The sequence below is a fragment of the Balaenoptera borealis genome (genome assembly GCF_965194805.1).
Source record: "Balaenoptera borealis genome assembly, chromosome: 7".
Taxonomy (NCBI): domain Eukaryota; kingdom Metazoa; phylum Chordata; class Mammalia; order Artiodactyla; family Balaenopteridae; genus Balaenoptera; species Balaenoptera borealis.
The window spans coordinates 30,388,381-30,965,096 of NC_138864.1; the positions used below are offsets into that span (position 1 = coordinate 30,388,381).

The 576,716-nt window shown below is 45.1% G+C and overlaps 1 long non-coding RNA gene across 2 annotated transcripts; it reads right to left on the reverse strand.

Annotated features, from left to right (window-relative positions):
- Window positions 1–208,537: 208,537 nt before the first annotated feature.
- Window positions 208,538–449,994, reverse strand: LOC309631903. 2 transcript variants are annotated; one of them, XR_014246635.1, is made up of 2 exons: window positions 449,582–449,994; window positions 208,538–208,653 (listed from the first exon to the last, which is right to left on the reverse strand). It is a non-coding gene; the product is annotated as an uncharacterized lncRNA (long non-coding RNA). The 2 variants fall into 2 exon arrangements; XR_014246636.1 differs by lacking the exon at window positions 449,582–449,994 and adding an exon at window positions 444,305–444,569.
- Window positions 449,995–576,716: the final 126,722 nt, after the last annotated feature.

A 576,716-nucleotide genomic window follows, 5' to 3' on the forward strand; every position in this document is an offset into this window, starting at 1 on the left:
CAAGAACCTCCACTTCGTTACACCCTAAATATCCCAGGAAAGAGAAAAATGGATAAAGAAGTTGTGGTCCTTATGTACAATGGAATATCACTCAGCCATGAAATCAACGTCATAAGGCTAGTAGCAGCATGATGAGTGGATTTAGGTACGACGATTCTAAGTGAAATAAGTCACACAGAAAAAGACACTTATCATAAGATATCACTTATAGGGGGAATGTAAAAACCGCGACCCTTGAACTGAATTACAAAACAGAACAGAGTCACACGTTTAGAAAACACACTATGGCTGCTTAACGGGAAAGGTGAGGTGGGGTGATGCATAAAAGAAGGGTTTCAAATTAGCTCAGAGACCGTTCCGTAAACCCAATATGTAATAGACACGACCTACTCCTTGCTCAGTGAACTGGACTCAACACCCCCTATTCACCGCCCAAGAATATATCTGACTAGTAAGAATGTTAAAACCTATGTATTGATATCTCTCTGTAAGTGAGTCAAGTGGGTGTAAAGCGGCATAAACACAGCAGTGAAAAGCAGCTAAACCCCTTTATAAAAATCAATCACTTTTAAAAACCCGTGAAACAAAGACAGTGAAAGAGAGAGAAATTCTTACTAAATTCGTTCAGGAACTGTGATGCCACCTGGATTGACCATATCTAGACCCACAGCTGATTGAGACATAAGTGTGGACACTCTTGGGGCTGAGAGGTTTGGTGAGGTTGGGTGAGCAAACGCAGACCCTTTAAAGTAATACTGCGTGGTTCCCATCCCATGGGTCCCAAATCTCCAGGTTCAAGGGCATCTTCCTACTTCGAAAACATGCATGAGAAACCCAGAAGATGATGCACCGTGTGATCGGGAAAGGTTTCCAAAACGCACCTCATTTCTCATCTCCTTGTGCTCGGGTTCGCCATTCCAGCCGCTTTACTAGCAATCTCCCTCCTTGGAGAATCAGCACCTTTAACCTCCTGTTCCGTACAGGTTACAATTTGTCCTGAGGATGAACGGGAAGAGGGGGAACCAATGAGACACTAGCTCTAGGTGTTGGGACAGGCACAGGTCACTCTATTTTCCCATCAGGAAGAAGAATTAACCACAGGCTCAGCCTTCCGCCCGGAACCAGAATAGGGCCTGAAGCAATCCTGCGCTTTTGCGGCCAGCTCCCAAGAAAGCGAGTTGAAAAATGGAGCTCAGGGGCACTGCAATTCACAAACCTGCAGAGTTATAAATCATAACTCTCGTCCTCAAATATATTGAGGGAAGGCCACGAAGAGGATTTGAAAGCAAGGCAGAATTGCAGGAAACAGATTTCAGGAGGTAGATTCGAATCGCCTTTAAAGCACGGGAAAAGCAGCAAAACCTCGACAATGATGCCCTTGGCCAAAAAGGGCGTATGCGTTTTTTCCTGAATATATTCAGGAAAAAACGCATACGCCCTTTTTGGCCAACCAAGCAACCTGGAAAGGCAAATCAGCGCTACAAAGAAGTCTCGCTTCCCATCGGTCAAAAGGGCCATGCTGAATAAAGTGTCAAAACCAGAAATGCAGGACAGGCCATGGAGAAACGGGAGCCTTGCTACGCTGATGGGCGGGATGTAAATTGCCAACAGCCACTCTGGAGAAGTGTACGGTGTGTCCTGAAACATCGAAAAAACTCAGCTTAGAGAGCATAGGGCACTTCCACTCATGGGCGTATAAATTGGGAAAACTAAAAATCAGCAAGACACAGGCACCCCAAAGTTTAGGGCTGCTCTGTTGACAAGAACCTCCACTTCGTTACACCCTATATATCCCAGGAAAGAGAAAAATGGATAAAGAAGTTGTGGTCCTTATGTACAATGGAATATCACTCAGCCATGAAATCAATGTCATAAGGCTAGTAGCAGCATGATGAGTGGATTTAGGTACGACGATTCTAAGTGAAATAAGTCACACAGAAAAAGACACTTATAAGATATCACTTATAGAGGGAATGTAAAAACCGCGACACTTGAACTGAATTACAAAACAGAACAGAGTCACACGTTTAGAAAACACACTATGGCTGCTTAACGGGAAAGGTGAGGTGGGGTGATGCATAAAAGAAGGGTTTCAAATTAGCTCAGAGACCGTTCCATAAACCCAATATGTAATAGACACGACCTACTCCTTGCTCAGTGAACTGGACTCAACACCCCCTATTCACCGCCCAAGAATATATCTGACTAGTAAGAATGTTAAAACCTATGTATTGATATCTCTCTGTAAGTGAGTCAAGTGGGTGTAAAGCGGCATAAACACAGCAGTGAAAAGCAGCTAAACCCCTTTATAAAAATCAATCACTTTTAAAAACCCGTGAAACAAAGACAGTGAAAGAGAGAGAAATTCTTACTAAATTCGTTCAGGGGCTGTGATGCCACCTGGATTGACCATATCTAGACCCACAGCTGATTGAGACATAAGGGTGGACACTCTTGGGGCTGAGACGTTTGGTGAGGTTGGGTGAGCAAACGCAGACCCTTTAAAGTAATACTGCGTGGTTCCCATCCCATGGGTCCCAAATCTCCAGGTTCAAGGGCATCTTCCTACTTCGAAAACATGCATGAGAAACCCAGAAGATGGTGCACCGTGTGATCGGGAAAGGTTTCTAAAACGCACCTCATTTCTCATCTCCTTGTGCTCGGGTTCGCCATTCCAGCCGCTTTACTAGCAATCTCCCTCCTTGGAGAATCAGCACCTTTAACCTCCTGTTCCGTACAGGTTGCAATTTGTCCTGAGGATGAACGGGAAGAGGGGGAACCAAAGAGACACTAGCTCTAGGTGTTGGGACAGGCACAGGTCACTCTATTTTCCCATCAGGAAGAAGAATTAACCACAGGCTCAGCCTTCCGCCCGGAACCAGAATAGGGCCTGAAGCAATCCTGCGCTTTTGCGGCCAGCTCCCAAGAAAGCGAGTTGAAAAATGGAGCTCAGGGGCACTGCAATTCACAAACCTGCAGAGTTATAAATCATAACTCTCGTCCTCAAATATATTGAGGGAAGGCCACGAAGAGGATTTGAAAGCAAGGCAGAATTGCAGGAAACAGATTTCAGGAGGTAGATTCGAATCGCCTTTAAAGCACGGGAAAAGCAGCAAAACCTCGACAATGATGCCCTTGGCCAAAAAGGGCGTATGCGTTTTTTCCTGAATATATTCAGGAAAAAACGCATACGCCCTTTTTGGCCAACCAAGCAACCTGGAAAGGCAAATCAGCGCTACAAAGAAGTCTCGCTTCCCATCGGTCAAAAGGGCCATGCTGAATAAAGTGTCAAAACCAGAAATGCAGGACAGGCCATGGAGAAACGGGAGCCTTGCTACGCTGATGGGCGGGATGTAAATTGCCAACAGCCACTCTGGAGAAGTGTACGGTGTGTCCTGAAACATCGAAAAAACTCAGCTTAGAGAGCATAGGGCACTTCCACTCATGGGCGTATAAATTGGGAAAACTAAAAATCAGCAAGACACAGGCACCCCAAAGTTTAGGGCTGCTCTGTTGACAAGAACCTCCACTTCGTTACACCCTAAATATCCCAGGAAAGAGAAAAATGGATAAAGAAGTTGTGGTCCTTATGTACAATGGAATATCACTCAGCCATGAAATCAACGTCATAAGGCTAGTAGCAGCATGATGAGTGGATTTAGGTACGACGATTCTAAGTGAAATAAGTCACACAGAAAAAGACACTTATCATAAGATATCACTTATAGGGGGAATGTAAAAACCGCGACCCTTGAACTGAATTACAAAACAGAACAGAGTCACACGTTTAGAAAACACACTATGGCTGCTTAACGGGAAAGGTGAGGTGGGGTGATGCATAAAAGAAGGGTTTCAAATTAGCTCAGAGACCGTTCCGTAAACCCAATATGTAATAGACACGACCTACTCCTTGCTCAGTGAACTGGACTCAACACCCCCTATTCACCGCCCAAGAATATATCTGACTAGTAAGAATGTTAAAACCTATGTATTGATATCTCTCTGTAAGTGAGTCAAGTGGGTGTAAAGCGGCATAAACACAGCAGTGAAAAGCAGCTAAACCCCTTTATAAAAATCAATCACTTTTAAAAACCCGTGAAACAAAGACAGTGAAAGAGAGAGAAATTCTTACTAAATTCGTTCAGGAACTGTGATGCCACCTGGATTGACCATATCTAGACCCACAGCTGATTGAGACATAAGTGTGGACACTCTTGGGGCTGAGAGGTTTGGTGAGGTTGGGTGAGCAAACGCAGACCCTTTAAAGTAATACTGCGTGGTTCCCATCCCATGGGTCCCAAATCTCCAGGTTCAAGGGCATCTTCCTACTTCGAAAACATGCATGAGAAACCCAGAAGATGATGCACCGTGTGATCGGGAAAGGTTTCCAAAACGCACCTCATTTCTCATCTCCTTGTGCTCGGGTTCGCCATTCCAGCCGCTTTACTAGCAATCTCCCTCCTTGGAGAATCAGCACCTTTAACCTCCTGTTCCGTACAGGTTACAATTTGTCCTGAGGATGAACGGGAAGAGGGGGAACCAATGAGACACTAGCTCTAGGTGTTGGGACAGGCACAGGTCACTCTATTTTCCCATCAGGAAGAAGAATTAACCACAGGCTCAGCCTTCCGCCCGGAACCAGAATAGGGCCTGAAGCAATCCTGCGCTTTTGCGGCCAGCTCCCAAGAAAGCGAGTTGAAAAATGGAGCTCAGGGGCACTGCAATTCACAAACCTGCAGAGTTATAAATCATAACTCTCGTCCTCAAATATATTGAGGGAAGGCCACGAAGAGGATTTGAAAGCAAGGCAGAATTGCAGGAAACAGATTTCAGGAGGTAGATTCGAATCGCCTTTAAAGCACGGGAAAAGCAGCAAAACCTCGACAATGATGCCCTTGGCCAAAAAGGGCGTATGCGTTTTTTCCTGAATATATTCAGGAAAAAACGCATACGCCCTTTTTGGCCAACCAAGCAACCTGGAAAGGCAAATCAGCGCTACAAAGAAGTCTCGCTTCCCATCGGTCAAAAGGGCCATGCTGAATAAAGTGTCAAAACCAGAAATGCAGGACAGGCCATGGAGAAACGGGAGCCTTGCTACGCTGATGGGCGGGATGTAAATTGCCAACAGCCACTCTGGAGAAGTGTACGGTGTGTCCTGAAACATCGAAAAAACTCAGCTTAGAGAGCATAGGGCACTTCCACTCATGGGCGTATAAATTGGGAAAACTAAAAATCAGCAAGACACAGGCACCCCAAAGTTTAGGGCTGCTCTGTTGACAAGAACCTCCACTTCGTTACACCCTAAATATCCCAGGAAAGAGAAAAATGGATAAAGAAGTTGTGGTCCTTATGTACAATGGAATATCACTCAGCCATGAAATCAACGTCATAAGGCTAGTAGCAGCATGATGAGTGGATTTAGGTACGACGATTCTAAGTGAAATAAGTCACACAGAAAAAGACACTTATCCTAAGATATCACTTATAGAGGGAATGTAAAAATTGCTACCCTTGAACTGAATTACAAAACAGAACAGAGTCACACGTTTAGAAAACACACTATGGCTGCTTAACGGGAAAGGTGAGGTGGGGTGATGCATAAAAGAAGGGTTTCAAATTAGCTCAGAGACCGTTCCATAAACCCAATATGTAATAGACACCACCTACTCCTTGCTTAGTGAACTGGACTCAACACCCCCTATTCACCGCCCAAGAATATATCTGACTAATAAGAATGTTAAAACCTATGTATTGATATCACTCTGTAAGTGAGTCAAGTGGGTGTAAAGCGGCATACACACAGCAGTGAAAAGCAGCTAAATCCCTTTATAAAAATCAATCACTTTTAAAAACCCGTGAAACAAAGACAGTGAAAGAGAGAGAAATTCTTACTAAATTCGTTCAGGGTCTGTGATGCCACCTGGATTGACCATATCTAGACCCACAGCTGATTGAGACATAAGGGTGGACACTCTTGGGGCTGAGAGGTTTGGTGAGGTTGGGTGAGCAAACGCAGACCCTTTAGAGTAATACTGCGTGGTACCCATCCCATGGGTCCCAAATCTCCAGATTCAAGGGCATCTTCCTACATCGAAAACATGCATGAGAAACCCAGAAGATGGTACACCGTGTGATCGGGAAAGGTTTCTAAAACGCACCTCATTTCTCATCTCCTTGTGCTCGGGTTCCCCATTCCAGCCGCTTTACTAGCAATCTCCCTCCTTGGAGAATCAGCACCTTTAACCTCCTGTTCCGTACAGGTTGCAATTTGTCCTGAGGATGAACGGGAAGAGGGGGAACCAATGAGACACTAGCTCTAGGTGTTGGGACAGGCACAGGTCACTCTATTTTCCCATCAGGAAGAAGAATTAACCACAGGCTCAGCCTGCCGCCCGGAACCAGAATAGGGCCTGAAGCAATCCTGCGCTTTTGCGGCCAGCTCCCAAGAAAGCGAGTTGAAAAATGGAGCTCAGGGGCACTGCAATTCACAAACCTGCAGAGTTATAAATCATAACTCTCGTCCTCAAATATATTGAGGGAAGGCAACGAAGAGGATTTGAAAGCACGGAAGAATTGCAGGAAACAGATTTCAGGAGGTAGATTAAAATCGCATTTAAAGCACGGGAAAAGCGGCAAATCCTCGACAATGATGCCCTTGGCCAAAAAGGGCGTATGCGTTTTTTCCTGAATATATTCAGGAAAAAACGCATACGCCCTTTTTGGCCAACCAAGCAACCTGGAAAGGCAAATCAGCGCTACAAAGAAGTCTCGCTTCCCATCGGTCAAAAGGGCCATGCTGAATAAAGTGTCAAAACCAGAAATGCAGGACAGGCCATGGAGAAACGGGAGCCTTGCTATGCTGATGGGCGGGATGTAAATTGCCAACAGCCACTCTGGAGAAGTGTACGGTGTGTCCTGAAACATCGAAAAAACTCAGCTTAGAGAGCATAGGGCACTTCCACTCATGGGCGTATAAATTGGGAAAACTAAAAATCAGCAAGACACAGGCACCCCAAAGTTTAGGGCTGCTCTGTTGACAAGAACCTCCACTTCGTTACACCCTAAATATCCCAGGAAAGAGAAAAATGGATAAAGAAGTTGTGGTCCTTATGTACAATGGAATATCACTCAGCCATGAAATCAACGTCATAAGGCTAGTAGCAGCATGATGAGTGGATTTAGGTACGACGATTCTAAGTGAAATAAGTCACACAGAAAAAGACACTTATCATAAGATATCACTTATAGGGGGAATGTAAAAACCGCGACCCTTGAACTGAATTACAAAACAGAACAGAGTCACACGTTTAGAAAACACACTATGGCTGCTTAACGGGAAAGGTGAGGTGGGGTGATGCATAAAAGAAGGGTTTCAAATTAGCTCAGAGACCGTTCCGTAAACCCAATATGTAATAGACACGACCTACTCCTTGCTCAGTGAACTGGACTCAACACCCCCTATTCACCGCCCAAGAATATATCTGACTAGTAAGAATGTTAAAACCTATGTATTGATATCTCTCTGTAAGTGAGTCAAGTGGGTGTAAAGCGGCATAAACACAGCAGTGAAAAGCAGCTAAACCCCTTTATAAAAATCAATCACTTTTAAAAACCCGTGAAACAAAGACAGTGAAAGAGAGAGAAATTCTTACTAAATTCGTTCAGGGTCTGTGATGCCACCTGGATTGACCATATCTAGACCCACAGCTGATTGAGACATAAGTGTGGACACTCTTGGGGCTGAGAGGTTTGGTGAGGTTGGGTGAGCAAACGCAGACCCTTTAAAGTAATACTGCGTGGTTCCCATCCCATGGGTCCCAAATCTCCAGGTTCAAGGGCATCTTCCTACTTCGAAAACATGCATGAGAAACCCAGAAGATGGTACACCGTGTGATCGGGAAAGGTTTCCAAAACGCACCTCATTTCTCATCTCCTTGTGCTCGGGTTCGCCATTCCAGCCGCTTTACTAGCAATCTCCCTCCTTGGAGAATCAGCACCTTTAACCTCCTGTTCCGTACAGGTTACAATTTGTCCTGAGGATGAACGGGAAGAGGGGGAACCAATGAGACACTAGCTCTAGGTGTTGGGACAGGCACAGGTCACTCTATTTTCCCATCAGGAAGAAGAATTAACCACAGGCTCAGCCTTCCGCCCGGAACCAGAATAGGGCCTGAAGCAATCCTGCGCTTTTGCGGCCAGCTCCCAAGAAAGCGAGTTGAAAAATGGAGCTCAGGGGCACTGCAATTCACAAACCTGCAGAGTTATAAATGATAACTCTCGTCCTCAAATATATTGAGGGAAGGCCACGAAGAGGATTTGAAAGCAAGGCAGAATTGCAGGAAACAGATTTCAGGAGGTAGATTCGAATCGCCTTTAAAGCACGGGAAAAGCAGCAAAACCTCGACAATGATGCCCTTGGCCAAAAAGGGCGTATGCGTTTTTTCCTGAATATATTCAGGAAAAAACGCATACGCCCTTTTTGGCCAACCAAGCAACCTGGAAAGGCAAATCAGCGCTACAAAGAAGTCTCGCTTCCCATCGGTCAAAAGGGCCATGCTGAATAAAGTGTCAAAACCAGAAATGCAGGACAGGCCATGGAGAAACGGGAGCCTTGCTACGCTGATGGGCGGGATGTAAATTGCCAACAGCCACTCTGGAGAAGTGTACGGTGTGTCCTGAAACATCGAAAAAACTCAGCTTAGAGAGCATAGGGCACTTCCACTCATGGGCGTATAAATTGGGAAAACTAAAAATCAGCAAGACACAGGCACCCCAAAGTTTAGGGCTGCTCTGTTGACAAGAACCTCCACTTCGTTACACCCTAAATATCCCAGGAAAGAGAAAACTGGATAAAGAAGTTGTGGTCCTTATGTACACTGGAATATCACTCAGCCATGAAATCAACGTCATAAGGCTAGTAGCAGCATGATGATTGGATTTAGGTACGACGATTCTAAGTGAAATAAGTCACACAGAAAAAGACACTTATCCTAAGATATCACTTATAGAGGGAATGTAAAAATTGCTACCCTTGAACTGAATTACAAAACAGAACAGAGTCACACGTTTAGAAAACACACTATGGCTGCTTAACGGGAAAGGTGAGGTGGGGTGATGCATAAAAGAAGGGTTTCAAATTAGCTCAGAGACCGTTCCATAAACCCAATATGTAATAGACACGACCTACTCCTTGCTCAGTGAACTGGACTCAACACCCCCTATTCACCACCCAAGAATATATCTGACTAGTAAGAATGTTAAAACCTATGTATTGATATCACTCTGTAAGTGAGTCAAGTGGGTGTAAAGCGGCATACACACAGCAGTGAAAAGCAGCTAAACCCCTTTATAAAAATCAATCACTTTTAAAAACCCGTGAAACAAAGACAGTGAAAGAGAGAGAAATTCTTACTAAATTCGTTCAGGGGCTGTGATGCCACCTGGATTGACCATATCTAGACCCACAGCTGATAGAGACATAAGGGTGGACACTCTTGGGGCTGAGAGGTTTGGTGAGGTTGGGTGAGCAAACGCAGACCCTTTAAAGTAATACTGCGTGGTTCCCATCCCATGGGTCCTAAATCTCCAGGTTCAAGGGCATCTTCCTACTTCGAAAACATGCATGAGAAACCCAGAAGATGGAGCACCGTGTGATCGGGAAAGGTTTGTAAAACACACCTCATTTCTCATCTCCTTGTTCTCGGGTTCCCCATTCCAGCCGCTTTACTAGCAATCTCCCTCCTTGGAGAATCAGCACATTTAACCTCCTGTTCCTTACAGGTTGCAATTTGTCCTGAGGATGAACGGGAAGAGGGGGAACCAATGAGACACTAGCTCTAGGTGTTGGGACAGGCACAGGTCACTCTATTTTCCCATCAGGAAGAAGAATTAACCACAGGCTCAGCCTGCCACCCGGAACCAGAATAGCGCCTCAAGAAATCCTGCGCATTTGCGGCCAGCTCCCAAGAAAGCGAGTTGAAAAATGGAGCTCAGGGGCACTGCAATTCACAAACCTGCAGAGTTATAAATCATAACTCTCGTCCTCAAATATATTGAGGGAAGGCCACGAAGAGGATTTGAAAGCAAGGCAGAATTGCAGGAAACAGATTTCAGGAGGTAGATTCGAATCGCCTTTAAAGCACGGGAAAAGCAGCAAAACCTCGACAATGATGCCCTTGGCCAAAAAGGGCGTATGCGTTTTTTCCTGAATATATTCAGGAAAAAACGCATACGCCCTTTTTGGCCAACCAAGCAACCTGGAAAGGCAAATCAGCGCTACAAAGAAGTCTCGCTTCCCATCGGTCAAAAGGGCCATGCTGAATAAAGTGTCAAAATCAGAAATGCAGGACAGGCCATGGAGAAACGGGAGCCTTGCTACGCTGATGGGCGGGATGTAAATTGCCAACAGCCACTCTGGAGAAGTGTACGGTGTGTCCTGAAACATCGAAAAAACTCAGCTTAGAGAGCATAGGGCACTTCCACTCATGGGCGTATAAATTGGGAAAACTAAAAATCAGCAAGACACAGGCACCCCAAAGTTTAGGGCTGCTCTGTTGACAAGAACCTCCACTTCGTTACACCCTAAATATCCCAGGAAAGAGAAAAATGGATAAAGAAGTTGTGGTCCTTATGTACAATGGAATATCACTCAGCCATGAAATCAACGTCATAAGGCTAGTAGCAGCATGATGAGTGGATTTAGGTACGACGATTCTAAGTGAAATAAGTCACACAGAAAAAGACACTTATCCTAAGATATCACTTATAGAGGGAATGTAAAAATTGCTACCCTTGAACTGAATTACAAAACAGAACAGAGTCACACGTTTAGAAAACACACTATGGCTGCTTAACGGGAAAGGTGAGGTGGGGTGATGCATAAAAGAAGGGTTTCAAATTAGCTCAGAGACCGTTCCATAAACCCAATATGTAATAGACACGACCTACTCCTTGCTCAGTGAACTGGACTCAACACCCCCTATTCACCACCCAAGAATATATCTGACTAATAAGAATGTTAAAACCTATGTATTGATATCACTCTGTAAGTGAGTCAAGTGGGTGTAAAGCGGCATACACACAGCAGTGAAAAGCAGCTAAATCCCTTTATAAAAATCAATCACTTTTAAAAACCCGTGAAACAAAGACAGTGAAAGAGAGAGAAATTCTTACTAAATTCGTTCAGGGTCTGTGATGCCACCTGGATTGACCATATCTAGACCCACAGCTGATTGAGACATAAGGGTGGACACTGTTGGGGCTGAGAGGTTTGGTGAGGTTGGGTGAGCAAACGCAGACCCTTTAGAGTAATACTGCGTGGTACCCATCCCATGGGTCCCAAATCTCCAGATTCAAGGGCATCTTCCTACATCGAAAACATGCATGAGAAACCCAGAAGATGGTACACCGTGTGATCGGGAAAGGTTTCTAAAACGCACCTCATTTCTCATCTCCTTGTGCTCGGGTTCCCCATTCCAGCCGCTTTACTAGCAATCTCCCTCCTTGGAGAATCAGCACCTTTAACCTCCTGTTCCGTACAGGTTGCAATTTGTCCTGAGGATGAACGGGAAGAGGGGGAACCAATGAGACACTAGCTCTAGGTGTTGGGACAGGCACAGGTCACTCTATTTTCCCATCAGGAAGAAGAATTAACCACAGGCTCAGCCTGCCGCCCGGAACCAGAATAGCGCCTCAAGAAATCCTGCGCTTTTGCGGCCAGCTCCCAAGAAAGCGAGTTGAAAAATGGAGCTCAGGGGCACTGCAATTCACAAACCTGCAGAGTTATAAATCATAACTCTCGTCCTCAAATATATTGAGGGAAGGCCACGAAGAGGATTTGAAAGCAAGGCAGAATTGCAGGAAACAGATTTCAGGAGGTAGATTCGAATCGCCTTTAAAGCACGGGAAAAGCAGCAAAACCTCGACAATGATGCCCTTGGCCAAAAAGGGCGTATGCGTTTTTTCCTGAATATATTCAGGAAAAAACGCATACGCCCTTTTTGGCCAACCAAGCAACCTGGAAAGGCAAATCAGCGCTACAAAGAAGTCTCGCTTCCCATCGGTCAAAAGGGCCATGCTGAATAAAGTGTCAAAACCAGAAATGCAGGACAGGCCATGGAGAAACGGGAGCCTTGCTACGCTGATGGGCGGGATGTAAATTGCCAACAGCCACTCTGGAGAAGTGTACGGTGTGTCCTGAAACATCGAAAAAACTCAGCTTAGAGAGCATAGGGCACTTCCACTCATGGGCGTATAAATTGGGAAAACTAAAAATCAGCAAGACACAGGCACCCCAAAGTTTAGGGCTGCTCTGTTGACAAGAACCTCCACTTCGTTACACCCTAAATATCCCAGGAAAGAGAAAACTGGATAAAGAAGTTGTGGTCCTTATGTACAATGGAATATCACTCAGCCATGAAATCAACGTCATAAGGCTAGTAGCAGCATGATGAGTGGATTTAGGTACGACGATTCTAAGTGAAATAAGTCACACAGAAAAAGACACTTATCCTAAGATATCACTTATAGAGGGAATGTAAAAATTGCTACCCTTGAACTGAATTACAAAACAGAACAGAGTCACACGTTTAGAAAACACACTATGGCTGCTTAACGGGAAAGGTGAGGTGGGGTGATGCATAAAAGAAGGGTTTCAAATTAGCTCAGAGACCGTTCCATAAACCCAATATGTAATAGACACCACCTACTCCTTGCTCAGTGAACTGGACTCAACACCCCCTATTCACCGCCCAAGAATATATCTGACTAATAAGAATGTTAAAACCTATGTATTGATATCACTCTGTAAGTGAGTCAAGTGGGTGTAAAGCGGCATACACACAGCAGTGAAAAGCAGCTAAATCCCTTTATAAAAATCAATCACTTTTAAAAACCCGTGAAACAAAGACAGTGAAAGAGAGAGAAATTCTTACTAAATTCGTTCAGGGTCTGTGATGCCACCTGGATTGACCATATCTAGACCCACAGCTGATTGAGACATAAGGGTGGACACTCTTGGGGCTGAGAGGTTTGGTGAGGTTGGTTGAGCAAACGCAGACCCTTTAGAGTAATACTGCGTGGTACCCATCCCATGGGTCCCAAATCTCCAGATTCAAGGGCATCTTCCTACATCGAAAACATGCATGAGAAACCCAGAAGATGGTACACCGTGTGATCGGGAAAGGTTTCTAAAACGCACCTCATTTCTCATCTCCTTGTGCTCGGGTTCCCCATTCCAGCCGCTTTACTAGCAATCTCCCTCCTTGGAGAATCAGCACCTTTAACCTCCTGTTCCGTACAGGTTGCAATTTGTCCTGAGGATGAACGGGAAGAGGGGGAACCAATGAGACACTAGCTCTAGGTGTTGGGACAGGCACAGGTCACTCTATTTTCCCATCAGGAAGAAGAATTAACCACAGGCTCAGCCTGCCGCCCGGGACCAAAATAGGACCTGAAGCAATCCTGCGCTTTTGCGGCCAGCTCCCAAGAAAGCGAGTTGAAAAATGGAGCTCAGGGGCACTGCAATTCACAAACCTGCAGAGTTATAAATCATAACTCTCGTCCTCAAATATATTGAGGGAAGGCAACGAAGAGGATTTGAAAGCACGGAAGAATTGCAGGAAACAGATTTCAGGAGGTAGATTAAAATCGCATTTAAAGCACGGGAAAAGCGGCAAATCCTCGACAATGATGCCCTTGGCCAAAAAGGGCGTATGCGTTTTTTCCTGAATATATTCAGGAAAAAACGCATACGCCCTTTTTGGCCAACCAAGCAACCTGGAAAGGCAAATCAGCGCTACAAAGAAGTCTCGCTTCCCATCGGTCAAAAGGGCCATGCTGAATAAAGTGTCAAAACCAGAAATGCAGGACAGGCCATGGAGAAACGGGAGCCTTGCTACGCTGATGGGCGGGATGTAAATTGCCAACAGCCACTCTGGAGAAGTGTACGGTGTGTCCTGAAACATCGAAAAAACTCAGCTTAGAGAGCATAGGGCACTTCCACTCATGGGCGTATAAATTGGGAAAACTAAAAATCAGCAAGACACAGGCACCCCAAAGTTTAGGGCTGCTCTGTTGACAAGAACCTCCACTTCGTTACACCCTAAATATCCCAGGAAAGAGAAAACTGGATAAAGAAGTTGTGGTCCTTATGTACACTGGAATATCACTCAGCCATGAAATCAACGTCATAAGGCTAGTAGCAGCATGATGATTGGATTTAGGTACGACGATTCTAAGTGAAATAAGTCACACAGAAAAAGACACTTATCCTAAGATATCACTTATAGAGGGAATGTAAAAATTGCTACCCTTGAACTGAATTACAAAACAGAACAGAGTCACACGTTTAGAAAACACACTATGGCTGCTTAACGGGAAAGGTGAGGTGGGGTGATGCATAAAAGAAGGGTTTCAAATTAGCTCAGAGACCGTTCCATAAACCCAATATGTAATAGACACGACCTACTCCTTGCTCAGTGAACTGGACTCAACACCCCCTATTCACCACCCAAGAATATATCTGACTAGTAAGAATGTTAAAACCTATGTATTGATATCACTCTGTAAGTGAGTCAAGTGGGTGTAAAGCGGCATACACACAGCAGTGAAAAGCAGCTAAACCCCTTTATAAAAATCAATCACTTTTAAAAACCCGTGAAACAAAGACAGTGAAAGAGAGAGAAATTCTTACTAAATTCGTTCAGGGGCTGTGATGCCACCTGGATTGACCATATCTAGACCCACAGCTGATAGAGACATAAGGGTGGACACTCTTGGGGCTGAGAGGTTTGGTGAGGTTGGGTGAGCAAACGCAGACCCTTTAAAGTAATACTGCGTGGTTCCCATCCCATGGGTCCTAAATCTCCAGGTTCAAGGGCATCTTCCTACTTCGAAAACATGCATGAGAAACCCAGAAGATGGAGCACCGTGTGATCGGGAAAGGTTTGTAAAACGCACCTCATTTCTCATCTCCTTGTGCTCGGGTTCCCCATTCCAGCCGCTTTACTAGCAATCTCCCTCCTTGGAGAATCAGCACATTTAACCTCCTGTTCCTTACAGGTTGCAATTTGTCCTGAGGATGAACGGGAAGAGGGGGAACCAATGAGACACTAGCTCTAGGTGTTGGGACAGGCACAGGTCACTCTATTTTCCCATCAGGAAGAAGAATTAACCACAGGCTCAGCCTGCCGCCCGGAACCAGAATAGCGCCTCAAGAAATCCTGCGCATTTGCGGCCAGCTCCCAAGAAAGCGAGTTGAAAAATGGAGCTCAGGGGCACTGCAATTCACAAACCTGCAGAGTTATAAATCATAACTCTCGTCCTCAAATATATTGAGGGAAGGCCACGAAGAGGATTTGAAAGCAAGGCAGAATTGCAGGAAACAGATTTCAGGAGGTAGATTCGAATCGCCTTTAAAGCACGGGAAAAGCAGCAAAACCTCGACAATGATGCCCTTGGCCAAAAAGGGCGTATGCGTTTTTTCCTGAATATATTCAGGAAAAATCGCATACGCCCTTTTTGGCCAACCAAGCAACCTGGAAAGGCAAATCAGCGCTACAAAGAAGTCTCGCTTCCCATCGGTCAAAAGGGCCATGCTGAATAAAGTGTCAAAACCAGAAATGCAGGACAGGCCATGGAGAAACGGGAGCCTTGCTACGCTGATGGGCGGGATGTAAATTGCCAACAGCCACTCTGGAGAAGTGTACGGTGTGTCCTGAAACATCGAAAAAACTCAGCTTAGAGAGCATAGGGCACTTCCACTCATGGGCGTATAAATTGGGAAAACTAAAAATCAGCAAGACACAGGCACCCCAAAGTTTAGGGCTGCTCTGTTGACAAGAACCTCCACTTCGTTACACCCTAAATATCCCAGGAAAGAGAAAACTGGATAAAGAAGTTGTGGTCCTTATGTACAATGGAATATCACTCAGCCATGAAATCAACGTCATAAGGCTAGTAGCAGCATGATGAGTGGATTTAGGTACGACGATTCTAAGTGAAATAAGTCACACAGAAAAAGACACTTATCCTAAGATATCACTTATAGAGGGAATGTAAAAATTGCTACCCTTGAACTGAATTACAAAACAGAACAGAGTCACACGTTTAGAAAACACACTATGGCTGCTTAACGGGAAAGGTGAGGTGGGGTGATGCATAAAAGAAGGGTTTCAAATTAGCTCAGAGACCGTTCCATAAACCCAATATGTAATAGACACGACCTACTCCTTGCTCAGTGAACTGGACTCAACACCCCCTATTCACCACCCAAGAATATATCTGACTAATAAGAATGTTAAAACCTATGTATTGATATCACTCTGTAAGTGAGTCAAGTGGGTGTAAAGCGGCATAAACACAGCAGTGAAAAGCAGCTAAATCCCTTTATAAAAATCAATCACTTTTAAAAACCCGTGAAACAAAGACAGTGAAAGAGAGAGAAATTCTTACTAAATTCGTTCAGGGTCTGTGATGCCACCTGGATTGACCATATCTAGACCCACAGCTGATTGAGACATAAGGGTGGACACTCTTGGGGCTGAGAGGTTTGGTGAGGTTGGGTGAGCAAACGCAGACCCTTTAGAGTAATACTGCGTGGTACCCATCCCATGGGTCCCAAATCTCCAGATTCAAGGGCATCTTCCTACATCGAAAACATGCATGAGAAACCCAGAAGATGGTACACCGTGTGATCGGGAAAGGTTTCTAAAACGCACCTCATTTCTCATCTCCTTGTGCTCGGGTTCCCCATTCCAGCCGCTTTACTAGCAATCTCCCTCCTTGGAGAATCAGCACCTTTAACCTCCTGTTCCGTACAGGTTGCAATTTGTCCTGAGGATGAACGGGAAGAGGGGGAACCAATGAGACACTAGCTCTATGTGTTGGGACAGGCACAGGTCACTCTATTTTCCCATCAGGAAGAAGAATTAACCACAGGCTCAGCCTGCCGCCCGGGACCAAAATAGGACCTGAAGCAATCCTGCGCTTTTGCGGCCAGCTCCCAAGAAAGCGAGTTGAAAAATGGAGCTCAGGGGCACTGCAATTCACAAACCTGCAGAGTTATAAATGATAACTCTCGTCGTCAAATATATTGAGGGAAGGCAACGAAGAGGATTTGAAAGCACGGAAGAATTGCAGGAAACAGATTTCAGGAGGTAGATTAAAATCGCCTTTAAAGCACGGGAAAAGCGGCAAATCCTCGACAATGATGCCCTTGGCCAAAAAGGGCGTATGCGTTTTTTCCTGAATATATTCAGGAAAAAACGCATACGCCCTTTTTGGCCAACCAAGCAACCTGGAAAGGCAAATCAGAGCTACAAAGAAGTCTCGCTTCCCATCGGTCAAAAGGGCCATGCTGAATAAAGTGTCAAAACCAGAAATGCAGGACAGGCCATGGAGAAACGGGAGCCTTGCTACGCTGATGGGCGGGATGTAAATTGCCAACAGCCACTCTGGAGAAGTGTACGGTGTGTCCTGAAACATCGAAAAAACTCAGCTTAGAGAGCATAGGGCACTTCCACTCATGGGCGTATAAATTGGGAAAACTAAAAATCAGCAAGACACAGGCACCCCAAAGTTTAGGGCTGCTCTGTTGACAAGAACCTCCAATTCGTTACACCCTAAATATCCCAGGAAAGAGAAAAATGGATAAAGAAGTTGTGGTCCTTATGTACAATGGAATATCACTCAGCCATGAAATCAACGTCATAAGGCTAGTAGCAGCATGATGAGTGGATTTAGGTACGACGATTCTAAGTGAAATAAGTCACACAGAAAAAGACACTTATCATAAGATATCACTTATAGAGGGAATGTAAAAACCGCGACCCTTGAACTGAATTACAAAACAGAACAGAGTCACACGTTTAGAAAACACACTATGGCTGCTTAACGGGAAAGGTGAGGTGGGGTGATGCATAAAAGAAGGGTTTCAAATTAGCTCAGAGACCGTTCCATAAACCCAATATGTAATAGACACGACCTACTCCTTGCTCAGTGAACTGGACTCAACACCCCCTATTCACCGCCCAAGAATATATCTGACTAGTAAGAATGTTAAAACCTATGTATTGATATCTCTCTGTAAGTGAGTCAAGTGGGTGTAAAGCGGCATACACACAGCAGTGAAAAGCAGCTAAACCCCTTTATAAAAATCAATCACTTTTAAAAACCCGTGAAACAAAGACAGTGAAAGAGAGAGAAATTCTTACTAAATTCGTTCAGGGGCTGTGATGCCACCTGGATTGACCATATCTAGACCCACAGCTGATAGAGACATAAGGGTGGACACTCTTGGGGCTGAGAGGTTTGGTGAGGTTGGGTGAGCAAACGCAGACCCTTTAAAGTAATACTGCGTGGTTCCCATCCCATGGGTCCCAAATCTCCAGGTTCAAGGGCATCTTCCTACTTCGAAAACATGCATGAGAAACCCAGAAGATGGTGCACCGTGTGATCGGGAAAGGTTTCTAAAACGCACCTCATTTCTCATCTCCTTGTGCTTGGGTTCGCCATTCCAGCCGCTTTACTAGCAATCTCCCTCCTTGGAGAATCAGCACCTTTAACCTCCTGTTCCGTACAGGTTGCAATTTGTCCTGAGGATGAACGGGAAGAGGGGGAACCAATGAGACACTAGCTCTAGGTGTTGGGACAGGCACAGGTCACTCTATTTTCCCATCAGGAAGAAGAATTAACCACAGGCTCAGCCTGCCGCCCGGGACCAAAATAGGGCCTAAAGCAATCCTGCGCTTTTGCGGCCAGCTCCCAAGAAAGCGAGTTGAAAAATGGAGCTCAGGGGCACTGCAATTCACAAACCTGCAGAGTTATAAATGATAACTCTCGTCCTCAAATATATTGAGGGAAGGCAACGAAGAGGATTTGAAAGCACGGCAGAATTGCAGGAAACAGATTTCAGGAGGTAGATTCGAATCGCCTTTAAAGCACGGGAAAAGCGGCAAAACCTCGACAATGATGCCCTTGGCCAAAAAGGGCGTATGCGTGTTTTCCTGAATATATTCAGGAAAAAACGCATACGCCCTTTTTGGCCGACCAAGCAACCTGGAAAGGCAAATCAGCGCTACAAAGAAGTCTCGCTTCCCATCGGTCAAAAGGGCCGTGCTGAATAAAGTGTCAAAACCAGAAATGCAGGACAGGCCATGGAGAAACGGGAGCCTTGCTACGCTGATGGGCGGGATGTAAATTGCCAACAGCCACTCTGGAGAAGTGTACGGTGTGTCCTGAAACATCGAAAAAACTCAGCTTAGAGAGCATAGGGCACTTCCACTCATGGGCGTATAAATTGGGAAAACTAAAAATCAGCAAGACACAGGCACCCCAAAGTTTAGGGCTGCTCTGTTGACAAGAACCTCCACTTCGTTACACCCTAAATATCCCAGGAAAGAGAAAAATGGATAAAGAAGTGGTGGTCCTTATGTACAATGGAATATCACTCAGCCATGAAATCAACGTCATAAGGCTAGTAGCAGCATGATGAGTGGATTTAGGTACGACGATTCTAAGTGAAATAAGTCACACAGAAAAAGACACTTATCATAAGATATCACTTATAGGGGGAATGTAAAAACCGCGACCCTTGAACTGAATTACAAAACAGAACAGAGTCACACGTTTAGAAAACACACTATGGCTGCTTAACGGGAAAGGTGAGGTGGGGTGATGCATAAAAGAAGGGTTTCAAATTAGCTCAGAGACCGTTCCGTAAACCCAATATGTAATAGACACGACCTACTCCTTGCTCAGTGAACTGGACTCAACACCCCCTATTCACCGCCCAAGAATATATCTGACTAGTAAGAATGTTAAAACCTATGTATTGATATCTCTCTGTAAGTGAGTCAAGTGGGTGTAAAGCGGCATAAACACAGCAGTGAAAAGCAGCTAAACCCCTTTATAAAAATCAATCACTTTTAAAAACCCGTGAAACAAAGACAGTGAAAGAGAGAGAAATTCTTACTAAATTCGTTCAGGAACTGTGATGCCACCTGGATTGACCATATCTAGACCCACAGCTGATTGAGACATAAGTGTGGACACTCTTGGGGCTGAGAGGTTTGGTGAGGTTGGGTGAGCAAACGCAGACCCTTTAAAGTAATACTGCGTGGTTCCCATCCCATGGGTCCCAAATCTCCAGGTTCAAGGGCATCTTCCTACTTCGAAAACATGCATGAGAAACCCAGAAGATGGTGCACCGTGTGATCGGGAAAGGTTTCTAAAACGCACCTCATTTCTCATCTCCTTGTGCTTGGGTTCGCCATTCCAGCCGCTTTACTAGCAATCTCCCTCCTTGGAGAATCAGCACCTTTAACCTCCTGTTCCGTACAGGTTGCAATTTGTCCTGAGGATGAACGGGAAGAGGGGGAACCAATGAGACACTAGCTCTAGGTGTTGGGACAGGCACAGGTCACTCTATTTTCCCATCAGGAAGAAGAATTAACCACAGGCTCAGCCTGCCGCCCGGGACCAAAATAGGGCCTAAAGCAATCCTGCGCTTTTGCGGCCAGCTCCCAAGAAAGCGAGTTGAAAAATGGAGCTCAGGGGCACTGCAATTCACAAACCTGCAGAGTTATAAATGATAACTCTCGTCCTCAAATATATTGAGGGAAGGCAACGAAGAGGATTTGAAAGCACGGCAGAATTGCAGGAAACAGATTTCAGGAGGTAGATTCGAATCGCCTTTAAAGCACGGGAAAAGCGGCAAAACCTCGACAATGATGCCCTTGGCCAAAAAGGGCGTATGCGTTTTTTCCTGAATATATTCAGGAAAAAACGCATACGCCCTTTTTGGCCAACCAAGCAACCTGGAAAGGCAATTCAGCGCTACAAAGAAGTCTCGCTTCCCATCGGTCAAAAGGGCCATGCTGAATAAAGTGTCAAAACCAGAAATGCAGGACAGGCCATGGAGAAACGGGAGCCTTGCTACGCTGATGGGCGGGATGTAAATTGCCAACAGCCACTCTGGAGAAGTGTACGGTGTGTCCTGAAACATCGAAAAAACTCAGCTTAGAGAGCATAGGGTACTTCCACTCATGGGCGTATAAATTGGGAAAACTAAAAATCAGCAAGACACAGGCACCCCAAAGTTTAGGGCTGCTCTGTTGACAAGAACCTCCACTTCGTTACACCCTAAATATCCCAGGAAAGAGAAAAATGGATAAAGAAGTGGTGGTCCTTATGTACAATGGAATATCACTCAGCCATGAAATCAACGTCATAAGGCTAGTAGCAGCATGATGAGTGGATTTAGGTACGACGATTCTATGTGAAATAAGTCACACAGAAAAAGACACTTATCATAAGATATCACTTATAGGGGGAATGTAAAAACCGCGACCCTTGAACTGAATTACAAAACAGAACAGAGTCACACGTTTAGAAAACACACTATGGCTGCTTAACGGGAAAGGTGAGGTGGGGTGATGCATAAAAGAAGGGTTTCAAATTAGCTCAGAGACCGTTCCGTAAACCCAATATGTAATAGACACGACCTACTCCTTGCTCAGTGAACTGGACTCAACACCCCCTATTCACCGCCCAAGAATATATCTGACTAGTAAGAATGTTAAAACCTATGTATTGATATCTCTCTGTAAGTGAGTCAAGTGGGTGTAAAGCGGCATAAACACAGCAGTGAAAAGCAGCTAAACCCCTTTATAAAAATCAATCACTTTTAAAAACCCGTGAAACAAAGACAGTGAAAGAGAGAGAAATTCTTACTAAATTCGTTCAGGGTCTGTGATGCCACCTGGATTGACCATATCTAGACCCACAGCTGATTGAGACATAAGTGTGGACACTCTTGGGGCTGAGAGGTTTGGTGAGGTTGGGTGAGCAAACGCAGACCCTTTAAAGTAATACTGCGTGGTTCCCATCCCATGGGTCCCAAATCTCCAGGTTCAAGGGCATCTTCCTACTTCGAAAACATGCATGAGAAACCCAGAAGATGGTGCACCGTGTGATCGGGAAAGGTTTCCAAAACGCACCTCATTTCTCATCTCCTTGTGCTCGGGTTCGCCATTCCAGCCGCTTTACTAGCAATCTCCCTCCTTGGAGAATCAGCACCTTTAACCTCCTGTTCCGTACAGGTTGCAATTTGTCCTGAGGATGAACGGGAAGAGGGGGAACCAATGAGACACTAGCTCTAGGTGTTGGGACAGGCACAGGTCACTCTATTTTCCCATCAGGAAGAAGAATTAACCACAGGCTCAGCCTTCCGCCCGGAACCAGAATAGGGCCTGAAGCAATCCTGCGCTTTTGCGGCCAGCTCCCAAGAAAGCGAGTTGAAAAATGGAGCTCAGGGGCACTGCAATTCACAAACCTGCCGAGTTATAAATCATAACTCTCGTCCTCAAATATATTGAGGGAAGGCCACGAAGAGGATTTGAAAGCAAGGCAGAATTGCAGGAAACAGATTTCAGGAGGTAGATTCGAATCGCCTTTAAAGCACGGGAAAAGCAGCAAAACCTCGACAATGATGCCCTTGGCCAAAAAGGGCGTATGCGTTTTTTCCTGAATATATTCAGGAAAAAACGCATACGCCCTTTTTGGCCAACCAAGCAACCTGGAAAGGCAAATCAGCGCTACAAAGAAGTCTCGCTTCCCATCGGTCAAAAGGGCCATGCTGAATAAAGTGTCAAAACCAGAAATGCAGGACAGGCCATGGAGAAACGGGAGCCTTGCTACGCTGATGGGCGGGATGTAAATTGCCAACAGCCACTCTGGAGAAGTGTACGGTGTGTCCTGAAACATCGAAAAAACTCAGCTTAGAGAGCATAGGGCACTTCCACTCATGGGCGTATAAATTGGGAAAACTAAAAATCAGCAAGACACAGGCACCCCAAAGTTTAGGGCTGCTCTGTTGACAAGAACCTCCACTTCGTTACACCCTAAATATCCCAGGAAAGAGAAAAATGGATAAAGAAGTGGTGGTCCTTATGTACAATGGAATATCACTCAGCCATGAAATCAACGTCATAAGGCTAGTAGCAGCATGATGAGTGGATTTAGGTACGACGATTCTAAGTGAAATAAGTCACACAGAAAAAGACACTTATAAGATATCACTTATAGGGGGAATGTAAAAACCGCGACCCTTGAACTGAATTACAAAACAGAACAGAGTCACACGTTTAGAAAACACACTATGGCTGCTTAACGGGAAAGGTGAGGTGGGGTGATGCATAAAAGAAGGGTTTCAAATTAGCTCAGAGACCGTTCCGTAAACCCAGTATGTAATAGACACGACCTACTCCTTGCTCAGTGAACTGGACTCAACACCCCCTATTCACCGCCCAAGAATATATCTGACTAGTAAGAATGTTAAAACCTATGTATTGATATCTCTCTGTAAGTGAGTCAAGTGGGTGTAAAGCGGCATAAACACAGCAGTGAAAAGCAGCTAAACCCCTTTATAAAAATCAATCACTTTTAAAAACCCGTGAAACAAAGACAGTGAAAGAGAGAGAAATTCTTACTAAATTCGTTCAGGAACTGTGATGCCACCTGGATTGACCATATCTAGACCCACAGCTGATTGAGACATAAGTGTGGACACTCTTGGGGCTGAGAGGTTTGGTGAGGTTGGGTGAGCAAACGCAGACCCTTTAAAGTAATACTGCGTGGTTCCCATCCCATGGGTCCCAAATCTCCAGGTTCAAGGGCATCTTCCTACTTCGAAAACATGCATGAGAAACCCAGAAGATGGTGCACCGTGTGATCGGGAAAGGTTTCCAAAACGCACCTCATTTCTCATCTCCTTGTGCTCGGGTTCGCCATTCCAGCCGCTTTACTAGCAATCTCCCTCCTTGGAGAATCAGCACCTTTAACCTCCTGTTCCGTACAGGTTGCAATTTGTCCTGAGGATGAACGGGAAGAGGGGGAACCAATGAGTCACTAGCTCTAGGTGTTGGGACAGGCACAGGTCACTCTATTTTCCCATCAGGAAGAAGAATTAACCACAGGCTCAGCCTTCCGCCCGGAACCAGAATAGGGCCTGAAGCAATCCTGCGCTTTTGCGGCCAGCTCCCAAGAAAGCGAGTTGAAAAATGGAGCTCAGGGGCACTGCAATTCACAAACCTGCAGAGTTATAAATCATAACTCTCGTCCTCAAATATATTGAGGGAAGGCCACGAAGAGGATTTGAAAGCAAGGCAGAATTGCAGGAAACAGATTTCAGGAGGTAGATTCGAATCGCCTTTAAAGCACGGGAAAAGCAGCAAAACCTCGACAATGATGCCCTTGGCCAAAAAGGGCGTATGCGTTTTTTCCTGAATATATTCAGGAAAAAACGCATACGCCCTTTTTGGCCAACCAAGCAACCTGGAAAGGCAAATCAGCGCTACAAAGAAGTCTCGCTTCCCATCGGTCAAAAGGGCCATGCTGAATAAAGTGTCAAAACCAGAAATGCAGGACAGGCCATGGAGAAACGGGAGCCTTGCTACGCTGATGGGCGGGATGTAAATTGCCAACAGCCACTCTGGAGAAGTGTACGGTGTGTCCTGAAACATCGAAAAAACTCAGCTTAGAGAGCATAGGGCACTTCCACTCATGGGCGTATAAATTGGGAAAACTAAAAATCAGCAAGACACAGGCACCCCAAAGTTTAGGGCTGCTCTGTTGACAAGAACCTCCACTTCGTTACACCCTAAATATCCCAGGAAAGAGAAAAATGGATAAAGAAGTTGTGGTCCTTATGTACAATGGAATATCACTCAGCCATGAAATCAACGTCATAAGGCTAGTAGCAGCATGATGAGTGGATTTAGGTACGACGATTCTAAGTGAAATAAGTCACACAGAAAAAGACACTTATCATAAGATATCACTTATAGGGGGAATGTAAAAACCGCGACCCTTGAACTGAATTACAAAACAGAACAGAGTCACACGTTTAGAAAACACACTATGGCTGCTTAACGGGAAAGGTGAGGTGGGGTGATGCATAAAAGAAGGGTTTCAAATTAGCTCAGAGACCGTTCCGTAAACCCAATATGTAATAGACACGACCTACTCCTTGCTCAGTGAACTGGACTCAACACCCCCTATTCACCGCCCAAGAATATATCTGACTAGTAAGAATGTTAAAACCTATGTATTGATATCTCTCTGTAAGTGAGTCAAGTGGGTGTAAAGCGGCATAAACACAGCAGTGAAAAGCAGCTAAACCCCTTTATAAAAATCAATCACTTTTAAAAACCCGTGAAACAAAGACAGTGAAAGAGAGAGAAATTCTTACTAAATTCGTTCAGGAACTGTGATGCCACCTGGATTGACCATATCTAGACCCACAGCTGATTGAGACATAAGTGTGGACACTCTTGGGGCTGAGAGGTTTGGTGAGGTTGGGTGAGCAAACGCAGACCCTTTAAAGTAATACTGCGTGGTTCCCATCCCATGGGTCCCAAATCTCCAGGTTCAAGGGCATCTTCCTACTTCGAAAACATGCATGAGAAACCCAGAAGATGGTGCACCGTGTGATCGGGAAAGGTTTCCAAAACGCACCTCATTTCTCATCTCCTTGTGCTCGGGTTCCCCATTCCAGCCGCTTTACTAGCAATCTCCCTCCTTGGAGAATCAGCACCTTTAACCTCCTGTTCCGTACAGGTTGCAATTTGTCCTGAGGATGAACGGGAAGAGGGGGAACCAATGAGTCACTAGCTCTAGGTGTTGGGACAGGCACAGGTCACTCTATTTTCCCATCAGGAAGAAGAATTAACCACAGGCTCAGCCTTCCGCCCGGAACCAGAATAGGGCCTGAAGCAATCCTGCTCTTTTGCGGCCAGCTCCCAAGAAAGCGAGTTGAAAAATGGAGCTCAGGGGCACTGCAATTCACAAACCTGCAGAGTTATAAATCATAACTCTCGTCCTCAAATATATTGAGGGAAGGCAACGAAGAGGATTTGAAAGCACGGCAGAATTGCAGGAAACAGATTTCAGGAGGTAGATTCGAATCGCCTTTAAAGCACGGGAAAAGCGGCAAAACCTCGACAATGATGCCCTTGGCCAAAAAGGGCGTATGCGTTTTTTCCTGAATATATTCAGGAAAAAACGCATACGCCCTTTTTGGCCAACCAAGCAACCTGGAAAGGCAAATCAGCGCTACAAAGAAGTCTCGCTTCCCATCGGTCAAAAGGGCCGTGCTGAATAAAGTGTCAAAACCAGAAATGCAGGACAGGCCATGGAGAAACGGGAGCCTTGCTACGCTGATGGGCGGGATGTAAATTGCCAACAGCCACTCTGGAGAAGTGTACGGTGTGTCCTGAAACATCGAAAAAACTCAGCTTAGAGAGCATAGGGCACTTCCACTCATGGGCGTATAAATTGGGAAAACTAAAAATCAGCAAGACACAGGCACCCCAAAGTTTAGGGCTGCTCTGTTGACAAGAACCTCCACTTCGTTACACCCTAAATATCCCAGGAAAGAGAAAAATGGATAAAGAAGTGGTGGTCCTTATGTACAATGGAATATCACTCAGCCATGAAATCAACGTCATAAGGCTAGTAGCAGCATGATGAGTGGATTTAGGTACGACGATTCTAAGTGAAATAAGTCACACAGAAAAAGACACTTATCATAAGATATCACTTATAGGGGGAATGTAAAAACCGCGACCCTTGAACTGAATTACAAAACAGAACAGAGTCACACGTTTAGAAAACACACTATGGCTGCTTAACGGGAAAGGTGAGGTGGGGTGATGCATAAAAGAAGGGTTTCAAATTAGCTCAGAGACCGTTCCGTAAACCCAATATGTAATAGACACGACCTACTCCTTGCTCAGTGAACTGGACTCAACACCCCCTATTCACCGCCCAAGAATATATCTGACTAGTAAGAATGTTAAAACCTATGTATTGATATCTCTCTGTAAGTGAGTCAAGTGGGTGTAAAGCGGCATAAACACAGCAGTGAAAAGCAGCTAAACCCCTTTATAAAAATCAATCACTTTTAAAAACCCGTGAAACAAAGACAGTGAAAGAGAGAGAAATTCTTACTAAATTCGTTCAGGAACTGTGATGCCACCTGGATTGACCATATCTAGACCCACAGCTGATTGAGACATAAGTGTGGACACTCTTGGGGCTGAGAGGTTTGGTGAGGTTGGGTGAGCAAACGCAGACCCTTTAAAGTAATACTGCGTGGTTCCCATCCCATGGGTCCCAAATCTCCAGGTTCAAGGGCATCTTCCTACTTCGAAAACATGCATGAGAAACCCAGAAGATGGTGCACCGTGTGATCGGGAAAGGTTTCTAAAACGCACCTCATTTCTCATCTCCTTGTGCTTGGGTTCGCCATTCCAGCCGCTTTACTAGCAATCTCCCTCCTTGGAGAATCAGCACCTTTAACCTCCTGTTCCGTACAGGTTGCAATTTGTCCTGAGGATGAACGGGAAGAGGGGGAACCAATGAGACACTAGCTCTAGGTGTTGGGACAGGCACAGGTCACTCTATTTTCCCATCAGGAAGAAGAATTAACCACAGGCTCAGCCTGCCGCCCGGGACCAAAATAGGGCCTAAAGCAATCCTGCGCTTTTGCGGCCAGCTCCCAAGAAAGCGAGTTGAAAAATGGAGCTCAGGGGCACTGCAATTCACAAACCTGCAGAGTTATAAATGATAACTCTCGTCCTCAAATATATTGAGGGAAGGCAACGAAGAGGATTTGAAAGCACGGCAGAATTGCAGGAAACAGATTTCAGGAGGTAGATTCGAATCGCCTTTAAAGCACGGGAAAAGCGGCAAAACCTCGACAATGATGCCCTTGGCCAAAAAGGGCGTATGCGTTTTTTCCTGAATATATTCAGGAAAAAACGCATACGCCCTTTTTGGCCAACCAAGCAACCTGGAAAGGCAATTCAGCGCTACAAAGAAGTCTCGCTTCCCATCGGTCAAAAGGGCCATGCTGAATAAAGTGTCAAAACCAGAAATGCAGGACAGGCCATGGAGAAACGGGAGCCTTGCTACGCTGATGGGCGGGATGTAAATTGCCAACAGCCACTCTGGAGAAGTGTACGGTGTGTCCTGAAACATCGAAAAAACTCAGCTTAGAGAGCATAGGGCACTTCCACTCATGGGCGTATAAATTGGGAAAACTAAAAATCAGCAAGACACAGGCACCCCAAAGTTTAGGGCTGCTCTGTTGACAAGAACCTCCACTTCGTTACACCCTAAATATCCCAGGAAAGAGAAAAATGGATAAAGAAGTTGTGGTCCTTATGTACAATGGAATATCACTCAGCCATGAAATCAACGTCATAAGGCTAGTAGCAGCATGATGAGTGGATTTAGGTACGACGATTCTAAGTGAAATAAGTCACACAGAAAAGGACACTTATCCTAAGATATCACTTATAGGGGGAATGTAAAAACCGCGACCCTTGAACTGAATTACAAAACAGAACAGAGTCACACGTTTAGAAAACACACTATGGCTGCTTAACGGGAAAGGTGAGGTGGGGTGATGCATAAAAGAAGGGTTTCAAATTAGCTCAGAGACCGTTCCGTAAACCCAATATGTAATAGACACGACCTACTCCTTGCTCAGTGAACTGGACTCAACACCCCCTATTCACCGCCCAAGAATATATCTGACTAGTAAGAATGTTAAAACCTATGTATTGATATCTCTCTGTAAGTGAGTCAAGTGGGTGTAAAGCGGCATAAACACAGCAGTGAAAAGCAGCTAAACCCCTTTATAAAAATCAATCACTTTTAAAAACCCGTGAAACAAAGACAGTGAAAGAGAGAGAAATTCTTACTAAATTCGTTCAGGGTCTGTGATGCCACCTGGATTGACCATATCTAGACCCACAGCTGATTGAGACATAAGTGTGGACACTCTTGGGGCTGAGAGGTTTGGTGAGGTTGGGTGAGCAAACGCAGACCCTTTAAAGTAATACTGCGTGGTTCAAATCCCATGGGTCCCAAATCTCCAGGTTCAAGGGCATCTTCCTACTTCGAAAACATGCATGAGAAACCCAGAAGATGGTGCACCGTGTGATCGGGAAAGGTTTCCAAAACGCACCTCATTTCTCATCTCCTTGTGCTCGGGTTCGCCATTCCAGCCGCTTTACTAGCAATCTCCCTCCTTGGAGAATCAGCACCTTTAACCTCCTGTTCCGTACAGGTTGCAATTTGTCCTGAGGATGAACGGGAAGAGGGGGAACCAATGAGACACTAGCTCTAGGTGTTGGGACAGGCACAGGTCACTCTATTTTCCCATCAGGAAGAAGAATTAACCACAGGCTCAGCCTGCCGCCCGGAACCAGAATAGCGCCTCAAGAAATCCTGCGCTTTTGCGGCCAGCTCCCAAGAAAGCGAGTTGAAAAATGGAGCTCAGGGGCACTGCAATTCACAAACCTGCAGAGTTATAAATCATAACTCTCGTCCTCAAATATATTGAGGGAAGGCCACGAAGAGGATTTGAAAGCAAGGCAGAATTGCAGGAAACAGATTTCAGGAGGTAGATTCGAATCGCCTTTAAAGCACGGGAAAAGCAGCAAAACCTCGACAATGATGCCCTTGGCCAAAAAGGGCGTATGCGTTTTTTCCTGAATATATTCAGGAAAAAACGCATACGCCCTTTTTGGCCAACCAAGCAACCTGGAAAGGCAAATCAGCGCTACAAAGAAGTCTCGCTTCCCATCGGTCAAAAGGGCCATACTGAATAAAGTGTCAAAACCAGAAATGCAGGACAGGCCATGGAGAAACGGGAGCCTTGCTACGCTGATGGGCGGGATGTAAATTGCCAACAGCCACTCTGGAGAAGTGTACGGTGTGTCCTGAAACATCGAAAAAACTCAGCTTAGAGAGCATAGGGCACTTCCACTCATGGGCGTATAAATTGGGAAAACTAAAAATCAGCAAGACACAGGCACCCCAAAGTTTAGGGCTGCTCTGTTGACAAGAACCTCCACTTCGTTACACCCTAAATATCCCAGGAAAGAGAAAAATGGATAAAGAAGTGGTGGTCCTTATGTACAATGGAATATCACTCAGCCATGAAATCAACGTCATAAGGCTAGTAGCAGCATGATGAGTGGATTTAGGTACGACGATTCTAAGTGAAATAAGTCACACAGAAAAAGACACTTATAAGATATCACTTATAGAGGGAATGTAAAAACCGCGACCCTTGAACTGAATTACAAAACAGAACAGAGTCACACGTTTAGAAAACACACTATGGCTGCTTAACGGGAAAGGTGAGGTGGGGTGATGCATAAAAGAAGGGTTTCAAATTAGCTCAGAGACCGTTCCATAAACCCAATATGTAATAGACACGACCTACTCCTTGCTCAGTGAACTGGACTCAACACCCCCTATTCACCGCCCAAGAATATATCTGACTAGTAAGAATGTTAAAACCTATGTATTGATATCTCTCTGTAAGTGAGTCAAGTGGGTGTAAAGCGGCATAAACACAGCAGTGAAAAGCAGCTAAACCCCTTTATAAAAATCAATCACTTTTAAAAACCCGTGAAACAAAGACAGTGAAAGAGAGAGAAATTCTTACTAAATTCGTTCAGGGGCTGTGATGCCACCTGGATTGACCATATCTAGACCCACAGCTGATAGAGACATAAGGGTGGACACTCTTGGGGCTGAGACGTTTAGTGAGGTTGGGTGAGCAAACGCGGACCCTTTAAAGTAATACTGCGTGGTTCCCATCCCATGGGTCCCAAATCTCCAGGTTCAAGGGCATCTTCCTACTTCGAAAACATGCATGAGAAACCCAGAAGATGGTGCACCGTGTGATCGGGAAAGGTTTCTAAAACGCACCTCATTTCTCATCTCCTTGTGCTGGGTTCGCCATTCCAGCCGCTTTACTAGCAATCTCCCTCCTTGGAGAATCAGCACCTTTAACCTCCTGTTCCGTACAGGTTGCAATTTGTCCTGAGGATGAACGGGAAGAGGGGGAACCAAAGAGACACTAGCTCTAGGTGTTGGGACAGGCACAGGTCACTCTATTTTCCCATCAGGAAGAAGAATTAACCACAGGCTCAGCCTTCCGCCCGGAACCAGAATAGGGCCTGAAGCAATCCTGCGCTTTTGCGGCCAGCTCCCAAGAAAGCGAGTTGAAAAATGGAGCTCAGGGGCACTGCAATTCACAAACCTGCAGAGTTATAAATCATAACTCTCGTCCTCAAATATATTGAGGGAAGGCCACGAAGAGGATTTGAAAGCAAGGCAGAATTGCAGGAAACAGATTTCAGGAGGTAGATTCGAATCGCCTTTAAAGCACGGGAAAAGCAGCAAAACCTCGACAATGATGCCCTTGGCCAAAAAGGGCGTATGCGTTTTTTCCTGAATATATTCAGGAAAAAACGCATACGCCCTTTTTGGCCAACCAAGCAACCTGGAAAGGCAAATCAGCGCTACAAAGAAGTCTCGCTTCCCATCGGTCAAAAGGGCCATGCTGAATAAAGTGTCAAAACCAGAAATGCAGGACAGGCCATGGAGAAACGGGAGCCTTGCTACGCTGATGGGCGGGATGTAAATTGCCAACAGCCACTCTGGAGAAGTGTACGGTGTGTCCTGAAACATCGAAAAAACTCAGCTTAGAGAGCATAGGGCACTTCCACTCATGGGCGTATAAATTGGGAAAACTAAAAATCAGCAAGACACAGGCACCCCAAAGTTTAGGGCTGCTCTGTTGACAAGAACCTCCACTTCGTTACACCCTAAATATCCCAGGAAAGAGAAAAATGGATAAAGAAGTGGTGGTCCTTATGTACAATGGAATATCACTCAGCCATGAAATCAACGTCATAAGGCTAGTAGCAGCATGATGAGTGGATTTAGGTACGACGATTCTAAGTGAAATAAGTCACACAGAAAAAGACACTTATCATAAGATATCACTTATAGGGGGAATGTAAAAACCGCGACCCTTGAACTGAATTACAAAACAGAACAGAGTCACACGTTTAGAAAACACACTATGGCTGCTTAACGGGAAAGGTGAGGTGGGGTGATGCATAAAAGAAGGGTTTCAAATTAGCTCAGAGACCGTTCCGTAAACCCAGTATGTAATAGACACGACCTACTCCTTGCTCAGTGAACTGGACTCAACACCCCCTATTCACCGCCCAAGAATATATCTGACTAGTAAGAATGTTAAAACCTATGTATTGATATCTCTCTGTAAGTGAGTCAAGTGGGTGTAAAGCGGCATAAACACAGCAGTGAAAAGCAGCTAAACCCCTTTATAAAAATCAATCACTTTTAAAAACCCGTGAAACAAAGACAGTGAAAGAGAGAGAAATTCTTACTAAATTCGTTCAGGAACTGTGATGCCACCTGGATTGACCATATCTAGACCCACAGCTGATTGAGACATAAGTGTGGACACTCTTGGGGCTGAGAGGTTTGGTGAGGTTGGGTGAGCAAACGCAGACCCTTTAAAGTAATACTGCGTGGTTCCCATCCCATGGGTCCCAAATCTCCAGGTTCAAGGGCATCTTCCTACTTCGAAAACATGCATGAGAAACCCAGAAGATGGTGCACCGTGTGATCGGGAAAGGTTTCCAAAACGCACCTCATTTCTCATCTCCTTGTGCTCGGGTTCGCCATTCCAGCCGCTTTACTAGCAATCTCCCTCCTTGGAGAATCAGCACCTTTAACCTCCTGTTCCGTACAGGTTGCAATTTGTCCTGAGGATGAACGGGAAGAGGGGGAACCAATGAGTCACTAGCTCTAGGTGTTGGGACAGGCACAGGTCACTCTATTTTCCCATCAGGAAGAAGAATTAACCACAGGCTCAGCCTTCCGCCCGGAACCAGAATAGGGCCTGAAGCAATCCTGCGCTTTTGCGGCCAGCTCCCAAGAAAGCGAGTTGAAAAATGGAGCTCAGGGGCACTGCAATTCACAAACCTGCAGAGTTATAAATCATAACTCTCGTCCTCAAATATATTGAGGGAAGGCCACGAAGAGGATTTGAAAGCAAGGCAGAATTGCAGGAAACAGATTTCAGGAGGTAGATTCGAATCGCCTTTAAAGCACGGGAAAAGCAGCAAAACCTCGACAATGATGCCCTTGGCCAAAAAGGGCGTATGCGTTTTTTCCTGAATATATTCAGGAAAAAACGCATACGCCCTTTTTGGCCAACCAAGCAACCTGGAAAGGCAAATCAGCGCTACAAAGAAGTCTCGCTTCCCATCGGTCAAAAGGGCCATGCTGAATAAAGTGTCAAAACCAGAAATGCAGGACAGGCCATGGAGAAACGGGAGCCTTGCTACGCTGATGGGCGGGATGTAAATTGCCAACAGCCACTCTGGAGAAGTGTACGGTGTGTCCTGAAACATCGAAAAAACTCAGCTTAGAGAGCATAGGGCACTTCCACTCATGGGCGTATAAATTGGGAAAACTAAAAATCAGCAAGACACAGGCACCCCAAAGTTTAGGGCTGCTCTGTTGACAAGAACCTCCACTTCGTTACACCCTAAATATCCCAGGAAAGAGAAAAATGGATAAAGAAGTTGTGGTCCTTATGTACAATGGAATATCACTCAGCCATGAAATCAACGTCATAAGGCTAGTAGCAGCATGATGAGTGGATTTAGGTACGACGATTCTAAGTGAAATAAGTCACACAGAAAAAGACACTTATCATAAGATATCACTTATAGGGGGAATGTAAAAACCGCGACCCTTGAACTGAATTACAAAACAGAACAGAGTCACACGTTTAGAAAACACACTATGGCTGCTTAACGGGAAAGGTGAGGTGGGGTGATGCATAAAAGAAGGGTTTCAAATTAGCTCAGAGACCGTTCCGTAAACCCAATATGTAATAGACACGACCTACTCCTTGCTCAGTGAACTGGACTCAACACCCCCTATTCACCGCCCAAGAATATATCTGACTAGTAAGAATGTTAAAACCTATGTATTGATATCTCTCTGTAAGTGAGTCAAGTGGGTGTAAAGCGGCATAAACACAGCAGTGAAAAGCAGCTAAACCCCTTTATAAAAATCAATCACTTTTAAAAACCCGTGAAACAAAGACAGTGAAAGAGAGAGAAATTCTTACTAAATTCGTTCAGGAACTGTGATGCCACCTGGATTGACCATATCTAGACCCACAGCTGATTGAGACATAAGTGTGGACACTCTTGGGGCTGAGAGGTTTGGTGAGGTTGGGTGAGCAAACGCAGACCCTTTAAAGTAATACTGCGTGGTTCCCATCCCATGGGTCCCAAATCTCCAGGTTCAAGGGCATCTTCCTACTTCGAAAACATGCATGAGAAACCCAGAAGATGGTGCACCGTGTGATCGGGAAAGGTTTCCAAAACGCACCTCATTTCTCATCTCCTTGTGCTCGGGTTCGCCATTCCAGCCGCTTTACTAGCAATCTCCCTCCTTGGAGAATCAGCACCTTTAACCTCCTGTTCCGTACAGGTTGCAATTTGTCCTGAGGATGAACGGGAAGAGGGGGAACCAATGAGACACTAGCTCTAGGTGTTGGGACAGGCACAGGTCACTCTATTTTCCCATCAGGAAGAAGAATTAACCACAGGCTCAGCCTTCCGCCCGGAACCAGAATAGGGCCTGAAGCAATCCTGCGCTTTTGCGGCCAGCTCCCAAGAAAGCGAGTTGAAAAATGGAGCTCAGGGGCACTGCAATTCACAAACCTGCAGAGTTATAAATCATAACTCTCGTCCTCAAATATATTGAGGGAAGGCCACGAAGAGGATTTGAAAGCAAGGCAGAATTGCAGGAAACAGATTTCAGGAGGTAGATTCGAATCGCCTTTAAAGCACGGGAAAAGCAGCAAAACCTCGACAATGATGCCCTTGGCCAAAAAGGGCGTATGCGTTTTTTCCTGAATATATTCAGGAAAAAACGCATACGCCCTTTTTGGCCAACCAAGCAACCTGGAAAGGCAAATCAGCGCTACAAAGAAGTCTCGCTTCCCATCGGTCAAAAGGGCCATGCTGAATAAAGTGTCAAAACCAGAAATGCAGGACAGGCCATGGAGAAACGGGAGCCTTGCTACGCTGATGGGCGGGATGTAAATTGCCAACAGCCACTCTGGAGAAGTGTACGGTGTGTCCTGAAACATCGAAAAAACTCAGCTTAGAGAGCATAGGGCACTTCCACTCATGGGCGTATAAATTGGGAAAACTAAAAATCAGCAAGACACAGGCACCCCAAAGTTTAGGGCTGCTCTGTTGACAAGAACCTCCACTTCGTTACACCCTAAATATCCCAGGAAAGAGAAAAATGGATAAAGAAGTTGTGGTCCTTATGTACAATGGAATATCACTCAGCCATGAAATCAACGTCATAAGGCTAGTAGCAGCATGATGAGTGGATTTAGGTACGACGATTCTAAGTGAAATAAGTCACACAGAAAAAGACACTTATCATAAGATATCACTTATAGGGGGAATGTAAAAACCGCGACCCTTGAACTGAATTACAAAACAGAACAGAGTCACACGTTTAGAAAACACACTATGGCTGCTTAACGGGAAAGGTGAGGTGGGGTGATGCATAAAAGAAGGGTTTCAAATTAGCTCAGAGACCGTTCCGTAAACCCAATATGTAATAGACACGACCTACTCCTTGCTCAGTGAACTGGACTCAACACCCCCTATTCACCGCCCAAGAATATATCTGACTAGTAAGAATGTTAAAACCTATGTATTGATATCTCTCTGTAAGTGAGTCAAGTGGGTGTAAAGCGGCATAAACACAGCAGTGAAAAGCAGCTAAACCCCTTTATAAAAATCAATCACTTTTAAAAACCCGTGAAACAAAGACAGTGAAAGAGAGAGAAATTCTTACTAAATTCGTTCAGGAACTGTGATGCCACCTGGATTGACCATATCTAGACCCACAGCTGATTGAGACATAAGTGTGGACACTCTTGGGGCTGAGAGGTTTGGTGAGGTTGGGTGAGCAAACGCAGACCCTTTAAAGTAATACTGCGTGGTTCCCATCCCATGGGTCCCAAATCTCCAGGTTCAAGGGCATCTTCCTACTTCGAAAACATGCATGAGAAACCCAGAAGATGGTGCACCGTGTGATCGGGAAAGGTTTCCAAAACGCACCTCATTTCTCATCTCCTTGTGCTCGGGTTCGCCATTCCAGCCGCTTTACTAGCAATCTCCCTCCTTGGAGAATCAGCACCTTTAACCTCCTGTTCCGTACAGGTTGCAATTTGTCCTGAGGATGAACGGGAAGAGGGGGAACCAATGAGTCACTAGCTCTAGGTGTTGGGACAGGCACAGGTCACTCTATTTTCCCATCAGGAAGAAGAATTAACCACAGGCTCAGCCTTCCGCCCGGAACCAGAATAGGGCCTGAAGCAATCCTGCGCTTTTGCGGCCAGCTCCCAAGAAAGCGAGTTGAAAAATGGAGCTCAGGGGCACTGCAATTCACAAACCTGCAGAGTTATAAATCATAACTCTCGTCCTCAAATATATTGAGGGAAGGCAACGAAGAGGATTTGAAAGCACGGCAGAATTGCAGGAAACAGATTTCAGGAGGTAGATTCGAATCGCCTTTAAAGCACGGGAAAAGCGGCAAAACCTCGACAATGATGCCCTTGGCCAAAAAGGGCGTATGCGTTTTTTCCTGAATATATTCAGGAAAAAACGCATACGCCCTTTTTGGCCAACCAAGCAACCTGGAAAGGCAAATCAGCGCTACAAAGAAGTCTCGCTTCCCATCGGTCAAAAGGGCCGTGCTGAATAAAGTGTCAAAACCAGAAATGCAGGACAGGCCATGGAGAAACGGGAGCCTTGCTACGCTGATGGGCGGGATGTAAATTGCCAACAGCCACTCTGGAGAAGTGTACGGTGTGTCCTGAAACATCGAAAAAACTCAGCTTAGAGAGCATAGGGCACTTCCACTCATGGGCGTATAAATTGGGAAAACTAAAAATCAGCAAGACACAGGCACCCCAAAGTTTAGGGCTGCTCTGTTGACAAGAACCTCCACTTCGTTACACCCTAAATATCCCAGGAAAGAGAAAAATGGATAAAGAAGTGGTGGTCCTTATGTACAATGGAATATCACTCAGCCATGAAATCAACGTCATAAGGCTAGTAGCAGCATGATGAGTGGATTTAGGTACGACGATTCTAAGTGAAATAAGTCACACAGAAAAAGACACTTATCATAAGATATCACTTATAGGGGGAATGTAAAAACCGCGACCCTTGAACTGAATTACAAAACAGAACAGAGTCACACGTTTAGAAAACACACTATGGCTGCTTAACGGGAAAGGTGAGGTGGGGTGATGCATAAAAGAAGGGTTTCAAATTAGCTCAGAGACCGTTCCGTAAACCCAATATGTAATAGACACGACCTACTCCTTGCTCAGTGAACTGGACTCAACACCCCCTATTCACCGCCCAAGAATATATCTGACTAGTAAGAATGTTAAAACCTATGTATTGATATCTCTCTGTAAGTGAGTCAAGTGGGTGTAAAGCGGCATAAACACAGCAGTGAAAAGCAGCTAAACCCCTTTATAAAAATCAATCACTTTTAAAAACCCGTGAAACAAAGACAGTGAAAGAGAGAGAAATTCTTACTAAATTCGTTCAGGAACTGTGATGCCACCTGGATTGACCATATCTAGACCCACAGCTGATTGAGACATAAGTGTGGACACTCTTGGGGCTGAGAGGTTTGGTGAGGTTGGGTGAGCAAACGCAGACCCTTTAAAGTAATACTGCGTGGTTCCCATCCCATGGGTCCCAAATCTCCAGGTTCAAGGGCATCTTCCTACTTCGAAAACATGCATGAGAAACCCAGAAGATGGTGCACCGTGTGATCGGGAAAGGTTTCTAAAACGCACCTCATTTCTCATCTCCTTGTGCTTGGGTTCGCCATTCCAGCCGCTTTACTAGCAATCTCCCTCCTTGGAGAATCAGCACCTTTAACCTCCTGTTCCGTACAGGTTGCAATTTGTCCTGAGGATGAACGGGAAGAGGGGGAACCAATGAGACACTAGCTCTAGGTGTTGGGACAGGCACAGGTCACTCTATTTTCCCATCAGGAAGAAGAATTAACCACAGGCTCAGCCTGCCGCCCGGGACCAAAATAGGGCCTAAAGCAATCCTGCGCTTTTGCGGCCAGCTCCCAAGAAAGCGAGTTGAAAAATGGAGCTCAGGGGCACTGCAATTCACAAACCTGCAGAGTTATAAATGATAACTCTCGTCCTCAAATATATTGAGGGAAGGCAACGAAGAGGATTTGAAAGCACGGCAGAATTGCAGGAAACAGATTTCAGGAGGTAGATTCGAATCGCCTTTAAAGCACGGGAAAAGCGGCAAAACCTCGACAATGATGCCCTTGGCCAAAAAGGGCGTATGCGTTTTTTCCTGAATATATTCAGGAAAAAACGCATACGCCCTTTTTGGCCAACCAAGCAACCTGGAAAGGCAATTCAGCGCTACAAAGAAGTCTCGCTTCCCATCGGTCAAAAGGGCCATGCTGAATAAAGTGTCAAAACCAGAAATGCAGGACAGGCCATGGAGAAACGGGAGCCTTGCTACGCTGATGGGCGGGATGTAAATTGCCAACAGCCACTCTGGAGAAGTGTACGGTGTGTCCTGAAACATCGAAAAAACTCAGCTTAGAGAGCATAGGGTACTTCCACTCATGGGCGTATAAATTGGGAAAACTAAAAATCAGCAAGACACAGGCACCCCAAAGTTTAGGGCTGCTCTGTTGACAAGAACCTCCACTTCGTTACACCCTAAATATCCCAGGAAAGAGAAAAATGGATAAAGAAGTGGTGGTCCTTATGTACAATGGAATATCACTCAGCCATGAAATCAACGTCATAAGGCTAGTAGCAGCATGATGAGTGGATTTAGGTACGACGATTCTATGTGAAATAAGTCACACAGAAAAAGACACTTATCATAAGATATCACTTATAGGGGGAATGTAAAAACCGCGACCCTTGAACTGAATTACAAAACAGAACAGAGTCACACGTTTAGAAAACACACTATGGCTGCTTAACGGGAAAGGTGAGGTGGGGTGATGCATAAAAGAAGGGTTTCAAATTAGCTCAGAGACCGTTCCGTAAACCCAATATGTAATAGACACGACCTACTCCTTGCTCAGTGAACTGGACTCAACACCCCCTATTCACCGCCCAAGAATATATCTGACTAGTAAGAATGTTAAAACCTATGTATTGATATCTCTCTGTAAGTGAGTCAAGTGGGTGTAAAGCGGCATAAACACAGCAGTGAAAAGCAGCTAAACCCCTTTATAAAAATCAATCACTTTTAAAAACCCGTGAAACAAAGACAGTGAAAGAGAGAGAAATTCTTACTAAATTCGTTCAGGGTCTGTGATGCCACCTGGATTGACCATATCTAGACCCACAGCTGATTGAGACATAAGTGTGGACACTCTTGGGGCTGAGAGGTTTGGTGAGGTTGGGTGAGCAAACGCAGACCCTTTAAAGTAATACTGCGTGGTTCCCATCCCATGGGTCCCAAATCTCCAGGTTCAAGGGCATCTTCCTACTTCGAAAACATGCATGAGAAACCCAGAAGATGGTGCACCGTGTGATCGGGAAAGGTTTCCAAAACGCACCTCATTTCTCATCTCCTTGTGCTCGGGTTCGCCATTCCAGCCGCTTTACTAGCAATCTCCCTCCTTGGAGAATCAGCACCTTTAACCTCCTGTTCCGTACAGGTTGCAATTTGTCCTGAGGATGAACGGGAAGAGGGGGAACCAATGAGACACTAGCTCTAGGTGTTGGGACAGGCACAGGTCACTCTATTTTCCCATCAGGAAGAAGAATTAACCACAGGCTCAGCCTTCCGCCCGGAACCAGAATAGGGCCTGAAGCAATCCTGCGCTTTTGCGGCCAGCTCCCAAGAAAGCGAGTTGAAAAATGGAGCTCAGGGGCACTGCAATTCACAAACCTGCAGAGTTATAAATCATAACTCTCGTCCTCAAATATATTGAGGGAAGGCCACGAAGAGGATTTGAAAGCAAGGCAGAATTGCAGGAAACAGATTTCAGGAGGTAGATTCGAATCGCCTTTAAAGCACGGGAAAAGCAGCAAAACCTCGACAATGATGCCCTTGGCCAAAAAGGGCGTATGCGTTTTTTCCTGAATATATTCAGGAAAAAACGCATACGCCCTTTTTGGCCAACCAAGCAACCTGGAAAGGCAAATCAGCGCTACAAAGAAGTCTCGCTTCCCATCGGTCAAAAGGGCCATACTGAATAAAGTGTCAAAACCAGAAATGCAGGACAGGCCATGGAGAAACGGGAGCCTTGCTACGCTGATGGGCGGGATGTAAATTGCCAACAGCCACTCTGGAGAAGTGTACGGTGTGTCCTGAAACATCGAAAAAACTCAGCTTAGACAGCATAGGGCACTTCCACTCATGGGCGTATAAATTGGGAAAACTAAAAATCAGCAAGACACAGGCACCCCAAAGTTTAGGGCTGCTCTGTTGACAAGAACCTCCACTTCGTTACACCCTAAATATCCCAGGAAAGAGAAAAATGGATAAAGAAGTTGTGGTCCTTATGTACAATGGAATATCACTCAGCCATGAAATCAACGTCATAAGGCTAGTAGCAGCATGATGAGTGGATTTAGGTACGACGATTCTAAGTGAAATAAGTCACACAGAAAAAGACACTTATAAGATATCACTTATAGAGGGAATGTAAAAACCGCGACCCTTGAACTGAATTACAAAACAGAACAGAGTCACACGTTTAGAAAACACACTATGGCTGCTTAACGGGAAAGGTGAGGTGGGGTGATGCATAAAAGAAGGGTTTCAAATTAGCTCAGAGACCGTTCCATAAACCCAATATGTAATAGACACGACCTACTCCTTGCTCAGTGAACTGGACTCAACACCCCCTATTCACCGCCCAAGAATATATCTGACTAGTAAGAATGTTAAAACCTATGTATTGATATCTCTCTGTAAGTGAGTCAAGTGGGTGTAAAGCGGCATAAACACAGCAGTGAAAAGCAGCTAAACCCCTTTATAAAAATCAATCACTTTTAAAAACCCGTGAAACAAAGACAGTGAAAGAGAGAGAAATTCTTACTAAATTCGTTCAGGGGCTGTGATGCCACCTGGATTGACCATATCTAGACCCACAGCTGATAGAGACATAAGGGTGGACACTCTTGGGGCTGAGACGTTTGGTGAGGTTGGGTGAGCAAACGCGGACCCTTTAAAGTAATACTGCGTGGTTCCCATCCCATGGGTCCCAAATCTCCAGGTTCAAGGGCATCTTCCTACTTCGAAAACATGCATGAGAAACCCAGAAGATGGTGCACCGTGTGATCGGGAAAGGTTTCTAAAACGCACCTCATTTCTCATCTCCTTGTGCTGGGTTCGCCATTCCAGCCGCTTTACTAGCAATCTCCCTCCTTGGAGAATCAGCACCTTTAACCTCCTGTTCCGTACAGGTTGCAATTTGTCCTGAGGATGAACGGGAAGAGGGGGAACCAAAGAGACACTAGCTCTAGGTGTTGGGACAGGCACAGGTCACTCTATTTTCCCATCAGGAAGAAGAATTAACCACAGGCTCAGCCTTCCGCCCGGAACCAGAATAGGGCCTGAAGCAATCCTGCGCTTTTGCGGCCAGCTCCCAAGAAAGCGAGTTGAAAAATGGAGCTCAGGGGCACTGCAATTCACAAACCTGCAGAGTTATAAATCATAACTCTCGTCCTCAAATATATTGAGGGAAGGCCACGAAGAGGATTTGAAAGCAAGGCAGAATTGCAGGAAACAGATTTCAGGAGGTAGATTCGAATCGCCTTTAAAGCACGGGAAAAGCAGCAAAACCTCGACAATGATGCCCTTGGCCAAAAAGGGCGTATGCGTTTTTTCCTGAATATATTCAGGAAAAAACGCATACGCCCTTTTTGGCCAACCAAGCAACCTGGAAAGGCAAATCAGCGCTACAAAGAAGTCTCGCTTCCCATCGGTCAAAAGGGCCATGCTGAATAAAGTGTCAAAACCAGAAATGCAGGACAGGCCATGGAGAAACGGGAGCCTTGCTACGCTGATGGGCGGGATGTAAATTGCCAACAGCCACTCTGGAGAAGTGTACGGTGTGTCCTGAAACATCGAAAAAACTCAGCTTAGAGAGCATAGGGCACTTCCACTCATGGGCGTATAAATTGGGAAAACTAAAAATCAGCAAGACACAGGCACCCCAAAGTTTAGGGCTGCTCTGTTGACAAGAACCTCCACTTCGTTACACCCTAAATATCCCAGGAAAGAGAAAAATGGATAAAGAAGTGGTGGTCCTTATGTACAATGGAATATCACTCAGCCATGAAATCAACGTCATAAGGCTAGTAGCAGCATGATGAGTGGATTTAGGTACGACGATTCTAAGTGAAATAAGTCACACAGAAAAAGACACTTATCATAAGATATCACTTATAGGGGGAATGTAAAAACCGCGACCCTTGAACTGAATTACAAAACAGAACAGAGTCACACGTTTAGAAAACACACTATGGCTGCTTAACGGGAAAGGTGAGGTGGGGTGATGCATAAAAGAAGGGTTTCAAATTAGCTCAGAGACCGTTCCGTAAACCCAGTATGTAATAGCCACGACCTACTCCTTGCTCAGTGAACTGGACTCAACACCCCCTATTCACCGCCCAAGAATATATCTGACTAGTAAGAATGTTAAAACCTATGTATTGATATCTCTCTGTAAGTGAGTCAAGTGGGTGTAAAGCGGCATAAACACAGCAGTGAAAAGCAGCTAAACCCCTTTATAAAAATCAATCACTTTTAAAAACCCGTGAAACAAAGACAGTGAAAGAGAGAGAAATTCTTACTAAATTCGTTCAGGAACTGTGATGCCACCTGGATTGACCATATCTAGACCCACAGCTGATTGAGACATAAGTGTGGACACTCTTGGGGCTGAGAGGTTTGGTGAGGTTGGGTGAGCAAACGCAGACCCTTTAAAGTAATACTGCGTGGTTCCCATCCCATGGGTCCCAAATCTCCAGGTTCAAGGGCATCTTCCTACTTCGAAAACATGCATGAGAAACCCAGAAGATGGTGCACCGTGTGATCGGGAAAGGTTTCTAAAACGCACCTCATTTCTCATCTCCTTGTGCTCGGGTTCGCCATTCCAGCCGCTTTACTAGCAATCTCCCTCCTTGGAGAATCAGCACCTTTAACCTCCTGTTCCGTACAGGTTGCAATTTGTCCTGAGGATGAACGGGAAGAGGGGGAACCAATGAGTCACTAGCTCTAGGTGTTGGGACAGGCACAGGTCACTCTATTTTCCCATCAGGAAGAAGAATTAACCACAGGCTCAGCCTTCCGCCCGGAACCAGAATAGGGCCTGAAGCAATCCTGCGCTTTTGCGGCCAGCTCCCAAGAAAGCGAGTTGAAAAATGGAGCTCAGGGGCACTGCAATTCACAAACCTGCAGAGTTATAAATGATAACTCTCGTCCTCAAATATATTGAGGGAAGGCCACGAAGAGGATTTGAAAGCAAGGCAGAATTGCAGGAAACAGATTTCAGGAGGTAGATTCGAATCGCCTTTAAAGCACGGGAAAAGCAGCAAAACCTCGACAATGATGCCCTTGGCCAAAAAGGGCGTATGCGTTTTTTCCTGAATATATTCAGGAAAAAACGCATACGCCCTTTTTGGCCAACCAAGCAACCTGGAAAGGCAAATCAGCGCTACAAAGAAGTCTCGCTTCCCATCGGTCAAAAGGGCCATGCTGAATAAAGTGTCAAAACCAGAAATGCAGGACAGGCCATGGAGAAACGGGAGCCTTGCTACGCTGATGGGCGGGATGTAAATTGCCAACAGCCACTCTGGAGAAGTGTACGGTGTGTCCTGAAACATCGAAAAAACTCAGCTTAGAGAGCATAGGGCACTTCCACTCATGGGCGTATAAATTGGGAAAACTAAAAATCAGCAAGACACAGGCACCCCAAAGTTTAGGGCTGCTCTGTTGACAAGAACCTCCACTTCGTTACACCCTAAATATCCCAGGAAAGAGAAAAATGGATAAAGAAGTTGTGGTCCTTATGTACAATGGAATATCACTCAGCCATGAAATCAACGTCATAAGGCTAGTAGCAGCATGATGAGTGGATTTAGGTACGACGATTCTAAGTGAAATAAGTCACACAGAAAAAGACACTTATCATAAGATATCACTTATAGGGGGAATGTAAAAACCGCGACCCTTGAACTGAATTACAAAACAGAACAGAGTCACACGTTTAGAAAACACACTATGGCTGCTTAACGGGAAAGGTGAGGTGGGGTGATGCATAAAAGAAGGGTTTCAAATTAGCTCAGAGACCGTTCCGTAAACCCAATATGTAATAGACACGACCTACTCCTTGCTCAGTGAACTGGACTCAACACCCCCTATTCACCGCCCAAGAATATATCTGACTAGTAAGAATGTTAAAACCTATGTATTGATATCTCTCTGTAAGTGAGTCAAGTGGGTGTAAAGCGGCATAAACACAGCAGTGAAAAGCAGCTAAACCCCTTTATAAAAATCAATCACTTTTAAAAACCCGTGAAACAAAGACAGTGAAAGAGAGAGAAATTCTTACTAAATTCGTTCAGGAACTGTGATGCCACCTGGATTGACCATATCTAGACCCACAGCTGATTGAGACATAAGTGTGGACACTCTTGGGGCTGAGAGGTTTGGTGAGGTTGGGTGAGCAAACGCAGACCCTTTAAAGTAATACTGCGTGGTTCCCATCCCATGGGTCCCAAATCTCCAGGTTCAAGGGCATCTTCCTACTTCGAAAACATGCATGAGAAACCCAGAAGATGGTGCACCGTGTGATCGGGAAAGGTTTCCAAAACGCACCTCATTTCTCATCTCCTTGTGCTCGGGTTCGCCATTCCAGCCGCTTTACTAGCAATCTCCCTCCTTGGAGAATCAGCACCTTTAACCTCCTGTTCCGTACAGGTTGCAATTTGTCCTGAGGATGAACGGGAAGAGGGGGAACCAATGAGACACTAGCTCTAGGTGTTGGGACAGGCACAGGTCACTCTATTTTCCCATCAGGAAGAAGAATTAACCACAGGCTCAGCCTTCCGCCCGGAACCAGAATAGGGCCTGAAGCAATCCTGCGCTTTTGCGGCCAGCTCCCAAGAAAGCGAGTTGAAAAATGGAGCTCAGGGGCACTGCAATTCACAAACCTGCAGAGTTATAAATCATAACTCTCGTCCTCAAATATATTGAGGGAAGGCCACGAAGAGGATTTGAAAGCAAGGCAGAATTGCAGGAAACAGATTTCAGGAGGTAGATTCGAATCGCCTTTAAAGCACGGGAAAAGCAGCAAAACCTCGACAATGATGCCCTTGGCCAAAAAGGGCGTATGCGTTTTTTCCTGAATATATTCAGGAAAAAACGCATACGCCCTTTTTGGCCAACCAAGCAACCTGGAAAGGCAAATCAGCGCTACAAAGAAGTCTCGCTTCCCATCGGTCAAAAGGGCCATGCTGAATAAAGTGTCAAAACCAGAAATGCAGGACAGGCCATGGAGAAACGGGAGCCTTGCTACGCTGATGGGCGGGATGTAAATTGCCAACAGCCACTCTGGAGAAGTGTACGGTGTGTCCTGAAACATCGAAAAAACTCAGCTTAGAGAGCATAGGGCACTTCCACTCATGGGCGTATAAATTGGGAAAACTAAAAATCAGCAAGACACAGGCACCCCAAAGTTTAGGGCTGCTCTGTTGACAAGAACCTCCACTTCGTTACACCCTAAATATCCCAGGAAAGAGAAAAATGGATAAAGAAGTTGTGGTCCTTATGTACAATGGAATATCACTCAGCCATGAAATCAACGTCATAAGGCTAGTAGCAGCATGATGAGTGGATTTAGGTACGACGATTCTAAGTGAAATAAGTCACACAGAAAAAGACACTTATCATAAGATATCACTTATAGGGGGAATGTAAAAACCGCGACCCTTGAACTGAATTACAAAACAGAACAGAGTCACACGTTTAGAAAACACACTATGGCTGCTTAACGGGAAAGGTGAGGTGGGGTGATGCATAAAAGAAGGGTTTCAAATTAGCTCAGAGACCGTTCCGTAAACCCAATATGTAATAGACACGACCTACTCCTTGCTCAGTGAACTGGACTCAACACCCCCTATTCACCGCCCAAGAATATATCTGACTAGTAAGAATGTTAAAACCTATGTATTGATATCTCTCTGTAAGTGAGTCAAGTGGGTGTAAAGCGGCATAAACACAGCAGTGAAAAGCAGCTAAACCCCTTTATAAAAATCAATCACTTTTAAAAACCCGTGAAACAAAGACAGTGAAAGAGAGAGAAATTCTTACTAAATTCGTTCAGGAACTGTGATGCCACCTGGATTGACCATATCTAGACCCACAGCTGATTGAGACATAAGTGTGGACACTCTTGGGGCTGAGAGGTTTGGTGAGGTTGGGTGAGCAAACGCAGACCCTTTAAAGTAATACTGCGTGGTTCCCATCCCATGGGTCCCAAATCTCCAGGTTCAAGGGCATCTTCCTACTTCGAAAACATGCATGAGAAACCCAGAAGATGGTGCACCGTGTGATCGGGAAAGGTTTCTAAAACACACCTCATTTCTCATCTCCTTGTGCTTGGGTTCGCCATTCCAGCCGCTTTACTAGCAATCTCCCTCCTTGGAGAATCAGCACCTTTAACCTCCTGTTCCGTACAGGTTGCAATTTGTCCTGAGGATGAACGGGAAGAGGGGGAACCAATGAGACACTAGCTCTAGGTGTTGGGACAGGCACAGGTCACTCTATTTTCCCATCAGGAAGAAGAATTAACCACAGGCTCAGCCTGCCGCCCGGGACCAAAATAGGGCCTAAAGCAATCCTGCGCTTTTGCGGCCAGCTCCCAAGAAAGCGAGTTGAAAAATGGAGCTCAGGGGCACTGCAATTCACAAACCTGCAAAGTTATAAATCATAACTCTCGTCCTCAAATATATTGAGGGAAGGCCACGAAGAGGATTTGAAAGCAAGGCAGAATTGCAGGAAACAGATTTCAGGAGGTAGATTCGAATCGCCTTTAAAGCACGGGAAAAGCAGCAAAACCTCGACAATGATGCCCTTGGCCAAAAAGGGCGTATGCGTTTTTTCCTGAATATATTCAGGAAAAAACGCATACGCCCTTTTTGGCCAACCAAGCAACCTGGAAAGGCAAATCAGCGCTACAAAGAAGTCTCGCTTCCCATCGGTCAAAAGGGCCATACTGAATAAAGTGTCAAAACCAGAAATGCAGGACAGGCCATGGAGAAACGGGAGCCTTGCTACGCTGATGGGCGGGATGTAAATTGCCAACAGCCACTCTGGAGAAGTGTACGGTGTGTCCTGAAACATCGAAAAAACTCAGCTTAGAGAGCATAGGGCACTTCCACTCATGGGCGTATAAATTGGGAAAACTAAAAATCAGCAAGACACAGGCACCCCAAAGTTTAGGGCTGCTCTGTTGACAAGAACCTCCACTTCGTTACACCCTAAATATCCCAGGAAAGAGAAAAATGGATAAAGAAGTGGTGGTCCTTATGTACAATGGAATATCACTCAGCCATGAAATCAACGTCATAAGGCTAGTAGCAGCATGATGAGTGGATTTAGGTACGACGATTCTAAGTGAAATAAGTCACACAGAAAAAGACACTTATAAGATATCACTTATAGAGGGAATGTAAAAACCGCGACCCTTGAACTGAATTACAAAACAGAACAGAGTCACACGTTTAGAAAACACACTATGGCTGCTTAACGGGAAAGGTGAGGTGGGGTGATGCATAAAAGAAGGGTTTCAAATTAGCTCAGAGACCGTTCCATAAACCCAATATGTAATAGACACGACCTACTCCTTGCTCAGTGAACTGGACTCAACACCCCCTATTCACTGCCCAAGAATATATCTGACTAGTAAGAATGTTAAAACCTATGTATTGATATCTCTCTGTAAGTGAGTCAAGTGGGTGTAAAGCGGCATAAACACAGCAGTGAAAAGCAGCTAAACCCCTTTATAAAAATCAATCACTTTTAAAAACCCGTGAAACAAAGACAGTGAAAGAGAGAGAAATTCTTACTAAATTCGTTCAGGAACTGTGATGCCACCTGGATTGACCATATCTAGACCCACAGCTGATTGAGACATAAGTGTGGACACTCTTGGGGCTGAGAGGTTTGGTGAGGTTGGGTGAGCAAACGCAGACCCTTTAAAGTAATACTGCGTGGTTCCCATCCCATGGGTCCCAAATCTCCAGGTTCAAGGGCATCTTCCTACTTCGAAAACATGCATGAGAAACCCAGAAGATGGTGCACCGTGTGATCGGGAAAGGTTTCCAAAACGCACCTCATTTCTCATCTCCTTGTGCTCGGGTTCGCCATTCCAGCCGCTTTACTAGCAATCTCCCTCCTTGGAGAATCAGCACCTTTAACCTCCTGTTCCGTACAGGTTGCAATTTGTCCTGAGGATGAACGGGAAGAGGGGGAACCAATGAGTCACTAGCTCTAGGTGTTGGGACAGGCACAGGTCACTCTATTTTCCCATCAGGAAGAAGAATTAACCACAGGCTCAGCCTTCCGCCCGGAACCAGAATAGGGCCTGAAGCAATCCTGCGCTTTTGCGGCCAGCTCCCAAGAAAGCGAGTTGAAAAATGGAGCTCAGGGGCACTGCAATTCACAAACCTGCAGAGTTATAAATGATAACTCTCGTCCTCAAATATATTGAGGGAAGGCCACGAAGAGGATTTGAAAGCAAGGCAGAATTGCAGGAAACAGATTTCAGGAGGTAGATTCGAATCGCCTTTAAAGCACGGGAAAAGCAGCAAAACCTCGACAATGATGCCCTTGGCCAAAAAGGGCGTATGCGTTTTTTCCTGAATATATTCAGGAAAAAACGCATACGCCCTTTTTGGCCAACCAAGCAACCTGGAAAGGCAAATCAGCGCTACAAAGAAGTCTCGCTTCCCATCGGTCAAAAGGGCCATGCTGAATAAAGTGTCAAAACCAGAAATGCAGGACAGGCCATGGAGAAACGGGAGCCTTGCTACGCTGATGGGCGGGATGTAAATTGCCAACAGCCACTCTGGAGAAGTGTACGGTGTGTCCTGAAACATCGAAAAAACTCAGCTTAGAGAGCATAGGGCACTTCCACTCATGGGCGTATAAATTGGGAAAACTAAAAATCAGCAAGACACAGGCACCCCAAAGTTTAGGGCTGCTCTGTTGACAAGAACCTCCACTTCGTTACACCCTAAATATCCCAGGAAAGAGAAAACTGGATAAAGAAGTGGTGGTCCTTATGTACAATGGAATATCACTCAGCCATGAAATCAACGTCATAAGGCTAGTAGCAGCATGATGAGTGGATTTAGGTACGACGATTCTAAGTGAAATAAGTCACACAGAAAAAGACACTTATCATAAGATATCACTTATAGGGGGAATGTAAAAACCGCGACCCTTGAACTGAATTACAAAACAGAACAGAGTCACACGTTTAGAAAACACACTATGGCTGCTTAACGGGAAAGGTGAGGTGGGGTGATGCATAAAAGAAGGGTTTCAAATTAGCTCAGAGACCGTTCCGTAAACCCAATATGTAATAGACACGACCTACTCCTTGCTCAGTGAACTGGACTCAACACCCCCTATTCACCGCCCAAGAATATATCTGACTAGTAAGAATGTTAAAACCTATGTATTGATATCTCTCTGTAAGTGAGTCAAGTGGGTGTAAAGCGGCATAAACACAGCAGTGAAAAGCAGCTAAACCCCTTTATAAAAATCAATCACTTTTAAAAACCCGTGAAACAAAGACAGTGAAAGAGAGAGAAATTCTTACTAAATTCGTTCAGGAACTGTGATGCCACCTGGATTGACCATATCTAGACCCACAGCTGATTGAGACATAAGTGTGGACACTCTTGGGGCTGAGAGGTTTGGTGAGGTTGGGTGAGCAAACGCAGACCCTTTAAAGTAATACTGCGTGGTTCCCATCCCATGGGTCCCAAATCTCCAGGTTCAAGGGCATCTTCCTACTTCGAAAACATGCATGAGAAACCCAGAAGATGGTGCACCGTGTGATCGGGAAAGGTTTCCAAAACGCACCTCATTTCTCATCTCCTTGTGCTCGGGTTCGCCATTCCAGCCGCTTTACTAGCAATCTCCCTCCTTGGAGAATCAGCACCTTTAACCTCCTGTTCCGTACAGGTTGCAATTTGTCCTGAGGATGAACGGGAAGAGGGGGAACCAATGAGTCACTAGCTCTAGGTGTTGGGACAGGCACAGGTCACTCTATTTTCCCATCAGGAAGAAGAATTAACCACAGGCTCAGCCTTCCGCCCGGAACCAGAATAGGGCCTGAAGCAATCCTGCGCTTTTGCGGCCAGCTCCCAAGAAAGCGAGTTGAAAAATGGAGCTCAGGGGCACTGCAATTCACAAACCTGCAGAGTTATAAATGATAACTCTCGTCCTCAAATATATTGAGGGAAGGCAACGAAGAGGATTTGAAAGCACGGAAGAATTGCAGGAAACAGATTTCAGGAGGTAGATTAAAATCGCATTTAAAGCACGGGAAAAGCGGCAAATCCTCGACAATGATGCCCTTGGCCAAAAAGGGCGTATGCGTTTTTTCCTGAATATATTCAGGAAAAAACGCATACGCCCTTTTTGGCCAACCAAGCAACCTGGAAAGGCAAATCAGAGCTACAAAGAAGTCTCGCTTCCCATCGGTCAAAAGGGCCATGCTGAATAAAGTGTCAAAACCAGAAATGCAGGACAGGCCATGGAGAAACGGGAGCCTTGCTACGCTGATGGGCGGGATGTAAATTGCCAACAGCCACTCTGGAGAAGTGTACGGTGTGTCCTGAAACATCGAAAAAACTCAGCTTAGAGAGCATAGGGCACTTCCACTCATGGGCGTATAAATTGGGAAAACTAAAAATCAGCAAGACACAGGCACCCCAAAGTTTAGGGCTGCTCTGTTGACAACAACCTCCAACTCGTTACACCCTAAATATCCCAGGAAAGAGAAAACTGGATAAAGAAGTTGTGGTCCTTATGTACAATGGAATATCACTCAGCCATGAAATCAACGTCATAAGGCTAGTAGCAGCATGATGAGTGGATTTAGGTACGACGATTCTAAGTGAAATAATTCACACAGAAAAAGACACTTATCATAAGATATCACTTATAGAGGGAATGTAAAAATTGCTACCCTTGAACTGAATTACAAAACAGAACAGAGTCACACGTTTAGAAAACACACTATGGCTGCTTAACGGGAAAGGTGAGGTGGGGTGATGCATAAAAGAAGGGTTTCAAATTAGCTCAGAGACCGTTCCATAAACCCAATATGTAATAGACACGACCTACTCCTTGCTCAGTGAACTGGACTCAACACCCCCTATTCACCGCCCAAGAATATATCTGACTAATAAGAATGTTAAAACCTATGTATTGATATCACTCTTTAAGTGAGTCAAGTGGGTGTAAAGCGGCATAAACACAGCAGTGAAAAGCAGCTAAACCCCTTTATAAAAATCAATCACTTTTAAAAACCCGTGAAACAAAGACAGTGAAAGAGAGAGAAATTCTTACTAAATTCGTTCAGGGGCTGTGATGCCACCTGGATTGACCATATCTAGACCCACAGCTGATTGAGACATAAGGGTGGACACTCTTGGGGCTGAGAGGTTTGGTGAGGTTGGGTGAGCAAACGCAGACCCTTTAGAGTAATACTGCGTGGTACCCATCGCATGGGTCCCAAATCTCCAGATTCAAGGGCATCTTCCTACATCGAAAACATGCATGAGAAACCCAGAAGATGGTACACCGTGTGATCGGGAAAGGTTTCTAAAACGCACCTCATTTCTCATCTCCTTGTGCTCGGGTTCCCCATTCCAGCCGCTTTACTAGCAATCTCCCTCCTTGGAGAATCAGCACCTTTAACCTCCTGTTCCGTACAGGTTGCAATTTGTCCTGAGGATGAACGGGAAGAGGGGGAACCAATGAGACACTAGCTCTAGGTGTTGGGACAGGCACAGGTCACTCTATTTTCCCATCAGGAAGAAGAATTAACCACAGGCTCAGCCTGCCGCCCGGGACCAAAATAGGACCTGAAGCAATCCTGCGCTTTTGCGGCCAGCTCCCAAGAAAGCGAGTTGAAAAATGGAGCTCAGGGGCACTGCAATTCACAAACCTGCAGAGTTATAAATGATAACTCTCGTCCTCAAATATATTGAGGGAAGGCAACGAAGAGGATTTGAAAGCACGGAAGAATTGCAGGAAACAGATTTCAGGAGGTAGATTAAAATCGCATTTAAAGCACGGGAAAAGCGGCAAATCCTCGACAATGATGCCCTTGGCCAAAAAGGGCGTATGCGTTTTTTCCTGAATATATTCAGGAAAAAACGCATACGCCCTTTTTGGCCAACCAAGCAACCTGGAAAGGCAAATCAGCGCTACAAAGAAGTCTCGCTTCCCATCGGTCAAAAGGGCCATGCTGAATAAAGTGTCAAAACCAGAAATGCAGGACAGGCCATGGAGAAACGGGAGCCTTGCTACGCTGATGGGCGGGATGTAAATTGCCAACAGCCACTCTGGAGAAGTGTACGGTGTGTCCTGAAACATCGAAAAAACTCAGCTTAGAGAGCATAGGGCACTTCCACTCATGGGCGTATAAATTGGGAAAACTAAAAATCAGCAAGACACAGGCACCCCAAAGTTTAGGGCTGCTCTGTTGACAAGAACCTCCACTTCGTTACACCCTAAATATCCCAGGAAAGAGAAAAATGGATAAAGAAGTGGTGGTCCTTATGTACAATGGAATATCACTCAGCCATGAAATCAACGTCATAAGGCTAGTAGCAGCATGATGAGTGGATTTAGGTACGAGGATTCTAAGTGAAATAAGTCACACAGAAAAAGACACTTATCATAAGATATCACTTATAGGGGGAATGTAAAAACCGCGACCCTTGAACTGAATTACAAAACAGAACAGAGTCACACGTTAGGAAAACACACTATGGCTGCTTAACGGGAAAGGTGAGGTGGGGTGATGCATAAAAGAAGGGTTTCAAATTAGCTCAGAGACCGTTCCGTAAACCCAATATGTAATAGACACGACCTACTCCTTGCTCAGTGAACTGGACTCAACACCCCCTATTCACCGCCCAAGAATATATCTGACTAGTAAGAATGTTAAAACCTATGTATTGATATCTCTCTGTAAGTGAGTCAAGTGGGTGTAAAGCGGCATAAACACAGCAGTGAAAAGCAGCTAAACCCCTTTATAAAAATCAATCACTTTTAAAAACCCGTGAAACAAAGACAGTGAAAGAGAGAGAAATTCTTACTAAATTCGTTCAGGAACTGTGATGCCACCTGGATTGACCATATCTAGACCCACAGCTGATTGAGACATAAGTGTGGACACTCTTGGGGCTGAGAGGTTTGGTGAGGTTGGGTGAGCAAACGCAGACCCTTTAAAGTAATACTGCGTGGTTCCCATCCCATGGGTCCCAAATCTCCAGGTTCAAGGGCATCTTCCTACTTCGAAAACATGCATGAGAAACCCAGAAGATGGTGCACCGTGTGATCGGGAAAGGTTTCCAAAACGCACCTCATTTCTCATCTCCTTGTGCTCGGGTTCGCCATTCCAGCCGCTTTACTAGCAATCTCCCTCCTTGGAGAATCAGCACCTTTAACCTCCTGTTCCGTACAGGTTGCAATTTGTCCTGAGGATGAACGGGAAGAGGGGGAACCAATGAGACACTAGCTCTAGGTGTTGGGACAGGCACAGGTCACTCTATTTTCCCATCAGGAAGAAGAATTAACCACAGGCTCAGCCTTCCGCCCGGAACCAGAATAGGGCCTGAAGCAATCCTGCGCTTTTGCGGCCAGCTCCCAAGAAAGCGAGTTGAAAAATGGAGCTCAGGGGCACTGCAATTCACAAACCTGCAGAGTTATAAATCATAACTCTCGTCCTCAAATATATTGAGGGAAGGCCACGAAGAGGATTTGAAAGCACGGAAGAATTGCAGGAAACAGATTTCAGGAGGTAGATTAAAATCGCCTTTAAAGCACGGGAAAAGCGGCAAATCCTCGACAATGATGCCCTTGGCCAAAAAGGGCGTATGCGTTTTTTCCTGAATATATTCAGGAAAAAACGCATACGCCCTTTTTGGCCAACCAAGCAACCTGGAAAGGCAAATCAGAGCTACAAAGAAGTCTCGCTTCCCATCGGTCAAAAGGGCCATGCTGAATAAAGTGTCAAAACCAGAAATGCAGGACAGGCCATGGAGAAATGGGAGCCTTGCTACGCTGATGGGCGGGATGTAAATTGCCAACAGCCACTCTGGAGAAGTGTACGGTGTGTCCTGAAACATCGAAAAAACTCAGCTTAGAAAGCATAGGGCACTTCCACTCATGGGCGTATAAATTGGGAAAACTAAAAATCAGCAAGACACAGGCACCCCAAAGTTTAGGGCTGCTCTGTTGACAACAACCTCCAACTCGTTACACCCTAAATATCCCAGGAAAGAGAAAACTGGATAAAGAAGTTGTGGTCCTTATGTACAATGGAATATCACTCAGCCATGAAATCAACGTCATAAGGCTAGTAGCAGCATGATGAGTGGATTTAGGTACGACGATTCTAAGTGAAATAATTCACACAGAAAAAGACACTTATCATAAGATATCACTTATAGAGGGAATGTAAAAATTGCTACCCTTGAACTGAATTACAAAACAGAACAGAGTCACACGTTTAGAAAACACACTATGGCTGCTTAACGGGAAAGGTGAGGTGGGGTGATGCATAAAAGAAGGGTTTCAAATTAGCTCAGAGACCGTTCCATAAACCCAATATGTAATAGACACGACCTACTCCTTGCTCAGTGAACTGGACTCAACACCCCCTATTCACCGCCCCAGAATATATCTGACTAATAAGAATGTTAAAACCTATGTATTGATATCACTCTGTAAGTGAGTCAAGTGGGTGTAAAGCGGCATACACACAGCAGTGAAAAGCAGCTAAATCCCTTTATAAAAATCAATCACTTTTAAAAACCCGTGAAACAAAGACAGTGAAAGAGAGAGAAATTCTTACTAAATTCGTTCAGGGGCTGTGATGCCACCTGGATTGACCATATCTAGACCCACAGCTGATTGAGACATAAGGGTGGACACTCTTGGGGCTGAGAGGTTTGGTGAGGTTGGGTGAGCAAACGCAGACCCTTTAGAGTAATACTGCGTGGTACCCATCGCATGGGTCCCAAATCTCCAGATTCAAGGGCATCTTCCTACATCGAAAACATGCATGAGAAACCCAGAAGATGGTACACCGTGTGATCGGGAAAGGTTTCTAAAACGCACCTCATTTCTCATCTCCTTGTGCTCGGGTTCCCCATTCCAGCCGCTTTACTAGCAATCTCCCTCCTTGGAGAATCAGCACCTTTAACCTCCTGTTCCGTACAGGTTGCAATTTGTCCTGAGGATGAACGGGAAGAGGGGGAACCAATGAGACACTAGCTCTAGGTGTTGGGACAGGCACAGGTCACTCTATTTTCCCATCAGGAAGAAGAATTAACCACAGGCTCAGCCTGCCGCCCGGGACCAAAATAGGACCTGAAGCAATCCTGCGCTTTTGCGGCCAGCTCCCAAGAAAGCGAGTTGAAAAATGGAGCTCAGGGGCACTGCAATTCACAAACCTGCAGAGTTATAAATGATAACTCTCGTCCTCAAATATATTGAGGGAAGGCAACGAAGAGGATTTGAAAGCACGGAAGAATTGCAGGAAACAGATTTCAGGAGGTAGATTAAAATCGCATTTAAAGCACGGGAAAAGCGGCAAATCCTCGACAATGATGCCCTTGGCCAAAAAGGGCGTATGCGTTTTTTCCTGAATATATTCAGGAAAAAACGCATACGCCCTTTTTGGCCAACCAAGCAACCTGGAAAGGCAAATCAGCGCTACAAAGAAGTCTCGCTTCCCATCGGTCAAAAGGGCCATGCTGAATAAAGTGTCAAAACCAGAAATGCAGGACAGGCCATGGAGAAACGGGAGCCTTGCTACGCTGATGGGCGGGATGTAAATTGCCAACAGCCACTCTGGAGAAGTGTACGGTGTGTCCTGAAACATCGAAAAAACTCAGCTTAGAGAGCATAGGGCACTTCCACTCATGGGCGTATAAATTGGGAAAACTAAAAATCAGCAAGACACAGGCACCCCAAAGTTTAGGGCTGCTCTGTTGACAAGAACCTCCACTTCGTTACACCCTAAATATCCCAGGAAAGAGAAAAATGGATAAAGAAGTTGTGGTCCTTATGTACAATGGAATATCACTCAGCCATGAAATCAACGTCATAAGGCTAGTAGCAGCATGATGAGTGGATTTAGGTACGACGATTCTAAGTGAAATAAGTCACACAGAAAAAGACACTTATCATAAGATATCACTTATAGGGGGAATGTAAAAACCGCGACCCTTGAACTGAATTACAAAACAGAACAGAGTCACACGTTTAGAAAACACACTATGGCTGCTTAACGGGAAAGGTGAGGTGGGGTGATGCATAAAAGAAGGGTTTCAAATTAGCTCAGAGACCGTTCCGTAAACCCAATATGTAATAGACACGACCTACTCCTTGCTCAGTGAACTGGACTCAACACCCCCTATTCACCGCCCAAGAATATATCTGACTAGTAAGAATGTTAAAACCTATGTATTGATATCTCTCTGTAAGTGAGTCAAGTGGGTGTAAAGCGGCATAAACACAGCAGTGAAAAGCAGCTAAACCCCTTTATAAAAATCAATCACTTTTAAAAACCCGTGAAACAAAGACAGTGAAAGAGAGAGAAATTCTTACTAAATTCGTTCAGGAACTGTGATGCCACCTGGATTGACCATATCTAGACCCACAGCTGATTGAGACATAAGTGTGGACACTCTTGGGGCTGAGAGGTTTGGTGAGGTTGGGTGAGCAAACGCAGACCCTTTAAAGTAATACTGCGTGGTTCCCATCCCATGGGTCCCAAATCTCCAGGTTCAAGGGCATCTTCCTACTTCGAAAACATGCATGAGAAACCCAGAAGATGGTACACCGTGTGATCGGGAAAGGTTTCCAAAACGCACCTCATTTCTCATCTCCTTGTGCTCGGGTTCGCCATTCCAGCCGCTTTACTAGCAATCTCCCTCCTTGGAGAATCAGCACCTTTAACCTCCTGTTCCGTACAGGTTACAATTTGTCCTGAGGATGAACGGGAAGAGGGGGAACCAATGAGACACTAGCTCTAGGTGTTGGGACAGGCACAGGTCACTCTATTTTCCCATCAGGAAGAAGAATTAACCACAGGCTCAGCCTTCCGCCCGGAACCAGAATAGGGCCTGAAGCAATCCTGCGCTTTTGCGGCCAGCTCCCAAGAAAGCGAGTTGAAAAATGGAGCTCAGGGGCACTGCAATTCACAAACCTGCAGAGTTATAAATCATAACTCTCGTCCTCAAATATATTGAGGGAAGGCCACGAAGAGGATTTGAAAGCAAGGCAGAATTGCAGGAAACAGATTTCAGGAGGTAGATTCGAATCGCCTTTAAAGCACGGGAAAAGCAGCAAAACCTCGACAATGATGCCCTTGGCCAAAAAGGGCGTATGCGTTTTTTCCTGAATATATTCAGGAAAAAACGCATACGCCCTTTTTGGCCAACCAAGCAACCTGGAAAGGCAAATCAGCGCTACAAAGAAGTCTCGCTTCCCATCGGTCAAAAGGGCCATGCTGAATAAAGTGTCAAAACCAGAAATGCAGGACAGGCCATGGAGAAACGGGAGCCTTGCTACGCTGATGGGCGGGATGTAAATTGCCAACAGCCACTCTGGAGAAGTGTACGGTGTGTCCTGAAACATCGAAAAAACTCAGCTTAGAGAGCATAGGGCACTTCCACTCATGGGCGTATAAATTGGGAAAACTAAAAATCAGCAAGACACAGGCACCCCAAAGTTTAGGGCTGCTCTGTTGACAAGAACCTCCACTTCGTTACACCCTAAATATCCCAGGAAAGAGAAAAATGGATAAAGAAGTTGTGGTCCTTATGTACAATGGAATATCACTCAGCCATGAAATCAACGTCATAAGGCTAGTAGCAGCATGATGAGTGGATTTAGGTACGACGATTCTAAGTGAAATAAGTCACACAGAAAAAGACACTTATCATAAGATATCACTTATAGGGGGAATGTAAAAACCGCGACCCTTGAACTGAATTACAAAACAGAACAGAGTCACACGTTTAGAAAACACACTATGGCTGCTTAACGGGAAAGGTGAGGTGGGGTGATGCATAAAAGAAGGGTTTCAAATTAGCTCAGAGACCGTTCCGTAAACCCAATATGTAATAGACACGACCTACTCCTTGCTCAGTGAACTGGACTCAACACCCCCTATTCACCGCCCAAGAATATATCTGACTAGTAAGAATGTTAAAACCTATGTATTGATATCTCTCTGTAAGTGAGTCAAGTGGGTGTAAAGCGGCATAAACACAGCAGTGAAAAGCAGCTAAACCCCTTTATAAAAACCAATCACTTTTAAAAACCCGTGAAACAAAGACAGTGAAAGAGAGAGAAATTCTTACTAAATTCGTTCAGGAACTGTGATGCCACCTGGATTGACCATATCTAGACCCACAGCTGATTGAGACATAAGTGTGGACACTCTTGGGGCTGAGAGGTTTGGTGAGGTTGGGTGAGCAAACGCAGACCCTTTAAAGTAATACTGCGTGGTTCCCATCCCATGGGTCCCAAATCTCCAGGTTCAAGGGCATCTTCCTACTTCGAAAACATGCATGAGAAACCCAGAAGATGGTACACCGTGTGATCGGGAAAGGTTTCCAAAACGCACCTCATTTCTCATCTCCTTGTGCTCGGGTTCGCCATTCCAGCCGCTTTACTAGCAATCTCCCTCCTTGGAGAATCAGCACCTTTAACCTCCTGTTCCGTACAGGTTACAATTTGTCCTGAGGATGAACGGGAAGAGGGGGAACCAATGAGACACTAGCTCTAGGTGTTGGGACAGGCACAGGTCACTCTATTTTCCCATCAGGAAGAAGAATTAACCACAGGCTCAGCCTTCCGCCCGGAACCAGAATAGGGCCTGAAGCAATCCTGCGCTTTTGCGGCCAGCTCCCAAGAAAGCGAGTTGAAAAATGGAGCTCAGGGGCACTGCAATTCACAAACCTGCAGAGTTATAAATCATAACTCTCGTCCTCAAATATATTGAGGGAAGGCCACGAAGAGGATTTGAAAGCAAGGCAGAATTGCAGGAAACAGATTTCAGGAGGTAGATTCGAATCGCCTTTAAAGCACGGGAAAAGCAGCAAAACCTCGACAATGATGCCCTTGGCCAAAAAGGGCGTATGCGTTTTTTCCTGAATATATTCAGGAAAAAACGCATACGCCCTTTTTGGCCAACCAAGCAACCTGGAAAGGCAAATCAGCGCTACAAAGAAGTCTCGCTTCCCATCGGTCAAAAGGGCCATGCTGAATAAAGTGTCAAAACCAGAAATGCAGGACAGGCCATGGAGAAACGGGAGCCTTGCTACGCTGATGGGCGGGATGTAAATTGCCAACAGCCACTCTGGAGAAGTGTACGGTGTGTCCTGAAACATCGAAAAAACTCAGCTTAGAGAGCATAGGGCACTTCCACTCATGGGCGTATAAATTGGGAAAACTAAAAATCAGCAAGACACAGGCACCCCAAAGTTTAGGGCTGCTCTGTTGACAAGAACCTCCACTTCGTTACACCCTAAATATCCCAGGAAAGAGAAAACTGGATAAAGAAGTTGTGGTCCTTATGTACACTGGAATATCACTCAGCCATGAAATCAACGTCATAAGGCTAGTAGCAGCATGATGATTGGATTTAGGTACGACGATTCTAAGTGAAATAAGTCACACAGAAAAAGACACTTATCCTAAGATATCACTTATAGAGGGAATGTAAAAATTGCTACCCTTGAACTGAATTACAAAACAGAACAGAGTCACACGTTTAGAAAACACACTATGGCTGCTTAACGGGAAAGGTGAGGTGGGGTGATGCATAAAAGAAGGGTTTCAAATTAGCTCAGAGACCGTTCCATAAACCCAATATGTAATAGACACGACCTACTCCTTGCTCAGTGAACTGGACTCAACACCCCCTATTCACCACCCAAGAATATATCTGACTAGTAAGAATGTTAAAACCTATGTATTGATATCACTCTGTAAGTGAGTCAAGTGGGTGTAAAGCGGCATACACACAGCAGTGAAAAGCAGCTAAACCCCTTTATAAAAATCAATCACTTTTAAAAACCCGTGAAACAAAGACAGTGAAAGAGAGAGAAATTCTTACTAAATTCGTTCAGGGGCTGTGATGCCACCTGGATTGACCATATCTAGACCCACAGCTGATAGAGACATAAGGGTGGACACTCTTGGGGCTGAGAGGTTTGGTGAGGTTGGGTGAGCAAACGCAGACCCTTTAAAGTAATACTGCGTGGTTCCCATCCCATGGGTCCCAAATCTCCAGGTTCAAGGGCATCTTCCTACTTCGAAAACATGCATGAGAAACCCAGAAGATGGAGCACCGTGTGATCGGGAAAGGTTTGTAAAACGCACCTCATTTCTCATCTCCTTGTGCTCGGGTTCCCCATTCCAGCCGCTTTACTAGCAATCTCCCTCCTTGGAGAATCAGCACCTTTAACCTCCTGTTCCTTACAGGTTGCAATTTGTCCTGAGGATGAACGGGAAGAGGGGGAACCAATGAGACACTAGCTCTAGGTGTTGGGACAGGCACAGGTCACTCTATTTTCCCATCAGGAAGAAGAATTAACCACAGGCTCAGCCTGCCGCCCGGAACCAGAATAGCGCCTCAAGAAATCCTGCGCTTTTGCGGCCAGCTCCCAAGAAAGCGAGTTGAAAAATGGAGCTCAGGGGCACTGCAATTCACAAACCTGCAGAGTTATAAATCATAACTCTCGTCCTCAAATATATTGAGGGAAGGCCACGAAGAGGATTTGAAAGCAAGGCAGAATTGCAGGAAACAGATTTCAGGAGGTAGATTCGAATCGCCTTTAAAGCACGGGAAAAGCAGCAAAACCTCGACAATGATGCCCTTGGCCAAAAAGGGCGTATGCGTTTTTTCCTGAATATATTCAGGAAAAAACGCATACGCCCTTTTTGGCCAACCAAGCAACCTGGAAAGGCAAATCAGCGCTACAAAGAAGTCTCGCTTCCCATCGGTCAAAAGGGCCATGCTGAATAAAGTGTCAAAACCAGAAATGCAGGACAGGCCATGGAGAAACGGGAGCCTTGCTACGCTGATGGGCGGGATGTAAATTGCCAACAGCCACTCTGGAGAAGAGTACGGTGTGTCCTGAAACATCGAAAAAACTCAGCTTAGAGAGCATAGGGCACTTCCACTCATGGGCGTATAAATTGGGAAAACTAAAAATCAGCAAGACACAGGCACCCCAAAGTTTAGGGCTGCTCTGTTGACAAGAACCTCCACTTCGTTACACCCTAAATATCCCAGGAAAGAGAAAACTGGATAAAGAAGTTGTGGTCCTTATGTACAATGGAATATCACTCAGCCATGAAATCAACGTCATAAGGCTAGTAGCAGCATGATGAGTGGATTTAGGTACGACGATTCTAAGTGAAATAAGTCACACAGAAAAAGACACTTATCCTAAGATATCACTTATAGAGGGAATGTAAAAATTGCTACCCTTGAACTGAATTACAAAACAGAACAGAGTCACACGTTTAGAAAACACACTATGGCTGCTTAACGGGAAAGGTGAGGTGGGGTGATGCATAAAAGAAGGGTTTCAAATTAGCTCAGAGACCGTTCCATAAACCCAATATGTAATAGACACGACCTACTCCTTGCTCAGTGAACTGGACTCAACACCCCCTATTCACCGCCCAAGAATATATCTGACTAGTAAGAATGTTAAAACCTATGTATTGATATCACTCTGTAAGTGAGTCAAGTGGGTGTAAAGCGGCATACACACAGCAGTGAAAAGCAGCTAAATCCCTTTATAAAAATCAATCACTTTTAAAAACCCGTGAAACAAAGACAGTGAAAGAGAGAGAAATTCTTACTAAATTCGTTCAGGGGCTGTGATGCCACCTGGATTGACCATATCTAGACCCACAGCTGATTGAGACATAAGGGTGGACACTCTTGGGGCTGAGAGGTTTGGTGAGGTTGGGTGAGCAAACGCAGACCCTTTAGAGTAATACTGCGTGGTACCCATCGCATGGGTCCCAAATCTCCAGATTGAAGGGCATCTTCCTACATCGAAAACATGCATGAGAAACCCAGAAGATGGTACACCGTGTGATCGGGAAAGGTTTCTAAAACGCACCTCATTTCTCATCTCCTTGTGCTCGGGTTCCCCATTCCAGCCGCTTTACTAGCAATCTCCCTCCTTGGAGAATCAGCACCTTTAACCTCCTGTTCCGTACAGGTTGCAATTTGTCCTGAGGATGAACGGGAAGAGGGGGAACCAATGAGACACTAGCTCTAGGTGTTGGGACAGGCACAGGTCACTCTATTTTCCCATCAGGAAGAAGAATTAACCACAGGCTCAGCCTGCCGCCCGGGACCAAAATAGGACCTGAAGCAATCCTGCGCTTTTGCGGCCAGCTCCCAAGAAAGCGAGTTGAAAAATGGAGCTCAGGGGCACTGCAATTCACAAACCTGCAGAGTTATAAATCATAACTCTCGTCCTCAAATATATTGAGGGAAGGCAACGAAGAGGATTTGAAAGCACGGAAGAATTGCAGGAAACAGATTTCAGGAGGTAGATTAAAATCGCCTTTAAAGCACGGGAAAAGCGGCAAATCCTCGACAATGATGCCCTTGGCCAAAAAGGGCGTATGCGTTTTTTCCTGAATATATTCAGGAAAAAACGCATACGCCCTTTTTGGCCAACCAAGCAACCTGGAAAGGCAAATCAGAGCTACAAAGAAGTCTCGCTTCCCATCGGTCAAAAGGGCCATGCTGAATAAAGTGTCAAAACCAGAAATGCAGGACAGGCCATGGAGAAACGGGAGCCTTGCTACGCTGATGGGCGGGATGTAAATTGCCAACAGCCACTCTGGAGAAGTGTACGGTGTGTCCTGAAACATCGAAAAAACTCAGCTTAGAGAGCATAGGGCACTTCCACTCATGGGCGTATAAATTGGGAAAACTAAAAATCAGCAAGACACAGGCACCCCAAAGTTTAGGGCTGCTCTGTTGACAACAACCTCCAACTCGTTACACCCTAAATATCCCAGGAAAGAGAAAACTGGATAAAGAAGTTGTGGTCCTTATGTACAATGGAATATCACTCAGCCATGAAATCAACGTCATAAGGCTAGTAGCAGCATGATGAGTGGATTTAGGTACGACGATTCTAAGTGAAATAATTCACACAGAAAAAGACAATTATCATAAGATATCACTTATAGAGGGAATGTAAAAATTACTACCCTTGAACTGAATTACAAAACAGAACAGAGTCACACGTTTAGAAAACACACTATGGCTGCTTAACGGGAAAGGTGAGGTGGGGTGATGCATAAAAGAAGGGTTTCAAATTAGCTCAGAGACCGTTCCATAAACCCAATATGTAATAGACACGACCTACTCCTTGCTCACTGAACTGGACTCAACACCCCCTATTCACCGCCCCAGAATATATCTGACTAATAAGAATGTTAAAACCTATGTATTGATATCACTCTGTAAGTGAGTCAAGTGGGTGTAAAGCGGCATACACACAGCAGTGAAAAGCAGCTAAATCCCTTTATAAAAATCAATCACTTTTAAAAACCCGTGAAACAAAGACAGTGAAAGAGAGAGAAATTCTTACTAAATTCGTTCAGGGGCTGTGATGCCACCTGGATTGACCATATCTAGACCCACAGCTGATTGAGACATAAGGGTGGACACTCTTGGGGCTGAGAGGTTTGGTGAGGTTGGGTGAGCAAACGCAGACCCTTTAGAGTAATACTGCGTGGTACCCATCGCATGGGTCCCAAATCTCCAGATTCAAGGGCATCTTCCTACATCGAAAACATGCATGAGAAACCCAGAAGATGGTACACCGTGTGATCGGGAAAGGTTTCTAAAACGCACCTCATTTCTCATCTCCTTGTGCTCGGGTTCCCCATTCCAGCCGCTTTACTAGCAATCTCCCTCCTTGGAGAATCAGCACCTTTAACCTCCTGTTCCGTACAGGTTGCAATTTGTCCTGAGGATGAACGGGAAGAGGGGGAACCAATGAGACACTAGCTCTAGGTGTTGGGACAGGCACAGGTCACTCTATTTTCCCATCAGGAAGAAGAATTAACCACAGGCTCAGCCTGCCGCCCGGGACCAAAATAGGACCTGAAGCAATCCTGCGCTTTTGCGGCCAGCTCCCAAGAAAGCGAGTTGAAAAATGGAGCTCAGGGGCACTGCAATTCACAAACCTGCAGAGTTATAAATGATAACTCTCGTCCTCAAATATATTGAGGGAAGGCAACGAAGAGGATTTGAAAGCACGGAAGAATTGCAGGAAACAGATTTCAGGAGGTAGATTAAAATCGCATTTAAAGCACGGGAAAAGCGGCAAATCCTCGACAATGATGCCCTTGGCCAAAAAGGGCGTATGCGTTTTTTCCTGAATATATTCAGGAAAAAACGCATACGCCCTTTTTGGCCAACCAAGCAACCTGGAAAGGCAAATCAGAGCTACAAAGAAGTCTCGCTTCCCATCGGTCAAAAGGGCCATGCTGAATAAAGTGTCAAAACCAGAAATGCAGGACAGGCCATGGAGAAACGGGAGCCTTGCTACGCTGATGGGCGGGATGTAAATTGCCAACAGCCACTCTGGAGAAGTGTACGGTGTGTCCTGAAACATCGAAAAAACTCAGCTTAGAGAGCATAGGGCACTTCCACTCATGGGCGTATAAATTGGGAAAACTAAAAATCAGCAAGACACAGGCACCCCAAAGTTTAGGGCTGCTCTGTTGACAAGAACCTCCACTTCGTTACACCCTAAATATCCCAGGAAAGAGAAAAATGGATAAAGAAGTGGTGGTCCTTATGTACAATGGAATATCACTCAGCCATGAAATCAACGTCATAAGGCTAGTAGCAGCATGATGAGTGGATTTAGGTACGACGATTCTAAGTGAAATAAGTCACACAGAAAAAGACACTTATCATAAGATATCACTTATAGAGGGAATGTAAAAACCGCGACCCTTGAACTGAATTACAAAACAGAACAGAGTCACACGTTTAGAAAACACACTATGGCTGCTTAACGGGAAAGGTGAGGTGGGGTGATGCATAAAAGAAGGGTTTCAAATTAGCTCAGAGACCGTTCCATAAACCCAATATGTAATAGACACGACCTACTCCTTGCTCAGTGAACTGGACTCAACACCCCCTATTCACCGCCCAAGAATATATCTGACTAGTAAGAATGTTAAAACCTATGTATTGATATCTCTCTGTAAGTGAGTCAAGTGGGTGTAAAGCGGCATACACACAGCAGTGAAAAGCAGCTAAACCCCTTTATAAAAATCAATCACTTTTAAAAACCCGTGAAACAAAGACAGTGAAAGAGAGAGAAATTCTTACTAAATTCGTTCAGGGGCTGTGATGCCACCTGGATTGACCATATCTAGACCCACAGCTGATAGAGACATAAGGGTGGACACTCTTGGGGCTGAGAGGTTTGGTGAGGTTGGGTGAGCAAACGCAGACCCTTTAAAGTAATACTGCGTGGTTCCCATCCCATGGGTCCCAAATCTCCAGGTTCAAGGGCATCTTCCTACTTCGAAAACATGCATGAGAAACCCAGAAGATGGTGCACCGTGTGATCGGGAAAGGTTTCTAAAACGCACCTCATTTCTCATCTCCTTGTGCTTGGGTTCGCCATTCCAGCCGCTTTACTAGCAATCTCCCTCCTTGGAGAATCAGCACCTTTAACCTCCTGTTCCGTACAGGTTGCAATTTGTCCTGAGGATGAACGGGAAGAGGGGGAACCAATGAGACACTAGCTCTAGGTGTTGGGACAGGCACAGGTCACTCTATTTTCCCATCAGGAAGAAGAATTAACCACAGGCTCAGCCTGCCGCCCGGGACCAAAATAGGGCCTGAAGCAATCCTGCGCTTTTGCGGCCAGCTCCCAAGAAAGCGAGTTGAAAAATGGAGCTCAGGGGCACTGCAATTCACAAACCTGCAGAGTTATAAATGATAACTCTCGTCCTCAAATATATTGAGGGAAGGCAACGAAGAGGATTTGAAAGCACGGCAGAATTGCAGGAAACAGATTTCAGGAGGTAGATTCGAATCGCCTTTAAAGCACGGGAAAAGCGGCAAAACCTCGACAATGATGCCCTTGGCCAAAAAGGGCGTATGCGTTTTTTCCTGAATATATTCAGGAAAAAACGCATACGCCCTTTTTGGCCAACCAAGCAACCTGGAAAGGCAAATCAGCGCTACAAAGAAGTCTCGCTTCCCATCGGTCAAAAGGGCCATGCTGAATAAAGTGTCAAAACCAGAAATGCAGGACAGGCCATGGAGAAACGGGAGCCTTGCTACGCTGATGGGCGGGATGTAAATTGCCAACAGCCACTCTGGAGAAGTGTACGGTGTGTCCTGAAACATCGAAAAAACTCAGCTTAGAGAGCATAGGGCACTTCCACTCATGGGCGTATAAATTGGGAAAACTAAAAATCAGCAAGACACAGGCACCCCAAAGTTTAGGGCTGCTCTGTTGACAAGAACCTCCACTTCGTTACACCCTAAATATCCCAGGAAAGAGAAAAATGGATAAAGAAGTGGTGGTCCTTATGTACAATGGAATATCACTCAGCCATGAAATCAACGTCATAAGGCTAGTAGCAGCATGATGAGTGGATTTAGGTACGACGATTCTAAGTGAAATAAGTCACACAGAAAAAGACACTTATCATAAGATATCACTTATAGGGGGAATGTAAAAACCGCGACCCTTGAACTGAATTACAAAACAGAACAGAGTCACACGTTTAGAAAACACACTATGGCTGCTTAACGGGAAAGGTGAGGTGGGGTGATGCATAAAAGAAGGGTTTCAAATTAGCTCAGAGACCGTTCCGTAAACCCAATATGTAATAGACACGACCTACTCCTTGCTCAGTGAACTGGACTCAACACCCCCTATTCACCGCCAAGAATATATCTGACTAGTAAGAATGTTAAAACCTATGTATTGATATCTCTCTGTAAGTGAGTCAAGTGGGTGTAAAGCGGCATAAACACAGCAGTGAAAAGCAGCTAAACCCCTTTATAAAAATCAATCACTTTTAAAAACCCGTGAAACAAAGACAGTGAAAGAGAGAGAAATTCTTACTAAATTCGTTCAGGAACTGTGATGCCACCTGGATTGACCATATCTAGACCTACAGCTGATTGAGACATAAGTGTGGACACTCTTGGGGCTGAGAGGTTTGGTGAGGTTGGGTGAGCAAACGCAGACCCTTTAAAGTAATACTGCGTGGTTCCCATCCCATGGGTCCCAAATCTCCAGGTTCAAGGGCATCTTCCTACTTCGAAAACATGCATGAGAAACCCAGAAGATGGTGCACCGTGTGATCGGGAAAGGTTTCTAAAACGCACCTCATTTCTCATCTCCTTGTGCTTGGGTTCGCCATTCCAGCCGCTTTACTAGCAATCTCCCTCCTTGGAGAATCAGCACCTTTAACCTCCTGTTCCGTACAGGTTGCAATTTGTCCTGAGGATGAACGGGAAGAGGGGGAACCAATGAGACACTAGCTCTAGGTGTTGGGACAGGCACAGGTCACTCTATTTTCCCATCAGGAAGAAGAATTAACCACAGGCTCAGCCTGCCGCCCGGGACCAAAATAGGGCCTAAAGCAATCCTGCGCTTTTGCGGCCAGCTCCCAAGAAAGCGAGTTGAAAAATGGAGCTCAGGGGCACTGCAATTCACAAACCTGCAGAGTTATAAATGATAACTCTCGTCCTCAAATATATTGAGGGAAGGCAACGAAGAGGATTTGAAAGCACGGCAGAATTGCAGGAAACAGATTTCAGGAGGTAGATTCGAATCGCCTTTAAAGCACGGGAAAAGCGGCAAAACCTCGACAATGATGCCCTTGGCCAAAAAGGGCGTATGCGTTTTTTCCTGAATATATTCAGGAAAAAACGCATACGCCCTTTTTGGCCAACCAAGCAACCTGGAAAGGCAATTCAGCGCTACAAAGAAGTCTCGCTTCCCATCGGTCAAAAGGGCCATGCTGAATAAAGTGTCAAAACCAGAAATGCAGGACAGGCCATGGAGAAACGGGAGCCTTGCTACGCTGATGGGCGGGATGTAAATTGCCAACAGCCACTCTGGAGAAGTGTACGGTGTGTCCTGAAACATCGAAAAAACTCAGCTTAGAGAGCATAGGGCACTTCCACTCATGGGCGTATAAATTGGGAAAACTAAAAATCAGCAAGACACAGGCACCCCAAAGTTTAGGGCTGCTCTGTTGACAAGAACCTCCACTTCGTTACACCCTAAATATCCCAGGAAAGAGAAAAATGGATAAAGAAGTTGTGGTCCTTATGTACAATGGAATATCACTCAGCCATGAAATCAACGTCATAAGGCTAGTAGCAGCATGATGAGTGGATTTAGGTACGACGATTCTAAGTGAAATAAGTCACACAGAAAAAGACACTTATCATAAGATATCACTTATAGGGGGAATGTAAAAACCGCGACCCTTGAACTGAATTACAAAACAGAACAGAGTCACACGTTTAGAAAACACACTATGGCTGCTTAACGGGAAAGGTGAGGTGGGGTGATGCATAAAAGAAGGGTTTCAAATTAGCTCAGAGACCGTTCCGTAAACCCAATATGTAATAGACACGACCTACTCCTTGCTCAGTGAACTGGACTCAACACCCCCTATTCACCGCCAAGAATATATCTGACTAGTAAGAATGTTAAAACCTATGTATTGATATCTCTCTGTAAGTGAGTCAAGTGGGTGTAAAGCGGCATAAACACAGCAGTGAAAAGCAGCTAAACCCCTTTATAAAAATCAATCACTTTTAAAAACCCGTGAAACAAAGACAGTGAAAGAGAGAGAAATTCTTACTAAATTCGTTCAGGAACTGTGATGCCACCTGGATTGACCATATCTAGACCCACAGCTGATTGAGACATAAGTGTGGACACTCTTGGGGCTGAGAGGTTTGGTGAGGTTGGGTGAGCAAACGCAGACCCTTTAAAGTAATACTGCGTGGTTCCCATCCCATGGGTCCCAAATCTCCAGGTTCAAGGGCATCTTCCTACTTCGAAAACATGCATGAGAAACCCAGAAGATGGTGCACCGTGTGATCGGGAAAGGTTTCTAAAACGCACCTCATTTCTCATCTCCTTGTGCTCGGGTTCGCCATTCCAGCCGCTTTACTAGCAATCTCCCTCCTTGGAGAATCAGCACCTTTAACCTCCTGTTCCGTACAGGTTGCAATTTGTCCTGAGGATGAACGGGAAGAGGGGGAACCAATGAGACACTAGCTCTAGGTGTTGGGACAGGCACAGGTCACTCTATTTTCCCATCAGGAAGAAGAATTAACCACAGGCTCAGCCTTCCGCCCGGAACCAGAATAGGGCCTGAAGCAATCCTGCGCTTTTGCGGCCAGCTCCCAAGAAAGCGAGTTGAAAAATGGAGCTCAGGGGCACTGCAATTCACAAACCTGCAGAGTTATAAATCATAACTCTCGTCCTCAAATATATTGAGGGAAGGCCACGAAGAGGATTTGAAAGCAAGGCAGAATTGCAGGAAACAGATTTCAGGAGGTAGATTCGAATCGCCTTTAAAGCACGGCAAAAGCAGCAAAACCTCGACAATGATGCCCTTGGCTAAAAAGGGCGTATGCGTTTTTTCCTGAATATATTCAGGAAAAAACGCATACGCCCTTTTTGGCCAACCAAGCAACCTGGAAAGGCAAATCAGCGCTACAAAGAAGTCTCGCTTCCCATCGGTCAAAAGGGCCATGCTGAATAAAGTGTCAAAACCAGAAATGCAGGACAGGCCATGGAGAAACGGGAGCCTTGCTACGCTGATGGGCGGGATGTAAATTGCCAACAGCCACTCTGGAGAAGTGTACGGTGTGTCCTGAAACATCGAAAAAACTCAGCTTAGAGAGCATAGGGCACTTCCACTCATGGGCGTATAAATTGGGAAAACTAAAAATCAGCAAGACACAGGCACCCCAAAGTTTAGGGCTGCTCTGTTGACAAGAACCTCCACTTCGTTACACCCTAAATATCCCAGGAAAGAGAAAAATGGATAAAGAAGTGGTGGTCCTTATGTACAATGGAATATCACTCAGCCATGAAATCAACGTCATAAGGCTAGTAGCAGCATGATGAGTGGATTTAGGTACGACGATTCTAAGTGAAATAAGTCACACAGAAAAAGACACTTATAAGATATCACTTATAGAGGGAATGTAAAAACCGCGACCCTTGAACTGAATTACAAAACAGAACAGAGTCACACGTTTAGAAAACACACTATGGCTGCTTAACGGGAAAGGTGAGGTGGGGTGATGCATAAAAGAAGGGTTTCAAATTAGCTCAGAGACCGTTCCATAAACCCAATATGTAATAGACACGACCTACTCCTTGCTCAGTGAACTGGACTCAACACCCCCTATTCACCGCCCAAGAATATATCTGACTAGTAAGAATGTTAAAACCTATGTATTGATATCTCTCTGTAAGTGAGTCAAGTGGGTGTAAAGCGGCATAAACACAGCAGTGAAAAGCAGCTAAACCCCTTTATAAAAATCAATCACTTTTAAAAACCCGTGAAACAAAGACAGTGAAAGAGAGAGAAATTCTTACTAAATTCGTTCAGGGGCTGTGATGCCACCTGGATTGACCATATCTAGACCCACAGCTGATAGAGACATAAGGGTGGACACTCTTGGGGCTGAGACGTTTGGTGAGGTTGGGTGAGCAAACGCAGACCCTTTAAAGTAATACTGCGTGGTTCCCATCCCATGGGTCCCAAATCTTCAGGTTCAAGGGCATCTTCCTACTTCGAAAACATGCATGAGAAACCCAGAAGATGGTGCACCGTGTGATCGGGAAAGGTTTCTAAAACGCACCTCATTTCTCATCTCCTTGTGCTCGGGTTCGCCATTCCAGCCGCTTTACTAGCAATCTCCCTCCTTGGAGAATCAGCACCTTTAACCTCCTGTTCCGTACAGGTTGCAATTTGTCCTGAGGATGAACGGGAAGAGGGGGAACCAAAGAGACACTAGCTCTAGGTGTTGGGACAGGCACAGGTCACTCTATTTTCCCATCAGGAAGAAGAATTAACCACAGGCTCAGCCTTCCGCCCGGAACCAGAATAGGGCCTGAAGCAATCCTGCGCTTTTGCGGCCAGCTCCCAAGAAAGCGAGTTGAAAAATGGAGCTCAGGGGCACTGCAATTCACAAACCTGCAGAGTTATAAATCATAACTCTCGTCCTCAAATATATTGAGGGAAGGCCACGAAGAGGATTTGAAAGCAAGGCAGAATTGCAGGAAACAGATTTCAGGAGGTAGATTCGAATCGCCTTTAAAGCACGGGAAAAGCAGCAAAACCTCGACAATGATGCCCTTGGCCAAAAAGGGCGTATGCGTTTTTTCCTGAATATATTTTCCTGAATATATTCAGGAAAAAACGCATACGCCCTTTTTGGCCAACCAAGCAACCTGGAAAGGCAAATCAGCGCTACAAAGAAGTCTCGCTTCCCATCGGTCAAAAGGGCCATGCTGAATAAAGTGTCAAAACCAGAAATGCAGGACAGGCCATGGAGAAACGGGAGCCTTGCTACGCTGATGGGCGGGATGTAAATTGCCAACAGCCACTCTGGAGAAGTGTACGGTGTGTCCTGAAACATCGAAAAAACTCAGCTTAGAGAGCATAGGGCACTTCCACTCATGGGCGTATAAATTGGGAAAACTAAAAATCAGCAAGACACAGGCACCCCAAAGTTTAGGGCTGCTCTGTTGACAAGAACCTCCACTTCGTTACACCCTAAATATCCCAGGAAAGAGAAAAATGGATAAAGAAGTTGTGGTCCTTATGTACAATGGAATATCACTCAGCCATGAAATCAACGTCATAAGGCTAGTAGCAGCATGATGAGTGGATTTAGGTACGACGATTCTAAGTGAAATAAGTCACACAGAAAAAGACACTTATCATAAGATATCACTTATAGGGGGAATGTAAAAACCGCGACCCTTGAACTGAATTACAAAACAGAACAGAGTCACACATTTAGAAAACACACTATGGCTGCTTAACGGGAAAGGTGAGGTGGGGTGATGCATAAAAGAAGGGTTTCAAATTAGCTCAGAGACCGTTCCGTAAACCCAGTATGTAATAGACATGACCTACTCCTTGCTCAGTGAACTGGACTCAACACCCCCTATTCACCGCCCAAGAATATATCTGACTAGTAAGAATGTTAAAACCTATGTATTGATATCTCTCTGTAAGTGAGTCAAGTGGGTGTAAAGCGGCATAAACACAGCAGTGAAAAGCAGCTAAACCCCTTTATAAAAATCAATCACTTTTAAAAACCCGTGAAACAAAGACAGTGAAAGAGAGAGAAATTCTTACTAAATTCGTTCAGGAACTGTGATGCCACCTGGATTGACCATATCTAGACCCACAGCTGATTGAGACATAAGTGTGGACACTCTTGGGGCTGAGAGGTTTGGTGAGGTTGGGTGAGCAAACGCAGACCCTTTAAAGTAATACTGCGTGGTTCCCATCCCATGGGTCCCAAATCTCCAGGTTCAAGGGCATCTTCCTACTTCGAAAACATGCATGAGAAACCCAGAAGATGGTGCACCGTGTGATCGGGAAAGGTTTCCAAAACGCACCTCATTTCTCATCTCCTTGTGCTCGGGTTCGCCATTCCAGCCGCTTTACTAGCAATCTCCCTCCTTGGAGAATCAGCACCTTTAACCTCCTGTTCCGTACAGGTTGCAATTTGTCCTCAGGATGAACGGGAAGAGGGGGAACCAATGAGTCACTAGCTCTAGGTGTTGGGACAGGCACAGGTCACTCTATTTTCCCATCAGGAAGAAGAATTAACCACAGGCTCAGCCTTCCGCCCGGAACCAGAATAGGGCCTGAAGCAATCCTGCGCTTTTGCGGCCAGCTCCCAAGAAAGCGAGTTGAAAAATGGAGCTCAGGGGCACTGCAATTCACAAACCTGCAGAGTTATAAATCATAACTCTCGTCCTCAAATATATTGAGGGAAGGCCACGAAGAGGATTTGAAAGCAAGGCAGAATTGCAGGAAACAGATTTCAGGAGGTAGATTCGAATCGCCTTTAAAGCACGGGAAAAGCAGCAAAACCTCGACAATGATGCCCTTGGCCAAAAAGGGCGTATGCGTTTTTTCCTGAATATATTCAGGAAAAAACGCATACGCCCTTTTTGGCCAACCAAGCAACCTGGAAAGGCAAATCAGCGCTACAAAGAAGTCTCGCTTCCCATCGGTCAAAAGGGCCATGCTGAATAAAGTGTCAAAACCAGAAATGCAGGACAGGCCATGGAGAAACGGGAGCCTTGCTACGCTGATGGGCGGGATGTAAATTGCCAACAGCCACTCTGGAGAAGTGTACGGTGTGTCCTGAAACATCGAAAAAACTCAGCTTAGAGAGCATAGGGCACTTCCACTCATGGGCGTATAAATTGGGAAAACTAAAAATCAGCAAGACACAGGCACCCCAAAGTTTAGGGCTGCTCTGTTGACAAGAACCTCCACTTCGTTACACCCTAAATATCCCAGGAAAGAGAAAAATGGATAAAGAAGTGGTGGTCCTTATGTACAATGGAATATCACTCAGCCATGAAATCAACGTCATAAGGCTAGTAGCAGCATGATGAGTGGATTTAGGTACGACGATTCTAAGTGAAATAAGTCACACAGAAAAAGACACTTATCATAAGATATCACTTATAGGGGGAATGTAAAAACCGCGACCCTTGAACTGAATTACAAAACAGAACAGAGTCACACGTTTAGAAAACACACTATGGCTGCTTAACGGGAAAGGTGAGGTGGGGTGATGCATAAAAGAAGGGTTTCAAATTAGCTCAGAGACCGTTCCGTAAACCCAATATGTAATAGACACGACCTACTCCTTGCTCAGTGAACTGGACTCAACACCCCCTATTCACCGCCCAAGAATATATCTGACTAGTAAGAATGTTAAAACCTATGTATTGATATCTCTCTGTAAGTGAGTCAAGTGGGTGTAAAGCGGCATAAACACAGCAGTGAAAAGCAGCTAAACCCCTTTATAAAAATCAATCACTTTTAAAAACCCGTGAAACAAAGACAGTGAAAGAGAGAGAAATTCTTACTAAATTCGTTCAGGAACTGTGATGCCACCTGGATTGACCATATCTAGACCCACAGCTGATTGAGACATAAGTGTGGACACTCTTGGGGCTGAGAGGTTTGGTGAGGTTGGGTGAGCAAACGCAGACCCTTTAAAGTAATACTGCGTGGTTCCCATCCCATGGGTCCCAAATCTCCAGGTTCAAGGGCATCTTCCTACTTCGAAAACATGCATGAGAAACCCAGAAGATGGTGCACCGTGTGATCGGGAAAGGTTTCCAAAACGCACCTCATTTCTCATCTCCTTGTGCTCGGGTTCGCCATTCCAGCCGCTTTACTAGCAATCTCCCTCCTTGGAGAATCAGCACCTTTAACCTCCTGTTCCGTACAGGATACAATTTGTCCTGAGGATGAACGGGAAGAGGGGGAACCAATGAGACACTAGCTCTAGGTGTTGGGACAGGCACAGGTCACTCTATTTTCCCATCAGGAAGAAGAATTAACCACAGGCTCAGCCTTCCGCCCGGAACCAGAATAGGGCCTGAAGCAATCCTGCGCTTTTGCGGCCAGCTCCCAAGAAAGCGAGTTGAAAAATGGAGCTCAGGGGCACTGCAATTCACAAACCTGCAGAGTTATAAATCATAACTCTCGTCCTCAAATATATTGAGGGAAGGCCACGAAGAGGATTTGAAAGCAAGGCAGAATTGCAGGAAACAGATTTCAGGAGGTAGATTCGAATCGCCTTTAAAGCACGGGAAAAGCAGCAAAACCTCGACAATGATGCCCTTGGCCAAAAAGGGCGTATGCGTTTTTTCCTGAATATATTCAGGAAAAAACGCATACGCCCTTTTTGGCCAACCAAGCAACCTGGAAAGGCAAATCAGCGCTACAAAGAAGTCTCGCTTCCCATCGGTCAAAAGGGCCATGCTGAATAAAGTGTCAAAACCAGAAATGCAGGACAGGCCATGGAGAAACGGGAGCCTTGCTACGCTGATGGGCGGGATGTAAATTGCCAACAGCCACTCTGGAGAAGTGTACGGTGTGTCCTGAAACATCGAAAAAACTCAGCTTAGAGAGCATAGGGCACTTCCACTCATGGGCGTATAAATTGGGAAAACTAAAAATCAGCAAGACACAGGCACCCCAAAGTTTAGGGCTGCTCTGTTGACAAGAACCTCCACTTCGTTACACCCTAAATATCCCAGGAAAGAGAAAAATGGATAAAGAAGTTGTGGTCCTTATGTACAATGGAATATCACTCAGCCATGAAATCAACGTCATAAGGCTAGTAGCAGCATGATGAGTGGATTTAGGTACGACGATTCTAAGTGAAATAAGTCACACAGAAAAAGACACTTATCATAAGATATCACTTATAGGGGGAATGTAAAAACCGCGACCCTTGAACTGAATTACAAAACAGAACAGAGTCACACGTTTAGAAAACACACTATGGCTGCTTAACGGGAAAGGTGAGGTGGGGTGATGCATAAAAGAAGGGTTTCAAATTAGCTCAGAGACCGTTCCGTAAACCCAATATGTAATAGACACGACCTACTCCTTGCTCAGTGAACTGGAATCAACACCCCCTATTCACCGCCCAAGAATATATCTGACTAGTAAGAATGTTAAAACCTATGTATTGATATCTCTCTGTAAGTGAGTCAAGTGGGTGTAAAGCGGCATAAACACAGCAGTGAAAAGCAGCTAAACCCCTTTATAAAAATCAATCACTTTTAAAAACCCGTGAAACAAAGACAGTGAAAGAGAGAGAAATTCTTACTAAATTCGTTCAGGAACTGTGATGCCACCTGGATTGACCATATCTAGACCCACAGCTGATAGAGACATAAGGGTGGACACTCTTGGGGCTGAGACGTTTGGTGAGGTTGGGTGAGCAAACGCAGACCCTTTAAAGTAATACTGCGTGGTTCCCATCCCATGGGTCCCAAATCTCCAGGTTCAAGGGCATCTTCCTACTTCGAAAACATGCATGAGAAACCCAGAAGATGGTGCACCGTGTGATCGGGAAAGGTTTCTAAAACGCACCTCATTTCTCATCTCCTTGTGCTTGGGTTCGCCATTCCAGCCGCTTTACTAGCAATCTCCCTCCTTGGAGAATCAGCACCTTTAACCTCCTGTTCCGTACAGGTTGCAATTTGTCCTGAGGATGAACGGGAAGAGGGGGAACCAATGAGACACTAGCTCTAGGTGTTGGGACAGGCACAGGTCACTCTATTTTCCCATCAGGAAGAAGAATTAACCACAGGCTCAGCCTTCCGCCCGGAACCAGAATAGGGCCTGAAGCAATCCTGCGCTTTTGCGGCCAGCTCCCAAGAAAGCGAGTTGAAAAATGGAGCTCAGGGGCACTGCAATTCACAAACCTGCAGAGTTATAAATCATAACTCTCGTCCTCAAATATATTGAGGGAAGGCCACGAAGAGGATTTGAAAGCAAGGCAGAATTGCAGGAAACAGATTTCAGGAGGTAGATTCGAATCGCCTTTAAAGCACGGGAAAAGCAGCAAAACCTCGACAATGATGCCCTTGGCCAAAAAGGGCGTATGCGTTTTTTCCTGAATATATTCAGGAAAAAACGCATACGCCCTTTTTGGCCAACCAAGCAACCTGGAAAGGCAAATCAGCGCTACAAAGAAGTCTCGCTTCCCATCGGTCAAAAGGGCCATGCTGAATAAAGTGTCAAAACCAGAAATGCAGGACAGGCCATGGAGAAACGGGAGCCTTGCTACGCTGATGGGCGGGATGTAAATTGCCAACAGCCACTCTGGAGAAGTGTACGGTGTGTCCTGAAACATCGAAAAAACTCAGCTTAGAGAGCATAGGGCACTTCCACTCATGGGCGTATAAATTGGGAAAACTAAAAATCAGCAAGACACAGGCACCCCAAAGTTTAGGGCTGCTCTGTTGACAACAACCTCCAACTCGTTACACCCTAAATATCCCAGGAAAGAGAAAACTGGATAAAGAAGTTGTGGTCCTTATGTACAATGGAATATCACTCAGCCATGAAATCAACGTCATAAGGCTAGTAGCAGCATGATGATTGGATTTAGGTACGACGATTCTAAGTGAAATAAGTCACACAGAAAAAGACACTTATCCTAAGATATCACTTATAGAGGGAATGTAAAAATTGCTACCCTTGAACTGAATTACAAAACAGAACAGAGTCACACGTTTAGAAAACACACTATGGCTGCTTAACGGGAAAGGTGAGGTGGGGTGATGCATAAAAGAAGGGTTTCAAATTAGCTCAGAGACCGTTCCATAAACCCAATATGTAATAGACACGACCTACTCCTTGCTCAGTGAACTGGACTCAACACCCCCTATTCACCACCCAAGAATATATCTGACTAGTAAGAATGTTAAAACCTATGTATTGATATCTCTCTGTAAGTGAGTCAAGTGGGTGTAAAGCGGCATACACACAGCAGTGAAAAGCAGCTAAACCCCTTTATAAAAATCAATCACTTTTAAAAACCCGTGAAACAAAGACAGTGAAAGAGAGAGAAATTCTTACTAAATTCGTTCAGGGGCTGTGATGCCACCTGGATTGACCATATCTAGACCCACAGCTGATAGAGACATAAGGGTGGACACTCTTGGGGCTGAGAGGTTTGGTGAGGTTGGGTGAGCAAACGCAGACCCTTTAAAGTAATACTGCGTGGTTCCCATCCCATGGGTCCCAAATCTCCAGGTTCAAGGGCATCTTCCTACTTCGAAAACATGCATGAGAAACCCAGAAGATGGAGCACCGTGTGATCGGGAAAGGTTTGTAAAACGCACCTCATTTCTCATCTCCTTGTGCTCGGGTTCCCCATTCCAGCCGCTTTACTAGCAATCTCCCTCCTTGGAGAATCAGCACCTTTAACCTCCTGTTCCTTACAGGTTGCAATTTGTCCTGAGGATGAACGGGAAGAGGGGGAACCAATGAGACACTAGCTCTAGGTGTTGGGACAGGCACAGGTCACTCTATTTTCCCATCAGGAAGAAGAATTAACCACAGGCTCAGCCTGCCGCCCGGGACCAAAATAGGACCTGAAGAAATCCTGCGCTTTTGCGGCCAGCTCCCAAGAAAGCGAGTTGAAAAATGGAGCTCAGGGGCACTGCAATTCACAAACCTGCAGAGTTATAAATGATAACTCTCGTCCTCAAATATATTGAGGGAAGGCAACGAAGAGGATTTGAAAGCACGGAAGAATTGCAGGAAACAGATTTCAGGAGGTAGATTAAAATCGCATTTAAAGCACGGGAAAAGCGGCAAATCCTCGACAATGATGCCCTTGGCCAAAAAGGGCGTATGCGTTTTTTCCTGAATATATTCAGGAAAAAACGCATACGCCCTTTTTGGCCAACCAAGCAACCTGGAAAGGCAAATCAGCGCTACAAAGAAGTCTCGCTTCCCATCGGTCAAAAGGGCCATGCTGAATAAAGTGTCAAAACCAGAAATGCAGGACAGGCCATGGAGAAACGGGAGCCTTGCTACGCTGATGGGCGGGATGTAAATTGCCAACAGCCACTCTGGAGAAGTGTACGGTGTGTCCTGAAACATCGAAAAAACTCAGCTTAGAGAGCATAGGGCACTTCCACTCATGGGCGTATAAATTGGGAAAACTAAAAATCAGCAAGACACAGGCACCCCAAAGTTTAGGGCTGCTCTGTTGACAAGAACCTCCACTTCGTTACACCCTAAATATCCCAGGAAAGAGAAAAATGGATAAAGAAGTGGTGGTCCTTATGTACAATGGAATATCACTCAGCCATGAAATCAACGTCATAAGGCTAGTAGCAGCATGATGAGTGGATTTAGGTACGACGATACTAAGTGAAATAAGTCACACAGAAAAAGACACTTATCATAAGATATCACTTATAGGGGGAATGTAAAAACCGCGACCCTTGAACTGAATTACAAAACAGAACAGAGTCACACGTTAGGAAAACACACTATGGCTGCTTAACGGGAAAGGTGAGGTGGGGTGATGCATAAAAGAAGGGTTTCAAATTAGCTCAGAGACCGTTCCGTAAACCCAATATGTAATAGACACGACCTACTCCTTGCTCAGTGAACTGGACTCAACACCCCCTATTCACCGCCCAAGAATATATCTGACTAGTAAGAATGTTAAAACCTATGTATTGATATCTCTCTGTAAGTGAGTCAAGTGGGTGTAAAGCGGCATAAACACAGCAGTGAAAAGCAGCTAAACCCCTTTATAAAAATCAATCACTTTTAAAAACCCGTGAAACAAAGACAGTGAAAGAGAGAGAAATTCTTACTAAATTCGTTCAGGAACTGTGATGCCACCTGGATTGACCATATCTAGACCCACAGCTGATTGAGACATAAGTGTGGACACTCTTGGGGCTGAGAGGTTTGGTGAGGTTGGGTGAGCAAACGCAGACCCTTTAAAGTAATACTGCGTGGTTCCCATCCCATGGGTCCCAAATCTCCAGGTTCAAGGGCATCTTCCTACTTCGAAAACATGCATGAGAAACCCAGAAGATGGTGCACCGTGTGATCGGGAAAGGTTTCCAAAACGCACCTCATTTCTCATCTCCTTGTGCTCGGGTTCGCCATTCCAGCCGCTTTACTAGCAATCTCCCTCCTTGGAGAATCAGCACCTTTAACCTCCTGTTCCGTACAGGTTGCAATTTGTCCTGAGGATGAACGGGAAGAGGGGGAACCAATGAGACACTAGCTCTAGGTGTTGGGACAGGCACAGGTCACTCTATTTTCCCATCAGGAAGAAGAATTAACCACAGGCTCAGCCTTCCGCCCGGAACCAGAATAGGGCCTGAAGCAATCCTGCGCTTTTGCGGCCAGCTCCCAAGAAAGCGAGTTGAAAAATGGAGCTCAGGGGCACTGCAATTCACAAACCTGCAGAGTTATAAATCATAACTCTCGTCCTCAAATATATTGAGGGAAGGCCACGAAGAGGATTTGAAAGCACGGAAGAATTGCAGGAAACAGATTTCAGGAGGTAGATTAAAATCGCCTTTAAAGCACGGGAAAAGCGGCAAATCCTCGACAATGATGCCCTTGGCCAAAAAGGGCGTATGCGTTTTTTCCTGAATATATTCAGGAAAAAACGCATACGCCCTTTTTGGCCAACCAAGCAACCTGGAAAGGCAAATCAGAGCTACAAAGAAGTCTCGCTTCCCATCGGTCAAAAGGGCCATGCTGAATAAAGTGTCAAAACCAGAAATGCAGGACAGGCCATGGAGAAACGGGAGCCTTGCTACGCTGATGGGCGGGATGTAAATTGCCAACAGCCACTCTGGAGAAGTGTACGGTGTGTCCTGAAACATCGAAAAAACTCAGCTTAGAGAGCATAGGGCACTTCCACTCATGGGCGTATAAATTGGGAAAACTAAAAATCAGCAAGACACAGGCACCCCAAAGTTTAGGGCTGCTCTGTTGACAACAACCTCCAACTCGTTACACCCTAAATATCCCAGGAAAGAGAAAACTGGATAAAGAAGTTGTGGTCCTTATGTACAATGGAATATCACTCAGCCATGAAATCAACGTCATAAGGCTAGTAGCAGCATGATGAGTGGATTTAGGTACGACGATTCTAAGTGAAATAATTCACACAGAAAAAGACACTTATCATAAGATATCACTTATAGAGGGAATGTAAAAATTGCTACCCTTGAACTGAATTACAAAACAGAACAGAGTCACACGTTTAGAAAACACACTATGGCTGCTTAACGGGAAAGGTGAGGTGGGGTGATGCATAAAAGAAGGGTTTCAAATTAGCTCAGAGACCGTTCCATAAACCCAATATGTAATAGACACGACCTACTCCTTGCTCAGTGAACTGGACTCAACACCCCCTATTCACCGCCCCAGTATATATCTGACTAATAAGAATGTTAAAACCTATGTATTGATATCACTCTGTAAGTGAGTCAAGTGGGTGTAAAGCGGCATACACACAGCAGTGAAAAGCAGTTAATCCCTTTATAAAAATCAATCACTTTTAAAAACCCGTGAAACAAAGACAGTGAAAGAGAGAGAAATTCTTACTAAATTCGTTCAGGGGCTGTGATGCCACCTGGATTGACCATATCTAGACCCACAGCTGATTGAGACATAAGGGTGGACACTCTTGGGGCTGAGAGGTTTGTTGAGGTTGGGTGAGCAAACGCAGACCCTTTAGAGTAATACTGCGTGGTACCCATCGCATGGGTCCCAAATCTCCAGATTCAAGGGCATCTTCCTACATCGAAAACATGCATGAGAAACCCAGAAGATGGTACACCGTGTGATCGGGAAAGGTTTCTAAAACGCACCTCATTTCTCATCTCCTTGTGCTCGGGTTCCCCATTCCAGCCGCTTTACTAGCAATCTCCCTCCTTGGAGAATCAGCACCTTTAACCTCCTGTTCCGTACAGGTTGCAATTTGTCCTGAGGATGAACGGGAAGAGGGGGAACCAATGAGACACTAGCTCTAGGTGTTGGGACAGGCACAGGTCACTCTATTTTCCCATCAGGAAGAAGAATTAACCACAGGCTCAGCCTGCCGCCCGGGACCAAAATAGGACCTGAAGCAATCCTGCGCTTTTGCGGCCAGCTCCCAAGAAAGCGAGTTGAAAAATGGAGCTCAGGGGCACTGCAATTCACAAACCTGCAGAGTTATAAATGATAACTCTCGTCCTCAAATATATTGAGGGAAGGCAACGAAGAGGATTTGAAAGCACGGAAGAATTGCAGGAAACAGATTTCAGGAGGTAGATTAAAATCGCATTTAAAGCACGGGAAAAGCGGCAAATCCTCGACAATGATGCCCTTGGCCAAAAAGGGCGTATGCGTTTTTTCCTGAATATATTCAGGAAAAAACGCATACGCCCTTTTTGGCCAACCAAGCAACCTGGAAAGGCAAATCAGCGCTACAAAGAAGTCTCGCTTCCCATCGGTCAAAAGGGCCATGCTGAATAAAGTGTCAAAACCAGAAATGCAGGACAGGCCATGGAGAAACGGGAGCCTTGCTACGCTGATGGGCGGGATGTAAATTGCCAACAGCCACTCTGGAGAAGTGTACGGTGTGTCCTGAAACATCGAAAAAACTCAGCTTAGAGAGCATAGGGCACTTCCACTCATGGGCGTATAAATTGGGAAAACTAAAAATCAGCAAGACACAGGCACCCCAAAGTTTAGGGCTGCTCTGTTGACAAGAACCTCCACTTCGTTACACCCTAAATATCCCAGGAAAGAGAAAAATGGATAAAGAAGTTGTGGTCCTTATGTACAATGGAATATCACTCAGCCATGAAATCAACGTCATAAGGCTAGTAGCAGCATGATGAGTGGATTTAGGTACGACGATTCTAAGTGAAATAAGTCACACAGAAAAAGACACTTATCATAAGATATCACTTATAGGGGGAATGTAAAAACCGCGACCCTTGAACTGAATTACAAAACAGAACAGAGTCACACGTTTAGAAAACACACTATGGCTGCTTAACGGGAAAGGTGAGGTGGGGTGATGCATAAAAGAAGGGTTTCAAATTAGCTCAGAGACCGTTCCGTAAACCCAATATGTAATAGACACGACCTACTCCTTGCTCAGTGAACTGGACTCAACACCCCCTATTCACCGCCCAAGAATATATCTGACTAGTAAGAATGTTAAAACCTATGTATTGATATCTCTCTGTAAGTGAGTCAAGTGGGTGTAAAGCGGCATAAACACAGCAGTGAAAAGCAGCTAAACCCCTTTATAAAAATCAATCACTTTTAAAAACCCGTGAAACAAAGACAGTGAAAGAGAGAGAAATTCTTACTAAATTCGTTCATGAACTGTGATGCCACCTGGATTGACCATATCTAGACCCACAGCTGATTGAGACATAAGTGTGGACACTCTTGGGGCTGAGAGGTTTGGTGAGGTTGGGTGAGCAAACGCAGACCCTTTAAAGTAATACTGCGTGGTTCCCATCCCATGGGTCCCAAATCTCCAGGTTCAAGGGCATCTTCCTACTTCGAAAACATGCATGAGAAACCCAGAAGATGGTGCACCGTGTGATCGGGAAAGGTTTCCAAAACGCACCTCATTTCTCATCTCCTTGTGCTCGGGTTCGCCATTCCAGCCGCTTTACTAGCAATCTCCCTCCTTGGAGAATCAGCACCTTTAACCTCCTGTTCCGTACAGGTTACAATTTGTCCTGAGGATGAACGGGAAGAGGGGGAACCAATGAGACACTAGCTCTAGGTGTTGGGACAGGCACAGGTCACTCTATTTTCCCATCAGGAAGAAGAATTAACCACAGGCTCAGCCTTCCGCCCGGAACCAGAATAGGGCCTGAAGCAATCCTGCGCTTTTGCGGCCAGCTCCCAAGAAAGCGAGTTGAAAAATGGAGCTCAGGGGCACTGCAATTCACAAACCTGCAGAGTTATAAATCATAACTCTCGTCCTCAAATATATTGAGGGAAGGCCACGAAGAGGATTTGAAAGCAAGGCAGAATTGCAGGAAACAGATTTCAGGAGGTAGATTCGAATCGCCTTTAAAGCACGGGAAAAGCAGCAAAACCTCGACAATGATGCCCTTGGCCAAAAAGGGCGTATGCGTTTTTTCCTGAATATATTCAGGAAAAAACGCATACGCCCTTTTTGGCCAACCAAGCAACCTGGAAAGGCAAATCAGCGCTACAAAGAAGTCTCGCTTCCCATCGGTCAAAAGGGCCATGCTGAATAAAGTGTCAAAACCAGAAATGCAGGACAGGCCATGGAGAAACGGGAGCCTTGCTACGCTGATGGGCGGGATGTAAATTGCCAACAGCCACTCTGGAGAAGTGTACGGTGTGTCCTGAAACATCGAAAAAACTCAGCTTAGAGAGCATAGGGCACTTCCACTCATGGGCGTATAAATTGGGAAAACTAAAAATCAGCAAGACACAGGCACCCCAAAGTTTAGGGCTGCTCTGTTGACAAGAACCTCCACTTCGTTACACCCTAAATATCCCAGGAAAGAGAAAACTGGATAAAGAAGTTGTGGTCCTTATGTACACTGGAATATCACTCAGCCATGAAATCAACGTCATAAGGCTAGTAGCAGCATGATGATTGGATTTAGGTACAACGATTCTAAGTGAAATAAGTCACACAGAAAAAGACACTTATCCTAAGATATCACTTATAGAGGGAATGTAAAAATTGCTACCCTTGAACTGAATTACAAAACAGAACAGAGTCACACGTTTAGAAAACACACTATGGCTGCTTAACGGGAAAGGTGAGGTGGGGTGATGCATAAAAGAAGGGTTTCAAATTAGCTCAGAGACCGTTCCATAAACCCAATATGTAATAGACACGACCTACTCCTTGCTCAGTGAACTGGACTCAACACCCCCTATTCACCACCCAAGAATATATCTGACTAGTAAGAATGTTAAAACCTATGTATTGATATCACTCTGTAAGTGAGTCAAGTGGGTGTAAAGCGGCATACACACAGCAGTGAAAAGCAGCTAAACCCCTTTATAAAAATCAATCACTTTTAAAAACCCGTGAAACAAAGACAGTGAAAGAGAGAGAAATTCTTACTAAATTCGTTCAGGGGCTGTGATGCCACCTGGATTGACCATATCTAGACCCACAGCTGATAGAGACATAAGGGTGGACACTCTTGGGGCTGAGAGGTTTGGTGAGGTTGGGTGAGCAAACGCAGACCCTTTAAAGTAATACTGCGTGGTTCCCATCCCATGGGTCCCAAATCTCCAGGTTCAAGGGCATCTTCCTACTTCGAAAACATGCATGAGAAACCCAGAAGATGGAGCACCGTGTGATCGGGAAAGGTTTGTAAAACGCACCTCATTTCTCATCTCCTTGTGCTCGGGTTCCCCATTCCAGCCGCTTTACTAGCAATCTCCCTCCTTGGAGAATCAGCACCTTTAACCTCCTGTTCCTTACAGGTTGCAATTTGTCCTGAGGATGAACGGGAATAGGGGGAACCAATGAGACACTAGCTCTAGGTGTTGGGACAGGCACAGGTCACTCTATTTTCCCATCAGGAAGAAGAATTAACCACAGGCTCAGCCTGCCGCCCGGAACCAGAATAGCGCCTCAAGAAATCCTGCGCTTTTGCGGCCAGCTCCCAAGAAAGCGAGTTGAAAAATGGAGCTCAGGGGCACTGCAATTCACAAACCTGCAGAGTTATAAATCATAACTCTCGTCCTCAAATATATTGAGGGAAGGCCACGAAGAGGATTTGAAAGCAAGGCAGAATTGCAGGAAACAGATTTCAGGAGGTAGATTCGAATCGCCTTTAAAGCACGGGAAAAGCAGCAAAACCTCGACAATGATGCCCTTGGCCAAAAAGGGCGTATGCGTTTTTTCCTGAATATATTCAGGAAAAAACGCATACGCCCTTTTTGGCCAACCAAGCAACCTGGAAAGGCAAATCAGCGCTACAAAGAAGTCTCGCTTCCCATCGGTCAAAAGGGCCATGCTGAATAAAGTGTCAAAACCAGAAATGCAGGACAGGCCATGGAGAAACGGGAGCCTTGCTACGCTGATGGGCGGGATGTAAATTGCCAACAGCCACTCTGGAGAAGAGTACGGTGTGTCCTGAAACATCGAAAAAACTCAGCTTAGAGAGCATAGGGCACTTCCACTCATGGGCGTATACATTGGGAAAACTAAAAATCAGCAAGACACAGGCACCCCAAAGTTTAGGGCTGCTCTGTTGACAAGAACCTCCACTTCGTTACACCCTAAATATCCCAGGAAAGAGAAAACTGGATAAAGAAGTTGTGGTCCTTATGTACAATGGAATATCACTCAGCCATGAAATCAACGTCATAAGGCTAGTAGCAGCATGATGAGTGGATTTAGGTACGACGATTCTAAGTGAAATAAGTCACACAGAAAAAGACACTTATCCTAAGATATCACTTATAGAGGGAATGTAAAAATTGCTACCCTTGAACTGAATTACAAAACAGAACAGAGTCACACGTTTAGAAAACACACTATGGCTGCTTAACGGGAAAGGTGAGGTGGGGTGATGCATAAAAGAAGGGTTTCAAATTAGCTCAGAGACCGTTCCATAAACCCAATATGTAATAGACACGACCTACTCCTTGCTCAGTGAACTGGACTCAACACCCCCTATTCACCGCCCAAGAATATATCTGACTAGTAAGAATGTTAAAACCTATGTATTGATATCACTCTGTAAGTGAGTCAAGTGGGTGTAAAGCGGCATACACACAGCAGTGAAAAGCAGCTAAATCCCTTTATAAAAATCAATCACTTTTAAAAACCCGTGAAACAAAGACAGTGAAAGAGAGAGAAATTCTTACTAAATTCGTTCAGGGGCTGTGATGCCACCTGGATTGACCATATCTAGACCCACAGCTGATTGAGACATAAGGGTGGACACTCTTGGGGCTGAGAGGTTTGGTGAGGTTGGGTGAGCAAACGCAGACCCTTTAGAGTAATACTGCGTGGTACCCATCGCATGGGTCCCAAATCTCCAGATTCAAGTGCATCTTCCTACATCGAAAACATGCATGAGAAACCCAGAAGATGGTACACCGTGTGATCGGGAAAGGTTTCTAAAACGCACCTCATTTCTCATCTCCTTGTGCTCGGGTTCCCCATTCCAGCCGCTTTACTAGCAATCTCCCTCCTTGGAGAATCAGCACCTTTAACCTCCTGTTCCGTACAGGTTGCAATTTGTCCTGAGGATGAACGGGAAGAGGGGGAACCAATGAGACACTAGCTCTAGGTGTTGGGACAGGCACAGGTCACTCTATTTTCCCATCAGGAAGAAGAATTAACCACAGGCTCAGCCTGCCGCCCGGGACCAAAATAGGACCTGAAGCAATCCTGCGCTTTTGCGGCCAGCTCCCAAGAAAGCGAGTTGAAAAATGGAGCTCAGGGGCACTGCAATTCACAAACCTGCAGAGTTATAAATGATAACTCTCGTCCTCAAATATATTGAGGGAAGGCAACGAAGAGGATTTGAAAGCACGGAAGAATTGCAGGAAACAGATTTCAGGAGGTAGATTAAAATCGCCTTTAAAGCACGGGAAAAGCGGCAAAACCTCGACAATGATGCCCTTGGCCAAAAAGGGCGTATGCGTTTTTTCCTGAATATATTCAGGAAAAAACGCATACGCCCTTTTTGGCCAACCAAGCAACCTGGAAAGGCAAATCAGAGCTACAAAGAAGTCTCGCTTCCCATCGGTCAAAAGGGCCATGCTGAATAAAGTGTCAAAACCAGAAATGCAGGACAGGCCATGGAGAAACGGGAGCCTTGCTACGCTGATGGGCGGGATGTAAATTGCCAACAGCCACTCTGGAGAAGTGTACGGTGTGTCCTGAAACATCGAAAAAACTCAGCTTAGAGAGCATAGGGCACTTCCACTCATGGGCGTATAAATTGGGAAAACTAAAAATCAGCAAGACACAGGCACCCCAAAGTTTAGGGCTGCTCTGTTGACAACAACCTCCAACTCGTTACACCCTAAATATCCCAGGAAAGAGAAAAATGGATAAAGAAGTTGTGGTCCTTATGTACAATGGAATATCACTCAGCCATGAAATCAACGTCATAAGGCTAGTAGCAGCATGATGAGTGGATTTAGGTACGACGATTCTAAGTGAAATAATTCACACAGAAAAAGACACTTATCATAAGATATCACTTATAGAGGGAATGTAAAAATTACTACCCTTGAACTGAATTACAAAACAGAACAGAGTCACACGTTTAGAAAACACACTATGGCTGCTTAACGGGAAAGGTGAGGTGGGGTGATGCATAAAAGAAGGGTTTCAAATTAGCTCAGAGACCGTTCCATAAACCCAATATGTAATAGACACGACCTACTCCTTGCTCAGTGAACTGGACTCAACACCCCCTATTCACCGCCCAAGAATATATCTGACTAATAAGAATGTTAAAACCTATGTATTGATATCACTCTGTAAGTGAGTCAAGTGGGTGTAAAGCGGCATACACACAGCAGTGAAAAGCAGCTAAATCCCTTTATAAAAATCAATCACTTTTAAAAACCCGTGAAACAAAGACAGTGAAAGAGAGAGAAATTCTTACTAAATTCGTTCAGGAACTGTGATGCCACCTGAATTGACCATATCTAGACCCACAGCTGATTGAGACATAAGGGTGGACACTCTTGGGGCTGAGAGGTTTGGTGAGGTTGGGTGAGCAAACGCAGACCCTTTAGAGTAATACTGCGTGGTACCCATCGCATGGGTCCCAAATCTCCAGATTCAAGGGCATCTTCCTACATCGAAAACATGCATGAGAAACCCAGAAGATGGTACACCGTGTGATCGGGAAAGGTTTCTAAAACGCACCTCATTTCTCATCTCCTTGTGCTCGGGTTCCCCATTCCAGCCGCTTTACTAGCAATCTCCCTCCTTGGAGAATCAGCACCTTTAACCTCCTGTTCCGTACAGGTTGCAATTTGTCCTGAGGATGAACGGGAAGAGGGGGAACCAATGAGACACTAGCTCTAGGTGTTGGGACAGGCACAGGTCACTCTATTTTCCCATCAGGAAGAAGAATTAACCACAGGCTCAGCCTGCCGCCCGGGACCAAAATAGGACCTGAAGCAATCCTGCGCTTTTGCGGCCAGCTCCCAAGAAAGCGAGTTGAAAAATGGAGCTCAGGGGCACTGCAATTCACAAACCTGCAGAGTTATAAATGATAACTCTCGTCCTCAAATATATTGAGGGAAGGCAACGAAGAGGATTTGAAAGCACGGAAGAATTGCAGGAAACAGATTTCAGGAGGTAGATTAAAATCGCATTTAAAGCACGGGAAAAGCGGCAAATCCTCGACAATGATGCCCTTGGCCAAAAAGGGCGTATGCGTTTTTTCCTGAATATATTCAGGAAAAAACGCATACGCCCTTTTTGGCCAACCAAGCAACCTGGAAAGGCAAATCAGAGCTACAAAGAAGTCTCGCTTCCCATCGGTCAAAAGGGCCATGCTGAATAAAGTGTCAAAACCAGAAATGCAGGACAGGCCATGGAGAAACGGGAGCCTTGCTACGCTGATGGGCGGGATGTAAATTGCCAACAGCCACTCTGGAGAAGTGTACGGTGTGTCCTGAAACATCGAAAAAACTCAGCTTAGAGAGCATAGGGCACTTCCACTCATGGGCGTATAAATTGGGAAAACTAAAAATCAGCAAGACACAGGCACCCCAAAGTTTAGGGCTGCTCTGTTGACAAGAACCTCCACTTCGTTACACCCTAAATATCCCAGGAAAGAGAAAAATGGATAAAGAAGTTGTGGTCCTTATGTACAATGGAATATCACTCAGCCATGAAATCAACGTCATAAGGCTAGTAGCAGCATGATGAGTGGATTTAGGTACGACGATTCTAAGTGAAATAAGTCACACAGAAAAAGACACTTATCATAAGATATCCCTTATAGAGGGAATGTAAAAACCGCGACCCTTGAACTGAATTACAAAACAGAACAGAGTCACACGTTTAGAAAACACACTATGGCTGCTTAACGGGAAAGGTGAGGTGGGGTGATGCATAAAAGAAGGGTTTCAAATTAGCTCAGAGACCGTTCCATAAACCCAATATGTAATAGACACGACCTACTCCTTGCTCAGTGAACTGGACTCAACACCCCCTATTCACCGCCCAAGAATATATCTGACTAGTAAGAATGTTAAAACCTATGTATTGATATCTCTCTGTAAGTGAGTCAAGTGGGTGTAAAGCGGCATACACACAGCAGTGAAAAGCAGCTAAACCCCTTTATAAAAATCAATCACTTTTAAAAACCCGTGAAACAAAGACAGTGAAAGAGAGAGAAATTCTTACTAAATTCGTTCAGGGGCTGTGATGCCACCTGGATTGACCATATCTAGACCCACAGCTGATAGAGACATAAGGGTGGACACTCTTGGGGCTGAGAGGTTTGGTGAGGTTGGGTGAGCAAACGCAGACCCTTTAAAGTAATACTGCGTGGTTCCCATCCCATGGGTCCCAAATCTCCAGGTTCAAGGGCATCTTCCTACTTCGAAAACATGCATGAGAAACCCAGAAGATGGTGCACCGTGTGATCGGGAAAGGTTTCTAAAACGCACCTCATTTCTCATCTCCTTGTGCTTGGGTTCGCCATTCCAGCCGCTTTACTAGCAATCTCCCTCCTTGGAGAATCAGCACCTTTAACCTCCTGTTCCGTACAGGTTGCAATTTGTCCTGAGGATGAACGGGAAGAGGGGGAACCAATGAGACACTAGCTCTAGGTGTTGGGACAGGCACAGGTCACTCTATTTTCCCATCAGGAAGAAGAATTAACCACAGGCTCAGCCTGCCGCCCGGGACCAAAATAGGGCCTGAAGCAATCCTGCGCTTTTGCGGCCAGCTCCCAAGAAAGCGAGTTGAAAAATGGAGCTCAGGGGCACTGCAATTCACAAACCTGCAGAGTTATAAATGATAACTCTCGTCCTCAAATATATTGAGGGAAGGCAACGAAGAGGATTTGAAAGCACGGCAGAATTGCAGGAAACAGATTTCAGGAGGTAGATTCGAATCGCCTTTAAAGCACGGGAAAAGCGGCAAAACCTCGACAATGATGCCCTTGGCCAAAAAGGGCGTATGCGTTTTTTCCTGAATATATTCAGGAAAAAACGCATACGCCCTTTTTGGCCAACCAAGCAACCTGGAAAGGCAAATCAGCGCTACAAAGAAGTCTCGCTTCCCATCGGTCAAAAGGGCCATGCTGAATAAAGTGTCAAAACCAGAAATGCAGGACAGGCCATGGAGAAACGGGAGCCTTGCTACGCTGATGGGCGGGATGTAAATTGCCAACAGCCACTCTGGAGAAGTGTACGGTGTGTCCTGAAACATCGAAAAAACTCAGCTTAGAGAGCATAGGGCACTTCCACTCATGGGCGTATAAATTGGGAAAACTAAAAATCAGCAAGACACAGGCACCCCAAAGTTTAGGGCTGCTCTGTTGACAAGAACCTCCACTTCGTTACACCCTAAATATCCCAGGAAAGAGAAAAATGGATAAAGAAGTGGTGGTCCTTATGTACAATGGAATATCACTCAGCCATGAAATCAACGTCATAAGGCTAGTAGCAGCATGATGAGTGGATTTAGGTACGACGATTCTAAGTGAAATAAGTCACACAGAAAAAGACACTTATCATAAGATATCACTTATAGGGGGAATGTAAAAACCGCGACCCTTGAACTGAATTACAAAACAGAACAGAGTCACACGTTTAGAAAACACACTATGGCTGCTTAACGGGAAAGGTGAGGTGGGGTGATGCATAAAAGAAGGGTTTCAAATTAGCTCAGAGACCGTTCCGTAAACCCAATATGTAATAGACACGACCTACTCCTTGCTCAGTGAACTGGACTCAACACCCCCTATTCACCGCCCAAGAATATATCTGACTAGTAAGAATGTTAAAACCTATGTATTGATATCTCTCTGTAAGTGAGTCAAGTGGGTGTAAAGCGGCATAAACACAGCAGTGAAAAGCAGCTAAACCCCTTTATAAAAATCAATCACTTTTAAAAACCCGTGAAACAAAGACAGTGAAAGAGAGAGAAATTCTTACTAAATTCGTTCAGGAACTGTGATGCCACCTGGATTGACCATATCTAGACACACAGCTGATTGAGACATAAGTGTGGACACTCTTGGGGCTGAGAGGTTTGGTGAGGTTGGGTGAGCAAACGCAGACCCTTTAAAGTAATACTGCGTGGTTCCCATCCCATGGGTCCCAAATCTCCAGGTTCAAGGGCATCTTCCTACTTCGAAAACATGCATGAGAAACCCAGAAGATGGTGCACCGTGTGATCGGGAAAGGTTTCTAAAACGCACCTCATTTCTCATCTCCTTGTGCTTGGGTTCGCCATTCCAGCCGCTTTACTAGCAATCTCCCTCCTTGGAGAATCAGCACCTTTAACCTCCTGTTCCGTACAGGTTGCAATTTGTCCTGAGGATGAACGGGAAGAGGGGGAACCAATGAGACACTAGCTCTAGGTGTTGGGACAGGCACAGGTCACTCTATTTTCCCATCAGGAAGAAGAATTAACCACAGGCTCAGCCTGCCGCCCGGGACCAAAATAGGGCCTAAAGCAATCCTGCGCTTTTGCGGCCAGCTCCCAAGAAAGCGAGTTGAAAAATGGAGCTCAGGGGCACTGCAATTCACAAACCTGCAGAGTTATAAATGATAACTCTCGTCCTCAAATATATTGAGGGAAGGCAACGAAGAGGATTTGAAAGCACGGCAGAATTGCAGGAAACAGATTTCAGGAGGTAGATTCGAATCGCCTTTAAAGCACGGGAAAAGCGGCAAAACCTCGACAATGATGCCCTTGGCCAAAAAGGGCGTATGCGTTTTTTCCTGAATATATTCAGGAAAAAACGCATACGCCCTTTTTGGCCAACCAAGCAACCTGGAAAGGCAATTCAGCGCTACAAAGAAGTCTCGCTTCCCATCGGTCAAAAGGGCCATGCTGAATAAAGTGTCAAAACCAGAAATGCAGGACAGGCCATGGAGAAACGGGAGCCTTGCTACGCTGATGGGCGGGATGTAAATTGCCAACAGCCACTCTGGAGAAGTGTACGGTGTGTCCTGAAACATCGAAAAAACTCAGCTTAGAGAGCATAGGGCACTTCCACTCATGGGCGTATAAATTGGGAAAACTAAAAATCAGCAAGACACAGGCACCCCAAAGTTTAGGGCTGCTCTGTTGACAAGAACCTCCACTTCGTTACACCCTAAATATCCCAGGAAAGAGAAAAATGGATAAAGAAGTGGTGGTCCTTATGTACAATGGAATATCACTCAGCCATGAAATCAACGTCATAAGGCTAGTAGCAGCATGATGAGTGGATTTAGGTACGACGATTCTAAGTGAAATAAGTCACACAGAAAAAGACACTTATCATAAGATATCACTTATAGGGGGAATGTAAAAACCGCGACCCTTGAACTGAATTACAAAACAGAACAGAGTCACACGTTTAGAAAACACACTATGGCTGCTTAACGGGAAAGGTGAGGTGGGGTGATGCATAAAAGAAGGGTTTCAAATTAGCTCAGAGACCGTTCCGTAAACCCAATATGTAATAGACACGACCTACTCCTTGCTCAGTGAACTGGACTCAACACCCCCTATTCACCGCCCAAGAATATATCTGACTAGTAAGAATGTTAAAACCTATGTATTGATATCTCTCTGTAAGTGAGTCAAGTGGGTGTAAAGCGGCATAAACACAGCAGTGAAAAGCAGCTAAACCCCTTTATAAAAATCAATCACTTTTAAAAACCCGTGAAACAAAGACAGTGAAAGAGAGAGAAATTCTTACTAAATTCGTTCAGGAACTGTGATGCCACCTGGATTGACCATATCTAGACCCACAGCTGATTGAGACATAAGTGTGGACACTCTTGGGGCTGAGAGGTTTGGTGAGGTTGGGTGAGCAAACGCAGACCCTTTAAAGTAATACTGCGTGGTTCCCATCCCATGGGTCCCAAATCTCCAGGTTCAAGGGCATCTTCCTACTTCGAAAACATGCATGAGAAACCCAGAAGATGGTGCACCGTGTGATCGGGAAAGGTTTCCAAAACGCACCTCATTTCTCATCTCCTTGTGCTCGGGTTCGCCATTCCAGCCGCTTTACTAGCAATCTCCCTCCTTGGAGAATCAGCACCTTTAACCTCCTGTTCCGTACAGGTTGCAATTTGTCCTGAGGATGAACGGGAAGAGGGGGAACCAATGAGACACTAGCTCTAGGTGTTGGGACAGGCACAGGTCACTCTATTTTCCCATCAGGAAGAAGAATTAACCACAGGCTCAGCCTTCCGCCCGGAACCAGAATAGGGCCTGAAGCAATCCTGCGCTTTTGCGGCCAGCTCCCAAGAAAGCGAGTTGAAAAATGGAGCTCAGGGGCACTGCAATTCACAAACCTGCAGAGTTATAAATCATAACTCTCGTCCTCAAATATATTGAGGGAAGGCCACGAAGAGGATTTGAAAGCAAGGTAGAATTGCAGGAAACAGATTTCAGGAGGTAGATTCGAATCGCCTTTAAAGCACGGGAAAAGCAGCAAAACCTCGACAATGATGCCCTTGGCTAAAAAGGGCGTATGCGTTTTTTCCTGAATATATTCAGGAAAAAACGCATACGCCCTTTTTGGCCAACCAAGCAACCTGGAAAGGCAAATCAGCGCTACAAAGAAGTCTCGCTTCCCATCGGTCAAAAGGGCCATGCTGAATAAAGTGTCAAAACCAGAAATGCAGGACAGGCCATGGAGAAACGGGAGCCTTGCTACGCTGATGGGCGGGATGTAAATTGCCAACAGCCACTCTGGAGAAGTGTACGGTGTGTCCTGAAACATCGAAAAAACTCAGCTTAGAGAGCATAGGGCACTTCCACTCATGGGCGTATAAATTGGGAAAACTAAAAATCAGCAAGACACAGGCACCCCAAAGTTTAGGGCTGCTCTGTTGACAAGAACCTCCACTTCGTTACACCCTAAATATCCCAGGAAAGAGAAAAATGGATAAAGAAGTTGTGGTCCTTATGTACAATGGAATATCACTCAGCCATGAAATCAACGTCATAAGGCTAGTAGCAGCATGATGAGTGGATTTAGGTACGACGATTCTAAGTGAAATAAGTCACACAGAAAAAGACACTTATAAGATATCACTTATAGAGGGAATGTAAAAACCGCGACCCTTGAACTGAATTACAAAACAGAACAGAGTCACACGTTTAGAAAACACACTATGGCTGCTTAACGGGAAAGGTGAGGTGGGGTGATGCATAAAAGAAGGGTTTCAAATTAGCTCAGAGACCGTTCCATAAACCCAATATGTAATAGACACGACCTACTCCTTGCTCAGTGAACTGGACTCAACACCCCCTATTCACCGCCCAAGAATATATCTGACTAGTAAGAATGTTAAAACCTATGTATTGATATCTCTCTGTAAGTGAGTCAAGTGGGTGTAAAGCGGCATAAACACAGCAGTGAAAAGCAGCTAAACCCCTTTATAAAAATCAATCACTTTTAAAAACCCGTGAAACAAAGACAGTGAAAGAGAGAGAAATTCTTACTAAATTCGTTCAGGGGCTGTGATGCCACCTGGATTGACCATATCTAGACCCACAGCTGATAGAGACATAAGGGTGGACACTCTTGGGGCTGAGACGTTTGGTGAGGTTGGGTGAGCAAACGCAGACCCTTTAAAGTAATACTGCGTGGTTCCCATCCCATGGGTCCCAAATCTTCAGGTTCAAGGGCATCTTCCTACTTCGAAAACATGCATGAGAAACCCAGAAGATGGTGCACCGTGTGATCGGGAAAGGTTTCCAAAACGCACCTCATTTCTCATCTCCTTGTGCTCGGGTTCGCCATTCCAGCCGCTTTACTAGCAATCTCCCTCCTTGGAGAATCAGCACCTTTAACCTCCTGTTCCGTACAGGTTGCAATTTGTCCTGAGGATGAACGGGAAGAGGGGGAACCAATGAGACACTAGCTCTAGGTGTTGGGACAGGCACAGGTCACTCTATTTTCCCATCAGGAAGAAGAATTAACCACAGGCTCAGCCTTCCGCCCGGAACCAGAATAGGGCCTGAAGCAATCCTGCGCTTTTGCGGCCAGCTCCCAAGAAAGCGAGTTGAAAAATGGAGCTCAGGGGCACTGCAATTCACAAACCTGCAGAGTTATAAATCATAACTCTCGTCCTCAAATATATTGAGGGAAGGCCACGAAGAGGATTTGAAAGCAAGGTAGAATTGCAGGAAACAGATTTCAGGAGGTAGATTCGAATCGCCTTTAAAGCACGGGAAAAGCAGCAAAACCTCGACAATGATGCCCTTGGCCAAAAAGGGCGTATGCGTTTTTTCCTGAATATATTCAGGAAAAAACGCATACGCCCTTTTTGGCCAACCAAGCAACCTGGAAAGGCAAATCAGCGCTACAAAGAAGTCTCGCTTCCCATCGGTCAAAAGGGCCATGCTGAATAAAGTGTCAAAACCAGAAATGCAGGACAGGCCATGGAGAAACGGGAGCCTTGCTACGCTGATGGGCGGGATGTAAATTGCCAACAGCCACTCTGGAGAAGTGTACGGTGTGTCCTGAAACATCGAAAAAACTCAGCTTAGAGAGCATAGGGCACTTCCACTCATGGGCGTATAAATTGGGAAAACTAAAAATCAGCAAGACACAGGCACCCCAAAGTTTAGGGCTGCTCTGTTGACAAGAACCTCCACTTCGTTACACCCTAAATATCCCAGGAAAGAGAAAAATGGATAAAGAAGTTGTGGTCCTTATGTACAATGGAATATCACTCAGCCATGAAATCAACGTCATAAGGCTAGTAGCAGCATGATGAGTGGATTTAGGTACGACGATTCTAAGTGAAATAAGTCACACAGAAAAAGACACTTATCATAAGATATCACTTATAGAGGGAATGTAAAAACCGCGACCCTTGAACTGAATTACAAAACAGAACAGAGTCACACGTTTAGAAAACACACTATGGCTGCTTAACGGGAAAGGTGAGGTGGGGTGATGCATAAAAGAAGGGTTTCAAATTAGCTCAGAGACCGTTCCATAAACCCAATATGTAATAGACACGACCTACTCCTTGCTCAGTGAACTGGACTCAACACCCCCTATTCACCGCCCAAGAATATATCTGACTAGTAAGAATGTTAAAACCTATGTATTGATATCTCTCTGTAAGTGAGTCAAGTGGGTGTAAAGCGGCATACACACAGCAGTGAAAAGCAGCTAAACCCCTTTATAAAAATCAATCACTTTTAAAAACCCGTGAAACAAAGACAGTGAAAGAGAGAGAAATTCTTACTAAATTCGTTCAGGGGCTGTGATGCCACCTGGATTGACCATATCTAGACCCACAGCTGATAGAGACATAAGGGTGGACACTCTTGGGGCTGAGAGGTTTGGTGAGGTTGGGTGAGCAAACGCAGACCCTTTAAAGTAATACTGCGTGGTTCCCATCCCATGGGTCCCAAATCTCCAGGTTCAAGGGCATCTTCCTACTTCGAAAACATGCATGAGAAACCCAGAAGATGGTGCACCGTGTGATCGGGAAAGGTTTCTAAAACGCACCTCATTTCTCATCTCCTTGTGCTTGGGTTCGCCATTCCAGCCGCTTTACTAGCAATCTCCCTCCTTGGAGAATCAGCACCTTTAACCTCCTGTTCCGTACAGGTTGCAATTTGTCCTGAGGATGAACGGGAAGAGGGGGAACCAATGAGACACTAGCTCTAGGTGTTGGGACAGGCACAGGTCACTCTATTTTCCCATCAGGAAGAAGAATTAACCACAGGCTCAGCCTGCCGCCCGGGACCAAAATAGGGCCTGAAGCAATCCTGCGCTTTTGCGGCCAGCTCCCAAGAAAGCGAGTTGAAAAATGGAGCTCAGGGGCACTGCAATTCACAAACCTGCAGAGTTATAAATGATAACTCTCGTCCTCAAATATATTGAGGGAAGGCAACGAAGAGGATTTGAAAGCACGGCAGAATTGCAGGAAACAGATTTCAGGAGGTAGATTCGAATCGCCTTTAAAGCACGGGAAAAGCGGCAAAACCTCGACAATGATGCCCTTGGCCAAAAAGGGCGTATGCGTTTTTTCCTGAATATATTCAGGAAAAAACGCATACGCCCTTTTTGGCCAACCAAGCAACCTGGAAAGGCAAATCAGCGCTACAAAGAAGTCTCGCTTCCCATCGGTCAAAAGGGCCATGCTGAATAAAGTGTCAAAACCAGAAATGCAGGACAGGCCATGGAGAAACGGGAGCCTTGCTACGCTGATGGGCGGGATGTAAATTGCCAACAGCCACTCTGGAGAAGTGTACGGTGTGTCCTGAAACATCGAAAAAACTCAGCTTAGAGAGCATAGGGCACTTCCACTCATGGGCGTATAAATTGGGAAAACTAAAAATCAGCAAGACACAGGCACCCCAAAGTTTAGGGCTGCTCTGTTGACAAGAACCTCCACTTCGTTACACCCTAAATATCCCAGGAAAGAGAAAAATGGATAAAGAAGTGGTGGTCCTTATGTACAATGGAATATCACTCAGCCATGAAATCAACGTCATAAGGCTAGTAGCAGCATGATGAGTGGATTTAGGTACGACGATTCTAAGTGAAATAAGTCACACAGAAAAAGACACTTATCATAAGATATCACTTATAGGGGGAATGTAAAAACCGCGACCCTTGAACTGAATTACAAAACAGAACAGAGTCACACGTTTAGAAAACACACTATGGCTGCTTAACGGGAAAGGTGAGGTGGGGTGATGCATAAAAGAAGGGTTTCAAATTAGCTCAGAGACCGTTCCGTAAACCCAATATGTAATAGACACGACCTACTCCTTGCTCAGTGAACTGGACTCAACACCCCCTATTCACCGCCCAAGAATATATCTGACTAGTAAGAATGTTAAAACCTATGTATTGATATCTCTCTGTAAGTGAGTCAAGTGGGTGTAAAGCGGCATAAACACAGCAGTGAAAAGCAGCTAAACCCCTTTATAAAAATCAATCACTTTTAAAAACCCGTGAAACAAAGACAGTGAAAGAGAGAGAAATTCTTACTAAATTCGTTCAGGAACTGTGATGCCACCTGGATTGACCATATCTAGACACACAGCTGATTGAGACATAAGTGTGGACACTCTTGGGGCTGAGAGGTTTGGTGAGGTTGGGTGAGCAAACGCAGACCCTTTAAAGTAATACTGCGTGGTTCCCATCCCATGGGTCCCAAATCTCCAGGTTCAAGGGCATCTTCCTACTTCGAAAACATGCATGAGAAACCCAGAAGATGGTGCACCGTGTGATCGGGAAAGGTTTCTAAAACGCACCTCATTTCTCATCTCCTTGTGCTTGGGTTCGCCATTCCAGCCGCTTTACTAGCAATCTCCCTCCTTGGAGAATCAGCACCTTTAACCTCCTGTTCCGTACAGGTTGCAATTTGTCCTGAGGATGAACGGGAAGAGGGGGAACCAATGAGACACTAGCTCTAGGTGTTGGGACAGGCACAGGTCACTCTATTTTCCCATCAGGAAGAAGAATTAACCACAGGCTCAGCCTGCCGCCCGGGACCAAAATAGGGCCTAAAGCAATCCTGCGCTTTTGCGGCCAGCTCCCAAGAAAGCGAGTTGAAAAATGGAGCTCAGGGGCACTGCAATTCACAAACCTGCAGAGTTATAAATGATAACTCTCGTCCTCAAATATATTGAGGGAAGGCAACGAAGAGGATTTGAAAGCACGGCAGAATTGCAGGAAACAGATTTCAGGAGGTAGATTCGAATCGCCTTTAAAGCACGGGAAAAGCGGCAAAACCTCGACAATGATGCCCTTGGCCAAAAAGGGCGTATGCGTTTTTTCCTGAATATATTCAGGAAAAAACGCATACGCCCTTTTTGGCCAACCAAGCAACCTGGAAAGGCAATTCAGCGCTACAAAGAAGTCTCGCTTCCCATCGGTCAAAAGGGCCATGCTGAATAAAGTGTCAAAACCAGAAATGCAGGACAGGCCATGGAGAAACGGGAGCCTTGCTACGCTGATGGGCGGGATGTAAATTGCCAACAGCCACTCTGGAGAAGTGTACGGTGTGTCCTGAAACATCGAAAAAACTCAGCTTAGAGAGCATAGGGCACTTCCACTCATGGGCGTATAAATTGGGAAAACTAAAAATCAGCAAGACACAGGCACCCCAAAGTTTAGGGCTGCTCTGTTGACAACAACCTCCAACTCGTTACACCCTAAATATCCCAGGAAAGAGAAAACTGGATAAAGAAGTTGTGGTCCTTATGTACAATGGAATATCACTCAGCCATGAAATCAACGTCATAAGGCTAGTAGCAGCATGATGAGTGGATTTAGGTACGACGATTCTAAGTGAAATAATTCACACAGAAAAAGACACTTATCCTAAGATATCACTTATAGAGGGAATGTAAAAATTGCTACCCTTGAACTGAATTACAAAACAGAACAGAGTCACACGTTTAGAAAACACACTATGGCTGCTTAACGGGAAAGGTGAGGTGGGGTGATGCATAAAAGAAGGGTTTCAAATTAGCTCAGAGACCGTTCCATAAACCCAATATGTAATAGACACGACCTACTCCTTGCTCAGTGAACTGGACTCAACACCCCCTATTCACCGCCCCAGTATATATCTGACTAATAAGAATGTTAAAACCTATGTATTGATATCACTCTGTAAGTGAGTCAAGTGGGTGTAAAGCGGCATACACACAGCAGTGAAAAGCAGTTAATCCCTTTATAAAAATCAATCACTTTTAAAAACCCGTGAAACAAAGACAGTGAAAGAGAGAGAAATTCTTACTAAATTCGTTCAGGGGCTGTGATGCCACCTGGATTGACCATATCTAGACCCACAGCTGATTGAGACATAAGGGTGGACACTCTTGGGGCTGAGAGGTTTGTTGAGGTTGGGTGAGCAAACGCAGACCCTTTAGAGTAATACTGCGTGGTACCCATCGCATGGGTCCCAAATCTCCAGATTCAAGGGCATCTTCCTACATCGAAAACATGCATGAGAAACCCAGAAGATGGTACACCGTGTGATCGGGAAAGGTTTCTAAAACGCACCTCATTTCTCATCTCCTTGTGCTCGGGTTCCCCATTCCAGCCGCTTTACTAGCAATCTCCCTCCTTGGAGAATCAGCACCTTTAACCTCCTGTTCCGTACAGGTTGCAATTTGTCCTGAGGATGAACGGGAAGAGGGGGAACCAATGAGACACTAGCTCTAGGTGTTGGGACAGGCACAGGTCACTCTATTTTCCCATCAGGAAGAAGAATTAACCACAGGCTCAGCCTGCCGCCCGGGACCAAAATAGGACCTGAAGCAATCCTGCGCTTTTGCGGCCAGCTCCCAAGAAAGCGAGTTGAAAAATGGAGCTCAGGGGCACTGCAATTCACAAACCTGCAGAGTTATAAATGATAACTCTCGTCCTCAAATATATTGAGGGAAGGCAACGAAGAGGATTTGAAAGCACGGAAGAATTGCAGGAAACAGATTTCAGGAGGTAGATTAAAATCGCATTTAAAGCACGGGAAAAGCGGCAAATCCTCGACAATGATGCCCTTGGCCAAAAAGGGCGTATGCGTTTTTTCCTGAATATATTCAGGAAAAAACGCATACGCCCTTTTTGGCCAACCAAGCAACCTGGAAAGGCAAATCAGCGCTACAAAGAAGTCTCGCTTCCCATCGGTCAAAAGGGCCATGCTGAATAAAGTGTCAAAACCAGAAATGCAGGACAGGCCATGGAGAAACGGGAGCCTTGCTACGCTGATGGGCGGGATGTAAATTGCCAACAGCCACTCTGGAGAAGTGTACGGTGTGTCCTGAAACATCGAAAAAACTCAGCTTAGAGAGCATAGGGCACTTCCACTCATGGGCGTATAAATTGGGAAAACTAAAAATCAGCAAGACACAGGCACCCCAAAGTTTAGGGCTGCTCTGTTGACAAGAACCTCCACTTCGTTACACCCTAAATATCCCAGGAAAGAGAAAAATGGATAAAGAAGTTGTGGTCCTTATGTACAATGGAATATCACTCAGCCATGAAATCAACGTCATAAGGCTAGTAGCAGCATGATGAGTGGATTTAGGTACGACGATTCTAAGTGAAATAAGTCACACAGAAAAAGACACTTATCATAAGATATCACTTATAGGGGGAATGTAAAAACCGCGACCCTTGAACTGAATTACAAAACAGAACAGAGTCACACGTTTAGAAAACACACTATGGCTGCTTAACGGGAAAGGTGAGGTGGGGTGATGCATAAAAGAAGGGTTTCAAATTAGCTCAGAGACCGTTCCGTAAACCCAATATGTAATAGACACGACCTACTCCTTGCTCAGTGAACTGGACTCAACACCCCCTATTCACCGCCCAAGAATATATCTGACTAGTAAGAATGTTAAAACCTATGTATTGATATCTCTCTGTAAGTGAGTCAAGTGGGTGTAAAGCGGCATAAACACAGCAGTGAAAAGCAGCTAAACCCCTTTATAAAAATCAATCACTTTTAAAAACCCGTGAAACAAAGACAGTGAAAGAGAGAGAAATTCTTACTAAATTCGTTCATGAACTGTGATGCCACCTGGATTGACCATATCTAGACCCACAGCTGATTGAGACATAAGTGTGGACACTCTTGGGGCTGAGAGGTTTGGTGAGGTTGGGTGAGCAAACGCAGACCCTTTAAAGTAATACTGCGTGGTTCCCATCCCATGGGTCCCAAATCTCCAGGTTCAAGGGCATCTTCCTACTTCGAAAACATGCATGAGAAACCCAGAAGATGGTGCACCGTGTGATCGGGAAAGGTTTCCAAAACGCACCTCATTTCTCATCTCCTTGTGCTCGGGTTCGCCATTCCAGCCGCTTTACTAGCAATCTCCCTCCTTGGAGAATCAGCACCTTTAACCTCCTGTTCCGTACAGGTTACAATTTGTCCTGAGGATGAACGGGAAGAGGGGGAACCAATGAGACACTAGCTCTAGGTGTTGGGACAGGCACAGGTCACTCTATTTTCCCATCAGGAAGAAGAATTAACCACAGGCTCAGCCTTCCGCCCGGAACCAGAATAGGGCCTGAAGCAATCCTGCGCTTTTGCGGCCAGCTCCCAAGAAAGCGAGTTGAAAAATGGAGCTCAGGGGCACTGCAATTCACAAACCTGCAGAGTTATAAATCATAACTCTCGTCCTCAAATATATTGAGGGAAGGCCACGAAGAGGATTTGAAAGCAAGGCAGAATTGCAGGAAACAGATTTCAGGAGGTAGATTCGAATCGCCTTTAAAGCACGGGAAAAGCAGCAAAACCTCGACAATGATGCCCTTGGCCAAAAAGGGCGTATGCGTTTTTTCCTGAATATATTCAGGAAAAAACGCATACGCCCTTTTTGGCCAACCAAGCAACCTGGAAAGGCAAATCAGCGCTACAAAGAAGTCTCGCTTCCCATCGGTCAAAAGGGCCATGCTGAATAAAGTGTCAAAACCAGAAATGCAGGACAGGCCATGGAGAAACGGGAGCCTTGCTACGCTGATGGGCGGGATGTAAATTGCCAACAGCCACTCTGGAGAAGTGTACGGTGTGTCCTGAAACATCGAAAAAACTCAGCTTAGAGAGCATAGGGCACTTCCACTCATGGGCGTATAAATTGGGAAAACTAAAAATCAGCAAGACACAGGCACCCCAAAGTTTAGGGCTGCTCTGTTGACAAGAACCTCCACTTCGTTACACCCTAAATATCCCAGGAAAGAGAAAACTGGATAAAGAAGTTGTGGTCCTTATGTACACTGGAATATCACTCAGCCATGAAATCAACGTCATAAGGCTAGTAGCAGCATGATGATTGGATTTAGGTACAACGATTCTAAGTGAAATAAGTCACACAGAAAAAGACACTTATCCTAAGATATCACTTATAGAGGGAATGTAAAAATTGCTACCCTTGAACTGAATTACAAAACAGAACAGAGTCACACGTTTAGAAAACACACTATGGCTGCTTAACGGGAAAGGTGAGGTGGGGTGATGCATAAAAGAAGGGTTTCAAATTAGCTCAGAGACCGTTCCATAAACCCAATATGTAATAGACACGACCTACTCCTTGCTCAGTGAACTGGACTCAACACCCCCTATTCACCACCCAAGAATATATCTGACTAGTAAGAATGTTAAAACCTATGTATTGATATCACTCTGTAAGTGAGTCAAGTGGGTGTAAAGCGGCATACACACAGCAGTGAAAAGCAGCTAAACCCCTTTATAAAAATCAATCACTTTTAAAAACCCGTGAAACAAAGACAGTGAAAGAGAGAGAAATTCTTACTAAATTCGTTCAGGGGCTGTGATGCCACCTGGATTGACCATATCTAGACCCACAGCTGATAGAGACATAAGGGTGGACACTCTTGGGGCTGAGAGGTTTGGTGAGGTTGGGTGAGCAAACGCAGACCCTTTAAAGTAATACTGCGTGGTTCCCATCCCATGGGTCCCAAATCTCCAGGTTCAAGGGCATCTTCCTACTTCGAAAACATGCATGAGAAACCCAGAAGATGGAGCACCGTGTGATCGGGAAAGGTTTGTAAAACGCACCTCATTTCTCATCTCCTTGTGCTCGGGTTCCCCATTCCAGCCGCTTTACTAGCAATCTCCCTCCTTGGAGAATCAGCACCTTTAACCTCCTGTTCCTTACAGGTTGCAATTTGTCCTGAGGATGAACGGGAATAGGGGGAACCAATGAGACACTAGCTCTAGGTGTTGGGACAGGCACAGGTCACTCTATTTTCCCATCAGGAAGAAGAATTAACCACAGGCTCAGCCTGCCGCCCGGGACCAAAATAGGACCTGAAGCAATCCTGCGCTTTTGCGGCCAGCTCCCAAGAAAGCGAGTTGAAAAATGGAGCTCAGGGGCACTGCAATTCACAAACCTGCAGAGTTATAAATGATAACTCTCGTCCTCAAATATATTGAGGGAAGGCAACGAAGAGGATTTGAAAGCACGGAAGAATTGCAGGAAACAGATTTCAGGAGGTAGATTAAAATCGCATTTAAAGCACGGGAAAAGCGGCAAATCCTCGACAATGATGCCCTTGGCCAAAAAGGGCGTATGCGTTTTTTCCTGAATATATTCAGGAAAAAACGCATACGCCCTTTTTGGCCAACCAAGCAACCTGGAAAGGCAAATCAGCGCTACAAAGAAGTCTCGCTTCCCATCGGTCAAAAGGGCCATGCTGAATAAAGTGTCAAAACCAGAAATGCAGGACAGGCCATGGAGAAACGGGAGCCTTGCTACGCTGATGGGCGGGATGTAAATTGCCAACAGCCACTCTGGAGAAGTGTACGGTGTGTCCTGAAACATCGAAAAAACTCAGCTTAGAGAGCATAGGGCACTTCCACTCATGGGCGTATAAATTGGGAAAACTAAAAATCAGCAAGACACAGGCACCCCAAAGTTTAGGGCTGCTCTGTTGACAAGAACCTCCACTTCGTTACACCCTAAATATCCCAGGAAAGAGAAAAATGGATAAAGAAGTTGTGGTCCTTATGTACAATGGAATATCACTCAGCCATGAAATCAACGTCATAAGGCTAGTAGCAGCATGATGAGTGGATTTAGGTACGACGATTCTAAGTGAAATAAGTCACACAGAAAAAGACACTTATCATAAGATATCACTTATAGGGGGAATGTAAAAACCGCGACCCTTGAACTGAATTACAAAACAGAACAGAGTCACACGTTTAGAAAACACACTATGGCTGCTTAACGGGAAAGGTGAGGTGGGGTGATGCATAAAAGAAGGGTTTCAAATTAGCTCAGAGACCGTTCCGTAAACCCAATATGTAATAGACACGACCTACTCCTTGCTCAGTGAACTGGACTCAACACCCCCTATTCACCGCCCAAGAATATATCTGACTAGTAAGAATGTTAAAACCTATGTATTGATATCTCTCTGTAAGTGAGTCAAGTGGGTGTAAAGCGGCATAAACACAGCAGTGAAAAGCAGCTAAACCCCTTTATAAAAATCAATCACTTTTAAAAACCCGTGAAACAAAGACAGTGAAAGAGAGAGAAATTCTTACTAAATTCGTTCATGAACTGTGATGCCACCTGGATTGACCATATCTAGACCCACAGCTGATTGAGACATAAGTGTGGACACTCTTGGGGCTGAGAGGTTTGGTGAGGTTGGGTGAGCAAACGCAGACCCTTTAAAGTAATACTGCGTGGTTCCCATCCCATGGGTCCCAAATCTCCAGGTTCAAGGGCATCTTCCTACTTCGAAAACATGCATGAGAAACCCAGAAGATGGTGCACCGTGTGATCGGGAAAGGTTTCCAAAACGCACCTCATTTCTCATCTCCTTGTGCTCGGGTTCGCCATTCCAGCCGCTTTACTAGCAATCTCCCTCCTTGGAGAATCAGCACCTTTAACCTCCTGTTCCGTACAGGTTACAATTTGTCCTGAGGATGAACGGGAAGAGGGGGAACCAATGAGACACTAGCTCTAGGTGTTGGGACAGGCACAGGTCACTCTATTTTCCCATCAGGAAGAAGAATTAACCACAGGCTCAGCCTTCCGCCCGGAACCAGAATAGGGCCTGAAGCAATCCTGCGCTTTTGCGGCCAGCTCCCAAGAAAGCGAGTTGAAAAATGGAGCTCAGGGGCACTGCAATTCACAAACCTGCAGAGTTATAAATCATAACTCTCGTCCTCAAATATATTGAGGGAAGGCCACGAAGAGGATTTGAAAGCAAGGCAGAATTGCAGGAAACAGATTTCAGGAGGTAGATTCGAATCGCCTTTAAAGCACGGGAAAAGCAGCAAAACCTCGACAATGATGCCCTTGGCCAAAAAGGGCGTATGCGTTTTTTCCTGAATATATTCAGGAAAAAACGCATACGCCCTTTTTGGCCAACCAAGCAACCTGGAAAGGCAAATCAGCGCTACAAAGAAGTCTCGCTTCCCATCGGTCAAAAGGGCCATGCTGAATAAAGTGTCAAAACCAGAAATGCAGGACAGGCCATGGAGAAACGGGAGCCTTGCTACGCTGATGGGCGGGATGTAAATTGCCAACAGCCACTCTGGAGAAGTGTACGGTGTGTCCTGAAACATCGAAAAAACTCAGCTTAGAGAGCATAGGGCACTTCCACTCATGGGCGTATAAATTGGGAAAACTAAAAATCAGCAAGACACAGGCACCCCAAAGTTTAGGGCTGCTCTGTTGACAAGAACCTCCACTTCGTTACACCCTAAATATCCCAGGAAAGAGAAAACTGGATAAAGAAGTTGTGGTCCTTATGTACACTGGAATATCACTCAGCCATGAAATCAACGTCATAAGGCTAGTAGCAGCATGATGATTGGATTTAGGTACAACGATTCTAAGTGAAATAAGTCACACAGAAAAAGACACTTATCCTAAGATATCACTTATAGAGGGAATGTAAAAATTGCTACCCTTGAACTGAATTACAAAACAGAACAGAGTCACACGTTTAGAAAACACACTATGGCTGCTTAACGGGAAAGGTGAGGTGGGGTGATGCATAAAAGAAGGGTTTCAAATTAGCTCAGAGACCGTTCCATAAACCCAATATGTAATAGACACGACCTACTCCTTGCTCAGTGAACTGGACTCAACACCCCCTATTCACCACCCAAGAATATATCTGACTAGTAAGAATGTTAAAACCTATGTATTGATATCACTCTGTAAGTGAGTCAAGTGGGTGTAAAGCGGCATACACACAGCAGTGAAAAGCAGCTAAACCCCTTTATAAAAATCAATCACTTTTAAAAACCCGTGAAACAAAGACAGTGAAAGAGAGAGAAATTCTTACTAAATTCGTTCAGGGGCTGTGATGCCACCTGGATTGACCATATCTAGACCCACAGCTGATAGAGACATAAGGGTGGACACTCTTGGGGCTGAGAGGTTTGGTGAGGTTGGGTGAGCAAACGCAGACCCTTTAAAGTAATACTGCGTGGTTCCCATCCCATGGGTCCCAAATCTCCAGGTTCAAGGGCATCTTCCTACTTCGAAAACATGCATGAGAAACCCAGAAGATGGAGCACCGTGTGATCGGGAAAGGTTTGTAAAACGCACCTCATTTCTCATCTCCTTGTGCTCGGGTTCCCCATTCCAGCCGCTTTACTAGCAATCTCCCTCCTTGGAGAATCAGCACCTTTAACCTCCTGTTCCTTACAGGTTGCAATTTGTCCTGAGGATGAACGGGAATAGGGGGAACCAATGAGACACTAGCTCTAGGTGTTGGGACAGGCACAGGTCACTCTATTTTCCCATCAGGAAGAAGAATTAACCACAGGCTCAGCCTGCCGCCCGGAACCAGAATAGCGCCTCAAGAAATCCTGCGCTTTTGCGGCCAGCTCCCAAGAAAGCGAGTTGAAAAATGGAGCTCAGGGGCACTGCAATTCACAAACCTGCAGAGTTATAAATCATAACTCTCGTCCTCAAATATATTGAGGGAAGGCCACGAAGAGGATTTGAAAGCAAGGCAGAATTGCAGGAAACAGATTTCAGGAGGTAGATTCGAATCGCCTTTAAAGCACGGGAAAAGCAGCAAAACCTCGACAATGATGCCCTTGGCCAAAAAGGGCGTATGCGTTTTTTCCTGAATATATTCAGGAAAAAACGCATACGCCCTTTTTGGCCAACCAAGCAACCTGGAAAGGCAAATCAGCGCTACAAAGAAGTCTCGCTTCCCATCGGTCAAAAGGGCCATGCTGAATAAAGTGTCAAAACCAGAAATGCAGGACAGGCCATGGAGAAACGGGAGCCTTGCTACGCTGATGGGCGGGATGTAAATTGCCAACAGCCACTCTGGAGAAGAGTACGGTGTGTCCTGAAACATCGAAAAAACTCAGCTTAGAGAGCATAGGGCACTTCCACTCATGGGCGTATACATTGGGAAAACTAAAAATCAGCAAGACACAGGCACCCCAAAGTTTAGGGCTGCTCTGTTGACAAGAACCTCCACTTCGTTACACCCTAAATATCCCAGGAAAGAGAAAACTGGATAAAGAAGTTGTGGTCCTTATGTACAATGGAATATCACTCAGCCATGAAATCAACGTCATAAGGCTAGTAGCAGCATGATGAGTGGATTTAGGTACGACGATTCTAAGTGAAATAAGTCACACAGAAAAAGACACTTATCCTAAGATATCACTTATAGAGGGAATGTAAAAATTGCTACCCTTGAACTGAATTACAAAACAGAACAGAGTCACACGTTTAGAAAACACACTATGGCTGCTTAACGGGAAAGGTGAGGTGGGGTGATGCATAAAAGAAGGGTTTCAAATTAGCTCAGAGACCGTTCCATAAACCCAATATGTAATAGACACGACCTACTCCTTGCTCAGTGAACTGGACTCAACACCCCCTATTCACCGCCCAAGAATATATCTGACTAGTAAGAATGTTAAAACCTATGTATTGATATCACTCTGTAAGTGAGTCAAGTGGGTGTAAAGCGGCATACACACAGCAGTGAAAAGCAGCTAAATCCCTTTATAAAAATCAATCACTTTTAAAAACCCGTGAAACAAAGACAGTGAAAGAGAGAGAAATTCTTACTAAATTCGTTCAGGGGCTGTGATGCCACCTGGATTGACCATATCTAGACCCACAGCTGATTGAGACATAAGGGTGGACACTCTTGGGGCTGAGAGGTTTGGTGAGGTTGGGTGAGCAAACGCAGACCCTTTAGAGTAATACTGCGTGGTACCCATCGCATGGGTCCCAAATCTCCAGATTCAAGTGCATCTTCCTACATCGAAAACATGCATGAGAAACCCAGAAGATGGTACACCGTGTGATCGGGAAAGGTTTCTAAAACGCACCTCATTTCTCATCTCCTTGTGCTCGGGTTCCCCATTCCAGCCGCTTTACTAGCAATCTCCCTCCTTGGAGAATCAGCACCTTTAACCTCCTGTTCCGTACAGGTTGCAATTTGTCCTGAGGATGAACGGGAAGAGGGGGAACCAATGAGACACTAGCTCTAGGTGTTGGGACAGGCACAGGTCACTCTATTTTCCCATCAGGAAGAAGAATTAACCACAGGCTCAGCCTGCCGCCCGGGACCAAAATAGGACCTGAAGCAATCCTGCGCTTTTGCGGCCAGCTCCCAAGAAAGCGAGTTGAAAAATGGAGCTCAGGGGCACTGCAATTCACAAACCTGCAGAGTTATAAATGATAACTCTCGTCCTCAAATATATTGAGGGAAGGCAACGAAGAGGATTTGAAAGCACGGAAGAATTGCAGGAAACAGATTTCAGGAGGTAGATTAAAATCGCCTTTAAAGCACGGGAAAAGCGGCAAAACCTCGACAATGATGCCCTTGGCCAAAAAGGGCGTATGCGTTTTTTCCTGAATATATTCAGGAAAAAACGCATACGCCCTTTTTGGCCAACCAAGCAACCTGGAAAGGCAAATCAGAGCTACAAAGAAGTCTCGCTTCCCATCGGTCAAAAGGGCCATGCTGAATAAAGTGTCAAAACCAGAAATGCAGGACAGGCCATGGAGAAACGGGAGCCTTGCTACGCTGATGGGCGGGATGTAAATTGCCAACAGCCACTCTGGAGAAGTGTACGGTGTGTCCTGAAACATCGAAAAAACTCAGCTTAGAGAGCATAGGGCACTTCCACTCATGGGCGTATAAATTGGGAAAACTAAAAATCAGCAAGACACAGGCACCCCAAAGTTTAGGGCTGCTCTGTTGACAACAACCTCCAACTCGTTACACCCTAAATATCCCAGGAAAGAGAAAAATGGATAAAGAAGTTGTGGTCCTTATGTACAATGGAATATCACTCAGCCATGAAATCAACGTCATAAGGCTAGTAGCAGCATGATGAGTGGATTTAGGTACGACGATTCTAAGTGAAATAATTCACACAGAAAAAGACACTTATCATAAGATATCACTTATAGAGGGAATGTAAAAATTACTACCCTTGAACTGAATTACAAAACAGAACAGAGTCACACGTTTAGAAAACACACTATGGCTGCTTAACGGGAAAGGTGAGGTGGGGTGATGCATAAAAGAAGGGTTTCAAATTAGCTCAGAGACCGTTCCATAAACCCAATATGTAATAGACACGACCTACTCCTTGCTCAGTGAACTGGACTCAACACCCCCTATTCACCGCCCAAGAATATATCTGACTAATAAGAATGTTAAAACCTATGTATTGATATCACTCTGTAAGTGAGTCAAGTGGGTGTAAAGCGGCATACACACAGCAGTGAAAAGCAGCTAAATCCCTTTATAAAAATCAATCACTTTTAAAAACCCGTGAAACAAAGACAGTGAAAGAGAGAGAAATTCTTACTAAATTCGTTCAGGAACTGTGATGCCACCTGAATTGACCATATCTAGACCCACAGCTGATTGAGACATAAGGGTGGACACTCTTGGGGCTGAGAGGTTTGGTGAGGTTGGGTGAGCAAACGCAGACCCTTTAGAGTAATACTGCGTGGTACCCATCGCATGGGTCCCAAATCTCCAGATTCAAGGGCATCTTCCTACATCGAAAACATGCATGAGAAACCCAGAAGATGGTACACCGTGTGATCGGGAAAGGTTTCTAAAACGCACCTCATTTCTCATCTCCTTGTGCTCGGGTTCCCCATTCCAGCCGCTTTACTAGCAATCTCCCTCCTTGGAGAATCAGCACCTTTAACCTCCTGTTCCGTACAGGTTGCAATTTGTCCTGAGGATGAACGGGAAGAGGGGGAACCAATGAGACACTAGCTCTAGGTGTTGGGACAGGCACAGGTCACTCTATTTTCCCATCAGGAAGAAGAATTAACCACAGGCTCAGCCTGCCGCCCGGGACCAAAATAGGACCTGAAGCAATCCTGCGCTTTTGCGGCCAGCTCCCAAGAAAGCGAGTTGAAAAATGGAGCTCAGGGGCACTGCAATTCACAAACCTGCAGAGTTATAAATGATAACTCTCGTCCTCAAATATATTGAGGGAAGGCAACGAAGAGGATTTGAAAGCACGGAAGAATTGCAGGAAACAGATTTCAGGAGGTAGATTAAAATCGCATTTAAAGCACGGGAAAAGCGGCAAATCCTCGACAATGATGCCCTTGGCCAAAAAGGGCGTATGCGTTTTTTCCTGAATATATTCAGGAAAAAACGCATACGCCCTTTTTGGCCAACCAAGCAACCTGGAAAGGCAAATCAGAGCTACAAAGAAGTCTCGCTTCCCATCGGTCAAAAGGGCCATGCTGAATAAAGTGTCAAAACCAGAAATGCAGGACAGGCCATGGAGAAACGGGAGCCTTGCTACGCTGATGGGCGGGATGTAAATTGCCAACAGCCACTCTGGAGAAGTGTACGGTGTGTCCTGAAACATCGAAAAAACTCAGCTTAGAGAGCATAGGGCACTTCCACTCATGGGCGTATAAATTGGGAAAACTAAAAATCAGCAAGACACAGGCACCCCAAAGTTTAGGGCTGCTCTGTTGACAAGAACCTCCACTTCGTTACACCCTAAATATCCCAGGAAAGAGAAAAATGGATAAAGAAGTTGTGGTCCTTATGTACAATGGAATATCACTCAGCCATGAAATCAACGTCATAAGGCTAGTAGCAGCATGATGAGTGGATTTAGGTACGACGATTCTAAGTGAAATAAGTCACACAGAAAAAGACACTTATCATAAGATATCCCTTATAGAGGGAATGTAAAAACCGCGACCCTTGAACTGAATTACAAAACAGAACAGAGTCACACGTTTAGAAAACACACTATGGCTGCTTAACGGGAAAGGTGAGGTGGGGTGATGCATAAAAGAAGGGTTTCAAATTAGCTCAGAGACCGTTCCATAAACCCAATATGTAATAGACACGACCTACTCCTTGCTCAGTGAACTGGACTCAACACCCCCTATTCACCGCCCAAGAATATATCTGACTAGTAAGAATGTTAAAACCTATGTATTGATATCTCTCTGTAAGTGAGTCAAGTGGGTGTAAAGCGGCATACACACAGCAGTGAAAAGCAGCTAAACCCCTTTATAAAAATCAATCACTTTTAAAAACCCGTGAAACAAAGACAGTGAAAGAGAGAGAAATTCTTACTAAATTCGTTCAGGGGCTGTGATGCCACCTGGATTGACCATATCTAGACCCACAGCTGATAGAGACATAAGGGTGGACACTCTTGGGGCTGAGAGGTTTGGTGAGGTTGGGTGAGCAAACGCAGACCCTTTAAAGTAATACTGCGTGGTTCCCATCCCATGGGTCCCAAATCTCCAGGTTCAAGGGCATCTTCCTACTTCGAAAACATGCATGAGAAACCCAGAAGATGGTGCACCGTGTGATCGGGAAAGGTTTCTAAAACGCACCTCATTTCTCATCTCCTTGTGCTTGGGTTCGCCATTCCAGCCGCTTTACTAGCAATCTCCCTCCTTGGAGAATCAGCACCTTTAACCTCCTGTTCCGTACAGGTTGCAATTTGTCCTGAGGATGAACGGGAAGAGGGGGAACCAATGAGACACTAGCTCTAGGTGTTGGGACAGGCACAGGTCACTCTATTTTCCCATCAGGAAGAAGAATTAACCACAGGCTCAGCCTGCCGCCCGGGACCAAAATAGGGCCTGAAGCAATCCTGCGCTTTTGCGGCCAGCTCCCAAGAAAGCGAGTTGAAAAATGGAGCTCAGGGGCACTGCAATTCACAAACCTGCAGAGTTATAAATGATAACTCTCGTCCTCAAATATATTGAGGGAAGGCAACGAAGAGGATTTGAAAGCACGGCAGAATTGCAGGAAACAGATTTCAGGAGGTAGATTCGAATCGCCTTTAAAGCACGGGAAAAGCGGCAAAACCTCGACAATGATGCCCTTGGCCAAAAAGGGCGTATGCGTTTTTTCCTGAATATATTCAGGAAAAAACGCATACGCCCTTTTTGGCCAACCAAGCAACCTGGAAAGGCAAATCAGCGCTACAAAGAAGTCTCGCTTCCCATCGGTCAAAAGGGCCATGCTGAATAAAGTGTCAACACCAGAAATGCAGGACAGGCCATGGAGAAACGGGAGCCTTGCTACGCTGATGGGCGGGATGTAAATTGCCAACAGCCACTCTGGAGAAGTGTACGGTGTGTCCTGAAACATCGAAAAAACTCAGCTTAGAGAGCATAGGGCACTTCCACTCATGGGCGTATAAATTGGGAAAACTAAAAATCAGCAAGACACAGGCACCCCAAAGTTTAGGGCTGCTCTGTTGACAAGAACCTCCACTTCGTTACACCCTAAATATCCCAGGAAAGAGAAAAATGGATAAAGAAGTGGTGGTCCTTATGTACAATGGAATATCACTCAGCCATGAAATCAACGTCATAAGGCTAGTAGCAGCATGATGAGTGGATTTAGGTACGACGATTCTAAGTGAAATAAGTCACACAGAAAAAGACACTTATCATAAGATATCACTTATAGGGGGAATGTAAAAACCGCGACCCTTGAACTGAATTACAAAACAGAACAGAGTCACACGTTTAGAAAACACACTATGGCTGCTTAACGGGAAAGGTGAGGTGGGGTGATGCATAAAAGAAGGGTTTCAAATTAGCTCAGAGACCGTTCCGTAAACCCAATATGTAATAGACACGACCTACTCCTTGCTCAGTGAACTGGACTCAACACCCCCTATTCACCGCCCAAGAATATATCTGACTAGTAAGAATGTTAAAACCTATGTATTGATATCTCTCTGTAAGTGAGTCAAGTGGGTGTAAAGCGGCATAAACACAGCAGTGAAAAGCAGCTAAACCCCTTTATAAAAATCAATCACTTTTAAAAACCCGTGAAACAAAGACAGTGAAAGAGAGAGAAATTCTTACTAAATTCGTTCAGGAACTGTGATGCCACCTGGATTGACCATATCTAGACACACAGCTGATTGAGACATAAGTGTGGACACTCTTGGGGCTGAGAGGTTTGGTGAGGTTGGGTGAGCAAACGCAGACCCTTTAAAGTAATACTGCGTGGTTCCCATCCCATGGGTCCCAAATCTCCAGGTTCAAGGGCATCTTCCTACTTCGAAAACATGCATGAGAAACCCAGAAGATGGTGCACCGTGTGATCGGGAAAGGTTTCTAAAACGCACCTCATTTCTCATCTCCTTGTGCTTGGGTTCGCCATTCCAGCCGCTTTACTAGCAATCTCCCTCCTTGGAGAATCAGCACCTTTAACCTCCTGTTCCGTACAGGTTGCAATTTGTCCTGAGGATGAACGGGAAGAGGGGGAACCAATGAGACACTAGCTCTAGGTGTTGGGACAGGCACAGGTCACTCTATTTTCCCATCAGGAAGAAGAATTAACCACAGGCTCAGCCTGCCGCCCGGGACCAAAATAGGGCCTAAAGCAATCCTGCGCTTTTGCGGCCAGCTCCCAAGAAAGCGAGTTGAAAAATGGAGCTCAGGGGCACTGCAATTCACAAACCTGCAGAGTTATAAATGATAACTCTCGTCCTCAAATATATTGAGGGAAGGCAACGAAGAGGATTTGAAAGCACGGCAGAATTGCAGGAAACAGATTTCAGGAGGTAGATTCGAATCGCCTTTAAAGCACGGGAAAAGCGGCAAAACCTCGACAATGATGCCCTTGGCCAAAAAGGGCGTATGCGTTTTTTCCTGAATATATTCAGGAAAAAACGCATACGCCCTTTTTGGCCAACCAAGCAACCTGGAAAGGCAATTCAGCGCTACAAAGAAGTCTCGCTTCCCATCGGTCAAAAGGGCCATGCTGAATAAAGTGTCAAAACCAGAAATGCAGGACAGGCCATGGAGAAACGGGAGCCTTGCTACGCTGATGGGCGGGATGTAAATTGCCAACAGCCACTCTGGAGAAGTGTACGGTGTGTCCTGAAACATCGAAAAAACTCAGCTTAGAGAGCATAGGGCACTTCCACTCATGGGCGTATAAATTGGGAAAACTAAAAATCAGCAAGACACAGGCACCCCAAAGTTTAGGGCTGCTCTGTTGACAAGAACCTCCACTTCGTTACACCCTAAATATCCCAGGAAAGAGAAAAATGGATAAAGAAGTGGTGGTCCTTATGTACAATGGAATATCACTCAGCCATGAAATCAACGTCATAAGGCTAGTAGCAGCATGATGAGTGGATTTAGGTACGACGATTCTAAGTGAAATAAGTCACACAGAAAAAGACACTTATCATAAGATATCACTTATAGGGGGAATGTAAAAACCGCGACCCTTGAACTGAATTACAAAACAGAACAGAGTCACACGTTTAGAAAACACACTATGGCTGCTTAACGGGAAAGGTGAGGTGGGGTGATGCATAAAAGAAGGGTTTCAAATTAGCTCAGAGACCGTTCCGTAAACCCAATATGTAATAGACACGACCTACTCCTTGCTCAGTGAACTGGACTCAACACCCCCTATTCACCGCCCAAGAATATATCTGACTAGTAAGAATGTTAAAACCTATGTATTGATATCTCTCTGTAAGTGAGTCAAGTGGGTGTAAAGCGGCATAAACACAGCAGTGAAAAGCAGCTAAACCCCTTTATAAAAATCAATCACTTTTAAAAACCCGTGAAACAAAGACAGTGAAAGAGAGAGAAATTCTTACTAAATTCGTTCAGGAACTGTGATGCCACCTGGATTGACCATATCTAGACCCACAGCTGATTGAGACATAAGTGTGGACACTCTTGGGGCTGAGAGGTTTGGTGAGGTTGGGTGAGCAAACGCAGACCCTTTAAAGTAATACTGCGTGGTTCCCATCCCATGGGTCCCAAATCTCCAGGTTCAAGGGCATCTTCCTACTTCGAAAACATGCATGAGAAACCCAGAAGATGGTGCACCGTGTGATCGGGAAAGGTTTCCAAAACGCACCTCATTTCTCATCTCCTTGTGCTCGGGTTCGCCATTCCAGCCGCTTTACTAGCAATCTCCCTCCTTGGAGAATCAGCACCTTTAACCTCCTGTTCCGTACAGGTTGCAATTTGTCCTGAGGATGAACGGGAAGAGGGGGAACCAATGAGACACTAGCTCTAGGTGTTGGGACAGGCACAGGTCACTCTATTTTCCCATCAGGAAGAAGAATTAACCACAGGCTCAGCCTTCCGCCCGGAACCAGAATAGGGCCTGAAGCAATCCTGCGCTTTTGCGGCCAGCTCCCAAGAAAGCGAGTTGAAAAATGGAGCTCAGGGGCACTGCAATTCACAAACCTGCAGAGTTATAAATCATAACTCTCGTCCTCAAATATATTGAGGGAAGGCCACGAAGAGGATTTGAAAGCAAGGTAGAATTGCAGGAAACAGATTTCAGGAGGTAGATTCGAATCGCCTTTAAAGCACGGGAAAAGCAGCAAAACCTCGACAATGATGCCCTTGGCTAAAAAGGGCGTATGCGTTTTTTCCTGAATATATTCAGGAAAAAACGCATACGCCCTTTTTGGCCAACCAAGCAACCTGGAAAGGCAAATCAGCGCTACAAAGAAGTCTCGCTTCCCATCGGTCAAAAGGGCCATGCTGAATAAAGTGTCAAAACCAGAAATGCAGGACAGGCCATGGAGAAACGGGAGCCTTGCTACGCTGATGGGCGGGATGTAAATTGCCAACAGCCACTCTGGAGAAGTGTACGGTGTGTCCTGAAACATCGAAAAAACTCAGCTTAGAGAGCATAGGGCACTTCCACTCATGGGCGTATAAATTGGGAAAACTAAAAATCAGCAAGACACAGGCACCCCAAAGTTTAGGGCTGCTCTGTTGACAAGAACCTCCACTTCGTTACACCCTAAATATCCCAGGAAAGAGAAAAATGGATAAAGAAGTTGTGGTCCTTATGTACAATGGAATATCACTCAGCCATGAAATCAACGTCATAAGGCTAGTAGCAGCATGATGAGTGGATTTAGGTACGACGATTCTAAGTGAAATAAGTCACACAGAAAAAGACACTTATAAGATATCACTTATAGAGGGAATGTAAAAACCGCGACCCTTGAACTGAATTACAAAACAGAACAGAGTCACACGTTTAGAAAACACACTATGGCTGCTTAACGGGAAAGGTGAGGTGGGGTGATGCATAAAAGAAGGGTTTCAAATTAGCTCAGAGACCGTTCCATAAACCCAATATGTAATAGACACGACCTACTCCTTGCTCAGTGAACTGGACTCAACACCCCCTATTCACCGCCCAAGAATATATCTGACTAGTAAGAATGTTAAAACCTATGTATTGATATCTCTCTGTAAGTGAGTCAAGTGGGTGTAAAGCGGCATAAACACAGCAGTGAAAAGCAGCTAAACCCCTTTATAAAAATCAATCACTTTTAAAAACCCGTGAAACAAAGACAGTGAAAGAGAGAGAAATTCTTACTAAATTCGTTCAGGGGCTGTGATGCCACCTGGATTGACCATATCTAGACCCACAGCTGATAGAGACATAAGGGTGGACACTCTTGGGGCTGAGACGTTTGGTGAGGTTGGGTGAGCAAACGCAGACCCTTTAAAGTAATACTGCGTGGTTCCCATCCCATGGGTCCCAAATCTTCAGGTTCAAGGGCATCTTCCTACTTCGAAAACATGCATGAGAAACCCAGAAGATGGTGCACCGTGTGATCGGGAAAGGTTTCCAAAACGCACCTCATTTCTCATCTCCTTGTGCTCGGGTTCGCCATTCCAGCCGCTTTACTAGCAATCTCCCTCCTTGGAGAATCAGCACCTTTAACCTCCTGTTCCGTACAGGTTGCAATTTGTCCTGAGGATGAACGGGAAGAGGGGGAACCAATGAGACACTAGCTCTAGGTGTTGGGACAGGCACAGGTCACTCTATTTTCCCATCAGGAAGAAGAATTAACCACAGGCTCAGCCTTCCGCCCGGAACCAGAATAGGGCCTGAAGCAATCCTGCGCTTTTGCGGCCAGCTCCCAAGAAAGCGAGTTGAAAAATGGAGCTCAGGGGCACTGCAATTCACAAACCTGCAGAGTTATAAATCATAACTCTCGTCCTCAAATATATTGAGGGAAGGCCACGAAGAGGATTTGAAAGCAAGGTAGAATTGCAGGAAACAGATTTCAGGAGGTAGATTCGAATCGCCTTTAAAGCACGGGAAAAGCAGCAAAACCTCGACAATGATGCCCTTGGCTAAAAAGGGCGTATGCGTTTTTTCCTGAATATATTCAGGAAAAAACGCATACGCCCTTTTTGGCCAACCAAGCAACCTGGAAAGGCAAATCAGCGCTACAAAGAAGTCTCGCTTCCCATCGGTCAAAAGGGCCATGCTGAATAAAGTGTCAAAACCAGAAATGCAGGACAGGCCATGGAGAAACGGGAGCCTTGCTACGCTGATGGGCGGGATGTAAATTGCCAACAGCCACTCTGGAGAAGTGTACGGTGTGTCCTGAAACATCGAAAAAACTCAGCTTAGAGAGCATAGGGCACTTCCACTCATGGGCGTATAAATTGGGAAAACTAAAAATCAGCAAGACACAGGCACCCCAAAGTTTAGGGCTGCTCTGTTGACAAGAACCTCCACTTCGTTACACCCTAAATATCCCAGGAAAGAGAAAAATGGATAAAGAAGTTGTGGTCCTTATGTACAATGGAATATCACTCAGCCATGAAATCAACGTCATAAGGCTAGTAGCAGCATGATGAGTGGATTTAGGTACGACGATTCTAAGTGAAATAAGTCACACAGAAAAAGACACTTATCATAAGATATCACTTATAGAGGGAATGTAAAAACCGCGACCCTTGAACTGAATTACAAAACAGAACAGAGTCACACGTTTAGAAAACACACTATGGCTGCTTAACGGGAAAGGTGAGGTGGGGTGATGCATAAAAGAAGGGTTTCAAATTAGCTCAGAGACCGTTCCATAAACCCAATATGTAATAGACACGACCTACTCCTTGCTCAGTGAACTGGACTCAACACCCCCTATTCACCGCCCAAGAATATATCTGACTAGTAAGAATGTTAAAACCTATGTATTGATATCTCTCTGTAAGTGAGTCAAGTGGGTGTAAAGCGGCATACACACAGCAGTGAAAAGCAGCTAAACCCCTTTATAAAAATCAATCACTTTTAAAAACCCGTGAAACAAAGACAGTGAAAGAGAGAGAAATTCTTACTAAATTCGTTCAGGGGCTGTGATGCCACCTGGATTGACCATATCTAGACCCACAGCTGATAGAGACATAAGGGTGGACACTCTTGGGGCTGAGAGGTTTGGTGAGGTTGGGTGAGCAAACGCAGACCCTTTAAAGTAATACTGCGTGGTTCCCATCCCATGGGTCCCAAATCTCCAGGTTCAAGGGCATCTTCCTACTTCGAAAACATGCATGAGAAACCCAGAAGATGGTGCACCGTGTGATCGGGAAAGGTTTCTAAAACGCACCTCATTTCTCATCTCCTTGTGCTTGGGTTCGCCATTCCAGCCGCTTTACTAGCAATCTCCCTCCTTGGAGAATCAGCACCTTTAACCTCCTGTTCCGTACAGGTTGCAATTTGTCCTGAGGATGAACGGGAAGAGGGGGAACCAATGAGACACTAGCTCTAGGTGTTGGGACAGGCACAGGTCACTCTATTTTCCCATCAGGAAGAAGAATTAACCACAGGCTCAGCCTGCCGCCCGGGACCAAAATAGGGCCTGAAGCAATCCTGCGCTTTTGCGGCCAGCTCCCAAGAAAGCGAGTTGAAAAATGGAGCTCAGGGGCACTGCAATTCACAAACCTGCAGAGTTATAAATGATAACTCTCGTCCTCAAATATATTGAGGGAAGGCAACGAAGAGGATTTGAAAGCACGGCAGAATTGCAGGAAACAGATTTCAGGAGGTAGATTCGAATCGCCTTTAAAGCACGGGAAAAGCGGCAAAACCTCGACAATGATGCCCTTGGCCAAAAAGGGCGTATGCGTTTTTTCCTGAATATATTCAGGAAAAAACGCATACGCCCTTTTTGGCCAACCAAGCAACCTGGAAAGGCAAATCAGCGCTACAAAGAAGTCTCGCTTCCCATCGGTCAAAAGGGCCATGCTGAATAAAGTGTCAACACCAGAAATGCAGGACAGGCCATGGAGAAACGGGAGCCTTGCTACGCTGATGGGCGGGATGTAAATTGCCAACAGCCACTCTGGAGAAGTGTACGGTGTGTCCTGAAACATCGAAAAAACTCAGCTTAGAGAGCATAGGGCACTTCCACTCATGGGCGTATAAATTGGGAAAACTAAAAATCAGCAAGACACAGGCACCCCAAAGTTTAGGGCTGCTCTGTTGACAAGAACCTCCACTTCGTTACACCCTAAATATCCCAGGAAAGAGAAAAATGGATAAAGAAGTGGTGGTCCTTATGTACAATGGAATATCACTCAGCCATGAAATCAACGTCATAAGGCTAGTAGCAGCATGATGAGTGGATTTAGGTACGACGATTCTAAGTGAAATAAGTCACACAGAAAAAGACACTTATCATAAGATATCACTTATAGGGGGAATGTAAAAACCGCGACCCTTGAACTGAATTACAAAACAGAACAGAGTCACACGTTTAGAAAACACACTATGGCTGCTTAACGGGAAAGGTGAGGTGGGGTGATGCATAAAAGAAGGGTTTCAAATTAGCTCAGAGACCGTTCCGTAAACCCAATATGTAATAGACACGACCTACTCCTTGCTCAGTGAACTGGACTCAACACCCCCTATTCACCGCCCAAGAATATATCTGACTAGTAAGAATGTTAAAACCTATGTATTGATATCTCTCTGTAAGTGAGTCAAGTGGGTGTAAAGCGGCATAAACACAGCAGTGAAAAGCAGCTAAACCCCTTTATAAAAATCAATCACTTTTAAAAACCCGTGAAACAAAGACAGTGAAAGAGAGAGAAATTCTTACTAAATTCGTTCAGGAACTGTGATGCCACCTGGATTGACCATATCTAGACACACAGCTGATTGAGACATAAGTGTGGACACTCTTGGGGCTGAGAGGTTTGGTGAGGTTGGGTGAGCAAACGCAGACCCTTTAAAGTAATACTGCGTGGTTCCCATCCCATGGGTCCCAAATCTCCAGGTTCAAGGGCATCTTCCTACTTCGAAAACATGCATGAGAAACCCAGAAGATGGTGCACCGTGTGATCGGGAAAGGTTTCTAAAACGCACCTCATTTCTCATCTCCTTGTGCTTGGGTTCGCCATTCCAGCCGCTTTACTAGCAATCTCCCTCCTTGGAGAATCAGCACCTTTAACCTCCTGTTCCGTACAGGTTGCAATTTGTCCTGAGGATGAACGGGAAGAGGGGGAACCAATGAGACACTAGCTCTAGGTGTTGGGACAGGCACAGGTCACTCTATTTTCCCATCAGGAAGAAGAATTAACCACAGGCTCAGCCTGCCGCCCGGGACCAAAATAGGGCCTAAAGCAATCCTGCGCTTTTGCGGCCAGCTCCCAAGAAAGCGAGTTGAAAAATGGAGCTCAGGGGCACTGCAATTCACAAACCTGCAGAGTTATAAATGATAACTCTCGTCCTCAAATATATTGAGGGAAGGCAACGAAGAGGATTTGAAAGCACGGCAGAATTGCAGGAAACAGATTTCAGGAGGTAGATTCGAATCGCCTTTAAAGCACGGGAAAAGCGGCAAAACCTCGACAATGATGCCCTTGGCCAAAAAGGGCGTATGCGTTTTTTCCTGAATATATTCAGGAAAAAACGCATACGCCCTTTTTGGCCAACCAAGCAACCTGGAAAGGCAATTCAGCGCTACAAAGAAGTCTCGCTTCCCATCGGTCAAAAGGGCCATGCTGAATAAAGTGTCAAAACCAGAAATGCAGGACAGGCCATGGAGAAACGGGAGCCTTGCTACGCTGATGGGCGGGATGTAAATTGCCAACAGCCACTCTGGAGAAGTGTACGGTGTGTCCTGAAACATCGAAAAAACTCAGCTTAGAGAGCATAGGGCACTTCCACTCATGGGCGTATAAATTGGGAAAACTAAAAATCAGCAAGACACAGGCACCCCAAAGTTTAGGGCTGCTCTGTTGACAAGAACCTCCACTTCGTTACACCCTAAATATCCCAGGAAAGAGAAAAATGGATAAAGAAGTGGTGGTCCTTATGTACAATGGAATATCACTCAGCCATGAAATCAACGTCATAAGGCTAGTAGCAGCATGATGAGTGGATTTAGGTACGACGATTCTAAGTGAAATAAGTCACACAGAAAAAGACACTTATCATAAGATATCACTTATAGGGGGAATGTAAAAACCGCGACCCTTGAACTGAATTACAAAACAGAACAGAGTCACACGTTTAGAAAACACACTATGGCTGCTTAACGGGAAAGGTGAGGTGGGGTGATGCATAAAAGAAGGGTTTCAAATTAGCTCAGAGACCGTTCCGTAAACCCAATATGTAATAGACACGACCTACTCCTTGCTCAGTGAACTGGACTCAACACCCCCTATTCACCGCCCAAGAATATATCTGACTAGTAAGAATGTTAAAACCTATGTATTGATATCTCTCTGTAAGTGAGTCAAGTGGGTGTAAAGCGGCATAAACACAGCAGTGAAAAGCAGCTAAACCCCTTTATAAAAATCAATCACTTTTAAAAACCCGTGAAACAAAGACAGTGAAAGAGAGAGAAATTCTTACTAAATTCGTTCAGGAACTGTGATGCCACCTGGATTGACCATATCTAGACCCACAGCTGATTGAGACATAAGTGTGGACACTCTTGGGGCTGAGAGGTTTGGTGAGGTTGGGTGAGCAAACGCAGACCCTTTAAAGTAATACTGCGTGGTTCCCATCCCATGGGTCCCAAATCTCCAGGTTCAAGGGCATCTTCCTACTTCGAAAACATGCATGAGAAACCCAGAAGATGGTGCACCGTGTGATCGGGAAAGGTTTCCAAAACGCACCTCATTTCTCATCTCCTTGTGCTCGGGTTCGCCATTCCAGCCGCTTTACTAGCAATCTCCCTCCTTGGAGAATCAGCACCTTTAACCTCCTGTTCCGTACAGGTTGCAATTTGTCCTGAGGATGAACGGGAAGAGGGGGAACCAATGAGACACTAGCTCTAGGTGTTGGGACAGGCACAGGTCACTCTATTTTCCCATCAGGAAGAAGAATTAACCACAGGCTCAGCCTTCCGCCCGGAACCAGAATAGGGCCTGAAGCAATCCTGCGCTTTTGCGGCCAGCTCCCAAGAAAGCGAGTTGAAAAATGGAGCTCAGGGGCACTGCAATTCACAAACCTGCAGAGTTATAAATCATAACTCTCGTCCTCAAATATATTGAGGGAAGGCCACGAAGAGGATTTGAAAGCAAGGTAGAATTGCAGGAAACAGATTTCAGGAGGTAGATTCGAATCGCCTTTAAAGCACGGGAAAAGCAGCAAAACCTCGACAATGATGCCCTTGGCTAAAAAGGGCGTATGCGTTTTTTCCTGAATATATTCAGGAAAAAACGCATACGCCCTTTTTGGCCAACCAAGCAACCTGGAAAGGCAAATCAGCGCTACAAAGAAGTCTCGCTTCCCATCGGTCAAAAGGGCCATGCTGAATAAAGTGTCAAAACCAGAAATGCAGGACAGGCCATGGAGAAACGGGAGCCTTGCTACGCTGATGGGCGGGATGTAAATTGCCAACAGCCACTCTGGAGAAGTGTACGGTGTGTCCTGAAACATCGAAAAAACTCAGCTTAGAGAGCATAGGGCACTTCCACTCATGGGCGTATAAATTGGGAAAACTAAAAATCAGCAAGACACAGGCACCCCAAAGTTTAGGGCTGCTCTGTTGACAAGAACCTCCACTTCGTTACACCCTAAATATCCCAGGAAAGAGAAAAATGGATAAAGAAGTTGTGGTCCTTATGTACAATGGAATATCACTCAGCCATGAAATCAACGTCATAAGGCTAGTAGCAGCATGATGAGTGGATTTAGGTACGACGATTCTAAGTGAAATAAGTCACACAGAAAAAGACACTTATAAGATATCACTTATAGAGGGAATGTAAAAACCGCGACCCTTGAACTGAATTACAAAACAGAACAGAGTCACACGTTTAGAAAACACACTATGGCTGCTTAACGGGAAAGGTGAGGTGGGGTGATGCATAAAAGAAGGGTTTCAAATTAGCTCAGAGACCGTTCCATAAACCCAATATGTAATAGACACGACCTACTCCTTGCTCAGTGAACTGGACTCAACACCCCCTATTCACCGCCCAAGAATATATCTGACTAGTAAGAATGTTAAAACCTATGTATTGATATCTCTCTGTAAGTGAGTCAAGTGGGTGTAAAGCGGCATAAACACAGCAGTGAAAAGCAGCTAAACCCCTTTATAAAAATCAATCACTTTTAAAAACCCGTGAAACAAAGACAGTGAAAGAGAGAGAAATTCTTACTAAATTCGTTCAGGGGCTGTGATGCCACCTGGATTGACCATATCTAGACCCACAGCTGATAGAGACATAAGGGTGGACACTCTTGGGGCTGAGACGTTTGGTGAGGTTGGGTGAGCAAACGCAGACCCTTTAAAGTAATACTGCGTGGTTCCCATCCCATGGGTCCCAAATCTTCAGGTTCAAGGGCATCTTCCTACTTCGAAAACATGCATGAGAAACCCAGAAGATGGTGCACCGTGTGATCGGGAAAGGTTTCCAAAACGCACCTCATTTCTCATCTCCTTGTGCTCGGGTTCGCCATTCCAGCCGCTTTACTAGCAATCTCCCTCCTTGGAGAATCAGCACCTTTAACCTCCTGTTCCGTACAGGTTGCAATTTGTCCTGAGGATGAACGGGAAGAGGGGGAACCAATGAGACACTAGCTCTAGGTGTTGGGACAGGCACAGGTCACTCTATTTTCCCATCAGGAAGAAGAATTAACCACAGGCTCAGCCTTCCGCCCGGAACCAGAATAGGGCCTGAAGCAATCCTGCGCTTTTGCGGCCAGCTCCCAAGAAAGCGAGTTGAAAAATGGAGCTCAGGGGCACTGCAATTCACAAACCTGCAGAGTTATAAATCATAACTCTCGTCCTCAAATATATTGAGGGAAGGCCACGAAGAGGATTTGAAAGCAAGGTAGAATTGCAGGAAACAGATTTCAGGAGGTAGATTCGAATCGCCTTTAAAGCACGGGAAAAGCAGCAAAACCTCGACAATGATGCCCTTGGCTAAAAAGGGCGTATGCGTTTTTTCCTGAATATATTCAGGAAAAAACGCATACGCCCTTTTTGGCCAACCAAGCAACCTGGAAAGGCAAATCAGCGCTACAAAGAAGTCTCGCTTCCCATCGGTCAAAAGGGCCATGCTGAATAAAGTGTCAAAACCAGAAATGCAGGACAGGCCATGGAGAAACGGGAGCCTTGCTACGCTGATGGGCGGGATGTAAATTGCCAACAGCCACTCTGGAGAAGTGTACGGTGTGTCCTGAAACATCGAAAAAACTCAGCTTAGAGAGCATAGGGCACTTCCACTCATGGGCGTATAAATTGGGAAAACTAAAAATCAGCAAGACACAGGCACCCCAAAGTTTAGGGCTGCTCTGTTGACAAGAACCTCCACTTCGTTACACCCTAAATATCCCAGGAAAGAGAAAAATGGATAAAGAAGTTGTGGTCCTTATGTACAATGGAATATCACTCAGCCATGAAATCAACGTCATAAGGCTAGTAGCAGCATGATGAGTGGATTTAGGTACGACGATTCTAAGTGAAATAAGTCACACAGAAAAAGACACTTATAAGATATCACTTATAGAGGGAATGTAAAAACCGCGACCCTTGAACTGAATTACAAAACAGAACAGAGTCACACGTTTAGAAAACACACTATGGCTGCTTAACGGGAAAGGTGAGGTGGGGTGATGCATAAAAGAAGGGTTTCAAATTAGCTCAGAGACCGTTCCATAAACCCAATATGTAATAGACACGACCTACTCCTTGCTCAGTGAACTGGACTCAACACCCCCTATTCACCGCCCAAGAATATATCTGACTAGTAAGAATGTTAAAACCTATGTATTGATATCTCTCTGTAAGTGAGTCAAGTGGGTGTAAAGCGGCATAAACACAGCAGTGAAAAGCAGCTAAACCCCTTTATAAAAATCAATCACTTTTAAAAACCCGTGAAACAAAGACAGTGAAAGAGAGAGAAATTCTTACTAAATTCGTTCAGGGGCTGTGATGCCACCTGGATTGACCATATCTAGACCCACAGCTGATAGAGACATAAGGGTGGACACTCTTGGGGCTGAGACGTTTGGTGAGGTTGGGTGAGCAAACGCAGACCCTTTAAAGTAATACTGCGTGGTTCCCATCCCATGGGTCCCAAATCTTCAGGTTCAAGGGCATCTTCCTACTTCGAAAACATGCATGAGAAACCCAGAAGATGGTGCACCGTGTGATCGGGAAAGGTTTCTAAAACGCACCTCATTTCTCATCTCCTTGTGCTCGGGTTCGCCATTCCAGCCGCTTTACTAGCAATCTCCCTCCTTGGAGAATCAGCACCTTTAACCTCCTGTTCCGTACAGGTTGCAATTTGTCCTGAGGATGAACGGGAAGAGGGGGAACCAAAGAGACACTAGCTCTAGGTGTTGGGACAGGCACAGGTCACTCTATTTTCCCATCAGGAAGAAGAATTAACCACAGGCTCAGCCTTCCGCCCGGAACCAGAATAGGGCCTGAAGCAATCCTGCGCTTTTGCGGCCAGCTCCCAAGAAAGCGAGTTGAAAAATGGAGCTCAGGGGCACTGCAATTCACAAACCTGCAGAGTTATAAATCATAACTCTCGTCCTCAAATATATTGAGGGAAGGCCACGAAGAGGATTTGAAAGCAAGGCAGAATTGCAGGAAACAGATTTCAGGAGGTAGATTCGAATCGCCTTTAAAGCACGGGAAAAGCAGCAAAACCTCGACAATGATGCCCTTGGCCAAAAAGGGCGTATGCGTTTTTTCCTGAATATATTCAGGAAAAAACGCATACGCCCTTTTTGGCCAACCAAGCAACCTGGAAAGGCAAATCAGCGCTACAAAGAAGTCTCGCTTCCCATCGGTCAAAAGGGCCATGCTGAATAAAGTGTCAAAACCAGAAATGCAGGACAGGCCATGGAGAAACGGGAGCCTTGCTACGCTGATGGGCGGGATGTAAATTGCCAACAGCCACTCTGGAGAAGTGTACGGTGTGTCCTGAAACATCGAAAAAACTCAGCTTAGAGAGCATAGGGCACTTCCACTCATGGGCGTATAAATTGGGAAAACTAAAAATCAGCAAGACACAGGCACCCCAAAGTTTAGGGCTGCTCTGTTGACAAGAACCTCCACTTCGTTACACCCTAAATATCCCAGGAAAGAGAAAAATGGATAAAGAAGTGGTGGTCCTTATGTACAATGGAATATCACTCAGCCATGAAATCAACGTCATAAGGCTAGTAGCAGCATGATGAGTGGATTTAGGTACGACGATTCTAAGTGAAATAAGTCACACAGAAAAAGACACTTATCATAAGATATCACTTATAGGGGGAATGTAAAAACCGCGACCCTTGAACTGAATTACAAAACAGAACAGAGTCACACGTTTAGAAAACACACTATGGCTGCTTAACGGGAAAGGTGAGGTGGGGTGATGCATAAAAGAAGGGTTTCAAATTAGCTCAGAGACCGTTCCGTAAACCCAATATGTAATAGACACGACCTACTCCTTGCTCAGTGAACTGGACTCAACACCCCCTATTCACCGCCCAAGAATATATCTGACTAGTAAGAATGTTAAAACCTATGTATTGATATCTCTCTGTAAGTGAGTCAAGTGGGTGTAAAGCGGCATAAACACAGCAGTGAAAAGCAGCTAAACCCCTTTATAAAAATCAATCACTTTTAAAAACCCGTGAAACAAAGACAGTGAAAGAGAGAGAAATTCTTACTAAATTCGTTCAGGAACTGTGATGCCACCTGGATTGACCATATCTAGACCCACAGCTGATTGAGACATAAGTGTGGACACTCTTGGGGCTGAGAGGTTTGGTGAGGTTGGGTGAGCAAACGCAGACCCTTTAAAGTAATACTGCGTGGTTCCCATCCCATGGGTCCCAAATCTCCAGGTTCAAGGGCATCTTCCTACTTCGAAAACATGCATGAGAAACCCAGAAGATGGTGCACCGTGTGATCGGGAAAGGTTTCCAAAACGCACCTCATTTCTCATCTCCTTGTGCTCGGGTTCGCCATTCCAGCCGCTTTACTAGCAATCTCCCTCCTTGGAGAATCAGCACCTTTAACCTCCTGTTCCGTACAGGTTGCAATTTGTCCTGAGGATGAACGGGAAGAGGGGGAACCAATGAGACACTAGCTCTAGGTGTTGGGACAGGCACAGGTCACTCTATTTTCCCATCAGGAAGAAGAATTAACCACAGGCTCAGCCTTCCGCCCGGAACCAGAATAGGGCCTGAAGCAATCCTGCGCTTTTGCGGCCAGCTCCCAAGAAAGCGAGTTGAAAAATGGAGCTCAGGGGCACTGCAATTCACAAACCTGCAGAGTTATAAATCATAACTCTCGTCCTCAAATATATTGAGGGAAGGCCACGAAGAGGATTTGAAAGCAAGGTAGAATTGCAGGAAACAGATTTCAGGAGGTAGATTCGAATCGCCTTTAAAGCACGGGAAAAGCAGCAAAACCTCGACAATGATGCCCTTGGCTAAAAAGGGCGTATGCGTTTTTTCCTGAATATATTCAGGAAAAAACGCATACGCCCTTTTTGGCCAACCAAGCAACCTGGAAAGGCAAATCAGCGCTACAAAGAAGTCTCGCTTCCCATCGGTCAAAAGGGCCATGCTGAATAAAGTGTCAAAACCAGAAATGCAGGACAGGCCATGGAGAAACGGGAGCCTTGCTACGCTGATGGGCGGGATGTAAATTGCCAACAGCCACTCTGGAGAAGTGTACGGTGTGTCCTGAAACATCGAAAAAACTCAGCTTAGAGAGCATAGGGCACTTCCACTCATGGGCGTATAAATTGGGAAAACTAAAAATCAGCAAGACACAGGCACCCCAAAGTTTAGGGCTGCTCTGTTGACAAGAACCTCCACTTCGTTACACCCTAAATATCCCAGGAAAGAGAAAAATGGATAAAGAAGTTGTGGTCCTTATGTACAATGGAATATCACTCAGCCATGAAATCAACGTCATAAGGCTAGTAGCAGCATGATGAGTGGATTTAGGTACGACGATTCTAAGTGAAATAAGTCACACAGAAAAAGACACTTATAAGATATCACTTATAGAGGGAATGTAAAAACCGCGACCCTTGAACTGAATTACAAAACAGAACAGAGTCACACGTTTAGAAAACACACTATGGCTGCTTAACGGGAAAGGTGAGGTGGGGTGATGCATAAAAGAAGGGTTTCAAATTAGCTCAGAGACCGTTCCATAAACCCAATATGTAATAGACACGACCTACTCCTTGCTCAGTGAACTGGACTCAACACCCCCTATTCACCGCCCAAGAATATATCTGACTAGTAAGAATGTTAAAACCTATGTATTGATATCTCTCTGTAAGTGAGTCAAGTGGGTGTAAAGCGGCATAAACACAGCAGTGAAAAGCAGCTAAACCCCTTTATAAAAATCAATCACTTTTAAAAACCCGTGAAACAAAGACAGTGAAAGAGAGAGAAATTCTTACTAAATTCGTTCAGGGGCTGTGATGCCACCTGGATTGACCATATCTAGACCCACAGCTGATAGAGACATAAGGGTGGACACTCTTGGGGCTGAGACGTTTGGTGAGGTTGGGTGAGCAAACGCAGACCCTTTAAAGTAATACTGCGTGGTTCCCATCCCATGGGTCCCAAATCTTCAGGTTCAAGGGCATCTTCCTACTTCGAAAACATGCATGAGAAACCCAGAAGATGGTGCACCGTGTGATCGGGAAAGGTTTCTAAAACGCACCTCATTTCTCATCTCCTTGTGCTCGGGTTCGCCATTCCAGCCGCTTTACTAGCAATCTCCCTCCTTGGAGAATCAGCACCTTTAACCTCCTGTTCCGTACAGGTTGCAATTTGTCCTGAGGATGAACGGGAAGAGGGGGAACCAATGAGACACTAGCTCTAGGTGTTGGGACAGGCACAGGTCACTCTATTTTCCCATCAGGAAGAAGAATTAACCACAGGCTCAGCCTTCCGCCCGGAACCAGAATAGGGCCTGAAGCAATCCTGCGCTTTTGCGGCCAGCTCCCAAGAAAGCGAGTTGAAAAATGGAGCTCAGGGGCACTGCAATTCACAAACCTGCAGAGTTATAAATCATAACTCTCGTCCTCAAATATATTGAGGGAAGGCCACGAAGAGGATTTGAAAGCAAGGCAGAATTGCAGGAAACAGATTTCAGGAGGTAGATTCGAATCGCCTTTAAAGCACGGGAAAAGCAGCAAAACCTCGACAATGATGCCCTTGGCCAAAAAGGGCGTATGCGTTTTTTCCTGAATATATTCAGGAAAAAACGCATACGCCCTTTTTGGCCAACCAAGCAACCTGGAAAGGCAAATCAGCGCTACAAAGAAGTCTCGCTTCCCATCGGTCAAAAGGGCCATGCTGAATAAAGTGTCAAAACCAGAAATGCAGGACAGGCCATGGAGAAACGGGAGCCTTGCTACGCTGATGGGCGGGATGTAATTTGCCAACAGCCACTCTGGAGAAGTGTACGGTGTGTCCTGAAACATCGAAAAAACTCAGCTTAGAGAGCATAGGGCACTTCCACTCATGGGCGTATAAATTGGGAAAACTAAAAATCAGCAAGACACAGGCACCCCAAAGTTTAGGGCTGCTCTGTTGACAAGAACCTCCACTTCGTTACACCCTAAATATCCCAGGAAAGAGAAAAATGGATAAAGAAGTGGTGGTCCTTATGTACAATGGAATATCACTCAGCCATGAAATCAACGTCATAAGGCTAGTAGCAGCATGATGAGTGGATTTAGGTACGACGATTCTAAGTGAAATAAGTCACACAGAAAAAGACACTTATCATAAGATATCACTTATAGGGGGAATGTAAAAACCGCGACCCTTGAACTGAATTACAAAACAGAACAGAGTCACACGTTTAGAAAACACACTATGGCTGCTTAACGGGAAAGGTGAGGTGGGGTGATGCATAAAAGAAGGGTTTCAAATTAGCTCAGAGACCGTTCCGTAAACCCAATATGTAATAGACACGACCTACTCCTTGCTCAGTGAACTGGACTCAACACCCCCTATTCACCGCCCAAGAATATATCTGACTAGTAAGAATGTTAAAACCTATGTATTGATATCTCTCTGTAAGTGAGTCAAGTGGGTGTAAAGCGGCATAAACACAGCAGTGAAAAGCAGCTAAACCCCTTTATAAAAATCAATCACTTTTAAAAACCCGTGAAACAAAGACAGTGAAAGAGAGAGAAATTCTTACTAAATTCGTTCAGGAACTGTGATGCCACCTGGATTGACCATATCTAGACCCACAGCTGATTGAGACATAAGTGTGGACACTCTTGGGGCTGAGAGGTTTGGTGAGGTTGGGTGAGCAAACGCAGACCCTTTAAAGTAATACTGCGTGGTTCCCATCCCATGGGTCCCAAATCTCCAGGTTCAAGGGCATCTTCCTACTTCGAAAACATGCATGAGAAACCCAGAAGATGGTGCACCGTGTGATCGGGAAAGGTTTCCAAAACGCACCTCATTTCTCATCTCCTTGTGCTCGGGTTCGCCATTCCAGCCGCTTTACTAGCAATCTCCCTCCTTGGAGAATCAGCACCTTTAACCTCCTGTTCCGTACAGGATACAATTTGTCCTGAGGATGAACGGGAAGAGGGGGAACCAATGAGACACTAGCTCTAGGTGTTGGGACAGGCACAGGTCACTCTATTTTCCCATCAGGAAGAAGAATTAACCACAGGCTCAGCCTTCCGCCCGGAACCAGAATAGGGCCTGAAGCAATCCTGCGCTTTTGCGGCCAGCTCCCAAGAAAGCGAGTTGAAAAATGGAGCTCAGGGGCACTGCAATTCACAAACCTGCAGAGTTATAAATCATAACTCTCGTCCTCAAATATATTGAGGGAAGGCCACGAAGAGGATTTGAAAGCAAGGCAGAATTGCAGGAAACAGATTTCAGGAGGTAGATTCGAATCGCCTTTAAAGCACGGGAAAAGCAGCAAAACCTCGACAATGATGCCCTTGGCCAAAAAGGGCGTATGCGTTTTTTCCTGAATATATTCAGGAAAAAACGCATACGCCCTTTTTGGCCAACCAAGCAACCTGGAAAGGCAAATCAGCGCTACAAAGAAGTCTCGCTTCCCATCGGTCAAAAGGGCCATGCTGAATAAAGTGTCAAAACCAGAAATGCAGGACAGGCCATGGAGAAACGGGAGCCTTGCTACGCTGATGGGCGGGATGTAAATTGCCAACAGCCACTCTGGAGAAGTGTACGGTGTGTCCTGAAACATCGAAAAAACTCAGCTTAGAGAGCATAGGGCACTTCCACTCATGGGCGTATAAATTGGGAAAACTAAAAATCAGCAAGACACAGGCACCCCAAAGTTTAGGGCTGCTCTGTTGACAAGAACCTCCACTTCGTTACACCCTAAATATCCCAGGAAAGAGAAAAATGGATAAAGAAGTTGTGGTCCTTATGTACAATGGAATATCACTCAGCCATGAAATCAACGTCATAAGGCTAGTAGCAGCATGATGAGTGGATTTAGGTACGACGATTCTAAGTGAAATAAGTCACACAGAAAAAGACACTTATCATAAGATATCACTTATAGGGGGAATGTAAAAACCGCGACCCTTGAACTGAATTACAAAACAGAACAGAGTCACACGTTTAGAAAACACACTATGGCTGCTTAACGGGAAAGGTGAGGTGGGGTGATGCATAAAAGAAGGGTTTCAAATTAGCTCAGAGACCGTTCCGTAAACCCAATATGTAATAGACACGACCTACTCCTTGCTCAGTGAACTGGAATCAACACCCCCTATTCACCGCCCAAGAATATATCTGACTAGTAAGAATGTTAAAACCTATGTATTGATATCTCTCTGTAAGTGAGTCAAGTGGGTGTAAAGCGGCATAAACACAGCAGTGAAAAGCAGCTAAACCCCTTTATAAAAATCAATCACTTTTAAAAACCCGTGAAACAAAGACAGTGAAAGAGAGAGAAATTCTTACTAAATTCGTTCAGGAACTGTGATGCCACCTGGATTGACCATATCTAGACCCACAGCTGATTGAGACATAAGTGTGGACACTCTTGGGGCTGAGAGGTTTGGTGAGGTTGGGTGAGCAAACGCAGACCCTTTAAAGTAATACTGCGTGGTTCCCATCCCATGGGTCCCAAATCTCCAGGTTCAAGGGCATCTTCCTACTTCGAAAACATGCATGAGAAACCCAGAAGATGGTGCACCGTGTGATCGGGAAAGGTTTCCAAAACGCACCTCATTTCTCATCTCCTTGTGCTCGGGTTCGCCATTCCAGCCGCTTTACTAGCAATCTCCCTCCTTGGAGAATCAGCACCTTTAACCTCCTGTTCCGTACAGGTTGCAATTTGTCCTGAGGATGAACGGGAAGAGGGGGAACCAATGAGTCACTAGCTTTAGGTGTTGGGACAGGCACAGGTCACTCTATTTTCCCATCAGGAAGAAGAATTAACCACAGGCTCAGCCTTCCGCCCGGAACCAGAATAGGGCCTGAAGCAATCCTGCGCTTTTGCGGCCAGCTCCCAAGAAAGCGAGTTGAAAAATGGAGCTCAGGGGCACTGCAATTCACAAACCTGCAGAGTTATAAATCATAACTCTCGTCCTCAAATATATTGAGGGAAGGCCACGAAGAGGATTTGAAAGCAAGGTAGAATTGCAGGAAACAGATTTCAGGAGGTAGATTCGAATCGCCTTTAAAGCACGGGAAAAGCAGCAAAACCTCGACAATGATGCCCTTGGCTAAAAAGGGCGTATGCGTTTTTTCCTGAATATATTCAGGAAAAAACGCATACGCCCTTTTTGGCCAACCAAGCAACCTGGAAAGGCAAATCAGCGCTACAAAGAAGTCTCGCTTCCCATCGGTCAAAAGGGCCATGCTGAATAAAGTGTCAAAACCAGAAATGCAGGACAGGCCATGGAGAAACGGGAGCCTTGCTACGCTGATGGGCGGGATGTAAATTGCCAACAGCCACTCTGGAGAAGTGTACGGTGTGTCCTGAAACATCGAAAAAACTCAGCTTAGAGAGCATAGGGCACTTCCACTCATGGGCGTATAAATTGGGAAAACTAAAAATCAGCAAGACACAGGCACCCCAAAGTTTAGGGCTGCTCTGTTGACAAGAACCTCCACTTCGTTACACCCTAAATATCCCAGGAAAGAGAAAAATGGATAAAGAAGTTGTGGTCCTTATGTACAATGGAATATCACTCAGCCATGAAATCAACGTCATAAGGCTAGTAGCAGCATGATGAGTGGATTTAGGTACGACGATTCTAAGTGAAATAAGTCACACAGAAAAAGACACTTATAAGATATCACTTATAGAGGGAATGTAAAAACCGCGACCCTTGAACTGAATTACAAAACAGAACAGAGTCACACGTTTAGAAAACACACTATGGCTGCTTAACGGGAAAGGTGAGGTGGGGTGATGCATAAAAGAAGGGTTTCAAATTAGCTCAGAGACCGTTCCATAAACCCAATATGTAATAGACACGACCTACTCCTTGCTCAGTGAACTGGACTCAACACCCCCTATTCACCGCCCAAGAATATATCTGACTAGTAAGAATGTTAAAACCTATGTATTGATATCTCTCTGTAAGTGAGTCAAGTGGGTGTAAAGCGGCATAAACACAGCAGTGAAAAGCAGCTAAACCCCTTTATAAAAATCAATCACTTTTAAAAACCCGTGAAACAAAGACAGTGAAAGAGAGAGAAATTCTTACTAAATTCGTTCAGGGGCTGTGATGCCACCTGGATTGACCATATCTAGACCCACAGCTGATAGAGACATAAGGGTGGACACTCTTGGGGCTGAGACGTTTGGTGAGGTTGGGTGAGCAAACGCAGACCCTTTAAAGTAATACTGCGTGGTTCCCATCCCATGGGTCCCAAATCTTCAGGTTCAAGGGCATCTTCCTACTTCGAAAACATGCATGAGAAACCCAGAAGATGGTGCACCGTGTGATCGGGAAAGGTTTCTAAAACGCACCTCATTTCTCATCTCCTTGTGCTCGGGTTCGCCATTCCAGCCGCTTTACTAGCAATCTCCCTCCTTGGAGAATCAGCACCTTTAACCTCCTGTTCCGTACAGGTTGCAATTTGTCCTGAGGATGAACGGGAAGAGGGGGAACCAAAGAGACACTAGCTCTAGGTGTTGGGACAGGCACAGGTCACTCTATTTTCCCATCAGGAAGAAGAATTAACCACAGGCTCAGCCTTCCGCCCGGAACCAGAATAGGGCCTGAAGCAATCCTGCGCTTTTGCGGCCAGCTCCCAAGAAAGCGAGTTGAAAAATGGAGCTCAGGGGCACTGCAATTCACAAACCTGCAGAGTTATAAATCATAACTCTCGTCCTCAAATATATTGAGGGAAGGCCACGAAGAGGATTTGAAAGCAAGGCAGAATTGCAGGAAACAGATTTCAGGAGGTAGATTCGAATCGCCTTTAAAGCACGGGAAAAGCAGCAAAACCTCGACAATGATGCCCTTGGCCAAAAAGGGCGTATGCGTTTTTTCCTGAATATATTTTCCTGAATATATTCAGGAAAAAACGCATACGCCCTTTTTGGCCAACCAAGCAACCTGGAAAGGCAAATCAGCGCTACAAAGAAGTCTCGCTTCCCATCGGTCAAAAGGGCCATGCTGAATAAAGTGTCAAAACCAGAAATGCAGGACAGGCCATGGAGAAACGGGAGCCTTGCTACGCTGATGGGCGGGATGTAAATTGCCAACAGCCACTCTGGAGAAGTGTACGGTGTGTCCTGAAACATCGAAAAAACTCAGCTTAGAGAGCATAGGGCACTTCCACTCATGGGCGTATAAATTGGGAAAACTAAAAATCAGCAAGACACAGGCACCCCAAAGTTTAGGGCTGCTCTGTTGACAAGAACCTCCACTTCGTTACACCCTAAATATCCCAGGAAAGAGAAAAATGGATAAAGAAGTTGTGGTCCTTATGTACAATGGAATATCACTCAGCCATGAAATCAACGTCATAAGGCTAGTAGCAGCATGATGAGTGGATTTAGGTACGACGATTCTAAGTGAAATAAGTCACACAGAAAAAGACACTTATCATAAGATATCACTTATAGGGGGAATGTAAAAACCGCGACCCTTGAACTGAATTACAAAACAGAACAGAGTCACACATTTAGAAAACACACTATGGCTGCTTAACGGGAAAGGTGAGGTGGGGTGATGCATAAAAGAAGGGTTTCAAATTAGCTCAGAGACCGTTCCGTAAACCCAGTATGTAATAGACATGACCTACTCCTTGCTCAGTGAACTGGACTCAACACCCCCTATTCACCGCCCAAGAATATATCTGACTAGTAAGAATGTTAAAACCTATGTATTGATATCTCTCTGTAAGTGAGTCAAGTGGGTGTAAAGCGGCATAAACACAGCAGTGAAAAGCAGCTAAACCCCTTTATAAAAATCAATCACTTTTAAAAACCCGTGAAACAAAGACAGTGAAAGAGAGAGAAATTCTTACTAAATTCGTTCAGGAACTGTGATGCCACCTGGATTGACCATATCTAGACCCACAGCTGATTGAGACATAAGTGTGGACACTCTTGGGGCTGAGAGGTTTGGTGAGGTTGGGTGAGCAAACGCAGACCCTTTAAAGTAATACTGCGTGGTTCCCATCCCATGGGTCCCAAATCTCCAGGTTCAAGGGCATCTTCCTACTTCGAAAACATGCATGAGAAACCCAGAAGATGGTGCACCGTGTGATCGGGAAAGGTTTCCAAAACGCACCTCATTTCTCATCTCCTTGTGCTCGGGTTCGCCATTCCAGCCGCTTTACTAGCAATCTCCCTCCTTGGAGAATCAGCACCTTTAACCTCCTGTTCCGTACAGGTTGCAATTTGTCCTGAGGATGAACGGGAAGAGGGGGAACCAATGAGACACTAGCTCTAGGTGTTGGGACAGGCACAGGTCACTCTATTTTCCCATCAGGAAGAAGAATTAACCACAGGCTCAGCCTTCCGCCCGGAACCAGAATAGGGCCTGAAGCAATCCTGCGCTTTTGCGGCCAGCTCCCAAGAAAGCGAGTTGAAAAATGGAGCTCAGAGGCACTGCAATTCACAAACCTGCAGAGTTATAAATCATAACTCTCGTCCTCAAATATATTGAGGGAAGGCCACGAAGAGGATTTGAAAGCAAGGCAGAATTGCAGGAAACAGATTTCAGGAGGTAGATTCGAATCGCCTTTAAAGCACGGGAAAAGCAGCAAAACCTCGACAATGATGCCCTTGGCCAAAAAGGGCGTATGCGTTTTTTCCTGAATATATTCAGGAAAAAACGCATACGCCCTTTTTGGCCAACCAAGCAACCTGGAAAGGCAAATCAGCGCTACAAAGAAGTCTCGCTTCCCATCGGTCAAAAGGGCCATGCTGAATAAAGTGTCAAAACCAGAAATGCAGGACAGGCCATGGAGAAACGGGAGCCTTGCTACGCTGATGGGCGGGATGTAAATTGCCAACAGCCACTCTGGAGAAGTGTACGGTGTGTCCTGAAACATCGAAAAAACTCAGCTTAGAGAGCATAGGGCACTTCCACTCATGGGCGTATAAATTGGGAAAACTAAAAATCAGCAAGACACAGGCACCCCAAAGTTTAGGGCTGCTCTGTTGACAAGAACCTCCACTTCGTTACACCCTAAATATCCCAGGAAAGAGAAAAATGGATAAAGAAGTGGTGGTCCTTATGTACAATGGAATATCACTCAGCCATGAAATCAACGTCATAAGGCTAGTAGCAGCATGATGAGTGGATTTAGGTACGACGATTCTAAGTGAAATAAGTCACACAGAAAAAGACACTTATCATAAGATATCACTTATAGGGGGAATGTAAAAACCGCGACCCTTGAACTGAATTACAAAACAGAACAGAGTCACACGTTTAGAAAACACACTATGGCTGCTTAACGGGAAAGGTGAGGTGGGGTGATGCATAAAAGAAGGGTTTCAAATTAGCTCAGAGACCGTTCCGTAAACCCAATATGTAATAGACACGACCTACTCCTTGCTCAGTGAACTGGACTCAACACCCCCTATTCACCGCCCAAGAATATATCTGACTAGTAAGAATGTTAAAACCTATGTATTGATATCTCTCTGTAAGTGAGTCAAGTGGGTGTAAAGCGGCATAAACACAGCAGTGAAAAGCAGCTAAACCCCTTTATAAAAATCAATCACTTTTAAAAACCCGTGAAACAAAGACAGTGAAAGAGAGAGAAATTCTTACTAAATTCGTTCAGGAACTGTGATGCCACCTGGATTGACCATATCTAGACCCACAGCTGATTGAGACATAAGTGTGGACACTCTTGGGGCTGAGAGGTTTGGTGAGGTTGGGTGAGCAAACGCAGACCCTTTAAAGTAATACTGCGTGGTTCCCATCCCATGGGTCCCAAATCTCCAGGTTCAAGGGCATCTTCCTACTTCGAAAACATGCATGAGAAACCCAGAAGATGGTGCACCGTGTGATCGGGAAAGGTTTCCAAAACGCACCTCATTTCTCATCTCCTTGTGCTCGGGTTCGCCATTCCAGCCGCTTTACTAGCAATCTCCCTCCTTGGAGAATCAGCACCTTTAACCTCCTGTTCCGTACAGGATACAATTTGTCCTGAGGATGAACGGGAAGAGGGGGAACCAATGAGACACTAGCTCTAGGTGTTGGGACAGGCACAGGTCACTCTATTTTCCCATCAGGAAGAAGAATTAACCACAGGCTCAGCCTTCCGCCCGGAACCAGAATAGGGCCTGAAGCAATCCTGCGCTTTTGCGGCCAGCTCCCAAGAAAGCGAGTTGAAAAATGGAGCTCAGGGGCACTGCAATTCACAAACCTGCAGAGTTATAAATCATAACTCTCGTCCTCAAATATATTGAGGGAAGGCCACGAAGAGGATTTGAAAGCAAGGCAGAATTGCAGGAAACAGATTTCAGGAGGTAGATTCGAATCGCCTTTAAAGCACGGGAAAAGCAGCAAAACCTCGACAATGATGCCCTTGGCCAAAAAGGGCGTATGCGTTTTTTCCTGAATATATTCAGGAAAAAACGCATACGCCCTTTTTGGCCAACCAAGCAACCTGGAAAGGCAAATCAGCGCTACAAAGAAGTCTCGCTTCCCATCGGTCAAAAGGGCCATGCTGAATAAAGTGTCAAAACCAGAAATGCAGGACAGGCCATGGAGAAACGGGAGCCTTGCTACGCTGATGGGCGGGATGTAAATTGCCAACAGCCACTCTGGAGAAGTGTACGGTGTGTCCTGAAACATCGAAAAAACTCAGCTTAGAGAGCATAGGGCACTTCCACTCATGGGCGTATAAATTGGGAAAACTAAAAATCAGCAAGACACAGGCACCCCAAAGTTTAGGGCTGCTCTGTTGACAAGAACCTCCACTTCGTTACACCCTAAATATCCCAGGAAAGAGAAAAATGGATAAAGAAGTTGTGGTCCTTATGTACAATGGAATATCACTCAGCCATGAAATCAACGTCATAAGGCTAGTAGCAGCATGATGAGTGGATTTAGGTACGACGATTCTAAGTGAAATAAGTCACACAGAAAAAGACACTTATCATAAGATATCACTTATAGGGGGAATGTAAAAACCGCGACCCTTGAACTGAATTACAAAACAGAACAGAGTCACACGTTTAGAAAACACACTATGGCTGCTTAACGGGAAAGGTGAGGTGGGGTGATGCATAAAAGAAGGGTTTCAAATTAGCTCAGAGACCGTTCCGTAAACCCAATATGTAATAGACACGACCTACTCCTTGCTCAGTGAACTGGAATCAACACCCCCTATTCACCGCCCAAGAATATATCTGACTAGTAAGAATGTTAAAACCTATGTATTGATATCTCTCTGTAAGTGAGTCAAGTGGGTGTAAAGCGGCATAAACACAGCAGTGAAAAGCAGCTAAACCCCTTTATAAAAATCAATCACTTTTAAAAACCCGTGAAACAAAGACAGTGAAAGAGAGAGAAATTCTTACTAAATTCGTTCAGGAAATGTGATGCCACCTGGATTGACCATATCTAGACCCACAGCTGATAGAGACATAAGGGTGGACACTCTTGGGGCTGAGACGTTTGTTGAGGTTGGGTGAGCAAACGCAGACCCTTTAAAGTAATACTGCGTGGTTCCCATCCCATGGGTCCCAAATCTCCAGGTTCAAGGGCATCTTCCTACTTCGAAAACATGCATGAGAAACCCAGAAGATGGTGCACCGTGTGATCGGGAAAGGTTTCCAAAACGCACCTCATTTCTCATCTCCTTGTGCTCGGGTTCCCCATTCCAGCCGCTTTACTAGCAATCTCCCTCCTTGGAGAATCAGCACCTTTAACCTCCTGTTCCGTACAGGTTACAATTTGTCCTGAGGATGAACGGGAAGAGGGGGAACCAATGAGACACTAGCTCTAGGTGTTGGGACAGGCACAGGTCACTCTATTTTCCCATCAGGAAGAAGAATTAACCACAGGCTCAGCCTTCCGCCCGGAACCAGAATAGGGCCTGAAGCAATCCTGCGCTTTTGCGGCCAGCTCCCAAGAAAGCGAGTTGAAAAATGGAGCTCAGGGGCACTGCAATTCACAAACCTGCAGAGTTATAAATCATAACTCTCGTCCTCAAATATATTGAGGGAAGGCCACGAAGAGGATTTGAAAGCAAGGCAGAATTGCAGGAAACAGATTTCAGGAGGTAGATTCGAATCGCCTTTAAAGCACGGGAAAAGCAGCAAAACCTCGACAATGATGCCCTTGGCCAAAAAGGGCGTATGCGTTTTTTCCTGAATATATTCAGGAAAAAACGCATACGCCCTTTTTGGCCAACCAAGCAACCTGGAAAGGCAAATCAGCGCTACAAAGAAGTCTCGCTTCCCATCGGTCAAAAGGGCCATGCTGAATAAAGTGTCAAAACCAGAAATGCAGGACAGGCCATGGAGAAACGGGAGCCTTGCTACGCTGATGGGCGGGATGTAAATTGCCAACAGCCACTCTGGAGAAGTGTACGGTGTGTCCTGAAACATCGAAAAAACTCAGCTTAGAGAGCATAGGGCACTTCCACTCATGGGCGTATAAATTGGGAAAACTAAAAATCAGCAAGACACAGGCACCCCAAAGTTTAGGGCTGCTCTGTTGACAAGAACCTCCACTTCGTTACACCCTAAATATCCCAGGAAAGAGAAAACTGGATAAAGAAGTTGTGGTCCTTATGTACAATGGAATATCACTCAGCCATGAAATCAACGTCATAAGGCTAGTAGCAGCATGATGATTGGATTTAGGTACGACGATTCTAAGTGAAATAAGTCACACAGAAAAAGACACTTATCCTAAGATATCACTTATAGAGGGAATGTAAAAATTGCTACCCTTGAACTGAATTACAAAACAGAACAGAGTCACACGTTTAGAAAACACACTATGGCTGCTTAACGGGAAAGGTGAGGTGGGGTGATGCATAAAAGAAGGGTTTCAAATTAGCTCAGAGACCGTTGCATAAACCCAATATGTAATAGACACGACCTACTCCTTGCTCAGTGAACTGGACTCAACACCCCCTATTCACCACCCAAGAATATATCTGACTAGTAAGAATGTTAAAACCTATGTATTGATATCTCTCTGTAAGTGAGTCAAGTGGGTGTAAAGCGGCATACACACAGCAGTGAAAAGCAGCTAAACCCCTTTATAAAAATCAATCACTTTTAAAAACCCGTGAAACAAAGACAGTGAAAGAGAGAGAAATTCTTACTAAATTCGTTCAGGGGCTGTGATGCCACCTGGATTGACCATATCTAGACCCACAGCTGATAGAGACATAAGGGTGGACACTCTTGGGGCTGAGAGGTTTGGTGAGGTTGGGTGAGCAAACGCAGACCCTTTAAAGTAATACTGCGTGGTTCCCATCCCATGGGTCCCAAATCTCCAGGTTCAAGGGCATCTTCCTACTTCGAAAACATGCATGAGAAACCCAGAAGATGGAGCACCGTGTGATCGGGAAAGGTTTGTAAAACGCACCTCATTTCTCATCTCCTTGTGCTCGGGTTCCCCATTCCAGCCGCTTTACTAGCAATCTCCCTCCTTGGAGAATCAGCACCTTTAACCTCCTGTTCCTTACAGGTTGCAATTTGTCCTGAGGATGAACGGGAAGAGGGGGAACCAATGAGACACTAGCTCTAGGTGTTGGGACAGGCACAGGTCACTCTATTTTCCCATCAGGAAGAAGAATTAACCACAGGCTCAGCCTTCCGCCCGGAACCAGAATAGCGCCTCAAGAAATCCTGCGCTTTTGCGGCCAGCTCCCAAGAAAGCGAGTTGAAAAATGGAGCTCAGGGGCACTGCAATTCACAAACCTGCAGAGTTATAAATCATAACTCTCGTCCTCAAATATATTGAGGGAAGGCCACGAAGAGGATTTGAAAGCAAGGCAGAATTGCAGGAAACAGATTTCAGGAGGTAGATTCGAATCGCCTTTAAAGCACGGGAAAAGCAGCAAAACCTCGACAATGATGCCCTTGGCCAAAAAGGGCGTATGCGTTTTTTCCTGAATATATTCAGGAAAAAACGCATACGCCCTTTTTGGCCAACCAAGCAACCTGGAAAGGCAAATCAGCGCTACAAAGAAGTCTCGCTTCCCATCGGTCAAAAGGGCCATGCTGAATAAAGTGTCAAAACCAGAAATGCAGGACAGGCCATGGAGAAACGGGAGCCTTGCTACGCTGATGGGCGGGATGTAAATTGCCAACAGCCACTCTGGAGAAGTGTACGGTGTGTCCTGAAACATCGAAAAAACTCAGCTTAGAGAGCATAGGGCACTTCCACTCATGGGCGTATAAATTGGGAAAACTAAAAATCAGCAAGACACAGGCACCCCAAAGTTTAGGGCTGCTCTGTTGACAAGAACCTCCACTTCGTTACACCCTAAATATCCCAGGAAAGAGAAAACTGGATAAAGAAGTTGTGGTCCTTATGTACAATGGAATATCACTCAGCCATGAAATCAACGTCATAAGGCTAGTAGCAGCATGATGAGTGGATTTAGGTACGACGATTCTAAGTGAAATAAGTCACACAGAAAAAGACACTTATCCTAAGATATCACTTATAGAGGGAATGTAAAAATTGCTACCCTTGAACTGAATTACAAAACAGAACAGAGTCACACGTTTAGAAAACACACTATGGCTGCTTAACGGGAAAGGTGAGGTGGGGTGATGCATAAAAGAAGGGTTTCAAATTAGCTCAGAGACCGTTCCTTAAACCCAATATGTAATAGACACGACCTACTCCTTGCTCAGTGAACTGGACTCAACACCCCCTATTCACCGCCCAAGAATATATCTGACTAATAAGAATGTTAAAACCTATGTATTGATATCACTCTGTAAGTGAGTCAAGTGGGTGTAAAGCGGCATACACACAGCAGTGAAAAGCAGCTAAATCCCTTTATAAAAATCAATCACTTTTAAAAACCCGTGAAACAAAGACAGTGAAAGAGAGAGAAATTCTTACTAAATTCGTTCAGGGGCTGTGATGCCACCTGGATTGACCATATCTAGACCCACAGCTGATTGAGACATAAGGGTGGACACTCTTGGGGCTGAGAGGTTTGGTGAGGTTGGGTGAGCAAACGCAGACCCTTTAGAGTAATACTGCGTGGTACCCATCGCATGGGTCCCAAATCTCCAGATTCAAGGGCATCTTCCTACATCGAAAACATGCATGAGAAACCCAGAAGATGGTACACCGTGTGATCGGGAAAGGTTTCTAAAACGCACCTCATTTCTCATCTCCTTGTGCTCGGGTTCCCCATTCCAGCCGCTTTACTAGCAATCTCCCTCCTTGGAGAATCAGCACCTTTAACCTCCTGTTCCGTACAGGTTGCAATTTGTCCTGAGGATGAACGGGAAGAGGGGGAACCAATGAGACACTAGCTCTAGGTGTTGGGACAGGCACAGGTCACTCTATTTTCCCATCAGGAAGAAGAATTAACCACAGGCTCAGCCTGCCGCCCGGGACCAAAATAGGACCTGAAGCAATCCTGCGCTTTTGCGGCCAGCTCCCAAGAAAGCGAGTTGAAAAATGGAGCTCAGGGGCACTGCAATTCACAAACCTGCAGAGTTATAAATCATAACTCTCGTCCTCAAATATATTGAGGGAAGGCAACGAAGAGGATTTGAAAGCACGGAAGAATTGCAGGAAACAGATTTCAGGAGGTAGATTAAAATCGCCTTTAAAGCACGGGAAAAGAGGCAAATCCTCGACAATGATGCCCTTGGCCAAAAAGGGCGTATGCGTTTTTTCCTGAATATATTCAGGAAAAAACGCATACGCCCTTTTTGGCCAACCAAGCAACCTGGAAAGGCAATTCAGCGCTACAAAGAAGTCTCGCTTCCCATCGGTCAAAAGGGCCATGCTGAATAAAGTGTCAAAACCAGAAATGCAGGACAGGCCATGGAGAAACGGGAGCCTTGCTACGCTGATGGGCGGGATGTAAATTGCCAACAGCCACTCTGGAGAAGAGTACGGTGTGTCCTGAAACATCGAAAAAACTCAGCTTAGAGAGCATAGGGCACTTCCACTCATGGGCGTATAAATTGGGAAAACTAAAAATCAGCAAGACACAGGCACCCCAAAGTTTAGGGCTGCTCTGTTGACAAGAACCTCCAACTCGTTACACCCTAAATATCCCAGGAAAGAGAAAACTGGATAAAGAAGTTGTGGTCCTTATGTACAATGGAATATCACTCAGCCATGAAATCAACGTCATAAGGCTAGTAGCAGCATGATGAGTGGATTTAGGTACGACGATTCTAAGTGAAATAAGTCACACAGAAAAAGACACTTATCATAAGATATCACTTATAGAGGGAATGTAAAAACCGCGACCCTTGAACTGAATTACAAAACAGAACAGAGTCACACGTTTAGAAAACACACTATGGCTGCTTAACGGGAAAGGTGAGGTGGGGTGATGCATAAAAGAAGGGTTTCAAATTAGCTCAGAGACCGTTCCATAAACCCAATATGTAATAGACACGACCTACTCCTTGCTCAGTGAACTGGACTCAACACCCCCTATTCACCGCCCAAGAATATATCTGACTAGTAAGAATGTTAAAACCTATGTATTGATATCTCTCTGTAAGTGAGTCAAGTGGGTGTAAAGCGGCATACACACAGCAGTGAAAAGCAGCTAAACCCCTTTATAAAAATCAATCACTTTTAAAAACCCGTGAAACAAAGACAGTGAAAGAGAGAGAAATTCTTACTAAATTCGTTCAGGGGCTGTGATGCCACCTGGATTGACCATATCTAGACCCACAGCTGATAGAGACATAAGGGTGGACACTCTTGGGGCTGAGAGGTTTGGTGAGGTTGGGTGAGCAAACGCAGACCCTTTAAAGTAATACTGCGTGGTTCCCATCCCATGGGTCCCAAATCTCCAGGTTCAAGGGCATCTTCCTACTTCGAAAACATGCATGAGAAACCCAGAAGATGGTGCACCGTGTGATCGGGAAAGGTTTCTAAAACGCACCTCATTTCTCATCTCCTTGTGCTTGGGTTCGCCATTCCAGCCGCTTTACTAGCAATCTCCCTCCTTGGAGAATCAGCACCTTTAACCTCCTGTTCCGTACAGGTTGCAATTTGTCCTGAGGATGAACGGGAAGAGGGGGAACCAATGAGACACTAGCTCTAGGTGTTGGGACAGGCACAGGTCACTCTATTTTCCCATCAGGAAGAAGAATTAACCACAGGCTCAGCCTGCCGCCCGGGACCAAAATAGGGCCTAAAGCAATCCTGCGCTTTTGCGGCCAGCTCCCAAGAAAGCGAGTTGAAAAATGGAGCTCAGGGGCACTGCAATTCACAAACCTGCAGAGTTATAAATGATAACTCTCGTCCTCAAATATATTGAGGGAAGGCAACGAAGAGGATTTGAATGCACGGCAGAATTGCAGGAAACAGATTTCAGGAGGTAGATTCGAATCGCCTTTAAAGCACGGGAAAAGCGGCAAAACCTCGACAATGATGCCCTTGGCCAAAAAGGGCGTATGCGTTTTTTCCTGAATATATTCAGGAAAAAACGCATACGCCCTTTTTGGCCAACCAAGCAACCTGGAAAGGCAATTCAGCGCTACAAAGAAGTCTCGCTTCCCATCGGTCAAAAGGGCCATGCTGAATAAAGTGTCAAAACCAGAAATGCAGGACAGGCCATGGAGAAACGGGAGCCTTGCTACGCTGATGGGCGGGATGTAAATTGCCAACAGCCACTCTGGAGAAGTGTACGGTGTGTCCTGAAACATCGAAAAAACTCAGCTTAGAGAGCATAGGGCACTTCCACTCATGGGCGTATAAATTGGGAAAACTAAAAATCAGCAAGACACAGGCACCCCAAAGTTTAGGGCTGCTCTGTTGACAAGAACCTCCAACTCGTTACACCCTAAATATCCCAGGAAAGAGAAAAATGGATAAAGAAGTGGTGGTCCTTATGTACAATGGAATATCACTCAGCCATGAAATCAACGTCATAAGGCTAGTAGCAGCATGATGAGTGGATTTAGGTACGACGATTCTAAGTGAAATAAGTCACACAGAAAAAGACACTTATCATACGATATCACTTATAGGGGGAATGTAAAAACCGCGACCCTTGAACTGAATTACAAAACAGAACAGAGTCACACGTTTAGAAAACACACTATGGCTGCTTAACGGGAAAGGTGAGGTGGGGTGATGCATAAAAGAAGGGTTTCAAATTAGCTCAGAGACCGTTCCGTAAACCCAATATGTAATAGACACGACCTACTCCTTGCTCAGTGAACTGGACTCAACACCCCCTATTCACCGCCCAAGAATATATCTGACTAGTAAGAATGTTAAAACCTATGTATTGATATCTCTCTGTAAGTGAGTCAAGTGGGTGTAAAGCGGCATAAACACAGCAGTGAAAAGCAGCTAAACCCCTTTATAAAAATCAATCACTTTTAAAAACCCGTGAAACAAAGACAGTGAAAGAGAGAGAAATTCTTACTAAATTCGTTCAGGAACTGTGATGCCACCTGGATTGACCATATCTAGACCCACGGCTGATTGAGACATAAGTGTGGACACTCTTGGGGCTGAGAGGTTTGGTGAGGTTGGGTGAGCAAACGCAGACCCTTTAAAGTAATACTGCGTGGTTCCCATCCCATGGGTCCCAAATCTCCAGGTTCAAGGGCATCTTCCTACTTCGAAAACATGCATGAGAAACCCAGAAGATGGTGCACCGTGTGATCGGGAAAGGTTTCCAAAACGCACCTCATTTCTCATCTCCTTGTGCTCGGGTTCGCCATTCCAGCCGCTTTACTAGCAATCTCCCTCCTTGGAGAATCAGCACCTTTAACCTCCTGTTCCGTACAGGTTGCAATTTGTCCTGAGGATGAACGGGAAGAGGGGGAACCAATGAGACACTAGCTCTAGGTGTTGGGACAGGCACAGGTCACTCTATTTTCCCATCAGATAGAAGAATTAACCACAGGCTCAGCCTTCCGCCCGGAACCAGAATAGGGCCTGAAGCAATCCTGCGCTTTTGCGGTCAGCTCCCAAGAAAGCGAGTTGAAAAATGGAGCTCAGGGGCACTGCAATTCACAAACCTGCAGAGTTATAAATCATAACTCTCGTCCTCAAATATATTGAGGGAAGGCCACGAAGAGGATTTGAAAGCAAGGCAGAATTGCAGGAAACAGATTTCAGGAGGTAGATTCGAATCGCCTTTAAAGCACGGGAAAAGCAGCAAAACCTCGACAATGATGCCCTTGGCCAAAAAGGGCGTATGCGTTTTTTCCTGAATATATTCAGGAAAAAACGCATACGCCCTTTTTGGCCAACCAAGCAACCTGGAAAGGCAAATCAGCGCTACAAAGAAGTCTCGCTTCCCATCGGTCAAAAGGGCCATGCTGAATAAAGTGTCAAAACCAGAAATGCAGGACAGGCCATGGAGAAACGGGAGCCTTGCTACGCTGATGGGCGGGATGTAAATTGCCAACAGCCACTCTGGAGAAGTGTACGGTGTGTCCTGAAACATCGAAAAAACTCAGCTTAGAGAGCATAGGGCACTTCCACTCATGGGCGTATAAATTGGGAAAACTAAAAATCAGCAAGACACAGGCACCCCAAAGTTTAGGGCTGCTCTGTTGACAAGAACCTCCAACTCGTTACACCCTAAATATCCCAGGAAAGAGAAAACTGGATAAAGAAGTTGTGGTCCTTATGTACAATGGAATATCACTCAGCCATGAAATCAACGTCATAAGGCTAGTAGCAGCATGATGAGTGGATTTAGGTACGACGATTCTAAGTGAAATAAGTCACACAGAAAAAGACACTTATCATAAGATATCACTTATAGAGGGAATGTAAAAACCGCGACCCTTGAACTGAATTACAAAACAGAACAGAGTCACACGTTTAGAAAACACACTATGGCTGCTTAACGGGAAAGGTGAGGTGGGGTGATGCATAAAAGAAGGGTTTCAAATTAGCTCAGAGACCGTTCCATAAACCCAATATGTAATAGACACGACCTACTCCTTGCTCAGTGAACTGGACTCAACACCCCCTATTCACCGCCCAAGAATATATCTGACTAGTAAGAATGTTAAAACCTATGTATTGATATCTCTCTGTAAGTGAGTCAAGTGGGTGTAAAGCGGCATACACACAGCAGTGAAAAGCAGCTAAACCCCTTTATAAAAATCAATCACTTTTAAAAACCCGTGAAACAAAGACAGTGAAAGAGAGAGAAATTCTTACTAAATTCGTTCAGGGGCTGTGATGCCACCTGGATTGACCATATCTAGACCCACAGCTGATAGAGACATAAGGGTGGACACTCTTGGGGCTGAGAGGTTTGGTGAGGTTGGGTGAGCAAACGCAGACCCTTTAAAGTAATACTGCGTGGTTCCCATCCCATGGGTCCCAAATCTCCAGGTTCAAGGGCATCTTCCTACTTCGAAAACATGCATGAGAAACCCAGAAGATGGTGCACCGTGTGATCGGGAAAGGTTTCTAAAACGCACCTCATTTCTCATCTCCTTGTGCTTGGGTTCGCCATTCCAGCCGCTTTACTAGCAATCTCCCTCCTTGGAGAATCAGCACCTTTAACCTCCTGTTCCGTACAGGTTGCAATTTGTCCTGAGGATGAACGGGAAGAGGGGGAACCAATGAGACACTAGCTCTAGGTGTTGGGACAGGCACAGGTCACTCTATTTTCCCATCAGGAAGAAGAATTAACCACAGGCTCAGCCTGCCGCCCGGGACCAAAATAGGGCCTAAAGCAATCCTGCGCTTTTGCGGCCAGCTCCCAAGAAAGCGAGTTGAAAAATGGAGCTCAGGGGCACTGCAATTCACAAACCTGCAGAGTTATAAATGATAACTCTCGTCCTCAAATATATTGAGGGAAGGCAACGAAGAGGATTTGAATGCACGGCAGAATTGCAGGAAACAGATTTCAGGAGGTAGATTCGAATCGCCTTTAAAGCACGGGAAAAGCGGCAAAACCTCGACAATGATGCCCTTGGCCAAAAAGGGCGTATGCGTTTTTTCCTGAATATATTCAGGAAAAAACGCATACGCCCTTTTTGGCCAACCAAGCAACCTGGAAAGGCAATTCAGCGCTACAAAGAAGTCTCGCTTCCCATCGGTCAAAAGGGCCATGCTGAATAAAGTGTCAAAACCAGAAATGCAGGACAGGCCATGGAGAAACGGGAGCCTTGCTACGCTGATGGGCGGGATGTAAATTGCCAACAGCCACTCTGGAGAAGTGTACGGTGTGTCCTGAAACATCGAAAAAACTCAGCTTAGAGAGCATAGGGCACTTCCACTCATGGGCGTATAAATTGGGAAAACTAAAAATCAGCAAGACACAGGCACCCCAAAGTTTAGGGCTGCTCTGTTGACAAGAACCTCCACTTCGTTACACCCTAAATATCCCAGGAAAGAGAAAAATGGATAAAGAAGTGGTGGTCCTTATGTACAATGGAATATCACTCAGCCATGAAATCAACGTCATAAGGCTAGTAGCAGCATGATGAGTGGATTTAGGTACGACGATTCTAAGTGAAATAAGTCACACAGAAAAAGACACTTATCATAAGATATCACTTATAGGGGGAATGTAAAAACCGCGACCCTTGAACTGAATTACAAAACAGAACAGAGTCACACGTTTAGAAAACACACTATGGCTGCTTAACGGGAAAGGTGAGGTGGGGTGATGCATAAAAGAAGGGTTTCAAATTAGCTCAGAGACCGTTCCGTAAACCCAATATGTAATAGACACGACCTACTCCTTGCTCAGTGAACTGGACTCAACACCCCCTATTCACCGCCCAAGAATATATCTGACTAGTAAGAATGTTAAAACCTATGTATTGATATCTCTCTGTAAGTGAGTCAAGTGGGTGTAAAGCGGCATAAACACAGCAGTGAAAAGCAGCTAAACCCCTTTATAAAAATCAATCACTTTTAAAAACCCGTGAAACAAAGACAGTGAAAGAGAGAGAAATTCTTACTAAATTCGTTCAGGAACTGTGATGCCACCTGGATTGACCATATCTAGACCCACGGCTGATTGAGACATAAGTGTGGACACTCTTGGGGCTGAGAGGTTTGGTGAGGTTGGGTGAGCAAACGCAGACCCTTTAAAGTAATACTGCGTGGTTCCCATCCCATGGGTCCCAAATCTCCAGGTTCAAGGGCATCTTCCTACTTCGAAAACATGCATGAGAAACCCAGAAGATGGTGCACCGTGTGATCGGGAAAGGTTTCCAAAACGCACCTCATTTCTCATCTCCTTGTGCTCGGGTTCGCCATTCCAGCCGCTTTACTAGCAATCTCCCTCCTTGGAGAATCAGCACCTTTAACCTCCTGTTCCGTACAGGTTGCAATTTGTCCTGAGGATGAACGGGAAGAGGGGGAACCAATGAGACACTAGCTCTAGGTGTTGGGACAGGCACAGGTCACTCTATTTTCCCATCAGATAGAAGAATTAACCACAGGCTCAGCCTTCCGCCCGGAACCAGAATAGGGCCTGAAGCAATCCTGCGCTTTTGCGGTCAGCTCCCAAGAAAGCGAGTTGAAAAATGGAGCTCAGGGGCACTGCAATTCACAAACCTGCAGAGTTATAAATCATAACTCTCGTCCTCAAATATATTGAGGGAAGGCCACGAAGAGGATTTGAAAGCAAGGCAGAATTGCAGGAAACAGATTTCAGGAGGTAGATTCGAATCGCCTTTAAAGCACGGGAAAAGCAGCAAAACCTCGACAATGATGCCCTTGGCCAAAAAGGGCGTATGCGTTTTTTCCTGAATATATTCAGGAAAAAACGCATACGCCCTTTTTGGCCAACCAAGCAACCTGGAAAGGCAAATCAGCGCTACAAAGAAGTCTCGCTTCCCATCGGTCAAAAGGGCCATGCTGAATAAAGTGTCAAAACCAGAAATGCAGGACAGGCCATGGAGAAACGGGAGCCTTGCTACGCTGATGGGCGGGATGTAAATTGCCAACAGCCACTCTGGAGAAGTGTACGGTGTGTCCTGAAACATCGAAAAAACTCAGCTTAGAGAGCATAGGGCACTTCCACTCATGGGCGTATAAATTGGGAAAACTAAAAATCAGCAAGACACAGGCACCCCAAAGTTTAGGGCTGCTCTGTTGACAAGAACCTCCACTTCGTTACACCCTAAATATCCCAGGAAAGAGAAAAATGGATAAAGAAGTTGTGGTCCTTATGTACAATGGAATATCACTCAGCCATGAAATCAACGTCATAAGGCTAGTAGCAGCATGATGAGTGGATTTAGGTACGACGATTCTAAGTGAAATAAGTCACACAGAAAAAGACACTTATCATAAGATATCACTTATAGAGGCAATGTAAAAACCGCGACCCTTGAACTGAATTACAAAACAGAACAGAGTCACACGTTTAGAAAACACACTATGGCTGCTTAACGGGAAAGGTGAGGTGGGGTGATGCATAAAAGAAGGGTTTCAAATTAGCTCAGAGACCGTTCCATAAACCCAATATGTAATAGACACGACCTACTCCTTGCTCAGTGAACTGGACTCAACACCCCCTATTCACCGCCCAAGAATATATCTGACTAGTAAGAATGTTAAAACCTATGTATTGATATCTCTCTGTAAGTGAGTCAAGTGGGTGTAAAGCGGCATACACACAGCAGTGAAAAGCAGCTAAACCCCTTTATAAAAATCAATCACTTTTAAAAACCCGTGAAACAAAGACAGTGAAAGAGAGAGAAATTCTTACTAAATTCGTTCAGGGGCTGTGATGCCACCTGGATTGACCATATCTAGACCCACAGCTGATAGAGACATAAGGGTGGACACTCTTGGGGCTGAGAGGTTTGGTGAGGTTGGGTGAGCAAACGCAGACCCTTTAAAGTAATACTGCGTGGTTCCCATCCCATGGGTCCCAAATCTCCAGGTTCAAGGGCATCTTCCTACTTCGAAAACATGCATGAGAAACCCAGAAGATGGAGCACCGTGTGATCGGGAAAGGTTTGTAAAACGCACCTCATTTCTCATCTCCTTGTGCTCGGGTTCCCCATTCCAGCCGCTTTACTAGCAATCTCCCTCCTTGGAGAATCAGCACCTTTAACCTCCTGTTCCTTACAGGTTGCAATTTGTCCTGAGGATGAACGGGAAGAGGGGGAACCAATGAGACACTAGCTCTAGGTGTTGGGACAGGCACAGGTCACTCTATTTTCCCATCAGGAAGAAGAATTAACCACAGGCTCAGCCTTCCGCCCGGAACCAGAATAGGGCCTGAAGCAATCCTGCGCTTTTGCGGCCAGCTCCCAAGAAAGCGAGTTGAAAAATGGAGCTCAGGGGCACTGCAATTCACAAACCTGCAGAGTTATAAATCATAACTCTCGTCCTCAAATATATTGAGGGAAGGCCACGAAGAGGATTTGAAAGCAAGGCAGAATTGCAGGAAACAGATTTCAGGAGGTAGATTCGAATCGCCTTTAAAGCACGGGAAAAGCAGCAAAACCTCGACAATGATGCCCTTGGCCAAAAAGGGCGTATGCGTTTTTTCCTGAATATATTCAGGAAAAAACGCATACGCCCTTTTTGGCCAACCAAGCAACCTGGAAAGGCAAATCAGCGCTACAAAGAAGTCTCGCTTCCCATCGGTCAAAAGGGCCATGCTGAATAAAGTGTCAAAACCAGAAATGCAGGACAGGCCATGGAGAAACGGGAGCCTTGCTACGCTGATGGGCGGGATGTAAATTGCCAACAGCCACTCTGGAGAAGTGTACGGTGTGTCCTGAAACATCGAAAAAACTCAGCTTAAAGAGCATAGGGCACTTCCACTCATGGGCGTATAAATTGGGAAAACTAAAAATCAGCAAGACACAGGCACCCCAAAGTTTAGGGCTGCTCTGTTGACAAGAACCTCCACTTCGTTACACCCTAAATATCCCAGGAAAGAGAAAAATGGATAAAGAAGATGTGGTCCTTATGTACAATGGAATATCACTCAGCCATGAAATCAACGTCATAAGGCTAGTAGCAGCATGATGAGTGGATTTAGGTACGACGATTCTAAGTGAAATAAGTCACACAGAAAAAGACACTTATAGGATATCACTTATAGAGGGAATGTAAAAACCGCGACCCTTGAACTGAATTACAAAACAGAACAGAGTCACACGTTTAGAAAACACACTATGGCTGCTTAACGGGAAAGGTGAGGTGGGGTGATGCATAAAAGAAGGGTTTCAAATTAGCTCAGAGACCGTTCCATAAACCCAATATGTAATAGACACGACCTACTCCTTGCTCAGTGAACTGGACTCAACACCCCCTATTCACCGCCCAAGAATATATCTGACTAGTAAGAATCTTAAAACCTATGTATTGATATCTCTCTGTAAGTGAGTCAAGTGGGTGTAAAGCGGCATAAACACAGCAGTGAAAAGCAGCTAAACCCCTTTATAAAAATCAATCACTTTTAAAAACCCGTGAAACAAAGACAGTGAAAGAGAGAGAAATTCTTACTAAATTCGTTCAGGGGCTGTGATGCCACCTGGATTGACCATATCTAGACCCACAGCTGATAGAGACATAAGGGTGGACACTCTTGGGGCTGAGACGTTTGGTGAGGTTGGGTGAGCAAACGCAGACCCTTTAAAGTAATACTGCGTGGTTCCCATCCCATGGGTCCCAAATCTCCAGGTTCAAGGGCATCTTCCTACTTCGAAAACATGCATGAGAAACCCAGAAGATGGTGCACCGTGTGATCGGGAAAGGTTTCTAAAACGCACCTCATTTCTCATCTCCTTGTGCTCGGGTTCGCCATTCCAGCCGCTTTACTAGCAATCTCCCTCCTTGGAGAATCAGCACCTTTAACCTCCTGTTCCGTACAGGTTGCAATTTGTCCTGAGGATGAACGGGAAGAGGGGGAACCAAAGAGACACTAGCTCTAGGTGTTGGGACAGGCACAGGTCACTCTATTTTCCCATCAGGAAGAAGAATTAACCACAGGCTCAGCCTTCCGCCCGGAACCAGAATAGGGCCTGAAGCAATCCTGCGCTTTTGCGGCCAGCTCCCAAGAAAGCGAGTTGAAAAATGGAGCTCAGGGGCACTGCAATTCACAAACCTGCAGAGTTATAAATCATAACTCTCGTCCTCAAATATATTGAGGGAAGGCCACGAAGAGGATTTGAAAGCAAGGCAGAATTGCAGGAAACAGATTTCAGGAGGTAGATTCGAATCGCCTTTAAAGCACGGGAAAAGCAGCAAAACCTCGACAATGATGCCCTTGGCCAAAAAGGGCGTATGCGTTTTTTCCTGAATATATTCAGGAAAAAACGCATACGCCCTTTTTGGCCAACCAAGCAACCTGGAAAGGCAAATCAGCGCTACAAAGAAGTCTCGCTTCCCATCGGTCAAAAGGGCCATGCTGAATAAAGTGTCAAAACCAGAAATGCAGGACAGGCCATGGAGAAACGGGAGCCTTGCTACGCTGATGGGCGGGATGTAAATTGCCAACAGCCACTCTGGAGAAGTGTACGGTGTGTCCTGAAACATCGAAAAAACTCAGCTTAGAGAGCATAGGGCACTTCCACTCATGGGCGTATAAATTGGGAAAACTAAAAATCAGCAAGACACAGGCACCCCAAAGTTTAGGGCTGCTCTGTTGACAAGAACCTCCACTTCGTTACACCCTAAATATCCCAGGAAAGAGAAAAATGGATAAAGAAGTTGTGGTCCTTATGTACAATGGAATATCACTCAGCCATGAAATCAACGTCATAAGGCTAGTAGCAGCATGATGAGTGGATTTAGGTACGACGATTCTAAGTGAAATAAGTCACACAGAAAAAGACACTTATCATAAGATATCACTTATAGGGGGAATGTAAAAACCGCGACCCTTGAACTGAATTACAAAACAGAACAGAGTCACACGTTTAGAAAACACACTATGGCTGCTTAACGGGAAAGGTGAGGTGGGGTGATGCATAAAAGAAGGGTTTCAAATTAGCTCAGAGACCGTTCCGTAAACCCAATATGTAATAGACACGACCTACTCCTTGCTCAGTGAACTGGACTCAACACCCCCTATTCACCGCCCAAGAATATATCTGACTAGTAAGAATGTTAAAACCTATGTATTGATATCTCTCTGTAAGTGAGTCAAGTGGGTGTAAAGCGGCATAAACACAGCAGTGAAAAGCAGCTAAACCCCTTTATAAAAATCAATCACTTTTAAAAACCCGTGAAACAAAGACAGTGAAAGAGAGAGAAATTCTTACTAAATTCGTTCAGGAACTGTGATGCCACCTGGATTGACCATATCTAGACCCACAGCTGATTGAGACATAAGTGTGGACACTCTTGGGGCTGAGAGGTTTGGTGAGGTTGGGTGAGCAAACGCAGACCCTTTAAAGTAATACTGCGTGGTTCCCATCCCATGGGTCCCAAATCTCTAGGTTCAAGGGCATCTTCCTACTTCGAAAACATGCATGAGAAACCCAGAAGATGGTGCACCGTGTGATCGGGAAAGGTTTCCAAAACGCACCTCATTTCTCATCTCCTTGTGCTCGGGTTCGCCATTCCAGCCGCTTTACTAGCAATCTCCCTCCTTGGAGAATCAGCACCTTTAACCTCCTGTTCCGTACAGGTTACAATTTGTCCTGAGGATGAACGGGAAGAGGGGGAACCAATGAGACACTAGCTCTAGGTGTTGGGACAGGCACAGGTCACTCTATTTTCCCATCAGGAAGAAGAATTAACCACAGGCTCAGCCTTCCGCCCGGAACCAGAATAGGGCCTGAAGCAATCCTGCGCTTTTGCGGCCAGCTCCCAAGAAAGCGAGTTGAAAAATGGAGCTCAGGGGCACTGCAATTCACAAACCTGCAGAGTTATAAATCATAACTCTCGTCCTCAAATATATTGAGGGAAGGCCACGAAGAGGATTTGAAAGCAAGGCAGAATTGCAGGAAACAGATTTCAGGAGGTAGATTCGAATCGCCTTTAAAGCACGGGAAAAGCAGCAAAACCTCGACAATGATGCCCTTGGCCAAAAAGGGCGTATGCGTTTTTTCCTGAATATATTCAGGAAAAAACGCATACGCCCTTTTTGGCCAACCAAGCAACCTGGAAAGGCAAATCAGCGCTACAAAGAAGTCTCGCTTCCCATCGGTCAAAAGGGCCATGCTGAATAAAGTGTCAAAACCAGAAATGCAGGACAGGCCATGGAGAAACGGGAGCCTTGCTACGCTGATGGGCGGGATGTAAATTGCCAACAGCCACTCTGGAGAAGTGTACGGTGTGTCCTGAAACATCGAAAAAACTCAGCTTAGAGAGCATAGGGCACTTCCACTCATGGGCGTATAAATTGGGAAAACTAAAAATCAGCAAGACACAGGCACCCCAAAGTTTAGGGCTGCTCTGTTGACAAGAACCTCCACTTCGTTACACCCTAAATATCCCAGGAAAGAGAAAAATGGATAAAGAAGTTGTGGTCCTTATGTACAATGGAATATCACTCAGCCATGAAATCAACGTCATAAGGCTAGTAGCAGCATGATGAGTGGATTTAGGTACGACGATTCTAAGTGAAATAAGTCACACAGAAAAAGACACTTATCATAAGATATCACTTACAGAGGGAATGTAAAAACCGCGACCCTTGAACTGAATTACAAAACAGAACAGAGTCACACGTTTAGAAAACACACTATGGCTGCTTAACGGGAAAGGTGAGGTGGGGTGATGCATAAAAGAAGGGTTTCAAATTAGCTCAGAGACCGTTCCATAAACCCAATATGTAATAGACACGACCTACTCCTTGCTCAGTGAACTGGACTCAACACCCCCTATTCACCGCCCAAGAATATATCTGACTAGTAAGAATGTTAAAACCTATGTATTGATATCTCTCTGTAAGTGAGTCAAGTGGGTGTAAAGCGGCATACACACAGCAGTGAAAAGCAGCTAAACCCCTTTATAAAAATCAATCACTTTTAAAAACCCGTGAAACAAAGACAGTGAAAGAGAGAGAAATTCTTACTAAATTCGTTCAGGGGCTGTGATGCCACCTGGATTGACCATATCTAGACCCACAGCTGATAGAGACATAAGGGTGGACACTCTTGGGGCTGAGACGTTTGGTGAGGTTGGGTGAGCAAACGCAGACCCTTTAAAGTAATACTGCGTGGTTCCCATCCCATGGGTCCCAAATCTCCAGGTTCAAGGGCATCTTCCTACTTCGAAAACATGCATGAGAAACCCAGAAGATGGAGCACCGTGTGATCGGGAAAGGTTTCTAAAACGCACCTCATTTCTCATCTCCTTGTGCTCGGGTTCCCCATTCCAGCCGCTTTACTAGCAATCTCCCTCCTTGGAGAATCAGCACCTTTAACCTCCTGTTCCTTACAGGTTGCAATTTGTCCTGAGGATGAACGGGAAGAGGGGGAACCAATGAGACACTAGCTCTAGGTGTTGGGACAGGCACAGGTCACTCTATTTTCCCATCAGGAAGAAGAATTAACCACAGGCTCAGCCTGCCGCCCGGAACCAGAATAGCGCCTGAAGAAATCCTGCGCTTTTGCGGCCAGCTCCCAAGAAAGCGAGTTGAAAAATGGAGCTCAGGGGCACTGCAATTCACAAACCTGCAGAGTTATAAATGATAACTCTCGTCCTCAAATATATTGAGGGAAGGCAACGAAGAGGATTTGAATGCACGGCAGAATTGCAGGAAACAGATTTCAGGAGGTAGATTCGAATCGCCTTTAAAGCACGGGAAAAGCGGCAAAACCTCGACAATGATGCCCTTGGCCAAAAAGGGCGTATGCGTTTTTTCCTGAATATATTCAGGAAAAAACGCATACGCCCTTTTTGGCCAACCAAGCAACCTGGAAAGGCAATTCAACGCTACAAAGAAGTCTCGCTTCCCATCGGTCAAAAGGGCCATGCTGAATAAAGTGTCAAAACCAGAAATGCAGGACAGGCCATGGAGAAACGGGAGCCTTGCTACGCTGATGGGCGGGATGTAAATTGCCAACAGCCACTCTGGAGAAGTGTACGGTGTGTCCTGAAACATCGAAAAAACTCAGCTTAGAGAGCATAGGGCACTTCCACTCATGGGCGTATAAATTGGGAAAACTAAAAATCAGGAAGACACAGGCACCCCAAAGTTTAGGGCTGCTCTGTTGACAAGAACCTCCACTTCGTTACACCCTAAATATCCCAGGAAAGAGAAAAATGGATAAAGAAGTTGTGGTCCTTATGTACAATGGAATATCACTCAGCCATGAAATCAACGTCATAAGGCTAGTAGCAGCATGATGAGTGGATTTAGGTACGACGATTCTAAGTGAAATAAGTCACACAGAAAAAGACACTTATCATAAGATATCACTTATAGGGGGAATGTAAAAACCGCGACCCTTGAACTGAATTACAAAACAGAACAGAGTCACACGTTTAGAAAACATACTATGGCTGCTTAACGGGAAAGGTGAGGTGGGGTGATGCATAAAAGAAGGGTTTCAAATTAGCTCAGAGACCGTTCCGTAAACCCAATATGTAATAGACACGACCTACTCCTTGCTCAGTGAACTGGACTCAACACCCCCTATTCACCGCCCAAGAATATATCTGACTAGTAAGAATGTTAAAACCTATGTATTGATATCTCTCTGTAAGTGAGTCAAGTGGGTGTAAAGCGGCATAAACACAGCAGTGAAAAGCAGCTAAACCCCTTTATAAAAATCAATCACTTTTAAAAACCCGTGAAACAAAGACAGTGAAAGAGAGAGAAATTCTTACTAAATTCGTTCAGGAACTGTGATGCCACCTGGATTGACCATATCTAGACCCACAGCTGATTGAGACATAAGTGTGGACACTCTTGGGGCTGAGAGGTTTGGTGAGGTTGGGTGAGCAAACGCAGACCCTTTAAAGTAATACTGCGTGGTTCCCATCCCATGGGTCCCAAATCTCCAGGTTCAAGGGCATCTTCCTACTTCGAAAACATGCATGAGAAACCCAGAAGATGGTGCACCGTGTGATCGGGAAAGGTTTCCAAAACGCACCTCATTTCTCATCTCCTTGTGCTCGGGTTCGCCATTCCAGCCGCTTTACTAGCAATCTCCCTCCTTGGAGAATCAGCACCTTTAACCTCCTGTTCCGTACAGGTTGCAATTTGTCCTGAGGATGAACGGGAAGAGGGGGAACCAATGAGACACTAGCTCTAGGTGTTGGGACAGGCACAGGTCACTCTATTTTCCCATCAGGAAGAAGAATTAACCACAGGCTCAGCCTTCCGCCCGGAACCAGAATAGGGCCTGAAGCAATCCTGCGCTTTTGCGGCCAGCTCCCAAGAAAGCGAGTTGAAAAATGGAGCTCAGGGGCACTGCAATTCACAAACCTGCAGAGTTATAAATCATAACTCTCGTCCTCAAATATATTGAGGGAAGGCCACGAAGAGGATTTGAAAGCAAGGCAGAATTGCAGGAAACAGATTTCAGGAGGTAGATTCGAATCGCCTTTAAAGCACGGGAAAAGCAGCAAAACCTCGACAATGATGCCCTTGGCCAAAAAGGGCGTATGCGTTTTTTCCTGAATATATTCAGGAAAAAACGCATACGCCCTTTTTGGCCAACCAAGCAACCTGGAAAGGCAAATCAGCGCTACAAAGAAGTCTCGCTTCCCATCGGTCAAAAGGGCCATGCTGAATAAAGTGTCAAAACCAGAAATGCAGGACAGGCCATGGAGAAACGGGAGCCTTGCTACGCTGATGGGCGGGATGTAAATTCCCAACAGCCACTCTGGAGAAGTGTACGGTGTGTCCTGAAACATCGAAAAAACTCAGCTTAGAGAGCATAGGGCACTTCCACTCATGGGCGTATAAATTGGGAAAACTAAAAATCAGCAAGACACAGGCACCCCAAAGTTTAGGGCTGCTCTGTTGACAAGAACCTCCACTTCGTTACACCCTAAATATCCCAGGAAAGAGAAAAATGGATAAAGAAGTTGTGGTCCTTATGTACAATGGAATATCACTCAGCCATGAAATCAACGTCATAAGGCTAGTAGCAGCATGATGAGTGGATTTAGGTACGACGATTCTAAGTGAAATAAGTCACACAGAAAAAGACACTTATAGGATATCACTTATAGAGGGAATGTAAAAACCGCGACCCTTGAACTGAATTACAAAACAGAACAGAGTCACACGTTTAGAAAACACACTATGGCTGCTTAACGGGAAAGGTGAGGTGGGGTGATGCATAAAAGAAGGGTTTCAAATTAGCTCAGAGACCGTTCCATAAACCCAATATGTAATAGACACGACCTACTCCTTGCTCAGTGAACTGGACTCAACACCCCCTATTCACCGACCAAGAATATATCTGACTAGTAAGAATGTTAAAACCTATGTATTGATATCTCTCTGTAAGTGAGTCAAGTGGGTGTAAAGCGGCATAAACACAGCAGTGAAAAGCAGCTAAACCCCTTTATAAAAATCAATCACTTTTAAAAACCCGTGAAACAAAGACAGTGAAAGAGAGAGAAATTCTTACTAAATTCGTTCAGGGGCTGTGATGCCACCTGGATTGACCATATCTAGACCCACAGCTGATAGAGACATAAGGGTGGACACTCTTGGGGCTGAGACGTTTGGTGAGGTTGGGTGAGCAAACGCAGACCCTTTAAAGTAATACTGCGTGGTTCCCATCCCATGGGTCCCAAATCTCCAGGTTCAAGGGCATCTTCCTACTTCGAAAACATGCATGAGAAACCCAGAAGATGGTGCACCGTGTGATCGGGAAAGGTTTCCAAAACGCACCTCATTTCTCATCTCCTTGTGCTCGGGTTCGCCATTCCAGCCGCTTTACTAGCAATCTCCCTCCTTGGAGAATCAGCACCTTTAACCTCCTGTTCCGTACAGGTTACAATTTGTCCTGAGGATGAACGGGAAGAGGGGGAACCAATGAGACACTAGCTCTAGGTGTTGGGACAGGCACAGGTCACTCTATTTTCCCATCAGGAAGAAGAATTAACCACAGGCTCAGCCTTCCGCCCGGAACCAGAATAGGGCCTGAAGCAATCCTGCGCTTTTGCGGCCAGCTCCCAAGAAAGCGAGTTGAAAAATGGAGCTCAGGGGCACTGCAATTCACAAACCTGCAGAGTTATAAATCATAACTCTCGTCCTCAAATATATTGAGGGAAGGCCACGAAGAGGATTTGAAAGCAAGGCAGAATTGCAGGAAACAGATTTCAGGAGGTAGATTCGAATCGCCTTTAAAGCACGGGAAAAGCAGCAAAACCTCGACAATGATGCCCTTGGCCAAAAAGGGCGTATGCGTTTTTTCCTGAATATATTCAGGAAAAAACGCATACGCCCTTTTTGGCCAACCAAGCAACCTGGAAAGGCAAATCAGCGCTACAAAGAAGTCTCGCTTCCCATCGGTCAAAAGGGCCATGCTGAATAAAGTGTCAAAACCAGAAATGCAGGACAGGCCATGGAGAAACGGGAGCCTTGCTACGCTGATGGGCGGGATGTAAATTGCCAACAGCCACTCTGGAGAAGTGTACGGTGTGTCCTGAAACATCGAAAAAACTCAGCTTAGAGAGCATAGGGCACTTCCACTCATGGGCGTATAATTTGGGAAAACTAAAAATCAGCAAGACACAGGCACCCCAAAGTTTAGGGCTGCTCTGTTGACAAGAACCTCCACTTCGTTACACCCTAAATATCCCAGGAAAGAGAAAAATGGATAAAGAAGTTGTGGTCCTTATGTACAATGGAATATCACTCAGCCATGAAATCAACGTCATAAGGCTAGTAGCAGCATGATGAGTGGATTTAGGTACGACGATTCTAAGTGAAATAAGTCACACAGAAAAAGACACTTATCATAAGATATCACTTATAGGGGGAATGTAAAAACCGCGACCCTTGAACTGAATTACAAAACAGAACAGAGTCACACGTTTAGAAAACACACTATGGCTGCTTAACGGGAAAGGTGAGGTGGGGTGATGCATAAAAGAAGGGTTTCAAATTAGCTCAGAGACCGTTCCATAAACCCAATATGTAATAGACACGACCTACTCCTTGCTCAGTGAACTGGACTCAACACCCCCTATTCACCGTCCAAGAATATATCTGACTAGTAAGAATGTTAAAACCTATGTATTGATATCTCTCTGTAAGTGAGTCAAGTGGGTGTAAAGCGGCATACACACAGCAGTGAAAAGCAGCTAAACCCCTTTATAAAAATCAATCACTTTTAAAAACCCGTGAAACAAAGACAGTGAAAGAGAGAGAAATTCTTACTAAATTCGTTCAGGGGCTGTGATGCCACCTGGATTGACCATATCTAGACCCACAGCTGATTGAGACATAAGGGTGGACACTCTTGGGGCTGAGAGGTTTGGTGAGGTTGGGTGAGCAAACGCAGACCCTTTAAAGTAATACTGCGTGGTTCCCATCCCATGGGTCCCAAATCTCTAGGTTCAAGGGCATCTTCCTACTTCGAAAACATGCATGAGAAACCCAGAAGATGGTGCACCGTGTGATCGGGAAAGGTTTCCAAAACGCACCTCATTTCTCATCTCCTTGTGCTCGGGTTCGCCATTCCAGCCGCTTTACTAGCAATCTCCCTCCTTGGAGAATCAGCACCTTTAACCTCCTGTTCCGTACAGGTTGCAATTTGTCCTGAGGATGAACGGGAAGAGGGGGAACCAATGAGACACTAGCTCTAGGTGTTGGGACAGGCACAGGTCACTCTATTTTCCCATCAGGAAGAAGAATTAACCACAGGCTCAGCCTTCCGCCCGGAACCAGAATAGGGCCTGAAGCAATCCTGCGCTTTTGCGGCCAGCTCCCAAGAAAGCGAGTTGAAAAATGGAGCTCAGGGGCACTGCAATTCACAAACCTGCAGAGTTATAAATCATAACTCTCATCCTCAAATATATTGAGGGAAGGCCACGAAGAGGATTTGAAAGCAAGGCAGAATTGCAGGAAACAGATTTCAGGAGGTAGATTCGAATCGCCTTTAAAGCACGGGAAAAGCAGCAAAACCTCGACAATGATGCCCTTGGCCAAAAAGGGCGTATGCGTTTTTTCCTGAATATATTCAGGAAAAAACGCATACGCCCTTTTTGGCCAACCAAGCAACCTGGAAAGGCAAATCAGCGCTACAAAGAAGTCTCGCTTCCCATCGGTCAAAAGGGCCATGCTGAATAAAGTGTCAAAACCAGAAATGCAGGACAGGCCATGGAGAAACGGGAGCCTTGCTACGCTGATGGGCGGGATGTAAATTGCCAACAGCCACTCTGGAGAAGTGTACGGTGTGTCCTGAAACATCGAAAAAACTCAGCTTAGAGAGCATAGGGCACTTCCACTCATGGGCGTATAAATTGGGAAAACTAAAAATCAGCAAGACACAGGCACCCCAAAGTTTAGGGCTGCTCTGTTGACAAGAACCTCCACTTCGTTACACCCTAAATATCCCAGGAAAGAGAAAACTGGATAAAGAAGTTGTGGTCCTTATGTACAATGGAATATCACTCAGCCATGAAATCAACGTCATAAGGCTAGTAGCAGCATGATGAGTGGATTTAGGTACGACGATTCTAAGTGAAATAAGTCACACAGAAAAAGACACTTATCATAAGATATCACTTATAGGGGGAATGTAAAAACCGCGACCCTTGAACTGAATTACAAAACAGAACAGAGTCACACGTTTAGAAAACACACTATGGCTGCTTAACGGGAAAGGTGAGGTGGGGTGATGCATAAAAGAAGGGTTTCAAATTAGCTCAGAGACCGTTCCATAAACCCAATATGTAATAGACACGACCTACTCCTTGCTCAGTGAACTGGACTCAACACCCCCTATTCACCGCCCAAGAATATATCTGACTAGTAAGAATGTTAAAACCTATGTATTGATATCTCTCTGTAAGTGAGTCAAGTGGGTGTAAAGCGGCATACACACAGCAGTGAAAAGCAGCTAAACCCCTTTATAAAAATCAATCACTTTTAAAAACCCGTGAAACAAAGACAGTGAAAGAGAGAGAAATTCTTACTAAATTCGTTCAGGGGCTGTGATGCCACCTGGATTGACCATATCTAGACCCACAGCTGATAGAGACATAAGTGTGGACACTCTTGGGGCTGAGAGGTTTGGTGAGGTTGGGTGAGCAAACGCAGACCCTTTAAAGTAATACTGCGTGGTTCCCATCCCATGGGTCCCAAATCTCCAGGTTCAAGGGCATCTTCCTACTTCGAAAACATGCATGAGAAACCCAGAAGATGGTGCACCGTGTGATCGGGAAAGGTTTCCAAAACGCACCTCATTTCTCATCTCCTTGTGCTCGGGTTCGCCATTCCAGCCGCTTTACTAGCAATCTCCCTCCTTGGAGAATCAGCACCTTTAACCTCCTGTTCCGTACAGGTTGCAATTTGTCCTGAGGATGAACGGGAAGAGGGGGAACCAATGAGACACTAGCTCTAGGTGTTGGGACAGGCACAGGTCACTCTATTTTCCCATCAGGAAGAAGAATTAACCACAGGCTCAGCCTTCCGCCCGGAACCAGAATAGGGCCTGAAGCAATCCTGCGCTTTTGCGGCCAGCTCCCAAGAAAGCGAGTTGAAAAATGGAGCTCAGGGGCACTGCAATTCACAAACCTGCAGAGTTATAAATCATAACTCTCGTCCTCAAATATATTGAGGGAAGGCCACGAAGAGGATTTGAAAGCAAGGCAGAATTGCAGGAAACAGATTTCAGGAGGTAGATTCGAATCGCCTTTAAAGCACGGGAAAAGCAGCAAAACCTCGACAATGATGCCCTTGGCCAAAAAGGGCGTATGCGTTTTTTCCTGAATATATTCAGGAAAAAACGCATACGCCCTTTTTGGCCAACCAAGCAACCTGGAAAGGCAAATCAGCGCTACAAAGAAGTCTCGCTTCCCATCGGTCAAAAGGGCCATGCTGAATAAAGTGTCAAAACCAGAAATGCAGGACAGGCCATGGAGAAACGGGAGCCTTGCTACGCTGATGGGCGGGATGTAAATTGCCAACAGCCACTCTGGAGAAGTGTACGGTGTGTCCTGAAACATCGAAAAAACTCAGCTTAGAGAGCATAGGGCACTTCCACTCATGGGCGTATAAATTGGGAAAACTAAAAATCAGCAAGACACAGGCACCCCAAAGTTTAGGGCTGCTCTGTTGACAAGAACCTCCACTTCGTTACACCCTAAATATCCCAGGAAAGAGAAAACTGGATAAAGAAGTTGTGGTCCTTATGTACAATGGAATATCACTCAGCCATGAAATCAACGTCATAAGGCTAGTAGCAGCATGATGAGTGGATTTAGGTACGACGATTCTAAGTGAAATAAGTCACACAGAAAAAGACACTTATAAGATATCACTTATAGAGGGAATGTAAAAACCGCGACCCTTGAACTGAATTACAAAACAGAACAGAGTCACACGTTTAGAAAACACACTATGGCTGCTTAACGGGAAAGGTGAGGTGGGGTGATGCATAAAAGAAGGGTTTCAAATTAGCTCAGAGACCGTTCCATAAACCCAATATGTAATAGACACGACCTACTCCTTGCTCAGTGAACTGGACTCAACACCCCCTATTCACCGCCCAAGAATATATCTGACTAGTAAGAATGTTAAAACCTATGTATTGATATCTCTCTGTAAGTGAGTCAAGTGGGTGTAAAGCGGCATAAACACAGCAGTGAAAAGCAGCTAAACCCCTTTATAAAAATCAATCACTTTTAAAAACCCGTGCAACAAAGACAGTGAAAGAGAGAGAAATTCTTACTAAATTCGTTCAGGGGCTGTGATGCCACCTGGATTGACCATATCTAGACCCACAGCTGATAGAGACATAAGGGTGGACACTCTTGGGGCTGAGACGTTTGGTGAGGTTGGGTGAGCAAACGCAGACCCTTTAAAGTAATACTGCGTGGTTCCCATCCCATGGGTCCCAAATCTCCAGGTTCAAGGGCATCTTCCTACTTCGAAAACATGCATGAGAAACCCAGAAGATGGTGCACCGTGTGATCGGGAAAGGTTTCCAAAACGCACCTCATTTCTCATCTCCTTGTGCTCGGGTTCGCCATTCCAGCCGCTTTACTAGCAATCTCCCTCCTTGGAGAATCAGCACCTTTAACCTCCTGTTCCGTACAGGTTGCAATTTGTCCTGAGGATGAACGGGAAGAGGGGGAACCAATGAGTCACTAGCTCTAGGTGTTGGGACAGGCACAGGTCACTCTATTTTCCCATCAGGAAGAAGAATTAACCACAGGCTCAGCCTTCCGCCCGGAACCAGAATAGGGCCTGAAGCAATCCTGCGCTTTTGCGGCCAGCTCCCAAGAAAGCGAGTTGAAAAATGGAGCTCAGGGGCACTGCAATTCACAAACCTGCAGAGTTATAAATCATAACTCTCGTCCTCAAATATATTGAGGGAAGGCCACGAAGAGGATTTGAAAGCAAGGCAGAATTGCAGGAAACAGATTTCAGGAGGTAGATTCGAATCGCCTTTAAAGCACGGGAAAAGCAGCAAAACCTCGACAATGATGCCCTTGGCCAAAAAGGGCGTATGCGTTTTTTCCTGAATATATTCAGGAAAAAACGCATACGCCCTTTTTGGCCAACCAAGCAACCTGGAAAGGCAAATCAGCGCTACAAAGAAGTCTCGCTTCCCATCGGTCAAAAGGGCCATGCTGAATAAAGTGTCAAAACCAGAAATGCAGGACAGGCCATGGAGAAACGGGAGCCTTGCTACGCTGATGGGCGGGATGTAAATTGCCAACAGCCACTCTGGAGAAGTGTACGGTGTGTCCTGAAACATCGAAAAAACTCAGCTTAGAGAGCATAGGGCACTTCCACTCATGGGCGTATAAATTGGGAAAACTAAAAATCAGCAAGACACAGGCACCCCAAAGTTTAGGGCTGCTCTGTTGACAAGAACCTCCACTTCGTTACACCCTAAATATCCCAGGAAAGAGAAAAATGGATAAAGAAGTGGTGGTCCTTATGTACAATGGAATATCACTCAGCCATGAAATCAACGTCATAAGGCTAGTAGCAGCATGATGAGTGGATTTAGGTACGACGATTCTAAGTGAAATAAGTCACACAGAAAAAGACACTTATCATAAGATATCACTTATAGGGGGAATGTAAAAACCGCGACCCTTGAACTGAATTACAAAACAGAACAGAGTCACACGTTTAGAAAACACACTATGGCTGCTTAACGGGAAAGGTGAGGTGGGGTGATGCATAAAAGAAGGGTTTCAAATTAGCTCAGAGACCGTTCCGTAAACCCAATATGTAATAGACACGACCTACTCCTTGCTCAGTGAACTGGACTCAACACCCCCTATTCACCGCCCAAGAATATATCTGACTAGTAAGAATGTTAAAACCTATGTATTGATATCTCTCTGTAAGTGAGTCAAGTGGGTGTAAAGCGGCATAAACACAGCAGTGAAAAGCAGCTAAACCCCTTTATAAAAATCAATCACTTTTAAAAACCCGTGAAACAAAGACAGTGAAAGAGAGAGAAATTCTTACTAAATTCGTTCAGGAACTGTGATGCCACCTGGATTGACCATATCTAGACCCACAGCTGATTGAGACATAAGTGTGGACACTCTTGGGGCTGAGAGGTTTGGTGAGGTTGGGTGAGCAAACGCAGACCCTTTAAAGTAATACTGCGTGGTTCCCATCCCATGGGTCCCAAATCTCCAGGTTCAAGGGCATCTTCCTACTTCGAAAACATGCATGAGAAACCCAGAAGATGGTGCACCGTGTGATCGGGAAAGGTTTCCAAAACGCACCTCATTTCTCATCTCCTTGTGCTCGGGTTCGCCATTCCAGCCGCTTTACTAGCAATCTCCCTCCTTGGAGAATCAGCACCTTTAACCTCCTGTTCCGTACAGGTTACAATTTGTCCTGAGGATGAACGGGAAGAGGGGGAACCAATGAGACACTAGCTCTAGGTGTTGGGACAGGCACAGGTCACTCTATTTTCCCATCAGGAAGAAGAATTAACCACAGGCTCAGCCTTCCGCCCGGAACCAGAATAGGGCCTGAAGCAATCCTGCGCTTTTGCGGCCAGCTCCCAAGAAAGCGAGTTGAAAAATGGAGCTCAGGGGCACTGCAATTCACAAACCTGCAGAGTTATAAATCATAACTCTCGTCCTCAAATATATTGAGGGAAGGCCACGAAGAGGATTTGAAAGCAAGGCAGAATTGCAGGAAACAGATTTCAGGAGGTAGATTCGAATCGCCTTTAAAGCACGGGAAAAGCAGCAAAACCTCGACAATGATGCCCTTGGCCAAAAAGGGCGTATGCGTTTTTTCCTGAATATATTCAGGAAAAAACGCATACGCCCTTTTTGGCCAACCAAGCAACCTGGAAAGGCAAATCAGCGCTACAAAGAAGTCTCGCTTCCCATCGGTCAAAAGGGCCATGCTGAATAAAGTGTCAAAACCAGAAATGCAGGACAGGCCATGGAGAAACGGGAGCCTTGCTACGCTGATGGGCGGGATGTAAATTGCCAACAGCCACTCTGGAGAAGTGTACGGTGTGTCCTGAAACATCGAAAAAACTCAGCTTAGAGAGCATAGGGCACTTCCACTCATGGGCGTATAAATTGGGAAAACTAAAAATCAGCAAGACACAGGCACCCCAAAGTTTAGGGCTGCTCTGTTGACAAGAACCTCCACTTCGTTACACCCTAAATATCCCAGGAAAGAGAAAAATGGATAAAGAAGTTGTGGTCCTTATGTACAATGGAATATCACTCAGCCATGAAATCAACGTCATAAGGCTAGTAGCAGCATGATGAGTGGATTTAGGTACGACGATTCTAAGTGAAATAAGTCACACAGAAAAAGACACTTATCCTAAGATACCACTTATAGAGGGAATGTAAAAATTGCTACCCTTGAACTGAATTACAAAACAGAACAGAGTCACACGTTTAGAAAACACACTATGGCTGCTTAACGGGAAAGGTGAGGTGGGGTGATGCATAAAAGAAGGGGTTCAAATTAGCTCAGATACCGTTCCATAAACCCAATATGTAACAGACACGACCTACTCCTTGCTCAGTGAACTGGACTCAACACCCCCTATTCACCACCCAAGAATATATCTGACTAATAAGAATGTTAAAACCTATGTATTGATATCACTCTGTAAGTGAGTCAAGTGGGTGTAAAGCGGCATACACACAGCAGTGAAAAGCAGCTAAACCCCTTTATAAAAATCAATCACTTTTAAAAACCCGTGAAACAAAGACAGTGAAAGAGAGAGAAATTCTTACTAAATTCGTTCAGGGGCTGTGATGCCACCTGGATTGACCATATCTAGACCCACAGCTGATTGAGACATAAGGGTGGACACTCTTGGGGCTGAGAGGTTTGGTGAGGTTGGGTGAGCAAACGCAGACCCTTTAGAGTAATACTGCGTGGTACCCATCCCATGGGTCCCAAATCTCCAGATTCAAGGGCATCTTCCTACATCGAAAACATGCATGAGAAACCCAGAAGATGGTACACCGTGTGATCGGGAAAGGTTTCTAAAACGCACCTCATTTCTCATCTCCTTGTGCTCGGGTTCCCCATTCCAGCCGCTTTACTAGCAATCTCCCTCCTTGGAGAATCAGCACCTTTAACCTCCTGTTCCGTACAGGTTGCAATTTGTCCTGAGGATGAACGGGAAGAGGGGGAACCAATGAGACACTAGCTCTAGGTGTTGGGACAGGCACAGGTCACTCTATTTTCCCATCAGGAAGAAGAATTAACCACAGGCTCAGCCTTCCGCCCGGAACCAGAATAGGGCCTGAAGCAATCCTGTGCTTTTGCGGCCAGCTCCCAAGAAAGCGAGTTGAAAAATGGAGCTCAGGGGCACTGCAATTCACAAACCTGCAGAGTTATAAATCATAACTCTCGTCCTCAAATATATTGAGGGAAGGCCACGAAGAGGATTTGAAAGCAAGGCAGAATTGCAGGAAACAGATTTCAGGAGGTAGATTCGAATCGCCTTTAAAGCACGGGAAAAGCAGCAAAACCTCGACAATGATGCCCTTGGCCAAAAAGGGCGTATGCGTTTTTTCCTGAATATATTCAGGAAAAAACGCATACGCCCTTTTTGGCCAACCAAGCAACCTGGAAAGGCAAATCAGCGCTACAAAGAAGTCTCGCTTCCCATCGGTCAAAAGGGCCATGCTGAATAAAGTGTCAAAACCAGAAATGCAGGACAGGCCATGGAGAAACGGGAGCCTTGCTACGCTGATGGGCGGGATGTAAATTGCCAACAGCCACTCTGGAGAAGTGTATGGTGTGTCCTGAAACATCGAAAAAACTCAGCTTAGAGAGCATAGGGCACTTCCACTCATGGGCGTATAAATTGGGAAAACTAAAAATCAGCAAGACACAGGCACCCCAAAGTTTAGGGCTGCTCTGTTGACAAGAACCTCCACTTCGTTACACCCTAAATATCCCAGGAAAGAGAAAAATGGATAAAGAAGTTGTGGTCCTTATGTACAATGGAATATCACTCAGCCATGAAATCAACGTCATAAGGCTAGTAGCAGCGTGATGAGTGGATTTAGGTACGACGATTCTAAGTGAAATAAGTCACACAGAAAAAGACACTTATAAGATATCACTTATAGAGGGAATGTAAAAACCGCGACCCTTGAACTGAATTACAAAACAGAACAGAGTCACACGTTTAGAAAACACACTATGGCTGCTTAACGGGAAAGGTGAGGTGGGGTGATGCATAAAAGAAGGGTTTCAAATTAGCTCAGAGACCGTTCCATAAACCCAATATGTAATAGACACGACCTACTCCTTGCTCAGTGAACTGGACTCAACACCCCCTATTCACCGCCCAAGAATATATCTGACTAGTAAGAATGTTAAAACCTATGTATTGATATCTCTCTGTAAGTGAGTCAAGTGGGTGTAAAGCGGCATAAACACAGCAGTGAAAAGCAGCTAAACCCCTTTATAAAAATCAATCACTTTTAAAAACCCGTGAAACAAAGACAGTGAAAGAGAGAGAAATTCTTACTAAATTCGTTCAGGGGCTGTGATGCCACCTGGATTGACCATATCTAGACCCACAGCTGATTGAGACATAAGGGTGGACACTCTTGGGGCTGAGACGTTTGGTGAGGTTGGGTGAGCAAACGCAGACCCTTTAAAGTAATACTGCGTGGTTCCCATCCCATGGGTCCCAAATCTCCAGGTTCAAGGGCATCTTCCTACTTCGAAAACATGCATGAGAAACCCAGAAGATGGTGCACCGTGTGATCGGGAAAGGTTTCCAAAACGCACCTCATTTCTCATCTCCTTGTGCTCGGGTTCGCCATTCCAGCCGCTTTACTAGCAATCTCCCTCCTTGGAGAATCAGCACCTTTAACCTCCTGTTCCGTACAGGTTGCAATTTGTCCTGAGGATGAACGGGAAGAGGGGGAACCAATGAGACACTAGCTCTAGGTGTTGGGACAGGCACAGGTCACTCTATTTTCCCATCAGGAAGAAGAATTAACCACAGGCTCAGCCTTCCGCCCGGAACCAGAATAGGGCCTGAAGCAATCCTGCGCTTTTGCGGCCAGCTCCCAAGAAAGCGAGTTGAAAAATGGAGCTCAGGGGCACTGCAATTCACAAACCTGCAGAGTTATAAATGATAACTCTCGTCCTCAAATATATTGAGGGAAGGCCACGAAGAGGATTTGAAAGCAAGGCAGAATTGCAGGAAACAGATTTCAGGAGGTAGATTCGAATCGCCTTTAAAGCACGGGAAAAGCAGCAAAACCTCGACAATGATGCCCTTGGCCAAAAAGGGCGTATGCGTTTTTTCCTGAATATATTCAGGAAAAAACGCATACGCCCTTTTTGGCCAACCAAGCAACCTGGAAAGGCAAATCAGCGCTACAAAGAAGTCTCGCTTCCCATTGGTCAAAAGGGCCATGCTGAATAAAGTGTCAAAACCAGAAATGCAGGACAGGCCATGGAGAAACGGGAGCCTTGCTACGCTGATGGGCGGGATGTAAATTGCCAACAGCCACTCTGGAGAAGTGTACGGTGTGTCCTGAAACATCGAAAAAACTCAGCTTAGAGAGCATAGGGCACTTCCACTCATGGGCGTATAAATTGGGAAAACTAAAAATCAGCAAGACACAGGCACCCCAAAGTTTAGGGCTGCTCTGTTGACAAGAACCTCCACTTCGTTACACCCTAAATATCCCAGGAAAGAGAAAAATGGATAAAGAAGTTGTGGTCCTTATGTACAATGGAATATCACTCAGCCATGAAATCAACGTCATAAGGCTAGTAGCAGCATGATGAGTGGATTTAGGTACGACAATTCTAAGTGAAATAAGTCACACAGAAAAAGACACTTATCCTAAGATACCACTTATAGAGGGAATGTAAAAATTGCTACCCTTGAACTGAATTACAAAACAGAACAGAGTCACACGTTTAGAAAACACACTATGGCTGCTTAACGGGAAAGGTGAGGTGGGGTGATGCATAAAAGAAGGGGTTCAAATTAGCTCAGATACCGTTCCATAAACCCAATATGTAACAGACACGACCTACTCCTTGCTCAGTGAACTGGACTCAACACCCCCTATTCACCACCCAAGAATATATCTGACTAATAAGAATGTTAAAACCTATGTATTGATATCACTCTGTAAGTGAGTCAAGTGGGTGTAAAGCGGCATACACACAGCAGTGAAAAGCAGCTAAACCCCTTTATAAAAATCAATCACTTTTAAAAACCCGTGAAACAAAGACAGTGAAAGAGAGAGAAATTCTTACTAAATTCGTTCAGGGGCTGTGATGCCACCTGGATTGACCATATCTAGACCCACAGCTGATTGAGACATAAGGGTGGACACTCTTGGGGCTGAGAGGTTTGGTGAGGTTGGGTGAGCAAACGCAGACCCTTTAGAGTAATACTGCGTGGTACCCATCCCATGGGTCCCAAATCTCCAGATTCAAGGGCATCTTCCTACATCGAAAACATGCATGAGAAACCCAGAAGATGGTACACCGTGTGATCGGGAAAGGTTTCTAAAACGCACCTCATTTCTCATCTCCTTGTGCTCGGGTTCCCCATTCCAGCCGCTTTACTAGCAATCTCCCTCCTTGGAGAATCAGCACCTTTAACCTCCTGTTCCGTACAGGTTGCAATTTGTCCTGAGGATGAACGGGAAGAGGGGGAACCAATGAGACACTAGCTCTAGGTGTTGGGACAGGCACAGGTCACTCTATTTTCCCATCAGGAAGAAGAATTAACCACAGGCTCAGCCTTCCGCCCGGAACCAGAATAGGGCCTGAAGCAATCCTGTGCTTTTGCGGCCAGCTCCCAAGAAAGCGAGTTGAAAAATGGAGCTCAGGGGCACTGCAATTCACAAACCTGCAGAGTTATAAATCATAACTCTCGTCCTCAAATATATTGAGGGAAGGCCACGAAGAGGATTTGAAAGCAAGGCAGAATTGCAGGAAACAGATTTCAGGAGGTAGATTCGAATCGCCTTTAAAGCACGGGAAAAGCAGCAAAACCTCGACAATGATGCCCTTGGCCAAAAAGGGCGTATGCGTTTTTTCCTGAATATATTCAGGAAAAAACGCATACGCCCTTTTTGGCCAACCAAGCAACCTGGAAAGGCAAATCAGCGCTACAAAGAAGTCTCGCTTCCCATCGGTCAAAAGGGCCATGCTGAATAAAGTGTCAAAACCAGAAATGCAGGACAGGCCATGGAGAAACGGGAGCCTTGCTACGCTGATGGGCGGGATGTAAATTGCCAACAGCCACTCTGGAGAAGTGTATGGTGTGTCCTGAAACATCGAAAAAACTCAGCTTAGAGAGCATAGGGCACTTCCACTCATGGGCGTATAAATTGGGAAAACTAAAAATCAGCAAGACACAGGCACCCCAAAGTTTAGGGCTGCTCTGTTGACAAGAACCTCCACTTCGTTACACCCTAAATATCCCAGGAAAGAGAAAAATGGATAAAGAAGTTGTGGTCCTTATGTACAATGGAATATCACTCAGCCATGAAATCAACGTCATAAGGCTAGTAGCAGCGTGATGAGTGGATTTAGGTACGACGATTCTAAGTGAAATAAGTCACACAGAAAAAGACACTTATAAGATATCACTTATAGAGGGAATGTAAAAACCGCGACCCTTGAACTGAATTACAAAACAGAACAGAGTCACACGTTTAGAAAACACACTATGGCTGCTTAACGGGAAAGGTGAGGTGGGGTGATGCATAAAAGAAGGGTTTCAAATTAGCTCAGAGACCGTTCCATAAACCCAATATGTAATAGACACGACCTACTCCTTGCTCAGTGAACTGGACTCAACACCCCCTATTCACCGCCCAAGAATATATCTGACTAGTAAGAATGTTAAAACCTATGTATTGATATCTCTCTGTAAGTGAGTCAAGTGGGTGTAAAGCGGCATAAACACAGCAGTGAAAAGCAGCTAAACCCCTTTATAAAAATCAATCACTTTTAAAAACCCGTGAAACAAAGACAGTGAAAGAGAGAGAAATTCTTACTAAATTCGTTCAGGGGCTGTGATGCCACCTGGATTGACCATATCTAGACCCACAGCTGATTGAGACATAAGGGTGGACACTCTTGGGGCTGAGACGTTTGGTGAGGTTGGGTGAGCAAACGCAGACCCTTTAAAGTAATACTGCGTGGTTCCCATCCCATGGGTCCCAAATCTCCAGGTTCAAGGGCATCTTCCTACTTCGAAAACATGCATGAGAAACCCAGAAGATGGTGCACCGTGTGATCGGGAAAGGTTTCTAAAACGCACCTCATTTCTCATCTCCTTGTGCTCGGGTTCGCCATTCCAGCCGCTTTACTAGCAATCTCCCTCCTTGGAGAATCAGCACCTTTAACCTCCTGTTCCGTACAGGTTGCAATTTGTCCTGAGGATGAACGGGAAGAGGGGGAACCAATGAGACACTAGCTCTAGGTGTTGGGACAGGCACAGGTCACTCTATTTTCCCATCAGGAAGAAGAATTAACCACAGGCTCAGCCTTCCGCCCGGAACCAGAATAGGGCCTGAAGCAATCCTGCGCTTTTGCGGCCAGCTCCCAAGAAAGCGAGTTGAAAAATGGAGCTCAGGGGCACTGCAATTCACAAACCTGCAGAGTTATAAATCATAACTCTCGTCCTCAAATATATTGAGGGAAGGCCACGAAGAGGATTTGAAAGCAAGGCAGAATTGCAGGAAACAGATTTCAGGAGGTAGATTCGAATCGCCTTTAAAGCACGGGAAAAGCAGCAAAACCTCGACAATGATGCCCTTGGCCAAAAAGGGCGTATGCGTTTTTTCCTGAATATATTCAGGAAAAAACGCATACGCCCTTTTTGGCCAACCAAGCAACCTGGAAAGGCAAATCAGCGCTACAAAGAAGTCTCGCTTCCCATCGGTCAAAAGGGCCATGCTGAATAAAGTGTCAAAACCAGAAATGCAGGACAGGCCATGGAGAAACGGGAGCCTTGCTACGCTGATGGGCGGGATGTAAATTGCCAACAGCCACTCTGGAGAAGTGTACGGTGTGTCCTGAAACATCGAAAAAACTCAGCTTAGAGAGCATAGGGCACTTCCACTCATGGGCGTATAAATTGGGAAAACTAAAAATCAGCAAGACACAGGCACCCCAAAGTTTAGGGCTGCTCTGTTGACAAGAACCTCCACTTCGTTACACCCTAAATATCCCAGGAAAGAGAAAACTGGATAAAGAAGTTGTGGTCCTTATGTACAATGGAATATCACTCAGCCATGAAATCAACGTCATAAGGCTAGTAGCAGCATGATGAGTGGATTTAGGTACGACGATTCTAAGTGAAATAAGTCACACAGAAAAAGACACTTATCCTAAGATATCACTTATAGAGGGAATGTAAAAATTGCTACCCTTGAACTGAATTACAAAACAGAACAGAGTCACACGTTTAGAAAACAAACTATGGCTGCTTAACGGGAAAGGTGAGGTGGGGTGATGCATAAAAGAAGGGTTTCAAATTAGCTCAGAGACCGTTCCATAAACCCAATATGTAATAGACACGACCTACTCCTTGCTCAGTGAACTGGACTCAACACCCCCTATTCACCGCCCAAGAATATATCTGACTAGTAAGAATGTTAAAACCTATGTATTGATATCTCTCTGTAAGTGAGTCAAGTGGGTGTAAAGCGGCATACACACAGCAGTGAAAAGCAGCTAAACCCCTTTATAAAAATCAATCACTTTTAAAAACCCGTGAAACAAAGACAGTGAAAGAGAGAGAAATTCTTACTAAATTCGTTCAGGGGCTGTGATGCCACCTGGATTGACCATATCTAGACCCACAGCTGATAGAGACATAAGGGTGGACACTCTTGGGGCTGAGAGGTTTGGTGAGGTTGGGTGAGCAAACGCAGACCCTTTAAAGTAATACTGCGTGGTTCCCATCCCATGGGTCCCAAATCTCCAGGTTCAAGGGCATCTTCCTACTTCGAAAACATGCATGAGAAACCCAGAAGATGGAGCACCGTGTGATCGGGAAAGGTTTGTAAAACGCACCTCATTTCTCATCTCCTTGTGCTCGGGTTCCCCATTCCAGCCGCTTTACTAGCAATCTCCCTCCTTGGAGAATCAGCACCTTTAACCTCCTGTTCCTTACAGGTTGCAATTTGTCCTGAGGATGAACGGGAAGAGGGGGAACCAATGAGACACTAGCTCTAGGTGTTGGGACAGGCACAGGTCACTCTATTTTCCCATCAGGAAGAAGAATTAACCACAGGCTCAGCCTGCCGCCCGGAACCAGAATAGCGCCTGAAGAAATCCTGCGCTTTTGCGGCCAGCTCCCAAGAAAGCGAGTTGAAAAATGGAGCTCAGGGGCACTGCAATTCACAAACCTGCAGAGTTATAAATCATAACTCTCGTCCTCAAATATATTGAGGGAAGGCCACGAAGAGGATTTGAAAGCAAGGCAGAATTGCAGGAAACAGATTTCAGGAGGTAGATTCGAATCGCCTTTAAAGCACGGGAAAAGCAGCAAAACCTCGACAATGATGCCCTTGGCCAAAAAGGGCGTATGCGTTTTTTCCTGAATATATTCAGGAAAAAACGCATACGCCCTTTTTGGCCAACCAAGCAACCTGGAAAGGCAAATCAGCGCTACAAAGAAGTCTCGCTTCCCATCGGTCAAAAGGGCCATGCTGAATAAAGTGTCAAAACCAGAAATGCAGGACAGGCCATGGAGAAACGGGAGCCTTGCTACGCTGATGGGCGGGATGTAAATTGCCAACAGCCACTCTGGAGAAGTGTACGGTGTGTCCTGAAACATCGAAAAAACTCAGCTTAGAGAGCATAGGGCACTTCCACTCATGGGCGTATAAATTGGGAAAACTAAAAATCAGCAAGACACAGGCACCCCAAAGTTTAGGGCTGCTCTGTTGACAAGAACCTCCACTTCGTTACACCCTAAATATCCCAGGAGAGAGAAAACTGGATAAAGAAGTTGTGGTCCTTATGTACAATGGAATATCACTCAGCCATGAAATCAACGTCATAAGGCTAGTAGCAGCATGATGAGTGGATTTAGGTACGACGATTCTAAGTGAAATAAGTCACACAGAAAAAGACACTTATCCTAAGATACCACTTAAAGAGGGAATGTAAAAATTGCTACCCTTGAACTGAATTACAAAACAGAACAGAGTCACACGTTTAGAAAACACACTATGGCTGCTTAACGGGAAAGGTGAGGTGGGGTGATGCATAAAAGAAGGGGTTCAAATTAGCTCAGATACCGTTCCATAAACCCAATATGTAACAGACACGACCTACTCCTTGCTCAGTGAACTGGACTCAACACCCCCTATTCACCACCCAAGAATATATCTGACTAATAAGAATGTTAAAACCTATGTATTGATATCACTCTGTAAGTGAGTCAAGTGGGTGTAAAGCGGCATACACACAGCAGTGAAAAGCAGCTAAACCCCTTTATAAAAATCAATCACTTGTAAAAACCCGTGAAACAAAGACAGTGAAAGAGAGAGAAATTCTTACTAAATTCGTTCAGGGGCTGTGATGCCATCTGGATTGACCATATCTAGACCCACAGCTGATTGAGACATAAGGGTGGACACTCTTGGGGCTGAGAGGTTTGGTGAGGTTGGGTGAGCAAACGCAGACCCTTTAGAGTAATACTGCGTGGTACCCATCCCATGGGTCCCAAATCTCCAGGTTCAAGGGCATCTTCCTACTTCGAAAACATGCATGAGAAACCCAGAAGATGGTGCACCGTGTGATCGGGAAAGGTTTCCAAAACGCACCTCATTTCTCATCTCCTTGTGCTCGGGTTCGCCATTCCAGCCGCTTTACTAGCAATCTCCCTCCTTGGAGAATCAGCACCTTTAACCTCCTGTTCCGTACAGGTTGCAATTTGTCCTGAGGATGAACGGGAAGAGGGGGAACCAATGAGACACTAGCTCTAGGTGTTGGGACAGGCACAGGTCACTCTATTTTCCCATCAGGAAGAAGAATTAACCACAGGCTCAGCCTTCCGCCCGGAACCAGAATAGGGCCTGAAGCAATCCTGCGCTTTTGCGGCCAGCTCCCAAGAAAGCGAGTTGAAAAATGGAGCTCAGGGGCACTGCAATTCACAAACCTGCAGAGTTATAAATCATAACTCTCGTCCTCAAATATATTGAGGGAAGGCCACGAAGAGGATTTGAAAGCAAGGCAGAATTGCAGGAAACAGATTTCAGGAGGTAGATTCGAATCGCCTTTAAAGCACGGGAAAAGCAGCAAAACCTCGACAATGATGCCCTTGGCCAAAAAGGGCGTATGCGTTTTTTCCTGAATATATTCAGGAAAAAACGCATACGCCCTTTTTGGCCAACCAAGCAACCTGGAAAGGCAAATCAGCGCTACAAAGAAGTCTCGCTTCCCATCGGTCAAAAGGGCCATGCTGAATAAAGTGTCAAAACCAGAAATGCAGGACAGGCCATGGAGAAACGGGAGCCTTGCTACGCTGATGGGCGGGATGTAAATTGCCAACAGCCACTCTGGAGAAGTGTACGGTGTGTCCTGAAACATCGAAAAAACTCAGCTTAGAGAGCATAGGGCACTTCCACTCATGGGCGTATAAATTGGGAAAACTAAAAATCAGCAAGACACAGGCACCCCAAAGTTTAGGGCTGCTCTGTTGACAAGAACCTCCACTTCGTTACACCCTAAATATCCCAGGAAAGAGAAAAATGGATAAAGAAGTTGTGGTCCTTATGTACAATGGAATATCACTCAGCCATGAAATCAACGTCATAAGGCTAGTAGCAGCATGATGAGTGGATTTAGGTACGACGATTCTAAGTGAAATAAGTCACACAGAAAAAGACACTTATCATAAGATATCACTTATAGGGGGAATGTAAAAACCGCGACCCTTGAACTGAATTACAAAACAGAACAGAGTCACACGTTTAGAAAACACACTATGGCTGCTTAACGGGAAAGGTGAGGTGGGGTGATGCATAAAAGAAGGGTTTCAAATTAGCTCAGAGACCGTTCCGTAAACCCAATATGTAATAGACACGACCTACTCCTTGCTCAGTGAACTGGACTCAACACCCCCTATTCACCGCCCAAGAATATATCTGACTAGTAAGAATGTTAAAACCTATGTATTGATATCTCTCTGTAAGTGAGTCAAGTGGGTGTAAAGCGGCATAAACACAGCAGTGAAAAGCAGCTAAACCCCTTTATAAAAATCAATCACGTTTAAAAACCCGTGAAACAAAGACAGTGAAAGAGAGAGAAATTCTTACTAAATTCGTTCAGGAACTGTGATGCCACCTGGATTGACCATATCTAGACCCACAGCTGATTGAGACATAAGTGTGGACACTCTTGGGGCTGAGAGGTTTGGTGAGGTTGGGTGAGCAAACGCAGACCCTTTAAAGTAATACTGCGTGGTTCCCATCCCATGGGTCCCAAATCTCCAGGTTCAAGGGCATCTTCCTACTTCGAAAACATGCATGAGAAACCCAGAAGATGGTGCACCGTGTGATCGGGAAAGGTTTCTAAAACACACCTCATTTCTCATCTCCTTGTGCTTGGGTTCGCCATTCCAGCCGCTTTACTAGCAATCTCCCTCCTTGGAGAATCAGCACCTTTAACCTCCTGTTCCGTACAGGTTGCAATTTGTCCTGAGGATGAACGGGAAGAGGGGGAACCAATGAGACACTAGCTCTAGGTGTTGGGACAGGCACAGGTCACTCTATTTTCCCATCAGGAAGAAGAATTAACCACAGGCTCAGCCTGCCGCCCGGGACCAAAATAGGGCCTAAAGCAATCCTGCGCTTTTGCGGCCAGCTCCCAAGAAAGCGAGTTGAAAAATGGAGCTCAGGGGCACTGCAATTCACAAACCTGCAAAGTTATAAATCATAACTCTCGTCCTCAAATATATTGAGGGAAGGCCACGAAGAGGATTTGAAAGCAAGGCAGAATTGCAGGAAACAGATTTCAGGAGGTAGATTCGAATCGCCTTTAAAGCACGGGAAAAGCAGCAAAACCTCGACAATGATGCCCTTGGCCAAAAAGGGCGTATGCGTTTTTTCCTGAATATATTCAGGAAAAAACGCATACGCCCTTTTTGGCCAACCAAGCAACCTGGAAAGGCAAATCAGCGCTACAAAGAAGTCTCGCTTCCCATCGGTCAAAAGGGCCATACTGAATAAAGTGTCAAAACCAGAAATGCAGGACAGGCCATGGAGAAACGGGAGCCTTGCTACGCTGATGGGCGGGATGTAAATTGCCAACAGCCACTCTGGAGAAGTGTACGGTGTGTCCTGAAACATCGAAAAAACTCAGCTTAGAGAGCATAGGGCACTTCCACTCATGGGCGTATAAATTGGGAAAACTAAAAATCAGCAAGACACAGGCACCCCAAAGTTTAGGGCTGCTCTGTTGACAAGAACCTCCACTTCGTTACACCCTAAATATCCCAGGAAAGAGAAAAATGGATAAAGAAGTGGTGGTCCTTATGTACAATGGAATATCACTCAGCCATGAAATCAACGTCATAAGGCTAGTAGCAGCATGATGAGTGGATTTAGGTACGACGATTCTAAGTGAAATAAGTCACACAGAAAAAGACACTTATAAGATATCACTTATAGAGGGAATGTAAAAACCGCGACCCTTGAACTGAATTACAAAACAGAACAGAGTCACACGTTTAGAAAACACACTATGGCTGCTTAACGGGAAAGGTGAGGTGGGGTGATGCATAAAAGAAGGGTTTCAAATTAGCTCAGAGACCGTTCCATAAACCCAATATGTAATAGACACGACCTACTCCTTGCTCAGTGAACTGGACTCAACACCCCCTATTCACTGCCCAAGAATATATCTGACTAGTAAGAATGTTAAAACCTATGTATTGATATCTCTCTGTAAGTGAGTCAAGTGGGTGTAAAGCGGCATAAACACAGCAGTGAAAAGCAGCTAAACCCCTTTATAAAAATCAATCACTTTTAAAAACCCGTGAAACAAAGACAGTGAAAGAGAGAGAAATTCTTACTAAATTCGTTCAGGAACTGTGATGCCACCTGGATTGACCATATCTAGACCCACAGCTGATTGAGACATAAGTGTGGACACTCTTGGGGCTGAGAGGTTTGGTGAGGTTGGGTGAGCAAACGCAGACCCTTTAAAGTAATACTGCGTGGTTCCCATCCCATGGGTCCCAAATCTCCAGGTTCAAGGGCATCTTCCTACTTCGAAAACATGCATGAGAAACCCAGAAGATGGTGCACCGTGTGATCGGGAAAGGTTTCCAAAACGCACCTCATTTCTCATCTCCTTGTGCTCGGGTTCGCCATTCCAGCCGCTTTACTAGCAATCTCCCTCCTTGGAGAATCAGCACCTTTAACCTCCTGTTCCGTACAGGTTGCAATTTGTCCTGAGGATGAACGGGAAGAGGGGGAACCAATGAGTCACTAGCTCTAGGTGTTGGGACAGGCACAGGTCACTCTATTTTCCCATCAGGAAGAAGAATTAACCACAGGCTCAGCCTTCCGCCCGGAACCAGAATAGGGCCTGAAGCAATCCTGCGCTTTTGCGGCCAGCTCCCAAGAAAGCGAGTTGAAAAATGGAGCTCAGGGGCACTGCAATTCACAAACCTGCAGAGTTATAAATGATAACTCTCGTCCTCAAATATATTGAGGGAAGGCCACGAAGAGGATTTGAAAGCAAGGCAGAATTGCAGGAAACAGATTTCAGGAGGTAGATTCGAATCGCCTTTAAAGCACGGGAAAAGCAGCAAAACCTCGACAATGATGCCCTTGGCCAAAAAGGGCGTATGCGTTTTTTCCTGAATATATTCAGGAAAAAACGCATACGCCCTTTTTGGCCAACCAAGCAACCTGGAAAGGCAAATCAGCGCTACAAAGAAGTCTCGCTTCCCATCGGTCAAAAGGGCCATGCTGAATAAAGTGTCAAAACCAGAAATGCAGGACAGGCCATGGAGAAACGGGAGCCTTGCTACGCTGATGGGCGGGATGTAAATTGCCAACAGCCACTCTGGAGAAGTGTACGGTGTGTCCTGAAACATCGAAAAAACTCAGCTTAGAGAGCATAGGGCACTTCCACTCATGGGCGTATAAATTGGGAAAACTAAAAATCAGCAAGACACAGGCACCCCAAAGTTTAGGGCTGCTCTGTTGACAAGAACCTCCACTTCGTTACACCCTAAATATCCCAGGAAAGAGAAAACTGGATAAAGAAGTGGTGGTCCTTATGTACAATGGAATATCACTCAGCCATGAAATCAACGTCATAAGGCTAGTAGCAGCATGATGAGTGGATTTAGGTACGACGATTCTAAGTGAAATAAGTCACACAGAAAAAGACACTTATCATAAGATATCACTTATAGGGGGAATGTAAAAACCGCGACCCTTGAACTGAATTACAAAACAGAACAGAGTCACACGTTTAGAAAACACACTATGGCTGCTTAACGGGAAAGGTGAGGTGGGGTGATGCATAAAAGAAGGGTTTCAAATTAGCTCAGAGACCGTTCCGTAAACCCAATATGTAATAGACACGACCTACTCCTTGCTCAGTGAACTGGACTCAACACCCCCTATTCACCGCCCAAGAATATATCTGACTAGTAAGAATGTTAAAACCTATGTATTGATATCTCTCTGTAAGTGAGTCAAGTGGGTGTAAAGCGGCATAAACACAGCAGTGAAAAGCAGCTAAACCCCTTTATAAAAATCAATCACTTTTAAAAACCCGTGAAACAAAGACAGTGAAAGAGAGAGAAATTCTTACTAAATTCGTTCAGGAACTGTGATGCCACCTGGATTGACCATATCTAGACCCACAGCTGATTGAGACATAAGTGTGGACACTCTTGGGGCTGAGAGGTTTGGTGAGGTTGGGTGAGCAAACGCAGACCCTTTAAAGTAATACTGCGTGGTTCCCATCCCATGGGTCCCAAATCTCCAGGTTCAAGGGCATCTTCCTACTTCGAAAACATGCATGAGAAACCCAGAAGATGGTGCACCGTGTGATCGGGAAAGGTTTCCAAAACGCACCTCATTTCTCATCTCCTTGTGCTCGGGTTCGCCATTCCAGCCGCTTTACTAGCAATCTCCCTCCTTGGAGAATCAGCACCTTTAACCTCCTGTTCCGTACAGGTTGCAATTTGTCCTGAGGATGAACGGGAAGAGGGGGAACCAATGAGTCACTAGCTCTAGGTGTTGGGACAGGCACAGGTCACTCTATTTTCCCATCAGGAAGAAGAATTAACCACAGGCTCAGCCTTCCGCCCGGAACCAGAATAGGGCCTGAAGCAATCCTGCGCTTTTGCGGCCAGCTCCCAAGAAAGCGAGTTGAAAAATGGAGCTCAGGGGCACTGCAATTCACAAACCTGCAGAGTTATAAATGATAACTCTCGTCCTCAAATATATTGAGGGAAGGCAACGAAGAGGATTTGAAAGCACGGAAGAATTGCAGGAAACAGATTTCAGGAGGTAGATTAAAATCGCATTTAAAGCACGGGAAAAGCGGCAAATCCTCGACAATGATGCCCTTGGCCAAAAAGGGCGTATGCGTTTTTTCCTGAATATATTCAGGAAAAAACGCATACGCCCTTTTTGGCCAACCAAGCAACCTGGAAAGGCAAATCAGAGCTACAAAGAAGTCTCGCTTCCCATCGGTCAAAAGGGCCATGCTGAATAAAGTGTCAAAACCAGAAATGCAGGACAGGCCATGGAGAAACGGGAGCCTTGCTACGCTGATGGGCGGGATGTAAATTGCCAACAGCCACTCTGGAGAAGTGTACGGTGTGTCCTGAAACATCGAAAAAACTCAGCTTAGAGAGCATAGGGCACTTCCACTCATGGGCGTATAAATTGGGAAAACTAAAAATCAGCAAGACACAGGCACCCCAAAGTTTAGGGCTGCTCTGTTGACAACAACCTCCAACTCGTTACACCCTAAATATCCCAGGAAAGAGAAAACTGGATAAAGAAGTTGTGGTCCTTATGTACAATGGAATATCACTCAGCCATGAAATCAACGTCATAAGGCTAGTAGCAGCATGATGAGTGGATTTAGGTACGACGATTCTAAGTGAAATAATTCACACAGAAAAAGACACTTATCATAAGATATCACTTATAGAGGGAATGTAAAAATTGCTACCCTTGAACTGAATTACAAAACAGAACAGAGTCACACGTTTAGAAAACACACTATGGCTGCTTAACGGGAAAGGTGAGGTGGGGTGATGCATAAAAGAAGGGTTTCAAATTAGCTCAGAGACCGTTCCATAAACCCAATATGTAATAGACACGACCTACTCCTTGCTCAGTGAACTGGACTCAACACCCCCTATTCACCGCCCAAGAATATATCTGACTAATAAGAATGTTAAAACCTATGTATTGATATCACTCTTTAAGTGAGTCAAGTGGGTGTAAAGCGGCATAAACACAGCAGTGAAAAGCAGCTAAACCCCTTTATAAAAATCAATCACTTTTAAAAACCCGTGAAACAAAGACAGTGAAAGAGAGAGAAATTCTTACTAAATTCGTTCAGGGGCTGTGATGCCACCTGGATTGACCATATCTAGACCCACAGCTGATTGAGACATAAGGGTGGACACTCTTGGGGCTGAGAGGTTTGGTGAGGTTGGGTGAGCAAACGCAGACCCTTTAGAGTAATACTGCGTGGTACCCATCGCATGGGTCCCAAATCTCCAGATTCAAGGGCATCTTCCTACATCGAAAACATGCATGAGAAACCCAGAAGATGGTACACCGTGTGATCGGGAAAGGTTTCTAAAACGCACCTCATTTCTCATCTCCTTGTGCTCGGGTTCCCCATTCCAGCCGCTTTACTAGCAATCTCCCTCCTTGGAGAATCAGCACCTTTAACCTCCTGTTCCGTACAGGTTGCAATTTGTCCTGAGGATGAACGGGAAGAGGGGGAACCAATGAGACACTAGCTCTAGGTGTTGGGACAGGCACAGGTCACTCTATTTTCCCATCAGGAAGAAGAATTAACCACAGGCTCAGCCTGCCGCCCGGGACCAAAATAGGACCTGAAGCAATCCTGCGCTTTTGCGGCCAGCTCCCAAGAAAGCGAGTTGAAAAATGGAGCTCAGGGGCACTGCAATTCACAAACCTGCAGAGTTATAAATCATAACTCTCGTCCTCAAATATATTGAGGGAAGGCAACGAAGAGGATTTGAAAGCACGGAAGAATTGCAGGAAACAGATTTCAGGAGGTAGATTAAAATCGCATTTAAAGCACGGGAAAAGCGGCAAATCCTCGACAATGATGCCCTTGGCCAAAAAGGGCGTATGCGTTTTTTCCTGAATATATTCAGGAAAAAACGCATACGCCCTTTTTGGCCAACCAAGCAACCTGGAAAGGCAAATCAGCGCTACAAAGAAGTCTCGCTTCCCATCGGTCAAAAGGGCCATGCTGAATAAAGTGTCAAAACCAGAAATGCAGGACAGGCCATGGAGAAACGGGAGCCTTGCTACGCTGATGGGCGGGATGTAAATTGCCAACAGCCACTCTGGAGAAGTGTACGGTGTGTCCTGAAACATCGAAAAAACTCAGCTTAGAGAGCATAGGGCACTTCCACTCATGGGCGTATAAATTGGGAAAACTAAAAATCAGCAAGACACAGGCACCCCAAAGTTTAGGGCTGCTCTGTTGACAAGAACCTCCACTTCGTTACACCCTAAATATCCCAGGAAAGAGAAAAATGGATAAAGAAGTGGTGGTCCTTATGTACAATGGAATATCACTCAGCCATGAAATCAACGTCATAAGGCTAGTAGCAGCATGATGAGTGGATTTAGGTACGAGGATTCTAAGTGAAATAAGTCACACAGAAAAAGACACTTATCATAAGATATCACTTATAGGGGGAATGTAAAAACCGCGACCCTTGAACTGAATTACAAAACAGAACAGAGTCACACGTTAGGAAAACACACTATGGCTGCTTAACGGGAAAGGTGAGGTGGGGTGATGCATAAAAGAAGGGTTTCAAATTAGCTCAGAGACCGTTCCGTAAACCCAATATGTAATAGACACGACCTACTCCTTGCTCAGTGAACTGGACTCAACACCCCCTATTCACCGCCCAAGAATATATCTGACTAGTAAGAATGTTAAAACCTATGTATTGATATCTCTCTGTAAGTGAGTCAAGTGGGTGTAAAGCGGCATAAACACAGCAGTGAAAAGCAGCTAAACCCCTTTATAAAAATCAATCACTTTTAAAAACCCGTGAAACAAAGACAGTGAAAGAGAGAGAAATTCTTACTAAATTCGTTCAGGAACTGTGATGCCACCTGGATTGACCATATCTAGACCCACAGCTGATTGAGACATAAGTGTGGACACTCTTGGGGCTGAGAGGTTTGGTGAGGTTGGGTGAGCAAACGCAGACCCTTTAAAGTAATACTGCGTGGTTCCCATCCCATGGGTCCCAAATCTCCAGGTTCAAGGGCATCTTCCTACTTCGAAAACATGCATGAGAAACCCAGAAGATGGTGCACCGTGTGATCGGGAAAGGTTTCCAAAACGCACCTCATTTCTCATCTCCTTGTGCTCGGGTTCGCCATTCCAGCCGCTTTACTAGCAATCTCCCTCCTTGGAGAATCAGCACCTTTAACCTCCTGTTCCGTACAGGTTGCAATTTGTCCTGAGGATGAACGGGAAGAGGGGGAACCAATGAGACACTAGCTCTAGGTGTTGGGACAGGCACAGGTCACTCTATTTTCCCATCAGGAAGAAGAATTAACCACAGGCTCAGCCTTCCGCCCGGAACCAGAATAGGGCCTGAAGCAATCCTGCGCTTTTGCGGCCAGCTCCCAAGAAAGCGAGTTGAAAAATGGAGCTCAGGGGCACTGCAATTCACAAACCTGCAGAGTTATAAATCATAACTCTCGTCCTCAAATATATTGAGGGAAGGCCACGAAGAGGATTTGAAAGCACGGAAGAATTGCAGGAAACAGATTTCAGGAGGTAGATTAAAATCGCCTTTAAAGCACGGGAAAAGCGGCAAATCCTCGACAATGATGCCCTTGGCCAAAAAGGGCGTATGCGTTTTTTCCTGAATATATTCAGGAAAAAACGCATACGCCCTTTTTGGCCAACCAAGCAACCTGGAAAGGCAAATCAGAGCTACAAAGAAGTCTCGCTTCCCATCGGTCAAAAGGGCCATGCTGAATAAAGTGTCAAAACCAGAAATGCAGGACAGGCCATGGAGAAACGGGAGCCTTGCTACGCTGATGGGCGGGATGTAAATTGCCAACAGCCACTCTGGAGAAGTGTACGGTGTGTCCTGAAACATCGAAAAAACTCAGCTTAGAAAGCATAGGGCACTTCCACTCATGGGCGTATAAATTGGGAAAACTAAAAATCAGCAAGACACAGGCACCCCAAAGTTTAGGGCTGCTCTGTTGACAACAACCTCCAACTCGTTACACCCTAAATATCCCAGGAAAGAGAAAACTGGATAAAGAAGTTGTGGTCCTTATGTACAATGGAATATCACTCAGCCATGAAATCAACGTCATAAGGCTAGTAGCAGCATGATGAGTGGATTTAGGTACGACGATTCTAAGTGAAATAATTCACACAGAAAAAGACACTTATCATAAGATATCACTTATAGAGGGAATGTAAAAATTGCTACCCTTGAACTGAATTACAAAACAGAACAGAGTCACACGTTTAGAAAACACACTATGGCTGCTTAACGGGAAAGGTGAGGTGGGGTGATGCATAAAAGAAGGGTTTCAAATTAGCTCAGAGACCGTTCCATAAACCCAATATGTAATAGACACGACCTACTCCTTGCTCAGTGAACTGGACTCAACACCCCCTATTCACCGCCCCAGAATATATCTGACTAATAAGAATGTTAAAACCTATGTATTGATATCACTCTGTAAGTGAGTCAAGTGGGTGTAAAGCGGCATACACACAGCAGTGAAAAGCAGCTAAATCCCTTTATAAAAATCAATCACTTTTAAAAACCCGTGAAACAAAGACAGTGAAAGAGAGAGAAATTCTTACTAAATTCGTTCAGGGGCTGTGATGCCACCTGGATTGACCATATCTAGACCCACAGCTGATTGAGACATAAGGGTGGACACTCTTGGGGCTGAGAGGTTTGGTGAGGTTGGGTGAGCAAACGCAGACCCTTTAGAGTAATACTGCGTGGTACCCATCGCATGGGTCCCAAATCTCCAGATTCAAGGGCATCTTCCTACATCGAAAACATGCATGAGAAACCCAGAAGATGGTACACCGTGTGATCGGGAAAGGTTTCTAAAACGCACCTCATTTCTCATCTCCTTGTGCTCGGGTTCCCCATTCCAGCCGCTTTACTAGCAATCTCCCTCCTTGGAGAATCAGCACCTTTAACCTCCTGTTCCGTACAGGTTGCAATTTGTCCTGAGGATGAACGGGAAGAGGGGGAACCAATGAGACACTAGCTCTAGGTGTTGGGACAGGCACAGGTCACTCTATTTTCCCATCAGGAAGAAGAATTAACCACAGGCTCAGCCTGCCGCCCGGGACCAAAATAGGACCTGAAGCAATCCTGCGCTTTTGCGGCCAGCTCCCAAGAAAGCGAGTTGAAAAATGGAGCTCAGGGGCACTGCAATTCACAAACCTGCAGAGTTATAAATGATAACTCTCGTCCTCAAATATATTGAGGGAAGGCAACGAAGAGGATTTGAAAGCACGGAAGAATTGCAGGAAACAGATTTCAGGAGGTAGATTAAAATCGCATTTAAAGCACGGGAAAAGCGGCAAATCCTCGACAATGATGCCCTTGGCCAAAAAGGGCGTATGCGTTTTTTCCTGAATATATTCAGGAAAAAACGCATACGCCCTTTTTGGCCAACCAAGCAACCTGGAAAGGCAAATCAGCGCTACAAAGAAGTCTCGCTTCCCATCGGTCAAAAGGGCCATGCTGAATAAAGTGTCAAAACCAGAAATGCAGGACAGGCCATGGAGAAACGGGAGCCTTGCTACGCTGATGGGCGGGATGTAAATTGCCAACAGCCACTCTGGAGAAGTGTACGGTGTGTCCTGAAACATCGAAAAAACTCAGCTTAGAGAGCATAGGGCACTTCCACTCATGGGCGTATAAATTGGGAAAACTAAAAATCAGCAAGACACAGGCACCCCAAAGTTTAGGGCTGCTCTGTTGACAAGAACCTCCACTTCGTTACACCCTAAATATCCCAGGAAAGAGAAAAATGGATAAAGAAGTTGTGGTCCTTATGTACAATGGAATATCACTCAGCCATGAAATCAACGTCATAAGGCTAGTAGCAGCATGATGAGTGGATTTAGGTACGACGATTCTAAGTGAAATAAGTCACACAGAAAAAGACACTTATCATAAGATATCACTTATAGGGGGAATGTAAAAACCGCGACCCTTGAACTGAATTACAAAACAGAACAGAGTCACACGTTTAGAAAACACACTATGGCTGCTTAACGGGAAAGGTGAGGTGGGGTGATGCATAAAAGAAGGGTTTCAAATTAGCTCAGAGACCGTTCCGTAAACCCAATATGTAATAGACACGACCTACTCCTTGCTCAGTGAACTGGACTCAACACCCCCTATTCACCGCCCAAGAATATATCTGACTAGTAAGAATGTTAAAACCTATGTATTGATATCTCTCTGTAAGTGAGTCAAGTGGGTGTAAAGCGGCATAAACACAGCAGTGAAAAGCAGCTAAACCCCTTTATAAAAATCAATCACTTTTAAAAACCCGTGAAACAAAGACAGTGAAAGAGAGAGAAATTCTTACTAAATTCGTTCAGGAACTGTGATGCCACCTGGATTGACCATATCTAGACCCACAGCTGATTGAGACATAAGTGTGGACACTCTTGGGGCTGAGAGGTTTGGTGAGGTTGGGTGAGCAAACGCAGACCCTTTAAAGTAATACTGCGTGGTTCCCATCCCATGGGTCCCAAATCTCCAGGTTCAAGGGCATCTTCCTACTTCGAAAACATGCATGAGAAACCCAGAAGATGGTACACCGTGTGATCGGGAAAGGTTTCCAAAACGCACCTCATTTCTCATCTCCTTGTGCTCGGGTTCGCCATTCCAGCCGCTTTACTAGCAATCTCCCTCCTTGGAGAATCAGCACCTTTAACCTCCTGTTCCGTACAGGTTACAATTTGTCCTGAGGATGAACGGGAAGAGGGGGAACCAATGAGACACTAGCTCTAGGTGTTGGGACAGGCACAGGTCACTCTATTTTCCCATCAGGAAGAAGAATTAACCACAGGCTCAGCCTTCCGCCCGGAACCAGAATAGGGCCTGAAGCAATCCTGCGCTTTTGCGGCCAGCTCCCAAGAAAGCGAGTTGAAAAATGGAGCTCAGGGGCACTGCAATTCACAAACCTGCAGAGTTATAAATCATAACTCTCGTCCTCAAATATATTGAGGGAAGGCCACGAAGAGGATTTGAAAGCAAGGCAGAATTGCAGGAAACAGATTTCAGGAGGTAGATTCGAATCGCCTTTAAAGCACGGGAAAAGCAGCAAAACCTCGACAATGATGCCCTTGGCCAAAAAGGGCGTATGCGTTTTTTCCTGAATATATTCAGGAAAAAACGCATACGCCCTTTTTGGCCAACCAAGCAACCTGGAAAGGCAAATCAGCGCTACAAAGAAGTCTCGCTTCCCATCGGTCAAAAGGGCCATGCTGAATAAAGTGTCAAAACCAGAAATGCAGGACAGGCCATGGAGAAACGGGAGCCTTGCTACGCTGATGGGCGGGATGTAAATTGCCAACAGCCACTCTGGAGAAGTGTACGGTGTGTCCTGAAACATCGAAAAAACTCAGCTTAGAGAGCATAGGGCACTTCCACTCATGGGCGTATAAATTGGGAAAACTAAAAATCAGCAAGACACAGGCACCCCAAAGTTTAGGGCTGCTCTGTTGACAAGAACCTCCACTTCGTTACACCCTAAATATCCCAGGAAAGAGAAAAATGGATAAAGAAGTTGTGGTCCTTATGTACAATGGAATATCACTCAGCCATGAAATCAACGTCATAAGGCTAGTAGCAGCATGATGAGTGGATTTAGGTACGACGATTCTAAGTGAAATAAGTCACACAGAAAAAGACACTTATCATAAGATATCACTTATAGGGGGAATGTAAAAACCGCGACCCTTGAACTGAATTACAAAACAGAACAGAGTCACACGTTTAGAAAACACACTATGGCTGCTTAACGGGAAAGGTGAGGTGGGGTGATGCATAAAAGAAGGGTTTCAAATTAGCTCAGAGACCGTTCCGTAAACCCAATATGTAATAGACACGACCTACTCCTTGCTCAGTGAACTGGACTCAACACCCCCTATTCACCGCCCAAGAATATATCTGACTAGTAAGAATGTTAAAACCTATGTATTGATATCTCTCTGTAAGTGAGTCAAGTGGGTGTAAAGCGGCATAAACACAGCAGTGAAAAGCAGCTAAACCCCTTTATAAAAATCAATCACTTTTAAAAACCCGTGAAACAAAGACAGTGAAAGAGAGAGAAATTCTTACTAAATTCGTTCAGGAACTGTGATGCCACCTGGATTGACCATATCTAGACCCACAGCTGATTGAGACATAAGTGTGGACACTCTTGGGGCTGAGAGGTTTGGTGAGGTTGGGTGAGCAAACGCAGACCCTTTAAAGTAATACTGCGTGGTTCCCATCCCATGGGTCCCAAATCTCCAGGTTCAAGGGCATCTTCCTACTTCGAAAACATGCATGAGAAACCCAGAAGATGGTACACCGTGTGATCGGGAAAGGTTTCCAAAACGCACCTCATTTCTCATCTCCTTGTGCTCGGGTTCGCCATTCCAGCCGCTTTACTAGCAATCTCCCTCCTTGGAGAATCAGCACCTTTAACCTCCTGTTCCGTACAGGTTACAATTTGTCCTGAGGATGAACGGGAAGAGGGGGAACCAATGAGACACTAGCTCTAGGTGTTGGGACAGGCACAGGTCACTCTATTTTCCCATCAGGAAGAAGAATTAACCACAGGCTCAGCCTTCCGCCCGGAACCAGAATAGGGCCTGAAGCAATCCTGCGCTTTTGCGGCCAGCTCCCAAGAAAGCGAGTTGAAAAATGGAGCTCAGGGGCACTGCAATTCACAAACCTGCAGAGTTATAAATCATAACTCTCGTCCTCAAATATATTGAGGGAAGGCCACGAAGAGGATTTGAAAGCAAGGCAGAATTGCAGGAAACAGATTTCAGGAGGTAGATTCGAATCGCCTTTAAAGCACGGGAAAAGCAGCAAAACCTCGACAATGATGCCCTTGGCCAAAAAGGGCGTATGCGTTTTTTCCTGAATATATTCAGGAAAAAACGCATACGCCCTTTTTGGCCAACCAAGCAACCTGGAAAGGCAAATCAGCGCTACAAAGAAGTCTCGCTTCCCATCGGTCAAAAGGGCCATGCTGAATAAAGTGTCAAAACCAGAAATGCAGGACAGGCCATGGAGAAACGGGAGCCTTGCTACGCTGATGGGCGGGATGTAAATTGCCAACAGCCACTCTGGAGAAGTGTACGGTGTGTCCTGAAACATCGAAAAAACTCAGCTTAGAGAGCATAGGGCACTTCCACTCATGGGCGTATAAATTGGGAAAACTAAAAATCAGCAAGACACAGGCACCCCAAAGTTTAGGGCTGCTCTGTTGACAAGAACCTCCACTTCGTTACACCCTAAATATCCCAGGAAAGAGAAAACTGGATAAAGAAGTTGTGGTCCTTATGTACACTGGAATATCACTCAGCCATGAAATCAACGTCATAAGGCTAGTAGCAGCATGATGATTGGATTTAGGTACGACGATTCTAAGTGAAATAAGTCACACAGAAAAAGACACTTATCCTAAGATATCACTTATAGAGGGAATGTAAAAATTGCTACCCTTGAACTGAATTACAAAACAGAACAGAGTCACACGTTTAGAAAACACACTATGGCTGCTTAACGGGAAAGGTGAGGTGGGGTGATGCATAAAAGAAGGGTTTCAAATTAGCTCAGAGACCGTTCCATAAACCCAATATGTAATAGACACGACCTACTCCTTGCTCAGTGAACTGGACTCAACACCCCCTATTCACCACCCAAGAATATATCTGACTAGTAAGAATGTTAAAACCTATGTATTGATATCACTCTGTAAGTGAGTCAAGTGGGTGTAAAGCGGCATACACACAGCAGTGAAAAGCAGCTAAACCCCTTTATAAAAATCAATCACTTTTAAAAACCCGTGAAACAAAGACAGTGAAAGAGAGAGAAATTCTTACTAAATTCGTTCAGGGGCTGTGATGCCACCTGGATTGACCATATCTAGACCCACAGCTGATAGAGACATAAGGGTGGACACTCTTGGGGCTGAGAGGTTTGGTGAGGTTGGGTGAGCAAACGCAGACCCTTTAAAGTAATACTGCGTGGTTCCCATCCCATGGGTCCCAAATCTCCAGGTTCAAGGGCATCTTCCTACTTCGAAAACATGCATGAGAAACCCAGAAGATGGAGCACCGTGTGATCGGGAAAGGTTTGTAAAACGCACCTCATTTCTCATCTCCTTGTGCTCGGGTTCCCCATTCCAGCCGCTTTACTAGCAATCTCCCTCCTTGGAGAATCAGCACCTTTAACCTCCTGTTCCTTACAGGTTGCAATTTGTCCTGAGGATGAACGGGAAGAGGGGGAACCAATGAGACACTAGCTCTAGGTGTTGGGACAGGCACAGGTCACTCTATTTTCCCATCAGGAAGAAGAATTAACCACAGGCTCAGCCTGCCGCCCGGAACCAGAATAGCGCCTCAAGAAATCCTGCGCTTTTGCGGCCAGCTCCCAAGAAAGCGAGTTGAAAAATGGAGCTCAGGGGCACTGCAATTCACAAACCTGCAGAGTTATAAATCATAACTCTCGTCCTCAAATATATTGAGGGAAGGCCACGAAGAGGATTTGAAAGCAAGGCAGAATTGCAGGAAACAGATTTCAGGAGGTAGATTCGAATCGCCTTTAAAGCACGGGAAAAGCAGCAAAACCTCGACAATGATGCCCTTGGCCAAAAAGGGCGTATGCGTTTTTTCCTGAATATATTCAGGAAAAAACGCATACGCCCTTTTTGGCCAACCAAGCAACCTGGAAAGGCAAATCAGCGCTACAAAGAAGTCTCGCTTCCCATCGGTCAAAAGGGCCATGCTGAATAAAGTGTCAAAACCAGAAATGCAGGACAGGCCATGGAGAAACGGGAGCCTTGCTACGCTGATGGGCGGGATGTAAATTGCCAACAGCCACTCTGGAGAAGAGTACGGTGTGTCCTGAAACATCGAAAAAACTCAGCTTAGAGAGCATAGGGCACTTCCACTCATGGGCGTATAAATTGGGAAAACTAAAAATCAGCAAGACACAGGCACCCCAAAGTTTAGGGCTGCTCTGTTGACAAGAACCTCCACTTCGTTACACCCTAAATATCCCAGGAAAGAGAAAACTGGATAAAGAAGTTGTGGTCCTTATGTACAATGGAATATCACTCAGCCATGAAATCAACGTCATAAGGCTAGTAGCAGCATGATGAGTGGATTTAGGTACGACGATTCTAAGTGAAATAAGTCACACAGAAAAAGACACTTATCCTAAGATATCACTTATAGAGGGAATGTAAAAATTGCTACCCTTGAACTGAATTACAAAACAGAACAGAGTCACACGTTTAGAAAACACACTATGGCTGCTTAACGGGAAAGGTGAGGTGGGGTGATGCATAAAAGAAGGGTTTCAAATTAGCTCAGAGACCGTTCCATAAACCCAATATGTAATAGACACGACCTACTCCTTGCTCAGTGAACTGGACTCAACACCCCCTATTCACCGCCCAAGAATATATCTGACTAGTAAGAATGTTAAAACCTATGTATTGATATCACTCTGTAAGTGAGTCAAGTGGGTGTAAAGCGGCATACACACAGCAGTGAAAAGCAGCTAAATCCCTTTATAAAAATCAATCACTTTTAAAAACCCGTGAAACAAAGACAGTGAAAGAGAGAGAAATTCTTACTAAATTCGTTCAGGGGCTGTGATGCCACCTGGATTGACCATATCTAGACCCACAGCTGATTGAGACATAAGGGTGGACACTCTTGGGGCTGAGAGGTTTGGTGAGGTTGGGTGAGCAAACGCAGACCCTTTAGAGTAATACTGCGTGGTACCCATCGCATGGGTCCCAAATCTCCAGATTGAAGGGCATCTTCCTACATCGAAAACATGCATGAGAAACCCAGAAGATGGTACACCGTGTGATCGGGAAAGGTTTCTAAAACGCACCTCATTTCTCATCTCCTTGTGCTCGGGTTCCCCATTCCAGCCGCTTTACTAGCAATCTCCCTCCTTGGAGAATCAGCACCTTTAACCTCCTGTTCCGTACAGGTTGCAATTTGTCCTGAGGATGAACGGGAAGAGGGGGAACCAATGAGACACTAGCTCTAGGTGTTGGGACAGGCACAGGTCACTCTATTTTCCCATCAGGAAGAAGAATTAACCACAGGCTCAGCCTGCCGCCCGGGACCAAAATAGGACCTGAAGCAATCCTGCGCTTTTGCGGCCAGCTCCCAAGAAAGCGAGTTGAAAAATGGAGCTCAGGGGCACTGCAATTCACAAACCTGCAGAGTTATAAATCATAACTCTCGTCCTCAAATATATTGAGGGAAGGCAACGAAGAGGATTTGAAAGCACGGAAGAATTGCAGGAAACAGATTTCAGGAGGTAGATTAAAATCGCCTTTAAAGCACGGGAAAAGCGGCAAATCCTCGACAATGATGCCCTTGGCCAAAAAGGGCGTATGCGTTTTTTCCTGAATATATTCAGGAAAAAACGCATACGCCCTTTTTGGCCAACCAAGCAACCTGGAAAGGCAAATCAGAGCTACAAAGAAGTCTCGCTTCCCATCGGTCAAAAGGGCCATGCTGAATAAAGTGTCAAAACCAGAAATGCAGGACAGGCCATGGAGAAACGGGAGCCTTGCTACGCTGATGGGCGGGATGTAAATTGCCAACAGCCACTCTGGAGAAGTGTACGGTGTGTCCTGAAACATCGAAAAAACTCAGCTTAGAGAGCATAGGGCACTTCCACTCATGGGCGTATAAATTGGGAAAACTAAAAATCAGCAAGACACAGGCACCCCAAAGTTTAGGGCTGCTCTGTTGACAACAACCTCCAACTCGTTACACCCTAAATATCCCAGGAAAGAGAAAACTGGATAAAGAAGTTGTGGTCCTTATGTACAATGGAATATCACTCAGCCATGAAATCAACGTCATAAGGCTAGTAGCAGCATGATGAGTGGATTTAGGTACGACGATTCTAAGTGAAATAATTCACACAGAAAAAGACACTTATCATAAGATATCACTTATAGAGGGAATGTAAAAATTACTACCCTTGAACTGAATTACAAAACAGAACAGAGTCACACGTTTAGAAAACACACTATGGCTGCTTAACGGGAAAGGTGAGGTGGGGTGATGCATAAAAGAAGGGTTTCAAATTAGCTCAGAGACCGTTCCATAAACCCAATATGTAATAGACACGACCTACTCCTTGCTCAGTGAACTGGACTCAACACCCCCTATTCACCGCCCCAGAATATATCTGACTAATAAGAATGTTAAAACCTATGTATTGATATCACTCTGTAAGTGAGTCAAGTGGGTGTAAAGCGGCATACACACAGCAGTGAAAAGCAGCTAAATCCCTTTATAAAAATCAATCACTTTTAAAAACCCGTGAAACAAAGACAGTGAAAGAGAGAGAAATTCTTACTAAATTCGTTCAGGGGCTGTGATGCCACCTGGATTGACCATATCTAGACCCACAGCTGATTGAGACATAAGGGTGGACACTCTTGGGGCTGAGAGGTTTGGTGAGGTTGGGTGAGCAAACGCAGACCCTTTAGAGTAATACTGCGTGGTACCCATCGCATGGGTCCCAAATCTCCAGATTCAAGGGCATCTTCCTACATCGAAAACATGCATGAGAAACCCAGAAGATGGTACACCGTGTGATCGGGAAAGGTTTCTAAAACGCACCTCATTTCTCATCTCCTTGTGCTCGGGTTCCCCATTCCAGCCGCTTTACTAGCAATCTCCCTCCTTGGAGAATCAGCACCTTTAACCTCCTGTTCCGTACAGGTTGCAATTTGTCCTGAGGATGAACGGGAAGAGGGGGAACCAATGAGACACTAGCTCTAGGTGTTGGGACAGGCACAGGTCACTCTATTTTCCCATCAGGAAGAAGAATTAACCACAGGCTCAGCCTGCCGCCCGGGACCAAAATAGGACCTGAAGCAATCCTGCGCTTTTGCGGCCAGCTCCCAAGAAAGCGAGTTGAAAAATGGAGCTCAGGGGCACTGCAATTCACAAACCTGCAGAGTTATAAATGATAACTCTCGTCCTCAAATATATTGAGGGAAGGCAACGAAGAGGATTTGAAAGCACGGAAGAATTGCAGGAAACAGATTTCAGGAGGTAGATTAAAATCGCATTTAAAGCACGGGAAAAGCGGCAAATCCTCGACAATGATGCCCTTGGCCAAAAAGGGCGTATGCGTTTTTTCCTGAATATATTCAGGAAAAAACGCATACGCCCTTTTTGGCCAACCAAGCAACCTGGAAAGGCAAATCAGAGCTACAAAGAAGTCTCGCTTCCCATCGGTCAAAAGGGCCATGCTGAATAAAGTGTCAAAACCAGAAATGCAGGACAGGCCATGGAGAAACGGGAGCCTTGCTACGCTGATGGGCGGGATGTAAATTGCCAACAGCCACTCTGGAGAAGTGTACGGTGTGTCCTGAAACATCGAAAAAACTCAGCTTAGAGAGCATAGGGCACTTCCACTCATGGGCGTATAAATTGGGAAAACTAAAAATCAGCAAGACACAGGCACCCCAAAGTTTAGGGCTGCTCTGTTGACAAGAACCTCCACTTCGTTACACCCTAAATATCCCAGGAAAGAGAAAAATGGATAAAGAAGTGGTGGTCCTTATGTACAATGGAATATCACTCAGCCATGAAATCAACGTCATAAGGCTAGTAGCAGCATGATGAGTGGATTTAGGTACGACGATTCTAAGTGAAATAAGTCACACAGAAAAAGACACTTATCATAAGATATCACTTATAGAGGGAATGTAAAAACCGCGACCCTTGAACTGAATTACAAAACAGAACAGAGTCACACGTTTAGAAAACACACTATGGCTGCTTAACGGGAAAGGTGAGGTGGGGTGATGCATAAAAGAAGGGTTTCAAATTAGCTCAGAGACCGTTCCATAAACCCAATATGTAATAGACACGACCTACTCCTTGCTCAGTGAACTGGACTCAACACCCCCTATTCACCGCCCAAGAATATATCTGACTAGTAAGAATGTTAAAACCTATGTATTGATATCTCTCTGTAAGTGAGTCAAGTGGGTGTAAAGCGGCATACACACAGCAGTGAAAAGCAGCTAAACCCCTTTATAAAAATCAATCACTTTTAAAAACCCGTGAAACAAAGACAGTGAAAGAGAGAGAAATTCTTACTAAATTCGTTCAGGGGCTGTGATGCCACCTGGATTGACCATATCTAGACCCACAGCTGATAGAGACATAAGGGTGGACACTCTTGGGGCTGAGAGGTTTGGTGAGGTTGGGTGAGCAAACGCAGACCCTTTAAAGTAATACTGCGTGGTTCCCATCCCATGGGTCCCAAATCTCCAGGTTCAAGGGCATCTTCCTACTTCGAAAACATGCATGAGAAACCCAGAAGATGGTGCACCGTGTGATCGGGAAAGGTTTCTAAAACGCACCTCATTTCTCATCTCCTTGTGCTTGGGTTCGCCATTCCAGCCGCTTTACTAGCAATCTCCCTCCTTGGAGAATCAGCACCTTTAACCTCCTGTTCCGTACAGGTTGCAATTTGTCCTGAGGATGAACGGGAAGAGGGGGAACCAATGAGACACTAGCTCTAGGTGTTGGGACAGGCACAGGTCACTCTATTTTCCCATCAGGAAGAAGAATTAACCACAGGCTCAGCCTGCCGCCCGGGACCAAAATAGGGCCTGAAGCAATCCTGCGCTTTTGCGGCCAGCTCCCAAGAAAGCGAGTTGAAAAATGGAGCTCAGGGGCACTGCAATTCACAAACCTGCAGAGTTATAAATGATAACTCTCGTCCTCAAATATATTGAGGGAAGGCAACGAAGAGGATTTGAAAGCACGGCAGAATTGCAGGAAACAGATTTCAGGAGGTAGATTCGAATCGCCTTTAAAGCACGGGAAAAGCGGCAAAACCTCGACAATGATGCCCTTGGCCAAAAAGGGCGTATGCGTTTTTTCCTGAATATATTCAGGAAAAAACGCATACGCCCTTTTTGGCCAACCAAGCAACCTGGAAAGGCAAATCAGCGCTACAAAGAAGTCTCGCTTCCCATCGGTCAAAAGGGCCATGCTGAATAAAGTGTCAAAACCAGAAATGCAGGACAGGCCATGGAGAAACGGGAGCCTTGCTACGCTGATGGGCGGGATGTAAATTGCCAACAGCCACTCTGGAGAAGTGTACGGTGTGTCCTGAAACATCGAAAAAACTCAGCTTAGAGAGCATAGGGCACTTCCACTCATGGGCGTATAAATTGGGAAAACTAAAAATCAGCAAGACACAGGCACCCCAAAGTTTAGGGCTGCTCTGTTGACAAGAACCTCCACTTCGTTACACCCTAAATATCCCAGGAAAGAGAAAAATGGATAAAGAAGTGGTGGTCCTTATGTACAATGGAATATCACTCAGCCATGAAATCAACGTCATAAGGCTAGTAGCAGCATGATGAGTGGATTTAGGTACGACGATTCTAAGTGAAATAAGTCACACAGAAAAAGACACTTATCATAAGATATCACTTATAGGGGGAATGTAAAAACCGCGACCCTTGAACTGAATTACAAAACAGAACAGAGTCACACGTTTAGAAAACACACTATGGCTGCTTAACGGGAAAGGTGAGGTGGGGTGATGCATAAAAGAAGGGTTTCAAATTAGCTCAGAGACCGTTCCGTAAACCCAATATGTAATAGACACGACCTACTCCTTGCTCAGTGAACTGGACTCAACACCCCCTATTCACCGCCAAGAATATATCTGACTAGTAAGAATGTTAAAACCTATGTATTGATATCTCTCTGTAAGTGAGTCAAGTGGGTGTAAAGCGGCATAAACACAGCAGTGAAAAGCAGCTAAACCCCTTTATAAAAATCAATCACTTTTAAAAACCCGTGAAACAAAGACAGTGAAAGAGAGAGAAATTCTTACTAAATTCGTTCAGGAACTGTGATGCCACCTGGATTGACCATATCTAGACCTACAGCTGATTGAGACATAAGTGTGGACACTCTTGGGGCTGAGAGGTTTGGTGAGGTTGGGTGAGCAAACGCAGACCCTTTAAAGTAATACTGCGTGGTTCCCATCCCATGGGTCCCAAATCTCCAGGTTCAAGGGCATCTTCCTACTTCGAAAACATGCATGAGAAACCCAGAAGATGGTGCACCGTGTGATCGGGAAAGGTTTCTAAAACGCACCTCATTTCTCATCTCCTTGTGCTTGGGTTCGCCATTCCAGCCGCTTTACTAGCAATCTCCCTCCTTGGAGAATCAGCACCTTTAACCTCCTGTTCCGTACAGGTTGCAATTTGTCCTGAGGATGAACGGGAAGAGGGGGAACCAATGAGACACTAGCTCTAGGTGTTGGGACAGGCACAGGTCACTCTATTTTCCCATCAGGAAGAAGAATTAACCACAGGCTCAGCCTGCCGCCCGGGACCAAAATAGGGCCTAAAGCAATCCTGCGCTTTTGCGGCCAGCTCCCAAGAAAGCGAGTTGAAAAATGGAGCTCAGGGGCACTGCAATTCACAAACCTGCAGAGTTATAAATGATAACTCTCGTCCTCAAATATATTGAGGGAAGGCAACGAAGAGGATTTGAAAGCACGGCAGAATTGCAGGAAACAGATTTCAGGAGGTAGATTCGAATCGCCTTTAAAGCACGGGAAAAGCGGCAAAACCTCGACAATGATGCCCTTGGCCAAAAAGGGCGTATGCGTTTTTTCCTGAATATATTCAGGAAAAAACGCATACGCCCTTTTTGGCCAACCAAGCAACCTGGAAAGGCAATTCAGCGCTACAAAGAAGTCTCGCTTCCCATCGGTCAAAAGGGCCATGCTGAATAAAGTGTCAAAACCAGAAATGCAGGACAGGCCATGGAGAAACGGGAGCCTTGCTACGCTGATGGGCGGGATGTAAATTGCCAACAGCCACTCTGGAGAAGTGTACGGTGTGTCCTGAAACATCGAAAAAACTCAGCTTAGAGAGCATAGGGCACTTCCACTCATGGGCGTATAAATTGGGAAAACTAAAAATCAGCAAGACACAGGCACCCCAAAGTTTAGGGCTGCTCTGTTGACAAGAACCTCCACTTCGTTACACCCTAAATATCCCAGGAAAGAGAAAAATGGATAAAGAAGTTGTGGTCCTTATGTACAATGGAATATCACTCAGCCATGAAATCAACGTCATAAGGCTAGTAGCAGCATGATGAGTGGATTTAGGTACGACGATTCTAAGTGAAATAAGTCACACAGAAAAAGACACTTATCATAAGATATCACTTATAGGGGGAATGTAAAAACCGCGACCCTTGAACTGAATTACAAAACAGAACAGAGTCACACGTTTAGAAAACACACTATGGCTGCTTAACGGGAAAGGTGAGGTGGGGTGATGCATAAAAGAAGGGTTTCAAATTAGCTCAGAGACCGTTCCGTAAACCCAATATGTAATAGACACGACCTACTCCTTGCTCAGTGAACTGGACTCAACACCCCCTATTCACCGCCAAGAATATATCTGACTAGTAAGAATGTTAAAACCTATGTATTGATATCTCTCTGTAAGTGAGTCAAGTGGGTGTAAAGCGGCATAAACACAGCAGTGAAAAGCAGCTAAACCCCTTTATAAAAATCAATCACTTTTAAAAACCCGTGAAACAAAGACAGTGAAAGAGAGAGAAATTCTTACTAAATTCGTTCAGGAACTGTGATGCCACCTGGATTGACCATATCTAGACCCACAGCTGATTGAGACATAAGTGTGGACACTCTTGGGGCTGAGAGGTTTGGTGAGGTTGGGTGAGCAAACGCAGACCCTTTAAAGTAATACTGCGTGGTTCCCATCCCATGGGTCCCAAATCTCCAGGTTCAAGGGCATCTTCCTACTTCGAAAACATGCATGAGAAACCCAGAAGATGGTGCACCGTGTGATCGGGAAAGGTTTCTAAAACGCACCTCATTTCTCATCTCCTTGTGCTCGGGTTCGCCATTCCAGCCGCTTTACTAGCAATCTCCCTCCTTGGAGAATCAGCACCTTTAACCTCCTGTTCCGTACAGGTTGCAATTTGTCCTGAGGATGAACGGGAAGAGGGGGAACCAATGAGACACTAGCTCTAGGTGTTGGGACAGGCACAGGTCACTCTATTTTCCCATCAGGAAGAAGAATTAACCACAGGCTCAGCCTTCCGCCCGGAACCAGAATAGGGCCTGAAGCAATCCTGCGCTTTTGCGGCCAGCTCCCAAGAAAGCGAGTTGAAAAATGGAGCTCAGGGGCACTGCAATTCACAAACCTGCAGAGTTATAAATCATAACTCTCGTCCTCAAATATATTGAGGGAAGGCCACGAAGAGGATTTGAAAGCAAGGCAGAATTGCAGGAAACAGATTTCAGGAGGTAGATTCGAATCGCCTTTAAAGCACGGCAAAAGCAGCAAAACCTCGACAATGATGCCCTTGGCTAAAAAGGGCGTATGCGTTTTTTCCTGAATATATTCAGGAAAAAACGCATACGCCCTTTTTGGCCAACCAAGCAACCTGGAAAGGCAAATCAGCGCTACAAAGAAGTCTCGCTTCCCATCGGTCAAAAGGGCCATGCTGAATAAAGTGTCAAAACCAGAAATGCAGGACAGGCCATGGAGAAACGGGAGCCTTGCTACGCTGATGGGCGGGATGTAAATTGCCAACAGCCACTCTGGAGAAGTGTACGGTGTGTCCTGAAACATCGAAAAAACTCAGCTTAGAGAGCATAGGGCACTTCCACTCATGGGCGTATAAATTGGGAAAACTAAAAATCAGCAAGACACAGGCACCCCAAAGTTTAGGGCTGCTCTGTTGACAAGAACCTCCACTTCGTTACACCCTAAATATCCCAGGAAAGAGAAAAATGGATAAAGAAGTGGTGGTCCTTATGTACAATGGAATATCACTCAGCCATGAAATCAACGTCATAAGGCTAGTAGCAGCATGATGAGTGGATTTAGGTACGACGATTCTAAGTGAAATAAGTCACACAGAAAAAGACACTTATAAGATATCACTTATAGAGGGAATGTAAAAACCGCGACCCTTGAACTGAATTACAAAACAGAACAGAGTCACACGTTTAGAAAACACACTATGGCTGCTTAACGGGAAAGGTGAGGTGGGGTGATGCATAAAAGAAGGGTTTCAAATTAGCTCAGAGACCGTTCCATAAACCCAATATGTAATAGACACGACCTACTCCTTGCTCAGTGAACTGGACTCAACACCCCCTATTCACCGCCCAAGAATATATCTGACTAGTAAGAATGTTAAAACCTATGTATTGATATCTCTCTGTAAGTGAGTCAAGTGGGTGTAAAGCGGCATAAACACAGCAGTGAAAAGCAGCTAAACCCCTTTATAAAAATCAATCACTTTTAAAAACCCGTGAAACAAAGACAGTGAAAGAGAGAGAAATTCTTACTAAATTCGTTCAGGGGCTGTGATGCCACCTGGATTGACCATATCTAGACCCACAGCTGATAGAGACATAAGGGTGGACACTCTTGGGGCTGAGACGTTTGGTGAGGTTGGGTGAGCAAACGCAGACCCTTTAAAGTAATACTGCGTGGTTCCCATCCCATGGGTCCCAAATCTTCAGGTTCAAGGGCATCTTCCTACTTCGAAAACATGCATGAGAAACCCAGAAGATGGTGCACCGTGTGATCGGGAAAGGTTTCTAAAACGCACCTCATTTCTCATCTCCTTGTGCTCGGGTTCGCCATTCCAGCCGCTTTACTAGCAATCTCCCTCCTTGGAGAATCAGCACCTTTAACCTCCTGTTCCGTACAGGTTGCAATTTGTCCTGAGGATGAACGGGAAGAGGGGGAACCAAAGAGACACTAGCTCTAGGTGTTGGGACAGGCACAGGTCACTCTATTTTCCCATCAGGAAGAAGAATTAACCACAGGCTCAGCCTTCCGCCCGGAACCAGAATAGGGCCTGAAGCAATCCTGCGCTTTTGCGGCCAGCTCCCAAGAAAGCGAGTTGAAAAATGGAGCTCAGGGGCACTGCAATTCACAAACCTGCAGAGTTATAAATCATAACTCTCGTCCTCAAATATATTGAGGGAAGGCCACGAAGAGGATTTGAAAGCAAGGCAGAATTGCAGGAAACAGATTTCAGGAGGTAGATTCGAATCGCCTTTAAAGCACGGGAAAAGCAGCAAAACCTCGACAATGATGCCCTTGGCCAAAAAGGGCGTATGCGTTTTTTCCTGAATATATTTTCCTGAATATATTCAGGAAAAAACGCATACGCCCTTTTTGGCCAACCAAGCAACCTGGAAAGGCAAATCAGCGCTACAAAGAAGTCTCGCTTCCCATCGGTCAAAAGGGCCATGCTGAATAAAGTGTCAAAACCAGAAATGCAGGACAGGCCATGGAGAAACGGGAGCCTTGCTACGCTGATGGGCGGGATGTAAATTGCCAACAGCCACTCTGGAGAAGTGTACGGTGTGTCCTGAAACATCGAAAAAACTCAGCTTAGAGAGCATAGGGCACTTCCACTCATGGGCGTATAAATTGGGAAAACTAAAAATCAGCAAGACACAGGCACCCCAAAGTTTAGGGCTGCTCTGTTGACAAGAACCTCCACTTCGTTACACCCTAAATATCCCAGGAAAGAGAAAAATGGATAAAGAAGTTGTGGTCCTTATGTACAATGGAATATCACTCAGCCATGAAATCAACGTCATAAGGCTAGTAGCAGCATGATGAGTGGATTTAGGTACGACGATTCTAAGTGAAATAAGTCACACAGAAAAAGACACTTATCATAAGATATCACTTATAGGGGGAATGTAAAAACCGCGACCCTTGAACTGAATTACAAAACAGAACAGAGTCACACATTTAGAAAACACACTATGGCTGCTTAACGGGAAAGGTGAGGTGGGGTGATGCATAAAAGAAGGGTTTCAAATTAGCTCAGAGACCGTTCCGTAAACCCAGTATGTAATAGACATGACCTACTCCTTGCTCAGTGAACTGGACTCAACACCCCCTATTCACCGCCCAAGAATATATCTGACTAGTAAGAATGTTAAAACCTATGTATTGATATCTCTCTGTAAGTGAGTCAAGTGGGTGTAAAGCGGCATAAACACAGCAGTGAAAAGCAGCTAAACCCCTTTATAAAAATCAATCACTTTTAAAAACCCGTGAAACAAAGACAGTGAAAGAGAGAGAAATTCTTACTAAATTCGTTCAGGAACTGTGATGCCACCTGGATTGACCATATCTAGACCCACAGCTGATTGAGACATAAGTGTGGACACTCTTGGGGCTGAGAGGTTTGGTGAGGTTGGGTGAGCAAACGCAGACCCTTTAAAGTAATACTGCGTGGTTCCCATCCCATGGGTCCCAAATCTCCAGGTTCAAGGGCATCTTCCTACTTCGAAAACATGCATGAGAAACCCAGAAGATGGTGCACCGTGTGATCGGGAAAGGTTTCCAAAACGCACCTCATTTCTCATCTCCTTGTGCTCGGGTTCGCCATTCCAGCCGCTTTACTAGCAATCTCCCTCCTTGGAGAATCAGCACCTTTAACCTCCTGTTCCGTACAGGTTGCAATTTGTCCTCAGGATGAACGGGAAGAGGGGGAACCAATGAGTCACTAGCTCTAGGTGTTGGGACAGGCACAGGTCACTCTATTTTCCCATCAGGAAGAAGAATTAACCACAGGCTCAGCCTTCCGCCCGGAACCAGAATAGGGCCTGAAGCAATCCTGCGCTTTTGCGGCCAGCTCCCAAGAAAGCGAGTTGAAAAATGGAGCTCAGGGGCACTGCAATTCACAAACCTGCAGAGTTATAAATCATAACTCTCGTCCTCAAATATATTGAGGGAAGGCCACGAAGAGGATTTGAAAGCAAGGCAGAATTGCAGGAAACAGATTTCAGGAGGTAGATTCGAATCGCCTTTAAAGCACGGGAAAAGCAGCAAAACCTCGACAATGATGCCCTTGGCCAAAAAGGGCGTATGCGTTTTTTCCTGAATATATTCAGGAAAAAACGCATACGCCCTTTTTGGCCAACCAAGCAACCTGGAAAGGCAAATCAGCGCTACAAAGAAGTCTCGCTTCCCATCGGTCAAAAGGGCCATGCTGAATAAAGTGTCAAAACCAGAAATGCAGGACAGGCCATGGAGAAACGGGAGCCTTGCTACGCTGATGGGCGGGATGTAAATTGCCAACAGCCACTCTGGAGAAGTGTACGGTGTGTCCTGAAACATCGAAAAAACTCAGCTTAGAGAGCATAGGGCACTTCCACTCATGGGCGTATAAATTGGGAAAACTAAAAATCAGCAAGACACAGGCACCCCAAAGTTTAGGGCTGCTCTGTTGACAACAACCTCCAACTCGTTACACCCTAAATATCCCAGGAAAGAGAAAACTGGATAAAGAAGTTGTGGTCCTTATGTACAATGGAATATCACTCAGCCATGAAATCAACGTCATAAGGCTAGTAGCAGCATGATGATTGGATTTAGGTACGACGATTCTAAGTGAAATAAGTCACACAGAAAAAGACACTTATCCTAAGATATCACTTATAGAGGGAATGTAAAAATTGCTACCCTTGAACTGAATTACAAAACAGAACAGAGTCACACGTTTAGAAAACACACTATGGCTGCTTAACGGGAAAGGTGAGGTGGGGTGATGCATAAAAGAAGGGTTTCAAATTAGCTCAGAGACCGTTCCATAAACCCAATATGTAATAGACACGACCTACTCCTTGCTCAGTGAACTGGACTCAACACCCCCTATTCACCACCCAAGAATATATCTGACTAGTAAGAATGTTAAAACCTATGTATTGATATCTCTCTGTAAGTGAGTCAAGTGGGTGTAAAGCGGCATACACACAGCAGTGAAAAGCAGCTAAACCCCTTTATAAAAATCAATCACTTTTAAAAACCCGTGAAACAAAGACAGTGAAAGAGAGAGAAATTCTTACTAAATTCGTTCAGGGGCTGTGATGCCACCTGGATTGACCATATCTAGACCCACAGCTGATAGAGACATAAGGGTGGACACTCTTGGGGCTGAGAGGTTTGGTGAGGTTGGGTGAGCAAACGCAGACCCTTTAAAGTAATACTGCGTGGTTCCCATCCCATGGGTCCCAAATCTCCAGGTTCAAGGGCATCTTCCTACTTCGAAAACATGCATGAGAAACCCAGAAGATGGAGCACCGTGTGATCGGGAAAGGTTTGTAAAACGCACCTCATTTCTCATCTCCTTGTGCTCGGGTTCCCCATTCCAGCCGCTTTACTAGCAATCTCCCTCCTTGGAGAATCAGCACCTTTAACCTCCTGTTCCTTACAGGTTGCAATTTGTCCTGAGGATGAACGGGAAGAGGGGGAACCAATGAGACACTAGCTCTAGGTGTTGGGACAGGCACAGGTCACTCTATTTTCCCATCAGGAAGAAGAATTAACCACAGGCTCAGCCTGCCGCCCGGGACCAAAATAGGACCTGAAGAAATCCTGCGCTTTTGCGGCCAGCTCCCAAGAAAGCGAGTTGAAAAATGGAGCTCAGGGGCACTGCAATTCACAAACCTGCAGAGTTATAAATGATAACTCTCGTCCTCAAATATATTGAGGGAAGGCAACGAAGAGGATTTGAAAGCACGGAAGAATTGCAGGAAACAGATTTCAGGAGGTAGATTAAAATCGCATTTAAAGCACGGGAAAAGCGGCAAATCCTCGACAATGATGCCCTTGGCCAAAAAGGGCGTATGCGTTTTTTCCTGAATATATTCAGGAAAAAACGCATACGCCCTTTTTGGCCAACCAAGCAACCTGGAAAGGCAAATCAGCGCTACAAAGAAGTCTCGCTTCCCATCGGTCAAAAGGGCCATGCTGAATAAAGTGTCAAAACCAGAAATGCAGGACAGGCCATGGAGAAACGGGAGCCTTGCTACGCTGATGGGCGGGATGTAAATTGCCAACAGCCACTCTGGAGAAGTGTACGGTGTGTCCTGAAACATCGAAAAAACTCAGCTTAGAGAGCATAGGGCACTTCCACTCATGGGCGTATAAATTGGGAAAACTAAAAATCAGCAAGACACAGGCACCCCAAAGTTTAGGGCTGCTCTGTTGACAAGAACCTCCACTTCGTTACACCCTAAATATCCCAGGAAAGAGAAAAATGGATAAAGAAGTGGTGGTCCTTATGTACAATGGAATATCACTCAGCCATGAAATCAACGTCATAAGGCTAGTAGCAGCATGATGAGTGGATTTAGGTACGACGATACTAAGTGAAATAAGTCACACAGAAAAAGACACTTATCATAAGATATCACTTATAGGGGGAATGTAAAAACCGCGACCCTTGAACTGAATTACAAAACAGAACAGAGTCACACGTTAGGAAAACACACTATGGCTGCTTAACGGGAAAGGTGAGGTGGGGTGATGCATAAAAGAAGGGTTTCAAATTAGCTCAGAGACCGTTCCGTAAACCCAATATGTAATAGACACGACCTACTCCTTGCTCAGTGAACTGGACTCAACACCCCCTATTCACCGCCCAAGAATATATCTGACTAGTAAGAATGTTAAAACCTATGTATTGATATCTCTCTGTAAGTGAGTCAAGTGGGTGTAAAGCGGCATAAACACAGCAGTGAAAAGCAGCTAAACCCCTTTATAAAAATCAATCACTTTTAAAAACCCGTGAAACAAAGACAGTGAAAGAGAGAGAAATTCTTACTAAATTCGTTCAGGAACTGTGATGCCACCTGGATTGACCATATCTAGACCCACAGCTGATTGAGACATAAGTGTGGACACTCTTGGGGCTGAGAGGTTTGGTGAGGTTGGGTGAGCAAACGCAGACCCTTTAAAGTAATACTGCGTGGTTCCCATCCCATGGGTCCCAAATCTCCAGGTTCAAGGGCATCTTCCTACTTCGAAAACATGCATGAGAAACCCAGAAGATGGTGCACCGTGTGATCGGGAAAGGTTTCCAAAACGCACCTCATTTCTCATCTCCTTGTGATCGGGTTCGCCATTCCAGCCGCTTTACTAGCAATCTCCCTCCTTGGAGAATCAGCACCTTTAACCTCCTGTTCCGTACAGGTTGCAATTTGTCCTGAGGATGAACGGGAAGAGGGGGAACCAATGAGACACTAGCTCTAGGTGTTGGGACAGGCACAGGTCACTCTATTTTCCCATCAGGAAGAAGAATTAACCACAGGCTCAGCCTTCCGCCCGGAACCAGAATAGGGCCTGAAGCAATCCTGCGCTTTTGCGGCCAGCTCCCAAGAAAGCGAGTTGAAAAATGGAGCTCAGGGGCACTGCAATTCACAAACCTGCAGAGTTATAAATCATAACTCTCGTCCTCAAATATATTGAGGGAAGGCCACGAAGAGGATTTGAAAGCACGGAAGAATTGCAGGAAACAGATTTCAGGAGGTAGATTAAAATCGCCTTTAAAGCACGGGAAAAGCGGCAAATCCTCGACAATGATGCCCTTGGCCAAAAAGGGCGTATGCGTTTTTTCCTGAATATATTCAGGAAAAAACGCATACGCCCTTTTTGGCCAACCAAGCAACCTGGAAAGGCAAATCAGAGCTACAAAGAAGTCTCGCTTCCCATCGGTCAAAAGGGCCATGCTGAATAAAGTGTCAAAACCAGAAATGCAGGACAGGCCATGGAGAAACGGGAGCCTTGCTACGCTGATGGGCGGGATGTAAATTGCCAACAGCCACTCTGGAGAAGTGTACGGTGTGTCCTGAAACATCGAAAAAACTCAGCTTAGAGAGCATAGGGCACTTCCACTCATGGGCGTATAAATTGGGAAAACTAAAAATCAGCAAGACACAGGCACCCCAAAGTTTAGGGCTGCTCTGTTGACAACAACCTCCAACTCGTTACACCCTAAATATCCCAGGAAAGAGAAAACTGGATAAAGAAGTTGTGGTCCTTATGTACAATGGAATATCACTCAGCCATGAAATCAACGTCATAAGGCTAGTAGCAGCATGATGAGTGGATTTAGGTACGACGATTCTAAGTGAAATAATTCACACAGAAAAAGACACTTATCATAAGATATCACTTATAGAGGGAATGTAAAAATTGCTACCCTTGAACTGAATTACAAAACAGAACAGAGTCACACGTTTAGAAAACACACTATGGCTGCTTAACGGGAAAGGTGAGGTGGGGTGATGCATAAAAGAAGGGTTTCAAATTAGCTCAGAGACCGTTCCATAAACCCAATATGTAATAGACACGACCTACTCCTTGCTCAGTGAACTGGACTCAACACCCCCTATTCACCGCCCCAGTATATATCTGACTAATAAGAATGTTAAAACCTATGTATTGATATCACTCTGTAAGTGAGTCAAGTGGGTGTAAAGCGGCATACACACAGCAGTGAAAAGCAGTTAATCCCTTTATAAAAATCAATCACTTTTAAAAACCCGTGAAACAAAGACAGTGAAAGAGAGAGAAATTCTTACTAAATTCGTTCAGGGGCTGTGATGCCACCTGGATTGACCATATCTAGACCCACAGCTGATTGAGACATAAGGGTGGACACTCTTGGGGCTGAGAGGTTTGTTGAGGTTGGGTGAGCAAACGCAGACCCTTTAGAGTAATACTGCGTGGTACCCATCGCATGGGTCCCAAATCTCCAGATTCAAGGGCATCTTCCTACATCGAAAACATGCATGAGAAACCCAGAAGATGGTACACCGTGTGATCGGGAAAGGTTTCTAAAACGCACCTCATTTCTCATCTCCTTGTGCTCGGGTTCCCCATTCCAGCCGCTTTACTAGCAATCTCCCTCCTTGGAGAATCAGCACCTTTAACCTCCTGTTCCGTACAGGTTGCAATTTGTCCTGAGGATGAACGGGAAGAGGGGGAACCAATGAGACACTAGCTCTAGGTGTTGGGACAGGCACAGGTCACTCTATTTTCCCATCAGGAAGAAGAATTAACCACAGGCTCAGCCTGCCGCCCGGGACCAAAATAGGACCTGAAGCAATCCTGCGCTTTTGCGGCCAGCTCCCAAGAAAGCGAGTTGAAAAATGGAGCTCAGGGGCACTGCAATTCACAAACCTGCAGAGTTATAAATGATAACTCTCGTCCTCAAATATATTGAGGGAAGGCAACGAAGAGGATTTGAAAGCACGGAAGAATTGCAGGAAACAGATTTCAGGAGGTAGATTAAAATCGCATTTAAAGCACGGGAAAAGCGGCAAATCCTCGACAATGATGCCCTTGGCCAAAAAGGGCGTATGCGTTTTTTCCTGAATATATTCAGGAAAAAACGCATACGCCCTTTTTGGCCAACCAAGCAACCTGGAAAGGCAAATCAGCGCTACAAAGAAGTCTCGCTTCCCATCGGTCAAAAGGGCCATGCTGAATAAAGTGTCAAAACCAGAAATGCAGGACAGGCCATGGAGAAACGGGAGCCTTGCTACGCTGATGGGCGGGATGTAAATTGCCAACAGCCACTCTGGAGAAGTGTACGGTGTGTCCTGAAACATCGAAAAAACTCAGCTTAGAGAGCATAGGGCACTTCCACTCATGGGCGTATAAATTGGGAAAACTAAAAATCAGCAAGACACAGGCACCCCAAAGTTTAGGGCTGCTCTGTTGACAAGAACCTCCACTTCGTTACACCCTAAATATCCCAGGAAAGAGAAAAATGGATAAAGAAGTTGTGGTCCTTATGTACAATGGAATATCACTCAGCCATGAAATCAACGTCATAAGGCTAGTAGCAGCATGATGAGTGGATTTAGGTACGACGATTCTAAGTGAAATAAGTCACACAGAAAAAGACACTTATCATAAGATATCACTTATAGGGGGAATGTAAAAACCGCGACCCTTGAACTGAATTACAAAACAGAACAGAGTCACACGTTTAGAAAACACACTATGGCTGCTTAACGGGAAAGGTGAGGTGGGGTGATGCATAAAAGAAGGGTTTCAAATTAGCTCAGAGACCGTTCCGTAAACCCAATATGTAATAGACACGACCTACTCCTTGCTCAGTGAACTGGACTCAACACCCCCTATTCACCGCCCAAGAATATATCTGACTAGTAAGAATGTTAAAACCTATGTATTGATATCTCTCTGTAAGTGAGTCAAGTGGGTGTAAAGCGGCATAAACACAGCAGTGAAAAGCAGCTAAACCCCTTTATAAAAATCAATCACTTTTAAAAACCCGTGAAACAAAGACAGTGAAAGAGAGAGAAATTCTTACTAAATTCGTTCATGAACTGTGATGCCACCTGGATTGACCATATCTAGACCCACAGCTGATTGAGACATAAGTGTGGACACTCTTGGGGCTGAGAGGTTTGGTGAGGTTGGGTGAGCAAACGCAGACCCTTTAAAGTAATACTGCGTGGTTCCCATCCCATGGGTCCCAAATCTCCAGGTTCAAGGGCATCTTCCTACTTCGAAAACATGCATGAGAAACCCAGAAGATGGTGCACCGTGTGATCGGGAAAGGTTTCCAAAACGCACCTCATTTCTCATCTCCTTGTGCTCGGGTTCGCCATTCCAGCCGCTTTACTAGCAATCTCCCTCCTTGGAGAATCAGCACCTTTAACCTCCTGTTCCGTACAGGTTACAATTTGTCCTGAGGATGAACGGGAAGAGGGGGAACCAATGAGACACTAGCTCTAGGTGTTGGGACAGGCACAGGTCACTCTATTTTCCCATCAGGAAGAAGAATTAACCACAGGCTCAGCCTTCCGCCCGGAACCAGAATAGGGCCTGAAGCAATCCTGCGCTTTTGCGGCCAGCTCCCAAGAAAGCGAGTTGAAAAATGGAGCTCAGGGGCACTGCAATTCACAAACCTGCAGAGTTATAAATCATAACTCTCGTCCTCAAATATATTGAGGGAAGGCCACGAAGAGGATTTGAAAGCAAGGCAGAATTGCAGGAAACAGATTTCAGGAGGTAGATTCGAATCGCCTTTAAAGCACGGGAAAAGCAGCAAAACCTCGACAATGATGCCCTTGGCCAAAAAGGGCGTATGCGTTTTTTCCTGAATATATTCAGGAAAAAACGCATACGCCCTTTTTGGCCAACCAAGCAACCTGGAAAGGCAAATCAGCGCTACAAAGAAGTCTCGCTTCCCATCGGTCAAAAGGGCCATGCTGAATAAAGTGTCAAAACCAGAAATGCAGGACAGGCCATGGAGAAACGGGAGCCTTGCTACGCTGATGGGCGGGATGTAAATTGCCAACAGCCACTCTGGAGAAGTGTACGGTGTGTCCTGAAACATCGAAAAAACTCAGCTTAGAGAGCATAGGGCACTTCCACTCATGGGCGTATAAATTGGGAAAACTAAAAATCAGCAAGACACAGGCACCCCAAAGTTTAGGGCTGCTCTGTTGACAAGAACCTCCACTTCGTTACACCCTAAATATCCCAGGAAAGAGAAAACTGGATAAAGAAGTTGTGGTCCTTATGTACACTGGAATATCACTCAGCCATGAAATCAACGTCATAAGGCTAGTAGCAGCATGATGATTGGATTTAGGTACAACGATTCTAAGTGAAATAAGTCACACAGAAAAAGACACTTATCCTAAGATATCACTTATAGAGGGAATGTAAAAATTGCTACCCTTGAACTGAATTACAAAACAGAACAGAGTCACACGTTTAGAAAACACACTATGGCTGCTTAACGGGAAAGGTGAGGTGGGGTGATGCATAAAAGAAGGGTTTCAAATTAGCTCAGAGACCGTTCCATAAACCCAATATGTAATAGACACGACCTACTCCTTGCTCAGTGAACTGGACTCAACACCCCCTATTCACCACCCAAGAATATATCTGACTAGTAAGAATGTTAAAACCTATGTATTGATATCACTCTGTAAGTGAGTCAAGTGGGTGTAAAGCGGCATACACACAGCAGTGAAAAGCAGCTAAACCCCTTTATAAAAATCAATCACTTTTAAAAACCCGTGAAACAAAGACAGTGAAAGAGAGAGAAATTCTTACTAAATTCGTTCAGGGGCTGTGATGCCACCTGGATTGACCATATCTAGACCCACAGCTGATAGAGACATAAGGGTGGACACTCTTGGGGCTGAGAGGTTTGGTGAGGTTGGGTGAGCAAACGCAGACCCTTTAAAGTAATACTGCGTGGTTCCCATCCCATGGGTCCCAAATCTCCAGGTTCAAGGGCATCTTCCTACTTCGAAAACATGCATGAGAAACCCAGAAGATGGAGCACCGTGTGATCGGGAAAGGTTTGTAAAACGCACCTCATTTCTCATCTCCTTGTGCTCGGGTTCCCCATTCCAGCCGCTTTACTAGCAATCTCCCTCCTTGGAGAATCAGCACCTTTAACCTCCTGTTCCTTACAGGTTGCAATTTGTCCTGAGGATGAACGGGAATAGGGGGAACCAATGAGACACTAGCTCTAGGTGTTGGGACAGGCACAGGTCACTCTATTTTCCCATCAGGAAGAAGAATTAACCACAGGCTCAGCCTGCCGCCCGGAACCAGAATAGCGCCTCAAGAAATCCTGCGCTTTTGCGGCCAGCTCCCAAGAAAGCGAGTTGAAAAATGGAGCTCAGGGGCACTGCAATTCACAAACCTGCAGAGTTATAAATCATAACTCTCGTCCTCAAATATATTGAGGGAAGGCCACGAAGAGGATTTGAAAGCAAGGCAGAATTGCAGGAAACAGATTTCAGGAGGTAGATTCGAATCGCCTTTAAAGCACGGGAAAAGCAGCAAAACCTCGACAATGATGCCCTTGGCCAAAAAGGGCGTATGCGTTTTTTCCTGAATATATTCAGGAAAAAACGCATACGCCCTTTTTGGCCAACCAAGCAACCTGGAAAGGCAAATCAGCGCTACAAAGAAGTCTCGCTTCCCATCGGTCAAAAGGGCCATGCTGAATAAAGTGTCAAAACCAGAAATGCAGGACAGGCCATGGAGAAACGGGAGCCTTGCTACGCTGATGGGCGGGATGTAAATTGCCAACAGCCACTCTGGAGAAGAGTACGGTGTGTCCTGAAACATCGAAAAAACTCAGCTTAGAGAGCATAGGGCACTTCCACTCATGGGCGTATACATTGGGAAAACTAAAAATCAGCAAGACACAGGCACCCCAAAGTTTAGGGCTGCTCTGTTGACAAGAACCTCCACTTCGTTACACCCTAAATATCCCAGGAAAGAGAAAACTGGATAAAGAAGTTGTGGTCCTTATGTACAATGGAATATCACTCAGCCATGAAATCAACGTCATAAGGCTAGTAGCAGCATGATGAGTGGATTTAGGTACGACGATTCTAAGTGAAATAAGTCACACAGAAAAAGACACTTATCCTAAGATATCACTTATAGAGGGAATGTAAAAATTGCTACCCTTGAACTGAATTACAAAACAGAACAGAGTCACACGTTTAGAAAACACACTATGGCTGCTTAACGGGAAAGGTGAGGTGGGGTGATGCATAAAAGAAGGGTTTCAAATTAGCTCAGAGACCGTTCCATAAACCCAATATGTAATAGACACGACCTACTCCTTGCTCAGTGAACTGGACTCAACACCCCCTATTCACCGCCCAAGAATATATCTGACTAGTAAGAATGTTAAAACCTATGTATTGATATCACTCTGTAAGTGAGTCAAGTGGGTGTAAAGCGGCATACACACAGCAGTGAAAAGCAGCTAAACCCCTTTATAAAAATCAATCACTTTTAAAAACCCGTGAAACAAAGACAGTGAAAGAGAGAGAAATTCTTACTAAATTCGTTCAGGGGCTGTGATGCCACCTGGATTGACCATATCTAGACCCACAGCTGATAGAGACATAAGGGTGGACACTCTTGGGGCTGAGAGGTTTGGTGAGGTTGGGTGAGCAAACGCAGACCCTTTAAAGTAATACTGCGTGGTTCCCATCCCATGGGTCCCAAATCTCCAGGTTCAAGGGCATCTTCCTACTTCGAAAACATGCATGAGAAACCCAGAAGATGGAGCACCGTGTGATCGGGAAAGGTTTGTAAAACGCACCTCATTTCTCATCTCCTTGTGCTCGGGTTCCCCATTCCAGCCGCTTTACTAGCAATCTCCCTCCTTGGAGAATCAGCACCTTTAACCTCCTGTTCCTTACAGGTTGCAATTTGTCCTGAGGATGAACGGGAAGAGGGGGAACCAATGAGACACTAGCTCTAGGTGTTGGGACAGGCACAGGTCACTCTATTTTCCCATCAGGAAGAAGAATTAACCACAGGCTCAGCCTGCCGCCCGGGACCAAAATAGGACCTGAAGAAATCCTGCGCTTTTGCGGCCAGCTCCCAAGAAAGCGAGTTGAAAAATGGAGCTCAGGGGCACTGCAATTCACAAACCTGCAGAGTTATAAATGATAACTCTCGTCCTCAAATATATTGAGGGAAGGCAACGAAGAGGATTTGAAAGCACGGAAGAATTGCAGGAAACAGATTTCAGGAGGTAGATTAAAATCGCATTTAAAGCACGGGAAAAGCGGCAAATCCTCGACAATGATGCCCTTGGCCAAAAAGGGCGTATGCGTTTTTTCCTGAATATATTCAGGAAAAAACGCATACGCCCTTTTTGGCCAACCAAGCAACCTGGAAAGGCAAATCAGCGCTACAAAGAAGTCTCGCTTCCCATCGGTCAAAAGGGCCATGCTGAATAAAGTGTCAAAACCAGAAATGCAGGACAGGCCATGGAGAAACGGGAGCCTTGCTACGCTGATGGGCGGGATGTAAATTGCCAACAGCCACTCTGGAGAAGTGTACGGTGTGTCCTGAAACATCGAAAAAACTCAGCTTAGAGAGCATAGGGCACTTCCACTCATGGGCGTATAAATTGGGAAAACTAAAAATCAGCAAGACACAGGCACCCCAAAGTTTAGGGCTGCTCTGTTGACAAGAACCTCCACTTCGTTACACCCTAAATATCCCAGGAAAGAGAAAAATGGATAAAGAAGTGGTGGTCCTTATGTACAATGGAATATCACTCAGCCATGAAATCAACGTCATAAGGCTAGTAGCAGCATGATGAGTGGATTTAGGTACGACGATACTAAGTGAAATAAGTCACACAGAAAAAGACACTTATCATAAGATATCACTTATAGGGGGAATGTAAAAACCGCGACCCTTGAACTGAATTACAAAACAGAACAGAGTCACACGTTAGGAAAACACACTATGGCTGCTTAACGGGAAAGGTGAGGTGGGGTGATGCATAAAAGAAGGGTTTCAAATTAGCTCAGAGACCGTTCCGTAAACCCAATATGTAATAGACACGACCTACTCCTTGCTCAGTGAACTGGACTCAACACCCCCTATTCACCGCCCAAGAATATATCTGACTAGTAAGAATGTTAAAACCTATGTATTGATATCTCTCTGTAAGTGAGTCAAGTGGGTGTAAAGCGGCATAAACACAGCAGTGAAAAGCAGCTAAACCCCTTTATAAAAATCAATCACTTTTAAAAACCCGTGAAACAAAGACAGTGAAAGAGAGAGAAATTCTTACTAAATTCGTTCAGGAACTGTGATGCCACCTGGATTGACCATATCTAGACCCACAGCTGATTGAGACATAAGTGTGGACACTCTTGGGGCTGAGAGGTTTGGTGAGGTTGGGTGAGCAAACGCAGACCCTTTAAAGTAATACTGCGTGGTTCCCATCCCATGGGTCCCAAATCTCCAGGTTCAAGGGCATCTTCCTACTTCGAAAACATGCATGAGAAACCCAGAAGATGGTGCACCGTGTGATCGGGAAAGGTTTCCAAAACGCACCTCATTTCTCATCTCCTTGTGATCGGGTTCGCCATTCCAGCCGCTTTACTAGCAATCTCCCTCCTTGGAGAATCAGCACCTTTAACCTCCTGTTCCGTACAGGTTGCAATTTGTCCTGAGGATGAACGGGAAGAGGGGGAACCAATGAGACACTAGCTCTAGGTGTTGGGACAGGCACAGGTCACTCTATTTTCCCATCAGGAAGAAGAATTAACCACAGGCTCAGCCTTCCGCCCGGAACCAGAATAGGGCCTGAAGCAATCCTGCGCTTTTGCGGCCAGCTCCCAAGAAAGCGAGTTGAAAAATGGAGCTCAGGGGCACTGCAATTCACAAACCTGCAGAGTTATAAATCATAACTCTCGTCCTCAAATATATTGAGGGAAGGCCACGAAGAGGATTTGAAAGCACGGAAGAATTGCAGGAAACAGATTTCAGGAGGTAGATTAAAATCGCCTTTAAAGCACGGGAAAAGCGGCAAATCCTCGACAATGATGCCCTTGGCCAAAAAGGGCGTATGCGTTTTTTCCTGAATATATTCAGGAAAAAACGCATACGCCCTTTTTGGCCAACCAAGCAACCTGGAAAGGCAAATCAGAGCTACAAAGAAGTCTCGCTTCCCATCGGTCAAAAGGGCCATGCTGAATAAAGTGTCAAAACCAGAAATGCAGGACAGGCCATGGAGAAACGGGAGCCTTGCTACGCTGATGGGCGGGATGTAAATTGCCAACAGCCACTCTGGAGAAGTGTACGGTGTGTCCTGAAACATCGAAAAAACTCAGCTTAGAGAGCATAGGGCACTTCCACTCATGGGCGTATAAATTGGGAAAACTAAAAATCAGCAAGACACAGGCACCCCAAAGTTTAGGGCTGCTCTGTTGACAACAACCTCCAACTCGTTACACCCTAAATATCCCAGGAAAGAGAAAACTGGATAAAGAAGTTGTGGTCCTTATGTACAATGGAATATCACTCAGCCATGAAATCAACGTCATAAGGCTAGTAGCAGCATGATGAGTGGATTTAGGTACGACGATTCTAAGTGAAATAATTCACACAGAAAAAGACACTTATCATAAGATATCACTTATAGAGGGAATGTAAAAATTGCTACCCTTGAACTGAATTACAAAACAGAACAGAGTCACACGTTTAGAAAACACACTATGGCTGCTTAACGGGAAAGGTGAGGTGGGGTGATGCATAAAAGAAGGGTTTCAAATTAGCTCAGAGACCGTTCCATAAACCCAATATGTAATAGACACGACCTACTCCTTGCTCAGTGAACTGGACTCAACACCCCCTATTCACCGCCCCAGTATATATCTGACTAATAAGAATGTTAAAACCTATGTATTGATATCACTCTGTAAGTGAGTCAAGTGGGTGTAAAGCGGCATACACACAGCAGTGAAAAGCAGTTAATCCCTTTATAAAAATCAATCACTTTTAAAAACCCGTGAAACAAAGACAGTGAAAGAGAGAGAAATTCTTACTAAATTCGTTCAGGGGCTGTGATGCCACCTGGATTGACCATATCTAGACCCACAGCTGATTGAGACATAAGGGTGGACACTCTTGGGGCTGAGAGGTTTGTTGAGGTTGGGTGAGCAAACGCAGACCCTTTAGAGTAATACTGCGTGGTACCCATCGCATGGGTCCCAAATCTCCAGATTCAAGGGCATCTTCCTACATCGAAAACATGCATGAGAAACCCAGAAGATGGTACACCGTGTGATCGGGAAAGGTTTCTAAAACGCACCTCATTTCTCACCTCCTTGTGCTCGGGTTCCCCATTCCAGCCGCTTTACTAGCAATCTCCCTCCTTGGAGAATCAGCACCTTTAACCTCCTGTTCCGTACAGGTTGCAATTTGTCCTGAGGATGAACGGGAAGAGGGGGAACCAATGAGACACTAGCTCTAGGTGTTGGGACAGGCACAGGTCACTCTATTTTCCCATCAGGAAGAAGAATTAACCACAGGCTCAGCCTGCCGCCCGGGACCAAAATAGGACCTGAAGCAATCCTGCGCTTTTGCGGCCAGCTCCCAAGAAAGCGAGTTGAAAAATGGAGCTCAGGGGCACTGCAATTCACAAACCTGCAGAGTTATAAATGATAACTCTCGTCCTCAAATATATTGAGGGAAGGCAACGAAGAGGATTTGAAAGCACGGAAGAATTGCAGGAAACAGATTTCAGGAGGTAGATTAAAATCGCATTTAAAGCACGGGAAAAGCGGCAAATCCTCGACAATGATGCCCTTGGCCAAAAAGGGCGTATGCGTTTTTTCCTGAATATATTCAGGAAAAAACGCATACGCCCTTTTTGGCCAACCAAGCAACCTGGAAAGGCAAATCAGCGCTACAAAGAAGTCTCGCTTCCCATCGGTCAAAAGGGCCATGCTGAATAAAGTGTCAAAACCAGAAATGCAGGACAGGCCATGGAGAAACGGGAGCCTTGCTACGCTGATGGGCGGGATGTAAATTGCCAACAGCCACTCTGGAGAAGTGTACGGTGTGTCCTGAAACATCGAAAAAACTCAGCTTAGAGAGCATAGGGCACTTCCACTCATGGGCGTATAAATTGGGAAAACTAAAAATCAGCAAGACACAGGCACCCCAAAGTTTAGGGCTGCTCTGTTGACAAGAACCTCCACTTCGTTACACCCTAAATATCCCAGGAAAGAGAAAAATGGATAAAGAAGTTGTGGTCCTTATGTACAATGGAATATCACTCAGCCATGAAATCAACGTCATAAGGCTAGTAGCAGCATGATGAGTGGATTTAGGTACGACGATTCTAAGTGAAATAAGTCACACAGAAAAAGACACTTATCATAAGATATCACTTATAGGGGGAATGTAAAAACCGCGACCCTTGAACTGAATTACAAAACAGAACAGAGTCACACGTTTAGAAAACACACTATGGCTGCTTAACGGGAAAGGTGAGGTGGGGTGATGCATAAAAGAAGGGTTTCAAATTAGCTCAGAGACCGTTCCGTAAACCCAATATGTAATAGACACGACCTACTCCTTGCTCAGTGAACTGGACTCAACACCCCCTATTCACCGCCCAAGAATATATCTGACTAGTAAGAATGTTAAAACCTATGTATTGATATCTCTCTGTAAGTGAGTCAAGTGGGTGTAAAGCGGCATAAACACAGCAGTGAAAAGCAGCTAAACCCCTTTATAAAAATCAATCACTTTTAAAAACCCGTGAAACAAAGACAGTGAAAGAGAGAGAAATTCTTACTAAATTCGTTCATGAACTGTGATGCCACCTGGATTGACCATATCTAGACCCACAGCTGATTGAGACATAAGTGTGGACACTCTTGGGGCTGAGAGGTTTGGTGAGGTTGGGTGAGCAAACGCAGACCCTTTAAAGTAATACTGCGTGGTTCCCATCCCATGGGTCCCAAATCTCCAGGTTCAAGGGCATCTTCCTACTTCGAAAACATGCATGAGAAACCCAGAAGATGGTGCACCGTGTGATCGGGAAAGGTTTCCAAAACGCACCTCATTTCTCATCTCCTTGTGCTCGGGTTCGCCATTCCAGCCGCTTTACTAGCAATCTCCCTCCTTGGAGAATCAGCACCTTTAACCTCCTGTTCCGTACAGGTTACAATTTGTCCTGAGGATGAACGGGAAGAGGGGGAACCAATGAGACACTAGCTCTAGGTGTTGGGACAGGCACAGGTCACTCTATTTTCCCATCAGGAAGAAGAATTAACCACAGGCTCAGCCTTCCGCCCGGAACCAGAATAGGGCCTGAAGCAATCCTGCGCTTTTGCGGCCAGCTCCCAAGAAAGCGAGTTGAAAAATGGAGCTCAGGGGCACTGCAATTCACAAACCTGCAGAGTTATAAATCATAACTCTCGTCCTCAAATATATTGAGGGAAGGCCACGAAGAGGATTTGAAAGCAAGGCAGAATTGCAGGAAACAGATTTCAGGAGGTAGATTCGAATCGCCTTTAAAGCACGGGAAAAGCAGCAAAACCTCGACAATGATGCCCTTGGCCAAAAAGGGCGTATGCGTTTTTTCCTGAATATATTCAGGAAAAAACGCATACGCCCTTTTTGGCCAACCAAGCAACCTGGAAAGGCAAATCAGCGCTACAAAGAAGTCTCGCTTCCCATCGGTCAAAAGGGCCATGCTGAATAAAGTGTCAAAACCAGAAATGCAGGACAGGCCATGGAGAAACGGGAGCCTTGCTACGCTGATGGGCGGGATGTAAATTGCCAACAGCCACTCTGGAGAAGTGTACGGTGTGTCCTGAAACATCGAAAAAACTCAGCTTAGAGAGCATAGGGCACTTCCACTCATGGGCGTATAAATTGGGAAAACTAAAAATCAGCAAGACACAGGCACCCCAAAGTTTAGGGCTGCTCTGTTGACAAGAACCTCCACTTCGTTACACCCTAAATATCCCAGGAAAGAGAAAACTGGATAAAGAAGTTGTGGTCCTTATGTACACTGGAATATCACTCAGCCATGAAATCAACGTCATAAGGCTAGTAGCAGCATGATGATTGGATTTAGGTACAACGATTCTAAGTGAAATAAGTCACACAGAAAAAGACACTTATCCTAAGATATCACTTATAGAGGGAATGTAAAAATTACTACCCTTGAACTGAATTACAAAACAGAACAGAGTCACACGTTTAGAAAACACACTATGGCTGCTTAACGGGAAAGGTGAGGTGGGGTGATGCATAAAAGAAGGGTTTCAAATTAGCTCAGAGACCGTTCCATAAACCCAATATGTAATAGACACGACCTACTCCTTGCTCAGTGAACTGGACTCAACACCCCCTATTCACCACCCAAGAATATATCTGACTAGTAAGAATGTTAAAACCTATGTATTGATATCACTCTGTAAGTGAGTCAAGTGGGTGTAAAGCGGCATACACACAGCAGTGAAAAGCAGCTAAACCCCTTTATAAAAATCAATCACTTTTAAAAACCCGTGAAACAAAGACAGTGAAAGAGAGAGAAATTCTTACTAAATTCGTTCAGGGGCTGTGATGCCACCTGGATTGACCATATCTAGACCCACAGCTGATAGAGACATAAGGGTGGACACTCTTGGGGCTGAGAGGTTTGGTGAGGTTGGGTGAGCAAACGCAGACCCTTTAAAGTAATACTGCGTGGTTCCCATCCCATGGGTCCCAAATCTCCAGGTTCAAGGGCATCTTCCTACTTCGAAAACATGCATGAGAAACCCAGAAGATGGAGCACCGTGTGATCGGGAAAGGTTTGTAAAACGCACCTCATTTCTCATCTCCTTGTGCTCGGGTTCCCCATTCCAGCCGCTTTACTAGCAATCTCCCTCCTTGGAGAATCAGCACCTTTAACCTCCTGTTCCTTACAGGTTGCAATTTGTCCTGAGGATGAACGGGAATAGGGGGAACCAATGAGACACTAGCTCTAGGTGTTGGGACAGGCACAGGTCACTCTATTTTCCCATCAGGAAGAAGAATTAACCACAGGCTCAGCCTGCCGCCCGGAACCAGAATAGCGCCTCAAGAAATCCTGCGCTTTTGCGGCCAGCTCCCAAGAAAGCGAGTTGAAAAATGGAGCTCAGGGGCACTGCAATTCACAAACCTGCAGAGTTATAAATCATAACTCTCGTCCTCAAATATATTGAGGGAAGGCCACGAAGAGGATTTGAAAGCAAGGCAGAATTGCAGGAAACAGATTTCAGGAGGTAGATTCGAATCGCCTTTAAAGCACGGGAAAAGCAGCAAAACCTCGACAATGATGCCCTTGGCCAAAAAGGGCGTATGCGTTTTTTCCTGAATATATTCAGGAAAAAACGCATACGCCCTTTTTGGCCAACCAAGCAACCTGGAAAGGCAAATCAGCGCTACAAAGAAGTCTCGCTTCCCATCGGTCAAAAGGGCCATGCTGAATAAAGTGTCAAAACCAGAAATGCAGGACAGGCCATGGAGAAACGGGAGCCTTGCTACGCTGATGGGCGGGATGTAAATTGCCAACAGCCACTCTGGAGAAGAGTACGGTGTGTCCTGAAACATCGAAAAAACTCAGCTTAGAGAGCATAGGGCACTTCCACTCATGGGCGTATACATTGGGAAAACTAAAAATCAGCAAGACACAGGCACCCCAAAGTTTAGGGCTGCTCTGTTGACAAGAACCTCCACTTCGTTACACCCTAAATATCCCAGGAAAGAGAAAACTGGATAAAGAAGTTGTGGTCCTTATGTACAATGGAATATCACTCAGCCATGAAATCAACGTCATAAGGCTAGTAGCAGCATGATGAGTGGATTTAGGTACGACGATTCTAAGTGAAATAAGTCACACAGAAAAAGACACTTATCCTAAGATATCACTTATAGAGGGAATGTAAAAATTGCTACCCTTGAACTGAATTACAAAACAGAACAGAGTCACACGTTTAGAAAACACACTATGGCTGCTTAACGGGAAAGGTGAGGTGGGGTGATGCATAAAAGAAGGGTTTCAAATTAGCTCAGAGACCGTTCCATAAACCCAATATGTAATAGACACGACCTACTCCTTGCTCAGTGAACTGGACTCAACACCCCCTATTCACCGCCCAAGAATATATCTGACTAGTAAGAATGTTAAAACCTATGTATTGATATCACTCTGTAAGTGAGTCAAGTGGGTGTAAAGCGGCATACACACAGCAGTGAAAAGCAGCTAAATCCCTTTATAAAAATCAATCACTTTTAAAAACCCGTGAAACAAAGACAGTGAAAGAGAGAGAAATTCTTACTAAATTCGTTCAGGGGCTGTGATGCCACCTGGATTGACCATATCTAGACCCACAGCTGATTGAGACATAAGGGTGGACACTCTTGGGGCTGAGAGGTTTGGTGAGGTTGGGTGAGCAAACGCAGACCCTTTAGAGTAATACTGCGTGGTACCCATCGCATGGGTCCCAAATCTCCAGATTCAAGTGCATCTTCCTACATCGAAAACATGCATGAGAAACCCAGAAGATGGTACACCGTGTGATCGGGAAAGGTTTCTAAAACGCACCTCATTTCTCATCTCCTTGTGCTCGGGTTCCCCATTCCAGCCGCTTTACTAGCAATCTCCCTCCTTGGAGAATCAGCACCTTTAACCTCCTGTTCCGTACAGGTTGCAATTTGTCCTGAGGATGAACGGGAAGAGGGGGAACCAATGAGACACTAGCTCTAGGTGTTGGGACAGGCACAGGTCACTCTATTTTCCCATCAGGAAGAAGAATTAACCACAGGCTCAGCCTGCCGCCCGGGACCAAAATAGGACCTGAAGCAATCCTGCGCTTTTGCGGCCAGCTCCCAAGAAAGCGAGTTGAAAAATGGAGCTCAGGGGCACTGCAATTCACAAACCTGCAGAGTTATAAATGATAACTCTCGTCCTCAAATATATTGAGGGAAGGCAACGAAGAGGATTTGAAAGCACGGAAGAATTGCAGGAAACAGATTTCAGGAGGTAGATTAAAATCGCCTTTAAAGCACGGGAAAAGCGGCAAAACCTCGACAATGATGCCCTTGGCCAAAAAGGGCGTATGCGTTTTTTCCTGAATATATTCAGGAAAAAACGCATACGCCCTTTTTGGCCAACCAAGCAACCTGGAAAGGCAAATCAGAGCTACAAAGAAGTCTCGCTTCCCATCGGTCAAAAGGGCCATGCTGAATAAAGTGTCAAAACCAGAAATGCAGGACAGGCCATGGAGAAACGGGAGCCTTGCTACGCTGATGGGCGGGATGTAAATTGCCAACAGCCACTCTGGAGAAGTGTACGGTGTGTCCTGAAACATCGAAAAAACTCAGCTTAGAGAGCATAGGGCACTTCCACTCATGGGCGTATAAATTGGGAAAACTAAAAATCAGCAAGACACAGGCACCCCAAAGTTTAGGGCTGCTCTGTTGACAACAACCTCCAACTCGTTACACCCTAAATATCCCAGGAAAGAGAAAAATGGATAAAGAAGTTGTGGTCCTTATGTACAATGGAATATCACTCAGCCATGAAATCAACGTCATAAGGCTAGTAGCAGCATGATGAGTGGATTTAGGTACGACGATTCTAAGTGAAATAATTCACACAGAAAAAGACACTTATCATAAGATATCACTTATAGAGGGAATGTAAAAATTACTACCCTTGAACTGAATTACAAAACAGAACAGAGTCACACGTTTAGAAAACACACTATGGCTGCTTAACGGGAAAGGTGAGGTGGGGTGATGCATAAAAGAAGGGTTTCAAATTAGCTCAGAGACCGTTCCATAAACCCAATATGTAATAGACACGACCTACTCCTTGCTCAGTGAACTGGACTCAACACCCCCTATTCACCGCCCAAGAATATATCTGACTAATAAGAATGTTAAAACCTATGTATTGATATCACTCTGTAAGTGAGTCAAGTGGGTGTAAAGCGGCATACACACAGCAGTGAAAAGCAGCTAAATCCCTTTATAAAAATCAATCACTTTTAAAAACCCGTGAAACAAAGACAGTGAAAGAGAGAGAAATTCTTACTAAATTCGTTCAGGAACTGTGATGCCACCTGAATTGACCATATCTAGACCCACAGCTGATTGAGACATAAGGGTGGACACTCTTGGGGCTGAGAGGTTTGGTGAGGTTGGGTGAGCAAACGCAGACCCTTTAGAGTAATACTGCGTGGTACCCATCGCATGGGTCCCAAATCTCCAGATTCAAGGGCATCTTCCTACATCGAAAACATGCATGAGAAACCCAGAAGATGGTACACCGTGTGATCGGGAAAGGTTTCTAAAACGCACCTCATTTCTCATCTCCTTGTGCTCGGGTTCCCCATTCCAGCCGCTTTACTAGCAATCTCCCTCCTTGGAGAATCAGCACCTTTAACCTCCTGTTCCGTACAGGTTGCAATTTGTCCTGAGGATGAACGGGAAGAGGGGGAACCAATGAGACACTAGCTCTAGGTGTTGGGACAGGCACAGGTCACTCTATTTTCCCATCAGGAAGAAGAATTAACCACAGGCTCAGCCTGCCGCCCGGGACCAAAATAGGACCTGAAGCAATCCTGCGCTTTTGCGGCCAGCTCCCAAGAAAGCGAGTTGAAAAATGGAGCTCAGGGGCACTGCAATTCACAAACCTGCAGAGTTATAAATGATAACTCTCGTCCTCAAATATATTGAGGGAAGGCAACGAAGAGGATTTGAAAGCACGGAAGAATTGCAGGAAACAGATTTCAGGAGGTAGATTAAAATCGCATTTAAAGCACGGGAAAAGCGGCAAATCCTCGACAATGATGCCCTTGGCCAAAAAGGGCGTATGCGTTTTTTCCTGAATATATTCAGGAAAAAACGCATACGCCCTTTTTGGCCAACCAAGCAACCTGGAAAGGCAAATCAGAGCTACAAAGAAGTCTCGCTTCCCATCGGTCAAAAGGGCCATGCTGAATAAAGTGTCAAAACCAGAAATGCAGGACAGGCCATGGAGAAACGGGAGCCTTGCTACGCTGATGGGCGGGATGTAAATTGCCAACAGCCACTCTGGAGAAGTGTACGGTGTGTCCTGAAACATCGAAAAAACTCAGCTTAGAGAGCATAGGGCACTTCCACTCATGGGCGTATAAATTGGGAAAACTAAAAATCAGCAAGACACAGGCACCCCAAAGTTTAGGGCTGCTCTGTTGACAAGAACCTCCACTTCGTTACACCCTAAATATCCCAGGAAAGAGAAAAATGGATAAAGAAGTTGTGGTCCTTATGTACAATGGAATATCACTCAGCCATGAAATCAACGTCATAAGGCTAGTAGCAGCATGATGAGTGGATTTAGGTACGACGATTCTAAGTGAAATAAGTCACACAGAAAAAGACACTTATCATAAGATATCCCTTATAGAGGGAATGTAAAAACCGCGACCCTTGAACTGAATTACAAAACAGAACAGAGTCACACGTTTAGAAAACACACTATGGCTGCTTAACGGGAAAGGTGAGGTGGGGTGATGCATAAAAGAAGGGTTTCAAATTAGCTCAGAGACCGTTCCATAAACCCAATATGTAATAGACACGACCTACTCCTTGCTCAGTGAACTGGACTCAACACCCCCTATTCACCGCCCAAGAATATATCTGACTAGTAAGAATGTTAAAACCTATGTATTGATATCTCTCTGTAAGTGAGTCAAGTGGGTGTAAAGCGGCATACACACAGCAGTGAAAAGCAGCTAAACCCCTTTATAAAAATCAATCACTTTTAAAAACCCGTGAAACAAAGACAGTGAAAGAGAGAGAAATTCTTACTAAATTCGTTCAGGGGCTGTGATGCCACCTGGATTGACCATATCTAGACCCACAGCTGATAGAGACATAAGGGTGGACACTCTTGGGGCTGAGAGGTTTGGTGAGGTTGGGTGAGCAAACGCAGACCCTTTAAAGTAATACTGCGTGGTTCCCATCCCATGGGTCCCAAATCTCCAGGTTCAAGGGCATCTTCCTACTTCGAAAACATGCATGAGAAACCCAGAAGATGGTGCACCGTGTGATCGGGAAAGGTTTCTAAAACGCACCTCATTTCTCATCTCCTTGTGCTTGGGTTCGCCATTCCAGCCGCTTTACTAGCAATCTCCCTCCTTGGAGAATCAGCACCTTTAACCTCCTGTTCCGTACAGGTTGCAATTTGTCCTGAGGATGAACGGGAAGAGGGGGAACCAATGAGACACTAGCTCTAGGTGTTGGGACAGGCACAGGTCACTCTATTTTCCCATCAGGAAGAAGAATTAACCACAGGCTCAGCCTGCCGCCCGGGACCAAAATAGGGCCTGAAGCAATCCTGCGCTTTTGCGGCCAGCTCCCAAGAAAGCGAGTTGAAAAATGGAGCTCAGGGGCACTGCAATTCACAAACCTGCAGAGTTATAAATGATAACTCTCGTCCTCAAATATATTGAGGGAAGGCAACGAAGAGGATTTGAAAGCACGGCAGAATTGCAGGAAACAGATTTCAGGAGGTAGATTCGAATCGCCTTTAAAGCACGGGAAAAGCGGCAAAACCTCGACAATGATGCCCTTGGCCAAAAAGGGCGTATGCGTTTTTTCCTGAATATATTCAGGAAAAAACGCATACGCCCTTTTTGGCCAACCAAGCAACCTGGAAAGGCAAATCAGCGCTACAAAGAAGTCTCGCTTCCCATCGGTCAAAAGGGCCATGCTGAATAAAGTGTCAAAACCAGAAATGCAGGACAGGCCATGGAGAAACGGGAGCCTTGCTACGCTGATGGGCGGGATGTAAATTGCCAACAGCCACTCTGGAGAAGTGTACGGTGTGTCCTGAAACATCGAAAAAACTCAGCTTAGAGAGCATAGGGCACTTCCACTCATGGGCGTATAAATTGGGAAAACTAAAAATCAGCAAGACACAGGCACCCCAAAGTTTAGGGCTGCTCTGTTGACAAGAACCTCCACTTCGTTACACCCTAAATATCCCAGGAAAGAGAAAAATGGATAAAGAAGTGGTGGTCCTTATGTACAATGGAATATCACTCAGCCATGAAATCAACGTCATAAGGCTAGTAGCAGCATGATGAGTAGATTTAGGTACGACGATTCTAAGTGAAATAAGTCACACAGAAAAAGACACTTATCATAAGATATCACTTATAGGGGGAATGTAAAAACCGCGACCCTTGAACTGAATTACAAAACAGAACAGAGTCACACGTTTAGAAAACACACTATGGCTGCTTAACGGGAAAGGTGAGGTGGGGTGATGCATAAAAGAAGGGTTTCAAATTAGCTCAGAGACCGTTCCGTAAACCCAATATGTAATAGACACGACCTACTCCTTGCTCAGTGAACTGGACTCAACACCCCCTATTCACCGCCCAAGAATATATCTGACTAGTAAGAATGTTAAAACCTATGTATTGATATCTCTCTGTAAGTGAGTCAAGTGGGTGTAAAGCGGCATAAACACAGCAGTGAAAAGCAGCTAAACCCCTTTATAAAAATCAATCACTTTTAAAAACCCGTGAAACAAAGACAGTGAAAGAGAGAGAAATTCTTACTAAATTCGTTCAGGAACTGTGATGCCACCTGGATTGACCATATCTAGACACACAGCTGATTGAGACATAAGTGTGGACACTCTTGGGGCTGAGAGGTTTGGTGAGGTTGGGTGAGCAAACGCAGACCCTTTAAAGTAATACTGCGTGGTTCCCATCCCATGGGTCCCAAATCTCCAGGTTCAAGGGCATCTTCCTACTTCGAAAACATGCATGAGAAACCCAGAAGATGGTGCACCGTGTGATCGGGAAAGGTTTCTAAAACGCACCTCATTTCTCATCTCCTTGTGCTTGGGTTCGCCATTCCAGCCGCTTTACTAGCAATCTCCCTCCTTGGAGAATCAGCACCTTTAACCTCCTGTTCCGTACAGGTTGCAATTTGTCCTGAGGATGAACGGGAAGAGGGGGAACCAATGAGACACTAGCTCTAGGTGTTGGGACAGGCACAGGTCACTCTATTTTCCCATCAGGAAGAAGAATTAACCACAGGCTCAGCCTGCCGCCCGGGACCAAAATAGGGCCTAAAGCAATCCTGCGCTTTTGCGGCCAGCTCCCAAGAAAGCGAGTTGAAAAATGGAGCTCAGGGGCACTGCAATTCACAAACCTGCAGAGTTATAAATGATAACTCTCGTCCTCAAATATATTGAGGGAAGGCAACGAAGAGGATTTGAAAGCACGGCAGAATTGCAGGAAACAGATTTCAGGAGGTAGATTCGAATCGCCTTTAAAGCACGGGAAAAGCGGCAAAACCTCGACAATGATGCCCTTGGCCAAAAAGGGCGTATGCGTTTTTTCCTGAATATATTCAGGAAAAAACGCATACGCCCTTTTTGGCCAACCAAGCAACCTGGAAAGGCAATTCAGCGCTACAAAGAAGTCTCGCTTCCCATCGGTCAAAAGGGCCATGCTGAATAAAGTGTCAAAACCAGAAATGCAGGACAGGCCATGGAGAAACGGGAGCCTTGCTACGCTGATGGGCGGGATGTAAATTGCCAACAGCCACTCTGGAGAAGTGTACGGTGTGTCCTGAAACATCGAAAAAACTCAGCTTAGAGAGCATAGGGCACTTCCACTCATGGGCGTATAAATTGGGAAAACTAAAAATCAGCAAGACACAGGCACCCCAAAGTTTAGGGCTGCTCTGTTGACAAGAACCTCCACTTCGTTACACCCTAAATATCCCAGGAAAGAGAAAAATGGATAAAGAAGTGGTGGTCCTTATGTACAATGGAATATCACTCAGCCATGAAATCAACGTCATAAGGCTAGTAGCAGCATGATGAGTGGATTTAGGTACGACGATTCTAAGTGAAATAAGTCACACAGAAAAAGACACTTATCATAAGATATCACTTATAGGGGGAATGTAAAAACCGCGACCCTTGAACTGAATTACAAAACAGAACAGAGTCACACGTTTAGAAAACACACTATGGCTGCTTAACGGGAAAGGTGAGGTGGGGTGATGCATAAAAGAAGGGTTTCAAATTAGCTCAGAGACCGTTCCGTAAACCCAATATGTAATAGACACGACCTACTCCTTGCTCAGTGAACTGGACTCAACACCCCCTATTCACCGCCCAAGAATATATCTGACTAGTAAGAATGTTAAAACCTATGTATTGATATCTCTCTGTAAGTGAGTCAAGTGGGTGTAAAGCGGCATAAACACAGCAGTGAAAAGCAGCTAAACCCCTTTATAAAAATCAATCACTTTTAAAAACCCGTGAAACAAAGACAGTGAAAGAGAGAGAAATTCTTACTAAATTCGTTCAGGAACTGTGATGCCACCTGGATTGACCATATCTAGACCCACGGCTGATTGAGACATAAGTGTGGACACTCTTGGGGCTGAGAGGTTTGGTGAGGTTGGGTGAGCAAACGCAGACCCTTTAAAGTAATACTGCGTGGTTCCCATCCCATGGGTCCCAAATCTCCAGGTTCAAGGGCATCTTCCTACTTCGAAAACATGCATGAGAAACCCAGAAGATGGTGCACCGTGTGATCGGGAAAGGTTTCCAAAACGCACCTCATTTCTCATCTCCTTGTGCTCGGGTTCGCCATTCCAGCCGCTTTACTAGCAATCTCCCTCCTTGGAGAATCAGCACCTTTAACCTCCTGTTCCGTACAGGTTGCAATTTGTCCTGAGGATGAACGGGAAGAGGGGGAACCAATGAGACACTAGCTCTAGGTGTTGGGACAGGCACAGGTCACTCTATTTTCCCATCAGGAAGAAGAATTAACCACAGGCTCAGCCTTCCGCCCGGAACCAGAATAGGGCCTGAAGCAATCCTGCGCTTTTGCGGCCAGCTCCCAAGAAAGCGAGTTGAAAAATGGAGCTCAGGGGCACTGCAATTCACAAACCTGCAGAGTTATAAATCATAACTCTCGTCCTCAAATATATTGAGGGAAGGCCACGAAGAGGATTTGAAAGCAAGGTAGAATTGCAGGAAACAGATTTCAGGAGGTAGATTCGAATCGCCTTTAAAGCACGGGAAAAGCAGCAAAACCTCGACAATGATGCCCTTGGCTAAAAAGGGCGTATGCGTTTTTTCCTGAATATATTCAGGAAAAAACGCATACGCCCTTTTTGGCCAACCAAGCAACCTGGAAAGGCAAATCAGCGCTACAAAGAAGTCTCGCTTCCCATCGGTCAAAAGGGCCATGCTGAATAAAGTGTCAAAACCAGAAATGCAGGACAGGCCATGGAGAAACGGGAGCCTTGCTACGCTGATGGGCGGGATGTAAATTGCCAACAGCCACTCTGGAGAAGTGTACGGTGTGTCCTGAAACATCGAAAAAACTCAGCTTAGAGAGCATAGGGCACTTCCACTCATGGGCGTATAAATTGGGAAAACTAAAAATCAGCAAGACACAGGCACCCCAAAGTTTAGGGCTGCTCTGTTGACAAGAACCTCCACTTCGTTACACCCTAAATATCCCAGGAAAGAGAAAAATGGATAAAGAAGTTGTGGTCCTTATGTACAATGGAATATCACTCAGCCATGAAATCAACGTCATAAGGCTAGTAGCAGCATGATGAGTGGATTTAGGTACGACGATTCTAAGTGAAATAAGTCACACAGAAAAAGACACTTATAAGATATCACTTATAGAGGGAATGTAAAAACCGCGACCCTTGAACTGAATTACAAAACAGAACAGAGTCACACGTTTAGAAAACACACTATGGCTGCTTAACGGGAAAGGTGAGGTGGGGTGATGCATAAAAGAAGGGTTTCAAATTAGCTCAGAGACCGTTCCATAAACCCAATATGTAATAGACACGACCTACTCCTTGCTCAGTGAACTGGACTCAACACCCCCTATTCACCGCCCAAGAATATATCTGACTAGTAAGAATGTTAAAACCTATGTATTGATATCTCTCTGTAAGTGAGTCAAGTGGGTGTAAAGCGGCATAAACACAGCAGTGAAAAGCAGCTAAACCCCTTTATAAAAATCAATCACTTTTAAAAACCCGTGAAACAAAGACAGTGAAAGAGAGAGAAATTCTTACTAAATTCGTTCAGGGGCTGTGATGCCACCTGGATTGACCATATCTAGACCCACAGCTGATAGAGACATAAGGGTGGACACTCTTGGGGCTGAGACGTTTGGTGAGGTTGGGTGAGCAAACGCAGACCCTTTAAAGTAATACTGCGTGGTTCCCATCCCATGGGTCCCAAATCTTCAGGTTCAAGGGCATCTTCCTACTTCGAAAACATGCATGAGAAACCCAGAAGATGGTGCACCGTGTGATCGGGAAAGGTTTCCAAAACGCACCTCATTTCTCATCTCCTTGTGCTCGGGTTCGCCATTCCAGCCGCTTTACTAGCAATCTCCCTCCTTGGAGAATCAGCACCTTTAACCTCCTGTTCCGTACAGGTTGCAATTTGTCCTGAGGATGAACGGGAAGAGGGGGAACCAATGAGACACTAGCTCTAGGTGTTGGGACAGGCACAGGTCACTCTATTTTCCCATCAGGAAGAAGAATTAACCACAGGCTCAGCCTTCCGCCCGGAACCAGAATAGGGCCTGAAGCAATCCTGCGCTTTTGCGGCCAGCTCCCAAGAAAGCGAGTTGAAAAATGGAGCTCAGGGGCACTGCAATTCACAAACCTGCAGAGTTATAAATCATAACTCTCGTCCTCAAATATATTGAGGGAAGGCCACGAAGAGGATTTGAAAGCAAGGTAGAATTGCAGGAAACAGATTTCAGGAGGTAGATTCGAATCGCCTTTAAAGCACGGGAAAAGCAGCAAAACCTCGACAATGATGCCCTTGGCTAAAAAGGGCGTATGCGTTTTTTCCTGAATATATTCAGGAAAAAACGCATACGCCCTTTTTGGCCAACCAAGCAACCTGGAAAGGCAAATCAGCGCTACAAAGAAGTCTCGCTTCCCATCGGTCAAAAGGGCCATGCTGAATAAAGTGTCAAAACCAGAAATGCAGGACAGGCCATGGAGAAACGGGAGCCTTGCTACGCTGATGGGCGGGATGTAAATTGCCAACAGCCACTCTGGAGAAGTGTACGGTGTGTCCTGAAACATCGAAAAAACTCAGCTTAGAGAGCATAGGGCACTTCCACTCATGGGCGTATAAATTGGGAAAACTAAAAATCAGCAAGACACAGGCACCCCAAAGTTTAGGGCTGCTCTGTTGACAAGAACCTCCACTTCGTTACACCCTAAATATCCCAGGAAAGAGAAAAATGGATAAAGAAGTTGTGGTCCTTATGTACAATGGAATATCACTCAGCCATGAAATCAACGTCATAAGGCTAGTAGCAGCATGATGAGTGGATTTAGGTACGACGATTCTAAGTGAAATAAGTCACACAGAAAAAGACACTTATCATAAGATATCACTTATAGAGGGAATGTAAAAACCGCGACCCTTGAACTGAATTACAAAACAGAACAGAGTCACACGTTTAGAAAACACACTATGGCTGCTTAACGGGAAAGGTGAGGTGGGGTGATGCATAAAAGAAGGGTTTCAAATTAGCTCAGAGACCGTTCCATAAACCCAATATGTAATAGACACGACCTACTCCTTGCTCAGTGAACTGGACTCAACACCCCCTATTCACCGCCCAAGAATATATCTGACTAGTAAGAATGTTAAAACCTATGTATTGATATCTCTCTGTAAGTGAGTCAAGTGGGTGTAAAGCGGCATACACACAGCAGTGAAAAGCAGCTAAACCCCTTTATAAAAATCAATCACTTTTAAAAACCCGTGAAACAAAGACAGTGAAAGAGAGAGAAATTCTTACTAAATTCGTTCAGGGGCTGTGATGCCACCTGGATTGACCATATCTAGACCCACAGCTGATAGAGACATAAGGGTGGACACTCTTGGGGCTGAGAGGTTTGGTGAGGTTGGGTGAGCAAACGCAGACCCTTTAAAGTAATACTGCGTGGTTCCCATCCCATGGGTCCCAAATCTCCAGGTTCAAGGGCATCTTCCTACTTCGAAAACATGCATGAGAAACCCAGAAGATGGTGCACCGTGTGATCGGGAAAGGTTTCTAAAACGCACCTCATTTCTCATCTCCTTGTGCTTGGGTTCGCCATTCCAGCCGCTTTACTAGCAATCTCCCTCCTTGGAGAATCAGCACCTTTAACCTCCTGTTCCGTACAGGTTGCAATTTGTCCTGAGGATGAACGGGAAGAGGGGGAACCAATGAGACACTAGCTCTAGGTGTTGGGACAGGCACAGGTCACTCTATTTTCCCATCAGGAAGAAGAATTAACCACAGGCTCAGCCTGCCGCCCGGGACCAAAATAGGGCCTGAAGCAATCCTGCGCTTTTGCGGCCAGCTCCCAAGAAAGCGAGTTGAAAAATGGAGCTCAGGGGCACTGCAATTCACAAACCTGCAGAGTTATAAATGATAACTCTCGTCCTCAAATATATTGAGGGAAGGCAACGAAGAGGATTTGAAAGCACGGCAGAATTGCAGGAAACAGATTTCAGGAGGTAGATTCGAATCGCCTTTAAAGCACGGGAAAAGCGGCAAAACCTCGACAATGATGCCCTTGGCCAAAAAGGGCGTATGCGTTTTTTCCTGAATATATTCAGGAAAAAACGCATACGCCCTTTTTGGCCAACCAAGCAACCTGGAAAGGCAAATCAGCGCTACAAAGAAGTCTCGCTTCCCATCGGTCAAAAGGGCCATGCTGAATAAAGTGTCAAAACCAGAAATGCAGGACAGGCCATGGAGAAACGGGAGCCTTGCTACGCTGATGGGCGGGATGTAAATTGCCAACAGCCACTCTGGAGAAGTGTACGGTGTGTCCTGAAACATCGAAAAAACTCAGCTTAGAGAGCATAGGGCACTTCCACTCATGGGCGTATAAATTGGGAAAACTAAAAATCAGCAAGACACAGGCACCCCAAAGTTTAGGGCTGCTCTGTTGACAAGAACCTCCACTTCGTTACACCCTAAATATCCCAGGAAAGAGAAAAATGGATAAAGAAGTGGTGGTCCTTATGTACAATGGAATATCACTCAGCCATGAAATCAACGTCATAAGGCTAGTAGCAGCATGATGAGTGGATTTAGGTACGACGATTCTAAGTGAAATAAGTCACACAGAAAAAGACACTTATCATAAGATATCACTTATAGGGGGAATGTAAAAACCGCGACCCTTGAACTGAATTACAAAACAGAACAGAGTCACACGTTTAGAAAACACACTATGGCTGCTTAACGGGAAAGGTGAGGTGGGGTGATGCATAAAAGAAGGGTTTCAAATTAGCTCAGAGACCGTTCCGTAAACCCAATATGTAATAGACACGACCTACTCCTTGCTCAGTGAACTGGACTCAACACCCCCTATTCACCGCCCAAGAATATATCTGACTAGTAAGAATGTTAAAACCTATGTATTGATATCTCTCTGTAAGTGAGTCAAGTGGGTGTAAAGCGGCATAAACACAGCAGTGAAAAGCAGCTAAACCCCTTTATAAAAATCAATCACTTTTAAAAACCCGTGAAACAAAGACAGTGAAAGAGAGAGAAATTCTTACTAAATTCGTTCAGGAACTGTGATGCCACCTGGATTGACCATATCTAGACACACAGCTGATTGAGACATAAGTGTGGACACTCTTGGGGCTGAGAGGTTTGGTGAGGTTGGGTGAGCAAACGCAGACCCTTTAAAGTAATACTGCGTGGTTCCCATCCCATGGGTCCCAAATCTCCAGGTTCAAGGGCATCTTCCTACTTCGAAAACATGCATGAGAAACCCAGAAGATGGTGCACCGTGTGATCGGGAAAGGTTTCTAAAACGCACCTCATTTCTCATCTCCTTGTGCTTGGGTTCGCCATTCCAGCCGCTTTACTAGCAATCTCCCTCCTTGGAGAATCAGCACCTTTAACCTCCTGTTCCGTACAGGTTGCAATTTGTCCTGAGGATGAACGGGAAGAGGGGGAACCAATGAGACACTAGCTCTAGGTGTTGGGACAGGCACAGGTCACTCTATTTTCCCATCAGGAAGAAGAATTAACCACAGGCTCAGCCTGCCGCCCGGGACCAAAATAGGGCCTAAAGCAATCCTGCGCTTTTGCGGCCAGCTCCCAAGAAAGCGAGTTGAAAAATGGAGCTCAGGGGCACTGCAATTCACAAACCTGCAGAGTTATAAATGATAACTCTCGTCCTCAAATATATTGAGGGAAGGCAACGAAGAGGATTTGAAAGCACGGCAGAATTGCAGGAAACAGATTTCAGGAGGTAGATTCGAATCGCCTTTAAAGCACGGGAAAAGCGGCAAAACCTCGACAATGATGCCCTTGGCCAAAAAGGGCGTATGCGTTTTTTCCTGAATATATTCAGGAAAAAACGCATACGCCCTTTTTGGCCAACCAAGCAACCTGGAAAGGCAATTCAGCGCTACAAAGAAGTCTCGCTTCCCATCGGTCAAAAGGGCCATGCTGAATAAAGTGTCAAAACCAGAAATGCAGGACAGGCCATGGAGAAACGGGAGCCTTGCTACGCTGATGGGCGGGATGTAAATTGCCAACAGCCACTCTGGAGAAGTGTACGGTGTGTCCTGAAACATCGAAAAAACTCAGCTTAGAGAGCATAGGGCACTTCCACTCATGGGCGTATAAATTGGGAAAACTAAAAATCAGCAAGACACAGGCACCCCAAAGTTTAGGGCTGCTCTGTTGACAAGAACCTCCACTTCGTTACACCCTAAATATCCCAGGAAAGAGAAAAATGGATAAAGAAGTGGTGGTCCTTATGTACAATGGAATATCACTCAGCCATGAAATCAACGTCATAAGGCTAGTAGCAGCATGATGAGTGGATTTAGGTACGACGATTCTAAGTGAAATAAGTCACACAGAAAAAGACACTTATCATAAGATATCACTTATAGGGGGAATGTAAAAACCGCGACCCTTGAACTGAATTACAAAACAGAACAGAGTCACACGTTTAGAAAACACACTATGGCTGCTTAACGGGAAAGGTGAGGTGGGGTGATGCATAAAAGAAGGGTTTCAAATTAGCTCAGAGACCGTTCCGTAAACCCAATATGTAATAGACACGACCTACTCCTTGCTCAGTGAACTGGACTCAACACCCCCTATTCACCGCCCAAGAATATATCTGACTAGTAAGAATGTTAAAACCTATGTATTGATATCTCTCTGTAAGTGAGTCAAGTGGGTGTAAAGCGGCATAAACACAGCAGTGAAAAGCAGCTAAACCCCTTTATAAAAATCAATCACTTTTAAAAACCCGTGAAACAAAGACAGTGAAAGAGAGAGAAATTCTTACTAAATTCGTTCAGGAACTGTGATGCCACCTGGATTGACCATATCTAGACCCACAGCTGATTGAGACATAAGTGTGGACACTCTTGGGGCTGAGAGGTTTGGTGAGGTTGGGTGAGCAAACGCAGACCCTTTAAAGTAATACTGCGTGGTTCCCATCCCATGGGTCCCAAATCTCCAGGTTCAAGGGCATCTTCCTACTTCGAAAACATGCATGAGAAACCCAGAAGATGGTGCACCGTGTGATCGGGAAAGGTTTCCAAAACGCACCTCATTTCTCATCTCCTTGTGCTCGGGTTCGCCATTCCAGCCGCTTTACTAGCAATCTCCCTCCTTGGAGAATCAGCACCTTTAACCTCCTGTTCCGTACAGGTTGCAATTTGTCCTGAGGATGAACGGGAAGAGGGGGAACCAATGAGACACTAGCTCTAGGTGTTGGGACAGGCACAGGTCACTCTATTTTCCCATCAGGAAGAAGAATTAACCACAGGCTCAGCCTTCCGCCCGGAACCAGAATAGGGCCTGAAGCAATCCTGCGCTTTTGCGGCCAGCTCCCAAGAAAGCGAGTTGAAAAATGGAGCTCAGGGGCACTGCAATTCACAAACCTGCAGAGTTATAAATCATAACTCTCGTCCTCAAATATATTGAGGGAAGGCCACGAAGAGGATTTGAAAGCAAGGTAGAATTGCAGGAAACAGATTTCAGGAGGTAGATTCGAATCGCCTTTAAAGCACGGGAAAAGCAGCAAAACCTCGACAATGATGCCCTTGGCTAAAAAGGGCGTATGCGTTTTTTCCTGAATATATTCAGGAAAAAACGCATACGCCCTTTTTGGCCAACCAAGCAACCTGGAAAGGCAAATCAGCGCTACAAAGAAGTCTCGCTTCCCATCGGTCAAAAGGGCCATGCTGAATAAAGTGTCAAAACCAGAAATGCAGGACAGGCCATGGAGAAACGGGAGCCTTGCTACGCTGATGGGCGGGATGTAAATTGCCAACAGCCACTCTGGAGAAGTGTACGGTGTGTCCTGAAACATCGAAAAAACTCAGCTTAGAGAGCATAGGGCACTTCCACTCATGGGCGTATAAATTGGGAAAACTAAAAATCAGCAAGACACAGGCACCCCAAAGTTTAGGGCTGCTCTGTTGACAAGAACCTCCACTTCGTTACACCCTAAATATCCCAGGAAAGAGAAAAATGGATAAAGAAGTTGTGGTCCTTATGTACAATGGAATATCACTCAGCCATGAAATCAACGTCATAAGGCTAGTAGCAGCATGATGAGTGGATTTAGGTACGACGATTCTAAGTGAAATAAGTCACACAGAAAAAGACACTTATCATAAGATATCCCTTATAGAGGGAATGTAAAAACCGCGACCCTTGAACTGAATTACAAAACAGAACAGAGTCACACGTTTAGAAAACACACTATGGCTGCTTAACGGGAAAGGTGAGGTGGGGTGATGCATAAAAGAAGGGTTTCAAATTAGCTCAGAGACCGTTCCATAAACCCAATATGTAATAGACACGACCTACTCCTTGCTCAGTGAACTGGACTCAACACCCCCTATTCACCGCCCAAGAATATATCTGACTAGTAAGAATGTTAAAACCTATGTATTGATATCTCTCTGTAAGTGAGTCAAGTGGGTGTAAAGCGGCATACACACAGCAGTGAAAAGCAGCTAAACCCCTTTATAAAAATCAATCACTTTTAAAAACCCGTGAAACAAAGACAGTGAAAGAGAGAGAAATTCTTACTAAATTCGTTCAGGGGCTGTGATGCCACCTGGATTGACCATATCTAGACCCACAGCTGATAGAGACATAAGGGTGGACACTCTTGGGGCTGAGAGGTTTGGTGAGGTTGGGTGAGCAAACGCAGACCCTTTAAAGTAATACTGCGTGGTTCCCATCCCATGGGTCCCAAATCTCCAGGTTCAAGGGCATCTTCCTACTTCGAAAACATGCATGAGAAACCCAGAAGATGGTGCACCGTGTGATCGGGAAAGGTTTCTAAAACGCACCTCATTTCTCATCTCCTTGTGCTTGGGTTCGCCATTCCAGCCGCTTTACTAGCAATCTCCCTCCTTGGAGAATCAGCACCTTTAACCTCCTGTTCCGTACAGGTTGCAATTTGTCCTGAGGATGAACGGGAAGAGGGGGAACCAATGAGACACTAGCTCTAGGTGTTGGGACAGGCACAGGTCACTCTATTTTCCCATCAGGAAGAAGAATTAACCACAGGCTCAGCCTGCCGCCCGGGACCAAAATAGGGCCTGAAGCAATCCTGCGCTTTTGCGGCCAGCTCCCAAGAAAGCGAGTTGAAAAATGGAGCTCAGGGGCACTGCAATTCACAAACCTGCAGAGTTATAAATGATAACTCTCGTCCTCAAATATATTGAGGGAAGGCAACGAAGAGGATTTGAAAGCACGGCAGAATTGCAGGAAACAGATTTCAGGAGGTAGATTCGAATCGCCTTTAAAGCACGGGAAAAGCGGCAAAACCTCGACAATGATGCCCTTGGCCAAAAAGGGCGTATGCGTTTTTTCCTGAATATATTCAGGAAAAAACGCATACGCCCTTTTTGGCCAACCAAGCAACCTGGAAAGGCAAATCAGCGCTACAAAGAAGTCTCGCTTCCCATCGGTCAAAAGGGCCATGCTGAATAAAGTGTCAAAACCAGAAATGCAGGACAGGCCATGGAGAAACGGGAGCCTTGCTACGCTGATGGGCGGGATGTAAATTGCCAACAGCCACTCTGGAGAAGTGTACGGTGTGTCCTGAAACATCGAAAAAACTCAGCTTAGAGAGCATAGGGCACTTCCACTCATGGGCGTATAAATTGGGAAAACTAAAAATCAGCAAGACACAGGCACCCCAAAGTTTAGGGCTGCTCTGTTGACAAGAACCTCCACTTCGTTACACCCTAAATATCCCAGGAAAGAGAAAAATGGATAAAGAAGTGGTGGTCCTTATGTACAATGGAATATCACTCAGCCATGAAATCAACGTCATAAGGCTAGTAGCAGCATGATGAGTAGATTTAGGTACGACGATTCTAAGTGAAATAAGTCACACAGAAAAAGACACTTATCATAAGATATCACTTATAGGGGGAATGTAAAAACCGCGACCCTTGAACTGAATTACAAAACAGAACAGAGTCACACGTTTAGAAAACACACTATGGCTGCTTAACGGGAAAGGTGAGGTGGGGTGATGCATAAAAGAAGGGTTTCAAATTAGCTCAGAGACCGTTCCGTAAACCCAATATGTAATAGACACGACCTACTCCTTGCTCAGTGAACTGGACTCAACACCCCCTATTCACCGCCCAAGAATATATCTGACTAGTAAGAATGTTAAAACCTATGTATTGATATCTCTCTGTAAGTGAGTCAAGTGGGTGTAAAGCGGCATAAACACAGCAGTGAAAAGCAGCTAAACCCCTTTATAAAAATCAATCACTTTTAAAAACCCGTGAAACAAAGACAGTGAAAGAGAGAGAAATTCTTACTAAATTCGTTCAGGAACTGTGATGCCACCTGGATTGACCATATCTAGACACACAGCTGATTGAGACATAAGTGTGGACACTCTTGGGGCTGAGAGGTTTGGTGAGGTTGGGTGAGCAAACGCAGACCCTTTAAAGTAATACTGCGTGGTTCCCATCCCATGGGTCCCAAATCTCCAGGTTCAAGGGCATCTTCCTACTTCGAAAACATGCATGAGAAACCCAGAAGATGGTGCACCGTGTGATCGGGAAAGGTTTCTAAAACGCACCTCATTTCTCATCTCCTTGTGCTTGGGTTCGCCATTCCAGCCGCTTTACTAGCAATCTCCCTCCTTGGAGAATCAGCACCTTTAACCTCCTGTTCCGTACAGGTTGCAATTTGTCCTGAGGATGAACGGGAAGAGGGGGAACCAATGAGACACTAGCTCTAGGTGTTGGGACAGGCACAGGTCACTCTATTTTCCCATCAGGAAGAAGAATTAACCACAGGCTCAGCCTGCCGCCCGGGACCAAAATAGGGCCTAAAGCAATCCTGCGCTTTTGCGGCCAGCTCCCAAGAAAGCGAGTTGAAAAATGGAGCTCAGGGGCACTGCAATTCACAAACCTGCAGAGTTATAAATGATAACTCTCGTCCTCAAATATATTGAGGGAAGGCAACGAAGAGGATTTGAAAGCACGGCAGAATTGCAGGAAACAGATTTCAGGAGGTAGATTCGAATCGCCTTTAAAGCACGGGAAAAGCGGCAAAACCTCGACAATGATGCCCTTGGCCAAAAAGGGCGTATGCGTTTTTTCCTGAATATATTCAGGAAAAAACGCATACGCCCTTTTTGGCCAACCAAGCAACCTGGAAAGGCAATTCAGCGCTACAAAGAAGTCTCGCTTCCCATCGGTCAAAAGGGCCATGCTGAATAAAGTGTCAAAACCAGAAATGCAGGACAGGCCATGGAGAAACGGGAGCCTTGCTACGCTGATGGGCGGGATGTAAATTGCCAACAGCCACTCTGGAGAAGTGTACGGTGTGTCCTGAAACATCGAAAAAACTCAGCTTAGAGAGCATAGGGCACTTCCACTCATGGGCGTATAAATTGGGAAAACTAAAAATCAGCAAGACACAGGCACCCCAAAGTTTAGGGCTGCTCTGTTGACAAGAACCTCCACTTCGTTACACCCTAAATATCCCAGGAAAGAGAAAAATGGATAAAGAAGTGGTGGTCCTTATGTACAATGGAATATCACTCAGCCATGAAATCAACGTCATAAGGCTAGTAGCAGCATGATGAGTGGATTTAGGTACGACGATTCTAAGTGAAATAAGTCACACAGAAAAAGACACTTATCATAAGATATCACTTATAGGGGGAATGTAAAAACCGCGACCCTTGAACTGAATTACAAAACAGAACAGAGTCACACGTTTAGAAAACACACTATGGCTGCTTAACGGGAAAGGTGAGGTGGGGTGATGCATAAAAGAAGGGTTTCAAATTAGCTCAGAGACCGTTCCGTAAACCCAATATGTAATAGACACGACCTACTCCTTGCTCAGTGAACTGGACTCAACACCCCCTATTCACCGCCCAAGAATATATCTGACTAGTAAGAATGTTAAAACCTATGTATTGATATCTCTCTGTAAGTGAGTCAAGTGGGTGTAAAGCGGCATAAACACAGCAGTGAAAAGCAGCTAAACCCCTTTATAAAAATCAATCACTTTTAAAAACCCGTGAAACAAAGACAGTGAAAGAGAGAGAAATTCTTACTAAATTCGTTCAGGAACTGTGATGCCACCTGGATTGACCATATCTAGACCCACGGCTGATTGAGACATAAGTGTGGACACTCTTGGGGCTGAGAGGTTTGGTGAGGTTGGGTGAGCAAACGCAGACCCTTTAAAGTAATACTGCGTGGTTCCCATCCCATGGGTCCCAAATCTCCAGGTTCAAGGGCATCTTCCTACTTCGAAAACATGCATGAGAAACCCAGAAGATGGTGCACCGTGTGATCGGGAAAGGTTTCCAAAACGCACCTCATTTCTCATCTCCTTGTGCTCGGGTTCGCCATTCCAGCCGCTTTACTAGCAATCTCCCTCCTTGGAGAATCAGCACCTTTAACCTCCTGTTCCGTACAGGTTGCAATTTGTCCTGAGGATGAACGGGAAGAGGGGGAACCAATGAGACACTAGCTCTAGGTGTTGGGACAGGCACAGGTCACTCTATTTTCCCATCAGGAAGAAGAATTAACCACAGGCTCAGCCTTCCGCCCGGAACCAGAATAGGGCCTGAAGCAATCCTGCGCTTTTGCGGCCAGCTCCCAAGAAAGCGAGTTGAAAAATGGAGCTCAGGGGCACTGCAATTCACAAACCTGCAGAGTTATAAATCATAACTCTCGTCCTCAAATATATTGAGGGAAGGCCACGAAGAGGATTTGAAAGCAAGGTAGAATTGCAGGAAACAGATTTCAGGAGGTAGATTCGAATCGCCTTTAAAGCACGGGAAAAGCAGCAAAACCTCGACAATGATGCCCTTGGCTAAAAAGGGCGTATGCGTTTTTTCCTGAATATATTCAGGAAAAAACGCATACGCCCTTTTTGGCCAACCAAGCAACCTGGAAAGGCAAATCAGCGCTACAAAGAAGTCTCGCTTCCCATCGGTCAAAAGGGCCATGCTGAATAAAGTGTCAAAACCAGAAATGCAGGACAGGCCATGGAGAAACGGGAGCCTTGCTACGCTGATGGGCGGGATGTAAATTGCCAACAGCCACTCTGGAGAAGTGTACGGTGTGTCCTGAAACATCGAAAAAACTCAGCTTAGAGAGCATAGGGCACTTCCACTCATGGGCGTATAAATTGGGAAAACTAAAAATCAGCAAGACACAGGCACCCCAAAGTTTAGGGCTGCTCTGTTGACAAGAACCTCCACTTCGTTACACCCTAAATATCCCAGGAAAGAGAAAAATGGATAAAGAAGTTGTGGTCCTTATGTACAATGGAATATCACTCAGCCATGAAATCAACGTCATAAGGCTAGTAGCAGCATGATGAGTGGATTTAGGTACGACGATTCTAAGTGAAATAAGTCACACAGAAAAAGACACTTATAAGATATCACTTATAGAGGGAATGTAAAAACCGCGACCCTTGAACTGAATTACAAAACAGAACAGAGTCACACGTTTAGAAAACACACTATGGCTGCTTAACGGGAAAGGTGAGGTGGGGTGATGCATAAAAGAAGGGTTTCAAATTAGCTCAGAGACCGTTCCATAAACCCAATATGTAATAGACACGACCTACTCCTTGCTCAGTGAACTGGACTCAACACCCCCTATTCACCGCCCAAGAATATATCTGACTAGTAAGAATGTTAAAACCTATGTATTGATATCTCTCTGTAAGTGAGTCAAGTGGGTGTAAAGCGGCATAAACACAGCAGTGAAAAGCAGCTAAACCCCTTTATAAAAATCAATCACTTTTAAAAACCCGTGAAACAAAGACAGTGAAAGAGAGAGAAATTCTTACTAAATTCGTTCAGGGGCTGTGATGCCACCTGGATTGACCATATCTAGACCCACAGCTGATAGAGACATAAGGGTGGACACTCTTGGGGCTGAGACGTTTGGTGAGGTTGGGTGAGCAAACGCAGACCCTTTAAAGTAATACTGCGTGGTTCCCATCCCATGGGTCCCAAATCTTCAGGTTCAAGGGCATCTTCCTACTTCGAAAACATGCATGAGAAACCCAGAAGATGGTGCACCGTGTGATCGGGAAAGGTTTCCAAAACGCACCTCATTTCTCATCTCCTTGTGCTCGGGTTCGCCATTCCAGCCGCTTTACTAGCAATCTCCCTCCTTGGAGAATCAGCACCTTTAACCTCCTGTTCCGTACAGGTTGCAATTTGTCCTGAGGATGAACGGGAAGAGGGGGAACCAATGAGACACTAGCTCTAGGTGTTGGGACAGGCACAGGTCACTCTATTTTCCCATCAGGAAGAAGAATTAACCACAGGCTCAGCCTTCCGCCCGGAACCAGAATAGGGCCTGAAGCAATCCTGCGCTTTTGCGGCCAGCTCCCAAGAAAGCGAGTTGAAAAATGGAGCTCAGGGGCACTGCAATTCACAAACCTGCAGAGTTATAAATCATAACTCTCGTCCTCAAATATATTGAGGGAAGGCCACGAAGAGGATTTGAAAGCAAGGTAGAATTGCAGGAAACAGATTTCAGGAGGTAGATTCGAATCGCCTTTAAAGCACGGGAAAAGCAGCAAAACCTCGACAATGATGCCCTTGGCTAAAAAGGGCGTATGCGTTTTTTCCTGAATATATTCAGGAAAAAACGCATACGCCCTTTTTGGCCAACCAAGCAACCTGGAAAGGCAAATCAGCGCTACAAAGAAGTCTCGCTTCCCATCGGTCAAAAGGGCCATGCTGAATAAAGTGTCAAAACCAGAAATGCAGGACAGGCCATGGAGAAACGGGAGCCTTGCTACGCTGATGGGCGGGATGTAAATTGCCAACAGCCACTCTGGAGAAGTGTACGGTGTGTCCTGAAACATCGAAAAAACTCAGCTTAGAGAGCATAGGGCACTTCCACTCATGGGCGTATAAATTGGGAAAACTAAAAATCAGCAAGACACAGGCACCCCAAAGTTTAGGGCTGCTCTGTTGACAAGAACCTCCACTTCGTTACACCCTAAATATCCCAGGAAAGAGAAAAATGGATAAAGAAGTTGTGGTCCTTATGTACAATGGAATATCACTCAGCCATGAAATCAACGTCATAAGGCTAGTAGCAGCATGATGAGTGGATTTAGGTACGACGATTCTAAGTGAAATAAGTCACACAGAAAAAGACACTTATCATAAGATATCACTTATAGAGGGAATGTAAAAACCGCGACCCTTGAACTGAATTACAAAACAGAACAGAGTCACACGTTTAGAAAACACACTATGGCTGCTTAACGGGAAAGGTGAGGTGGGGTGATGCATAAAAGAAGGGTTTCAAATTAGCTCAGAGACCGTTCCATAAACCCAATATGTAATAGACACGACCTACTCCTTGCTCAGTGAACTGGACTCAACACCCCCTATTCACCGCCCAAGAATATATCTGACTAGTAAGAATGTTAAAACCTATGTATTGATATCTCTCTGTAAGTGAGTCAAGTGGGTGTAAAGCGGCATACACACAGCAGTGAAAAGCAGCTAAACCCCTTTATAAAAATCAATCACTTTTAAAAACCCGTGAAACAAAGACAGTGAAAGAGAGAGAAATTCTTACTAAATTCGTTCAGGGGCTGTGATGCCACCTGGATTGACCATATCTAGACCCACAGCTGATAGAGACATAAGGGTGGACACTCTTGGGGCTGAGAGGTTTGGTGAGGTTGGGTGAGCAAACGCAGACCCTTTAAAGTAATACTGCGTGGTTCCCATCCCATGGGTCCCAAATCTCCAGGTTCAAGGGCATCTTCCTACTTCGAAAACATGCATGAGAAACCCAGAAGATGGTGCACCGTGTGATCGGGAAAGGTTTCTAAAACGCACCTCATTTCTCATCTCCTTGTGCTTGGGTTCGCCATTCCAGCCGCTTTACTAGCAATCTCCCTCCTTGGAGAATCAGCACCTTTAACCTCCTGTTCCGTACAGGTTGCAATTTGTCCTGAGGATGAACGGGAAGAGGGGGAACCAATGAGACACTAGCTCTAGGTGTTGGGACAGGCACAGGTCACTCTATTTTCCCATCAGGAAGAAGAATTAACCACAGGCTCAGCCTGCCGCCCGGGACCAAAATAGGGCCTGAAGCAATCCTGCGCTTTTGCGGCCAGCTCCCAAGAAAGCGAGTTGAAAAATGGAGCTCAGGGGCACTGCAATTCACAAACCTGCAGAGTTATAAATGATAACTCTCGTCCTCAAATATATTGAGGGAAGGCAACGAAGAGGATTTGAAAGCACGGCAGAATTGCAGGAAACAGATTTCAGGAGGTAGATTCGAATCGCCTTTAAAGCACGGGAAAAGCGGCAAAACCTCGACAATGATGCCCTTGGCCAAAAAGGGCGTATGCGTTTTTTCCTGAATATATTCAGGAAAAAACGCATACGCCCTTTTTGGCCAACCAAGCAACCTGGAAAGGCAAATCAGCGCTACAAAGAAGTCTCGCTTCCCATCGGTCAAAAGGGCCATGCTGAATAAAGTGTCAAAACCAGAAATGCAGGACAGGCCATGGAGAAACGGGAGCCTTGCTACGCTGATGGGCGGGATGTAAATTGCCAACAGCCACTCTGGAGAAGTGTACGGTGTGTCCTGAAACATCGAAAAAACTCAGCTTAGAGAGCATAGGGCACTTCCACTCATGGGCGTATAAATTGGGAAAACTAAAAATCAGCAAGACACAGGCACCCCAAAGTTTAGGGCTGCTCTGTTGACAAGAACCTCCACTTCGTTACACCCTAAATATCCCAGGAAAGAGAAAAATGGATAAAGAAGTGGTGGTCCTTATGTACAATGGAATATCACTCAGCCATGAAATCAACGTCATAAGGCTAGTAGCAGCATGATGAGTGGATTTAGGTACGACGATTCTAAGTGAAATAAGTCACACAGAAAAAGACACTTATCATAAGATATCACTTATAGGGGGAATGTAAAAACCGCGACCCTTGAACTGAATTACAAAACAGAACAGAGTCACACGTTTAGAAAACACACTATGGCTGCTTAACGGGAAAGGTGAGGTGGGGTGATGCATAAAAGAAGGGTTTCAAATTAGCTCAGAGACCGTTCCGTAAACCCAATATGTAATAGACACGACCTACTCCTTGCTCAGTGAACTGGACTCAACACCCCCTATTCACCGCCCAAGAATATATCTGACTAGTAAGAATGTTAAAACCTATGTATTGATATCTCTCTGTAAGTGAGTCAAGTGGGTGTAAAGCGGCATAAACACAGCAGTGAAAAGCAGCTAAACCCCTTTATAAAAATCAATCACTTTTAAAAACCCGTGAAACAAAGACAGTGAAAGAGAGAGAAATTCTTACTAAATTCGTTCAGGAACTGTGATGCCACCTGGATTGACCATATCTAGACACACAGCTGATTGAGACATAAGTGTGGACACTCTTGGGGCTGAGAGGTTTGGTGAGGTTGGGTGAGCAAACGCAGACCCTTTAAAGTAATACTGCGTGGTTCCCATCCCATGGGTCCCAAATCTCCAGGTTCAAGGGCATCTTCCTACTTCGAAAACATGCATGAGAAACCCAGAAGATGGTGCACCGTGTGATCGGGAAAGGTTTCTAAAACGCACCTCATTTCTCATCTCCTTGTGCTTGGGTTCGCCATTCCAGCCGCTTTACTAGCAATCTCCCTCCTTGGAGAATCAGCACCTTTAACCTCCTGTTCCGTACAGGTTGCAATTTGTCCTGAGGATGAACGGGAAGAGGGGGAACCAATGAGACACTAGCTCTAGGTGTTGGGACAGGCACAGGTCACTCTATTTTCCCATCAGGAAGAAGAATTAACCACAGGCTCAGCCTGCCGCCCGGGACCAAAATAGGGCCTAAAGCAATCCTGCGCTTTTGCGGCCAGCTCCCAAGAAAGCGAGTTGAAAAATGGAGCTCAGGGGCACTGCAATTCACAAACCTGCAGAGTTATAAATGATAACTCTCGTCCTCAAATATATTGAGGGAAGGCAACGAAGAGGATTTGAAAGCACGGCAGAATTGCAGGAAACAGATTTCAGGAGGTAGATTCGAATCGCCTTTAAAGCACGGGAAAAGCGGCAAAACCTCGACAATGATGCCCTTGGCCAAAAAGGGCGTATGCGTTTTTTCCTGAATATATTCAGGAAAAAACGCATACGCCCTTTTTGGCCAACCAAGCAACCTGGAAAGGCAATTCAGCGCTACAAAGAAGTCTCGCTTCCCATCGGTCAAAAGGGCCATGCTGAATAAAGTGTCAAAACCAGAAATGCAGGACAGGCCATGGAGAAACGGGAGCCTTGCTACGCTGATGGGCGGGATGTAAATTGCCAACAGCCACTCTGGAGAAGTGTACGGTGTGTCCTGAAACATCGAAAAAACTCAGCTTAGAGAGCATAGGGCACTTCCACTCATGGGCGTATAAATTGGGAAAACTAAAAATCAGCAAGACACAGGCACCCCAAAGTTTAGGGCTGCTCTGTTGACAAGAACCTCCACTTCGTTACACCCTAAATATCCCAGGAAAGAGAAAAATGGATAAAGAAGTGGTGGTCCTTATGTACAATGGAATATCACTCAGCCATGAAATCAACGTCATAAGGCTAGTAGCAGCATGATGAGTGGATTTAGGTACGACGATTCTAAGTGAAATAAGTCACACAGAAAAAGACACTTATCATAAGATATCACTTATAGGGGGAATGTAAAAACCGCGACCCTTGAACTGAATTACAAAACAGAACAGAGTCACACGTTTAGAAAACACACTATGGCTGCTTAACGGGAAAGGTGAGGTGGGGTGATGCATAAAAGAAGGGTTTCAAATTAGCTCAGAGACCGTTCCGTAAACCCAATATGTAATAGACACGACCTACTCCTTGCTCAGTGAACTGGACTCAACACCCCCTATTCACCGCCCAAGAATATATCTGACTAGTAAGAATGTTAAAACCTATGTATTGATATCTCTCTGTAAGTGAGTCAAGTGGGTGTAAAGCGGCATAAACACAGCAGTGAAAAGCAGCTAAACCCCTTTATAAAAATCAATCACTTTTAAAAACCCGTGAAACAAAGACAGTGAAAGAGAGAGAAATTCTTACTAAATTCGTTCAGGAACTGTGATGCCACCTGGATTGACCATATCTAGACCCACAGCTGATTGAGACATAAGTGTGGACACTCTTGGGGCTGAGAGGTTTGGTGAGGTTGGGTGAGCAAACGCAGACCCTTTAAAGTAATACTGCGTGGTTCCCATCCCATGGGTCCCAAATCTCCAGGTTCAAGGGCATCTTCCTACTTCGAAAACATGCATGAGAAACCCAGAAGATGGTGCACCGTGTGATCGGGAAAGGTTTCCAAAACGCACCTCATTTCTCATCTCCTTGTGCTCGGGTTCGCCATTCCAGCCGCTTTACTAGCAATCTCCCTCCTTGGAGAATCAGCACCTTTAACCTCCTGTTCCGTACAGGTTGCAATTTGTCCTGAGGATGAACGGGAAGAGGGGGAACCAATGAGACACTAGCTCTAGGTGTTGGGACAGGCACAGGTCACTCTATTTTCCCATCAGGAAGAAGAATTAACCACAGGCTCAGCCTTCCGCCCGGAACCAGAATAGGGCCTGAAGCAATCCTGCGCTTTTGCGGCCAGCTCCCAAGAAAGCGAGTTGAAAAATGGAGCTCAGGGGCACTGCAATTCACAAACCTGCAGAGTTATAAATCATAACTCTCGTCCTCAAATATATTGAGGGAAGGCCACGAAGAGGATTTGAAAGCAAGGTAGAATTGCAGGAAACAGATTTCAGGAGGTAGATTCGAATCGCCTTTAAAGCACGGGAAAAGCAGCAAAACCTCGACAATGATGCCCTTGGCTAAAAAGGGCGTATGCGTTTTTTCCTGAATATATTCAGGAAAAAACGCATACGCCCTTTTTGGCCAACCAAGCAACCTGGAAAGGCAAATCAGCGCTACAAAGAAGTCTCGCTTCCCATCGGTCAAAAGGGCCATGCTGAATAAAGTGTCAAAACCAGAAATGCAGGACAGGCCATGGAGAAACGGGAGCCTTGCTACGCTGATGGGCGGGATGTAAATTGCCAACAGCCACTCTGGAGAAGTGTACGGTGTGTCCTGAAACATCGAAAAAACTCAGCTTAGAGAGCATAGGGCACTTCCACTCATGGGCGTATAAATTGGGAAAACTAAAAATCAGCAAGACACAGGCACCCCAAAGTTTAGGGCTGCTCTGTTGACAAGAACCTCCACTTCGTTACACCCTAAATATCCCAGGAAAGAGAAAAATGGATAAAGAAGTTGTGGTCCTTATGTACAATGGAATATCACTCAGCCATGAAATCAACGTCATAAGGCTAGTAGCAGCATGATGAGTGGATTTAGGTACGACGATTCTAAGTGAAATAAGTCACACAGAAAAAGACACTTATAAGATATCACTTATAGAGGGAATGTAAAAACCGCGACCCTTGAACTGAATTACAAAACAGAACAGAGTCACACGTTTAGAAAACACACTATGGCTGCTTAACGGGAAAGGTGAGGTGGGGTGATGCATAAAAGAAGGGTTTCAAATTAGCTCAGAGACCGTTCCATAAACCCAATATGTAATAGACACGACCTACTCCTTGCTCAGTGAACTGGACTCAACACCCCCTATTCACCGCCCAAGAATATATCTGACTAGTAAGAATGTTAAAACCTATGTATTGATATCTCTCTGTAAGTGAGTCAAGTGGGTGTAAAGCGGCATAAACACAGCAGTGAAAAGCAGCTAAACCCCTTTATAAAAATCAATCACTTTTAAAAACCCGTGAAACAAAGACAGTGAAAGAGAGAGAAATTCTTACTAAATTCGTTCAGGGGCTGTGATGCCACCTGGATTGACCATATCTAGACCCACAGCTGATAGAGACATAAGGGTGGACACTCTTGGGGCTGAGACGTTTGGTGAGGTTGGGTGAGCAAACGCAGACCCTTTAAAGTAATACTGCGTGGTTCCCATCCCATGGGTCCCAAATCTCCAGGTTCAAGGGCATCTTCCTACTTCGAAAACATGCATGAGAAACCCAGAAGATGGAGCACCGTGTGATCGGGAAAGGTTTGTAAAACGCACCTCATTTCTCATCTCCTTGTGCTCGGGTTCCCCATTCCAGCCGCTTTACTAGCAATCTCCCTCCTTGGAGAATCAGCACCTTTAACCTCCTGTTCCTTACAGGTTGCAATTTGTCCTGAGGATGAACGGGAAGAGGGGGAACCAATGAGACACTAGCTCTAGGTGTTGGGACAGGCACAGGTCACTCTATTTTCCCATCAGGAAGAAGAATTAACCACAGGCTCAGCCTTCCGCCCGGAACCAGAATAGGGCCTGAAGCAATCCTGCGCTTTTGCGGCCAGCTCCCAAGAAAGCGAGTTGAAAAATGGAGCTCAGGGGCACTGCAATTCACAAACCTGCAGAGTTATAAATCATAACTCTCGTCCTCAAATATATTGAGGGAAGGCCACGAAGAGGATTTGAAAGCAAGGCAGAATTGCAGGAAACAGATTTCAGGAGGTAGATTCGAATCGCCTTTAAAGCACGGGAAAAGCAGCAAAACCTCGACAATGATGCCCTTGGCCAAAAAGGGCGTATGCGTTTTTTCCTGAATATATTCAGGAAAAAACGCATACGCCCTTTTTGGCCAACCAAGCAACCTGGAAAGGCAAATCAGCGCTACAAAGAAGTCTCGCTTCCCATCGGTCAAAAGGGCCATGCTGAATAAAGTGTCAAAACCAGAAATGCAGGACAGGCCATGGAGAAACGGGAGCCTTGCTACGCTGATGGGCGGGATGTAAATTGCCAACAGCCACTCTGGAGAAGTGTACGGTGTGTCCTGAAACATCGAAAAAACTCAGCTTAAAGAGCATAGGGCACTTCCACTCATGGGCGTATAAATTGGGAAAACTAAAAATCAGCAAGACACAGGCACCCCAAAGTTTAGGGCTGCTCTGTTGACAAGAACCTCCACTTCGTTACACCCTAAATATCCCAGGAAAGAGAAAAATGGATAAAGAAGATGTGGTCCTTATGTACAATGGAATATCACTCAGCCATGAAATCAACGTCATAAGGCTAGTAGCAGCATGATGAGTGGATTTAGGTACGACGATTCTAAGTGAAATAAGTCACACAGAAAAAGACACTTATAGGATATCACTTATAGAGGGAATGTAAAAACCGCGACCCTTGAACTGAATTACAAAACAGAACAGAGTCACACGTTTAGAAAACACACTATGGCTGCTTAACGGGAAAGGTGAGGTGGGGTGATGCATAAAAGAAGGGTTTCAAATTAGCTCAGAGACCGTTCCATAAACCCAATATGTAATAGACACGACCTACTCCTTGCTCAGTGAACTGGACTCAACACCCCCTATTCACCGCCCAAGAATATATCTGACTAGTAAGAATCTTAAAACCTATGTATTGATACCTCTCTGTAAGTGAGTCAAGTGGGTGTAAAGCGGCATAAACACAGCAGTGAAAAGCAGCTAAACCCCTTTATAAAAATCAATCACTTTTAAAAACCCGTGAAACAAAGACAGTGAAAGAGAGAGAAATTCTTACTAAATTCGTTCAGGGGCTGTGATGCCACCTGGATTGACCATATCTAGACCCACAGCTGATAGAGACATAAGGGTGGACACTCTTGGGGCTGAGACGTTTGGTGAGGTTGGGTGAGCAAACGCAGACCCTTTAAAGTAATACTGCGTGGTTCCCATCCCATGGGTCCCAAATCTCCAGGTTCAAGGGCATCTTCCTACTTCGAAAACATGCATGAGAAACCCAGAAGATGGTGCACCGTGTGATCGGGAAAGGTTTCTAAAACGCACCTCATTTCTCATCTCCTTGTGCTCGGGTTCGCCATTCCAGCCGCTTTACTAGCAATCTCCCTCCTTGGAGAATCAGCACCTTTAACCTCCTGTTCCGTACAGGTTGCAATTTGTCCTGAGGATGAACGGGAAGAGGGGGAACCAAAGAGACACTAGCTCTAGGTGTTGGGACAGGCACAGGTCACTCTATTTTCCCATCAGGAAGAAGAATTAACCACAGGCTCAGCCTTCCGCCCGGAACCAGAATAGGGCCTGAAGCAATCCTGCGCTTTTGCGGCCAGCTCCCAAGAAAGCGAGTTGAAAAATGGAGCTCAGGGGCACTGCAATTCACAAACCTGCAGAGTTATAAATCATAACTCTCGTCCTCAAATATATTGAGGGAAGGCCACGAAGAGGATTTGAAAGCAAGGCAGAATTGCAGGAAACAGATTTCAGGAGGTAGATTCGAATCGCCTTTAAAGCACGGGAAAAGCAGCAAAACCTCGACAATGATGCCCTTGGCCAAAAAGGGCGTATGCGTTTTTTCCTGAATATATTCAGGAAAAAACGCATACGCCCTTTTTGGCCAACCAAGCAACCTGGAAAGGCAAATCAGCGCTACAAAGAAGTCTCGCTTCCCATCGGTCAAAAGGGCCATGCTGAATAAAGTGTCAAAACCAGAAATGCAGGACAGGCCATGGAGAAACGGGAGCCTTGCTACGCTGATGGGCGGGATGTAAATTGCCAACAGCCACTCTGGAGAAGTGTACGGTGTGTCCTGAAACATCGAAAAAACTCAGCTTAGAGAGCATAGGGCACTTCCACTCATGGGCGTATAAATTGGGAAAACTAAAAATCAGCAAGACACAGGCACCCCAAAGTTTAGGGCTGCTCTGTTGACAAGAACCTCCACTTCGTTACACCCTAAATATCCCAGGAAAGAGAAAAATGGATAAAGAAGTTGTGGTCCTTATGTACAATGGAATATCACTCAGCCATGAAATCAACGTCATAAGGCTAGTAGCAGCATGATGAGTGGATTTAGGTACGACGATTCTAAGTGAAATAAGTCACACAGAAAAAGACACTTATCATAAGATATCACTTATAGGGGGAATGTAAAAACCGCGACCCTTGAACTGAATTACAAAACAGAACAGAGTCACACGTTTAGAAAACACACTATGGCTGCTTAACGGGAAAGGTGAGGTGGGGTGATGCATAAAAGAAGGGTTTCAAATTAGCTCAGAGACCGTTCCGTAAACCCAATATGTAATAGACACGACCTACTCCTTGCTCAGTGAACTGGACTCAACACCCCCTATTCACCGCCCAAGAATATATCTGACTAGTAAGAATGTTAAAACCTATGTATTGATATCTCTCTGTAAGTGAGTCAAGTGGGTGTAAAGCGGCATAAACACAGCAGTGAAAAGCAGCTAAACCCCTTTATAAAAATCAATCACTTTTAAAAACCCGTGAAACAAAGACAGTGAAAGAGAGAGAAATTCTTACTAAATTCGTTCAGGAACTGTGATGCCACCTGGATTGACCATATCTAGACCCACAGCTGATTGAGACATAAGTGTGGACACTCTTGGGGCTGAGAGGTTTGGTGAGGTTGGGTGAGCAAACGCAGACCCTTTAAAGTAATACTGCGTGGTTCCCATCCCATGGGTCCCAAATCTCTAGGTTCAAGGGCATCTTCCTACTTCGAAAACATGCATGAGAAACCCAGAAGATGGTGCACCGTGTGATCGGGAAAGGTTTCCAAAACGCACCTCATTTCTCATCTCCTTGTGCTCGGGTTCGCCATTCCAGCCGCTTTACTAGCAATCTCCCTCCTTGGAGAATCAGCACCTTTAACCTCCTGTTCCGTACAGGTTACAATTTGTCCTGAGGATGAACGGGAAGAGGGGGAACCAATGAGACACTAGCTCTAGGTGTTGGGACAGGCACAGGTCACTCTATTTTCCCATCAGGAAGAAGAATTAACCACAGGCTCAGCCTTCCGCCCGGAACCAGAATAGGGCCTGAAGCAATCCTGCGCTTTTGCGGCCAGCTCCCAAGAAAGCGAGTTGAAAAATGGAGCTCAGGGGCACTGCAATTCACAAACCTGCAGAGTTATAAATCATAACTCTCGTCCTCAAATATATTGAGGGAAGGCCACGAAGAGGATTTGAAAGCAAGGCAGAATTGCAGGAAACAGATTTCAGGAGGTAGATTCGAATCGCCTTTAAAGCACGGGAAAAGCAGCAAAACCTCGACAATGATGCCCTTGGCCAAAAAGGGCGTATGCGTTTTTTCCTGAATATATTCAGGAAAAAACGCATACGCCCTTTTTGGCCAACCAAGCAACCTGGAAAGGCAAATCAGCGCTACAAAGAAGTCTCGCTTCCCATCGGTCAAAAGGGCCATGCTGAATAAAGTGTCAAAACCAGAAATGCAGGACAGGCCATGGAGAAACGGGAGCCTTGCTACGCTGATGGGCGGGATGTAAATTGCCAACAGCCACTCTGGAGAAGTGTACGGTGTGTCCTGAAACATCGAAAAAACTCAGCTTAGAGAGCATAGGGCACTTCCACTCATGGGCGTATAAATTGGGAAAACTAAAAATCAGCAAGACACAGGCACCCCAAAGTTTAGGGCTGCTCTGTTGACAAGAACCTCCACTTCGTTACACCCTAAATATCCCAGGAAAGAGAAAAATGGATAAAGAAGTTGTGGTCCTTATGTACAATGGAATATCACTCAGCCATGAAATCAACGTCATAAGGCTAGTAGCAGCATGATGAGTGGATTTAGGTACGACGATTCTAAGTGAAATAAGTCACACAGAAAAAGACACTTATCATAAGATATCACTTACAGAGGGAATGTAAAAACCGCGACCCTTGAACTGAATTACAAAACAGAACAGAGTCACACGTTTAGAAAACACACTATGGCTGCTTAACGGGAAAGGTGAGGTGGGGTGATGCATAAAAGAAGGGTTTCAAATTAGCTCAGAGACCGTTCCATAAACCCAATATGTAATAGACACGACCTACTCCTTGCTCAGTGAACTGGACTCAACACCCCCTATTCACCGCCCAAGAATATATCTGACTAGTAAGAATGTTAAAACCTATGTATTGATATCTCTCTGTAAGTGAGTCAAGTGGGTGTAAAGCGGCATACACACAGCAGTGAAAAGCAGCTAAACCCCTTTATAAAAATCAATCACTTTTAAAAACCCGTGAAACAAAGACAGTGAAAGAGAGAGAAATTCTTACTAAATTCGTTCAGGGGCTGTGATGCCACCTGGATTGACCATATCTAGACCCACAGCTGATAGAGACATAAGGGTGGACACTCTTGGGGCTGAGACGTTTGGTGAGGTTGGGTGAGCAAACGCAGACCCTTTAAAGTAATACTGCGTGGTTCCCATCCCATGGGTCCCAAATCTCCAGGTTCAAGGGCATCTTCCTACTTCGAAAACATGCATGAGAAACCCAGAAGATGGAGCACCGTGTGATCGGGAAAGGTTTCTAAAACGCACCTCATTTCTCATCTCCTTGTGCTCGGGTTCCCCATTCCAGCCGCTTTACTAGCAATCTCCCTCCTTGGAGAATCAGCACCTTTAACCTCCTGTTCCTTACAGGTTGCAATTTGTCCTGAGGATGAACGGGAAGAGGGGGAACCAATGAGACACTAGCTCTAGGTGTTGGGACAGGCACAGGTCACTCTATTTTCCCATCAGGAAGAAGAATTAACCACAGGCTCAGCCTGCCGCCCGGAACCAGAATAGCGCCTGAAGAAATCCTGCGCTTTTGCGGCCAGCTCCCAAGAAAGCGAGTTGAAAAATGGAGCTCAGGGGCACTGCAATTCACAAACCTGCAGAGTTATAAATGATAACTCTCGTCCTCAAATATATTGAGGGAAGGCAACGAAGAGGATTTGAATGCACGGCAGAATTGCAGGAAACAGATTTCAGGAGGTAGATTCGAATCGCCTTTAAAGCACGGGAAAAGCGGCAAAACCTCGACAATGATGCCCTTGGCCAAAAAGGGCGTATGCGTTTTTTCCTGAATATATTCAGGAAAAAACGCATACGCCCTTTTTGGCCAACCAAGCAACCTGGAAAGGCAATTCAACGCTACAAAGAAGTCTCGCTTCCCATCGGTCAAAAGGGCCATGCTGAATAAAGTGTCAAAACCAGAAATGCAGGACAGGCCATGGAGAAACGGGAGCCTTGCTACGCTGATGGGCGGGATGTAAATTGCCAACAGCCACTCTGGAGAAGTGTACGGTGTGTCCTGAAACATCGAAAAAACTCAGCTTAGAGAGCATAGGGCACTTCCACTCATGGGCGTATAAATTGGGAAAACTAAAAATCAGGAAGACACAGGCACCCCAAAGTTTAGGGCTGCTCTGTTGACAAGAACCTCCACTTCGTTACACCCTAAATATCCCAGGAAAGAGAAAAATGGATAAAGAAGTTGTGGTCCTTATGTACAATGGAATATCACTCAGCCATGAAATCAACGTCATAAGGCTAGTAGCAGCATGATGAGTGGATTTAGGTACGACGATTCTAAGTGAAATAAGTCACACAGAAAAAGACACTTATCATAAGATATCACTTATAGGGGGAATGTAAAAACCGCGACCCTTGAACTGAATTACAAAACAGAACAGAGTCACACGTTTAGAAAACATACTATGGCTGCTTAACGGGAAAGGTGAGGTGGGGTGATGCATAAAAGAAGGGTTTCAAATTAGCTCAGAGACCGTTCCGTAAACCCAATATGTAATAGACACGACCTACTCCTTGCTCAGTGAACTGGACTCAACACCCCCTATTCACCGCCCAAGAATATATCTGACTAGTAAGAATGTTAAAACCTATGTATTGATATCTCTCTGTAAGTGAGTCAAGTGGGTGTAAAGCGGCATAAACACAGCAGTGAAAAGCAGCTAAACCCCTTTATAAAAATCAATCACTTTTAAAAACCCGTGAAACAAAGACAGTGAAAGAGAGAGAAATTCTTACTAAATTCGTTCAGGAACTGTGATGCCACCTGGATTGACCATATCTAGACCCACAGCTGATTGAGACATAAGTGTGGACACTCTTGGGGCTGAGAGGTTTGGTGAGGTTGGGTGAGCAAACGCAGACCCTTTAAAGTAATACTGCGTGGTTCCCATCCCATGGGTCCCAAATCTCCAGGTTCAAGGGCATCTTCCTACTTCGAAAACATGCATGAGAAACCCAGAAGATGGTGCACCGTGTGATCGGGAAAGGTTTCCAAAACGCACCTCATTTCTCATCTCCTTGTGCTCGGGTTCGCCATTCCAGCCGCTTTACTAGCAATCTCCCTCCTTGGAGAATCAGCACCTTTAACCTCCTGTTCCGTACAGGTTGCAATTTGTCCTGAGGATGAACGGGAAGAGGGGGAACCAATGAGACACTAGCTCTAGGTGTTGGGACAGGCACAGGTCACTCTATTTTCCCATCAGGAAGAAGAATTAACCACAGGCTCAGCCTTCCGCCCGGAACCAGAATAGGGCCTGAAGCAATCCTGCGCTTTTGCGGCCAGCTCCCAAGAAAGCGAGTTGAAAAATGGAGCTCAGGGGCACTGCAATTCACAAACCTGCAGAGTTATAAATCATAACTCTCGTCCTCAAATATATTGAGGGAAGGCCACGAAGAGGATTTGAAAGCAAGGCAGAATTGCAGGAAACAGATTTCAGGAGGTAGATTCGAATCGCCTTTAAAGCACGGGAAAAGCAGCAAAACCTCGACAATGATGCCCTTGGCCAAAAAGGGCGTATGCGTTTTTTCCTGAATATATTCAGGAAAAAACGCATACGCCCTTTTTGGCCAACCAAGCAACCTGGAAAGGCAAATCAGCGCTACAAAGAAGTCTCGCTTCCCATCGGTCAAAAGGGCCATGCTGAATAAAGTGTCAAAACCAGAAATGCAGGACAGGCCATGGAGAAACGGGAGCCTTGCTACGCTGATGGGCGGGATGTAAATTGCCAACAGCCACTCTGGAGAAGTGTACGGTGTGTCCTGAAACATCGAAAAAACTCAGCTTAGAGAGCATAGGGCACTTCCACTCATGGGCGTATAAATTGGGAAAACTAAAAATCAGCAAGACACAGGCACCCCAAAGTTTAGGGCTGCTCTGTTGACAAGAACCTCCACTTCGTTACACCCTAAATATCCCAGGAAAGAGAAAAATGGATAAAGAAGTTGTGGTCCTTATGTACAATGGAATATCACTCAGCCATGAAATCAACGTCATAAGGCTAGTAGCAGCATGATGAGTGGATTTAGGTACGACGATTCTAAGTGAAATAAGTCACACAGAAAAAGACACTTATAGGATATCACTTATAGAGGGAATGTAAAAACCGCGACCCTTGAACTGAATTACAAAACAGAACAGAGTCACACGTTTAGAAAACACACTATGGCTGCTTAACGGGAAAGGTGAGGTGGGGTGATGCATAAAAGAAGGGTTTCAAATTAGCTCAGAGACCGTTCCATAAACCCAATATGTAATAGACACGACCTACTCCTTGCTCAGTGAACTGGACTCAACACCCCCTATTCACCGACCAAGAATATATCTGACTAGTAAGAATGTTAAAACCTATGTATTGATATCTCTCTGTAAGTGAGTCAAGTGGGTGTAAAGCGGCATAAACACAGCAGTGAAAAGCAGCTAAACCCCTTTATAAAAATCAATCACTTTTAAAAACCCGTGAAACAAAGACAGTGAAAGAGAGAGAAATTCTTACTAAATTCGTTCAGGGGCTGTGATGCCACCTGGATTGACCATATCTAGACCCACAGCTGATAGAGACATAAGGGTGGACACTCTTGGGGCTGAGACGTTTGGTGAGGTTGGGTGAGCAAACGCAGACCCTTTAAAGTAATACTGCGTGGTTCCCATCCCATGGGTCCCAAATCTCCAGGTTCAAGGGCATCTTCCTACTTCGAAAACATGCATGAGAAACCCAGAAGATGGTGCACCGTGTGATCGGGAAAGGTTTCTAAAACGCACCTCATTTCTCATCTCCTTGTGCTCGGGTTCGCCATTCCAGCCGCTTTACTAGCAATCTCCCTCCTTGGAGAATCAGCACCTTTAACCTCCTGTTCCGTACAGGTTGCAATTTGTCCTGAGGATGAACGGGAAGAGGGGGAACCAAAGAGACACTAGCTCTAGGTGTTGGGACAGGCACAGGTCACTCTATTTTCCCATCAGGAAGAAGAATTAACCACAGGCTCAGCCTTCCGCCCGGAACCAGAATAGGGCCTGAAGCAATCCTGCGCTTTTGCGGCCAGCTCCCAAGAAAGCGAGTTGAAAAATGGAGCTCAGGGGCACTGCAATTCACAAACCTGCAGAGTTATAAATCATAACTCTCGTCCTCAAATATATTGAGGGAAGGCCACGAAGAGGATTTGAAAGCAAGGCAGAATTGCAGGAAACAGATTTCAGGAGGTAGATTCGAATCGCCTTTAAAGCACGGGAAAAGCAGCAAAACCTCGACAATGATGCCCTTGGCCAAAAAGGGCGTATGCGTTTTTTCCTGAATATATTCAGGAAAAAACGCATACGCCCTTTTTGGCCAACCAAGCAACCTGGAAAGGCAAATCAGCGCTACAAAGAAGTCTCGCTTCCCATCGGTCAAAAGGGCCATGCTGAATAAAGTGTCAAAACCAGAAATGCAGGACAGGCCATGGAGAAACGGGAGCCTTGCTACGCTGATGGGCGGGATGTAAATTGCCAACAGCCACTCTGGAGAAGTGTACGGTGTGTCCTGAAACATCGAAAAAACTCAGCTTAGAGAGCATAGGGCACTTCCACTCATGGGCGTATAAATTGGGAAAACTAAAAATCAGCAAGACACAGGCACCCCAAAGTTTAGGGCTGCTCTGTTGACAAGAACCTCCACTTCGTTACACCCTAAATATCCCAGGAAAGAGAAAAATGGATAAAGAAGTTGTGGTCCTTATGTACAATGGAATATCACTCAGCCATGAAATCAACGTCATAAGGCTAGTAGCAGCATGATGAGTGGATTTAGGTACGACGATTCTAAGTGAAATAAGTCACACAGAAAAAGACACTTATCATAAGATATCACTTATAGGGGGAATGTAAAAACCGCGACCCTTGAACTGAATTACAAAACAGAACAGAGTCACACGTTTAGAAAACACACTATGGCTGCTTAACGGGAAAGGTGAGGTGGGGTGATGCATAAAAGAAGGGTTTCAAATTAGCTCAGAGACCGTTCCGTAAACCCAATATGTAATAGACACGACCTACTCCTTGCTCAGTGAACTGGACTCAACACCCCCTATTCACCGCCCAAGAATATATCTGACTAGTAAGAATGTTAAAACCTATGTATTGATATCTCTCTGTAAGTGAGTCAAGTGGGTGTAAAGTGGCATAAACACAGCAGTGAAAAGCAGCTAAACCCCTTTATAAAAATCAATCACTTTTAAAAACCCGTGAAACAAAGACAGTGAAAGAGAGAGAAATTCTTACTAAATTCGTTCAGGAACTGTGATGCCACCTGGATTGACCATATCTAGACCCACAGCTGATTGAGACATAAGTGTGGACACTCTTGGGGCTGAGAGGTTTGGTGAGGTTGGGTGAGCAAACGCAGACCCTTTAAAGTAATACTGCGTGGTTCCCATCCCATGGGTCCCAAATCTCTAGGTTCAAGGGCATCTTCCTACTTCGAAAACATGCATGAGAAACCCAGAAGATGGTGCACCGTGTGATCGGGAAAGGTTTCCAAAACGCACCTCATTTCTCATCTCCTTGTGCTCGGGTTCGCCATTCCAGCCGCTTTACTAGCAATCTCCCTCCTTGGAGAATCAGCACCTTTAACCTCCTGTTCCGTACAGGTTACAATTTGTCCTGAGGATGAACGGGAAGAGGGGGAACCAATGAGACACTAGCTCTAGGTGTTGGGACAGGCACAGGTCACTCTATTTTCCCATCAGGAAGAAGAATTAACCACAGGCTCAGCCTTCCGCCCGGAACCAGAATAGGGCCTGAAGCAATCCTGCGCTTTTGCGGCCAGCTCCCAAGAAAGCGAGTTGAAAAATGGAGCTCAGGGGCACTGCAATTCACAAACCTGCAGAGTTATAAATCATAACTCTCGTCCTCAAATATATTGAGGGAAGGCCACGAAGAGGATTTGAAAGCAAGGCAGAATTGCAGGAAACAGATTTCAGGAGGTAGATTCGAATCGCCTTTAAAGCACGGGAAAAGCAGCAAAACCTCGACAATGATGCCCTTGGCCAAAAAGGGCGTATGCGTTTTTTCCTGAATATATTCAGGAAAAAACGCATACGCCCTTTTTGGCCAACCAAGCAACCTGGAAAGGCAAATCAGCGCTACAAAGAAGTCTCGCTTCCCATCGGTCAAAAGGGCCATGCTGAATAAAGTGTCAAAACCAGAAATGCAGGACAGGCCATGGAGAAACGGGAGCCTTGCTACGCTGATGGGCGGGATGTAAATTGCCAACAGCCACTCTGGAGAAGTGTACGGTGTGTCCTGAAACATCGAAAAAACTCAGCTTAGAGAGCATAGGGCACTTCCACTCATGGGCGTATAAATTGGGAAAACTAAAAATCAGCAAGACACAGGCACCCCAAAGTTTAGGGCTGCTCTGTTGACAAGAACCTCCACTTCGTTACACCCTAAATATCCCAGGAAAGAGAAAAATGGATAAAGAAGTTGTGGTCCTTATGTACAATGGAATATCACTCAGCCATGAAATCAACGTCATAAGGCTAGTAGCAGCATGATGAGTGGATTTAGGTACGACGATTCTAAGTGAAATAAGTCACACAGAAAAAGACACTTATCATAAGATATCACTTATAGGGGGAATGTAAAAACCGCGACCCTTGAACTGAATTACAAAACAGAACAGAGTCACACGTTTAGAAAACACACTATGGCTGCTTAACGGGAAAGGTGAGGTGGGGTGATGCATAAAAGAAGGGTTTCAAATTAGCTCAGAGACCGTTCCATAAACCCAATATGTAATAGACACGACCTACTCCTTGCTCAGTGAACTGGACTCAACACCCCCTATTCACCGTCCAAGAATATATCTGACTAGTAAGAATGTTAAAACCTATGTATTGATATCTCTCTGTAAGTGAGTCAAGTGGGTGTAAAGCGGCATACACACAGCAGTGAAAAGCAGCTAAACCCCTTTATAAAAATCAATCACTTTTAAAAACCCGTGAAACAAAGACAGTGAAAGAGAGAGAAATTCTTACTAAATTCGTTCAGGGGCTGTGATGCCACCTGGATTGACCATATCTAGACCCACAGCTGATAGAGACATAAGTGTGGACACTCTTGGGGCTGAGAGGTTTGGTGAGGTTGGGTGAGCAAACGCAGACCCTTTAAAGTAATACTGCGTGGTTCCCATCCCATGGGTCCCAAATCTCTAGGTTCAAGGGCATCTTCCTACTTCGAAAACATGCATGAGAAACCCAGAAGATGGTGCACCGTGTGATCGGGAAAGGTTTCCAAAACGCACCTCATTTCTCATCTCCTTGTGCTCGGGTTCGCCATTCCAGCCGCTTTACTAGCAATCTCCCTCCTTGGAGAATCAGCACCTTTAACCTCCTGTTCCGTACAGGTTGCAATTTGTCCTGAGGATGAACGGGAAGAGGGGGAACCAATGAGACACTAGCTCTAGGTGTTGGGACAGGCACAGGTCACTCTATTTTCCCATCAGGAAGAAGAATTAACCACAGGCTCAGCCTTCCGCCCGGAACCAGAATAGGGCCTGAAGCAATCCTGCGCTTTTGCGGCCAGCTCCCAAGAAAGCGAGTTGAAAAATGGAGCTCAGGGGCACTGCAATTCACAAACCTGCAGAGTTATAAATCATAACTCTCATCCTCAAATATATTGAGGGAAGGCCACGAAGAGGATTTGAAAGCAAGGCAGAATTGCAGGAAACAGATTTCAGGAGGTAGATTCGAATCGCCTTTAAAGCACGGGAAAAGCAGCAAAACCTCGACAATGATGCCCTTGGCCAAAAAGGGCGTATGCGTTTTTTCCTGAATATATTCAGGAAAAAACGCATACGCCCTTTTTGGCCAACCAAGCAACCTGGAAAGGCAAATCAGCGCTACAAAGAAGTCTCGCTTCCCATCGGTCAAAAGGGCCATGCTGAATAAAGTGTCAAAACCAGAAATGCAGGACAGGCCATGGAGAAACGGGAGCCTTGCTACGCTGATGGGCGGGATGTAAATTGCCAACAGCCACTCTGGAGAAGTGTACGGTGTGTCCTGAAACATCGAAAAAACTCAGCTTAGAGAGCATAGGGCACTTCCACTCATGGGCGTATAAATTGGGAAAACTAAAAATCAGCAAGACACAGGCACCCCAAAGTTTAGGGCTGCTCTGTTGACAAGAACCTCCACTTCGTTACACCCTAAATATCCCAGGAAAGAGAAAAATGGATAAAGAAGTTGTGGTCCTTATGTACAATGGAATATCACTCAGCCATGAAATCAACGTCATAAGGCTAGTAGCAGCATGATGAGTGGATTTAGGTACGACGATTCTAAGTGAAATAAGTCACACAGAAAAAGACACTTATCATAAGATATCACTTATAGGGGGAATGTAAAAACCGCGACCCTTGAACTGAATTACAAAACAGAACAGAGTCACACGTTTAGAAAACACACTATGGCTGCTTAACGGGAAAGGTGAGGTGGGGTGATGCATAAAAGAAGGGTTTCAAATTAGCTCAGAGACCGTTCCATAAACCCAATATGTAATAGACACGACCTACTCCTTGCTCAGTGAACTGGACTCAACACCCCCTATTCACCGCCCAAGAATATATCTGACTAGTAAGAATGTTAAAACCTATGTATTGATATCTCTCTGTAAGTGAGTCAAGTGGGTGTAAAGCGGCATACACACAGCAGTGAAAAGCAGCTAAACCCCTTTATAAAAATCAATCACTTTTAAAAACCCGTGAAACAAAGACAGTGAAAGAGAGAGAAATTCTTACTAAATTCGTTCAGGGGCTGTGATGCCACCTGGATTGACCATATCTAGACCCACAGCTGATAGAGACATAAGTGTGGACACTCTTGGGGCTGAGAGGTTTGGTGAGGTTGGGTGAGCAAACGCAGACCCTTTAAAGTAATACTGCGTGGTTCCCATCCCATGGGTCCCAAATCTCCAGGTTCAAGGGCATCTTCCTACTTCGAAAACATGCATGAGAAACCCAGAAGATGGTGCACCGTGTGATCGGGAAAGGTTTCCAAAACGCACCTCATTTCTCATCTCCTTGTGCTCGGGTTCGCCATTCCAGCCGCTTTACTAGCAATCTCCCTCCTTGGAGAATCAGCACCTTTAACCTCCTGTTCCGTACAGGTTGCAATTTGTCCTGAGGATGAACGGGAAGAGGGGGAACCAATGAGACACTAGCTCTAGGTGTTGGGACAGGCACAGGTCACTCTATTTTCCCATCAGGAAGAAGAATTAACCACAGGCTCAGCCTTCCGCCCGGAACCAGAATAGGGCCTGAAGCAATCCTGCGCTTTTGCGGCCAGCTCCCAAGAAAGCGAGTTGAAAAATGGAGCTCAGGGGCACTGCAATTCACAAACCTGCAGAGTTATAAATCATAACTCTCGTCCTCAAATATATTGAGGGAAGGCCACGAAGAGGATTTGAAAGCAAGGCAGAATTGCAGGAAACAGATTTCAGGAGGTAGATTCGAATCGCCTTTAAAGCACGGGAAAAGCAGCAAAACCTCGACAATGATGCCCTTGGCCAAAAAGGGCGTATGCGTTTTTTCCTGAATATATTCAGGAAAAAACGCATACGCCCTTTTTGGCCAACCAAGCAACCTGGAAAGGCAAATCAGCGCTACAAAGAAGTCTCGCTTCCCATCGGTCAAAAGGGCCATGCTGAATAAAGTGTCAAAACCAGAAATGCAGGACAGGCCATGGAGAAACGGGAGCCTTGCTACGCTGATGGGCGGGATGTAAATTGCCAACAGCCACTCTGGAGAAGTGTACGGTGTGTCCTGAAACATCGAAAAAACTCAGCTTAGAGAGCATAGGGCACTTCCACTCATGGGCGTATAAATTGGGAAAACTAAAAATCAGCAAGACACAGGCACCCCAAAGTTTAGGGCTGCTCTGTTGACAAGAACCTCCACTTCGTTACACCCTAAATATCCCAGGAAAGAGAAAACTGGATAAAGAAGTTGTGGTCCTTATGTACAATGGAATATCACTCAGCCATGAAATCAACGTCATAAGGCTAGTAGCAGCATGATGAGTGGATTTAGGTACGACGATTCTAAGTGAAATAAGTCACACAGAAAAAGACACTTATAAGATATCACTTATAGAGGGAATGTAAAAACCGCGACCCTTGAACTGAATTACAAAACAGAACAGAGTCACACGTTTAGAAAACACACTATGGCTGCTTAACGGGAAAGGTGAGGTGGGGTGATGCATAAAAGAAGGGTTTCAAATTAGCTCAGAGACCGTTCCATAAACCCAATATGTAATAGACACGACCTACTCCTTGCTCAGTGAACTGGACTCAACACCCCCTATTCACCGCCCAAGAATATATCTGACTAGTAAGAATGTTAAAACCTATGTATTGATATCTCTCTGTAAGTGAGTCAAGTGGGTGTAAAGCGGCATAAACACAGCAGTGAAAAGCAGCTAAACCCCTTTATAAAAATCAATCACTTTTAAAAACCCGTGCAACAAAGACAGTGAAAGAGAGAGAAATTCTTACTAAATTCGTTCAGGGGCTGTGATGCCACCTGGATTGACCATATCTAGACCCACAGCTGATAGAGACATAAGGGTGGACACTCTTGGGGCTGAGACGTTTGGTGAGGTTGGGTGAGCAAACGCAGACCCTTTAAAGTAATACTGCGTGGTTCCCATCCCATGGGTCCCAAATCTCCAGGTTCAAGGGCATCTTCCTACTTCGAAAACATGCATGAGAAACCCAGAAGATGGTGCACCGTGTGATCGGGAAAGGTTTCCAAAACGCACCTCATTTCTCATCTCCTTGTGCTCGGGTTCGCCATTCCAGCCGCTTTACTAGCAATCTCCCTCCTTGGAGAATCAGCACCTTTAACCTCCTGTTCCGTACAGGTTGCAATTTGTCCTGAGGATGAACGGGAAGAGGGGGAACCAATGAGTCACTAGCTCTAGGTGTTGGGACAGGCACAGGTCACTCTATTTTCCCATCAGGAAGAAGAATTAACCACAGGCTCAGCCTTCCGCCCGGAACCAGAATAGGGCCTGAAGCAATCCTGCGCTTTTGCGGCCAGCTCCCAAGAAAGCGAGTTGAAAAATGGAGCTCAGGGGCACTGCAATTCACAAACCTGCAGAGTTATAAATCATAACTCTCGTCCTCAAATATATTGAGGGAAGGCCACGAAGAGGATTTGAAAGCAAGGCAGAATTGCAGGAAACAGATTTCAGGAGGTAGATTCGAATCGCCTTTAAAGCACGGGAAAAGCAGCAAAACCTCGACAATGATGCCCTTGGCCAAAAAGGGCGTATGCGTTTTTTCCTGAATATATTCAGGAAAAAACGCATACGCCCTTTTTGGCCAACCAAGCAACCTGGAAAGGCAAATCAGCGCTACAAAGAAGTCTCGCTTCCCATCGGTCAAAAGGGCCATGCTGAATAAAGTGTCAAAACCAGAAATGCAGGACAGGCCATGGAGAAACGGGAGCCTTGCTACGCTGATGGGCGGGATGTAAATTGCCAACAGCCACTCTGGAGAAGTGTACGGTGTGTCCTGAAACATCGAAAAAACTCAGCTTAGAGAGCATAGGGCACTTCCACTCATGGGCGTATAAATTGGGAAAACTAAAAATCAGCAAGACACAGGCACCCCAAAGTTTAGGGCTGCTCTGTTGACAAGAACCTCCACTTCGTTACACCCTAAATATCCCAGGAAAGAGAAAAATGGATAAAGAAGTGGTGGTCCTTATGTACAATGGAATATCACTCAGCCATGAAATCAACGTCATAAGGCTAGTAGCAGCATGATGAGTGGATTTAGGTACGACGATTCTAAGTGAAATAAGTCACACAGAAAAAGACACTTATCATAAGATATCACTTATAGGGGGAATGTAAAAACCGCGACCCTTGAACTGAATTACAAAACAGAACAGAGTCACACGTTTAGAAAACACACTATGGCTGCTTAACGGGAAAGGTGAGGTGGGGTGATGCATAAAAGAAGGGTTTCAAATTAGCTCAGAGACCGTTCCGTAAACCCAATATGTAATAGACACGACCTACTCCTTGCTCAGTGAACTGGACTCAACACCCCCTATTCACCGCCCAAGAATATATCTGACTAGTAAGAATGTTAAAACCTATGTATTGATATCTCTCTGTAAGTGAGTCAAGTGGGTGTAAAGCGGCATAAACACAGCAGTGAAAAGCAGCTAAACCCCTTTATAAAAATCAATCACTTTTAAAAACCCGTGAAACAAAGACAGTGAAAGAGAGAGAAATTCTTACTAAATTCGTTCAGGAACTGTGATGCCACCTGGATTGACCATATCTAGACCCACAGCTGATTGAGACATAAGTGTGGACACTCTTGGGGCTGAGAGGTTTGGTGAGGTTGGGTGAGCAAACGCAGACCCTTTAAAGTAATACTGCGTGGTTCCCATCCCATGGGTCCCAAATCTCCAGGTTCAAGGGCATCTTCCTACTTCGAAAACATGCATGAGAAACCCAGAAGATGGTGCACCGTGTGATCGGGAAAGGTTTCCAAAACGCACCTCATTTCTCATCTCCTTGTGCTCGGGTTCGCCATTCCAGCCGCTTTACTAGCAATCTCCCTCCTTGGAGAATCAGCACCTTTAACCTCCTGTTCCGTACAGGTTACAATTTGTCCTGAGGATGAACGGGAAGAGGGGGAACCAATGAGACACTAGCTCTAGGTGTTGGGACAGGCACAGGTCACTCTATTTTCCCATCAGGAAGAAGAATTAACCACAGGCTCAGCCTTCCGCCCGGAACCAGAATAGGGCCTGAAGCAATCCTGCGCTTTTGCGGCCAGCTCCCAAGAAAGCGAGTTGAAAAATGGAGCTCAGGGGCACTGCAATTCACAAACCTGCAGAGTTATAAATCATAACTCTCGTCCTCAAATATATTGAGGGAAGGCCACGAAGAGGATTTGAAAGCAAGGCAGAATTGCAGGAAACAGATTTCAGGAGGTAGATTCGAATCGCCTTTAAAGCACGGGAAAAGCAGCAAAACCTCGACAATGATGCCCTTGGCCAAAAAGGGCGTATGCGTTTTTTCCTGAATATATTCAGGAAAAAACGCATACGCCCTTTTTGGCCAACCAAGCAACCTGGAAAGGCAAATCAGCGCTACAAAGAAGTCTCGCTTCCCATCGGTCAAAAGGGCCATGCTGAATAAAGTGTCAAAACCAGAAATGCAGGACAGGCCATGGAGAAACGGGAGCCTTGCTACGCTGATGGGCGGGATGTAAATTGCCAACAGCCACTCTGGAGAAGTGTACGGTGTGTCCTGAAACATCGAAAAAACTCAGCTTAGAGAGCATAGGGCACTTCCACTCATGGGCGTATAAATTGGGAAAACTAAAAATCAGCAAGACACAGGCACCCCAAAGTTTAGGGCTGCTCTGTTGACAAGAACCTCCACTTCGTTACACCCTAAATATCCCAGGAAAGAGAAAAATGGATAAAGAAGTTGTGGTCCTTATGTACAATGGAATATCACTCAGCCATGAAATCAACGTCATAAGGCTAGTAGCAGCATGATGAGTGGATTTAGGTACGACGATTCTAAGTGAAATAAGTCACACAGAAAAAGACACTTATCCTAAGATACCACTTATAGAGGGAATGTAAAAATTGCTACCCTTGAACTGAATTACAAAACAGAACAGAGTCACACGTTTAGAAAACACACTATGGCTGCTTAACGGGAAAGGTGAGGTGGGGTGATGCATAAAAGAAGGGGTTCAAATTAGCTCAGATACCGTTCCATAAACCCAATATGTAACAGACACGACCTACTCCTTGCTCAGTGAACTGGACTCAACACCCCCTATTCACCACCCAAGAATATATCTGACTAATAAGAATGTTAAAACCTATGTATTGATATCACTCTGTAAGTGAGTCAAGTGGGTGTAAAGCGGCATACACACAGCAGTGAAAAGCAGCTAAACCCCTTTATAAAAATCAATCACTTTTAAAAACCCGTGAAACAAAGACAGTGAAAGAGAGAGAAATTCTTACTAAATTCGTTCAGGGGCTGTGATGCCACCTGGATTGACCATATCTAGACCCACAGCTGATTGAGACATAAGGGTGGACACTCTTGGGGCTGAGAGGTTTGGTGAGGTTGGGTGAGCAAACGCAGACCCTTTAGAGTAATACTGCGTGGTACCCATCCCATGGGTCCCAAATCTCCAGATTCAAGGGCATCTTCCTACATCGAAAACATGCATGAGAAACCCAGAAGATGGTACACCGTGTGATCGGGAAAGGTTTCTAAAACGCACCTCATTTCTCATCTCCTTGTGCTCGGGTTCCCCATTCCAGCCGCTTTACTAGCAATCTCCCTCCTTGGAGAATCAGCACCTTTAACCTCCTGTTCCGTACAGGTTGCAATTTGTCCTGAGGATGAACGGGAAGAGGGGGAACCAATGAGACACTAGCTCTAGGTGTTGGGACAGGCACAGGTCACTCTATTTTCCCATCAGGAAGAAGAATTAACCACAGGCTCAGCCTTCCGCCCGGAACCAGAATAGGGCCTGAAGCAATCCTGTGCTTTTGCGGCCAGCTCCCAAGAAAGCGAGTTGAAAAATGGAGCTCAGGGGCACTGCAATTCACAAACCTGCAGAGTTATAAATCATAACTCTCGTCCTCAAATATATTGAGGGAAGGCCACGAAGAGGATTTGAAAGCAAGGCAGAATTGCAGGAAACAGATTTCAGGAGGTAGATTCGAATCGCCTTTAAAGCACGGGAAAAGCAGCAAAACCTCGACAATGATGCCCTTGGCCAAAAAGGGCGTATGCGTTTTTTCCTGAATATATTCAGGAAAAAACGCATACGCCCTTTTTGGCCAACCAAGCAACCTGGAAAGGCAAATCAGCGCTACAAAGAAGTCTCGCTTCCCATCGGTCAAAAGGGCCATGCTGAATAAAGTGTCAAAACCAGAAATGCAGGACAGGCCATGGAGAAACGGGAGCCTTGCTACGCTGATGGGCGGGATGTAAATTGCCAACAGCCACTCTGGAGAAGTGTATGGTGTGTCCTGAAACATCGAAAAAACTCAGCTTAGAGAGCATAGGGCACTTCCACTCATGGGCGTATAAATTGGGAAAACTAAAAATCAGCAAGACACAGGCACCCCAAAGTTTAGGGCTGCTCTGTTGACAAGAACCTCCACTTCGTTACACCCTAAATATCCCAGGAAAGAGAAAAATGGATAAAGAAGTTGTGGTCCTTATGTACAATGGAATATCACTCAGCCATGAAATCAACGTCATAAGGCTAGTAGCAGCGTGATGAGTGGATTTAGGTACGACGATTCTAAGTGAAATAAGTCACACAGAAAAAGACACTTATAAGATATCACTTATAGAGGGAATGTAAAAACCGCGACCCTTGAACTGAATTACAAAACAGAACAGAGTCACACGTTTAGAAAACACACTATGGCTGCTTAACGGGAAAGGTGAGGTGGGGTGATGCATAAAAGAAGGGTTTCAAATTAGCTCAGAGACCGTTCCATAAACCCAATATGTAATAGACACGACCTACTCCTTGCTCAGTGAACTGGACTCAACACCCCCTATTCACCGCCCAAGAATATATCTGACTAGTAAGAATGTTAAAACCTATGTATTGATATCTCTCTGTAAGTGAGTCAAGTGGGTGTAAAGCGGCATAAACACAGCAGTGAAAAGCAGCTAAACCCCTTTATAAAAATCAATCACTTTTAAAAACCCGTGAAACAAAGACAGTGAAAGAGAGAGAAATTCTTACTAAATTCGTTCAGGGGCTGTGATGCCACCTGGATTGACCATATCTAGACCCACAGCTGATTGAGACATAAGGGTGGACACTCTTGGGGCTGAGACGTTTGGTGAGGTTGGGTGAGCAAACGCAGACCCTTTAAAGTAATACTGCGTGGTTCCCATCCCATGGGTCCCAAATCTCCAGGTTCAAGGGCATCTTCCTACTTCGAAAACATGCATGAGAAACCCAGAAGATGGTGCACCGTGTGATCGGGAAAGGTTTCTAAAACGCACCTCATTTCTCATCTCCTTGTGCTCGGGTTCGCCATTCCAGCCGCTTTACTAGCAATCTCCCTCCTTGGAGAATCAGCACCTTTAACCTCCTGTTCCGTACAGGTTGCAATTTGTCCTGAGGATGAACGGGAAGAGGGGGAACCAATGAGACACTAGCTCTAGGTGTTGGGACAGGCACAGGTCACTCTATTTTCCCATCAGGAAGAAGAATTAACCACAGGCTCAGCCTTCCGCCCGGAACCAGAATAGGGCCTGAAGCAATCCTGCGCTTTTGCGGCCAGCTCCCAAGAAAGCGAGTTGAAAAATGGAGCTCAGGGGCACTGCAATTCACAAACCTGCAGAGTTATAAATCATAACTCTCGTCCTCAAATATATTGAGGGAAGGCCACGAAGAGGATTTGAAAGCAAGGCAGAATTGCAGGAAACAGATTTCAGGAGGTAGATTCGAATCGCCTTTAAAGCACGGGAAAAGCAGCAAAACCTCGACAATGATGCCCTTGGCCAAAAAGGGCGTATGCGTTTTTTCCTGAATATATTCAGGAAAAAACGCATACGCCCTTTTTGGCCAACCAAGCAACCTGGAAAGGCAAATCAGCGCTACAAAGAAGTCTCGCTTCCCATCGGTCAAAAGGGCCATGCTGAATAAAGTGTCAAAACCAGAAATGCAGGACAGGCCATGGAGAAACGGGAGCCTTGCTACGCTGATGGGCGGGATGTAAATTCCCAACAGCCACTCTGGAGAAGTGTACGGTGTGTCCTGAAACATCGAAAAAACTCAGCTTAGAGAGCATAGGGCACTTCCACTCATGGGCGTATAAATTGGGAAAACTAAAAATCAGCAAGACACAGGCACCCCAAAGTTTAGGGCTGCTCTGTTGACAAGAACCTCCACTTCGTTACACCCTAAATATCCCAGGAAAGAGAAAAATGGATAAAGAAGTTGTGGTCCTTATGTACAATGGAATATCACTCAGCCATGAAATCAACGTCATAAGGCTAGTAGCAGCATGATGAGTGGATTTAGGTACGACGATTCTAAGTGAAATAAGTCACACAGAAAAAGACACTTATAGGATATCACTTATAGAGGGAATGTAAAAACCGCGACCCTTGAACTGAATTACAAAACAGAACAGAGTCACACGTTTAGAAAACACACTATGGCTGCTTAACGGGAAAGGTGAGGTGGGGTGATGCATAAAAGAAGGGTTTCAAATTAGCTCAGAGACCGTTCCATAAACCCAATATGTAATAGACACGACCTACTCCTTGCTCAGTGAACTGGACTCAACACCCCCTATTCACCGCCCAAGAATATATCTGACTAGTAAGAATGTTAAAACCTATGTATTGATATCTCTCTGTAAGTGAGTCAAGTGGGTGTAAAGCGGCATAAACACAGCAGTGAAAAGCAGCTAAACCCCTTTATAAAAATCAATCACTTTTAAAAACCCGTGAAACAAAGACAGTGAAAGAGAGAGAAATTCTTACTAAATTCGTTCAGGGGCTGTGATGCCACCTGGATTGACCATATCTAGACCCACAGCTGATAGAGACATAAGGGTGGACACTCTTGGGGCTGAGACGTTTGGTGAGGTTGGGTGAGCAAACGCAGACCCTTTAAAGTAATACTGCGTGGTTCCCATCCCATGGGTCCCAAATCTCCAGGTTCAAGGGCATCTTCCTACTTCGAAAACATGCATGAGAAACCCAGAAGATGGTGCACCGTGTGATCGGGAAAGGTTTCTAAAACGCACCTCATTTCTCATCTCCTTGTGCTCGGGTTCGCCATTCCAGCCGCTTTACTAGCAATCTCCCTCCTTGGAGAATCAGCACCTTTAACCTCCTGTTCCGTACAGGTTGCAATTTGTCCTGAGGATGAACGGGAAGAGGGGGAACCAAAGAGACACTAGCTCTAGGTGTTGGGACAGGCACAGGTCACTCTATTTTCCCATCAGGAAGAAGAATTAACCACAGGCTCAGCCTTCCGCCCGGAACCAGAATAGGGCCTGAAGCAATCCTGCGCTTTTGCGGCCAGCTCCCAAGAAAGCGAGTTGAAAAATGGAGCTCAGGGGCACTGCAATTCACAAACCTGCAGAGTTATAAATCATAACTCTCGTCCTCAAATATATTGAGGGAAGGCCACGAAGAGGATTTGAAAGCAAGGCAGAATTGCAGGAAACAGATTTCAGGAGGTAGATTCGAATCGCCTTTAAAGCACGGGAAAAGCAGCAAAACCTCGACAATGATGCCCTTGGCCAAAAAGGGCGTATGCGTTTTTTCCTGAATATATTCAGGAAAAAACGCATACGCCCTTTTTGGCCAACCAAGCAACCTGGAAAGGCAAATCAGCGCTACAAAGAAGTCTCGCTTCCCATCGGTCAAAAGGGCCATGCTGAATAAAGTGTCAAAACCAGAAATGCAGGACAGGCCATGGAGAAACGGGAGCCTTGCTACGCTGATGGGCGGGATGTAAATTGCCAACAGCCACTCTGGAGAAGTGTACGGTGTGTCCTGAAACATCGAAAAAACTCAGCTTAGAGAGCATAGGGCACTTCCACTCATGGGCGTATAAATTGGGAAAACTAAAAATCAGCAAGACACAGGCACCCCAAAGTTTAGGGCTGCTCTGTTGACAAGAACCTCCACTTCGTTACACCCTAAATATCCCAGGAAAGAGAAAAATGGATAAAGAAGTTGTGGTCCTTATGTACAATGGAATATCACTCAGCCATGAAATCAACGTCATAAGGCTAGTAGCAGCATGATGAGTGGATTTAGGTACGACGATTCTAAGTGAAATAAGTCACACAGAAAAAGACACTTATCATAAGATATCACTTATAGGGGGAATGTAAAAACCGCGACCCTTGAACTGAATTACAAAACAGAACAGAGTCACACGTTTAGAAAACACACTATGGCTGCTTAACGGGAAAGGTGAGGTGGGGTGATGCATAAAAGAAGGGTTTCAAATTAGCTCAGAGACCGTTCCGTAAACCCAATATGTAATAGACACGACCTACTCCTTGCTCAGTGAACTGGACTCAACACCCCCTATTCACCGCCCAAGAATATATCTGACTAGTAAGAATGTTAAAACCTATGTATTGATATCTCTCTGTAAGTGAGTCAAGTGGGTGTAAAGCGGCATAAACACAGCAGTGAAAAGCAGCTAAACCCCTTTATAAAAATCAATCACTTTTAAAAACCCGTGAAACAAAGACAGTGAAAGAGAGAGAAATTCTTACTAAATTCGTTCAGGAACTGTGATGCCACCTGGATTGACCATATCTAGACCCACAGCTGATTGAGACATAAGTGTGGACACTCTTGGGGCTGAGAGGTTTGGTGAGGTTGGGTGAGCAAACGCAGACCCTTTAAAGTAATACTGCGTGGTTCCCATCCCATGGGTCCCAAATCTCTAGGTTCAAGGGCATCTTCCTACTTCGAAAACATGCATGAGAAACCCAGAAGATGGTGCACCGTGTGATCGGGAAAGGTTTCCAAAACGCACCTCATTTCTCATCTCCTTGTGCTCGGGTTCGCCATTCCAGCCGCTTTACTAGCAATCTCCCTCCTTGGAGAATCAGCACCTTTAACCTCCTGTTCCGTACAGGTTACAATTTGTCCTGAGGATGAACGGGAAGAGGGGGAACCAATGAGACACTAGCTCTAGGTGTTGGGACAGGCACAGGTCACTCTATTTTCCCATCAGGAAGAAGAATTAACCACAGGCTCAGCCTTCCGCCCGGAACCAGAATAGGGCCTGAAGCAATCCTGCGCTTTTGCGGCCAGCTCCCAAGAAAGCGAGTTGAAAAATGGAGCTCAGGGGCACTGCAATTCACAAACCTGCAGAGTTATAAATCATAACTCTCGTCCTCAAATATATTGAGGGAAGGCCACGAAGAGGATTTGAAAGCAAGGCAGAATTGCAGGAAACAGATTTCAGGAGGTAGATTCGAATCGCCTTTAAAGCACGGGAAAAGCAGCAAAACCTCGACAATGATGCCCTTGGCCAAAAAGGGCGTATGCGTTTTTTCCTGAATATATTCAGGAAAAAACGCATACGCCCTTTTTGGCCAACCAAGCAACCTGGAAAGGCAAATCAGCGCTACAAAGAAGTCTCGCTTCCCATCGGTCAAAAGGGCCATGCTGAATAAAGTGTCAAAACCAGAAATGCAGGACAGGCCATGGAGAAACGGGAGCCTTGCTACGCTGATGGGCGGGATGTAAATTGCCAACAGCCACTCTGGAGAAGTGTACGGTGTGTCCTGAAACATCGAAAAAACTCAGCTTAGAGAGCATAGGGCACTTCCACTCATGGGCGTATAAATTGGGAAAACTAAAAATCAGCAAGACACAGGCACCCCAAAGTTTAGGGCTGCTCTGTTGACAAGAACCTCCACTTCGTTACACCCTAAATATCCCAGGAAAGAGAAAAATGGATAAAGAAGTTGTGGTCCTTATGTACAATGGAATATCACTCAGCCATGAAATCAACGTCATAAGGCTAGTAGCAGCATGATGAGTGGATTTAGGTACGACGATTCTAAGTGAAATAAGTCACACAGAAAAAGACACTTATCATAAGATATCACTTATAGGGGGAATGTAAAAACCGCGACCCTTGAACTGAATTACAAAACAGAACAGAGTCACACGTTTAGAAAACACACTATGGCTGCTTAACGGGAAAGGTGAGGTGGGGTGATGCATAAAAGAAGGGTTTCAAATTAGCTCAGAGACCGTTCCATAAACCCAATATGTAATAGACACGACCTACTCCTTGCTCAGTGAACTGGACTCAACACCCCCTATTCACCGTCCAAGAATATATCTGACTAGTAAGAATGTTAAAACCTATGTATTGATATCTCTCTGTAAGTGAGTCAAGTGGGTGTAAAGCGGCATACACACAGCAGTGAAAAGCAGCTAAACCCCTTTATAAAAATCAATCACTTTTAAAAACCCGTGAAACAAAGACAGTGAAAGAGAGAGAAATTCTTACTAAATTCGTTCAGGGGCTGTGATGCCACCTGGATTGACCATATCTAGACCCACAGCTGATAGAGACATAAGTGTGGACACTCTTGGGGCTGAGAGGTTTGGTGAGGTTGGGTGAGCAAACGCAGACCCTTTAAAGTAATACTGCGTGGTTCCCATCCCATGGGTCCCAAATCTCTAGGTTCAAGGGCATCTTCCTACTTCGAAAACATGCATGAGAAACCCAGAAGATGGTGCACCGTGTGATCGGGAAAGGTTTCCAAAACGCACCTCATTTCTCATCTCCTTGTGCTCGGGTTCGCCATTCCAGCCGCTTTACTAGCAATCTCCCTCCTTGGAGAATCAGCACCTTTAACCTCCTGTTCCGTACAGGTTGCAATTTGTCCTGAGGATGAACGGGAAGAGGGGGAACCAATGAGACACTAGCTCTAGGTGTTGGGACAGGCACAGGTCACTCTATTTTCCCATCAGGAAGAAGAATTAACCACAGGCTCAGCCTTCCGCCCGGAACCAGAATAGGGCCTGAAGCAATCCTGCGCTTTTGCGGCCAGCTCCCAAGAAAGCGAGTTGAAAAATGGAGCTCAGGGGCACTGCAATTCACAAACCTGCAGAGTTATAAATCATAACTCTCATCCTCAAATATATTGAGGGAAGGCCACGAAGAGGATTTGAAAGCAAGGCAGAATTGCAGGAAACAGATTTCAGGAGGTAGATTCGAATCGCCTTTAAAGCACGGGAAAAGCAGCAAAACCTCGACAATGATGCCCTTGGCCAAAAAGGGCGTATGCGTTTTTTCCTGAATATATTCAGGAAAAAACGCATACGCCCTTTTTGGCCAACCAAGCAACCTGGAAAGGCAAATCAGCGCTACAAAGAAGTCTCGCTTCCCATCGGTCAAAAGGGCCATGCTGAATAAAGTGTCAAAACCAGAAATGCAGGACAGGCCATGGAGAAACGGGAGCCTTGCTACGCTGATGGGCGGGATGTAAATTGCCAACAGCCACTCTGGAGAAGTGTACGGTGTGTCCTGAAACATCGAAAAAACTCAGCTTAGAGAGCATAGGGCACTTCCACTCATGGGCGTATAAATTGGGAAAACTAAAAATCAGCAAGACACAGGCACCCCAAAGTTTAGGGCTGCTCTGTTGACAAGAACCTCCACTTCGTTACACCCTAAATATCCCAGGAAAGAGAAAAATGGATAAAGAAGTTGTGGTCCTTATGTACAATGGAATATCACTCAGCCATGAAATCAACGTCATAAGGCTAGTAGCAGCATGATGAGTGGATTTAGGTACGACGATTCTAAGTGAAATAAGTCACACAGAAAAAGACACTTATCATAAGATATCACTTATAGGGGGAATGTAAAAACCGCGACCCTTGAACTGAATTACAAAACAGAACAGAGTCACACGTTTAGAAAACACACTATGGCTGCTTAACGGGAAAGGTGAGGTGGGGTGATGCATAAAAGAAGGGTTTCAAATTAGCTCAGAGACCGTTCCATAAACCCAATATGTAATAGACACGACCTACTCCTTGCTCAGTGAACTGGACTCAACACCCCCTATTCACCGCCCAAGAATATATCTGACTAGTAAGAATGTTAAAACCTATGTATTGATATCTCTCTGTAAGTGAGTCAAGTGGGTGTAAAGCGGCATACACACAGCAGTGAAAAGCAGCTAAACCCCTTTATAAAAATCAATCACTTTTAAAAACCCGTGAAACAAAGACAGTGAAAGAGAGAGAAATTCTTACTAAATTCGTTCAGGGGCTGTGATGCCACCTGGATTGACCATATCTAGACCCACAGCTGATAGAGACATAAGTGTGGACACTCTTGGGGCTGAGAGGTTTGGTGAGGTTGGGTGAGCAAACGCAGACCCTTTAAAGTAATACTGCGTGGTTCCCATCCCATGGGTCCCAAATCTCCAGGTTCAAGGGCATCTTCCTACTTCGAAAACATGCATGAGAAACCCAGAAGATGGTGCACCGTGTGATCGGGAAAGGTTTCCAAAACGCACCTCATTTCTCATCTCCTTGTGCTCGGGTTCGCCATTCCAGCCGCTTTACTAGCAATCTCCCTCCTTGGAGAATCAGCACCTTTAACCTCCTGTTCCGTACAGGTTGCAATTTGTCCTGAGGATGAACGGGAAGAGGGGGAACCAATGAGACACTAGCTCTAGGTGTTGGGACAGGCACAGGTCACTCTATTTTCCCATCAGGAAGAAGAATTAACCACAGGCTCAGCCTTCCGCCCGGAACCAGAATAGGGCCTGAAGCAATCCTGCGCTTTTGCGGCCAGCTCCCAAGAAAGCGAGTTGAAAAATGGAGCTCAGGGGCACTGCAATTCACAAACCTGCAGAGTTATAAATCATAACTCTCGTCCTCAAATATATTGAGGGAAGGCCACGAAGAGGATTTGAAAGCAAGGCAGAATTGCAGGAAACAGATTTCAGGAGGTAGATTCGAATCGCCTTTAAAGCACGGGAAAAGCAGCAAAACCTCGACAATGATGCCCTTGGCCAAAAAGGGCGTATGCGTTTTTTCCTGAATATATTCAGGAAAAAACGCATACGCCCTTTTTGGCCAACCAAGCAACCTGGAAAGGCAAATCAGCGCTACAAAGAAGTCTCGCTTCCCATCGGTCAAAAGGGCCATGCTGAATAAAGTGTCAAAACCAGAAATGCAGGACAGGCCATGGAGAAACGGGAGCCTTGCTACGCTGATGGGCGGGATGTAAATTGCCAACAGCCACTCTGGAGAAGTGTACGGTGTGTCCTGAAACATCGAAAAAACTCAGCTTAGAGAGCATAGGGCACTTCCACTCATGGGCGTATAAATTGGGAAAACTAAAAATCAGCAAGACACAGGCACCCCAAAGTTTAGGGCTGCTCTGTTGACAAGAACCTCCACTTCGTTACACCCTAAATATCCCAGGAAAGAGAAAACTGGATAAAGAAGTTGTGGTCCTTATGTACAATGGAATATCACTCAGCCATGAAATCAACGTCATAAGGCTAGTAGCAGCATGATGAGTGGATTTAGGTACGACGATTCTAAGTGAAATAAGTCACACAGAAAAAGACACTTATAAGATATCACTTATAGAGGGAATGTAAAAACCGCGACCCTTGAACTGAATTACAAAACAGAACAGAGTCACACGTTTAGAAAACACACTATGGCTGCTTAACGGGAAAGGTGAGGTGGGGTGATGCATAAAAGAAGGGTTTCAAATTAGCTCAGAGACCGTTCCATAAACCCAATATGTAATAGACACGACCTACTCCTTGCTCAGTGAACTGGACTCAACACCCCCTATTCACCGCCCAAGAATATATCTGACTAGTAAGAATGTTAAAACCTATGTATTGATATCTCTCTGTAAGTGAGTCAAGTGGGTGTAAAGCGGCATAAACACAGCAGTGAAAAGCAGCTAAACCCCTTTATAAAAATCAATCACTTTTAAAAACCCGTGCAACAAAGACAGTGAAAGAGAGAGAAATTCTTACTAAATTCGTTCAGGGGCTGTGATGCCACCTGGATTGACCATATCTAGACCCACAGCTGATAGAGACATAAGGGTGGACACTCTTGGGGCTGAGACGTTTGGTGAGGTTGGGTGAGCAAACGCAGACCCTTTAAAGTAATACTGCGTGGTTCCCATCCCATGGGTCCCAAATCTCCAGGTTCAAGGGCATCTTCCTACTTCGAAAACATGCATGAGAAACCCAGAAGATGGTGCACCGTGTGATCGGGAAAGGTTTCCAAAACGCACCTCATTTCTCATCTCCTTGTGCTCGGGTTCGCCATTCCAGCCGCTTTACTAGCAATCTCCCTCCTTGGAGAATCAGCACCTTTAACCTCCTGTTCCGTACAGGTTGCAATTTGTCCTGAGGATGAACGGGAAGAGGGGGAACCAATGAGTCACTAGCTCTAGGTGTTGGGACAGGCACAGGTCACTCTATTTTCCCATCAGGAAGAAGAATTAACCACAGGCTCAGCCTTCCGCCCGGAACCAGAATAGGGCCTGAAGCAATCCTGCGCTTTTGCGGCCAGCTCCCAAGAAAGCGAGTTGAAAAATGGAGCTCAGGGGCACTGCAATTCACAAACCTGCAGAGTTATAAATCATAACTCTCGTCCTCAAATATATTGAGGGAAGGCCACGAAGAGGATTTGAAAGCAAGGCAGAATTGCAGGAAACAGATTTCAGGAGGTAGATTCGAATCGCCTTTAAAGCACGGGAAAAGCAGCAAAACCTCGACAATGATGCCCTTGGCCAAAAAGGGCGTATGCGTTTTTTCCTGAATATATTCAGGAAAAAACGCATACGCCCTTTTTGGCCAACCAAGCAACCTGGAAAGGCAAATCAGCGCTACAAAGAAGTCTCGCTTCCCATCGGTCAAAAGGGCCATGCTGAATAAAGTGTCAAAACCAGAAATGCAGGACAGGCCATGGAGAAACGGGAGCCTTGCTACGCTGATGGGCGGGATGTAAATTGCCAACAGCCACTCTGGAGAAGTGTACGGTGTGTCCTGAAACATCGAAAAAACTCAGCTTAGAGAGCATAGGGCACTTCCACTCATGGGCGTATAAATTGGGAAAACTAAAAATCAGCAAGACACAGGCACCCCAAAGTTTAGGGCTGCTCTGTTGACAAGAACCTCCACTTCGTTACACCCTAAATATCCCAGGAAAGAGAAAAATGGATAAAGAAGTGGTGGTCCTTATGTACAATGGAATATCACTCAGCCATGAAATCAACGTCATAAGGCTAGTAGCAGCATGATGAGTGGATTTAGGTACGACGATTCTAAGTGAAATAAGTCACACAGAAAAAGACACTTATCATAAGATATCACTTATAGGGGGAATGTAAAAACCGCGACCCTTGAACTGAATTACAAAACAGAACAGAGTCACACGTTTAGAAAACACACTATGGCTGCTTAACGGGAAAGGTGAGGTGGGGTGATGCATAAAAGAAGGGTTTCAAATTAGCTCAGAGACCGTTCCGTAAACCCAATATGTAATAGACACGACCTACTCCTTGCTCAGTGAACTGGACTCAACACCCCCTATTCACCGCCCAAGAATATATCTGACTAGTAAGAATGTTAAAACCTATGTATTGATATCTCTCTGTAAGTGAGTCAAGTGGGTGTAAAGCGGCATAAACACAGCAGTGAAAAGCAGCTAAACCCCTTTATAAAAATCAATCACTTTTAAAAACCCGTGAAACAAAGACAGTGAAAGAGAGAGAAATTCTTACTAAATTCGTTCAGGAACTGTGATGCCACCTGGATTGACCATATCTAGACCCACAGCTGATTGAGACATAAGTGTGGACACTCTTGGGGCTGAGAGGTTTGGTGAGGTTGGGTGAGCAAACGCAGACCCTTTAAAGTAATACTGCGTGGTTCCCATCCCATGGGTCCCAAATCTCCAGGTTCAAGGGCATCTTCCTACTTCGAAAACATGCATGAGAAACCCAGAAGATGGTGCACCGTGTGATCGGGAAAGGTTTCCAAAACGCACCTCATTTCTCATCTCCTTGTGCTCGGGTTCGCCATTCCAGCCGCTTTACTAGCAATCTCCCTCCTTGGAGAATCAGCACCTTTAACCTCCTGTTCCGTACAGGTTACAATTTGTCCTGAGGATGAACGGGAAGAGGGGGAACCAATGAGACACTAGCTCTAGGTGTTGGGACAGGCACAGGTCACTCTATTTTCCCATCAGGAAGAAGAATTAACCACAGGCTCAGCCTTCCGCCCGGAACCAGAATAGGGCCTGAAGCAATCCTGCGCTTTTGCGGCCAGCTCCCAAGAAAGCGAGTTGAAAAATGGAGCTCAGGGGCACTGCAATTCACAAACCTGCAGAGTTATAAATCATAACTCTCGTCCTCAAATATATTGAGGGAAGGCCACGAAGAGGATTTGAAAGCAAGGCAGAATTGCAGGAAACAGATTTCAGGAGGTAGATTCGAATCGCCTTTAAAGCACGGGAAAAGCAGCAAAACCTCGACAATGATGCCCTTGGCCAAAAAGGGCGTATGCGTTTTTTCCTGAATATATTCAGGAAAAAACGCATACGCCCTTTTTGGCCAACCAAGCAACCTGGAAAGGCAAATCAGCGCTACAAAGAAGTCTCGCTTCCCATCGGTCAAAAGGGCCATGCTGAATAAAGTGTCAAAACCAGAAATGCAGGACAGGCCATGGAGAAACGGGAGCCTTGCTACGCTGATGGGCGGGATGTAAATTGCCAACAGCCACTCTGGAGAAGTGTACGGTGTGTCCTGAAACATCGAAAAAACTCAGCTTAGAGAGCATAGGGCACTTCCACTCATGGGCGTATAAATTGGGAAAACTAAAAATCAGCAAGACACAGGCACCCCAAAGTTTAGGGCTGCTCTGTTGACAAGAACCTCCACTTCGTTACACCCTAAATATCCCAGGAAAGAGAAAAATGGATAAAGAAGTTGTGGTCCTTATGTACAATGGAATATCACTCAGCCATGAAATCAACGTCATAAGGCTAGTAGCAGCATGATGAGTGGATTTAGGTACGACGATTCTAAGTGAAATAAGTCACACAGAAAAAGACACTTATCCTAAGATACCACTTATAGAGGGAATGTAAAAATTGCTACCCTTGAACTGAATTACAAAACAGAACAGAGTCACACGTTTAGAAAACACACTATGGCTGCTTAACGGGAAAGGTGAGGTGGGGTGATGCATAAAAGAAGGGGTTCAAATTAGCTCAGATACCGTTCCATAAACCCAATATGTAACAGACACGACCTACTCCTTGCTCAGTGAACTGGACTCAACACCCCCTATTCACCACCCAAGAATATATCTGACTAATAAGAATGTTAAAACCTATGTATTGATATCACTCTGTAAGTGAGTCAAGTGGGTGTAAAGCGGCATACACACAGCAGTGAAAAGCAGCTAAACCCCTTTATAAAAATCAATCACTTTTAAAAACCCGTGAAACAAAGACAGTGAAAGAGAGAGAAATTCTTACTAAATTCGTTCAGGGGCTGTGATGCCACCTGGATTGACCATATCTAGACCCACAGCTGATTGAGACATAAGGGTGGACACTCTTGGGGCTGAGAGGTTTGGTGAGGTTGGGTGAGCAAACGCAGACCCTTTAGAGTAATACTGCGTGGTACCCATCCCATGGGTCCCAAATCTCCAGATTCAAGGGCATCTTCCTACATCGAAAACATGCATGAGAAACCCAGAAGATGGTACACCGTGTGATCGGGAAAGGTTTCTAAAACGCACCTCATTTCTCATCTCCTTGTGCTCGGGTTCCCCATTCCAGCCGCTTTACTAGCAATCTCCCTCCTTGGAGAATCAGCACCTTTAACCTCCTGTTCCGTACAGGTTGCAATTTGTCCTGAGGATGAACGGGAAGAGGGGGAACCAATGAGACACTAGCTCTAGGTGTTGGGACAGGCACAGGTCACTCTATTTTCCCATCAGGAAGAAGAATTAACCACAGGCTCAGCCTTCCGCCCGGAACCAGAATAGGGCCTGAAGCAATCCTGTGCTTTTGCGGCCAGCTCCCAAGAAAGCGAGTTGAAAAATGGAGCTCAGGGGCACTGCAATTCACAAACCTGCAGAGTTATAAATCATAACTCTCGTCCTCAAATATATTGAGGGAAGGCCACGAAGAGGATTTGAAAGCAAGGCAGAATTGCAGGAAACAGATTTCAGGAGGTAGATTCGAATCGCCTTTAAAGCACGGGAAAAGCAGCAAAACCTCGACAATGATGCCCTTGGCCAAAAAGGGCGTATGCGTTTTTTCCTGAATATATTCAGGAAAAAACGCATACGCCCTTTTTGGCCAACCAAGCAACCTGGAAAGGCAAATCAGCGCTACAAAGAAGTCTCGCTTCCCATCGGTCAAAAGGGCCATGCTGAATAAAGTGTCAAAACCAGAAATGCAGGACAGGCCATGGAGAAACGGGAGCCTTGCTACGCTGATGGGCGGGATGTAAATTGCCAACAGCCACTCTGGAGAAGTGTATGGTGTGTCCTGAAACATCGAAAAAACTCAGCTTAGAGAGCATAGGGCACTTCCACTCATGGGCGTATAAATTGGGAAAACTAAAAATCAGCAAGACACAGGCACCCCAAAGTTTAGGGCTGCTCTGTTGACAAGAACCTCCACTTCGTTACACCCTAAATATCCCAGGAAAGAGAAAAATGGATAAAGAAGTTGTGGTCCTTATGTACAATGGAATATCACTCAGCCATGAAATCAACGTCATAAGGCTAGTAGCAGCGTGATGAGTGGATTTAGGTACGACGATTCTAAGTGAAATAAGTCACACAGAAAAAGACACTTATAAGATATCACTTATAGAGGGAATGTAAAAACCGCGACCCTTGAACTGAATTACAAAACAGAACAGAGTCACACGTTTAGAAAACACACTATGGCTGCTTAACGGGAAAGGTGAGGTGGGGTGATGCATAAAAGAAGGGTTTCAAATTAGCTCAGAGACCGTTCCATAAACCCAATATGTAATAGACACGACCTACTCCTTGCTCAGTGAACTGGACTCAACACCCCCTATTCACCGCCCAAGAATATATCTGACTAGTAAGAATGTTAAAACCTATGTATTGATATCTCTCTGTAAGTGAGTCAAGTGGGTGTAAAGCGGCATAAACACAGCAGTGAAAAGCAGCTAAACCCCTTTATAAAAATCAATCACTTTTAAAAACCCGTGAAACAAAGACAGTGAAAGAGAGAGAAATTCTTACTAAATTCGTTCAGGGGCTGTGATGCCACCTGGATTGACCATATCTAGACCCACAGCTGATTGAGACATAAGGGTGGACACTCTTGGGGCTGAGACGTTTGGTGAGGTTGGGTGAGCAAACGCAGACCCTTTAAAGTAATACTGCGTGGTTCCCATCCCATGGGTCCCAAATCTCCAGGTTCAAGGGCATCTTCCTACTTCGAAAACATGCATGAGAAACCCAGAAGATGGTGCACCGTGTGATCGGGAAAGGTTTCTAAAACGCACCTCATTTCTCATCTCCTTGTGCTCGGGTTCGCCATTCCAGCCGCTTTACTAGCAATCTCCCTCCTTGGAGAATCAGCACCTTTAACCTCCTGTTCCGTACAGGTTGCAATTTGTCCTGAGGATGAACGGGAAGAGGGGGAACCAATGAGACACTAGCTCTAGGTGTTGGGACAGGCACAGGTCACTCTATTTTCCCATCAGGAAGAAGAATTAACCACAGGCTCAGCCTTCCGCCCGGAACCAGAATAGGGCCTGAAGCAATCCTGCGCTTTTGCGGCCAGCTCCCAAGAAAGCGAGTTGAAAAATGGAGCTCAGGGGCACTGCAATTCACAAACCTGCAGAGTTATAAATCATAACTCTCGTCCTCAAATATATTGAGGGAAGGCCACGAAGAGGATTTGAAAGCAAGGCAGAATTGCAGGAAACAGATTTCAGGAGGTAGATTCGAATCGCCTTTAAAGCACGGGAAAAGCAGCAAAACCTCGACAATGATGCCCTTGGCCAAAAAGGGCGTATGCGTTTTTTCCTGAATATATTCAGGAAAAAACGCATACGCCCTTTTTGGCCAACCAAGCAACCTGGAAAGGCAAATCAGCGCTACAAAGAAGTCTCGCTTCCCATTGGTCAAAAGGGCCATGCTGAATAAAGTGTCAAAACCAGAAATGCAGGACAGGCCATGGAGAAACGGGAGCCTTGCTACGCTGATGGGCGGGATGTAAATTGCCAACAGCCACTCTGGAGAAGTGTACGGTGTGTCCTGAAACATCGAAAAAACTCAGCTTAGAGAGCATAGGGCACTTCCACTCATGGGCGTATAAATTGGGAAAACTAAAAATCAGCAAGACACAGGCACCCCAAAGTTTAGGGCTGCTCTGTTGACAAGAACCTCCACTTCGTTACACCCTAAATATCCCAGGAAAGAGAAAAATGGATAAAGAAGTTGTGGTCCTTATGTACAATGGAATATCACTCAGCCATGAAATCAACGTCATAAGGCTAGTAGCAGCATGATGAGTGGATTTAGGTACGACAATTCTAAGTGAAATAAGTCACACAGAAAAAGACACTTATCCTAAGATACCACTTATAGAGGGAATGTAAAAATTGCTACCCTTGAACTGAATTACAAAACAGAACAGAGTCACACGTTTAGAAAACACACTATGGCTGCTTAACGGGAAAGGTGAGGTGGGGTGATGCATAAAAGAAGGGGTTCAAATTAGCTCAGATACCGTTCCATAAACCCAATATGTAACAGACACGACCTACTCCTTGCTCAGTGAACTGGACTCAACACCCCCTATTCACCACCCAAGAATATATCTGACTAATAAGAATGTTAAAACCTATGTATTGATATCACTCTGTAAGTGAGTCAAGTGGGTGTAAAGCGGCATACACACAGCAGTGAAAAGCAGCTAAACCCCTTTATAAAAATCAATCACTTTTAAAAACCCGTGAAACAAAGACAGTGAAAGAGAGAGAAATTCTTACTAAATTCGTTCAGGGGCTGTGATGCCACCTGGATTGACCATATCTAGACCCACAGCTGATTGAGACATAAGGGTGGACACTCTTGGGGCTGAGAGGTTTGGTGAGGTTGGGTGAGCAAACGCAGACCCTTTAGAGTAATACTGCGTGGTACCCATCCCATGGGTCCCAAATCTCCAGATTCAAGGGCATCTTCCTACATCGAAAACATGCATGAGAAACCCAGAAGATGGTACACCGTGTGATCGGGAAAGGTTTCTAAAACGCACCTCATTTCTCATCTCCTTGTGCTCGGGTTCCCCATTCCAGCCGCTTTACTAGCAATCTCCCTCCTTGGAGAATCAGCACCTTTAACCTCCTGTTCCGTACAGGTTGCAATTTGTCCTGAGGATGAACGGGAAGAGGGGGAACCAATGAGACACTAGCTCTAGGTGTTGGGACAGGCACAGGTCACTCTATTTTCCCATCAGGAAGAAGAATTAACCACAGGCTCAGCCTTCCGCCCGGAACCAGAATAGGGCCTGAAGCAATCCTGTGCTTTTGCGGCCAGCTCCCAAGAAAGCGAGTTGAAAAATGGAGCTCAGGGGCACTGCAATTCACAAACCTGCAGAGTTATAAATCATAACTCTCGTCCTCAAATATATTGAGGGAAGGCCACGAAGAGGATTTGAAAGCAAGGCAGAATTGCAGGAAACAGATTTCAGGAGGTAGATTCGAATCGCCTTTAAAGCACGGGAAAAGCAGCAAAACCTCGACAATGATGCCCTTGGCCAAAAAGGGCGTATGCGTTTTTTCCTGAATATATTCAGGAAAAAACGCATACGCCCTTTTTGGCCAACCAAGCAACCTGGAAAGGCAAATCAGCGCTACAAAGAAGTCTCGCTTCCCATCGGTCAAAAGGGCCATGCTGAATAAAGTGTCAAAACCAGAAATGCAGGACAGGCCATGGAGAAACGGGAGCCTTGCTACGCTGATGGGCGGGATGTAAATTGCCAACAGCCACTCTGGAGAAGTGTATGGTGTGTCCTGAAACATCGAAAAAACTCAGCTTAGAGAGCATAGGGCACTTCCACTCATGGGCGTATAAATTGGGAAAACTAAAAATCAGCAAGACACAGGCACCCCAAAGTTTAGGGCTGCTCTGTTGACAAGAACCTCCACTTCGTTACACCCTAAATATCCCAGGAAAGAGAAAAATGGATAAAGAAGTTGTGGTCCTTATGTACAATGGAATATCACTCAGCCATGAAATCAACGTCATAAGGCTAGTAGCAGCGTGATGAGTGGATTTAGGTACGACGATTCTAAGTGAAATAAGTCACACAGAAAAAGACACTTATAAGATATCACTTATAGAGGGAATGTAAAAACCGCGACCCTTGAACTGAATTACAAAACAGAACAGAGTCACACGTTTAGAAAACACACTATGGCTGCTTAACGGGAAAGGTGAGGTGGGGTGATGCATAAAAGAAGGGTTTCAAATTAGCTCAGAGACCGTTCCATAAACCCAATATGTAATAGACACGACCTACTCCTTGCTCAGTGAACTGGACTCAACACCCCCTATTCACCGCCCAAGAATATATCTGACTAGTAAGAATGTTAAAACCTATGTATTGATATCTCTCTGTAAGTGAGTCAAGTGGGTGTAAAGCGGCATAAACACAGCAGTGAAAAGCAGCTAAACCCCTTTATAAAAATCAATCACTTTTAAAAACCCGTGAAACAAAGACAGTGAAAGAGAGAGAAATTCTTACTAAATTCGTTCAGGGGCTGTGATGCCACCTGGATTGACCATATCTAGACCCACAGCTGATTGAGACATAAGGGTGGACACTCTTGGGGCTGAGACGTTTGGTGAGGTTGGGTGAGCAAACGCAGACCCTTTAAAGTAATACTGCGTGGTTCCCATCCCATGGGTCCCAAATCTCCAGGTTCAAGGGCATCTTCCTACTTCGAAAACATGCATGAGAAACCCAGAAGATGGTGCACCGTGTGATCGGGAAAGGTTTCTAAAACGCACCTCATTTCTCATCTCCTTGTGCTCGGGTTCGCCATTCCAGCCGCTTTACTAGCAATCTCCCTCCTTGGAGAATCAGCACCTTTAACCTCCTGTTCCGTACAGGTTGCAATTTGTCCTGAGGATGAACGGGAAGAGGGGGAACCAATGAGACACTAGCTCTAGGTGTTGGGACAGGCACAGGTCACTCTATTTTCCCATCAGGAAGAAGAATTAACCACAGGCTCAGCCTTCCGCCCGGAACCAGAATAGGGCCTGAAGCAATCCTGCGCTTTTGCGGCCAGCTCCCAAGAAAGCGAGTTGAAAAATGGAGCTCAGGGGCACTGCAATTCACAAACCTGCAGAGTTATAAATCATAACTCTCGTCCTCAAATATATTGAGGGAAGGCCACGAAGAGGATTTGAAAGCAAGGCAGAATTGCAGGAAACAGATTTCAGGAGGTAGATTCGAATCGCCTTTAAAGCACGGGAAAAGCAGCAAAACCTCGACAATGATGCCCTTGGCCAAAAAGGGCGTATGCGTTTTTTCCTGAATATATTCAGGAAAAAACGCATACGCCCTTTTTGGCCAACCAAGCAACCTGGAAAGGCAAATCAGCGCTACAAAGAAGTCTCGCTTCCCATTGGTCAAAAGGGCCATGCTGAATAAAGTGTCAAAACCAGAAATGCAGGACAGGCCATGGAGAAACGGGAGCCTTGCTACGCTGATGGGCGGGATGTAAATTGCCAACAGCCACTCTGGAGAAGTGTACGGTGTGTCCTGAAACATCGAAAAAACTCAGCTTAGAGAGCATAGGGCACTTCCACTCATGGGCGTATAAATTGGGAAAACTAAAAATCAGCAAGACACAGGCACCCCAAAGTTTAGGGCTGCTCTGTTGACAAGAACCTCCACTTCGTTACACCCTAAATATCCCAGGAAAGAGAAAAATGGATAAAGAAGTTGTGGTCCTTATGTACAATGGAATATCACTCAGCCATGAAATCAACGTCATAAGGCTAGTAGCAGCATGATGAGTGGATTTAGGTACGACAATTCTAAGTGAAATAAGTCACACAGAAAAAGACACTTATCCTAAGATACCACTTATAGAGGGAATGTAAAAATTGCTACCCTTGAACTGAATTACAAAACAGAACAGAGTCACACGTTTAGAAAACACACTATGGCTGCTTAACGGGAAAGGTGAGGTGGGGTGATGCATAAAAGAAGGGGTTCAAATTAGCTCAGATACCGTTCCATAAACCCAATATGTAACAGACACGACCTACTCCTTGCTCAGTGAACTGGACTCAACACCCCCTATTCACCACCCAAGAATATATCTGACTAATAAGAATGTTAAAACCTATGTATTGATATCACTCTGTAAGTGAGTCAAGTGGGTGTAAAGCGGCATACACACAGCAGTGAAAAGCAGCTAAACCCCTTTATAAAAATCAATCACTTTTAAAAACCCGTGAAACAAAGACAGTGAAAGAGAGAGAAATTCTTACTAAATTCGTTCAGGGGCTGTGATGCCACCTGGATTGACCATATCTAGACCCACAGCTGATTGAGACATAAGGGTGGACACTCTTGGGGCTGAGAGGTTTGGTGAGGTTGGGTGAGCAAACGCAGACCCTTTAGAGTAATACTGCGTGGTACCCATCCCATGGGTCCCAAATCTCCAGATTCAAGGGCATCTTCCTACATCGAAAACATGCATGAGAAACCCAGAAGATGGTACACCGTGTGATCGGGAAAGGTTTCTAAAACGCACCTCATTTCTCATCTCCTTGTGCTCGGGTTCCCCATTCCAGCCGCTTTACTAGCAATCTCCCTCCTTGGAGAATCAGCACCTTTAACCTCCTGTTCCGTACAGGTTGCAATTTGTCCTGAGGATGAACGGGAAGAGGGGGAACCAATGAGACACTAGCTCTAGGTGTTGGGACAGGCACAGGTCACTCTATTTTCCCATCAGGAAGAAGAATTAACCACAGGCTCAGCCTTCCGCCCGGAACCAGAATAGGGCCTGAAGCAATCCTGTGCTTTTGCGGCCAGCTCCCAAGAAAGCGAGTTGAAAAATGGAGCTCAGGGGCACTGCAATTCACAAACCTGCAGAGTTATAAATCATAACTCTCGTCCTCAAATATATTGAGGGAAGGCCACGAAGAGGATTTGAAAGCAAGGCAGAATTGCAGGAAACAGATTTCAGGAGGTAGATTCGAATCGCCTTTAAAGCACGGGAAAAGCAGCAAAACCTCGACAATGATGCCCTTGGCCAAAAAGGGCGTATGCGTTTTTTCCTGAATATATTCAGGAAAAAACGCATACGCCCTTTTTGGCCAACCAAGCAACCTGGAAAGGCAAATCAGCGCTACAAAGAAGTCTCGCTTCCCATCGGTCAAAAGGGCCATGCTGAATAAAGTGTCAAAACCAGAAATGCAGGACAGGCCATGGAGAAACGGGAGCCTTGCTACGCTGATGGGCGGGATGTAAATTGCCAACAGCCACTCTGGAGAAGTGTATGGTGTGTCCTGAAACATCGAAAAAACTCAGCTTAGAGAGCATAGGGCACTTCCACTCATGGGCGTATAAATTGGGAAAACTAAAAATCAGCAAGACACAGGCACCCCAAAGTTTAGGGCTGCTCTGTTGACAAGAACCTCCACTTCGTTACACCCTAAATATCCCAGGAAAGAGAAAAATGGATAAAGAAGTTGTGGTCCTTATGTACAATGGAATATCACTCAGCCATGAAATCAACGTCATAAGGCTAGTAGCAGCGTGATGAGTGGATTTAGGTACGACGATTCTAAGTGAAATAAGTCACACAGAAAAAGACACTTATAAGATATCACTTATAGAGGGAATGTAAAAACCGCGACCCTTGAACTGAATTACAAAACAGAACAGAGTCACACGTTTAGAAAACACACTATGGCTGCTTAACGGGAAAGGTGAGGTGGGGTGATGCATAAAAGAAGGGTTTCAAATTAGCTCAGAGACCGTTCCATAAACCCAATATGTAATAGACACGACCTACTCCTTGCTCAGTGAACTGGACTCAACACCCCCTATTCACCGCCCAAGAATATATCTGACTAGTAAGAATGTTAAAACCTATGTATTGATATCTCTCTGTAAGTGAGTCAAGTGGGTGTAAAGCGGCATAAACACAGCAGTGAAAAGCAGCTAAACCCCTTTATAAAAATCAATCACTTTTAAAAACCCGTGAAACAAAGACAGTGAAAGAGAGAGAAATTCTTACTAAATTCGTTCAGGGGCTGTGATGCCACCTGGATTGACCATATCTAGACCCACAGCTGATTGAGACATAAGGGTGGACACTCTTGGGGCTGAGACGTTTGGTGAGGTTGGGTGAGCAAACGCAGACCCTTTAAAGTAATACTGCGTGGTTCCCATCCCATGGGTCCCAAATCTCCAGGTTCAAGGGCATCTTCCTACTTCGAAAACATGCATGAGAAACCCAGAAGATGGTGCACCGTGTGATCGGGAAAGGTTTCTAAAACGCACCTCATTTCTCATCTCCTTGTGCTCGGGTTCGCCATTCCAGCCGCTTTACTAGCAATCTCCCTCCTTGGAGAATCAGCACCTTTAACCTCCTGTTCCGTACAGGTTGCAATTTGTCCTGAGGATGAACGGGAAGAGGGGGAACCAATGAGACACTAGCTCTAGGTGTTGGGACAGGCACAGGTCACTCTATTTTCCCATCAGGAAGAAGAATTAACCACAGGCTCAGCCTTCCGCCCGGAACCAGAATAGGGCCTGAAGCAATCCTGCGCTTTTGCGGCCAGCTCCCAAGAAAGCGAGTTGAAAAATGGAGCTCAGGGGCACTGCAATTCACAAACCTGCAGAGTTATAAATCATAACTCTCGTCCTCAAATATATTGAGGGAAGGCCACGAAGAGGATTTGAAAGCAAGGCAGAATTGCAGGAAACAGATTTCAGGAGGTAGATTCGAATCGCCTTTAAAGCACGGGAAAAGCAGCAAAACCTCGACAATGATGCCCTTGGCCAAAAAGGGCGTATGCGTTTTTTCCTGAATATATTCAGGAAAAAACGCATACGCCCTTTTTGGCCAACCAAGCAACCTGGAAAGGCAAATCAGCGCTACAAAGAAGTCTCGCTTCCCATCGGTCAAAAGGGCCATGCTGAATAAAGTGTCAAAACCAGAAATGCAGGACAGGCCATGGAGAAACGGGAGCCTTGCTACGCTGATGGGCGGGATGTAAATTGCCAACAGCCACTCTGGAGAAGTGTACGGTGTGTCCTGAAACATCGAAAAAACTCAGCTTAGAGAGCATAGGGCACTTCCACTCATGGGCGTATAAATTGGGAAAACTAAAAATCAGCAAGACACAGGCACCCCAAAGTTTAGGGCTGCTCTGTTGACAAGAACCTCCACTTCGTTACACCCTAAATATCCCAGGAAAGAGAAAACTGGATAAAGAAGTTGTGGTCCTTATGTACAATGGAATATCACTCAGCCATGAAATCAACGTCATAAGGCTAGTAGCAGCGTGATGAGTGGATTTAGGTACGACGATTCTAAGTGAAATAAGTCACACAGAAAAAGACACTTATAAGATATCACTTATAGAGGGAATGTAAAAACCGCGACCCTTGAACTGAATTACAAAACAGAACAGAGTCACACGTTTAGAAAACACACTATGGCTGCTTAACGGGAAAGGTGAGGTGGGGTGATGCATAAAAGAAGGGTTTCAAATTAGCTCAGAGACCGTTCAATAAACCCAATATGTAATAGACACGACCTACTCCTTGCTCAGTGAACTGGACTCAACACCCCCTATTCACCGCCCAAGAATATATCTGACTAGTAAGAATGTTAAAACCTATGTATTGATATCTCTCTGTAAGTGAGTCAAGTGGGTGTAAAGCGGCATAAACACAGCAGTGAAAAGCAGCTAAACCCCTTTATAAAAATCAATCACTTTTAAAAACCCGTGAAACAAAGACAGTGAAAGAGAGAGAAATTCTTACTAAATTCGTTCAGGGGCTGTGATGCCACCTGGATTGACCATATCTAGACCCACAGCTGATTGAGACATAAGGGTGGACACTCTTGGGGCTGAGACGTTTGGTGAGGTTGGGTGAGCAAACGCAGACCCTTTAAAGTAATACTGCGTGGTTCCCATCCCATGGGTCCCAAATCTCCAGGTTCAAGGGCATCTTCCTACTTCGAAAACATGCATGAGAAACCCAGAAGATGGTGCACCGTGTGATCGGGAAAGGTTTCTAAAACGCACCTCATTTCTCATCTCCTTGTGCTCGGGTTCCCCATTCCAGCCGCTTTACTAGCAATCTCCCTCCTTGGAGAATCAGCACCTTTAACCTCCTGTTCCGTACAGGTTGCAATTTGTCCTGAGGATGAACGGGAAGAGGGGGAACCAATGAGACACTAGCTCTAGGTGTTGGGACAGGCACAGGTCACTCTATTTTCCCATCAGGAAGAAGAATTAACCACAGGCTCAGCCTTCCGCCCGGAACCAGAATAGGGCCTGAAGCAATCCTGTGCTTTTGCGGCCAGCTCCCAAGAAAGCGAGTTGAAAAATGGAGCTCAGGGGCACTGCAATTCACAAACCTGCAGAGTTATAAATCATAACTCTCGTCCTCAAATATATTGAGGGAAGGCCACGAAGAGGATTTGAAAGCAAGGCAGAATTGCAGGAAACAGATTTCAGGAGGTAGATTCGAATCGCCTTTAAAGCACGGGAAAAGCAGCAAAACCTCGACAATGATGCCCTTGGCCAAAAAGGGCGTATGCGTTTTTTCCTGAATATATTCAGGAAAAAACGCATACGCCCTTTTTGGCCAACCAAGCAACCTGGAAAGGCAAATCAGCGCTACAAAGAAGTCTCGCTTCCCATCGGTCAAAAGGGCCATGCTGAATAAAGTGTCAAAACCAGAAATGCAGGACAGGCCATGGAGAAACGGGAGCCTTGCTACGCTGATGGGCGGGATGTAAATTGCCAACAGCCACTCTGGAGAAGTGTATGGTGTGTCCTGAAACATCGAAAAAACTCAGCTTAGAGAGCATAGGGCACTTCCACTCATGGGCGTATAAATTGGGAAAACTAAAAATCAGCAAGACACAGGCACCCCAAAGTTTAGGGCTGCTCTGTTGACAAGAACCTCCACTTCGTTACACCCTAAATATCCCAGGAAAGAGAAAAATGGATAAAGAAGTTGTGGTCCTTATGTACAATGGAATATCACTCAGCCATGAAATCAACGTCATAAGGCTAGTAGCAGCGTGATGAGTGGATTTAGGTACGACGATTCTAAGTGAAATAAGTCACACAGAAAAAGACACTTATAAGATATCACTTATAGAGGGAATGTAAAAACCGCGACCCTTGAACTGAATTACAAAACAGAACAGAGTCACACGTTTAGAAAACACACTATGGCTGCTTAACGGGAAAGGTGAGGTGGGGTGATGCATAAAAGAAGGGTTTCAAATTAGCTCAGAGACCGTTCCATAAACCCAATATGTAATAGACACGACCTACTCCTTGCTCAGTGAACTGGACTCAACACCCCCTATTCACCGCCCAAGAATATATCTGACTAGTAAGAATGTTAAAACCTATGTATTGATATCTCTCTGTAAGTGAGTCAAGTGGGTGTAAAGCGGCATAAACACAGCAGTGAAAAGCAGCTAAACCCCTTTATAAAAATCAATCACTTTTAAAAACCCGTGAAACAAAGACAGTGAAAGAGAGAGAAATTCTTACTAAATTCGTTCAGGGGCTGTGATGCCACCTGGATTGACCATATCTAGACCCACAGCTGATTGAGACATAAGGGTGGACACTCTTGGGGCTGAGACGTTTGGTGAGGTTGGGTGAGCAAACGCAGACCCTTTAAAGTAATACTGCGTGGTTCCCATCCCATGGGTCCCAAATCTCCAGGTTCAAGGGCATCTTCCTACTTCGAAAACATGCATGAGAAACCCAGAAGATGGTGCACCGTGTGATCGGGAAAGGTTTCTAAAACGCACCTCATTTCTCATCTCCTTGTGCTCGGGTTCGCCATTCCAGCCGCTTTACTAGCAATCTCCCTCCTTGGAGAATCAGCACCTTTAACCTCCTGTTCCGTACAGGTTGCAATTTGTCCTGAGGATGAACGGGAAGAGGGGGAACCAATGAGACACTAGCTCTAGGTGTTGGGACAGGCACAGGTCACTCTATTTTCCCATCAGGAAGAAGAATTAACCACAGGCTCAGCCTTCCGCCCGGAACCAGAATAGGGCCTGAAGCAATCCTGCGCTTTTGCGGCCAGCTCCCAAGAAAGCGAGTTGAAAAATGGAGCTCAGGGGCACTGCAATTCACAAACCTGCAGAGTTATAAATCATAACTCTCGTCCTCAAATATATTGAGGGAAGGCCACGAAGAGGATTTGAAAGCAAGGCAGAATTGCAGGAAACAGATTTCAGGAGGTAGATTCGAATCGCCTTTAAAGCACGGGAAAAGCAGCAAAACCTCGACAATGATGCCCTTGGCCAAAAAGGGCGTATGCGTTTTTTCCTGAATATATTCAGGAAAAAACGCATACGCCCTTTTTGGCCAACCAAGCAACCTGGAAAGGCAAATCAGCGCTACAAAGAAGTCTCGCTTCCCATCGGTCAAAAGGGCCATGCTGAATAAAGTGTCAAAACCAGAAATGCAGGACAGGCCATGGAGAAACGGGAGCCTTGCTACGCTGATGGGCGGGATGTAAATTGCCAACAGCCACTCTGGAGAAGTGTACGGTGTGTCCTGAAACATCGAAAAAACTCAGCTTAGAGAGCATAGGGCACTTCCACTCATGGGCGTATAAATTGGGAAAACTAAAAATCAGCAAGACACAGGCACCCCAAAGTTTAGGGCTGCTCTGTTGACAAGAACCTCCACTTCGTTACACCCTAAATATCCCAGGAAAGAGAAAACTGGATAAAGAAGTTGTGGTCCTTATGTACAATGGAATATCACTCAGCCATGAAATCAACGTCATAAGGCTAGTAGCAGCATGATGAGTGGATTTAGGTACGACGATTCTAAGTGAAATAAGTCACACAGAAAAAGACACTTATCCTAAGATATCACTTATAGAGGGAATGTAAAAATTGCTACCCTTGAACTGAATTACAAAACAGAACAGAGTCACACGTTTAGAAAACAAACTATGGCTGCTTAACGGGAAAGGTGAGGTGGGGTGATGCATAAAAGAAGGGTTTCAAATTAGCTCAGAGACCGTTCCATAAACCCAATATGTAATAGACACGACCTACTCCTTGCTCAGTGAACTGGACTCAACACCCCCTATTCACCGCCCAAGAATATATCTGACTAGTAAGAATGTTAAAACCTATGTATTGATATCTCTCTGTAAGTGAGTCAAGTGGGTGTAAAGCGGCATACACACAGCAGTGAAAAGCAGCTAAACCCCTTTATAAAAATCAATCACTTTTAAAAACCCGTGAAACAAAGACAGTGAAAGAGAGAGAAATTCTTACTAAATTCGTTCAGGGGCTGTGATGCCACCTGGATTGACCATATCTAGACCCACAGCTGATAGAGACATAAGGGTGGACACTCTTGGGGCTGAGAGGTTTGGTGAGGTTGGGTGAGCAAACGCAGACCCTTTAAAGTAATACTGCGTGGTTCCCATCCCATGGGTCCCAAATCTCCAGGTTCAAGGGCATCTTCCTACTTCGAAAACATGCATGAGAAACCCAGAAGATGGAGCACCGTGTGATCGGGAAAGGTTTGTAAAACGCACCTCATTTCTCATCTCCTTGTGCTCGGGTTCCCCATTCCAGCCGCTTTACTAGCAATCTCCCTCCTTGGAGAATCAGCACCTTTAACCTCCTGTTCCTTACAGGTTGCAATTTGTCCTGAGGATGAACGGGAAGAGGGGGAACCAATGAGACACTAGCTCTAGGTGTTGGGACAGGCACAGGTCACTCTATTTTCCCATCAGGAAGAAGAATTAACCACAGGCTCAGCCTGCCGCCCGGAACCAGAATAGCGCCTGAAGAAATCCTGCGCTTTTGCGGCCAGCTCCCAAGAAAGCGAGTTGAAAAATGGAGCTCAGGGGCACTGCAATTCACAAACCTGCAGAGTTATAAATCATAACTCTCGTCCTCAAATATATTGAGGGAAGGCCACGAAGAGGATTTGAAAGCAAGGCAGAATTGCAGGAAACAGATTTCAGGAGGTAGATTCGAATCGCCTTTAAAGCACGGGAAAAGCAGCAAAACCTCGACAATGATGCCCTTGGCCAAAAAGGGCGTATGCGTTTTTTCCTGAATATATTCAGGAAAAAACGCATACGCCCTTTTTGGCCAACCAAGCAACCTGGAAAGGCAAATCAGCGCTACAAAGAAGTCTCGCTTCCCATCGGTCAAAAGGGCCATGCTGAATAAAGTGTCAAAACCAGAAATGCAGGACAGGCCATGGAGAAACGGGAGCCTTGCTACGCTGATGGGCGGGATGTAAATTGCCAACAGCCACTCTGGAGAAGTGTACGGTGTGTCCTGAAACATCGAAAAAACTCAGCTTAGAGAGCATAGGGCACTTCCACTCATGGGCGTATAAATTGGGAAAACTAAAAATCAGCAAGACACAGGCACCCCAAAGTTTAGGGCTGCTCTGTTGACAAGAACCTCCACTTCGTTACACCCTAAATATCCCAGGAAAGAGAAAACTGGATAAAGAAGTTGTGGTCCTTATGTACAATGGAATATCACTCAGCCATGAAATCAACGTCATAAGGCTAGTAGCAGCATGATGAGTGGATTTAGGTACGACGATTCTAAGTGAAATAAGTCACACAGAAAAAGACACTTATCCTAAGATACCACTTAAAGAGGGAATGTAAAAATTGCTACCCTTGAACTGAATTACAAAACAGAACAGAGTCACACGTTTAGAAAACACACTATGGCTGCTTAACGGGAAAGGTGAGGTGGGGTGATGCATAAAAGAAGGGGTTCAAATTAGCTCAGATACCGTTCCATAAACCCAATATGTAACAGACACGACCTACTCCTTGCTCAGTGAACTGGACTCAACACCCCCTATTCACCACCCAAGAATATATCTGACTAATAAGAATGTTAAAACCTATGTATTGATATCACTCTGTAAGTGAGTCAAGTGGGTGTAAAGCGGCATACACACAGCAGTGAAAAGCAGCTAAACCCCTTTATAAAAATCAATCACTTTTAAAAACCCGTGAAACAAAGACAGTGAAAGAGAGAGAAATTCTTACTAAATTCGTTCAGGGGCTGTGATGCCACCTGGATTGACCATATCTAGACCCACAGCTGATTGAGACATAAGGGTGGACACTCTTGGGGCTGAGAGGTTTGGTGAGGTTGGGTGAGCAAACGCAGACCCTTTAGAGTAATACTGCGTGGTACCCATCCCATGGGTCACAAATCTCCAGATTCAAGGGCATCTTCCTACATCGAAAACATGCATGAGAAACCCAGAAGATGGAGCACCGTGTGATCGGGAAAGGTTTCTAAAACGCACCTCATTTCTCATCTCCTTGTGCTCGGGTTCCCCATTCCAGCCGCTTTACTAGCAATCTCCCTCCTTGGAGAATCAGCACCTTTAACCTCCTGTTCCGTACAGGTTGCAATTTGTCCTGAGGATGAACGGGAAGAGGGGGAACCAATGAGACACTAGCTCTAGGTGTTGGGACAGGCACAGGTCACTCTATTTTCCCATCAGGAAGAAGAATTAACCACAGGCTCAGCCTTCCGCCCGGAACCAGAATAGGGCCTGAAGCAATCCTGCGCTTTTGCGGCCAGCTCCCAAGAAAGCGAGTTGAAAAATGGAGCTCAGGGGCACTGCAATTCACAAACCTGCAGAGTTATAAATCATAACTCTCGTCCTCAAATATATTGAGGGAAGGCCACGAAGAGGATTTGAAAGCAAGGCAGAATTGCAGGAAACAGATTTCAGGAGGTAGATTCGAATCGCCTTTAAAGCACGGGAAAAGCAGCAAAACCTCGACAATGATGCCCTTGGCCAAAAAGGGCGTATGCGTTTTTTCCTGAATATATTCAGGAAAAAACGCATACGCCCTTTTTGGCCAACCAAGCAACCTGGAAAGGCAAATCAGCGCTACAAAGAAGTCTCGCTTCCCATCGGTCAAAAGGGCCATGCTGAATAAAGTGTCAAAACCAGAAATGCAGGACAGGCCATGGAGAAACGGGAGCCTTGCTACGCTGATGGGCGGGATGTAAATTGCCAACAGCCACTCTGGAGAAGTGTACGGTGTGTCCTGAAACATCGAAAAAACTCAGCTTAGAGAGCATAGGGCACTTCCACTCATGGGCGTATAAATTGGGAAAACTAAAAATCAGCAAGACACAGGCACCCCAAAGTTTAGGGCTGCTCTGTTGACAAGAACCTCCACTTCGTTACACCCTAAATATCCCAGGAAAGAGAAAAATGGATAAAGAAGTTGTGGTCCTTATGTACAATGGAATATCACTCAGCAATGAAATCAACGTCATAAGGCTAGTAGCAGCATGATGAGTGGATTTAGGTACGACGATTCTAAGTGAAATAAGTCACACAGAAAAAGACACTTATCCTAAGATACCACTTATAGAGGGAATGTAAAAATTGCTACCCTTGAACTGAATTACAAAACAGAACAGAGTCACACGTTTAGAAAACACACTATGGCTGCTTAACGGGAAAGGTGAGGTGGGGTGATGCATAAAAGAAGGGGTTCAAATTAGCTCAGATACCGTTCCATAAACCCAATATGTAACAGACACGACCTACTCCTTGCTCAGTGAACTGGACTCAACACCCCCTATTCACCACCCAAGAATATATCTGACTAATAAGAATGTTAAAACCTATGTATTGATATCACTCTGTAAGTGAGTCAAGTGGGTGTAAAGCGGCATACACACAGCAGTGAAAAGCAGCTAAACCCCTTTATAAAAATCAATCACTTTTAAAAACCCGTGAAACAAAGACAGTGAAAGAGAGAGAAATTCTTACTAAATTCGTTCAGGGGCTGTGATGCCACCTGGATTGACCATATCTAGACCCACAGCTGATTGAGACATAAGGGTGGACACTCTTGGGGCTGAGAGGTTTGGTGAGGTTGGGTGAGCAAACGCAGACCCTTTAGAGTAATACTGCGTGGTACCCATCCCATGGGTCCCAAATCTCCAGATTCAAGGGCATCTTCCTACATCGAAAACATGCATGAGAAACCCAGAAGATGGTACACCGTGTGATCGGGAAAGGTTTCTAAAACGCACCTCATTTCTCATCTCCTTGTGCTCGGGTTCCCCATTCCAGCCGCTTTACTAGCAATCTCCCTCCTTGGAGAATCAGCACCTTTAACCTCCTGTTCCGTACAGGTTGCAATTTGTCCTGAGGATGAACGGGAAGAGGGGGAACCAATGAGACACTAGCTCTAGGTGTTGGGACAGGCACAGGTCACTCTATTTTCCCATCAGGAAGAAGAATTAACCACAGGCTCAGCCTTCCGCCCGGAACCAGAATAGGGCCTGAAGCAATCCTGTGCTTTTGCGGCCAGCTCCCAAGAAAGCGAGTTGAAAAATGGAGCTCAGGGGCACTGCAATTCACAAACCTGCAGAGTTATAAATCATAACTCTCGTCCTCAAATATATTGAGGGAAGGCCACGAAGAGGATTTGAAAGCAAGGCAGAATTGCAGGAAACAGATTTCAGGAGGTAGATTCGAATCGCCTTTAAAGCACGGGAAAAGCAGCAAAACCTCGACAATGATAACCTTGGCCAAAAAGGGCGTATGCGTTTTTTCCTGAATATATTCAGGAAAAAACGCATACGCCCTTTTTGGCCAACCAAGCAACCTGGAAAGGCAAATCAGCGCTACAAAGAAGTCTCGCTTCCCATCGGTCAAAAGGGCCATGCTGAATAAAGTGTCAAAACCAGAAATGCAGGACAGGCCATGGAGAAACGGGAGCCTTGCTACGCTGATGGGCGGGATGTAAATTGCCAACAGCCACTCTGGAGAAGTGTATGGTGTGTCCTGAAACATCGAAAAAACTCAGCTTAGAGAGCATAGGGCACTTCCACTCATGGGCGTATAAATTGGGAAAACTAAAAATCAGCAAGACACAGGCACCCCAAAGTTTAGGGCTGCTCTGTTGACAAGAACCTCCACTTCGTTACACCCTAAATATCCCAGGAAAGAGAAAAATGGATAAAGAAGTTGTGGTCCTTATGTACAATGGAATATCACTCAGCCATGAAATCAACGTCATAAGGCTAGTAGCAGCGTGATGAGTGGATTTAGGTACGACGATTCTAAGTGAAATAAGTCACACAGAAAAAGACACTTATAAGATATCACTTATAGAGGGAATGTAAAAACCGCGACCCTTGAACTGAATTACAAAACAGAACAGAGTCACACGTTTAGAAAACACACTATGGCTGCTTAACGGGAAAGGTGAGGTGGGGTGATGCATAAAAGAAGGGTTTCAAATTAGCTCAGAGACCGTTCCATAAACCCAATATGTAATAGACACGACCTACTCCTTGCTCAGTGAACTGGACTCAACACCCCCTATTCACCGCCCAAGAATATATCTGACTAGTAAGAATGTTAAAACCTATGTATTGATATCTCTCTGTAAGTGAGTCAAGTGGGTGTAAAGCGGCATAAACACAGCAGTGAAAAGCAGCTAAACCCCTTTATAAAAATCAATCACTTTTAAAAACCCGTGAAACAAAGACAGTGAAAGAGAGAGAAATTCTTACTAAATTCGTTCAGGGGCTGTGATGCCACCTGGATTGACCATATCTAGACCCACAGCTGATTGAGACATAAGGGTGGACACTCTTGGGGCTGAGACGTTTGGTGAGGTTGGGTGAGCAAACGCAGACCCTTTAAAGTAATACTGCGTGGTTCCCATCCCATGGGTCCCAAATCTCCAGGTTCAAGGGCATCTTCCTACTTCGAAAACATGCATGAGAAACCCAGAAGATGGTGCACCGTGTGATCGGGAAAGGTTTCTAAAACGCACCTCATTTCTCATCTCCTTGTGCTCGGGTTCGCCATTCCAGCCGCTTTACTAGCAATCTCCCTCCTTGGAGAATCAGCACCTTTAACCTCCTGTTCCGTACAGGTTGCAATTTGTCCTGAGGATGAACGGGAAGAGGGGGAACCAATGAGACACTAGCTCTAGGTGTTGGGACAGGCACAGGTCACTCTATTTTCCCATCAGGAAGAAGAATTAACCACAGGCTCAGCCTTCCGCCCGGAACCAGAATAGGGCCTGAAGCAATCCTGCGCTTTTGCGGCCAGCTCCCAAGAAAGCGAGTTGAAAAATGGAGCTCAGGGGCACTGCAATTCACAAACCTGCAGAGTTATAAATCATAACTCTCGTCCTCAAATATATTGAGGGAAGGCCACGAAGAGGATTTGAAAGCAAGGCAGAATTGCAGGAAACAGATTTCAGGAGGTAGATTCGAATCGCCTTTAAAGCACGGGAAAAGCAGCAAAACCTCGACAATGATGCCCTTGGCCAAAAAGGGCGTATGCGTTTTTTCCTGAATATATTCAGGAAAAAACGCATACGCCCTTTTTGGCCAACCAAGCAACCTGGAAAGGCAAATCAGCGCTACAAAGAAGTCTCGCTTCCCATCGGTCAAAAGGGCCATGCTGAATAAAGTGTCAAAACCAGAAATGCAGGACAGGCCATGGAGAAACGGGAGCCTTGCTACGCTGATGGGCGGGATGTAAATTGCCAACAGCCACTCTGGAGAAGTGTACGGTGTGTCCTGAAACATCGAAAAAACTCAGCTTAGAGAGCATAGGGCACTTCCACTCATGGGCGTATAAATTGGGAAAACTAAAAATCAGCAAGACACAGGCACCCCAAAGTTTAGGGCTGCTCTGTTGACAAGAACCTCCACTTCGTTACACCCTAAATATCCCAGGAAAGAGAAAACTGGATAAAGAAGTTGTGGTCCTTATGTACAATGGAATATCACTCAGCCATGAAATCAACGTCATAAGGCTAGTAGCAGCATGATGAGTGGATTTAGGTACGACGATTCTAAGTGAAATAAGTCACACAGAAAAAGACACTTATCCTAAGATATCACTTATAGAGGGAATGTAAAAATTGCTACCCTTGAACTGAATTACAAAACAGAACAGAGTCACACGTTTAGAAAACAAACTATGGCTGCTTAACGGGAAAGGTGAGGTGGGGTGATGCATAAAAGAAGGGTTTCAAATTAGCTCAGAGACCGTTCCATAAACCCAATATGTAATAGACACGACCTACTCCTTGCTCAGTGAACTGGACTCAACACCCCCTATTCACCGCCCAAGAATATATCTGACTAGTAAGAATGTTAAAACCTATGTATTGATATCTCTCTGTAAGTGAGTCAAGTGGGTGTAAAGCGGCATACACACAGCAGTGAAAAGCAGCTAAACCCCTTTATAAAAATCAATCACTTTTAAAAACCCGTGAAACAAAGACAGTGAAAGAGAGAGAAATTCTTACTAAATTCGTTCAGGGGCTGTGATGCCACCTGGATTGACCATATCTAGACCCACAGCTGATAGAGACATAAGGGTGGACACTCTTGGGGCTGAGAGGTTTGGTGAGGTTGGGTGAGCAAACGCAGACCCTTTAAAGTAATACTGCGTGGTTCCCATCCCATGGGTCCCAAATCTCCAGGTTCAAGGGCATCTTCCTACTTCGAAAACATGCATGAGAAACCCAGAAGATGGAGCACCGTGTGATCGGGAAAGGTTTGTAAAACGCACCTCATTTCTCATCTCCTTGTGCTCGGGTTCCCCATTCCAGCCGCTTTACTAGCAATCTCCCTCCTTGGAGAATCAGCACCTTTAACCTCCTGTTCCTTACAGGTTGCAATTTGTCCTGAGGATGAACGGGAAGAGGGGGAACCAATGAGACACTAGCTCTAGGTGTTGGGACAGGCACAGGTCACTCTATTTTCCCATCAGGAAGAAGAATTAACCACAGGCTCAGCCTGCCGCCCGGAACCAGAATAGCGCCTGAAGCAATCCTGCGCTTTTGCGGCCAGCTCCCAAGAAAGCGAGTTGAAAAATGGAGCTCAGGGGCACTGCAATTCACAAACCTGCAGAGTTATAAATCATAACTCTCGTCCTCAAATATATTGAGGGAAGGCCACGAAGAGGATTTGAAAGCAAGGCAGAATTGCAGGAAACAGATTTCAGGAGGTAGATTCGAATCGCCTTTAAAGCACGGGAAAAGCAGCAAAACCTCGACAATGATGCCCTTGGCCAAAAAGGGCGTATGCGTTTTTTCCTGAATATATTCAGGAAAAAACGCATACGCCCTTTTTGGCCAACCAAGCAACCTGGAAAGGCAAATCAGCGCTACAAAGAAGTCTCGCTTCCCATCGGTCAAAAGGGCCATGCTGAATAAAGTGTCAAAACCAGAAATGCAGGACAGGCCATGGAGAAACGGGAGCCTTGCTACGCTGATGGGCGGGATGTAAATTGCCAACAGCCACTCTGGAGAAGTGTACGGTGTGTCCTGAAACATCGAAAAAACTCAGCTTAGAGAGCATAGGGCACTTCCACTCATGGGCGTATAAATTGGGAAAACTAAAAATCAGCAAGACACAGGCACCCCAAAGTTTAGGGCTGCTCTGTTGACAAGAACCTCCACTTCGTTACACCCTAAATATCCCAGGAAAGAGAAAACTGGATAAAGAAGTTGTGGTCCTTATGTACAATGGAATATCACTCAGCCATGAAATCAACGTCATAAGGCTAGTAGCAGCATGATGAGTGGATTTAGGTACGACGATTCTAAGTGAAATAAGTCACACAGAAAAAGACACTTATCCTAAGATACCACTTAAAGAGGGAATGTAAAAATTGCTACCCTTGAACTGAATTACAAAACAGAACAGAGTCACACGTTTAGAAAACACACTATGGCTGCTTAACGGGAAAGGTGAGGTGGGGTGATGCATAAAAGAAGGGGTTCAAATTAGCTCAGATACCGTTCCATAAACCCAATATGTAACAGACACGACCTACTCCTTGCTCAGTGAACTGGACTCAACACCCCCTATTCACCACCCAAGAATATATCTGACTAATAAGAATGTTAAAACCTATGTATTGATATCACTCTGTAAGTGAGTCAAGTGGGTGTAAAGCGGCATACACACAGCAGTGAAAAGCAGCTAAACCCCTTTATAAAAATCAATCACTTTTAAAAACCCGTGAAACAAAGACAGTGAAAGAGAGAGAAATTCTTACTAAATTCGTTCAGGGTCTGTGATGCCACCTGGATTGACCATATCTAGACCCACAGCTGATTGAGACATAAGGGTGGACACTCTTGGGGCTGAGAGGTTTGGTGAGGTTGGGTGAGCAAACGCAGACCCTTTAGAGTAATACTGCGTGGTACCCATCCCATGGGTCACAAATCTCCAGATTCAAGGGCATCTTCCTACATCGAAAACATGCATGAGAAACCCAGAAGATGGTACACCGTGTGATCGGGAAAGGTTTCTAAAACGCACCTCATTTCTCATCTCCTTGTGCTCGGGTTCCCCATTCCAGCCGCTTTACTAGCAATCTCCCTCCTTGGAGAATCAGCACCTTTAACCTCCTGTTCCGTACAGGTTGCAATTTGTCCTGAGGATGAACGGGAAGAGGGGGAACCAATGAGACACTAGCTCTAGGTGTTGGGACAGGCACAGGTCACTCTATTTTCCCATCAGGAAGAAGAATTAACCACAGGCTCAGCCTTCCGCCCGGAACCAGAATAGGGCCTGAAGCAATCCTGCGCTTTTGCGGCCAGCTCCCAAGAAAGCGAGTTGAAAAATGGAGCTCAGGGGCACTGCAATTCACAAACCTGCAGAGTTATAAATCATAACTCTCGTCCTCAAATATATTGAGGGAAGGCCACGAAGAGGATTTGAAAGCAAGGCAGAATTGCAGGAAACAGATTTCAGGAGGTAGATTCGAATCGCCTTTAAAGCACGGGAAAAGCAGCAAAACCTCGACAATGATGCCCTTGGCCAAAAAGGGCGTATGCGTTTTTTCCTGAATATATTCAGGAAAAAACGCATACGCCCTTTTTGGCCAACCAAGCAACCTGGAAAGGCAAATCAGCGCTACAAAGAAGTCTCGCTTCCCATCGGTCAAAAGGGCCATGCTGAATAAAGTGTCAAAACCAGAAATGCAGGACAGGCCATGGAGAAACGGGAGCCTTGCTACGCTGATGGGCGGGATGTAAATTGCCAACAGCCACTCTGGAGAAGTGTACGGTGTGTCCTGAAACATCGAAAAAACTCAGCTTAGAGAGCATAGGGCACTTCCACTCATGGGCGTATAAATTGGGAAAACTAAAAATCAGCAAGACACAGGCACCCCAAAGTTTAGGGCTGCTCTGTTGACAAGAACCTCCACTTCGTTACACCCTAAATATCCCAGGAAAGAGAAAACTGGATAAAGAAGTTGTGGTCCTTATGTACAATGGAATATCACTCAGCCATGAAATCAACGTCATAAGGCTAGTAGCAGCATGATGAGTGGATTTAGGTACGACGATTCTAAGTGAAATAAGTCACACAGAAAAAGACACTTATAAGATATCACTTATAGAGGGAATGTAAAAACCGCGACCCTTGAACTGAATTACAAAACAGAACAGAGTCACACGTTTAGAAAACACACTATGGCTGCTTAACGGGAAAGGTGAGGTGGGGTGATGCATAAAAGAAGGGTTTCAAATTAGCTCAGAGACCGTTCCATAAACCCAATATGTAATAGACACGACCTACTCCTTGCTCAGTGAACTGGACTCAACACCCCCTATTCACCGCCCAAGAATATATCTGACTAGTAAGAATGTTAAAACCTATGTATTGATATCTCTCTGTAAGTGAGTCAAGTGGGTGTAAAGCGGCATAAACACAGCAGTGAAAAGCAGCTAAACCCCTTTATAAAAATCAATCACTTTTAAAAACCCGTGAAACAAAGACAGTGAAAGAGAGAGAAATTCTTACTAAATTCGTTCAGGGGCTGTGATGCCACCTGGATTGACCATATCTAGACCCACAGCTGATTGAGACATAAGGGTGGACACTCTTGGGGCTGAGACATTTGGTGAGGTTGGGTGAGCAAACGCAGACCCTTTAAAGTAATACTGCGTGGTTCCCATCCCATGGGTCCCAAATCTCCAGGTTCAAGGGCATCTTCCTACTTCGAAAACATGCATGAGAAACCCAGAAGATGGTGCACCGTGTGATCGGGAAAGGTTTCTTAAACGCACCTCATTTCTCATCTCCTTGTGCTCGGGTTCGCCATTCCAGCCGCTTTACTAGCAATCTCCCTCCTTGGAGAATCAGCACCTTTAACCTCCTGTTCCGTACAGGTTGCAATTTGTCCTGAGGATGAACGGGAAGAGGGGGAACCAAAGAGACACTAGCTCTAGGTGTTGGGACAGGCACAGGTCACTCTATTTTCCCATCAGGAAGAAGAATTAACCACAGGCTCAGCCTTCCGCCCGGAACCAGAATAGGGCCTGAAGCAATCCTGCGCTTTTGCGGCCAGCTCCCAAGAAAGCGAGTTGAAAAATGGAGCTCAGGGGCACTGCAATTCACAAACCTGCAGAGTTATAAATCATAACTCTCGTCCTCAAATATATTGAGGGAAGGCCACGAAGAGGATTTGAAAGCAAGGCAGAATTGCAGGAAACAGATTTCAGGAGGTAGATTCGAATCGCCTTTAAAGCACGGGAAAAGCAGCAAAACCTCGACAATGATGCCCTTGGCCAAAAAGGGCGTATGCGTTTTTTCCTGAATATATTCAGGAAAAAACGCATACGCCCTTTTTGGCCAACCAAGCAACCTGGAAAGGCAAATCAGCGCTACAAAGAAGTCTCGCTTCCCATCGGTCAAAAGGGCCATGCTGAATAAAGTGTCAAAACCAGAAATGCAGGACAGGCCATGGAGAAACGGGAGCCTTGCTACGCTGATGGGCGGGATGTAAATTGCCAACAGCCACTCTGGAGAAGTGTACGGTGTGTCCTGAAACATCGAAAAAACTCAGCTTAGAGAGCATAGGGCACTTCCACTCATGGGCGTATAAATTGGGAAAACTAAAAATCAGCAAGACACAGGCACCCCAAAGTTTAGGGCTGCTCTGTTGACAAGAACCTCCACTTCGTTACACCCTAAATATCCCAGGAAAGAGAAAAATGGATAAAGAAGTTGTGGTCCTTATGTACAATGGAATATCACTCAGCCATGAAATCAACGTCATAAGGCTAGTAGCAGCATGATGAGTGGATTTAGGTACGACGATTCTAAGTGAAATAAGTCACACAGAAAAAGACACTTATCCTAAGATATCACTTATAGAGGGAATGTAAAAATTGCTACCCTTGAACTGAATTACAAAACAGAACAGAGTCACACGTTTAGAAAACAAACTATGGCTGCTTAACGGGAAAGGTGAGGTGGGGTGATGCATAAAAGAAGGGTTTCAAATTAGCTCAGAGACCGTTCCATAAACCCAATATGTAATAGACACGACCTACTCCTTGCTCAGTGAACTGGACTCAACACCCCCTATTCACCGCCCAAGAATATATCTGACTAGTAAGAATGTTAAAACCTATGTATTGATATCTCTCTGTAAGTGAGTCAAGTGGGTGTAAAGCGGCATACACACAGCAGTGAAAAGCAGCTAAACCCCTTTATAAAAATCAATCACTTTTAAAAACCCGTGAAACAAAGACAGTGAAAGAGAGAGAAATTCTTACTAAATTCGTTCAGGGGCTGTGATGCCACCTGGATTGACCATATCTAGACCCACAGCTGATAGAGACATAAGGGTGGACACTCTTGGGGCTGAGAGGTTTGGTGAGGTTGGGTGAGCAAACGCAGACCCTTTAAAGTAATACTGCGTGGTTCCCATCCCATGGGTCCCAAATCTCCAGGTTCAAGGGCATCTTCCTACTTCGAAAACATGCATGAGAAACCCAGAAGATGGAGCACCGTGTGATCGGGAAAGGTTTGTAAAACGCACCTCATTTCTCATCTCCTTGTGCTCGGGTTCCCCATTCCAGCCGCTTTACTAGCAATCTCCCTCCTTGGAGAATCAGCACCTTTAACCTCCTGTTCCTTACAGGTTGCAATTTGTCCTGAGGATGAACGGGAAGAGGGGGAACCAATGAGACACTAGCTCTAGGTGTTGGGACAGGCACAGGTCACTCTATTTTCCCATCAGGAAGAAGAATTAACCACAGGCTCAGCCTGCCGCCCGGAACCAGAATAGCGCCTGAAGAAATCCTGCGCTTTTGCGGCCAGCTCCCAAGAAAGCGAGTTGAAAAATGGAGCTCAGGGGCACTGCAATTCACAAACCTGCAGAGTTATAAATCATAACTCTCGTCCTCAAATATATTGAGGGAAGGCCACGAAGAGGATTTGAAAGCAAGGCAGAATTGCAGGAAACAGATTTCAGGAGGTAGATTCGAATCGCCTTTAAAGCACGGGAAAAGCAGCAAAACCTCGACAATGATGCCCTTGGCCAAAAAGGGCGTATGCGTTTTTTCCTGAATATATTCAGGAAAAAACGCATACGCCCTTTTTGGCCAACCAAGCAACCTGGAAAGGCAAATCAGCGCTACAAAGAAGTCTCGCTTCCCATCGGTCAAAAGGGCCATGCTGAATAAAGTGTCAAAACCAGAAATGCAGGACAGGCCATGGAGAAACGGGAGCCTTGCTACGCTGATGGGCGGGATGTAAATTGCCAACAGCCACTCTGGAGAAGTGTACGGTGTGTCCTGAAACATCGAAAAAACTCAGCTTAGAGAGCATAGGGCACTTCCACTCATGGGCGTATAAATTGGGAAAACTAAAAATCAGCAAGACACAGGCACCCCAAAGTTTAGGGCTGCTCTGTTGACAAGAACCTCCACTTCGTTACACCCTAAATATCCCAGGAAAGAGAAAACTGGATAAAGAAGTTGTGGTCCTTATGTACAATGGAATATCACTCAGCCATGAAATCAACGTCATAAGGCTAGTAGCAGCATGATGAGTGGATTTAGGTACGACGATTCTAAGTGAAATAAGTCACACAGAAAAAGACACTTATCCTAAGATACCACTTAAAGAGGGAATGTAAAAATTGCTACCCTTGAACTGAATTACAAAACAGAACAGAGTCACACGTTTAGAAAACACACTATGGCTGCTTAACGGGAAAGGTGAGGTGGGGTGATGCATAAAAGAAGGGGTTCAAATTAGCTCAGATACCGTTCCATAAACCCAATATGTAACAGACACGACCTACTCCTTGCTCAGTGAACTGGACTCAACACCCCCTATTCACCACCCAAGAATATATCTGACTAATAAGAATGTTAAAACCTATGTATTGATATCACTCTGTAAGTGAGTCAAGTGGGTGTAAAGCGGCATACACACAGCAGTGAAAAGCAGCTAAACCCCTTTATAAAAATCAATCACTTTTAAAAACCCGTGAAACAAAGACAGTGAAAGAGAGAGAAATTCTTACTAAATTCGTTCAGGGGCTGTGATGCCACCTGGATTGACCATATCTAGACCCACAGCTGATTGAGACATAAGGGTGGACACTCTTGGGGCTGAGAGGTTTGGTGAGGTTGGGTGAGCAAACGCAGACCCTTTAGAGTAATACTGCGTGGTACCCATCCCATGGGTCCCAAATCTCCAGATTCAAGGGCATCTTCCTACATCGAAAACATGCATGAGAAACCCAGAAGATGGTACACCGTGTGATCGGGAAAGGTTTCTAAAACGCACCTCATTTCTCATCTCCTTGTGCTCGGGTTCCCCATTCCAGCCGCTTTACTAGCAATCTCCCTCCTTGGAGAATCAGCACCTTTAACCTCCTGTTCCGTACAGGTTGCAATTTGTCCTGAGGATGAACGGGAAGAGGGGGAACCAATGAGACACTAGCTCTAGGTGTTGGGACAGGCACAGGTCACTCTATTTTCCCATCAGGAAGAAGAATTAACCACAGGCTCAGCCTTCCGCCCGGAACCAGAATAGGGCCTGAAGCAATCCTGCGCTTTTGCGGCCAGCTCCCAAGAAAGCGAGTTGAAAAATGGAGCTCAGGGGCACTGCAATTCACAAACCTGCAGAGTTATAAATCATAACTCTCGTCCTCAAATATATTGAGGGAAGGCCACGAAGAGGATTTGAAAGCAAGGCAGAATTGCAGGAAACAGATTTCAGGAGGTAGATTCGAATCGCCTTTAAAGCACGGGAAAAGCAGCAAAACCTCGACAATGATGCCCTTGGCCAAAAAGGGCGTATGCGTTTTTTCCTGAATATATTCAGGAAAAAACGCATACGCCCTTTTTGGCCAACCAAGCAACCTGGAAAGGCAAATCAGCGCTACAAAGAAGTCTCGCTTCCCATCGGTCAAAAGGGCCATGCTGAATAAAGTGTCAAAACCAGAAATGCAGGACAGGCCATGGAGAAACGGGAGCCTTGCTACGCTGATGGGCGGGATGTAAATTGCCAACAGCCACTCTGGAGAAGTGTACGGTGTGTCCTGAAACATCGAAAAAACTCAGCTTAGAGAGCATAGGGCACTTCCACTCATGGGCGTATAAATTGGGAAAACTAAAAATCAGCAAGACACAGGCACCCCAAAGTTTAGGGCTGCTCTGTTGACAAGAACCTCCACTTCGTTACACCCTAAATATCCCAGGAAAGAGAAAACTGGATAAAGAAGTTGTGGTCCTTATGTACAATGGAATATCACTCAGCCATGAAATCAACGTCATAAGGCTAGTAGCAGCATGATGAGTGGATTTAGGTACGACGATTCTAAGTGAAATAAGTCACACAGAAAAAGACACTTATCCTAAGATATCACTTATAGAGGGAATGTAAAAATTGCTACCCTTGAACTGAATTACAAAACAGAACAGAGTCACACGTTTAGAAAACAAACTATGGCTGCTTAACGGGAAAGGTGAGGTGGGGTGATGCATAAAAGAAGGGTTTCAAATTAGCTCAGAGACCGTTCCATAAACCCAATATGTAATAGACACGACCTACTCCTTGCTCAGTGAACTGGACTCAACACCCCCTATTCACCGCCCAAGAATATATCTGACTAGTAAGAATGTTAAAACCTATGTATTGATATCTCTCTGTAAGTGAGTCAAGTGGGTGTAAAGCGGCATACACACAGCAGTGAAAAGCAGCTAAACCCCTTTATAAAAATCAATCACTTTTAAAAACCCGTGAAACAAAGACAGTGAAAGAGAGAGAAATTCTTACTAAATTCGTTCAGGGGCTGTGATGCCACCTGGATTGACCATATCTAGACCCACAGCTGATAGAGACATAAGGGTGGACACTCTTGGGGCTGAGAGGTTTGGTGAGGTTGGGTGAGCAAACGCAGACCCTTTAAAGTAATACTGCGTGGTTCCCATCCCATGGGTCCCAAATCTCCAGGTTCAAGGGCATCTTCCTACTTCGAAAACATGCATGAGAAACCCAGAAGATGGAGCACCGTGTGATCGGGAAAGGTTTGTAAAACGCACCTCATTTCTCATCTCCTTGTGCTCGGGTTCCCCATTCCAGCCGCTTTACTAGCAATCTCCCTCCTTGGAGAATCAGCACCTTTAACCTCCTGTTCCTTACAGGTTGCAATTTGTCCTGAGGATGAACGGGAAGAGGGGGAACCAATGAGACACTAGCTCTAGGTGTTGGGACAGGCACAGGTCACTCTATTTTCCCATCAGGAAGAAGAATTAACCACAGGCTCAGCCTGCCGCCCGGAACCAGAATAGCGCCTGAAGCAATCCTGCGCTTTTGCGGCCAGCTCCCAAGAAAGCGAGTTGAAAAATGGAGCTCAGGGGCACTGCAATTCACAAACCTGCAGAGTTATAAATCATAACTCTCGTCCTCAAATATATTGAGGGAAGGCCACGAAGAGGATTTGAAAGCAAGGCAGAATTGCAGGAAACAGATTTCAGGAGGTAGATTCGAATCGCCTTTAAAGCACGGGAAAAGCAGCAAAACCTCGACAATGATGCCCTTGGCCAAAAAGGGCGTATGCGTTTTTTCCTGAATATATTCAGGAAAAAACGCATACGCCCTTTTTGGCCAACCAAGCAACCTGGAAAGGCAAATCAGCGCTACAAAGAAGTCTCGCTTCCCATCGGTCAAAAGGGCCATGCTGAATAAAGTGTCAAAACCAGAAATGCAGGACAGGCCATGGAGAAACGGGAGCCTTGCTACGCTGATGGGCGGGATGTAAATTGCCAACAGCCACTCTGGAGAAGTGTACGGTGTGTCCTGAAACATCGAAAAAACTCAGCTTAGAGAGCATAGGGCACTTCCACTCATGGGCGTATAAATTGGGAAAACTAAAAATCAGCAAGACACAGGCACCCCAAAGTTTAGGGCTGCTCTGTTGACAAGAACCTCCACTTCGTTACACCCTAAATATCCCAGGAAAGAGAAAACTGGATAAAGAAGTTGTGGTCCTTATGTACAATGGAATATCACTCAGCCATGAAATCAACGTCATAAGGCTAGTAGCAGCATGATGAGTGGATTTAGGTACGACGATTCTAAGTGAAATAAGTCACACAGAAAAAGACACTTATCCTAAGATACCACTTAAAGAGGGAATGTAAAAATTGCTACCCTTGAACTGAATTACAAAACAGAACAGAGTCACACGTTTAGAAAACACACTATGGCTGCTTAACGGGAAAGGTGAGGTGGGGTGATGCATAAAAGAAGGGGTTCAAATTAGCTCAGATACCGTTCCATAAACCCAATATGTAACAGACACGACCTACTCCTTGCTCAGTGAACTGGACTCAACACCCCCTATTCACCACCCAAGAATATATCTGACTAATAAGAATGTTAAAACCTATGTATTGATATCACTCTGTAAGTGAGTCAAGTGGGTGTAAAGCGGCATACACACAGCAGTGAAAAGCAGCTAAACCCCTTTATAAAAATCAATCACTTTTAAAAACCCGTGAAACAAAGACAGTGAAAGAGAGAGAAATTCTTACTAAATTCGTTCAGGGGCTGTGATGCCACCTGGATTGACCATATCTAGACCCACAGCTGATTGAGACATAAGGGTGGACACTCTTGGGGCTGAGAGGTTTGGTGAGGTTGGGTGAGCAAACGCAGACCCTTTAGAGTAATACTGCGTGGTACCCATCCCATGGGTCACAAATCTCCAGATTCAAGGGCATCTTCCTACATCGAAAACATGCATGAGAAACCCAGAAGATGGTACACCGTGTGATCGGGAAAGGTTTCTAAAACGCACCTCATTTCTCATCTCCTTGTGCTCGGGTTCCCCATTCCAGCCGCTTTACTAGCAATCTCCCTCCTTGGAGAATCAGCACCTTTAACCTCCTGTTCCGTACAGGTTGCAATTTGTCCTGAGGATGAACGGGAAGAGGGGGAACCAATGAGACACTAGCTCTAGGTGTTGGGACAGGCACAGGTCACTCTATTTTCCCATCAGGAAGAAGAATTAACCACAGGCTCAGCCTTCCGCCCGGAACCAGAATAGGGCCTGAAGCAATCCTGCGCTTTTGCGGCCAGCTCGCAAGAAAGCGAGTTGAAAAATGGAGCTCAGGGGCACTGCAATTCACAAACCTGCAGAGTTATAAATCATAACTCTCGTCCTCAAATATATTGAGGGAAGGCCACGAAGAGGATTTGAAAGCAAGGCAGAATTGCAGGAAACAGATTTCAGGAGGTAGATTCGAATCGCCTTTAAAGCACGGGAAAAGCAGCAAAACCTCGACAATGATGCCCTTGGCCAAAAAGGGCGTATGCGTTTTTTCCTGAATATATTCAGGAAAAAACGCATACGCCCTTTTTGGCCAACCAAGCAACCTGGAAAGGCAAATCAGCGCTACAAAGAAGTCTCGCTTCCCATCGGTCAAAAGGGCCATGCTGAATAAAGTGTCAAAACCAGAAATGCAGGACAGGCCATGGAGAAACGGGAGCCTTGCTACGCTGATGGGCGGGATGTAAATTGCCAACAGCCACTCTGGAGAAGTGTACGGTGTGTCCTGAAACATCGAAAAAACTCAGCTTAGAGAGCATAGGGCACTTCCACTCATGGGCGTATAAATTGGGAAAACTAAAAATCAGCAAGACACAGGCACCCCAAAGTTTAGGGCTGCTCTGTTGACAAGAACCTCCACTTCGTTACACCCTAAATATCCCAGGAAAGAGAAAAATGGATAAAGAAGTTGTGGTCCTTATGTACAATGGAATATCACTCAGCCATGAAATCAACGTCATAAGGCTAGTAGCAGCATGATGAGTGGATTTAGGTACGACGATTCTAAGTGAAATAAGTCACACAGAAAAAGACACTTATAAGATATCACTTATAGAGGGAATGTAAAAACCGCGACCCTTGAACTGAATTACAAAACAGAACAGAGTCACACGTTTAGAAAACACACTATGGCTGCTTAACGGGAAAGGTGAGGTGGGGTGATGCATAAAAGAAGGGTTTCAAATTAGCTCAGAGACCGTTCCATAAACCCAATATGTAATAGACACGACCTACTCCTTGCTCAGTGAACTGGACTCAACACCCCCTATTCACCGCCCAAGAATATATCTGACTAGTAAGAATGTTAAAACCTATGTATTGATATCTCTCTGTAAGTGAGTCAAGTGGGTGTAAAGCGGCAAAAACACAGCAGTGAAAAGCAGCTAAACCCCTTTATAAAAATCAATCACTTTTAAAAACCCGTGAAACAAAGACAGTGAAAGAGAGAGAAATTCTTACTAAATTCGTTCAGGGGCTGTGATGCCACCTGGATTGACCATATCTAGACCCACAGCTGATTGAGACATAAGGGTGGACACTCTTGGGGCTGAGACGTTTGGTGAGGTTGGGTGAGCAAACGCAGACCCTTTAAAGTAATACTGCGTGGTTCCCATCCCATGGGTCCCAAATCTCCAGGTTCAAGGGCATCTTCCTACTTCGAAAACATGCATGAGAAACCCAGAAGATGGTGCACCGTGTGATCGGGAAAGGTTTCTAAAACGCACCTCATTTCTCATCTCCTTGTGCTCGGGTTCGCCATTCCAGCCGCTTTACTAGCAATCTCCCTCCTTGGAGAATCAGCACCTTTAACCTCCTGTTCCGTACAGGTTGCAATTTGTCCTGAGGATGAACGGGAAGAGGGGGAACCAAAGAGACACTAGCTCTAGGTGTTGGGACAGGCACAGGTCACTCTATTTTCCCATCAGGAAGAAGAATTAACCACAGGCTCAGCCTTCCGCCCGGAACCAGAATAGGGCCTGAAGCAATCCTGCGCTTTTGCGGCCAGCTCCCAAGAAAGCGAGTTGAAAAATGGAGCTCAGGGGCACTGCAATTCACAAACCTGCAGAGTTATAAATCATAACTCTCGTCCTCAAATATATTGAGGGAAGGCCACGAAGAGGATTTGAAAGCAAGGCAGAATTGCAGGAAACAGATTTCAGGAGGTAGATTCGAATCGCCTTTAAAGCACGGGAAAAGCAGCAAAACCTCGACAATGATGCCCTTGGCCAAAAAGGGCGTATGCGTTTTTTCCTGAATATATTCAGGAAAAAACGCATACGCCCTTTTTGGCCAACCAAGCAACCTGGAAAGGCAAATCAGCGCTACAAAGAAGTCTCGCTTCCCATCGGTCAAAAGGGCCATGCTGAATAAAGTGTCAAAACCAGAAATGCAGGACAGGCCATGGAGAAACGGGAGCCTTGCTACGCTGATGGGCGGGATGTAAATTGCCAACAGCCACTCTGGAGAAGTGTACGGTGTGTCCTGAAACATCGAAAAAACTCAGCTTAGAGAGCATAGGGCACTTCCACTCATGGGCGTATAAATTGGGAAAACTAAAAATCAGCAAGACACAGGCACCCCAAAGTTTAGGGCTGCTCTGTTGACAAGAACCTCCACTTCGTTACACCCTAAATATCCCAGGAAAGAGAAAACTGGATAAAGAAGTTGTGGTCCTTATGTACAATGGAATATCACTCAGCCATGAAATCAACGTCATAAGGCTAGTAGCAGCATGATGAGTGGATTTAGGTACGACGATTCTAAGTGAAATAAGTCACACAGAAAAAGACACTTATCCTAAGATACCACTTAAAGAGGGAATGTAAAAATTGCTACCCTTGAACTGAATTACAAAACAGAACAGAGTCACACGTTTAGAAAACACACTATGGCTGCTTAACGGGAAAGGTGAGGTGGGGTGATGCATAAAAGAAGGGGTTCAAATTAGCTCAGATACCGTTCCATAAACCCAATATGTAACAGACACGACCTACTCCTTGCTCAGTGAACTGGACTCAACACCCCCTATTCACCACCCAAGAATATATCTGACTAATAAGAATGTTAAAACCTATGTATTGATATCACTCTGTAAGTGAGTCAAGTGGGTGTAAAGCGGCATACACACAGCAGTGAAAAGCAGCTAAACCCCTTTATAAAAATCAATCACTTTTAAAAACCCGTGAAACAAAGACAGTGAAAGAGAGAGAAATTCTTACTAAATTCGTTCAGGGGCTGTGATGCCACCTGGATTGACCATATCTAGACCCACAGCTGATTGAGACATAAGGGTGGACACTCTTGGGGCTGAGAGGTTTGGTGAGGTTGGGTGAGCAAACGCAGACCCTTTAGAGTAATACTGCGTGGTACCCATCGCATGGGTCCCAAATCTCCAGATTCAAGGGCATCTTCCTACATCGAAAACATGCATGAGAAACCCAGAAGATGGTACACCGTGTGATCGGGAAAGGTTTCTAAAACGCACCTCATTTCTCATCTCCTTGTGCTCGGGTTCCCCATTCCAGCCGCTTTACTAGCAATCTCCCTCCTTGGAGAATCAGCACCTTTAACCTCCTGTTCCGTACAGGTTGCAATTTGTCCTGAGGATGAACGGGAAGAGGGGGAACCAATGAGACACTAGCTCTAGGTGTTGGGACAGGCACAGGTCACTCTATTTTCCCATCAGGAAGAAGAATTAACCACAGGCTCAGCCTTCCGCCCGGAACCAGAATAGGGCCTGAAGCAATCCTGCGCTTTTGCGGCCAGCTCCCAAGAAAGCGAGTTGAAAAATGGAGCTCAGGGGCACTGCAATTCACAAACCTGCAGAGTTATAAATCATAACTCTCGTCCTCAAATATATTGAGGGAAGGCCACGAAGAGGATTTGAAAGCAAGGCAGAATTGCAGGAAACAGATTTCAGGAGGTAGATTCGAATCGCCTTTAAAGCACGGGAAAAGCAGCAAAACCTCGACAATGATGCCCTTGGCCAAAAAGGGCGTATGCGTTTTTTCCTGAATATATTCAGGAAAAAACGCATACGCCCTTTTTGGCCAACCAAGCAACCTGGAAAGGCAAATCAGCGCTACAAAGAAGTCTCGCTTCCCATCGGTCAAAAGGGCCATGCTGAATAAAGTGTCAAAACCAGAAATGCAGGACAGGCCATGGAGAAACGGGAGCCTTGCTACGCTGATGGGCGGGATGTAAATTGCCAACAGCCACTCTGGAGAAGTGTACGGTGTGTCCTGAAACATCGAAAAAACTCAGCTTAGAGAGCATAGGGCACTTCCACTCATGGGCGTATAAATTGGGAAAACTAAAAATCAGCAAGACACAGGCACCCCAAAGTTTAGGGCTGCTCTGTTGACAAGAACCTCCACTTCGTTACACCCTAAATATCCCAGGAAAGAGAAAACTGGATAAAGAAGTTGTGGTCCTTATGTACAATGGAATATCACTCAGCCATGAAATCAACGTCATAAGGCTAGTAGCAGCATGATGAGTGGATTTAGGTACGACGATTCTAAGTGAAATAAGTCACACAGAAAAAGACACTTATAAGATATCACTTATAGAGGGAATGTAAAAACCGCGACCCTTGAACTGAATTACAAAACAGAACAGAGTCACACGTTTAGAAAACACACTATGGCTGCTTAACGGGAAAGGTGAGGTGGGGTGATGCATAAAAGAAGGGTTTCAAATTAGCTCAGAGACCGTTCCATAAACCCAATATGTAATAGACACGACCTACTCCTTGCTCAGTGAACTGGACTCAACACCCCCTATTCACCGCCCAAGAATATATCTGACTAGTAAGAATGTTAAAACCTATGTATTGATATCTCTCTGTAAGTGAGTCAAGTGGGTGTAAAGCGGCATAAACACAGCAGTGAAAAGCAGCTAAACCCCTTTATAAAAATCAATCACTTTTAAAAACCCGTGAAACAAAGACAGTGAAAGAGAGAGAAATTCTTACTAAATTCGTTCAGGGGCTGTGATGCCACCTGGATTGACCATATCTAGACCCACAGCTGATAGAGACATAAGGGTGGACACTCTTGGGGCTGAGAGGTTTGGTGAGGTTGGGTGAGCAAACGCAGACCCTTTAAAGTAATACTGCGTGGTTCCCATCCCATGGGTCCCAAATCTCCAGGTTCAAGGGCATCTTCCTACTTCGAAAACATGCATGAGAAACCCAGAAGATGGAGCACCGTGTGATCGGGAAAGGTTTGTAAAACGCACCTCATTTCTCATCTCCTTGTGCTCGGGTTCCCCATTCCAGCCGCTTTACTAGCAATCTCCCTCCTTGGAGAATCAGCACCTTTAACCTCCTGTTCCGTACAGGTTGCAATTTGTCCTGAGGATGAACGGGAAGAGGGGGAACCAATGAGACACTAGCTCTAGGTGTTGGGACAGGCACAGGTCACTCTATTTTCCCATCAGGAAGAAGAATTAACCACAGGCTCAGCCTTCCGCCCGGAACCAGAATAGGGCCTGAAGCAATCCTGCGCTTTTGCGGCCAGCTCCCAAGAAAGCGAGTTGAAAAATGGAGCTCAGGGGCACTGCAATTCACAAACCTGCAGAGTTATAAATCATAACTCTCGTCCTCAAATATATTGAGGGAAGGCCACGAAGAGGATTTGAAAGCAAGGCAGAATTGCAGGAAACAGATTTCAGGAGGTAGATTCGAATCGCCTTTAAAGCACGGGAAAAGCAGCAAAACCTCGACAATGATGCCCTTGGCCAAAAAGGGCGTATGCGTTTTTTCCTGAATATATTCAGGAAAAAACGCATACGCCCTTTTTGGCCAACCAAGCAACCTGGAAAGGCAAATCAGCGCTACAAAGAAGTCTCGCTTCCCATCGGTCAAAAGGGCCATGCTGAATAAAGTGTCAAAACCAGAAATGCAGGACAGGCCATGGAGAAACGGGAGCCTTGCTACGCTGATGGGCGGGATGTAAATTGCCAACAGCCACTCTGGAGAAGTGTACGGTGTGTCCTGAAACATCGAAAAAACTCAGCTTAGAGAGCATAGGGCACTTCCACTCATGGGCGTATAAATTGGGAAAACTAAAAATCAGCAAGACACAGGCACCCCAAAGTTTAGGGCTGCTCTGTTGACAAGAACCTCCACTTCGTTACACCCTAAATATCCCAGGAAAGAGAAAAATGGATAAAGAAGTTGTGGTCCTTATGTACAATGGAATATCACTCAGCCATGAAATCAACGTCATAAGGCTAGTAGCAGCGTGATGAGTGGATTTAGGTACGACGATTCTAAGTGAAATAAGTCACACAGAAAAAGACACTTATAAGATATCACTTATAGAGGGAATGTAAAAACCGCGACCCTTGAACTGAATTACAAAACAGAACAGAGTCACACGTTTAGAAAACACACTATGGCTGCTTAACGGGAAAGGTGAGGTGGGGTGATGCATAAAAGAAGGGTTTCAAATTAGCTCAGAGACCGTTCCGTAAACCCAATATGTAATAGACACGACCTACTCCTTGCTCAGTGAACTGGACTCAACACCCCCTATTCACCGCCCAAGAATATATCTGACTAGTAAGAATGTTAAAACCTATGTATTGATATCTCTCTGTAAGTGAGTCAAGTGGGTGTAAAGCGGCATAAACACAGCAGTGAAAAGCAGCTAAACCCCTTTATAAAAATCAATCACTTTTAAAAACCCGTGAAACAAAGACAGTGAAAGAGAGAGAAATTCTTACTAAATTCGTTCAGGGGCTGTGATGACACCTGGATTGACCATATCTAGACCCACAGCTGATTGAGACATAAGGGTGGACACTCTTGGGGCTGAGACGTTTGGTGAGGTTGGGTGAGCAAACGCAGACCCTTTAAAGTAATACTGCGTGGTTCCCATCCCATGGGTCCCAAATCTCCAGGTTCAAGGGCATCTTCCTACTTCGAAAACATGCATGAGAAACCCAGAAGATGGTGCACCGTGTGATCGGGAAAGGTTTCTAAAACGCACCTCATTTCTCATCTCCTTGTGCTCGGGTTCGCCATTCCAGCCGCTTTACTAGCAATCTCCCTCCTTGGAGAATCAGCACCTTTAACCTCCTGTTCCGTACAGGTTGCAATTTGTCCTGAGGATGAACGGGAAGAGGGGGAACCAATGAGACACTAGCTCTAGGTGTTGGGACAGGCACAGGTCACTCTATTTTCCCATCAGGAAGAAGAATTAACCACAGGCTCAGCCTGCCGCCCGGAACCAGAATAGCGCCTGAAGAAATCCTGCGCTTTTGCGGCCAGCTCCCAAGAAAGCGAGTTGAAAAATGGAGCTCAGGGGCACTGCAATTCACAAACCTGCAGAGTTATAAATCATAACTCTCGTCCTCAAATATATTGAGGGAAGGCCACGAAGAGGATTTGAAAGCAAGGCAGAATTGCAGGAAACAGATTTCAGGAGGTAGATTCGAATCGCCTTTAAAGCACGGGAAAAGCGGCAAAACCTCGACAATGATGCCCTTGGCCAAAGAGGGCGTATGCGTTTTTTCCTGAATATATTCAGGAAAAAACGCATACGCCCTTTTTGGCCAACCAAGCAACCTGGAAAGGCAAATCAGCGCTACAAAGAAGTCTCGCTTCCCATCGGTCAAAAGGGCCATGCTGAATAAAGTGTCAAAATCAGAAATGCAGGACAGGCCATGGAGAAACGGGAGCCTTGCTACGCTGATGGGCGGGATGTAAATTGCCAACAGCCACTCTGGAGAAGTGTACGGTGTGTCCTGAAACATCGAAAAAACTCAGCTTAGAGAGCATAGGGCACTTCCACTCATGGGCGTATAAATTGGGAAAACTAAAAATCAGCAAGACACAGGCACCCCAAAGTTTAGGGCTGCTCTGTTGACAAGAACCTCCACTTCGTTACACCCTAAATATCCCAGGAAAGAGAAAACTGGATAAAGAAGTTGTGGTCCTTATGTACAATGGAATATCACTCAGCCATGAAATCAACGTCATAAGGCTAGTAGCAGCATGATGAGTGGATTTAGGTACGACGATTCTAAGTGAAATAAGTCACACAGAAAAAGACACTTATAAGATATCACTTATAGAGGGAATGTAAAAACCGCGACCCTTGAACTGAATTACAAAACAGAACAGAGTCACACGTTTAGAAAACACACTATGGCTGCTTAACGGGAAAGGTGAGGTGGGGTGATGCATAAAAGAAGGGTTTCAAATTAGCTCAGAGACCGTTCCGTAAACCCAATATGTAATAGACACGACCTACTCCTTGCTCAGTGAACTGGACTCAACACCCCCTATTCACCGCCCAAGAATATATCTGACTAGTAAGAATGTTAAAACCTATGTATTGATATCTCTCTGTAAGTGAGTCAAGTGGGTGTAAAGCGGCATAAACACAGCAGTGAAAAGCAGCTAAACCCCTTTATAAAAATCAATCACTTTTAAAAACCCGTGAAACAAAGACAGTGAAAGAGAGAGAAATTCTTACTAAATTCGTTCAGGGGCTGTGATGACACCTGGATTGACCATATCTAGACCCACAGCTGATTGAGACATAAGGGTGGACACTCTTGGGGCTGAGACGTTTGGTGAGGTTGGGTGAGCAAACGCAGACCCTTTAAAGTAATACTGCGTGGTTCCCATCCCATGGGTCCCAAATCTCCAGGTTCAAGGGCATCTTCCTACTTCGAAAACATGCATGAGAAACCCAGAAGATGGTGCACCGTGTGATCGGGAAAGGTTTCTAAAACGCACCTCATTTCTCATCTCCTTGTGCTCGGGTTCGCCATTCCAGCCGCTTTACTAGCAATCTCCCTCCTTGGAGAATCAGCACCTTTAACCTCCTGTTCCGTACAGGTTGCAATTTGTCCTGAGGATGAACGGGAAGAGGGGGAACCAATGAGACACTAGCTCTAGGTGTTGGGACAGGCACAGGTCACTCTATTTTCCCATCAGGAAGAAGAATTAACCACAGGCTCAGCCTGCCGCCCGGAACCAGAATAGCGCCTGAAGAAATCCTGCGCTTTTGCGGCCAGCTCCCAAGAAAGCGAGTTGAAAAATGGAGCTCAGGGGCACTGCAATTCACAAACCTGCAGAGTTATAAATCATAACTCTCGTCCTCAAATATATTGAGGGAAGGCCACGAAGAGGATTTGAAAGCAAGGCAGAATTGCAGGAAACAGATTTCAGGAGGTAGATTCGAATCGCCTTTAAAGCACGGGAAAAGCGGCAAAACCTCGACAATGATGCCCTTGGCCAAAGAGGGCGTATGCGTTTTTTCCTGAATATATTCAGGAAAAAACGCATACGCCCTTTTTGGCCAACCAAGCAACCTGGAAAGGCAAATCAGCGCTACAAAGAAGTCTCGCTTCCCATCGGTCAAAAGGGCCATGCTGAATAAAGTGTCAAAACCAGAAATGCAGGACAGGCCATGGAGAAACGGGAGCCTTGCTACGCTGATGGGCGGGATGTAAATTGCCAACAGCCACTCTGGAGAAGTGTACGGTGTGTCCTGAAACATCGAAAAAACTCAGCTTAGAGAGCATAGGGCACTTCCACTCATGGGCGTATAAATTGGGAAAACTAAAAATCAGCAAGACACAGGCACCCCAAAGTTTAGGGCTGCTCTGTTGACAAGAACCTCCACTTCGTTACACCCTAAATATCCCAGGAAAGAGAAAACTGGATAAAGAAGTTGTGGTCCTTATGTACAATGGAATATCACTCAGCCATGAAATCAACGTCATAAGGCTAGTAGCAGCATGATGAGTGGATTTAGGTACGACGATTCTAAGTGAAATAAGTCACACAGAAAAAGACACTTATCCTAAGATATCACTTATAGAGGGAATGTAAAAACCGCGACCCTTGAACTGAATTACAAAACAGAACAGAGTCACACGTTTAGAAAACACACTATGGCTGCTTAACGGGAAAGGTGAGGTGGGGTGATGCATAAAAGAAGGGTTTCAAATTAGCTCAGAGACCGTTCCATAAACCCAATATGTAATAGACACGACCTACTCCTTGCTCAGTGAACTGGACTCAACACCCCCTATTCACCGCCCAAGAATATATCTGACTAGTAAGAATGTTAAAACCTATGTATTGATATCTCTCTGTAAGTGAGTCAAGTGGGTGTAAAGCGGCATAAACACAGCAGTGAAAAGCAGCTAAACCCCTTTATAAAAATCAATCACTTTTAAAAACCCGTGAAACAAAGACAGTGAAAGAGAGAGAAATTCTTACTAAATTCGTTCAGGGGCTGTGATGCCACCTGGATTGACCATATCTAGACCCACAGCTGATTGAGACATAAGGGTGGACACTCTTGGGGCTGAGATGTTTGGTGAGGTTGGGTGAGCAAACGCAGACCCTTTAAAGTAATACTGCGTGGTTCCCATCCCATGGGTCCCAAATCTCCAGGTTCAAGGGCATCTTCCTACTTCGAAAACATGCATGAGAAACCCAGAAGATGGTGCACCGTGTGATCGGGAAAGGTTTCTAAAACGCACCTCATTTCTCATCTCCTTGTGCTCGGGTTCGCCATTCCAGCCGCTTTACTAGCAATCTCCCTCCTTGGAGAATCAGCACCTTTAACCTCCTGTTCCGTACAGGTTGCAATTTGTCCTGAGGATGAACGGGAAGAGGGGGAACCAATGAGACACTAGCTCTAGGTGTTGGGACAGGCACAGGTCACTCTATTTTCCCATCAGGAAGAAGAATTAACCACAGGCTCAGCCTTCCGCCCGGAACCAGAATAGGGCCTGAAGCAATCCTGCGCTTTTGCGGCCAGCTCCCAAGAAAGCGAGTTGAAAAATGGAGCTCAGGGGCACTGCAATTCACAAACCTGCAGAGTTATAAATCATAACTCTCGTCCTCAAATATATTGAGGGAAGGCCACGAAGAGGATTTGAAAGCAAGGCAGAATTGCAGGAAACAGATTTCAGGAGGTAGATTCGAATCGCCTTTAAAGCACGGGAAAAGCAGCAAAACCTCGACAATGATGCCCTTGGCCAAAAAGGGCGTATGCGTTTTTTCCTGAATATATTCAGGAAAAAACGCATACGCCCTTTTTGGCCAACCAAGCAACCTGGAAAGGCAAATCAGCGCTACAAAGAAGTCTCGCTTCCCATCGGTCAAAAGGGCCATGCTGAATAAAGTGTCAAAACCAGAAATGCAGGACAGGCCATGGAGAAACGGGAGCCTTGCTACGCTGATGGGCGGGATGTAAATTGCCAACAGCCACTCTGGAGAAGTGTACGGTGTGTCCTGAAACATCGAAAAAACTCAGCTTAGAGAGCATAGGGCACTTCCACTCATGGGCGTATAAATTGGGAAAACTAAAAATCAGCAAGACACAGGCACCCCAAAGTTTAGGGCTGCTCTGTTGACAAGAACCTCCACTTCGTTACACCCTAAATATCCCAGGAAAGAGAAAAATGGATAAAGAAGTTGTGGTCCTTATGTACAATGGAATATCACTCAGCCATGAAATCAACGTCATAAGGCTAGTAGCAGCGTGATGAGTGGATTTAGGTACGACGATTCTCAGTGAAATAAGTCACACAGAAAAAGACACTTATAAGATATCACTTATAGAGGGAATGTAAAAACCGCGACCCTTGAACTGAATTACAAAACAGAACAGAGTCACACGTTTAGAAAACACACTATGGCTGCTTAACGGGAAAGGTGAGGTGGGGTGATGCATAAAAGAAGGGTTTCAAATTAGCTCAGAGACCGTTCCGTAAACCCAATATGTAATAGACACGACCTACTCCTTGCTCAGTGAACTGGACTCAACACCCCCTATTCACCGCCCAAGAATATATCTGACTAGTAAGAATGTTAAAACCTATGTATTGATATCTCTCTGTAAGTGAGTCAAGTGGGTGTAAAGCGGCATAAACACAGCAGTGAAAAGCAGCTAAACCCCTTTATAAAAATCAATCACTTTTAAAAACCCGTGAAACAAAGACAGTGAAAGAGAGAGAAATTCTTACTAAATTCGTTCAGGGGCTGTGATGACACCTGGATTGACCATATCTAGACCCACAGCTGATTGAGACATAAGGGTGGACACTCTTGGGGCTGAGACGTTTGGTGAGGTTGGGTGAGCAAACGCAGACCCTTTAAAGTAATACTGCGTGGTTCCCATCCCATGGGTCCCAAATCTCCAGGTTCAAGGGCATCTTCCTACTTCGAAAACATGCATGAGAAACCCAGAAGATGGTGCACCGTGTGATCGGGAAAGGTTTCTAAAACGCACCTCATTTCTCATCTCCTTGTGCTCGGGTTCGCCATTCCAGCCGCTTTACTAGCAATCTCCCTCCTTGGAGAATCAGCACCTTTAACCTCCTGTTCCGTACAGGTTGCAATTTGTCCTGAGGATGAACGGGAAGAGGGGGAACCAATGAGACACTAGCTCTAGGTGTTGGGACAGGCACAGGTCACTCTATTTTCCCATCAGGAAGAAGAATTAACCACAGGCTCAGCCTGCCGCCCGGAACCAGAATAGCGCCTGAAGAAATCCTGCGCTTTTGCGGCCAGCTCCCAAGAAAGCGAGTTGAAAAATGGAGCTCAGGGGCACTGCAATTCACAAACCTGCAGAGTTATAAATCATAACTCTCGTCCTCAAATATATTGAGGGAAGGCCACGAAGAGGATTTGAAAGCAAGGCAGAATTGCAGGAAACAGATTTCAGGAGGTAGATTCGAATCGCCTTTAAAGCACGGGAAAAGCGGCAAAACCTCGACAATGATGCCCTTGGCCAAAGAGGGCGTATGCGTTTTTTCCTGAATATATTCAGGAAAAAACGCATACGCCCTTTTTGGCCAACCAAGCAACCTGGAAAGGCAAATCAGCGCTACAAAGAAGTCTCGCTTCCCATCGGTCAAAAGGGCCATGCTGAATAAAGTGTCAAAACCAGAAATGCAGGACAGGCCATGGAGAAACGGGAGCCTTGCTACGCTGATGGGCGGGATGTAAATTGCCAACAGCCACTCTGGAGAAGTGTACGGTGTGTCCTGAAACATCGAAAAAACTCAGCTTAGAGAGCATAGGGCACTTCCACTCATGGGCGTATAAATTGGGAAAACTAAAAATCAGCAAGACACAGGCACCCCAAAGTTTAGGGCTGCTCTGTTGACAAGAACCTCCACTTCGTTACACCCTAAATATCCCAGGAAAGAGAAAACTGGATAAAGAAGTTGTGGTCCTTATGTACAATGGAATATCACTCAGCCATGAAATCAACGTCATAAGGCTAGTAGCAGCATGATGAGTGGATTTAGGTACGACGATTCTAAGTGAAATAAGTCACACAGAAAAAGACACTTATCCTAAGATATCACTTATAGAGGGAATGTAAAAATTGCTACCCTTGAACTGAATTACAAAACAGAACAGAGTCACACGTTTAGAAAACACACTATGGCTGCTTAACGGGAAAGGTGAGGTGGGGTGATGCATAAAAGAAGGGTTTCAAATTAGCTCAGAGACCGTTCCATAAACCCAATATGTAATAGACACGACCTACTCCTTGCTCAGTGAACTGGACTCAACACCCCCTATTCACCGCCCAAGAATATATCTGACTAGTAAGAATGTTAAAACCTATGTATTGATATCTCTCTGTAAGTGAGTCAAGTGGGTGTAAAGCGGCATAAACACAGCAGTGAAAAGCAGCTAAACCCCTTTATAAAAATCAATCACTTTTAAAAACCCGTGAAACAAAGACAGTGAAAGAGAGAGAAATTCTTACTAAATTCGTTCAGGAACTGTGATGCCACCTGGATTGACCATATCTAGACCCACAGCTGGTTGAGACATAAGTGTGGACACTCTTGGGGCTGAGAGGTTTGGTGAGGTTGGGTGAGCAAACGCAGACCCTTTAAAGTAATACTGCGTGGTTCCCATCCCATGGGTCCCAAATCTCCAGGTTCAAGGGCATCTTCCTACTTCGAAAACATGCATGAGAAACCCAGAAGATGGTGCACCGTGTGATCGGGAAAGGTTTCTAAAACGCACCTCATTTCTCATCTCCTTGTGCTCGGGTTCGCCATTCCAGCCGCTTTACTAGCAATCTCCCTCCTTGGAGAATCAGCACCTTTAACCTCCTGTTCCGTACAGGTTGCAATTTGTCCTGAGGATGAACGGGAAGAGGGGGAACCAATGAGACACTAGCTCTAGGTGTTGGGACAGGCACAGGTCACTCTATTTTCCCATCAGGAAGAAGAATTAACCACAGGCTCAGCCTTCCGCCCGGAACCAGAATAGGGCCTGAAGCAATCCTGCGCTTTTGCGGCCAGCTCCCAAGAAAGCGAGTTGAAAAATGGAGCTCAGGGGCACTGCAATTCACAAACCTGCAGAGTTATAAATCATAACTCTCGTCCTCAAATATATTGAGGGAAGGCCACGAAGAGGATTTGAAAGCAAGGCAGAATTGCAGGAAACAGATTTCAGGAGGTAGATTCGAATCGCCTTTAAAGCACGGGAAAAGCAGCAAAACCTCGACAATGATGCCCTTGGCCAAAAAGGGCGTATGCGTTTTTTCCTGAATATATTCAGGAAAAAACGCATACGCCCTTTTTGGCCAACCAAGCAACCTGGAAAGGCAAATCAGCGCTACAAAGAAGTCTCGCTTCCCATCGGTCAAAAGGGCCATGCTGAATAAAGTGTCAAAACCAGAAATGCAGGACAGGCCATGGAGAAACGGGAGCCTTGCTACGCTGATGGGCGGGATGTAAATTGCCAACAGCCACTCTGGAGAAGTGTACGGTGTGTCCTGAAACATCGAAAAAACTCAGCTTAGAGAGCATAGGGCACTTCCACTCATGGGCGTATAAATTGGGAAAACTAAAAATCAGCAAGACACAGGCACCCCAAAGTTTAGGGCTGCTCTGTTGACAAGAACCTCCACTTCGTTACACGCTAAATATCCCAGGAAAGAGAAAAATGGATAAAGAAGTTGTGGTCCTTATGTACAATGGAATATCACTCAGCCATGAAATCAACGTCATAAGGCTAGTAGCAGCGTGATGAGTGGATTTAGGTACGACGATTCTAAGTGAAATAAGTCACACAGAAAAAGACACTTATAAGATATCACTTATAGAGGGAATGTAAAAACCGCGACCCTTGAACTGAATTACAAAACAGAACAGAGTCACACGTTTAGAAAACACACTATGGCTGCTTAACGGGAAAGGTGAGGTGGGGTGATGCATAAAAGAAGGGTTTCAAATTAGCTCAGAGACCGTTCCATAAACCCAATATGTAATAGACACGACCTACTCCTTGCTCAGTGAACTGGACTCAACACCCCCTATTCACCGCCCAAGAATATATCTGACTAGTAAGAATGTTAAAACCTATGTATTGATATCTCTCTGTAAGTGAGTCAAGTGGGTGTAAAGCGGCATAAACACAGCAGTGAAAAGCAGCTAAACCCCTTTATAAAAATCAATCACTTTTAAAAACCCGTGAAACAAAGACAGTGAAAGAGAGAGAAATTCTTACTAAATTCGTTCAGGGGCTGTGATGCCACCTGGATTGACCATATCTAGACCCACAGCTGATTGAGACATAAGGGTGGACACTCTTGGGGCTGAGATGTTTGGTGAGGTTGGGTGAGCAAACGCAGACCCTTTAAAGTAATACTGCGTGGTTCCCATCCCATGGGTCCCAAATCTCCAGGTTCAAGGGCATCTTCCTACTTCGAAAACATGCATGAGAAACCCAGAAGATGGTGCACCGTGTGATCGGGAAAGGTTTCTAAAACGCACCTCATTTCTCATCTCCTTGTGCTCGGGTTCGCCATTCCAGCCGCTTTACTAGCAATCTCCCTCCTTGGAGAATCAGCACCTTTAACCTCCTGTTCCGTACAGGTTGCAATTTGTCCTGAGGATGAACGGGAAGAGGGGGAACCAATGAGACACTAGCTCTAGGTGTTGGGACAGGCACAGGTCACTCTATTTTCCCATCAGGAAGAAGAATTAACCACAGGCTCAGCCTTCCGCCCGGAACCAGAATAGGGCCTGAAGCAATCCTGCGCTTTTGCGGCCAGCTCCCAAGAAAGCGAGTTGAAAAATGGAGCTCAGGGGCACTGCAATTCACAAACCTGCAGAGTTATAAATCATAACTCTCGTCCTCAAATATATTGAGGGAAGGCCACGAAGAGGATTTGAAAGCAAGGCAGAATTGCAGGAAACAGATTTCAGGAGGTAGATTCGAATCGCCTTTAAAGCACGGGAAAAGCGGCAAAACCTCGACAATGATGCCCTTGGCCAAAAAGGGCGTATGCGTTTTTTCCTGAATATATTCAGGAAAAAACGCATACGCCCTTTTTGGCCAACCAAGCAACCTGGAAAGGCAAATCAGCGCTACAAAGAAGTCTCGCTTCCCATCGGTCAAAAGGGCCATGCTGAATAAAGTGTCAAAACCAGAAATGCAGGACAGGCCATGGAGAAACGGGAGCCTTGCTACGCTGATGGGCGGGATGTAAATTGCCAACAGCCACTCTGGAGAAGTGTACGGTGTGTCCTGAAACATCGAAAAAACTCAGCTTAGAGAGCATAGGGCACTTCCACTCATGGGCGTATAAATTGGGAAAACTAAAAATCAGCAAGACACAGGCACCCCAAAGTTTAGGGCTGCTCTGTTGACAAGAACCTCCACTTCGTTACACCCTAAATATCCCAGGAAAGAGAAAACTGGATAAAGAAGTTGTGGTCCTTATGTACAATGGAATATCACTCAGCCATGAAATCAACGTCATAAGGCTAGTAGCAGCATGATGAGTGGATTTAGGTACGACGATTCTAAGTGAAATAAGTCACACAGAAAAAGACACTTATCCTAAGATACCACTTAAAGAGGGAATGTAAAAATTGCTACCCTTGAACTGAATTACAAAACAGAACAGAGTCACACGTTTAGAAAACACACTATGGCTGCTTAACGGGAAAGGTGAGGTGGGGTGATGCATAAAAGAAGGGGTTCAAATTAGCTCAGATACCGTTCCATAAACCCAATATGTAACAGACACGACCTACTCCTTGCTCAGTGAACTGGACTCAACACCCCCTATTCACCACCCAAGAATATATCTGACTAATAAGAATGTTAAAACCTATGTATTGATATCACTCTGTAAGTGAGTCAAGTGGGTGTAAAGCGGCATACACACAGCAGTGAAAAGCAGCTAAACCCCTTTATAAAAATCAATCACTTTTAAAAACCCGTGAAACAAAGACAGTGAAAGAGAGAGAAATTCTTACTAAATTCGTTCAGGGGCTGTGATGCCACCTGGATTGACCATATCTAGACCCACAGCTGATTGAGACATAAGGGTGGACACTCTTGGGGCTGAGACGTTTGGTGAGGTTGGGTGAGCAAACGCAGACCCTTTAGAGTAATACTGCGTGGTTCCCATCCCATGGGTCCCAAATCTCCAGGTTCAAGGGCATCTTCCTACTTCGAAAACATGCATGAGAAACCCAGAAGATGGTGCACCGTGTGATCGGGAAAGGTTTCTAAAACGCACCTCATTTCTCATCTCCTTGTGCTCGGGTTCCCCATTCCAGCCGCTTTACTAGCAATCTCCCTCCTTGGAGAATCAGCACCTTTAACCTCCTGTTCCGTACAGGTTGCAATTTGTCCTGAGGATGAACGGGAAGAGGGGGAACCAAAGAGACACTAGCTCTAGGTGTTGGGACAGGCACAGGTCACTCTATTTTCCCATCAGGAAGAAGAATTAACCACAGGCTCAGCCTTCCGCCCGGAACCAGAATAGGGCCTGAAGCAATCCTGCGCTTTTGCGGCCAGCTCCCAAGAAAGCGAGTTGAAAAATGGAGCTCAGGGGCACTGCAATTCACAAACCTGCAGAGTTATAAATCATAACTCTCGTCCTCAAATATATTGAGGGAAGGCCACGAAGAGGATTTGAAAGCAAGGCAGAATTGCAGGAAACAGATTTCAGGAGGTAGATTCGAATCGCCTTTAAAGCACGGGAAAAGCAGCAAAACCTCCACAATGATGCCCTTGGCCAAAAAGGGCGTATGCGTTTTTTCCTGAATATATTCAGGAAAAAACGCATACGCCCTTTTTGGCCAACCAAGCAACCTGGAAAGGCAAATCAGCGCTACAAAGAAGTCTCGCTTCCCATCGGTCAAAAGGGCCATGCTGAATAAAGTGTCAAAACCAGAAATGCAGGACAGGCCATGGAGAAACGGGAGCCTTGCTACGCTGATGGGCGGGATGTAAATTGCCAACAGCCACTCTGGAGAAGTGTACGGTGTGTCCTGAAACATCGAAAAAACTCAGCTTAGAGAGCATAGGGCACTTCCACTCATGGGCGTATAAATTGGGAAAACTAAAAATCAGCAAGACACAGGCACCCCAAAGTTTAGGGCTGCTCTGTTGACAAGAACCTCCACTTCGTTACACCCTAAATATCCCAGGAAAGAGAAAACTGGATAAAGAAGTTGTGGTCCTTATGTACAATGGAATATCACTCAGCCATGAAATCAACGTCATAAGGCTAGTAGCAGCATGATGAGTGGATTTAGGTACGACGATTCTAAGTGAAATAAGTCACACAGAAAAAGACACTTATCCTAAGATACCACTTATAGAGGGAATGTAAAAATTGCTACCCTTGAACTGAATTACAAAATAGAACAGAGTCACACGTTTAGAAAACACACTATGGCTGCTTAACGGGAAAGGTGAGGTGGGGTGATGCATAAAAGAAGGGGTTCAAATTAGCTCAGATACCGTTCCATAAACCCAATATGTAACAGACACGACCTACTCCTTGCTCAGTGAACTGGACTCAACACCCCCTATTCACCACCCAAGAATATATCTGACTAATAAGAATGTTAAAACCTATGTATTGATATCACTCTGTAAGTGAGTCAAGTGGGTGTAAAGCGGCATACACACAGCAGTGAAAAGCAGCTAAACCCCTTTATAAAAATCAATCACTTTTAAAAACCCGTGAAACAAAGACAGTGAAAGAGAGAGAAATTCTTACTAAATTCGTTCAGGGGCTGTGATGCCACCTGGATTGACCATATCTAGACCCACAGCTGATTGAGACATAAGGGTGGACACTCTTGGGGCTGAGAGGTTTGGTGAGGTTGGGTGAGCAAACGCAGACCCTTTAGAGTAATACTGCGTGGTACCCATCCCATGGGTCCCAAATCTCCAGATTCAAGGGCATCTTCCTACATCGAAAACATGCATGAGAAACCCAGAAGATGGTACACCGTGTGATCGGGAAAGGTTTCTAAAACGCACCTCATTTCTCATCTCCTTGTGCTCGGGTTCCCCATTCCAGCCGCTTTACTAGCAATCTCCCTCCTTGGAGAATCAGCACCTTTAACCTCCTGTTCCGTACAGGTTGCAATTTGTCCTGAGGATGAACGGGAAGAGGGGGAACCAAAGAGACACTAGCTCTAGGTGTTGGGACAGGCACAGGTCACTCTATTTTCCCATCAGGAAGAAGAATTAACCACAGGCTCAGCCTTCCGCCCGGAACCAGAATAGGGCCTGAAGCAATCCTGCGCTTTTGCGGCCAGCTCCCAAGAAAGCGAGTTGAAAAATGGAGCTCAGGGGCACTGCAATTCACAAACCTGCAGAGTTATAAATCATAACTCTCGTCCTCAAATATATTGAGGGAAGGCCACGAAGAGGATTTGAAAGCAAGGCAGAATTGCAGGAAACAGATTTCAGGAGGTAGATTCGAATCGCCTTTAAAGCACGGGAAAAGCGGCAAAACCTCGACAATGATGCCCTTGGCCAAAAAGGGCGTATGCGTTTTTTCCTGAATATATTCAGGAAAAAACGCATACGCCCTTTTTGGCCAACCAAGCAACCTGGAAAGGCAAATCAGCGCTACAAAGAAGTCTCGCTTCCCATCGGTCAAAAGGGCCATGCTGAATAAAGTGTCAAAACCAGAAATGCAGGACAGGCCATGGAGAAACGGGAGCCTTGCTACGCTGATGGGCGGGATGTAAATTGCCAACAGCCACTCTGGAGAAGTGTACGGTGTGTCCTGAAACATCGAAAAAACTCAGCTTAGAGAGCATAGGGCACTTCCACTCATGGGCGTATAAATTGGGAAAACTAAAAATCAGCAAGACACAGGCACCCCAAAGTTTAGGGCTGCTCTGTTGACAAGAACCTCCACTTCGTTACACCCTAAATATCCCAGGAAAGAGAAAAATGGATAAAGAAGTTGTGGTCCTTATGTACAATGGAATATCACTCAGCCATGAAATCAACGTCATAAGGCTAGTAGCAGCATGATGAGTGGATTTAGGTACGACGATTCTAAGTGAAATAAGTCACACAGAAAAAGACACTTATCCTAAGATACCACTTATAGAGGGAATGTAAAAATTGCTACCCTTGAACTGAATTACAAAATAGAACAGAGTCACACGTTTAGAAAACACACTATGGCTGCTTAACGGGAAAGGTGAGGTGGGGTGATGCATAAAAGAAGGGGTTCAAATTAGCTCAGATACCGTTCCATAAACCCAATATGTAACAGACACGACCTACTCCTTGCTCAGTGAACTGGACTCAACACCCCCTATTCACCACCCAAGAATATATCTGACTAATAAGAATGTTAAAACCTATGTATTGATATCACTCTGTAAGTGAGTCAAGTGGGTGTAAAGCGGCATACACACAGCAGTGAAAAGCAGCTAAACCCCTTTATAAAAATCAATCACTTTTAAAAACCCGTGAAACAAAGACAGTGAAAGAGAGAGAAATTCTTACTAAATTCGTTCAGGGGCTGTGATGCCACCTGGATTGACCATATCTAGACCCACAGCTGATTGAGACATAAGGGTGGACACTCTTGGGGCTGAGAGGTTTGGTGAGGTTGGGTGAGCAAACGCAGACCCTTTAGAGTAATACTGCGTGGTACCCATCCCATGGGTCCCAAATCTCCAGATTCAAGGGCATCTTCCTACATCGAAAACATGCATGAGAAACCCAGAAGATGGTACACCGTGTGATCGGGAAAGGTTTCTAAAACGCACCTCATTTCTCATCTCCTTGTGCTCGGGTTCCCCATTCCAGCCGCTTTACTAGCAATCTCCCTCCTTGGAGAATCAGCACCTTTAACCTCCTGTTCCGTACAGGTTGCAATTTGTCCTGAGGATGAACGGGAAGAGGGGGAACCAATGAGACACTAGCTCTAGGTGTTGGGACAGGCACAGGTCACTCTATTTTCCCATCAGGAAGAAGAATTAACCACAGGCTCAGCCTTCCGCCCGGAACCAGAATAGCGCCTGAAGAAATCCTGCGCTTTTGCGGCCAGCTCCCAAGAAAGCGAGTTGAAAATTGGAGCTCAGGGGCACTGCAATTCACAAACCTGCAGAGTTATAAATCATAACTCTCGTCCTCAAATATATTGAGGGAAGGCCACGAAGAGGATTTGAAAGCAAGGCAGAATTGCAGGAAACAGATTTCAGGAGGTAGATTCGAATCGCCTTTAAAGCACGGGATAAGCGGCAAAACCTCGACAATGATGCCCTTGGCCAAAAAGGGCGTATGCGTTTTTTCCTGAATATATTCAGGAAAAAACGCATACGCCCTTTTTGGCCAACCAAGCAACCTGGAAAGGCAAATCAGCGCTACAAAGAAGTCTCGCTTCCCATCGGTCAAAAGGGCCATGCTGAATAAAGTGTCAAAACCAGAAATGCAGGACAGGCCATGGAGAAACGGGAGCCTTGCTACGCTGATGGGCGGGATGTAAATTGCCAACAGCCACTCTGGAGAAGTGTACGGTGTGTCCTGAAACATCGAAAAAACTCAGCTTAGAGAGCATAGGGCACTTCCACTCATGGGCGTATAAATTGGGAAAACTAAAAATCAGCAAGACACAGGCACCCCAAAGTTTAGGGCTGCTCTGTTGACAAGAACCTCCACTTCGTTACACCCTAAATATCCCAGGAAAGAGAAAACTGGATAAAGAAGTTGTGGTCCTTATGTACAATGGAATATCACTCAGCCATGAAATCAACGTCATAAGGCTAGTAGCAGCATGATGATTGGATTTAGGTACGACGATTCTAAGTGAAATAAGTCACACAGAAAAAGACACTTATCCTAAGATATCACTTATAGAGGGAATGTAAAAATTGCTACCCTTGAACTGAATTACAAAACAGAACAGAGTCACACGTTTAGAAAACACACTATGGCTGCTTAACGGGAAAGGTGAGGTGGGGTGATGCATAAAAGAAGGGTTTCAAATTAGCTCAGAGACCGTTCCATAAACCCAATATGTAATAGACACGACCTACTCCTTGCTCAGTGAACTGGACTCAACACCCCCTATTCACCGCCCAAGAATATATCTGACTAGTAAGAATGTTAAAACCTATGTATTGATATCTCTCTGTAAGTGAGTCAAGTGGGTGTAAAGCGGCATAAACACAGCAGTGAAAAGCAGCTAAACCCCTTTATAAAAATCAATCACTTTTAAAAACCCGTGAAACAAAGACAGTGAAAGAGAGAGAAATTCTTACTAAATTCGTTCAGGGGCTGTGATGCCACCTGGATTGACCATATCTAGACCCACAGCTGATAGAGACATAAGGGTGGACACTCTTGGGGCTGAGAGGTTTGGTGAGGTTGGGTGAGCAAACGCAGACCCTTTAAAGTAATACTGCGTGGTTCCCATCCCATGGGTCCCAAATCTCCAGGTTCAAGGGCATCTTCCTACTTCGAAAACATGCATGAGAAACCCAGAAGATGGAGCACCGTGTGATCGGGAAAGGTTTGTAAAACGCACCTCATTTCTCATCTCCTTGTGCTCGGGTTCCCCATTCCAGCCGCTTTACTAGCAATCTCCCTCCTTGGAGAATCAGCACCTTTAACCTCCTGTTCCTTACAGGTTGCAATTTGTCCTGAGGATGAACGGGAAGAGGGGGAACCAATGAGACACTAGCTCTAGGTGTTGGGACAGGCACAGGTCACTCTATTTTCCCATCAGGAAGAAGAATTAACCACAGGCTCAGCCTGCCGCCCGGAACCAGAATAGCGCCTGAAGAAATCCTGCGCTTTTGCGGCCAGCTCCCAAGAAAGCGAGTTGAAAAATGGAGCTCAGGGGCACTGCAATTCACAAACCTGCAGAGTTATAAATCATAACTCTCGTCCTCAAATATATTGAGGGAAGGCCACGAAGAGGATTTGAAAGCAAGGCAGAATTGCAGGAAACAGATTTCAGGAGGTAGATTCGAATCGCCTTTAAAGCACGGGAAAAGCGGCAAAACCTCGACAATGATGCCCTTGGCCAAAAAGGGCGTATGCGTTTGTTCCTGAATATATTCAGGAAAAAACGCATACGCCCTTTTTGGCCAACCAAGCAACCTGGAAAGGCAAATCAGCGCTACAAAGAAGTCTCGCTTCCCATCGGTCAAAAGGGCCATGCTGAATAAAGTGTCAAAACCAGAAATGCAGGACAGGCCATGGAGAAACGGGAGCCTTGCTACGCTGATGGGCGGGATGTAAATTGCCAACAGCCACTCTGGAGAAGTGTACGGTGTGTCCTGAAACATCGAAAAAACTCAGCTTAGAGAGCATAGGGCACTTCCACTCATGGGCGTATAAATTGGGAAAACTAAAAATCAGCAAGACACAGGCACCCCAAAGTTTAGGGCTGCTCTGTTGACAAGAACCTCCACTTCGTTACACCCTAAATATCCCAGGAAAGAGAAAACTGGATAAAGAAGTTGTGGTCCTTATGTACAATGGAATATCACTCAGCCATGAAATCAACGTCATAAGGCTAGTAGCAGCATGATGAGTGGATTTAGGTACGACGATTCTAAGTGAAATAAGTCACACAGAAAAAGACACTTATCCTAAGATACCACTTATAGAGGGAATGTAAAAATTGCTACCCTTGAACTGAATTACAAAACAGAACAGAGTCACACGTTTAGAAAACACACTATGGCTGCTTAACGGGAAAGGTGAGGTGGGGTGATGCATAAAAGAAGGGGTTCAAATTAGCTCAGATACCGTTCCATAAACCCAATATGTAACAGACACGACCTACTCCTTGCTCAGTGAACTGGACTCAACACCCCCTATTCACCGCCCAAGAATATATCTGACTAGTAAGAATGTTAAAACCTATGTATTGATATCTCTCTGTAAGTGAGTCAAGTGGGTGTAAAGCGGCATAAACACAGCAGTGAAAAGCAGCTAAACCCCTTTATAAAAATCAATCACTTTTAAAAACCCGTGAAACAAAGACAGTGAAAGAGAGAGAAATTCTTACTAAATTCGTTCAGGGGCTGTGATGCCACCTGGATTGACCATATCTAGACCCACAGCTGATAGAGACATAAGGGTGGACACTCTTGGGGCTGAGAGGTTTGGTGAGGTTGGGTGAGCAAACGCAGACCCTTTAAAGTAAGACTGCGTGGTTCCCATCCCATGGGTCCCAAATCTCCAGGTTCAAGGGCATCTTCCTACTTCGAAAACATGCATGAGAAACCCAGAAGATGGAGCACCGTGTGATCGGGAAAGGTTTGTAAAACGCACCTCATTTCTCATCTCCTTGTGCTCGGGTTCCCCATTCCAGCCGCTTTACTAGCAATCTCCCTCCTTGGAGAATCAGCACCTTTAACCTCCTGTTCCTTACAGGTTGCAATTTGTCCTGAGGATGAACGGGAAGAGGGGGAACCAATGAGACACTAGCTCTAGGTGTTGGGACAGGCACAGGTCACTCTATTTTCCCATCAGGAAGAAGAATTAACCACAGGCTCAGCCTGCCGCCCGGAACCAGAATAGCGCCTGAAGAAATCCTGCGCTTTTGCGGCCAGCTCCCAAGAAAGCGAGTTGAAAAATGGAGCTCAGGGGCACTGCAATTCACAAACCTGCAGAGTTATAAATCATAACTCTCGTCCTCAAATATATTGAGGGAAGGCCACGAAGAGGATTTGAAAGCAAGGCAGAATTGCAGGAAACAGATTTCAGGAGGTAGATTCGAATCGCCTTTAAAGCACGGGAAAAGCAGCAAAACCTCGACAATGATGCCCTTGGCCAAAAAGGGCGTATGCGTTTGTTCCTGAATATATTCAGGAAAAAACGCATACGCCCTTTTTGGCCTACCAAGCAACCTGGAAAGGCAAATCAGCGCTACAAAGAAGTCTCGCTTCCCATCGGTCAAAAGGGCCATGCTGAATAAAGTGTCAAAACCAGAAATGCAGGACAGGCCATGGAGAAACGGGAGCCTTGCTACGCTGATGGGCGGGATGTAAATTGCCAACAGCCACTCTGGAGAAGTGTACGGTGTGTCCTGAAACATCGAAAAAACTCAGCTTAGAGAGCATAGGGCACTTCCACTCATGGGCGTATAAATTGGGAAAACTAAAAATCAGCAAGACACAGGCACCCCAAAGTTTAGGGCTGCTCTGTTGACAAGAACCTCCACTTCGTTACACCCTAAATATCCCAGGAAAGAGAAAACTGGATAAAGAAGTTGTGGTCCTTATGTACAATGGAATATCACTCAGCCATGAAATCAACGTCATAAGGCTAGTAGCAGCATGATGAGTGGATTTAGGTACGACGATTCTAAGTGAAATAAGTCACACAGAAAAAGACACTTATCCTAAGATACCACTTATAGAGGGAATGTAAAAATTGCTACCCTTGAACTGAATTACAAAACAGAACAGAGTCACACGTTTAGAAAACACACTATGGCTGCTTAACGGGAAAGGTGAGGTGGGGTGATGCATAAAAGAAGGGGTTCAAATTAGCTCAGAGACCGTTCCATAAACCCAATATGTAACAGACACGACCTACTCCTTGCTCAGTGAACTGGACTCAACACCCCCTATTCACCACCCAAGAATATATCTGACTAATAAGAATGTTAAAACCTATGTATTGATATCACTCTGTAAGTGAGTCAAGTGGGTGTAAAGCGGCATACACACAGCAGTGAAAAGCAGCTAAACCCCTTTATAAAAATCAATCACTTTTAAAAACCCGTGAAACAAAGACAGTGAAAGAGAGAGAAATTCTTACTAAATTCGTTCAGGGGCTGTGATGCCACCTGGATTGACCATATCTAGACCCACAGCTGATTGAGACATAAGGGTGGACACTCTTGGGGCTGAGAGGTTTGGTGAGGTTGGGTGAGCAAACGCAGACCCTTTAGAGTAATACTGCGTGGTACCCATCGCATGGGTCCCAAATCTCCAGATTCAAGGGCATCTTCCTACATCGAAAACATGCATGAGAAACCCAGAAGATGGTACACCGTGTGATCGGGAAAGGTTTCTAAAACGCACCTCATTTCTCATCTCCTTGTGCTCGGGTTCCCCATTCCAGCCGCTTTACTAGCAATCTCCCTCCTTGGAGAATCAGCACCTTTAACCTCCTGTTCCGTACAGGTTGCAATTTTTCCTGAGGATGAACGGGAAGAGGGGGAACCAATGAGACACTAGCTCTAGGTGTTGGGACAGGCACAGGTCACTCTATTTTCCCATCAGGAAGAAGAATTAACCACAGGCTCAGCCTGCCGCCCGGGACCAAAATAGGACCTGAAGCAATCCTGCGCTTTTGCGGCCAGCTCCCAAGAAAGCGAGTTGAAAAATGGAGCTCAGGGGCACTGCAATTCACAAACCTGCAGAGTTATAAATGATAACTCTCGTCCTCAAATATATTGAGGGAAGGCAACGAAGAGGATTTGAAAGCACGGAAGAATTGCAGGAAACAGATTTCAGGAGGTAGATTAAAATCACCTTTAAAGCACGGGAAAAGCGGCAAATCCTCGACAATGATGCCCTTGGCCAAAAAGGGCGTATGCGTTTTTTCCTGAATATATTCAGGAAAAAACGCATACGCCCTTTTTGGCCAACCAAGCAACCTGGAAAGGCAAATCAGCGCTACAAAGAAGTCTCGCTTCCCATCGGTCAAAAGGGCCATGCTGAATAAAGTGTCAAAACCAGAAATGCAGGACAGGCCATAGAGAAACGGGAGCCTTGCTACGCTGATGGGCGGGATGTAAATTGCCAACAGCCACTCTGGAGAAGTGTACGGTGTGTCCTGAAACATCGAAAAAACTCAGCTTAGAGAGCATAGGGCACTTCCACTCATGGGCGTATAAATTGGGAAAACTAAAAATCAGCAAGACACAGGCACCCCAAAGTTTAGGGCTGCTCTGTTGACAAGAACCTCCACTTCGTTACACCCTAAATATCCCAGGAAAGAGAAAAATGGATAAAGAAGTTGTGGTCCTTATGTACAATGGAATATCACTCAGCCATGAAATCAACGTCATAAGGCTAGTAGCAGCATGATGAGTGGATTTAGGTACGACGATTCTAAGTGAAATAAGTCACACAGAAAAAGACACTTATCATAAGATATCACTTATAGGGGGAACGTAAAAACCGCGACCCTTGAACTGAATTACAAAACAGAACAGAGTCACACGTTTAGAAAACACACTATGGCTGCTTAACGGGAGAGGTGAGGTGGGGTGATGCATAAAAGAAGGGTTTCAAATTAGCTCAGAGACCGTTCCGTAAACCCAATATGTAATAGACACGACCTACTCCTTGCTCAGTGAACTGGACTCAACACCCCCTATTCACCGCCCAAGAATATATCTGACTAGTAAGAATGTTAAAACCTATGTATTGATATCTCTCTGTAAGTGAGTCAAGTGGGTGTAAAGCGGCATAAACACAGCAGTGAAAAGCAGCTAAACCCCTTTATAAAAATCAATCACTTTTAAAAACCCGTGAAACAAAGACAGTGAAAGAGAGAGAAATTCTTACTAAATTCGTTCAGGGGCTGTGATGCCACCTGGATTGACCATATCTAGACCCACAGCTGATAGAGACATAAGGGTGGACACTCTTGGGGCTGAGAGGTTTGGTGAGGTTGGGTGAGCAAACGCAGACCCTTTAAAGTAATACTGCGTGGTTCCCATCCCATGGGTCCCAAATCTCCAGGTTCAAGGGCATCTTCCTACTTCGAAAACATGCATGAGAAACCCAGAAGATGGTGCACCGTGTGATCGGGAAAGGTTTCCAAAACGCACCTCATTTCTCATCTCCTTGTGCTCGGGTTCGCCATTCCAGCCGCTTTACTAGCAATCTCCCTCCTTGGAGAATCAGCACCTTTAACCTCCTGTTCCGTACAGGTTACAATTTGTCCTGAGGATGAACGGGAAGAGGGGGAACCAATGAGACACTAGTTCTAGGTGTTGGGACAGGCACAGGTCACTCTATTTTCCCATCAGGAAGAAGAATTAACCACAGGCTCAGCCTTCCGCCCGGAACCAGAATAGGGCCTGAAGCAATCCTGCGCTTTTGCGGCCAGCTCCCAAGAAAGCGAGTTGAAAAATGGAGCTCAGGGGCACTGCAATTCACAAACCTGCAGAGTTATAAATCATAACTCTCGTCCTCAAATATATTGAGGGAAGGCCACGAAGAGGATTTGAAAGCAAGGCAGAATTGCAGGAAACAGATTTCAGGAGGTAGATTCGAATCGCCTTTAAAGCACGGGAAAAGCAGCAAAACCTCGACAATGATGCCCTTGGCCAAAAAGGGCGTATGCGTTTTTTCCTGAATATATTCAGGAAAAAACGCATACGCCCTTTTTGGCCAACCAAGCAACCTGGAAAGGCAAATCAGCGCTACAAAGAAGTCTCGCTTCCCATCGGTCAAAAGGGCCATGCTGAATAAAGTGTCAAAACCAGAAATGCAGGACAGGCCATGGAGAAACGGGAGCCTTGCTACGCTGATGGGCGGGATGTAAATTGCCAACAGCCACTCTGGAGAAGTGTACGGTGTGTCCTGAAACATCGAAAAAACTCAGCTTAGAGAGCATAGGGCACTTCCACTCATGGGCGTATAAATTGGGAAAACTAAAAATCAGCAAGACACAGGCACCCCAAAGTTTAGGGCTGCTCTGTTGACAAGAACCTCCACTTCGTTACACCCTAAATATCCCAGGAAAGAGAAAACTGGATAAAGAAGTTGTGGTCCTTATGTACAATGGAATATCACTCAGCCATGAAATCAACGTCATAAGGCTAGTAGCAGCATGATGATTGGATTTAGGTACGACGATTCTAAGTGAAATAAGTCACACAGAAAAAGACACTTATCCTAAGATATCACTTATAGAGGGAATGTAAAAATTGCTACCCTTGAACTGAATTACAAAACAGAACAGAGTCACACGTTTAGAAAACACACTATGGCTGCTTAACGGGAAAGGTGAGGTGGGGTGATGCATAAAAGAAGGGTTTCAAATTAGCTCAGAGACCGTTCCATAAACCCAATATGTAATAGACACGACCTACTCCTTGCTCAGTGAACTGGACTCAACACCCCCTATTCACCACCCAAGAATATATCTGACTAGTAAGAATGTTAAAACCTATGTATTGATATCTCTCTGTAAGTGAGTCAAGTGGGTGTAAAGCGGCATAAACACAGCAGTGAAAAGCAGCTAAACCCCTTTATAAAAATCAATCACTTTTAAAAACCCGTGAAACAAAGACAGTGAAAGAGAGAGAAATTCTTACTAAATTCGTTCAGGGGCTGTGATGCCACCTGGATTGACCATATCTAGACCCACAGCTGATAGAGACATAAGGGTGGACACTCTTGGGGCTGAGAGGTTTGGTGAGGTTGGGTGAGCAAACGCAGACCCTTTAAAGTAATACTGCGTGGTTCCCATCCCATGGGTCCCAAATCTCCAGGTTCAAGGGCATCTTCCTACTTCGAAAACATGCATGAGAAACCCAGAAGATGGAGCACCGTGTGATCGGGAAAGGTTTGTAAAACGCACCTCATTTCTCATCTCCTTGTGCTCGGGTTCCCCATTCCAGCCGCTTTACTAGCAATCTCCCTCCTTGGAGAATCAGCACCTTTAACCTCCTGTTCCTTACAGGTTGCAATTTGTCCTGAGGATGAACGGGAAGAGGGGGAACCAATGAGACACTAGCTCTAGGTGTTGGGACAGGCACAGGTCACTCTATTTTCCCATCAGGAAGAAGAATTAACCACAGGCTCAGCCTGCCGCCCGGAACCAGAATAGCGCCTCAAGAAATCCTGCGCTTTTGCGGCCAGCTCCCAAGAAAGCGAGTTGAAAAATGGAGCTCAGGGGCACTGCAATTCACAAACCTGCAGAGTTATAAATGATAACTCTCGTCCTCAAATATATTGAGGGAAGGCCACGAAGAGGATTTGAAAGCAAGGCAGAATTGCAGGAAACAGATTTCAGGAGGTAGATTCGAATCGCCTTTGAAGCACGGGAAAAGCAGCAAAACCTCGACAATGATGCCCTTGGCCAAAAAGGGCGTATGCGTTTTTTCCTGAATATATTCAGGAAAAAACGCATACGCCCTTTTTGGCCAACCAAGCAACCTGGAAAGGCAAATCAGCGCTACAAAGAAGTCTCGCTTCCCATCGGTCAAAAGGGCCATGCTGAATAAAGTGTCAAAACCAGAAATGCAGGACAGGCCATGGAGAAACGGGAGCCTTGCTACGCTGATGGGCGGGATGTAAATTGCCAACAGCCACTCTGGAGAAGTGTACGGTGTGTCCTGAAACATCGAAAAAACTCAGCTTAGAGAGCATAGGGCACTTCCACTCATGGGCGTATAAATTGGGAAAACTAAAAATCAGCAAGACACAGGCACCCCAAAGTTTAGGGCTGCTCTGTTGACAAGAACCTCCACTTCGTTACACCCTAAATATCCCAGGAAAGAGAAAAATGGATAAAGAAGTTGTGGTCCTTATGTACAATGGAATATCACTCAGCCATGAAATCAACGTCATAAGGCTAGTAGCAGCATGATGATTGGATTTAGGTACGACGATTCTAAGTGAAATAAGTCACACAGAAAAAGACACTTATCCTAAGATATCACTTATAGAGGGAATGTAAAAATTGCTACCCTTGAACTGAATTACAAAACAGAACAGAGTCACACGTTTAGAAAACACACTATGGCTGCTTAACGGGAAAGGTGAGGTGGGGTGATGCATAAAAGAAGGGTTTCAAATTAGCTCAGAGACCGTTCCATAAACCCAATATGTAATAGACACGACCTACTCCTTGCTCAGTGAACTGGACTCAACACCCCCTATTCACCGCCCAAGAATATATCTGACTAGTAAGAATGTTAAAACCTATGTATTGATATCTCTCTGTAAGTGAGTCAAGTGGGTGTAAAGCGGCATAAACACAGCAGTGAAAAGCAGCTAAACCCCTTTATAAAAATCAATCACTTTTAAAAACCCGTGAAACAAAGACAGTGAAAGAGAGAGAAATTCTTACTAAATTCGTTCAGGGGCTGTGATGCCACCTGGATTGACCATATCTAGACCCACAGCTGATAGAGACATAAGGGTGGACACTCTTGGGGCTGAGAGGTTTGGTGAGGTTGGGTGAGCAAACGCAGACCCTTTAAAGTAATACTGCGTGGTTCCCATCCCATGGGTCCCAAATCTCCAGGTTCAAGGGCATCTTCCTACTTCGAAAACATGCATGAGAAACCCAGAAGATGGAGCACCGTGTGATCGGGAAAGGTTTGTAAAACGCACCTCATTTCTCATCTCCTTGTGCTCGGGTTCCCCATTCCAGCCGCTTTACTAGCAATCTCCCTCCTTGGAGAATCAGCACCTTTAACCTCCTGTTCCTTACAGGTTGCAATTTGTCCTGAGGATGAACGGGAAGAGGGGGAACCAATGAGACACTAGCTCTAGGTGTTGGGACAGGCACAGGTCACTCTATTTTCCCATCAGGAAGAAGAATTAACCACAGGCTCAGCCTGCCGCCCGGAACCAGAATAGCGCCTGAAGAAATCCTGCGCTTTTGCGGCCAGCTCCCAAGAAAGCGAGTTGAAAAATGGAGCTCAGGGGCACTGCAATTCACAAACCTGCAGAGTTATAAATCATAACTCTCGTCCTCAAATATATTGAGGGAAGGCCACGAAGAGGATTTGAAAGCAAGGCAGAATTGCAGGAAACAGATTTCAGGAGGTAGATTCGAATCGCCTTTAAAGCACGGGAAAAGCGGCAAAACCTCGACAATGATGCCCTTGGCCAAAAAGGGCGTATGCGTTTGTTCCTGAATATATTCAGGAAAAAACGCATACGCCCTTTTTGGCCTACCAAGCAACCTGGAAAGGCAAATCAGCGCTACAAAGAAGTCTCGCTTCCCATCGGTCAAAAGGGCCATGCTGAATAAAGTGTCAAAACCAGAAATGCAGGACAGGCCATGGAGAAACGGGAGCCTTGCTACGCTGATGGGCGGGATGTAAATTGCCAACAGCCACTCTGGAGAAGTGTACGGTGTGTCCTGAAACATCGAAAAAACTCAGCTTAGAGAGCATAGGGCACTTCCACTCATGGGCGTATAAATTGGGAAAACTAAAAATCAGCAAGACACAGGCACCCCAAAGTTTAGGGCTGCTCTGTTGACAAGAACCTCCACTTCGTTACACCCTAAATATCCCAGGAAAGAGAAAACTGGATAAAGAAGTTGTGGTCCTTATGTACAATGGAATATCACTCAGCCATGAAATCAACGTCATAAGGCTAGTAGCAGCATGATGAGTGGATTTAGGTACGACGATTCTAAGTGAAATAAGTCACACAGAAAAAGACACTTATCCTAAGATACCACTTATAGAGGGAATGTAAAAATTGCTACCCTTGAACTGAATTACAAAACAGAACAGAGTCACACGTTTAGAAAACACACTATGGCTGCTTAACGGGAAAGGTGAGGTGGGGTGATGCATAAAAGAAGGGGTTCAAATTAGCTCAGATACCGTTCCATAAACCCAATATGTAACAGACACGACCTACTCCTTGCTCAGTGAACTGGACTCAACACCCCCTATTCACCGCCCAAGAATATATCTGACTAGTAAGAATGTTAAAACCTATGTATTGATATCTCTCTGTAAGTGAGTCAAGTGGGTGTAAAGCGGCATAAACACAGCAGTGAAAAGCAGCTAAACCCCTTTATAAAAATCAATCACTTTTAAAAACCCGTGAAACAAAGACAGTGAAAGAGAGAGAAATTCTTACTAAATTCGTTCAGGGGCTGTGATGCCACCTGGATTGACCATATCTAGACCCACAGCTGATAGAGACATAAGGGTGGACACTCTTGGGGCTGAGAGGTTTGGTGAGGTTGGGTGAGCAAACGCAGACCCTTTAAAGTAATACTGCGTGGTTCCCATCCCATGGGTCCCAAATCTCCAGGTTCAAGGGCATCTTCCTACTTCGAAAACATGCATGAGAAACCCAGAAGATGGAGCACCGTGTGATCGGGAAAGGTTTGTAAAACGCACCTCATTTCTCATCTCCTTGTGCTCGGGTTCCCCATTCCAGCCGCTTTACTAGCAATCTCCCTCCTTGGAGAATCAGCACCTTTAACCTCCTGTTCCTTACAGGTTGCAATTTGTCCTGAGGATGAACGGGAAGAGGGGGAACCAATGAGACACTAGCTCTAGGTGTTGGGACAGGCACAGGTCACTCTATTTTCCCATCAGGAAGAAGAATTAACCACAGGCTCAGCCTGCCGCCCGGAACCAGAATAGCGCCTGAAGAAATCCTGCGCTTTTGCGGCCAGCTCCCAAGAAAGCGAGTTGAAAAATGGAGCTCAGGGGCACTGCAATTCACAAACCTGCAGAGTTATAAATCATAACTCTCGTCCTCAAATATATTGAGGGAAGGCCACGAAGAGGATTTGAAAGCAAGGCAGAATTGCAGGAAACAGATTTCAGGAGGTAGATTCGAATCGCCTTTAAAGCACGGGAAAAGCAGCAAAACCTCGACAATGATGCCCTTGGCCAAAAAGGGCGTATGCGTTTGTTCCTGAATATATTCAGGAAAAAACGCATACGCCCTTTTTGGCCTACCAAGCAACCTGGAAAGGCAAATCAGCGCTACAAAGAAGTCTCGCTTCCCATCGGTCAAAAGGGCCATGCTGAATAAAGTGTCAAAACCAGAAATGCAGGACAGGCCATGGAGAAACGGGAGCCTTGCTACGCTGATGGGCGGGATGTAAATTGCCAACAGCCACTCTGGAGAAGTGTACGGTGTGTCCTGAAACATCGAAAAAACTCAGCTTAGAGAGCATAGGGCACTTCCACTCATGGGCGTATAAATTGGGAAAACTAAAAATCAGCAAGACACAGGCACCCCAAAGTTTAGGGCTGCTCTGTTGACAAGAACCTCCACTTCGTTACACCCTAAATATCCCAGGAAAGAGAAAACTGGATAAAGAAGTTGTGGTCCTTATGTACAATGGAATATCACTCAGCCATGAAATCAACGTCATAAGGCTAGTAGCAGCATGATGAGTGGATTTAGGTACGACGATTCTAAGTGAAATAAGTCACACAGAAAAAGACACTTATCCTAAGATACCACTTATAGAGGGAATGTAAAAATTGCTACCCTTGAACTGAATTACAAAACAGAACAGAGTCACACGTTTAGAAAACACACTATGGCTGCTTAACGGGAAAGGTGAGGTGGGGTGATGCATAAAAGAAGGGGTTCAAATTAGCTCAGAGACCGTTCCATAAACCCAATATGTAACAGACACGACCTACTCCTTGCTCAGTGAACTGGACTCAACACCCCCTATTCACCACCCAAGAATATATCTGACTAATAAGAATGTTAAAACCTATGTATTGATATCACTCTGTAAGTGAGTCAAGTGGGTGTAAAGCGGCATACACACAGCAGTGAAAAGCAGCTAAACCCCTTTATAAAAATCAATCACTTTTAAAAACCCGTGAAACAAAGACAGTGAAAGAGAGAGAAATTCTTACTAAATTCGTTCAGGGGCTGTGATGCCACCTGGATTGACCATATCTAGACCCACAGCTGATTGAGACATAAGGGTGGACACTCTTGGGGCTGAGAGGTTTGGTGAGGTTGGGTGAGCAAACGCAGACCCTTTAGAGTAATACTGCGTGGTACCCATCGCATGGGTCCCAAATCTCCAGATTCAAGGGCATCTTCCTACATCGAAAACATGCATGAGAAACCCAGAAGATGGTACACCGTGTGATCGGGAAAGGTTTCTAAAACGCACCTCATTTCTCATCTCCTTGTGCTCGGGTTCCCCATTCCAGCCGCTTTACTAGCAATCTCCCTCCTTGGAGAATCAGCACCTTTAACCTCCTGTTCCGTACAGGTTGCAATTTTTCCTGAGGATGAACGGGAAGAGGGGGAACCAATGAGACACTAGCTCTAGGTGTTGGGACAGGCACAGGTCACTCTATTTTCCCATCAGGAAGAAGAATTAACCACAGGCTCAGCCTGCCGCCCGGGACCAAAATAGGACCTGAAGCAATCCTGCGCTTTTGCGGCCAGCTCCCAAGAAAGCGAGTTGAAAAATGGAGCTCAGGGGCACTGCAATTCACAAACCTGCAGAGTTATAAATGATAACTCTCGTCCTCAAATATATTGAGGGAAGGCAACGAAGAGGATTTGAAAGCACGGAAGAATTGCAGGAAACAGATTTCAGGAGGTAGATTAAAATCACCTTTAAAGCACGGGAAAAGCGGCAAAACCTCGACAATGATGCCCTTGGCCAAAAAGGGCGTATGCGTTTTTTCCTGAATATATTCAGGAAAAAACGCATACGCCCTTTTTGGCCAACCAAGCAACCTGGAAAGGCAAATCAGCGCTACAAAGAAGTCTCGCTTCCCATCGGTCAAAAGGGCCATGCTGAATAAAGTGTCAAAACCAGAAATGCAGGACAGGCCATAGAGAAACGGGAGCCTTGCTACGCTGATGGGCGGGATGTAAATTGCCAACAGCCACTCTGGAGAAGTGTACGGTGTGTCCTGAAACATCGAAAAAACTCAGCTTAGAGAGCATAGGGCACTTCCACTCATGGGCGTATAAATTGGGAAAACTAAAAATCAGCAAGACACAGGCACCCCAAAGTTTAGGGCTGCTCTGTTGACAAGAACCTCCACTTCGTTACACCCTAAATATCCCAGGAAAGAGAAAAATGGATAAAGAAGTTGTGGTCCTTATGTACAATGGAATATCACTCAGCCATGAAATCAACGTCATAAGGCTAGTAGCAGCATGATGAGTGGATTTAGGTACGACGATTCTAAGTGAAATAAGTCACACAGAAAAAGACACTTATCATAAGATATCACTTATAGGGGGAATGTAAAAACCGCGACCCTTGAACTGAATTACAAAACAGAACAGAGTCACACGTTTAGAAAACACACTATGGCTGCTTAACGGGAAAGGTGAGGTGGGGTGATGCATAAAAGAAGGGTTTCAAATTAGCTCAGAGACCGTTCCGTAAACCCAATATGTAATAGACACGACCTACTCCTTGCTCAGTGAACTGGACTCAACACCCCCTATTCACCGCCCAAGAATATATCTGACTAGTAAGAATGTTAAAACCTATGTATTGATATCTCTCTGTAAGTGAGTCAAGTGGGTGTAAAGCGGCATAAACACAGCAGTGAAAAGCAGCTAAACCCCTTTATAAAAATCAATCACTTTTAAAAACCCGTGAAACAAAGACAGTGAAAGAGAGAGAAATTCTTACTAAATTCGTTCAGGGGCTGTGATGCCACCTGGATTGACCATATCTAGACCCACAGCTGATAGAGACATAAGGGTGGACACTCTTGGGGCTGAGAGGTTTGGTGAGGTTGGGTGAGCAAACGCAGACCCTTTAAAGTAATACTGCGTGGTTCCCATCCCATGGGTCCCAAATCTCCAGGTTCAAGGGCATCTTCCTACTTCGAAAACATGCATGAGAAACCCAGAAGATGGTGCACCGTGTGATCGGGAAAGGTTTCCAAAACGCACCTCATTTCTCATCTCCTTGTGCTCGGGTTCCCCATTCCAGCCGCTTTACTAGCAATCTCCCTCCTTGGAGAATCAGCACCTTTAACCTCCTGTTCCTTACAGGTTGCAATTTGTCCTGAGGATGAACGGGAAGAGGGGGAACCAATGAGACACTAGCTCTAGGTGTTGGGACAGGCACAGGTCACTCTATTTTCCCATCAGGAAGAAGAATTAACCACAGGCTCAGCCTGCCGCCCGGAACCAGAATAGCGCCTCAAGAAATCCTGCGCTTTTGCGGCCAGCTCCCAAGAAAGCGAGTTGAAAAATGGAGCTCAGGGGCACTGCAATTCACAAACCTGCAGAGTTATAAATGATAACTCTCGTCCTCAAATATATTGAGGGAAGGCCACGAAGAGGATTTGAAAGCAAGGCAGAATTGCAGGAAACAGATTTCAGGAGGTAGATTCGAATCGCCTTTGAAGCACGGGAAAAGCAGCAAAACCTCGACAATGATGCCCTTGGCCAAAAAGGGCGTATGCGTTTTTTCCTGAATATATTCAGGAAAAAACGCATACGCCCTTTTTGGCCAACCAAGCAACCTGGAAAGGCAAATCAGCGCTACAAAGAAGTCTCGCTTCCCATCGGTCAAAAGGGCCATGCTGAATAAAGTGTCAAAACCAGAAATGCAGGACAGGCCATGGAGAAACGGGAGCCTTGCTACGCTGATGGGCGGGATGTAAATTGCCAACAGCCACTCTGGAGAAGTGTACGGTGTGTCCTGAAACATCGAAAAAACTCAGCTTAGAGAGCATAGGGCACTTCCACTCATGGGCGTATAAATTGGGAAAACTAAAAATCAGCAAGACACAGGCACCCCAAAGTTTAGGGCTGCTCTGTTGACAAGAACCTCCACTTCGTTACACCCTAAATATCCCAGGAAAGAGAAAAATGGATAAAGAAGTTGTGGTCCTTATGTACAATGGAATATCACTCAGCCATGAAATCAACGTCATAAGGCTAGTAGCAGCATGATGATTGGATTTAGGTACGACGATTCTAAGTGAAATAAGTCACACAGAAAAAGACACTTATCCTAAGATATCACTTATAGAGGGAATGTAAAAATTGCTACCCTTGAACTGAATTACAAAACAGAACAGAGTCACACGTTTAGAAAACACACTATGGCTGCTTAACGGGAAAGGTGAGGTGGGGTGATGCATAAAAGAAGGGTTTCAAATTAGCTCAGAGACCGTTCCATAAACCCAATATGTAATAGACACGACCTACTCCTTGCTCAGTGAACTGGACTCAACACCCCCTATTCACCGCCCAAGAATATATCTGACTAGTAAGAATGTTAAAACCTATGTATTGATATCTCTCTGTAAGTGAGTCAAGTGGGTGTAAAGCGGCATAAACACAGCAGTGAAAAGCAGCTAAACCCCTTTATAAAAATCAATCACTTTTAAAAACCCGTGAAACAAAGACAGTGAAAGAGAGAGAAATTCTTACTAAATTCGTTCAGGGGCTGTGATGCCACCTGGATTGACCATATCTAGACCCACAGCTGATAGAGACATAAGGGTGGACACTCTTGGGGCTGAGAGGTTTGGTGAGGTTGGGTGAGCAAACGCAGACCCTTTAAAGTAATACTGCGTGGTTCCCATCCCATGGGTCCCAAATCTCCAGGTTCAAGGGCATCTTCCTACTTCGAAAACATGCATGAGAAACCCAGAAGATGGAGCACCGTGTGATCGGGAAAGGTTTGTAAAACGCACCTCATTTCTCATCTCCTTGTGCTCGGGTTCCCCATTCCAGCCGCTTTACTAGCAATCTCCCTCCTTGGAGAATCAGCACCTTTAACCTCCTGTTCCTTACAGGTTGCAATTTGTCCTGAGGATGAACGGGAAGAGGGGGAACCAATGAGACACTAGCTCTAGGTGTTGGGACAGGCACAGGTCACTCTATTTTCCCATCAGGAAGAAGAATTAACCACAGGCTCAGCCTGCCGCCCGGAACCAGAATAGCGCCTGAAGAAATCCTGCGCTTTTGCGGCCAGCTCCCAAGAAAGCGAGTTGAAAAATGGAGCTCAGGGGCACTGCAATTCACAAACCTGCAGAGTTATAAATCATAACTCTCGTCCTCAAATATATTGAGGGAAGGCCACGAAGAGGATTTGAAAGCAAGGCAGAATTGCAGGAAACAGATTTCAGGAGGTAGATTCGAATCGCCTTTAAAGCACGGGAAAAGCGGCAAAACCTCGACAATGATGCCCTTGGCCAAAAAGGGCGTATGCGTTTGTTCCTGAATATATTCAGGAAAAAACGCATACGCCCTTTTTGGCCTACCAAGCAACCTGGAAAGGCAAATCAGCGCTACAAAGAAGTCTCGCTTCCCATCGGTCAAAAGGGCCATGCTGAATAAAGTGTCAAAACCAGAAATGCAGGACAGGCCATGGAGAAACGGGAGCCTTGCTACGCTGATGGGCGGGATGTAAATTGCCAACAGCCACTCTGGAGAAGTGTACGGTGTGTCCTGAAACATCGAAAAAACTCAGCTTAGAGAGCATAGGGCACTTCCACTCATGGGCGTATAAATTGGGAAAACTAAAAATCAGCAAGACACAGGCACCCCAAAGTTTAGGGCTGCTCTGTTGACAAGAACCTCCACTTCGTTACACCCTAAATATCCCAGGAAAGAGAAAACTGGATAAAGAAGTTGTGGTCCTTATGTACAATGGAATATCACTCAGCCATGAAATCAACGTCATAAGGCTAGTAGCAGCATGATGAGTGGATTTAGGTACGACGATTCTAAGTGAAATAAGTCACACAGAAAAAGACACTTATCCTAAGATACCACTTATAGAGGGAATGTAAAAATTGCTACCCTTGAACTGAATTACAAAACAGAACAGAGTCACACGTTTAGAAAACACACTATGGCTGCTTAACGGGAAAGGTGAGGTGGGGTGATGCATAAAAGAAGGGGTTCAAATTAGCTCAGATACCGTTCCATAAACCCAATATGTAACAGACACGACCTACTCCTTGCTCAGTGAACTGGACTCAACACCCCCTATTCACCGCCCAAGAATATATCTGACTAGTAAGAATGTTAAAACCTATGTATTGATATCTCTCTGTAAGTGAGTCAAGTGGGTGTAAAGCGGCATAAACACAGCAGTGAAAAGCAGCTAAACCCCTTTATAAAAATCAATCACTTTTAAAAACCCGTGAAACAAAGACAGTGAAAGAGAGAGAAATTCTTACTAAATTCGTTCAGGGGCTGTGATGCCACCTGGATTGACCATATCTAGACCCACAGCTGATAGAGACATAAGGGTGGACACTCTTGGGGCTGAGAGGTTTGGTGAGGTTGGGTGAGCAAACGCAGACCCTTTAAAGTAATACTGCGTGGTTCCCATCCCATGGGTCCCAAATCTCCAGGTTCAAGGGCATCTTCCTACTTCGAAAACATGCATGAGAAACCCAGAAGATGGAGCACCGTGTGATCGGGAAAGGTTTGTAAAACGCACCTCATTTCTCATCTCCTTGTGCTCGGGTTCCCCATTCCAGCCGCTTTACTAGCAATCTCCCTCCTTGGAGAATCAGCACCTTTAACCTCCTGTTCCTTACAGGTTGCAATTTGTCCTGAGGATGAACGGGAAGAGGGGGAACCAATGAGACACTAGCTCTAGGTGTTGGGACAGGCACAGGTCACTCTATTTTCCCATCAGGAAGAAGAATTAACCACAGGCTCAGCCTGCCGCCCGGAACCAGAATAGCGCCTGAAGAAATCCTGCGCTTTTGCGGCCAGCTCCCAAGAAAGCGAGTTGAAAAATGGAGCTCAGGGGCACTGCAATTCACAAACCTGCAGAGTTATAAATCATAACTCTCGTCCTCAAATATATTGAGGGAAGGCCACGAAGAGGATTTGAAAGCAAGGCAGAATTGCAGGAAACAGATTTCAGGAGGTAGATTCGAATCGCCTTTAAAGCACGGGAAAAGCAGCAAAACCTCGACAATGATGCCCTTGGCCAAAAAGGGCGTATGCGTTTGTTCCTGAATATATTCAGGAAAAAACGCATACGCCCTTTTTGGCCTACCAAGCAACCTGGAAAGGCAAATCAGCGCTACAAAGAAGTCTCGCTTCCCATCGGTCAAAAGGGCCATGCTGAATAAAGTGTCAAAACCAGAAATGCAGGACAGGCCATGGAGAAACGGGAGCCTTGCTACGCTGATGGGCGGGATGTAAATTGCCAACAGCCACTCTGGAGAAGTGTACGGTGTGTCCTGAAACATCGAAAAAACTCAGCTTAGAGAGCATAGGGCACTTCCACTCATGGGCGTATAAATTGGGAAAACTAAAAATCAGCAAGACACAGGCACCCCAAAGTTTAGGGCTGCTCTGTTGACAAGAACCTCCACTTCGTTACACCCTAAATATCCCAGGAAAGAGAAAACTGGATAAAGAAGTTGTGGTCCTTATGTACAATGGAATATCACTCAGCCATGAAATCAACGTCATAAGGCTAGTAGCAGCATGATGAGTGGATTTAGGTACGACGATTCTAAGTGAAATAAGTCACACAGAAAAAGACACTTATCCTAAGATACCACTTATAGAGGGAATGTAAAAATTGCTACCCTTGAACTGAATTACAAAACAGAACAGAGTCACACGTTTAGAAAACACACTATGGCTGCTTAACGGGAAAGGTGAGGTGGGGTGATGCATAAAAGAAGGGGTTCAAATTAGCTCAGAGACCGTTCCATAAACCCAATATGTAACAGACACGACCTACTCCTTGCTCAGTGAACTGGACTCAACACCCCCTATTCACCACCCAAGAATATATCTGACTAATAAGAATGTTAAAACCTATGTATTGATATCACTCTGTAAGTGAGTCAAGTGGGTGTAAAGCGGCATACACACAGCAGTGAAAAGCAGCTAAACCCCTTTATAAAAATCAATCACTTTTAAAAACCCGTGAAACAAAGACAGTGAAAGAGAGAGAAATTCTTACTAAATTCGTTCAGGGGCTGTGATGCCACCTGGATTGACCATATCTAGACCCACAGCTGATTGAGACATAAGGGTGGACACTCTTGGGGCTGAGAGGTTTGGTGAGGTTGGGTGAGCAAACGCAGACCCTTTAGAGTAATACTGCGTGGTACCCATCGCATGGGTCCCAAATCTCCAGATTCAAGGGCATCTTCCTACATCGAAAACATGCATGAGAAACCCAGAAGATGGTACACCGTGTGATCGGGAAAGGTTTCTAAAACGCACCTCATTTCTCATCTCCTTGTGCTCGGGTTCCCCATTCCAGCCGCTTTACTAGCAATCTCCCTCCTTGGAGAATCAGCACCTTTAACCTCCTGTTCCGTACAGGTTGCAATTTTTCCTGAGGATGAACGGGAAGAGGGGGAACCAATGAGACACTAGCTCTAGGTGTTGGGACAGGCACAGGTCACTCTATTTTCCCATCAGGAAGAAGAATTAACCACAGGCTCAGCCTGCCGCCCGGGACCAAAATAGGACCTGAAGCAATCCTGCGCTTTTGCGGCCAGCTCCCAAGAAAGCGAGTTGAAAAATGGAGCTCAGGGGCACTGCAATTCACAAACCTGCAGAGTTATAAATGATAACTCTCGTCCTCAAATATATTGAGGGAAGGCAACGAAGAGGATTTGAAAGCACGGAAGAATTGCAGGAAACAGATTTCAGGAGGTAGATTAAAATCACCTTTAAAGCACGGGAAAAGCGGCAAAACCTCGACAATGATGCCCTTGGCCAAAAAGGGCGTATGCGTTTTTTCCTGAATATATTCAGGAAAAAACGCATACGCCCTTTTTGGCCAACCAAGCAACCTGGAAAGGCAAATCAGCGCTACAAAGAAGTCTCGCTTCCCATCGGTCAAAAGGGCCATGCTGAATAAAGTGTCAAAACCAGAAATGCAGGACAGGCCATAGAGAAACGGGAGCCTTGCTACGCTGATGGGCGGGATGTAAATTGCCAACAGCCACTCTGGAGAAGTGTACGGTGTGTCCTGAAACATCGAAAAAACTCAGCTTAGAGAGCATAGGGCACTTCCACTCATGGGCGTATAAATTGGGAAAACTAAAAATCAGCAAGACACAGGCACCCCAAAGTTTAGGGCTGCTCTGTTGACAAGAACCTCCACTTCGTTACACCCTAAATATCCCAGGAAAGAGAAAAATGGATAAAGAAGTTGTGGTCCTTATGTACAATGGAATATCACTCAGCCATGAAATCAACGTCATAAGGCTAGTAGCAGCATGATGAGTGGATTTAGGTACGACGATTCTAAGTGAAATAAGTCACACAGAAAAAGACACTTATCATAAGATATCACTTATAGGGGGAATGTAAAAACCGCGACCCTTGAACTGAATTACAAAACAGAACAGAGTCACACGTTTAGAAAACACACTATGGCTGCTTAACGGGAAAGGTGAGGTGGGGTGATGCATAAAAGAAGGGTTTCAAATTAGCTCAGAGACCGTTCCGTAAACCCAATATGTAATAGACACGACCTACTCCTTGCTCAGTGAACTGGACTCAACACCCCCTATTCACCGCCCAAGAATATATCTGACTAGTAAGAATGTTAAAACCTATGTATTGATATCTCTCTGTAAGTGAGTCAAGTGGGTGTAAAGCGGCATAAACACAGCAGTGAAAAGCAGCTAAACCCCTTTATAAAAATCAATCACTTTTAAAAACCCGTGAAACAAAGACAGTGAAAGAGAGAGAAATTCTTACTAAATTCGTTCAGGGGCTGTGATGCCACCTGGATTGACCATATCTAGACCCACAGCTGATAGAGACATAAGGGTGGACACTCTTGGGGCTGAGAGGTTTGGTGAGGTTGGGTGAGCAAACGCAGACCCTTTAAAGTAATACTGCGTGGTTCCCATCCCATGGGTCCCAAATCTCCAGGTTCAAGGGCATCTTCCTACTTCGAAAACATGCATGAGAAACCCAGAAGATGGTGCACCGTGTGATCGGGAAAGGTTTCCAAAACGCACCTCATTTCTCATCTCCTTGTGCTCGGGTTCGCCATTCCAGCCGCTTTACTAGCAATCTCCCTCCTTGGAGAATCAGCACCTTTAACCTCCTGTTCCGTACAGGTTACAATTTGTCCTGAGGATGAACGGGAAGAGGGGGAACCAATGAGACACTAGCTCTAGGTGTTGGGACAGGCACAGGTCACTCTATTTTCCCATCAGGAAGAAGAATTAACCACAGGCTCAGCCTTCCGCCCGGAACCAGAATAGGGCCTGAAGCAATCCTGCGCTTTTGCGGCCAGCTCCCAAGAAAGCGAGTTGAAAAATGGAGCTCAGGGGCACTGCAATTCACAAACCTGCAGAGTTATAAATCATAACTCTCGTCCTCAAATATATTGAGGGAAGGCCACGAAGAGGATTTGAAAGCAAGGCAGAATTGCAGGAAACAGATTTCAGGAGGTAGATTCGAATCGCCTTTAAAGCACGGGAAAAGCAGCAAAATCTCGACAATGATGCCCTTGGCCAAAAAGGGCGTATGCGTTTTTTCCTGAATATATTCAGGAAAAAACGCATACGCCCTTTTTGGCCAACCAAGCAACCTGGAAAGGCAAATCAGCGCTACAAAGAAGTCTCGCTTCCCATCGGTCAAAAGGGCCATGCTGAATAAAGTGTCAAAACCAGAAATGCAGGACAGGCCATGGAGAAACGGGAGCCTTGCTACGCTGATGGGCGGGATGTAAATTGCCAACAGCCACTCTGGAGAAGTGTACGGTGTGTCCTGAAACATCGAAAAAACTCAGCTTAGAGAGCATAGGGCACTTCCACTCATGGGCGTATAAATTGGGAAAACTAAAAATCAGCAAGACACAGGCACCCCAAAGTTTAGGGCTGCTCTGTTGACAAGAACCTCCACTTCGTTACACCCTAAATATCCCAGGAAAGAGAAAACTGGATAAAGAAGTTGTGGTCCTTATGTACAATGGAATATCACTCAGCCATGAAATCAACGTCATAAGGCTAGTAGCAGCATGATGATTGGATTTAGGTACGACGATTCTAAGTGAAATAAGTCACACAGAAAAAGACACTTATCCTAAGATATCACTTATAGAGGGAATGTAAAAATTGCTACCCTTGAACTGAATTACAAAACAGAACAGAGTCACACGTTTAGAAAACACACTATGGCTGCTTAACGGGAAAGGTGAGGTGGGGTGATGCATAAAAGAAGGGTTTCAAATTAGCTCAGAGACCGTTCCATAAACCCAATATGTAATAGACACGACCTACTCCTTGCTCAGTGAACTGGACTCAACACCCCCTATTCACCACCCAAGAATATATCTGACTAGTAAGAATGTTAAAACCTATGTATTGATATCTCTCTGTAAGTGAGTCAAGTGGGTGTAAAGCGGCATAAACACAGCAGTGAAAAGCAGCTAAACCCCTTTATAAAAATCAATCACTTTTAAAAACCCGTGAAACAAAGACAGTGAAAGAGAGAGAAATTCTTACTAAATTCGTTCAGGGGCTGTGATGCCACCTGGATTGACCATATCTAGACCCACAGCTGATAGAGACATAAGGGTGGACACTCTTGGGGCTGAGAGGTTTGGTGAGGTTGGGTGAGCAAACGCAGACCCTTTAAAGTAATACTGCGTGGTTCCCATCCCATGGGTCCCAAATCTCCAGGTTCAAGGGCATCTTCCTACTTCGAAAACATGCATGAGAAACCCAGAAGATGGAGCACCGTGTGATCGGGAAAGGTTTGTAAAACGCACCTCATTTCTCATCTCCTTGTGCTCGGGTTCCCCATTCCAGCCGCTTTACTAGCAATCTCCCTCCTTGGAGAATCAGCACCTTTAACCTCCTGTTCCTTACAGGTTGCAATTTGTCCTGAGGATGAACGGGAAGAGGGGGAACCAATGAGACACTAGCTCTAGGTGTTGGGACAGGCACAGGTCACTCTATTTTCCCATCAGGAAGAAGAATTAACCACAGGCTCAGCCTGCCGCCCGGAACCAGAATAGCGCCTCAAGAAATCCTGCGCTTTTGCGGCCAGCTCCCAAGAAAGCGAGTTGAAAAATGGAGCTCAGGGGCACTGCAATTCACAAACCTGCAGAGTTATAAATCATAACTCTCGTCCTCAAATATATTGAGGGAAGGCCACGAAGAGGATTTGAAAGCAAGGCAGAATTGCAGGAAACAGATTTCAGGAGGTAGATTCGAATCGCCTTTGAAGCACGGGAAAAGCAGCAAAACCTCGACAATGATGCCCTTGGCCAAAAAGGGCGTATGCGTTTTTTCCTGAATATATTCAGGAAAAAACGCATACGCCCTTTTTGGCCAACCAAGCAACCTGGAAAGGCAAATCAGAGCTACAAAGAAGTCTCGCTTCCCATCGGTCAAAAGGGCCATGCTGAATAAAGTGTCAAAACCAGAAATGCAGGACAGGCCATGGAGAAACGGGAGCCTTGCTACGCTGATGGGCGGGATGTAAATTGCCAACAGCCACTCTGGAGAAGTGTACGGTGTGTCCTGAAACATCGAAAAAACTCAGCTTAGAGAGCATAGGGCACTTCCACTCATGGGCGTATAAATTGGGAAAACTAAAAATCAGCAAGACACAGGCACCCCAAAGTTTAGGGCTGCTCTGTTGACAAGAACCTCCACTTCGTTACACCCTAAATATCCCAGGAAAGAGAAAACTGGATAAAGAAGTTGTGGTCCTTATGTACAATGGAATATCACTCAGCCATGAAATCAACGTCATAAGGCTAGTAGCAGCATGATGAGTGGATTTAGGTACGACGATTCTAAGTGAAATAAGTCACACAGAAAAAGACACTTATCCTAAGATATCACTTATAGAGGGAATGTAAAAATTGCTACCCTTGAACTGAATTACAAAACAGAACAGAGTCACACGTTTAGAAAACACACTATGGCTGCTTAACGGGAAAGGTGAGGTGGGGTGATGCATAAAAGAAGGGTTTCAAATTAGCTCAGAGACCGTTCCATAAACCCAATATGTAATAGACACGACCTACTCCTTGCTCAGTGAACTGGACTCAACACCCCCTATTCACCGCCCAAGAATATATCTGACTAATAAGAATGTTAAAACCTATGTATTGATATCACTCTGTAAGTGAGTCAAGTGGGTGTAAAGCAGCATACACACAGCAGTGAAAAGCAGCTAAATCCCTTTATAAAAATCAATCACTTTTAAAAACCCGTGAAACAAAGACAGTGAAAGAGAGAGAAATTCTTACTAAATTCGTTCAGGGGCTGTGATGCCACCTGGATTGACCATATCTAGACCCACAGCTGATTGAGACATAAGGGTGGACACTCTTGGGGCTGAGAGGTTTGGTGAGGTTGGGTGAGCAAACGCAGACCCTTTAGAGTAATACTGCGTGGTACCCATCGCATGGGTCCCAAATCTCCAGATTCAAGGGCATCTTCCTACATCGAAAACATGCATGAGAAACCCAGAAGATGGTACACCGTGTGATCGGGAAAGGTTTCTAAAACGCACCTCATTTCTCATCTCCTTGTGCTCGGGTTCCCCATTCCAGCCGCTTTACTAGCAATCTCCCTCCTTGGAGAATCAGCACCTTTAACCTCCTGTTCCGTACAGGTTGCAATTTGTCCTGAGGATGAACGGGAAGAGGGGGAACCAATGAGACACTAGCTCTAGGTGTTGGGACAGGCACAGGTCACTCTATTTTCCCATCAGGAAGAAGAATTAACCACAGGCTCAGCCTGCCGCCCGGGACCAAAATAGGACCTGAAGCAATCCTGCGCTTTTGCGGCCAGCTACCAAGAAAGCGAGTTGAAAAATGGAGCTCAGGGGCACTGCAATTCACAAACCTGCAGAGTTATAAATGATAACTCTCGTCCTCAAATATATTGAGGGAAGGCAACGAAGAGGATTTGAAAGCACGGAAGAATTGCAGGAAACAGATTTCAGGAGGTAGATTAAAATCGCATTTAAAGCACGGGAAAAGCGGCAAATCCTCGACAATGATGCCCTTGGCCAAAAAGGGCGTATGCGTTTTTTCCTGAATATATTCAGGAAAAAACGCATACGCCCTTTTTGGCCAACCAAGCAACCTGGAAAGGCAAATCAGAGCTACAAAGAAGTCTCGCTTCCCATCGGTCAAAAGGGCCATGCTGAATAAAGTGTCAAAACCAGAAATGCAGGACAGGCCATGGAGAAACGGGAGCCTTGCTACGCTGATGGGCGGGATGTAAATTGCCAACAGCCACTCTGGAGAAGTGTACGGTGTGTCCTGAAACATCGAAAAAACTCAGCTTAGAGAGCATAGGGCACTTCCACTCATGGGCGTATAAATTGGGAAAACTAAAAATCAGCAAGACACAGGCACCCCAAAGTTTAGGGCTGCTCTGTTGACAAGAACCTCCACTTCGTTACACCCTAAATATCCCAGGAAAGAGAAAAATGGATAAAGAAGTTGTGGTCCTTATGTACAATGGAATATCACTCAGCCATGAAATCAACGTCATAAGGCTAGTAGCAGCATGATGAGTGGATTTAGGTACGACGATTCTAAGTGAAATAAGTCACACAGAAAAAGACACTTATCATAAGATATCACTTATAGAGGGAATGTAAAAACCGCGACCCTTGAACTGAATTACAAAACAGAACAGAGTCACACGTTTAGAAAACACACTATGGCTGCTTAACGGGAAAGGTGAGGTGGGGTGATGCATAAAAGAAGGGTTTCAAATTAGCTCAGAGACCGTTCCATAAACCCAATATGTAATAGACACGACCTACTCCTTGCTCAGTGAACTGGACTCAACACCCCCTATTCACCGCCCAAGAATATATCTGACTAGTAAGAATGTTAAAACCTATGTATTGATATCTCTCTGTAAGTGAGTCAAGTGGGTGTAAAGCGGCATACACACAGCAGTGAAAAGCAGCTAAACCCCTTTATAAAAATCAATCACTTTTAAAAACCCGTGAAACAAAGACAGTGAAAGAGAGAGAAATTCTTACTAAATTCGTTCAGGGGCTGTGATGCCACCTGGATTGACCATATCTACACCCACAGCTGATAGAGACATAAGGGTGGACACTCTTGGGGCTGAGAGGTTTGGTGAGGTTGGGTGAGCAAACGCAGACCCTTTAAAGTAATACTGCGTGGTTCCCATCCCATGGGTCCCAAATCTCCAGGTTCAAGGGCATCTTCCTACTTCGAAAACATGCATGAGAAACCCAGAAGATGGTGCACCGTGTGATCGGGAAAGGTTTCCAAAACGCACCTCATTTCTCATCTCCTTGTGCTCGGGTTCGCCATTCCAGCCGCTTTACTAGCAATCTCCCTCCTTGGAGAATCAGCACCTTTAACCTCCTGTTCCGTACAGGTTGCAATTTGTCCTGAGGATGAACGGGAAGAGGGGGAACCAATGAGACACTAGCTCTAGGTGTTGGGACAGGCACAGGTCACTCTATTTTCCCATCAGGAAGAAGAATTAACCACAGGCTCAGCCTGCCGCCCGGAACCAGAATAGGGCCTGAAGCAATCCTGCGCTTTTGCGGCCAGCTCCCAAGAAAGCGAGTTGAAAAATGGAGCTCAGGGGCACTGCAATTCACAAACCTGCAGAGTTATAAATCATAACTCTCGTCCTCAAATATATTGAGGGAAGGCCACGAAGAGGATTTGAAAGCAAGGCAGAATTGCAGGAAACAGATTTCAGGAGGTAGATTCGAATCGCCTTTAAAGCACGGGAAAAGCAGCAAAACCTCGACAATGATGCCCTTGGCCAAAAAGGGCGTATGCGTTTTTTCCTGAATATATTCAGGAAAAAACGCATACGCCCTTTTTGGCCAACCAAGCAACCTGGAAAGGCAAATCAGCGCTACAAAGAAGTCTCGCTTCCCATCGGTCAAAAGGGCCATGCTGAATAAAGTGTCAAAACCAGAAATGCAGGACAGGCCATGGAGAAACGGGAGCCTTGCTACGCTGATGGGCGGGATGTAAATTGCCAACAGCCACTCTGGAGAAGTGTACGGTGTGTCCTGAAACATCGAAAAAACTCAGCTTAGAGAGCATAGGGCACTTCCACTCATGGGCGTATAAATTGGGAAAACTAAAAATCAGCAAGACACAGGCACCCCAAAGTTTAGGGCTGCTCTGTTGACAAGAACCTCCACTTCGTTACACCCTAAATATCCCAGGAAAGAGAAAAATGGATAAAGAAGTTGTGGTCCTTATGTACAATGGAATATCACTCAGCCATGAAATCAACGTCATAAGGCTAGTAGCAGCATGATGAGTGGATTTAGGTACGACGATTCTAAGTGAAATAAGTCACACAGAAAAAGACACTTATCCTAAGATATCACTTATAGAGGGAATGTAAAAACCGCGACCCTTGAACTGAATTACAAAACAGAACAGAGTCACACGTTTAGAAAACACACTATGGCTGCTTAACGGGAAAGGTGAGGTGGGGTGATGCATAAAAGAAGGGTTTCAAATTAGCTCAGAGACCGTTCCATAAACCCAATATGTAATAGACACGACCTACTCCTTGCTCAGTGAACTGGACTCAACACCCCCTATTCACCGCCCAAGAATATATCTGACTAGTAAGAATGTTAAAACCTATGTATTGATATCTCTCTGTAAGTGAGTCAAGTGGGTGTAAAGCGGCATACACACAGCAGTGAAAAGCAGCTAAACCCCTTTATAAAAATCAATCACTTTTAAAAACCCGTGAAACAAAGACAGTGAAAGACAGAGAAATTCTTACTAAATTCGTTCAGGGGCTGTGATGCCACCTGGATTGACCATATCTAGACCCACAGCTGATAGAGACATAAGGGTGGACACTCTTGGGGCTGAGAGGTTTGGTGAGGTTGGGTGAGCAAACGCAGACCCTTTAAAGTAATACTGCGTGGTTCCCATCCCATGGGTCCCAAATCTACAGGTTCAAGGGCATCTTCCTACTTCGAAAACATGCATGAGAAACCCAGAAGATGGTGCACCGTGTGATCGGGAAAGGTTTCTAAAACGCACCTCATTTCTCATCTCCTTGTGCTTGGGTTCGCCATTCCAGCCGCTTTTCTAGCAATCTCCCTCCTTGGAGAATCAGCACCTTTAACCTCCTGTTCCGTACAGGTTGCAATTTGTCCTGAGGATGAACGGGAAGAGGGGGAACCAATGAGACACTAGCTCTAGGTGTTGGGACAGGCACAGGTCACTCTATTTTCCCATCAGGAAGAAGAATTAACCACAGGCTCAGCCTGCCTCCCGGGACCAAAATAGGGCCTAAAGCAATCCTGCGCTTTTGCGGCCAGCTCCCAAGTAAGCGAGTTGAAAAATGGAGCTCAGGGTCACTGCAATTCACAAACCTGCAGAGTTATAAATGATAACTCTCGTCCTCAAATATATTGAGGGAAGGCAACGAAGAGGATTTGAATGCACGGCAGAATTGCAGGAAACAGATTTCAGGAGGTAGATTCGAATCGCCTTTAAAGCACGGGAAAAGCGGCAAAACCTCGACAATGATGCCCTTGGCCAAAAAGGGCGTATGCGTTTTTTCCTGAATATATTCAGGAAAAAACGCATACGCCCTTTTTGGCCAACCAAGCAACCTGGAAAGGCAATTCAACGCTACAAAGAAGTCTCGCTTCCCATCGGTCAAAAGGGCCATGCTGAATAAAGTGTCAAAACCAGAAATGCAGGACAGGCCATGGAGAAACGGGAGCCTTGCTACGCTGATGGGCGGGATGTAAATTGCCAACAGCCACTCTGGAGAAGTGTACGGTGTGTCCTGAAACATCGAAAAAACTCAGCTTAGAGAGCATAGGGCACTTCCACTCATGGGCGTATAAATTGGGAAAACTAAAAATCAGCAAGACACAGGCACCCCAAAGTTTAGGGCTGCTCTGTTGACAAGAACCTCCACTTCGTTACACCCTAAATATCCCAGGAAAGAGAAAAATGGATAAAGAAGTTGTGGTCCTTATGTACAATGGAATATCACTCAGCCATGAAATCAACGTCATAAGGCTAGTAGCAGCATGATGAGTGGATTTAGGTACGACGATTCTAAGTGAAATAAGTCACACAGAAAAAGACACTTATCATAAGATATCACTTATAGGGGGAATGTAAAAATCGCGACCCTTGAACTGAATTACAAAACAGAACAGAGTCACACGTTTAGAAAACACACTATGGCTGCTTAACGGGAAAGGTGAGGTGGGGTGATGCATAAAAGAAGGGTTTCAAATTAGCTCAGAGACCGTTCCGTAAACCCAATATGTAATAGACACGACCTACTCCTTGCTCAGTGAACTGGACTCAACACCCCCTATTCACCGCCCAAGAATATATCTGACTAGTAAGAATGTTAAAACCTATGTATTGATATCTCTCTGTAAGTGAGTCAAGTGGGTGTAAAGCGGCATAAACACAGCAGTGAAAAGCAGCTAAACCCCTTTATAAAAATCAATCACTTTTAAAAACCCGTGAAACAAAGACAGTGAAAGAGAGAGAAATTCTTACTAAATTCGTTCAGGAACTGTGATGCCACCTGGATTGACCATATCTAGACCCACAGCTGATTGAGACATAAGTGTGGACACTCTTGGGGCTGAGAGGTTTGGTGAAGTTGGGTGAGCAAACGCAGACCCTTTAAAGTAATACTGCGTGGTTCCCATCCCATGGGTCCCAAATCTCCAGGTTCAAGGGCATCTTCCTACTTCGAAAACATGCATGAGAAACCCAGAAGATGGTGCACCGTGTGATCGGGAAAGGTTTCCAAAACGCACCTCATTTCTCATCTCCTTGTGCTCGGGTTCGCCATTCCAGCCGCTTTACTAGCAATCTCCCTCCTTGGAGAATCAGCACCTTTAACCTCCTGTTCCGTACAGGTTGCAATTTGTCCTGAGGATGAACGGGAAGAGGGGGAACCAATGAGACACTAGCTCTAGGTGTTGGGACAGGCACAGGTCACTCTATTTTCCCATCAGGAAGAAGAATTAACCACAGGCTCAGCCTTCCGCCCGGAACCAGAATAGGGCCTGAAGCAATCCTGCGCTTTTGCGGCCAGCTCCCAAGAAAGCGAGTTGAAAAATGGAGCTCAGGGGCACTGCAATTCACAAACCTGCAGAGTTATAAATCATAACTCTCGTCCTCAAATATATTGAGGGAAGGCCACGAAGAGGATTTGAAAGCAAGGTAGAATTGCAGGAAACAGATTTCAGGAGGTAGATTCGAATCGCCTTTAAAGCACGGGAAAAGCAGCAAAACCTCGACAATGATGCCCTTGGCTAAAAAGGGCGTATGCGTTTTTTCCTGAATATATTCAGGAAAAAACGCATACGCCCTTTTTGGCCAACCAAGCAACCTGGAAAGGCAAATCAGCGCTACAAAGAAGTCTCGCTTCCCATCGGTCAAAAGGGCCATGCTGAATAAAGTGTCAAAACCAGAAATGCAGGACAGGCCATGGAGAAACGGGAGCCTTGCTACGCTGATGGGCGGGATGTAAATTGCCAACAGCCACTCTGGAGAAGTGTACGGTGTGTCCTGAAACATCGAAAAAACTCAGCTTAGAGAGCATAGGGCACTTCCACTCATGGGCGTATAAATTGGGAAAACTAAAAATCAGCAAGACACAGGCACCCCAAAGTTTAGGGCTGCTCTGTTGACAAGAACCTCCACTTCGTTACACCCTAAATATCCCAGGAAAGAGAAAAATGGATAAAGAAGTTGTGGTCCTTATGTACAATGGAATATCACTCAGCCATGAAATCAACGTCATAAGGCTAGTAGCAGCATGATGAGTGGATTTAGGTACGACGATTCTAAGTGAAATAAGTCACACAGAAAAAGACACTTATAAGATATCACTTATAGAGGGAATGTAAAAACCGCGACCCTTGAACTGAATTACAAAACAGAACAGAGTCACACGTTTAGAAAACACACTATGGCTGCTTAACGGGAAAGGTGAGGTGGGGTGATGCATAAAAGAAGGGTTTCAAATTAGCTCAGAGACCGTTCCATAAACCCAATATGTAATAGACACGACCTACTCCTTGCTCAGTGAACTGGACTCAACACCCCCTATTCACCGCCCAAGAATATATCTGACTAGTAAGAATGTTAAAACCTATGTATTGATATCTCTCTGTAAGTGAGTCAAGTGGGTGTAAAGCGGCATAAACACAGCAGTGAAAAGCAGCTAAACCCCTTTATAAAAATCAATCACTTTTAAAAACCCGTGAAACAAAGACAGTGAAAGAGAGAGAAATTCTTACTAAATTCGTTCAGGGGCTGTGATGCCACCTGGATTGACCATATCTAGACCCACAGCTGATAGAGACATAAGGGTGGACACTCTTGGGGCTGAGACGTTTGGTGAGGTTGGGTGAGCAAACGCAGACCCTTTAAAGTAATACTGCGTGGTTCCCATCCCATGGGTCCCAAATCTTCAGGTTCAAGGGCATCTTCCTACTTCGAAAACATGCATGAGAAACCCAGAAGATGGTGCACCGTGTGATCGGGAAAGGTTTCTAAAACGCACCTCATTTCTCATCTCCTTGTGCTCGGGTTCGCCATTCCAGCCGCTTTACTAGCAATCTCCCTCCTTGGAGAATCAGCACCTTTAACCTCCTGTTCCGTACAGGTTGCAATTTGTCCTGAGGATGAACGGGAAGAGGGGGAACCAATGAGACACTAGCTCTAGGTGTTGGGACAGGCACAGGTCACTCTATTTTCCCATCAGGAAGAAGAATTAACCACAGGCTCAGCCTTCCGCCCGGAACCAGAATAGGGCCTGAAGCAATCCTGCGCTTTTGCGGCCAGCTCCCAAGAAAGCGAGTTGAAAAATGGAGCTCAGGGGCACTGCAATTCACAAACCTGCAGAGTTATAAATCATAACTCTCGTCCTCAAATATATTGAGGGAAGGCCACGAAGAGGATTTGAAAGCAAGGCAGAATTGCAGGAAACAGATTTCAGGAGGTAGATTCGAATCGCATTTAAAGCACGGGAAAAGCAGCAAAACCTCGACAATGATGCCCTTGGCCAAAAAGGGCGTATGCGTTTTTTCCTGAATATATTCAGGAAAAAACGCATACGCCCTTTTTGGCCAACCAAGCAACCTGGAAAGGCAAATCAGCGCTACAAAGAAGTCTCGCTTCCCATCGGTCAAAAGGGCCATGCTGAATAAAGTGTCAAAACCAGAAATGCAGGACAGGCCATGGAGAAACGGGAGCCTTGCTACGCTGATGGGCGGGATGTAATTTGCCAACAGCCACTCTGGAGAAGTGTACGGTGTGTCCTGAAACATCGAAAAAACTCAGCTTAGAGAGCATAGGGCACTTCCACTCATGGGCGTATAAATTGGGAAAACTAAAAATCAGCAAGACACAGGCACCCCAAAGTTTAGGGCTGCTCTGTTGACAAGAACCTCCACTTCGTTACACCCTAAATATCCCAGGAAAGAGAAAAATGGATAAAGAAGTGGTGGTCCTTATGTACAATGGAATATCACTCAGCCATGAAATCAACGTCATAAGGCTAGTAGCAGCATGATGAGTGGATTTAGGTACGACGATTCTAAGTGAAATAAGTCACACAGAAAAAGACACTTATCATAAGATATCACTTATAGGGGGAATGTAAAAACCGCGACCCTTGAACTGAATTACAAAACAGAACAGAGTCACACGTTTAGAAAACACACTATGGCTGCTTAACGGGAAAGGTGAGGTGGGGTGATGCATAAAAGAAGGGTTTCAAATTAGCTCAGAGACCGTTCCGTAAACCCAATATGTAATAGACACGACCTACTCCTTGCTCAGTGAACTGGACTCAACACCCCCTATTCACCGCCCAAGAATATATCTGACTAGTAAGAATGTTAAAACCTATGTATTGATATCTCTCTGTAAGTGAGTCAAGTGGGTGTAAAGCGGCATAAACACAGCAGTGAAAAGCAGCTAAACCCCTTTATAAAAATCAATCACTTTTAAAAACCCGTGAAACAAAGACAGTGAAAGAGAGAGAAATTCTTACTAAATTCGTTCAGGAACTGTGATGCCACCTGGATTGACCATATCTAGACCCACAGCTGATTGAGACATAAGTGTGGACACTCTTGGGGCTGAGAGGTTTGGTGAGGTTGGGTGAGCAAACGCAGACCCTTTAAAGTAATACTGCGTGGTTCCCATCCCATGGGTCCCAAATCTCCAGGTTCAAGGGCATCTTCCTACTTCGAAAACATGCATGAGAAACCCAGAAGATGGTGCACCGTGTGATCGGGAAAGGTTTCCAAAACGCACCTCATTTCTCATCTCCTTGTGCTCGGGTTCGCCATTCCAGCCGCTTTACTAGCAATCTCCCTCCTTGGAGAATCAGCACCTTTAACCTCCTGTTCCGTACAGGATACAATTTGTCCTGAGGATGAACGGGAAGAGGGGGAACCAATGAGACACTAGCTCTAGGTGTTGGGACAGGCACAGGTCACTCTATTTTCCCATCAGGAAGAAGAATTAACCACAGGCTCAGCCTTCCGCCCGGAACCAGAATAGGGCCTGAAGCAATCCTGCGCTTTTGCGGCCAGCTCCCAAGAAAGCGAGTTGAAAAATGGAGCTCAGGGGCACTGCAATTCACAAACCTGCAGAGTTATAAATCATAACTCTCGTCCTCAAATATATTGAGGGAAGGCCACGAAGAGGATTTGAAAGCAAGGCAGAATTGCAGGAAACAGATTTCAGGAGGTAGATTCGAATCGCCTTTAAAGCACGGGAAAAGCAGCAAAACCTCGACAATGATGCCCTTGGCCAAAAAGGGCGTATGCGTTTTTTCCTGAATATATTCAGGAAAAAACGCATACGCCCTTTTTGGCCAACCAAGCAACCTGGAAAGGCAAATCAGCGCTACAAAGAAGTCTCGCTTCCCATCGGTCAAAAGGGCCATGCTGAATAAAGTGTCAAAACCAGAAATGCAGGACAGGCCATGGAGAAACGGGAGCCTTGCTACGCTGATGGGCGGGATGTAAATTGCCAACAGCCACTCTGGAGAAGTGTACGGTGTGTCCTGAAACATCGAAAAAACTCAGCTTAGAGAGCATAGGGCACTTCCACTCATGGGCGTATAAATTGGGAAAACTAAAAATCAGCAAGACACAGGCACCCCAAAGTTTAGGGCTGCTCTGTTGACAAGAACCTCCACTTCGTTACACCCTAAATATCCCAGGAAAGAGAAAAATGGATAAAGAAGTTGTGGTCCTTATGTACAATGGAATATCACTCAGCCATGAAATCAACGTCATAAGGCTAGTAGCAGCATGATGAGTGGATTTAGGTACGACGATTCTAAGTGAAATAAGTCACACAGAAAAAGACACTTATCATAAGATATCACTTATAGAGGGAATGTAAAAACCGCGACCCTTGAACTGAATTACAAAACAGAACAGAGTCACACGTTTAGAAAACACACTATGGCTGCTTAACGGGAAAGGTGAGGTGGGGTGATGCATAAAAGAAGGGTTTCAAATTAGCTCAGAGACCGTTCCATAAACCCAATATGTAATAGACACGACCTACTCCTTGCTCAGTGAACTGGACTCAACACCCCCTATTCACCGCCCAAGAATATATCTGACTAGTAAGAATGTTAAAACCTATGTATTGATATCTCTCTGTAAGTGAGTCAAGTGGGTGTAAAGCGGCATACACACAGCAGTGAAAAGCAGCTAAACCCCTTTATAAAAATCAATCACTTTTAAAAACCCGTGAAACAAAGACAGTGAAAGAGAGAGAAATTCTTACTAAATTCGTTCAGGGGCTGTGATGCCACCTGGATTGACCATATCTACACCCACAGCTGATTGAGACATAAGGGTGGACACTCTTGGGGCTGAGAGGTTTGGTGAGGTTGGGTGAGCAAACGCAGACCCTTTAGAGTAATACTGCGTGGTACCCATCCCATGGGTCCCAAATCTCCAGATTCAAGGGCATCTTCCTACATCGAAAACATGCATGAGAAACCCAGAAGATGGTACACCGTGTGATCGGGAAAGGTTTCTAAAACGCACCTCATTTCTCATCTCCTTGTGCTCGGGTTCCCCATTCCAGCCGCTTTACTAGCAATCTCCCTCCTTGGAGAATCAGCACCTTTAACCTCCTGTTCCGTACAGGTTGCAATTTGTCCTGAGGATGAACGGGAAGAGGGGGAACCAATGAGACACTAGCTCTAGGTGTTGGGACAGGCACAGGTCACTCTATTTTCCCATCAGGAAGAAGAATTAACCACAGGCTCAGCCTTCCGCCCGGAACCAGAATAGCGCCTGAAGAAATCCTGCGCTTTTGCGGCCAGCTCCCAAGAAAGCGAGTTGAAAATTGGAGCTCAGGGGCACTGCAATTCACAAACCTGCAGAGTTATAAATCATAACTCTCGTCCTCAAATATATTGAGGGAAGGCCACGAAGAGGATTTGAAAGCAAGGCAGAATTGCAGGAAACAGATTTCAGGAGGTAGATTCGAATCGCCTTTAAAGCACGGGATAAGCGGCAAAACCTCGACAATGATGCCCTTGGCCAAAAAGGGCGTATGCGTTTTTTCCTGAATATATTCAGGAAAAAACGCATACGCCCTTTTTGGCCAACCAAGCAACCTGGAAAGGCAAATCAGCGCTACAAAGAAGTCTCGCTTCCCATCGGTCAAAAGGGCCATGCTGAATAAAGTGTCAAAACCAGAAATGCAGGACAGGCCATGGAGAAACGGGAGCCTTGCTACGCTGATGGGCGGGATGTAAATTGCCAACAGCCACTCTGGAGAAGTGTACGGTGTGTCCTGAAACATCGAAAAAACTCAGCTTAGAGAGCATAGGGCACTTCCACTCATGGGCGTATAAATTGGGAAAACTAAAAATCAGCAAGACACAGGCACCCCAAAGTTTAGGGCTGCTCTGTTGACAAGAACCTCCACTTCGTTACACCCTAAATATCCCAGGAAAGAGAAAACTGGATAAAGAAGTTGTGGTCCTTATGTACAATGGAATATCACTCAGCCATGAAATCAACGTCATAAGGCTAGTAGCAGCATGATGATTGGATTTAGGTACGACGATTCTAAGTGAAATAAGTCACACAGAAAAAGACACTTATCCTAAGATATCACTTATAGAGGGAATGTAAAAATTGCTACCCTTGAACTGAATTACAAAACAGAACAGAGTCACACGTTTAGAAAACACACTATGGCTGCTTAACGGGAAAGGTGAGGTGGGGTGATGCATAAAAGAAGGGTTTCAAATTAGCTCAGAGACCGTTCCATAAACCCAATATGTAATAGACACGACCTACTCCTTGCTCAGTGAACTGGACTCAACACCCCCTATTCACCGCCCAAGAATATATCTGACTAGTAAGAATGTTAAAACCTATGTATTGATATCTCTCTGTAAGTGAGTCAAGTGGGTGTAAAGCGGCATAAACACAGCAGTGAAAAGCAGCTAAACCCCTTTATAAAAATCAATCACTTTTAAAAACCCGTGAAACAAAGACAGTGAAAGAGAGAGAAATTCTTACTAAATTCGTTCAGGGGCTGTGATGCCACCTGGATTGACCATATCTAGACCCACAGCTGATAGAGACATAAGGGTGGACACTCTTGGGGCTGAGAGGTTTGGTGAGGTTGGGTGAGCAAACGCAGACCCTTTAAAGTAATACTGCGTGGTTCCCATCCCATGGGTCCCAAATCTCCAGGTTCAAGGGCATCTTCCTACTTCGAAAACATGCATGAGAAACCCAGAAGATGGAGCACCGTGTGATCGGGAAAGGTTTGTAAAACGCACCTCATTTCTCATCTCCTTGTGCTCGGGTTCCCCATTCCAGCCGCTTTACTAGCAATCTCCCTCCTTGGAGAATCAGCACCTTTAACCTCCTGTTCCTTACAGGTTGCAATTTGTCCTGAGGATGAACGGGAAGAGGGGGAACCAATGAGACACTAGCTCTAGGTGTTGGGACAGGCACAGGTCACTCTATTTTCCCATCAGGAAGAAGAATTAACCACAGGCTCAGCCTGCCGCCCGGAACCAGAATAGCGCCTGAAGAAATCCTGCGCTTTTGCGGCCAGCTCCCAAGAAAGCGAGTTGAAAAATGGAGCTCAGGGGCACTGCAATTCACAAACCTGCAGAGTTATAAATCATAACTCTCGTCCTCAAATATATTGAGGGAAGGCCACGAAGAGGATTTGAAAGCAAGGCAGAATTGCAGGAAACAGATTTCAGGAGGTAGATTCGAATCGCCTTTAAAGCACGGGAAAAGCGGCAAAACCTCGACAATGATGCCCTTGGCCAAAAAGGGCGTATGCGTTTGTTCCTGAATATATTCAGGAAAAAACGCATACGCCCTTTTTGGCCTACCAAGCAACCTGGAAAGGCAAATCAGCGCTACAAAGAAGTCTCGCTTCCCATCGGTCAAAAGGGCCATGCTGAATAAAGTGTCAAAACCAGAAATGCAGGACAGGCCATGGAGAAACGGGAGCCTTGCTACGCTGATGGGCGGGATGTAAATTGCCAACAGCCACTCTGGAGAAGTGTACGGTGTGTCCTGAAACATCGAAAAAACTCAGCTTAGAGAGCATAGGGCACTTCCACTCATGGGCGTATAAATTGGGAAAACTAAAAATCAGCAAGACACAGGCACCCCAAAGTTTAGGGCTGCTCTGTTGACAAGAACCTCCACTTCGTTACACCCTAAATATCCCAGGAAAGAGAAAACTGGATAAAGAAGTTGTGGTCCTTATGTACAATGGAATATCACTCAGCCATGAAATCAACGTCATAAGGCTAGTAGCAGCATGATGAGTGGATTTAGGTACGACGATTCTAAGTGAAATAAGTCACACAGAAAAAGACACTTATCCTAAGATACCACTTATAGAGGGAATGTAAAAATTGCTACCCTTGAACTGAATTACAAAACAGAACAGAGTCACACGTTTAGAAAACACACTATGGCTGCTTAACGGGAAAGGTGAGGTGGGGTGATGCATAAAAGAAGGGGTTCAAATTAGCTCAGATACCGTTCCATAAACCCAATATGTAACAGACACGACCTACTCCTTGCTCAGTGAACTGGACTCAACACCCCCTATTCACCGCCCAAGAATATATCTGACTAGTAAGAATGTTAAAACCTATGTATTGATATCTCTCTGTAAGTGAGTCAAGTGGGTGTAAAGCGGCATAAACACAGCAGTGAAAAGCAGCTAAACCCCTTTATAAAAATCAATCACTTTTAAAAACCCGTGAAACAAAGACAGTGAAAGAGAGAGAAATTCTTACTAAATTCGTTCAGGGGCTGTGATGCCACCTGGATTGACCATATCTAGACCCACAGCTGATAGAGACATAAGGGTGGACACTCTTGGGGCTGAGAGGTTTGGTGAGGTTGGGTGAGCAAACGCAGACCCTTTAAAGTAATACTGCGTGGTTCCCATCCCATGGGTCCCAAATCTCCAGGTTCAAGGGCATCTTCCTACTTCGAAAACATGCATGAGAAACCCAGAAGATGGAGCACCGTGTGATCGGGAAAGGTTTGTAAAACGCACCTCATTTCTCATCTCCTTGTGCTCGGGTTCCCCATTCCAGCCGCTTTACTAGCAATCTCCCTCCTTGGAGAATCAGCACCTTTAACCTCCTGTTCCTTACAGGTTGCAATTTGTCCTGAGGATGAACGGGAAGAGGGGGAACCAATGAGACACTAGCTCTAGGTGTTGGGACAGGCACAGGTCACTCTATTTTCCCATCAGGAAGAAGAATTAACCACAGGCTCAGCCTGCCGCCCGGAACCAGAATAGCGCCTGAAGAAATCCTGCGCTTTTGCGGCCAGCTCCCAAGAAAGCGAGTTGAAAAATGGAGCTCAGGGGCACTGCAATTCACAAACCTGCAGAGTTATAAATCATAACTCTCGTCCTCAAATATATTGAGGGAAGGCCACGAAGAGGATTTGAAAGCAAGGCAGAATTGCAGGAAACAGATTTCAGGAGGTAGATTCGAATCGCCTTTAAAGCACGGGAAAAGCAGCAAAACCTCGACAATGATGCCCTTGGCCAAAAAGGGCGTATGCGTTTGTTCCTGAATATATTCAGGAAAAAACGCATACGCCCTTTTTGGCCTACCAAGCAACCTGGAAAGGCAAATCAGCGCTACAAAGAAGTCTCGCTTCCCATCGGTCAAAAGGGCCATGCTGAATAAAGTGTCAAAACCAGAAATGCAGGACAGGCCATGGAGAAACGGGAGCCTTGCTACGCTGATGGGCGGGATGTAAATTGCCAACAGCCACTCTGGAGAAGTGTACGGTGTGTCCTGAAACATCGAAAAAACTCAGCTTAGAGAGCATAGGGCACTTCCACTCATGGGCGTATAAATTGGGAAAACTAAAAATCAGCAAGACACAGGCACCCCAAAGTTTAGGGCTGCTCTGTTGACAAGAACCTCCACTTCGTTACACCCTAAATATCCCAGGAAAGAGAAAACTGGATAAAGAAGTTGTGGTCCTTATGTACAATGGAATATCACTCAGCCATGAAATCAACGTCATAAGGCTAGTAGCAGCATGATGAGTGGATTTAGGTACGACGATTCTAAGTGAAATAAGTCACACAGAAAAAGACACTTATCCTAAGATACCACTTATAGAGGGAATGTAAAAATTGCTACCCTTGAACTGAATTACAAAACAGAACAGAGTCACACGTTTAGAAAACACACTATGGCTGCTTAACGGGAAAGGTGAGGTGGGGTGATGCATAAAAGAAGGGGTTCAAATTAGCTCAGAGACCGTTCCATAAACCCAATATGTAACAGACACGACCTACTCCTTGCTCAGTGAACTGGACTCAACACCCCCTATTCACCACCCAAGAATATATCTGACTAATAAGAATGTTAAAACCTATGTATTGATATCACTCTGTAAGTGAGTCAAGTGGGTGTAAAGCGGCATACACACAGCAGTGAAAAGCAGCTAAACCCCTTTATAAAAATCAATCACTTTTAAAAACCCGTGAAACAAAGACAGTGAAAGAGAGAGAAATTCTTACTAAATTCGTTCAGGGGCTGTGATGCCACCTGGATTGACCATATCTAGACCCACAGCTGATTGAGACATAAGGGTGGACACTCTTGGGGCTGAGAGGTTTGGTGAGGTTGGGTGAGCAAACGCAGACCCTTTAGAGTAATACTGCGTGGTACCCATCGCATGGGTCCCAAATCTCCAGATTCAAGGGCATCTTCCTACATCGAAAACATGCATGAGAAACCCAGAAGATGGTACACCGTGTGATCGGGAAAGGTTTCTAAAACGCACCTCATTTCTCATCTCCTTGTGCTCGGGTTCCCCATTCCAGCCGCTTTACTAGCAATCTCCCTCCTTGGAGAATCAGCACCTTTAACCTCCTGTTCCGTACAGGTTGCAATTTTTCCTGAGGATGAACGGGAAGAGGGGGAACCAATGAGACACTAGCTCTAGGTGTTGGGACAGGCACAGGTCACTCTATTTTCCCATCAGGAAGAAGAATTAACCACAGGCTCAGCCTGCCGCCCGGGACCAAAATAGGACCTGAAGCAATCCTGCGCTTTTGCGGCCAGCTCCCAAGAAAGCGAGTTGAAAAATGGAGCTCAGGGGCACTGCAATTCACAAACCTGCAGAGTTATAAATGATAACTCTCGTCCTCAAATATATTGAGGGAAGGCAACGAAGAGGATTTGAAAGCACGGAAGAATTGCAGGAAACAGATTTCAGGAGGTAGATTAAAATCACCTTTAAAGCACGGGAAAAGCGGCAAAACCTCGACAATGATGCCCTTGGCCAAAAAGGGCGTATGCGTTTTTTCCTGAATATATTCAGGAAAAAACGCATACGCCCTTTTTGGCCAACCAAGCAACCTGGAAAGGCAAATCAGCGCTACAAAGAAGTCTCGCTTCCCATCGGTCAAAAGGGCCATGCTGAATAAAGTGTCAAAACCAGAAATGCAGGACAGGCCATAGAGAAACGGGAGCCTTGCTACGCTGATGGGCGGGATGTAAATTGCCAACAGCCACTCTGGAGAAGTGTACGGTGTGTCCTGAAACATCGAAAAAACTCAGCTTAGAGAGCATAGGGCACTTCCACTCATGGGCGTATAAATTGGGAAAACTAAAAATCAGCAAGACACAGGCACCCCAAAGTTTAGGGCTGCTCTGTTGACAAGAACCTCCACTTCGTTACACCCTAAATATCCCAGGAAAGAGAAAAATGGATAAAGAAGTTGTGGTCCTTATGTACAATGGAATATCACTCAGCCATGAAATCAACGTCATAAGGCTAGTAGCAGCATGATGAGTGGATTTAGGTACGACGATTCTAAGTGAAATAAGTCACACAGAAAAAGACACTTATCATAAGATATCACTTATAGGGGGAATGTAAAAACCGCGACCCTTGAACTGAATTACAAAACAGAACAGAGTCACACGTTTAGAAAACACACTATGGCTGCTTAACGGGAAAGGTGAGGTGGGGTGATGCATAAAAGAAGGGTTTCAAATTAGCTCAGAGACCGTTCCGTAAACCCAATATGTAATAGACACGACCTACTCCTTGCTCAGTGAACTGGACTCAACACCCCCTATTCACCGCCCAAGAATATATCTGACTAGTAAGAATGTTAAAACCTATGTATTGATATCTCTCTGTAAGTGAGTCAAGTGGGTGTAAAGCGGCATAAACACAGCAGTGAAAAGCAGCTAAACCCCTTTATAAAAATCAATCACTTTTAAAAACCCGTGAAACAAAGACAGTGAAAGAGAGAGAAATTCTTACTAAATTCGTTCAGGGGCTGTGATGCCACCTGGATTGACCATATCTAGACCCACAGCTGATAGAGACATAAGGGTGGACACTCTTGGGGCTGAGAGGTTTGGTGAGGTTGGGTGAGCAAACGCAGACCCTTTAAAGTAATACTGCGTGGTTCCCATCCCATGGGTCCCAAATCTCCAGGTTCAAGGGCATCTTCCTACTTCGAAAACATGCATGAGAAACCCAGAAGATGGTGCACCGTGTGATCGGGAAAGGTTTCCAAAACGCACCTCATTTCTCATCTCCTTGTGCTCGGGTTCGCCATTCCAGCCGCTTTACTAGCAATCTCCCTCCTTGGAGAATCAGCACCTTTAACCTCCTGTTCCGTACAGGTTACAATTTGTCCTGAGGATGAACGGGAAGAGGGGGAACCAATGAGACACTAGCTCTAGGTGTTGGGACAGGCACAGGTCACTCTATTTTCCCATCAGGAAGAAGAATTAACCACAGGCTCAGCCTTCCGCCCGGAACCAGAATAGGGCCTGAAGCAATCCTGCGCTTTTGCGGCCAGCTCCCAAGAAAGCGAGTTGAAAAATGGAGCTCAGGGGCACTGCAATTCACAAACCTGCAGAGTTATAAATCATAACTCTCGTCCTCAAATATATTGAGGGAAGGCCACGAAGAGGATTTGAAAGCAAGGCAGAATTGCAGGAAACAGATTTCAGGAGGTAGATTCGAATCGCCTTTAAAGCACGGGAAAAGCAGCAAAATCTCGACAATGATGCCCTTGGCCAAAAAGGGCGTATGCGTTTTTTCCTGAATATATTCAGGAAAAAACGCATACGCCCTTTTTGGCCAACCAAGCAACCTGGAAAGGCAAATCAGCGCTACAAAGAAGTCTCGCTTCCCATCGGTCAAAAGGGCCATGCTGAATAAAGTGTCAAAACCAGAAATGCAGGACAGGCCATGGAGAAACGGGAGCCTTGCTACGCTGATGGGCGGGATGTAAATTGCCAACAGCCACTCTGGAGAAGTGTACGGTGTGTCCTGAAACATCGAAAAAACTCAGCTTAGAGAGCATAGGGCACTTCCACTCATGGGCGTATAAATTGGGAAAACTAAAAATCAGCAAGACACAGGCACCCCAAAGTTTAGGGCTGCTCTGTTGACAAGAACCTCCACTTCGTTACACCCTAAATATCCCAGGAAAGAGAAAACTGGATAAAGAAGTTGTGGTCCTTATGTACAATGGAATATCACTCAGCCATGAAATCAACGTCATAAGGCTAGTAGCAGCATGATGATTGGATTTAGGTACGACGATTCTAAGTGAAATAAGTCACACAGAAAAAGACACTTATCCTAAGATATCACTTATAGAGGGAATGTAAAAATTGCTACCCTTGAACTGAATTACAAAACAGAACAGAGTCACACGTTTAGAAAACACACTATGGCTGCTTAACGGGAAAGGTGAGGTGGGGTGATGCATAAAAGAAGGGTTTCAAATTAGCTCAGAGACCGTTCCATAAACCCAATATGTAATAGACACGACCTACTCCTTGCTCAGTGAACTGGACTCAACACCCCCTATTCACCACCCAAGAATATATCTGACTAGTAAGAATGTTAAAACCTATGTATTGATATCTCTCTGTAAGTGAGTCAAGTGGGTGTAAAGCGGCATAAACACAGCAGTGAAAAGCAGCTAAACCCCTTTATAAAAATCAATCACTTTTAAAAACCCGTGAAACAAAGACAGTGAAAGAGAGAGAAATTCTTACTAAATTCGTTCAGGGGCTGTGATGCCACCTGGATTGACCATATCTAGACCCACAGCTGATAGAGACATAAGGGTGGACACTCTTGGGGCTGAGAGGTTTGGTGAGGTTGGGTGAGCAAACGCAGACCCTTTAAAGTAATACTGCGTGGTTCCCATCCCATGGGTCCCAAATCTCCAGGTTCAAGGGCATCTTCCTACTTCGAAAACATGCATGAGAAACCCAGAAGATGGAGCACCGTGTGATCGGGAAAGGTTTGTAAAACGCACCTCATTTCTCATCTCCTTGTGCTCGGGTTCCCCATTCCAGCCGCTTTACTAGCAATCTCCCTCCTTGGAGAATCAGCACCTTTAACCTCCTGTTCCTTACAGGTTGCAATTTGTCCTGAGGATGAACGGGAAGAGGGGGAACCAATGAGACACTAGCTCTAGGTGTTGGGACAGGCACAGGTCACTCTATTTTCCCATCAGGAAGAAGAATTAACCACAGGCTCAGCCTGCCGCCCGGAACCAGAATAGCGCCTCAAGAAATCCTGCGCTTTTGCGGCCAGCTCCCAAGAAAGCGAGTTGAAAAATGGAGCTCAGGGGCACTGCAATTCACAAACCTGCAGAGTTATAAATCATAACTCTCGTCCTCAAATATATTGAGGGAAGGCCACGAAGAGGATTTGAAAGCAAGGCAGAATTGCAGGAAACAGATTTCAGGAGGTAGATTCGAATCGCCTTTGAAGCACGGGAAAAGCAGCAAAACCTCGACAATGATGCCCTTGGCCAAAAAGGGCGTATGCGTTTTTTCCTGAATATATTCAGGAAAAAACGCATACGCCCTTTTTGGCCAACCAAGCAACCTGGAAAGGCAAATCAGAGCTACAAAGAAGTCTCGCTTCCCATCGGTCAAAAGGGCCATGCTGAATAAAGTGTCAAAACCAGAAATGCAGGACAGGCCATGGAGAAACGGGAGCCTTGCTACGCTGATGGGCGGGATGTAAATTGCCAACAGCCACTCTGGAGAAGTGTACGGTGTGTCCTGAAACATCGAAAAAACTCAGCTTAGAGAGCATAGGGCACTTCCACTCATGGGCGTATAAATTGGGAAAACTAAAAATCAGCAAGACACAGGCACCCCAAAGTTTAGGGCTGCTCTGTTGACAAGAACCTCCACTTCGTTACACCCTAAATATCCCAGGAAAGAGAAAACTGGATAAAGAAGTTGTGGTCCTTATGTACAATGGAATATCACTCAGCCATGAAATCAACGTCATAAGGCTAGTAGCAGCATGATGAGTGGATTTAGGTACGACGATTCTAAGTGAAATAAGTCACACAGAAAAAGACACTTATCCTAAGATATCACTTATAGAGGGAATGTAAAAATTGCTACCCTTGAACTGAATTACAAAACAGAACAGAGTCACACGTTTAGAAAACACACTATGGCTGCTTAACGGGAAAGGTGAGGTGGGGTGATGCATAAAAGAAGGGTTTCAAATTAGCTCAGAGACCGTTCCATAAACCCAATATGTAATAGACACGACCTACTCCTTGCTCAGTGAACTGGACTCAACACCCCCTATTCACCGCCCAAGAATATATCTGACTAATAAGAATGTTAAAACCTATGTATTGATATCACTCTGTAAGTGAGTCAAGTGGGTGTAAAGCAGCATACACACAGCAGTGAAAAGCAGCTAAATCCCTTTATAAAAATCAATCACTTTTAAAAACCCGTGAAACAAAGACAGTGAAAGAGAGAGAAATTCTTACTAAATTCGTTCAGGGGCTGTGATGCCACCTGGATTGACCATATCTAGACCCACAGCTGATTGAGACATAAGGGTGGACACTCTTGGGGCTGAGAGGTTTGGTGAGGTTGGGTGAGCAAACGCAGACCCTTTAGAGTAATACTGCGTGGTACCCATCGCATGGGTCCCAAATCTCCAGATTCAAGGGCATCTTCCTACATCGAAAACATGCATGAGAAACCCAGAAGATGGTACACCGTGTGATCGGGAAAGGTTTCTAAAACGCACCTCATTTCTCATCTCCTTGTGCTCGGGTTCCCCATTCCAGCCGCTTTACTAGCAATCTCCCTCCTTGGAGAATCAGCACCTTTAACCTCCTGTTCCGTACAGGTTGCAATTTGTCCTGAGGATGAACGGGAAGAGGGGGAACCAATGAGACACTAGCTCTAGGTGTTGGGACAGGCACAGGTCACTCTATTTTCCCATCAGGAAGAAGAATTAACCACAGGCTCAGCCTGCCGCCCGGGACCAAAATAGGACCTGAAGCAATCCTGCGCTTTTGCGGCCAGCTACCAAGAAAGCGAGTTGAAAAATGGAGCTCAGGGGCACTGCAATTCACAAACCTGCAGAGTTATAAATGATAACTCTCGTCCTCAAATATATTGAGGGAAGGCAACGAAGAGGATTTGAAAGCACGGAAGAATTGCAGGAAACAGATTTCAGGAGGTAGATTAAAATCGCATTTAAAGCACGGGAAAAGCGGCAAATCCTCGACAATGATGCCCTTGGCCAAAAAGGGCGTATGCGTTTTTTCCTGAATATATTCAGGAAAAAACGCATACGCCCTTTTTGGCCAACCAAGCAACCTGGAAAGGCAAATCAGAGCTACAAAGAAGTCTCGCTTCCCATCGGTCAAAAGGGCCATGCTGAATAAAGTGTCAAAACCAGAAATGCAGGACAGGCCATGGAGAAACGGGAGCCTTGCTACGCTGATGGGCGGGATGTAAATTGCCAACAGCCACTCTGGAGAAGTGTACGGTGTGTCCTGAAACATCGAAAAAACTCAGCTTAGAGAGCATAGGGCACTTCCACTCATGGGCGTATAAATTGGGAAAACTAAAAATCAGCAAGACACAGGCACCCCAAAGTTTAGGGCTGCTCTGTTGACAAGAACCTCCACTTCGTTACACCCTAAATATCCCAGGAAAGAGAAAAATGGATAAAGAAGTTGTGGTCCTTATGTACAATGGAATATCACTCAGCCATGAAATCAACGTCATAAGGCTAGTAGCAGCATGATGAGTGGATTTAGGTACGACGATTCTAAGTGAAATAAGTCACACAGAAAAAGACACTTATCATAAGATATCACTTATAGAGGGAATGTAAAAACCGCGACCCTTGAACTGAATTACAAAACAGAACAGAGTCACACGTTTAGAAAACACACTATGGCTGCTTAACGGGAAAGGTGAGGTGGGGTGATGCATAAAAGAAGGGTTTCAAATTAGCTCAGAGACCGTTCCATAAACCCAATATGTAATAGACACGACCTACTCCTTGCTCAGTGAACTGGACTCAACACCCCCTATTCACCGCCCAAGAATATATCTGACTAGTAAGAATGTTAAAACCTATGTATTGATATCTCTCTGTAAGTGAGTCAAGTGGGTGTAAAGCGGCATACACACAGCAGTGAAAAGCAGCTAAACCCCTTTATAAAAATCAATCACTTTTAAAAACCCGTGAAACAAAGACAGTGAAAGAGAGAGAAATTCTTACTAAATTCGTTCAGGGGCTGTGATGCCACCTGGATTGACCATATCTACACCCACAGCTGATAGAGACATAAGGGTGGACACTCTTGGGGCTGAGAGGTTTGGTGAGGTTGGGTGAGCAAACGCAGACCCTTTAAAGTAATACTGCGTGGTTCCCATCCCATGGGTCCCAAATCTCCAGGTTCAAGGGCATCTTCCTACTTCGAAAACATGCATGAGAAACCCAGAAGATGGTGCACCGTGTGATCGGGAAAGGTTTCCAAAACGCACCTCATTTCTCATCTCCTTGTGCTCGGGTTCGCCATTCCAGCCGCTTTACTAGCAATCTCCCTCCTTGGAGAATCAGCACCTTTAACCTCCTGTTCCGTACAGGTTGCAATTTGTCCTGAGGATGAACGGGAAGAGGGGGAACCAATGAGACACTAGCTCTAGGTGTTGGGACAGGCACAGGTCACTCTATTTTCCCATCAGGAAGAAGAATTAACCACAGGCTCAGCCTGCCGCCCGGAACCAGAATAGGGCCTGAAGCAATCCTGCGCTTTTGCGGCCAGCTCCCAAGAAAGCGAGTTGAAAAATGGAGCTCAGGGGCACTGCAATTCACAAACCTGCAGAGTTATAAATCATAACTCTCGTCCTCAAATATATTGAGGGAAGGCCACGAAGAGGATTTGAAAGCAAGGCAGAATTGCAGGAAACAGATTTCAGGAGGTAGATTCGAATCGCCTTTAAAGCACGGGAAAAGCAGCAAAACCTCGACAATGATGCCCTTGGCCAAAAAGGGCGTATGCGTTTTTTCCTGAATATATTCAGGAAAAAACGCATACGCCCTTTTTGGCCAACCAAGCAACCTGGAAAGGCAAATCAGCGCTACAAAGAAGTCTCGCTTCCCATCGGTCAAAAGGGCCATGCTGAATAAAGTGTCAAAACCAGAAATGCAGGACAGGCCATGGAGAAACGGGAGCCTTGCTACGCTGATGGGCGGGATGTAAATTGCCAACAGCCACTCTGGAGAAGTGTACGGTGTGTCCTGAAACATCGAAAAAACTCAGCTTAGAGAGCATAGGGCACTTCCACTCATGGGCGTATAAATTGGGAAAACTAAAAATCAGCAAGACACAGGCACCCCAAAGTTTAGGGCTGCTCTGTTGACAAGAACCTCCACTTCGTTACACCCTAAATATCCCAGGAAAGAGAAAAATGGATAAAGAAGTTGTGGTCCTTATGTACAATGGAATATCACTCAGCCATGAAATCAACGTCATAAGGCTAGTAGCAGCATGATGAGTGGATTTAGGTACGACGATTCTAAGTGAAATAAGTCACACAGAAAAAGACACTTATCCTAAGATATCACTTATAGAGGGAATGTAAAAACCGCGACCCTTGAACTGAATTACAAAACAGAACAGAGTCACACGTTTAGAAAACACACTATGGCTGCTTAACGGGAAAGGTGAGGTGGGGTGATGCATAAAAGAAGGGTTTCAAATTAGCTCAGAGACCGTTCCATAAACCCAATATGTAATAGACACGACCTACTCCTTGCTCAGTGAACTGGACTCAACACCCCCTATTCACCGCCCAAGAATATATCTGACTAGTAAGAATGTTAAAACCTATGTATTGATATCTCTCTGTAAGTGAGTCAAGTGGGTGTAAAGCGGCATACACACAGCAGTGAAAAGCAGCTAAACCCCTTTATAAAAATCAATCACTTTTAAAAACCCGTGAAACAAAGACAGTGAAAGACAGAGAAATTCTTACTAAATTCGTTCAGGGGCTGTGATGCCACCTGGATTGACCATATCTAGACCCACAGCTGATAGAGACATAAGGGTGGACACTCTTGGGGCTGAGAGGTTTGGTGAGGTTGGGTGAGCAAACGCAGACCCTTTAAAGTAATACTGCGTGGTTCCCATCCCATGGGTCCCAAATCTACAGGTTCAAGGGCATCTTCCTACTTCGAAAACATGCATGAGAAACCCAGAAGATGGTGCACCGTGTGATCGGGAAAGGTTTCTAAAACGCACCTCATTTCTCATCTCCTTGTGCTTGGGTTCGCCATTCCAGCCGCTTTTCTAGCAATCTCCCTCCTTGGAGAATCAGCACCTTTAACCTCCTGTTCCGTACAGGTTGCAATTTGTCCTGAGGATGAACGGGAAGAGGGGGAACCAATGAGACACTAGCTCTAGGTGTTGGGACAGGCACAGGTCACTCTATTTTCCCATCAGGAAGAAGAATTAACCACAGGCTCAGCCTGCCTCCCGGGACCAAAATAGGGCCTAAAGCAATCCTGCGCTTTTGCGGCCAGCTCCCAAGAAAGCGAGTTGAAAAATGGAGCTCAGGGTCACTGCAATTCACAAACCTGCAGAGTTATAAATGATAACTCTCGTCCTCAAATATATTGAGGGAAGGCAACGAAGAGGATTTGAATGCACGGCAGAATTGCAGGAAACAGATTTCAGGAGGTAGATTCGAATCGCCTTTAAAGCACGGGAAAAGCGGCAAAACCTCGACAATGATGCCCTTGGCCAAAAAGGGCGTATGCGTTTTTTCCTGAATATATTCAGGAAAAAACGCATACGCCCTTTTTGGCCAACCAAGCAACCTGGAAAGGCAATTCAACGCTACAAAGAAGTCTCGCTTCCCATCGGTCAAAAGGGCCATGCTGAATAAAGTGTCAAAACCAGAAATGCAGGACAGGCCATGGAGAAACGGGAGCCTTGCTACGCTGATGGGCGGGATGTAAATTGCCAACAGCCACTCTGGAGAAGTGTACGGTGTGTCCTGAAACATCGAAAAAACTCAGCTTAGAGAGCATAGGGCACTTCCACTCATGGGCGTATAAATTGGGAAAACTAAAAATCAGCAAGACACAGGCACCCCAAAGTTTAGGGCTGCTCTGTTGACAAGAACCTCCACTTCGTTACACCCTAAATATCCCAGGAAAGAGAAAAATGGATAAAGAAGTTGTGGTCCTTATGTACAATGGAATATCACTCAGCCATGAAATCAACGTCATAAGGCTAGTAGCAGCATGATGAGTGGATTTAGGTACGACGATTCTAAGTGAAATAAGTCACACAGAAAAAGACACTTATCATAAGATATCACTTATAGGGGGAATGTAAAAATCGCGACCCTTGAACTGAATTACAAAACAGAACAGAGTCACACGTTTAGAAAACACACTATGGCTGCTTAACGGGAAAGGTGAGGTGGGGTGATGCATAAAAGAAGGGTTTCAAATTAGCTCAGAGACCGTTCCGTAAACCCAATATGTAATAGACACGACCTACTCCTTGCTCAGTGAACTGGACTCAACACCCCCTATTCACCGCCCAAGAATATATCTGACTAGTAAGAATGTTAAAACCTATGTATTGATATCTCTCTGTAAGTGAGTCAAGTGGGTGTAAAGCGGCATAAACACAGCAGTGAAAAGCAGCTAAACCCCTTTATAAAAATCAATCACTTTTAAAAACCCGTGAAACAAAGACAGTGAAAGAGAGAGAAATTCTTACTAAATTCGTTCAGGAACTGTGATGCCACCTGGATTGACCATATCTAGACCCACAGCTGATTGAGACATAAGTGTGGACACTCTTGGGGCTGAGAGGTTTGGTGAAGTTGGGTGAGCAAACGCAGACCCTTTAAAGTAATACTGCGTGGTTCCCATCCCATGGGTCCCAAATCTCCAGGTTCAAGGGCATCTTCCTACTTCGAAAACATGCATGAGAAACCCAGAAGATGGTGCACCGTGTGATCGGGAAAGGTTTCCAAAACGCACCTCATTTCTCATCTCCTTGTGCTCGGGTTCGCCATTCCAGCCGCTTTACTAGCAATCTCCCTCCTTGGAGAATCAGCACCTTTAACCTCCTGTTCCGTACAGGTTGCAATTTGTCCTGAGGATGAACGGGAAGAGGGGGAACCAATGAGACACTAGCTCTAGGTGTTGGGACAGGCACAGGTCACTCTATTTTCCCATCAGGAAGAAGAATTAACCACAGGCTCAGCCTTCCGCCCGGAACCAGAATAGGGCCTGAAGCAATCCTGCGCTTTTGCGGCCAGCTCCCAAGAAAGCGAGTTGAAAAATGGAGCTCAGGGGCACTGCAATTCACAAACCTGCAGAGTTATAAATCATAACTCTCGTCCTCAAATATATTGAGGGAAGGCCACGAAGAGGATTTGAAAGCAAGGCAGAATTGCAGGAAACAGATTTCAGGAGGTAGATTCGAATCGCCTTTAAAGCACGGGAAAAGCAGCAAAACCTCGACAATGATGCCCTTGGCCAAAAAGGGCGTATGCGTTTTTTCCTGAATATATTCAGGAAAAAACGCATACGCCCTTTTTGGCCAACCAAGCAACCTGGAAAGGCAAATCAGCGCTACAAAGAAGTCTCGCTTCCCATCGGTCAAAAGGGCCATGCTGAATAAAGTGTCAAAACCAGAAATGCAGGACAGGCCATGGAGAAACGGGAGCCTTGCTACGCTGATGGGCGGGATGTAAATTGCCAACAGCCACTCTGGAGAAGTGTACGGTGTGTCCTGAAACATCGAAAAAACTCAGCTTAGAGAGCATAGGGCACTTCCACTCATGGGCGTATAAATTGGGAAAACTAAAAATCAGCAAGACACAGGCACCCCAAAGTTTAGGGCTGCTCTGTTGACAAGAACCTCCACTTCGTTACACCCTAAATATCCCAGGAAAGAGAAAAATGGATAAAGAAGTTGTGGTCCTTATGTACAATGGAATATCACTCAGCCATGAAATCAACGTCATAAGGCTAGTAGCAGCATGATGAGTGGATTTAGGTACGACGATTCTAAGTGAAATAAGTCACACAGAAAAAGACACTTATCATAAGATATCACTTATAGAGGGAATGTAAAAACCGCGACCCTTGAACTGAATTACAAAACAGAACAGAGTCACACGTTTAGAAAACACACTATGGCTGCTTAACGGGAAAGGTGAGGTGGGGTGATGCATAAAAGAAGGGTTTCAAATTAGCTCAGAGACCGTTCCATAAACCCAATATGTAATAGACACCACCTACTCCTTGCTCAGTGAACTGGACTCAACACCCCCTATTCACCGCCCAAGAATATATCTGACTAGTAAGAATGTTAAAACCTATGTATTGATATCTCTCTGTAAGTGAGTCAAGTGGGTGTAAAGCGGCATACACACAGCAGTGAAAAGCAGCTAAACCCCTTTATAAAAATCAATCACTTTTAAAAACCCGTGAAACAAAGACAGTGAAAGACAGAGAAATTCTTACTAAATTCGTTCAGGGGCTGTGATGCCACCTGGATTGACCATATCTAGACCCACAGCTGATAGAGACATAAGGGTGGACACTCTTGGGGCTGAGAGGTTTGGTGAGGTTGGGTGAGCAAACGCAGACCCTTTAAAGTAATACTGCGTGGTTCCCATCCCATGGGTCCCAAATCTCCAGGTTCAAGGGCATCTTCCTACTTCGAAAACATGCATGAGAAACCCAGAAGATGGTGCACCGTGTGATCGGGAAAGGTTTCTAAAACGCACCTCATTTCTCATCTCCTTGTGCTTGGGTTCGCCATTCCAGCCGCTTTACTAGCAATCTCCCTCCTTGGAGAATCAGCACCTTTAACCTCCTGTTCCGTACAGGTTGCAATTTGTCCTGAGGATGAACGGGAAGAGGGGGAACCAATGAGACACTAGCTCTAGGTGTTGGGACAGGCACAGGTCACTCTATTTTCCCATCAGGAAGAAGAATTAACCACAGGCTCAGCCTGCCGCCCGGGACCAAAATAGGGCCTAAAGCAATCCTGCGCTTTTGCGGCCAGCTCCCAAGAAAGCGAGTTGAAAAATGGAGCTCAGGGGCACTGCAATTCACAAACCTGCAGAGTTATAAATGATAACTCTCGTCCTCAAATATATTGAGGGAAGGCAACGAAGAGGATTTGAATGCACGGCAGAATTGCAGGAAACAGATTTCAGGAGGTAGATTCGAATCGCCTTTAAAGCACGGGAAAAGCGGCAAAACCTCGACAATGATGCCCTTGGCCAAAAAGGGCGTATGCGTTTTTTCCTGAATATATTCAGGAAAAAACGCATACGCCCTTTTTGGCCAACCAAGCAACCTGGAAAGGCAATTCAACGCTACAAAGAAGTCTCGCTTCCCATCGGTCAAAAGGGCCATGCTGAATAAAGTGTCAAAACCAGAAATGCAGGACAGGCCATGGAGAAACGGGAGCCTTGCTACGCTGATGGGCGGGATGTAAATTGCCAACAGCCACTCTGGAGAAGTGTACGGTGTGTCCTGAAACATCGAAAAAACTCAGCTTAGAGAGCATAGGGCACTTCCACTCATGGGCGTATAAATTGGGAAAACTAAAAATCAGCAAGACACAGGCACCCCAAAGTTTAGGGCTGCTCTGTTGACAAGAACCTCCACTTCGTTACACCCTAAATATCCCAGGAAAGAGAAAAATGGATAAAGAAGTTGTGGTCCTTATGTACAATGGAATATCACTCAGCCATGAAATCAACGTCATAAGGCTAGTAGCAGCATGATGAGTGGATTTAGGTACGACGATTCTAAGTGAAATAAGTCACACAGAAAAAGACACTTATCATAAGATATCACTTATAGGGGGAATGTAAAAACCGCGACCCTTGAACTGAATTACAAAACAGAACAGAGTCACACGTTTAGAAAACACACTATGGCTGCTTAACGGGAAAGGTGAGGTGGGGTGATGCATAAAAGAAGGGTTTCAAATTAGCTCAGAGACCGTTCCGTAAACCCAATATGTAATAGACACGACCTACTCCTTGCTCAGTGAACTGGACTCAACACCCCCTATTCACCGCCCAAGAATATATCTGACTAGTAAGAATCTTAAAACCTATGTATTGATATCTCTCTGTAAGTGAGTCAAGTGGGTGTAAAGCGGCATAAACACAGCAGTGAAAAGCAGCTAAACCCCTTTATAAAAATCAATCACTTTTAAAAACCCGTGAAACAAAGACAGTGAAAGAGAGAGAAATTCTTACTAAATTCGTTCAGGAACTGTGATGCCACCTGGATTGACCATATCTAGACCCACAGCTGATTGAGACATAAGTGTGGACACTCTTGGGGCTGAGAGGTTTGGTGAGGTTGGGTGAGCAAACGCAGACCCTTTAAAGTAATACTGCGTGGTTCCCATCCCATGGGTCCCAAATCTCCAGGTTCAAGGGCATCTTCCTACTTCGAAAACATGCATGAGAAACCCAGAAGATGGTGCACCGTGTGATCGGGAAAGGTTTCCAAAACGCACCTCATTTCTCATCTCCTTGTGCTCGGGTTCGCCATTCCAGCCGCTTTACTAGCAATCTCCCTCCTTGGAGAATCAGCACCTTTAACCTCCTGTTCCGTACAGGTTGCAATTTGTCCTGAGGATGAACGGGAAGAGGGGGAACCAATGAGACACTAGCTCTAGGTGTTGGGACAGGCACAGGTCACTCTATTTTCCCATCAGGAAGAAGAATTAACCACAGGCTCAGCCTTCCGCCCGGAACCAGAATAGGGCCTGAAGCAATCCTGCGCTTTTGCGGCCAGCTCCCAAGAAAGCGAGTTGAAAAATGGAGCTCAGGGGCACTGCAATTCACAAACCTGCAGAGTTATAAATCATAACTCTCGTCCTCAAATATATTGAGGGAAGGCCACTAAGAGGATTTGAAAGCAAGGCAGAATTGCAGGAAACAGATTTCAGGAGGTAGATTCGAATCGCCTTTAAAGCACGGGAAAAGCAGCAAAACCTCGACAATGATGCCCTTGGCCAAAAAGGGCGTATGCGTTTTTTCCTGAATATATTCAGGAAAAAACGCATACGCCCTTTTTGGCCAACCAAGCAACCTGGAAAGGCAAATCAGCGCTACAAAGAAGTCTCGCTTCCCATCGGTCAAAAGGGCCATGCTGAATAAAGTGTCAAAACCAGAAATGCAGGACAGGCCATGGAGAAACGGGAGCCTTGCTACGCTGATGGGCGGGATGTAAATTGCCAACAGCCACTCTGGAGAAGTGTACGGTGTGTCCTGAAACATCGAAAAAACTCAGCTTAGAGAGCATAGGGCACTTCCACTCATGGGCGTATAAATTGGGAAAACTAAAAATCAGCAAGACACAGGCACCCCAAAGTTTAGGGCTGCTCTGTTGTCAAGAACCTCCACTTCGTTACACCCTAAATATCCCAGGAAAGAGAAAAATGGATAAAGAAGTTGTGGTCCTTATGTACAATGGAATATCACTCAGCCATGAAATCAACGTCATAAGGCTAGTAGCAGCATGATGAGTGGATTTAGGTACGACGATTCTAAGTGAAATAAGTCACACAGAAAAAGACACTTATCATAAGATATCACTTATAGAGGGAATGTAAAAACCGCGACCCTTGAACTGAATTACAAAACAGAACAGAGTCACACGTTTAGAAAACACACCATGGCTGCTTAACGGGAAAGGTGAGGTGGGGTGATGCATAAAAGAAGGGTTTCAAATTAGCTCAGAGACCGTTCCATAAACCCAATATGTAATAGACACGACCTACTCCTTGCTCAGTGAACTGGACTCAACACCCCCTATTCACCGCCCAAGAATATATCTGACTAGTAAGAATGTTAAAACCTATGTATTGATATCTCTCTGTAAGTGAGTCAAGTGGGTGTAAAGCGGCATACACACAGCAGTGAAAAGCAGCTAAACCCCTTTATAAAAATCAATCACTTTTAAAAACCCGTGAAACAAAGACAGTGAAAGACAGAGAAATTCTTACTAAATTCGTTCAGGGGCTGTGATGCCACCTGGATTGACCATATCTAGACCCACAGCTGATTGAGACATAAGGGTGGACACTCTTGGGGCTGAGAGGTTTGGTGAGGTTGGGTGAGCAAACGCAGACCCTTTAGAGTAATACTGCGTGGTACCCATCCCATGGGTCCCAAATCTCCAGATTCAAGGGCATCTTCCTACATCGAAAACATGCATGAGAAACCCAGAAGATGGTACACCGTGTGATCGGGAAAGGTTTCTAAAACGCACCTCATTTCTCATCTCCTTGTGCTCGGGTTCCCCATTCCAGCCGCTTTACTAGCAATCTCCCTCCTTGGAGAATCAGCACCTTTAACCTCCTGTTCCGTACAGGTTGCAATTTGTCCTGAGGATGAACGGGAAGAGGGGGAACCAATGAGACACTAGCTCTAGGTGTTGGGACAGGCACAGGTCACTCTATTTTCCCATCAGGAAGAAGAATTAACCACAGGCTCAGCCTTCCGCCCGGAACCAGAATAGCGCCTGAAGCAATCCTGCGCTTTTGCGGCCAGCTCCCAAGAAAGCGAGTTGAAAAATGGAGCTCAGGGGCACTGCAATTCACAAACCTGCAGAGTTATAAATCATAACTCTCGTCCTCAAATATATTGAGGGAAGGCCACGAAGAGGATTTGAAAGCAAGGCAGAATTGCAGGAAACAGATTTCAGGAGGTAGATTCGAATCGCCTTTAAAGCACGGGAAAAGCAGCAAAACCTCGACAATGATGCCCTTGGCCAAAAAGGGCGTATGCGTTTTTTCCTGAATATATTCAGGAAAAAACGCATACGCCCTTTTTGGCCAACCAAGCAACCTGGAAAGGCAAATCAGCGCTACAAAGAAGTCTCGCTTCCCATCGGTCAAAAGGGCCATGCTGAATAAAGTGTCAAAACCAGAAATGCAGGACAGGCCATGGAGAAACGGGAGCCTTGCTACGCTGATGGGCGGGATGTAAATTGCCAACAGCCACTCTGGAGAAGTGTACGGTGTGTCCTGAAACATCGAAAAAACTCAGCTTAGAGAGCATAGGGCACTTCCACTCATGGGCGTATAAATTGGGAAAACTAAAAATCAGCAAGACACAGGCACCCCAAAGTTTAGGGCTGCTCTGTTGACAAGAACCTCCACTTCGTTACACCCTAAATATCCCAGGAAAGAGAAAACTGGATAAAGAAGTTGTGGTCCTTATGTACAATGGAATATCACTCAGCCATGAAATCAACGTCATAAGGCTAGTAGCAGCATGATGATTGGATTTAGGTACGACGATTCTAAGTGAAATAAGTCACACAGAAAAAGACACTTATCCTAAGATATCACTTATAGAGGGAATGTAAAAATTGCTACCCTTGAACTGAATTACAAAACAGAACAGAGTCACACGTTTAGAAAACACACTATGGCTGCTTAACGGGAAAGGTGAGGTGGGGTGATGCATAAAAGAAGGGTTTCAAATTAGCTCAGAGACCGTTCCATAAACCCAATATGTAATAGACACGACCTACTCCTTGCTCAGTGAACTGGACTCAACACCCCCTATTCACCGACCAAGAATATATCTGACTAGTAAGAATGTTAAAACCTATGTATTGATATCTCTCTGTAAGTGAGTCAAGTGGGTGTAAAGCGGCATAAACACAGCAGTGAAAAGCAGCTAAACCCCTTTATAAAAATCAATCACTTTTAAAAACCCGTGAAACAAAGACAGTGAAAGAGAGAGAAATTCTTACTAAATTCGTTCAGGGGCTGTGATGCCACCTGGATTGACCATATCTAGACCCACAGCTGATAGAGACATAAGGGTGGACACTCTTGGGGCTGAGAGGTTTGGTGAGGTTGGGTGAGCAAACGCAGACCCTTTAAAGTAATACTGCGTGGTTCCCATCCCATGGGTCCCAAATCTCCAGGTTCAAGGGCATCTTCCTACTTCGAAAACATGCATGAGAAACCCAGAAGATGGAGCACCGTGCGATCGGGAAAGGTTTGTAAAACGCACCTCATTTCTCATCTCCTTGTGCTCGGGTTCCCCATTCCAGCCGCTTTACTAGCAATCTCCCTCCTTGGAGAATCAGCACCTTTAACCTCCTGTTCCTTACAGGTTGCAATTTGTCCTGAGGATGAACGGGAAGAGGGGGAACCAATGAGACACTAGCTCTAGGTGTTGGGACAGGCACAGGTCACTCTATTTTCCCATCAGGAAGAAGATTTAACCACAGGCTCAGCCTGCCGCCCGGAACCAGAATAGCGCCTGAAGAAATCCTGCGCTTTTGCGGCCAGCTCCCAAGAAAGCGAGTTGAAAAATGGAGCTCAGGGGCACTGCAATTCACAAACCTGCAGAGTTATAAATCATAACTCTCGTCCTCAAATATATTGAGGGAAGGCCACGAAGAGGATTTGAAAGCAAGGCAGAATTGCAGGAAACAGATTTCAGGAGGTAGATTCGAATCGCCTTTAAAGCACGGGAAAAGCAGCAAAACCTCGACAATGATGCCCTTGGCCAAAAAGGGCGTATGCGTTTGTTCCTGAATATATTCAGGAAAAAACGCATACGCCCTTTTTGGCCTACCAAGCAACCTGGAAAGGCAAATCAGCGCTACAAAGAAGTCTCGCTTCCCATCGGTCAAAAGGGCCATGCTGAATAAAGTGTCAAAACCAGAAATGCAGGACAGGCCATGGAGAAACGGGAGCCTTGCTACGCTGATGGGCGGGATGTAAATTGCCAACAGCCACTCTGGAGAAGTGTACGGTGTGTCCTGAAACATCGAAAAAACTCAGCTTAGAGAGCATAGGGCACTTCCACTCATGGGCGTATAAATTGGGAAAACTAAAAATCAGCAAGACACAGGCACCCCAAAGTTTAGGGCTGCTCTGTTGACAAGAACCTCCACTTCGTTACACCCTAAATATCCCAGGAAAGAGAAAAATGGATAAAGAAGTTGTGGTCCTTATGTACAATGGAATATCACTCAGCCATGAAATCAACGTCATAAGGCTAGTAGCAGCATGATGAGTGGATTTAGGTACGACGATTCTAAGTGAAATAAGTCACACAGAAAAAGACACTTATCCTAAGATACCACTTATAGAGGGAATGTAAAAATTGCTACCCTTGAACTGAATTACAAAACAGAACAGAGTCACACGTTTAGAAAACACACTATGGCTGCTTAACGGGAAAGGTGAGGTGGGGTGATGCATAAAAGAAGGGGTTCAAATTAGCTCAGATACCGTTCCATAAACCCAATATGTAACAGACACGACCTACTCCTTGCTCAGTGAACTGGACTCAACACCCCCTATTCACCACCCAAGAATATATCTGACTAATAAGAATGTTAAAACCTATGTATTGATATCACTCTGTAAGTGAGTCAAGTGGGTGTAAAGCGGCATACACACAGCAGTGAAAAGCAGCTAAACCCCTTTATAAAAATCAATCACTTTTAAAAACCCGTGAAACAAAGACAGTGAAAGAGAGAGAAATTCTTACTAAATTCGTTCAGGGGCTGTGATGCCACCTGGATTGACCATATCTAGACCCACAGCTGATTGAGACATAAGGGTGGACACTCTTGGGGCTGAGAGGTTTGGTGAGGTTGGGTGAGCAAACGCAGACCCTTTAGAGTAATACTGCGTGGTACCCATCCCATGGGTCCCAAATCTCCAGATTCAAGGGCATCTTCCTACATCGAAAACATGCCTGAGAAACCCAGAAGATGGTACACCGTGTGATCGGGAAAGGTTTCTAAAACGCACCTCATTTCTCATCTCCTTGTGCTCGGGTTCCCCATTCCAGCCGCTTTACTAGCAATCTCCCTCCTTGGAGAATCAGCACCTTTAACCTCCTGTTCCGTACAGGTTGCAATTTGTCCTGAGGATGAACGGGAAGAGGGGGAACCAATGAGACACTAGCTCTAGGTGTTGGGACAGGCACAGGTCACTCTATTTTCCCATCAGGAAGAAGAATTAACCACAGGCTCAGCCTTCCGCCCGGAACCAGAATAGGGCCTGAAGCAATCCTGCGCTTTTGCGGCCAGCTCCCAAGAAAGCGAGTTGAAAAATGGAGCTCAGGGGCACTGCAATTCACAAACCTGCAGAGTTATAAATCATAACTCTCGTCCTCAAATATATTGAGGGAAGGCCACGAAGAGGATTTGAAAGCAAGGCAGAATTGCAGGAAACAGATTTCAGGAGGTAGATTCGAATCGCCTTTAAAGCACGGGAAAAGCAGCAAAACCTCGACAATGATGCCCTTGGCCAAAAACGGCGTATGCGTTTTTTCCTGAATATATTCAGGAAAAAACGCATACGCCCTTTTTGGCCAACCAAGCAACCTGGAAAGGCAAATCAGCGCTACAAAGAAGTCTCGCTTCCCATCGGTCAAAAGGGCCATGCTGAGTAAAGTGTCAAAACCAGAAATGCAGGACAGGCCATGGAGAAACGGGAGCCTTGCTACGCTGATGGGCGGGATGTAAATTGCCAGCAGCCACTCTGGAGAAGTGTACGGTGTGTCCTGAAACATCGAAAAAACTCAGCTTAGAGAGCATAGGGCACTTCCACTCATGGGCGTATAAATTGGGAAAACTAAAAATCAGCAAGACACAGGCACCCCAAAGTTTAGGGCTGCTCTGTTGACAAGAACCTCCACTTCGTTACACCCTAAATATCCCAGGAAAGAGAAAAATGGATAAATAAGTTGTGGTCCTTATGTACAATGGAATATCACTCAGCCATGAAATCAACGTCATAAGGCTAGTAGCAGCATGATGAGTGGATTTAGGTACGACGATTCTAAGTGAAATAAGTCACACAGAAAAAGACACTTATAAGATATCACTTATAGAGGGAATGTAAAAACCGCGACCCTTGAACTGAATTACAAAACAGAACAGAGTCACACGTTTAGAAAACACACTATGGCTGCTTAACGGGAAAGGTGAGGTGGGGTGATGCATAAAAGAAGGGTTTCAAATTAGCTCAGAGACCGTTCCATAAACCCAATATGTAATAGACACGACCTACTCCTTGCTCAGTGAACTGGACTCAACACCCCCTATTCACCGCCCAAGAATATATCTGACTAGTAAGAATGTTAAAACCTATGTATTGATATCTCTCTGTAAGTGAGTCAAGTGGGTGTAAAGCGGCATAAACACAGCAGTGAAAAGCAGCTAAACCCCTTTATAAAAATCAATCACTTTTAAAAACCCGTGAAACAAAGACAGTGAAAGAGAGAGAAATTCTTACTAAATTCGTTCAGGGGCTGTGATGCCACCTGGATTGACCATATCTAGACCCACAGCTGATAGAGACATAAGGGTGGACACTCTTGGGGCTGAGAGGTTTGGTGAGGTTGGGTGAGCAAACGCAGACCCTTTAAAGTAATACTGCGTGGTTCCCATCCCATGGGTCCCAAATCTCCAGGTTCAAGGGCATCTTCCTACTTCGAAAACATGCATGAGAAACCCAGAAGATGGTGCACCGTGTGATCGGGAAAGGTTTCTAAAACGCACCTCATTTCTCATCTCCTTGTGCTCGGGTTCGCCATTCCAGCCGCTTTACTAGCAATCTCCCTCCTTGGAAAATCAGCACCTTTAACCTCCTGTTCCGTACAGGTTGCAATTTGTCCTGAGGATGAACGGGAAGAGGGGGAACCAATGAGACACTAGCTCTAGGTGTTGGGACAGGCACAGGTCACTCTATTTTCCCATCAGGAAGAAGAATTAACCACAGGCTCAGCCTTCCGCCCGGAACCAGAATAGGGCCTGAAGCAATCCTGCGCTTTTGCGGCCAGCTCCCAAGAAAGCGAGTTGAAAAATGGAGCTCAGGGGCACTGCAATTCACAAACCTGCAGAGTTATAAATCATAACTCTCGTCCTCAAATATATTGAGGGAAGGCCACGAAGAGGATTTGAAAGCAAGGCAGAATTGCAGGAAACAGATTTCAGGAGGTAGATTCGAATCGCCTTTAAAGCACGGGAAAAGCAGCAAAACCTCGACAATGATGCCCTTGGCCAAAAAGGGCGTATGCGTTTTTTCCTGAATATATTCAGGAAAAAACGCATACGCCCTTTTTGGCCAACCAAGCAACCTGGAAAGGCAAATCAGCGCTACAAAGAAGTCTCGCTTCCCATCGGTCAAAAGGGCCATGCTGAATAAAGTGTCAAAACCAGAAATGCAGGACAGGCCATGGAGAAACGGGAGCCTTGCTACGCTGATGGGCGGGATGTAAATTGCCAACAGCCACTCTGGAGAAGTGTACGGTGTGTCCTGAAACATCGAAAAAACTCAGCTTAGAGAGCATAGGGCACTTCCACTCATGGGCGTATAAATTGGGAAAACTAAAAATCAGCAAGACACAGGCACCCCAAAGTTTAGGGCTGCTCTGTTGACAAGAACCTCCACTTCGTTACACCCTAAATATCCCAGGAAAGAGAAAAATGGATAAAGAAGTTGTGGTCCTTATGTACAATGGAATATCACTCAGCCATGAAATCAACGTCATAAGGCTAGTAGCAGCATGATGAGTGGATTTAGGTACGACGATTCTAAGTGAAATAAGTCACACAGAAAAAGACACTTATCCTAAGATATCACTTATAGAGGGAATGTAAAAATTGCTACCCTTGAACTGAATTACAAAACAGAACAGAGTCACACGTTTCGAAAACACACTATGGCTGCTTAACGGGAAAGGTGAGGTGGGGTGATGCATAAAAGAAGGGTTTCAAATTAGCTCAGAGACCGTTCCATAAACCCAATATGTAATAGACACGACGTACTCCTTGCTCAGTGAACTGGACTCAACACCCCCTATTCACCGCCCAAGAATATATCTGACTAGTAAGAATGTTAAAACCTATGTATTGATATCTCTCTGTAAGTGAGTCAAGTGGGTGTAAAGCGGCATAAACACAGCAGTGAAAAGCAGCTAAACCCCTTTATAAAAATCAATCACTTTTAAAAACCCGTGAAACAAAGACAGTGAAAGAGAGAGAAATTCTTACTAAATTCGTTCAGGGGCTGTGATGCCACCTGGAATGACCATATCTAGACCCACAGCTGATAGAGACATAAGGGTGGACACTCTTGGGGCTGAGAGGTTTGGTGAGGTTGGGTGAGCAAACGCAGACCCTTTAAAGTAATACTGCGTGGTTCCCATCCCATGGGTCCCAAATCTCCAGGTTCAAGGACATCTTCCTACTTCGAAAACATGCATGAGAAACCCAGAAGATGGAGCACCGTGTGATCGGGAAAGGTTTGTAAAACGCACCTCATTTCTCATCTCCTTGTGCTCGGGTTCCCCATTCGAGCCTCTTTACTAGCAATCTCCCTCCTTGGAGAATCAGCACCTTTAACCTCCTGTTCCGTACAGGTTGCAATTTGTCCTGAGGATGAACGGGAAGAGGGGGAACCAATGAGACACTAGCTCTAGGTGTTGGGACAGGCACAGGTCACTCTATTTTCCCATCAGGAAGAAGAATTAACCACAGGCTCAGCCTGCCGCCCGGAACCAGAATAGCGCCTGAAGAAATCCTGCGCTTTTGCGGCCAGCTCCCAAGAAAGCGAGTTGAAAAATGGAGCTCAGGGGCACTGCAATTCACAAACCTGCAGAGTTATAAATCATAACTCTCGTCCTCAAATATATTGAGGGAAGGGCACGAAGAGGATTTGAAAGCAAGGCAGAATTGCAGGAAACAGATTTCAGGAGGTAGATTCGAATCGCCTTTAAAGCACGGGAAAAGCAGCAAAACCTCGACAATGATGCCCTTGGCCAAAAAGGGCGTATGCGTTTTTTCCTGAATATATTCAGGAAAAAACGCACACGCCCTTTTTGGCCAACCAAGCAACCTGGAAAGGCAAATCAGCGCTACAAAGAAGTCTCGCTTCCCATCGGTCAAAAGGGCCATGCTGAATAAAGTGTCAAAACCAGAAATGCAGGACAGGCCATGGAGAAACGGGAGCCTTGCTACGCTGATGGGCGGGATGTAAATTGCCAACAGCCACTCTGGAGAAGTGTACGGTGTGTCCTGAAACATCGAAAAAACTCAGCTTAGAGAGCATAGGGCACTTCCACTCATGGGCGTATAAATTGGGAAAACTAAAAATCAGCAAGACACAGGCACCCCAAAGTTTAGGGCTGCTCTGTTGACAAGAACCTCCACTTCGTTACACCCTAAATATCCCAGGAAAGAGAAAACTGGATAAAGAAGTTGTGGTCCTTATGTACAATGGAATATCACTCAGCCATGAAATCAACGTCATAAGGCTAGTAGCAGCATGATGAGTGGATTTAGGTACGACGATTCTAAGTGAAATAAGTCACACAGAAAAAGACACTTATCCTAAGATACCACTTATAGAGGGAATGTAAAAATTGCTACCCTTGAACTGAATTACAAAACAGAACAGAGTCACACGTTTAGAAAACACACTATGGCTGCTTAACGGGAAAGGTGAGGTGGGGTGATGCATAAAAGAAGGGGTTCAAATTAGCTCAGATACCGTTCCATAAACCCAATATGTAACAGACACGACCTACTCCTTGCTCAGTGAACTGGACTCAACACCCCCTATTCACCACCCAAGAATATATCTGACTAATAAGAATGTTAAAACCTATGTATTGATATCACTCTGTAAGTGAGTCAAGTGGGTGTAAAGCGGCATACACACAGCAGTGAAAAGCAGCTAAACCCCTTTATAAAAATCAATCACTTTTAAAAACCCGTGAAACAAAGACAGTGAAAGAGAGAGAAATTCTTACTAAATTCGTTCAGGGGCTGTGATGCCACCTGGATTGACCATATCTAGACCCACAGCTGATTGAGACATAAGGGTGGACACTCTTGGGGCTGAGAGGTTTGGTGAGGTTGGGTGAGCAAACGCAGACCCTTTAGAGTAATACTGCGTGGTACCCATCCCATGGGTCCCAAATCTCCAGATTCAAGGGCATCTTCCTACATCGAAAACATGCATGAGAAACCCAGAAGATGGTACACCGTGTGATCGGGAAAGGTTTCTAAAACGCACCTCATTTCTCATCTCCTTGTGCTCGGGTTCCCCATTCCAGCCGCTTTACTAGCAATCTCCCTCCTTGGAGAATCAGCACCTTTAACCTCCTGTTCCGTACAGGTTGCAATTTGTCCTGAGGATGAACGGGAAGAGGGGGAACCAATGAGACACTAGCTCTAGGTGTTGGGACAGGCACAGGTCACTCTATTTTCCCATCAGGAAGAAGAATTAACCACAGGCTCAGCCTTCCGCCCGGGACCAGAATAGGGCCTGAAGCAATCCTGCGCTTTTGCGGCCAGCTCCCAAGAAAGCGAGTTGAAAAATGGAGCTCAGGGGCACTGCAATTCACAAACCTGCAGAGTTATAAATGATAACTCTCGTCCTCAAATATATTGAGGGAAGGCAACGAAGAGGATTTGAAAGCAAGGCAGAATTGCAGGAAACAGATTTCAGGAGGTAGATTCGAATCGCCTTTAAAGCACGGGAAAAGCGGCAAAACCTCGACAATGATGCCCTTGGCCAAAAAGGGCGTATGCGTTTTTTCCTGAATATATTCAGGAAAAAACGCATACGCCCTTTTTGGCCAACCAAGCAACCTGGAAAGGCAAATCAGCGCTACAAAGAAGTCTCGCTTCCCATCGGTCAAAAGGGCCATGCTGAATAAAGTGTCAAACCCAGAAATGCAGGACAGGCCATGGAGAAACGGGAGCCTTGCTCCGCTGATGGGCGGGATGTAAATTGCCAACAGCCACTCTGGAGAAGTGTACGGTGTGTCCTGAAACATCGAAAAAACTCAGCTTAGAGAGCATAGGGCACTTCCACTCATGGGCGTATAAATTGGGAAAACTAAAAATCAGCAAGACACAGGCACCCCAAAGTTTAGGGCTGCTCTGTTGACAAGAACCTCCACTTCGTTACACCCTAAATATCCCAGGAAAGAGAAAAATGGATAAAGAAGTTGTGGTCCTTATGTACAATGGAATATCACTCAGCCATGAAATCAACGTCATAAGGCTAGTAGCAGCATGATGAGTGGATTTAGGTACGACGATTCTAAGTGAAATAAGTCACACAGAAAAAGACACTTATAAGATATCACTTATAGAGGGAATGTAAAAACCGCGACCCTTGAACTGAATTACAAAACAGAACAGAGTCACACGTTTAGAAAACACACTATGGCTGCTTAACGGGAAAGGTGAGGTGGGGTGATGCATAAAAGAAGGGTTTCAAATTAGCTCAGAGACCGTTCCATAAACCCAATATGTAATAGACACGACCTACTCCTTGCTCAGTGAACTGGACTCAACACCCCCTATTCACCGCCCAAGAATATATCTGACTAGTAAGAATGTTAAAACCTATGTATTGATATCTCTCTGTAAGTGAGTCAAGTGGGTGTAAAGTGGCATAAACACAGCAGTGAAAAGCAGCTAAACCCCTTTATAAAAATCAATCACTTTTAAAAACCCGTGAAACAAAGACAGTGAAAGAGAGAGAAATTCTTACTAAATTCGTTCAGGGGCTGTGATGCCACCTGGATTGACCATATCTAGACCCACAGCTGATTGAGACATAAGGGTGGACACTCTTGGGGCTGAGACGTTTGGTGAGGTTGGGTGAGCAAACGCAGACCCTTTAAAGTAATACTGCGTGGTTCCCATCCCATGGGTCCCAAATCTCCAGGTTCAAGGGCATCTTCCTACTTCGAAAACATGCATGAGAAACCCAGAAGATGGTGCACCGTGTGATCGGGAAAGGTTTCTAAAACGCACCTCATTTCTCATCTCCTTGTGCTCGGGTTCGCCATTCCAGCCGCTTTACTAGCAATCTCCCTCCTTGGAGAATCAGCACCTTTAACCTCCTGTTCCGTACAGGTTGCAATTTGTCCTGAGGATGAACGGGAAGAGGGGGAACCAATGAGACACTAGCTCTAGGTTTTGGGACAGGCACAGGTCACTCTATTTTCCCATCAGGAAGAAGAATTAACCACAGGCTCAGCCTTCCGCCCGGAACCAGAATAGGGCCTGAAGCAATCCTGCGCTTTTGCGGCCAGCTCCCAAGAAAGCGAGTTGAAAAATGGAGCTCAGGGGCACTGCAATTCACAAACCTGCAGAGTTATAAATCATAACTCTCGTCCTCAAATATATTGAGGGAAGGCCACGAAGAGGATTTGAAAGCAAGGCAGAATTGCAGGAAACAGATTTCAGGAGGTAGATTCGAATCGCCTTTAAAGCACGGGAAAAGCAGCAAAACCTCGACAATGATGCCCTTGGCCAAAAAGGGCGTATGCGTTTTTTCCTGAATATATTCAGGAAAAAACGCATACGCCCTTTTTGGCCAACCAAGCAACCTGGAAAGGCAAATCAGCGCTACAAAGAAGTCTCGCTTCCCATCGGTCAAAAGGGCCATGCTGAATAAAGTGTCAAAACCAGAAATGCAGGACAGGCCATGGAGAAACGGGAGCCTTGCTACGCTGATGGGCGGGATGTAAATTGCCAACAGCCACTCTGGAGAAGTGTACGGTGTGTCCTGAAACATCGAAAAAACTCAGCTTAGAGAGCATAGGGCACTTCCACTCATGGGCGTATAAATTGGGAAAACTAAAAATCAGCAAGACACAGGCACCCCAAAGTTTAGGGCTGCTCTGTTGACAAGAACCTCCACTTCGTTACACCCTAAATATCCCAGGAAAGAGAAAACTGGATAAAGAAGTTGTGGTCCTTATGTACAATGGAATATCACTCAGCCATGAAATCAACGTCATAAGGCTAGTAGCAGCATGATGAGTGGATTTAGGTACGACGATTCTAAGTGAAATAAGTCACACAGAAAAAGACACTTATCCTAAGATATCACTTATAGAGGGAATGTAAAAATTGCTACCCTTGAACTGAATTACAAAACAGAACAGAGTCACACGTTTAGAAAACACACTATGGCTGCTTAACGGGAAAGGTGAGGTGGGGTGATGCATAAAAGAAGGGGTTCAAATTAGCTCAGATACCGTTCCATAAACCCAATATGTAACAGACACGACCTACTCCTTGCTCAGTGAACTGGACTCAACACCCCCTATTCACCACCCAAGAATATATCTGACTAATAAGAATGTTAAAACCTATGTATTGATATCACTCTGTAAGTGAGTCAAGTGGGTGTAAAGCGGCATACACACAGCAGTGAAAAGCAGCTAAACCCCTTTATAAAAATCAATCACTTTTAAAAACCCGTGAAACAAAGACAGTGAAAGAGAGAGAAATTCTTACTAAATTCGTTCAGGGGCTGTGATGCCACCTGGATTGACCATATCTAGACCCACAGCTGATTGAGACATAAGGGTGGACACTCTTGGGGCTGAGAGGTTTGGTGAGGTTGGGTGAGCAAACGCAGACCCTTTAGAGTAATACTGCGTGGTACCCATCCCATGGGTCCCAAATCTCCAGATTCAAGGGCATCTTCCTACATCGAAAACATGCATGAGAAACCCAGAAGATGGTACACCGTGTGATCGGGAAAGGTTTCTAAAACGCACCTCATTTCTCATCTCCTTGTGCTCGGGTTCCCCATTCCAGCCGCTTTACTAGCAATCTCCCTCCTTGGAGAATCAGCACCTTTAACCTCCTGTTCCGTACAGGTTGCAATTTGTCCTGAGGATGAACGGGAAGAGGGGGAACCAATGAGACACTAGCTCTAGGTGTTGGGACAGGCACAGGTCACTCTATTTTCCCATCAGGAAGAAGAATTAACCACAGGCTCAGCCTTCCGCCCGGAACCAGAATAGGGCCTGAAGCAATCCTGCGCTTTTGCGGCCAGCTCCCAAGAAAGCGAGTTGAAAAATGGAGCTCAGGGGCACTGCAATTCACAAACCTGCAGAGTTATAAATCATAACTCTCGTCCTCAAATATATTGAGGGAAGGCAACGAAGAGGATTTGAAAGCACGGCAGAATTGCAGGAAACAGATTTCAGGAGGTAGATTCGAATCGCCTTTAAAGCACGGGAAAAGCGGCAAAACCTCGACAATGATGCCCTTGGCCAAAAAGGGCGTATGCGTTTTTTCCTGAATATATTCAGGAAAAAACGCATACGCCCTTTTTGGCCAACCAAGCAACCTGGAAAGGCAAATCAGCGCTACAAAGAAGTCTCGCTTCCCATCGGTCAAAAGGGCCATGCTGAATAAAGTGTCAAAACCAGAAATGCAGGACAGGCCATGGAGAAACGGGAGCCTTGCTACGCTGATGGGCGGGATGTAAATTGCCAACAGCCACTCTGGAGAAGTGTACGGTGTGTCCTGAAACATCGAAAAAACTCAGCTTAGAGAGCATAGGGCACTTCCACTCATGGGCGTATAAATTGGGAAAACTAAAAATCAGCAAGACACAGGCACCCCAAAGTTTAGGGCTGCTCTGTTGACAAGAACCTCCACTTCGTTACACCCTAAATATCCCAGGAAAGAGAAAACTGGATAAAGAAGTTGTGGTCCTTATGTACAATGGAATATCACTCAGCCATGAAATCAACGTCATAAGGCTAGTAGCAGCATGATGAGTGGATTTAGGTACGACGATTCTAAGTGAAATAAGTCACACAGAAAAAGACACTTATCCTAAGATATCACTTATAGAGGGAATGTAAAAATTGCTACCCTTGAACTGAATTACAAAACAGAACAGAGTCACACGTTTAGAAAACACACTATGGCTGCTTAACGGGAAAGGTGAGGTGGGGTGATGCATAAAAGAAGGGTTTCAAATTAGCTCAGAGACCGTTCCATAAACCCAATATGTAATAGACACGACCTACTCCTTGCTCAGTGAACTGGACTCAACACCCCCTATTCACCGCCCAAGAATATATCTGACTAGTAAGAATGTTAAAACCTATGTATTGATATCTCTCTGTAAGTGAGTCAAGTGGGTGTAAAGCGGCATAAACACAGCAGTGAAAAGCAGCTAAACCTCTTTATAAAAATCAATCACTTTTAAAAACCCGTGAAACAAAGACAGTGAAAGAGAGAGAAATTCTTACTAAATTCGTTCAGGGGCTGTGATGCCACCTGGATTGACCATATCTAGACCCACAGCTGATAGAGACATAAGGGTGGACACTCTTGGGGCTGAGAGGTTTGGTGAGGTTGGGTGAGCAAACGCAGACCCTTTAAAGTAATACTGCGTGGTTCCCATCCCATGGGTCCCAAATCTCCAGGTTCAAGGGCATCTTCCTACTTCGAAAACATGCATGAGAAACCCAGAAGATGGAGCACCGTGTGATCGGGAAAGGTTTGTAAAACGCACCTCATTTCTCATCTCCTTGTGCTCGGGTTCCCCATTCCAGCCGCTTTACTAGCAATCTCCCTCCTTGGAGAATCAGCACCTTTAACCTCCTGTTCCGTACAGGTTGCAATTTGTCCTGAGGATGAACGGGAAGAGGGGGAACCAATGAGACACTAGCTCTAGGTGTTGGGACAGGCACAGGTCACTCTATTTTCCCATCAGGAAGAAGAATTAACCACAGGCTCAGCCTGCCGCCCGGAACCAGAATAGCGCCTGAAGAAATCCTGCGCTTTTGCGGCCAGCTCCCAAGAAAGCGAGTTGAAAAATGGAGCTCAGGGGCACTGCAATTCACAAACCTGCAGAGTTATAAATCATAACTCTCGTCCTCAAATATATTGAGGGAAGGGCACGAAGAGGATTTGAAAGCAAGGCAGAATTGCAGGAAACAGATTTCAGGAGGTAGATTCGAATCGCCTTTAAAGCACGGGAAAAGCAGCAAAACCTCGACAATGATGCCCTTGGCCAAAAAGGGCGTATGCGTTTTTTCCTGAATATATTCAGGAAAAAACGCACACGCCCTTTTTGGCCAACCAAGCAACCTGGAAAGGCAAATCAGCGCTACAAAGAAGTCTCGCTTCCCATCGGTCAAAAGGGCCATGCTGAATAAAGTGTCAAAACCAGAAATGCAGGACAGGCCATGGAGAAACGGGAGCCTTGCTACGCTGATGGGCGGGATGTAAATTGCCAACAGCCACTCTGGAGAAGTGTACGGTGTGTCCTGAAACATCGAAAAAACTCAGCTTAGAGAGCATAGGGCACTTCCACTCATGGGCGTATAAATTGGGAAAACTAAAAATCAGCAAGACACAGGCACCCCAAAGTTTAGGGCTGCTCTGTTGACAAGAACCTCCACTTCGTTACACCCTAAATATCCCAGGAAAGAGAAAACTGGATAAAGAAGTTGTGGTCCTTATGTACAATGGAATATCACTCAGCCATGAAATCAACGTCATAAGGCTAGTAGCAGCATGATGAGTGGATTTAGGTACGACGATTCTAAGTGAAATAAGTCACACAGAAAAAGACACTTATCCTAAGATACCACTTATAGAGGGAATGTAAAAATTGCTACCCTTGAACTGAATTACAAAACAGAACAGAGTCACACGTTTAGAAAACACACTATGGCTGCTTAACGGGAAAGGTGAGGTGGGGTGATGCATAAAAGAAGGGGTTCAAATTAGCTCAGATACCGTTCCATAAACCCAATATGTAACAGACACGACCTACTCCTTGCTCAGTGAACTGGACTCAACACCCCCTATTCACCACCCAAGAATATATCTGACTAATAAGAATGTTAAAACCTATGTATTGATATCACTCTGTAAGTGAGTCAAGTGGGTGTAAAGCGGCATACACACAGCAGTGAAAAGCAGCTAAACCCCTTTATAAAAATCAATCACTTTTAAAAACCCGTGAAACAAAGACAGTGAAAGAGAGAGAAATTCTTACTAAATTCGTTCAGGGGCTGTGATGCCACCTGGATTGACCATATCTAGACCCACAGCTGATTGAGACATAAGGGTGGACACTCTTGGGGCTGAGAGGTTTGGTGAGGTTGGGTGAGCAAACGCAGACCCTTTAGAGTAATACTGCGTGGTACCCATCCCATGGGTCCCAAATCTCCAGATTCAAGGGCATCTTCCTACATCGAAAACATGCATGAGAAACCCAGAAGATGGTACACCGTGTGATCGGGAAAGGTTTCTAAAACGCACCTCATTTCTCATCTCCTTGTGCTCGGGTTCCCCATTCCAGCCGCTTTACTAGCAATCTCCCTCCTTGGAGAATCAGCACCTTTAACCTCCTGTTCCGTACAGGTTGCAATTTGTCCTGAGGATGAACGGGAAGAGGGGGAACCAATGAGACACTAGCTCTAGGTGTTGGGACAGGCACAGGTCACTCTATTTTCCCATCAGGAAGAAGAATTAACCACAGGCTCAGCCTTCCGCCCGGAACCAGAATAGGGCCTGAAGCAATCCTGCGCTTTTGCGGCCAGCTCCCAAGAAAGCGAGTTGAAAAATGGAGCTCAGGGGCACTGCAATTCACAAACCTGCAGAGTTATAAATCATAACTCTCGTCCTCAAATATATTGAGGGAAGGCAACGAAGAGGATTTGAAAGCACGGCAGAATTGCAGGAAACAGATTTCAGGAGGTAGATTCGAATCGCCTTTAAAGCACGGGAAAAGCGGCAAAACCTCGACAATGATGCCCTTGGCCAAAAAGGGCGTATGCGTTTTTTCCTGAATATATTCAGGAAAAAACGCATACGCCCTTTTTGGCCAACCAAGCAACCTGGAAAGGCAAATCAGCGCTACAAAGAAGTCTCGCTTCCCATCGGTCAAAAGGGCCATGCTGAATAAAGTGTCAAAACCAGAAATGCAGGACAGGCCATGGAGAAACGGGAGCCTTGCTACGCTGATGGGCGGGATGTAAATTGCCAACAGCCACTCTGGAGAAGTGTACGGTGTGTCCTGAAACATCGAAAAAACTCAGCTTAGAGAGCATAGGGCACTTCCACTCATGGGCGTATAAATTGGGAAAACTAAAAATCAGCAAGACACAGGCACCCCAAAGTTTAGGGCTGCTCTGTTGACAAGAACCTCCACTTCGTTACACCCTAAATATCCCAGGAAAGAGAAAACTGGATAAAGAAGTTGTGGTCCTTATGTACAATGGAATATCACTCAGCCATGAAATCAACGTCATAAGGCTAGTAGCAGCATGATGAGTGGATTTAGGTACGACGATTCTAAGTGAAATAAGTCACACAGAAAAAGACACTTATCCTAAGATATCACTTATAGAGGGAATGTAAAAATTGCTACCCTTGAACTGAATTACAAAACAGAACAGAGTCACACGTTTAGAAAACACACTATGGCTGCTTAACGGGAAAGGTGAGGTGGGGTGATGCATAAAAGAAGGGTTTCAAATTAGCTCAGAGACCGTTCCATAAACCCAATATGTAATAGACACGACCTACTCCTTGCTCAGTGAACTGGACTCAACACCCCCTATTCACCGCCCAAGAATATATCTGACTAGTAAGAATGTTAAAACCTATGTATTGATATCTCTCTGTAAGTGAGTCAAGTGGGTGTAAAGCGGCATAAACACAGCAGTGAAAAGCAGCTAAACCTCTTTATAAAAATCAATCACTTTTAAAAACCCGTGAAACAAAGACAGTGAAAGAGAGAGAAATTCTTACTAAATTCGTTCAGGGGCTGTGATGCCACCTGGATTGACCATATCTAGACCCACAGCTGATAGAGACATAAGGGTGGACACTCTTGGGGCTGAGAGGTTTGGTGAGGTTGGGTGAGCAAACGCAGACCCTTTAAAGTAATACTGCGTGGTTCCCATCCCATGGGTCCCAAATCTCCAGGTTCAAGGGCATCTTCCTACTTCGAAAACATGCATGAGAAACCCAGAAGATGGAGCACCGTGTGATCGGGAAAGGTTTGTAAAACGCACCTCATTTCTCATCTCCTTGTGCTCGGGTTCCCCATTCCAGCCGCTTTACTAGCAATCTCCCTCCTTGGAGAATCAGCACCTTTAACCTCCTGTTCCGTACAGGTTGCAATTTGTCCTGAGGATGAACGGGAAGAGGGGGAACCAATGAGACACTAGCTCTAGGTGTTGGGACAGGCACAGGTCACTCTATTTTCCCATCAGGAAGAAGAATTAACCACAGGCTCAGCCTGCCGCCCGGAACCAGAATAGCGCCTGAAGAAATCCTGCGCTTTTGCGGCCAGCTCCCAAGAAAGCGAGTTGAAAAATGGAGCTCAGGGGCACTGCAATTCACAAACCTGCAGAGTTATAAATCATAACTCTCGTCCTCAAATATATTGAGGGAAGGGCACGAAGAGGATTTGAAAGCAAGGCAGAATTGCAGGAAACAGATTTCAGGAGGTAGATTCGAATCGCCTTTAAAGCACGGGAAAAGCAGCAAAACCTCGACAATGATGCCCTTGGCCAAAAAGGGCGTATGCGTTTTTTCCTGAATATATTCAGGAAAAAACGCACACGCCCTTTTTGGCCAACCAAGCAACCTGGAAAGGCAAATCAGCGCTACAAAGAAGTCTCGCTTCCCATCGGTCAAAAGGGCCATGCTGAATAAAGTGTCAAAACCAGAAATGCAGGACAGGCCATGGAGAAACGGGAGCCTTGCTACGCTGATGGGCGGGATGTAAATTGCCAACAGCCACTCTGGAGAAGTGTACGGTGTGTCCTGAAACATCGAAAAAACTCAGCTTAGAGAGCATAGGGCACTTCCACTCATGGGCGTATAAATTGGGAAAACTAAAAATCAGCAAGACACAGGCACCCCAAAGTTTAGGGCTGCTCTGTTGACAAGAACCTCCACTTCGTTACACCCTAAATATCCCAGGAAAGAGAAAACTGGATAAAGAAGTTGTGGTCCTTATGTACAATGGAATATCACTCAGCCATGAAATCAACGTCATAAGGCTAGTAGCAGCATGATGAGTGGATTTAGGTACGACGATTCTAAGTGAAATAAGTCACACAGAAAAAGACACTTATCCTAAGATACCACTTATAGAGGGAATGTAAAAATTGCTACCCTTGAACTGAATTACAAAACAGAACAGAGTCACACGTTTAGAAAACACACTATGGCTGCTTAACGGGAAAGGTGAGGTGGGGTGATGCATAAAAGAAGGGGTTCAAATTAGCTCAGATACCGTTCCATAAACCCAATATGTAACAGACACGACCTACTCCTTGCTCAGTGAACTGGACTCAACACCCCCTATTCACCACCCAAGAATATATCTGACTAATAAGAATGTTAAAACCTATGTATTGATATCACTCTGTAAGTGAGTCAAGTGGGTGTAAAGCGGCATACACACAGCAGTGAAAAGCAGCTAAACCCCTTTATAAAAATCAATCACTTTTAAAAACCCGTGAAACAAAGACAGTGAAAGAGAGAGAAATTCTTACTAAATTCGTTCAGGGGCTGTGATGCCACCTGGATTGACCATATCTAGACCCACAGCTGATTGAGACATAAGGGTGGACACTCTTGGGGCTGAGAGGTTTGGTGAGGTTGGGTGAGCAAACGCAGACCCTTTAGAGTAATACTGCGTGGTACCCATCCCATGGGTCCCAAATCTCCAGATTCAAGGGCATCTTCCTACATCGAAAACATGCATGAGAAACCCAGAAGATGGTACACCGTGTGATCGGGAAAGGTTTCTAAAACGCACCTCATTTCTCATCTCCTTGTGCTCGGGTTCCCCATTCCAGCCGCTTTACTAGCAATCTCCCTCCTTGGAGAATCAGCACCTTTAACCTCCTGTTCCGTACAGGTTGCAATTTGTCCTGAGGATGAACGGGAAGAGGGGGAACCAATGAGACACTAGCTCTAGGTGTTGGGACAGGCACAGGTCACTCTATTTTCCCATCAGGAAGAAGAATTAACCACAGGCTCAGCCTTCCGCCCGGGACCAGAATAGGGCCTGAAGCAATCCTGCGCTTTTGCGGCCAGCTCCCAAGAAAGCGAGTTGAAAAATGGAGCTCAGGGGCACTGCAATTCACAAACCTGCAGAGTTATAAATCATAACTCTCGTCCTCAAATATATTGAGGGAAGGCAACGAAGAGGATTTGAAAGCACGGCAGAATTGCAGGAAACAGATTTCAGGAGGTAGATTCGAATCGCCTTTAAAGCACGGGAAAAGCGGCAAAACCTCGACAATGATGCCCTTGGCCAAAAAGGGCGTATGCGTTTTTTCCTGAATATATTCAGGAAAAAACGCATACGCCCTCTTTGGCCAACCAAGCAACCTGGAAAGGCAAATCAGCGCTACAAAGAAGTCTCGCTTCCCATCGGTCAAAAGGGCCATGCTGAATAAAGTGTCAAAACCAGAAATGCAGGACAGGCCATGGAGAAACGGGAGCCTTGCTACGCTGATGGGCGGGATGTAAATTGCCAACAGCCACTCTGGAGAAGTGTACGGTGTGTCCTGAAACATTGAAAAAACTCAGCTTAGAGAGCATAGGGCACTTCCACTCATGGGCGTATAAATTGGGAAAACTAAAAATCAGCAAGACACAGGCACCCCAAAGTTTAGGGCTGCTCTGTTGACAAGAACCTCCACTTCGTTACACCCTAAATATACCAGGAAAGAGAAAAATGGATAAAGAAGTTGTGGTCCTTATGTACAATGGAATATCACTCAGCCATGAAATCAACGTCATAAGGCTAGTAGCAGCATGATGAGTGGATTTAGGTACGACGATTCTAAGTGAAATAAGTCACACAGAAAAAGACACTTATCCTAAGATATCACTTATAGAGGGAATGTAAAAATTGCTACCCTTGAACTGAATTACAAAACAGAACAGAGTCACACGTTTCGAAAACACACTATGGCTGCTTAACGGGAAAGGTGAGGTGGGGTGATGCATAAAAGAAGGGTTTCAAATTAGCTCAGAGACCGTTCCATAAACCCAATATGTAATAGACACGACCTACTCCTTGCTCAGTGAACTGGACTCAACACCCCCTATTCACCGCCCAAGAATATATCTGACTAGTAAGAATGTTAAAACCTATGTATTGATATCTCTCTGTAAGTGAGTCAAGTGGGTGTAAAGCGGCATAAACACAGCAGTGAAAAGCAGCTAAACCTCTTTATAAAAATCAATCACTTTTAAAAACCCGTGAAACAAAGACAGTGAAAGAGAGAGAAATTCTTACTAAATTCGTTCAGGGGCTGTGATGCCACCTGGATTGACCATATCTAGACCCACAGCTGATAGAGACATAAGGGTGGACACTCTTGGGGCTGAGAGGTTTGGTGAGGTTGGGTGAGCAAACGCAGACCCTTTAAAGTAATACTGCGTGGTTCCCATCCCATGGGTCCCAAATCTCCAGGTTCAAGGGCATCTTCCTACTTCGAAAACATGCATGAGAAACCCAGAAGATGGAGCACCGTGTGATCGGGAAAGGTTTGTAAAACGCACCTCATTTCTCATCTCCTTGTGCTCGGGTTCCCCATTCCAGCCGCTTTACTAGCAATCTCCCTCCTTGGAGAATCAGCACCTTTAACCTCCTGTTCCGTACAGGTTGCAATTTGTCCTGAGGATGAACGGGAAGAGGGGGAACCAATGAGACACTAGCTCTAGGTGTTGGGACAGGCACAGGTCACTCTATTTTCCCATCAGGAAGAAGAATTAACCACAGGCTCAGCCTGCCGCCCGGAACCAGAATAGCGCCTGAAGAAATCCTGCGCTTTTGCGGCCAGCTCCCAAGAAAGCGAGTTGAAAAATGGAGCTCAGGGGCACTGCAATTCACAAACCTGCAGAGTTATAAATCATAACTCTCGTCCTCAAATATATTGAGGGAAGGGCACGAAGAGGATTTGAAAGCAAGGCAGAATTGCAGGAAACAGATTTCAGGAGGTAGATTCGAATCGCCTTTAAAGCACGGGAAAAGCAGCAAAACCTCGACAATGATGCCCTTGGCCAAAAAGGGCGTATGCGTTTTTTCCTGAATATATTCAGGAAAAAACGCACACGCCCTTTTTGGCCAACCAAGCAACCTGGAAAGGCAAATCAGCGCTACAAAGAAGTCTCGCTTCCCATCGGTCAAAAGGGCCATGCTGAATAAAGTGTCAAAACCAGAAATGCAGGACAGGCCATGGAGAAACGGGAGCCTTGCTACGCTGATGGGCGGGATGTAAATTGCCAACAGCCACTCTGGAGAAGTGTACGGTGTGTCCTGAAACATCGAAAAAACTCAGCTTAGAGAGCATAGGGCACTTCCACTCATGGGCGTATAAATTGGGAAAACTAAAAATCAGCAAGACACAGGCACCCCAAAGTTTAGGGCTGCTCTGTTGACAAGAACCTCCACTTCGTTACACCCTAAATATCCCAGGAAAGAGAAAACTGGATAAAGAAGTTGTGGTCCTTATGTACAATGGAATATCACTCAGCCATGAAATCAACGTCATAAGGCTAGTAGCAGCATGATGAGTGGATTTAGGTACGACGATTCTAAGTGAAATAAGTCACACAGAAAAAGACACTTATCCTAAGATACCACTTATAGAGGGAATGTAAAAATTGCTACCCTTGAACTGAATTACAAAACAGAACAGAGTCACACGTTTAGAAAACACACTATGGCTGCTTAACGGGAAAGGTGAGGTGGGGTGATGCATAAAAGAAGGGGTTCAAATTAGCTCAGATACCGTTCCATAAACCCAATATGTAACAGACACGACCTACTCCTTGCTCAGTGAACTGGACTCAACACCCCCTATTCACCACCCAAGAATATATCTGACTAATAAGAATGTTAAAACCTATGTATTGATATCACTCTGTAAGTGAGTCAAGTGGGTGTAAAGCGGCATACACACAGCAGTGAAAAGCAGCTAAACCCCTTTATAAAAATCAATCACTTTTAAAAACCCGTGAAACAAAGACAGTGAAAGAGAGAGAAATTCTTACTAAATTCGTTCAGGGGCTGTGATGCCACCTGGATTGACCATATCTAGACCCACAGCTGATTGAGACATAAGGGTGGACACTCTTGGGGCTGAGAGGTTTGGTGAGGTTGGGTGAGCAAACGCAGACCCTTTAGAGTAATACTGCGTGGTACCCATCCCATGGGTCCCAAATCTCCAGATTCAAGGGCATCTTCCTACATCGAAAACATGCATGAGAAACCCAGAAGATGGTACACCGTGTGATCGGGAAAGGTTTCTAAAACGCACCTCATTTCTCATCTCCTTGTGCTCGGGTTCCCCATTCCAGCCGCTTTACTAGCAATCTCCCTCCTTGGAGAATCAGCACCTTTAACCTCCTGTTCCGTACAGGTTGCAATTTGTCCTGAGGATGAACGGGAAGAGGGGGAACCAATGAGACACTAGCTCTAGGTGTTGGGACAGGCACAGGTCACTCTATTTTCCCATCAGGAAGAAGAATTAACCACAGGCTCAGCCTTCCGCCCGGAACCAGAATAGGGCCTGAAGCAATCCTGCGCTTTTGCGGCCAGCTCCCAAGAAAGCGAGTTGAAAAATGGAGCTCAGGGGCACTGCAATTCACAAACCTGCAGAGTTATAAATCATAACTCTCGTCCTCAAATATATTGAGGGAAGGCAACGAAGAGGATTTGAAAGCACGGCAGAATTGCAGGAAACAGATTTCAGGAGGTAGATTCGAATCGCCTTTAAAGCACGGGAAAAGCGGCAAAACCTCGACAATGATGCCCTTGGCCAAAAAGGGCGTATGCGTTTTTTCCTGAATATATTCAGGAAAAAACGCATACGCCCTTTTTGGCCAACCAAGCAACCTGGAAAGGCAAATCAGCGCTACAAAGAAGTCTCGCTTCCCATCGGTCAAAAGGGCCATGCTGAATAAAGTGTCAAAACCAGAAATGCAGGACAGGCCATGGAGAAACGGGAGCCTTGCTACGCTGATGGGCGGGATGTAAATTGCCAACAGCCACTCTGGAGAAGTGTACGGTGTGTCCTGAAACATCGAAAAAACTCAGCTTAGAGAGCATAGGGCACTTCCACTCATGGGCGTATAAATTGGGAAAACTAAAAATCAGCAAGACACAGGCACCCCAAAGTTTAGGGCTGCTCTGTTGACAAGAACCTCCACTTCGTTACACCCTAAATATACCAGGAAAGAGAAAAATGGATAAAGAAGTTGTGGTCCTTATGTACAATGGAATATCACTCAGCCATGAAATCAACGTAATAAGGCTAGTAGCAGCATGATGAGTGGATGTAGATACGACGATTCTAAGTGAAATAAGTCACACAGAAAAAGACACTTATCATAAGATATCACTTATAGAGGGAATGTAAAAACCGCGACCCTTGAACTGAATTACAAAACAGAACAGAGTCACACGTTTAGAAAACACACTATGGCTGCTTAACGGGAAAGGTGAGGTGGGGTGATGCATAAAAGAAGGGTTTCAAATTAGCTCAGATACCATTCCATAAACCCAATATGTAACAGACACGACCTACTCTTTGCTCAGTGAACTGGACTCAACACCCCCTATTCACCACCCAAGAATATATCTGACTAATAAGAATGTTAAAACCTATGTATTGATATCACTCTGTAAGTGAGTCAAGTGGGTGTAAAGCGGCATAAACACAGCAGTGAAAAGCAGCTAAACCCCTTTATAAAAATCAATCACTTTTAAAAACCCGTGAAACAAAGACAGTGAAAGAGAGAGAAATTCTTACTAAATTCGTTCAGGGGCTGTGATGCCACCTGGATTGACCATATCTAGACCCACAGCTGATAGAGACATAAGGGTGGACACTCTTGGGGCTGAGAGGTTTGGTGAGGTTGGGTGAGCAAACGCAGACCCTTTAAAGTAATACTGCGTGGTTCCCATCCCATGGGTCCCAAATCTCCAGGTTCAAGGGCATCTTCCTACTTCGAAAACATGCATGAGAAACCCAGAAGATGGAGCACCGTGTGATCGGGAAAGGTTTGTAAAACGCACCTCATTTCTCATCTCCTTGTGCTCGGGTTCCCCATTCCAGCCGCTTTACTAGCAATCTCCCTCCTTGGAGAATCAGCACCTTTAACCTCCTGTTCCGTACAGGTTGCAATTTGTCCTGAGGATGAACGGGAAGAGGGGGAACCAATGAGACACTAGCTCTAGGTGTTGGGACAGGCACAGGTCACTCTATTTTCCCATCAGGAAGAAGAATTAACCACAGGCTCAGCCTGCCGCCCGGAACCAGAATAGCGCCTGAAGAAATCCTGCGCTTTTGCGGCCAGCTCCCAAGAAAGCGAGTTGAAAAATGGAGCTCAGGGGCACTGCAATTCACAAACCTGCAGAGTTATAAATCATAACTCTCGTCCTCAAATATATTGAGGGAAGGGCACGAAGAGGATTTGAAAGCAAGGCAGAATTGCAGGAAACAGATTTCAGGAGGTAGATTCGAATCGCCTTTAAAGCACGGGAAAAGCAGCAAAACCTCGACAATGATGCCCTTGGCCAAAAAGGGCGTATGCGTTTTTTCCTGAATATATTCAGGAAAAAACGCACACGCCCTTTTTGGCCAACCAAGCAACCTGGAAAGGCAAATCAGCGCTACAAAGAAGTCTCGCTTCCCATCGGTCAAAAGGGCCATGCTGAATAAAGTGTCAAAACCAGAAATGCAGGACAGGCCATGGAGAAACGGGAGCCTTGCTACGCTGATGGGCGGGATGTAAATTGCCAACAGCCACTCTGGAGAAGTGTACGGTGTGTCCTGAAACATCGAAAAAACTCAGCTTAGAGAGCATAGGGCACTTCCACTCATGGGCGTATAAATTGGGAAAACTAAAAATCAGCAAGACACAGGCACCCCAAAGTTTAGGGCTGCTCTGTTGACAAGAACCTCCACTTCGTTACACCCTAAATATCCCAGGAAAGAGAAAACTGGATAAAGAAGTTGTGGTCCTTATGTACAATGGAATATCACTCAGCCATGAAATCAACGTCATAAGGCTAGTAGCAGCATGATGAGTGGATTTAGGTACGACGATTCTAAGTGAAATAAGTCACACAGAAAAAGACACTTATCCTAAGATATCACTTATAGAGGGAATGTAAAAATTGCTACCCTTGAACTGAATTACAAAACAGAACAGAGTCACACGTTTAGAAAACACACTATGGCTGCTTAACGGGAAAGGTGAGGTGGGGTGATGCATAAAAGAAGGGTTTCAAATTAGCTCAGAGACCGTTCCATAAACCCAATATGTAATAGACACGACCTACTCCTTGCTCAGTGAACTGGACTCAACACCCCCTATTCACCGCCCAAGAATATATCTGACTAGTAAGAATGTTAAAACCTATGTATTGATATCTCTCTGTAAGTGAGTCAAGTGGGTGTAAAGCGGCATAAACACAGCAGTGAAAAGCAGCTAAACCTCTTTATAAAAATCAATCACTTTTAAAAACCCGTGAAACAAAGACAGTGAAAGAGAGAGAAATTCTTACTAAATTCGTTCAGGGGCTGTGATGCCACCTGGATTGACCATATCTAGACCCACAGCTGATAGAGACATAAGGGTGGACACTCTTGGGGCTGAGAGGTTTGGTGAGGTTGGGTGAGCAAACGCAGACCCTTTAAAGTAATACTGCGTGGTTCCCATCCCATGGGTCCCAAATCTCCAGGTTCAAGGGCATCTTCCTACTTCGAAAACATGCATGAGAAACCCAGAAGATGGAGCACCGTGTGATCGGGAAAGGTTTGTAAAACGCACCTCATTTCTCATCTCCTTGTGCTCGGGTTCCCCATTCCAGCCGCTTTACTAGCAATCTCCCTCCTTGGAGAATCAGCACCTTTAACCTCCTGTTCCGTACAGGTTGCAATTTGTCCTGAGGATGAACGGGAAGAGGGGGAACCAATGAGACACTAGCTCTAGGTGTTGGGACAGGCACAGGTCACTCTATTTTCCCATCAGGAAGAAGAATTAACCACAGGCTCAGCCTGCCGCCCGGAACCAGAATAGCGCCTGAAGAAATCCTGCGCTTTTGCGGCCAGCTCCCAAGAAAGCGAGTTGAAAAATGGAGCTCAGGGGCACTGCAATTCACAAACCTGCAGAGTTATAAATCATAACTCTCGTCCTCAAATATATTGAGGGAAGGGCACGAAGAGGATTTGAAAGCAAGGCAGAATTGCAGGAAACAGATTTCAGGAGGTAGATTCGAATCGCCTTTAAAGCACGGGAAAAGCAGCAAAACCTCGACAATGATGCCCTTGGCCAAAAAGGGCGTATGCGTTTTTTCCTGAATATATTCAGGAAAAAACGCACACGCCCTTTTTGGCCAACCAAGCAACCTGGAAAGGCAAATCAGCGCTACAAAGAAGTCTCGCTTCCCATCGGTCAAAAGGGCCATGCTGAATAAAGTGTCAAAACCAGAAATGCAGGACAGGCCATGGAGAAACGGGAGCCTTGCTACGCTGATGGGCGGGATGTAAATTGCCAACAGCCACTCTGGAGAAGTGTACGGTGTGTCCTGAAACATCGAAAAAACTCAGCTTAGAGAGCATAGGGCACTTCCACTCATGGGCGTATAAATTGGGAAAACTAAAAATCAGCAAGACACAGGCACCCCAAAGTTTAGGGCTGCTCTGTTGACAAGAACCTCCACTTCGTTACACCCTAAATATCCCAGGAAAGAGAAAACTGGATAAAGAAGTTGTGGTCCTTATGTACAATGGAATATCACTCAGCCATGAAATCAACGTCATAAGGCTAGTAGCAGCATGATGAGTGGATTTAGGTACGACGATTCTAAGTGAAATAAGTCACACAGAAAAAGACACTTATCCTAAGATACCACTTATAGAGGGAATGTAAAAATTGCTACCCTTGAACTGAATTACAAAACAGAACAGAGTCACACGTTTAGAAAACACACTATGGCTGCTTAACGGGAAAGGTGAGGTGGGGTGATGCATAAAAGAAGGGGTTCAAATTAGCTCAGATACCGTTCCATAAACCCAATATGTAACAGACACGACCTACTCCTTGCTCAGTGAACTGGACTCAACACCCCCTATTCACCACCCAAGAATATATCTGACTAATAAGAATGTTAAAACCTATGTATTGATATCACTCTGTAAGTGAGTCAAGTGGGTGTAAAGCGGCATACACACAGCAGTGAAAAGCAGCTAAACCCCTTTATAAAAATCAATCACTTTTAAAAACCCGTGAAACAAAGACAGTGAAAGAGAGAGAAATTCTTACTAAATTCGTTCAGGGGCTGTGATGCCACCTGGATTGACCATATCTAGACCCACAGCTGATTGAGACATAAGGGTGGACACTCTTGGGGCTGAGAGGTTTGGTGAGGTTGGGTGAGCAAACGCAGACCCTTTAGAGTAATACTGCGTGGTACCCATCCCATGGGTCCCAAATCTCCAGATTCAAGGGCATCTTCCTACATCGAAAACATGCATGAGAAACCCAGAAGATGGTACACCGTGTGATCGGGAAAGGTTTCTAAAACGCACCTCATTTCTCATCTCCTTGTGCTCGGGTTCCCCATTCCAGCCGCTTTACTAGCAATCTCCCTCCTTGGAGAATCAGCACCTTTAACCTCCTGTTCCGTACAGGTTGCAATTTGTCCTGAGGATGAACGGGAAGAGGGGGAACCAATGAGACACTAGCTCTAGGTGTTGGGACAGGCACAGGTCACTCTATTTTCCCATCAGGAAGAAGAATTAACCACAGGCTCAGCCTTCCGCCCGGGACCAGAATAGGGCCTGAAGCAATCCTGCGCTTTTGCGGCCAGCTCCCAAGAAAGCGAGTTGAAAAATGGAGCTCAGGGGCACTGCAATTCACAAACCTGCAGAGTTATAAATCATAACTCTCGTCCTCAAATATATTGAGGGAAGGCAACGAAGAGGATTTGAAAGCACGGCAGAATTGCAGGAAACAGATTTCAGGAGGTAGATTCGAATCGCCTTTAAAGCACGGGAAAAGCGGCAAAACCTCGACAATGATGCCCTTGGCCAAAAAGGGCGTATGCGTTTTTTCCTGAATATATTCAGGAAAAAACGCATACGCCCTCTTTGGCCAACCAAGCAACCTGGAAAGGCAAATCAGCGCTACAAAGAAGTCTCGCTTCCCATCGGTCAAAAGGGCCATGCTGAATAAAGTGTCAAAACCAGAAATGCAGGACAGGCCATGGAGAAACGGGAGCCTTGCTACGCTGATGGGCGGGATGTAAATTGCCAACAGCCACTCTGGAGAAGTGTACGGTGTGTCCTGAAACATTGAAAAAACTCAGCTTAGAGAGCATAGGGCACTTCCACTCATGGGCGTATAAATTGGGAAAACTAAAAATCAGCAAGACACAGGCACCCCAAAGTTTAGGGCTGCTCTGTTGACAAGAACCTCCACTTCGTTACACCCTAAATATACCAGGAAAGAGAAAAATGGATAAAGAAGTTGTGGTCCTTATGTACAATGGAATATCACTCAGCCATGAAATCAACGTCATAAGGCTAGTAGCAGCATGATGAGTGGATTTAGGTACGACGATTCTAAGTGAAATAAGTCACACAGAAAAAGACACTTATCCTAAGATATCACTTATAGAGGGAATGTAAAAATTGCTACCCTTGAACTGAATTACAAAACAGAACAGAGTCACACGTTTCGAAAACACACTATGGCTGCTTAACGGGAAAGGTGAGGTGGGGTGATGCATAAAAGAAGGGTTTCAAATTAGCTCAGAGACCGTTCCATAAACCCAATATGTAATAGACACGACCTACTCCTTGCTCAGTGAACTGGACTCAACACCCCCTATTCACCGCCCAAGAATATATCTGACTAGTAAGAATGTTAAAACCTATGTATTGATATCTCTCTGTAAGTGAGTCAAGTGGGTGTAAAGCGGCATAAACACAGCAGTGAAAAGCAGCTAAACCTCTTTATAAAAATCAATCACTTTTAAAAACCCGTGAAACAAAGACAGTGAAAGAGAGAGAAATTCTTACTAAATTCGTTCAGGGGCTGTGATGCCACCTGGATTGACCATATCTAGACCCACAGCTGATAGAGACATAAGGGTGGACACTCTTGGGGCTGAGAGGTTTGGTGAGGTTGGGTGAGCAAACGCAGACCCTTTAAAGTAATACTGCGTGGTTCCCATCCCATGGGTCCCAAATCTCCAGGTTCAAGGGCATCTTCCTACTTCGAAAACATGCATGAGAAACCCAGAAGATGGAGCACCGTGTGATCGGGAAAGGTTTGTAAAACGCACCTCATTTCTCATCTCCTTGTGCTCGGGTTCCCCATTCCAGCCGCTTTACTAGCAATCTCCCTCCTTGGAGAATCAGCACCTTTAACCTCCTGTTCCGTACAGGTTGCAATTTGTCCTGAGGATGAACGGGAAGAGGGGGAACCAATGAGACACTAGCTCTAGGTGTTGGGACAGGCACAGGTCACTCTATTTTCCCATCAGGAAGAAGAATTAACCACAGGCTCAGCCTGCCGCCCGGAACCAGAATAGCGCCTGAAGAAATCCTGCGCTTTTGCGGCCAGCTCCCAAGAAAGCGAGTTGAAAAATGGAGCTCAGGGGCACTGCAATTCACAAACCTGCAGAGTTATAAATCATAACTCTCGTCCTCAAATATATTGAGGGAAGGGCACGAAGAGGATTTGAAAGCAAGGCAGAATTGCAGGAAACAGATTTCAGGAGGTAGATTCGAATCGCCTTTAAAGCACGGGAAAAGCAGCAAAACCTCGACAATGATGCCCTTGGCCAAAAAGGGCGTATGCGTTTTTTCCTGAATATATTCAGGAAAAAACGCACACGCCCTTTTTGGCCAACCAAGCAACCTGGAAAGGCAAATCAGCGCTACAAAGAAGTCTCGCTTCCCATCGGTCAAAAGGGCCATGCTGAATAAAGTGTCAAAACCAGAAATGCAGGACAGGCCATGGAGAAACGGGAGCCTTGCTACGCTGATGGGCGGGATGTAAATTGCCAACAGCCACTCTGGAGAAGTGTACGGTGTGTCCTGAAACATCGAAAAAACTCAGCTTAGAGAGCATAGGGCACTTCCACTCATGGGCGTATAAATTGGGAAAACTAAAAATCAGCAAGACACAGGCACCCCAAAGTTTAGGGCTGCTCTGTTGACAAGAACCTCCACTTCGTTACACCCTAAATATCCCAGGAAAGAGAAAACTGGATAAAGAAGTTGTGGTCCTTAGGTACAATGGAATATCACTCAGCCATGAAATCAACGTCATAAGGCTAGTAGCAGCATGATGAGTGGATTTAGGTACGACGATTCTAAGTGAAATAAGTCACACAGAAAAAGACACTTATCCTAAGATACCACTTATAGAGGGAATGTAAAAATTGCTACCCTTGAACTGAATTACAAAACAGAACAGAGTCACACGTTTAGAAAACACACTATGGCTGCTTAACGGGAAAGGTGAGGTGGGGTGATGCATAAAAGAAGGGGTTCAAATTAGCTCAGATACCGTTCCATAAACCCAATATGTAACAGACACGACCTACTCCTTGCTCAGTGAACTGGACTCAACACCCCCTATTCACCACCCAAGAATATATCTGACTAATAAGAATGTTAAAACCTATGTATTGATATCACTCTGTAAGTGAGTCAAGTGGGTGTAAAGCGGCATACACACAGCAGTGAAAAGCAGCTAAACCCCTTTATAAAAATCAATCACTTTTAAAAACCCGTGAAACAAAGACAGTGAAAGAGAGAGAAATTCTTACTAAATTCGTTCAGGGGCTGTGATGCCACCTGGATTGACCATATCTAGACCCACAGCTGATTGAGACATAAGGGTGGACACTCTTGGGGCTGAGAGGTTTGGTGAGGTTGGGTGAGCAAACGCAGACCCTTTAGAGTAATACTGCGTGGTACCCATCCCATGGGTCCCAAATCTCCAGATTCAAGGGCATCTTCCTACATCGAAAACATGCATGAGAAACCCAGAAGATGGTACACCGTGTGATCGGGAAAGGTTTCTAAAACGCACCTCATTTCTCATCTCCTTGTGCTCGGGTTCCCCATTCCAGCCGCTTTACTAGCAATCTCCCTCCTTGGAGAATCAGCACCTTTAACCTCCTGTTCCGTACAGGTTGCAATTTGTCCTGAGGATGAACGGGAAGAGGGGGAACCAATGAGACACTAGCTCTAGGTGTTGGGACAGGCACAGGTCACTCTATTTTCCCATCAGGAAGAAGAATTAACCACAGGCTCAGCCTTCCGCCCGGAACCAGAATAGGGCCTGAAGCAATCCTGCGCTTTTGCGGCCAGCTCCCAAGAAAGCGAGTTGAAAAATGGAGCTCAGGGGCACTGCAATTCACAAACCTGCAGAGTTATAAATCATAACTCTCGTCCTCAAATATATTGAGGGAAGGCAACGAAGAGGATTTGAAAGCACGGCAGAATTGCAGGAAACAGATTTCAGGAGGTAGATTCGAATCGCCTTTAAAGCACGGGAAAAGCGGCAAAACCTCGACAATGATGCCCTTGGCCAAAAAGGGCGTATGCGTTTTTTCCTGAATATATTCAGGAAAAAACGCATACGCCCTTTTTGGCCAACCAAGCAACCTGGAAAGGCAAATCAGCGCTACAAAGAAGTCTCGCTTCCCATCGGTCAAAAGGGCCATGCTGAATAAAGTGTCAAAACCAGAAATGCAGGACAGGCCATGGAGAAACGGGAGCCTTGCTACGCTGATGGGCGGGATGTAAATTGCCAACAGCCACTCTGGAGAAGTGTACGGTGTGTCCTGAAACATCGAAAAAACTCAGCTTAGAGAGCATAGGGCACTTCCACTCATGGGCGTATAAATTGGGAAAACTAAAAATCAGCAAGACACAGGCACCCCAAAGTTTAGGGCTGCTCTGTTGACAAGAACCTCCACTTCGTTACACCCTAAATATACCAGGAAAGAGAAAAATGGATAAAGAAGTTGTGGTCCTTATGTACAATGGAATATCACTCAGCCATGAAATCAACGTAATAAGGCTAGTAGCAGCATGATGAGTGGATGTAGATACGACGATTCTAAGTGAAATAAGTCACACAGAAAAAGACACTTATCATAAGATATCACTTATAGAGGGAATGTAAAAACCGCGACCCTTGAACTGAATTACAAAACAGAACAGAGTCACACGTTTAGAAAACACACTATGGCTGCTTAACGGGAAAGGTGAGGTGGGGTGATGCATAAAAGAAGGGTTTCAAATTAGCTCAGATACCATTCCATAAACCCAATATGTAACAGACACGACCTACTCTTTGCTCAGTGAACTGGACTCAACACCCCCTATTCACCACCCAAGAATATATCTGACTAATAAGAATGTTAAAACCTATGTATTGATATCACTCTGTAAGTGAGTCAAGTGGGTGTAAAGCGGCATAAACACAGCAGTGAAAAGCAGCTAAACCCCTTTATAAAAATCAATCACTTTTAAAAACCCGTGAAACAAAGACAGTGAAAGAGAGAGAAATTCTTACTAAATTCGTTCAGGGGCTGTGATGCCACCTGGATTGACCATATCTAGACCCACAGCTGATAGAGACATAAGGGTGGACACTCTTGGGGCTGAGAGGTTTGGTGAGGTTGGGTGAGCAAACGCAGACCCTTTAAAGTAATACTGCGTGGTTCCCATCCCATGGGTCCCAAATCTCCAGGTTCAAGGGCATCTTCCTACTTCGAAAACATGCATGAGAAACCCAGAAGATGGAGCACCGTGTGATCGGGAAAGGTTTGTAAAACGCACCTCATTTCTCATCTCCTTGTGCTCGGGTTCCCCATTCCAGCCGCTTTACTAGCAATCTCCCTCCTTGGAGAATCAGCACCTTTAACCTCCTGTTCCGTACAGGTTGCAATTTGTCCTGAGGATGAACGGGAAGAGGGGGAACCAATGAGACACTAGCTCTAGGTGTTGGGACAGGCACAGGTCACTCTATTTTCCCATCAGGAAGAAGAATTAACCACAGGCTCAGCCTGCCGCCCGGAACCAGAATAGCGCCTGAAGAAATCCTGCGCTTTTGCGGCCAGCTCCCAAGAAAGCGAGTTGAAAAATGGAGCTCAGGGGCACTGCAATTCACAAACCTGCAGAGTTATAAATCATAACTCTCGTCCTCAAATATATTGAGGGAAGGGCACGAAGAGGATTTGAAAGCAAGGCAGAATTGCAGGAAACAGATTTCAGGAGGTAGATTCGAATCGCCTTTAAAGCACGGGAAAAGCAGCAAAACCTCGACAATGATGCCCTTGGCCAAAAAGGGCGTATGCGTTTTTTCCTGAATATATTCAGGAAAAAACGCACACGCCCTTTTTGGCCAACCAAGCAACCTGGAAAGGCAAATCAGCGCTACAAAGAAGTCTCGCTTCCCATCGGTCAAAAGGGCCATGCTGAATAAAGTGTCAAAACCAGAAATGCAGGACAGGCCATGGAGAAACGGGAGCCTTGCTACGCTGATGGGCGGGATGTAAATTGCCAACAGCCACTCTGGAGAAGTGTACGGTGTGTCCTGAAACATCGAAAAAACTCAGCTTAGAGAGCATAGGGCACTTCCACTCATGGGCGTATAAATTGGGAAAACTAAAAATCAGCAAGACACAGGCACCCCAAAGTTTAGGGCTGCTCTGTTGACAAGAACCTCCACTTCGTTACACCCTAAATATCCCAGGAAAGAGAAAACTGGATAAAGAAGTTGTGGTCCTTATGTACAATGGAATATCACTCAGCCATGAAATCAACGTCATAAGGCTAGTAGCAGCATGATGAGTGGATTTAGGTACGACGATTCTAAGTGAAATAAGTCACACAGAAAAAGACACTTATCCTAAGATATCACTTATAGAGGGAATGTAAAAATTGCTACCCTTGAACTGAATTACAAAACAGAACAGAGTCACACGTTTAGAAAACACACTATGGCTGCTTAACGGGAAAGGTGAGGTGGGGTGATGCATAAAAGAAGGGTTTCAAATTAGCTCAGAGACCGTTCCATAAACCCAATATGTAATAGACACGACCTACTCCTTGCTCAGTGAACTGGACTCAACACCCCCTATTCACCGCCCAAGAATATATCTGACTAGTAAGAATGTTAAAACCTATGTATTGATATCTCTCTGTAAGTGAGTCAAGTGGGTGTAAAGCGGCATAAACACAGCAGTGAAAAGCAGCTAAACCCCTTTATAAAAATCAATCACTTTTAAAAACCCGTGAAACAAAGACAGTGAAAGAGAGAGAAATTCTTACTAAATTCGTTCAGGGGCTGTGATGCCACCTGGATTGACCATATCTAGACCCACAGCTGATAGAGACATAAGGGTGGACACTCTTGGGGCTGAGAGGTTTGGTGAGGTTGGGTGAGCAAACGCAGACCCTTTAAAGTAATACTGCGTGGTTCCCATCCCATGGGTCCCAAATCTCCAGGTTCAAGGGCATCTTCCTACTTCGAAAACATGCATGAGAAACCCAGAAGATGGTACACCGTGTGATCGGGAAAGGTTTGTAAAACGCACCTCATTTCTCATCTCCTTGTGCTCGGGTTCCCCATTCCAGCCGCTTTACTAGGAATCTCCCTCCTTGGAGAATCAGCACCTTTAACCTCCTGTTCCTTACAGGTTGCAATTTGTCCTGAGGATGAACGGGAAGAGGGGGAACCAATGAGACACTAGCTCTAGGTGTTGGGACAGGCACAGGTCACTCTATTTTCCCATCAGGAAGAAGAATTAACCACAGGCTCAGCCTGCCGCCCGGAACCAGAATACCGCCTGAAGAAATCCTGCGCTTTTGCGGCCAGCTCCCAAGAAAGCGAGTTGAAAAATGGAGCTCAGGGGCACTGCAATTCACAAACCTGCAGAGTTATAAATCATAACTCTCGTCCTCAAATATATTGAGGGAAGGCCACGAAGAGGATTTGAAAGCAAGGCAGAATTGCAGGAAACAGATTTCAGGAGGTAGATTCGAATCGCCTTTAAAGCACGGGAAAAGCAGCAAAACCTCGACAATGATGCCCTTGGCCAAAAAGGGCGTATGCGTTTTTTCCTGAATATATTCAGGAAAAAACGCACACGCCCTTTTTGGCCAACCAAGCAACCTGGAAAGGGAAATCAGCGCTACAAAGAAGTCTCGCTTCCCATCGGTCAAAAGGGAAATGCTGAATAAAGTGTCAAAACCAGAAATGCAGGACAGGCCATGGAGAAACGGGAGCCTTGCTACGCTGATGGGCGGGATGTAAATTGCCAACAGCCACTCTGGAGAAGTGTACGGTGTGTCCTGAAACATCGAAAAAACTCAGCTTAGAGAGCATAGGGCACTTCCACTCATGGGCGTATAAATTGGGAAAACTAAAAATCAGCAAGACACAGGCACCCCAAAGTTTAGGGCTGCTCTGTTGACAAGAACCTCCACTTCGTTACACCCTAAATATCCCAGGAAAGAGAAAACTGGATAAAGAAGTTGTGGTCCTTAGGTACAATGGAATATCACTCAGCCATGAAATCAACGTCATAAGGCTAGTAGCAGCATGATGAGTGGATTTAGGTACGACGATTCTAAGTGAAATAAGTCACACAGAAAAAGACACTTATCCTAAGATACCACTTATAGAGGGAATGTAAAAATTGCTACCCTTGAACTGAATTACAAAACAGAACAGAGTCACACGTTTAGAAAACACACTATGGCTGCTTAACGGGAAAGGTGAGGTGGGGTGATGCATAAAAGAAGGGGTTCAAATTAGCTCAGATACCGTTCCATAAACCCAATATGTAACAGACACGACCTACTCCTTGCTCAGTGAACTGGACTCAACACCCCCTATTCACCACCCAAGAATATATCTGACTAATAAGAATGTTAAAACCTATGTATTGATATCACTCTGTAAGTGAGTCAAGTGGGTGTAAAGCGGCATACACACAGCAGTGAAAAGCAGCTAAACCCCTTTATAAAAATCAATCACTTTTAAAAACCCGTGAAACAAAGACAGTGAAAGAGAGAGAAATTCTTACTAAATTCGTTCAGGGGCTGTGATGCCACCTGGATTGACCATATCTAGACCCACAGCTGATTGAGACATAAGGGTGGACACTCTTGGGGCTGAGAGGTTTGGTGAGGTTGGGTGAGCAAACGCAGACCCTTTAGAGTAATACTGCGTGGTACCCATCCCATGGGTCCCAAATCTCCAGATTCAAGGGCATCTTCCTACATCGAAAACATGCATGAGAAACCCAGAAGATGGTACACCGTGTGATCGGGAAAGGTTTCTAAAACGCACCTCATTTCTCATCTCCTTGTGCTCGGGTTCCCCATTCCAGCCGCTTTACTAGCAATCTCCCTCCTTGGAGAATCAGCACCTTTAACCTCCTGTTCCGTACAGGTTGCAATTTGTCCTGAGGATGAACGGGAAGAGGGGGAACCAATGAGACACTAGCTCTAGGTGTTGGGACAGGCACAGGTCACTCTATTTTCCCATCAGGAAGAAGAATTAACCACAGGCTCAGCCTGCCGCCCGGGACCAAAATAGGACCTAAAGCAATCCTGCGCTTTTGCGGCCAGCTCCCAAGAAAGCGAGTTGAAAAATGGAGCTCAGGGGCACTGCAATTCACAAACCTGCAGAGTTATAAATGATAACTCTCGCCCTCAAATATATTGAGGGAAGGCCACGAAGAGGATTTGAAAGCAAGGCAGAATTGCAGGAAACAGATTTCAGGAGGTAGATTCGAATCGCCTTTAAAGCACGGGAAAAGCAGCAAAACCTCGACAATGATGCCCTTGGCCAAAAAGGGCGTATGCGTTTTTTCCTGAATATATTCAGGAAAAAACGCATACGCCCTTTTTGGCCAACCAAGCAACCTGGAAAGGCAAATCAGCGCTACAAAGAAGTCTCGCTTCCCATCGGTCAAAAGGGCCATGCTGAATAAATTGTCAAAACCAGAAATGCAGGACAGGCCATGGAGAAACGGGAGCCTTGCTACGCTGATGGGCGGGATGTAAATTGCCAACAGCCCCTCTGGAGAAGTGTACGGTGTGTCCTGAAACATCGAAAAAACTCAGCTTAGAGAGCATAGGGCACTTCCACTCATGGGCGTATAAATTGGGAAAACTAAAAATCAGCAAGACACAGGCACCCCAAAGTTTAGGGCTGCTCTGTTGACAAGAACCTCCACTTCGTTACACCTTAAATATCCCAGGAAAGAGAAAAATGGATAAAGAAGTTGTGGTCCTTATGTACAACGGAATATCACTCAGCCATGAAATCAACGTCATAAGGCTAGTAGCAGCATGATGAGTGGATTTAGGTACGACGATTCTAAGTGAAATAAGTCACACAGAAAAAGACACTTATCATAAGATATCACTTATAGAGGGAATGTAAAAACCGCTACCCTTGAACTGAAGTACAAAACAGAACAGAGGCACACGTTTAGAAAACACACTATGGCTGCTTAACGGGAAAGGTGAGGTGGGGTGATGCATAAAACAAGGGTTTCAAATTAGTTCAGATACCGTTCCATAAACCCAATATGTAATAGACACGACCTATTCCTTGCTCAGTGAACTGGACTCAACACCCCCTATTCACCGCCCAAGAATATATATGACTAGTAAGAATCTTCAAACCTATGTATTGATATCTCTCTGAAAGTGAGTCAAGTGGGTGTAAAGTGGCATAAACACAGCAGTGAAAAGCAGCTAAACCCCTTTATAAAAATCAATCACTTTTAAAACCCCGGGAAACAAAGACAGTGAAAGAGAGAGAAATTCTTACTAAATTCGTTCAGGGGCTGTGATGCCACCTGGATTGACCATATCTAGACCCACAGCTGATAGAGACATAAGGGTGGACACTCTTGGGGCTGAGAGGTTTGGTGAGGTTGGGTGAGCAAACGCAGACCCTTTAAAGTAATACTGTGTGGTTCCCATCCCATGGGTCCCAAATCTCCAGGTTCAAGGGCATCTTCCTACTTCGAAAACATGCATGAGAAACCCAGAAGATGGTGCACCGTGTGATCGGGAAAGGTTTCTAAAACGCACCTCATTTCTCATCTCCTTGTGCTTGGGTTCGCCATTCCAGACGCTTTACTAGCAATCTCCCTCCTTGGAGAATCAGCACCTTTAACCTCCTGTTCCGTACAGGTTGCAATTTGTCCTGAGGATGAACGGGAAGAGGGGGAACCAATGAGACACTAGCTCTAGGTGTTGGGACAGGCACAGGTCACTCTATTTTCCCATCAGGAAGAAGAATTAACCACAGGCTCAGCCTGCCGCCCGGAACCAGAATAGCGCCTGAAGAAATCCTGCGCTTTTGCGGCCAGCTCCCAAGAAAGCGAGTTGAAAAATGGAGCTCAGGGGCACTGCAATTCACAAACCTGCAGAGTTATAAATCATAACTCTCGTCCTCAAATATATTGAGGGAAGGCCACGAAGAGGATTTGAAAGCAAGGCAGAATTGCAGGAAACAGATTTCAGGAGGTAGATTCGAATCGCCTTTAAAGCACGGGAAAAGCAGCAAAACCTCGACAATGATGCCCTTGGCCAAAAAGGGCGTATGCGTTTTTTCCTGAATATATTCAGGAAAAAACGCACACGCCCTTTTTGGCCAACCAAGCAACCTGGAAAGGGAAATCAGCGCTACAAAGAAGTCTCGCTTCCCATCGGTCAAAAGGGAAATGCTGAATAAAGTGTCAAAACCAGAAATGCAGGACAGGCCATGGAGAAACGGGAGCCTTGCTACGCTGATGGGCGGGATGTAAATTGCCAACAGCCACTCTGGAGAAGTGTACGGTGTGTCCTGAAACATCGAAAAAACTCAGCTTAGAGAGCATAGGGCACTTCCACTCATGGGCGTATAAATTGGGAAAACTAAAAATCAGCAAGACACAGGCACCCCAAAGTTTAGGGCTGCTCTGTTGACAAGAACCTCCACTTCGTTACACCCTAAATATCCCAGGAAAGAGAAAACTGGATAAAGAAGTTGTGGTCCTTAGGTACAATGGAATATCACTCAGCCATGAAATCAACGTCATAAGGCTAGTAGCAGCATGATGAGTGGATTTAGGTACGACGATTCTAAGTGAAATAAGTCACACAGAAAAAGACACTTATCCTAAGATACCACTTATAGAGGGAATGTAAAAATTGCTACCCTTGAACTGAATTACAAAACAGAACAGAGTCACACGTTTAGAAAACACACTATGGCTGCTTAACGGGAAAGGTGAGGTGGGGTGATGCATAAAAGAAGGGGTTCAAATTAGCTCAGATACCGTTCCATAAACCCAATATGTAACAGACACGACCTACTCCTTGCTCAGTGAACTGGACTCAACACCCCCTATTCACCACCCAAGAATATATCTGACTAATAAGAATGTTAAAACCTATGTATTGATATCACTCTGTAAGTGAGTCAAGTGGGTGTAAAGCGGCATACACACAGCAGTGAAAAGCAGCTAAACCCCTTTATAAAAATCAATCACTTTTAAAAACCCGTGAAACAAAGACAGTGAAAGAGAGAGAAATTCTTACTAAATTCGTTCAGGGGCTGTGATGCCACCTGGATTGACCATATCTAGACCCACAGCTGATTGAGACATAAGGGTGGACACTCTTGGGGCTGAGAGGTTTGGTGAGGTTGGGTGAGCAAACGCAGACCCTTTAGAGTAATACTGCGTGGTACCCATCCCATGGGTCCCAAATCTCCAGATTCAAGGGCATCTTCCTACATCGAAAACATGCATGAGAAACCCAGAAGATGGTACACCGTGTGATCGGGAAAGGTTTCTAAAACGCACCTCATTTCTCATCTCCTTGTGCTCGGGTTCCCCATTCCAGCCGCTTTACTAGCAATCTCCCTCCTTGGAGAATCAGCACCTTTAACCTCCTGTTCCGTACAGGTTGCAATTTGTCCTGAGGATGAACGGGAAGAGGGGGAACCAATGAGACACTAGCTCTAGGTGTTGGGACAGGCACAGGTCACTCTATTTTCCCATCAGGAAGAAGAATTAACCACAGGCTCAGCCTGCCGCCCGGGACCAAAATAGGACCTAAAGCAATCCTGCGCTTTTGCGGCCAGCTCCCAAGAAAGCGAGTTGAAAAATGGAGCTCAGGGGCACTGCAATTCACAAACCTGCAGAGTTATAAATGATAACTCTCGCCCTCAAATATATTGAGGGAAGGCCACGAAGAGGATTTGAAAGCAAGGCAGAATTGCAGGAAACAGATTTCAGGAGGTAGATTCGAATCGCCTTTAAAGCACGGGAAAAGCAGCAAAACCTCGACAATGATGCCCTTGGCCAAAAAGGGCGTATGCGTTTTTTCCTGAATATATTCAGGAAAAAACGCATACGCCCTTTTTGGCCAACCAAGCAACCTGGAAAGGCAAATCAGCGCTACAAAGAAGTCTCGCTTCCCATCGGTCAAAAGGGCCATGCTGAATAAATTGTCAAAACCAGAAATGCAGGACAGGCCATGGAGAAACGGGAGCCTTGCTACGCTGATGGGCGGGATGTAAATTGCCAACAGCCCCTCTGGAGAAGTGTACGGTGTGTCCTGAAACATCGAAAAAACTCAGCTTAGAGAGCATAGGGCACTTCCACTCATGGGCGTATAAATTGGGAAAACTAAAAATCAGCAAGACACAGGCACCCCAAAGTTTAGGGCTGCTCTGTTGACAAGAACCTCCACTTCGTTACACCTTAAATATCCCAGGAAAGAGAAAAATGGATAAAGAAGTTGTGGTCCTTATGTACAACGGAATATCACTCAGCCATGAAATCAACGTCATAAGGCTAGTAGCAGCATGATGAGTGGATTTAGGTACGACGATTCTAAGTGAAATAAGTCACACAGAAAAAGACACTTATCATAAGATATCACTTATAGAGGGAATGTAAAAACCGCTACCCTTGAACTGAAGTACAAAACAGAACAGAGGCACACGTTTAGAAAACACACTATGGCTGCTTAACGGGAAAGGTGAGGTGGGGTGATGCATAAAACAAGGGTTTCAAATTAGTTCAGATACCGTTCCATAAACCCAATATGTAATAGACACGACCTATTCCTTGCTCAGTGAACTGGACTCAACACCCCCTATTCACCGCCCAAGAATATATATGACTAGTAAGAATCTTCAAACCTATGTATTGATATCTCTCTGAAAGTGAGTCAAGTGGGTGTAAAGTGGCATAAACACAGCAGTGAAAAGCAGCTAAACCCCTTTATAAAAATCAATCACTTTTAAAACCCCGGGAAACAAAGACAGTGAAAGAGAGAGAAATTCTTACTAAATTCGTTCAGGGGCTGTGATGCCACCTGGATTGACCATATATAGACCCACAGCTGATTGAGACATAAGGGTGGACACTCTTGGGGCTGAGAGTTTTGGTGAGGTTGGGTGAGCAAACGTAGACCCTTTAAAGTAATACTGCGTGGTTCCCATCCCATGGGTCCCAAATCTCCAGGTTCAAGGGCATCTTCCCACTTCGAAAACATGCATGAGAAACCCAGAAGCTGGTGCACCGTGTGATCGGTAAAGGTTTCTAAAACGCACCTCATTTCTCATCTCCTTGTGCTCGGGTTCCCCATTCCAGCCGCTTTACTAGCAATCTCCCTCCTTGGAGAATCAGCACCTTTAACCTCCTGTTCCGTACAGGTTGCAATTTGTCCTGAGGATGAACGGGAAGAGGGGGAACCAATGAGACACTAGCTCTAGGTGTTGGGACAGGCACAGGTCACTCTATTTTCCCATCAGGAAGAAGAATTAACCACAGGCTCAGCCTGCCGCCCGGGACCAAAATAGGACCTAAAGCAATCCTGCGCTTTTGCGGCCAGCTCCCAAGAAAGCGAGTTGAAAAATGGAGCTCAGGGGCACTGCAATTCACAAACCTGCAGAGTTATAAATGATAACTCTCGCCCTCAAATATATTGAGGGAAGGCCACGAAGAGGATTTGAAAGCAAGGCAGAATTGCAGGAAACAGATTTCAGGAGGTAGATTCGAATCGCCTTTAAAGCACGGGAAAAGCAGCAAAACCTCGACAATGATGCCCTTGGCCAAAAAGGGCGTATGCGTTTTTTCCTGAATATATTCAGGAAAAAACGCATACGCCCTTTTTGGCCAACCAAGCAACCTGGAAAGGCAAATCAGCGCTACAAAGAAGTCTCGCTTCCCATCGGTCAAAAGGGCCATGCTGAATAAATTGTCAAAACCAGAAATGCAGGACAGGCCATGGAGAAACGGGAGCCTTGCTACGCTGATGGGCGGGATGTAAATTGCCAACAGCCACTTTGGAGAAGTGTACGGTGTGTCCTGAAACATCTAAAAAACTCAGCTTAGAGAGCATAGGGCACTTCGACTCCTGGGCGTATAAATAGGGAAAACTAAAAATCAGCAAGACACAGGCACCCCAAAGTTTAGGGCTGCTCTGTTGACAAGAACCTCCACTTCGTTACACCTTAAATATCCCAGGAAAGAGAAAACTGGATAAAGAAGTTGTGGTCCTCCTTATGTACAATGGAATATCACTCAGCCATGAAATCAACGTCATAAGGCTAGTAGCAGCATGATGAGTGGATTTAGGTACGACGATTCTAAGTGAAATAAGTCACACAGAAAAAGACACTTATCATAAGATATCACTTATAGAGGGAATGTAAAAACCGCTACCTTTGAACTGAATTACAAAACAGAACAGAGTCACACGTTTAGAAAACACACTATGGCTGCTTAACGGGAAAGGTGAGGTGGGGTGATGCATAAAACAAGGGTTTCAAATTAGCTCAGAGACCGTTCCATAAACCCAATATGTAATAGACACGACCTACTCCTTGCTCAGTGAACTGGACTCAACACCCCCTATTCACCGCCCAAGAATATATGTGACTAGTAAGAATCTTAAAACCTATGTATTGATATCTCTCTGTAAGTGAGTCAAGTGGGTGTAAAGCGGCATACACACAGCAGTGAAAAGCAGCTAAACCCCTTTATAAAAAACAATTACTTTTAAAAACCCGTGAAACAAAGACAGTGAAAGAGAGAGAAATTATTACTAAATTCGTTCAGGGGCTGTGATGCCACCTGGATTGACCATATATAGACCCACAGCTGATTGAGACATAAGGGTGGACACTCTTGGGGCGGAGAGGTTTGGTGAGGTTGCGTGAGGAAACGCAGACCCTTTAAAGTAATACTGCATTGTTCCCATCCCATGGGTCCCAAATCTCCAGGTTCAAGGGCATCTTCCCAGTTCGAAAACATGCATGAGAAACCCAGAAGATGGTACACCGTGTGATTGGGAAAGGTTTCTAAAACGCACCTCATTTTTCATCTCCTTGGGCTCGGGTTCGCCATTCCAGCCGCTTTACTAGCAATCTCCCTCCTTGGAGAATCAGCACCTTTAACCTCCTATTCCGTACAGGTTGCAAATTGTCCTGAGGATGAACGGGAAGAGGGGGAACCAATGAGAGACTAGCTCTAGGTGTTGGGAGCGGCACAGGTCACTCTATTTTCCCATCTGGAAGAAGAATTAACCACAGGCTCAGCCTGCCGCCCGGGACCAGAATAGGGCCTGAAGCAATCCTGCGCTTTTGCGGCCAGCTCCCAGGAAAGCGAGTTGAAAAATGGAGCTCAGGGGCACTGCAATTCACAAACCTGCAGAGTTATAAATGATAACTCTCGTCCACAAATATATTGAGGGGAGGCACCGAAGAGGATTTGAAAGCAAGGCAGAATTGCAGGAAACACATTGCAGGAGGTAGATTCGAATCGCCTTTAAAGCACGGGAAAAGCGGCAAAACCTCGACAATGATGCCCTTGGCCAAAAAGGGCGTATGCGTTTTTTCCTGAATATATTCAGGAAAAAACGCATACGCCCTTTTTGGCCAACCAAGCAACCTGGAAAGGCAAATCAGCGCTACAAAGAAGTCTCGCTTCCCATCGGTCAAAAGGGCCATGCTGAATAAAGTGTCAAACCCAGAAATGCAGGACAGGTCATGGAGAAACGGGAGCCTTGCTACGCTGATGGGCGGGATGTAAATTGCCAACAGCCACTCTGGAGAAGTGTACGGTGTGTCCTGAAACATCGAAAAAACTCAGCTTAGAGAGCATAGGGCACTTCCACTCATGGGCGTATAAATTGGGAAAACTAAAAATCAGCAAGACACAGGCACCCCAAAGTTTAGGGCTGCTCTGTTGACAAGAACCTCCACTTCGTTACACCCTAAATATCCCAGGAAAGAGAAAAATGGATAAAGAAGTTGTGGTCCTTATGTACAATGGAATATCACTCAGCCATGAAATCAACGTCATAAGGCTAGTAGCAGCATGATGAGTGGATTTAGGTACGACGATTCTAAGTGAAATAAGTCACACAGAAAAAGACACTTATAAGATATCACTTATAGAGGGAATGTAAAAACCGCGACCCTTGAACTGAATTACAAAACAGAACAGAGTCACACGTTTAGAAAACACACTATGGCTGCTTAACGGGAAAGGTGAGGTGGGGTGATGCATAAAAGAAGGGTTTCAAATTAGCTCAGAGACCGTTCCATAAACCCAATATGTAATAGACACGACCTACTCCTTGCTCAGTGAACTGGACTCAACACCCCCTATTCACCGCCCAAGAATATATCTGACTAGTAAGAATGTTAAAACCTATGTATTGATATCTCTCTGTAAGTGAGTCAAGTGGGTGTAAAGCGGCATACACACAGCAGTGAAAAGCAGCTAAACCCCTTTATAAAAATCAATCACTTTTAAAAACCCGTGAAACAAAGACAGTGAAAGAGAGAGAAATTCTTACTAAATTCGTTCAGGGGCTGTGATGCCACCTGGATTGACCATATCTACACCCACAGCTGATAGAGACATAAGGGTGGACACTCTTGGGGCTGAGAGGTTTGGTGAGGTTGGGTGAGCAAACGCAGACCCTTTAAAGTAATACTGCGTGGTTCCCATCCCATGGGTCCCAAATCTCCAGGTTCAAGGGCATCTTCCTACTTCGAAAACATACATGAGAAACCCAGAAGATGGTGCACCGTGTGATCGGGAAAGGTTTCTAAAACGCACCTCATTTCTCATCTCCTTGTGCTTGGGTTCGCCATTCCAGCCGCTTTACTAGCAATCTCCCTCCTTGGAGAATCAGCACCTTTAACCTCCTGTTCCGTACAGGTTGCAATTTGTCCTGAGGATGAACGGGAAGAGGGGGAACCAATGAGACACTAGCTCTAGGTGTTGGGACAGGCACAGGTCACTCTATTTTCCCATCAGGAAGAAGAATTAACCACAGGCTCAGCCTGCCGCCCGGGACCAAAATAGGGCCTAAAGCAATCCTGCGCTTTTGCGGCCAGCTCCCAAGAAAGCGAGTTGAAAAATGGAGCTCAGGGGCACTGCAATTCACAAACCTGCAGAGTTATAAATGATAACTCTCGTCCTCAAATATATTGAGGGAAGGCAACGAAGAGGATTTGAAAGCACGGCAGAATTGCAGGAAACAGATTTCAGGAGGTAGATTCGAATCGCCTTTAAAGCACGGGAAAAGCGGCAAAACCTCGACAATGATGCCCTTGGCCAAAAAGGGCGTATGCGTTTTTTCCTGAATATATTCAGGAAAAAACGCATACGCCCTTTTTGGCCAACCAAGCAACCTGGAAAGGCAATTCAGCGCTACAAAGAAGTCTCGCTTCCCATCGGTCAAAAGGGCCATGCTGAATAAAGTGTCAAAACCAGAAATGCAGGACAGGCCATGGAGAAACGGGAGCCTTGCTACGCTGATGGGCGGGATGTAAATTGCCAACAGCCACTCTGGAGAAGTGTACGGTGTGTCCTGAAACATCGAAAAAACTCAGCTTAGAGAGCATAGGGCACTTCCACTCATGGGCGTATAAATTGGGAAAACTAAAAATCAGCAAGACACAGGCACCCCAAAGTTTAGGGCTGCTCTGTTGACAAGAACCTCCACTTCGTTACACCCTAAATATCCCAGGAAAGAGAAAACTGGATAAAGAAGTTGTGGTCCTTAGGTACAATGGAATATCACTCAGCCATGAAATCAACGTCATAAGGCTAGTAGCAGCATGATGAGTGGATTTAGGTACGACGATTCTAAGTGAAATAAGTCACACAGAAAAAGACACTTATCCTAAGATACCACTTATAGAGGGAATGTAAAAATTGCTACCCTTGAACTGAATTACAAAACAGAACAGAGTCACACGTTTAGAAAACACACTATGGCTGCTTAACGGGAAAGGTGAGGTGGGGTGATGCATAAAAGAAGGGGTTCAAATTAGCTCAGAGACCGTTCCATAAACCCAATATGTAACAGACACGACCTACTCCTTGCTCAGTGAACTGGACTCAACACCCCCTATTCACCACCCAAGAATATATCTGACTAATAAGAATGTTAAAACCTATGTATTGATATCACTCTGTAAGTGAGTCAAGTGGGTGTAAAGCGGCATACACACAGCAGTGAAAAGCAGCTAAACCCCTTTATAAAAATCAATCACTTTTAAAAACCCGTGAAACAAAGACAGTGAAAGAGAGAGAAATTCTTACTAAATTCGTTCAGGGGCTGTGATGCCACCTGGATTGACCATATCTAGACCCACAGCTGATTGAGACATAAGGGTGGACACTCTTGGGGCTGAGAGGTTTGGTGAGGTTGGGTGAGCAAACGCAGACCCTTTAGAGTAATACTGCGTGGTACCCATCCCATGGGTCCCAAATCTCCAGATTCAAGGGCATCTTCCTACATCGAAAACATGCATGAGAAACCCAGAAGATGGTACACCGTGTGATCGGGAAAGGTTTCTAAAACGCACCTCATTTCTCATCTCCTTGTGCTCGGGTTCCCCATTCCAGCCGCTTTACTAGCAATCTCCCTCCTTGGAGAATCAGCACCTTTAACCTCCTGTTCCGTACAGGTTGCAATTTGTCCTGAGGATGAACGGGAAGAGGGGGAACCAATGAGACACTAGCTCTAGGTGTTGGGACAGGCACAGGTCACTCTATTTTCCCATCAGGAAGAAGAATTAACCACAGGCTCAGCCTGCCGCCCGGGACCAAAATAGGACCTAAAGCAATCCTGCGCTTTTGCGGCCAGCTCCCAAGAAAGCGAGTTGAAAAATGGAGCTCAGGGGCACTGCAATTCACAAACCTGCAGAGTTATAAATGATAACTCTCGCCCTCAAATATATTGAGGGAAGGCCACGAAGAGGATTTGAAAGCAAGGCAGAATTGCAGGAAACAGATTTCAGGAGGTAGATTCGAATCGCCTTTAAAGCACGGGAAAAGCAGCAAAACCTCGACAATGATGCCCTTGGCCAAAAAGGGCGTATGCGTTTTTTCCTGAATATATTCAGGAAAAAACGCATACGCCCTTTTTGGCCAACCAAGCAACCTGGAAAGGCAAATCAGCGCTACAAAGAAGTCTCGCTTCCCATCGGTCAAAAGGGCCATGCTGAATAAATTGTCAAAACCAGAAATGCAGGACAGGCCATGGAGAAACGGGAGCCTTGCTACGCTGATGGGCGGGATGTAAATTGCCAACAGCCACTCTGGAGAAGTGTACGGTGTGTCCTGAAACATCGAAAAAACTCAGCTTAGAGAGCATAGGGCACTTCCACTCATGGGCGTATAAATTGGGAAAACTAAAAATCAGCAAGACACAGGCACCCCAAAGTTTAGGGCTGCTCTGTTGACAAGAACCTCCACTTCGTTACACCTTAAATATCCCAGGAAAGAGAAAAATGGATAAAGAAGTTGTGGTCCTTATGTACAACGGAATATCACTCAGCCATGAAATCAACGTCATAAGGCTAGTAGCAGCATGATGAGTGGATTTAGGTACGACGATTCTAAGTGAAATAAGTCACACAGAAAAAGACACTTATCATAAGATATCACTTATAGAGGGAATGTAAAAACCGCTACCCTTGAACTGAAGTACAAAACAGAACAGAGGCACACGTTTAGAAAACACACTATGGCTGCTTAACGGGAAAGGTGAGGTGGGGTGATGCATAAAACAAGGGTTTCAAATTAGTTCAGATACCGTTCCATAAACCCAATATGTAATAGACACGACCTATTCCTTGCTCAGTGAACTGGACTCAACACCCCCTATTCACCGCCCAAGATTATATATGACTAGTAAGAATCTTCAAACCTATGTATTGATATCTCTCTGAAAGTGAGTCAAGTGGGTGTAAAGTGGCATAAACACAGCAGTGAAAAGCAGCTAAACCCCTTTATAAAAATCAATCACTTTTAAAACCCCGTGAAACAAAGACAGTGAAAGAGAGAGAAATTCTTACTAAATTCGTTCAGGGGCTGTGATGCCACCTGGATTGACCATATATAGACCCACAGCTGATTGAGACATAAGGGTGGACACTCTTGGGGCTGAGAGTTTTGGTGAGGTTGGGTGAGCAAACGTAGACCCTTTAAAGTAATACTGCGTGGTTCCCATCCCATGGGTCCCAAATCTCCAGGTTCAAGGGCATCTTCCCACTTCGAAAACATGCATGAGAAACCCAGAAGCTGGTGCACCGTGTGATCGGTAAAGGTTTCTAAAACGCACCTCATTTCTCATCTCCTTGTGCTCGGGTTCTCCATTCCAGCCTCTTTACTAGCAATCTCCCTCCTTGGAGAATCAGCACCTTTAACCTCCTGTTCCGTACCGGTTGCAATTTGTCCTGAGGAAGAACGGGAAGAGGGGGAACCAATGAGACACTAGCTCTAGGTGTTGGGACAGGCACAGGCCACTCTATTTTCCCATCAGGAAGAAGAATTAACAACAGGCTCAGCCTGACGGTCGGGACCAGAATAGAGCCTGAAGCAATCCTGTGCTTTTGCGGCCAGCTCCCAAGAAAGCGAGTTGAAAAATGGAGCTCAGGGTCACTGCAATTAACAAACCTGCAGAGTTATAAATGATAACTCTCGTCCTCAAATATATTGAGGGAATGCCACGAAGAGGATTTGAAAGCAAGGCAGAATTGCAGGAAACACATTGCAGGAGGTAGATTCAAATCGCCTTTAAGGCACGGGAAAAGCGGCAAAACTTCGACAATGATGCCCTTGGCCAAAAAGGGCGTATGCGTTTTTTCCTGAATATATTCAGGAAAAAACGCATACGCCCTTTTTGGCCAACCAAGCAACCTGGAAAGGCAAATCAGCGCTACAAAGAAGTCTCGCTTCCCATCGGTCAAAAGGGCCATGCTGAATAAAGTTTCAAAACCAGAAATGCAGGACAGGCCATGGAGAAACGGGAGCCTTGCTACGCTGATGGGCGGGATGTAAATTGCCAACAGCCACTTTGGAGAAGTGTACGGTGTGTCCTGAAACATCTAAAAAACTCAGCTTAGAGAGCATAGGGCACTTCCACTCCTGGGCGTATAAATAGGGAAAACTAAAAATCAGCAAGACACAGGCACCCCAAAGTTTAGGGCTGCTCTGTTGACAAGAACCTCCACTTCGTTACACCCTAAATATCCCAGGAAAGAGAAAAATGGATAAAGAAGTTGTGGTCCTTATGTACAATGGAATATCACTCAGCCATGAAATCAACGTCATAAGGCTAGTAGCAGCATGATGAGTGGATTTAGGTACGACGATTCTAAGTGAAATAAGTCACACAGAAAAAGACACTTATAAGATATCACTTATAGAGGGAATGTAAAAACCGCGACCCTTGAACTGAATTACAAAACAGAACAGAGTCACACGTTTAGAAAACACACTATGGCTGCTTAACGGGAAAGGTGAGGTGGGGTGATGCATAAAAGAAGGGTTTCAAATTAGCTCAGAGACCGTTCCATAAACCCAATATGTAATAGACACGACCTACTCCTTGCTCAGTGAACTGGACTCAACACCCCCTATTCACCGCCCAAGAATATATCTGACTAGTAAGAATGTTAAAACCTATGTATTGATATCTCTCTGTAAGTGAGTCAAGTGGGTGTAAAGCGGCATAAACACAGCAGTGAAAAGCAGCTAAACCCCTTTATAAAAATCAATCACTTTTAAAAACCCGTGAAACAAAGACAGTGAAAGAGAGAGAAATTCTTACTAAATTCGTTCAGGGGCTGTGATGCCACCTGGATTGACCATATCTAGACCCACAGCTGATTGAGACATAAGGGTGGACACTCTTGGGGCTGAGACGTTTGGTGAGGTTGGGTGAGCAACCGCAGACCCTTTAAAGTAATACTGCGTGGTTCCCATCCCATGGGTCCCAAATCTCCAGGTTCAAGGGCATCTTCCTACTTCGAAAACATGCATGAGAAACCCAGAAGATGGTGCACCGTGTGATCGGGAAAGGTTTCTAAAACGCACCTCATTTCTCATCTCCTTGTGCTCGGGTTCGCCATTCCAGCCGCTTTACTAGCAATCTCCCTCCTTGGAGAATCAGCACCTTTAACCTCCTGTTCCGTACAGGTTGCAATTTGTCCTGAGGATGAACGGGAAGAGGGGGAACCAATGAGACACTAGCTCTAGGTGTTGGGACAGGCACAGGTCACTCTATTTTCCCATCAGGAAGAAGAATTAACCACAGGCTCAGCCTTCCGCCCGGAACCAGAATAGGGCCTGAAGCAATCCTGCGCTTTTGCGGCCAGCTCCCAAGAAAGCGAGTTGAAAAATGGAGCTCAGGGGCACTGCAATTCACAAACCTGCAGAGTTATAAATCATAACTCTCGTCCTCAAATATATTGAGGGAAGGCCACGAAGAGGATTTGAAAGCAAGGCAGAATTGCAGGAAACAGATTTCAGGAGGTAGATTCGAATCGCCTTTAAAGCACGGGAAAAGCAGCAAAACCTCGACAATGATGCCCTTGGCCAAAAAGGGCGTATGCGTTTTTTCCTGAATATATTCAGGAAAAAACGCATACGCCCTTTTTGGCCAACCAAGCAACCTGGAAAGGCAAATCAGCGCTACAAAGAAGTCTCGCTTCCCATCGGTCAAAAGGGCCATGCTGAATAAAGTGTCAAAACCAGAAATGCAGGACAGGCCATGGAGAAACGGGAGCCTTGCTACGCTGATGGGCGGGATGTAAATTGCCAACAGCCACTCTGGAGAAGTGTACGGTGTGTCCTGAAACATCGAAAAAACTCAGCTTAGAGAGCATAGGGCACTTCCACTCATGGGCGTATAAATTGGGAAAACTAAAAATCAGCAAGACACAGGCACCCCAAAGTTTAGGGCTGCTCTGTTGACAAGAACCTCCACTTCGTTACACCCTAAATATCCCAGGAAAGAGAAAAATGGATAAAGAAGTTGTGGTCCTTATGTACAATGGAATATCACTCAGCCATGAAATCAACGTCATAAGGCTAGTAGCAGCATGATGAGTGGATTTAGGTACGACGATTCTAAGTGAAATAAGTCACACAGAAAAAGACACTTATCCTAAGATATCACTTATAGAGGGAATGTAAAAATTGCTACCCTTGAACTGAATTACAAAACAGAACAGAGTCACACGTTTAGAAAACACACTATGGCTGCTTAACGGGAAAGGTGAGGTGGGGTGATGCATAAAAGAAGGGGTTCAAATTAGCTCAGATACCGTTCCATAAACCCAATATGTAACAGACACGACCTACTCCTTGCTCAGTGAACTGGACTCAACACCCCCTATTCACCACCCAAGAATATATCTGACTAATAAGAATGTTAAAACCTATGTATTGATATCACTCTGTAAGTGAGTCAAGTGGGTGTAAAGCGGCATACACACAGCAGTGAAAAGCAGCTAAACCCCTTTATAAAAATCAATCACTTTTAAAAACCCGTGAAACAAAGACAGTGAAAGAGAGAGAAATTCTTACTAAATTCGTTCAGGGGCTGTGATGCCACCTGGATTGACCATATCTAGACCCACAGCTGATTGAGACATAAGGGTGGACACTCTTGGGGCTGAGAGGTTTGGTGAGGTTGGGTGAGCAAACGCAGACCCTTTAGAGTAATACTGCCTGGTTCCCATCCCATGGGTCCCAAATCTCCAGGTTCAAGGGCATCTTCCTACTTCGAAAACATGCATGAGAAACCCAGAAGATGGAGCACCGTGTGATCGGGAAAGGTTTCTAAAACGCACCTCATTTCTCATCTCCTTGTGCTCGGGTTCCCCATTCCAGCCGCTTTACTAGCAATCTCCCTCCTTGGAGAATCAGCACCTTTAACCTCCTGTTCCGTACAGGTTGCAATTTGTCCTGAGGATGAACGGGAAGAGGGGGAACCAATGAGACACTAGCTCTAGGTGTTGGGACAGGCACAGGTCACTCTATTTTCCCATCAGGAAGAAGAATTAACCACAGGCTCAGCCTGCCGCCCGGAACCAGAATAGGGCCTGAAGCAATCCTGCGCTTTTGCGGCCAGCTCCCAAGAAAGCGAGTTGAAAAATGTAGCTCAGGGGCACTGCAATTCACAAACCTGCAGAGTTATAAATCATAACTCTCGTCCTCAAATATATTGAGGGAAGGCAACGAAGAGGATTTGAAAGCACGGCAGAATTGCAGGAAACAGATTTCAGGAGGTAGATTCGAATCGCCTTTAAAGCACGGGAAAAGCGGCAAAACCTCGACAATGATGCCCTTGGCCAAAAAGGGCGTATGCGTTTTTTCCTGAATATATTCAGGAAAAAACGCATACGCCCTTTTTGGCCAACCAAGCAACCTGGAAAGGCAAATCAGCGCTACAAAGAAGTCTCGCTTCCCATCGGTCAAAAGGGCCATGCTGAATAAAGTGTCAAAACCAGAAATGCAGGACAGGCCATGGAGAAATGGGAGCCTTGCTACGCTGATGGGCGGGATGTAAATTGCCAACAGCCACTCTGGAGAAGTGTACGGTGTGTCCTGAAACATCGAAAAAACTCAGCTTAGAGAGCATAGGGCACTTCCACTCATGGGCGTATAAATTGGGAAAACTAAAAATCAGCAAGACACAGGCACCCCAAAGTTTAGGGCTGCTCTGTTGACAAGAACCTCCACTTCGTTACACCCTAAATATCCCAGGAAAGAGAAAAATGGATAAAGAAGTTGTGGTCCTTATGTACAATGGAATATCACTCAGCCATGAAATCAACGTAATAAGGGTAGTAGCAGCATGATGAGGGGATGTAGATACGACGATTCTAAGTGAAATAAGTCACACAGAAAAAGACACTTATCATAAGATATCACTTATAGAGGGAATGTAAAAACCGCGACCCTTGAACTGAATTACAAAACAGAACAGAGTCACACGTTTAGAAAACACACTATGGCTGCTTAACGGGAAAGGTGAGGTGGGGTGATGCATAAAAGAAGGGTTTCAAATTAGCTCAGATACCATTCCATAAACCCAATATGTAACAGACACGACCTACTCCTTGCTCAGTGAACTGGACTCAACACCCCCTATTCACCACCCAAGAATATATCTGACTAATAAGAATGTTAAAACCTATGTATTGATATCACTCTGTAAGTGAGTCAAGTGGGTGTAAAGCGGCATAAACACAGCAGTGAAAAGCAGCTAAACCCCTTTATAAAAATCAATCACTTTTAAAAACCCGTGAAACAAAGACAGTGAAAGAGAGAGAAATTCTTACTAAATTCGTTCAGGGGCTGTGATGCCACCTGGATTGACCATATCTAGACCCACAGCTGATTGAGACATAAGGGTGGACAGACACTCTTGGGGCTGAGAGGTTTGGTGAGGTTGGGTGAGCAAACGCAGACCCTTTAGAGTAATACTGCGTGGTACCCATCCCATGGGTCCCAAATCTCCAGATTCAAGGGCATCTTCCTACATCGAAAACATGCATGAGAAACCCAGAAGATGGTGCACCGTGTGATCGGGAAAGGTTTCCAAAACGCACCTCATTTCTCATCTCCTTGTGCTCGGGTTCGCCATTCCAGCCGCTTTACTAGCAATCTCCTTCCTTGGAGAATCAGCACCTTTAACCTCCTGTTCCGTACAGGTTGCAATTTGTCCTGAGGATGAACGGGAAGAGGGGGAAACAAAGAGACACTAGCTCTAGGTGTTGGGACAGGCACAGGTCACTCTATTTTCCCATCAGGAAGAAGAATTAACCACAGGCTCAGCCTTCCGCCCGGAACCAGAATAGGGCCTGAAGCAATCCTGCGCTTTTGCGGCCAGCTCCCAAGAAAGCGAGTTGAAAAATGGAGCTCAGGGGCACTGCAATTCACAAACCTGCAGAGTTATAAATCATAACTCTCGTCCTCAAATATATTGAGGGAAGGCAACGAAGAGGATTTGAAAGCACGGCAGAATTGCAGGAAACAGATTTCAGGAGGTAGATTCGAATCGCCTTTAAAGCACGGGAAAAGCGGCAAAACCTCGACAATGATGCCCTTGGCCAAAAAGGGCGTATGCGTTTTTTCCTGAATATATTCAGGAAAAAACGCATACGCCCTTTTTGGCCAACCAAGCAACCTGGAAAGGCAAATCAGCGCTACAAAGAAGTCTCGCTTCCCATCGGTCAAAAGGGCCATGCTGAATAAAGTGTCAAAACCAGAAATGCAGGACAGGCCATGGAGAAACGGGAGCCTTGCTACGCTGATGGGCGGGATGTAAATTGCCAACAGCCACTCTGGAGAAGTGTACGGTGTGTCCTGAAACATCGAAAAAACTCAGCTTAGAGAGCATAGGGCACTTCCACTCATGGGCGTATAAATTGGGAAAACTAAAAATCAGCAAGACACAGGCACCCCAAAGTTTAGGGCTGCTCTGTTGACAAGAACCTCCACTTCGTTACACCCTAAATATCCCAGGAAAGAGAAAACTGGATAAAGAAGTTGTGGTCCTTATGTACAATGGAATATCACTCAGCCATGAAATCAACGTCATAAGGCTAGTAGCAGCATGATGAGTGGATTTAGGTACGACGATTCTAAGTGAAATAAGTCACACAGAAAAAGACACTTATCCTAAGATATCACTTATAGAGGGAATGTAAAAATTGCTACCCTTGAACTGAATTACAAAACAGAACAGAGTCACACGTTTAGAAAACACACTATGGCTGCTTAACGGGAAAGGTGAGGTGGGGTGATGCATAAAAGAAGGGTTTCAAATTAGCTCAGAGACCGTTCCATAAACCCAATATGTAATAGACACGACCTACTCCTTGCTCAGTGAACTGGACTCAACACCCCCTATTCACCGCCCAAGAATATATCTGACTAGTAAGAATGTTAAAACCTATGTATTGATATCTCTCTGTAAGTGAGTCAAGTGGGTGTAAAGCGGCATAAACACAGCAGTGAAAAGCAGCTAAACCCCTTTATAAAAATCAATCACTTTTAAAAACCCGTGAAACAAAGACAGTGAAAGAGAGAGAAATTCTTACTAAATTCGTTCAGGGGCTGTGATGCCACCTGGATTGACCATATCTAGACCCACAGCTGATAGAGACATAAGGGTGGACACTCTTGGGGCTGAGAGGTTTGGTGAGGTTGGGTGAGCAAACGCAGACCCTTTAAAGTAATACTGCGTGGTTCCCATCCCATGGGTCCCAAATCTCCAGGTTCAAGGGCATCTTCCTACTTCGAAAACATGCATGAGAAACCCAGAAGATGGTACACCGTGTGATCGGGAAAGGTTTGTAAAACGCACCTCATTTCTCATCTCCTTGTGCTCGGGTTCCCCATTCCAGCCGCTTTACTAGGAATCTCCCTCCTTGGAGAATCAGCACCTTTAACCTCCTGTTCCTTACAGGTTGCAATTTGTCCTGAGGATGAACGGGAAGAGGGGGAACCAATGAGACACTAGCTCTAGGTGTTGGGACAGGCACAGGTCACTCTATTTTCCCATCAGGAAGAAGAATTAACCACAGGCTCAGCCTGCCGCCCGGGACCAAAATAGGACCTAAAGCAATCCTGCGCTTTTGCGGCCAGCTCCCAAGAAAGCGAGTTGAAAAATGGAGCTCAGGGGCACTGCAATTCACAAACCTGCAGAGTTATAAATGATAACTCTCGCCCTCAAATATATTGAGGGAAGGCCACGAAGAGGATTTGAAAGCAAGGCAGAATTGCAGGAAACAGATTTCAGGAGGTAGATTCGAATCGCCTTTAAAGCACGGGAAAAGCAGCAAAACCTCGACAATGATGCCCTTGGCCAAAAAGGGCGTATGCGTTTTTTCCTGAATATATTCAGGAAAAAACGCATACGCCCTTTTTGGCCAACCAAGCAACCTGGAAAGGCAAATCAGCGCTACAAAGAAGTCTCGCTTCCCATCGGTCAAAAGGGCCATGCTGAATAAATTGTCAAAACCAGAAATGCAGGACAGGCCATGGAGAAACGGGAGCCTTGCTACGCTGATGGGCGGGATGTAAATTGCCAACAGCCCCTCTGGAGAAGTGTACGGTGTGTCCTGAAACATCGAAAAAACTCAGCTTAGAGAGCATAGGGCACTTCCACTCATGGGCGTATAAATTGGGAAAACTAAAAATCAGCAAGACACAGGCACCCCAAAGTTTAGGGCTGCTCTGTTGACAAGAACCTCCACTTCGTTACACCTTAAATATCCCAGGAAAGAGAAAAATGGATAAAGAAGTTGTGGTCCTTATGTACAACGGAATATCACTCAGCCATGAAATCAACGTCATAAGGCTAGTAGCAGCATGATGAGTGGATTTAGGTACGACGATTCTAAGTGAAATAAGTCACACAGAAAAAGACACTTATCATAAGATATCACTTATAGAGGGAATGTAAAAACCGCTACCCTTGAACTGAAGTACAAAACAGAACAGAGGCACACGTTTAGAAAACACACTATGGCTGCTTAACGGGAAAGGTGAGGTGGGGTGATGCATAAAACAAGGGTTTCAAATTAGTTCAGATACCGTTCCATAAACCCAATATGTAATAGACACGACCTATTCCTTGCTCAGTGAACTGGACTCAACACCCCCTATTCACCGCCCAAGAATATATATGACTAGTAAGAATCTTCAAACCTATGTATTGATATCTCTCTGAAAGTGAGTCAAGTGGGTGTAAAGTGGCATAAACACAGCAGTGAAAAGCAGCTAAACCCCTTTATAAAAATCAATCACTTTTAAAACCCCGGGAAACAAAGACAGTGAAAGAGAGAGAAATTCTTACTAAATTCGTTCAGGGGCTGTGATGCCACCTGGATTGACCATATATAGACCCACAGCTGATTGAGACATAAGGGTGGACACTCTTGGGGCTGAGAGTTTTGGTGAGGTTGGGTGAGCAAACGTAGACCCTTTAAAGTAATACTGCGTGGTTCCCATCCCATGGGTCCCAAATCTCCAGGTTCAAGGGCATCTTCCCACTTCGAAAACATGCATGAGAAACCCAGAAGCTGGTGCACCGTGTGATCGGTAAAGGTTTCTAAAACGCACCTCATTTCTCATCTCCTTGTGCTCGGGTTCCCCATTCCAGCCGCTTTACTAGCAATCTCCCTCCTTGGAGAATCAGCACCTTTAACCTCCTGTTCCGTACAGGTTGCAATTTGTCCTGAGGATGAACGGGAAGAGGGGGAACCAATGAGACACTAGCTCTAGGTGTTGGGACAGGCACAGGTCACTCTATTTTCCCATCAGGAAGAAGAATTAACCACAGGCTCAGCCTGCCGCCCGGGACCAAAATAGGACCTAAAGCAATCCTGCGCTTTTGCGGCCAGCTCCCAAGAAAGCGAGTTGAAAAATGGAGCTCAGGGGCACTGCAATTCACAAACCTGCAGAGTTATAAATGATAACTCTCGCCCTCAAATATATTGAGGGAAGGCCACGAAGAGGATTTGAAAGCAAGGCAGAATTGCAGGAAACAGATTTCAGGAGGTAGATTCGAATCGCCTTTAAAGCACGGGAAAAGCAGCAAAACCTCGACAATGATGCCCTTGGCCAAAAAGGGCGTATGCGTTTTTTCCTGAATATATTCAGGAAAAAACGCATACGCCCTTTTTGGCCAACCAAGCAACCTGGAAAGGCAAATCAGCGCTACAAAGAAGTCTCGCTTCCCATCGGTCAAAAGGGCCATGCTGAATAAATTGTCAAAACCAGAAATGCAGGACAGGCCATGGAGAAACGGGAGCCTTGCTACGCTGATGGGCGGGATGTAAATTGCCAACAGCCACTTTGGAGAAGTGTACGGTGTGTCCTGAAACATCTAAAAAACTCAGCTTAGAGAGCATAGGGCACTTCGACTCCTGGGCGTATAAATAGGGAAAACTAAAAATCAGCAAGACACAGGCACCCCAAAGTTTAGGGCTGCTCTGTTGACAAGAACCTCCACTTCGTTACACCTTAAATATCCCAGGAAAGAGAAAACTGGATAAAGAAGTTGTGGTCCTCCTTATGTACAATGGAATATCACTCAGCCATGAAATCAACGTCATAAGGCTAGTAGCAGCATGATGAGTGGATTTAGGTACGACGATTCTAAGTGAAATAAGTCACACAGAAAAAGACACTTATCATAAGATATCACTTATAGAGGGAATGTAAAAACCGCTACCTTTGAACTGAATTACAAAACAGAACAGAGTCACACGTTTAGAAAACACACTATGGCTGCTTAACGGGAAAGGTGAGGTGGGGTGATGCATAAAACAAGGGTTTCAAATTAGCTCAGAGACCGTTCCATAAACCCAATATGTAATAGACACGACCTACTCCTTGCTCAGTGAACTGGACTCAACACCCCCTATTCACCGCCCAAGAATATATGTGACTAGTAAGAATCTTAAAACCTATGTATTGATATCTCTCTGTAAGTGAGTCAAGTGGGTGTAAAGCGGCATAAACACAGCAGTGAAAAGCAGCTAAACCCCTTTATAAAAAACAATTACTTTTAAAAACCCGTGAAACAAAGACAGTGAAAGAGAGAGAAATTATTACTAAATTCGTTCAGGGGCTGTGATGCCACCTGGATTGACCATATATAGACCCACAGCTGATTGAGACATAAGGGTGGACACTCTTGGGGCGGAGAGGTTTGGTGAGGTTGCGTGAGGAAACGCAGACCCTTTAAAGTAATACTGCATTGTTCCCATCCCATGGGTCCCAAATCTCCAGGTTCAAGGGCATCTTCCCAGTTCGAAAACATGCATGAGAAACCCAGAAGATGGTACACCGTGTGATTGGGAAAGGTTTCTAAAACGCACCTCATTTTTCATCTCCTTGGGCTCGGGTTCGCCATTCCAGCCGCTTTACTAGCAATCTCCCTCCTTGGAGAATCAGCACCTTTAACCTCCTATTCCGTACAGGTTGCAAATTGTCCTGAGGATGAACGGGAAGAGGGGGAACCAATGAGAGACTAGCTCTAGGTGTTGGGAGCGGCACAGGTCACTCTATTTTCCCATCTGGAAGAAGAATTAACCACAGGCTCAGCCTGCCGCCCGGGACCAGAATAGGGCCTGAAGCAATCCTGCGCTTTTGCGGCCAGCTCCCAGGAAAGCGAGTTGAAAAATGGAGCTCAGGGGCACTGCAATTCACAAACCTGCAGAGTTATAAATGATAACTCTCGTCCACAAATATATTGAGGGGAGGCACCGAAGAGGATTTGAAAGCAAGGCAGAATTGCAGGAAACACATTGCAGGAGGTAGATTCGAATCGCCTTTAAAGCACGGGAAAAGCGGCAAAACCTCGACAATGATGCCCTTGGCCAAAAAGGGCGTATGCGTTTTTTCCTGAATATATTCAGGAAAAAACGCATACGCCCTTTTTGGCCAACCAAGCAACCTGGAAAGGCAAATCAGCGCTACAAAGAAGTCTCGCTTCCCATCGGTCAAAAGGGCCATGCTGAATAAAGTGTCAAACCCAGAAATGCAGGACAGGTCATGGAGAAACGGGAGCCTTGCTACGCTGATGGGCGGGATGTAAATTGCCAACAGCCACTCTGGAGAAGTGTACGGTGTGTCCTGAAACATCGAAAAAACTCAGCTTAGAGAGCATAGGGCACTTCCACTCATGGGCGTATAAATTGGGAAAACTAAAAATCAGCAAGACACAGGCACCCCAAAGTTTAGGGCTGCTCTGTTGACAAGAACCTCCACTTCGTTACACCCTAAATATCCCAGGAAAGAGAAAAATGGATAAAGAAGTTGTGGTCCTTATGTACAATGGAATATCACTCAGCCATGAAATCAACGTCATAAGGCTAGTAGCAGCATGATGAGTGGATTTAGGTACGACGATTCTAAGTGAAATAAGTCACACAGAAAAAGACACTTATAAGATATCACTTATAGAGGGAATGTAAAAACCGCGACCCTTGAACTGAATTACAAAACAGAACAGAGTCACACGTTTAGAAAACACACTATGGCTGCTTAACGGGAAAGGTGAGGTGGGGTGATGCATAAAAGAAGGGTTTCAAATTAGCTCAGAGACCGTTCCATAAACCCAATATGTAATAGACACGACCTACTCCTTGCTCAGTGAACTGGACTCAACACCCCCTATTCACCGCCCAAGAATATATCTGACTAGTAAGAATGTTAAAACCTATGTATTGATATCTCTCTGTAAGTGAGTCAAGTGGGTGTAAAGCGGCATACACACAGCAGTGAAAAGCAGCTAAACCCCTTTATAAAAATCAATCACTTTTAAAAACCCGTGAAACAAAGACAGTGAAAGAGAGAGAAATTCTTACTAAATTCGTTCAGGGGCTGTGATGCCACCTGGATTGACCATATCTAGACCCACAGCTGATAGAGACATAAGGGTGGACACTCTTGGGGCTGAGAGGTTTGGTGAGGTTGGGTGAGCAAACGCAGACCCTTTAAAGTAATACTGCGTGGTTCCCATCCCATGGGTCCCAAATCTCCAGGTTCAAGGGCATCTTCCTACTTCGAAAACATACATGAGAAACCCAGAAGATGGTGCACCGTGTGATCGGGAAAGGTTTCTAAAACGCACCTCATTTCTCATCTCCTTGTGCTTGGGTTCGCCATTCCAGCCGCTTTACTAGCAATCTCCCTCCTTGGAGAATCAGCACCTTTAACCTCCTGTTCCGTACAGGTTGCAATTTGTCCTGAGGATGAACGGGAAGAGGGGGAACCAATGAGACACTAGCTCTAGGTGTTGGGACAGGCACAGGTCACTCTATTTTCCCATCAGGAAGAAGAATTAACCACAGGCTCAGCCTGCCGCCCGGGACCAAAATAGGGCCTAAAGCAATCCTGCGCTTTTGCGGCCAGCTCCCAAGAAAGCGAGTTGAAAAATGGAGCTCAGGGGCACTGCAATTCACAAACCTGCAGAGTTATAAATGATAACTCTCGTCCTCAAATATATTGAGGGAAGGCAACGAAGAGGATTTGAAAGCACGGCAGAATTGCAGGAAACAGATTTCAGGAGGTAGATTCGAATCGCCTTTAAAGCACGGGAAAAGCGGCAAAACCTCGACAATGATGCCCTTGGCCAAAAAGGGCGTATGCGTTTTTTCCTGAATATATTCAGGAAAAAACGCATACGCCCTTTTTGGCCAACCAAGCAACCTGGAAAGGCAATTCAGCGCTACAAAGAAGTCTCGCTTCCCATCGGTCAAAAGGGCCATGCTGAATAAAGTGTCAAAACCAGAAATGCAGGACAGGCCATGGAGAAACGGGAGCCTTGCTACGCTGATGGGCGGGATGTAAATTGCCAACAGCCACTCTGGAGAAGTGTACGGTGTGTCCTGAAACATCGAAAAAACTCAGCTTAGAGAGCATAGGGCACTTCCACTCATGGGCGTATAAATTGGGAAAACTAAAAATCAGCAAGACACAGGCACCCCAAAGTTTAGGGCTGCTCTGTTGACAAGAACCTCCACTTCGTTACACCCTAAATATCCCAGGAAAGAGAAAACTGGATAAAGAAGTTGTGGTCCTTAGGTACAATGGAATATCACTCAGCCATGAAATCAACGTCATAAGGCTAGTAGCAGCATGATGAGTGGATTTAGGTACGACGATTCTAAGTGAAATAAGTCACACAGAAAAAGACACTTATCCTAAGATACCACTTATAGAGGGAATGTAAAAATTGCTACCCTTGAACTGAATTACAAAACAGAACAGAGTCACACGTTTAGAAAACACACTATGGCTGCTTAACGGGAAAGGTGAGGTGGGGTGATGCATAAAAGAAGGGGTTCAAATTAGCTCAGAGACCGTTCCATAAACCCAATATGTAACAGACACGACCTACTCCTTGCTCAGTGAACTGGACTCAACACCCCCTATTCACCACCCAAGAATATATCTGACTAATAAGAATGTTAAAACCTATGTATTGATATCACTCTGTAAGTGAGTCAAGTGGGTGTAAAGCGGCATACACACAGCAGTGAAAAGCAGCTAAACCCCTTTATAAAAATCAATCACTTTTAAAAACCCGTGAAACAAAGACAGTGAAAGAGAGAGAAATTCTTACTAAATTCGTTCAGGGGCTGTGATGCCACCTGGATTGACCATATCTAGACCCACAGCTGATTGAGACATAAGGGTGGACACTCTTGGGGCTGAGAGGTTTGGTGAGGTTGGGTGAGCAAACGCAGACCCTTTAGAGTAATACTGCGTGGTACCCATCCCATGGGTCCCAAATCTCCAGATTCAAGGGCATCTTCCTACATCGAAAACATGCATGAGAAACCCAGAAGATGGTACACCGTGTGATCGGGAAAGGTTTCTAAAACGCACCTCATTTCTCATCTCCTTGTGCTCGGGTTCCCCATTCCAGCCGCTTTACTAGCAATCTCCCTCCTTGGAGAATCAGCACCTTTAACCTCCTGTTCCGTACAGGTTGCAATTTGTCCTGAGGATGAACGGGAAGAGGGGGAACCAATGAGACACTAGCTCTAGGTGTTGGGACAGGCACAGGTCACTCTATTTTCCCATCAGGAAGAAGAATTAACCACAGGCTCAGCCTGCCGCCCGGGACCAAAATAGGACCTAAAGCAATCCTGCGCTTTTGCGGCCAGCTCCCAAGAAAGCGAGTTGAAAAATGGAGCTCAGGGGCACTGCAATTCACAAACCTGCAGAGTTATAAATGATAACTCTCGCCCTCAAATATATTGAGGGAAGGCCACGAAGAGGATTTGAAAGCAAGGCAGAATTGCAGGAAACAGATTTCAGGAGGTAGATTCGAATCGCCTTTAAAGCACGGGAAAAGCAGCAAAACCTCGACAATGATGCCCTTGGCCAAAAAGGGCGTATGCGTTTTTTCCTGAATATATTCAGGAAAAAACGCATACGCCCTTTTTGGCCAACCAAGCAACCTGGAAAGGCAAATCAGCGCTACAAAGAAGTCTCGCTTCCCATCGGTCAAAAGGGCCATGCTGAATAAATTGTCAAAACCAGAAATGCAGGACAGGCCATGGAGAAACGGGAGCCTTGCTACGCTGATGGGCGGGATGTAAATTGCCAACAGCCACTCTGGAGAAGTGTACGGTGTGTCCTGAAACATCGAAAAAACTCAGCTTAGAGAGCATAGGGCACTTCCACTCATGGGCGTATAAATTGGGAAAACTAAAAATCAGCAAGACACAGGCACCCCAAAGTTTAGGGCTGCTCTGTTGACAAGAACCTCCACTTCGTTACACCTTAAATATCCCAGGAAAGAGAAAAATGGATAAAGAAGTTGTGGTCCTTATGTACAACGGAATATCACTCAGCCATGAAATCAACGTCATAAGGCTAGTAGCAGCATGATGAGTGGATTTAGGTACGACGATTCTAAGTGAAATAAGTCACACAGAAAAAGACACTTATCATAAGATATCACTTATAGAGGGAATGTAAAAACCGCTACCCTTGAACTGAAGTACAAAACAGAACAGAGGCACACGTTTAGAAAACACACTATGGCTGCTTAACGGGAAAGGTGAGGTGGGGTGATGCATAAAACAAGGGTTTCAAATTAGTTCAGATACCGTTCCATAAACCCAATATGTAATAGACACGACCTATTCCTTGCTCAGTGAACTGGACTCAACACCCCCTATTCACCGCCCAAGATTATATATGACTAGTAAGAATCTTCAAACCTATGTATTGATATCTCTCTGAAAGTGAGTCAAGTGGGTGTAAAGTGGCATAAACACAGCAGTGAAAAGCAGCTAAACCCCTTTATAAAAATCAATCACTTTTAAAACCCCGTGAAACAAAGACAGTGAAAGAGAGAGAAATTCTTACTAAATTCGTTCAGGGGCTGTGATGCCACCTGGATTGACCATATATAGACCCACAGCTGATTGAGACATAAGGGTGGACACTCTTGGGGCTGAGAGTTTTGGTGAGGTTGGGTGAGCAAACGTAGACCCTTTAAAGTAATACTGCGTGGTTCCCATCCCATGGGTCCCAAATCTCCAGGTTCAAGGGCATCTTCCCACTTCGAAAACATGCATGAGAAACCCAGAAGCTGGTGCACCGTGTGATCGGTAAAGGTTTCTAAAACGCACCTCATTTCTCATCTCCTTGTGCTCGGGTTCTCCATTCCAGCCTCTTTACTAGCAATCTCCCTCCTTGGAGAATCAGCACCTTTAACCTCCTGTTCCGTACCGGTTGCAATTTGTCCTGAGGAAGAACGGGAAGAGGGGGAACCAATGAGACACTAGCTCTAGGTGTTGGGACAGGCACAGGCCACTCTATTTTCCCATCAGGAAGAAGAATTAACAACAGGCTCAGCCTGACGGTCGGGACCAGAATAGAGCCTGAAGCAATCCTGTGCTTTTGCGGCCAGCTCCCAAGAAAGCGAGTTGAAAAATGGAGCTCAGGGTCACTGCAATTAACAAACCTGCAGAGTTATAAATGATAACTCTCGTCCTCAAATATATTGAGGGAATGCCACGAAGAGGATTTGAAAGCAAGGCAGAATTGCAGGAAACACATTGCAGGAGGTAGATTCAAATCGCCTTTAAGGCACGGGAAAAGCGGCAAAACTTCGACAATGATGCCCTTGGCCAAAAAGGGCGTATGCGTTTTTTCCTGAATATATTCAGGAAAAAACGCATACGCCCTTTTTGGCCAACCAAGCAACCTGGAAAGGCAAATCAGCGCTACAAAGAAGTCTCGCTTCCCATCGGTCAAAAGGGCCATGCTGAATAAAGTTTCAAAACCAGAAATGCAGGACAGGCCATGGAGAAACGGGAGCCTTGCTACGCTGATGGGCGGGATGTAAATTGCCAACAGCCACTTTGGAGAAGTGTACGGTGTGTCCTGAAACATCTAAAAAACTCAGCTTAGAGAGCATAGGGCACTTCCACTCCTGGGCGTATAAATAGGGAAAACTAAAAATCAGCAAGACACAGGCACCCCAAAGTTTAGGGCTGCTCTGTTGACAAGAACCTCCACTTCGTTACACCCTAAATATCCCAGGAAAGAGAAAAATGGATAAAGAAGTTGTGGTCCTTATGTACAATGGAATATCACTCAGCCATGAAATCAACGTCATAAGGCTAGTAGCAGCATGATGAGTGGATTTAGGTACGACGATTCTAAGTGAAATAAGTCACACAGAAAAAGACACTTATAAGATATCACTTATAGAGGGAATGTAAAAACCGCGACCCTTGAACTGAATTACAAAACAGAACAGAGTCACACGTTTAGAAAACACACTATGGCTGCTTAACGGGAAAGGTGAGGTGGGGTGATGCATAAAAGAAGGGTTTCAAATTAGCTCAGAGACCGTTCCATAAACCCAATATGTAATAGACACGACCTACTCCTTGCTCAGTGAACTGGACTCAACACCCCCTATTCACCGCCCAAGAATATATCTGACTAGTAAGAATGTTAAAACCTATGTATTGATATCTCTCTGTAAGTGAGTCAAGTGGGTGTAAAGCGGCATAAACACAGCAGTGAAAAGCAGCTAAACCCCTTTATAAAAATCAATCACTTTTAAAAACCCGTGAAACAAAGACAGTGAAAGAGAGAGAAATTCTTACTAAATTCGTTCAGGGGCTGTGATGCCACCTGGATTGACCATATCTAGACCCACAGCTGATTGAGACATAAGGGTGGACACTCTTGGGGCTGAGACGTTTGGTGAGGTTGGGTGAGCAACCGCAGACCCTTTAAAGTAATACTGCGTGGTTCCCATCCCATGGGTCCCAAATCTCCAGGTTCAAGGGCATCTTCCTACTTCGAAAACATGCATGAGAAACCCAGAAGATGGTGCACCGTGTGATCGGGAAAGGTTTCTAAAACGCACCTCATTTCTCATCTCCTTGTGCTCGGGTTCGCCATTCCAGCCGCTTTACTAGCAATCTCCCTCCTTGGAGAATCAGCACCTTTAACCTCCTGTTCCGTACAGGTTGCAATTTGTCCTGAGGATGAACGGGAAGAGGGGGAACCAATGAGACACTAGCTCTAGGTGTTGGGACAGGCACAGGTCACTCTATTTTCCCATCAGGAAGAAGAATTAACCACAGGCTCAGCCTTCCGCCCGGAACCAGAATAGGGCCTGAAGCAATCCTGCGCTTTTGCGGCCAGCTCCCAAGAAAGCGAGTTGAAAAATGGAGCTCAGGGGCACTGCAATTCACAAACCTGCAGAGTTATAAATCATAACTCTCGTCCTCAAATATATTGAGGGAAGGCCACGAAGAGGATTTGAAAGCAAGGCAGAATTGCAGGAAACAGATTTCAGGAGGTAGATTCGAATCGCCTTTAAAGCACGGGAAAAGCAGCAAAACCTCGACAATGATGCCCTTGGCCAAAAAGGGCGTATGCGTTTTTTCCTGAATATATTCAGGAAAAAACGCATACGCCCTTTTTGGCCAACCAAGCAACCTGGAAAGGCAAATCAGCGCTACAAAGAAGTCTCGCTTCCCATCGGTCAAAAGGGCCATGCTGAATAAAGTGTCAAAACCAGAAATGCAGGACAGGCCATGGAGAAACGGGAGCCTTGCTACGCTGATGGGCGGGATGTAAATTGCCAACAGCCACTCTGGAGAAGTGTACGGTGTGTCCTGAAACATCGAAAAAACTCAGCTTAGAGAGCATAGGGCACTTCCACTCATGGGCGTATAAATTGGGAAAACTAAAAATCAGCAAGACACAGGCACCCCAAAGTTTAGGGCTGCTCTGTTGACAAGAACCTCCACTTCGTTACACCCTAAATATCCCAGGAAAGAGAAAAATGGATAAAGAAGTTGTGGTCCTTATGTACAATGGAATATCACTCAGCCATGAAATCAACGTCATAAGGCTAGTAGCAGCATGATGAGTGGATTTAGGTACGACGATTCTAAGTGAAATAAGTCACACAGAAAAAGACACTTATCCTAAGATATCACTTATAGAGGGAATGTAAAAATTGCTACCCTTGAACTGAATTACAAAACAGAACAGAGTCACACGTTTAGAAAACACACTATGGCTGCTTAACGGGAAAGGTGAGGTGGGGTGATGCATAAAAGAAGGGGTTCAAATTAGCTCAGATACCGTTCCATAAACCCAATATGTAACAGACACGACCTACTCCTTGCTCAGTGAACTGGACTCAACACCCCCTATTCACCACCCAAGAATATATCTGACTAATAAGAATGTTAAAACCTATGTATTGATATCACTCTGTAAGTGAGTCAAGTGGGTGTAAAGCGGCATACACACAGCAGTGAAAAGCAGCTAAACCCCTTTATAAAAATCAATCACTTTTAAAAACCCGTGAAACAAAGACAGTGAAAGAGAGAGAAATTCTTACTAAATTCGTTCAGGGGCTGTGATGCCACCTGGATTGACCATATCTAGACCCACAGCTGATAGAGACATAAGGGTGGACACTCTTGGGGCTGAGAGGTTTGGTGAGGTTGGGTGAGCAAACACAGACCCTTTAAAGTAATACTGCGTGGTTCCCATCCCATGGGTCCCAAATCTCCAGGTTCAAGGGCATCTTCCTACTTCGAAAACATGCATGAGAAACCCAGAAGATGGAGCACCGTGTGATCGGGAAAGGTTTGTAAAACGCACCTCATTTCTCATCTCCTTGTGCTCGGGTTCCCCATTCCAGCCGCTTTACTAGCAATCTCCCTCCTTGGAGAATCAGCACCTTTAACCTCCTGTTCCTTACAGGTTGCAATTTGTCCTGAGGATGAACGGGAAGAGGGGGAACCAATGAGACACTAGCTCTAGGTGTTGGGACAGGCACAGGTCACTCTATTTTCCCATCAGGAAGAAGAATTAACCACAGGCTCAGCCTGCCGCCCGGAACCAGAATAGCGCCTGAAGAAATCCTGCGCTTTTGCGGCCAGCTCCCAAGAAAGCGAGTTGAAAAATGGAGCTCAGGGGCACTGCAATTCACAAACCTGCAGAGTTATAAATCATAATTCTCGTCCTCAAATATATTGAGGGAAGGCCACGAAGAGGATTTGAAAGCAAGGCAGAATTGCAGGAAACAGATTTCAGGAGGTAGATTCGAATCGCCTTTAAAGCACGGGAAAAGCAGCAAAACCTCGACAATGATGCCCTTGGCCAAAAAGGGCGTATGCGTTTTTTCCTGAATATATTCAGGAAAAAACGCACACGCCCTTTTTGGCCAACCAAGCAACCTGGAAAGGCAAATCAGCGCTACAAAGAAGTCTCGCTTCCCATCGGTCAAAAGGGCCATGCTGAATAAAGTGTCAAAACCAGAAATGCAGGACAGTCCATGGAGAAACGGGAGCCTTGCTACGCTGATGGGCGGGATGTAAATTGCCAACAGCCACTCTGGAGAAGTGTACGGTGTGTCCTGAAACATCGAAAAAACTCAGCTTAGAGAGCATAGGGCACTTCCACTCATGGGCGTATAAATTGGGAAAACTAAAAATCAGCAAGACACAGGCACCCCAAAGTTTAGGGCTGCTCTGTTGACAAGAACCTCCACTTCGTTACACCCTAAATATCCCAGGAAAGAGAAAACTGGATAAAGAAGTTGTGGTCCTTATGTACAATGGAATATCACTCAGCCATGAAATCAACGTCATAAGGCTAGTAGCAGCATGATGAGTGGATTTAGGTACGACGATTCTAAGTGAAATAAGTCACACAGAAAAAGACACTTATCCTAAGATACCACTTATAGAGGGAATGTAAAAATTGCTACCCTTGAACTGAATTACAAAACAGAACAGAGTCACACGTTTAGAAAACACACTATGGCTGCTTAACGGGAAAGGTGAGGTGGGGTGATGCATAAAAGAAGGGGTTCAAATTAGCTCAGATACCGTTCCATAAACCCAATATGTAACAGACACGACCTACTCCTTGCTCAGTGAACTGGACTCAACACCCCCTATTCACCACCCAAGAATATATCTGACTAATAAGAATGTTAAAACCTATGTATTGATATCACTCTGTAAGTGAGTCAAGTGGGTGTAAAGCGGCATACACACAGCAGTGAAAAGCAGCTAAACCCCTTTATAAAAATCAATCACTTTTAAAAACCCGTGAAACAAAGACAGTGAAAGAGAGAGAAATTCTTACTAAATTCGTTCAGGGGCTGTGATGCCACCTGGATTGACCATATCTAGACCCACAGCTGATTGAGACATAAGGGTGGACACTCTTGGGGCTGAGAGGTTTGGTGAGGTTGGGTGAGCAAACGCAGACCCTTTAGAGTAATACTGCCTGGTTCCCATCCCATGGGTCCCAAATCTCCAGGTTCAAGGGCATCTTCCTACTTCGAAAACATGCATGAGAAACCCAGAAGATGGAGCACCGTGTGATCGGGAAAGGTTTCTAAAACGCACCTCATTTCTCATCTCCTTGTGCTCGGGTTCCCCATTCCAGCTGCTTTACTAGCAATCTCCCTCCTTGGAGAATCAGCACCTTTAACCTCCTGTTCCGTACAGGTTGCAATTTGTCCTGAGGATGAACGGGAAGAGGGGGAACCAATGAGACACTAGCTCTAGGTGTTGGGACAGGCACAGGTCACTCTATTTTCCCATCAGGAAGAAGAATTAACCACAGGCTCAGCCTGCCGCCCGGAACCAGAATAGGGCCTGAAGCAATCCTGCGCTTTTGCGGCCAGCTCCCAAGAAAGCGAGTTGAAAAATGTAGCTCAGGGGCACTGCAATTCACAAACCTGCAGAGTTATAAATCATAACTCTCGTCCTCAAATATATTGAGGGAAGGCAACGAAGAGGATTTGAAAGCACGGCAGAATTGCAGGAAACAGATTTCAGGAGGTAGATTCGAATCGCCTTTAAAGCACGGGAAAAGCGGCAAAACCTCGACAATGATGCCCTTGGCCAAAAAGGGCGTATGCGTTTTTTCCTGAATATATTCAGGAAAAAACGCATACGCCCTTTTTGGCCAACCAAGCAACCTGGAAAGGCAAATCAGCGCTACAAAGAAGTCTCGCTTCCCATCGGTCAAAAGGGCCATGCTGAATAAAGTGTCAAAACCAGAAATGCAGGACAGGCCATGGAGAAATGGGAGCCTTGCTACGCTGATGGGCGGGATGTAAATTGCCAACAGCCACTCTGGAGAAGTGTACGGTGTGTCCTGAAACATCGAAAAAACTCAGCTTAGAGAGCATAGGGCACTTCCACTCATGGGCGTATAAATTGGGAAAACTAAAAATCAGCAAGACACAGGCACCCCAAAGTTTAGGGCTGCTCTGTTGACAAGAACCTCCACTTCGTTACACCCTAAATATCCCAGGAAAGAGAAAAATGGATAAAGAAGTTGTGGTCCTTATGTACAATGGAATATCACTCAGCCATGAAATCAACGTAATAAGGCTAGTAGCAGCATGATGAGGGGATGTAGATACGACGATTCTAAGTGAAATAAGTCACACAGAAAAAGACACTTATCATAAGATATCACTTATAGAGGGAATGTAAAAACCGCGACCCTTGAACTGAATTACAAAACAGAACAGAGTCACACGTTTAGAAAACACACTATGGCTGCTTAACGGGAAAGGTGAGGTGGGGTGATGCATAAAAGAAGGGTTTCAAATTAGCTCAGATACCATTCCATAAACCCAATATGTAACAGACACGACCTACTCCTTGCTCAGTGAACTGGACTCAACACCCCCTATTCACCACCCAAGAATATATCTGACTAATAAGAATGTTAAAACCTATGTATTGATATCACTCTGTAAGTGAGTCAAGTGGGTGTAAAGCGGCATAAACACAGCAGTGAAAAGCAGCTAAACCCCTTTATAAAAATCAATCACTTTTAAAAACCCGTGAAACAAAGACAGTGAAAGAGAGAGAAATTCTTACTAAATTCGTTCAGGGGCTGTGATGCCACCTGGATTGACCATATCTAGACCCACAGCTGATTGAGACATAAGGGTGGACAGACACTCTTGGGGCTGAGAGGTTTGGTGAGGTTGGGTGAGCAAACGCAGACCCTTTAGAGTAATACTGCGTGGTACCCATCCCATGGGTCCCAAATCTCCAGATTCAAGGGCATCTTCCTACATCGAAAACATGCATGAGAAACCCAGAAGATGGTGCACCGTGTGATCGGGAAAGGTTTCCAAAACGCACCTCATTTCTCATCTCCTTGTGCTCGGGTTCGCCATTCCAGCCGCTTTACTAGCAATCTCCTTCCTTGGAGAATCAGCACCTTTAACCTCCTGTGCCGTACAGGTTGCAATTTGTCCTGAGGATGAACGGGAAGAGGGGGAAACAAAGAGACACTAGCTCTAGGTGTTGGGACAGGCACAGGTCACTCTATTTTCCCATCAGGAAGAAGAATTAACCACAGGCTCAGCCTTCCGCCCGGAACCAGAATAGGGCCTGAAGCAATCCTGCGCTTTTGCGGCCAGCTCCCAAGAAAGCGAGTTGAAAAATGGAGCTCAGGGGCACTGCAATTCACAAACCTGCAGAGTTATAAATCATAACTCTCGTCCTCAAATATATTGAGGGAAGGCAACGAAGAGGATTTGAAAGCACGGCAGAATTGCAGGAAACAGATTTCAGGAGGTAGATTCGAATCGCCTTTAAAGCACGGGAAAAGCGGCAAAACCTCGACAATGATGCCCTTGGCCAAAAAGGGCGTATGCGTTTTTTCCTGAATATATTCAGGAAAAAACGCATACGCCCTTTTTGGCCAACCAAGCAACCTGGAAAGGCAAATCAGCGCTACAAAGAAGTCTCGCTTCCCATCGGTCAAAAGGGCCATGCTGAATAAAGTGTCAAAACCAGAAATGCAGGACAGGCCATGGAGAAATGGGAGCCTTGCTACGCTGATGGGCGGGATGTAAATTGCCAACAGCCACTCTGGAGAAGTGTACGGTGTGTCCTGAAACATCGAAAAAACTCAGCTTAGAGAGCATAGGGCACTTCCACTCATGGGCGTATAAATTGGGAAAACTAAAAATCAGCAAGACACAGGCACCCCAAAGTTTAGGGCTGCTCTGTTGACAAGAACCTCCACTTCGTTACACCCTAAATATCCCAGGAAAGAGAAAACTGGATAAAGAAGTTGTGGTCCTTATGTACAATGGAATATCACTCAGCCATGAAATCAACGTCATAAGGCTAGTAGCAGCATGATGAGTGGATTTAGGTACGACGATTCTAAGTGAAATAAGTCACACAGAAAAAGACACTTATCCTAAGATATCACTTATAGAGGGAATGTAAAAATTGCTACCCTTGAACTGAATTACAAAACAGAACAGAGTCACACGTTTAGAAAACACACTATGGCTGCTTAACGGGAAAGGTGAGGTGGGGTGATGCATAAAAGAAGGGTTTCAAATTAGCTCAGAGACCGTTCCATAAACCCAATATGTAATAGACACGACCTACTCCTTGCTCAGTGAACTGGACTCAACACCCCCTATTCACCGCCCAAGAATATATCTGACTAGTAAGAATGTTAAAACCTATGTATTGATATCTCTCTGTAAGTGAGTCAAGTGGGTGTAAAGCGGCATAAACACAGCAGTGAAAAGCAGCTAAACCCCTTTATAAAAATCAATCACTTTTAAAAACCCGTGAAACAAAGACAGTGAAAGAGAGAGAAATTCTTACTGAATTCGTTCAGGGGCTGTGATGCCACCTGGATTGACCATATCTAGACCCACAGCTGATAGAGACATAAGGGTGGACACTCTTGGGGCTGAGAGGTTTGGTGAGGTTGGGTGAGCAAACGCAGACCCTTTAAAGTAATACTGCGTGGTTCCCATCCCATGGGTCCCAAATCTCCAGGTTCAAGGGCATCTTCCTACTTCGAAAACATGCATGAGAAACCCAGAAGATGGTACACCGTGTGATCGGGAAAGGTTTGTAAAACGCACCTCATTTCTCATCTCCTTGTGCTCGGGTTCCCCATTCCAGCCGCTTTACTAGGAATCTCCCTCCTTGGAGAATCAGCACCTTTAACCTCCTGTTCCTTACAGGTTGCAATTTGTCCTGAGGATGAACGGGAAGAGGGGGAACCAATGAGACACTAGCTCTAGGTGTTGGGACAGGCAAAGGCCACTCTATTTTCCCATCAGGAAGAAGAATTAACCACAGGCTCAGCCTGCCGCCCGGAACCAGAATACCGCCTGAAGCAATCCTGCGCTTTTGCGGCCAGCTCCCAAGAAAGCGAGTTGAAAAATGGAGCTCAGGGGCACTGCAATTCACAAACCTGCAGAGTTATAAATCATAACTCTCGTCCTCAAATATATTGAGGGAAGTCCACGAAGAGGATTTGAAAGCAAGGCAGAATTGCAGGAAACAGATTTCAGGAGGTAGATTCGAATCGCCTTTAAAGCACGGGAAAAGCAGCAAAACCTCGACAATGATGCCCTTGGCCAAAAAGGGCGTATGCGTTTTTTCCTGAATATATTCAGGAAAAAACGCACACGCCCTTTTTGGCCAACCAAGCAACCTGGAAAGGCAAATCAGCGCTACAAAGAAGTCTCGCTTCCCATCGGTCAAAAGGGCCATGCTGAATAAAGTGTCAAAACCAGAAATGCAGGACAGGCCATGGAGAAACGGGAGCCTTGCTACGCTGATGGGCGGGATGTAAATTGCCAACAGCCACTCTGGAGAAGTGTACGGTGTGTCCTGAAACATCGAAAAAACTCAGCTTAGAGAGCATAGGGCACTTCCACTCATGGGCGTATAAATTGGGAAAACTAAAAATCAGCAAGACACAGGCACCCCAAAGTTTAGGGCTGCTCTGTTGACAAGAACCTCCACTTCGTTACACCCTAAATATCCCAGGAAAGAGAAAACTGGATAAAGAAGTTGTGGTCCTTAGGTACAATGGAATATCACTCAGCCATGAAATCAACGTCATAAGGCTAGTAGCAGCATGATGAGTGGATTTAGGTACGACGATTCTAAGTGAAATAAGTCACACAGAAAAAGACACTTATCCTAAGATACCACTTATAGAGGGAATGTAAAAATTGCTACCCTTGAACTGAATTACAAAACAGAACAGAGTCACACGTTTAGAAAACACACTATGGCTGCTTAACGGGAAAGGTGAGGTGGGGTGATGCATAAAAGAAGGGGTTCAAATTAGCTCAGAGACCGTTCCATAAACCCAATATGTAACAGACACGACCTACTCCTTGCTCAGTGAACTGGACTCAACACCCCCTATTCACCACCCAAGAATATATCTGACTAATAAGAATGTTAAAACCTATGTATTGATATCACTCTGTAAGTGAGTCAAGTGGGTGTAAAGCGGCATACACACAGCAGTGAAAAGCAGCTAAACCCCTTTATAAAAATCAATCACTTTTAAAAACCCGTGAAACAAAGACAGTGAAAGAGAGAGAAATTCTTACTAAATTCGTTCAGGGGCTGTGATGCCACCTGGATTGACCATATCTAGACCCACAGCTGATTGAGACATAAGGGTGGACACTCTTGGGGCTGAGAGGTTTGGTGAGGTTGGGTGAGCAAACGCAGACCCTTTAGAGTAATACTGCGTGGTACCCATCCCATGGGTCCCAAATCTCCAGATTCAAGGGCATCTTCCTACATCGAAAACATGCATGAGAAACCCAGAAGATGGTACACCGTGTGATCGGGAAAGCTTTCTAAAACGCACCTCATTTCTCATCTCCTTGTGCTCGGGTTCCCCATTCCAGCCGCTTTACTAGCAATCTCCCTCCTTGGAGAATCAGCACCTTTAACCTCCTGTTCCGTACAGGTTGCAATTTGTCCTGAGGATGAACGGGAAGAGGGGGAACCAATGAGACACTAGCTCTAGGTGTTGGGACAGGCACAGGTCACTCTATTTTCCCATCAGGAAGAAGAATTAACCACAGGCTCAGCCTGCCGCCCGGGACCAAAATAGGACCTAAAGCAATCCTGCGCTTTTGCGGCCAGCTCCCAAGAAAGCGAGTTGAAAAATGGAGCTCAGGGGCACTGCAATTCACAAACCTGCAGAGTTATAAATGATAACTCTCGCCCTCAAATATATTGAGGGAAGGCCACGAAGAGGATTTGAAAGCAAGGCAGAATTGCAGGAAACAGATTTCAGGAGGTAGATTCGAATCGCCTTTAAAGCACGGGAAAAGCAGCAAAACCTCGACAATGATGCCCTTGGCCAAAAAGGGCGTATGCGTTTTTTCCTGAATATATTCAGGAAAAAACGCATACGCCCTTTTTGGCCAACCAAGCAACCTGGAAAGGCAAATCAGCGCTACAAAGAAGTCTCGCTTCCCATCGGTCAAAAGGGCCATGCTGAATAAATTGTCAAAACCAGAAATGCAGGACAGGCCATGGAGAAACGGGAGCCTTGCTACGCTGATGGGCGGGATGTAAATTGCCAACAGCCACTCTGGAGAAGTGTACGGTGTGTCCTGAAACATCGAAAAAACTCAGCTTAGAGAGCATAGGGCACTTCCACTCATGGGCGTATAAATTGGGAAAACTAAAAATCAGCAAGACACAGGCACCCCAAAGTTTAGGGCTGCTCTATTGACAAGAACCTCCACTTCGTTACACCTTAAATATCCCAGGAAAGAGAAAAATGGATAAAGAAGTTGTGGTCCTTATGTACAACGGAATATCACTCAGCCATGAAATCAACGTCATAAGGCTAGTAGCAGCATGATGAGTGGATTTAGGTACGACGATTCTAAGTGAAATAAGTCACACAGAAAAAGACACTTATCATAAGATATCACTTATAGAGGGAATGTAAAAACCGCTACCCTTGAACTGAAGTACAAAACAGAACAGAGGCACACGTTTAGAAAACACACTATGGCTGCTTAACGGGAAAGGTGAGGTGGGGTGATGCATAAAACAAGGGTTTCAAATTAGTTCAGATACCGTTCCATAAACCCAATATGTAATAGACACGACCTATTCCTTGCTCAGTGAACTGGACTCAACACCCCCTATTCACCGCCCAAGATTATATATGACTAGTAAGAATCTTCAAACCTATGTATTGATATCTCTCTGAAAGTGAGTCAAGTGGGTGTAAAGTGGCATAAACACAGCAGTGAAAAGCAGCTAAACCCCTTTATAAAAATCAATCACTTTTAAAACCCCGTGAAACAAAGACAGTGAAAGAGAGAGAAATTCTTACTAAATTCGTTCAGGGGCTGTGATGCCACCTGGATTGACCATATATAGACCCACAGCTGATTGAGACATAAGGGTGGACACTCTTGGGGCTGAGAGTTTTGGTGAGGTTGGGTGAGCAAACGTAGACCCTTTAAAGTAATACTGCGTGGTTCCCATCCCATGGGTCCCAAATCTCCAGGTTCAAGGGCATCTTCCCACTTCGAAAACATGCATGAGAAACCCAGAAGCTGGTGCACCGTGTGATCGGTAAAGGTTTCTAAAACGCACCTCATTTCTCATCTCCTTGTGCTCGGGTTCTCCATTCCAGCCTCTTTACTAGCAATCTCCCTCCTTGGAGAATCAGCACCTTTAACCTCCTGTTCCGTACCGGTTGCAATTTGTCCTGAGGAAGAACGGGAAGAGGGGGAACCAATGAGACACTAGCTCTAGGTGTTGGGACAGGCACAGGTCACTCTATTTTCCCATCAGGAAGAAGAATTAACAACAGGCTCAGCCTGACGCTCGGGACCAGAATAGAGCCTGAAGCAATCCTGTGCTTTTGCGGCCAGCTCCCAAGAAAGCGAGTTGAAAAATGGAGCTCAGGGGCACTGCAATTAACAAACCTGCAGAGTTATAAATGATAACTCTCGTCCTCAAATATATTGAGGGAATGCCACGAAGAGGATTTGAAAGCAAGGCAGAATTGCAGGAAACACATTGCAGGAGGTAGATTCAAATCGCCTTTAAGGCACGGGAAAAGCGGCAAAACTTCGACAATGATGCCCTTGGCCAAAAAGGGCCTATGCGTTTTTTTCTGAATATATTCAGGAAAAAACGCATACGCCCTTTTTGGCCAACCAAGCAACCTGGAAAGGCAAATCAGCGCTACAAAGAAGTCTCGCTTCCCATCGGTCAAAAGGGCCATGCTGAATAAAGTTTCAAAACCAGAAATGCAGGACAGGCCATGGAGAAACGGGAGCCTTGCTACGCTGATGGGCGGGATGTAAATTGCCAACAGCCACTTTGGAGAAGTGTACGGTGTGTCCTGAAACATCTAAAAAACTCAGCTTAGAGAGCATAGGGCACTTCCACTCCTGGGCGTATAAATAGGGAAAACTAAAAATCAGCAAGACACAGGCACCCCAAAGTTTAGGGCTGCTCTGTTGACAAGAACCTCCACTTCGTTACACCCTAAATATCCCAGGAAAGAGAAAAATGGATAAAGAAGTTGTGGTCCTTATGTACAATGGAATATCACTCAGCCATGAAATCAACGTCATAAGGCTAGTAGCAGCATGATGAGTGGATTTAGGTACGACGATTCTAAGTGAAATAAGTCACACAGAAAAAGACACTTATAAGATATCACTTATAGAGGGAATGTAAAAACCGCGACCCTTGAACTGAATTACAAAACAGAACAGAGTCACACGTTTAGAAAACACACTATGGCTGCTTAACGGGAAAGGTGAGGTGGGGTGATGCATAAAAGAAGGGTTTCAAATTAGCTCAGAGACCGTTCCATAAACCCAATATGTAATAGACACGACCTACTCCTTGCTCAGTGAACTGGACTCAACACCCCCTATTCACCGCCCAAGAATATATCTGACTAGTAAGAATGTTAAAACCTATGTATTGATATCTCTCTGTAAGTGAGTCAAGTGGGTGTAAAGCGGCATAAACACAGCAGTGAAAAGCAGCTAAACCCCTTTATAAAAATCAATCACTTTTAAAAACCCGTGAAACAAAGACAGTGAAAGAGAGAGAAATTCTTACTAAATTCGTTCAGGGGCTGTGATGCCACCTGGATTGACCATATCTAGACCCACAGCTGATTGAGACATAAGGGTGGACACTCTTGGGGCTGAGACGTTTGGTGAGGTTGGGTGAGCAACCGCAGACCCTTTAAAGTAATACTGCGTGGTTCCCATCCCATGGGTCCCAAATCTCCAGGTTCAAGGGCATCTTCCTACTTCGAAAACATGCATGAGAAACCCAGAAGATGGTGCACCGTGTGATCGGGAAAGGTTTCTAAAACGCACCTCATTTCTCATCTCCTTGTGCTCGGGTTCGCCATTCCAGCCGCTTTACTAGCAATCTCCCTCCTTGGAGAATCAGCACCTTTAACCTCCTGTTCCGTACAGGTTGCAATTTGTCCTGAGGATGAACGGGAAGAGGGGGAACCAATGAGACACTAGCTCTAGGTGTTGGGACAGGCACAGGTCACTCTATTTTCCCATCAGGAAGAAGAATTAACCACAGGCTCAGCCTTCCGCCCGGAACCAGAATAGGGCCTGAAGCAATCCTGCGCTTTTGCGGCCAGCTCCCAAGAAAGCGAGTTGAAAAATGGAGCTCAGGGGCACTGCAATTCACAAACCTGCAGAGTTATAAATCATAACTCTCGTCCTCAAATATATTGAGGGAAGGCCACGAAGAGGATTTGAAAGCAAGGCAGAATTGCAGGAAACAGATTTCAGGAGGTAGATTCGAATCGCCTTTAAAGCACGGGAAAAGCAGCAAAACCTCGACAATGATGCCCTTGGCCAAAAAGGGCGTATGCGTTTTTTCCTGAATATATTCAGGAAAAAACGCATACGCCCTTTTTGGCCAACCAAGCAACCTGGAAAGGCAAATCAGCGCTACAAAGAAGTCTCGCTTCCCATCGGTCAAAAGGGCCATGCTGAATAAAGTGTCAAAACCAGAAATGCAGGACAGGCCATGGAGAAACGGGAGCCTTGCTACGCTGATGGGCGGGATGTAAATTGCCAACAGCCACTCTGGAGAAGTGTACGGTGTGTCCTGAAACATCGAAAAAACTCAGCTTAGAGAGCATAGGGCACTTCCACTCATGGGCGTATAAATTGGGAAAACTAAAAATCAGCAAGACACAGGCACCCCAAAGTTTAGGGCTGCTCTGTTGACAAGAACCTCCACTTCGTTACACCCTAAATATCCCAGGAAAGAGAAAAATGGATAAAGAAGTTGTGGTCCTTATGTACAATGGAATATCACTCAGCCATGAAATCAACGTCATAAGGCTAGTAGCAGCATGATGAGTGGATTTAGGTACGACGATTCTAAGTGAAATAAGTCACACAGAAAAAGACACTTATCCTAAGATATCACTTATAGAGGGAATGTAAAAATTGCTACCCTTGAACTGAATTACAAAACAGAACAGAGTCACACGTTTAGAAAACACACTATGGCTGCTTAACGGGAAAGGTGAGGTGGGGTGATGCATAAAAGAAGGGTTTCAAATTAGCTCAGAGACCGTTCCATAAACCCAATATGTAATAGACACGACCTACTCCTTGCTCAGTGAACTGGACTCAACACCCCCTATTCACCGCCCAAGAATATATCTGACTAGTAAGAATGTTAAAACCTATGTATTGATATCTCTCTGTAAGTGAGTCAAGTGGGTGTAAAGCGGCATAAACACAGCAGTGAAAAGCAGCTAAACCCCTTTATAAAAATCAATCACTTTTAAAAACCCGTGAAACAAAGACAGTGAAAGAGAGAGAAATTCTTACTAAATTCGTTCAGGGGCTGTGATGCCACCTGGATTGACCATATCTAGACCCACAGCTGATAGAGACATAAGGGTGGACACTCTTGGGGCTGAGAGGTTTGGTGAGGTTGGGTGAGCAAACACAGACCCTTTAAAGTAATACTGCGTGGTTCCCATCCCATGGGTCCCAAATCTCCAGGTTCAAGGGCATCTTCCTACTTCGAAAACATGCATGAGAAACCCAGAAGATGGAGCACCGTGTGATCGGGAAAGGTTTGTAAAACGCACCTCATTTCTCATCTCCTTGTGCTCGGGTTCCCCATTCCAGCCGCTTTACTAGCAATCTCCCTCCTTGGAGAATCAGCACCTTTAACCTCCTGTTCCGTACAGGTTGCAATTTGTCCTGAGGATGAACGGGAAGAGGGGGAACCAATGAGACACTAGCTCTAGGTGTTGGGACAGGCACAGGTCACTCTATTTTCCCATCAGGAAGAAGAATTAACCACAGGCTCAGCCTTCCGCCCGGGACCAGAATAGGGCCTGAAGCAATCCTGCGCTTTTGCGGCCAGCTCCCAAGAAAGCGAGTTGAAAAATGGAGCTCAGGGGCACTGCAATTCACAAACCTGCAGAGTTATAAATGATAACTCTCGTCCTCAAATATATTGAGGGAAGGCAACGAAGAGGATTTGAAAGCACGGCAGAATTGCAGGAAACAGATTTCAGGAGGTAGATTCGAATCGCCTTTAAAGCACGGGAAAAGCGGCAAAACCTCGACAATGATGCCCTTGGCCAAAAAGGGCGTATGCGTTTTTTCCTGAATATATTCAGGAAAAAACGCATACGCCCTTTTTGGCCAACCAAGCAACCTGGAAAGGCAAATCAGCGCTACAAAGAAGTCTCGCTTCCCATCGGTCAAAAGGGCCATGCTGAATAAAGTGTCAAAACCAGAAATGCAGGACAGGCCATGGAGAAACGGGAGCCTTGCTACGCTGATGGGCGGGATGTAAATTGCCAACAGCCACTCTGGAGAAGTGTACGGTGTGTCCTGAAACATCGAAAAAACTCAGCTTAGAGAGCATAGGGCACTTCCACTCATGGGCGTATAAATTGGGAAAACTAAAAATCAGCAAGACACAGGCACCCCAAAGTTTAGGGCTGCTCTGTTGACAAGAACCTCCACTTCGTTACACCCTAAATATCCCAGGAAAGAGAAAACTGGATAAAGAAGTTGTGGTCCTTATGTACAATGGAATATCACTCAGCCATGAAATCAACGTCATAAGGCTAGTAGCAGCATGATGAGTGGATTTAGGTACGACGATTCTAAGTGAAATAAGTCACACAGAAAAAGACACTTATCCTAAGATATCACTTATAGAGGGAATGTAAAAATTGCTACCCTTGAACTGAATTACAAAACAGAACAGAGTCACACGTTTAGAAAACACACTATGGCTGCTTAACGGGAAAGGTGAGGTGGGGTGATGCATAAAAGAAGGGTTTCAAATTAGCTCAGAGACCGTTCCATAAACCCAATATGTAATAGACACGACCTACTCCTTGCTCAGTGAACTGGACTCAACACCCCCTATTCACCGCCCAAGAATATATCTGACTAGTAAGAATGTTAAAACCTATGTATTGATATCTCTCTGTAAGTGAGTCAAGTGGGTGTAAAGCGGCATAAACACAGCAGTGAAAAGCAGCTAAACCCCTTTATAAAAATCAATCACTTTTAAAAACCCGTGAAACAAAGACAGTGAAAGAGAGAGAAATTCTTACTAAATTCGTTCAGGGGCTGTGATGCCACCTGGATTGACCATATCTAGACCCACAGCTGATTGAGACATAAGGGTGGACACTCTTGGGGCTGAGAGGTTTGGTGAGGTTGGGTGAGCAAACGCAGACCCTTTAGAGTAATACTGCCTGGTTCCCATCCCATGGGTCCCAAATCTCCAGGTTCAAGGGCATCTTCCTACTTCGAAAACATGCATGAGAAACCCAGAAGATGGAGCACCGTGTGATCGGGAAAGGTTTCTAAAACGCACCTCATTTCTCATCTCCTTGTGCTCGGGTTCCCCATTCCAGCCGCTTTACTAGCAATCTCCCTCCTTGGAGAATCAGCACCTTTAACCTCCTGTTCCGTACAGGTTGCAATTTGTCCTGAGGATGAACGGGAAGAGGGGGAACCAATGAGACACTAGCTCTAGGTGTTGGGACAGGCACAGGTCACTCTATTTTCCCATCAGGAAGAAGAATTAACCACAGGCTCAGCCTGCCGCCCGGAACCAGAATAGGGCCTGAAGCAATCCTGCGCTTTTGCGGCCAGCTCCCAAGAAAGCGAGTTGAAAAATGGAGCTCAGGGGCACTGCAATTCACAAACCTGCAGAGTTATAAATCATAACTCTCGTCCTCAAATATATTGAGGGAAGGCAACGAAGAGGATTTGAAAGCACGGCAGAATTGCAGGAAACAGATTTCAGGAGGTAGATTCGAATCGCCTTTAAAGCACGGGAAAAGCGGCAAAACCTCGACAATGATGCCCTTGGCCAAAAAGGGCGTATGCGTTTTTTCCTGAATATATTCAGGAAAAAACGCATACGCCCTTTTTGGCCAACCAAGCAACCTGGAAAGGCAAATCAGCGCTACAAAGAAGTCTCGCTTCCCATCGGTCAAAAGGGCCATGCTGAATAAAGTGTCAAAACCAGAAATGCAGGACAGGCCATGGAGAAATGGGAGCCTTGCTACGCTGATGGGCGGGATGTAAATTGCCAACAGCCACTCTGGAGAAGTGTACGGTGTGTCCTGAAACATCGAAAAAACTCAGCTTAGAGAGCATAGGGCACTTCCACTCATGGGCGTATAAATTGGGAAAACTAAAAATCAGCAAGACACAGGCACCCCAAAGTTTAGGGCTGCTCTGTTGACAAGAACCTCCACTTCGTTACACCCTAAATATCCCAGGAAAGAGAAAAATGGATAAAGAAGTTGTGGTCCTTATGTACAATGGAATATCACTCAGCCATGAAATCAACGTAATAAGGCTAGTAGCAGCATGATGAGTGGATGTAGATACGACGATTCTAAGTGAAATAAGTCACACAGAAAAAGACACTTATCATAAGATATCACTTATAGAGGGAATGTAAAAACCGCGACCCTTGAACTGAATTACAAAACAGAACAGAGTCACACGTTTAGAAAACACACTATGGCTGCTTAACGGGAAAGGTGAGGTGGGGTGATGCATAAAAGAAGGGTTTCAAATTAGCTCAGATACCATTCCATAAACCCAATATGTAACAGACACGACCTACTCCTTGCTCAGTGAACTGGACTCAACACCCCCTATTCACCACCCAAGAATATATCTGACTAATAAGAATGTTAAAACCTATGTATTGATATCACTCTGTAAGTGAGTCAAGTGGGTGTAAAGCGGCATAAACACAGCAGTGAAAAGCAGCTAAACCCCTTTATAAAAATCAATCACTTTTAAAAACCCGTGAAACAAAGACAGTGAAAGAGAGAGAAATTCTTACTAAATTCGTTCAGGGGCTGTGATGCCACCTGGATTGACCATATCTAGACCCACAGCTGATTGAGACATAAGGGTGGACAGACACTCTTGGGGCTGAGAGGTTTGGTGAGGTTGGGTGAGCAAACGCAGACCCTTTAGAGTAATACTGCGTGGTACCCATCCCATGGGTCCCAAATCTCCAGATTCAAGGGCATCTTCCTACATCGAAAACATGCATGAGAAACCCAGAAGATGGTGCACCGTGTGATCGGGAAAGGTTTCCAAAACGCACCTCATTTCTCATCTCCTTGTGCTCGGGTTCGCCATTCCAGCCGCTTTACTAGCAATCTCCTTCCTTGGAGAATCAGCACCTTTAACCTCCTGTTCCGTACAGGTTGCAATTTGTCCTGAGGATGAACGGGAAGAGGGGGAAACAAAGAGACACTAGCTCTAGGTGTTGGGACAGGCACAGGTCACTCTATTTTCCCATCAGGAAGAAGAATTAACCACAGGCTCAGCCTTCCGCCCGGAACCAGAATAGGGCCTGAAGCAATCCTGCGCTTTTGCGGCCAGCTCCCAAGAAAGCGAGTTGAAAAATGGAGCTCAGGGGCACTGCAATTCACAAACCTGCAGAGTTATAAATCATAACTCTCGTCCTCAAATATATTGAGGGAAGGCAACGAAGAGGATTTGAAAGCACGGCAGAATTGCAGGAAACAGATTTCAGGAGGTAGATTCGAATCGCCTTTAAAGCACGGGAAAAGCGGCAAAACCTCGACAATGATGCCCTTGGCCAAAAAGGGCGTATGCGTTTTTTCCTGAATATATTCAGGAAAAAACGCATACGCCCTTTTTGGCCAACCAAGCAACCTGGAAAGGCAAATCAGCGCTACAAAGAAGTCTCGCTTCCCATCGGTCAAAAGGGCCATGCTGAATAAAGTGTCAAAACCAGAAATGCAGGACAGGCCATGGAGAAATGGGAGCCTTGCTACGCTGATGGGCGGGATGTAAATTGCCAATAGCCACTCTGGAGAAGTGTACGGTGTGTCCTGAAACATCGAAAAAACTCAGCTTAGAGAGCATAGGGCACTTCCACTCATGGGCGTATAAATTGGGAAAACTAAAAATCAGCAAGACACAGGCACCCCAAAGTTTAGGGCTGCTCTGTTGACAAGAACCTCCACTTCGTTACACCCTAAATATCCCAGGAAAGAGAAAACTGGATAAAGAAGTTGTGGTCCTTATGTACAATGGAATATCACTCAGCCATGAAATCAACGTCATAAGGCTAGTAGCAGCATGATGAGTGGATTTAGGTACGACGATTCTAAGTGAAATAAGTCACACAGAAAAAGACACTTATCCTAAGATATCACTTATAGAGGGAATGTAAAAATTGCTACCCTTGAACTGAATTACAAAACAGAACAGAGTCACACGTTTAGAAAACACACTATGGCTGCTTAACGGGAAAGGTGAGGTGGGGTGATGCATAAAAGAAGGGTTTCAAATTAGCTCAGAGACCGTTCCATAAACCCAATATGTAATAGACACGACCTACTCCTTGCTCAGTGAACTGGACTCAACACCCCCTATTCACCGCCCAAGAATATATCTGACTAGTAAGAATGTTAAAACCTATGTATTGATATCTCTCTGTAAGTGAGTCAAGTGGGTGTAAAGCGGCATAAACACAGCAGTGAAAAGCAGCTAAACCCCTTTATAAAAATCAATCACTTTTAAAAACCCGTGAAACAAAGACAGTGAAAGAGAGAGAAATTCTTACTAAATTCGTTCAGGGGCTGTGATGCCACCTGGATTGACCATATCTAGACCCACAGCTGATAGAGACATAAGGGTGGACACTCTTGGGGCTGAGAGGTTTGGTGAGGTTGGGTGAGCAAACGCAGACCCTTTAAAGTAATACTGCGTGGTTCCCATCCCATGGGTCCCAAATCTCCAGGTTCAAGGGCATCTTCCTACTTCGAAAACATGCATGAGAAACCCAGAAGATGGTACACCGTGTGATCGGGAAAGGTTTGTAAAACGCACCTCATTTCTCATCTCCTTGTGCTCGGGTTCCCCATTCCAGCCGCTTTACTAGCAATCTCCCTCCTTGGAGAATCAGCACCTTTAACCTCCTGTTCCTTACAGGTTGCAATTTGTCCTGAGGATGAACGGGAAGAGGGGGAACCAATGAGACACTAGCTCTAGGTGTTGGGACAGGCACAGGTCACTCTATTTTCCCATCAGGAAGAAGAATTAACCACAGGCTCAGCCTGCCGCCTGGAACCAGAATACCGCCTGAAGCAATCCTGCGCTTTTGCGGCCAGCTCCCAAGAAAGCGAGTTGAAAAATGGAGCTCAGGGGCACTGCAATTCACAAACCTGCAGAGTTATAAATCATAACTCTCGTCCTCAAATATATTGAGGGAAGGCCACGAAGAGGATTTGAAAGCAAGGCAGAATTGCAGGAAACAGATTTCAGGAGGTAGATTCGAATCGCCTTTAAAGCACGGGAAAAGCAGCAAAACCTCGACAATGATGCCCTTGGCCAAAAAGGGCGTATGCGTTTTTTCCTGAATATATTCAGGAAAAAACGCACACGCCTTTTTTGGCCAACCAAGCAACCTGGAAAGGCAAATCAGCGCTACAAAGAAGTCTCGCTTCCCATCGGTCAAAAGGGCCATGCTGAATAAAGTGTCAAAACCAGAAATGCAGGACAGGCCATGGAGAAACGGGAGCCTTGCTACGCTGATGGGCGGGATGTAAATTGCCAACAGCCACTCTGGAGAAGTGTACGGTGTGTCCTGAAACATCGAAAAAACTCAGCTTAGAGAGCATAGGGCACTTCCACTCATGGGCGTATAAATTGGGAAAACTAAAAATCAGCAAGACACAGGCACCCCAAAGTTTAGGGCTGCTCTGTTGACAAGAACCTCCACTTCGTTACACCCTAAATATCTCAGGAAAGAGAAAACTGGATAAAGAAGTTGTGGTCCTTAGGTACAATGGAATATCACTCAGCCATGAAATCAACGTCATAAGGCTAGTAGCAGCATGATGAGTGGATTTAGGTACGACGATTCTAAGTGAAATAAGTCACACAGAAAAAGACACTTATCCTAAGATACCACTTATAGAGGGAATGTAAAAATTGCTACCCTTGAACTGAATTACAAAACAGAACAGAGTCACACGTTTAGAAAACACACTATGGCTGCTTAACGGGAAAGGTGAGGTGGGGTGATGCATAAAAGAAGGGGTTCAAATTAGCTCAGATACCGTTCCATAAACCCAATATGTAACAGACACGACCTACTCCTTGCTCAGTGAACTGGACTCAACACCCCCTATTCACCACCCAAGAATATATCTGACTAATAAGAATGTTAAAACCTATGTATTGATATCACTCTGTAAGTGAGTCAAGTGGGTGTAAAGCGGCATACACACAGCAGTGAAAAGCAGCTAAACCCCTTTATAAAAATCAATCACTTTTAAAAACCCGTGAAACAAAGACAGTGAAAGAGAGAGAAATTCTTACTAAATTCGTTCAGGGGCTGTGATGCCACCTGGATTGACCATATCTAGACCCACAGCTGATTGAGACATAAGGGTGGACACTCTTGGGGCTGAGAGGTTTGGTGAGGTTGGGTGAGCAAACGAAGACCCTTTAGAGTAATACTGCGTGGTACCCATCCCATGGGTCCCAAATCTCCAGATTCAAGGGCATCTTCCTACATCGAAAACATGCATGAGAAACCCAGAAGATGGTACACCGTGTGATCGGGAAAGGTTTCTAAAACGCACCTCATTTCTCATCTCCTTGTGCTCGGGTTCCCCATTCCAGCCGCTTTACTAGCAATCTCCCTCCTTGGAGAATCAGCACCTTTAACCTCCTGTTCCGTACAGGTTGCAATTTGTCCTGAGGATGAACGGGAAGAGGGGGAACCAATGAGACACTAGCTCTAGGTGTTGGGACAGGCACAGGTCACTCTATTTTCCCATCAGGAAGAAGAATTAACCACAGGCTCAGCCTGCCGCCCGGGACCAAAATAGGACCTGAAGCAATCCTGCGCTTTTGCGGCCAGCTCCCAAGAAAGCGAGTTGAAAAATGGAGCTCAGGGGCACTGCAATTCACAAACCTGCAGAGTTATAAATGATAACTCTCGTCCTCAAATATATTGAGGGAAGGCAACGAAGAGGATTTGAAAGCACGGAAGAATTGCAGGAAACAGATTTCAGGAGGTAGATTAAAATCGCCTTTAAAGCACGGGAAAAGCGGCAAATCCTCGACAATGATGCCCTTGGCCAAAAAGGGCGTATGCGTTTTTTCCTGAATATATTCAGGAAAAAACGCATACGCCCTTTTTGGCCAACCAAGCAACCTGGAAAGGCAAATCAGCGCTACAAAGAAGTCTCGCTTCCCATCGGTCAAAAGGGCCATGCTGAATAAAGTGTCAAAACCAGAAATGCAGGACAGGCCATGGAGAAACGGGAGCCTTGCTACGCTGATGGGCGGGATGTAAATTGCCAACAGCCACTCTGGAGAAGTGTACGGTGTGTCCTGAAACATCGAAAAAACTCAGCTTAGAGAGCATAGGGCACTTCCACTCATGGGCGTATAAATTGGGAAAACTAAAAATCAGCAAGACACAGGCACCCCAAAGTTTAGGGCTGCTCTGTTGACAAGAACCTCCACTTCGTTACACCCTAAATATCCCAGGAAAGAGAAAAATGGATAAAGAAGTTGTGGTCCTTATGTACAATGGAATATCACTCAGCCATGAAATCAACGTCATAAGGCTAGTAGCAGCATGATGAGTGGATTTAGGTACGACGATTCTAAGTGAAATAAGTCACACAGAAAAAGACACTTATCATAAGATATCACTTATAGAGGGAATGTAAAAACCGCGACCCTTGAACTGAATTACAAAACAGAACAGAGTCACACGTTTAGAAAACACACTATGGCTGCTTAACGGGAAAGGTGAGGTGGGGTGATGCATAAAAGAAGGGTTTCAAATTAGCTCAGAGACCGTTCCGTAAACCCAATATGTAATAGACACGACCTACTCCTTGCTCAGTGAACTGGACTCAACACCCCCTATTCACCGCCCAAGAATATATCTGACTAGTAAGAATGTTAAAACCTATGTATTGATATCTCTCTGTAAGTGAGTCAAGTGGGTGTAAAGCGGCATACACACAGCAGTGAAAAGCAGCTAAACCCCTTTATAAAAATCAATCACTTTTAAAATCCCGTGAAACAAAGACAGTGAAAGAGAGAGAAATTCTTACTAAATTCGTTCAGGGGCTGTGATGCCACCTGGATTGACCATATCTAGACCCACAGCTGATTGAGACATAAGTGTGGACACTCTTGGGGCTGAGACGTTTGGTGAGGTTGGGTGAGCAAACGCAGACCCTTTAAAGTAATACTGCGTGGTTCCCATCCCATGGGTCCCAAATCTCCAGGTTCAAGGGCATCTTCCTACTTCGAAAACATGCATGAGAAACCCAGAAGATGGTGCACCGTGTGATCGGGAAAGGTTTCCAAAACGCACCTCATTTCTCATCTCCTTGTGCTCGGGTTCGCCATTCCAGCCGCTTTACTAGCAATCTCCCTCCTTGGAGAATCAGCACCTTTAACCTCCTGTTCCGTACAGGTTGCAATTTGTCCTGAGGATGAACGGGAAGAGGGGGAACCAATGAGACACTAGCTCTAGGTGTTGGGACAGGCACAGGTCACTCTATTTTCCCATCAGGAAGAAGAATTAACCACAGGCTCAGCCTTCCGCCCGGAACCAGAATAGCGCCTGAAGAAATCCTGCGCTTTTGCGGCCAGCTCCCAAGAAAGCGAGTTGAAAAATGGAGCTCAGGGGCAATGCAATTCACAAACCTGCAGAGTTATAAATCATAACTCTCGTCCTCAAATATATTGAGGGAAGGCCACGAAGAGGATTTGAAAGCAAGGCAGAATTGCAGGAAACAGATTTCAGGAGGTAGATTAAAATCGCCTTTAAAGCACGGGAAAAGCGGCAAATCCTCGACAATGATGCCCTTGGCCAAAAAGGGCGTATGCGTTTTTTCCTGAATATATTCAGGAAAAAACGCATACGCCCTTTTTGGCCAACCAAGCAACCTGGAAAGGCAAATCAGAGCTACAAAGAAGTCTCGCTTCCCATCGGTCAAAAGGGCCATGCTGAATAAAGTGTCAAAACCAGAAATGCAGGACAGGCCATGGAGAAACGGGAGCCTTGCTACGCTGATGGGCGGGATGTAAATTGCCAACAGCCACTCTGGAGAAGTGTACGGTGTGTCCTGAAACATCGAAAAAACTCAGCTTAGAGAGCATAGGGCACTTCCACTCATGGGCGTATAAATTGGGAAAACTAAAAATCAGCAAGACACAGGCACCCCAAAGTTTAGGGCTGCTCTGTTGACAAGAACCTCCACTTCGTTACACCCTAAATATCCCAGGAAAGAGAAAAATGGATAAAGAAGTTGTGGTCCTTATGTACAATGGAATATCACTCAGCCATGAAATCAACGTCATAAGGCTAGTAGCAGCATGATGAGTGGATTTAGGTACGACGATTCTAAGTGAAATAAGTCACACAGAAAAAGACACTTATCATAAGATATCACTTATAGGGGGAATGTAAAAACCGCGACCCTTGAACTGAATTACAAAACAGAACAGAGTCACACGTTTAGAAAACACACTATGGCTGCTTAACGGGAAAGGTGAGGTGGGGTGATGCATAAAAGAAGGGTTTCAAATTAGCTCAGAGACCGTTCCGTAAACCCAATATGTAATAGACACGACCTACTCCTTGCTCAATGAACTGGACTCAACACCCCCTATTCACCGCCCAAGAATATATCTGACTAGTAAGAATGTTAAAACCTATGTATTGATATCTCTCTGTAAGTGAGTCAAGTGGGTGTAAAGCGGCATACACACAGCAGTGAAAAGCAGCTAAACCCCTTTATAAAAATCAATCACTTTTAAAAACCCGTGAAACAAAGACAGTGAAAGAGAGAGAAATTCTTACTAAATTCGTTCAGGGGCTGTGATGCCACCTGGATTGACCATATCTAGACCCACAGCTGATTGAGACATAAGGGTGGACACTCTTGGGGCTGAGAGGTTTGGTGAGGTTGGGTGAGCAAACGAAGACCCTTTAGAGTAATACTGCGTGGTACCCATCCCATGGGTCCCAAATCTCCAGATTCAAGGGCATCTTCCTACATCGAAAACATGCATGAGAAACCCAGAAGATGGTACACCGTGTGATCGGGAAAGGTTTCTAAAACGCACCTCATTTCTCATCTCCTTGTGCTCGGGTTCCCCATTCCAGCCGCTTTACTAGCAATCTCCCTCCTTGGAGAATCAGCACCTTTAACCTCCTGTTCCGTACAGGTTGCAATTTGTCCTGAGGATGAACGGGAAGAGGGGGAACCAATGAGACACTAGCTCTAGGTGTTGGGACAGGCACAGGTCACTCTATTTTCCCATCAGGAAGAAGAATTAACCACAGGCTCAGCCTGCCGCCCGGGACCAAAATAGGACCTGAAGCAATCCTGCGCTTTTGCGGCCAGCTCCCAAGAAAGCGAGTTGAAAAATGGAGCTCAGGGGCACTGCAATTCACAAACCTGCAGAGTTATAAATGATAACTCTCGTCCTCAAATATATTGAGGGAAGGCAACGAAGAGGATTTGAAAGCACGGAAGAATTGCAGGAAACAGATTTCAGGAGGTAGATTAAAATCGCCTTTAAAGCACGGGAAAAGCGGCAAATCCTCGACAATGATGCCCTTGGCCAAAAAGGGCGTATGCGTTTTTTCCTGAATATATTCAGGAAAAAACGCATACGCCCTTTTTGGCCAACCAAGCAACCTGGAAAGGCAAATCAGAGCTACAAAGAAGTCTCGCTTCCCATCGGTCAAAAGGGCCATGCTGAATAAAGTGTCAAAACCAGAAATGCAGGACAGGCCATGGAGAAACGGGAGCCTTGCTACGCTGATGGGCGGGATGTAAATTGCCAACAGCCACTCTGGAGAAGTGTACGGTGTGTCCTGAAACATCGAAAAAACTCAGCTTAGAGAGCATAGGGCACTTCCACTCATGGGCGTATAAATTGGGAAAACTAAAAATCAGCAAGACACAGGCACCCCAAAGTTTAGGGCTGCTCTGTTGACAAGAACCTCCACTTCGTTACACCCTAAATATCCCAGGAAAGAGAAAAATGGATAAAGAAGTTGTGGTCCTTATGTACAATGGAATATCACTCAGCCATGAAATCAACGTCATAAGGCTAGTAGCAGCATGATGAGTGGATTTAGGTACGACGATTCTAAGTGAAATAAGTCACACAGAAAAAGACACTTATCATAAGATATCACTTATAGGGGGAATGTAAAAACCGCGACCCTTGAACTGAATTACAAAACAGAACAGAGTCACACGTTTAGAAAACACACTATGGCTGCTTAACGGGAAAGGTGAGGTGGGGTGATGCATAAAAGAAGGGTTTCAAATTAGCTCAGAGACCGTTCCGTAAACCCAATATGTAATAGACACGACCTACTCCTTGCTCAGTGAACTGGACTCAACACCCCCTATTCACCGCCCAAGAATATATCTGACTAGTAAGAATGTTAAAACCTATGTATTGATATCTCTCTGTAAGTGAGTCAAGTGGGTGTAAAGCGGCATATACACAGCAGTGAAAAGCAGCTAAACCCCTTTATAAAAATCAATCACTTTTAAAATCCCGTGAAACAAAGACAGTGAAAGAGAGAGAAATTCTTACTAAATTCGTTCAGGGGCTGTGATGCCACCTGGATTGACCATATCTAGACCCACAGCTGATTGAGACATAAGTGTGGACACTCTTGGGGCTGAGAGGTTTGGTGAGGTTGGGTGAGCAAACGCAGACCCTTTAAAGTAATACTGCGTGGTTCCCATCCCATGGGTCCCAAATCTCCAGGTTCAAGGGCATCTTCCTACTTCGAAAACATGCATGAGAAACCCAGAAGATGGTGCACCGTGTGATCGGGAAAGGTTTCCAAAACGCACCTCATTTCTCATCTCCTTGTGCTCGGGTTCGCCATTCCAGCCGCTTTACTAGCAATCTCCCTCCTTGGAGAATCAGCACCTTTAACCTCCTGTTCCGTACAGGTTGCAATTTGTCCTGAGGATGAACGGGAAGAGGGGGAACCAATGAGACACTAGCTCTAGGTGTTGGGACAGGCACAGGTCACTCTATTTTCCCATCAGGAAGAAGAATTAACCACAGGCTCAGCCTTCCGCCCGGAACCAGAATAGCGCCTGAAGAAATCCTGCGCTTTTGCGGCCAGCTCCCAAGAAAGCGAGTTGAAAAATGGAGCTCAGGGGCAATGCAATTCACAAACCTGCAGAGTTATAAATCATAACTCTCGTCCTCAAATATATTGAGGGAAGGCCACGAAGAGGATTTGAAAGCAAGGCAGAATTGCAGGAAACAGATTTCAGGAGGTAGATTAAAATCGCCTTTAAAGCACGGGAAAAGCGGCAAATCCTCGACAATGATGCCCTTGGCCAAAAAGGGCGTATGCGTTTTTTCCTGAATATATTCAGGAAAAAACGCATACGCCCTTTTTGGCCAACCAAGCAACCTGGAAAGGCAAATCAGAGCTACAAAGAAGTCTCGCTTCCCATCGGTCAAAAGGGCCATGCTGAATAAAGTGTCAAAACCAGAAATGCAGGACAGGCCATGGAGAAACGGGAGCCTTGCTACGCTGATGGGCGGGATGTAAATTGCCAACAGCCACTCTGGAGAAGTGTACGGTGTGTCCTGAAACATCGAAAAAACTCAGCTTAGAGAGCATAGGGCACTTCCACTCATGGGCGTATAAATTGGGAAAACTAAAAATCAGCAAGACACAGGCACCCCAAAGTTTAGGGCTGCTCTGTTGACAAGAACCTCCACTTCCTTACACCCTAAATATCCCAGGAAAGAGAAAAATGGATAAAGAAGTTGTGGTCCTTATGTACAATGGAATATCACTCAGCCATGAAATCAACGTCATAAGGCTAGTAGCAGCATGATGAGTGGATTTAGGTACGACGATTCTAAGTGAAATAAGTCACACAGAAAAAGACACTTATCATAAGATATCACTTATAGGGGGAATGTAAAAACCGCGACCCTTGAACTGAATTACAAAACAGAACAGAGTCACACGTTTAGAAAACACACTATGGCTGCTTAACGGGAAAGGTGAGGTGGGGTGATGCATAAAAGAAGGGTTTCAAATTAGCTCAGAGACCGTTCCGTAAACCCAATATGTAATAGACACGACCTACTCCTTGCTCAATGAACTGGACTCAACACCCCCTATTCACCGCCCAAGAATATATCTGACTAGTAAGAATGTTAAAACCTATGTATTGATATCTCTCTGTAAGTGAGTCAAGTGGGTGTAAAGCGGCATACACACAGCAGTGAAAAGCAGCTAAACCCCTTTATAAAAATCAATCACTTTTAAAAACCCGTGAAACAAAGACAGTGAAAGAGAGAGAAATTCTTACTAAATTCGTTCAGGAACTGTGATGCCACCTGGATTGACCATATCTAGACCCACAGCTGATTGAGACATAAGTGTGGACACTCTTGGGGCTGAGACGTTTGGTGAGGTTGGGTGAGCAAACGCAGACCCTTTAAAGTAATACTGCGTGGTTCCCATCCCATGGGTCCCAAATCTCCAGGTTCAAGGGCATCTTCCTACTTTGAAAACATGCATGAGAAACCCAGAAGATGGTGCACCGTGTGATCGGGAAAGGTTTCCAAAACGCACCTCATTTCTCATCTCCTTGTGCTCGGGTTCGCCATTCCAGCCGCTTTACTAGCAATCTCCCTCCTTGGAGAATCAGCACCTTTAACCTCCTGTTCCGTACAGGTAACAATTTGTCCTGAGGATGAACGGGAAGAGGGGGAACCAATGAGACACTAGCTCTAGGTGTTGGGACAGGCACAGGTCACTCTATTTTCCCATCAGGAAGAAGAATTAACCACAGGCTCAGCCTTGCGCCCGGAACCAGAATAGGGTCTGAAGCAATCCTGCGCTTTTGCGGCCAGCTCCCAAGAAAGCGAGTTGAAAAATGGAGCTCAGGGGCACTGCAATTCACAAACCTGCAGAGTTATAAATCATAACTCTCGTCCTCAAATATATTGAGGGAAGGCCACGAAGAGGATTTGAAAGCAAGGCAGAATTGCAGGAAACAGATTTCAGGAGGTAGATTCGAATCGCCTTTAAAGCACGGGAAAAGCAGCAAAACCTCGACAATGATGCCCTTGGCCAAAAAGGGCGTATGCGTTTTTTCCTGAATATATTCAGGAAAAAACGCATACGCCCTTTTTGGCCAACCAAGCAACCTGGAAAGGCAAATCAGCGCTACAAAGAAGTCTCGCTTCCCATCGGTCAAAAGGGCCATGCTGAATAAAGTGTCAAAACCAGAAATGCAGGACAGGCCATGGAGAAACGGGAGCCTTGCTACGCTGATGGGCGGGATGTAAATTGCCAACAGCCACTCTGGAGAAGTGTACGGTGTGTCCTGAAACATCGAAAAAACTCAGCTTAGAGAGCATAGGGCACTTCCACTCATGGGCGTATAAATTGGGAAAACTAAAAATCAGCAAGACACAGGCACCCCAAAGTTTAGGGCTGCTCTGTTGACAAGAACCTCCACTTCGTTACACCCTAAATATCCCAGGAAAGAGAAAAATGGATAAAGAAGTTGTGGTCCTTATGTACAATGGAATATCACTCAGCCATGAAATCAACGTCATAAGGCTAGTAGCAGCATGATGAGTGGATTTAGGTACGACGATTCTAAGTGAAATAAGTCACACAGAAAAAGACACTTATCCTAAGATATCACTTATAGAGGGAATGTAAAAACCGCGACCCTTGAACTGAATTACAAAACAGAACAGAGTCACACGTTTAGAAAACACACTATGGCTGCTTAACGGGAAAGGTGAGGTGGGGTGATGCATAAAAGAAGGGTTTCAAATTAGCTCAGAGACCGTTCCATAAACCCAATATGTAATAGACACGACCTACTCCTTGCTCAGTGAACTGGACTCAACACCCCTTATTCACCGCCCAAGAATATATCTGACTAGTAAGAATGTTAAAACCTATGTATTGATATCTCTCTGTAAGTGAGTCAAGTGGGTGTAAAGCGGCATAAACACAGCAGTGAAAAGCAGCTAAACCCCTTTATAAAAATCAATCACTTTTAAAAACCCGTGAAACAAAGACAGTGAAAGAGAGAGAAATTCTTACTAAATTCGTTCAGGGGCTGTGATGCCACCTGGATTGACCATATCTAGACCCACAGCTGATTGAGACATAAGGGTGGACACTCTTGGGGCTGAGACGTTTGGTGAGGTTGGGTGAGCAAACGCAGACCCTTTAAAGTAATACTGCGTGGTTCCCATCCCATGGGTCCCAAATCTCCAGGTTCAAGGGCATCTTCCTACTTCGAAAACATGCATGAGAAACCCAGAAGATGGTGCACCGTGTGATCGGGAAAGGTTTCTAAAACGCACCTCATTTCTCATCTCCTTGTGCTCGGGTTCGCCATTCCAGCCGCTTTACTAGCAATCTCCCTCCTTGGAGAATCAGCACCTTTAACCTCCTGTTCCGTACAGGTTGCAATTTGTCCTGAGGATGAACGGGAAGAGGGGGAACCAAAGAGACACTAGCTCTAGGTGTTGGGACAGGCACAGGTCACTCTATTTTCCCATCAGGAAGAAGAATTAACCACAGGCTCAGCCTTCCGCCCGGAACCAGAATAGGGCCTGAAGCAATCCTGCGCTTTTGCGGCCAGCTCCCAAGAAAGCGAGTTGAAAAATGGAGCTCAGGGGCACTGCAATTCACAAACCTGCAGAGTTATAAATCATAACTCTCGTCCTCAAATATATTGAGGGAAGGCCACGAAGAGGATTTGAAAGCAAGGCAGAATTGCAGGAAACAGATTTCAGGAGGTAGATTCGAATCGCCTTTAAAGCACGGGAAAAGCAGCAAAACCTCGACAATGATGCCCTTGGCCAAAAAGGGCGTATGCGTTTTTTCCTGAATATATTCAGGAAAAAACGCATACGCCCTTTTTGGCCAACCAAGCAACCTGGAAAGGCAAATCAGCGCTACAAAGAAGTCTCGCTTCCCATCGGTCAAAAGGGCCATGCTGAATAAAGTGTCAAAACCAGAAATGCAGGACAGGCCATGGAGAAACGGGAGCCTTGCTACGCTGATGGGCGGGATGTAAATTGCCAACAGCCACTCTGGAGAAGTGTACGGTGTGTCCTGAAACATCGAAAAAACTCAGCTTAGAGAGCATAGGGCACTTCCACTCATGGGCGTATAAATTGGGAAAACTAAAAATCAGCAAGACACAGGCACCCCAAAGTTTAGGGCTGCTCTGTTGACAAGAACCTCCACTTCGTTACACCCTAAATATCCCAGGAAAGAGAAAAATGGATAAAGAAGTTGTGGTCCTTATGTACAATGGAATATCACTCAGCCATGAAATCAACGTCATAAGGCTAGTAGCAGCATGATGAGTGGATTTAGGTACGACGATTCTAAGTGAAATAAGTCACACAGAAAAAGACACTTATCATAAGATATCACTTATAGGGGGAATGTAAAAACCGCGACCCTTGAACTGAATTACAAAACAGAACAGAGTCACACGTTTAGAAAACACACTATGGCTGCTTAACGGGAAAGGTGAGGTGGGGTGATGCATAAAAGAAGGGTTTCAAATTAGCTCAGAGACCGTTCCGTAAACCCAATATGTAATAGACACGACCTACTCCTTGCTCAGTGAACTGGACTCAACACCCCCTATTCACCGCCCAAGAATATATCTGACTAGTAAGAATGTTAAAACCTATGTATTGATATCTCTCTGTAAGTGAGTCAAGTGGGTGTAAAGCGGCATAAACACAGCAGTGAAAAGCAGCTAAACCCCTTTATAAAAATCAATCACTTTTAAAAACCCGTGAAACAAAGACAGTGAAAGAGAGAGAAATTCTTACTAAATTCGTTCAGGAACTGTGATGCCACCTGGATTGACCATATCTAGACCCACAGCTGATTGAGACATAAGTGTGGACACTCTTGGGGCTGAGAGGTTTGGTGAGGTTGGGTGAGCAAACGCAGACCCTTTAAAGTAATACTGCGTGGTTTCCATCCCATGGGTCCCAAATCTCCAGGTTCAAGGGCATCTTCCTACTTCGAAAACATGCATGAGAAACCCAGAAGATGGAGCACCGTGTGATCGGGAAAGGTTTCCAAAACGCACCTCATTTCTCATCTCCTTGTGCTCGGGTTCGCCATTCCAGCCGCTTTACTAGCAATCTCCCTCCTTGGAGAATCAGCACCTTTAACCTTCTGTTCCGTACAGGTTACAATTTGTCCTGAGGATGAACGGGAAGAGGGGGAACCAATGAGACACTAGCTCTAGGTGTTGGGACAGGCACAGGTCACTCTATTTTCCCATCAGGAAGAAGAATTAACCACAGGCTCAGCCTTGCGCCCGGAACCAGAATAGGGCCTGAAGCAATCCTGCGCTTTTGCGGCCAGCTCCCAAGAAAGCGAGTTGAAAAATGGAGCTCAGGGGCACTGCAATTCACAAACCTGCAGAGTTATAAATCATAACTCTCGTCCTCAAATATATTGAGGGAAGGCCACGAAGAGGATTTGAAAGCAAGGCAGAATTGCAGGAAACAGATTTCAGGAGGTAGATTCGAATCGCCTTTAAAGCACGGGAAAAGCAGCAAAACCTCGACAATGATGCCCTTGGCCAAAAAGGGCGTATGCGTTTTTTCCTGAATATATTCAGGAAAAAACGCATACGCCCTTTTTGGCCAACCAAGCAACCTGGAAAGGCAAATCAGCGCTACAAAGAAGTCTCGCTTCCCATCGGTCAAAAGGGCCATGCTGAATAAAGTGTCAAAACCAGAAATGCAGGACAGGCCATGGAGAAACGGGAGCCTTGCTACGCTGATGGGCGGGATGTAAATTGCCAACAGCCACTCTGGAGAAGTGTACGGTGTGTCCTGAAACATCGAAAAAACTCAGCTTAGAGAGCATAGGGCACTTCCACTCATGGGCGTATAAATTGGGAAAACTAAAAATCAGCAAGACACAGGCACCCCAAAGTTTAGGGCTGCTCTGTTGACAAGAACCTCCACTTCGTTACACCCTAAATATCCCAGGAAAGAGAAAAATGGATAAAGAAGTTGTGGTCCTTATGTACAATGGAATATCACTCAGCCATGAAATCAACGTCATAAGGCTAGTAGCAGCATGATGAGTGGATTTAGGTACGACGATTCTAAGTGAAATAAGTCACACAGAAAAAGACACTTATCATAAGATATCACTTATAGGGGGAATGTAAAAACCGCGACCCTTGAACTGAATTACAAAACAGAACAGAGTCACACGTTTAGAAAACACACTATGGCTGCTTAACGGGAAAGGTGAGGTGGGGTGATGCATAAAAGAAGGGTTTCAAATTAGCTCAGAGACCGTTCCGTAAACCCAATATGTAATAGACACGACCTACTCCTTGCTCAGTGAACTGGACTCAACACCCCCTATTCACCGCCCAAGAATATATCTGACTAGTAAGAATGTTAAAACCTATGTATTGATATCTCTCTGTAAGTGAGTCAAGTGGGTGTAAAGCGGCATAAACACAGCAGTGAAAAGCAGCTAAACCCCTTTATAAAAATCAATCACTTTTAAAAACCCGTGAAACAAAGACAGTGAAAGAGAGAGAAATTCTTACTAAATTCGTTCAGGAACTGTGATGCCACCTGGATTGACCATATCTAGACCCACAGCTGATTGAGACATAAGTGTGGACACTCTTGGGGCTGAGAGGTTTGGTGAGGTTGGGTGAGCAAACGCAGACCCTTTAAAGTAATACTGCGTGGTTTCCATCCCATGGGTCCCAAATCTCCAGGTTCAAGGGCATCTTCCTACTTCGAAAACATGCATGAGAAACCCAGAAGATGGAGCACCGTGTGATCGGGAAAGGTTTCCAAAACGCACCTCATTTCTCATCTCCTTGTGCTCGGGTTCGCCATTCCAGCCGCTTTACTAGCAATCTCCCTCCTTGGAGAATCAGCACCTTTAACCTTCTGTTCCGTACAGGTTACAATTTGTCCTGAGGATGAACGGGAAGAGGGGGAACCAATGAGACACTAGCTCTAGGTGTTGGGACAGGCACAGGTCACTCTATTTTCCCATCAGGAAGAAGAATTAACCACAGGCTCAGCCTTGCGCCCGGAACCAGAATAGGGCCTGAAGCAATCCTGCGCTTTTGCGGCCAGCTCCCAAGAAAGCGAGTTGAAAAATGGAGCTCAGGGGCACTGCAATTCACAAACCTGCAGAGTTATAAATCATAACTCTCGTCCTCAAATATATTGAGGGAAGGCCACGAAGAGGATTTGAAAGCAAGGCAGAATTGCAGGAAACAGATTTCAGGAGGTAGATTCGAATCGCCTTTAAAGCACGGGAAAAGCAGCAAAACCTCGACAATGATGCCCTTGGCCAAAAAGGGCGTATGCGTTTTTTCCTGAATATATTCAGGAAAAAACGCATACGCCCTTTTTGGCCAACCAAGCAACCTGGAAAGGCAAATCAGCGCTACAAAGAAGTCTCGCTTCCCATCGGTCAAAAGGGCCATGCTGAATAAAGTGTCAAAACCAGAAATGCAGGACAGGCCATGGAGAAACGGGAGCCTTGCTACGCTGATGGGCGGGATGTAAATTGCCAACAGCCACTCTGGAGAAGTGTACGGTGTGTCCTGAAACATCGAAAAAACTCAGCTTAGAGAGCATAGGGCACTTCCACTCATGGGCGTATAAATTGGGAAAACTAAAAATCAGCAAGACACAGGCACCCCAAAGTTTAGGGCTGCTCTGTTGACAAGAACCTCCACTTCGTTACACCCTAAATATCCCAGGAAAGAGAAAAATGGATAAAGAAGTTGTGGTCCTTATGTACAATGGAATATCACTCAGCCATGAAATCAACGTCATAAGGCTAGTAGCAGCATGATGATTGGATTTAGGTACGACGATTCTAAGTGAAATAAGTCACACAGAAAAAGACACTTATCCTAAGATATCACTTATAGAGGGAATGTAAAAATTGCTACCCTTGAACTGAATTACAAAACAGAACAGAGTCACACGTTTAGAAAACACACTATGGCTGCTTAACGGGAAAGGTGAGGTGGGGTGATGCATAAAAGAAGGGTTTCAAATTAGCTCAGAGACCGTTCCATAAACCCAATATGTAATAGACACGACCTACTCCTTGCTCAGTGAACTGGACTCAACACCCCCTATTCACCGCCCAAGAATATATCTGACTAGTAAGAATGTTAAAACCTATGTATTGATATCTCTCTGTAAGTGAGTCAAGTGGGTGTAAAGCGGCATAAACACAGCAGTGAAAAGCAGCTAAACCCCTTTATAAAAATCAATCACTTTTAAAAACCCGTGAAACAAAGACAGTGAAAGAGAGAGAAATTCTTACTAAATTCGTTCAGGGGCTGTGATGCCACCTGGATTGACCATATCTAGACCCACAGCTGATAGAGACATAAGGGTGGACACTCTTGGGGCTGAGAGGTTTGGTGAGGTTGGGTGAGCAAACGCAGACCCTTTAAAGTAATACTGCGTGGTTCCCATCCCATGGGTCCCAAATCTCCAGGTTCAAGGGCATCTTCCTACTTCGAAAACATGCATGAGAAACCCAGAAGATGGAGCACCGTGTGATCGGGAAAGGTTTCTAAAACGCACCTCATTTCTCATCTCCTTGTGCTCGGGTTCCCCATTCCAGCCGCTTTACTAGCAATCTCCCTCCTTGGAGAATCAGCACCTTTAACCTCCTGTTCCTTACAGGTTGCAATGTGTCCTGAGGATGAACGGGAAGAGGGGGAACCAATGAGACACTAGCTCTAGGTGTTGGGACAGGCACAGGTCACTCTATTTTCCCATCAGGAAGAAGAATTAACCACAGGCTCAGCCTGCCGCCCGGAACCAGAATAGCGCCTGAAGAAATCCTGCGCTTTTGCGGCCAGCTCCCAAGAAAGCGAGTTGAAAAATGGAGCTCAGGGGCACTGCAATTCACAAACCTGCAGAGTTATAAATCATAACTCTCGTCCTCAAATATATTGAGGGAAGGCCACGAAGAGGATTTGAAAGCAAGGCAGAATTGCAGGAAACAGATTTCAGGAGGTAGATTCGAATCGCCTTTAAAGCACGGGAAAAGCAGCAAAACCTCGACAATGATGCCCTTGGCCAAAAAGGGCGTATGCGTTTTTTCCTGAATATATTCAGGAAAAAACGCATACGCCCTTTTTGGCCTACCAAGCAACCTGGAAAGGCAAATCAGCGCTACAAAGAAGTCTCGCTTCCCATCGGTCAAAAGGGCCATGCTGAATAAAGTGTCAAAACCAGAAATGCAGGACAGGCCATGGAGAAACGGGAGCCTTGCTACGCTGATGGGCGGGATGTAAATTGCCAACAGCCACTCTGGAGAAGTGTACGGTGTGTCCTGAAACATCGAAAAAACTCAGCTTAGAGAGCATAGGGCACTTCCACTCATGGGCGTATAAATTGGGAAAACTAAAAATCAGCAAGACACAGGCACCCCAAAGTTTAGGGCTGCTCTGTTGACAAGAACCTCCACTTCGTTACACCCTAAATATCCCAGGAAAGAGAAAAATGGATAAAGAAGTTGTGGTCCTTATGTACAATGGAATATCACTCAGCCATGAAATCAACGTCATAAGGCTAGTAGCAGCATGATGAGTGGATGTAGGTACGACGATTCTAAGTGAAATAAGTCACACAGAAAAAGACACTTATCATAAGATATCACTTATAGAGGGAATGTAAAAACCGCGACCCTTGAATTGAATTACAAAACAGAACAGAGTCACACGTTTAGAAAACACACTATGGCTGCTTAACGGGAAAGGTGAGGTGGGGTGATGCATAAAAGAAGGGGTTCAAATTAGCTCAGAGACCGTTCCATAAACCCAATATGTAACAGACACGACCTACTCCTTGCTCAGTGAACTGGACTCAACACCCCCTATTCACCACCCAAGAATATATCTGACTAATAAGAATGTTAAAACCTATGTATTGATATCACTCTGTAAGTGAGTCAAGTGGGTGTAAAGTGGCATAAACACAGCAGTGAAAAGCAGCTAAACCCCTTTATAAAAATCAATCACTTTTAAAAACCCGTGAAACAAAGACAGTGAAAGAGAGAGAAATTCTTACTAAATTCGTTCAGGGGCTGTGATGCCACCTGGATTGACCATATCTAGACCCACAGCTGATAGAGACATAAGGGTGGACACTCTTGGGGCTGAGATGTTTGGTGAGGTTGGGTGAGCAAACGCAGACCCTTTAGAGTAATACTGCGTGGTACCCATCCCATGGGTCCCAAATCTCCAGATTCAAGGGCATCTTCCTACATCGAAAACATGCATGAGAAACCCAGAAGATGGTACACCATGTGATCGGGAAAGGTTTCTAAAACGCACCTCATTTCTCATCTCCTTGTGCTCGGGTTCCCCATTCCGGCCGCTTTACTAGCAATCTCCCTCCTTGGAGAATCAGCACCTTTAACCTCCTGTTCCGTACAGGTTGCAATTTGTCCTGAGGATGAACGGGAAGAGGGGGAACCAATGAGACACTAGCTCTAGGTGTTGGGACAGGCACAGGTCACTCTATTTTCCCATCAGGAAGAAGAATTAACCACAGGCTCAGCCTTCCGCCCGGAACCAGAATAGGGCCTGAAGCAATCCTGCGCTTTTGCGTCCAGCTCCCAAGAAAGCGAGTTGAAAAATGGAGCTCAGGGGCACTGCAATTCACAAACCTGCAGAGTTATAAATGATAACTCTCGTCCTCAAATATATTGAGGGAAGGCAACGAAGAGGATTTGAAAGCACGGAAGAATTGCAAGAAACAGATTTCAGGAGGTAGATTAAAATCGCCTTTAAAGCACGGGAAAAGCGGCAAATCCTCGACAATGATGCCCTTGGCCAAAAAGGGCGTATGCGTTTTTTCCTGAATATATTCAGGAAAAAAGGCATACGCCCTTTTTGGCCAACCAAGCAACCTGGAAAGGCAAATCAGCGCTACAAAGAAGTCTCGCTTCCCATCGGTCAAAAGGGCCATGCTGAATAAAGTGTCAAAACCAGAAATGCAGGACAGGCCATGGAGAAACGGGAGCCTTGCTACACTGATGGGCGGGATGTAAATTGCCAACAGCCACTCTGGAGAAGTGTACGGTGTGTCCTGAAACATCGAAAAAACTCAGCTTAGAGAGCATAGGGCACTTCCACTCATGGGCGTATAAATTGGGAAAACTAAAAATCAGCAAGACACAGGCACCCCAAAGTTTAGGGCTGCTCTGTTGACAAGAACCTCCAATTCGTTACACCCTAAATATCCCAGGAAAGAGAAAACTGGATAAAGAAGTTGTGGTCCTTATGTACAATGGAATATCACTCAGCCATGAAATCAACGTCATAAGGCTAGTAGCAGCATGATGAGTGGATTTAGGTACGACGATTCTAAGTGAAATAAGTCACACAGAAAAAGACACTTATCATAAGATATCACTTATAGAGGGAATGTAAAAACCGCGACCCTTGAACTGAATTACAAAACAGAACAGAGTCACACGTTTAGAAAACACACTATGGCTGCTTAACGGGAAAGGTGAGGTGGGGTGATGCATAAAAGAAGGGTTTCAAATTAGCTCAGAGACCGTTCCATAAACCCAATATGTAATAGACACGACCTACTCCTTGCTCAGTGAACTGGACTCAACACCCCCTATTCACCGCCCAAGAATATATCTGACTAGTAAGAATGTTAAAACCTATGTATTGATATCTCTCTATAAGTGAGTCAAGTGGGTGTAAAGCGGCATACACACAGCAGTGAAAAGCAGCTAAACCCCTTTATAAAAATCAATCACTTTTAAAAACCCGTGAAACAAAGACAGTGAAAGAGAGAGAAATTCTTACTAAATTCGTTCAGGGGCTGTGATGCCACCTGGATTGACCATATCTAGACCCACAGCTGATAGAGACATAAGGGTGGACACTCTTGGGGCTGAGACGTTTGGTGAGGTTGGGTGAGCAAACGCAGACCCTTTAAAGTAATACTGCGTGGTTCCCATCCCATGGGTCCCAAATCTCCAGGTTCAAGGGCATCTTCCTACTTCGAAAACATGCATGAGAAACCCAGAAGATGGTGCACCGTGTGATCGGGAAAGGTTTCTAAAACGCACCTCATTTCTCATCTCCTTGTGCTTGGGTTCGCCATTCCAGCCGCTTTACTAGCAATCTCCCTCCTTGGAGAATCAGCACCTTTAACCTCCTGTTCCGTACAGGTTACAATTTGTCCTGAGGATGAACGGGAAGAGGGGGAACCAATGAGACACTAGCTCTAGGTGTTGGGACAGGCACAGGTCACTCTATTTTCCCATCAGGAAGAAGAATTAACCACAGGCTCAGCCTGCCGCCCGGGACCAAAATAGGGCCTAAAGCAATCCTGCGCTTTTGCGGCCAGCTCCCAAGAAAGCGAGTTGAAAAATGGAGCTCAGGGGCACTGCAATTCACAAACCTGCAGAGTTATAAATGATAACTCTCGTCCTCAAATATATTGAGGGAAGGCAACGAAGAGGATTTGAAAGCACGGCAGAATTGCAGGAAACAGATTTCAGGAGGTAGATTCGAATCGCCTTTAAAGCACAGGAAAAGCGGCAAAACCTCGACAATGATGCCCTTGGCCAAAAAGGGCGTATGCGTTTTTTCCTGAATATATTCAGGAAAACACGCATACGCCCTTTTTGGCCAACCAAGCAACCTGGAAAGGCAAATCAGCGCTACAAAGAAGTCTCGCTTCCCATCGGTCAAAAGGGCCATGCTGAATAAAGTGTCAAAACCAGAAATGCAGGGCAGGCCATGGAGAAACGGGAGCCTTGCTACGCTGATGGGCGGGATGTAAATTGCCAACAGCCACTCTGGAGAAGTGTACGATGTGTCCTAAAACATCGAAAAAACTCAGCTTAGTGAGCATAGGGCACTTCCACTCATGGGCGTATAAATTGGGAAAACTAAAAATCAGCAAGACACAGGCACCCCAAAGTTTAGGGCTGCTTTGTTGACAACAACCTCCACTTCGTTACACCTTAAATATCCCAGGAAAGAGAAAACTGGATAAAGAAGTTGTGGTCCTTATGTACAATGGAATATCACTCAGCCAGGAAATCACCGTCATAAGGCTAGTAGCAGCATGATGAGTGGATTTAGGTACGACGATTCTAAGTGAAATAAGTCACACAGAAAAAGACACTTATCATAAGATATCACTTATAGAGGGAATGTAAAAATTGCTACCCTTGAACTGAATTACAAAACAGAACACAGTCACACGTTTAGAAAACACACTATGGCTGCTTAACGGGAAAGGTGAGGTGGGGTGATGCATAAAAGAAGGGGTTCAAATTAGCTCAGAGACCGTTCCATAAACCCAATATGTAACAGACACGACCTACTCCTTGCTCAGTGAACTGGACTCAACACCCCCTATTCACCACCCAAGAATATATCTGACTAATAAGAATGTTAAAACCTATGTATTGATATCACTCTGTAAGTGAGTCAAGTGGGTGTAAAGTGGCATAAACACAGCAGTGAAAAGCAGCTAAACCCCTTTATAAAAATCAATCACTTTTAAAAACCCGTGAAACAAAGACAGTGAAAGAGAGAGAAATTCTTACTAAATTCGTTCAGGGGCTGTGATGCCACCTGGATTGACCATATCTAGACCCACAGCTGATTGAGACATAAGGGTGGACACTCTTGGGGCTGAGAGGTTTGGTGAGGTTGGGTGAGCAAACGCAGACCCTTTAGAGTAATACTGCGTGGTACCCATCCCATGGGTCCCAAATCTCCAGGTTCAAGGGCATCTTCCTACTTCGAAAACATGCATGAGAAACCCAGAAGATGGTGCACCGTGTGATCGGGAAAGGTTTCCAAAACGCACCTCATTTCTCATCTCCTTGTGCTCGGGTTCGCCATTCCAGCCGCTTTACTAGCAATCTCCCTCCTTGGAGAATCAGCACCTTTAACCTCCTGTTCCGTACAGGTTGCAATTTGTCCTGAGGTTGAACGGGAAGAGGGGGAACCAATGAGACACTAGCTCTAGGTGTTGGGACAGGCACAGGTCACTCTATTTTCCCATCAGGAAGAAGAATTAACCACAGGCTCAGCCTTCCGCCCGGAACCAGAATAGGGCCTGAAGCAATCCTGCGCTTTTGCGGTCAGCTCCCAAGAAAGCGAGTTGAAAAATGGAGCTCAGGGGCACTGCAATTCACAAACCTGCAGAGTTATAAATCATAACTCTCGTCCTCAAATATATTGAGGGAAGGCCACGAAGAGGATTTGAAAGCAAGGCAGAATTGCAGGAAACAGATTTCAGGAGGTAGATTCGAATCGCCTTTAAAGCACGGGAAAAGCAGCAAAACCTCGACAATGATGCCCTTGGCCAAAAAGGGCGTATGCGTTTTTTCCTGAATATATTCAGGAAAAAACGCATACGCCCTTTTTGGCCTACCAAGCAACCTGGAAAGGCAAATCAGCGCTACAAAGAAGTCTCGCTTCCCATCGGTCAAAAGGGCCATGCTGAATAAAGTGTCAAAACCAGAAATGCAGGACAGGCCATGGAGAAACGGGAGCCTTGCTACGCTGATGGGCGGGATGTAAATTGCCAACAGCCACTCTGGAGAAGTGTACGGTGTGTCCTGAAACATCGAAAAAACTCAGCTTAGAGAGCATAGGGCACTTCCACTCATGGGCGTATAAATTGGGAAAACTAAAAATCAGCAAGACACAGGCACCCCAAAGTTTAGGGCTGCTCTGTTGACAAGAACCTCCACTTCGCTACACCCTAAATATCCCAGGAAAGAGAAAAATGGATAAAGAAGTTGTGGTCCTTATGTACAATGGAATATCACTCAGCCATGAAATCAACGTCATAAGGCTAGTAGCAGCATGATGAGTGGATGTAGGTACGACGATTCTAAGTGAAATAAGTCACACAGAAAAAGACACTTATCATAAGATATCACTTATAGAGGGAATGTAAAAACCGCGACCCTTGAATTGAATTACAAAACAGAACAGAGTCACACGTTTAGAAAACACACTATGGCTGCTTAACGGGAAAGGTGAGGTGGGGTGATGCATAAAAGAAGGGTTTCAAATTAGCTCAGAGACCGTTCCATAAACCCAATATGTAATAGACACGACCTACTCCTTGCTCAGTGAACTGGACTCAACACCCCCTATTCACCGCCCAAGAATATATCTGACTAGTAAGAATGTTAAAACCTATGTATTGATATCTCTCTGTAAGTGAGTCAAGTGGGTGTAAAGCGGCATAAACACAGCAGTGAAAAGCAGCTAAACCCCTTTATAAAAATCAATCACTTTTAAAAACCCGTGAAACAAAGACAGTGAAAGAGAGAGAAATTCTTACTAAATTCGTTCAGGGGCTGTGATGCCACCTGGATTGACCATATCTAGACCCACAGCTGATAGAGACATAAGGGTGGACACTCTTGGGGCTGAGATGTTTGGTGAGGTTGGGTGAGCAAACGCAGACCCTTTAGAGTAATACTGCGTGGTACCCATCCCATGGGTCCCAAATCTCCAGATTCAAGGGCATCTTCCTACATCGAAAACATGCATGAGAAACCCAGAAGATGGTACACCATGTGATCGGGAAAGGTTTCTAAAACGCACCTCATTTCTCATCTCCTTGTGCTCGGGTTCCCCATTCCGGCCGCTTTACTAGCAATCTCCCTCCTTGGAGAATCAGCACCTTTAACCTCCTGTTCCGTACAGGTTGCAATTTGTCCTGAGGATGAACGGGAAGAGGGGGAACCAATGAGACACTAGCTCTAGGTGTTGGGACAGGCACAGGTCACTCTATTTTCCCATCAGGAAGAAGAATTAACCACAGGCTCAGCCTTCCGCCCGGAACCAGAATAGGGCCTGAAGCAATCCTGCGCTTTTGCGTCCAGCTCCCAAGAAAGCGAGTTGAAAAATGGAGCTCAGGGGCACTGCAATTCACAAACCTGCAGAGTTATAAATGATAACTCTCGTCCTCAAATATATTGAGGGAAGGCAACGAAGAGGATTTGAAAGCACGGAAGAATTGCAAGAAACAGATTTCAGGAGGTAGATTAAAATCGCCTTTAAAGCACGGGAAAAGCGGCAAATCCTCGACAATGATGCCCTTGGCCAAAAAGGGCGTATGCGTTTTTTCCTGAATATATTCAGGAAAAAACGCATACGCCCTTTTTGGCCAACCAAGCAACCTGGAAAGGCAAATCAGCGCTACAAAGAAGTCTCGCTTCCCATCGGTCAAAAGGGCCATGCTGAATAAAGTGTCAAAACCAGAAATGCAGGACAGGCCATGGAGAAACGGGAGCCTTGCTACACTGATGGGCGGGATGTAAATTGCCAACAGCCACTCTGGAGAAGTGTACGGTGTGTCCTGAAACATCGAAAAAACTCAGCTTAGAGAGCATAGGGCACTTCCACTCATGGGCGTATAAATTGGGAAAACTAAAAATCAGCAAGACACAGGCACCCCAAAGTTTAGGGCTGCTCTGTTGACAAGAACCTCCAATTCGTTACACCCTAAATATCCCAGGAAAGAGAAAACTGGATAAAGAAGTTGTGGTCCTTATGTACAATGGAATATCACTCAGCCATGAAATCAACGTCATAAGGCTAGTAGCAGCATGATGAGTGGATTTAGGTACGACGATTCTAAGTGAAATAAGTCACACAGAAAAAGACACTTATCATAAGATATCACTTATAGAGGGAATGTAAAAACCGCGACCCTTGAACTGAATTACAAAACAGAACAGAGTCACACGTTTAGAAAACACACTATGGCTGCTTAACGGGAAAGGTGAGGTGGGGTGATGCATAAAAGAAGGGTTTCAAATTAGCTCAGAGACCGTTCCATAAACCCAATATGTAATAGACACGACCTACTCCTTGCTCAGTGAACTGGACTCAACACCCCCTATTCACCGCCCAAGAATATATCTGACTAGTAAGAATGTTAAAACCTATGTATTGATATCTCTCTATAAGTGAGTCAAGTGGGTGTAAAGCGGCATACACACAGCAGTGAAAAGCAGCTAAACCCCTTTATAAAAATCAATCACTTTTAAAAACCCGTGAAACAAAGACAGTGAAAGAGAGAGAAATTCTTACTAAATTCGTTCAGGGGCTGTGATGCCACCTGGATTGACCATATCTAGACCCACAGCTGATAGAGACATAAGGGTGGACACTCTTGGGGCTGAGACGTTTGGTGAGGTTGGGTGAGCAAACGCAGACCCTTTAAAGTAATACTGCGTGGTTCCCATCCCATGGGTCCCAAATCTCCAGGTTCAAGGGCATCTTCCTACTTCGAAAACATGCATGAGAAACCCAGAAGATGGTGCACCGTGTGATCGGGAAAGGTTTCTAAAACGCACCTCATTTCTCATCTCCTTGTGCTTGGGTTCGCCATTCCAGCCGCTTTACTAGCAATCTCCCTCCTTGGAGAATCAGCACCTTTAACCTCCTGTTCCGTACAGGTTGCAATTTGTCCTGAGGATGAACGGGAAGAGGGGGAACCAATGAGACACTAGCTCTAGGTGTTGGGACAGGCACAGGTCACTCTATTTTCCCATCAGGAAGAAGAATTAACCACAGGCTCAGCCTGCTGCCCGGGACCAAAATAGGGCCTAAAGCAATCCTGCGCTTTTGCGGCCAGCTCCCAAGAAAGCGAGTTGAAAAATGGAGCTCAGGGGCACTGCAATTCACAAACCTGCAGAGTTATAAATGATAACTCTCGTCCTCAAATATATTGAGGGAAGGCAACGAAGAGGATTTGAAAGCACGGCAGAATTGCAGGAAACAGATTTCAGGAGGTAGATTCGAATCGCCTTTAAAGCACAGGAAAAGCGGCAAAATCTCGACAATGATGCCCTTGGCCAAAAAGGGCGTATGCGTTTTTTCCTGAATATATTCAGGAAAACACGCATACGCCCTTTTTGGCCAACCAAGCAACCTGGAAAGGCAAATCAGCGCTACAAAGAAGTCTCGCTTCCCATCGGTCAAAAGGGCCATGCTGAATAAAGTGTCAAAACCAGAAATGCAGGACAGGCCATGGAGAAACGGGAGCCTTGCTACGCTGATGGGCGGGATGTAAATTGCCAACAGCCACTCTGGAGAAGTGTACTATGTGTCCTAAAACATCGAAAAAACTCAGCTTAGTGAGCATAGGGCACTTCCACTCATGGGCGTATAAATTGGGAAAAGTAAAAATCAGCAAGACACAGGCACCCCAAAGTTTAGGGCTGCTTTGTTGACAACAACCTCCACTTCGTTACACCTTAAATATCCCAGGAAAGAGAAAACTGGATAAAGAAGTTGTGGTCCTTATGTACAATGGAATATCACTCAGCCAGGAAATCACCGTCATAAGGCTAGTAGCAGCATGATGAGTGGATTTAGGTACGACGATTCTAAGTGAAATAAGTCACACAGAAAAAGACACTTATCATAAGATATCACTTATAGAGGGAATGTAAAAATTGCTACCCTTGAACTGAATTACAAAACAGAACACAGTCACACGTTTAGAAAACACACTATGGCTGCTTAACGGGAAAGGTGAGGTGGGGTGATGCATAAAAGAAGGGGTTCAAATTAGCTCAGAGACCGTTCCATAAACCCAATATGTAACAGACACGACCTACTCCTTGCTCAGTGAACTGGACTCAACACCCCCTATTCACCACCCAAGAATATATCTGACTAATAAGAATGTTAAAACCTATGTATTGATATCACTCTGTAAGTGAGTCAAGTGGGTGTAAAGTGGCATAAACACAGCAGTGAAAAGCAGCTAAACCCCTTTATAAAAATCAATCACTTTTAAAAACCCGTGAAACAAAGACAGTGAAAGAGAGAGAAATTCTTACTAAATTCGTTCAGGGGCTGTGATGCCACCTGGATTGACCATATCTAGACCCACAGCTGATTGAGACATAAGGGTGGACACTCTTGGGGCTGAGAGGTTTGGTGAGGTTGGGTGAGCAAACGCAGACCCTTTAGAGTAATACTGCGTGGTACCCATCCCATGGGTCCCAAATCTCCAGGTTCAAGGGCATCTTCCTACTTCGAAAACATGCATGAGAAACCCAGAAGATGGTGCACCGTGTGATCGGGAAAGGTTTCCAAAACGCACCTCATTTCTCATCTCCTTGTGCTCGGGTTCGCCATTCCAGCCGCTTTACTAGCAATCTCCCTCCTTGGAGAATCAGCACCTTTAACCTCCTGTTCCGTACAGGTTGCAATTTGTCCTGAGGATGAACGGGAAGAGGGGGAACCAATGAGACACTAGCTCTAGGTGTTGGGACAGGCACAGGTCACTCTATTTTCCCATCAGGAAGAAGAATTAACCACAGGCTCAGCCTTCCGCCCGGAACCAGAATAGGGCCTGAAGCAATCCTGCGCTTTTGCGGTCAGCTCCCAAGAAAGCGAGTAGAAAAATGGAGCTCAGGGGCACTGCAATTCACAAACCTGCAGAGTTATAAATCATAACTCTCGTCCTCAAATATATTGAGGGAAGGCCACGAAGAGGATTTGAAAGCAAGGCAGAATTGCAGGAAACAGATTTCAGGAGGTAGATTCGAATCGCCTTTAAAGCACGGGAAAAGCAGCAAAACCTCGACAATGATGCCCTTGGCCAAAAAGGGCGTATGCGTTTTTTCCTGAATATATTCAGGAAAAAACGCATACGCCCTTTTTGGCCAACCAAGCAACCTGGAAAGGCAAATCAGCGCTACAAAGAAGTCTCGCTTCCCATCGGTCAAAAGGGCCATGCTGAATAAAGTGTCAAAACCAGAAATGCAGGACAGGCCATGGAGAAACGGGAGCCTTGCTACGCTGATGGGCGGGATGAAAATTGCCAACAGCCACTCTGGAGAAGTGTACGGTGTGTCCTGAAACATCGAAAAAACTCAGCTTAGAGAGCATAGGGCACTTCCACTCATGGGCGTATAAATTGGGAAAACTAAAAATCAGCAAGACACAGGCACCCCAAAGTTTAGGGCTGCTCTGTTGACAAGAACCTCCAATTCGTTACACCCTAAATATCCCAGGAAAGAGAAAACTGGATAAAGAAGTTGTGGTCCTTATGTACAATGGAATATCACTCAGCCATGAAATCAACGTCATAAGGCTAGTAGCAGCATGATGAGTGGATTTAGGTACGACGATTCTAAGTGAAATAAGTCACACAGAAAAAGACACTTATCATAAGATATCACTTATAGAGGGAATGTAAAAACCGCGACCTTTGAACTGAATTACAAAACAGAACAGAGTCACACGTTTAGAAAACACACTATGGCTGCTTAACGGGAAAGGTGAGGTGGGGTGATGCATAAAAGAAGGGTTTCAAATTAGCTCAGAGACCGTTCCATAAACCCAATATGTAATAGACACGACCTACTCCTTGCTCAGTGAACTGGACTCAACACCCCCTATTCACCGCCCAAGAATATATCTGACTAGTAAGAATGTTAAAACCTATGTATTGATATCTCTCTGTAAGTGAGTCAAGTGGGTGTAAAGCGGCATACACACAGCAGTGAAAAGCAGCTAAATCCCTGTATAAAAATCAATCACTTTTAAAAACCCGTGAAACAAAGACAGTGAAAGAGAGAGAAATTCTTACTAAATTCGTTCAGGGGCTGTGATGCCACCTGGATTGACCATATCTAGACCCACAGCTGATAGAGACATAAGGGTGGACACTCTTGGGGCTGAGACGTTTGGTGAGGTTGGGTGAGCAAACGCAGACCCTTTAAAGTAATACTGCGTGGTTCCCATCCCATGGGTCCCAAATCTCCAGGTTCAAGGGCATCTTCCTACTTCGAAAACATGCATGAGAAACCCAGAAGATGGTGCACCGTGTGATCGGGAAAGGTTTCTAAAACGCACCTCATTTCTCATCTCCTTGTGCTTGGGTTCGCCATTCCAGCCGCTTTACTAGCAATCTCCCTCCTTGGAGAATCAGCACCTTTAACCTCCTGTTCCGTACAGGTTACAATTTGTCCTGAGGATGAACGGGAAGAGGGGGAACCAATGAGACACTAGCTCTAGGTGTTGGGACAGGCACAGGTCACTCTATTTTCCCATCAGGAAGAAGAATTAACCACAGGCTCAGCCTGCCGCCCGGGACCAAAATAGGGCCTAAAGCAATCCTGCGCTTTTGCGGCCAGCTCCCAAGAAAGCGAGTTGAAAAATGGAGCTCAGGGGCACTGCAATTCACAAACCTGCAGAGTTATAAATCATAACTCTCGTCCTCAAATATATTGAGGGAAGGCAACGAAGAGGATTTGAAAGCACGGCAGAATTGCAGGAAACAGATTTCAGGAGGTAGATTCGAATCGCCTTTAAAGCACAGGAAAAGCGGCAAAACCTCGACAATGATGCCCTTGGCCAAAAAGGGCGTATGCGTTTTTTCCTGAATATATTCAGGAAAACACGCATACGCCCTTTTTGGCCAACCAAGCAACCTGGAAAGGCAAATCAGCGCTACAAAGAAGTCTCGCTTCCCATCGGTCAAAAGGGCCATGCTGAATAAAGTGTCAAAACCAGAAATGCAGGGCAGGCCATGGAGAAACGGGAGCCTTGCTACGCTGATGGGCGGGATGTAAATTGCCAACAGCCACTCTGGAGAAGTGTACGATGTGTCCTAAAACATCGAAAAAACTCAGCTTAGTGAGCATAGGGCACTTCCACTCATGGGCGTATAAATTGGGAAAACTAAAAATCAGCAAGACACAGGCACCCCAAAGTTTAGGGCTGCTTTGTTGACAACAACCTCCACTTCGTTACACCTTAAATATCCCAGGAAAGAGAAAACTGGATAAAGAAGTTGTGGTCCTTATGTACAATGGAATATCACTCAGCCAGGAAATCACCGTCATAAGGCTAGTAGCAGCATGATGAGTGGATTTAGGTACGACGATTCTAAGTGAAATAAGTCACACAGAAAAAGACACTTATCATAAGATATCACTTATAGAGGGAATGTAAAAATTGCTACCCTTGAACTGAATTACAAAACAGAACACAGTCACACGTTTAGAAAACACACTATGGCTGCTTAACGGGAAAGGTGAGGTGGGGTGATGCATAAAAGAAGGGGTTCAAATTAGCTCAGAGACCGTTCCATAAACCCAATATGTAACAGACACGACCTACTCCTTGCTCAGTGAACTGGACTCAACACCCCCTATTCACCACCCAAGAATATATCTGACTAATAAGAATGTTAAAACCTATGTATTGATATCACTCTGTAAGTGAGTCAAGTGGGTGTAAAGTGGCATAAACACAGCAGTGAAAAGCAGCTAAACCCCTTTATAAAAATCAATCACTTTTAAAAACCCGTGAAACAAAGACAGTGAAAGAGAGAGAAATTCTTACTAAATTCGTTCAGGGGCTGTGATGCCACCTGGATTGACCATATCTAGACCCACAGCTGATTGAGACATAAGGGTGGACACTCTTGGGGCTGAGAGGTTTGGTGAGGTTGGGTGAGCAAACGCAGACCCTTTAGAGTAATACTGCGTGGTACCCATCCCATGGGTCCCAAATCTCCAGGTTCAAGGGCATCTTCCTACTTCGAAAACATGCATGAGAAACCCAGAAGATGGTGCACCGTGTGATCGGGAAAGGTTTCCAAAACGCACCTCATTTCTCATCTCCTTGTGCTCGGGTTCGCCATTCCAGCCGCTTTACTAGCAATCTCCCTCCTTGGAGAATCAGCACCTTTAACCTCCTGTTCCGTACAGGTTGCAATTTGTCCTGAGGTTGAACGGGAAGAGGGGGAACCAATGAGACACTAGCTCTAGGTGTTGGGACAGGCACAGGTCACTCTATTTTCCCATCAGGAAGAAGAATTAACCACAGGCTCAGCCTTCCGCCCGGAACCAGAATAGGGCCTGAAGCAATCCTGCGCTTTTGCGGTCAGCTCCCAAGAAAGCGAGTTGAAAAATGGAGCTCAGGGGCACTGCAATTCACAAACCTGCAGAGTTATAAATCATAACTCTCGTCCTCAAATATATTGAGGGAAGGCCACGAAGAGGATTTGAAAGCAAGGCAGAATTGCAGGAAACAGATTTCAGGAGGTAGATTCGAATCGCCTTTAAAGCACGGGAAAAGCAGCAAAACCTCGACAATGATGCCCTTGGCCAAAAAGGGCGTATGCGTTTTTTCCTGAATATATTCAGGAAAAAACGCATACGCCCTTTTTGGCCAACCAAGCAACCTGGAAAGGCAAATCAGCGCTACAAAGAAGTCTCGCTTCCCATCGGTCAAAAGGGCCATGCTGAATAAAGTGTCAAAACCAGAAATGCAGGACAGGCCATGGAGAAACGGGAGCCTTGCTACGCTGATGGGCGGGATGTAAATTGCCAACAGCCACTCTGGAGAAGTGTACGGTGTGTCCTGAAACATCGAAAAAACTCAGCTTAGAGAGCATAGGGCACTTCCACTCATGGGCGTATAAATTGGGAAAACTAAAAATCAGCAAGACACAGGCACCCCAAAGTTTAGGGCTGCTCTGTTGACAAGAACCTCCACTTCGTTACACCCTAAATATCCCAGGAAAGAGAAAACTGGATAAAGAAGTTGTGGTCCTTATGTACAATGGAATATCACTCAGCCATGAAATCAACGTCATAAGGCTAGTAGCAGCATGATGAGTGGATTTAGGTACGACGATTCTAAGTGAAATAAGTCACACAGAAAAAGACACTTATCATAAGATATCACTTATAGAGGGAATGTAAAAACCGCGACCCTTGAACTGAATTACAAAACAGAACAGAGTCACACGTTTAGAAAACACACTATGGCTGCTTAACGGGAAAGGTGAGGTGGGGTGATGCATAAAAGAAGGGTTTCAAATTAGCTCAGAGACCGTTCCATAAACCCAATATGTAATAGACACGACCTACTCCTTGCTCAGTGAACTGGACTCAACACCCCCTATTCACCGCCCAAGAATATATCTGACTAGTAAGAATGTTAAAACCTATGTATTGATATCTCTCTGTAAGTGAGTCAAGTGGGTGTAAAGCGGCATACACACAGCAGTGAAAAGCAGCTAAACCCCTTTATAAAAATCAATCACTTTTAAAAACCCGTGAAACAAAGACAGTGAAAGAGAGAGAAATTCTTACTAAATTCGTTCAGGGGCTGTGATGCCACCTGGATTGACCATATCTAGACCCACAGCTGATAGAGACATAAGGGTGGACACTCTTGGGGCTGAGACGTTTGGTGAGGTTGGGTGAGCAAACGCAGACCCTTTAAAGTAATACTGCGTGGTTCCCATCCCATGGGTCCCAAATCTCCAGGTTCAAGGGCATCTTCCTACTTCGAAAACATGCATGAGAAACCCAGAAGATGGTGCACCGTGTGATCGGGAAAGGTTTCTAAAACGCACCTCATTTCTCATCTCCTTGTGCTTGGGTTCGCCATTCCAGCCGCTTTACTAGCAATCTCCCTCCTTGGAGAATCAGCACCTTTAACCTCCTGTTCCGTACAGGTTGCAATTTGTCCTGAGGATGAACGGGAAGAGGGGGAACCAATGAGACACTAGCTCTAGGTGTTGGGACAGGCACAGGTCACTCTATTTTCCCATCAGGAAGAAGAATTAACCACAGGCTCAGCCTGCTGCCCGGGACCAAAATAGGGCCTAAAGCAATCCTGCGCTTTTGCGGCCAGCTCCCAAGAAAGCGAGTTGAAAAATGGAGCTCAGGGGCACTGCAATTCACAAACCTGCAGAGTTATAAATGATAACTCTCGTCCTCAAATATATTGAGGGAAGGCAACGAAGAGGATTTGAAAGCACGGCAGAATTGCAGGAAACAGATTTCAGGAGGTAGATTCGAATCGCCTTTAAAGCACAGGAAAAGCGGCAAAACCTCGACAATGATGCCCTTGGCCAAAAAGGGCGTATGCGTTTTTTCCTGAATATATTCAGGAAAACACGCATACGCCCTTTTTGGCCAACCAAGCAACCTGGAAAGGCAAATCAGCGCTACAAAGAAGTCTCGCTTCCCATCGGTCAAAAGGGCCATGCTGAATAAAGTGTCAAAACCAGAAATGCAGGGCAGGCCATGGAGAAACGGGAGCCTTGCTACGCTGATGGGCGGGATGTAAATTGCCAACAGCCACTCTGGAGAAGTGTACGATGTGTCCTAAAACATCGAAAAAACTCAGCTTAGTGAGCATAGGGCACTTCCACTCATGGGCGTATAAATTGGGAAAACTAAAAATCAGCAAGACACAGGCACCCCAAAGTTTAGGGCTGCTTTGTTGACAACAACCTCCACTTCGTTACACCTTAAATATCCCAGGAAAGAGAAAACTGGATAAAGAAGTTGTGGTCCTTATGTACAATGGAATATCACTCAGCCAGGAAATCACCGTCATAAGGCTAGTAGCAGCATGATGAGTGGATTTAGGTACGACGATTCTAAGTGAAATAAGTCACACAGAAAAAGACACTTATCATAAGATATCACTTATAGAGGGAATGTAAAAATTGCTACCCTTGAACTGAATTACAAAACAGAACACAGTCACACGTTTAGAAAACACACTATGGCTGCTTAACGGGAAAGGTGAGGTGGGGTGATGCATAAAAGAAGGGGTTCAAATTAGCTCAGAGACCGTTCCATAAACCCAATATGTAACAGACACGACCTACTCCTTGCTCAGTGAACTGGACTCAACACCCCCTATTCACCACCCAAGAATATATCTGACTAATAAGAATGTTAAAACCTATGTATTGATATCACTCTGTAAGTGAGTCAAGTGGGTGTAAAGTGGCATAAACACAGCAGTGAAAAGCAGCTAAACCCCTTTATAAAAATCAATCACTTTTAAAAACCCGTGAAACAAAGACAGTGAAAGAGAGAGAAATTCTTACTAAATTCGTTCAGGGGCTGTGATGCCACCTGGATTGACCATATCTAGACCCACAGCTGATTGAGACATAAGGGTGGACACTCTTGGGGCTGAGAGGTTTGGTGAGGTTGGGTGAGCAAACGCAGACCCTTTAGAGTAATACTGCGTGGTACCCATCCCATGGGTCCCAAATCTCCAGGTTCAAGGGCATCTTCCTACTTCGAAAACATGCATGAGAAACCCAGAAGATGGTGCACCGTGTGATCGGGAAAGGTTTCCAAAACGCACCTCATTTCTCATCTCCTTGTGCTCGGGTTCGCCATTCCAGCCGCTTTACTAGCAATCTCCCTCCTTGGAGAATCAGCACCTTTAACCTCCTGTTCCGTACAGGTTGCAATTTGTCCTGAGGATGAACGGGAAGAGGGGGAACCAATGAGACACTAGCTCTAGGTGTTGGGACAGGCACAGGTCACTCTATTTTCCCATCAGGAAGAAGAATTAACCACAGGCTCAGCCTTCCGCCCGGAACCAGAATAGGGCCTGAAGCAATCCTGCGCTTTTGCGGTCAGCTCCCAAGAAAGCGAGTTGAAAAATGGAGCTCAGGGGCACTGCAATTCACAAACCTGCAGAGTTATAAATCATAACTCTCGTCCTCAAATATATTGAGGGAAGGCCACGAAGAGGATTTGAAAGCAAGGCAGAATTGCAGGAAACAGATTTCAGGAGGTAGATTCGAATCGCCTTTAAAGCACGGGAAAAGCAGCAAAACCTCGACAATGATGCCCTTGGCCAAAAAGGGCGTATGCGTTTTTTCCTGAATATATTCAGGAAAAAACGCATACGCCCTTTTTGGCCAACCAAGCAACCTGGAAAGGCAAATCAGCGCTACAAAGAAGTCTCGCTTCCCATCGGTCAAAAGGGCCATGCTGAATAAAGTGTCAAAACCAGAAATGCAGGACAGGCCATGGAGAAACGGGAGCCTTGCTACGCTGATGGGCGGGATGTAAATTGCCAACAGCCACTCTGGAGAAGTGTACGGTGTGTCCTGAAACATCGAAAAAACTCAGCTTAGAGAGCATAGGGCACTTCCACTCATGGGCGTATAAATTGGGAAAACTAAACATCAGCAAGACACAGGCACCCCAAAGTTTAGGGCTGCTCTGTTGACAAGAACCTCCACTTCGTTACACCCTAAATATCCCAGGAAAGAGAAAAATGGATAAAGAAGTTGTGGTCCTTATGTACAATGGAATATCACTCAGCCATGAAATCAACGTCATAAGGCTAGTAGCAGCATGATGAGTGGATTTAGGTACGACGATTCTAAGTGAAATAAGTCACACAGAAAAAGACACTTATCATAAGATATCACTTATAGAGGGAATGTAAAAACCGCGACCCTTGAACTGAATTACAAAACAGAACAGAGTCACACGTTTAGAAAACACACTATGGCTGCTTAACGGGAAAGGTGAGGTGGGGTGATGCATAAAAGAAGGGTTTCAAATTAGCTCAGAGACCGTTCCATAAACCCAATATGTAATAGACACGACCTACTCCTTGCTCAGTGAACTGGACTCAACACCCCCTATTCACCGCCCAAGAATATATCTGACTAGTAAGAATGTTAAAACCTATGTATTGATATCTCTCTGTAAGTGAGTCAAGTGGGTGTAAAGCGGCATACACACAGCAGTGAAAAGCAGCTAAACCCCTTTATAAAAATCAATCACTTTTAAAAACCCGTGAAACAAAGACAGTGAAAGAGAGAGAAATTCTTACTAAATTCGTTCAGGGGCTGTGATGCCACCTGGATTGACCATATCTAGACCCACAGCTGGTAGAGACATAAGGGTGGACACTCTTGGGGCTGAGAGGTTTGGTGAGGTTGGGTGAGCAAACGCAGACCCTTTAAAGTAATACTGCGTGGTTCCCATCCCATGGGTCCCAAATCTCCAGGTTCAAGGGCATCTTCCTACTTCGAAAACATGCATGAGAAACCCAGAAGATGGTGCACCGTGTGATCGGGAAAGGTTTCTAAAACGCACCTCATTTCTCATCTCCTTGTGCTTGGGTTCGGCATTCCAGCCGCTTTACTAGGAATCTCCCTCCTTGGAGAATCAGCACCTTTAACCTCCTGTTCCGTACAGGTTGCAATTTGTCCTGAGGATGAACGGGAAGAGGGGGAACCAATGAGACACTAGCTCTAGGTGTTGGGACAGGCACAGGTCACTCTATTTTCCCATCAGGAAGAAGAATTAACCACAGGCTCAGCCTGCCGCCCGGGACCAAAATAGGGCCTAAAGCAATCCTGCGCTTTTGCGGCCAGCTCCCAAGAAAGCGAGTTGAAAAATGGAGCTCAGGGGCACTGCAATTCACAAACCTGCAGAGTTATAAATGATAACTCTCGTCCTCAAATATATTGAGGGAAGGCAACGAAGAGGATTTGAAAGCACGGCAGAATTGCAGGAAACAGATTTCAGGAGGTAGATTCGAATCGCCTTTAAAGCACAGGAAAAGCGGCAAAACCTCGACAATGATGCCCTTGGCCAAAAAGGGCGTATGCGTTTTTTCCTGAATATATTCAGGAAAACACGCATACGCCCTTTTTGGCCAACCAAGCAACCTGGAAAGGCAAATCAGCGCTACAAAGAAGTCTCGCTTCCCATCGGTCAAAAGGGCCATGCTGAATAAAGTGTCAAAACCAGAAATGCAGGGCAGGCCATGGAGAAACGGGAGCCTTGCTACGCTGATGGGCGGGATGTAAATTGCCAACAGCCACTCTGGAGAAGTGTACGATGTGTCCTAAAACATCGAAAAAACTCAGCTTAGTGAGCATAGGGCACTTCCACTCATGGGCGTATAAATTGGGAAAACTAAAAATCAGCAAGACACAGGCACCCCAAAGTTTAGGGCTGCTTTGTTGACAACAACCTCCACTTCGTTACACCTTAAATATCCCAGGAAAGAGAAAACTGGATAAAGAAGTTGTGGTCCTTATGTACAATGGAATATCACTCAGCCAGGAAATCACCGTCATAAGGCTAGTAGCAGCATGATGAGTGGATTTAGGTACGACGATTCTAAGTGAAATAAGTCACACAGAAAAAGACACTTATCATAAGATATCACTTATAGAGGGAATGTAAAAATTGCTACCCTTGAACTGAATTACAAAACAGAACACAGTCACACGTTTAGAAAACACACTATGGCTGCTTAACGGGAAAGGTGAGGTGGGGTGATGCATAAAAGAAGGGGTTCAAATTAGCTCAGAGACCGTTCCATAAACCCAATATGTAACAGACACGACCTACTCCTTGCTCAGTGAACTGGACTCAACACCCCCTATTCACCACCCAAGAATATATCTGACTAATAAGAATGTTAAAACCTATGTATTGATATCACTCTGTAAGTGAGTCAAGTGGGTGTAAAGTGGCATAAACACAGCAGTGAAAAGCAGCTAAACCCCTTTATAAAAATCAATCACTTTTAAAAACCCGTGAAACAAAGACAGTGAAAGAGAGAGAAATTCTTACTAAATTCGTTCAGGGGCTGTGATGCCACCTGGATTGACCATATCTAGACCCACAGCTGATTGAGACATAAGGGTGGACACTCTTGGGGCTGAGAGGTTTGGTGAGGTTGGGTGAGCAAACGCAGACCCTTTAGAGTAATACTGCGTGGTACCCATCCCATGGGTCCCAAATCTCCAGGTTCAAGGGCATCTTCCTACTTCGAAAACATGCATGAGAAACCCAGAAGATGGTGCACCGTGTGATCGGGAAAGGTTTCCAAAACGCACCTCATTTCTCATCTCCTTGTGCTCGGGTTCGCCATTCCAGCCGCTTTACTAGCAATCTCCCTCCTTGGAGAATCAGCACCTTTAACCTCCTGTTCCGTACAGGTTGCAATTTGTCCTGAGGATGAACGGGAAGAGGGGGAACCAATGAGACACTAGCTCTAGGTGTTGGGACAGGCACAGGTCACTCTATTTTCCCATCAGGAAGAAGAATTAACCACAGGCTCAGCCTTCCGCCCGGAACCAGAATAGGGCCTGAAGCAATCCTGCGCTTTTGCGGTCAGCTCCCAAGAAAGCGAGTTGAAAAATGGAGCTCAGGGGCACTGCAATTCACAAACCTGCAGAGTTATAAATCATAACTCTCGTCCTCAAATATATTGAGGGAAGGCCACGAAGAGGATTTGAAAGCAAGGCAGAATTGCAGGAAACAGATTTCAGGAGGTAGATTCGAATCGCCTTTAAAGCACGGGAAAAGCAGCAAAACCTCGACAATGATGCCCTTGGCCAAAAAGGGCGTATGCGTTTTTTCCTGAATATATTCAGGAAAAAACGCATACGCCCTTTTTGGCCAACCAAGCAACCTGGAAAGGCAAATCAGCGCTACAAAGAAGTCTCGCTTCCCATCGGTCAAAAGGGCCATGCTGAATAAAGTGTCAAAACCAGAAATGCAGGACAGGCCATGGAGAAACGGGAGCCTTGCTACGCTGATGGGCGGGATGTAAATTGCCAACAGCCACTCTGGAGAAGTGTACGGTGTGTCCTGAAACATCGAAAAAACTCAGCTTAGAGAGCATAGGGCACTTCCACTCATGGGCGTATAAATTGGGAAAACTAAACATCAGCAAGACACAGGCACCCCAAAGTTTAGGGCTGCTCTGTTGACAAGAACCTCCACTTCGTTACACCCTAAATATCCCAGGAAAGAGAAAAATGGATAAAGAAGTTGTGGTCCTTATGTACAATGGAATATCACTCAGCCATGAAATCAACGTCATAAGGCTAGTAGCAGCATGATGAGTGGATTTAGGTACGACGATTCTAAGTGAAATAAGTCACACAGAAAAAGACACTTATCATAAGATATCACTTATAGAGGGAATGTAAAAACCGCGACCCTTGAACTGAATTACAAAACAGAACAGAGTCACACGTTTAGAAAACACACTATGGCTGCTTAACGGGAAAGGTGAGGTGGGGTGATGCATAAAAGAAGGGTTTCAAATTAGCTCAGAGACCGTTCCATAAACCCAATATGTAATAGACACGACCTACTCCTTGCTCAGTGAACTGGACTCAACACCCCCTATTCACCGCCCAAGAATATATCTGACTAGTAAGAATGTTAAAACCTATGTATTGATATCTCTCTGTAAGTGAGTCAAGTGGGTGTAAAGCGGCATACACACAGCAGTGAAAAGCAGCTAAACCCCTTTATAAAAATCAATCACTTTTAAAAACCCGTGAAACAAAGACAGTGAAAGAGAGAGAAATTCTTACTAAATTCGTTCAGGGGCTGTGATGCCACCTGGATTGACCATATCTAGACCCACAGCTGGTAGAGACATAAGGGTGGACACTCTTGGGGCTGAGAGGTTTGGTGAGGTTGGGTGAGCAAACGCAGACCCTTTAAAGTAATACTGCGTGGTTCCCATCCCATGGGTCCCAAATCTCCAGGTTCAAGGGCATCTTCCTACTTCGAAAACATGCATGAGAAACCCAGAAGATGGTGCACCGTGTGATCGGGAAAGGTTTCTAAAACGCACCTCATTTCTCATCTCCTTGTGCTTGGGTTCGGCATTCCAGCCGCTTTACTAGGAATCTCCCTCCTTGGAGAATCAGCACCTTTAACCTCCTGTTCCGTACAGGTTGCAATTTGTCCTGAGGATGAACGGGAAGAGGGGGAACCAATGAGACACTAGCTCTAGGTGTTGGGACAGGCACAGGTCACTCTATTTTCCCATCAGGAAGAAGAATTAACCACAGGCTCAGCCTGCCGCCCGGGACCAAAATAGGGCCTAAAGCAATCCTGCGCTTTTGCGGCCAGCTCCCAAGAAAGCGAGTTGAAAAATGGAGCTCAGGGGCACTGCAATTCACAAACCTGCAGAGTTATAAATGATAACTCTCGTCCTCAAATATATTGAGGGAAGGCAACGAAGAGGATTTGAAAGCACGGCAGAATTGCAGGAAACAGATTTCAGGAGGTAGATTCGAATCGCCTTTAAAGCACGGGAAAAGCGGCAAAACCTCGACAATGATGCCCTTGGCCAAAAAGGGCGTATGCGTTTTTTCCTGAATATATTCAGGAAAAAACGCATACGCCCTTTTTGGCAAACCAAGCAACCTGGAAAGGCAAATCAGCGCTACAAAGAAGTCTCGCTTCCCATCGGTCAAAAGGGCCATGCTGAATAAAGTGTCAAAACCAGAAATGCAGGACAGGCCATGGAGAAACGGGAGCCTTGCTACGCTGATGGGCGGGATGTAAATTGCCAACAGCCACTCTGGAGAAGTGTACGATGTGTCCTGAAACATCGAAAAAACTCAGCTTAGTGAGCATAGGGCACTTCCACTCATGGGCGTATAAATTGGGAAAACTAAAAATCAGCAAGACACAGGCACCCCAAAGTTTAGGGCTGCTTTGTTGACAACAACCTCCACTTCGTTACACCTTAAATATCCCAGGAAAGAGAAAACTGGATAAAGAAGTTGTGGTCCTTATGTACAATGGAATATCACTCAGCCAGGAAATCACCGTCATAAGGCTAGTAGCAGCATGATGAGTGGATTTAGGTACGACGATTCTAAGTGAAATAAGTCACACAGAAAAAGACACTTATCATAAGATATCACTTATAGAGGGAATGTAAAAATTGCTACCCTTGAACTGAATTACAAAACAGAACAGAGTCACACGTTTAGAAAACACACTATGGCTGCTTAACGGGAAAGGTGAGGTGGGGTGATGCATAAAAGAAGGGGTTCAAATTAGCTCAGAGACCGTTCCATAAACCCAATATGTAACAGACACGACCTACTCCTTGCTCAGTGAACTGGACTCAACACCCCCTATTCACCACCCAAGAATATATCGGACTAATAAGAATGTTAAAACCTATGTATTGATATCACTCTGTAAGTGAGTCAAGTGGGTGTAAAGCGGCATAAACACAGCAGTGAAAAGCAGCTAAACCCCTTTATAAAAATCAATCACTTTTAAAAACCCGTGAAACAAAGACAGTGAAAGAGAGAGAAATTCTTACTAAATTCGTTCAGGGGCTGTGATGCCACCTGGATTGACCATATCTAGACCCACAGCTGATTGAGACATAAGGGTGGACACTCTTTGGGCTGAGAGGTTTCGTGAGGTTGGGTGAGCAAACGCAGACCCTTTAAAGTAATACTGCGTGGTTCCCATCCCATAGGTCCCAAATCTCCAGGTTCAAGGGCATCTTCCTACTTCGAAAACATGCATGAGAAACCCAGAAGATGGTGCACTGTGTGATCGGGAAAGGTTTCTAAAACGCACCTCATTTCTCATCTCCTTGTGCTTGGGTTCGCCATTCCAGACGCTTTACTAGCAATCTCCCTCCTTGGAGAATCAGCACCTTTAACCTCCTGTTCCGTACAGGTTGCAATTTGTCCTGAGGATGAACGGGAAGAGGGGGAACCAATGAGACACTAGCTCTAGGTGTTGGGACAGGCACAGGTCACTCTATTTTCCCATCAGGAAGAAGAATTAACCACAGGCTCAGCCTGCCGCCCGGGACCAAAATAGGGCCTAAAGCAATCCTGCGCTTTTGCGGCCAGCTCCCAAGAAAGCGAGTTGAAAAATGGAGCTCAGGGGCACTGCAATTCACAAACCTGCAGAGTTATAAATGATAACTCTCGTTCTCAAATATATTGAGGGAAGGCAACGAAGAGGATTTGAAAGCACGGCAGAATTGCAGGAAACAGATTTCAGGAGGTAGATTCGAATCGCCTTTAAAGCACGGGAAAAGCGGCAAAACCTCGACAATGATGCCCTTGGCCAAAAAGGGCGTATGCGTTTTTTCCTGAATATATTCAGGAAAAAACGCATACGCCCTTTTTGGCAAACCAAGCAACCTGGAAAGGCAAATCAGCGCTACAAAGAAGTCTCGCTTCCCATCGGTCAAAAGGGCCATGCTGAATAAAGTGTCAAAACCAGAAATGCAGGACAGGCCATGGAGAAACGGGAGCCTTGCTACGCTGATGGGCGGGATGTAAATTGCCAACAGCCACTCTGGAGAAGTGTACGATGTGTCCTGAAACATCGAAAAAACTCAGCTTAGTGAGCATAGGGCACTTCCACTCATGGGCGTATAAATTGGGAAAACTAAAAATCAGCAAGACACAGGCACCCCAAAGTTTAGGGCTGCTTTGTTGACAACAACCTCCACTTCGTTACACCTTAAATATCCCAGGAAAGAGAAAACTGGATAAAGAAGTTGTGGTCCTTATGTACAATGGAATATCACTCAGCCAGGAAATCACCGTCATAAGGCTAGTAGCAGCATGATGAGTGGATTTAGGTACGACGATTCTAAGTGAAATAAGTCACACAGAAAAAGACACTTATCATAAGATATCACTTATAGAGGGAATGTAAAAATTGCTACCCTTGAACTGAATTACAAAACAGAACAGAGTCACACGTTTAGAAAACACACTATGGCTGCTTAACGGGAAAGGTGAGGTGGGGTGATGCATAAAAGAAGGGGTTCAAATTAGCTCAGAGACCGTTCCATAAACCCAATATGTAACAGACACGACCTACTCCTTGCTCAGTGAACTGGACTCAACACCCCCTATTCACCACCCAAGAATATATCGGACTAATAAGAATGTTAAAACCTATGTATTGATATCACTCTGTAAGTGAGTCAAGTGGGTGTAAAGTGGCATAAACACAGCAGTGAAAAGCAGCTAAACCCCTTTATAAAAATCAATCACTTTTAAAAACCCGTGAAACAAAGACAGTGAAAGAGAGAGAAATTCTTACTAAATTCGTTCAGGGGCTGTGATGCCACCTGGATTGACCATATCTAGACCCACAGCTGATTGAGACATAAGGGTGGACACTCTTTGGGCTGAGAGGTTTCGTGAGGTTGGGTGAGCAAACGCAGACCCTTTAAAGTAATACTGCGTGGTTCCCATCCCATAGGTCCCAAATCTCCAGGTTCAAGGGCATCTTCCTACTTCGAAAACATGCATGAGAAACCCAGAAGATGGTGCACCGTGTGATCGGGAAAGGTTTCTAAAACGCACCTCATTTCTCATCTCCTTGTGCTTGGGTTCGCCATTCCAGCCGCTTTACTAGCAATCTCCCTCCTTGGAGAATCAGCACCTTTAACCTCCTGTTCCGTACAGGTTGCAATTTGTCCTGAGGATGAACGGGAAGAGGGGGAACCAAAGAGACACTAGCTCTAGGTGTTGGGACAGGCACAGGTCACTCTATTTTCCCATCAGGAAGAAGAATTAACCACAGGCTCAGCCTTCCGCCCGGAACCAGAATAGGGCCTGAAGCAATCCTGCGCTTTTGCGGCCAGCTCCCAAGAAAGCGAGTTGAAAAATGGAGCTCAGGGGCACTGCAATTCACAAACCTGCAGAGTTATAAATCATAACTCTCGTCCTCAAATATATTGAGGGAAGGCCACGAAGAGGATTTGAAAGCAAGGCAGAATTGCAGGAAACAGATTTCAGGAGGTAGATTCGAATCGCCTTTAAAGCACGGGAAAAGCAGCAAAACCTCGACAATGATGCCCTTGGCCAAAAAGGGCGTATGCGTTTTTTCCTGAATATATTCAGGAAAAAACGCATACGCCCTTTTTGGCCAACCAAGCAACCTGGAAAGGCAAATCAGCGCTACAAAGAAGTCTCGCTTCCCATCGGTCAAAAGGGCCATGCTGAATAAAGTGTCAAAACCAGAAATGCAGGACAGGCCATGGAGAAACGGGAGCCTTGCTACGCTGATGGGCGGGATGTAAATTGCCAACAGCCACTCTGGAGAAGTGTACGGTGTGTCCTGAAACATCGAAAAAACTCAGCTTAGAGAGCATAGGGCACTTCCACTCATGGGCGTATAAATTGGGAAAACTAAAAATCAGCAAGACACAGGCACCCCAAAGTTTAGGGCTGCTCTGTTGACAAGAACCTCCACTTCGTTACACCCTAAATATCCCAGGAAAGAGAAAAATGGATAAAGAAGTTGTGGTCCTTATGTACAATGGAATATCACTCAGCCATGAAATCAACGTCATAAGGCTAGTAGCAGCATGATGAGTGGATTTAGGTACGACGATTCTAAGTGAAATAAGTCACACAGAAAAAGACACTTATCATAAGATATCACTTATAGGGGGAATGTAAAAACCGCGACCCTTGAACTGAATTACAAAACAGAACAGAGTCACACGTTTAGAAAACACACTATGGCTGCTTAACGGGAAAGGTGAGGTGGGGTGATGCATAAAAGAAGGGTTTCAAATTAGCTCAGAGACCGTTCCGTAAACCCAAAATGTAATAGACACGACCTACTCCTTGCTCAGTGAACTGGACTCAACACCCCCTATTCACCGCCCAAGAATATATCTGACTAGTAAGAATGTTAAAACCTATGTATTGATATCTCCCTGTAAGTGAGTCAAGTGGGTGTAAAGCGGCATAAACACAGCAGTGAAAAGCAGCTAAACCCCTTTATAAAAATCAATCACTTTTAAAAACCCGTGAAACAAAGACAGTGAAAGAGAGAGAAATTCTTACTAAATTCGTTCAGGAACTGTGATGCCACCTGGATTGACCATATCTAGACCCACAGCTGGTTGAGACATAAGTGTGGACACTCTTGGGGCTGAGAGGTTTGGTGAGGTTGGGTGAGCAAACGCAGACCCTTTAAAGTAATACTGTGTGGTTCCCATCCCATGGGTCCCAAATCTCCAGGTTCAAGGGCATCTTCCTACTTCGAAAACATGCATGAGAAACCCAGAAGATGGTGCACCGTGTGATCGGGAAAGGTTTCTAAAACGCACCTCATTTCTCATCTCCTTGTGCTTGGGTTCGCCATTCCAGACGCTTTACTAGCAATCTCCCTCCTTGGAGAATCAGCACCTTTAACCTCCTGTTCCGTACAGGTTGCAATTTGTCCTGAGGATGAACGGGAAGAGGGGGAACCAATGAGACACTAGCTCTAGGTGTTGGGACAGGCACAGGTCACTCTATTTTCCCATCAGGAAGAAGAATTAACCACAGGCTCAGCCTGCCGCCCGGGACCAAAATAGGGCCTAAAGCAATCCTGCGCTTTTGCGGCCAGCTCCCAAGAAAGCGAGTTGAAAAATGGAGCTCAGGGGCACTGCAATTCACAAACCTGCAGAGTTATACATGATAACTCTCGTCCTCAAATATATTGAGGGAAGGCAACGAAGAGGATTTGAAAGCACGGCAGAATTGCAGGAAACAGATTTCAGGAGGTAGATTCGAATCGCCTTTAAAGCACGGGAAAAGCGGCAAAACCTCGACAATGATGCCCTTGGCCAAAAAGGGCGTATGCGTTTTTTCCTGAATATATTCAGGAAAAAACGCATACGCCCTTTTTGGCCAACCAAGCAACCTGGAAAGGCAAATCAGCGCTACAAAGAAGTCTCGCTTCCCATCGGTCAAAAGGGCCATGCTGAATAAAGTGTCAAAACCAGAAATGCAGGACAGGCCATGGAGAAACGGGAGCCTTGCTACGCTGATGGGCGGGATGTAAATTGCCAACAGCCACTCTGGAGAAGTGTACGATGTGTCCTGAAACATCGAAAAAACTCAGCTTAGTGAGCATAGGGCACTTCCACTCATGGGCGTATAAATTGGGAAAACTAAAAATCAGCAAGACACAGGCACCCCAAAGTTTAGGGCTGCTTTGTTGACAACAACCTCCACTTCGTTACACCTTAAATATCCCAGGAAAGAGAAAACTGGATAAAGAAGTTGTGGTCCTTATGTACAATGGAATATCATTCAGCCAGGAAATCATCGTCATAAGGCTAGTAGCAGCATGATGAGTGGATTTAGGTACGACGATTCTAAGTGAAATAAGTCACACGGAAAAAGACACTTATCATAAGATATCACTTATAGAGGGAATGTAAAAATTGCTACCCTTGAACTGAATTACAAAACAGAACAGAGTCACACGTTTAGAAAACACACTATGGCTGCTTAACGGGAAAGGTGAGGTGGGGTGATGCATAAAAGAAGGGGTTCAAATTAGCTCAGAGACCGTTCCATAAACCCAATATGTAACAGACACGACCTACTCCTTGCTCAGTGAACTGGACTCAACACCCCCTATTCACCACCCAAGAATATATCTGACTAATAAGAATGTTAAAACCTATGTATTGATATCACTCTGTAAGTGAGTCAAGTGGGTGTAAAGTGGCATAAACACAGCAGTGAAAAGCAGCTAAACCCCTTTATAAAAATCAATCACTTTTAAAAACCCGTGAAACAAAGACAGTGAAAGAGAGAGAAATTCTTACTAAATTCGTTCAGGGGCTGTGATGCCACCTGGATTGACCATATCTAGACCCACAGCTGATTGAGACATAAGGGTGGACACTCTTGGGGCTGAGAGGTTTGGTGAGGTTGGGTGAGCAAACGCAGACCCTTTAGAGTAATACTGCGTGGTACCCATCCCATGGGTCCCAAATCTCCAGGTTCAAGGGCATCTTCCTACTTCGAAAACATGCATGAGAAACCCAGAAGATGGTGCACCGTGTGATCCGGAAAGGTTTCCAAAACGCACCTCATTTCTCATCTCCTTGTGCTCGGGTTCGCCATTCCAGCCGCTTTACTAGCAATCTCCCTCCTTGGAGAATCAGCACCTTTAACCTCCTGTTCCGTACAGGTTGCAATTTGTCCTGAGGATGAACGGGAAGAGGGGGAACCAATGAGACACTAGCTCTAGGTGTTGGGACAGGCACAGGTCACTCTATTTTCCCATCAGGAAGAAGAATTAACCACAGGCTCAGCCTTCCGCCCGGAACCAGAATAGGGCCTGAAGCAATCCTGCGCTTTTGCGGTCAGCTCCCAAGAAAGCGAGTTGAAAAATGGAGCTCAGGGGCACTGCAATTCACAAACCTGCAGAGTTATAAATGATAACTCTCGTTCTCAAATATATTGAGGGAAGGCCACGAAGAGGATTTGAAAGCAAGGCAGAATTGCAGGAAACAGATTTCAGGAGGTAGATTCGAATCGCCTTTAAAGCACGGGAAAAGCAGCAAAACCTCGACAATGATGCCCTTGGCCAAAAAGGGCGTATGCGTTTTTTCCTGAATATATTCAGGAAAAAACGCATACGCCCTTTTTGGCCAACCAAGCAACCTGGAAAGGCAAATCAGCGCTACAAAGAAGTCTCGCTTCCCATCGGTCAAAAGGGCCATGCTGAATAAAGTGTCAAAACCAGAAATGCAGGGCAGGCCATGGAGAAACGGGAGCCTTGCTACGCTGATGGGCGGGATGTAAATTGCCAACAGCCACTCTGGAGAAGTGTACGGTGTGTCCTGAAACATCGAAAAAACTCAGCTTAGAGAGCATAGGGCACTTCCACTCATGGGCGTATAAATTGGGAAAACTAAAAATCAGCAAGACACAGGCACCCCAAAGTTTAGGGCTGCTCTGTTGACAAGAACCTCCACTTCGTTACACCCTAAATATCCCAGGAAAGAGAAAACTGGATAAAGAAGTTGTGGTCCTTATGTACAATGGAATATCACTCAGCCATGAAATCAACGTCATAAGGCTAGTAGCAGCATGATGAGTGGATTTAGGTACGACGATTCTAAGTGAAATAAGTCACACAGAAAAAGACACTTATCATAAGATATCACTTATAGAGGGAATGTAAAAATTGCTACCCTTGAACTGAATTACAAAACAGAACAGAGTCACACGTTTAGAAAACACACTATGGCTGCTTAACGGGAAAGGTGAGGTGGGGTGATGCATAAAAGAAGGGGTTCAAATTAGCTCAGAGACCGTTCCGTAAACCCAATATGTAATAGACACGACCTACTCCTTGCTCAGTGAACTGGACTCAACACCCCCTATTCACCGCCCAAGAATATATCTGACTAGTAAGAATGTTAAAACCTATGTATTGATATCTCCCTGTAAGTGAGTCAAGTGGGTGTAAAGCGGCATAAACACAGCAGTGAAAAGCAGCTAAACCCCTTTATAAAAATCAATCACTTTTAAAAACCCGTGAAACAAAGACAGTGAAAGAGAGAGAAATTCTTACTAAATTCGTTCAGGAACTGTGATGCCACCTGGATTGACCATATCTAGACCCACAGCTGGTTGAGACATAAGTGTGGACACTCTTGGGGCTGAGAGGTTTGGTGAGGTTGGGTGAGCAAACGCAGACCCTTTAAAGTAATACTGCGTGGTTCCCATCCCATGGGTCCCAAATCTCCAGGTTCAAGGGCATCTTCCTACTTCGAAAACATGCATGAGAAACCCAGAAGATGGTGCACCGTGTGATCGGGAAAGGTTTCTAAAACGCACCTCATTTCTCATCTCCTTGTGCTCGGGTTCGCCATTCCAGCCGCTTTACTAGCAATCTCCCTCCTTGGAGAATCAGCACCTTTAACCTCCTGTTCCGTACAGGTTGCAATTTGTCCTGAGGATGAACGGGAAGAGGGGGAACCAATGAGACACTAGCTCTAGGTGTTGGGACAGGCACAGGTCACTCTATTTTCCCATCAGGAAGAAGAATTAACCACAGGCTCAGCCTTCCGCCCGGAACCAGAATAGGGCCTGAAGCAATCCTGCGCTTTTGCGGCCAGCTCCCAAGAAAGCGAGTTGAAAAATGGAGCTCAGGGGCACTGCAATTCACAAACCTGCAGAGTTATAAATCATAACTCTCGTCCTCAAATATATTGAGGGAAGGCCACGAAGAGGATTTGAAAGCAAGGCAGAATTGCAGGAAACAGATTTCAGGAGGTAGATTCGAATCGCCTTTAAAGCACGGGAAAAGCAGCAAAACCTCGACAATGATGCCCTTGGCCAAAAAGGGCGTATGCGTTTTTTCCTGAATATATTCAGGAAAAAACGCATACGCCCTTTTTGGCCAACCAAGCAACCTGGAAAGGCAAATCAGCGCTACAAAGAAGTCTCGCTTCCCATCGGTCAAAAGGGCCATGCTGAATAAAGTGTCAAAACCAGAAATGCAGGACAGGCCATGGAGAAACGGGAGCCTTGCTACGCTGATGGGCGGGATGTAAATTGCCAACAGCCACTCTGGAGAAGTGTACGGTGTGTCCTGAAACATCGAAAAAACTCAGCTTAGAGAGCATAGGGCACTTCCACTCATGGGCGTATAAATTGGGAAAACTAAAAATCAGCAAGACACAGGCACCCCAAAGTTTAGGGCTGCTCTGTTGACAAGAACCTCCACTTCGTTACACCCTAAATATCCCAGGAAAGAGAAAACTGGATAAAGAAGTTGTGGTCCTTATGTACAATGGAATATCACTCAGCCATGAAATCAACGTCATAAGGCTAGTAGCAGCATGATGATTGGATTTAGGTACGACGATTCTAAGTGAAATAAGTCACACAGAAAAAGACACTTATCCTAAGATATCACTTATAGAGGGAATGTAAAAATTGCTACCCTTGAACTGAATTACAAAACAGAACAGAGTCACACGTTTAGAAAACACACTATGGCTGCTTAACGGGAAAGGTGAGGTGGGGTGATGCATAAAAGAAGGGTTTCAAATTAGCTCAGAGACCGTTCCATAAACCCAATATGTAATAGACACGACCAACTCCTTGCTCAGTGAACTGGACTCAACACCCCCTATTCACCGCCCAAGAATATATCTGACTAGTAAGAATGTTAAAACCTATGTATTGATATCTCTCTGTAAGTGAGTCAAGTGGGTGTAAAGCGGCATAAACACAGCAGTGAAAAGCAGCTAAACCCCTTTATAAAAATCAATCACTTTTAAAAACCCGTGAAACAAAGACAGTGAAAGAGAGAGAAATTCTTACTAAATTCGTTCAGGGGCTGTGATGCCACCTGGATTGACCATATCTAGACCCACAGCTGATAGAGACATAAGGGTGGACACTCTTGGGGCTGAGAGGTTTGGTGAGGTTGGGTGAGCAAACGCAGACCCTTTAAAGTAATACTGCGTGGTTCCCATCCCATGGGTCCCAAATCTCCAGGTTCAAGGGCATCTTCCTACTTCGAAAACATGCATGAGAAACCCAGAAGATGGAGCACCGTGTGATCGGGAAAGGTTTCTAAAACGCACCTCATTTCTCATCTCCTTGTGCTCGGGTTCCCCATTCCAGCCACTTTACTAGCAATCTCCCTCCTTGGAGAATCAGCACCTTTAACCTCCTGTTCCTTATAGGTTGCAATTTGTCCTGAGGATGAACGGGAAGATTGGGAACCAATGAGAGACTAGCTCTAGGTGTTGCGACAGGCACAGGTCACTCTATTTTCCCATCAGGAAGAAGAATTAACCACAGGCTCAGCCTGCCACCAGGGACAAGAATAGGGCCTGAAGCAATCCTGCGCTTTTGCGGCCAGCTCCCAAGAAAGCGAGTTGAAAAATGGAGCTCAGGGGCACTGCAATTCACAAACCTGCAGAGTTATAAATGATAACTCTCGTCCACAAATATATTGACGGAAGGCATCGAAGAGGATTTGAAAGCAAGGCAGAAATGCAGGAAACAGATTTCAGGAGGTAGATTCGAATCGCCTTTAAAGCACGGGAAAAGCGGCAAAACCTCGACCATGATGCCCTTGGCCAAAAAGGGCGTATGCGTTTTTTCCTGAATATATTCAGGAAAAAACGCATACGCCCTTTTTGGCCAACCAAGCAACCTGGAAAGGCAAATCAGCGCTACAAAGAAGTCTCGCTTCCCATCGGTCAAAAGGGCCATGCTGAATAAAGTGTCAAAACCAGAAATGCAGGACAGGCCATGGAGAAACGGGAGCCCTGCTACGCTGATGGGCGGGATGTAAATTGCCAACAGCCACTCTGGAGAAGTGTACGGTGTGTCCTGAAACATCGAAAAAACTCAGCTTAGAGAGCATAGGGCACTTCCACTCATGGGCGTATAAATTGGGAAACCTACAAATCAGCAAGACACAGGCACCCCAAAGTTTAGGGCTGCTCTGTTGACAAGAACCTCCACTTCGTTCCACCTTAAATATCCCAGGAAAGAGAAAAATGGATAAAGAAGTTGCGGTCCTTATGTACAATGGAATATCACTCAGCCATGAAATCAACGTCATAAGGCTAGTAGCAGCATGATGAGTGGATTTAGGTACGACGATTCTAAGTGAAATAAGTCACACAGAAAAAGACACTTATCATAAGATATCACTTATAGAGGGAATGTAAAAACCGCGACCCTTGAACTGAATTACAAAACAGAACAGAGTCACACGTTTAGAAAACACACTATGGCTGCTTAACGGGAAAGGTGAGGTGGGGTGATGCATAAAAGAAGGGTTTCAAATTAGCTCAGAGACCGTTCCATAAACCCAATATGTAATAGACAAGACCTACTCCTTGCTCAGTGATCTGGACTCAAAACCCCCTATTCACCGCCCAAGAATATATCTGACTAGTAGGAATCTTAAAACCTATGTATTGATGTCTCTCTGTATGTGAGTCAAGTGGGTGTAAAGCGGCATAAACACAGCAGTAAAAAACAGCTAAACCCCTTTATAAAAATCGATTACTTTTAAAAACCCGTGAAACAAAGACAGTGAAAGAGAGAGAAATTCTTACTAAATTCGTTCAGGGGCTGTGATGCCACCTGGATTGACCATATCTAGACCCACAGCTGATAGAGACATAAGGGTGGACACTCTTGGGGCTGAGAGGTTTGGTGAGGTTGGGTGAGCAAACGCAGACCCTTTAAAGTAATACTGTGTGGTTCCCATCCCATGGGTCCCAAATCTCCAGGTTCAAGGGCATCTTCCTACTTCGAAAACATGCATGAGAAACCCAGAAGATGGTGCACCGTGTGATCGGGAAAGGTTTCTAAAACGCACCTCATTTCTCATCTCCTTGTGCTTGGGTTCGCCATTCCAGACGCTTTACTAGCAATCTCCCTCCTTGGAGAATCAGCACCTTTAACCTCCTGTTCCGTACAGGTTGCAATTTGTCCTGAGGATGAACGGGAAGAGGGGGAACCAATGAGACACTAGCTCTAGGTGTTGGGACAGGCACAGGTCACTCTATTTTCCCATCAGGAAGAAGAATTAACCACAGGCTCAGCCTGCCGCCCGGGACCAAAATAGGGCCTAAAGCAATCCTGCGCTTTTGCGGCCAGCTCCCAAGAAAGCGAGTTGAAAAATGGAGCTCAGGGGCACTGCAATTCACAAACCTGCAGAGTTATAAATGATAACTCTCGTTCTCAAATATATTGAGGGAAGGCAACGAAGAGGATTTGAAAGCACGGCAGAATTGCAGGAAACAGATTTCAGGAGGTAGATTCGAATCGCCTTTAAAGCACGGGAAAAGCGGCAAAACCTCGACAATGATGCCCTTGGCCAAAAAGGGCGTATGCGTTTTTTCCTGAATATATTCAGGAAAAAACGCATACGCCCTTTTTGGCCAACCAAGCAACCTGGAAAGGCAAATCAGCGCTACAAAGAAGTCTCGCTTCCCATCGGTCAAAAGGGCCATGCTGAATAAAGTGTCAAAACCAGAAATGCAGGACAGGCCATGGAGAAACGGGAGCCTTGCTACGCTGATGGGCGGGATGTAAATTGCCAACAGCCACTCTGGAGAAGTGTACGGTGTGTCCTGAAACATCGAAAAAACTCAGCTTAGAGAGCATAGGGCACTTCCACTCATGGGCGTATAAATTGGGAAAACTAAAAATCAGCAAGACACAGGCACCCCAAAGTTTAGGGCTGCTCTGTTGACAAGAACCTCCACTTCGTTACACCCTAAATATCCCAGGAAAGAGAAAAATGGATAAAGAAGTTGTGGTCCTTATGTACAATGGAATATCACTCAGCCATGAAATCAACGTCATAAGGCTAGTAGCAGCATGATGAGTGGATTTAGGTACGACGATTCTAAGTGAAATAAGTCACACAGAAAAAGACACTTATCATAAGATATCACTTATAGAGGGAATGTAAAAACCGCGACCCTTGAACTGAATTACAAAACAGAACAGAGTCACACGTTTAGAAAACACACTATGGCTGCTTAACGGGAAAGGTGAGGTGGGGTGATGCATAAAAGAAGGGTTTCAAATTAGCTCAGAGACCGTTCCATAAACCCAATATGTAATAGACACGACCTACTCCTTGCTCAGTGAACTGGACTCAACACCCCCTATTCACCGCCCAAGAATATATCTGACTAGTAAGAATCTTAAAACCTATGTATTGATGTCTCTCTGTATGTGAGTCAAGTGGGTGTAAAGCGGCATAAACACAGCAGTAAAAAACAGCTAAACCCCTTTATAAAAATCGATTACTTTTAAAAACCCGTGAAACAAAGACAGTGAAAGAGAGAGAAATTCTTACTAAATTCGTTCAGGGGCTGTGATGCCACCTGGATTGACCATATCTAGACCCACAGCTGATAGAGACATAAGGGTGGACACTCTTGGGGCTGAGAGGTTTGGTGAGGTTGGGTGAGCAAACGCAGACCCTTTAAAGTAATACTGTGTGGTTCCCATCCCATGGGTCCCAAATCTCCAGGTTCAAGGGCATCTTCCTACTTCGAAAACATGCATGAGAAACCCAGAAGATGGTGCACCGTGTGATCGGGAAAGGTTTCTAAAACGCACCTCATTTCTCATCTCCTTGTGCTTGGGTTCGCCATTCCAGACGCTTTACTAGCAATCTCCCTCCTTGGAGAATCAGCACCTTTAACCTCCTGTTCCGTACAGGTTGCAATTTGTCCTGAGGATGAACGGGAAGAGGGGGAACCAATGAGACACTAGCTCTAGGTGTTGGGACAGGCACAGGTCACTCTATTTTCCCATCAGGAAGAAGAATTAACCACAGGCTCAGCCTGCCGCCCGGGACCAAAATAGGGCCTAAAGCAATCCTGCGCTTTTGCGGCCAGCTCCCAAGAAAGCGAGTTGAAAAATGGAGCTCAGGGGCACTGCAATTCACAAACCTGCAGAGTTATACATGATAACTCTCGTCCTCAAATATATTGAGGGAAGGCAACGAAGAGGATTTGAAAGCACGGCAGAATTGCAGGAAACAGATTTCAGGAGGTAGATTCGAATCGCCTTTAAAGCACGGGAAAAGCGGCAAAACCTCGACAATGATGCCCTTGGCCAAAAAGGGCGTATGCGTTTTTTCCTGAATACATTCAGGAAAAAACGCATACGCCCTTTTTGGCCAACCAAGCAACCTGGAAAGGCAAATCAGCGCTACAAAGAAGTCTCGCTTCCCATCGGTCAAAAGGGCCATGCTGAATAAAGTGTCAAAACCAGAAATGCAGGACAGGCCATGGAGAAACGGGAGCCTTGCTACGCTGATGGGCGGGATGTAAATTGCCAACAGCCACTCTGGAGAAGTGTACGATGTGTCCTGAAACATCGAAAAAACTCAGCTTAGTGAGCATAGGGCACTTCCACTCATGGGCGTATAAATTGGGAAAACTAAAAATCAGCAAGACACAGGCACCCCAAAGTTTAGGGCTGCTTTGTTGACAACAACCTCCACTTCGTTACACCTTAAATATCCCAGGAAAGAGAAAACTGGATAAAGAAGTTGTGGTCCTTATGTACAATGGAATATCATTCAGCCAGGAAATCATCGTCATAAGGCTAGTAGCAGCATGATGAGTGGATTTAGGTACGACGATTCTAAGTGAAATAAGTCACACGGAAAAAGACACTTATCATAAGATATCACTTATAGAGGGAATGTAAAAATTGCTACCCTTGAACTGAATTACAAAACAGAACAGAGTCACACGTTTAGAAAACACACTATGGGTGCTTAACGGGAAAGGTGAGGTGGGGTGATGCATAAAAGAAGGGGTTCAAATTAGCTCAGAGACCGTTCCATAAACCCAATATGTAACAGACACGACCTACTCCTTGCTCAGTGAACTGGACTCAACACCCCCTATTCACCACCCAAGAATATATCTGACTAATAAGAATGTTAAAACCTATGTATTGATATCACTCTGTAAGTGAGTCAAGTGGGTGTAAAGTGGCATAAACACAGCAGTGAAAAGCAGCTAAACCCCTTTATAAAAATCAATCACTTTTAAAAACCCGTGAAACAAAGACAGTGAAAGAGAGAGAAATTCTTACTAAATTCGTTCAGGGGCTGTGATGCCACCTGGATTGACCATATCTAGACCCACAGCTGATTGAGACATAAGGGTGGACACTCTTGGGGCTGAGAGGTTTGGTGAGGTTGGGTGAGCAAACGCAGACCCTTTAGAGTAATACTGCGTGGTACCCATCCCATGGGTCCCAAATCTCCAGGTTCAAGGGCATCTTCCTACTTCGAAAACATGCATGAGAAACCCAGAAGATGGTGCACCGTGTGATCCGGAAAGGTTTCCAAAACGCACCTCATTTCTCATCTCCTTGTGCTCGGGTTCGCCATTCCAGCCGCTTTACTAGCAATCTCCCTCCTTGGAGAATCAGCACCTTTAACCTCCTGTTCCGTACAGGTTGCAATTTGTCCTGAGGATGAACGGGAAGAGGGGGAACCAATGAGACACTAGCTCTAGGTGTTGGGACAGGCACAGGTCACTCTATTTTCCCATCAGGAAGAAGAATTAACCACAGGCTCAGCCTTCCGCCCGGAACCAGAATAGGGCCTGAAGCAATCCTGCGCTTTTGCGGTCAGCTCCCAAGAAAGCGAGTTGAAAAATGGAGCTCAGGGGCACTGCAATTCACAAACCTGCAGAGTTATAAATGATAACTCTCGTTCTCAAATATATTGAGGGAAGGCCACGAAGAGGATTTGAAAGCAAGGCAGAATTGCAGGAAACAGATTTCAGGAGGTAGATTCGAATCGCCTTTAAAGCACGGGAAAAGCAGCAAAACCTCGACAATGATGCCCTTGGCCAAAAAGGGCGTATGCGTTTTTTCCTGAATATATTCAGGAAAAAACGCATACGCCCTTTTTGGCCAACCAAGCAACCTGGAAAGGCAAATCAGCGCTACAAAGAAGTCTCGCTTCCCATCGGTCAAAAGGGCCATGCTGAATAAAGTGTCAAAACCAGAAATGCAGGGCAGGCCATGGAGAAACGGGAGCCTTGCTACGCTGATGGGCGGGATGTAAATTGCCAACAGCCACTCTGGAGAAGTGTACGGTGTGTCCTGAAACATCGAAAAAACTCAGCTTAGAGAGCATAGGGCACTTCCACTCATGGGCGTATAAATTGGGAAAACTAAAAATCAGCAAGACACAGGCACCCCAAAGTTTAGGGCTGCTCTGTTGACAAGAACCTCCACTTCGTTACACCCTAAATATCCCAGGAAAGAGAAAAATGGATAAAGAAGTTGTGGTCCTTATGTACAATGGAATATCACTCAGCCATGAAATCAACGTCATAAGGCTAGTAGCAGCATGATGAGTGGATTTAGGTACGACGATTCTAAGTGAAATAAGTCACACAGAAAAAGACACTTATCATAAGATATCACTTATAGAGGGAATGTAAAAATTGCTACCCTTGAACTGAATTACAAAACAGAACAGAGTCACACGTTTAGAAAACACACTATGGCTGCTTAACGGGAAAGGTGAGGTGGGGTGATGCATAAAAGAAGGGGTTCAAATTAGCTCAGAGACCGTTCCATAAACCCAATATGTAACAGACACGACCTACTCCTTGCTCAGTGAACTGGACTCAACACCCCCTATTCACCACCCAAGAATATATCTGACTAATAAGAATGTTAAAACCTATGTATTGATATCACTCTGTAAGTGAGTCAAGTGGGTGTAAAGTGGCATAAACACAGCAGTGAAAAGCAGCTAAACCGCTTTATAAAAATCAATCACTTTTAAAAACCCGTGAAACAAAGACAGTGAAAGAGAGAGAAATTCTTACTAAATTCGTTCAGGGGCTGTGATGCCACCTGGATTGACCATATCTAGACCCACAGCTGATTGAGACATAAGGGTGGACACTCTTGGGGCTGAGAGGTTTGGTGAGGTTGGGTGAGCAAACGCAGACCCTTTAGAGTAATACTGCGTGGTACCCATCCCATGGGTCCCAAATCTCCAGGTTCAAGGGCATCTTCCTACTTCGAAAACATGCATGAGAAACCCAGAAGATGGTGCACCGTGTGATCCGGAAAGGTTTCCAAAACGAACCTCATTTCTCATCTCCTTGTGCTCGGGTTCGCCATTCCAGCCGCTTTACTAGCAATCTCCCTCCTTGGAGAATCAGCACCTTTAACCTCCTGTTCCGTACAGGTTGCAATTTGTCCTGAGGATGAACGGGAAGAGGGGGAACCAATGAGACACTAGCTCTAGGTGTTGGGACAGGCACAGGTCACTCTATTTTCCCATCAGGAAGAAGAATTAACCACAGGCTCAGCCTTCCGCCCGGAACCAGAATAGGGCCTGAAGCAATCCTGCGCTTTTGCGGTCAGCTCCCAAGAAAGCGAGTTGAAAAATGGAGCTCAGGGGCACTGCAATTCACAAACCTGCAGAGTTATAAATGATAACTCTCGTTCTCAAATATATTGAGGGAAGGCCACGAAGAGGATTTGAAAGCAAGGCAGAATTGCAGGAAACAGATTTCAGGAGGTAGATTCGAATCGCCTTTAAAGCACGGGAAAAGCAGCAAAACCTCGACAATGATGCCCTTGGCCAAAAAGGGCGTATGCGTTTTTTCCTGAATATATTCAGGAAAAAACGCATACGCCCTTTTTGGCCAACCAAGCAACCTGGAAAGGCAAATCAGCGCTACAAAGAAGTCTCGCTTCCCATCGGTCAAAAGGGCCATGCTGAATAAAGTGTCAAAACCAGAAATGCAGGGCAGGCCATGGAGAAACGGGAGCCTTGCTACGCTGATGGGCGGGATGTAAATTGCCAACAGCCACTCTGGAGAAGTGTACGGTGTGTCCTGAAACATCGAAAAAACTCAGCTTAGAGAGCATAGGGCACTTCCACTCATGGGCGTATAAATTGGGAAAACTAAAAATCAGCAAGACACAGGCACCCCAAAGTTTAGGGCTGCTCTGTTGACAAGAACCTCCACTTCGTTACACCCTAAATATCCCAGGAAAGAGAAAAATGGATAAAGAAGTTGTGGTCCTTATGTACAATGGAATATCACTCAGCCATGAAATCAACGTCATAAGGCTAGTAGCAGCATGATGAGTGGATTTAGGTACGACGATTCTAAGTGAAATAAGTCACACAGAAAAAGACACTTATCATAAGATATCACTTATAGAGGGAATGTAAAAATTGCTACCCTTGAACTGAATTACAAAACAGAACAGAGTCACACGTTTAGAAAACACACTATGGCTGCTTAACGGGAAAGGTGAGGTGGGGTGATGCATAAAAGAAGGGGTTCAAATTAGCTCAGAGACCGTTCCATAAACCCAATATGTAACAGACACGACCTACTCCTTGCTCAGTGAACTGGACTCAACACCCCCTATTCACCACCCAAGAATATATCTGACTAATAAGAATGTTAAAACCTATGTATTGATATCACTCTGTAAGTGAGTCAAGTGGGTGTAAAGTGGCATAAACACAGCAGTGAAAAGCAGCTAAACCCCTTTATAAAAATCAATCACTTTTAAAAACCCGTGAAACAAAGACAGTGAAAGAGAGAGAAATTCTTACTAAATTCGTTCAGGGGCTGTGATGCCACCTGGATTGACCATATCTAGACCCACAGCTTATTGAGACATAAGGGTGGACACTCTTGGGGCTGAGAGGTTTGGTGAGGTTGGGTGAGCAAACGCAGACCCTTTAGAGTAATACTGCGTGGTACCCATCCCATGGGTCCCAAATCTCCAGGTTCAAGGGCATCTTCCTACTTCGAAAACATGCATGAGAAACCCAGAAGATGGTGCACCGTGTGATCCGGAAAGGTTTCCAAAACGCACCTCATTTCTCATCTCCTTGTGCTCAGGTTCGCCATTCCAGCCGCTTTACTAGCAATCTCCCTCCTTGGAGAATCAGCACCTTTAACCTCCTGTTCCGTACAGGTTGCAATTTGTCCTGAGGATGAACGGGAAGAGGGGGAACCAATGAGACACTAGCTCTAGGTGTTGGGACAGGCACAGGTCACTCTATTTTCCCATCAGGAAGAAGAATTAACCACAGGCTCAGCCTTCCGCCCGGAACCAGAATAGGGCCTGAAGCAATCCTGCGCTTTTGCGGTCAGCTCCCAAGAAAGCGAGTTGAAAAATGGAGCTCAGGGGCACTGCAATTCACAAACCTGCAGAGTTATAAATGATAACTCTCGTTCTCAAATATATTGAGGGAAGGCCACGAAGAGGATTTGAAAGCAAGGCAGAATTGCAGGAAACAGATTTCAGGAGGTAGATTCGAATCGCCTTTAAAGCACGGGAAAAGCAGCAAAACCTCGACAATGATGCCCTTGGCCAAAAAGGGCGTATGCGTTTTTTCCTGCATATATTCAGGAAAAAACGCATACGCCCTTTTTGGCCAACCAAGCAACCTGGAAAGGCAAATCAGCGCTACAAAGAAGTCTCGCTTCCCATCGGTCAAAAGGGCCATGCTGAATAAAGTGTCAAAACCAGAAATGCAGGGCAGGCCATGGAGAAACGGGAGCCTTGCTACGCTGATGGGCGGGATGTAAATTGCCAACAGCCACTCTGGAGAAGTGTACGGTGTGTCCTGAAACATCGAAAAAACTCAGCTTAGAGAGCATAGGGCACTTCCACTCATGGGCGTATAAATTGGGAAAACTAAAAATCAGCAAGACACAGGCACCCCAAAGTTTAGGGCTGCTCTGTTGACAAGAACCTCCACTTCGTTACACCCTAAATATCCCAGGAAAGAGAAAAATGGATAAAGAAGTTGTGGTCCTTATGTACAATGGAATATCACTCAGCCATGAAATCAACGTCATAAGGCTAGTAGCAGCATGATGAGTGGATTTAGGTACGACGATTCTAAGTGAAATAAGTCACACAGAAAAAGACACTTATCATAAGATATCACTTATAGAGGGAATGTAAAAACCGCGACCCTTGAACTGAATTACAAAACAGAACAGAGTCACACGTTTAGAAAACACACTATGGCTGCTTAACGGGAAAGGTGAGGTGGGGTGATGCATAAAAGAAGGGTTTCAAATTAGCTCAGAGACCGTTCCATAAACCCAATATGTAATAGACATGACCTACTCCTTGCTCAGTGAACTGGACTCAACACCCCCTATTCACCGCCCAAGAATATATCTGACTAGTAAGAATCTTAAAACCTATGTATTGATGTCTCTCTGTATGTGAGTCAAGTGGGTGTAAAGCGGCATAAACACAGCAGTAAAAAACAGCTAAACCCCTTTATAAAAATCGATTACTTTTAAAAACCCGTGAAACAAAGACAGTGAAAGAGAGAGAAATTCTTACTAAATTCGTTCAGGGGCTGTGATGCCACCTGGATTGACCATATCTAGACCCACAGCTGATAGAGACATAAGGGTGGACACTCTTGGGGCTGAGAGGTTTGGTGAGGTTGGGTGAGCAAACGCAGACCCTTTAAAGTAATACTGTGTGGTTCCCATCCCATGGGTCCCAAATCTCCAGGTTCAAGGGCATCTTCCTACTTCGAAAACATGCATGAGAAACCCAGAAGATGGTGCACCGTGTGATCGGGAAAGGTTTCTAAAACGCACCTCATTTCTCATCTCCTTGTGCTTGGGTTCGCCATTCCAGACGCTTTACTAGCAATCTCCCTCCTTGGAGAATCAGCACCTTTAACCTCCTGTTCCGTACAGGTTGCAATTTGTCCTGAGGATGAACGGGAAGAGGGGGAACCAATGAGACACTAGCTCTAGGTGTTGGGACAGGCACAGGTCACTCTATTTTCCCATCAGGAAGAAGAATTAACCACAGGCTCAGCCTGCCGCCCGGGACCAAAATAGGGCCTAAAGCAATCCTGCGCTTTTGCGGCCAGCTCCCAAGAAAGCGAGTTGAAAAATGGAGCTCAGGGGCACTGCAATTCACAAACCTGCAGAGTTATACATGATAACTCTCGTCCTCAAATATATTGAGGGAAGGCAACGAAGAGGATTTGAAAGCACGGCAGAATTGCTGGAAACAGATTTCAGGAGGTAGATTCGAATCGCCTTTAAAGCACGGGAAAAGCGGCAAAACCTCGACAATGATGCCCTTGGCCAAAAAGGGCGTATGCGTTTTTTCCTGAATATATTCAGGAAAAAACGCATACGCCCTTTTTGGCAAACCAAGCAACCTGGAAAGGCAAATCAGCGCTACAAAGAAGTCTCGCTTCCCATCGGTCAAAAGGGCCATGCTGAATAAAGTGTCAAAACCAGAAATGCAGGACAGGCCATGGAGAAACGGGAGCCTTGCTACGCTGATGGGCGGGATGTAAATTGCCAACAGCCACTCTGGAGAAGTGTACGATGTGTCCTGAAACATCGAAAAAACTCAGCTTAGTGAGCATAGGGCACTTCCACTCATGGGCGTATAAATTGGGAAAACTAAAAATCAGCAAGACACAGGCACCCCAAAGTTTAGGGCTGCTTTGTTGACAACAACCTCCACTTCGTTACACCTTAAATATCCCAGGAAAGAGAAAACTGGATAAAGAAGTTGTGGTCCTTATGTACAATGGAATATCATTCAGCCAGGAAATCATCGTCATAAGGCTAGTAGCAGCATGATGAGTGGATTTAGGTACGACGATTCTAAGTGAAATAAGTCACACAGAAAAAGACACTTATCATAAGATATCACTTATAGAGGGAATGTAAAAACCGCGACCCTTGAACTGAATTACAAAACAGAACAGAGTCACACGTTTAGAAAACACACTATGGCTGCTTAACGGGAAAGGTGAGGTGGGGTGATGCATAAAAGAAGGGTTTCAAATTAGCTCAGAGACCGTTCCATAAACCCAATATGTAATAGACACGACCTACTCCTTGCTCAGTGAACTGGACTCAACACCCCCTATTCACCGCCCAAGAATATATCTGACTAGTAAGAATCTTAAAACCTATGTATTGATGTCTCTCTGTATGTGAGTCAAGTGGGTGTAAAGCGGCATAAACACAGCAGTAAAAAACAGCTAAACCCCTTTATAAAAATCGATTACTTTTAAAAACCCGTGAAACAAAGACAGTGAAAGAGAGAGAAATTCTTACTAAATTCGTTCAGGGGCTGTGATGCCACCTGGATTGACCATATCTAGACCCACAGCTGATAGAGACATAAGGGTGGACACTCTTGGGGCTGAGAGGTTTGGTGAGGTTGGGTGAGCAAACGCAGACCCTTTAAAGTAATACTGTGTGGTTCCCATCCCATGGGTCCCAAATCTCCAGGTTCAAGGGCATCTTCCTACTTCGAAAACATGCATGAGAAACCCAGAAGATGGTGCACCGTGTGATCGGGAAAGGTTTCTAAAACGCACCTCATTTCTCATCTCCTTGTGCTTGGGTTCGCCATTCCAGACGCTTTACTAGCAATCTCCCTCCTTGGAGAATCAGCACCTTTAACCTCCTGTTCCGTACAGGTTGCAATTTGTCCTGAGGATGAACGGGAAGAGGGGGAACCAATGAGACACTAGCTCTAGGTGTTGGGACAGGCACAGGTCACTCTATTTTCCCATCAGGAAGAAGAATTAACCACAGGCTCAGCCTGCCGCCCGGGACCAAAATAGGGCCTAAAGCAATCCTGCGCTTTTGCGGCCAGCTCCCAAGAAAGCGAGTTGAAAAATGGAGCTCAGGGGCACTGCAATTCACAAACCTGCAGAGTTATACATGATAACTCTCGTCCTCAAATATATTGAGGGAAGGCAACGAAGAGGATTTGAAAGCACGGCAGAATTGCAGGAAACAGATTTCAGGAGGTAGATTCGAATCGCCTTTAAAGCACGGGAAAAGCGGCAAAACCTCGACAATGATGCCCTTGGCCAAAAAGGGCGTATGCGTTTTTTCCTGAATACATTCAGGAAAAAACGCATACGCCCTTTTTGGCCAACCAAGCAACCTGGAAAGGCAAATCAGCGCTACAAAGAAGTCTCGCTTCCCATCGGTCAAAAGGGCCATGCTGAATAAAGTGTCAAAACCAGAAATGCAGGACAGGCCATGGAGAAACGGGAGCCTTGCTACGCTGATGGGCGGGATGTAAATTGCCAACAGCCACTCTGGAGAAGTGTACGATGTGTCCTGAAACATCGAAAAAACTCAGCTTAGTGAGCATAGGGCACTTCCACTCATGGGCGTATAAATTGGGAAAACTAAAAATCAGCAAGACACAGGCACCCCAAAGTTTAGGGCTGCTTTGTTGACAACAACCTCCACTTCGTTACACCTTAAATATCCCAGGAAAGAGAAAACTGGATAAAGAAGTTGTGGTCCTTATGTACAATGGAATATCATTCAGCCAGGAAATCATCGTCATAAGGCTAGTAGCAGCATGATGAGTGGATTTAGGTACGACGATTCTAAGTGAAATAAGTCACACGGAAAAAGACACTTATCATAAGATATCACTTATAGAGGGAATGTAAAAATTGCTACCCTTGAACTGAATTACAAAACAGAACAGAGTCACACGTTTAGAAAACACACTATGGCTGCTTAACGGGAAAGGTGAGGTGGGGTGATGCATAAAAGAAGGGGTTCAAATTAGCTCAGAGACCGTTCCATAAACCCAATATGTAACAGACACGACCTACTCCTTGCTCAGTGAACTGGACTCAACACCCCCTATTCACCACCCAAGAATATATCTGACTAATAAGAATGTTAAAACCTATGTATTGATATCACTCTGTAAGTGAGTCAAGTGGGTGTAAAGTGGCATAAACACAGCAGTGAAAAGCAGCTAAACCCCTTTATAAAAATCAATCACTTTTAAAAACCCGTGAAACAAAGACAGTGAAAGAGAGAGAAATTCTTACTAAATTCGTTCAGGGGCTGTGATGCCACCTGGATTGACCATATCTAGACCCACAGCTGATTGAGACATAAGGGTGGACACTCTTGGGGCTGAGAGGTTTGGTGAGGTTGGGTGAGCAAACGCAGACCCTTTAGAGTAATACTGCGTGGTACCCATCCCATGGGTCCCAAATCTCCAGGTTCAAGGGCATCTTCCTACTTCGAAAACATGCATGAGAAACCCAGAAGATGGTGCACCGTGTGATCCGGAAAGGTTTCCAAAACGCACCTCATTTCTCATCTCCTTGTGCTCGGGTTCGCCATTCCAGCCGCTTTACTAGCAATCTCCCTCCTTGGAGAATCAGCACCTTTAACCTCCTGTTCCGTACAGGTTGCAATTTGTCCTGAGGATGAACGGGAAGAGGGGGAACCAATGAGACACTAGCTCTAGGTGTTGGGACAGGCACAGGTCACTCTATTTTCCCATCAGGAAGAAGAATTAACCACAGGCTCAGCCTTCCGCCCGGAACCAGAATAGGGCCTGAAGCAATCCTGCGCTTTTGCGGTCAGCTCCCAAGAAAGCGAGTTGAAAAATGGAGCTCAGGGGCACTGCAATTCACAAACCTGCAGAGTTATAAATGATAACTCTCGTTCTCAAATATATTGAGGGAAGGCCACGAAGAGGATTTGAAAGCAAGGCAGAATTGCAGGAAACAGATTTCAGGAGGTAGATTCGAATCGCCTTTAAAGCACGGGAAAAGCAGCAAAACCTCGACAATGATGCCCTTGGCCAAAAAGGGCGTATGCGTTTTTTCCTGAATATATTCAGGAAAAAACGCATACGCCCTTTTTGGCCAACCAAGCAACCTGGAAAGGCAAATCAGCGCTACAAAGAAGTCTCGCTTCCCATCGGTCAAAAGGGCCATGCTGAATAAAGTGTCAAAACCAGAAATGCAGGGCAGGCCATGGAGAAACGGGAGCCTTGCTACGCTGATGGGCGGGATGTAAATTGCCAACAGCCACTCTGGAGAAGTGTACGGTGTGTCCTGAAACATCGAAAAAACTCAGCTTAGAGAGCATAGGGCACTTCCACTCATGGGCGTATAAATTGGGAAAACTAAAAATCAGCAAGACACAGGCACCCCAAAGTTTAGGGCTGCTCTGTTGACAAGAACCTCCACTTCGTTACACCCTAAATATCCCAGGAAAGAGAAAAATGGATAAAGAAGTTGTGGTCCTTATGTACAATGGAATATCACTCAGCCATGAAATCAACGTCATAAGGCTAGTAGCAGCATGATGAGTGGATTTAGGTACGACGATTCTAAGTGAAATAAGTCACACAGAAAAAGACACTTATCATAAGATATCACTTATAGAGGGAATGTAAAAATTGCTACCCTTGAACTGAATTACAAAACAGAACAGAGTCACACGTTTAGAAAACACACTATGGCTGCTTAACGGGAAAGGTGAGGTGGGGTGATGCATAAAAGAAGGGGTTCAAATTAGCTCAGAGACCGTTCCATAAACCCAATATGTAACAGACACGACCTACTCCTTGCTCAGTGAACTGGACTCAACACCCCCTATTCACCACCCAAGAATATATCTGACTAATAAGAATGTTAAAACCTATGTATTGATATCACTCTGTAAGTGAGTCAAGTGGGTGTAAAGTGGCATAAACACAGCAGTGAAAAGCAGCTAAACCCCTTTATAAAAATCAATCACTTTTAAAAACCCGTGAAACAAAGACAGTGAAAGAGAGAGAAATTCTTACTAAATTCGTTCAGGGGCTGTGATGCCACCTGGATTGACCATATCTAGACCCACAGCTTATTGAGACATAAGGGTGGACACTCTTGGGGCTGAGAGGTTTGGTGAGGTTGGGTGAGCAAACGCAGACCCTTTAGAGTAATACTGCGTGGTACCCATCCCATGGGTCCCAAATCTCCAGGTTCAAGGGCATCTTCCTACTTCGAAAACATGCATGAGAAACCCAGAAGATGGTGCACCGTGTGATCCGGAAAGGTTTCCAAAACGCACCTCATTTCTCATCTCCTTGTGCTCAGGTTCGCCATTCCAGCCGCTTTACTAGCAATCTCCCTCCTTGGAGAATCAGCACCTTTAACCTCCTGTTCCGTACAGGTTGCAATTTGTCCTGAGGATGAACGGGAAGAGGGGGAACCAATGAGACACTAGCTCTAGGTGTTGGGACAGGCACAGGTCACTCTATTTTCCCATCAGGAAGAAGAATTAACCACAGGCTCAGCCTTCCGCCCGGAACCAGAATAGGGCCTGAAGCAATCCTGCGCTTTTGCGGTCAGCTCCCAAGAAAGCGAGTTGAAAAATGGAGCTCAGGGGCACTGCAATTCACAAACCTGCAGAGTTATAAATGATAACTCTCGTTCTCAAATATATTGAGGGAAGGCCACGAAGAGGATTTGAAAGCAAGGCAGAATTGCAGGAAACAGATTTCAGGAGGTAGATTCGAATCGCCTTTAAAGCACGGGAAAAGCAGCAAAACCTCGACAATGATGCCCTTGGCCAAAAAGGGCGTATGCGTTTTTTCCTGCATATATTCAGGAAAAAACGCATACGCCCTTTTTGGCCAACCAAGCAACCTGGAAAGGCAAATCAGCGCTACAAAGAAGTCTCGCTTCCCATCGGTCAAAAGGGCCATGCTGAATAAAGTGTCAAAACCAGAAATGCAGGGCAGGCCATGGAGAAACGGGAGCCTTGCTACGCTGATGGGCGGGATGTAAATTGCCAACAGCCACTCTGGAGAAGTGTACGGTGTGTCCTGAAACATCGAAAAAACTCAGCTTAGAGAGCATAGGGCACTTCCACTCATGGGCGTATAAATTGGGAAAACTAAAAATCAGCAAGACACAGGCACCCCAAAGTTTAGGGCTGCTCTGTTGACAAGAACCTCCACTTCGTTACACCCTAAATATCCCAGGAAAGAGAAAAATGGATAAAGAAGTTGTGGTCCTTATGTACAATGGAATATCACTCAGCCATGAAATCAACGTCATAAGGCTAGTAGCAGCATGATGAGTGGATTTAGGTACGACGATTCTAAGTGAAATAAGTCACACAGAAAAAGACACTTATCATAAGATATCACTTATAGAGGGAATGTAAAAACCGCGACCCTTGAACTGAATTACAAAACAGAACAGAGTCACACGTTTAGAAAACACACTATGGCTGCTTAACGGGAAAGGTGAGGTGGGGTGATGCATAAAAGAAGGGTTTCAAATTAGCTCAGAGACCGTTCCATAAACCCAATATGTAATAGACATGACCTACTCCTTGCTCAGTGAACTGGACTCAACACCCCCTATTCACCGCCCAAGAATATATCTGACTAGTAAGAATCTTAAAACCTATGTATTGATGTCTCTCTGTATGTGAGTCAAGTGGGTGTAAAGCGGCATAAACACAGCAGTAAAAAACAGCTAAACCCCTTTATAAAAATCGATTACTTTTAAAAACCCGTGAAACAAAGACAGTGAAAGAGAGAGAAATTCTTACTAAATTCGTTCAGGGGCTGTGATGCCACCTGGATTGACCATATCTAGACCCACAGCTGATAGAGACATAAGGGTGGACACTCTTGGGGCTGAGAGGTTTGGTGAGGTTGGGTGAGCAAACGCAGACCCTTTAAAGTAATACTGTGTGGTTCCCATCCCATGGGTCCCAAATCTCCAGGTTCAAGGGCATCTTCCTACTTCGAAAACATGCATGAGAAACCCAGAAGATGGTGCACCGTGTGATCGGGAAAGGTTTCTAAAACGCACCTCATTTCTCATCTCCTTGTGCTTGGGTTCGCCATTCCAGACGCTTTACTAGCAATCTCCCTCCTTGGAGAATCAGCACCTTTAACCTCCTGTTCCGTACAGGTTGCAATTTGTCCTGAGGATGAACGGGAAGAGGGGGAACCAATGAGACACTAGCTCTAGGTGTTGGGACAGGCACAGGTCACTCTATTTTCCCATCAGGAAGAAGAATTAACCACAGGCTCAGCCTGCCGCCCGGGACCAAAATAGGGCCTAAAGCAATCCTGCGCTTTTGCGGCCAGCTCCCAAGAAAGCGAGTTGAAAAATGGAGCTCAGGGGCACTGCAATTCACAAACCTGCAGAGTTATACATGATAACTCTCGTCCTCAAATATATTGAGGGAAGGCAACGAAGAGGATTTGAAAGCACGGCAGAATTGCTGGAAACAGATTTCAGGAGGTAGATTCGAATCGCCTTTAAAGCACGGGAAAAGCGGCAAAACCTCGACAATGATGCCCTTGGCCAAAAAGGGCGTATGCGTTTTTTCCTGAATATATTCAGGAAAAAACGCATACGCCCTTTTTGGCAAACCAAGCAACCTGGAAAGGCAAATCAGCGCTACAAAGAAGTCTCGCTTCCCATCGGTCAAAAGGGCCATGCTGAATAAAGTGTCAAAACCAGAAATGCAGGACAGGCCATGGAGAAACGGGAGCCTTGCTACGCTGATGGGCGGGATGTAAATTGCCAACAGCCACTCTGGAGAAGTGTACGATGTGTCCTGAAACATCGAAAAAACTCAGCTTAGTGAGCATAGGGCACTTCCACTCATGGGCGTATAAATTGGGAAAACTAAAAATCAGCAAGACACAGGCACCCCAAAGTTTAGGGCTGCTTTGTTGACAACAACCTCCACTTCGTTACACCTTAAATATCCCAGGAAAGAGAAAACTGGATAAAGAAGTTGTGGTCCTTATGTACAATGGAATATCATTCAGCCAGGAAATCATCGTCATAAGGCTAGTAGCAGCATGATGAGTGGATTTAGGTACGACGATTCTAAGTGAAATAAGTCACACAGAAAAAGACACTTATCATAAGATATCACTTATAGAGGGAATGTAAAAATTGCTACCCTTGAACTGAATTACAAAACAGAACAGAGTCACACGTTTAGAAAACACACTATGGCTGCTTAACGGGAAAGGTGAGGTGGGGTGATGCATAAAAGAAGGGGTTCAAATTAGCTCAGAGACCGTTCCATAAACCCAATATGTAACAGACACGACCTACTCCTTGCTCAGTGAACTGGACTCAACACCCCCTATTCACCACCCAAGAATATATCTGACTAATAAGAATGTTAAAACCTATGTATTGATATCACTCTGTAAGTGAGTCAAGTGGGTGTAAAGTGGCATAAACACAGCAGTGAAAAGCAGCTAAACCCCTTTATAAAAATCAATCACTTTTAAAAACCCGTGAAACAAAGACAGTGAAAGAGAGAGAAATTCTTACTAAATTCGTTCAGGGGCTGTGATGCCACCTGGATTGACCATATCTAGACCCACAGCTTATTGAGACATAAGGGTGGACACTCTTGGGGCTGAGAGGTTTGGTGAGGTTGGGTGAGCAAACGCAGACCCTTTAGAGTAATACTGCGTGGTACCCATCCCATGGGTCCCAAATCTCCAGGTTCAAGGGCATCTTCCTACTTCGAAAACATGCATGAGAAACCCAGAAGATGGTGCACCGTGTGATCCGGAAAGGTTTCCAAAACGCACCTCATTTCTCATCTCCTTGTGCTCGGGTTCGCCATTCCAGCCGCTTTACTAGCAATCTCCCTCCTTGGAGAATCAGCACCTTTAACCTCCTGTTCCGTACAGGTTGCAATTTGTCCTGAGGATGAACGGGAAGAGGGGGAACCAATGAGACACTAGCTCTAGGTGTTGGGACAGGCACAGGTCACTCTATTTTCCCATCAGGAAGAAGAATTAACCACAGGCTCAGCATTCCGCCCGGAACCAGAATAGGGCCTGAAGCAATCCTGCGCTTTTGCGGTCAGCTCCCAAGAAAGCGAGTTGAAAAATGGAGCTCAGGGGCACTGCAATTCACAAACCTGCAGAGTTATAAATGATAACTCTCGTTCTCAAATATATTGAGGGAAGGCCACGAAGAGGATTTGAAAGCAAGGCAGAATTGCAGGAAACAGATTTCAGGAGGTAGATTCGAATCGCCTTTAAAGCACGGGAAAAGCAGCAAAACCTCGACAATGATGCCCTTGGCCAAAAAGGGCGTATGCGTTTTTTCCTGAATATATTCAGGAAAAAACGCATACGCCCTTTTTGGCCAACCAAGCAACCTGGAAAGGCAAATCAGCGCTACAAAGAAGTCTCGCTTCCCATCGGTCAAAAGGGCCATGCTGAATAAAGTGTCAAAACCAGAAATGCAGGACAGGCCATGGAGAAACGGGAGCCTTGCTACGCTGATGGGCGGGATGTAAATTGCCAACAGCCACTCTGGAGAAGTGTACGGTGTGTCCTGAAACATCGAAAAAACTCAGCTTAGAGAGCATAGGGCACTTCCACTCATGGGCGTATAAATTGGGAAAACTAAAAATCAGCAAGACACAGGCACCCCAAAGTTTAGGGCTGCTCTGTTGACAAGAACCTCCACTTCGTTACACCCTAAATATCCCAGGAAAGAGAAAAATGGATAAAGAAGTTGTGGTCCTTATGTACAATGGAATATCACTCAGCCATGAAATCAACGTCATAAGGCTAGTAGCAGCATGATGAGTGGATTTAGGTACGACGATTCTAAGTGAAATAAGTCACACAGAAAAGGACACTTATCCTAAGATATCACTTATAGGGGGAATGTAAAAACCGCGACCCTTGAACTGAATTACAAAACAGAACAGAGTCACACGTTTAGAAAACACACTATGGCTGCTTAACGGGAAAGGTGAGGTGGGGTGATGCATAAAAGAAGGGTTTCAAATTAGCTCAGAGACCGTTCCGTAAACCCAATATGTAATAGACACGACCTACTCCTTGCTCAGTGAACTGGACTCAACACCCCCTATTCACCGCCCAAGAATATATCTGACTAGTAAGAATGTTAAAACCTATGTATTGATATCTCTCTGTAAGTGAGTCAAGTGGGTGTAAAGCGGCATAAACACAGCAGTGAAAAGCAGCTAAACCCCTTTATAAAAATCAATCACTTTTAAAAACCCGTGAAACAAAGACAGTGAAAGAGAGAGAAATTCTTACTAAATTCGTTCAGGAACTGTGATGCCACCTGGATTGACCATATCTAGACCCACAGCTGATTGAGACATAAGTGTGGACACTCTTGGGGCTGAGAGGTTTGGTGAGGTTGGGTGAGCAAACGCAGACCCTTTAAAGTAATACTGCGTGGTTCCCATCCCATGGGTCCCAAATCTCCAGGTTCAAGGGCATCTTCCTACTTCGAAAACATGCATGAGAAACCCAGAAGATGGTGCACCGTGTGATGGGGAAAGGTTTCCAAAACGCACCTCATTTCTCATCTCCTTGTGCTCGGGTTCGCCATTCCAGCCGCTTTACTAGCAATCTCCCTCCTTGGAGAATCAGCACCTTTAACCTCCTGTTCCGTACAGGTTGCAATTTGTCCTGAGGATGAACGGGAAGAGGGGGAACCAATGAGACACTAGCTCTAGGTGTTGGGACAGGCACAGGTCACTCTATTTTCCCATCAGGAAGAAGAATTAACCACAGGCTCAGCCTTCCGCCCGGAACCAGAATAGGGCCTGAAGCAATCCTGCGCTTTTGCGGCCAGCTCCCAAGAAAGCGAGTTGAAAAATGGAGCTCAGGGGCACTGCAATTCACAAACCTGCAGAGTTATAAATCATAACTCTCGTCCTCAAATATATTGAGGGAAGGCCACGAAGAGGATTTGAAAGCAAGGCAGAATTGCAGGAAACAGATTTCAGGAGGTAGATTCGAATCGCCTTTAAAGCACGGGAAAAGCAGCAAAACCTCGACAATGATGCCCTTGGCCAAAAAGGGCGTATGCGTTTTTTCCTGAATATATTCAGGAAAAAACGCATACGCCCTTTTTGGCCAACCAAGCAACCTGGAAAGGCAAATCAGCGCTACAAAGAAGTCTCGCTTCCCATCGGTCAAAAGGGCCATGCTGAATAAAGTGTCAAAACCAGAAATGCAGGACAGGCCATGGAGAAACGGGAGCCTTGCTACGCTGATGGGCGGGATATAAATTGCCAACAGCCACTCTGGAGAAGTGTACGGTGTGTCCTGAAACATCGAAAAAACTCAGCTTAGAGAGCATAGGGCACTTCCACTCATGGGCGTATAAATTGGGAAAACTAAAAATCAGCAAGACACAGGCACCCCAAAGTTTAGGGCTGCTCTGTTGACAAGAACCTCCACTTCGTTACACCCTAAATATCCCAGGAAAGAGAAAAATGGATAAAGAAGTTGTGGTCCTTATGTACAATGGAATATCACTCAGCCATGAAATCAACGTCATAAGGCTAGTAGCAGCATGATGAGTGGATGTAGGTACGACGATTCTAAGTGAAATAAGTCACACAGAAAAAGACACTTATCATAAGATATCACTTATAGGGGGAATGTAAAAACCGCGACCCTTGAACTGAATTACAAAACAGAACAGAGTCACACGTTTAGAAAACACACTATGGCTGCTTAACGGGAAAGGTGAAGTGGGGTGATGCATAAAAGAAGGGTTTCAAATTAGCTCAGAGACCGTTCCGTAAACCCAATATGTAATAGACACGACCTACTCCTTGCTCAGTGAACTGGACTCAACACCCCCTATTCACCGCCCAAGAATATATCTGACTAGTAAGAATGTTAAAACCTATGTATTGATATCTCTCTGTAAGTGAGTCAAGTGGGTGTAAAGCGGCATAAATACAGCAGTGAAAAGCAGCTAAACCCCTTTATAAAAATCAATCACTTTTAAAAACCCGTGAAACAAAGACAGTGAAAGAGAGAGAAATTCTTACTAAATTCGTTCAGGGGCTGTGATGCCACCTGGATTGACCATATCTAGACCCACAGCTGATTGACACATAAGTGTGGACACTCTTGGGGCTGAGAGGTTTGGTGAGGTTGGGTGAGCAAACGCAGACCCTTTAAAGTAATACTGCGTGGTTCCCATCCCATGGGTCCCAAATCTCCAGGTTCAAGGGCATCTTCCTACTTCGAAAACATGCATGAGAAACCCAGAAGATGGTGCACCGTGTGATCGGGAAAGGTTTCTAAAACGCACCTCATTTCTCATCTCCTTGTGCTCGGGTTCGCCATTCCAGCCGCTTTACTAGCAATCTCCCTCCTTGGAGAATCAGCACCTTTAACCTCCTGTTCCGTACAGGTTGCAATTTGTCCTGAGGATGAACGGGAAGAGGGGGAACCAAAGAGACACTAGCTCTAGGTGTTGGGACAGGCACAGGTCACTCTATTTTCCCATCAGGAAGAAGAATTAACCACAGGCTCAGCCTTCCGCCCGGAACCAGAATAGGGCCTGAAGCAATCCTGCGCTTTTGCGGCCAGCTCCCAAGAAAGCGAGTTGAAAAATGGAGCTCAGGGGCACTGCAATTCACAAACCTGCAGAGTTATAAATCATAACTCTCGTCCTCAAATATATTGAGGGAAGGCCACGAAGAGGATTTGAAAGCAAGGCAGAATTGCAGGAAACAGATTTCAGGAGGTAGATTCGAATCGCCTTTAAAGCACGGGAAAAGCAGCAAAACCTCGACAATGATGCCCTTGGCCAAAAAGGGCGTATGCGTTTTTTCCTGAACATATTCAGGAAAAAACGCATACGCCCTTTTTGGCCAACCAAGCAACCTGGAAAGGCAAATCAGCGCTACAAAGAAGTCTCGCTTCCCATCGGTCAAAAGGGCCATGCTGAATAAAGTGTCAAAACCAGAAATGCAGGACAGGCCATGGAGAAACGGGAGCCTTGCTACGCTGATGGGCGGGATGTAAATTGCCAACAGCCACTCTGGAGAAGTGTACGGTGTGTCCTGAAACATCGAAAAAACTCAGCTTAGAGAGCATAGGGCACTTCCACTCATGGGCGTATAAATTGGGAAAACTAAACATCAGCAAGACACAGGCACCCCAAAGTTTAGGGCTGCTCTGTTGACAAGAACCTCCACTTCGTTACACCCTAAATATCCCAGGAAAGAGAAAACTGGATAAAGAAGTTGTGGTCCTTATGTACAATGGAATATCACTCAGCCATGAAATCAACGTCATAAGGCTAGTAGCAGCATGATGATTGGATTTAGGTACGACGATTCTAAGTGAAATAAGTCACACAGAAAAAGACACTTATCCTAAGATATCACTTATAGAGGGAATGTAAAAATTGCTACCCTTGAACTGAATTACAAAACAGAACAGAGTCACACGTTTAGAAAACACACTATGGCTGCTTAACGGGAAAGGTGAGGTGGGGTGATGCATAAAAGAAGGGTTTCAAATTAGCTCAGAGACCGTTCCATAAACCCAATATGTAATAGACACGACCTACTCCTTGCTCAGTGAACTGGACTCAACACCCCCTATTCACCGCCCAAGAATATATCTGACTAGTAAGAATGTTAAAACCTATGTATTGATATCTCTCTGTAAGTGAGTCAAGTGGGTGTAAAGCGGCATAAACACAGCAGTGAAAAGCAGCTAAACCCCTTTATAAAATCAATCACTTTTAAAAACCCGTGAAACAAAGACAGTGAAAGAGAGAGAAATTCTTACTAAATTCGTTCAGGGGCTGTGATGCCACCTGGATTGACCATATCTAGACCCACAGCTGATAGAGACATAAGGGTGGACACTCTTGGGGCTGAGACGTTTGGTGAGGTTGGGTGAGCAAACGCAGACCCTTTAAAGTAATACTGCGTGGTTCCCATCCCATGGGTCCCAAATCTCCAGGTTCAAGGGCATCTTCCTACTTCGAAAACATGCATGAGAAACCCAGAAGATGGAGCACCGTGTGATCGGGAAAGGTTTCTAAAACGCACCTCATTTCTCATCTCCTTGTGCTCGGGTTCCCCATTCCAGCCGCTTTACTAGCAATCTCCCTCCTTGGAGAATCAGCACCTTTAACCTCCTGTTCCTTATAGGTTGCAATTTGTCCTGAGGATGAACGGGAAGAGGGGGAACCAATGAGACACTAGCTCTAGGTGTTGGGACAGGCACAGGTCACTCTATTTTCCCATCAGGAAGAAGAATTAACCACAGGCTCAGCCTTCCGCCCGGAACCAGAATAGCGCCTGAAGAAATCCTGCGGGTTTGCGTCCAGCTCCCAAGAAAGCGAGTTGAAAAATGGAGCTCAGGGGCACTGCAATTCACAAACCTGCAGAGTTATAAATCATAACTCTCGTCCTCAAATATATTGAGGGAAGGCCACGAAGAGGATTTGAAAGCAAGGCAGAATTGCAGGAAACAGATTTCAGGAGGTAGATTCGAATCGCCTTTAAAGCACGGGAAAAGCAGCAAAACCTCGACAATGATGCCCTTGGCCAAAAAGGGCGTATGCGTTTTTTCCTGAATATATTCAGGAAAAAACGCATACGCCCTTTTTGGCCAACCAAGCAACCTGGAAAGGCAAATCAGCGCTACAAAGAAGTCTCGCTTCCCATCGGTCAAAAGGGCCATGCTGAATAAAGTGTCAAAACCAGAAATGCAGGACAGGCCATGGAGAAACGGGAGCCTTGCTACGCTGAAGGGCGGGATGTAAATTGCCAACAGCCACTCTGGAGAAGTGTACGGTGTGTCCTGAAACATCGAAAAAACTCAGCTTAGAGAGCATAGGGCACTTCCACTCATGGGCGTATAAATTGGGAAAACTAAAAATCAGCAAGACACAGGCACCCCAAAGTTTAGGGCTGCTCTGTTGACAAGAACCTCCACTTCGTTACACCCTAAATATCCCAGGAAAGAGAAAACTGGATAAAGAAGTTGTGGTCCTTATGTACAATGGAATATCACTCAGCCATGAAATCAACGTCATAAGGCTAGTAGCAGCATGATGATTGGATTTAGGTACGACGATTCTAAGTGAAATAAGTCACACAGAAAAAGACACTTATCCTAAGATATCACTTATAGAGGGAATGTAAAAATTGCTACCCTTGAACTGAATTACAAAACAGAACAGAGTCACACGTTTAGAAAACACACTATGGCTGCTTAACGGGAAAGGTGAGGTGGGGTGATGCATAAAAGAAGGGTTTCAAATTAGCTCAGAGACCGTTCCATAAACCCAATATGTAATAGACACGACCTACTCCTTGCTCAGTGAACTGGACTCAACACCCCCTATTCACCGCCCAAGAATATATCTGACTAGTAAGAATGTTAAAACCTATGTATTGATATCTCTCTGTAAGTGAGTCAAGTGGGTGTAAAGCGGCATAAACACAGCAGTGAAAAGCAGCTAAACCCCTTTATAAAAATCAATCACTTTTAAAAACCCGTGAAACAAAGACAGTGAAAGAGAGAGAAATTCTTACTAAATTCGTTCAGGGGCTGTGATGCCACCTGGATTGACCATATCTAGTCCCACAGCTGATTGAGACATAAGGGTGGACACTCTTGGGGCTGAGAGGTTTGGTGAGGTTGGGTGAGCAAACGCAGACCCTTTAAAGTAATACTGCGTGGTACCCATCCCATGTGTTCCAAATCTCCAGGTTCAATGGCATCTTCCTACAGAGAAAAAATTCTTCGGAAACCCGGTGGATGGTATACAGTGTGATCGAGAATGGTTTCTGAAACGCACCTTATTCCTCATCTCTTGGTGCTCGGGTTCGCCATTCCAGCCGCTTTACTAACAATCTCCCCACTTGGAGAATCAGCACCTTTAACCTCCTGTTCCGTACAGGTTGCAATTTGTCCTGCGGATGAATGGGAAGAGGGGGAACCTATGAGAGGCTAGCTCTAGGTGTTGGGACAGGCCCAGGTCACCCTCATTTCCCATCAGGAAGAAGAATTAACCACAGGCTCAGCCTGCGCCCCGGAACCTGAATAGGGCCTGAAGCAATCCTGCGGGTTTGCGTCCAGCTCCCAAAAAAGCGATTTGGAAAATGGAGCTCAGGAGCACGGCAATTCACAATTCTGCAGAGTTATAAATGATAACTCTCGTCTAAAAATGTATTGAGGTAAGGCAACGAAGAGGATTTCAAAGCAAGACAGAATTGCAGGAAACAGTTTTTCACAGGTAGTTTGGACTCGCCTTTAAAGCACATGAAATTCCGCAGAACTTCGACAATGATGCACTTGGCCAAAAAGGGCGTCTGCGTTCTTTCCTGAATAAATTTTGGAAAAAACGCAGGTTCTCTTTTTGGCCAATTAAACAAGCGGGCAATGCAAAGCAGTATTACAAAAATGTCTCACTTCGCATTGGTCCAAAGGCCCATGCTGAAAAAGTGTAAAACCCAGAAATGCAGGACAGGCCATGGAGAAAAGGGAGCCTTGTTATGCTGATCGGCGGGATGTAAATTGCCACCGGCCACTCTTGAGAAGTGTATGCTGTATCTTAAAACTTCTAAAAAACAGAGCTACAGAGCATACAGCACTTCCCCTCATGGGCGTATATCTTGGGAAAACCAAAAAATCGACAAGACACAGGCACCCCAAAGTTTAGGGCTGCTCTGTTTAGAAATGCCTCGATTTGGGTACAACTTACATGTCCTTGGAAGGAAAAAATGGAGAAAGAAGATGTGGTACTTATGTACAATGAAATATTACTCAGCAATTAAATCAATGCAATAAGGCCAGTGGCAGCAACTCGTGGAGACTGAGGTACGATCATTCTAAGTGACATAAGTCAGACATAAAAAGAGAATTATCATAAGGTATCACTTATAGATAGTATCTAAAATGCTTTCACATGAACGCAATTACAAAACAGAAACGGAGTCACACATTTAGAAAACACACTTATGGCTGCTAAAGGAGAAAGGTGGGGCGGGGTGATGCATAAACCAGGAGGTTGAAATTAGCACAGATACGGTTCCATAAACAAAATAGGTATTCGACAGGACCTACTCTATAGCTCAAAGAGCTGGACTCAGCACACTGTTGTCACCAGAAAAGGATATATAAGACTGGTAAGAATCTGTAAAATAATTTATTGATGTCTCTCTTTAAGTGAATCAAGTGGATAGATGTAGAGCAGGAAGAAACCCAGTATTGAAAATCAGCTATACCCCATTATAAAATTAAATAACAAGAACAAAATAAAGACAGTGAGAGAGAGAGAAATTCTTACAAAATGTGTTCAAGGGCTGTGATGCAACCTGGACTGACCATATCTAGACACAGAGCTGGATGGGACCTAAGCCTCTACACTCGTTGGTCTGAGAGGCTTCGTGAGGATGGGACAGCAAATGCAGCACTTTTAGAGTAATACTGCCTGGCCCCCATTCCATGGGTTCCATATCTCCAGGTGCAGGGGACCCTTCCTACAGCTAAAACATGCATGGCACATCCAGAGGATGGTACACCGTCTGATCGGGAAGAGTTTGGAAAAGTCACCTCATCTCCACGTCTCCTGGTATTCGGGTTCCCCAGCTCCTTTCCTTAGAGTCTCCCCACTTTGGGAAGGCAGCACACTCAACAGCCGGTTTTGCACGGCTTGGAATTTTCCGGTGAAGAAGGGGAATGGCGGGATGGAATGAGACACAAGCCTTAGATGTTTGGACAGGCATATGCCACTCTAGTTTCCTACCTGGAAGAAGAATTTCCCTATCCTTCAGGTGCCCCAGTAACTGGAATGGGTCTGTAGAAATCCTGCCCCTTTGTATCTGCTTCCCTAAACAAGTTGAAAACCGGTGCTCAGGGGCACTGCAATTCACAAACATGCAGGGTTGTAATTGACACCTCTAATGGAGTCATTTCTTGAGCCAAGTATTCGTAAAGGCCTTGTAAGCAAGGCAGAATTGCAGGAAAGGGATTTCAAGGGGTAGTTTGCACTCGTCATTAAAGCACATGCAAAGCTGCTGAACATCGCCAATGATGCAGTTTGCCAAAAAGGCCGTATGCGTTATTCCTTAATCTATTCAGGAAAAACCCTTACTCCATTTTTGGCCAACAGAACAGGCGGGCAATGTAAATTAATACTACAAAGAGATATCACTTCGCACCAGTCAGAATGGCCAACCTCACAAACTGTAAAACCTGAAATGCAGGACAGGGCGTGGAGAAAAGGGAACCCTGACAAGCTGATGGTGGGAATGTAAATTGCTAACAGCCACTCTGGAGAAGTGGGTGGTGATTCCTTAAAAATCTAAAAACCAGAGCTTCAGAGCATATGGCGCTTCCACTCCTGGGCCTGTATCTTGGAAAAAAACGTAAATTGACAGGACCCAGGCACTCTAAAATTTATGCAGCCCTGTTTACAAGAGCCTCTACTCGGAAGCTACCTAAAAGTCCTTGGAAGGAAGAATGGATAAAGAAATTATGGTAGATATGTACAATGGAATATTACTCAGCCATGAAGTGAATGAAATAAGGCCATTTAGGGCCACTCAGAAGGACCTACATACATTCATACTAAGTGTCATAAATCAGGCAATGAAAAATATCATATGATATTACTTATCGGTGGAATCTAAAAATTGATAGAAAGGTACTATCTTACAACACAGAAACAGAGTCCCAGACTTAGAACACAAACTTATGGTTACCAAACTGGAAAGGTGTGTTGGAGGCATAAATCATGAGGTTGGAGTTAGTATATACATATTTACAGAGAGAAAACTTGTAATCAACATGGACCTGCTGTAGAGCACTTGGAACTCTTCTCAACACCCTTTAGCAACCTCAATGGGAAAATAATTCTAAAAAGAATATATAGTTATCTCTGTATAAATGAATCATGTTGGTGTATGTCAAAAATGAACACAACATGATAAATCAACTATGTACTCCATTATAAATTTAAAATTAAGTTAAAGAAAAGAAAAATGATCACTAAATTTGTTTAGTCGCAGTGAACGTACTAGTGTCACATCCCTGGACACAGACACAATTTGGTCCCAAGGCTGGACTGTTGTGGGCCTGAGGACCTCGGGAGGATATGCCAGCTAATTCGCCCCCCTTGAACATGTAGTACCTGGTCCCCTCTGCATGGGATCACTATCTCCAGATCTAAGTGTGCCCTCACACTACTAAACCAACCCTCTGACACCCAAAGGATGGTGGACTCTCTGGGCTGGATGACATTTGGAAAATCACCTGCTCTCAACATATCCTGGTGTTTGGGTTCCGACCTCCCGACTCCTTCGTAAGGGTCATCCCACTCTACAAGACAGCACCCTCAACAGGTGATTTTGCAGGGGTTTATACTTGTTCGGGGGATGAAGGGTAAGGGGGAAGAAGGAATGGGACAGAAGCCCTTACATGTTTGGTCAGGCACATTCCACTCTAATTTAATACCCAAGAACAGGACTTGCCCTACATCTAAGGTTGTGTCAGTAACCAGAGAGGGACAGTAGAAATCCTGCCGCCTTCTGTTTACCATAACAACAATTTTAAAACTGGACCTTATACGCACTTCATATTCACAATGCCTGGGGAGCTGTAAATGACAACAGCCCTCAAAAAATGTCTTGGGGTAGGTAATCGAAGTAGACTTCAAAACAAGGCAACCTTTCAATAACCCTTTTTCTAGGGGTAAATCTTACTGACACTGTTCAAAAAAAAAGCACATATGAAGATACTCACCATTGCTTTATGTTAGACAAATGCAAATCAGATGTACAAAGAAGTATCACCTGGAACCACTCAGAATAGCCACCATCACAATGTCTACAAACAAGAAATGCTTCAGAGGGTGTGGAAAAAAGAGAAACCTACTAATTTTTTTTTTTTTTAATCTGCGTTGGGTCTTCGTTGCTGCGCGCGGCTTTTCTATAGTTGCAGCAAGCGGGGGCTACTCATCATTGTGGTACGAAGCCTTCTCTTTGTGGTGGCTTCTCTTGTTGTGGAGCACAAGCTGTAGGCACACAGGCTTCAGTAGTTGTGGCTCGTGGGCTCTAGAGCGCAGACTGAGTAGTTGTGGTGCACGGGCTTACTTGTTCTGTGGCATGTGAGATCTTCCCGGGCCAGGGCTCCAACCTGTGTCCCCTGAACTGGCAGGCAGATTCTTAACCACTGCACCACCAATTCTATGCTATCGGTGGCAATGCCAATTGGTAACAGCCACTATGGAGCACAGAATGGAGGTTACCAGAGTAAGGGGAGGTGGGAGGGATAAATTGGAAATTGGGATTGACATATACACACCACTATATATAAAAGAGATAACAAATAAGGGCTTACTGTATAGCACAGGGAACTCTACTCAATACTCTGTAATGACCTGTATGGGAAAGGAATCCAAAAAGGATTGGATATATGTATAACTGCTTCACTGTGCTGTGCAGCAGAAAGTAACACAACATTGTAAATCAACTCTATTCCAAAAAAATTGAAATTGAAATGAAATGAAGTAAAATAAAATAAAATAGAGCTACCAGATGATCCAGCAAGTTCACTCCTGTGTGCATATCTGGAGGAAAGCATAAATCGAAAAGACACATCTTCCCCAATGTTCACTGCAACACTTTTTACAATAGCGAAGACATGGAAGCAACCAAAATGTCCATCAACATATGAATATAGGTAAAGAATATGTGATACATATATATAATGGAATATGACTCAGCCATAAAATAGAAGAAAATAATGTCAGTTGCAGTAACATGGATGGACCTAGAGATGATTGTACTAAGTGAAGTAAGTCAGACAGAGTAAGACAAATATTGGATGATATCACTTCTAGGTGGAAGCTAAACATTGATACAAATGAACTAACTTACAAAACAGAGGCAGACTCACAGACTTGGAAAACAAACTTATGGTTACCAAAGGGGAGAGGTGGGGGGTAGGGATAAATCAGGAGCTTGGGGTAAACATACGAATACTACTATATATAACAGATAAGCAACAAGGACCTACTGTATAGCACAGGGAGCTCTACTCAGTATTCTGGGAATACCGTTATCAGAAAAGAATCTGATAAAGAATGAATATATGCATATGTGTAACTGAATCACTTGCTGTGCAGCTGAAATGAACACAACATTGTAAATCAACTATACTCCAATAAAATTTAAATTTCAAAATAAAGAAAATCACCTATATTTCAAAAGAAAAAAAAAGAATTCCCATCTCTTTATATGGCTTGATAGCTTACTTTTTTAGTGCTCAATATTATCCCATTCCCAGAATATATTAATACTATATCATTTCATTCACCTATTGGAGGACACCTTAGTTTCATTCACATTTTGGCAATATTGAATTAGGTGCTATAAGTATCCATATGCAGGTTTTCCTCTGGAAGTATGTTTTAAACTACTTTCAGTAAATATCCATGAGAACACTTGACGGATTGTACAGTAAGGGAATGCTCAATATTCTAGCAAGTGTCAATCAGACTACCAAAGTAGCTGTATTATTTTTCATTTCCACCAATGACAAATGACATTTCCTATTGTTCCACATCTCCTACAGAATTTGTTCTTGTCATTGTTCACATTTTAGCCATTCTAAGTGTTACATAGTGGTATGGAATTGTATTTTTAATTTGCTTTTTCATGGCAGCATGTAATCTGGATTATTCTTCTGTATACTTATATGCATAGTGTCTATTTTCTTTGGTGAGGTGTCCATAAAGTATATTGGTCCACATTTTATTTAGGTTGCTTTCATTTTTTTCTACCCAATCTGTATTTGTTTTATTTATTTTCGTGCCTTATTGCATTAGCAAGGACTTGGAGTAAAATATGGAAAAGGAGTCATGAAAGGGGACATCCTTGCTTTTACCTGAACTTAGTGGAAAAGCTTCATGGTTTTGACCATTAATCATGATGTAAGATAAAAGTTTCCTGTAAATCTTTGTTATCAACTTGAGAAAGCTCCAGTCTATTTCTTTAACTGAGAGTTTTTATGAAGAATGGGTGTTAGATTTTTTCAAAGGTCTTCTGAATCTATTGATATGCTAATGATTGTCTTTAAGGTGTTGATATGATGGATATAATTATTTGATTCTAGAATGTTGAACCAGCCTTTCATACCTGGGATTATTTCCTCTCATTCATGATATAAAATTCTCTCAAAATATTGTTGGATTCGATTTGGTAATATTTTGTTGAGGATTTTTGCATTGATGTTCCTGAGAGATATTGGTCAGTTTTCTTTACTATTCATATGTTCTTCTAAGTTTGGATGTTGTGGATTTAGTGTCAGACATTCATTTGGGGAGATTCTCAGTCATTTTTAAAAAATATTTTCTGTTCTTTATTATCTTTATTCTCCTCCTGCTATACCCATTATGTATAGGTCACAGCATTTTTCATTGTTCCACAATTATTGATTACTCTGTTCTGTTGATTTCTTTCCTGCCCATTTTCTCTTTTCTTTTGAGATTTAAAGGTTTCTCCTGATACGTCTTCAAGCTCACAGATATTTCTCCTCAGCCAGCTCTTTGACTGCTAAAACAAAATACGAGAGACTTGGTATTTTATAAACAACAGAATATTTTTGTTTTCTCATAATTGCTGAGGCTGAAAAGTTCAAGAACAAGTAACCAGGGGCTTCCCTGGAGGTGCAGTGGTTAAGAATCTGCCTACCAATAAAGGGGACAAGGGTTCGAGCCCTGGTCCAGGAAGATCCCACATACCCTGGAACAACTAAGCCCGTGCACCACAAATACTGAGCCTGTGCTCTAGAGGCCACAGGCCACAACTACTGAGCCCGTGAGCCACAACTACTGAAACCCACACGCCTAGAGCCCGTGCTCCACAACAAGAGAAGCCACTCAATGAGAAGCCCGCGCACCGCACCAAAGACCCAACACAGCCAAAAAATTAATTAATTAATTATCTAATTATTTTTTTTAAAAAAAGAACAAGTTGCCAGCTGACTTAGTGTCTGGCGAGGGACCAATTTCTGGTTCATAATGTGGGTCTTCTCGCTCGGCAATGAAATCATGGAATGGGCATAAGATCTTCTGCGTGCTACATTTATTAGGTCACTAATCCCATGTTTGAGGTCTCTGGCCTCATAACCTAATCACCTCCCAAAAGCCCCACCTCCTAATACCATCAACATGGGAGCTAGGTTTCAAAATTTTAAAATTAGAGGTACAAAATATTTACACCATAACAGGGACCACAGAGTTAACTGATTTTTCCTTTCATGTTAAAGGTTTGCACATTTATATTTATTATATAATCCCAAAACCCTTGTTTTTTTTTTTTATAAGATTCTTTTTCCGTATACGCCAGTACAGACCACTGAGTAGAGTTCCCTGTGCTATAAAGCAGGTCTTTATCTATTTTATATATAGTAGTGTGTATAAGTCAGTCCCAATCTCCCAATTTATCCCTTGCCCCACTTATTCCCTGGTAACCATAAGTTTGTTTTCTATATCCATGATTCTATTTCTGTTGTGTAAATAAGTTCATTTGTACCTTTTTTTTTCTTTTTTAGATTCCTCATATAAGCAATATCATATGATATCTGTCTTTCTGTGTCTGACTTGCTTCACTCAGTATAACAATCTCTAGGTCCATCCATGTTGCTACAAAACCCTTAATTGTTAAGGATAACTCTCAATTTTTCCCAGTATCATCAGCAATTCTTTCTGGCAGACACGTGATAACACTTTTTAAACAGGGATATTGAGACCAAGGCTCCTGACCTGCAAACAAACAAAACATCATTCATATAGTGAAAACTTTGCAAATCAAAGGATGAAAGCACTTGGTCTAAATCCCTTTGCACCCACTGCTGACAGAGGGCAGAGGAGTTTGACTCACTAATCTTCCTTACATGCACTTCTTCCTAATGGGGTATTCCATCTAAAACTTATAAGAAGCGGGGATGTATCATGGAACACACCAATCGCTACTACAGATTCTGAAGCAGCAAAACAAAACAAAACAAAACAAAAAAACATGATGAATCCATCCAAAGGGTTCTGTCCACATTGTTACAATAGTTTCCTTCACACTGTGAACCCTTTTCAAACCCTATCACTTGAACCTATTTTTATTTTTTTCAACAAAAATAATGTTAATCTGCAGTCAGACACTCCAGTAATATTACACTATCCCTTGTGCAAGTATGTAGGGATTTGAGGAGCTATGGGAGGCCACCATGAGAGGTTGCCTAGAGTAATTCGGACATTTCATTTAATGTTGGTTCTCCTCCCTAAGATGTCTGCTATCCTCTTCTTTTTGTAGCTACTAGCATTGAGAAAGTGACCAAGATAAGGCCCTTCTCTTTTACTGCCCATGAATGCAACTGTGATTAACCCCACAGAACTTGGTGCTTCCAGAATCCCCTGAACCTACTGACCCTCCATGCATGGCATGACATAGATAAGGATGGTGACGTGTATCCTTGTATAGAGCATGTTATAAAATGTTTGACTCTTCCCTTCCTCATAATTCCAAAGAATAGATTTCTTTGGATTTCTGCTTAATGCTGCTGGAGTTGGTACAAAAGTTGAGGGAGGTATCAGGGCACACCAAAAGAGAGGGTAACTGCACAGAAAATACAAGCAGGTACATTTCTGTGTAGTTTCAAGCAGCTTATTTGCTATATCAACCATGGTGACATGTTGACCTGACCCTTCCTCTTTCTACTAGTAGTACAACAAACATAAAGGATATTTAGGCTGCTTGTTTTATCCCCACCTCTCACAATTGCTCTGCATTAACATATAGGACAATGAAGGGCCCTTTCTACCATCTTAACCAATATTTGAGAACTAGAAAATGTCCAGATTTTTCTGGGGTTTATTTTCATATTCCCCAATCAGGCCTATGAAGGAATCTTACCTATTGTGTTTAGTGAAGTCATATCTCTGACGGCATCCCATCATCGACAAAACTGGAAAGAAATTTGAAGGGTCTTCGATTTTACCATATTTGAAATAACAATATTTTAGCCTGCCACGTTTTTGGATTTTAGAAAAAAATATTTTAAATGAGACAAAAAATCATTTTTATGACACAAAAAGACAGCAATAGTTTTATATTTTTATCTGTTCCACTTGCACACAAGTGTCTCATGGGGTTATGTAAAGCTCTCCTGTTGGGTGCTGTGCATGGTGCAAGTATGGATTAAAGCTTAGGAATCTTAAGCTTCAGTCACCTGAAACATTTAAATTAGGATGCAAGCAATCCTGTCCAACATTTGAAAAGAGCAAGACACTCTCTTTATTTTATTTGTTAGGTAATGAATCTGTCTTTTCCCCAAGGAGAGAAACAAGTGGCATCTTCCATCAATGTGTTGCACAAACATCTTTGAACAGAGAGTGCAAGCAGAGGCTGATACAGGATGTGAAAAAAAAAAAAAAAAAAGAGAGAGACCCTTCTGGCATTTTCTCCTAACTTATTGCAATCTCCCATTTAAAATGTGGGAATAATCAATCTTCTGAGGAAAAAGGCCCAAGGAAGGTTTTTGCTTCTGTGGAATAAGGGGATTGCTAAAGATTTCAGGAGGCAAGACGAATTAGTGAGAATGACCATGAGAAATCAGAGAAAAGTCAGATCCATGGATGAAGTGATGTTTACCACTGTGGATCAATGAGAAGTAGGAGCAAATGAAAAGAAAGCTGATACAACATTTTCTGAATAAATGTAACCTTTCAGCTGTCATAGAAAAATTAATACTCACTATGATACAACATATTTAGTTTAGAAAGTTAACTTAAATTTAAAGCTTAATAATTACATTTATTGAAGAAATGAAAACATATTTGTGGTTTAGAATAAATAATGTGTTCTGCTACAGGTAAGAAGTCTACATAAATAAATAGAAATAAGACTAAATAAATAAAGAGGAAAATAACAAATTAGATGTTATTAACATTAAAAACTGACACTCATCTAAAGAAAGAGAAGGAGAGAGAGAAAGAGAGAAGAACTCATCTCAAGCATGTATTAAAAACTCCTAAATAAGAAGTCTTCAGATGTTAAAAAAAAAAGGAAGTCTTCAATAAGAAGATAATGGAATAGCAAAATGGGGGAAATATACCAAAAGATATTTCAAAAAAGAGAGTACAGAATGTTAAGTAAACATATCAAAAGATGCTTGGCTTCTTAGTAGTCAATTAAATGCAAAAGCGTGATACCTGGAATTATCACTCACCAACCAGAAAGTTCAAATGAAAATGACAGGTATTATCAAGTTTGACAAGAATGTGTATAATCCTTGAATCTCATTCACTGCTGCTGAAGATGAAAAATCATACAAATGTTTTGAAAATATTTAGAAATATCTAAAAAGATAAACACACGAAAGCTATGACTCGAAAATTTTACTACTACGTGTATACTGAACAATAATTTATACACACACCACCAAAGCTCAAGTTCTAGAATTTATATACCAGTGCTGTTCTCAATAGACACAAACTGAAAATCACTCATATTGTAATACACATTGGAATAAATTAATTAATAGTTAAATATTTACATTATGGAATCCTATGCAACAGTGGCAATGCATGATCACAACAACAGGCAACCATATAGGCATATTCACAAACAACATAAAATAAAAAAGCCCAATCCAAAAGTGATTTTACTGTGCCATAACATTTATATAAAATACAAAATACAGGTAAAGTTATCTTTTTGTTAGATACCGGAACAATATTAAACCTTAAGGGGAGTCACTAGAATGGGACCAGGGGGCCTCTGAGTATCTGGCAATTTTCTGTGTCTTTATCTAGAAGCTATGTTTAGAGTGTATTCAGATGCTGAATTTTCTGAAATTTGTCATTTCCTTACAAACCATGCATGTTTTTCGTTGTTTTTTATACATAACAAAAACTAAAAAAGATAGACCGGGAAGGTAATTGTATTAGCACTTTAATATCCATGCTTTTCAAGGTGGAAGTGAAAAGTATTAAATACTTGACATTGTGATTACTTCTTAAAAGTAAGGTGAAAATTTGAGGTTAATAAATAAGACATGCTTCTTCATATATAATCCTCAAAGAGGAGGGGTAGAAAGGAGTATTATTTTTTTTTCTTTAATACAGAATCGTTAAGATAGAAAATAATGAAAACAGACTAGGTTTAAAAAAGAGCACACTGGACTTCCCTGGTGGCACAATGGGTAAGAATTTGCCTGCCAATGCCGGGAACAGGGGTTCCATCCCTGGTCTGGGAAGATCCCACATGCCACAGAGCAACTAAGCCCGTGTGCCACAATTACTGAGCCTGTGCTCTAGAGCCTGCAAGCAACAACTATTGAGCCTGCATGACACAACTACTGAAGCCCATGCACCTAGAGCCCATACTCCACAACAAGAGAAACCACCGCAAGGAGAAGCCCGTGCACCACAACGATGAGTAACCCCTGCTTCTCTAGTAACAACTGGAGAAACCCTGTGCAGCAACGAAGACCCAACACAACCAAACATTTAAAAAATTAAAACTTTTGACTTCTGAGATGACTCACTCACGTGGCTGTAGGTAAGAGGCCTCAGTTCCTTGCCACATGGATCTCTCCTTAGGGCTGCTTGAGTGTCCTCATGACATGGCAGCTGGCTTACCCCAGGATGAGTGATCTAGCAGAAACCAAAGCAGAAGCTGCAATGTCTTTTATAACTTTGGAAGCTGCACTTTGTCATTTCTGCAATTTCTTATTAGTTAAACAGTCAACCCTTTTCAAGTACGAGGAGCCACACTGGTACATGGAGACTGGGAGATAATTAGGGGATAATTAGGTCCATCTTGGAGGCTGGCTACCAAAGTGGCTGACTAGCCAAAGTCTGAATTTTGTTTTCTTCATTTCTGGAGAGAAAATGGTCAGTGAACCTCATTGGTGGTCTTTGAGATGTACCAAAGCTACCTCTTGCTCTCACCCCCAGCTGTGTGGCTGACAGGGTCTTGGTGCTCCAGCCGGGTGTCAAGCCTGTGCCTCTGAGGTGGGAGAGCCGAGTTCAGGACATGGGTCTACCAGAGACCTCTGGCACCTTGTAATATCAAATGGCGAAAGCTCTTCCAGAGATATCCGTCTCAACGCTAAGACCCATCTCCACTCAGAGACCAGCAAGATCCAGTGCTGGACATCCCATGCCAAACAACTAGCAAGACAGGAATGCAGGCCCACCCATTAGCAGAGAGGCTGCCGAAAATCACAATAAGGTCACAGACACGCCAAAACACACCACCAGATGCGGATCTGTCCACCAGAAAGACAAGATCCAGACACAACCACCAGAACACAGGCACCAGTCCCCTCCATCAGAAAGCCTACACAGCCCACTGAACCAACCTTAGCCACTGGGGGCAGACACCAAATACAACGGGAACTACGAATCTGCAGCCTCTGAAAAGGAGACCCCAAACACAGTCCCCAAAGCCAAATGAGAAGACACAGAAACACACAGCAGATGAAGGAGCAAGGTAAAAACCCACCAGACCAAACAAATGTGGAGGAAATAGGCAGTCTACCTGAAAATGAATTCAGAGTAATGATGATAAAGATGATCCCAAATCTTGGTACTGGAATGGAGAATAGACAAGAAACGTTTAACAAGGACCTAGAAGAACTAAAGAGCAAACAAACAATGATGAACAACACAATAAACGGAATTAAAAATTCTCTAGAAGGAAACAATAGCAGAATAACTGAGGCAGAAGAATGGATAAATGACCTGGAAGATAAAATAGTGGAAATAACTACTGCAAAGCAAAATAAAGAAAAAAGAATGAAAAGAATTGAGGACAATCTGAGACATCTCTGGGAAAACATTAAACGCACCAACATTCGAATATAGGGGTCCCAGAAGTAGAAGAGAAAAAGAAAGACACTGAGAAAATATTTAAAGAGATTATAGTTGAAAACTTCCCTAATATGGGAAAGGAAATCGTTAATCAAGTCCAGGAAGCGCAGGGAGTCCCATACAAGATAAACCCAAGGAGAAACATGCCAAAACATCTATTAATCAAACTATCAAAAATTAAATACAAAGAAAAAATATTAAAAGCAGCAAGGGAAAAACAACAAATAACATACAAGGGAATCCCCGTAAGGTTAACAGCTGAACTTTCAGCAGAAACTCTGCAAGCCAGAAGGGACTGGCAGGACATATTTAAAGTAATGAAAGGGGAAAAGCTACAACCAAGATTACTCGACCCACCAAGGATCTCGTTCAGATTCGACAGAGAAATTAAAACCTTTACAGACAAGCAAAAGCTAAGAGAATTCAGCACCACCAAACCCGCTTTACAACAAATGCTAAAGGAACTTCTCTAGGCAGGAAACACAAGAGAAGGAAAAGACCTACAATAAGAAACCCAAAACAATTAAGAAAATGATAATAAGAACATACATATCAATAATTACCTTAAATGTAAATGGATTAAATGCTCCAACCAAAAGACATAGACTGGCTGAATGGATCCGAAAACACGACCGGTATGTATGTGGTCTACAAGAGACCCACTTCAGACATAGGGACACATACAGATGGAAAGTGAGGGGATGGAATAAGATATTCCATGCAAATGGAAATCAAAAGAAAGCTAGAGTAGCAATTCTCATATCAGACAAAAAAGACTTTAAAATAAAGACTATTACAGGAGACAAAGAAGGACACTACATAATGATCAAGGGATCAATCCAAGAAGAAGATATAACAATTGTATAATTTTATGCACCCAACATAGGAGCACCTCAATACATAAGGCAAATGCTAACAGCCATAAAAGGGGAAATCGACAGTAACACAATCATAGTAGGGGACTTTAGCACCCCTCTTTCACCAATGAACAGATCATCCACAATGAAAATAAATAAGGAAACACAAGCTTTAAATGATACATTAAACAAGATGGACTTAATTGATATTTATAGGACATTCCATCCAAAAACAACAGAATACACTTTTTCTCAAGTGCTCCTGGAACATTCTCCAGGATAGATCATATCTTGGGTCACAAATCAAGCCTTGGTAAATATAAGAAAATTGAAATCGTATCAAGTATCTTTTCCAACCACAATGCTATCAGACTAGATATCAATTACAGGGAAAAAGTCTGTAAAAAATAAAAACACATGGACGCTCAACAAGACACTACTTAATAACCAAGACATCACTGAAGAAATCAAAGAGGAAATAAAAAAATACCTAGAAACAAATGACAATGAAAACATGAAGACCCAAAACCTATGGGATGCAGCAAGAGCAGTTCTA